General features: G+C 43.4%; 3 protein-coding genes and 1 non-coding gene across 5 annotated transcripts; 2 read left to right on the plus strand and 2 right to left on the minus strand.

The window, feature by feature from the left end:
- The first annotated feature begins 59,921 nt into the window (after window positions 1-59,921).
- On the plus strand, window positions 59,922-70,530 carry LOC121577093 (G-protein coupled receptor 22). Of its 2 annotated transcripts, none has more exons than XM_041890864.1 (5): window positions 59,922-60,877; window positions 62,414-63,857; window positions 66,085-66,217; window positions 68,700-69,725; window positions 69,859-70,530. In XM_041890864.1, the coding sequence occupies exons 3-5, from the start codon at window positions 66,089-66,091 to the stop codon at window positions 70,036-70,038; spliced, it is 1,335 nt and encodes a 444-aa protein (XP_041746798.1). In that variant the 5' UTR covers window positions 59,922-60,877; window positions 62,414-63,857; window positions 66,085-66,088; the 3' UTR covers window positions 70,039-70,530. The 2 variants fall into 2 exon arrangements, with proteins under 2 accessions (XP_041746798.1, XP_041746799.1); XM_041890865.1 differs by having other exon boundaries at window positions 62,414-62,536.
- A 115,640-nt stretch (window positions 70,531-186,170) lies between these two features.
- On the minus strand, window positions 186,171-431,974 carry LOC121577094 (cGMP-inhibited 3',5'-cyclic phosphodiesterase A-like). Its single transcript, XM_041890866.2, has 15 exons — window positions 430,372-431,974; window positions 283,484-283,525; window positions 258,091-258,243; window positions 257,630-257,743; window positions 231,523-231,677; window positions 217,917-217,990; window positions 217,560-217,699; window positions 217,133-217,270; window positions 207,813-207,924; window positions 207,176-207,289; window positions 205,733-205,932; window positions 205,293-205,496; window positions 201,981-202,142; window positions 186,617-186,679; window positions 186,171-186,500 (listed from the first exon to the last, which is right to left on the minus strand). The coding sequence occupies exons 1-15, from the start codon at window positions 430,963-430,965 to the stop codon at window positions 186,495-186,497; spliced, it is 2,271 nt and encodes a 756-aa protein (XP_041746800.2). The 5' UTR covers window positions 430,966-431,974; the 3' UTR covers window positions 186,171-186,494.
- Window positions 233,235-234,381, minus strand: LOC123492720 (nuclear apoptosis-inducing factor 1-like). Its single transcript, XM_045225624.1, has 2 exons — window positions 233,714-234,381; window positions 233,235-233,521 (listed from the first exon to the last, which is right to left on the minus strand). The coding sequence occupies exons 1-2, from the start codon at window positions 234,117-234,119 to the stop codon at window positions 233,274-233,276; spliced, it is 654 nt and encodes a 217-aa protein (XP_045081559.1). The 5' UTR covers window positions 234,120-234,381; the 3' UTR covers window positions 233,235-233,273.
- A 17,225-nt stretch (window positions 431,975-449,199) lies between the features above and the next one.
- trnat-ugu lies at window positions 449,200-449,275 on the plus strand. Its single transcript has one exon. It is a non-coding gene; the product is annotated as a tRNA-Thr (tRNA).
- The last annotated feature ends 73,571 nt before the right edge of the window (window positions 449,276-522,846 follow it).

Genomic DNA, 522,846 nt, shown 5'->3' on the forward strand with positions numbered 1-522,846 from the left:
CGCATCCCTCCAATAGAGATCCAGACACTTGTAGAATCTATGCTAAGGCACATTGAAGCTGTTCTGGCTCGTGGTGGCCCAACGCCCTATTAAAACCCCATATAGTCGATTGACAAAACCCTGCCCTCATTTTGAATATTGAATAGCTCCTTGTCTGTTTATGCTAGAGACTTATCGTTTCTTGTAGTGGCTGCAGCTCAATCGCTTCTTTCCACCGATTCCATAACATGGGGCCTTGAAAGCGGTCTTTTTCTACACATGAGCGGATCCGTACAAGAAAATTGTTTGAGCTACAAACTAATGAGTCACCACCATTCGAAAGATGAGACTCTCACGAACACAAAGGTGTAGGTTGTTTTGCTCTATGACCCACACAAGCTTCAGGGGAGTCGTCTGAAGGTAAACCAGTACCGGGCTGTAAAAATGGCACAACATGCATAGGTTGTAAAAAGTTTGGTTACGAATAACATGACGAAACATGGATCTAAAATGTATTTATTTATTTGAGTTGTCTTCTCTCAGATATAGGACAGACACTTCAAAACCTTATTCCATATGATTTATTTTTGGACTGTTTTGCCATGTACAAATGTGTTACTCAATGCGTTTCTATGGGCTATAGCAGTAAAGGCCAAATTCAATGTTTCATCAAATATTTTTTAAATATATTTGTTTATACCTACAGGGTTCTAAAATTCCAAATCAAATGGCTAAATGATCAATTTTAGGACCATATTAAAACAATTCCATATGTTAGCTTAGTAGATATTGCGATCTGTGTTGGTGTTTCCTTTATTTGGCAATTACCTGTGTATAAAATGACATACGGTATATCTTCAAGAGATCTATCCGTTTTTACATTGACACAAAAATGGCCAAACTGTATACAGTAGGTCTAGCCTGAGTGCCAGTCTGTTTTGTACTCTATGGCATGACAATGAGTGACAAGGAGTTGGCAGTAGAGAAAGAAACTGGCACCCAGGCTAGTACAGGTCATGTGATGTTCTGCTTGCAGGTTGCCATGGCGTTGAGTTTATACAGCTTTGTTGTTGATAATGTACAGGTCCACGCCACACCAAACTCTTGCACAAAATATCCTTGTATTATATTATAAATAAAAGTTTAAACTTGCAATCTTATTCATCTGTCCTATCTTTTGTTTTTGCATGTGTCTTGAGCCTTTAACAGGAGGGACAACTCAGTCTTCTTAGCACAGCTGAAGATTTCCCTCAGATCTCCCAGGTTTTCATGTCTCTCAATAGCCATGTGATCTCTATGTGTTTAAAATACACAATTTCACAACGAGCAAAACCATCTTCCTGTTACCTTAGAAACAAGTTGGCCACCCTTAAGGTACCCTTCCCCAGATCTGTGCCTCGACACAATCGTGTCTCGGCGCTCTACGTACAATTCCTTCAAACTCATGGCTTGGTTTTTGCTCTGACATGCACTGGCAACTGTGGGACCTTATATAGACAGGTGTGTGCCTTTCCAAATCATGTCCAATCAATTTACCATTTACCACAGGTGGACTCTAATCAAGTTGTAGAAACATCTCAAGGATGATCAATGGAAACAGGATGCACGTGAGCTCAATTTCGAGACTCATAGCAAAGGGTCTGAATACTTATGTACAGTGGGGAAAAAAAGTATTTAGTCAGCCACCAATTGTGCAAGTTCTCCCACTTAAAAAGATGAGAGAGGCCTGTAATTTTCATAGGTACACGTCAACTACGACAGACAAATTGAGGAACAATTTTTTAAAATGAATTTATTTGCAAATTATGGTGGAAAATAAGTATTTGGTCACCTACAAACAAGCAAGATTTCTGGCTCTCACAGACCTGTAACTTCTTCTTTAAGAGGCTCCTCTGTCCTCCACTCATTACCTGTATTAATGGCACCTGTTTGAACTTGTTATCAGTATAAAAGACACCTGTCCACAACCTCAAACAGTCACTCCAAACTCCACTATGGCCAAGACCAAAGAGCTGTCAAAGGACACCAGAAAAAAAATTGTAGACCTGCACCAGGCTGGGAAGACTGAATCTGCAATAGGTAAGCAGCTTGGTTTGAAGAAATCAACTGTGGGAGCAATTATTAGGAAATGGAAGACATACAAGACCACTGATAATCTCCCTCGATCTGGGGCTCCACGTAAGATCTCACCCCGTGGGGTCAAAATGATCACAAGAACGGTGAGCAAAAATCTCAGAACCACACGGGGGGACCTAGTGAATGACCTGCAGAGAGCTGGGACCAAAGTAACAAAGCCTACCATCAGTAACACACTACGCCGCCAGGGACTCAAATCCTGCAGTGCCAGACGTGTCCCCCTGCTTAAGCCAGTACATGTCTAGGCCCGTCTGAAGTTTGCTAGAGTGCATTTGGATGATCCAGAAGAGGATTGGGAGAATGTCATATGGTCAGATGAAACCAAAATAGAACTTTTTGGTAAAAACTCAACTCGTCGTGTTTGGAGGACAAAGAATGCTGAGTTGCATCCAAAGAACACCATACCTACTGTGAAGCATGGGGGTGGAAACATCATGCTTTGGGGCTGTTTTTCTGCAAAGGGACCAGGACGACTGATCCATGTAAAGAAAAGAATGAATGGGGCCATGTATCGTGAGATTTTGAGTGAAAACCTCCTTCCATCAGCAAGGGCATTGAAGATGAAACGTGGCTGGGTCTTTCAGCATGACAATGATCCCAAACACACCGCCCGGGCAACGAAGGAGTGGCTTCGTAAGAAGCATTTCAAGGTCCTGGAGTGGCCTAGCCAGTCTCTAGCTCTCAACCCCATAGAAAATCTTTGGAGGGAGTTGAAAGTCCGTGTTGCCCAGCGACAGCCCCAAAACATCACTGCTCTAGAGGAGATCTGCATGGAGGAATGGGCCAAAATACCAGCGAAAACCTTGTGTAGACTTACAGAAAACGTTTGACCTGTGTCATTGCCAACAAAGGGTATATAACAAAGTATTGAGAAACTTTTGTTATTGACCAAATACTTATTTTCCACCATAATTTGCAAATAAATTCATAAAAAATCCTACAATGTGATTTTCTGGATTTTTTTTTCTCATTTTGTCTGTCATAGTTGACGTGTACCTATGATGAATATTACAGGCCTCTCTCATCTTTTTAAGTGGGAGAACTTGCACAATTGGTGGCTGACTAAATACTTTTTTTCCCCCACTGTATATATATAAGATATTTCCTTTATTTTTATTTTTTATAAACGTGCAAAAATGTCTAAAAACCAGTTTTCGCTTCGTCATTATCAGGTATTGTGTGTAGATTAATGAGTAAAACAAATATTTAAATCCATTTTAGAATAAGGCATAACAAAAATAAGTAACGTAACAAAATGTGGAAATGATCAAGGGGTCTGAATACTTTCCAAATGCACTGTAATTGGTCTAGCCTAAATTAAACAAATTAAGAGTTGGCCTACAATTATAGTGAATTTGTAGCCTATTTGATTTTGAATAGCCTAGTAATAGGGCATTTTTATATTTTCATAATTAATAGGCTGACACATTACCTTTAGCTACAGAATATCTCACCACCGTGAGCTGGCATCGTCTGCTTTGCTGGATAGAGTCAAGGATATATTTTGCATTATTCGAAAGGCCTACTTCAACATGTAGCATGTTTTCATTTCCCTTACAATACATTCGATTAGTAATAGAGTTATAGCAAATAAAACAGTCCCATAAAACGTAAAAGAGAATGGTATCAACCCCCAAGGCGTGCGGTCAAATTAGTTGCTGCTCATCATTACACTATTGTCTTTCTAAATTAAATCAACCTCTTCACCCTCCTTATCATTCAGTTAGGCCTAATTTAAATTCAATTGTGAATTAAGGTGCACAATTATCGCTCATTCATCCATTTGTCATTCCTTCAGTGAGGAGAGCGAGACGCATTAGCGCCTGTATGGGTACCAACGTCCTACAGCACATTGTCTTGGCGGGTTAAGTTGGGAATAGGTGTGAAAAAAACGAGTAAAAAGGCTCTAAATACTTTTCTGTTTGTGATTTAAAAATTCTGACAAATTAGCTTTTAGGGAGGGGGGGGGGCAGATCTTTTAAATACTGAACCAAAATATAAACGCAACATGTAAAGTGTTGGTCCCATGTTTCATGAGCTGAAATAAAAAATCACAGACATTTTCTGTACGCACAAAAAGCTTATTTCTGGCAAATTTGGTACACAAATTTGTTTACATCCCTGTTAGTGAGCATTTCTCCTTTGCCATATATGATGGCAGCTGGTCCTTTTGTGGCAGGGCTGAAATGCAGTGGACATGTTTTTTGGGGGATTAAGTTAATTTTCATGGCAAAGAGGGACTTTGCAATTAATTGCAATTCATCTGATCACTCTTCATGACATTCTGGAGTATATGCAAATTGCCATCATTGAAACTGAGGCAGCAGACTTTGTGAAAATTTGTATTTGTGTCATTCTCAAAACTTTTGACCACGACTGTAATAGGCTTGATTACCAACAATGATGAGACCGCCTACAGGGAGGAGGTGAGGGCTCTGGGAGTGAGGTGCCAGGAAAATAATCTCTCACTCAACGTCAACAAAACAAAGGAGATGATCGTGGACTTCAGGAAACAGCAGAGGGTGCACCCCCCTATCCACATCGCCGGGACCGCAGTGGAGAAAGTGGAAAGCTTCAAGTTCCTTGGTGTACACATCACTGACAAACTGAAATGGTCCACCTACGCAGACAGTGTGCTCAGGAGGCTGAAGGAATTTGGCTTGGCACTTAAAACCCTCACAAACCTTTACAGATGCATAATTGAGAGCATCCTGTCAGGCTGTATCACCGCCTGCTACGGCAACTGCACCGCCTGCAACCGCAGGGCTCTCCAGAGGGTGGTACGGTCTGCCGAACGCATTACCGGGGGCAAACTATCCGCCCTCCAAGACACCTACAGCACCCGATGTCACAGGAAGGCCAAAAAGATCATCAAGGACATCAACCACCCGAGCCACTGCCTGTTCACCCCGCTATCATTCAGAAGGCGAGGTCAGTTCAGGTGCATCAACGCTGGGACCGAGAGAATGAAAAACAGCTTCTATCTCAAGTCCATCAGACTGTTAAATAGCCATCACTAGCACATTAGAGGCTGCTGCTGCCTATTGAAATCACTGGCCACTTTAAGAAATGGAACACTAGTCACTTTAATAATGTTTACATATCTTGCACTACTAATCTCATATGTATATACTGCATTCTATTCTATAAAATTCTACTGTATCTTAGTCCATGCAGCTCTGCCATTGCTTGTCCATATATGTATATATTTATAAATTCCATTCCTTACTAGATTGGTGTGTATTGGGTATTTGTGAAATTGTTAGATATTACTTGTTAAATATTACTGCACTGTCGGAGCTAGAAGCACAATCATTTCGCTACATCCGCAATAACATCTGCTATACACGTGTATGTGACAAATAAAATTTGATTTGAGCTGGCTCCTTTCTCAATATAACCACCACCAACAACAACATACAAGTCAGACAGACAACATCCCGTCATTTCCAAATTAGCAGTAGATAACATGATCATAATAGGTTGATAAGGAGAGGATGGATGGAACTCTGATGACAAACACAATAATGACACACACTAATGACCCAGTCTGATGACCAAGTTCTCTGGTGAACTGACCATGATAACAGTAAAAAAAAAAGAAAAAAAAAAAAGTATTCAGACCCCTTGACTTTTTACACATTAATACACTTAATAACAGTACAGACACATTAATGCACTTAATAACAGTACAGAACAAAATGAAAAATGTATGCACTCACTAACTGTAAGTCGCTCTGGATAAGAGCGTCTGCTAAATGACTAAAAATGTTGTTGTTTTTTAAATAGAAAAGGGGAAACTCAGATATGAGAATGATGCAGATTCCACAATTTCTTGACCTTGATTTGCAGTTCATTGTGTCTTCCAGACATCACTCTTTTTTCTTGTTAAGAATCGTGCTAGATTCGCAGGCTGGTGAGAGTGTACCTTTTACTGTCCATTAGAGATCTAACAGTCCTGGTTTTCCGCAATGAGAGCAACATGAGGGGATGGAAGAGATTAACGGGCCTTAATATCTCATGAAATAACAATGAGCTGAACAGCATCCAGAATGCCATTCAGACACAGCATCATCCAGTGACTTAGAACAGGCCAGGACAGGGTAAGACAGGGCACTTCAGCAAGATAAGCTCTTTGAGGGAGGCAGAAGCTTTTGGGTTTCAGTGCCACACATTACAGGTGAATGGAGTGGACACAATGCTGTTGGTCTGTGTTGTTTGAGATTCATACAATACCTTCACATCATTCTTATGGAATACCAGATAAGCTGATCATGATGAATGCAACTTTTTGCAATCAGTGTTAAATGTAGAATTCTTTGAAGGTGAGCTCTCCAAATACAGTGCATTCGCAAAGTATTCAGACCCCTTGACTTTTTCAGCCTTATTCTAAAATGGATTAAATTGTTTCCCCCCCCCCCTCATCAATCTACACACAATACCCCATAATGACAAAGCAAAAGCAGGCTTTTAGAAATGTTGGCAAATGTATTACTAATAAAAAACGGAAATATCACATTTACATAAGTATTCAGACCCTTTACTCAGTACTTTGTTGAAGCACCTTTGGCAGCGATTACAGCCTCGAGCCTACTTGGGTATGACACTACAAGCTTGGCACACCTGTATTTGCTGAGTTTCTCCCATTCTTCTCTGCAGATCCTCTCAAGCTCTGTCAGGTTGGATAGGGAGCGTCGCTGCATAGCTATTTTCAGGTCTCTCCAGAGATGTTCGATCGGGTTCAAGTCCGGGCTCTGGCTGGGCCACTCAAGGATAATCCACTCCTGTGTTGTCTTGGCTGTGTGTTTATGGTCGTTGTCCTGTTGGAAGGTGAACCTTCGCCCCAGTCTGAGGTCCTGAGCACTCTGGAGCAGGAAGGGTCTTGGTGGTTCCAAAGTTCTTCCATTTAAGAATAATGGAGGCCACTGGGTTCTTGGGGACCTTCAATGCTGCAGAAATGTTTTGGTACCCTTCCCCAGATCTGTGCCTCGACAGAATCTTGTCTCCGAGCTCTACAGACAATTCCTTCGAACTCATGGCTTGGTTTTTGCTCTGACATGCACTGTCAACTGTGGGACCTTATATAGACAGTTGTGTGCCTTTCCAAATCATGTCCAATCAATTGAATTTACCACAGGTGGACTCTAATCAAGTTGTAGAAACATCTCAAGGATAATTAATGGAAACAGGATGCACCTTAGCTCAATTATGAGTCTCATAGCAAAGGGTCTGAATACTTATGTAAATAAGGTATTTCTGTTTTTTATTTTAAATACATTTGCAAATAAACCTAAAAACCTGTTTTTGCTTTGTCATTATGCGGTGTTGTGTGTAGATTTATGAGTAAAACATTTAATTAAATACATTTTAGAATAAGGCTGTAACGTAACAAAATTTGGAAAAAGGGAAGTGGTCTGAATACTTTCCGAATATACTGTATCTCAGCATTGCATTATTATATTGTCATATTTTTTCTCAGGAAGAGTCAGTGTGATAGTGAACTAACTCCAACATGGATATAGAGCAAAGTCACATCTGCAGTCCACGTCCAGTCTGACTTGTTTACCCACAGTCTGGGCAGTGGCCAGCTCCATTCATGTTTATTTATGACATACCACAGTGTGTCTGCAGGACCTGATTAATGCAGGGGTTTACATGGGCTGAAGCCCTGTGGCCCAAGCCTGTAAACGGCCCTTGAGGCAGAGAAAAATTTGTATTTTTTTTTTACTGCAACCGCCAACCACAGTCGCCTGCACAGATAGCCTGCTGCCGCTATGCTAATCATCAGATGGGCGAGGAGAGGAGGTAAGGAGCCCTCATGGGTAAATGGGGGGCCCTGTCTTGATGTGTTATTGAGCCCTAAGCAAGATTTGGTTGGGGGGCACCCCTATCTCGTGAGCAAAACACTTTAGTCGCCCCACTCTTGACGGCAGAGAGAAAGTTAATTTCCTGCAATTCTACACATTTTGCCATGGGGCATAGATCAATTGTTGCAGTTTTAAAGCAAGTTTTCTGCAATTCTACACATTTTGCCATGGGGCAGAGAGTAATTTTTGCAGTATTAAAGCTAATTACCTGCAATTCTAAACATTTTGCCATAACTTATGCCATGTTAATGATATCTGAATTAGAGTGACTAGTAAAATCAATGGGGGCCCCCTGGAGGTCAGTATTCGGCCATGATTACTACACGTTTAGATAGCTGGCTAGAATAATTTACCAATCTAAAAATTGTTAGCTGACATTGCTAATTGAGTGATTGTCAGTGACTGACATAACAAGAGAAAAACTGTTGATGCACAACCACATTTCAAAATTGCACCTTGTGTATCCTACCATTTTGTTTGGAGCCCGACTGAGCTCCAAAAAAAACACAAAGCCCCGGGTAGGGCTGTTGCGGTGACCATATTACCGCCACACTGGCAGTCATGAGTCATGACTGCAGTAAAATTCCACAGTAATCTCCTCTTATGCACTCTGGACATGCAACAACCGTCAGGTCGCTAATGGCCTGGTACTCAGTGCTCTATTGTACCTCTAACCACTCTGACATCAATGCAAATGCAATAAATCACATTAACACTTACCATCAAAACAGAATCATGCTTTTAAGACTCACATTATAACTCACATTTCTGTGAATTTGGTTGGGTCGCCCAAAAAGTTACATATTGCAGCTTTAAAGGGATATTGCCATTCTTTACCAATTTTGCTTCATTCTGAGACCAGACAGGTGAGTCGGGCCAGTGAATTATTATTTTGATGTAGCCTAATTAGGCTCTTCCCGCAGAGCAAACCTTTACACAAAAATATCTCTGAATACATTCTCTCAAATGTGCACCTTCTATCAGATTTTTCAACCAAACATTTATCTTTTTATGTTGTATTTAGTATGGGTGCGGAACAACAATGATTCAAACAACTGAAGGTACTTGTCAATATCAAACTGAAAGAAAAAGAATGAAAGAAACCTGGCAAGAGCCGTCTTGTGACAAATGTGGCTTGAAGCTTCATCCTTCTTCGCTTGGAGAAGATTGTGGAGATGGACTTTAGGTGTCCCTGCCATCCTGAATGGAATGGTCGGTTTACGCCTGCATTTCTTTATCATCCTGCCATTATGGCATTCATGTTGATGCTTAAGGTACAAAGACCCAGGTGTGATAAAGGAAACCTTAAGGGGCTACTTGTGTATTTGTCAATCCTCATCCCTCCCTTGATGTGGTTGATCATACTGTTCTCTGATGGCCAGTACTTTGCTTGTGCAAAGACAAACTGGAATGGTACATTTGTCATTACTAGGGACAGGCGTTTTGGTCGTTTTTTTTCTACCCTGCATTTCTATCATCTGACCACAAGAGGCCGATATAGCACCTTCTCACACCACTTGGGAATTAATTGTCACGTGTGCATACCATGTTCAGCTAACTCAATTATACATTTAGTCCAAAATCAATACCCAACCATGTGGTTTGACTTCAAATGAAATGTTTGCCGACAATTATTCTCAACAGCAGCCTACACTTTAGACTAATGTATGCAGCCAACTTGAGTTCAAAATAATTGGTCCAAAATAAAAAAGCGAAAGCAAAGTAATGCTCATTGTAACTGAAAAAATGATTAAAATATAAACAATAATATAGAATTGTTTGAAGAAATGTAGAATTCAAATGTATTGGAAATGATTTTGTAAGCATACAGTTGATGTTTACATCCAATCTTAAAGATTATTTGGTCAAACAACTTATTTTCAACCACGCAAGTTTTTGGTACTCATTTGAAGTGGAGGCAGGGTTGGGGGGATGGGCGTATTTTTCCTGTAATAAAGGTCATAGAGATCTGCTTCCGGCAAACTACTTCCTTAGCCATTGGTCGCATGTATTAGTATTAGCTTGCAATTTCTCTATGGTCCTTCTATTTGTATATATACAGTGCATTCGGAAAGTATTCAGACCCCTTGACTTTTTAAACATTTTGTTACGTTACAGCCTTATTCTAAAATTGATTAAATGAATTGTTTTCCTCATCAATCTACACACAATACCCCATAATGACAAAGCGAAAACAGGTTTTTAGAAATTTGTGCAAATGTATTAAAAATAAAAAACAGAAATACCTTATTTACATGAGTACTCACCCTTTGCTATGAGACTCGAAATTGAGTTCAGGTGCATCCTGTTTCCATTGAACATCCTTGAGATGCTTCTACAACTTGATTGGAGTCCACCTGTGGTATATTCAATTGATTGAACATGATTTGGAAAGGCACACAACTGTCTATATACAGTGGGAGAAAAAAGTATTTAGTCAGCCACCAATTGTGCAAGTTCTCCCACTTAAAAAGATGAGAGAGGCCTGTAATTTTCATCATAGGTACACGTCAACTATGACAGACAAATTGAGGGAAAAAAATCCAGAAAATCACATTGTAGGATTTTTAATGAATTTATTTGCAAATTATGGTGGAAAATAAGTATTTGGTCACCTACAAACAAGCAAGATTTCTGGCTCTCACTGACCTGTAACTTCTTCTTTAAGGGGCTCCTCTGTCCTCCACTCGTTACCTGTATTAATGGCACCTGTTTGAACTTGTTATCAGTATAAAAGACACCTGTCCACAACCTCAAACAGTCACACTCCAAACTCCACTATGGCCAAGACCAAAGAGCTGTCAAAGGACACCAGAAACAAAATTGTAGACCTGCACCAGGCTGGGAAGACTGAATCTGCAATAGGTAAGCAGCTTGGTTTGAAGAAATCAACTGTGGGAGCAATTATTAGGAAATGGAAGACATACAAGACCACTGATAATCTCCCTCGATCTGGGGCTCCACGTAAGATCTCACCCCGTGGGGTCAAAATGATCACAAGAACGGTGAGCAAAAATCCCAGAACCACACGGGGGGACCTAGTGAATGACCTGCAGAGAGCTGGGACCAAAGTAACAAAGCCTACCATCAGTAACACACTACGCCGCCAGGGACTCAAATCCTGCAGTACCAGACGTGTCCCCCTGCTTAAGCCAGTACATGTCTAGGCCCGTCTGAAGTTTGCTAGAGTGCATTTGGATGATCCAGAAGAGGATTGGGAGAATGTCATATGGTCAGATGAAACCAAAATAGAACTTTTTGGTAAAAACTCAACTCGTCGTGTTTGGAGGACAAAGAATGCTGAGTTGCATCCAAAGAACACCATACCTACTGTGAAGCATGGGGGTGGAAACATCATGCTTTGGGGCTGTTTTTCTGCAAAGGGACCAGGACGACTGATCCGTGTAAAGGAAAGAATGAATGGGGCCATGTATCGTGAGATTTTGAGTGAAAACCTCATCAGCAAGGGCATTGAAGATGAAACGTGGCTGGGTCTTTCAGCATGACAATGATCCCAAACACACCATCCGGGCAACGAAGGAGTGGCTTCGTAAGAAGCATTTCAAGGTCCTGGAGTGGCCTAGCCAGTCTCCAGTTCTCAACCCCATTGAAAATCTTTGGAGTGAGTTGAAAGTCCGTGTTGCCCAGCGACAGCCCCAAAACATCACTGCTCTAGAGAAGATCTGCATGGAGGAATGGGCCAAAATTCCAGCAACAGTGTGTGAAAACCTTGTAAAGACTTACAGAAAACGTTTGACCTGTGTCATTGCCAACAAAGGGTATATAACAAAGTATTGAGAAACTTTTGTTATTGACCAGATAATTATTTTCCACCATAATTTGCAAATAAATTCATTAAAAATCCTACAATGTGATTTTCTGGATTTTTTTTCTCATTTTGTCTGTCATAGTTGACGTGTACCTATGATGAAAATTACAGGCCTCTCTCATCTTTTTAAGTGGGAGAACTTGCACAATTGGTGGCTGACTAAATAGTTTTTTCCCCCACTGTAAGGTCCCACAGTTGACAGTGCATTTCAGAGCAAAAACCAAGCCATGAGGTCGAAGGAATTGTCCGTAGAGCTCAGAGACAGGATTGTGTCGAGGCACAGATCTGGGGAAGGGTACCAAAACATTTCTGCAGCATTGAAGGTCCCCAAGAACACTGTGGCCTCCATCATTCTTAAATGGAAGAAGTTTGGAACCACCAAGACTCTTCCTAGAGCTGGCCACCTGGCCAAGCGTATCAATCGGGGGAGAAGGGCCTTGGTTAGGGAGGTGACCCAGAACCCGATGGTCACTCTGAATGAGCTCCAGAGTTCCTCTGTGCAGATGGAAGAACCTTCCAGAAGGACAACCATCTCTGCAGCACTCCATCAATCAGGCCTTTATGGTAGAGTGGCCAGATGGAAGCCTCTCCTCAGTAAAAGGCACATGACAGCCCACTTGGTGTTTGCCAAAAGGCACCTAAAGGAACAAGATTCTCTGGTCTGATGAAACCAAGATTAAACATTTTGGCCTGAATGCTGAAAACCAGGCTCCATCCCTACGGTGAAGCATGGTGGTGGCAGCATCATGCTGTGGGGATGTTTTTCAGCGGCAGGGACTGGGAGACTAGTTAGGATCGAGGGAAAGATGAATGGAGCAAAGTACAGCGAGATCTTTGATGAAAACCTGCTCCAGAACGCTCCGGACCTCAGACTGGGGCGAAGGTTCACCTTCCAACAGGACAACGACCCTAAACCCACAGCCAAGACAACGCAGGAGTGGCTTCGGGACAAGTCTCTGAATGTCCTTGAATGGCCCAGCCAGAGCCCGGACTTGAACCTGATTGAACATCTCTGGAGAGACCTGACAATAGCTGTGCAGCGACGCTCCCCATCCAACCTGACAGAGCTTGAGAGGATCTGCAGAGAAGAATGGGAGAAACTCCCCAAATACAGGTGTGTCAAGCTTGTAGCGTCATACCCAAGAAGACTCGAGGCTGTAATCACTGCCAAAGGTGCTTCAACAAAGTACTGAGTAAAGGGTCTGAAAACTGATGTAAATGTGATATTTCATTTTCTTTCTAATAAATTTGCCAAAATGTCTAAAAACCAGTTGCTTTAGTAGGTCTTTGTAGACAGAAGGTGCTTTCTGGTAAAAGGGGTACATTGGGCATCAAAAATAAATGAGGACTAAGGCACTCTTCATATAATGAATTAAAATGCCTTTATTTGTATGGCATTCTCTCTACCGCACCTGCTGTCTCGACCTCTGAATGCTTGGTTATGAAAAGCCAACTGACATTTACTCCTGAGGTACTGACCTGTTGCACCCTCTACAACCACTGTGATTATTATTTGAGCCTGCGGGTCATCTATGAATGTTTGAACATCTTGAAGAACAATCTGGCCTTAATGGTCATGTACTCTTATAACCTCCACCTGGCACAGCCAGAAGAGGACTGGCCACCCCTCAGTGCCTGGTTCCTCTCTAGGTTTCTTCCTAGGTTCCTTTCTTTCTAGGGAGTTTTTCCTAGCCACCGTGCTTCTACATCTGCATTGCTTGCTGTTTGGGGTCTTAGGCTGGGTTTCTGTATAGCACTTTGTGACATCTTCTGATGTAAAAAGGGCTTTATAAATACATTTGATTGATTGTTCAATGGAAACAAAGATTTTAAAACTCTGACACGTTTCGGCTGCATGGCCTTCATCAGGGAGTACAAAGATACAATAATAGAATATCTTCTTTTGAACAGCATTTTCCAATCAACTCTGATTGAAAGAAGGAGTGGTTACAGATTTCATTGGACAACACTTAGTAAACAACTATACATTAAAAGTGAAATAGATATGTTATCAACATGCAAATCAAGGCTAGAATCATTAGAACCACTAGAAATATCCAATCAGTCCAAAATCAATACCCAACCATGGCTCTCGTCTACACTCACCACTTTGCCCAGTACTATTCAGGTAAGAACTACTTTGTATTTCTAGTGGTTCTAATGATTCTAGCCTTGATTTGCATTTTGATAACATATCTATTTCACTTTTCAATGTTTAGTATTGTTCACTAAGTGTTGTCCAATGAAATTCTGTAACCACTCCCTCATCAAATCAGTTGGGAAACAATGTCAGAGCAAAAGGAAGCAAGTTTTCTTCCAGGACAACCTTGTACGTGGCTTGATTCATGCGTCCTTCACAAAGACAAATCTGCCCGATTCCAGCCTTGCTGAAGCACCCCCAGATCATCACCGATCCTCCACCAAATTTCACAGTGGGTGCGAGACACTGTGGCTTGTAGGCCTCTCCAGGTCTCGGTGTAACCATTAGACGACCAGGTGTTGGGGAAAGCTGAAAATTGGGCTCATCAGAGAAGATGACCTTACTCCAGTCCTCTATGGTCCAATCCTTATGGTATTTTGCAAACCTCAGCCTGGCTCTTCTTTGCCTCTCATTGATGAAGTGCTTTTTTCTAGCTTTGCACGACTTCAGCCCTGCCCCTAGGAGCCTGTTTCGAACTGTCCTCGCCGTGCACTTCACCCCAGCTGCCGTTTGCCATTCTTTTTGTAGGTCACTTGATGTCATCCTACGGTTGTTGAGTGACATTCGAATGAGTTGGCGGTCATCCCGGTCAGTAGAGAGTCGTTTTCACCCTCTGCCGGTCTGTAGCTTTGTTGTCCCCAATGTCTGCTGCTTGACCTCTTTCTTATGAACCGGCGTCTTTGAAATTTTAAGGATGGAAGCAACCATACGCTCACTGTATCCCTCTGCCAGTAAAGCCAGAATTGAACCCTTCTTTTCCTCACTCAAAACTTTCCTTTTCAACTCTTTTGGCATGGTCAAAAGTTATTTTTTGATTAATATTACTTTTGAGGTACTATTAGCACTGTTTTTGCCATCCAGCTGGTCCTTTTGCAAGCGGATAGTGATGACCACAGCAGTGGTTAAAATACTTTTCCTCGTTAAATAAGATTTGGTTCAGGTGATCACCTAATCAGTACCTAATTCAGTAGAATGAGGTGTGCCTGTGTTGGAATTCAACAGACACTGGAATGGAATGGCTGTCATACATGTAGAGATGCTGATTTAAGAACAATGCAGTGGTCTCTTAATTTTTTTCCAAAGCTGTATATATATACATATATACAGTTGAAGTCGCAAGTTTACATACACTTAGGTTGGAGTCATTAAAACTCGTTTTTCAACCACTCCACAAATTTCTTGTTAACAAACTATAGTTTTGGCAAGTCGGTTAGGACATCTACTTTGTGCATGACACAAGTCATTTTTCCAACAATTGTTTACAGACAGATTATTTCACTTAGAATTCACTGTGTCACAATTCAAGTTGGTCAGAAGTTTACATACACTAAGTTGACTGTGCCTTTAAACAGCTTGGAAAATTCCAGAAAATTATGTCATGGCTTTAGAAGCTTCTGATAGGCTAATTGACATAATTTGAGTCAATTGGAGGTGTACCTATGGATGTATTTCAAGGCCTACCTTCAAACTCAGTGCCTCTTTTTCTTGATATCATGGGAAAATCAAAAGAAATCAGCCAAGACCTCAGAAAAAAAAATGGTAGACCTCCACAAGTCTGATTCATCCTTGGGAGCAATTTCCAAACGCCTGAAGGTACCACGTTCATCTGCATAAACAATAGTACACAAGTATAAACACCATGGGACCACGCAGCCGTCAAATACCGCTGAGGAAGGAGACACGTTCTCTCTCCTAGAGATGAACGTACTTTGGTGCGAAAAGTGCAAATCAATCCCAGAACAACAGCAAAGGACCTTGTGAAGATGCTGGAGGAAACAGATACAAAAGTATCTATATCCACAGTAAAACGAGTCCTATATCGACATAACCTGAAAGGCCGCTCAGCAAGGAAGAAGCCATTGCTCCAAAACCGCCATAAAAAAGCCAGACTACGGTTTGCAACTGCACATGGGGACAAAGATCATACTTTTTGGAGAAATGTCCTCTGGTCTGATGAAACAAAAATAGAACTGTTAGGCCATGATGACCATCGTTATGTTTGGAGGAAAAAGGGGGTTGATTGCAAGCCGAAGACACCATCCCAACCGTGAAGCACAGGGATGGCAGCATCATGCTGTGGGGGTGCTTTGCTGCAGGAGGGACTGGTGCACTTCACAAAATTGCTAGCATCATGAGGAAGGAAAATTATGTGGATATATTGAAGCAACATCTCAAGACATAAGTCAGGAAGTTAAAGCTTGATCGCAAATGGATAATCCAAATGGACAATGACCCCAATCATACTTCCAAAGTTGTGGCAAAATGGCTTAAGGACAACAAAGTCAAGGTATTGGAGTGGCCATCACAAAACCTGACCTCAATCCTATAGAAAATGTGTGGGCAGAACTGAAAAAAACTTCTGACCCACTGGGAATGTGATGAAAGAAATAAAAGCTGAAATAAATCATTCTCTATTATTCTGACATTTCACATTCTTAAAATAAAGTGGTGATCCTAACTGACCAAATACAGGACATTTTTTCTAGGATTAAATGTCAGGAATTGTGAAAAACTGAGTTTAAATGTATTTGGCTATGGTGTATGTAAACTTCCGACTTCAACTGTATACCTATACTTGGAATCACAGTTTAACTGAAGAGAATCAAGCATATGTTCAAGCACACAAACAGACACACACAAACAGACACACATACACACGCGTCTGAATTTAAGATTGATGGAGCACCATCAACATAATGTTTATGTGCTTTGTCCTGAAGCCACAAGAAGAATGAATAATTTGCAATATGCAATCATTTCACACTGCAGATCCTGACAGAGGAGGAAATCATTCATATTCACAGACCATGAGGCACTGTAGGAGAGAGAATAATGGCACAAACAGAACAGAGCACAATGACTGTATGGCTATGGCCAACTAAACCAGTGGATTATGCACTAGGGGGAATGGTTATACTGGTTCTGTGGGAATTTAAGATATTATGAGATAGGGGATCCAGACTCCCATATTATGTGTCTTTGAATGCAACAATCTCACATGGATATGTTTTTCAGTGGTTGGGTTTCCAGAGAATAATAACACCACAGTAATAAAGCACATAGGGACAAAATAAAATGAATTTCGTCGATCACAACGGGTGTAGACATTACCGTCAAATGCATGCTTACGAGCCCTTCCCAACGATGCAGAGTAAAAAAAGAAGAAGAAATAAGTAGTAACACAAGAGGATTAAACAATGAAGGTATATAAAGGGGAGTACCAGTACCAGATCAATGTGCAGGGGTACGAGGTATTTGAGGTAGATATGTACATAAAGGCAGGGTTAAGTGACTAGGCATCAGAATAGATAATAATAAAAGTAAGAATAAAGAACAGAGTAGCAGCATCATATGATGAGTGTGAAAGTGTGTGTGTGTATGTGTGTGCGTATGTAGTGTATGTGTGTGAGTTTTGTGTGAGAGTGTCAGTGTATGTGTGTGTGTGTGTGTGTGTGTGTGTGTGTGTGTGTGTGTGTGTGTGTGTGTGTGTGTATAGTGCACAGGAGGTTGGTGGCATCTTAATTGGGGAGAACTGGCTCGTGGCAATGACTGAAGCGGAATTAGTGGATGGGTTACAAACACATCAAACAGCTGGTTTCCAGGTGATGCCATTCCATTTGATCTGTTCCAGCCATTACTATGAGCAGTTCTCCTCTCAGCAGCCTCCTGTGATATAGTGGATATACACTGAGTGTACAAAACATTAGGAACAATATTAGTTGCATATTTTGCCCTCAGAACAGCCTCAATTCATCAGGGCATGGACTACAAGGTGTCAAAAGTGTTCCACAGGGATGCTGGCCCATGTTGACTCTAATGCTTCCCACAGTTGTGCCAAGTAGGTTAGATGTCCTTTGGGTGGTGCTTCTGGCACCTACTACCATACCCCGTTCAAAGGCACTTCAATAATTTGTCTTGCCTATTCACCCTCTGAATGGCACACACACACAATCCTTGTCTCAATTGTCTCAAGGCTTAAAATTATTTATTTATCCAGTCTCCTCCCCTTCATCTACACCGATTGACGTGGATTTAACTGGTGACATCAATAAGGGATAATACCTTTCACCTGGATTCACCTGGTCAGTCTATGTCATGGAAAGAGCCAGTGTTCCTAATGTTTTGTACACTCTGTGTATATAGTCTTGTGCGTCAGTGCAAGATAGGGTCAATGCATATAGTCCATGTAGCCATTGAATGAACTATTTAGCAGTCTTATGGCTATTTAGTAGTCTTATGGCTTGGGGATAGAACCTGTCTCGCAGCCTGTTGGTACGAGAGCGGATGCTCCGGTACCGTTTGCCGGATGTTAGCAGAGTGTACAGTCTATGGCTTGAGTGGCTGAAGTCTTTGGTAATTATTCGGACCTTCCTTTGACACTGCCTGATATAGAGGTCCTGAATGGCAGGGAGCTCGGCCTCAGTGATGTACTGGGCCGTCCGCACCACCCTCTGCAGCGCTTTGCAGTCGAGGGCGGTGCGCTTGCCATACCAAGCGATGATGCAGCCAGTCAAGATGCTCTCGATGGCGCAGCTGTATAACTTCATAATTACAGATGTGAGTGCTACAGGGCATTAATCATTTAGGCAGGTTACCTTAGAGTTCTTGGGAACAGGGACAATGGTGCACTCTTAGAAAAAAAGGTTCCAAAAAGGTTCTTCGGCTGTCCCCATAGGATAACTCTTTTAGGTTCCAGATAGAACCCTTTATGGTTCCAGGTTGAGACCTTTTGGGCTCCATGTAGAACCCTCTGTGAAAAGGGTTCTACCTGGAACCAAAAAGGGTTATCCAAAGGGTTCTCCTATGGGGACAGACAAATAACTATTTTAGGTTCTAGATAGCACCTTTTTTTCTAAGAGTGTGGTCAGCTTGAAACATTGGGATTACCGACTGAGACAAGGAGAGATTGAAAATGTCAGTGAAGACACTTGCCAACTGGTCTGTTCATGCTCTGAGAATGCACCCTGGTATTATATCTGGCCTGGCGGCTTTGCGAGTGTTAACCTGTTTAAAAGATTTACTCACATCGGCCACGGAGAGCGAAATCATACAGTCATCCAAATGCAGGACTTGGTGTTGTTTTCCTCGAAGCAAGCATAAAATACATTTAGCTTGTTTGGGACTTCTGTGTCACTGGGCATCTCACGGCTGGATTTCCCTTTGTAATCCGTTATTGTGTGCAAGCCCTGCCCCATCCAATGAGCGTCAGAGCCGGTGTAATAGGATTCCACCCTCCTATATTGTCCTTTTGCATGTTTGATGTGTCGGAGGTCGTAGCGGACTTTCTTGTATGTGTCCATGTCTGTATCCCATTATTTTTAAGCGGTAGCTCTAGCCTTTAGCCCAGCACGGATATTGTCTGTAATCCATGGTTTTTGGTTTGGATACGTTCTTATAGACACTGTGGGGACGATGTCGTCTATGCACTTTTTTATGAAGCCTGTGACTGATGTGGTAAACTCCTCAATGCTATCGGATGAATCCCAGAACATATCCCAGTCTGTACTAGCAAAACAGTCTTGTAGCCTCACGTCTGCCTCATCGAATCACTTCTGTATTGAGCGCGTCACTGGTACTACTTGAGCTTTTGTTTGTAAACAGAAAGCAGGAAGATATATATGGTCTGATTTGCCGAAGGGAGGCCGATGGAGGGCCTTGTATGCGTTTCTGTGGGTAGAATAAAAGTGGTCTCGAATTTTAGCGTTCCCAGTGGCGAGGTAGAACGGTTATAAGTCTCCCCGCGCTAAAGTCTCCGCCCACTAGAAACACTGCCTCTGGGTGTGCGGTGTCTTGTTTGTTTACGGCCCCATACAGTTTGTTAAGTGCCAAAGTGGTGTTGGCTTGTGGAGGGATGTAGACAGCCGTGTTAATTATGGATGAAAACTCTCTTTTGGTAGATAAAAAGGTCTGCAGCTTACCATTAGGTATTCTATATCAGGGGAGCAAAAGTTGGAGAATTCCTTCACACTGGAAGCAGCGCACCTGTTGTTTTTTATGAAGATGCATACCCCTCCCCCTTTGGACTTGCCCGAGGCTGCCGTTGTCCGATCGTGCCGCTGCATGGAGAAACCCCTGAGTTCTATGTTCATAGATTGAGCCAGCCAAATCCCTCCAATAGGAGACTCTCGAACGAAGCTCATCCATCTTATTCTCGACTGACTAGACATTTGCCAATACAAACAGAGGGGAGTGCCGGTCGATTTTCTCTATGTCTCAGAGATGGGATTAGATTACTTACTTGAGTGTGTGTTTGCATGCGCGTGTGTTTGTATTCATACAGTACTTTAACCAGTAAACTATGGAACCTGAACCATGAAGATAATTTCTTACAGGGAGTAGAAGAGATAGGAGGAAAAGAGAGGAGGTAACACATCACACCTCCCTGGAATGTCAGACTGCATCCGCACTGCCACCGTTCCCTCAAACAAACATCCAACAGCACTTTCTCTCTACTTCCATCAGATGGTGTCATTATAACGCGACCCGACGTTGCCAGGAGCCATCTTTCTGACAAATCGTGGAACTCATCAAAAAAATATATATATTTGCTCATCTAGTTCCTAATTCAAAAAATTATGATCACTGTGCTCTTTCACTGTAAAACGTTATTGTTGTTTTGACAGTACTATACAATAATACTAACACCAAAGTACCATATTAATTATTTACAATAAATTGCTGTAAATGGCAATGCACTCTGCATGATTTTAGGCATAAACTGTAAATTATACTGTACATTCCAAAGAAAATGTGGTTTAACAGTACATTACTGTAACCACACAGCATTGTGGGATTGGCAACTGGCAACTTTTTCAAACATTTCTGAGTGATAGGATTGAGAGACATCAAGACATGTGCGTAACTTGCGGGGGGGACGGGGGGTCATGACCCCCTCAATATTAGAAATGGGTCAATTTGACCCCCTCAATAATATACCATGATAGATTTTTTTTTTTTTACTCCCCACTGTAAAGAGCCAGGCAGCTACTGGCTTTATGTGGCTTTGCACCACAGAGCTACTCAGTTCCTCATTTTATGATTGGATCCCCCCGCCGCCAAATACTATTTTGGTTGCGTCCGGTCCCCAGAGGCAGCCGGCCTACAGCTTGTAAGGAGAACAGAGCAATGCGCAATTTCTCCTCTCTTCCCCTTTTAATCGGTCTGCGATGTATTGCTTGCTTTGGTCTGCAGTAACAGTTCAGCAGCGCAGCACGCACTATGCTCTCTCTTTCTCTTTGTGGTGTTTGCTAAGGAGAGGTAGCTTTATTCACGAGCGCTCCAATGTATAAATGTTTTGAAAGTTTAAAACAAGTAAAAGTTCAGTTGTGTAACTAGAGAACTACTGTTGATGAGATAATATTGTGTAAAAATAGTTTTATACCGAGTGATGCAATGTTACAGTGCCTTCGAAAATTATTCAGACCCCTTGACATTTTCCACATTTTGTTACATTACAGCATTATTCAAATATTGGTTAAATAGTTTTTTTCCATCATCAATCAACACACAATACCCCATAATGACAAAGCAAAAACCGTTTTTTAGAAATTTCTGCTAATTTATCTTTAAAAACCCCTGAAATATCACATTTACATAAGTATTCAGACCCTTTACGCAGTACTTTGTTGAAGCACCTTTGGCAGCAATTACAGCCTTGAGTCTTCTTGGATATGACGCTACCAGCTTCGCACACCTGTATTTGGGGAGTTTCTCCCATTTTTCTCTGCATTTCCTCTCAAGCTCTGTCAGGTTGGATGGGGAGCGTTGATCCACAGCTATTTTCAGGTCTCTGCAGAGATAGGTTCAAGTCCGGGCTCTGGCTGGGCCACTCAAGGACATTCAGAGACTTGTCCCAAAGCCCCTCCTGCGTTGTCTTGGCTGTATGCTTAGGGTCATTGTCCTGTTGGAAGGTGAACCTTCGCCCCAGACTGAGGTCCTGAGCGCTCTGGAGAAGGTTTTCATCAAGGATCTCTCTGTAATTTGCTCCTTTCATCTTTGCCTCGATCCTGAGTAGTCTCCCAGTCCCTGCCGCTGAAAAACATCCCCACAGCATGATGCTGCCACAACCATGCTTCACTGTAGGGCTCGTGCAAGGTTTCCTCCAGACGTGAATCTTGGCAGTCAGGCCAAAGAGTTCAATCTTGGTTTCATCAGACCAAAGAATCTTGTTTCTCATGGTCTGAGAGTCTTTAGGTGCCTTTTGGCAAACTTCAAGTGGGCTGTCATGTGCCTTTTACTGAGTAGTGGCTTCCGTATGGCAACTCTACCATAAATGCTTGATTGATGGAGTGCTCTAGAGATGGTTGTCTTTCCGGAAGGTTCTCCCATTTCCACAGAGGAACTCTAGAGCTCTGTCAGAGTGACCATCGGGTTGTTGGTCACCTCCCTGACCAAGGCCCTTCTCCCCGATTGCTCAGTTTGGCTGGGCGGCCAGCTCTAGGAAGAGTCTTGGTGGTTCCAAACTTCTTCCATTTAAGAATGATGGAGGCCACTGTGTTCTTGGGGACCTTCAATGCTGCAGAAATGTTTTGGTACCCTTCCCCAGATCTGTGGCTCGACACAATCCTGTCTCTGAGCTCTACGGAAAATTCCTTCAACCTCATGGCCTGGTTTTTGCCCTGACATGCACTGTTAACTGTGGGACCTTATATAGACAGTTGTGTGCCTTTCCAAATCATGTCCAATCAATTGAATTTACCACAGGTGGACTCCAATGAAGTTGTAGAAACAGGATGCACCTGAGCTCAATTACGAGTCTCAGAGCAATTTCGAGTCTCAGGGTCTGAATATTTATGTAAATAAGGTATTTCTGGGGTTTTTTCCCAATACATTTGCAAAAATTCTGAAAACCTTTTTTCGCTTCGTCATTATGGAGTATTGTGTGTAGATTGCTGAGTTTTTATTTATTTATTTCATCCATTTTAGAATAAGGCTGTAACGTAACAAAATGTGGAAAAAGTGAAGGGGTCTGAATATTTTCCGAAGGCACTGTAGGTTGGCTATTTTAGCTAGGCTAACGTTAGCTAGCTAGCTAAGCTAGCACCAAAACTAGCACAGTATCTGGATCTTCCCCTTTTCCTAATCAAATGCAGTTTCAGATGAGCAGCACTCAGTGAGTCAGTGTTCACCCTAGTGATAAAGTAGCTATTGCCCTTAAAACAGTTACAGAGTTTAATGGCTGTGATAGTAGAAAACTGAAGATGGAAACAATATTGTATTTACTCCACAATACTAACCTGAAGGAAGCCTGTACAGAATAAAATATTCCAGAACATGCATCCTGTTTGCAACAAGGCACTAAAGTAATATTGTACAAATGTATGGTTTTAAATTTTTTTATAGTAGTGGTAGTGTCTGCAGTAGTAATGTTTGTGACTGGTTATAGTTTAAAAAGTAGGTAGATTAAAAGTTATGATAGCCTGAACATATAAAAGTTGGTTTGGTGTGTATCTAGCTTGAACGGTTCAAGAGTTACTGTTGGTGTGTTATATTATGCTAATGTATTTAAATGTATATAGTTATAGTTACAGTAGTTGTGGTAAAATGAGTTTTGATTTAGAATGGCCCATTATCAAATGGGCAGGGGGAAAAAGACATGTCATCTGTATGCACTCGAATAGCGAATGGAGGCCGCGCGCTGTCCCGCCGGTCCGTTTTTCAATGATGCCTGTTAGGTTACTTCGGTTTTATAGCAGAGCTGTGCTTAATATGAGCAGCTGATAAATAAATATAAGAACACTTATTTCACTCCAAGCATCTGTCCAAGCAAGTACTGTTTGAGGAGCATGCTCTCGTTGCGCGACAGGTGATATTCTGCCCAAACTCTGTATGCCATGGGCTCTCCAACCCTGTTCCTGCAGCTAACCAGTGATTAATTTGGGAAAACAAGTGAAATCTGTACGGGAACATTGATATTAACATGTTTTCGCCACAAAACATATTTCACTAAACTGTTGACAGCCCCTCTGCACACTCGAGAAAAGAATAAAGGAGAGAGAGGAGGAGATGGAAACCCATGGTGGTGAGATATTCTGTATGGCTAAAGGTAATGAGTTACCCAATTAATTATGAAAATATAAAGAATTCCCTATTACTAGGCTATTCAAAATCTAATAATTTACAAAGTCACTATAATTGTAGGCTACCTGTAAGACACGCTGCTCAATCAATGAACCAAAAGAATTGCTTAGGGCTCTCTCCCAGAGTCAGGAATATACATTTTGGAGTGTAGCATAAGGTAACCAGTCCATCCAGTATGCATAATAATACAGTACACACTCAAAGGCGATTACTCTAATTTGTTTAATTTTGGAGTATAGACCAAATACAGTGCATTCGGAAAGTATTCAGATCCCTTGACTTTCTCCACATTTTATTATGATACAGTCTTATTCTAAAATTGATTAAATAAATAAAAATCCTCATCAATCTATACACAATACCCCATAATGACAAAGCAAAAACAGTGGCCTCCATCATTCTTCAATGGAAGAAGTTTTGAACCACCAAGACTCTTCCTAGAGCTGGCCGCCCAGCCAAACTGAGAAATCGGGGTAGAAGAGCCTTGGTTAGGGAGGTGACCAAGAACCCGATGGTCACACTGACAGAGGACCAGAGTTTCTCTGTGGAGATGGGAGAACCTTCCAGAAGGACAACCATCTCTGCAGCACTCCATCAATCAGGCCTTTATGGAAGAGTGGCCAGACGGAAGCCACTCCTCAGTAAAAGGCACATGACAGGCCGCTTGGATTTTGCCAAAAGGCACCTAAAGGACTCAGACCATGACAAACAAGATTCTCTGGTCTGATGAAACCAAGATTGAACTCTTTGGCCTGAATGCCAAGAGTCACGTCTGGACGAAACTTGGCACCATCACTACGATGAATCATGGTGGTGGCAGCATCATGCTGTGGGGATGTTTTTCAGCGGCAGGGACTGGGAGACTAGTCAGGATCGAGGGAAAGATGAAGGGAGCAAAGTACAGAGAGATCATTGATGAAAACCTGCTCCAGAGCGCTCAGGACCTCAGTCTGGGGCGAAGGTTCACCTTCCAACAGGACAACGACCCTAAGTCTCTGAATGTCCTTGAGTGGCCCAGCCAGAGCCCAGACTTGAACACGATCGAACATCTCTGGAGAGACCTGAAAATAACTGTGCAGCGACGCTCCCCATCCAACCTGACAGAGCTTGAGAGGATCTGCAGAGAAGAACGGGAGAAACTCCCCAAATACTGGTGTTCCAAGTTTGTAGCGTCATACCCAAGAAGACTCGAGGCTGTAATATCTGCCAAAGGTGCTTCAAAAAAGAGTAAAGGGTCTGAATACTTATGTAAATGTTATATTTCCTGTTTTTCCTTTGTCATTATGGGGTATTGTCTGTAGATTGATGAGGGAAAAAAACAATTTAATCCATTTTAGAATAAGGCTGTAATAACAAAATGTGGAAAAAGTCAAGGGGTCTGAATACTTTCCGAATGCACTGTATGTACCAAAGACATCTTAAATCAGTTTTGTTTTATGTTTTAGGCTATGTATGCAGTAGGCTATGTGTTGTATAATGGCACAATCACAATTTTAATTCAGGTTTTTTAGGGGGCATGGGCTCGTAAGACTATGCGTATGGGTATGTTGAATTAATCATCACCTTAGAAAGCACTGTCCATTTCATTGTGTTAGGCTTTGAAACAACATCCAAAAAGACCATGTTTTACACTCAGTTTCAACCTGCTGTTGAACGTCTTTCTTCAAATTGATCATCACATTGAGGTGAGTTTTAAATGCACTATACTGTTTTGACGATACGTGTTTGATGTGATTTTCAATTACATTTGCATTGATGTCAGAGTGGTAAGAGGGACAACAGAGCCCCGAGTACCAAGTTATTAGGACCTGATGGTCGTTAGTGAGTTGGTTACTACCAAAGCATGTCCAGAGTGCAAAAGAGGAGATTACCGTGACTCAACGGTGACGTGGAATTTTACTGCGGTAATGACTCATGACTGCCGGTGTGGCGGTAATACGGTTACCGCAACAGCCCTAGTTGTGGTCAGTAGTGGTGGTCAGTAGTTTTGTGGTTGTGGTCAGTAGTTGTGGTTTAGTAGTTGTGGTCAGTAGTTTTGTGGTTGTGGTCAGTAGTTGTGTGGTTGTGGTCATTAGTTGTGTGTTCAGTAGTTGTGGTCAGTAGTTGTGTGGTTGTGGTCAGTATTGGTGAGTAGATGTGGTCAGTAGTGGTCAGCAGTTTTGGTAAGTAGGTGTTTGGTTCAGTAGTTGTGGTCAGTAGTTGTGTGGTTGTGATCAGTAGTTGTGGTCAGTAGTAGTGTTCAGTAATTATGGTCAGTATTTTTGTGGTTGTGGTCAGTCGTTTTTGTTTAGTAGTTGTGGTCAGTAGTTGTGTGGTTGTGGTCAGTAGCTGTGGTCAGTACTGGTCAGTAATTGTGGTCAGTAGGTGTGCTCAGTATATGTTTGGTTGTGGTCATTAGTTGTGTGGTTCAGAAGTTGTGTGGTCAATCGTTGTGTAGTTGTGGTCATTAGTTGTGGTCAGTAGTGGTCAGTAGTTGTGGTCAGTAGCTGTGGTCAGTAGTTGTGGTCAGTAGTTTGGTTGTGGTCATTAGTTGTGTGGTTCAGTAGTTGTGTGGTCAATAGCTGTGTGGTTGTGGTCAGTAGTTGTGGTCATTAGTTGTGGTGAGTAGTTGTGTGGTTGTGGTCAGGAGTTATGGTCTGTAGTTGTGTTGTTGTGGTCAGAAGTTGTGTGGTTGTGGTCAGTGGTTGTGTGGTTGTGTTCAGTAGTTGTGTGACTGCGGTCAGTAATTGTGGTCACTCTCTTCACCCTCATCATAATTTTTGCCTATGCTGCCACATGTGCTCCTCTGTGTCTGTGAGTATCCATAGCAAAGGCTCTTTTTGGGCTGCTCAGGGATGTGACAGAGAGCTCTTAGCTGATGGCGGCAGGTAGCGTAGTGGGTAAGAGCGTTGTGCCAGTAACCGAAAGGTCACTGGTTCTAATTCCCGAGCCGACTAGGTGGAAAATCTGCCGATGTGCCCTTAAGCAAGGCACTTAACCCTAATTGCTCTGGATAAGAGCTTCTGCTAAATGACTAAAATATAGTGTTAGCTAACTTTTTGTCACTCTAAACTCAGACAAACAGCCCTAACTTTTTATTGGTAGAAGATATTTCTGTTCTGATTTTGTATTTGAAAAGCAGAGACATTTTTGTCTGACTTGTTGAGGGAGTGGTCAAAACGGCAGTTGTTTGAAAGAAAATTCTTAATGCAGTTACTAAAACTGTATCGTTAGATCCATAGAATATATATGTGTTATATATATATATATATATATATATATATATATATATATATATATATATATATATATATAACTGATTTGAATAGCAGAGAAGTATATGAAGATGTGTTTTTGTCTAACTTGTTGGGGAAGTGGTCAAAATGTCATTTGTTTATAAAAGGTTACTGAAAATGTTGTTGATGTGGTTACTAGAACAGCTGTAACTCTTTATTGGAATAAGATATTTTTGTTCAAACGCCAGATTTGAATAGCAGAGAAGTAGACAAAGATTTCATGTCTGAGTTGTTGGCAAAGTGGTCATAGTAGCTGATTTGTGTCAAAAGTTGCATTGTTACATTTACAGTGAATGGAATGTTGGAAGTGAAGATGTCACAATGGAGTCTTTTAGAATCTTGAGGAAATGACATGAAAGTGAATGAAGATGGACAAAAAGTTTAATAGTTAAAAAAGTATAACATATATTTTAAAAAATGTGTATACAGGCACACTATTCCAGACCGTGTAGCTCAGTTGGTAGAGCATGGCGCAAGCGCCAGGGTTGTGGGTTCGATTCCCACGGGGGACCAGTACGAAAAAATTATGAAAATGTATGTACTCACTACTGTAAGTCGCTCTGGATAAAAGTGTCTGCTAAAATGAAAAATAAAAAAAGTGGTTTGAATTACATTTCTAGCTTAAATGGTGTAGGAGGAGTAGCTTTCCAAATAATATTAAGAAGAAGTATTACAAAGATTTAGGCTGGGACGTTTGCATACTGGATGGACGTCGCATGTCCCATCATTTTTAAAAGTACATTTACATTTACATTTTAGTCATTTAGCAGACGCTCTTATCCAGAGCGACTTACAGTTAGTGAGTGCATATATTTTCATACCATGGCATTGTTGAATACGTCTTTCTGATTGGCTTGAAGGACATTCTAGAGCGTGCATTATTTTCCTATAATGCATGGTAGAATTCAATGGCTATAGTTAATTCTCACATGTTCTATTTTTGAGTTGCTTTTGATAGCTGATATGACATTTTTTACACAGGATTTGGTAATGTGTTTGATATTACGGGTTGCATAGGATTTTGAGGATGAAGACATTCCATTTATTTCTGTCACTTGTGGGTGCCAGAAAGTATGTGTGCCAAAGATATCTGGGGGGGGCGCTGGTGCTAATCTCAGAAGGAGTACAGTGAGGGAAAAAAGTATTTGATCCCCTGCTGATTTTGTACGTTTGCCCACTGACAAAGAAATGATCAGTCTATAATTTTAATGGTAGGTTTATTTGAACAGTGAAAGACAGAATAACAACAACAACAATAACAAAACAGAAAAACGCATGTCAAAGATGTTATAATTTGATTTGCATTTTAATTAGGGAAATAAGTATTTGACCCCCTCTCAATCAGAAAGATTTCTGGCTCCCAGGTGTCTTTTATACAGGTAACGAGCTGAGATTAGGAGCATACTCTTAAAGGGAGTGCTCCTAATCTCAGTTTGTTACCTGTATAAAAGACACCTGTCCACAGAAGCAATCAATCAATCAGATTCCGAACTCTCCACCATGGCCAAGACCAAAGAGCTCTCCAGGGATGTCAGGGACAAGATTGTAGACCTACACAAGGCTGGAATGGGCTACAAGACCATCGCCAAGCAGCTTGGTGAGAAGGTCACAACAGTTGGTGCGATTGTTCGCAAATGGAAGAAACACAAAAGAACTGTCAATCTTCCTCGGACTGGGGGCTCCATGCAAGATCTCACCTCGTGGAGTTGCAATGTTCATGAGAACGGTGAGGAATCTGTCAGTGTTTGAAGTGGATGTGGTGTTGGAGTCAGGCGCAGGACACAGAAGCTTAGTCCAACAGACTTTACTGATGGTGGTGGTAATGTAGGAGGAGGTGTGGGCACGCCTCCCCTTTCCCATCGGCGCAGGGTGTTCATGACCTCCTGCATGGCGGAGCCGAGTTACTGGATCCTGGCGTCCTGGCAGCTGACCCGATCCTCCAGCGACTCGGTCGCCGCCGCTGCTCCTGCTGACTCCATTGATGGTGTGTTGTTCTGTCAGTGTTTGAAGTGGATGTGGTGTTGGAGTCAGGCGCAGGACACAGAAGCTTAGTCCAACAGACTTTACTAGTCAGAAATATGACAATACAAAAGAACGGGCCTCAAGCAACGGAGGCGAGCGATACGCAAACAGTGCGTAAAACACAAAATATAAGCGATGCGCAAACAGTGCGTCAATACACTTAAATACACCAGAGCAAAATCCAAAACCCCAACGGACAGGCGGACAACAACACACAACTACAAACAAAACCAAAGGAAACTTATAGGTGACATAATCAATAAGTGATAAGACACAGGTGCACCAAACAGACAAAACCAAACAAACATAGAGAACATCAAACGGTAGCAGCTAGTACTCCGGGGACGACGAACGCCGAAGCCTGCCCGAACAAGGAGGAGGAGCAGTCTCGGCGGAATTCGTGACAGAATCAGCCCAGAACTACACGGGAGGATCTTGTCAATGATCTCAAGGCATCTGGGACCATAGTCACCAAGAAAACAATTGGTAACACACTACGCTGTGAAGGACTGAAATCCTGCAGTGCCCACAAGGTCCCCCTGCTCAAGAAAGCACATATACAGTCCCATCTGAAGTTTGCCAATGAACATCTGAATGATTCAGAGGAGAACTGGGTGAAAGTGTTGTGGTAAGATGAGACCAAAATGGAGCTCTTTGGCATCAACTCAACTCGCCGTGTTTGGAGGAGGAGGAATGCTGCCTATGACCCCAAGAACACCATCCTCACCGTCAAACATGGAGGTGGAAACATTATGCTTTGGGGGTGTTTTTCTGCTAAGGGGACAGGACAACTTCACTGCATCAAAGGGACGATGGACGGGGCCATGTACCGTCAAATCTTGGGTGAGAACCTCCTTCCCTCAGCCAGGGATTTGAAAATTGGTCGTGGATGGGTATTCCAGCATGAAAATGACCCAAAACACATACGGATCTAACGATACAGCTGTTTTAGTAACCCATCAACTGCTCTCTTTATACAGTAGATTCAGAAAGTCAGGAGCTAGCGGATTGAATTATTTACCAACAACAGCTGCAAATTCCAATAAAACTACATCACATTTTGAAGTTTCCTTGCTTTGTTGAACAACACTATCATGAATCTAGCAAATACATTTTGTGAGTGCAGTATTTATTTAGTATTAAAGAACAAATGTACTGTATGTTTGCATGTTTTTCACAGTGTCTTTAGCGATGGAGTGAGCAGGCCAGCCAAGGCAACTGTTGCTTGTCAACAACTGCCTCAGACAACAACTGCCACTGTTCACTCCCTTTATATTCCACCTGACCACAACTACAGTATCTCACAAAAGTGAGTACACCCCTCACATTTTTGTAAATATTTGAGTACATCTTTTCATGTGACAACACTGAAGAAATGACATTTTGCTACAATGTAAAGTAGTGAGTGTTCAGCTTGTATAACAGTGTAAATTTGCTGTCCCCTCAAAATAACTCAACACACAGCCATTAATGTCTAAACCGCTGGCAACAAAAGTGAGTACACCCTTAAGTGAAAATGTCCAAATTGGGCCCAATTAGCTATTTTCCCTCCCCCGGTGTCATGTGACTCGTTAGTGTTACAAGGTCTCAGGTGTGAATGGGGAGCAGGTGTGTTAAATTTGGTGTCATCGCTCTCACACTCCCTCATACTGGTCACTGGTGGTTCAACATGGCACCTCATGGCAAAGAACTCTCTGAGGATCTGAAAAAAAGAATTGTTGCTCTACATAAAGATGGCCTGGGCTATACAGTGGGGAAAAAAAGTATTTAGTCAGTCACCAATTGTGCAAGTTCTCCCACTTAAAAAGATGAGAGAGGCCTGTAATTTTCATCATAGGTACACGTCAACTATGACAGACAAAATGAGGAAAAAAAATCCAGAAAATCACATTGTAGGATTTTTAATGAATTTATTTGCAAATTATGGTGGAAAATAAGTATTTGGTCAATAATAAAAGTTTCTCAATACTTTGTTATATACCCTTTGTTGGCAATGACACAGGACAAACGTTTTCTGTAAGTCTTCACAAGGTTTTCACACACTGTTGCTGGTATTTTGGCCCATTCCTCTGTGCAGATCTCCTCTAGAGCAGTGATGTTTTAGGGCTGTTGCTGGGCAACACGGACTTTCAACTCCCTCCAAAGATTTTCTATGGGGTTGAGATCTGGAGACTGGCTAGGCCACTCCAGGACCTTGAAATGCTTCTTACGAAGCCACTCCTTCGTTGCCCGGGCGGTGTGTTTGGGATCATTGTCATGCTGAAAGACCCAGCCACGTTTCATCTTCAATGGCCTTGCTGATGGAAGGAGGTTTTCACTCAAAATCTCACGATACATGGCCCTATTCATTCTTTCCTTTACACGGATCAGTTGTCCTGGTCCCTTTGCAGAAAAACAGCCCCAAAGCATGATGTTTCCACCCCCATGCTTCACAGTAGGTATGGTGTTCTTTGGATGCAACTCAGCATTCTTTGTCCTCCAAACACGACGAGTTGAGTTTTTACCAAAAAGTTCTATTTTGGTTTCATCTGACCATATGACATTCTCCCAATCCTCTTCTGGATCATCCAAATGCACTAGCAAACTTCAGACGGGCCTGGACATGTACTGGCTTAAGCAGGGGGACTCGTCTTGCACTGCAGGATTTGAGTCCCTGGCGGCGTAGTGTGTTACTGATGGTAGGCTTTGTAACTTTGGTCCCAGCTCTCTGCAGGTCATTCACTAGGTCCCCCCGTGTGGTTCTGGGATTTTTGCTCACCGTTCTTGTGATCATTTTGACCCCACGGGGTGAGATCTTGCGTGGAGCCCCAGATCGAGGGAGATTATCAGTGGTCTTGTATGTCTTCCATTTCCTAATAATTGCTCCCACAGTTGATTTCTTCAAACCAAGCTGCTTACCTGTTGCAGATTCAGTCTTCCCAGCCTGGTGCAGGTCTACAATTTTGTTTCTGGTGTCCTTTGACAGCTCTTTGGTCTTGGCCATAGTGGAGTTTGGAGTGTGACTGTTTGAGGTTGTGGACAGGTGTCTTTTATACTGATAACAAGTTCAAACAGGTGCCATTAATACAGGTAACGAGTGGAGGACAGAGGAGCCTCTTAAAGAAGAAGTTACAGGTCTGTGAGAGACAGAAATCTTGCTTGTTTGTAGGTGACCAAATACTTATTTTCCACCATAATTTGCAAATAAATTCATTAAAAATCCTACAATGTGATTTTCTGGATTTTTTTTTCTCAATTTGTCTGTCATAGTTGACGTGTACCTATGATGAAAATGACAGGCCTCTCTCATCTTTTTAAGTGGGAGAACTTGCACAATTGGTGGCTGACTAAATACTTTTTTTCCCCACTGTAAGAAGATTGCCAAGACCCTGAAACTGAGCTGCAGCACGGTGGCCAAGACCATACAGCAGTTTAACAGGACAGGTTCCACTCAGAACAGGCCTCACCATTGGTCAACCAAAGAAGTTGAGTGCACGTGCTCAGCGTCATATCCAGAGGTTGTCTTTGGGAAATAGACGCATGAGTGCTGCCAGCATTGCTGCAGAGGTTGAAGGGGTGGGGGTCAGCCTGTCAGTGCTCAGACCATACGCCGCACACTGCATCAAATTGGTCTGCATGGTTGTCGTCCCAGAAGGAAGATTCTTCGAAAGATGATGCACAAGAAAGCCTTTAAACAGTTTGCTGAAGACAAGCAGACTAAGGACATGGATTACTGGAACCATGTCCTGTGGTCTGATGAGACCAAGATAAACGTATTTGGTTCAGATGATGTCAAGCGTGGGTGGCGGCAACCAGGTGAGGAGTACAAAGACAAGTGTGTCTTGCCTGCAGTCAAGCATGGTGGTGGGAGTGTCATGGTCTGGGGCTGCATGAGTGCTGCCGGCACTGGGGAGCTACAGTTCATTGAGGGAACCATGAATGCCAACATGTACTGTGACATACTGAAGCAGAGCATGATCCCCTCCCTTCGGAGACTGGGCCGCAGGGCAGTATTCCAACATGATAACGACCCCAAACACACCTCCAAGACGACCACTGCCTTGCTAAAGAAGCTGAGGGTAAAGGTGATGGACTGGCCAAGCATGTCTCCAGACCTAAACCCTATTGAGCATCTGTGGGGCATCCTCAAACGGAAGGTGGAGGAGTGCAATGTCTCTAACATCCACCAGCTCCGTGATGTCATCATGGAGGAGTGGAAGAGGACTCCAGTGGCAACCTGTGAAGCTCTGGTGAACTCCATGCCCAAGTGGGTTAAGGCAGTGCTGGAAAATGATGGTGGCCATTCAAAATATTGACACTTTGGGCCCAATTTGGACATTTTCACTTAGGGGTGTACTCACTTTTGTTGCCAGCGGTTTAGACATGAATGGCTGTGTGTTGAGTTATTTTGAGGGTACAGCAAATTTACACTGTTATACAAGCTGTACACTCACTACTTTACATTGTAGCAAAGTGTAATTTCTTCAGTGTTGTCACATGAAAAGATATACTCAAATATTTACAAAAATGTGAGGGGTGTACTCACTTTTGTGAGATACTGTACTTACCAGATCAATACAACTACAGTTCATAACCACTGACCACAACTACTGAACACAACTCTTGACCAAAACCACACAATTACTGACCACGACTACTGACCACATCCACACAACTACTAACCACAACTTCTGACCAAAAATACTGACCAAACTACTGACCAAAAGTACTGAGCAAAACATCTGACCACAATCATTGACCACAACTACTGACCAAAAACACACAACTGCTGACCACAACCACAGATCTACTGACCACACACCTACTGACCACAACTGCTGACCACAACTACTGAGCACAATCTTACAACTACTGACCACAATTACTGACCACAAACAATCAACTATTGACCACAACAACACAACTACAGACCATAACTCCTGACCACAACTGCTGAACACAACCACACAACTACTGACCACAACCACACAACTACTGACCAAAACGACTGATCACAACTGCAGACCACAACCACTAAACTACTGACCACAACCACTGAACTACACAGCTATTGACTACAGCCACACAACTACTGACCACAACTACTGAATCACACAACTAATGACCGCAACCACACAACTACTGACCATCGGAACATAAATATATTGTACAGATCTATTGATACAGCTGTTTTAGTAACCGTATCAACAATTTATTTGTAGTTTTGACCACTTGTCGAACAAGTTAGACAAAACATTTGAGGGTGTGACATCTTCGTCTACTTCTCTGCTATTCAAATCTGTTTGCGGAACAAAATATCTGCTATGGATTTTACGATACAGCTGTTTTAGTAACCCATCAACTACTCTCTTTATAGATTCAGAAAGTAATGTCAGAAGCTAGCAGAATCATTATTTATCAACAACAGCTGCAAATTCCAATAAAACTGCAAAATATTTTGAATTTCACTTTCCTTGCTTTGTCTAACAACACTAGCATGAATCTAGCAAGTAAGTTTTGTGGGTCACAGTTAGGGCTGTGGCGGTCATGACATTTTGTCAGCCGGTGATTGTCAACCAAATAACTGCTGGTCTCAAGGTAATTGACTGTTTATTAACATAAACACATTTAGCATCTCCTGGATTCCATGCATAGCCCACAAGCAGTGTTGTTTTCAAGACCACCTAAAGCGAGACCGGTTCAAGACCAAGACCGGAGCAAATCGAGTCCGAGTCAAGACCAAGACCGGAGCGGGGGCAAGACCGAGTCAAGACCGAGACCGGGAGGGGGACAAGGGGTCCGAGACTGAGTCAAGACCGAGACCAGAAAAATGCGAATCCAATTCAAGACCATGATTGTAATTTTGTCAAATCACCACCATAATAAGAGTTTAAAATGTCCAGTATTTCTGTGTTCATATTTCAGATCAACGTATGGATTCTTTAGACATTCAGAATGGTGAAGAAATGCATCTTGAGGGAAAATAGAGCCACTCTACAAATTAATACTAACCCAAACACAGTGGGGAACAATGGGACTTCTACGCCTTCAGAGAAGGGCTATAATAATAATAATAAAATTTTTATTTTCAATGATGTTCTGATTTAATTTCTTCAGTTTTTGTTGGAAAGGAAAGGGTTAACACTGAAGCGAAAATAATATCCAATCAGGATTTTTCTTTGCTGAACTCTGGGGAGATAAATCTAGCTAGCTAAGTCAGCCATTGGCTAGGCCATCAGAAGCTAGATAAAGGCATCTGCCATTAAACTGTATTAGAGCAACATTTTGGAGTGACAGTGGAATCAACCAATCACATTTTGACTTAATGAGTGGGACCGTTTTTACAAAAACATATGGAAACTTCTGCCTTCTTGATGGCCAACAGGACACTGCGCAATAGCGAGCAGTAGTTTTCCCACGGTCTAGCTAGCTAGCTTTTGTTGTTGGCTAGTATACAGCAGCTGCAGCAGGTGTTATCAAAGAGGATGTCATTGCTAATTTGTTAGCTTCTCCCTTTTCAAGAATAACTTTCAACAAGAAGTTCAATTTCAAATGATCATCATCTGTTGAGGGGAACTGTGTTTTTTATTGCAGCGCGCTTGCTGTTGTTAGCCGTCTCTTTGAAAATAACTTATTGTGTGTGTGAAACATTGTTGCATTTAAAGTGGAACTGACAGCATTTTAGCAACATTAAATCGTATTAAAATCTGTTCATATACACCCCCAGGAAGAATATGACACTTTAAAAAAAAGATAGATATGGTCATTTTCAAGTTTTCATACATTCTTAGAATGTTTGCAAATTACGTACAATACCGGTCAAACGTTTTAGAACATCTATATTTTTACTATTTTTTACATTGTAGAATAATAGTGAAGACATCAAAACTATGAAATAACACATATGGAATCATGTAGGAACCAAAAAAGTGTTAAACAAATCAAAATATATTTGAGATTTGAGATTCTTCAAATAGCCACCCTTTGCCTTGATGACAGCTTTGCACACTCTTGGCATAACAAAATGTATATTTACTTCAAAATTCTAAAAACTAAATAATACTACAATCAAATGATGGTAAATCAGCTTTTTAGCATAATGTGGATTGTACTTTAGAATAAAGCTGCACATTATACAGAATATGCATATTGACTGTTTTGGTAATGTTTTTATTTGTGATAACTAATAACTTGTGTCATAGCTAATGATGTTTTGATAATAATTAAGTTGATATTTTGCTATGATTGTTGCTTTTCCCAATAGTTTCAAAATGACCCCAGTTGGTAATCCATGTACGTAAAATATGTTGGTAGTATGAGGGTTAACTTTATTTGTACATTGTGAAAATACGTTTTATAATTTTAGTGTTTAAGTTGTATATTACCGTGTTAATGTACTACCACGTATCACAAGTAGATTAGGAATAAACCCCAAAACATTGTGTTTTTCTAAAAAGTATTTATAGTCAGCTAAGTCATTGAAAATAACAATAGACATTGAGAATAACAATTTCGTTTTTGAAGGCACTGTAATGGTAAAGAGTGAAGGTTCATGAATGTGAAAGATTTGTGAACAGGTGGGGGAATTTGAAATTATATTTGGTAATAACTTTTTGGAAACCACTGTTCACACTATATGGACTGTAAACATGTCCAGACATTGATAACCATTATATCAAGGAGTTGTAACAAAACATGGGTAAGCAATGTATGACACTAGTCTTCTGGAACCTCTCTGCCAATAACCGCTAGTTTTCAGTTTTTCCCTTCCCCACTCAGACAACTCCCAGGCAGTCCTAGCAAAATTCTTGCTTGAGAAATTGCTCTTTGATAATAAGCTATTTTTGTTTCTTTTTGATAATTATAATTGAAAACAATCACAGTAAAGGACTTAATTGTTACCCAGAAATTATTTGATATTGAGATTTTACAAAAAAACGGGTGCATTGGACCTTTAATACAAAAATGTATAACATGGCTTCAACATCTGAACATAGGTAGTGTTAGGGTTAGTTTTGTAAAAAACATTAGAATGAAGTAATGTGTTCGTTATGTCAAATCCAAACAAATCTGTTTTTCATAATCGGTTAGTCTCAGGGTGTTGTGTAAATATGGAATTTTGTTTGTAGCGTGTGTTCAGGGCTCTAAATTAAAAATGTTAACTGGTAGCACTGGTGCTCCCAACTTCAAAAGGTTTGGAGAACAACATAAAATTATACATGTAGAATTGCATTGAAATTGACGGCAGTCGGACATCTAAAGTGGGTTGTCCCTAAAACACAGCATGCTGAACGATCGGAAGACAAACGCTAGATCCACATCCGGTGCGATGAGTGCGCCTTTAAAATGTAAATGTAAATGAGTGCGCCTTTAAATTCATTGAGATATAGCCTACATTGGTCTTACATGAATTTCTAGCTACTTTTGTGCCGTAGAAACTAATATTTTAACCCTGTAAAGACATTTGTTTATTATAAAATGCTAAAATGTTGATGCAAAAACCAGTCATTGAAATTACAGTCATATGTGGAATATTCAGTTTCTACATTGTGTAAAAGCACTACCTATTGAGAAGCATTACATAGAAAATTGTACACTGTCTCTTTAAGAGTGTCAAATTCATTGCTAAGATATGAACATTGATTTCATGAAGAAGCTATCCCTTTTCCTTTCTTTCTGTGCCCCCAAATGTTTGGATATACTGGTAATTAAGTAACCAGGTTGTTAGCTAGTTAGGTAATGAGGTAACAAAGAAGTGCCTGCGTGGGGTTTTGTGCCTGCGAAATGGATTAGGAACGTATAGCCAATTCACGATAGGAAGGAAAAAACATTGCGCCGGTAATATGGGTCATATCTTTTTACCTGTTTGAGCTAGAAACAATCTGTCACATGTTTATAATCCCAAAATACTATTTTTATAAGTTTAGAATTACGGTCTTTGGTGAATATTAAGAATTGGTTTATATACATGTATTTCTCTCAAGTTAATCTAATTGTTAAATACTTGATGTAAACTGTAACAAGTACATCGAAGATTTGTAATATGCTGAAAAAAGTGGCCAAACTACATTCTTATTTTTCAGATAATGGGTGCAGCCATCTTTGACTTTGACTTTGTTTAATTGTGTCTTATAGTGAATGGCATTCTGGGATATACAAGAACCGGAGCACATGACTTGACAAGTCGATTACCATTTTTGACAAATCACAAAGCAAATAGAATGTTATCACCTCACAGATCATCACCCCAATTTTTTTTAAGTCCATGGGGGGTAGAAATCGGGGAAGGTATCGTGGGGGGGATATGATGCAAGAAATATTACTATGATGGGGGTTTATCAATAAATGTGGGGCAAACACAGGAGAAGTTTATACGCTAAATAAAAATGGGGGTCTGAGCTGGCAACCCATAGTTACAATGCCGCATTCAAAACAACTGGGAACTGGGAACTGGGAAATCTCTGACTTTCACTTCAGTGCTTTCAAGACAACTGGGAACTCTGAAAAAAAAGACCTTTACCTGGGGAAAATCGTTTTGAACGGTCATTCAACTCGGAATTCCAACTCGAGAACTCGGGCCTCTTTCTAGAGCTCCGACCTGAAGATCAATGACGTCATGATTTGACCTTGTATTTTTCAGAGTTCCCAGTTGTCTAAAAAGCACCAATCAGTCGAGTGAACTATCCCTTGTTATAACATCTTGGGTCTGACAGACGCTTAAGTGACAACCAGACAAACATGGCGCCAGACATAGCTGGAAAATAGCTTAGCATTAGCTCATCATAATCAATACAACCTTCAAAAAAGTATTTTAGACACATCATATGTGTCCATTACAATCTATACAAGAATCAGAATGCATGATTTGTAACCAGTACTTGAAAACATGTGAATAAAACAGTAAATACATTATGCTCCATACATACATACGGTGTGCTACAGTAAAAATGACAACACGATATACAGAAAATAAGGCATTTACAGTGCATTCGGAAAGTATCCAGACCCCTTGACTTTTTCCACATTTTGTTACGTTACAGCCTTATTCTAAAATGGATGAAATTGTTTTTTCCCCTCATCAAGCTACACACAGTACCACATAATGCCGCAGGCAAAAACGGGTTTTTGCAAATTTATAATAAAATAAAAAAACGGAAATATCACATTTACATAAGTATTCAGACTCTTTACTCAGTACTTTGTTGAAGCACCTTTGGCAGTGATTACAGCCTTGAGTCTTTTTGGGTATTACGCTACAAGCTTGGCACACCTGTATTTGGAGAGTTTCTCCCATTCTTCTCTGCAGATCCTCTCAAGCTCTGTCAGGTTGGATGGGGAGCGTCGCTGTACAGATATTTTCAGGTCTCTCCAGAGATGTTCAATCGGGTTCAAGTCCGGGCTCTGGCTGGGCCACTCAAGGACATTCAGAGACTTGTCTGAAGCCACTCCTGCATTGTCTTGGCTGTGTGCTTAGGGTCATGGTCCTGTTGGAAGGTGAACCTTTGCCCCAGTCTGAGGTCCTGAGCGTTCTGAACAGGTTTTCATCAAGGATCTCTCTGTACTTTGCTCCGTTAATCTTTCCCTCGATCCTGACTAGTCTCCCAGTCCCTGCCGCTGAAAAACATCCCCATGATGCTGCCACTACCATGCTTCACCATAGGGATGGTGCCAGGTTTCCTCCAGATGTGACGCTTGGCATTCAGGCCAAAGAGTTCAATCTTGGTTTCATCAGACCAGATAATCTTGTTTCTCATGGTCTGAGAGTCCTTTAGGTGCCTTTTAGCAAACTCCAAGCAGGCTGTCATGTGCCTTTTACTGAGCAGTGGCTTCTGTTCTGTCAGACTGTAGCTCAGTATTTTATATTATTTGTTTTATACAGTCTTTTTTGCTCATCTTTATTAAGGGATCAAATTATGTTGGACCCCACTGTATATTTAAAGTTCTTTTGTCTCCACCATAGGCCTACAGCAACTTTAGCTATGCTGTTACATATGCAGCCCTTCTCTTAGCAATCAGCGATGCACCAACCATCAACCTGGGCCTCCTGTACATGGGGCACTTTTCATCCTGAAGAGTCTGATGAAAGCTTGAATGTCATTTGAGTCTCTTCAAGTGCAGATAAGGCAGACAGGCTAAGTGTGGAATGTTATCATCTTGACCTTGAAAAGTGGCAGAGAGGGCACTGACCTGATTCACAGCATTCAGCATTCAGAGGAGAGGATGGAGAAAAATTAGGGAGAGGAAAAGGAGAAAAGGGTGGAGAAAAAGAGAGAGGAGCAAAAAACTTGACAGAATGACAGAGAAAGAGTGAGGGAAGATGGAGTGAAGAGTAGAGAGAAATATGAAGGGAGGAGAGAGGAGGTAAAAATGGAGGGAGGGAGGAAAATATTAAGGGAAGGGTGGAGGGAGAGGGAGGAGGGAAGGGTGGAGATAAAGGACAAAGAGATAGAGGAAATGCAGATTCCAGCAGACATCCTGCCACAGCAGAATCTGATTCTGAGATATTATGGAAATGATTATGGAGGTAATACAACATCCATCTCTCTGTCTAGGATTAGGGTGGGCTTGGAGGATTCACCGACTCAGCGTTGTGATCACCTGGGACCCTGGTTGGGTAGATTATAGTGACAGTGTGGGCATAGTCAAAGCTCTTCAGCAGAAATGTGTAAAGCCTTGGTTGCTGCCGGTGACTGTCGGTCTGCATCCCAAATGATGCCCTATTCACTATAGGCCCAGGTCAAAAGTAGTGCACTGTAAAGGAAATAGGGTGTCATTTACTAACTGTAAATTATACAGTATCATTCTCAGTCAGAGCTCTGAGCTATGATGACTGTATTACGTGAAAAGCCAGCTCATGCCTCAATGGAAATCATAGAAAAGAGAGTGAGCCCCTGTCTTCATTCCTAGGAATGACTCATCCATCTTTCTCTTTCTTGCTCTCTCTCTGTCTCTCTCTAAGGATTATGTCTCTGTGAGTTTGACAGCATAACTAAGCACCATGCAGCAAATCTCTGCTTATAAAGAATCTGTAATATTATGTGCACAGGACTGAGCCAAAGACATGCAGCAGTACTGTATAGAGCTGACTTAATACGTTATCTGAGCTGCAGGCTTACTGTAATGCTGAGTTGAACTTTTTCACTTACCACTCACATATCGAAAACTTTGGGTCGACAAGGTCTCTGTAGATATAGTCATTATTAGATAATGTTGTTGTTTAGATGGCTATAGAGGAGTGTTGGGATATGGCACTGCCAGCCCTCGTTTATTTTTTATAATTTTTTTTTACCGGTCCAGTGAACACTGATGCTGAGTAATGCTAATGCCATGCTAAACCTGTCGCTCAGCCCAATACCCATAATGCACCACGGTTCAGTTACCCAACATATCATTACACACAGACCCAACTTCCTTCAGGAAGCACTTTCTATGATAGGAGTTATATGTACTGAACAAAAATATAAACGCAACGTGCAACAATTTCAAATATTTTATTGAGTTACAGTTCATATAAAGAAATCAGTCAATTAAAATACATTGATTATGGATCTATGGATTTCACATGACTGGGAATACAGATATGCATCTGTTGGTCACAGATACCTTAAAAAAAAAAGGTAGGGGTGTGGATCAGAAAACACATCAGTATCTGGTGTGACCACCATTTGCCTCATACAGCGCGACACATGTATTTCGCATAGAGTTGATCAGGCTGTTGATTGTGGCCTGTGAGAGGTTGTCCCACTCCTCTTCAATGGCTGTGCTAAGTTGCTTGATATTGACGGGAGCTGGGACACACTGTCATACACATTGATCCAGAGCATCCCAAACATGCTCAATGGGTGACATGTCTGGTGAGTATGCAGGCCATGGAAGAACTGGGACATTTTCAGCTTCCAGGAATTTTGTACAGATCCTTGTGCACTATCATGCTGAAACATGAGGTGATGGCGGCGGATGAATGGCACGACAATGGGCCTCAGGATCTCGTCACAGTATCTGTGCATTGAAATTGCCATCGATAAAATTAAATTGTGTTTGTTGTCCATTGCTTATGCCTGGCCATACCATAACCCCACCGCCACCATGGGGCACTTGTTCACAACGTTGACATTTGTCACAAGCCGTGCTAGAACTCCGGTCTCAGATGTGGAGAGCTGGGGGTAATACCCCTTAGCCACAGAGGAGGTGTAGTAGGACCCAAATGAAACACCCAAGGCAATACTCCAGGCCAGTAGATTTAATGTAAAAACAGAGGTTCTTCGCCATTCACAAATAGTCCAACAAAAGTTCTTCTCAGAAAGAGGTATGTTAACAAAACAGGATGCAAAACAAAATAACTCCACGAGGGGAGAAAAACAAACTAAAGATAACTTAGAAAACCTTACTTGGAAAGACACGGTGGAACAAAGCAGGAGACACATAGCCAGGACTCAATAACCAAGTGAGAAACAAGGGGAAAACACACAGCTAAAATACACAAGGGGAAACAAGGCACAGGTGACCTGGATCAAGCTAATTAGGACACACGAGGAAGAACTAAGGCAGAGGGGAACACAGATGACCTCTAGAGGCCCGGAGACAAACAGGAGGCAGGAAGCTGACAGGACCCCCTCCTCTAGGAACGACTCCTGACGTTCCTTCCAGAACACCCCGGCCCCAGGGTGCGAAAATCTTGGATCAAACCTGGGTCCAGGATGTCCCTGGCTGGAACCCAGGAGCGCTCCTCTGGCCCGTAGCCCTCCCAGTCCACCAGATACTGCAGAGAGTTCTGGACCCTCCGGGAGTCCAGTATCCGGCGGACTGTGTAGGCTGGCTGGCCGTCAATGATCCTGGGAGGTGGCGGGGGTCTGCGTGGGGGGCAAAAGGAGAAGACAAGACAGGTTTAAGGAGTGAAACATGGAAAGTGGGGTTAACTCTAAGGGAGCGAGGCAGAACCAAACGATACGAAACAGGGTTAACCTTTCTAGCAATGCGGAAAGGGCCGATGTATCTCTGGGAAAGCTTCTTGGATTCGACCCGGAGGGGCAGGTTCTTAGTGGCCAACCAAACTCTCTGACCAGCTCGGAAACTAGGGGCCGTCCGGCGGTGTCGATTAGCCTGACTTTGGTATCTCTGGGAGGTCCGAAGGAGGATACACCTGGCCTTCTTCCAGGTCCGCCTACAGCGTTGGACAAAGCGCTGGGCCGAGGGAACACCAACTTGCGCCTCTTCCTCTGGAAATAATGGAGGGTTGTAACCGAACTGGCATTCGAAGGGGGACAATCCGGTGGCTGAAGACTGGAGGGTGTTGTGGGCATATTCAGCCCAAATGATATAGGTGGCCCAAGACGTGGGATTACTGGCCGCCATACACCGCAGGGTGGTCTCCAGATCCTGATTAATCCGTTCCGTTTGGCCATTAGACTCTGGATGGAACCCTGACGATAGGCTGGCTGTGGCCCCAATAAGCCTGCAGAAGGCCCCCAAAACCGGGACGAGAATTGGGGACCTCGGTCAGAGACCACGTCCAGGGGAATGCCAAATATCCGGAAGACATGGTTCATGAGGAGCTCAGCAGTCTCCTTAGCCGAGGGTAGCTTGGGCAGGGGAATAAACCGGGCAGCCTTAGAGAACCGGTCAACGATCACTAGGATGACGGTGTTGCCCTGGGATGGAGGAAGTCCCGTAACAAAGTCCAGAGAAAGGTGTGACCATGGCCTTCGAGGAATAGGTAAGGGATGGAGCAGTCCCTGGGGTCGCTGGCGCGTCGACTTTCCCCTGGTTGCACACCGGGCAGGCCTCAACATAGACCTGCACGTCCTTCTTGATGGACGGCCACCAAAACCGCCGTCGGAGGAATTCCAGTGTGCGAGCACTGCCTGGATGGCATGTCAAGGGCGACTCATGACCCCACTGCAAGACGCGGGCCCGAACAGAGAGAGAAGCGTACAGGCGACCGGCAGGACCACCGCCTGGATCGGGCTCATGGACAAGGGCTTCTCGTACCCCTCTTTCTAGTTCCCACTGAAGAGGTGCGACGATCCTAGACCTCGGAATAATCGATGCCAAGGGCTTCTCTTGTACCTCGGGAGAATAGGCTCGAGACAGGGCATCCGGCTTGACGTTCTTGGTGCCAGGTCGGTAAGACAGGAGGAACTGGAACCGATTAAAGAAAAGGGACCATCGTGCTTGCCGAGGGTTCATCCGCTTAGCCTGTTGGAGATATTCCAGGTTCTTGTGGTCTGTGAGAACCTGGAACGGGTGCTGAGCCCCCTCAAGCCAATGGCGCCACTCTTCCAAGGCCAGTTTTACTGCAAGCAACTCTAGATCCCCCACGTGGTAGTTGCGCTCGGCCTCAGACAGGCGGCGAGACATGAAGGCACAAGGGTGTAATCTCCCATCCTCACCCCTCTGTGACAGGACGGCTCCCACCCCCCACCTCTGAGGCGTCCACCTCCACCACGAAAGGTCTTTCTGGGTCAGGAGTCACCAGAATCGGAGCAGACGTGAAGCGGCGCTTGAGATCCTCGAAGGCCCCTGCTGCTTCCGGACCCCAGTGAACCTTGGTCCCTCCTCCCTTGGTAAGCGTCGTCAAGGGGGCTACCACTGAGCTGAAATTCTTGATGAACTTCCGATAGAAGTTAGAAAAGCCAATGAACCGTTGAACCTCCTTGACCGTGGCAGGTGTGGGCCAGCTGCGGACCGCTTCGACCTTCTTGGGATCCATCTCTAGGTGCCCGGGAGTGACAATAAACCCGAGAAACTGAGTCTGAGAAACATGAAATTCACACTTCTCAGGTTTAACATAGAGGTGATTGTCAAGGAGCCTCTGGAGAACCCGGCTAACATGCCCCTCATGCTCCTTCAGTGACCTCGAGAAGATGAGGATATCGTCCAGGTACACGAAGACGAACAGATTAAGCATATCCCGGAGAACATCATTAATCAGGGCTTGGAATACTGCGGGGGCATTGGTGAGCCCGAACGGCATCACCCGATATTCATAGTGCCCCGTGGGCGTGTTGAACGCCGTCTTCCATTCGTCACCTTGCCGGATCCGCACGAGATGGTAAGCATTGCGGAGATCCAGTTTAGAAAAAATGGAAGCCCCTTGAAGCAGCTCAAAAGCAGTGGCCATGAGAGGAAGAGGATATCGATTCGAACCGTGATCTTGTTGAGTCCCCGGTAATCAATACAAGGCCTAAGACCCCCGTCCTTCTTTTCAACAAAAGAAGCCCGCCCCAGCCGGGGAAGTAGAGGCATGGATGAGGCCGGCTGCCAAGGACTCCTTAATGTAGGTGTCCATAGCTGCGTGCTCGGGGGAGGACAAGGAAAAGATCCGACCTCTAGGAGGGCAGCACCCAGGGAGTAGATCAATGGCACAGTCATACGTGCGATGAGGCGGTAAGGAAGTAGCCCGGGCCTTGCTGAACACAGCCTTGAACCGATGGTAAACACTGGGGACTAGGGAGACGTCAACAGACTCTTGAAACTGGGTACTAGGGGCTGAGGGACTCTGAAGCATGCAGGTGAGTTGGCAAGTGGGACCCCAGCTTAGAATGGTGCCAGTAGGCCAGTCGATCTGGGGATTATGTCTGCATAGCCAAGGGTGACCCAGGATAATAGGATACTCGGGAGAGTCAATGAGATAGAAGGTTTCCTCCTGCTGGTGTTGAGAGATGGTAAGTCGCAGGGACTGAGTCGCCTCTGTAACCTTTCCTGGTTCCAGAGGTCTGCCATCTAAGGCTGTAACTGCCTGGGGATGAGGAAGTAGTTGGGTAGGGATCTTAAGTTCCTTAGCCAAGGTTACATCCAGGAAATCACCTGCGGCACCGGAATCGATCATAGCCTGGACCCGATGCTGGTGGCCCTCCCAGGACAGAGTGGCTGGAATAGCCAGGACAGCGTTAGTAGGAGGAGCTCTAATTCTCCCCATCACAGCCCTCCTGTAGCTGGGCGGGGACTAGCGTTTCCCAAAGCTCGGGGCAAGTGGATCGGAAGTGGCCGGCAACCCCGCAGTAGAGGCACCGACGCTCCCTCATGCGACGTTCCCTTTCATTGGGAGAAAGCCTGGAACGGCCTAACTGCATGCTCTCCGGGGAATCCTGGAGCAGTTCAGGAGCCGGGGAAGCTCTGAATGACGGAGTCCAAACAGGAGAAACAGAGCTGCTCCGAGGAACTTGGGACTGAGACACCTGGCGGCGAGCCGTTCTCCGCTCTCTTAGACGATTGTCCAGGCAGATGGCCAAGGCTATGAGGGACTCGAGATCTCCAGCTGGTTCTCGGGTGGCTAACTCATCTTGAAGGGGCTCAGATAACCCTCCCTGAAAGCAGACCCTCAGCGCTTCATCATTCCATCCGCTCCTTGCTGCTATGGTCCGAAAATCAATGGCGAAATCTGCCGTGCTTCGGGAGCCCTGACGGAGAGACAGTAGGCGCTTGGAAGCCTCCCGCCCACTGACAGGATGATCGAACACCCGCTTGAACTCTTCTACAAATGCAGCGTGGGAATCACAACAGGCCTCCTGGGACTGCCACACCGCAGAGGCCCAGGCGAGCGCCTTGTCTGAAAGAAGGGTAATGATGTAGGCAATCTTGGAACGGTCTGTGGGAAAACTTGAGGATTGGAGCTCGAAGGTGAGGGAGCATTGGGTGAGGAAACCCTGGCAAGAGCTTGGATCCCCAGAAAAGGGCTTGGGAGGTGGTAGTCGGGGCTCCGCCAACCGAGAAGGCCTGTCGTCACTGGGAGGTGACCTGGGGGAAGGGAGAGGACCAAGGAGGCGTTCAAAGAGCTGGTGAAGGGAACTCATCATTTCGGCCAGGAGTTGAGAATGTCTAGCCATCAGCTCCTCTTGTCGGCTGAGAACGGCTTCATGGCGCTGGAAAGAAGCCTCATGTCGAGTGATCACCGCCAACAGGTCCTGGGAACTGAGTGTTTCTGGGTCCATGATTGACTTGGTTATTCTGTCACAAGCCGTGCTAGAACTCCGGTCTCAGATGTGGAGAGCTGGGGGTAATACCCCTTAGCCACAGAGGAGGTGTAGTAGGACCCAAATGAAACACCCAAGGCAATACTCCAGGCCAGTAGATTTAATGTAAAAACAGAGGTTCTTCGCCATTCACAAATAGTCCAACAAAAGTTCTTCTCAGAAAGAGGTATGTTAACAAAACAGGAGGCAAAACAAAATAACTCCACGAGGGGAGAAAAACAAACTAAAGATAACTTAGAAAACCTTACTTGGAAAGACACGGTGGAACAAAGCAGGAGACACATAGCCAGGACTCAATAACCAAGTGAGAAACAAGGGGAAAACACACAGCTAAAATACACAAGGGGAAACAAGGCACAGGTGACCTGGATCAAGCTAATTAGGACACACGAGGAAGAACTAAGGCAGAGGGGAACACAGATGACCTCTAGAGGCCCGGAGACAAACAGGAGGCAGGAAGCTGACAGACATTAGCAAACCGCTCACCCACACAACACCATACACGTGGTCTGTGGTTGTGAGGCCGGTTGGACGTACTGCCAAATTCTCTTAAAACAACGTTGGAGGTGGCTTATGGTAGAGAAATGAACATTCAATTCTCTGGCAACAGCTCTGGTGGACATTCCTGCAGTCATCATGCCAATTGCATGCTTCCTCAAAACTTGAGACATATGGGCCTCCCAAGTGGCGCAGTGGTCTAAGGCACTGCATCGCAGTGCTTGAGGCGTCACTACAGACCTGGATTCGATCTCAGGCTGTGTCACAACCGGCCGTGACCGGGAGTCGTATAGGGCGGCACACAATTGGCCCAGCGTCGTCTGGGTTAGAGGAGGGTTTGGCCGGTGGTGCTTTACTAGGCTCATCACGCTCTAGCAACTCCTTGTGGCGGGCCGGGCGCCTGCAGGCTGACTTCAGTCGTCAGTTGAACAGTGCTTCCTCTGACACATTGGTGCGGCTGGCTTCCGGGTTAAGCGGGTGGGTGTTAAAAAGCGCGGTTTGGCGGGTCATGTTTCGGAGGATGCATGACTCGACTGCCTCTCCCGAGCTCGTTCAGGAGTTGCAGCGATGAGACAAGAACTCATCAGGGCATGGACTCTACAAGTTGTCGAAAGCGTTCCACAGGGATGCTGGCCCATGTTGACTCCAATGCTTCCCACAGTTGTGTCAAGTTAGCTGGATGTCCTTTGGGTGGTGGACCATTCTTGACATACACAGAACATTTTGAGCATGAAAAACCCAGCAGCGTTGCAGTTTTTGACACAACCGGTGCGCCTGGCACCTGCTACCATACCCCGTTCAAAGGCACTTAAATCTTTTGGCACACAAACACAATCCATGTCTCAATTGTCTCAATGCTTAAAAAACGTTCTTTAACGTGTCTCCTCCCCTTCATCTACACTGATTGAAGTGGATTTAACAGGTGAAATCAATAAGGGATCATAGCTTTCACCTGGATTCACCTGGTCAGTCTATCATGGAAAGAGCAGGTGTTCCTAATGTTTTGTACACTCAGTGTATATTAGTAGGCTATATGTAAAGACCAGATAAAATTGAGAATAGTCTGATGGGTGAAAATATTATCAAGTGCTTGTCAAATTGTGAACGAGAGACTGATGAAGTATGTGCAGCTTGTGCAAGAAACAGAGCAGAGCGCTTGCCCTTCATGCAACTTTTTTCAAATCATCATTACTTGCATCATGCAGCCTTAGAATGTATTAGAAATCAAAACATATAGCCTAACGTTTGTATCACAACTAAAGTTGCATATATAACTCTAAATTAAGCATATAGAAGGAGCTGTTTATTTGTTAACCGCTCAACACAGAATAACTGCATGTGCGCACTCGTTTGGGATAAATATCCTTTCTATTTTATTCAGCTATGTTCAATTGTATTGTTATTACTATAAAATAATATAAATAATGCCATGGGAATTATAAGCAAATCTTGCCTGCTAAATGAACTAGTGTAGCCCACAGCCATATGGCATAGCCAGATCAGGGCCTAACATAAGGACGACTCAGAATATGTTCTTCTGAAATTCTGAAATTGGCTACATTTTCATCATATCATAATGTTTCTTTAGACCTGCCTAAAATAAATAATGGATTTATTGTGATGGTGTAGGCTATACTAGATGGATTTATTCGACTTTTTAAAATGTAGATGTTCCAAAGGTCTGCATCAGTGGCTTGTAGGCTATGCGTGGAAGCCGGAGATGCTAAACGTGTTTATGTTAATGGTCAATTACCGTGAGACCGGCAGTTATTTGCATGACAATCACTGGCTGACGGAATTTCAACACCGCTACAGCCCTAGCTCTGCCATATCTGTCAAGCGTCAGCGCCGGCGTAGTAGGATTCAATCTTATTCCTGAATTGATGCTTTGCCTGTTTGATGGCTAGTCGGAGGTTGTAGTGGGATTTCAGACAGATTAGTGTCCTGCTCCTTGAAAGCGGCAGCTCTAGCCTTTAGCTCAGTGTGGATGTTGCCTGTAATCCATGGCTTCTGGTTGGGGTATGTACGGTCACTGTGGGAACGACGTCGTCGATGCACTTATTAATGCCGGTGACTCTCAATTTAGACAGTAGGCCAAAGCCATTAAGCACTACACCGTCTGCCAGGAAAGACAAGGCATCGCTAGACACCTATTGCAGAGAGAGAGAGAGACGAGGTAGAGAGAGTAAAGTAATATCTAATTTATTAACCTTTGCTGGAAGCCCATCCTGATCCTCAGCTGCAGGTCAGAGGCCAGCTTATTGAATGGGTTCTGGTGTTTTTTTTTTAGTCATGTTAAATCATTATCCCATAAAGACTGAGATGAAGTGGTGTGATCCTGCTGGAGTCACATGGAGCCTTTTAGGGACAGGATACAGGCAACATCTGGCTGTCTGGTATATATGCACCTGTAAGCTCATTAACATGTATCTAATTTCATTCAGAACACTTGGGCTATAATCACATGGAATTGCTCCAAAATGTCTCAATTAAGTTGCAAAATGGGTCTGCTTAAATACGTCTTGGAAAAAACTTCAACACTTTACAAACAACTGTCTACACCTACTTGACTCAGATGTAAAAGCTCACACCTGTGTTTAGAAAGAAAAGAGAGGGAGGAAGGAGGGAAGAAATTATAGAAATGATGAAAGAACTGCTCCAACTGAAATCCCTGCCTCTTGCATGCAAATCCTAACAAAGAAAGAGGGTGAAGGAGAGAGAAACGAAAGAAAGAGAGAGATATTTCAAAGAATGATTACCCCTTGCACAAAGTGGCCGCAGCTATGGTACCGGATGCTATTTCATTACAGTAATTCATGCTTTTTACCCAGACCTGATTTGTCCTTTCATATCTCATAGAGAAGCTATTAGCAGAACAAAATTAGTGTGTGTCTTCTCTCCACTCTCCACTCTATATTTCTGTATTGCACACTCCCAATTGCTGCATATCTCTCGTGACAGACATAACGAGTAGCCTAGCTGGCATATGCATGTGAGAGTTGGTTCTGGGCGCAAAGATGACTGCATACAGATAATATACTGTAGAGAGCATGCAGGTCCGGTGTGTGAGATATGCTGCCAATGCTGCCGTGTGTAGCTGCCTGAGAGAGACCGGGAATCTCTTTGAAGTGTGAATGTATGTAGAGATTCAGATTTAGTGACACACATACAGAAACTGTAATGGTAGGATGAGAGTGGGAGAAAGAGAGAGGGGGGGATGGGGAAAGAGAGAGCGCAGGGTTAGCGAGAGAAGCGGAGAGGGGGAGTGGTAGAGAAAGAGATAGAGACATATTTGAGGGAGGAGGGAATGTGTTATGCAGTCCAACTGTTCTGCAGCAAGATTTGAATATGACCTATTTCTGAACTCCCCTATTTGCCAAAGGACTTACATGCGTTGTGTTGACGTCAGAATTACGGCATCGAGGTTGACATATTTCACATCAATGGCTGAAAAGTTTGAACAGCCCTGTTAGGGATGGGATGATGGTGCTGTTTGATGTCTTTACAGCGAGTTTTATTCAATTACAGTTCAGTATTACCTCCCTTATTAGAATTATCCTGCTTCAAACAGCCCTGCTGAGAATGGGATGACGCTGTATGTCTTGGTACACTCCATTTGGTGCAGTAGCACACTTCAGTTCTGTAGCGAACTCCTTATTCGACTCAATCTGATTAGCTCAAAAGTGCTAAATGTACCATAAACCTCATTATAATCTGGGAGCATGATCAAATTTTATATTTTCTTTAACAAAATGTGTGTTAGGCAACTATTAATGTATTGCTCAGTTTGCTAAACTCTGCCAGATTATAATGAGGTTTTTGGTACATTTTAAATTTTGCACAATGCTTTTGTAAAATGTCGCTTTCACCTTGGTTAGCTTCAACTCAGGTTAAGGACCCTAGTTTAATCCCTTGGCTCTTAGCTCTGCTGTTCCTTCCTGTGTAATATTAATGTGATGCAGTAAGTATTGGAGATTGATTCATTCATGCTGTCGAAACTGGTTCCCTTTCTTTCTTCTCGCCTCCTTTTTCTAAAGCAAAATACAGTGTATCTCTGTTCAATAGCTGGTGCATGCATACGTTATGTCAGCCTGTGTCTTCTGTGTCTGACTGTGACTGTGTGAAGGTGTGTGTGTAAAAAACATTCATTCTGACACTATGTGTTTAGCCTTTCCTTGTGGGTCTTGTCTGGGCGGACAATAAATGGTTGTAGTCTGTTGTCAGTGCAAAGATGGCCTCTGTCCTTGTACCAGACCATGTAGTGTAGATAGCGGGTGGAGAAGGCTTGTCCTTGGTTGCATCACGAATGGCAGTCTATTCCATACATAGTGGAGTACTTTTGACTGGAGCCCTATGGCGGCCCTGGATAAATCCAAGGCAGAATGAGTTCATGGTGCATTACAGGCTAATTACCTTATAAATGGTGGTGTACTTGTGCGTTGTGTGTGTGTGTGTGTGTGTGTGTGTGTGTGTGTGTGTGTGTGTGTGTGTGTGTGAATAGGCAAGGTGTAGACTTTCCTTCCCTTTCACTGCCACATCACTCACAGTGCACAGTGTGCTGCCTACAGGAATGTCCTCAATCTGCTGTATACTGTACACTCTTTTCTCTTCTCTTTCTTTGTATTTTTTATTTGCACACAAGAAAATACTAAACAGTATGATGAAGGTTTAAGAGATAAATAAAAAGAACATGTGCAGGAGAGGTAGGAAACCTCAGAGAGGCTTGTAAGCACCTTCCACTTTCAATGTTTATAAAAGAAAACCAGACAAATTAACATAATCTGATTTTATTTCAGAATTTGCACAAAGAATAAGGAAAACATGGTGAATAAGAGGGTAAAAAAATAATATATATATATATATATATTCTAGTAATATGCATAATCCAAATGAAAGGCTGATAGACAGAACAGTTACAGGGGTGAGGCATTAAGTGGAATGTTGAGTGGATCTGTTTTTGTTTGAGTTTTAAGTTGAAGCTATTGCAGTTCTTGAGGTGTTCCAGGAGACTGTTCCCCAAAAAACGGACCTCTGTAGGATATGGAACATTTACCTAATCTTGTTCAGAAAAAAGGTGTGTGCAGTGTGAATGAGTTTCCATCCTCACAAAAAGGTTTTGCAGAATGAATATGTTATTAAGGTTGCTTCTCTTATTTTCTCTTCTCTTCTACTGTACACCTTGTCCTTCCCCACTGTGGCCTTTATGCCAGCAGTTCTATATATTTTCCTTCTCAACTACAGCACTTCCCCTCTTCTTCATCCCTACTTCTACTCTTTCACAACCCTGCCATCACACCATTATTCCTCCACAGGCCTCCATGTTCTTTTACTCCACCCCTTGTCATTCGTTCCCATGCTTTGCATCTCACCTTTACATGCCCAGCTCTCTTCAATCAAACCTTTTATTCTCACCTGCTTTTTCAACCAAGTCCAATCCAATCTCTTCTCAAGTCTAATTCCCAAATGTCATTCCTTTATTCCTCTCACACTCTTTCTCCCTCCTTTATATTCTGGACCCACAATGCCCCTCTCCTTCGTCTGCCTATTCTCTGGCCTCAAATCTTGAATATTGTAGCCAGCTCCATTATTTGAAAATATATTATATTATTTTATCCAAAAATATATATTATTTCTGACACGCAATGTTTTATGTCGTACCTGTCCTGTCCTCTTGTATTTCCTGTCTGCTAATAAACAAAGACACATTTCAGTGAAATCAGCAATAAAGTATTATGGCTCTCTTCTTTCCTCTCATCCAAAATCAGCTCTCTCTGTATCGATCAGACAGAGGAGTGCATTACTGGCTAAACAGGAGCTCTAGCCTAAGGACTGGTAAAGCAATACAATAATATTGGTTATGCTGCTACACTGACAGATGCCTGTCTGTGTTTGTGTGTGTGTTTATATATGTGTGTGTGAAAACCCTGATGAAGACAGCTTGCTGTCAAAACGTTGGTGAATAAATGATTGCATCGGCGCTACAACAGTCTGCAGCTTTTCCTTTTTGTTTAGTGTGTGTGCGAGTGCCTGCGTGCGTGCTGTGGGACCACCAATAGCCTGGAGTGTCCCATAGCCAAGGTCAAAAAGGTAAAATAGGGGGTGCTTATATTTGTCCTGTTTCACTGCATGTACAAGTGTGTAACCTGTACGAGTGTGAGGTGTAAAATATAAATGTGTTTTTTGCATATCCCAACTCCCCCGGAGACACCCTTGAAGAGTGGGGTCACGGCAAGCGATCCACCATTATTGACGGCAACCCTGGAGCAATTAGGGTTAAGTGCCTTGCTCAAGGGCACATCGGCAGACTTTTCACCTAGTCGGCTCGGGGATTCGCGGCAGCGTCTTTTTCAATTACTGGCCTAACTCTATTAACCGCCAGGCTCCCTGCAGTGTGTCCCATAGCCAAGGGGAGTGCCAGCTATATCATTGATCTGACAGATAGTGTTGGGGATAAGGGGGTATAATGTTAATGCCCAGGGTCATGTCCACATGGTGTCCTTACAGATCAGGGTTAACACAGTCTGTCTGTCTGTTTTACACTCCCTAATTATGAATAGGAAATAGTCTGATCATTTGAATATTGGGCTGATATTTGGAACTCCTTGTTTACTGCTGTGTGGTACTGGTCATGCTGATTCCCTCCAAAACAAGAACACACACACACACAGAAACACACACACACACACACTGCTGATGGAATGATTTAAAACATGGGAAAAGCAGTGACGCAGTGGCGACACAGTACCATGTGTATGTCTGTCTGTGTGTGTGTGTTCTTGTTTTGGAGGGAATCACCATGACTAGTACCACACAGCAGTAAACAGCAAATGTTGTATGTGCATGTGTGTGTGTCTGAGAGAGAGAGCTGAGGTGTAGCCGTGGTCAATTCAACATTTCAGAGAGGGGAGAGAGGGAGGCGGAGGAGAGAGTGGTGATAGGAAGAGGAGTGGAGGTGGGGGTAGTGCAGGAGAGGGGGAAGAGAGGAGAGAGGGAGACGTAGGGGAGCAGATGTAGTGGTGGGGGAGAGGCGGTGGAGGTATGGCCTCACTCAGCCTAGCAGCATTATCATTCTGTGTGTGTCTCCTGGAGGAGTCGGCTGTGTCCCTGTGCAGATGCTCCGTTGCCTCTTAGTTTACTTTCCAGGCACTTTGTCTGCATTGTGAGACCACAACGTTTGTCTGCCTATATTCTTAAAGCTCATAGCAGACCCAGCGCCAAGATAAAGTGACTAAGGGGGCAGTTGAAATCTTCAATGGGGCACAATTTTGGGGGGTTCTTGCATTACAATTACAGTTGAAGTCGGAAGTTTACATACACCTTAGCCAAACACATTTAAACTCTGTTTTTCACAATTCCTGACATTTAATCCTAGTAAAAATTCCCTGTCTTAGGTCACTAAGAATGTGAAATGTCAGAATAATAGTAGAGAGAATTATTTATTTCAGATTGTATTTATTTCATCACATTCACAGTGGGTCAGAAGTTTACATCAGAAAAGAAAAAAAGGGAGTTGGCTGGCCAATTTAGAACAGAAATACCATGGTCCGTAAACCAGGCACGGGTAGATTTTTGCGCTGTGTGCAGGCGCCAAGTCCTGTTGGAACCTGAAATCTCCATCTCCATAGAGCAGGTCAGCAGCAGGAAGCATGAAGTGCTCTAAAACTTGCTGGTAGACGGCTGCGTTGACCCTGGATCTCAGGAAACAGAGTGGACCGACACCAGCAGATGACATGGCACCCCAAACCATCACTGATGGTGGAAACTTTACACTAGACTTCAGGCAACGTGGATCCTGTGCCTCTCCTGTCTTCCTCCAGACTCTGGGACCTCGATTTCCAAAGGAAATGCAAAATTTGCTTTCGTCAGAAAACATGACTTTAGACCACTCAGCAGCAGTCCAGCTCTTTTTTTCCTTAGCCCAGGTGAGACGCTTTCGCGCGGTTTCTTGGTCAACAGTGGCTTGACACGAGGTATGCGGCAGTTGAAACCCATGTCTTTCAAGCGTCTCTTGGTGGTGGATCTTGAAGCCCTGACTCCAGCAGCTGTCCACTCCTTGTGAATCTCCCCCACATTTTTGAATGGGTTTTTTTTCACAATCTTGACTAGGGCGCGGTGATCCCTATCGCTTGTACACTTTTCTGACCACAGTTTTTCCTTCCCTTTGCCTCTCTATTAATGTGTTTGGACACAGAGCTCTGAGAACAGCCAGCCTCTTCTGCAATAACCTTTTGTGTCTTTCCCTCCTTGTGCAATGTGTCGATGGTCGCCTTTTGGACAGCTGTCAAATCTGAAGTCTTCCCCATGTTTGTGTAGGCTTCAGAACTGGACTGAGAGACCATTTAAAGCCCTTTGCAGGTGTTTTGAGTTAATCAGCTGATTAGTTTGTGGCACCAGGTGTCTTCAAATGTAACCCTTACACAATATTCTAATTTTGTGACACACGGAATTTTGGATTTTCATTTGTTGCCACTTCAAATCATCAAAATTAAATGAAATAAACATTTGAATGCATCAGTCTGTGTGCAATGAATAAATATAATGTAGTTACACTCAATTAGTATTTGGTAGCATTGCCTTTAAATTGTTTAACTTGGGTCAAACGTTTCGGGTAGCCTTCCACAAGCTTCCCACAATAAGTTGGGTGAATTTTGCCCATTCCTCCTGACAAAGCTGGAGTAACTGAGTCAGGTTTGTAGGCCTCCTTGCTCGCACACGCTTTTTCAGTCCTGCCCACAAACGTTCTATAGGATTGAGGTCAGGGCTTTGTGATGGCCACTACAATACCTTGACTTTTGCCACAACTTTGGAAGTATGCTTGGGGTCATCTTTGGAGGGAGCTGAAAGTCCGTATTGCCCAGCGACAGCCCCGAAACCTGAAGGATCTGGAGAAGGTCTGTATGGAGGAGTGGACCAAAATCCCTGCTGCAGTGTGTCTGGTCAAGACCTACAGGAAACGTATGATCTCTGTAATTGCAAACAAAGGTTTCTGTACCAAATATTAAGTTCTGCTTTTCTGATGTATCAAATACTTATGTCATGCAATAAAATGCAAATGAATTACTTAAAAATCATACAATGTGATTTTCTGGATTTTTGTTTTAGATTCCGTCTCTCACAGTTGAAGTGTACCTATGATAAAAATTACAGACCTCTACATGCTTTGTAAGTAGGAAAACCTGCAAAATCGGCAGTGTATCAAATACTTGTTCTCCCCACTGTAGATACTTTTGTACCTGTTTCCTCCAACATCTTCACAAGGTCCTTTGCTGTTGTTCTGGGATTGATTTGCACTTGTCGCACCAAAGTACGTTCATCTCTAGGAGACAGAGCGCGGCTCCTTCCTGAGCGGTATGACGGCTGCGTGGTCCCATGGTGTTTATACTTGCATACTATTGTTTGTACAGATGAACGTGGTACCTTCAGGCGTTTGGAAATTGCCCCCAAGGATGAATCAGTCTTGTGGAGGTCTACAATTTTTTTTCTGAGGTCTTGGATGATTTCTTTTGATTTTCCCATGATGTCAAGCAAAGAGGCACTGAGTTTGAAGGTAGGCCTTGAAATACATCCACAGGTACACCTCCAATTGACTCAAATGATGTCAATTAGCCTATCAGAAACTTCTAAAGCAATCACAGTCCCCTGTAGCTCAGTTGGTAGAGCATGGCGCTTGCAACGCCAGCGTTGTGGGTTCGTTTCCCACGGGGGGCCAGTATGAAAATGTTTGCACTCACTAACTGTAAGTCGCTCTAGATAAGAGCGTCTGCTAAATGACGTAAATGTAAATGACATCATTTTATGGAATTTTCCAATCAGTTTAAAGGCACAGTCAACTTAGTGTATGTAAACTTCTGACCCACTGGAATTGGATACAGTGAATTATAAGTGAAATAATCTGTCTGTAAACAATTGTTGGAAAAATTACTGGTGTCATGCACAAAGTAGATGTCCTAACCGACTTGCCAAAACTATAGTATGTAAACTTCCAACTTCAACTGTACTTACTTACTACTCATTACCAAGTAAAAACAAACAAAAGATCAGCTACTTTAGTCAACTTTATTGCAACTTTATTGCAGGACCTTACATTTCTTACAAAATAATACAGATTTGTATTGTTGGATTAATACATTGGTTAATTAGAATAAACAAAGATATAGGCCTACTCAATAACATATTCATAATTTACTATTTTAGTGGTGACTCAAATCTGCTAACTACCTAGCGCTATGCTAAATCGTCCAGCACAATTTCTGTATCCAAAAGGCAATACATATTGCATGTAAAACCTACCTTCTGTCTCCGGTGTGGGCTTTGTCTCCTCTACATTTTGTTTCTTTCACGGCAATCTCTTATGTCTGGATTTTGCACATGACCTTCTAGATCCCGGTTCTTTGTGCACTATCCTTATGAGTCAGTGGGCTTGTTCGACATTTCAGCCGACATCCGACTGACTGATCTACAAAGAACCTTGCATCATAAATAACTACTCATTATTATTTGTAGATCAGTCAGTCAGTCACAAGTTACCCATAATACATTTAAGTAAGAAGGCCCAAGGGGGTGTGGTATATGGCCAATACTTGAGCTCCACAATGTCATGGTTCCACCTGTCACCAGAGGGCGGCAGAGACCGTCCTAGATTCATTAATGACATGCAGGTAAAGCGATGAAATGGGCTGCCTTGGAGAACCGATCGACTACCACCAGGATAGTGGTAAGCCCTTGGGATGGAGGTAACCCTGTGATAAAGTCTACTGACAGGTGGGACCAGGGCCGGCTGGGAATGGGCAGAGGTTGGAGCAACCCAGCCGGTCGCTGTCGTGAGGACTTGCTCTGGGCACAGATGGAACAAGCCGCAGCGAAGGATCTCACATCCTCAATCATGTTGGGCCTCCAGGATACCCCTGGATACCCAGTTAATTTAGAGGAGTGTCCCCATTGTAGTACCCGAGAACGGGCTGAGAGTGGAACATAAAGTATGTTAGTGGAACCCCCGCCGGGCTCAGGTTCTCAGGTCTGGGCTTGTCGGACCGTGGTCTCAATACTCCATACCACGGGGGCTGCAATGCAGGAGCTGGGGATGATGGGCTCAGAATCCCTCTCATTGTTAGAGACATCGTGTTGACGTGACAGGGCGTCTGCTTTCTGATTCTTGGATCCCGGGCGATAGGCTAGAGTGACGTTGAACCTGTTAAAAAACAGCGCACATATAGCCTGGCGAGCATTCAACCTCTTGGCTTCTTGAATGGAGACCAAGTTCTTATGGTCCGTCCAGATCACGAAAGGATGAGGTGCCCCCTCCAACCAGTGTCTCCATCCCTCAAGAGCCCACTTGACTGCCAAGAGCTCCCGGTTGCCTATATCGTATTTGCTTTCTGCTGGCGAGAACCGCTTGGAAAGAAAGGCACATGGGTGCAGTTTCTTGTCCCCCTCATTCCGCTGTGAAAGGACTGCCCCTCATCCGGTGTCCGAGGCGTCCACCTCTACCACGAAGGGACGAGTAGGATCAGGATGAACGAGGATGGGTTCGGAGGTGAAACGTCCCTTGAGCTCCACAATGTCATGGTTCCACCTGTCACCAGAGGGCGGCAGAGACCTTCCTAGAGACATTAATGACATGCAGGTGTGTCCTATTACTCATTAAAAGGTGTGTTTTCTGATTTCTGTTGCAGAAGCTTGCTGTGACATGATGAGGTTGGACCCAGGTGCAGAGAAGAGACTAGACGAGGAATCAGTGGTGAAGGATAGACATAATACTTTACTGAGAAACGGTAACCGAAAGATCACAGTAACACTGGGAAAACAACAAACACTAAGTCTCAAAAACTCATTCAGGAGACAAACGCACACTGCAAACAATTCAAGCTTCTGCAACGGAAACCAGAAAACACACCTCTCTTAACAGGGAAATCCTAGTAAGTAATAGGACCCACCTGCATGTCATGAATGTCTCTAAGGTATCTGCTGCCCTCTGGTGACAGGTGGAACCATGACAGGAAAGGGTTAAGCCTACTACAGAAGACCAATCATGCAGGGCTGGGGGAGCTCTGCAAAGCTCTGCAGTGGAGAGAGAGGGAGCAAGATCCCGGGAGCTCTTGGCAGTCAAGTGGGCTCATGAGGGATGGAGACACTGGTTGGAGGGGGCACCTCATTCTTTCGTGATCTGGACGGACCATAAGAACTTGGTCTCCATTCAAGAAGCCAAGAGGTTGAGGCGAGAGAGAGAGAGAGAGAGAGAGAGATAGGGAGAGCCAGTGCAGAGCAACACGGTATCACAGATTATTATGAAATAGACAGAAATTGCTTATTGGCACGCTCAAATTTTTTTGGGTGTTGTTGGAATGTACACAACTGCTTTACGAAGTAGGAAAATTGTGTAATATACACAAAATGCGTTATGAAGAAAATCGTGTAATACATACAAAAAAGTGGACTTTTTCATGTGCCTGTCACAAATTTTGAATAAGTAATTGATGTGTATTTCACAATAAGCTGTGATAGTGTGTTGTGCAGAGAGAGAGCACAGAGCCAGTGGAGAGAGAGAAACTAGGTGTCTATGTCTATTTTTACTCCACTCCACACAGTGAGGCTGTAGAGAGCGCATGCAACAGAGGCAGTGGATGGATAGCTGCTTGCACACACCCCACCGTGTGTAGAGAAGAAGAGGAGGAAGATGAGAGAGTAAAGGAAAATAAGTAAAGTAAAGGAAGACGAGAGAGGAAAATACAGCAGCAGAATCATCTTCCTTTTTCTGTGGAGTTATATCTTTCTCGGTTGTCAAGACTGACAGACACTGGTAGAGGAGAAGCTGTCTATTAAGAAAAACCTTACTGCACGGGACACCTACCCCACCCCGTACTGATCCTTGGTTTACTGCTGCCTGGAAGTGGGGAGAAGTCATCTGTTGGAATCCAGGGGCTCAGATGCTTTGGAGCATGCAGTATTGCTACAGTACTGGTCAAAGACTATAGTGCCGGACCGAGATGGGACTGTATCGGCATTGGACCAGCTCAGGAGTGTCTGTGTATTTACTCTGCCTGGTGAGCATCCTTCTGATCCTGTTTAGATGGGACGGGGCACTCTAGTTAATGATTCGATATAGAGAGCATGTTGCAGGCAAGTGCTTGTGACAGCTTGGGTAACTCAATGCCAAATACCTCTGATACACTAAGAAAATATTGGCAACTGGCAGGTATTTGAAAAGTGAATAGCCTACAAATCTAGAGAATTACACACAAAAAACATAATCACACTGTAAGAGTCTCCCATTTCTAAAATGTTTTTAGTATGTAGTGGGCAGTTATTTGGTCATTCAGTCTCAAACTCCCTGCATCCAGTCTCTACTCTATCTAAAAGATCCAAGATTACATGTTTTGGATGAATGTCTGTGTGTTTTTGTAGGTATGTTTGCGTACTGCATGATATGTGTGTGCATGTTGGCAGTCTTACTGCTCTTTCAATATTGACACAAGACAGTATATCAAATGTCGGACATATAGACAGACAGCATTAAAACACTGCAGGATCAATATGCTACACTGTTATCTCAGTGTGACGCTTTACTTGTCTTTTACTGCATTCCAAATGACAGAAATGCAGTAGTCTACATGCAGGTTTGAGATTTCCCTCTGTTTCTGAGTGTTTGTAGCGGAGTCAGTACTGCAGATTGTAGTATGTGAGCCCCAGCAGTTGGGACATGCACAGTGCACACTCCTCTCCCGGAGTACTGTAAATAGTCTAGCGGATTGCTAAGAATGACAGTACTTTTTTCTAGTAACAACCATCTCATGGTGCTTACGGTAAATGTGTGTGTGTGTGTGTGAATTCACATAGAGATGTTATGCAGAAGATGATATGTGTTCCCATCCTATAAAAACAAGTCTCATTACCGTCTTGGGATTTCTGTTTGGTGCAAGTACTGAGGGCTATTATTTTGTAATATTTTACACAACTATTCATGTTGCAAGAGTTACTGCCAGTCATATCATAATACTTTCTTGAACCCTACCCGCCTACATAATTCTCCTTTTATTAATGTATCAGAGCAGAAATCAAATTATAAGCAGTCATGGATACGTTTACATTCGCCCAATGCTGGATCTCACAGCTACAGGCAGTGAGGTAAACAACAAAATAGCACGAGTCAGGGTGTGTGTGTGTGCCTGCATGTGTGTGTGTATGTCAAATGTATTGCAACGAGAGGATCGATGTTGCTTGTGTGTTTCTTCCTCTTGTCCTGTGTAGTCGATTAACTGCAGCATTATGGTAATTTAATGAGTGTGAATAAAACAGAGGGACATAATAAGATCTCTGTAATAATATAATATAATAATACCATATGTAAAAATGTATGCGCACATGACTGTAAGTCGCTTTGGATAAAAGCGTCTGCTAAATGGCATATTATTATTTTTATTATCTCAACACAGGCTCGTTGCTATGCTATGCTTCTGTAGTTTGTGTTTATTTGGATTAACATTCTCTCACTTCTCACTCTCTTGCTTTCGCTCTCTCTCTTCATCACTTCTCTGCTGTCTCTCCCATTCCTATCTCCCCCCTCTCTCTCTCTTTTCCAGAACCCTGAATAAAAGGGGGATGTGACTGAAGAACAGAGAGGCAGCAGTGTGATGATGGTCTGGTCTGTGTGGTCCCAGTCCCCTCGTCGTTTTGTCCAATCCCCTCCGAGGACTGTTATAATGGTATGAATCAGACAGGCGGGGCATCCCCCTCTACATGACCACGACCTTCTTCTACTGAATCACACACACAGGCACTAACACATGCACAATAGTAGCTTGATAATTCACACACGCACACACATACACACACTTGTGTGTACTGGCTCATAAGCAAGCACACACACACACACATCGAACATTTACCTACAACACAAACACCAAATGATCACAATCACACACACATGCATACAGCACCGTGGTATCAGGAGTTCAAAGAGCTTGGAGCATCAGACAGACATATATGAGCTGTTCTGGACTTGATTTACAATTGCAGGAAATCTGCCTGCCCCGCCAGTGATGAGACAGATGAGATTAGAAAGCTGCTGCTGAGTTAAAGGCCTGTTCCATTAGTATCTCTCCAGGGGACAACCAGGGAGGACCAGGCCCAGGCCCCTGCCTCTCTGCCTGGCCTGGCTGGCCTGCACTTACTGAATCCACATGGCCCACCCTCACACTGGCCCTCACTAATGCACAAATACATAAATAAATGGAATAAATATTTGAATGTATGTTTTTGCTTGGCTGAAAACCCCCCACTGTTTGGAGGACAAACTGATGCATCTAGATGCTCTCTGGGATGGAGTAACAGAGTTTTATATAAATCATTTTGGTGATTATTTTGTGATCAATCTAGAGACAACTGAACTAAAGGGGACACTTATTCCCCAACCAAGGATTTGGATTCTACAGACTACAGTTGGATTCTACATAATTTTGATGTACAGTCATTAGCATTCAGGCCTTCCACAGAGGAAGAGTCTTTGTGTTTTGTGCGGTGGCCTCTGAGGCTGAAGCTGCACCACCTGGGAATACTACTGTGAGTTTATCAACAGGATACATCTCTGACAGTTTATCTGTGATCCAGTCATCCATCAACACTCCCACCATGGCCAAAACAAACCCCAGAGAGAGAGCGAGAGAAAGAGAGCGAGAGTGATAGATAAATAGATAGAGGCGTGTTGGATATATCCAGGCTTGCGTTCTCTTTCCCCTTCCTCTCGGCCGTACTGGAGATGCTCACCGTGGCAGACACCCATACATTCTCATGTCATTAATTACAGGAAGGAGCTCACAGCCTAGCAGTCCGGTCCATTAGCCAATCAAAAGTCCGGTCCAGTCTGGCCCAGGTTGGAGTGAATCTGAGTCAATCTGCTGGCTCTGCTAGAGAGGAACTCTTCATGGTGACATTACACCTGATTCGGATGCCTGTCTGTGTGGATCTAGCTGGCGATGTACCTGACTACGAAGCCCTGCTGGGCCTCAGATAGAACTGGAGGGAAGGGTGAGTAGAGTACCCAGGCACTTAGGGATGTTCATATTTCCCTTTCAAGACGATTCGATACGTATCTAGATACATGGGCTCTGATACGATACAGGAACTATACGTTTTAGTTTGAAACTATTCGGTGCGATTCGGTTTGATTAGAAGAACGAATCTATGTGATTCGGTTTGATGCGATACGATTCGATGCGTTAATTTTTTTTGCATAAACACATTCATTTTTCATTCAAAATAAAAATCTGCTGCTGATGGAGCTCCTGAGCTGGATCTGTCTGAGCTGACTTCTTCTCTCTGTGTGTGGTTGTGTGTGTGTGTGTATGGTTGTGTTTGTGTGTATGTGTGTATATGTCTATGGTGTATGTAGGTACCTGAGCTGAGCCATAAGTGAAACTGGGCATCTACCACCCCTCTATCAGTTAAGGGAGGGCAATGATTGCTTTTTGTCCCCCCCCTTTTAAAAATCTGCTATGACATAGCCAATATATATAATATATAGCACAACTTTGGATTTCACCCCCGTCTCATAATCAAATGGTTTAGACCGTTTGGAAGTTTTGAGTGAGCTTCTCTTTGATCTTCCGCTTCGACCATGCATTGTGGGTAGAAAAATATCTAAAATCCTACCTAGAACCAGATGAGAGTTGTCTCCGTTGGTATCTTAGGCTACTTTTATTCCGCCTCTCTTTGGTCAGTGGGCGAAGCTGCACACAGCGTGCAGTTTGACTAGGCTACTGATATTGCCTGGGGTTGTTTGGCATGCAAAATGAAGGAGAGAACGCAGTTTTCACAAAAAATGTGAGGTATTTTCGGAAGATAGAAATAAAGTAATTTTGAGCAACAACACAAAATGTGAACCGGTGATTCATAACGTTTGAATTGATTTTCTGAAGGATGCATGCTACATATGGATCGGTTTGCGGTCCTGCTGATGCACTCATATCTTAAACATTTGAACCGGGGACCGATGTGTATCGGTGAATAGTTACACCCCTACTGGCTCTAAAGTTGCACATGCAACTACATATTTTGCTGTGCAACCTGGAGTTTTCTTTTGGGAGCACCAGTGCAACTAAAATAAAATCCTATGAAAAATTCAATGCGTAACAGTATTTTGCCGCAACACTCTTCTCTACACTGCTCAAACAAGACAGCTTTATTCCAGTTCCCGGGCCACACACACCAAGCCCTGCCCCCTGTCACTCAAGAAGGAAGCACACAGTTCCTCCACGCTGTTTATTCTCTCAGCATGATGTCAATTCATGCACTTAATATATTCTTCCAAAACAAGCAAAATGCTGCTCTACCATTGTACCTTCTGTTTAGAATTCACACAGACACCACAACCAACCCAAACACCCATGAGTTTAGGAGAATTACACAATACAGTTGTAAAATACTGCTATTGTAAAATATATGACGTCTGCTGCATCTGAAAATAAAGCAGCTTTTTCTGCATGATCCTGCCTCTATCTTTCAGAACCGCAAAATGTGAACCGGTGATTCATAACCCACCTGAAGCAGCAGAAAACACTGTTTTAAAGGAGAAGCATTATCATGCTTGCATCCTTAGTGGCACCCTATTCCCTATGTAGTGTACTACTTTTGACCAGAGCCCATAGGGGTCTGGTCAAAAGTAGTGAACAATATGGGGAATAGGGTGCCATTTGGGACACAACCTATGACTCACAATCAAGACTTGATGTGTGCTGTAGTTGTCAATACTCTGCACGTACTAGAACAATCTTATCTACACGACATGGAGAAAAAGGTTATCCTGCTTCTAAAAGCTCTCGCATGCTCTCAGCGTTGTCAGTTTCTAATTTAAAACCAGAACAGTGGCAGTTTTATTACGGTCGGGATTTCACACATAAAAGGATTCTTTGATTTTGCACCGTAGGAGCAATCTGATGTCCAAGTTGCAGTGAAGAAGTGTTTGAGATTCAGATGAGCTAGCTGCGTTGTGATGCCTGAGAGGTGTAGCTTCTAATAACACCCCCTACTGTCTGTCTCCTCTTCTCCTCGCAAACACTCCCTCTCCTTCGCAAATTCCTTTTTCCTCTCTTTCCTTCTCCATCTCACTCTCCCCCCTCACTCTTTCTATCCTTCTCTCTCCCTTTCTCTGTCTACATTTATTTTCTCGATCCCTCTCTCTACCTCTCCATCTCTCTGTCTACATTTCTCCTTCTCGCTCTCTCTCCCTCTCCCACTATCCCTCCCCTCCCTACAGGATAATGCATATCCTTCCCCCTCTGGAGAGAGAAGGCACCATGAGCAACGTCACCGACTACGCAGCCGAGCCCATAAGCCGAACCATGTCTCCAGCCACGCCCTACCCATACCCCTACCCCATCTCCTTCCAGGTACACCAATATACACTATACAGTTTATACAAAAGTATGTGGACGTCCCTTCAAATGTGTGGATTTGGCTATTTCAGCCACACTCGTTGCTGACAAGTGTATAAAATCGAGCACACAGCCATGCAATCTCCATAGACATACAATAGCCTTACTGAAGAGCTCAGTGATTTTCAACAAGGCACCGTCATAGGATGCCACCTTTCTAACAAGTCAGTTCATCAAATTTCTGCCCTGCTAGAGCTGCCCCAGTCAACTGTAAGTGCTCTTATTGTGAAGTGGAAACGTGTAGAAGCAACAACAGCTCAGCCGTGAAGTGGTAGGCCACACAAGCTAACAGAACGGGACCGCCGAGTGCTGAAGCGCGTAGCACGTACAAATTGTCTGCCCTCGGTTGGAACACTCACTATCGAGTTCCAAACTGCCTCTTGAAGCAACGTCAGCACAATAACTGTTCGTCGGGAGCTTCATGAAATGAGTTTCCATGGCTGAGCAGCCGCACACAAAACCTAAGATTACCATGCACAATGCCAAGAGTCGGCTGGAGTGGTGTAAAGCTTGCCGACATTGAACTCTGGAGCAGTGGAAACGCGTTCTGGAGTTATGAATCACGATTCACCATCTGGAAGTCCAACGGACGAATCTGGGTTTGGCGGATGCCAGGAGAACGCTACCTGCCCCAATGCATAGTGCCAACTGGAAAGTTTGGTGGAGGAGGAATAATGGTCTGGGGCTGTTTTTCATAGTTCCGGCTAGGCCCCTTAGTTCCAGTGAAGGGAAATCTTAACGCTACAGCATACAATGACATTCTTGAAATGTTCCATACGCACAAAAAGCTTATTTCTTTCAAATTTTGTCCAGAAATTTGTATACATTCCTGTTAATGAGCATTTCTCTTTTGACAAGATAATCCATCCACCTGACAGGTGTGGCATATCAAGAAGCTGATTAAACAGCATGATCATTACACAGGTGCACCTTGGAAAATAAAAGGCCAATCTAAAATGTGCAGTTTTGTCACACAACACAATGCCACAAGTTTTGAGGGAGCGTGCAGTTGGCATACTGACTGCAGGAATCTCCACCAAAGCTGTTGCCAGAGGATTTTATGTTAATTTCTCTAAGCCACCTCCAACATAGTTTTAGAGAATTTGGCAGTACGTCTAACCGGCCTTACAACCACAGACCACGTTTAACCACGCCAGCCCAGAACCTCCACATCCGGCTTCTTCACCTGCGGGATCATCTGAGATCAGCCACCCGGACAGCTGATGAAACTGTGGGTTTGCACAACCGAAGAATTTCTGCACAAACTGTCAGAAACCGTCTCAGGGAAGCTCATTTGCGTGCTCGTCGTCCTCACCAGGGTCTTGTCCAGACTGCAGTTCGGCATCGTAACCGACTTCAGTGGGCAAACGCTCACGTTTGATGGCCACTGGCATGCTGGAGATGTGTGCTCTTCACGGATGAATCCCGGTTTCAACTGTACCGGGCAGATGGCAGACAGTGTGTTTGGTGTCATGTGGGCGAGCGGTTTGTTGATGTCAATGTTGTGAACAGAGTGCCCCATGGTGGCGGTGGGGTTATGGTATGGGCATAAGGTATGAAAAACAAATGTAATTGCATTTTATCAATGTCAATTTAAAAGCACAGAGATACCATGACAAGATCCTGAGGCCCATTTTCGTGCCATTAATCCGCCGGCATCACCTCATGTTTCAGCATGATAATGCACGGCCCCATGTCGCAAGGATCTGTATAAAATTCCTGGAACCTGAAAATGTCCCAGTGGCATGCATACTCACCAGACATGTCACCCATTGAGCACGTTTGGGATGCTCTGGATCGACGTGTACGGCAGCGTGATCCAGTTCCCACCAATATACGGCAACTTGAAGAGGAGTGGGACAACATTCCACAGGCCACAATCAACAGCCTGATCAACTTTATGCGAAGGAGATAAGTTGCGCTGCCTGAGGCAAATCGTGGTCACACCAGATACTGATTGGTTTTCTGATCCACGTCCTTACCTTTTTTTAAAGGTACTTTATCTGTGACCAACAGATGTATATCTGTATTCCCAGATATGAAATCCATAGATTAGGGCCTAATTTATTTATTTCAATTGACTGATATCCTTATATGAACTGTAACTCAGTAAAATCTTTTTAATTATTGCATGTTGCGTTTATATTTCTGTTCACTGGAAGTGAAGTGTAGTACTGTATGTCTTGTGATATTGGGGCGGTTTCCCGGACACAAATGAAGACCAGTCCTGGACTAAAGGGTCAATGGAGATTCTTAATTGAAAGTGCTTTTTAGTCCAGGACTAGGGTAAATCTTTTTCTGGGAATCCGGCCAATTGTGTATTACATCTATGCCAGGAATGCCTGTTTTGTTGCAAGACAAATTTCCCTATGTTTTATTAAAGTATTGAGTAATTCAATTGTACATTATTCATTCATTCAATTATTCTGTCATGCAGGTGTCCCTGACCGGCTTTCTGATTTTGGAGATTGTGCTGGGCCTGAGCTCCAACCTCACCGTGCTGGCTCTCTACTGCATGAAGTCTGACCTGATCTCCTCAGTCTCCAACATCGTCACTATGAACCTCCACGTCCTCGATGTATTAGTGTGTGTCTGTTGTATCCCACTGACCATGGTGGTGTTGTTGTTGTCTCTGGCGGGGGATACAGCCTTAGTTTGTTGCTTCCACGAGGCCTGTGTGTCACTCGCTAGTGTCGGCACGGCAGCCAACGTCCTCGCCATCACCCTGGACCGGTATGACATCTCTGTGAAACCGTCGAACCGAGTGCTCACCATGGGCCGAGCTCTGGCACTGCTGGCCGCCATTTGGGTGCTGTCTTTCCTCAGTTTCCTGGTACCTTTCATCGAGGTGGGGTTCTTTGCCCCAGGCCAGGCTGAGCGCAATCAGACACTAGCGGCTGTAACCACGGTGGCTCATACCAACCAGTACCATACAGAGCTGGGGCTGTACTACCACCTACTGGCTCAGATCCCGATCTTCTTCTTCACGGCGGTCATCATGCTCATCACCTACTCCAAGATCCTTCAGGCGCTCAACATTCGCATCGGGACGCGCTTCCACACGGCGTCGCAGAAGAAGGCCAGGAGAAAAAAGTGTCCTTCTATGACGGCTATGACGTCACATGCGACAGTCGGGGCCACAGACGCATCCCTGTCCATTGGCCGCACGCTCCCGACCATGGGCATGCGGACCTCCGTTTCCCTCATCATCGCGTTGAGGAGAGCCATTAAACGCCACCGGGAACGTCGAGAACGGCAGAAACGCGTCTTCAGGATGTCGCTACTTATCGTGTCGACGTTCCTGCTCTGCTGGACTCCCATAACCACTCTCAACACAGTCATCTTGACAGTAGGCCCCAGCGAATTCACGGTCAAGCTGCGGTTGGGCTTCCTGGTCATGGCGTACGGGACGACAATCTTCCACCCGCTGCTCTACGCCTTCACCAGGCAGAAGTTCCAGACGGTTTGGCTCTCTGCTTTTACACCACAGACATGCACGCACGTACACACCACCCCCACACACTGCACACAACAGCCCAGATCACAGCCTTTTGATGATGTGCTGCTTATCTTATCTTATGTTGTCTTATGTTAAGGTTCTAAAGAGCAAGATGAAGAAGAGGGTGGTGAGCATCATCGAGGCCGGCCCACTGCCCAACAACGCAGTAATCCGTAAATCCTGGATCGACCCCAGGAGGAACAAGAAGGTCACCTTTAACGAGGACACAGAGGCCAGGCAGAAATGTCTTCAGTCTTCTGAGGATGCTGTGGAATAAATGAATTAAATCTAGTCATTCTATTTCTATGGAATGAATTAACTACTTAAGGACAAGACACACCCTAAGGAATGTTGACATAGAGCAAAATATCACCTACAGGGTGTCGACGGACGGTGGTGATTCAACATCTAGGATGGTCGGAAAATGAACAGAAAATGGTCTGTGGTCAAAGTTGATAGGACCCCCACCCGCTGCTTTTAACTGTTCCTCGACATCGTCTGTTTTTCCTTTAGTGCACTCTTCTACACTCAAAGCAGTGGAGGCTGGTGGAGGGCTAAATCAGAGGACTGGCGCATAGTAATGGCTGGTATGGAATTAATGGAACAGTATCATACATTTCACATAATGACACCAGCCTCCACTGACTAAAAGAAGGAAACATTTGTAGGTTCATCAGGTTGAGATTTTAAAAAAGGGATACTGAACAAAAATATAAATGCAACATGAATTACAGTTTATATAAGGAGATCAGTCAATTGAAATAAATTAATTAGGCCCTAATCTATGGATTTCACATGACTGGGCAGGGGTGCAGCCATGGGTGGGCCTGGGAGGGCATAGGCCCACCCACTGGCCAATCAGAATGAGTTTTACCCCACAAAAGTGCTTTATTACAGACCAAAATACTCCTCAGTTTCATCAGGTGTCCGGGTGGCTGGTTTTAGATGATCCCGCAGGTGAAGAAGCCGGGTGTGGTGGTCCTGGGCTGGCGTGGTTACACGTGGTCTGCGGTTGTGAGGCCAGTTGGAGGTACTGCCAAATTCTCTAAAACGACATTGGAGGCAGCTTTTGGTAGAGAAAAACAGCTGTGGTGAACATTCCTGCAGTCAGCATGCCAATTGCACGCTCCCTCAAAACTTGAGACATCTGTGGCATTATGTTGTGTGACAAAACTGCACATTGTCAGGTGGATGGATTATCTTGGCAAATGAGAAATGCTCACTAACAGAGATGTAAACAAATTTGTGCACAAAATTTGAGCGAAATAACCTTTTACTGCATTTGGAACATTTCTGGGATCTTTTATTTCAGCTCATGAAACATGGGACCAACACTTTACATGTTGCATTGATATTTTTGTTCAGTATATGTGTATTTACTGTAAATGTAAAAATTCCAGAGGTGGAAAATGTATTACTATTTATTGAAAACAACGCATGTTAGAGGTTTCATAGATAAAAGCTGTAGATATTGCATGGCTTTTTGTAACAGTAGCAATATACATTATTTACATATACAGTATAGAGACATGCACAGTATATAAGGAACACATATATCGAGCAAATAGGCATTGTATACATGGTATATTTATAATAAATGTTGTGTTCACTTACTGGTTGTATTTTTTATCATTTACGTCATTTAGTAGACGCTCTTACCCAGAGCGACTTACAGTTAGTGAGTGCATACATACTTTTTTTATACCCCCTGTGGGAAACAAACCCACAACCCTGGCGTTGCAAATGCCATGCTCTACCAACTGAGCTACATCCCTGCCGGCCATTCCCTCCTCTACCCTGGACGACGCTGGGTTAATTGTGCGCCGCCGCATGGGTCTCCCGGTCGCGGCCGGCTACGACAGAGCCTGGATTCGAACCAGGATCTCTAGTGGCACAGCTAGCACTGCAATGCAGTGCCTTAGACCACTGCGCCACTCGGGAGGCGACCGGGAGACCCATGGGTCTTTATAGATCCAATAATTAATTAGGTAGATTGAGAAGTGAGACCTGGGTACAAATTAAATGAAAAAAGAACAAGACAACAGAAAAAGACATCACAATAGGAATACAGCATACATACAAAGTACAAATACGTGTAGAAGGCTACAAAAAAGAAAATGTGATGGCATCACCCCAAAAGACTGAAACAGCAATAGTTATTTTCAATGCATAGGTGCTGTCATGACTCTCTCTCCTTGGTGAGGATCAAAGGTGCCAGATCAGCTTGGCAAATGGCTGACAGATAGCCAGAGGAGAGGGGGGGAGTTGGGCCGGTTTTATGACTTAACAGTCGGTCATAAATAATTTGCAGAAAAGGACTCCTTTTGGTCTCTAGCATGGGAAGAAAGACATCTCTTTGTTACAGAGAGATTCTTCCCGCCAAAACTCCAACATCCAAAAGTGGATAATGAAACAATATTTCTAACACAAAGAATGTGGGAAAAGGTCGGTGGGGACTTAAAGAACAATCTTGTCGAATTTGTTACTATGTTGTGATGTCATTAAAGACGGAAGAACAACATAACTGTATCTCTGGGGGTGTACACTATCCAGTTATGAGGTTTGCATCTAATTGTTGTATAAAACTAATGTCTATGTGCCGGGGGGCTAAGGTCAGTTTGTTATATCTGGTGTTATTCTCCTGTCTTATCTGGAGTCCTGTGTGAATTTAAGTGTGCTCCCTCTAATTCTCTCTCTCTCCCTCCCATCCCGGAGGACCTGAGCTCTAGGACCATGCCTCCGGACTACTTGGCCTGATGACTCCTGGCTGTCCCCAGTCCACCTGGTCGTGCTGCTGCTCCAGTTTCCACTCTTCTGCCTGCGGCTATAGAACCCTGACCTGTTCACCGGACGTGCTACCTTGTCCCAGACCTGCTGTTTTCAACTCTCTCTCTCTACCGCACCTGCTATTTCAACCTCTAAATGCCCGGCTATGAAAAGCCAAGTGACATTTACTCCTGATGTACTGACCTGTTACAACCTCTACAACCATTGTGATTATTATTTGACCCTGCTGGTCATCTATGAACGTTTGAACATCTTGGAGAAAAATCTGGCCTTAATGGCCATGTACTCTTATAAACTCCACCCGGCACAGCCAGAAGAGGACTGGCCACCCCTCAGAGCCTGGTTCCTCTCTAGGTTTCTTCCTAGGTTTCTGTCTTTCTAGGGAATTGTTTTAGCCACCGTGCTTCTACATCTACATTGCTTGCTGTTTGGGGTTTTAGGCTTGGTTTCTGTATAGCACTTTGTGACATCTGCTGATGTAAAAAGGGCTTTATAAATACAATTTGATTGATTGATTGAATGATTAAGTGTAATAATACTTTTGTGAAGATAACAATGTGATTTTAGCATTCTAGATGAGATGATTGTTTTCCATATTGACTTGTTCTCAGTCAGTGGCCACGCCCAGATGAGCACAAACATGATGAAACGCCCCCTTTTCTACTCAAGTATAAAACCCCTCGTGACGAAATTCACACCAGACCAGGAAGCTACACGGCTTAAAATGGTTAGACCAGGAAGCGTGAAGCTGTGGCTACACGGCTTAAAATGGTTGACACTCTACAGACCAGAAAACGTGAGACGGTAGTCCATACGTTTGAAATGGAGAAACTCTGAAACTGTCAATCTCTACATGAGAAGAAGACCACGCACTAGAACTTATCATATCAGTATGCAGCTGTACATGTAAAGTGTCTAGAACATTTGACTAAAGACACGAGGTAGGAAGGACAATCCCTCTCAGACAACCCGTTGAAGTACCTATTCTAACGAACACTCCATTTGAAGACAAGCCGAGTCTCACCGAAGTGGAACCAGGACACTCAAACCCTTTTTGAGAAAGTGGTTCAACAGAGAGACGACGATCAAGGACAGCTACGCATAAATATAAACGTTGCATTTATTTTCCTAATGAGTGGTGGTTAGGGTGCTAAGTATTATGATTACTGTGAGTGCAGTTTCCAAATGTAACAAAGATAGTTTGAATCTCTGTCTCTCCCTTTCACTCTCTGACCCCTCCTTCTCCTAATCAAGCAGTCATGCTATTGTTAGTCCAGTCCACTAGGGACCTGTTTTCATTGTATTACGTTAGTAATCAATAACCTATGCGGTGTGTGTTTGTATTCTGTGTTATTAATTAGTTAGTTAGTAAATAAATAATTAAGCCAATTTGTGTATTGCTGATTCATCAAAAAGGTTAGGGTTCTTGCAGGTTCAAGGATTATGCGACGTTCAGAATGAGACTGATAAGAGGTAATGATTGATACGTTGACTGTTTTATACATAGTGATAGGTAAAGACCTTTTAGAGTTTAATTCGGGAGATGGTAACTCTATAAACAACTTCTCCCGTGGTGCCCCAAATTCCTTAATGAGTTAATTGTTATTTGATTAATTTAATCGAGTGACAATTAAACATAGTTAGTTGATTCGATAAATAACAGTCATCACATTAATGCAAGTCACGTCACGACAGTGCTCTTATTTACTAAAAAGCTGACGTGCTTAGACCCTAAATCGGTCTTTGTGGAAGCTTGTAGAAGGCTCCCTATCCTTTCCCCATCCTTCCCCCACCCCCCAGTATAGCAGCAGACGTTTGTGAATCTATAACAGCGGTAAAAGCACAGCCAGTTATCAGGATGATGACACTTCTCATCCTACACCGTGCCTGTCTATCTCCTGTGACCAGCTACTTACTGTGCTGGGGCCCTCTGAGGCCAAGAGTTCAGATTGGGAAGAGGCTAATGTATGAGGATGCAGGAGAGATAGAGGGGGAGGAAAAGAGGGAGAGAGAGAAAGATAGAGAATCAAACTGGGGTTAAAATGGAGGATGGGCTGGGTAGGAAGGTAGTAAGATGGAGAGAAGGGGGATATGTGGTGTTCTTTGTTGTGTCCATTCTGATGTGATGTGGGAGTTGTTTATAACAGTGATTCTCAGAGGTAAACCAGAATGCACCACCCCACTCCATGGCTCTTATCAAACTATTGGACATCTCGAATAAGACACAATGAAAACAATGTATGTTTCATTTTAAAAAGCTGACTGAGCCAAATGGAGAGGGTGGAGGGAGAGGGAGGATGATACTGGGAGAGAGAGAGAGAGAGAGAGAGAGAGAGAGAGAGAGAGAGAGAGAGAGAGAGAGAGAGAGAGAGAGAGAGAGAGAGAGAGAGAGAGAGAGAGGATGATACTGACTGGGAGGAGGTAAATATTGAGAATCATAACACACTCAATACCAAGTTATAGAAAACACACCCAATACCAAAGTACAGAACCCTGCTGATAGTAGAAGTAGAAGATCAAGCTTGTATGTGATGCTGGCAATGTCCTTATCCACAATGTGTCCCTTTCCTTCTTTCCTTGTCCAGACATGATTGTCAAAAGTAATTTCACATTTGAGTTTTATGCTAATGTTCAAATTCTGAAATGTACTTAACTTTAATTTAAGAATTCATTTCTCAATCCTCTTGTTCTATAAAATAAAACCCTGTCACCGTATAATGTTCAGCTTCCTATAAGAGGTGATAATAAATTAAGGACATCTAATAACAAATTCTGATGAAGGGGTGCAATATGCATTAGCATATTTAAAAAACATGGTTGTCCTCATGACTGCAGTCAAATTCCGTATGACCGTTTAGTCACGGTAACTAGGCTTCTCCAAAACTGTGCTCTGATGCTGCTGATGGTCATTAGTAGCCTACCAAACTTGATAACTGCCTGGTACTCAGCACTCTATTGTCCCTCTAATCACTCTGACATCAATGCAAATGCCATCGAAAATCAAACACTTAACGTAACATTTATATAGGCTATGCAATTGCGTGCGAAAAAGTAGTCGGAAGAGAAAGAGACGCGAAAAGTTACGTGATAAAGCTCGAGAAGCTGGTGTTCGGAGGATACCGTGCCAATATAACCTCCAAACACCGGCTTCGAAGGCATTATCGCTTTTATACAACGGGTTACCAACATATTCAAATAAAGATTGACATATTTTCATTAAAAACTTTATTTTTATGAATTTATTCATACTATTTCATCCTTACATAAGATATAGTCCCGACACAAATTTAGGGTTGCTACCCAAGCCGGCTGGTCGTTCGTTCTATCGGTTCAGTTGCCAAAGACGGGACGCAGTCGTTCAGTCTTCTTGTTCTGTATCTATGGATGCAACCCAGTCGTTCGTTCTAAATGTTCCATTGCCATATTAGCTAGCTGAATAAACTAAGTTAGTCTATTCCTAGAAAACATTGAACCGCTGTAGTTTACAACAATTATAGTTTCTGAGGTGTAAGTTGGGAGAGTTATATTTGGGTGTTTCAGTGAAACGTAAGTGAGGGAGGCCCCGCTCTCTCCTTTCCCAGATGTTTAGTTCATTTCATTCCGATCTCCTTTGCATTATTGGAGCCATTTTCTGTAGCCTGTCAACTATGCCTCTGTCTATCCCTGTTCTCTCCTCTCCACACAGGCTATACAAACGCCTCACACCGCGTGGCTGCTGCCTCTCTAACCTGGTGGTCCCTGCACACACCACCCATGTGGAGTTCCAGGTATCAGGCAGCCTCTGGAACTGCCGTTCTGCTGCCAACAAGGCAGAGTTAATCTCAGCCTATGCTACCCTCCAGTCCCTCGACTTCTTGGCGCTGAGAGAAACATGGATTACCACTGAAAACATTGCTACTCCTACTGCTCTCTCCTCGTCTGACCATGTGTTCTCGCATACCCCGAGAGCATCTGGTCAGCGGGGTGGTGGCACAGGAATCCTCATCTCTCCCAAGTGGACATTCTCTCTTTTTCCCCTGACCCATCTGTCTATCTCCTCATTTGAATTCCATGCTGTCACAGTCACTAGCCCATTCAAGCTTAACATCCTTGTCATTTATCGCCCTCCAGGTTCCCTTGGAGAGTTCATCAATGAGCTTGACGCCTTGATAAGTTCCTTGCCTGAGGATGGCTCACCCCTCACAGTTCTGGGTGACTTCAACCTCCCTACGTCTACCTTTGACTCATTTCTCTCTGCCTCCTTCTTTCCACTCCTCCCCTCTTTTGACCTCACCCTCTCACCGTCCCCCCCTACTCACAAGGCAGGCAATATGCTTGATCTCATGTTTACTAGATGCTGTTCTTCTACTAATCTCACTGCAACTCCCATCCATGTCTCCGACCACTACTTTGTATCCTTTTCTCTCTCGCTCTCTTCCAACACTACTCACTCTGCCCCTATTCAGATGGTAATGCGCCGTCGCAACCTTCGCTCTCTCTCTCCCGCTACTCTCTCCTCTTCCATCCTATCATATTTTCCCTCTGCTCAATCCTTCACCCTCCAATCTCCTGATTCTGCCTCCTCAACCCTCCTCTCCTCCCTTTCTGCATTCTTTGACTCTCTATGTCCCCTATCCTCCCGGCCGGCTCGGTCCTCCCCTCCTGCTCCGTGGCTTGAGGACTCATTGCGAGCTCACAGAACAGGGCTCCGGGCACCCGAGCGGAAATGGAGGAAAACTAGACTCCCTGCGGACCTGGCATCTTTTCACTCCCTCCTCTCTACATTTTCTTCATCTGTCTCTGCTGCTAAAGCCACTTTCTATCACTCTAAATTCCAAGCATCTGCCTCTAACCCTAGGAAGCTCTTTGCCACCTTCTCCTCCCTGCTGAATTATCCTCCCCCTCCCCCCCTCCTCCCTCTCTGTGGATGACTTCGTCAACCATTTTGAAAAGAAGGTTGACGACATCCGACCCTCGTTTGTTAAGTCAAATGACACTGCTGGTCCTGCTCACACTGCCCTACCCTATGCTTTGACTTCTTTCTCCCCTCTCTCTCCAAATAAAATCTTGCGACTTGTGACGGCCGGCCGCCCAACAACCTGCCCGCTTGACCCTATTCCCTCCTCTCTTCTCCAGACCATCTCCGGTGACCTCCCTTACCTCACCTCGCTCATCAACTCATCCTTGACCGCTGGCTATGTCCCTTCCGTCTTCAAGAGAGCGAGAGATGCACCCCTTCTCAAAAAACCAACACTCGATCCCTCTGATGTCAACAATTACAGACCAGTATCCCTTCTTTCTTTTCTCTCCAAAACTCTTGAGCGTGCCGTCTTTAGCCAACTCTCTTGCTATCTCTCTCAGAATGACCTTCTTGATCCAAACCAGTCAGGTTTCAAGACTGGTCATTCAACTGAGACTACTCTTCTCTGTGTCACGGAGGCTCTCCGCACTGCTAAAGCTAACTCTCTCTCCTCTGCTCTTGTCCTTCTAGACCTGTCTGCTGCCTTTGATACTGTGAACCATCAGATCCTCCTCTCCACCCTCTCCAAGCTGGGCATCTCCGGCGCGGCTCACTCTTGGATTGCGTCCTACCTGACCGGTCGCTCCTACCAAGTGGCGTGGCGAGAATCTGTCTCCGCACCACGTGCTCTCACCACTGGTGTCCCCCAGGGCTCAGTTCTAGGCCCTCTCCTATTCTCGCTATACACCAAGTCACTTGGCTCTGTCATATCCTCACATGGCCTCTCCTATCATTGCTACGCAGACGACACACAACTAATCTTCTCCTTTCCCACTTCTGATAACCAGGTGGCGAATTGCATCTCTGCATGTCTGGCAGACATATCAGTGTGGATGACGGATCACCACCTCAAGCTGAACCTCGGCAAGACGGAGCTGCTCTTCCTCCCGGGGAAGGACTGCCCGTTCCATATTCTCGCCATCACGGTTGACAACTCTGTTGTGTCCTCCTCCCAGAGTGCGAAGAGCCTTGGCGTGACCCTGGACAACTCTAACATCAAGGCGGTGACCCGATCCTGTAGGTTCATGCTCTACAACATTCGGAGAGTACGACCCTGCCTTACACAGGAAGTGGCACAGGTCCTAATCCAGGCACTTGTCATCTCCCGTCTGGATTATTGCAACTCGCTGTTGGCTGGGCTCCATGCCTGTGCCATTAAACCCCTACAACTCATCCAGAATGCCGCAGCCCGTCTGGTGTTCAACCTTCCCAAGTTCTCTCACGTCACCCCGCTCCTCCGCACACTCCACTGGCTTCCAGTTGAAGCTCGCATCTGCTACAAGACCATGGTGCTTGCCTACAGAGCTGTGAGGGGAACGGCACCTCCGTACCTTCAGGGTCTGATCAGTCCCTACACCCAAACGAGGGCATTGCGTTCATCCACCTCTGGCCTACTGCCCCCCTACCTCTGCGGAAGCACAGTTCCCGCTCAGCCCAGTCAAAACTGTTCGCTGCTCTGGCACCCCAATGGTGAAACAAGCTCCCTCAAGACGCCAGGACAGCGGAGTCACTCACCACCTTCCGGAGACACTTGAAACCCAACCTCTTTAAGGAATACCTGGGATAGGATAAAGTAATCCTTCTACCCCCCCTTACCCCACCCCCCCCAAAAAAAAATAAAAAAAATAAACATATTGTAAAGTGGTTATCCCACTGGCTATAAGGTGAATGCACCAATTTGTAAGTCGCTCTGGATAAGAGCGTCTGCTAAATGACGTAAATGTAAATGTAATACTGGCTGGCAACGTTCTTATCCCTTGCTTGCTAGCAAGCCAACTACGGCTAACTTACAGTCACGTCAAACATTGCAGCCAGAATAACAACAGTAGCTGCATTTGCATTTGTATAATCTGTTTTTTTTTTTACAATTATTTGGACATATTCATAACAATGAGCTAATGAGGCGAGATTTTGCCTGGCATAGAAAATGTGCTCTCTTGTCAGGACACTGTTGTTCAGAGAGGAGCTAGCCAACAACACACCTAACACAATCACTTCAAACTGAAGCTGTAAAGACTGCAAACTAGCTGCACTTCATTTCGTTTGACCTTTTTTCAATCAACATTTCTTTGTAAAAAGGATTCCAGCTGATTCATGCTTTCAACTGGCTTTCAACTGGCTGAAAAACGTTGACTGTCTGTCTTGTCCTGACTCCCGACACGTTCATTATTATGGGACACCTGTAGATCGAATTTGAATAATGAAACAATTTAGCAAATGTCGGAGAGACAGACAGCAAGGTTTATACAAATCTCTGCTGTTGAAAACTAAATGTTAGTCCAAAAGAAATGTGAGATCAAGTCTAGATGCTTTTTATAGTGGAGATCAAGTTTATAAATTGCCTGGCTGTGCTGATGAGACAGTGGATTGCAGGTGGTAACTTGTGGAATAGACACCGACTGGAATGCAGTTTTATCCAATCAGCATTCAAGATTAGATCCACCCGTTGTATAAAGGCTGACAAGTTGGTACACTGATGAAACTACGGCAACAAGTAAATAATCTGCCTCTACCGTCTGTTCTATTGGTGAATGTACAATCACTGGAGAATAAACTGGACGAGCTCCGTTTGAGACTATCCTATCAACGGGACCTGAAGAACTATAATATTGGCTGAACAAGGACATGGATAATATTCTACCTGGTTTTTCTATGCATCGGCAGGACACAACGGCAGCGTCGGGTAAGCTCAAGGGGGGTGGTGTGTGTCTTTTTGTTAACACCAGCTGGTGTGCGATCTCTAATATTAACTGTAGAGGTTCTGCTCGCCTGAGTTATAATACCTCATGATAGGCTGTAGAACATACTATTTACCAAGAGAGTTTTCATTTATTTTCGTAGCTGTCTATTTACCACCACAAACCGATGCTGGCACAGTCAATGAGCTGTATAGGGCCATAAGCGAACAAGAAAATGCCCATCCAGAGGTGGCACTCCTAGTGGCGGGTCATTTTAATGCAGGAAAACTGAAATCTGTCTTATCCCATTTCTATCAGGATGTCACCTGTGCAACTAGAGGTGAAGAAACTCTAGATCACCTTTACTCCACATACAGAGACGCCTACAAAGCTCTCCCTCGTCCTCTATTTGGCAAATCCGACCATAACTCTATCCTCCTGATTCCTGCTTACAAGCAAAAACTCAAACAGGAAGTACCAGCGATGCGCTCAATACGGAAGTGGTCCGATGAAGCGGATGATAAGCTACAGTACTGTTTCTCTAGCACAGACTGGAATATGTGAGTAAGACCTTTAAACAGGTTAATATTTACAAGGCCGCAGGGCCAGACGGATTACCAGGACGCGTTCTCAGAGCATGTACTGACCAGTGTGTCTTTACTGAAATGTTCAAACTCTCCCTGACCCAATCTGTAATACAGTGAGGGAAAAAAGTATTTGATCCTCTGCTGATTTTGTACGTTTGCCCACTGACAACGAAATGATCAGTCTATAATTTTAATGGTATTTTTATTTGAACTGTGAGAGACAGAATAACAACAAAGAAATCCAGAAAAACGCATGTAAAAATTATTCTAAATTGATTTGCATTTTAATGAGGGAAATAAGTATTTGACCCCCTCTCAATCACAAAGATTTCTGGCTCCCAGGTGTCTTTTATACAGGTGTGGTGCCAGGTCAACAATCTCTCCCACAACGTCATCAAGACAAAGGAGCTGATCGTGGACTACAGGAAACAGAGGGTAGTGGAGCGGCTTGAGAGCTTCAAGTTCCTTGGTGTCCACATCACTAAGGATCTATCATGGTCCAAACACACCAACACAGTTGTGAAGAGGGCACGACAACGCCTCTTCCTGCTCAGGAGGATGAAAAGATTTGGCATGGGCCCTCAGATCCTCAAAAGGTTATACAGCTGCACCATTAAGAGCATCTTGACTGGCTGCGTCACCACCTGGTATGGCAACTGCTTGGCATCCAACCGCAAGGCGCTACAGAGGGTAGTGCGTACGGCCCAGTACATCAATGGGGCCGAGTTCCATGCCATCCATGACCTCTATACCAGGCGGTGTCAGAGGAAGACCCTAAGAATTGTCAAAGACTTCAGCCACCCAAGTCATAGACTGTTCTCTCTGCTACCGCACGGTAAGCTGTACCGATGCACCAAGTCTGGAACCAACAGGACCCTGAACAGCTTCTACCCCCAAGCCATTAGACTGCTAAATTGTTAGTTAAATAGTTAACCAAAAAGCTACCCAGACAAACATATTTTTAACTCATCACATACGCAGCTGCTACTGTTTACTATCTGTCATTTTATTCCTAGTTATACACTGCTCAAAAAAATTAAGGGAACACTTAAACAACACAATGTAACTCCAAGTCAATCACACTTCTGTGAAATCAAACTGTCCACTTAGGAAGCAACACTGATTGACAATACATTTCACATGCTGTTGTGCAAATGGAATAGACAACAGGTGGAAATTATAGGCAATTAGCAAGACACCCCCAATAAAGAAGTGGTTCTGCAGGTGGTGACCACAGACCACTTCTCAGTTCCTATGCTTCCTGGCTGATGTTTTGGTCACTTTTGAATGCTGGCGGTGCTTTCACTCTAGTGGTAGCATGAGACGGAGTCTACAACCCACACAAGTGGCTCAGGTAGTGCAGCTCATCCAGGATGGCACATCAATGCGAGCTGTGGCAAGAAGGTTTGCTGTGTCTGTCAGCGTAGTGTCCAGAGCATGGAGGCGCTACCAGGAGACAGGCCAGTACATCAGGAGACATGGAGGAGGCCATAGGAGGGCAATAACCCAGCAGCAGGACCGCTACCTCCGCCTTTGTGCAAGGAGGAGCAGGAGGAGCACTGCCAGAGCCCTGCAAAATGACCTCCAGCAGGCCACAAATGTTTATGTGTCTGCTCAAACGGTCAGAAACAGACTCCATGAGGGTGGTATGAGGGCCCGACGTCCACAGGTGGGGGTTGTGCTTACAGCCCAACACCATGCAGGACGTTTGGCATTTGCCAGAGAACACCAAGATTGGCAAATTCACCACTGGCGCCCTGTGCTCTTCACAGATGAAAGCAGGTTCACACTGAGCACGTGACAGACGTGACAGAGTCTGGAGACGCCGTGGAGAATGTTCTGCTGCCTGCAACATCCTCCAGCATGACCGGTTTGGCGGTGGGTCAGTCATGGTGTGGGGTGGCATTTCTTTGGGGGGCCGCACAGCCCTCCATGTGCTTGCCAGAGGTAGCCTGACTGCCATTAGGTACCGAGATGAGATCCTCAGACCCCTTGTGAGACCATATGCTGGTGCGATTGGCCCTGGGTTCCTCCTAATGCAAGACAATGCTAGACCTCATGTGGCTGGAGTGTGTCAGCAGTTCCTGCAAGAGGAAGGCATTGATGCTATGGACTGGCCCGCCCGTTCCCCAGACCTGAATCCAATTGAGCACATCTGGGACATCATGTCTCGCTCCATCCACCAACGCCACGTTGCACCACAGACTGTCCAGGAATTGGCGGATGCTTTAGTCCAGGTCTGGGAGGAGATCCCTCAGGAGACCATCCGCCACCTCATCAGGAGCATGCCCAGGCGCTGTAGGGAGGTCATACAGGCACGTGGAGGCCACACACACTACTGAGCCTCATTTTGACTTGTTTTAAGGACATTACATCAAAGTTGGATCAGCCTGTAGTGTGGTTTTCCACTTGGATTTTGAGGGTGTCTCCAAATCCAGACCTCCATGGGTTGATACATGTGATTTCAATTGATAATTTTTGTGTGATTTTGTTGTCAGCACATTCAACTATGTAAAGAAAAAAGTATTTAATAATATTATTTCATTCATTCAGATCTAGGATGTGTTGTTTAAGTGTTCCCTTTATTTTTTTGAGCAGTGTATGTACATACCTACACTACATATACAAAAGTATGTGGACACCCCTTCAAATAAGTGGATTCGGCTATTTCAGCCAGACCCATTGCTGACATGTGTATAAAATCCATGCAATCTCCATCGACAAACATTGGCAGTAGAATGGCCTTACTGAAGATCTCAGTGACTTTCAACGTGACACTGTCATGGGATGCCACCTTTGCAACAAGTTAGTTCGTAAAATTTCTGTCCTGCTAGAGCTGCCCCGGTCAGCTGTTATTGTGAAGTGGAAACGTCTAGGATTAACAACGGCTCAGCCGCGAAGTGGAAGGCCGCCAAGTGCTGAAGCGCGTAAAAATTGTCCGTCCCCACAGCAATGTTCCAGCAAAGGGGAGACCAACTCCATGTTAATGCCCATGATTTTGGAATGAGATGTTCGACAAGCAGGTGTCCACATACCTTTGGTGATGTAGTTGCCCTCAATTACCTCATACCCCTGCACATCGACTCGGTATTGGTACCCTGTGTATATAAACCACATTATTGTTACTCATCGTGTATGCATTATTACTTTTAGTATTATGTGTTTTACTTTTCTATTATTTCTCTATATTCTTTCTCTCTGCATTGTTGGGAAGGGCCAGTAAGTAAGACTTTCACTGTTAGTCCACATCTGTTATTTACGAAGCATATGACGAATAACATTTGATTTGATGCGGAGACAGATAAAGAGAGAGAGAGAGGGAGAGAGAGAGAGAGAGAGAGAGAGAAAGAGAAGGGCTGCTGTTGCTGTTGCATAGTATTTTGCAGCACTGCGGAGGGAGTTGATTTGGGATTATTGATGCAAGGCAGGGTTCTTTAGGACCTATGGTTGTAAACAAATGGAGGAGGATGTCTCTCTGCTCTTGTCAGTGGTTACAGGATTCGAGACGGGAAGTGGACTCTGACTGGACGACAGACTCTTCTCTGCACCCGACATTGTTTTTTCCCCTTCATTTTAGAAATGTATTTACTTACATTAAATAGGTACTCCCAGCCATGTGGACGATTGGAAACAGGGCAGCAAAGTTTATCACCAGAGCGGTTTAGTGACAAACTTTGGTGACAAACTTAGCTGCCCTGATGTATTATTAGCTAACTAGCTACAGTGCAGGCCAACCTTACATACGGTATAGCTAGCTAGATAAGTGAATTAAATGTCACCAGCTACCCAACTTCATTTTAGCAAGCTATCTTGATGTATTTATCATTGTAGAAAACAAACTCCAAATGCATTTGTAGGTAGCTAGCTAACAGCCATGGAGGAGGGTGAAAGGATAGCAGCCCAACTGTCAAAGGGAGAGAGTATTATATTCTGGATAGGGCAGGTTCTTTTGTGTAGTTCCAGTCCCTAGAAGTGAGGACAGGGATAATAGTAACAATAGTAACATAATGTTCAGTGCTGTATAATTTGAGCATAATGAAGTCTGTTTCTTCTGATGTTTTCTGTCCTCAGATACAGAGAGCTGTGAAAGCTTGTCTGCAGATGAAGAGGTCCCAATGAAGTGCAGTGGTTCTCAGTCCTTGTCCTGGGGACTCAAAGGGGTGCACATTTTTGTTTTTGCCTTAGCACTACACAGCTGGTTCAAATGATCCACACATCATCAAGCTTCAAGTGGTATTTATGTATTCATTTGTGATGCTATCCTTGATATGATCCTGCTGTTGTCATATGCTACACATGCACATGTGTGTGCACATGCATCTATCCAATGTTATCATGATTTGTTATAAGATATATTATACTTTAGTAATCCACAATGACCTGGTGATGTAAAAGTCTAATAATGACATTATCTTCCATATTCCTACAGATACCTTACAATTGGAGATTCCTTCAAAACGATTGCCTACAGTTACAAGATTGGGTGACAATGGCCATCTGGGATTGCCTCCTGGGGGAATTCAGGCGAGTGAAGGTTACCTGTGTCCTGCATATCTTAATGAGAATGGACACGAGGACCAGATGCTCCCTGCTAAAATAAAGGTTAAATGAAATAAGTAATAGTAAACTTGAGTTCTAACTGATTTTTTTTTAAAATCCTCAATAGTGGTAGAGACTCGGACTCAGATGACCTCTGGGAGTCAACTCTAAAGAGACCACATTCAAGTCCTCCATCCCCCACTCATTCAAACGGAGGAACTGGTTCCTCCAGTCAAGAGGTGTGAAGAGGCCAGCCCAGAAGCGGAGGAGGGCCAGTGCACCAGCGGCAACTACCACCGAGGGAAAGGACCGTTGGCACATTGTGCTAGAGGATGATGTGGAGCCACTTCCACCAACATTTTGACCTAAAAAGGCAGCCAGGACCTCAGCTGGACATGACTGGAAAGTACAGCCCCCTTCATCTTTTCCAGATGTTTTTCTCCTTGTCAGTTCTTAGTTCGCTGGTGTCTAACACCAACAAGTATGGGGCTAAGAAGCAAGCAGGCAAGAAAGAGGCATGGAAGCCCATTTCCATCCAAGACCTATACTGTTACATCTCACTGGTCATTTACATGGGGCTTGTGAAGTTGAAAGACCTGACGAACTACTGGAGAAGCTCAAGACTCTACCAACTGCCTTTCCACACCACTGTCATGTCTTCTAACAGGTTTCTGACTATCTCGTGGGCGCTTCATATCAGTGACCCACAAGCTGACAACGACAATGAGAAGAAGAGAGTCACAGCACGCTTTGATGGACTCATGGAAAAATCAAACCTCTCTACTCCAGCATTGTTGAGGCCTGCAAGACCCATTTTCAGCCTGCCCAGAACCTGTCCATAGATGTGAGGATGGTAGCCTCAAAGGCTAGAATTGGCCTCAAACAATATATGCGTAACAAGCCAACAAAATGGGGTTACAAACTGTTCGTTTTGGCCGATTCTGTGTGTGCCTACACTTGGAATTTTTTTGTTTATGGAGGGAAATCCATCTCAGCCACCGGTAAGGGACTTAGTTATGATTCCGTTATGGAATTATTGGATTTTCCACTGCTGGGGACGGGCTACAAACTGTTTGTGGACAGCTTTTACACAAGCCCTACCCTGTTTACAGACCTGAGGAAGCTGAATGTATGGTCTTGTGGCACCATTCGTCCCGACAGAGTGGGTTTTCCCAAAACAAAAGTAAACGACATGCCTAAGAGGGCTGATAGGGGGGCCATGCGATGGATTCGTAAATATGACCTGCTCTTTGTAAAGTGGATGGATACCAGAGAGGTGGTCATGTGCTCCAGTATCCACAATTCGTACAGTGGTGATCATGTCAGCAGGCATGTGAAGGACGCTAATGGGGCATGGACCAAGAAAAATGTCCCCATTCCAGCTGCTATAAAGGATTACAACAAGAGCATGGGATGTGTGGACCTGTCAGACGCACTGATAGGCTACTACAATGTTCTTCACAAGACAATGAAATAGTACAAGATATTGTTCTATCACTTCATCGACATTGTGGTGAATGCATTCATCCTCCAGAAGGAAATGGCTAAGAGCTGTGGACAGACCCCCATGACAGCTAGCCTTCAAAGAGCTGCTCATCCAGGAACTTGCTGACTCCGACACAAAGTCCACTGCAGCACCTTCTGTCCCCTCTACCTTTGTCTCCTCTATTCCTGCCACCTGTGGTGTTCACCTGCCAAAATACATAACTGCAGACCTGAATGTGCCTCAGGGCCAAAAGAGCACAGCAGGGAGGCGTCGTTGCACTATGTGCCACAAGAAATCTCCTATCACCGGCAGTTCTTGTGCTGTTACTCTCTAATTCACAGAAGAAAGAGACTGCTATGGGACTTGGCATCAGCAGCACAATCTTGTGTAGAGGACTGTGGGTGTTCTAAATACTCTAATTGTAAATAGTTACAATTGTAAATCGTTTATTTTTTTTTACTTTGTGTGTGGTTTGTTGTGTGTGCACTTATGACATTAGATCAGTGTTGGCTGCTAACTTGGCCCTTATCTTAAATAGTTCACTTCTGTGTTGGGCATTGGATCAGCGTTCTCGTCGCGTCTCCTGTTAGTACCTTTTATGTAGGGAAGCTAATGATCCATCCTGTGTGACATTCCTGGGATTGTGTAAACATTTTTTTTTTATTACCATAGCATTTTTGTATGTTCTCTATAGTTATGTACTTGAAAATGTATCAATTGACCAATTCGGCCACTTGCAGGCCACTTGGTTACATTTCGGCAAACTCATGAGGGACACCTGAGAGACTTCATAATAAATATTATGTAGCTCTCTCATTCTTGAATGTATCAGTCTGAAACTTTGCACACACACTGTTGCCCTGTTGTGGGCAACATCCACATTATCCCCAGTTACTTATCTCAATGTATGGCCTTTCTTTTGCATTTCAAAGATAATGCAACAAAAATAAAAATAAATAGAAAACGCATGTTTTTTTGTTTGTTTTATCTTTTACCAGATCTATTATGTTATATTCTCCTACATTAATATCACATCTCCACAACCTTCAACGTGCTTCCCTTTAAATAGTATCAAGAATATGCATATCCTCGCGTTAGGTCCTGAGCTACAAGCAGCTAGATTTGGGTATGTCATTTGAGGCGGAAATTGAGATGAAGGGTCCTATCCAGAAGAGGTTTTAAAGTGTAAAGTGTTCTGTTTCCATAAACCACTAAGAGACATAGCCACCCTGCCTCAGGCCAACCCCAGAATGCCAGATGAGTGAATACTACTAACCAGACAGCACACATACATCTCATCGATGTCAGCCTGACAGCAGAATATCGTTAGTAGATTGCGTTCCATTTAGAAGGTCGGTGGGAGGGCAGCTGCGAGTGTGGGAGGTCGAAATGCATTTGCGCTGCACCGTCACATGGGTCAGCATCAGAGTTGGTTGTAGATCGTGTAGACATCGAAATTGGGACCCACATAGCACACATACAGTTGAAGTCGGAGGTTTACATACACTTAGGTTGGAGTATTTAAAACTTGTTTTTCAACCACTCCACAAATGTCTTGTTAACAAACTATAGTTTTGGCAAGTCGGTTAGGACATCTACTTTGTGCATGACACAAGTAATTTTTCCAACAATTGTTTACAGACAGATTATTTCACTTAAAATTCACTGTATCACAATTCCAGTGGGTCAGAAGTTTACATACACTAAGTTGACTGTGCCTTTAAACAGCTTGGAAAATTCCAGAAAATGATGTCATGGCTTTAGAAGCTTCTGATAGGCCAATTGACATCATTTGAGTCAATTGGAGGTGTACCTGTGGATGTATTCCAAGGCCTACCTTCAAACTCAGTGCCTCTTTGCTTGACATCATGGGAAAATCAAAATAAATCAGCCAAGACCTCAGAAAAAGAATTGTAGACCTCCACAAGTCTGGTTCATCCTTGGGAGCTATTTCCAAATGCCTGAAGGTACCACGTTCATCTGTACAAACAATAGTACGTAAGTATAAACACCATGGGACCACACAGCCTTCATACTGCTCAGGAAGGAGATGCGTTCTATCTCCTAGAGATGAACGTACTTTGGTGCGAAAAGTGCAAATCAATCCCAGAACAACAGCAAAGGACCTTGTGAAGATGCTGGAGGAAACAGGTACAAAAGTATCTATATCTACAGTAAAATGAGTCCTATATCGACATAACCTGAAAGACTATTCAGCAAAGAAGAAGCCACTGCTCCAAAACCGCCATAAAAAAGCCAGACTACGGTTTTCAACTGCAAATGGGGACAAAGACTGTACTTTTTGGAGAAATATCCTCTGGTCTGATGAAACAAAAATAGAACTGTTTGGCCATAATGACCATCGTTACGTTTGGAGGAAAAAGGGGGTCGCTTGCAAGCCGAAGAACACCATCCCAACCGTGAAGCACGGGGGTGGCAGCATCATGCTGTGGGGGTGCTTTGCTGCAGGAGGGACTGGTGCAAATGGAAGAAACACAAAATAACTGTCAATCTCCCTCTGCCTGGGGCTCCATGCAAGATCTCATCTCGTGGACTTGCAATGATCATGAGAACGGTAAAGAATCAGCCCAGAACTACAAAGGAGGATCTTGTCAATGATCTCAAGGCAGCTGGGACCATAGTCACCAAGAACACAATTGGTAACACACTACGCCGTGAAGGACTGAAATCCTGCAGCGCCCGCAAGGTCCCCCTGCTCAAGAAAGCACATATACAGGCCCGTCTGAAGTTTGCCAATGAACATCTAAATGATTCAGAGGAGAACTGGGTGTAAGTGTTGTGGTCAGATGAGACCAAAATCGAGCTCTTTGGCATCAACTCAACTCGTCGTGTTTGGTGGAGGAGGAATGCTGCCTATGACCCCAAGAACACCATCCCCACCGTCAAACATGGAGGTGGAAACATTATGCTTTGTGTTTTTCCGCTAAGGGGACAGGACAACTTCACCGCATCAACGGGATGATGGACGGGGCCATGTACCGTCAAATCTTGGGTGAGAACCTCCTTCCCTCAGCCAGGGCATTGAAAATGGGTCGTGGATGGGTATTCCAGCATGACAATGACCCAAAACCCACGGCCAAGACAACAAAGGAGTGGCTAAAGAAGAAGCACATTAAGGTCCTGGAGTGGCCTAGCCAGTCTCCAGACCTTAATCCCATAGAAAATCTGTGGAGGGAGCTGAAGGTTCGAGTTGCCAAATGTCAGCCTCGAAACCTTAATGACTTGGAGAAGATCTGCAAAGAGGAGTGGGACAAAATCCCTCCTGAGATGTGTGCAAACCTGGTGGCCAACTACAAGAAACGTCTGACCTCTGTGATTGCCAACAAGGGTTTTGCCACCAAGTACTAAGTCATGTTTTGCAGAGGGGTCAAATACTTATTTCCCTCATTAAAATGCAAATCAATTTATAACATTTTTGACATGTGTTTTTCTGGATTTTTTTTTTGTTATTCTGTCTCTCACTGTTCAAATAAACCTACCATTAAAATTATAGACTGATCATGTCTTTGTCAGTGGGCAAACATACAAAATCAGCAGGGGATCAAGTACTTTTTTCCCTCACTGTACACACACGCACATACATACAGTTCCAGTCAAAGACATTCTATTTAAATGTCTCAGCATCATCTTCCCAATGTGCAAACGCTCTCCAAAATACATATTGCCTACTCATTTTGATATGTCGGCCAAAGGTGTGCGTGCTGACTGGGGACGAGTGTCACAATGCTGCCTTCTCTCGATGCATAATCATTCCTCACTCGCTGCGGGCACGTTTCATATCTTTTAGGCATAGCCTACCCATGGACAGTCAAACATTTTCGGGTCATGGTTGGCAATACTTTTATGGCAGCGATTACAGCTGTGAGTCTATCTCGATAAGTCTCTAAGAGCTTTGCACACCTGGAAGTTAAAATATTTGCACATTATTATTTTACAAATTCTTCAAGCGCTGTCAAGTTGGCTCTTGATCATTGATAGACAGCCATTTTCAAGTCTTGACATAGATTTTCAAGCCGATTTAAGTCAAAACTGTAACTAGGCCACTTGTGAACATTCAATGTCGTCTTGGTAAGCAACTCCAATGTATATTTGGGCTTGTGTTTTAGGTTATTGTCCTGCTGAAAGGTGAATTCGTCTCCCAGTGTCTGTTGAAAAGCAGACTGAACCAGGTTTTCCTCTAAAATGTTGCCTGTGCTTAGCTCTATTCTAAAGAAATATCCCTAGTTCTTGCCAATAACAAGCATACCCATAACATGATGCAGCCAACACAATGCTTCACGATATGAGTCAAATTAACCTATCTGCTTGCTGCCTGCTCTTAGCAAACTGTTGGAAAACACCAATTGACCAATTGCAATGCTATTTCTCTGTAAATAAATTAAGACTTCCAGCATGCTTATGAAGAAGGGCACTCAACATGTACTGCACGATGACTGATGGTTGGTTGAAAGAAATGGATAACAAGAAGATTGTGGGAGCTATACTGTTAGATATCAGTAACCATAACCTGTTGTTGAAAAAACACTGAGCAAAAATATAAACACAACATGTAAAGTGTTGGTCCCATGTTTCGTGAGGTGAAATAAAAGCTCCCAGGAATCTTCCATACACAAAAAGCGTATTTCTCTAAAATGTTGTGCACAAATTTGTTTACATTCCTGTTAGTGAGCATTTCTCCTTTGCCAAGATAATCCATCCACCTGACTGGTGTGGCATATCAAGAAGCTGATTAAACAGCATGATCATTACACAGGTGCACCTTGGAAAATAAAAGGCCAACCTAAAATGTACAGTTTTGTCACACAACACAATGCCACAGATGTCTCAAGATTTGAGGGAGCATGCAATTGGCATGATGGCTGCAGGAAGGTCAAACAGAGCTGTTGCTAGAGAATGTAATGTTCATTTCTCTACCATAAGCAACCTCCAACTGTCACGGTTAACTAAGCCAGAACCCAGAAGCAGACCAGGACACGGTACGTGAGACAAAGGTGAGTGTTTATTTATAGAGTCCGAGTGAAGCTGAATAATCCAGGGAACAGAGCGGGTGGCGTGGATGGGTTGTTGAGGGTGCAGTGGTTGGTCCGGTACTGGCTCGGCAGCCGCCGACCATCAGGCAGAGGTTGGGTGAAGGTTCCGGGTGAGAGACTGCAGACAGAACAACACGGAGGTGAGTACACAGCAAATCAACAAGGTGCAAAACAACAAAACTAACGCTAGAACTCAAAGGCTGATACGCTGACAAACATACTGTTCATGGCTAACGATCCGGCAGGAACTGGATGTTGGGCCAGAGCCTAAGAAGGTGATGATCAGGACCAGGTGTGCAGATTGCTGATGGGATGCAGGTGCGGAAAACCAGAGCGCTCCCCGGAGCGTTCCCGAACCCTCGGGAAACTGGAGAATACGAGCAGGAACACTAGTCACCAGACAGGACCCGACTCAGACAGCCGGGATCGTCACAAGTACCCCCCCCTCCGACGAGACGCCACCGGGCGGACTTCCCGAGCGCCAGGATGGAGGCGGTAGAAGTCACTGATGAGGTCTGCGTCTAGGGACCTGTCGCCGCGTGAATCCAACTCCTCTCTTCAGGGCCATACCCCTCCCAGTCCACGAGATACTGGAAACCCCGGCCCCGCCGTCTGGAATCCATGATGCGACGCACCGTGTAGGCAGGACCACCTCCGATCATCCGAGGAGGAGGAGGAGGAGGCGGAGGAGGCAACAGAGGACTGAGGAAGACAGGCTTGAGGCAGGAGACATGAAAGGTGGGATGGACTCTGAGCGTCTCGGTAGTTTGAGTCGAACTGCCACTGGATTGATCACCTTCTCCACCACAAACGGACCAATGAACTTCGGCAACAACTTCCTAGACTCAGTCCGTAACGGAAGATCCCGTGTGGCCAACCAAACCCTATCTCCGATGGTATAGGTGGGAGCGGGAATCCGGCGACGATTCGCCTGGAGCTGATACCGGTCCGAAACTCTAAGGAGTGCCTTTCTGGCCCGATGCCAGGTCCGGTGGCAACGCCGAATATGGGCCTGAACAGAAGGCACTGAGAGCTCCTTCTCCTGAGAAGGAAACAGGGGAGGTTGGTAGCCATACAGGCACTGGAAGGGAGACATCCCAGTGGCAGATGTAGGAAGAGTATTGTGGGCATACTCAACCCAAGGCAACTGAGAGACCCAGGAGGTGGGGTTGGAAGAGACCAGACAGCGTAGCGTTGATTCCATCTTCTGGTTGGCTCTCTCCGCCTGACCATTGGATTGGGGGTGAAAACCAGATGTGAGACTGACCGTAGCTCCAATGGCCAAACAGAAGGACTTCCAGACAGCAGAGGTAAACTGAGGGCCACGGTCGGAAACGATATCACTGGGCAAACCGTGGACCCTGAAAACCTCCTAACCAGGATCTCGGACGTCTCCGAGGCAGAGGGAAGCTTGGCAATTGGCACAAAGTGGGCGAACTTGCTGAATCTGTCCACGATAGTCAGAACGACCGTGTTCCCCTCAGAAGCGGGCAACCCCGTGACGAAGTCCAGGGCCAGATGCGACCATGGTCGCCGGGGGAATAGGAAGGGGGTGAAGTAGTCCAGAGCTGGGCCGATTGGTACTCTTATTCTGCGCACACACTGGACAGGCAGCAACAAAACCCCGAGTATCCTCGGCCATGGCAGGCCACCAAAAACGTCTGCGAAGAAACGCCATAGTCCGAGCCACGCCAGGGTGACAAGCCATCTTGCTGGCGTGGGACCATTTGAGGACAGCAGGACGAACCGACTCAGGCACAAACAACCGACCGGGTGGACCGTTACCGGGACCGGGCTGAGTCCGAAGGGCCGCCAGCACCTCCTCCTCAATCTTCCACATAACTGCTCCCACGACGCAGTTCCGGGGAAGGATTGTCTCGGTCTTGGACCCACTCTCCTCCGTCTTGGAGAACATCCGGGACAAGGCGTCCGCCTTGCCGTTCTTAGATCCAGGTCGGAACGTCAGGGCAAACTTGAATCGTCCGAAAAACAACGCCCACCTGGCCTGGCCCGGGGAGTTGAGAGCGTTTAGCGATTGCACGTAAGCAAGATTCTTGTGGTCCGTCCAGACCATAAACGGTTGCTCCGCCCCCTCCAACCAGTGGCGCCACTCCTCCAAGGCAAGTTTCACCGCGAGAAGCTCCCGGTTACCCACATCGTAATTCCTCTCCGCAGGCGAAAGGCGACGAGAGTAGTAGGCGCAGGGATGGAGTTTACTGTCCGTGGAGCATCGCTGCGACAGGATGGCGCCAACTCCCACATCAGACGCGTCCACTTCAACGACGAACTGACGGGCCGTGTCCGGTTGAGAGAGAATCGGTGCGTTGGTGAATCGCCTCTTCAAATCCAGAAACGCTCGATCCGCCTCCGGATTCCACTTGAAGGTCCTGATGCTGGAAGTCAAGGCAGTTAACGGAGCGGCCACACGGCTGTAATCCCCGGATGAATCTGCGGTAGAAATTCGCAAACCCCAAAAATCTCTGGAGCTGCAATCTCGTACCGGGCTGGGCCCATTCCAGAACCGCTCTAACCTTCTCCTGGTCCATCCTAATCTCTCCCTGGAGATGATGTACCCGAGAAAGGATGTCGTGTGGGCGTGAAACTCGCACTTCTCGGCCTTCACAAACAGGCGATTCTCCAACAATCGCTGCAGAACCTGCCGGACATGCTGGACGTGGTCGGAAGGTTCCTTCGAGAAGATCAGAATGTCATCCAGGTAAACAAACACAAAGAGACCGATCATATCTCTCAGGACGTCGTTCACCATACTCTGGAATACCGCTGGAGCATTGGTCAGTCCAAACGGCATCACCTGATACTCGAAGTGACCCATCGGTGTATTGAAACCCGTCAACCACTCGTCCCCCTCTCTGATCCGGACCAGGTGATACGCATTGCGTAGGTCTAGCTTGGTGAACACCGTAGCACCCTGTAAGGGAGTCGAAGGCAGAACTCATCAAGGGCAGGGGATACTTGTTCTTGACCGTGATGTCATTCAACCCCCGATAATCAATACACGGTCGAAGAGAGCCATCCTTCTTACCCACAAAGAAGAATCCTGCCCCCAGGGGTGATGACGAGGGACGAACGAGACCAGCAGCTAGGGACTCCTTGATGTAGGTCTCCAACGCCTCACGTTCAGGTCGGGAGATACTGTATAACCTTCCCTTGGGGTAGACAGCTCCAGGGACCAGGTTGATGGCACAATCATATGGTCGGGGTGGGGAGGGAGTGACAGAGCCTTCTGCTTACTGAAAACTTCCCCCAAATCGTGATATGTCTCGGGAACCAGGGACAAATCTGGGGGTTTAGCCTCAATCACCTGACTGGGAACCGAATGGGGGCAGGCAGTCTTGAGACAGTTAGCATGACAATCAAGGCTCCAACTCGTTACCTTGCCCGTCACCCAATCGAACGTGGGATTGTGTTCCTTCAGCCAGGGGTATCCAAGGACCAGAGGAACATGGGAAGACGGCAGAATGAAGAATGAAATCATCTCAGAATGATTCCCGACAACCGCATCTTAACCGGTTCAGTCCTCATCGTGATACGTGCCAGACTACTGCCGTTCAGAGTGGTCGCTTCAATGGCTTCCGGCAATTGCTCCTTGGAAAGCCCCAGCTGTTCCACCAACTCGGCATCAAGAAAGCTTCCATCGGCACCTGAATCGATAAAGCGTTAAGCGCTAAGCTCTGATTCCTGTTCACAAGGGTAGCCGGGAAACGGGGGTCTGACAGAGGTACTGAGAGGTTGAAACTGGCTCGCTAACAGTCCTCCCAACTTTAGCGAGCCGGGCAGTTTGACGACCGCCGGGAACAAGTGGAGATGTAATGTCCCGAGCGACCACAGTAGAGGCAGCAGTTGGTCTTACGTCTATGTTGACGCTCCTCCTTGGTTAACCCGTGCCGCCCCACTTGCATGGGTTCAGAATCGGGAGAGAGGTCCTCTCCACTAATCCTTTGTGGTGGAGAATGATCGACGTGTTCTGGTCCACCACCCGACCCGACTGGATCCTGAGAAGCTGATCGGTTGGACGGAACCCATTGCTTCTCCCTCCTTCGCTCTCGGACTCGATTATCCACCCGAATAGACAAAGCTACCAAGCTGTCCAGGTCACTAGGCTCCGGATAGGAGATCAACTCATCCTTGAGCTGCTCCGACAGACCCTGGTAAAAGGCCGCTTGCAGAGACTCCTCGTTCCACCCACTCTCACAGCCAACGTCTTGAACTCGATCACGAAGTCGGCCACGCTGCGGAAGTTCCTTGGCGAAAGCGAAACAGGCGCCTAGCTGCGTCCCTCCCTCGGACGGAATGGTCGAAGAGCTTCCTCATCTCGGCCGTGAACCCCTGGTATGAAGCCATGCAGGGATCCTGTCGTTCCCAAACGGCTGAAGCCCACTCCAGCGCTCGACCACGCAGCAACTCAATCACAAAGGCTATCCTAGCCTTGTCTGTGGCATAAGAGTAGGGCTGTAGATCGAACACTAGTCCACACTGCATAAGGAAGGAACGGCATCTTCCCAGCTCTCCCTCATACTTATCCGGCGTCGGAACCTTGGGCTCACGGATGGACACAGCTTCAGAAGCGGCAGGCGAGATGGGTGAAACCGGTAGTGGATCCTCCACCGGACACTTGCGTTGGTTCTGGACCTCCGTCAGACCGGTAGAAAGGTTCCGAACTGACAACGCGATCTCCTGTAGTACCGTGCTATGATAGCCCAACATCTTCTCCTGCTGGGTAATAGCATGGCGAACAGAGTCCAGGTCCGCTGGGTTCATTACTGGCCGGATCGTTCTGTCACGGTTAACTAAGCCAGAACCCAGAAGCAGACCAGGACACGGTACGTGAGACAAAGGTGAGTGTTTATTTATAGAGTCCGAGTGAAGCTGAATAATCCAGGGAACAGAGCGGGTGGCGTGGATGGGTTGTTGAGGGTGCAGTGGTTGGTCCGGTACTGGCTCGGCAGCCGCCGACCATCAGGCAGAGGTTGGGTGAAGGTTCCGGGTGAGAGACTGCAGACAGAACAACACGGAGGTGAGTACACAGCAAATCAACAAGGTGCAAAACAACAAAACTAACGCTAGAACTCAAAGGCTGATACGCTGACAAACATACTGTTCATGGCTAACGATCCGGCAGGAACTGGATGTTGGGCCAGAGCCTAAGAAGGGTGATGATCAGGACCAGGTGTGCAGATTGCTGATGGGATGCAGGTGCGGAAAACCAGAGCGCTCCCCGGAGCGTTCCCGAACCCTCGGGAAACTGGAGAATACGAGCAGGAACACTAGTCACCAGACAGGACCCGACTCAGACAGCCGGGATCGTCACACCAACGTCATTTTAGAGAATTTGGCAATACGTCCAACCAGCCTCACAACCGCAGAACATGTGTAACCATGCCAGCGCAGGACCTCCACATTCGGCTTCTTCACCAGCGGGATCGCCTGAGACCAGCTACCAAGGACAGCAGATTAAACTCTGGGGTTGCACAACCAAATGATTTCTGCACAATCTGTCAGAAACCATCTTAGGGAAGCTCATCTGCACCAGGATGTTGACCTGACTGCAGTTCGGCGTCGTAACTGACTTCAGTGGGCAAATGCTCACCTTCGATGGCCACTGGCACGCTGGAGAAGTGTGCTCTTCACGGATGATTCCTGGTTTCAACTGTACCGGGCAGATGGCGTCATGTGGGCGAGCGGTTTGCTGATGTCAACGTTGTGAACAAAGTGCCCCATGGTGGCAGTGGGGTTATGGTATGGGCAGGCATTTGCTACAGACAATGAACACAATTGCATTTTATCGATGGCAATTTGAATGCACAGAGATATCGCAGTGAGAACAATTGTGGTGACATTCATCCACCGCCATCACCTCATGATTCAGCATGATAATGCACAGCCCCATGTTCGCAAGGATCTGTACACAATTCCTGGAAGCTGAAAATGTCCCAGTTCTTCCACGGCCTGCATACTCACCAGACATGTCACCTATTGAGCATGTTTGGGATGCTCTGGATCGATGTGTACGACAGCGTGTTTCAGTTCCCGCCAATATCCAGCAACTTCGACATCCATTGAAGAGTGGGACAACATTCCACAGACCACAATCAACAGCCTGATGAACTCTATGCGAAGGAGATGTCTCGCTTCATGAGGCAAATGGTGGTCACACCAGATACTGACAGGTTTTCTGATCCACTCCCCTACTTTTTTTTAAAGGTACCCTATAAGGTATATAGAAAAGTATGTGGACATTCTTTCAAATTAGTGGATTCGGCTATTTCAGCCACACCTGTTGCTGACAGGTGTATAAAATCGAGCACACCGCCATGCAATCTCCATAGATAAACATTGGCAGTCGATTGGCCTTTCAACGTGGCACTGTCATAGGATGCTACCTTTCAAACAAGTCAGTTCTTTAAATTTCTGCCCTGCTAGAGCTGCCCCGGTCAACTGTAAGTGCTGTTATTGTGAAGTGGAAATGTATAGGAGCAACAACGCATCAGCAGTGAAGTGGTAGGACACACAAGCTCAAAGAACGGGACCGCCGAGTGCTGAAGCGCGTAAAAATCGTCTGTCTTCGGTTACAACACTCACTACCAAGTTCCAAACTACCTCTGGAAGCAACGTCAACACAATAACTGTTCATCGGGAGATATATGAAATGGGTTTCCATGGTTGAGCAGCCGCACACAAGCCTAAGATCACCATGCACAATGCCAAGCGTCGGCTGGAGTGGTGTAAAGCTCTCCGCCATTGGACTCTGGAGCAGTGGAAACGCTTCTTTGGAGTGATTAATCACACTTCACCATCTGGCAGTCCGACAGACGAATCTGGGTTTGGCTGATGCCAGGAGAACGCTACCTGCCCAAATGCTTAGTGCCAATTGTAAAGTTTGGTGGAGGAGCAATAATGGTCTGGGGCTGTTTTTTTCATGGTTCGGGCTTGGCCCCTTAGTTCCAGTGAAGGAAAATCTTAACGCTACAGCATAGAATTACATTATTGACGATTCTGTGCTTCCAACTATATGGCAAAGGTTTGAGAAAGGCCCTTTCCTGTTTCAGCATGACAGTGCCCCTGTGCACAAAGCGAGGTCCATACAGAAATGGTTTGTCGAGATCGGTGTGGAAGAACTTGACTGGCCTGCACAGTGCCCTGACCTCAACTCCATCGAACACCTTTGTGATGAATTGGAACGCCGACTGCGAGCCAGGCCTAATCGCCCAACATCAGTGCCCGACCTCACTAATGCTCTTGTGGCTGAATGGAAGCAAGTCCCCACAGCAATCTTCCAACATCTAGTGGAAAGCCTTTCCAGAAGAGTGGAGGCTGTTATAGCAGCAAAGAGGGGGCCAATTCCATAATAATGCCCATTATTTTGGAATGAGATGTTCGACAAGCAGGTGTCCACATACATTTGGTCATGTAGTGTATCTGTGACCAACAGATGCATATCTGTATTCCCAGTCATGTGAAACCCATATATTAGGGCCTTTCAATTGACACAATGTCCTTATATGAACTGTAACACTAATTTTTTTATGTTGTGTTTATATTTTTGTTCAGTGTAATTACACTTTGGATGGTGTATCAAGTCACTACTTAAATACATGCGTCCTTCCTAACTCAGTTGGCAGAGAGTAAGGAAACCGCTCAGGGATTTCACCATGAGGCGAATGGTGACTTTAAAACAGTTACAGAGTTTAATGGCTGTGATAGGAGAAAACTGAGGATGGATCAACAACATTGTAGTTACTCCACAATACTAACCTAATTGACAGAGTGAAAAGAAGGAAGCCTGTACAGAATACAAATATTCTAAAACATGCATCCTGTTTGCAACAAGGCACTAAAGCAATACTGCAAAAAATGTGGTAAAGCAATTCACTTTTTGTCCTGACTACAAAGTGTTATGTTTGGGGCAAATCCAATGCAACATACTGTATTACTGTGTACCACTCTACATATTTTCAAGAATTGTCACGACTTCCTCCGAAGCTGCTTCCTTTCCTTGTTCAGGCAGGCTTCGGCATTCGTCGTCACCAGTCTTCTAGCCACTGCCGCTCCTCAACTCATCATTCCATTTGTTTTGTCTTGTTTATTACACACACCTGGTTCATATCCCCTCATCAGTACCTGTACATGTCATCTATGCACTCAAATAGCAAATGGAGGACGCTTTTCCCGTGGTTCATTTTCATGCCAGCCATGTAGGCTATACTCCTGTTGTAAAGCGAAGCAATGTGCTTAATAATAGGAAAGTTGATAAATATAGTAGACATAGCCGATAGAAAGTTGATGGGATCCTCCTCTTTTTAATAGAGGTCATCAAAACTGTTTTCTCAAGCTATTGCATAGCCTATTGAAATGTTGCCCAACATGATCTCATGGGCTCTCATGAAGTGTTTGATTTGATTTTGGGAAACATTTGCATTGACGTCTCCTGAGTGGCGCAGTGGTCTAAGGCACTGCATCGCAGTGCTAACTGTGCCACTAGAGATCCTGGTTCGAATCCAGGCTCTGTTGCAGCCGGCCGCGACCGGGAGACTCATGGGCGGCGCACAATTGGCCCAGCGTCGTCCAGGGTAGGGGAGGGAATGGCCGTTAGGGATGTAGCTCAGTTGATAGAGCATGGCGTTTGCAACGCCAGGGTTGTGGGTTCGATTCCCACGGGGGGCCAGTATAAAAAGATCTGTATTCACTAACTGTAAGTCGCTCTGGATAAGAGCGTCTGCTAAATGACAAAAAAAATAAAATAATGTCAGAGTAATTAGAGGGACAATAGAGTGCTGAGTACCCCACAATTATCAAGTTTGGTAGGCTACTAATGACATCAGCAGCATCAGAGCTTGGAGAAGCCCAGTTACCGTGACTAAAAGGTCACACGGAATTTGACTGCGGTCATGACTCGTGACCACTGGTGTAGCAGTAATACAGTCACCATAACAGCCCTAGTATGTACTGACATGTTTGTACTGACATGTACTCCATTGGCGTCGGCTAATGGGGACCCTAATAAAATAAAAAAGTATCCCTTTTAATAATAAGCATATTGGCCAGGCAAGCGGACCGCGACAAGGGTAGTGACCTAAGCTGACTGGTGTTAACGAAAGTCATTATTCCAATATGTGAAGAAGTGCCTTCCATCTGTATGGAGAGTTCAGTGGCACATCTAAATAGCAGCCTTATCTAAATCACTTGACCTTGTGTGAACCCAAACCATCCCCATCCCTCACTTCCCCCTATCATATCCATTATCTTCTCCTCTCAAGTCCTGCAGGCTCTAGTTTTGTCTTACCTTGATTATTGTCCAGTCATGTGGTCAAGTGCTGCAAAGAAAGACCTAGTTAAGCTGCAGCTGGCCCAGAACAGAGCGGCACGTCTTACTCTTTATTATGATCAGAGGGCTAATATAAATACTATGCATGCCAGTCTCTCTTGGCTAAGAGTTGAAGAGAGACTGACTGCATCACTTCTTCTTTTTATAAGAAATGTTAATTGTCAAATTTCACACAGCTCTGACACACACACTTACTCCACCAGACATTCCACCAGGGAACTTTTTACAGTCCCCAAATCCAGAACAAATTCAAGAAAATATACAGTATTATATAGAGCCATGATTGCATGGAACCCTTCCATCTCAGATTGCTCAAGTGAACAGCAAACCTGGTTTAAAAGAACTGATAAAGCAACACCTCACGACACAATGCCTCTCCCCTATTTGACGTAGATATTCTGTGTGTATGTACTGATATGTAGGCTGTGTGACATTTTAAATTCATGTAGTTCAGTCCTAGATCTGTTCTTGTCTATTAATGTCTGTATTATGTCATGTTTTATGTTTTGTGTGGACCCCAGGAAGAGTCGCAACTGCTAATGGGGATCCTAATAAAATACCAAATACCCTGCTTCTGCCACTTTCCCCTATCACATCATCATCTCTCTTTCTCTTTTTTGCATACACTCCCATTCTACTTTCTCTACCAACCTTCCCCCTCTAGTTCTGATCTGATCTCCCTCTATATTCAGCAACAGACTCAGAGAATAAAAGCAGAGGAAATTGTATTGCCCAGCCCCGTATGGTGTCTCTATTACATTAGGTCAGCCAACAGTCAACTGTAATGATTCTATCATGAAGAGAGAAGAAAGTCAATTGAATGCTCCCGGCAAACAGCACAGTCCCAACCTGACAGATTGTTACTCATTGTCACATTCAAAACGTTGCCCTTACCCATGATGCAGTCTGATGAAGGGAAAAGGCCTATAATATGGAGAAGGAAGGCAGACTATATTATTTACATCAAACTCCTAGGAAAGCTTATGGTCTGGTCAAAAGTAGTGCACTATAAAGGGAATAGGGTACCATTTGGGACGCAGGCCAAGTCTATGACCGTAGAAATCAAAGGCTAAGAGATAAAATAGACTGTGACCTAGCTAGGTCTGACCTTGGTGACATCATCGAGTGTCATTTGAAAGCAATAATAGTGAAGGCTACCTTCAAATCAATGGGTTAACCGAGGCTGTGTCCTATATTGCACCCTATTCCCTATATAGTGTATTACTATTAACCAGAACCTTATGGGCCCTGGTCAAAAGTAGTGCACTACATAGGGAAAAGGGTGCCATTTGGAACCTAGACTGGGTTTACCAAGAGCTGTATGGGATTACCTATCTTCATTTGGAGGGATTGGCCATTTAATGAGGTTTAATTGTATGCAGTCCTTAGAAAGGTTAGATGACAATGTCACGAAAACGATGCACACGCTTCAATGGGGCAGAAGGTCGTGTGTTGTGATTCTAGATGGCCAGATAGCTAGCAATAATGACAAGAATCTGCCATGTGGGGAATCGTAGGTGGCTCGTTTCAGCTAGTTGTCCCCCATGAAACGAGGTCTCTATTGTCCCTCTAACCACTGACATCAATGCAAATGCAATTGAAAATCACAAACACATCATCAAAACTGTATTTGCTTTTAAAACTCACCTCACTGTGATGATCAATTTGAAGAAAGAAGTTCAACAACATGTTGAAACTGAGTGTAAACATGGTTGTTGTGGAGGTTGTTTCAAAGCCTAACACTACTAAATGGACAGAGCTTTCTAAGGTAATTAATAATTCTAAACACCCATATGCATATTAGTGTCACGTACGTTGAAGGACGGGTCAGACCAAGGCGCAGCGTGAAATGCGTACATGTTTATTTAAATGATAAACACACGACAAACCAACAACACGTGAAGTCCTAAGGCCACACACACAAAACAAGCTTACTCACAGAACAAGATCCAACAACCCCTAATTGCCAATAGGCTGCCTAAGTATGCTCCCCAATCAGAGACAACGAGCGACAGCTGCCTCTGATTGGGAAACACACCCGGCCAAACATAGAACTACAAAACCTAGATCACAAACATAGAAAATACAACATAGAATATCCACACCCTGACTCAACATACAAGAGTCCCCTGAGTGAGGGCGTGACAATTAGAGCTTATGCATAGGCCTACATTTGAGTCCAAGCCCGAAAATAACCCTGAATTAAAATAATGATTGTGCCATTATAGAATAAATAGCCTATAATGGCAGAAAAACATGAAGAAAAATACTGATTTAAGATGTCTTTGGTACATAATTGGTCTAGCCTAAATTAAACAAATTCAGAGTTAGCCTACAATAATACTGAATTTGTATTTCATTTTGAATAGCCTAGTAATATGGCTTTTTTCATAATTAATAGGCTGACGCATTACCTTTAGCTACAAAATATCTCACCACCGTGAGTTTCCATCTCCTCCCCTCTCTTCTTCATTCCTTTCTCCAGCACGCAGAGGGGCTGTCAACAGTTTAATGAAATATGCTTAGTTGTGAAAACATGTTACTATCGATGTTCCCGAACAGATTTCACTTGGTTTCCCAAATTAAGCACTGGGTTGCTGCAGGAACAGGGTTGGAGAGCCCATGGCATACAGAGTTTGGACGGAATGTCACCTGTTGTGCAGCAAGAATAACCTATACCAGACGTGAGTGAAAAACATACTAGCGGAAAAGTGGCATCCATTAAGTATTCCAGTGCATATGGATGACATGTCTTTTTTGTCATGCCCCTGTTCCTGCCCATTTGATAACGGGCCATTCTAAATCAAAACTAATTTGACATACTAGTAAAGATGAAATTGAGAATAGTCTGATGGGTGAAAATATGATAACTTGATGAGAGAACAGCGTGTGCAGCCTGAGGCAAGGAACAGAGCGCAAGCTTTTTTTAATTACTTTTTCAAATCATCAATAGCCAATAGTCACATCATGCAGCCCATATATATCTTCATTTCTAAGGCATTCTAAGGTTTGTATCATTCACAACTAAACTACCAAATAACTCTAAATCTAGCATATAGGACCTGTTTCAAATGATCACTTTTACACTCAACATAGCCACTTCATATGCACACTCGCTCCGGAATGGGAAAAATATCCTTTCTATTTTATTCAGCTAAGTTCAATTATATTCTTATAACTATAAAATCATACAGTATAAAATAATGGCAAGGGACTTATAAGCATATTATGTCTACTAAATGAACAAGCCTACAGCCTATGGCATGGAGCATAGCCAGATAACATACAATAGGCAAACTCATATTCTGTTCTTCTGAAATACATTTCTTCATATCATAATGTTTTTATTAGACCTGCCTAACATAAATAATGGATTTATTGTGATGGTGTATATTCAATTGGTTTATCAGACTTTTTAAATGTAGACGTTCCAAAGGCGTTCATCAGTGGCTTGTGAATGCAGCTTGTATGTGTGGAGGCCTGGAGATGCTAAACGTGTTTATGTTAATTAACGGTAAATTACCATGAGACCAGCAGACCTTTGCATGACAATAACCGGCTGACAAAATGTCATGACCCCACCCCCCCTTTTGCTCTCAGAACAGCCTCAATTTGTCGGGGCCTGGACTCTACAAGGTGTCGAAAGCGTTCCATAGGGATAGGCCCATGTTGACTCCAATGCTTCCCATAGTTGTGTCAAGTTGGCCGGATGTCCTTTGGATGGTGGACCATTCTTGATACACACAGGAAACTGTTCAGCGTGAAAACCCCAGCAGCATTGCAGTTCTTGACACAAACCTGGCACCTACTACCATACCTCGTTCAAAGGCACTTACATCTTTTGTCTTGCCCATTCACCCTCTGAATGGCACACATACAATCCATGTCTCAATGATCATTCTTTAACCTGTCAATAACGGATCATAGCTTTCACCTGGATTCACCTGGTCAGTCTATGTCATGCAGTGGAGGCTGGTGGGAGGATGGGCCCATTGTAATGGCTGGAATGGAATAAATGGAACAGAGTCAAACATGTGGTTTCCATTTGTTTCATACCATTCCATTTGTTCCATTCCAGCCATTACAACGAGCCCGTCCTCCTATAGCTCCTCCCACCAGCCTCCACTGATGTCATGGAAAGAGCAGATGTTCTTAATTATTTGTATACTCAGTGTATACTGACTCTACAAACACTCACACATAAAATCAGCTGCTATTCTTTTTGTCACATATCCTCATGCCTAGTCACCTTACCGCTATACATAACTACCTCTATCACTCCACTATCCCTGTACATATTAATAATATGCCATTTAGCAGACGCGTTTATCCAAAGCGACTTACAGTCATGTGTGCATACATTTTTACGTATGGGTGGTCCCGGGGATCGAACCCACTACCCTGGCATTACAAGCGCCATGCTCTACCAATTGAGCTACAGAGGACCACAAATATTGTATTGGAACTGACGCTGTATATAGCTTACTTACTTTCTTGTGTTCTTGTATGTTTTTGTTCTACCGTAAGTTATTTTTAGTACTACATTTGTATTTGTATACTTAATTATACTTGATTACAGATCCCTATTAGCTGCTGCCTTCCTCCAAACAAGATTAAGGCAATTACATACAAAATAAAACAGTAAATCACACAACACATTATTACACACTACTCTACCACAACATATCTACAATACAAAATATATAATACAGCAATACAACAATATTGCAATGTATGTGTCTGTGGAGTGTGTGTGTGTTAGCATGCGTGTGCCTGTGTGTGTGTGTGTCTCTTCACAGTCCGCGCTGTTCCATTAGGTGTTGTTTTATATGTTTTTTTCAATCTGATTTTACTTCTTGCATGAGTTACTTGATGTGGAATAGAGTTCCATGAAGTCATGGCTCTATATAGTACTGTGTGATTCCCATAGTCTGCTTTGGACTTGGGGTCTGTGAAGAGACCTCTGGTGGCATGACTTGTGGGGTATGCATGGGTGTTGAGTCTCTGTGCTTGTCATTTAAACAGACAGCTCAGCGCTTTCAACATATCAATACCTCTTACAAAGACAAGTTGTGATGCAGTCAATCTCTCCTCCACTTTCAGCCAGGAGAGATTGACCTGCATGTTATTGATGTTAGCTCTCAGTGTACATTTAAGGGCGAGCTGTGCTGCTCTGTTCTGGGCCAACTGTAATTTACCTATGTCCTCTTTGTGGCACTTGACCATATGACTGGACAGTAGTCCAGGTGCGACAAAACTAGGGCCTGTAGGACTTGTTTTGTTGATAGTGATGTCAAGAAAACAGAGCAGCGCTTTACTACGGACAGACCTCTCCAAATCTTCGCTACCATTGCATCAATATGTTTTGACCATGACAGTTTACAATCCAGGGTTACACTAAGCAGTTTAGTCTCCTCAACTTGCTACATTTCCACATTATTCATTACAATATTTAGTTATGGTTTAGGGTTTAGTGTATGATTTATCCTAAATACAATGCTAGCTTATTTATTGCCACCTATTCTAAAACTGACTGCAGCTCTTTGTTAAGTGTTGCAGTAATTTCACTTGCTGTGATAGCTGACGTGTATAATGTTGAGTCATCAGCATACATAGACACACAGGTAAGGGAGGACGTTTAAGATGAGGGAGGACGATTAATTTGTTTATGTGCATGGCCTTGTTTCTATTACAGCATATTGGATGACTGTCATTCATATTCCATTCACATAGCTCAATGTAACATCGATAGGTTCAGGCTACAACATGATACTCAAATTTTCCCTATACCCATCATGAGGTTACTACAACCTAGCCTGTGAATGAAAGTTTACAACGTAGGTGCACTGGTCGAGAGAAATTTGAGTAATCAAGAAGTGGAGGCTCCTCAGAGGAGGAAGGGGAGGACCATCCTCCTCAGTGAATTTAATTTTTGTTTAAATAGTGAAACATTAAAAAAGTTATCATTTTGTAGATAAAACTACTAAATATATTAACTTCACCAAATAATTGATTAAAACACTGTTTTGCAATGAAGGTCTACAGTAGCCTCAACAGCACTCTGCAGGGTATTACCATGGTGTAGCTGGAGGACGGCTAGCTTCCGTCCTCGTCTGGGTACATTGACTTCAATACAAACCCTAGGAGGCTTGTGGTTCTCACCCCCTTCCATAGACTTACACAGTAATTATGTCAACTTCTGGATGATGTCCTCCAACCTATCAGTGCTCTTGTAGCTTGAACTGACATGTTGTCCACCCAATCAAAGAATCAGAGAATGAATCCAGTACTGAAAGCATAATCTACATCTAGCTAGCACTGCAGTGCATAAAATGTGGTGAGTAGTTGACTCAAAGAGAGAGAAAGACAATAGTTGAACAGTTTTGAACAAATTAATTTATTCAAAAATGAAGGAGAAGCAAGAGAGAGAGAGAACTAGCTATAATTATGTATTTATTTTTTACTTTCACCTACTTAGCTAGCGAATGAAGCTAGATAGTTTAGCCTTCTCAAACACCCGGCTCAGACAGGGATGCTATGTTACCTAGCTGGCTATGGCTATCCAACACTGGAACTCTTCCAAGTCAAGGTAAACTTTTGGTTTAAAAAATGTATTGCCACCGGGGCCCATCGGTGTAACTGCTAAACTGCTTGCTGCTGATTGTACACTGTACTTCATGATTGTAGCGGGTTTACTGATGAATTAGTTCTAGTACCTATGTTGACTATGACGTAAATATGACCAACTTTGGGAAACCCTGTTTTAGGAGACCTATCGAGGATCGATGGGAGGTGGGGCCCGATGGACCGGAGCCATCTGTAGAATCCATTGTGGCTGATGAAGGGGCCAGAGTCTCAGACACCCTTACAGTCTGATGAGGGGGGGAGCTCAGGAGATCTGAACCGAAGGTAGGATCCCCTGGGTTGGGGAGAGTAGAGGACGATAGCGCGGCAACCTACGAGGCCAGGGGGGCAAAGCTGTTTGATGTCTAAATTGGGCTTCCCAATGTATTGGCGATTTTTCTGTAGAATATAGTTAAATCTCTGCAGACACAGTAGACTATAAGTTAAACATAGTTAATCACAACATGACAAGCACAGAGCCAGGGTTAAACATACAGTTGAAGTCGGAAGTTTACATACACTTAGGTTGGAGTCATTAAAACTTGTTTTTCAACCACTCCACACATTTCTTATTAACAAACTATAGTTTTGGCATGTCGGTTAGGACATCTACTTTGTGCATGACACAAGTAATTTTTCCAACAATTGTTTACAGACAGATTATTTCACTTATAATTCACTGTATCACAATTCCAGTGGGTCAGAAGTTTACATACACTAAGTTGACTGTGCCTTTAAACAGCTTGGGAAATTCCAGAAAATGATGTCATGGCTTTAGAAGCTTCTGATAGGCTAATTGACATCATTTGAGTCAATTGGAGGTGTACCAGTGGATTTATTTCAAGGCCTACATTCAAACTCAGTGCCTCTTTGCTTGACATCATGGGAAAATAAAAATAAATCAGCCAAGACCTCGGGGGGAAAAATGTAGACCTCCACAAGTCTGGTTCATCCTTAGGAGCAATTTCCAAACGCCTGAAGGTACCACGTTCATCTGTACAAGCAATAGTACGCAAGTATAAACACCATGGGACCACGCAGCCATCATACCGCTCTGTCTCCTAGAGATTAACGTACTTTAGTGCGAAAAGTGAAAATTAATCCCAGAACAACAGCAAAGGATCTTGTGAAGATGCTGGAGGAAACAGGTACACAAGTATCTACAGTAAAATTAGTGCTATATCGACATAACCTGAAAGGCTGCTCAGCAAGGAAGAAGCCACTGCTCCAAAACCGCCATAAAAAAGCCAGACTATGGTTTGCAACTGCACATGCGGACAAAGATCATACTTTTTGGGGATATGTCCTCTGGTCTGATGAAACAAAAATAGAACTGCTTGGCCATAATGACCATCGTTATGTTTGGAGGAAAATGGGAAATGCTTGCAAGCCGAAGAACACCATCCCAACCGTGAAGCACGGGGGTGGCAGCATCATGCTGTGGGGGTGCTTTGCTGCAGGAGGGACTGGTGCACTTCACAAAATAGATGGCATCATGAGGAAGGAAAATTATGTGGATATATTGAAGCAACATCTCAAGACATCAGTCAGGAAGTTAAAGCTTGGTCGCAAATGGGTCTTCCAAATGGACAATGACCCCAAGCATACCTCCAAAGTTGTGGCAAAATGGCTTAAGGACAACAAAGTCAAAGTATTGGAGTGGCCATCACAATGCCCTGACCTCAATCCTATAGAACATTTGTGGGCAGAACTGAAAAAGCGTGTGCGAGCAAGGAGGCCTACACACCTGACTCAGTTACTCCAGCTCTGTCAGGAGAAATGGGCCAAAATTCACCCAACTTATTGTGGGAAGCTTGTGGAAGGCTACCCGAAACGTTTGACCAAAGTTAAACAATTTAAAGGCAATGCTACCAAATACTAATTGAGTGTATGTAATCTTCTGAACCACTGGGAATGTGATGAAAGAAAAAAAAGCTGAAATAAATCATTCTCTCTACTATTATTCTGACATTTCACATTCTTAAAATAAATTGGTTATCCTAACTGACCTAGGATAGGGAATTTCTACTAGGATTAAATGTCAGGAATTGCGAAAAACAGAGTTTAAATGTATTTTGCTAAGGTGTATGTAATGTTCCGACTTCAACTGTAGTTACATCTCTGTTGCTAGGCAGGAACTTAATTGGTTCCTCTCACTGGTGTAGTCGTGGCCCTGCTTGATGCTAGAACCTTTGTGAGCATGGAAGTATGTGTGTGTGAAATAGGACTGTTTCTTCTCTCTTCATCTGACCTGATTTCTGGTCAAATTACTCGCTCCTCCCTAATCCATGGCTGTCCTACCTTATCAGTGACTGAAACCAGACTGTTGCCCTTTGCCACCCTCCTTAGGCACATTCCTGGAATGGAGCCAGGGGTTAAACATAGTTCAGACTATAAGTTAAACATATTTTTCAGTAGACTATAAGTTAAACTATACGTTAAACATAGTTACATATTTTTAGACTGTAAAGTTAAACATAGTTAATCACAATGACAAGCAGTAAGACTAAGTGATACAGAGTGGTACAGAAGGAAGAGGCCTGGAACAGAGCCAGGAGATGGACCTGGGAAGGGGCCTGGGAATGGGCCTGCTATGTGTGGGAAATATACACTATGTATGAGAACTGTATATGGTTGAGAATTGATTATGGCTCAGAAAATGGACCTGCCATATTTAAACCATGTTTAAGTATCGATTGATATGTTTAAGAATAAACAGAGCAGAGCCAGGGAATGGCTTTGTTATTTTTTACATGACAGGGCTTGGTCCCGCCACTATTGTTTCCAGAAACGGAATATAGAAGGAGGAGAAGTCAGATTTCGCCATTGTTATAAAATAAGGAAGTGGGCGGAGCGGTCAAGAGGTGAAAACTAGAGACGGTGATGGAGGAACCAAAGACGGAGGGATTAAGCTAAAATGTATGTAAAATGAGTAAGGATGAAACTGTATATAAACTGAGAGCCAAGTGTTGGAAAGTGAGATGCTCTGCAGACCACCTCGGCTCTATTATCTGTGTAATAAAGTCTATCTTAATTCTACAAAAACTCTGAAAGTACTTTGTGTTCGAATGAGGACAAATATTTTTTTTTCTACATCATAATTGGCGACCACGATGGGACTGGAAAAAGGGATCAGAAGGGGTACTGCGCCATCTGGAGGAGGCTGAACGAATCACACAATAAAACAGTGGCCACTGTAACAGAGGTAAGCAGAGTTCTTTCCTTTAGCATAGAAATTTGTGTGATTTGATCAGCTCATTCTGAAAGGTCAGGTACCGGGGGGTCTCTCCAGTATTAAGGGCTAAATTTAGAAAGAGTAGACAGTTTTTGTTGGAATTAGAAATAAGCCTGCATATATGATATCATTGTATATAAGTCTAAAGTCCTGTCGATACCACTCTAGCATGTTGAGGAAGTGTATCGTTAGAGGACTGCACGGGCAGGCGTTGTATATAAATCTAAAGTCCTTTGGATACCGCTCTAGTGTATTGAGGAAGTGTATCACTAGAGGACTGCACGGGCAGGCGTTGTATAGAAGTCTAAAATCCTATGGATACCACTCTGGGTGTATTTTTAAAAAGTATTATTATTATTTATGCCATTTAGCAGATGCTTTTATCCAAAGCGACTTACAGTCATGTGTGCATACATTTTTTTAAACGTATGGGTTGTCCCGGGGATCAAACCCACTAGCCTGGCGTTACAAGCGCCATGCTCTACCAATTGAGCTACAGAGAAAACAAATATTGAGAACATATAGCACTAGAGGACTGCACAGACAGGTGCCTGTGGATACCGCTTTGGAGAGCTAAGGATAGAGCTCCAGAGGACTGCACGGACAGGTTAAATTCTGCGGATACCGCCTTTAGTGTATAATATACTAAAGGGACTGAATGGGCAGAATAGAATAGAACTATAGAGAGAAGAAACCATGGATACCCCTTTGGTGTCTGAACAAAAAAATGGGAAAAGTTAGGAATAGCCTCAAGGGCAGCAGTACATAGAGAAAGCACTAGGTAAAGTAGTTCTGCTCAGTCTGTGTGGATGATCAGAAAATAAAAAGAAATCCCGTGAATGTAGCCTTTTCTGTGTTGAGGAAGTGAATCAGGAGGGGGGCTGTATTTGCAGGTCACTTGAAGCTTCTGTCTCCGGTGGGGAGGGGGAACGCACCTCTCCTGGATCGTTGCTTAAGTGCAACCTGGCAGCGAGGACGCACCCAATCTCGCATTAGGAGGAGAATAATAAATGGTGCGTGAATGTTCATTGACATACTGAGTGTGGGAAAATTCACGTTACCAGGAGGGTTGTGAGAAATCCTGTTCGAGGAACAGGTGACGTGTACCGGTGTGTTTGTGTGACGTCTAGACATTGTATTTCGGCCAGTCTTTGAGGGTGTGGTCCGGCCATTATATCTCGGTGGGACCGATCCCTGCAGGTTTCCCAAATTTGGAAACCTTAGAGGTGATTTAGAATTATGGTAAAATTGGTGAAAGTAAAATGTTAATGTGATAGATTTTACATTCCAAATTTGGGCCCCTTTATAAAAGAAAATATTCATAGCATTGTGTAAATGTGATATGAGAGTTGTGTGAATGTAGAAATGAATTTTAATCTGAAATTTGGATAATAACATATAGAAATATGTATAATAAGATTTTTGAGATTTGGATAATAAGCTTTGATATGACGTTATCTTGGAGTTCCGTACATCACTGCCCATCATAGAATATCATGGGGTGGTATTGAGCACGAGATGTTATTTTGGAAAGTAGCGGCAAGTCTATATTTTCTGGGAGACTTTGCCGGGGTTTTCAGGAGGTTAGAGAACCGTTGAGGATCCCATGACAGGCCGGGCAGTGTCCGGGAAACTAAAGTTGTTGTTTTTGGTTCCGCTGGGAGTATGTTTGAAGAAGCTGATTTTTGGCGATGGAGAATCGTTAAAAACACGAATGGATTGGTTGATGTGAGTACCTAAGGATTTCTAACGTCCTATATGGATTCTGTGAATATATGAAAATATGATGAATTTTATGTGTGTGTAATCGATTACTAGAGATTTGATAAAGTAATAATTTGAATAATATTCATATACTAACTTGCACACCCAAACGTAGACGTACGTCAGGGGTGGGAAACAATAAATAAACATTTTCTGAGTTGATGCCGTTTATGGATCATTTGATAGAGATAAGGTTAAGCATTATATGACTGTCTACAAAGTCTGGGCAATAGTCTCAGAAACTGATTGGCGTATGTCCACTTTTTGGAAAACATGGGGAATTGACTTACCCTAACGATGTAACTATAAAGGCTTATGGGATTTTCTCCTTCCGGGTACAACATGTAAGGAAAAAACTGCCCATAAGACCTGGAAATTATCGACGTAACTTATAACATAGTACAAAGCCAATTTAGGGTTTCCATCAAACTACTTATCATTGCGGAGCTAATGTGATGTAGTAAAGGAATTTCATTATGTCGCAAGGGAAAATATAATCAGTTTGATTAAACTCGCCAGATCTGTTTTCAAATCAAAAAACTAAAAATGAAAGAAAGAAAACGGTCTAATATGCACTTCGTCTCCCTTAAAATAATTAACAGTAGTACCAAATCCCCACAGTTACCACCTCGGCTCTATTGTCTGTGTAATAACGTCTATCTTAATACTACAAAAACTCTGAAAGTACTTTGTGTTCGACTGAGGACAAAGACAATTTTCTACATCAAAAGCCAAAGAAGTCCATTCACCATTGACTGCTGCCTTCCATTAGGCTTACGGCGGGTGACATGTTTCCATTGCTGGATAGTGGGATCGGAGCCTGTGGCCTGTGTAATGTCATTCTAGCAAAGTGTTTAAAATCACCATGTCACGGTTTCTGCCGAGGCTGCTCCTTCTCCTTGTTCGGGCAGGCTTCGGTGGTCGTCGTCCCCGGAGTACTAGCTGCCACCGTTCGTTGTTTCTGTGTTCGTTTGGTTTGGTCTGTTTTGGTACACCTGTTTCTCATTTTGTCTTGATTATGTGTCCTTTAAGTTCTCGTTGTTTCTGTCTTGTGGTTGTGTGTAGTTGTTCATTTGTCAGCAGGTGTTTCCATGTCTAGTTTGTGCTCTATTGCTGTAGAGAGTCCGCACTATTGTGCGTGTTTGGTGTATTACGCTGAGTGCGTTATTTTTCTTGTGCCTCCGGCTCTGTTTGTAGCCGTTCATTCTGTGGACTTTATTAAAGTATTTTTGGACTACTTCTGCATCCTGCATCTGATTTCCACACCACCCCTACGCCAGCTCTGACACACCAGATGCTCAGACTGCTAAAAGTTTTTTTTCAGGGCCAGGGATTCTTGAATGTCAGGACAATCCTTGTTCGGTAGGGGAACTTTATTTGTATAGTAAAAAAAAAAAAAAAGTTGTTTCATTATACTGTAGGTTGTTTTCAATAAAACATCACAATAAGTGTAGAGCGTTTCGATTTGCCTGGTGGGGGGCAAGGAGACCCACAGGTCTGCTAAATCCATTGACAACTGCGTGCCATTTTCAAGGGATTGTTAAATAAATGTTAACTATTTGGCTGTAATATCATCACCTCTTGAAGAGCATAGTCAGACCTACATTTCCTGATTATTCCATGCAAAACAATTGTGCACATTTAGCTCTATCATCAGAGTTATACAGCAAGTAGACATCAATTGATAACGTAATTTCAGATATGTAGGGTAGCCTCACGATATCTCTCAATATTGGCCACCATTAATTGGATATTTAATAATAATAAAAATAATATGCCATTTAGCAGACACTTTTATCCAAAGCGACTTACAGTCATGTGTGCATACATTTTTACGTATGGGTGGTCCCGGGGATCGAACCCACTACCCTGGCGTTACAAGCGCCATGCTCTACCAATTGAGCTACAGAGGACCACCCAATAAAAGTGAACTATACCTGACAAGTATGAATGGGTTAGGTTAATTTCCCATCCTTTGTGGGCTCTGCCTGTAAAGCAGCAGGAAGGTGCATTTGCCGATATACTGTTAACTGATAATGTTTACTTTGCAAGCTACTGGTAGAAACTTTGTACAGTTGGCTAAACATATCAGTAATTAGACCTAATGTACTTTTTTCTCCAACCAATGTAGGCCTGCCTAGCAAAATTAGCTAACATTATCCCCTTTTAAATCTTGCTTTTAGGGGTGTTTAATCTTGATTGCTGCTGACAGACATGATAGGATACACTTCAAATTGGCTAGCAAGCTAATAACAGATCATGTCAATATGGCTAGTTAACAAGCTAACTATATGGCTAGCTATATTCAAATATTGTTTGATTTGCTTGCCATCTATAGTGGTGATTACAGTAACGTTAGTCCGACTGACAACTTTACCAGGACTAGGACTTGCGATGTAAAGCTTTTTCCAAAAGCCTAATCTCTGATGAAGCAAGCTAAATTACATATGTTGTTTGCTTAGCTAGCTAGCTACATGCCAAATGGATAGGCTACTCTCACATCTCTGAAAATACAAGATCAATTGATGTTTCCTGATCATGAAAAGCATGCAGTTACTTACTGTATAACTCTGATGATAGAGCTAAATGTGGAATAATCGGAAATGTATAGTTCTGACTATGCTCTTCAAGAGGCGATGATATTAAAACCAAATAGTTATGACATTTATTTAACAATCCCTTGAAACGGCACATAGTTGTCAATGGTTTTAGCGGAGCTCGGGGTCTCCTTGCCCCCCAGCAGCCAAATTGAACGCTTTGCACCGTATTGTGACATTTTATTGATAACAACCTATAGAAATTAACTGAAATTTGTTAGTCACACGAAATGTGTTAGTCAATTGCCAAAAAGGGAAGGCGCTGTATCATTCGTGGGGGACGACATGTTTACTGTTGCCTTGTTTTATCTGGTTCTTGATACAATGTCTTGTTTTGAGGTGTTTTGACTGATATCATGTCTATGCTAATATGGCAAAGAATTCGCTAGCTAGCTAACCAACAACTGTAACAACTGTAACAAGTGGAACAGGTTGAGAGCTTCAAGTTCCTTGGTGTCCACATCACCAACAAACTATCATGGTCCAAACACACCAAGACAGTCGTGAAGAGCCACGAGAAAGCCTATTCCCCCTCATGAGACTGAAAAGATTTGGCATGGGTCCTCAGATCCTCAAAAAGTTATACAGCTGCACCATTGACAGCATCCTGACTGGTTGTATCACCGTCTGGTATGGCAACTGCTCGGCCTCCGACCGCAAGGCACTACAGAGGGTAGTGTGTACGGCCCAGTACATCACTGGGGCCAAGTTTCCTGCCATCCAGGACCTCTATACCAGGCGGTGTCATAGGAAGGCCCTAAAAATTGCCAAAGACTCCAGCCACCTTAGTCAAAGACTGTTCTCTCTGCTACCGCACGGCAAGCGGTACCGGAGCGCCATGTCTAGGTCCAAAACGCTTCTTAACACTTTCTACCCCCAAGCCATGAGACTCCTGAACAGCTAATCATGGCTACCTGGACTATTTGCATTGTCCCCCCCACCCCACCCCCTCTTTTACGCTGCTGCTACTCTATTTATTATCTATACATAGTCACTTTAACTCTACCCACATGTACATATTACCTCAATTACCTCGACTAACCGGTGCCACCGCATATTGACTCTGTACCGGTACCCCCTGTATATAGCCTCCCTACTGTTATTTTATTTTACTGCTGCTCTTTAATTAGTATTATTATTATTATTTATTTTTTTACTTATTAATTTATTTTCTTTATTTTTCCCCCTTAAAACTGCATTGTTGGTTTAGGGCTTGCAAGTAAGCATTTCACTGTTGTATTCGGCGCATGTGGCATATTTGATTTGATTTGTTATGAGACTCGAAATTGAGCTCAGGTGCATCCTGTTTCCATTGATCATCCTTGAGCTGTTTCTACAACTTGACTGGAGTCCACCTGTGGTAAATTCAATTGATTGGACATGATTTGGAAAAAAACACACCTTTCTATACAAGGTCCCACAGTTGACAGTGCATGTCAGAGCAAAAACCAAGCCATGAGGTCGAAGGAATTGTCCGTAGAGCGCCGAGACAGGATTGTGTCGAGGCACAGGTCTGGGGAAGGGTACCAAAACATATATGCAGCCTTGAAGGTCCCCAAGAACACAGTGGCCTCCGTCATTCTTAAATGGAAGAAATGTGGAACCACCAAGACTCTTCCTAGAGCAATTGGGGGAGAAGGGCCTTGGTCAGGGAGGTGACCATGAACCCGATGGTCACTTTGACAGAGCTACAGAGTTCCTCTTTGGAGATGGGATAACCTTCCAGAAGGACAACCATCTTTGCAGCACTCCACCAATTAGGGCTTTATGGTAGAGTGACCAGACAGAAGCCATTCCTCAGTAAAAGGCACATGACAGCCCGCTTGGAGTTTGCCAAAAGGCAACTAAAGGACTCTCAGACCATGAGAAACAAGATTCTCTGGTCTGATGAAACCAAGATTGAACTCTTTGGCCTGAATGCCAAGCGTCATGTCTGGAGTAAACCTGGCACCATCCCTACGGTGAAGCATGGTGGTGGCAGCATCATGCTGTGGGGTTTGTTTTTCAGCGGCAGGGACTGGGAGACTAGTCAGGATCGAGGGAAAGATGAACAGAGCAAAGTACAGAGAGATCCTTGATGAAAACCTTCTCAGAGCGCTCAGGACCTCAGACTGGGGCGAAGGTTCACATTCCAACAGGTATACGACCCTAAGCACACAGCCAAGACAACGCAGGAATGGCTTCGGGACAAGTCTCTGAATGTCCTTGAGTGGCCCAGCCAGAGCCCAGACTTGAACCGGATCGAATATCTCTGGAGAGACCTGAAAATAGCTGTGCATTGACGCTCCCCATCCAACCTGACAGCGCTTGAGAGGATCTGCAGAGAAGAATGGGAGAAACTCCCCAAATACAGGTGTGCCAAGCTTGTAGCATCATACCCAAGAATACTCTAGGCTGAAATCGCTGCCAAAGGTGCTTCAAGAAGTACTGAGTAAAGGGTCTGAATACTTATGTAAATGTGATATTTCAGTGGTTTTACAAAATATAAATTAGCAAAAATTTCAAAAAAACTGTTTTTGCTTTGTTGTTATGGGGTATTGTGTGTAGATTGATGAGGGGCAAAAAAAACAATTCAATCCATTTTAGAATAAGGCTGTAACGTAACAAAATGTGGAATTAGTCAAGGGGTCTGAAAACTTAACGAATCCATTGTATTGTGTGTGTGTGTGTGTGTGTGTGTGTGTGTGTGTGTGTGTGTGTGTGTGTTTGTGTGTGTGTGTGTGAAACTGGTTGCTTTATCAGCGAGTGACAGAGTCTGTGTCAGAGGGGAGAGGATCAGTGCCCTCCAGCTCACACACACTCCCCTCTGAAAGCATGGAAAGACATGTAGCTTCTGCCTGCCTGTCTGCTGCAGCCTGGAACAGAAAGCCTACCAACTAAGGTCTGCTGGTGGAAGACCGAGAGGAATGGAGCAGTGCTGCAGCAGGTTTTGCTTCAGGGAATACGCTCCATCTCTAAATAGTGCTGTAGCTGTATGTTAGTCTCCACCCATCATCTCTATGTCGCCTACAGCCCTGGCCAATACATGCACACTCATTTCTCTCTCATACCAGATAGCATGCTGAAGCCAAGCATGACTGTTGTAAGTGAGGTGTTAAAAGGACTTATCTGTAAAATGACTTGTAATTGAACACCAGACAGAATGGGAAAAAAGTTGGACTTATTAATACAAAGTGCACAACACATTACAGCCAATAGATATTACTCTCAAGAATAGCCCAAATTATAACACATGATCAAGGATTCGTGAAAGAAGGGACAATCAACTTTGTTTTCACAAATATTTTTCTTAATATTAACCAAATTTGAAATATGTGACCGACCGTCTCGATTCGGTCTTATGTATCAACATTTGAAATTGTGTTTTTTACATTGGATAAAAGTAGAGACTCAGAGCTACAAAATGGTATAACATACACTACAGTTGAGGAACAAAGGGAAAGTAATACTGCTTTGAAAGTTCATAAACTTGTAACCTCACTTTTGAGAAAATGGCCTTTGAATGTTTTGGTACACCTACAAGAGAGATCTTATTTTTCTACACCCATTCAGCATCCCTCTTAAGTTTTAGCCCCACCCATCTCTTTAAGGGTTGATCCAAGCGTTCTGTCCTACCAACAGCAGTCAAGCACCCAAGCTAACTGGCTAACCTTGGCTAGCTTGCTAGCTACTTCCAGACACAAATGAGAGAGCAGCTCACTCTGACCATTTTACTCGCCCTAGCAGAGCTGGTTAGGCTGTTCTGCGCTCTGGCACACTCAGACGAGAGTGCTCTGAAATCGGAGTAGATAGCCAGATCGAATTTACCAGCTACGTCTATCAACAGCTGTCACAGTGACATGAACATTCTATTGAAATGGATACTTGCACAGTGGATCTTTTTGTGAAGACATGAAGCTAGCTAAACAATTAACCATAATCCCAATTCATGATGTTACTACCCTGCATGAATCTGCAGGTAGCTAACCAACCAGGTTCAATGTTAGCTAGCTAACATTAGGCTATAACTAGCAAAGCAAATGGCTCTGAGATACAAATAATATTATTACACAGATCATAGACGTAATGTTAGCTAGCAAGCCGCCAGCTAACGTTAGTTAGCTAGCTAACAGTACACTTTAACTTGAAATGAAAACAACTTTCTGACAAAATTAGAAACGTGTAATATCTGAAAATGTAGCTAGCTAGACTATCTTACCCGTATACATGGATGGATGCTTCTCCCTCTCTGTCACGTATGCCACGGTTCCTTTAGTTTGAAGATGTAATCTGGAGACAGGTGTTTTCTCCATCTCCTTAGCTATCATACTCTAATTCCACTGATTTCAAAACTCGGTGTTCCAGAAAGTGGAGAGCAACACTTATGCAGTTCTACTACGCAAAAAAAAAAAAAAAGCAGAATTAGACAGGATTACCTACACATACTGACCAGCTCAAATAGACAGAAGCAGGCTACATGGCAGACCAATCCGAACTCATCTCTCATCATGTCCAGCCCTCTCATTATCTCAGCCAATCATGGCTAGCGGTAATATATTTTTCTGTGGCTAAACCAACTAGGCTCGTAAAAATGTTATTTGTATTTACACATGGCATACACGTTTGTTATTAAGGCACATGAAAGTTCACATTTCTGCCAAAAAACACATTTCGATTTTTTAAAAAGGTTTACGTTCCAATGGCTCTCCTGTGAAGTAGTGACGTGCGACATACACCTAGTTTCCTGAAACGAGTCACATATATACTTATTAGGTACACCCATCTAGTACCGGGTCAGACCCTTTGCCTCCAGAACAGCCTGAATTCTTCAGGGCATGGCGTTCAATCATTGCTCAATTGGTATCAAGGGACCTAACATGTGACAGGAAAACATTCCCCACACCAGTACACCACCGGCACCAGCCGGTACCGTTAACACCAAGCAGGATGTGTCCATGGACTCATGCTGCTTACGCCAAATCTTGACTCTGCTATCAGCATGATGCAACAGGAACTGGGATTCGTCGGACCAGGCAATGTTTTTCCACTCCTCAATTGTCCAGTGTTGGTGATCGTGTGTCACACCCTTATCGGTTTCACCTGTCTTTGTGCTTGTCTCCACCCCCCTCCAGGTGTCGCCCATCTTCCCCATTATCCCCTGTGCATTTATACCTGTGTTCTCTGTTTGTCTGTTGCCAGTTCGTCTTGTCTTGTCAGGTCTTACCAGCGTGCTTTCCCATCTTCCTGTTTTCTCAAGTTTCTGTTGCCTAGTTTCCCCGGTTCTGACCATTCTGCCTGCCCTGACCCCGAGCCTGCCTGCCGTTCTGTACCTGCCTGACTCTGACTCGATTACGAACCTCTGCCTGCCCTGATCCCAAGCCTGCCTGCCGTTCTGTACCTTACTGACTCTGCCCTGGATTATGGACCTCTGCCTGCCCTTGACCTGTCTTTTGCCTGCCCCCTGTTTGGTCAATAAACATCTGTGATTCTAGCTGTCTGCATCTGAGTCTTATCCTGAGTTCTGATATCGCGTTCCCACTGGAGTCGCTTCGACTTGTTTTTAGCTGATAGGAGTGGAACCCGGTGTGGTCGTCTGCTGCAATAGCCCATTTGTGAAAAGGATCAATGAGTTGTGCGTTCCGAGATGCTATTCTGCACACCCCTGTTGTAATGCACCATTATTTGTCTGTTTGTGGCCCACCTGTTACCTTACATGATTCTTGCCATTCTCCTTCGACCTCTCTCATCACAAACTATTTTCGCCCACAGGTCTGCTGCTGACTGGATGTTTTTTCAGTAAACCGTAGACACTGTCGTGCGTGAGAAGCCCAGGAGGGTGGCCATTTCTGAGATACTTAATCCGACGTGCCTGGCACCGACAATCATATCACGCTCAAAGTTGCTTAGGGAGTGAACGTTATTTATAATAAGGGTTACATGGAGAAAATCGGACACCTCTGAAATTTAAATGTATGGCCCTCCCTTCAGCAAAATATATTTTACCTAAACCCTCCCTCAACGCTTGAAAAATAAGTGACCCTCCCCTATAGCCAAAATAATAATTAAAACAAAGTGGATAGCAGAGAACACATCTACCATTTACCCTCACTTCTTGGACAGACCAGAGCCTTAGATATGCAGCATTAGAAACTGTTCTTTGTCCTGTAAGCGTTACATGGCAACGCAGGAATTTTGATAGCGCACAGGGCTGCGGACCAGGAGGTTGTGGGTTTGCAGACCACCGTGGGCAAGAATATGGGTGGAAAGATTTCCATTATAGTAAAAGCATTGCATGAATCTATCATCGTATTTGCAGGTCTGAGAAAAAATTGCCATTTATAAACCATTCATGCAATTCTACGCCATTTTACATATTAGCAGAATCTTTTTAATCCAACACAAATTACCAAAATTACAGGCTAAGAATGGACAGAGAGATAGGCCTATGTGTTAATCTCATCATATTTCTCCAATGCCAAATTAGTGTGTCTTGTTTGCAACAAAACTGTCCCTGTGTCACGATCGTCAGGGAGAGAAGTAGACCAAGGCGCAGCGTGTGAAACAAACATGACTTTAATTAGTTAAAGTATACCAAAACAAAACACGACTCGTGAAGTCCACGGTAAACAATACCGACACGGAACAAAAACCCACAAACACAAAGTGAAACACAGACAGTTAAATATGGCTCCCAATCAGAGACAACCAGCCGACAGCTGACACTCGTTGCCTCTGATTGGGAGTCACACTCTGTGTGAGGCATCAGCACAGGACGTACAGGGCTGTGTACCCGTACTGGCATAACAGCACGTGACACTGGCGCAGGATATCCGGGACCGAGGAGAGGCACTGGAGGACTGCGACCGCGCCTAAATACGAGCAAAACAGGGGAGGGCTGGGTGGGCATACCTCCTCGGCGGCGGTTCTGGCTCCGGCCTTGCCCACCACCCTCCAACAAACCCCCCATAGCGCCCCTGGTCCGGTCTGGCCCCGCTGGCTGGAGCTGGACTGGACGTAGCAGGGGCGGTAGGCTTCAGCTCCTTAAGTGGGCAGTTGAGCGGTACCTGAATTGGCACCGATGACCCAGGCACGGGTTGTGCCGGACTGACGACTCGCACCCTAGGCTTGGTGCGTGGAGCAGCGACGGGCCTTACCAGGCTGACGACTCGTACCCCGGGCTTGGTGCGAGTAGCAGGAACGGGCTGAACCAGGCTGACGACTCGCACCCCTGGCTTGGTGCGAGTGGCAGGAACGGGCTGGACCAGGCTGACGACGCACACCGTAGGCTTGGTGCGTGGAGCAGGGACAGGCCGGGCTGGGCTGGCGACGCACACCGTAGGCTTGGTGCGTGGAGCAGGGACAGGCCGGACAGGGCTGGCGACGCACACCGTAGGCTTGGTGCGTGGAGCAGGGACAGGCCGGGCTGGGCTGTCGACGCACACCGTAGGCTTGGTGCGTGGAGCAGGAACAGGCCGGACAGGGCTGGCGACGCACACCGTAGGCTTGGTGCGTGGAGCAGGGACAGGCCGGGCTGGGCTGTCGACGCACACCGTAGGCTTGGTGCGTGGAGCAGGGACAGACTGGGCTGGGCTGTCGACGCACACCGTAGGCTTGGTGCGTGGAGCAGGGACAGGCCGGACAGGGCTGGCGACGCACACCGTAGGCTTGGTGCGTGGCGCAGGGACAGGCCGGGCTGGGCTGTCGACGCACACCGTAGGCTTGATGCGTGGAGCAGGAACAGGCCGGACAGGGCTGGCGGCGCACACCGTAGGCTTGGTGCGTGGAGCAGGGACAGGCCGGGCTGGGCTGTCGACGCACATTTTAGGCTTGGTGCGTGGAGCAGGGACAGACTGGGCTGGGCTGTCGACGCACACCGTAGGCTTGGTGCGTGGAGCAGGGACAGGCTGGGCTGGGCTGGCGACGCACACCCTAGGCTTGGTGCGTGGAGCAGGAACAGGCCGGACTGGGCTATGGAGACGGATAGGAGACCTGGAGTGAAGAGCTGCCACAACCCGTCCTGGCTGAATGCCTACCTTCACACACTCTGTGTGAGGCATCAGCACAGGACGTACAGGGCTGTGTACCCGTACTGGCATAACAGCACGTGACACTGGCGCAGGATATCCGGGACCGAGGAGAGGCACTGGAGGCCACGAGCGCTGAGCCGGCACACTCCGTCCTGGCTGCATGCCCACCTTCGCACAACACGTGCGGGGTGCTCGCACAGGACGTACCGGACTATGCCGGACCACTCGTGGCACAGTGCGCAGCTCCGCATACCGCGGAACCTGCCCAGTCTCATGCTGCCATGCCTGAGTACGGGGAGTTGGCTCTGCTCTCCATCCAGGCTCCGCCAACCTGCCTTCTGGCCCCCAAAACCCGGTGGCCTCCTCTCCTAATCTCCCAATTCGCCCTGTGGCAGCCTCCTGCTGCCCAGTCGCCCATGCCGTGTGCCCCCCCCTAAAAAATTCTTGGGGGTGTCTCTCGTCCTTCCGACGATGGCACTGCTGACGCCGCTGCTCCTCTCTCGCCAGGGCCTTAATTCTCCCCCAAGGTCCCTTGCCCCCGAGCATGTCCTCCCAGGACCACGATTTGCCCACCTGGGCCATCGCCAGCCTCTCCATCTCCTTTCCTGGCGCTTCCTCCCATGACCAGGCTGCCTGCTCCTGGACACGCTGCTTGGTCTTGGTATGGTTGGTTTTTCTGTCACGATCGTCAGGGAGAGAAGTAGACCAAGGCGCAGCGTGTGAAACAAACATGACTTTAATTAGTTAAAGTATACCAAAACAAAACACGACTCGTGAAGTCCACGGTAAACAATACCGACACGGAACAAAAACCCACAAACACAAAGTGAAACACAGACAGTTAAATATGGCTCCCAATCAGAGACAACCAGCCGACAGCTGACACTCGTTGCCTCTGATTGGGAGTCACACAGGCAAACATAGAAATAACCAACCTAGAACACCCAAACAAAGAAACAGAACACATAGAATGAACACACCCTGGCTCAACATATAGAGTCCCAGAGCCAGGGTGTGACACCCTGTTTGCAAATAATTAAATCTGAGACATCATTAGGAATCTGAGCATGGTACTTTCAAAAGTTAGGCCTACCTTTACGCCTCAGACAGAGTAGGCTTACCGACGCAGAAAAATTTAAGCTTTAACTGCTGGCTCCTCTTGTTCCGTGGCTTAACCCAACGAGAAAAGGTCACAAGTGTTTCCCTAAAAGCTGCCTGGGTTTAAACATCTTCTATTGTACAGAAAGTGAATAGCTTAATCAATTGATAGTGACAGAATTAGATTACTTCCCAAGCAAAGTCAATTTTTTGCCTCCTCTGCTAAAAAAGGTTGTAGCTCGGCCTCTGAATGTCAAAGAAATGAAACAATGATATTCCCATATGCATCAGAGTCACGTCTTTCCTGGGTATTTTACAGCTTGTTTCTCAGAGGTGGGACCAAGTCACTATTATTTGAGTCACAAGCAAGTCTCAAGTCACAAGGTCAGAGTCTCAAGTAGAGTCCCAAGTAGAACGGGTCAATACTCAAGTCAAGTCCAAGTCGTGCATTCTAAGAGCAAGTCAAGTTGAGTCGAGTCACAAGTTTTCAAGTCAAGTAAAAACAAAATCTATACATGCAATCAATGACTTGTCCAACTACAAATCTTTGTCTATTTATTGAGGCTACCAGACAGCTCTTTCATTATTTTGTCTACAACACATTTATGTAATTGTAAAATAAGGATCTTGTAGCAGTCATAGGGGCATGAAATCAGCAGAAGGCAAGGCAGGTTGACGTGCTCACAGTGTAGATTTATTTACAGGTCTTGGTAATCCAATGGTGAAAGCGCCATATCATTCAAAATATACAAGTAGATTTACCAAATCTACATGGGTAATAGCCCAAAAGAAATAGCCTCTGTATCAGGCTTAACCTGTCCAATCTGAACGGACACAGGTAGAGGGCAAGACTGTACAGCCTGGTTACCCTTGAGAAACCAAATCGATTCTGTCTAACACTTGGCCCCCAGGACCATACATTTACCCAATTGGCAATTACAACCAATAAACTGGTTCTACAATGTAAAAGGCCATTTCCACATTCATTGTTACGTTAGTCTTAATCACACTTAAATATAAAATATAAAATATGAATGATTATTAATGATATTTCAACACCATGCATACATTTTTGCTTATTCAACGTTCTGACTCCAAAGTGTGGAGCGCAGGCCACGTAGCCTATTTCTATGCGCACTGAGGCGCGAGCGCTCCTATTTGTAAGGGATCGGGGGTTGGCTGGGTCTAGACAGAGTCTGACACTTCCCCGATCTACAGAGAGGGGGAGTCATCAGACTCTATCTGGTTCACCTGAGTTCTGAGCACACCTGTCAGTAATTAGTGTAGGATATAAGGTGTGCTCAGAAGCTCAGTCGGTGCGAGGTATTGTTCCATTGTGACTTGCTAAGCGTTTTGTTCCGAGAGAGAGAGAGAGAGAGAGAGAGAGAGAGAGAGAGAGAGAGAGAGAGAGAGAGAGAGAGAGAGAGAGAGAGAGAGAGAGAGAGAGAGAGAGAGAGAGAGAGAGAGAGAGAGAGAGAGAGAGAGAGAGAGAGAGAGAGAGAGAGAGAGAGAGAGAGAGAGAGAGAGAGAGAGAGAGTTGTTGATTACCCGTGTATCCGACCTGTGCCTTGTTGTTTGACTCCCCGAATTGCTTAATCCTCTGCTTGTTTATCCCAGTGATTACCGTACTCTGACCCTGTGCCTGTGCCCTCGACTACGACTACGCCCGCTCCCTTGGTACCTCTGCCTGTCTCTGCCCCGCCCGACTACGATTAAGCTATTCCCTTGTCTGTACTCTAATAAAGCATCGCTATTCTGCGATTGGATCTTACCACTCTGTCTGAGTATTCATTACAGAATACCTCGCCTTTACCATGGATCCAGCGGAATTACAGAGGCGATGGGAGATACAGGAGAAACGGATGGATGAACTCCTGCAGCTACTCAACGCTGGTGCGGCTGAAGGCACCACCCCGAGCACGGTCAGTCCTCGTCATGCACCTCCGATTTCTCTACCGACAAGGTACGACGGGGAACCTGGCAAATGTCAGGGGTTTCTACTCCAGACGTCCCTGTATATGTCGTATAATCGTACTATGTTTTCCGATGACCGTAGCAGGGTGGATTTCATGATTTCTCTGCTAACGGGTAGAGCACTGGATTGGGCTACTGCGCTTTGGGCAGCTGAGGACCCCGAGTTGAATGCGGAAGTTCAGTTTAAGAGACTGTTCCAAGAGGTGTTCGACCACCCAGTATCTGGGCGTAGCGTGGGAGACCAACTATGCGAACTTCAGCAGGGCCGTCGCACAGTAGCCGACTACGCTTTAGAGTTCCGTACTATAGCAGCCGGTAGCGGATGGAGCGAGACTGCTTTGCTCACCATTTTCCGAAGAGGGCTGCGCAAAGAAGTACAGACTGAGTTGGCTTGTTGGGGAGATATCACTGCGCTACATGAGTTTATCAACATCGCCATCTCTATTGATAATCTGATAGTGCAACACAAGGTATACACAGTCCGGGAGCCCTCGGTCACTGGTCCTACGCAATCGTCAGAGCGGAGGAGAGAATCTGAGGAGGAACCTATGCAACTGGGACGGTCACCCCTACAGGGTTCGGTGAGACAACAACGTCGGCAAGACGGACTATGCCTGTATTGTGGTCAGTCGGGTCATTTCATTCGGCAATGTCCGATGCGACCAAACCGTACCCCAGAATATCGCCTCGGAACTGCCAAACCGGTGAGTGAGACTCATGTTTTCAACATCACATCTAAACAAATGTATGTGCCAGTTACCTTATCTGTTGGAGAGAGAGTGCGCAGATTGGAAGGTCTTATTGATTCCGGGGCGGCTGCCAGTTTTATGGATGTGGGTCTCGCTGAGGAATTGGGAGTTCAACTTATCCCAATTCAACCTCCCCTGCGAGTCAACGCGCTAGACGGTGAGCCCATGGGAAAATAAAGTTACAAGTGGGCTCCCTGTACCATGAGAACATCATTCTGTTCGTCATCTCCGCTCCACGGGAGCCGCTAGTCCTCGGCCACCCCTGGCTCGTTACCCATGATCCGGTCATCTCCTGGAGATCTGGCGATATCACGGCTTGGAGTGAGGTATGTAGGGCAGAGTGCCTCAATTTACCTTGCAAAACGTCTACTGTGGAGGATGCACAGGGTGCGGTGTCTACTGTTGTTCCTACAGAGTACCAGGATTACGCGCCGGTGTTCTCCAAGGAGAGGGCTACCGTGTTACCACCGCATCGGGCCTGGGACTGTGCAATTGATCTGCTATCCGGGGCTACACCTCCTCGCGGAATAATCTACCCTTTGTCACAGCCGGAACGAGAATCTATGAGCAAGTATATTGATGAGGCACTACAGCAAGGGGCCATTCGCCCATCTACGTCTCCCGCCGCATCCAGTTTTTTCTTTGTTAAGAAAAAGGATGGCGGACTGCGTCCTTGTATAGACTATTGAGGTTTGAACGATATTACCATTAAAAATCGTTACCCGCTTCCTTTGATTCCAGCAGCCCTCGAGCAGGTGGGGCAGGCCTCCATCTACAGTAAACTGGACCTCAGGAGTGCGTACAATCTGGTGCGCATTAGAGAAGGGGATGAATGGAAGACCGCCTTCATCACCCATCGAGGACATTATGAATATTGTGTCATGCCCTATGGACTTACTAACGCGCCCTCTGTGTTCCAGGCGTTCATGAATGACATTTTCAGGGACTTGATTGATCGCTTTGTTATAGTGTACATTGATGACATCCTAATCTACTCTAACTCTCTGAGTGAACATGTGTCCCATGTACGACAGGTTCTGGACCGACTCCGACAACACTCTCTGTTCGTGAAGGCCGAAAAGAGTGAATTCCATGTCACTACGATTTCCTTCCTTGGGGCCATACTCACTCCCGACGGGGTAAAACTGGATGAATCCAAGGTGCAAGCTGTACGAGACTGGCCTCAACCCCAGACGGTGAAAGAGCTCCAGAGATTCTTAGGGTTTGCCAATTACTATAGACGGTTTGTGCGTAATTTCAGCACAACCGCAGCTCCCCTGTCGGCGATGACCAGCTACAAGGGTCGTGGTCTGAAATGGACGGAGGGGGCAGTGCGGTCTTTTGAGACATTGAAACAACGCTTTACCACCGCTCCCATTTTATGTCAGCCGGATCCTACCTTGCCGTTTATCGTGGAGGTGGACGCCTCGGAGGTTGGAGTTGGAGCCGTGCTATCCCAGCGCCAAGGTGTGCCGCCCAAATCACGACCCTGTGCTTTTTTTTCTAAGAAGCTGAATCCGGCCGAGCAGAACTACGACGTGGGAAATCGTGAATTACTGTCGGTGAAGTTAGCACTGGAGGAGTGGAAACATTGGCTGGAGGGAGCAGATCAGCCGTTCCAAGTGCTCACGGACGACCGCAATCTGGAGTATCTTCACAGTGCTAAACGACTGAACTCCCGACAGGCAAGGTGGTCTTTATTCTTCAACCGTTTCCAATTCACTGTCTCTTATATTCCCGGGTCCAAGAATTGTAAAGGCGGACGCGCTTTCCCGACGGTTCGACGCGCGGAAAGACCCGTGGAACCAGAACCTATCCTCCCCATGAGTTGCCGTGCTGGTCCTGTGAGGTGGGCTATCGATGACACTATTCAGGAGAGCCTCCAAGCGGAACCAGCCCCTCCAGAAACCCCGGTGTCGAAGGTGTTTGTACCAGCTCCGCTTCGACCTCAACTGATGAAATGGTGCCACACGTCGCTAGGATCTGGTCATCCCGGAATCACTCGAACTACACGACTCATCAGTCGAAAATACTGGTGGGATTCCCTCACAGATGACGTCAGAGACTACGTATTATCCTGCCCAGTATGTGCTCAGTCCAAGGCGCCTCGAGCACTACCGGAGGGTAAGCTGATGCCATTGCCAACTCCTCAACGACCCTGGTCGCACATTGCTATGGACTTTGTTACCGATCTACCAGAATCAGAGGGCCATACTGTAATTCTCGTGGTCATCGATCGATTCTCCAAGATGTGCCGGTTAGTACCCATGACCCGTTTACCTAATGCCACTCAGATGGCTGAGACTATGTTTAACCAGGTGTTCCGGCAGTTTGGTGTTCCGGAGGATATTGTTTCCGACCGGGGACCCCAGTTCGTATCCCGGGTATGGAAGGCCTTCTGCGAACGCTTGGGCATCTCGGTGAGCCTCACCTCGGATATCATCCCCAGGCCAATGGGCAGACAGAACGGCTCAACCAGGAAATTGGGAAGTATCTACGGCAACAATGTTCGCGGCAGCCGCAAGAGTGGAGCCGATTCCTTCCTTGGGTAGAGTATGCTCAGAACTCACTCATTCACACCTCCCTACGTCTAACGCCCTTCCAGTGTGTTCTAGGGTATCAACCACCCCTGTTCCCATGGGATACCGCACCCGGGATGGTACCGGCGGTGGACGAGTGGTTCCGTCGGAGTGCGCAGGTCTGGGAGACGGCCCATCAACATCTCAGTCAGGCCTCACAACAGCAAAAGACCTACGCCGACCGACGCCGGAGACCTACTCCCACTTATCAACCCGGGCAACGAGTGTGGCTGTCTACCCGAGACCTGCGGTTCCGACGGAGCTGCAAGAAGCTCCAACCCAGGTACATCGGGCCTTTCAAGGTACTGAGACGTATTAACCCTGTCACCTACCGTCTGTTACTCCCTCGACACTACAGGATAAACCCCTACGTTCCACGTCTCCCTGTTGAAAGCTGTCCACTATAGCCCGATGTACCCCCAATTGCTCAACAACCTACTACACCACCTTTGGAGGATGAACAGGACACCACCTATACAGTCCACGAGATACTGGAGTCAAGACGGAGACGAGGGGGCATCGAATATCTCGTGGACTGGGAGGGATATGGACCTGAGGAACGGTCCTGGATCCCTGCTAAGGACATACTGGAACCCGCTCTCAAGGCCACCTTCCAGGCTGAACACCCAGATCATCCAGGACCCCGACCCAGAGGAAGACCACCCGGTAGAGGTAGAAGGCCGTCAGGAGCCGGCCCTGGGGAGGGGGATACTGTAAGGGATCGGGGGTTGGCTGGGTCTAGACAGAGTCTGACACTTCCCCGATCTACAGAGAGGGGGAGTCATCAGACTCGATCTGGTTCTCCTGAGTTCTGAGCACACCTGTCAGTAATTAGTGTAGGATATAAGGTGTGCTCAGAAGCTCAGTCGGTGCGAGGTATTGTTCCATTGTGACTTGCTAAGCGTTTTGTTCCGAGAGAGAGAGAGATTGTTGTTTTTGATTACCCGTGTATCCGACCTGTGCCTTGTTGTTTGACTCCCCGAATTGCTTAATCCTCTGCTTGTTTATCCCAGTGATTACCATACTCTGACCCTGTGCCTGTGCCTTCGACTACGACTACGCCCGCTCCCTTGGTACCTCTGCCTGTCTCTGCCTGGCCCGGTTTTGACCACAGCCCGCCCGACTACGATTAAGCTATTCCCTTGTCTGTACTCTAATAAAGCATCGCTATTCTGCGATTGGATCTTACCACTCTGTCCGAGTATTCATTACACTATTACTCACAACCAGGATGACAGAGACATAGGACACAGACCCACGGAACTCCGACATAACCCGGGAAATATGAACAAAGGAAACCATACATTGAATTAAATAAAGATCTTCTACCTCATGAGTTGTGAATGTCTATGAGTTGCAATAAATAGTACAGGGATGGAATGATGAAACGCTAGCAATTATAGTAGTATTAGATGGAATATAGATTTACCACATATGGCCTATGCATTTAAACATGTGAAAGCAAGAGCAAACATTTCAACATGTCCCTTCACTGGAACTAAGGGGCCTAGCCCGAACCATGAAAAACAGCCCCAGACCATTATACCTCCTCCACCAAACTTTACAGTTTGCACCATGCATTGGGGCAGGTAGCATTCTCCTGGCATCCGCCAAACCCAGATTCGTCCGTCGGACTACCAGATGGTGAAGCGTGATTCATCACTCTAGAGAACACGTTTCAACCGCTCCAGAGTCCAATGGCGGCGAGCTTTACACCACTACAGCCGACGCTTGGTATTGCGCATGGTGATCTTAGGCTTATGTGCGGCTACTCGGCCATGGAAACCCATTTCATGAAGCTCCCGGCAAACAGTTATTGTGCTGACATTGCTCTCAGAGGCAGTTTGGAACTCGGTAGTGAGTGTTTCAACCGAGGACAGACGATTTCTACGCACTTCAGCACTCGGCGGTCCCGTTTTGTGACCTTGTTGCGGCTGAGCCATTGTTGCTCCCAGACGTTTCCACTTCACAATAATAGCACTTACAGTTGACCAGGGCAGAAATCTGACAAACTGACTTGTTGGAAAGGTGGCATCCAATGACGGTGCCACGTTGAAAGTCACTGAGCTCTTCAGTACGGGCCATTCTACTGCCAATGATTGTCTATGGAGATTGCATGGTTGTGTGCTCGATTTTATACACATGTCAGCAACGGGTTTGGTTGAAATAGCCGAATCCACTAATTTGAAGGGGCGTCCACATACCTTTGTATATATAGTGTACATTTGCCCTCTTATTTCACAATACACTTAAACATGAAGACTTGATGAAGTTAAGTGAGTGATGGTGTTGTGCTCTGAGTCTGCAGTGGGCTCCGCCTGGCTCCCTCTGCTCAGAGATGGAAGCGTCATCGTGAATGAACAGTTGATGCCCGATAATCTCAACCTTGCCGGCCGGATACCTCAGCATCCAGGAGGGCATCATCAAGGTCAGGGTAGGGGAGGGAAGTGATTAACATTTAAATGTAATCCATGTAACCCACTGCCTCCGGCCAGTAATGGGTCTCTACTCAGTCTCAATGAAGAATTAGCTGTTTTCTAGCTCCTTAGATACTAATTTATTTTCAACATTCTGGTCCAGAGATTAAATGGGTGGATGGAAGGAAGCCGTTGTTCAAATTGTCAACTCACCTGGTCCCTACCGTCTACACACAGGTCTGTACTACTCACCAAATCACCAAGGCCGTGTCTAGACATGACAGTTAATGCAGTTTTTGTATACTGATCATAGAGTGCTGATCATGGAATTTCAAACACATAATGTGTCTACACCTACATTTAAATGTGTCTACCGTGTCCACATTGTGTCCGGAGTCCTTCTTCTGGCACTATATTGAAATGCCAGTAAGCATTCTGCAAACGGTGGCATAGGGAAAATATTATAATAACACAACAACAACAATATTTCAACAAGGTTGTTAGCTAGGAGTAATACTGGCTGTTCCTCTGTTTCCAGAGTGATGGTTCATATTGTAGCTCAGTGTCACGAGCAGGGAGTGGTGCACCACCTCAGGTCCTATGTAAAGGTACAGTACAATCTCTACACTAAACTAACCTTACACATATAGAGGGCTTGCAGTTGCATCACAAATCACCTAGCAACCACACCAGGCGCCATGTTGGAAGACCATAGTCAATCTGGTGGAAGTCCTCCAATCATCCACATGGCTGGCTGCGTTTTGCCACCAGCGGAACCTTCTGGAAGATTGCACATTATTTTGTTTTTCTAAGGACACAGAAAATGGAGGCAGTGGTAGAACCTATTCAAGTAAGTAAATATATTTTGAAAATTATTTTAAAAAACAATGTATTATAAGTTGTTACAGGAACTTAGTGTGCAGGCTAACTCAAATGAGCTGCTAACTTAATATACTGTTTAGCTAGCTAAGTGGATTAAACATCATCAGCTAACGTTAGCTAACTTCATATTAGCCAATTCACTATATTGGTGTATTTATCATTGTAACTTAAAAACACAAACTTGAAATGCATTTGTAGCTAGCTAGCTAACAGCCATAAAAGAGGCTGAAAGGATTAGCTAGCAGTTCCAGCTGTCAGAGAAGGGAGAGAGTAGGCTACTCTGGATAGGGCAGGTACCTTTGTGGGAGAACAAAATGAAAAGATTCTCCAGTTCCAGTCCCTAGCGAGGAAAAACTGAGGACAGAGAGATATAGCAACATAATATTCATTACTGTCTAATTAGAGTATAATGCAGCCTGTTTCTTTATGATATTTTCTGTCCTCAGATACAGAGAGCTGTGAAACCCTGTCTGCAGATGAAGAGGTTCCAATTAATTTCCCAAGAGAATAAGGGTACATCCTTGTATACCATGGGTTATATGTGTACCTATGTTAGCACATTTTGTAAACAAAAATACAGTTTAAAAGTCACACACAATGTATAAACCTACTACAACTGGAGCAGGCCAACCCTGCTGGGAGTGCAGGCTTTGGTTCCAGCCCAGCACTAACACACCTGATTCATTTACATATGAGTTAGCTTACTTTTACACTTTGAAATTATATTAGTGTTAATTATTGGAAGTGAAGTGTTTAAACTTGTTTTCATTGTGGTCCTCTGTAGCTCAGCTGGTAGAGCACGGCGCTTGTAACGCCAAGATAGTGGGTTCGATCCCCGGGACCACCCATACACAAAAAATAAATAAAAATGTATGCACGCGTGACTGTAAGTCGCTTTGGATAAAAGCGTCTGCTAAATGGCATATTATTGTTAACTTAACTATTATTCAAGATGAACTAGTGTCAATGTTGATTAATCACAGATCACAATCCTGCAATAAAGAGGGGAAGGGAATCTGTCTGTGTTTCTGTGTTGTATTCTCAAATGAATATGGCCTACCTTTTTGTTCAGTTGTAAGCTCTCCAATTAGTTTTATTTGATTGTCACTCTTTTTTCAGGATATCAGCCATGTGAACCCATTTTGCAGCTGATGATAATGGCATGCAACGCCAATGCAGTCATAGGCTTTTCCCCTAAAAGGTCTGAGTGGCACATGGAGGTGCCACGGTGATAATGAAGATGGTTTGCCTAAGACTACCACAACAATTAAACTGCCTATGTTAAATGTGTTTAAATTGTAAAATATAGAAATAATTGTTAGGCTTCAAGAAATACATGTTATTCATTGGGGCAAGGCAAAGCAGAGATGACACACAAAATACTTTTCATTTCACCCATACAACAAAATAGCCTATTATTGAAGTACAGTATGTTTACAACAGTGGAGGCTCCTCAGAGGAGGAAGAGGAGGACCATCCTCAGTGAATTTCAGAAATATAAAAATTGTGAAACAAAAAAAGGTTATACATTTTTTGATTAAACAATACCAAATATATTCACGTCACCAAATAATTGATTAAAATACTGTTTTACAATGAAGCTCTACAGTAGCCTCAACAGCACTCTGTAGGGTAGCACTATGGTGTAGCCGGAGGACGGCTAGTTTCCGTCCTCCTCTAGGTACATTGATTTCAATACAAAACCTAGGTGGCTCGAGGTTATCACCCCCTTCCATAGTAATTATGACAACTTCCGGAGGACGTTCGTCAACCTATCAGAGCTCTTGCAGTATGAACTGACATGTTGTCCACCCAATCAATCAAAGGTTCAGAGAATGACACTTGTACTGAAAGCATAAGCTACAGCTAGCTAGCACTGCAGTTCATAAAATGTGGAGAGTAGTTGACTCAAAGAGAGAAAAATACAATAATTGAACAGTTTTGAGAAAATTAATGAGAAGCAAGAGAGAGAGCTAGCTCTATTTTTATATATATTTTTTACTAACTTAGCTGCCGAATGCAGCTAGCTAGTTTAACCTACTCAAACACCCGGCTAAAACAGACAGGGATGCTATGTTTCCTACTGTAGCTGACTATGGCTATCCAACACTGGAACTCTTCTAAGTCAAGGTAAGCTTTTGGTTATATTAATTTATTGCCATCGGGGCCCGCCGGTGTAACTGCTAGACTGCTTGCTGCTGATTGTACACTGTACTGCATGATTGTAGCGGGTTTACTAACATGTTACTTATAGTAGCTATGTTGACTATGACATTAATATAGTGACAATGATCTAGGCTGTGTGTAGCAGTTAGCAGTTATGATATGAAGGTTTGGCTTGGAAAGGTTTTTTTCACCTCGTCACAGACAGCTGATGTGCTTGTGCACTGAAGTCCACAGGCAAAGGGAAAAGATGAGAGGAGGAGAGTGCATAGATGCGAGAAGGAATTATACCACAATCAAAGGGATCATGCTGTTTGTATGTGGCTGCTATGAAGGTGAACTGTGTTTGCATTTGATCAGCAGTGTAATCATTCCGCCGATTCTGTTGAAAAACATTTCTTAAACGGAAGCAAACGGAACGAAACGGGGACAAACATACCTGAATTTGTCCAATAGAAACTCTTGTTTGCAACTGTTGGACTGATGATTACACCCTAGATCAGCTAGATGCAGGCAAGAGAGTGCAAGGCTGTATTGAATGTGTCAATGTCTGTCACCTTGATTAGTCAAATTTCTCTCAACCTGCGCACCTATGTTGTAAACTTTCATTCATAGGCTAGGTTGTAGCAACCTCATGATGGGTATAGGGAAAATTCGAGTATCATGTAGTAGCCTAAACCTATCGATGTTACATTGAGCTGGGTGAATGGAATATGAATGACAGTCATCCAATATGTTTTAATCGAAATAAGGCCAAGCTCATAAAAAATAAAATAATCCTCCCTCATCTTAAACGACACTGTCCGCCACCGGTTTACAATATCATAAACAATAGTCTTTTACATGTTGTTCCAAATTATATTTCATATATTTATACAGTTTAAGGGGGCACTTATTTCATGACAACAAGGTGAAGGTGCTCTCTACTCAAATGGCACAACAGAATCATTCAGATTGACCAAAGCACAGCATATGACAAACATTTTGTCTAACTTCGGGATGTCTCCTTCCATGTCTAGAAAAGGACGAAGTAGAAGTAGAAACTGATGCTGCTGCAGCATTGCTCATCTTCACAGTGGGAATCCAGTCGACATGGGTGTCTTGATAGAGGTCAGCTGGTGAACCTACAGTACATAAACAAATGAAAAGCATATGAAAAGAATATCACTTCTTCAGGTCAACTATACCATCAGGGCTCTTGATTGTTTGGTTGTGTTTAATTTATTTAGGTGTTTCAGTGTCATATAAAGATTACATCTATTGTTTGGCTGGAACAACCAATAGTCAACACAGCAGGTTGTCCTATCCCATTGAGGCATTTGTCAAATGCTGTTATGTCCATACATTTTCCCTCCTCTTATGAATAAAGTTCTCAACAAATTATCATTGGGTCAGTGCCACTGAAGTTTATTTGGACAATAATGTTCTCCTCCAGGCTTGATCGGCGTCATATTGTACAATTTGTGTATCCCCTTTTCATAGGCCTAAATTACATGGTTGCATTCAAGACAATGTTGTTTTTATTGATCTGTTGACAGTGTCAGCAGAGTAGGCCTAGGCTACCCTGTTATTTGTCGTATTAAAAAATATTCTGCTTTTCGTCTCCAGTCATATAAAGTATAGTAGAATTGTATGAAGTGTTTATCAAATGCCACATTTTTCCTGTGCAAAGGAAATAAACATTTCTGATATAGCCTATTGGCCCACGCCACTACGCACTTATTAATAGCCTAAATCATGACTATCCAATCTACTCATCACATTAGGAATAGTAGGCTTACATTAGTCTGCAAATGTGATCATAGATGCATGCAATGATTAAATATAAAGGTACATTTTTATGGTGAAAAAAATGCTTCCCCAAAACGTGAAACTTGCACGCCGACTATGTAAGAGACCCATGCTAATAGCTAGACTACAAGCTATCTAGCTAGCTAATGTTGACTAACTTAGTCTTGTTTTTATAATATAATATGCCATTTAGCAGACGCTTTTATCCAAAGCGACTTACAGTCATGCGTGCATACATTTTTACGTATGGGTGGTCCCGGGGATCGAACCCACTACCTTGGCGTTACAAGCGCCGTGCTCTACCAGCTGAGCTACAGAGGACCACGTTTTTAATACCTGGTTAGCATAACAGCTAATAACTAAACTCGAAATCGATCAGACTTACCAGTGATGAAATGATCAGAGCTGACCCTGTACTGACAGCTGTCTGGTTTCAGGTCTTGACAGGCAAAAAGGTTTCCTCACTTTTCGGACAGTTCTTGAGTCTTATCTCCTCAGTGTTTCATGATTGCGTGTAATCTGTAAAAAATTACGTTTCAGAACATTACAGTGGTGATGAATCAACTAATTTTAGGCACTGTTATCATGCAATTTGGGGTAGTCACTCAGCTGTTGTCATCGGAAGAATGAATGTGGTGGTCTTCCAACATGGCCGCCAGGAGGTGTCGTACATCAACTGCAAGCCCTCTATAGACATATACCACCTCATCACTCGTATTGATCTCATATTTACAGGGTTCGTACAGTCATGAAAATGCAGAAAAAGTCATGGAATTTTTACATTGTGTTTTCCAGGCCTGGAAAAGTTTAGGAAAATTATAAAATCAGAAAGGTTTTGGAAAAGTCATGGAAATTAATTTAATAATTTCGTAATGCAATTTATTTAGGAATAGTTTTTACATATTTTAGGAATCAAATTAAAATCAACATCTCAGCCAGTATCGGAATGACACTTTAGTGCATCTGTGTTTGCGCGCATCACCTGCATGTGTGCGACACGAGTGGGCCGTTGCTCACATAGAGACAGTCAGACATTGCAGCAGCAGGTAGGCCTAACCTATAAAATGTGATAAAGAATACTAACTAGGTAGCCAATACAAAACATATCTTGTAGCATCTAGGTAACTGTTGAGCTATTATAAGTAGGGGTGTGCCGAGTAGTCGGACAAAACAAGTATTGTTATGGATATAGACAATTTTCTGGATACGATTATGATCAGAGTATTTTTTGCAATTATCCGTAATCTGAAGAAAATATGATTTTTGGGTGCCAGCACGCATCTTTTTTCATGTGAGTCAGTCATATGTGCGATGTTCTACATGCAAGGTTCTACATGGTATAAATAAATCAACTGGCTAGTTTGCCTGTCTGTAAAGAGAAGGGCATTTGTTGATCCTGCTGCTCTGATTGGATAGAGTGTATTTCTCCGTCCACTTGCTTCATAATTTCACCTGATCACTTTTCCTCGCATGTTTTCGGTCTGATCATTTAGATTGCTGCTGCCTGCTACTATGATCAATCACATGGCGAGGACGTTTGTTATCAAGCCAACAATATGCATAATATCTAACCGTTAGATATTATGCATATTGATAGCTTGATAGCAAATGTATGTAATGGAAATTAGCTGCTCAACCGGACTTTGATAAACTGGCTCTGATGTCTTTGAGCAGAGCTGCATCAAAGCCTACACCTAGTAGCTCTCCAAACTGAGGGTTGACCACGTGTTTCATACAGTTGCCTAACAGGTATTCTAATTTGTGGGGGGTTAAGTGCCTTGCACAACGACAGGAGATCAGAGAGCAACCTTCAAGTGTCAATACCACATTCCGCTTACTTTTTTATACATACATAGAAACGCCACCAATTGTTGGACGTGGAAATTTGATTAAAAGTTCCATCTGTCAAAATATGTATGAACCCTGTATTTATCATTTACAGCTCTTAAGTGACTGTGACTTTCTCTCTCTGCCCCTGGCGTCTCCAGTTTGTGTTCAAGCCGAAGCCGTACTCAGCCAGTGGGGTCCCTAACACTAAGAGTGTCCATGAGGAGCTGGATAAAGCCATGACAGCCATCCTCAATTACTCTACTGTTACTTTTGACTTCACACACAGGAGGTTACCGTAAACCACTGCTGTCTTTGTTCCTGATGTGAGTGTGTGTATGTTGTCGCTGTGTGTTGCAGTAATCGTGGTACTTCTTTGAGGCCTTGGTGAATTCAATGGTCCAGTATCGGATCCAGAGTGGTAAATTCAAGAAAAGTGTTTCTCTGCCTCCTTCCACCACACAGTAGAGACTCTGGTGAACATGCTGATGCTTCACCTCACCCAGAAGTTGAATGCTGCCCGCAACGCCAACCGCAGTCTGTCAGTCTTCGTAGAAGATATATATATATATATATATATATATATGCCACCCTATATTGCCACCCCATATTTATTGTACATATTTATTTTTCATATATATATATATATATATATATATACACGGGGGTTTGAATTATTCAGAAAATTGGCAAATGTAATTCTATGGTAATAATATTTTCTGGCTATGATGACTAATGATTGAGTGTATGCTACAAGAAGCAAAATAAATATGTACAATAAATATGGGGTGGCAATATAGGGTGGCAGGTAGCCTGGTGGTTAAGAGCGTTGGACCAGTAACCGAAAGGTGGCTCGTTCAAATCACAGAGCCTAGGTCAAAATTCTGTCGATGTGCCCTTGAGCAAGGCTCTTAGCCCTAATTGCTCCTGTACGTCGCTCTGGATAAGAGCATCTGCTAAAATGTAAATGTTAAAGCCTTTTATTCAAGTTTTGTGAATTGCCCCCATACTAACAGAGTATATTATTTATGTTTCTTGTGCTATGTAAAAACAATTTGCTAGTCATGGAAATAATAAACAACTGTATGCTGTCCTATTAATGACGTTCCATTTATGAAAGTAGTATCTTAATTACTTGTGATTGTGGTGTTAATCTATTTGTGAGGTACACAGAAACTAAAGTGAAAGTAACAGTAATACAGTGGGGGAAAAAAGTATTTAGTCAGCCACCAATTGTGCAAGTTCTCCCACTTAAAAAGATGAGAGAGGCCTGTAATTTTCATCATAGGTACACGTCAACTATGACAGACAAATTGAGATTTTTTTTCTCCAGAAAATCACATTGTAGGATTTTTTATGAATTTATTTGCAAATTATGGTGGGAAATAAGTATTTGGTCACCTACAAACAAGCAAGATTTCTGGCTCTCACAGACCTGTAACTTCTTCTTAAGGTCCTCTGTCCTCCACTCGTTACCTGTATTAATGGCACCTGTTTGAACTTGTTATCAGTATAAAAGACACCTGTCCACAACCTCAAACAGTCACACTCCAAACTCCACTATGGCCAAGACCAAAGAGCTGTCAAAGGACACCAGAAACACAATTGTAGACCTGCACCAGGCTGGGAAGACTGAATCTGCAATACGTAAGCAGCTTGGTTTGAAGAAATCAACTGTGGGAGCAATTATTAGGAAATGGAAGACATACAAGACCACTGATAATCTTCCTCGATCTGGGGCTCCACGCAAGATCTCACCCCGTGGGGTCAAAATGATCACAAGAAAGGTGAGCAAATATCCCAGAACCACACGGGGGGACCTAGTGAATGACCTGCAGAGAGCTGGGACCAAAGTAACAAAGCATACAATCAGTAACAAACTACGCCGCCAGGGACTCAAATCCTGCAGTGCCAGACGTGTCCCCCTGCTTAAGCCAGTACAAGTTTGCTAGAGTGCATTTGGATGATCCAGAAGAGGATTGGGAGAATGTCATATGGTCAGATGAAACCAAAATAGAACTTTTTGGTAAAAACTCAACTCGTCGTGTTTGGAGGACAAAGAATGCTGAGTTGCATCCAAAGAACACCATACCTACTGTGAAGCATGGGGGTGGAAACATCATGCTTTGGGGCTGTTTTTCTGCAAAGGGACCAGGACGACTGATCCGTGTAAAGGAAAGAATGAATGGGGCCATGTATCGTGAGATTTTGAGTGAAAACCTCCTTCCATCAGCAAGGGCATTGAAGATGAAACGTGGCTGGGTCTTTCAGCATGACAATGATCCCAAACACACCGCCCGGGCAACGAAGGAGTGGCTTCGTAAGAAGCATTTCAAGGTCCTGGAGTGGCCTAGCCAGTCTCCAGATCTCAACCCCATAGAACATTTTTGGAGGGAGTTGAAAGTCCGTGTTGCCCAGCGACAGCCCCAAAACATCACTGCTCTAGAGGAGATCTGCATGGAGGAATGGGACAAAATACCAGCAACAGTGTGTGAAAACCTTGTGAAGACTTACAGAAAACGTTTGACCTGTGTCATTGCCAACAAAGGGTATATAACAAAGTATTGAGAAACTTTTGTTGTTGACCAAATACTTATTTTCCACCATAATAATCAGGAAATGAAGAAGGGGTTGTCATGGTATAGCTGACCCTGTCACATCTGCTCCTGCAACGCCCTCTACTGCTCATCCTGTGTCTCCTTGACATGCCACCACTCCCCCAGTACTCTCTCCCTCTCCCTCTCTCTCTCTCTTTCTGTGTGTGTGATTGTGCGTCCAGCAAAAGAGGGGGCTCGGCAGTAGTGGGGGATATACTGTTGAGCCAAATTGCCTGCCCATCTTCCCCCAGAACCCTGCTTGAAGGCAACCTTGTGTGGCAGAGCTAGGCTTTTCCTCTGTCTGCTCTCATTGATTTGGGCACAGAAGAGAGCTTCCTGGACCGAGGTGCTTCCTGGACCTTGGGCCTGGACACTGTCCCACTCGATTCACCCCTCGAACCCAACGCTCTCAATGGACAGCTTCTCACCCGTGTCTGTGAGAGAACCGTCCCTGTCATCCTGCGTCTCTCTGGAAATCACCAGGAAAATATCAGTGTCCACATAATTGACTATCCTTACTCTCCCCAGGTTCTTGGACATCCATGGTTACAACCCACAGATTGACTGGACCGCCAGAAAGGTAACCATTTGGAGTTCATTTTATAACTCTAATTGTTTACATTCTGCCCTTCCCCCTGCCTTGTCTGTGTCCCAGTTAATTCCAGAACCTCCAGACCTGTCATCATTTCCTCCCGAGTATCACGATCTAGCTCCTGTGTTCAGCAAGCACCACGCCCTGTCGCTGCCGCCTCATCGGTCGTACGACTGCGCCATTGACCTCCAGCCTGGAGCTCCTCTCCCCAGTAGCCGGTTTGTTTAACCTCTCTTGTCCTGAGCAAGAGGCTATGGAGAGGTACATCCAGGATTCTCTGGCTGCAGGACTTATCAAGCCATCTTCCTCCCCGGTGGGTGCTGGGTTTTTCTTTGTGAAGAAGAAGGATGGGTCACTGAGGCTGTGCATAGACTTCCGTGGGCTGAATAATATCACTGTTAAGAACAAGTACCCCTTGCCACTCATCAGCTTTGCTTTTGTCTCCCTCCATGGTGCCACGGTGTTTACCAAACTTAACCTCCGGAATGCCTACCACCTTGTCCGCATAAGAGAGGGGGACGGGTGGAAGACTGCGTTCAACACACCACTTGGTCACTTTGAGTATTTGGTCATGCCTTTTGGTCTTACTAACGCCCCTGCTGTTTTCCAGAACCTAGTCAATCATGTGCTAAGGAATGTGATTGGACGCTTAATTTTTGTCTATTTAGATGACATCCTGATTTTTTTCCAAGGACCCTGAGGCTCCCCAGCAACACGTTCGCCAAGTTCTTCAACGGCTATTGGAGAATAAGCTTTTTGTTAAAGCTGAAAAATGTGAGTTCCATGCTGCCACAGTGTCTTTCCTGGGTTATATTATTGCACAGGGACAGTTACGTATGGACCCCCCAAGGTCATGGCAGTCACAGTGGCCTGCGCCCTCCAACCTGAAGCAGCTACAGCGTTTCCTGGGGTTTGCAAATTTGTACAGACGTTTCATCCGCAACTACAGCCGTCTGGCAGCACCTCTCACACTCTCACCTCCACCTCCACTTCATTCCACTGGACTCCTGAGGCAGAGGCAGCATTCCTGGAACTCAAGCGTCGCTTCACCTCCACTCCTGTCCTTACTCAGCCCGACCCAGAACTCCAGTTCATCGTGGAAGTTGATGCCTCTGACACCGGGGTAGGTGCTGTTCTGTCTCAACGTTCCTCCTCTGATCAGAAGGTCCACCCATGTGCATTATTTTCCCGTAAGCTCTCACCTGCAGAGAGGAATGTTGACATCGGAAACCGGGAACTCCTGGCAAATAAGGTGGCTCTGGAGGAATGGCGTCACTTGCTGGAGGGCTCTGTAACCTCCTTCATCGTGTGGACTGACCATAAAAACCTGTCCTACATCCAGACCGCCAAACGTCTGAACTTCTGGCAAGCCAGGTGGGCCTTGTTCTTCAGTAGATTCCATTTCACACTCAGTTATCGCCCCGGTTCGAAGAATACCAAGCCTGATGCCCTCTCTCGCCAGTTCACCACCGACAACACGGGTATCAAGCCAGAAGCCATTGTGCCATCCACCTGCATCGTTGCCGCCATCACCTGGGACATCGAGTCCCGTGTCCGCCAGGCTCAGCAGAACCAGTCTGACCCGGGTAACTGTCCTCTCACCTGTCATACTGGTATGAACCGGACCCTCACCTTCCTGCATCAGCGCTTTTGGTGGTCCACCACGGAGAGAGATGTCCGGGAGTTTGTCTCAGCCTGTTCGGTTTGTGCCCGGAACAAAACCTCCACTAAACCCACTTCCAGTCTGCTCCGCCCTCTTCCCATACCCAGTCGCCCCTGGTCACACATAGCTCTGGACTTCGTCACTAACCTTCCCCCATCTAGCGGTAACTCCGTCATCCTCACCATTATTGACAGGTTTTCCAAAATGGCTCACTTTATTCCCCTCTCCAAGCTCCCGTCCTCCAGGGAGACTGCAGACCTGTTAGTATCCCATGTGTTTCGTCTGCATGGCATCCCCACTGACATTGTTTCCGACAGAAACCCCAGTTTACCTCCCAGGTATGGAGATCCTCTTCTGTCCAGCTCTTGGTATCAATGTCAGTCTTTCTTCTGGATATCACCCCCAGACCAACGGCCAGACCGAATGGGCAACCAAGAGATGGAGACTGCCCTGCGCTGCGTGACTTCTGCTAACCCTTCCTCCTGGAGCGCTCAGCTACCCTGGGTTGAATCTGCCCACAACACCCTCACCAACGGCTCGTCAGGTATGTCACCCTTCAAGTGTGCTCTAGGTTACCAACCCCCCTTGTTCCCCGCCCAAGAGGTTGCGGTTCCCTCTGTCCAGGACCATCTGTGCCATTGTCACCGTACCTGGAGGAAGGCCCGGGATGCCCTTCTTCATGCCTCCGACAGGACCCAGTCCCAAGCCAACCGTCGCTGGGCCTCAGCTCCAGTCTACACACCAGGTCAAAAGGTATGGCTCTCATCAAAGGACCTGCCATTGAAGGCTCATCGATGACCATCCTGCTTATACTGTCCGGCGGCTTCTGGACGTGCGGCGTCGGTGTCGTGGCTGGCAGTACCCGCCGTCACATTCTGGACCCCTCCCTCTTACGGGATTTCTATACACCCCCCCTACGGGCGCCACCTGGGTGTGAGGTATAGAAACCCCGTAAGACGGAGGGGTCCAGAATGTGACGGCGGGGCACCCAGCAGCGCTCCTCTGGCCCGAATCCCTCCCAGTCCACCAGGTACTGCCAGCCACGACACCGACGGTGCAGTATTTTTTACACTTTTGGGGGGAGTTTGAAATTGTCATCCTTTGCTCTGGACAAGTGCATTTCCTGGCACATAGCCAACATGGAAATGATTAATATAGAAAATATTTAATAAACAATTATTTTCCCTTATAGAATTCCCCTAACTATAATTTCTAAGCTCAAATAGGTGGTTTTCAATAAAACGTCACAATACGTTCGATTTGGTTGCTGGGGGGCATAGAGACCGCCAGCTTCACTAAAACCATTGACAACTATGTGCCTTTTTTAAAGGGATTGTTAAATAAATGTTTTAACTATTTGGTTTTAATATCATCACCTATTGAGCATACTCAGAACTACACATTTCCGGTTATTCAATGTAAAACAATTGCGCACATTTAGCTCATCAGTTATACAGCAATTAACTGCATGCTTTTCATGATCAGTTAACATCAATTTTGCATGTAGCTAGCTAAGCAAACAACATTTAGCTAGCTTCATCAGAGATTAGGCTTTTGGAAAGAGCTGTACATCGGCAAGTCCTCGTCCTGGTAAAGTTGTCAGTTGGACTACTGTCATCACCACTATAGATGGCAAGCAAATAAAAAAATATTTGAATATAGTCATCTAGTTCATCCCCTGAAAGTTTGCTTGTTAACTAGCCATATTGATGTGATCTGTTATTAGCTAGCTAGCCAATTTGACGTGGTCCATTAATCAATGTAGCCTATATCATGTCTGTCAGAACCAATCATAATTAAACACTGTTGAAAATGGGATCATGTTAGCTAACTTGGAGAAAAAAGTACATTAGGTCTACTTACCACTATACTGTATGTTTAGTCAACTGTACAACATTTATACCGGTAGCTTGCAATGCGAACCTTATCAGCTAACAGTACCACAGCAGATGCACCCTTCTGCTGCTTGACAGGCCACTCATTCGTGTCACGTATAGTTCACTTTTATTATATCACTCAAATATCCAATTAATTGTGGCCAATATTGAGAGATATCGTGAGGCTACCATACGTATCTGAAATTACATGATCAATTGATGTTTCCTTGCTGTATAACTCTGATGATAGAGCTAAATGTGCACAATTGTTTTGCATGGAATAATCAGAAATTGTAGGTCTGACTATGCTCTTCAAGAGGTGATGATATTACAGCCAAATAGTTAACATTTATTTAACAATCCTTTGAAAACAGAACGCAGTTGTCAATGGTCTCCTTGCCCCCCAGCAGGCAAATCGAAACGCTCTACACCTTATTGTGATGTTTTATTGAAAACAACCTATAACTAAACAAATGTTATTTTTTAAAACTATACAAATAAAGTTTCCCTGCCGGACAAGGATTGTCCCGACTTTCAAGAATCCCTGGCCCTGAAAAACACCTTCTAGCAGCCTGACCATCTGGTGATTGTAAACACTTTGCTAGAATGACATTACACTCCAGACATGTACCTCTGGGGTTGGGGAGGGAATACTAAACACATCAAAGCACATTAAATTCTCCCAGAATCGTTTTTTAGCTCCCAAAAAGCTATCTCAGGGCTTAGCTTAATTGGGTAAACAGTTGGCCTTTCAGCTCTCAACAGAGGTGCAATGCTACCGTGTGGAGAAAGACAGATACGAGCTGTCTGTCTGAGATGATGCAACGCAATGAAAGAGAAGACCTGAATGTGTCAGAGTGGAACATCTCTGATTGGGACTTGGACACTACGACTGTGACGGGCACGAATACAGAGAAACAAATTGTGCCAGGCCGTGAGCCTGAGGGTCCAGAGCGTCAAGAGAGGCCAAAAAGGGTCAGAAGGCCTCTGGACTGATTGGATCTGTAAACAGAAGGAAGTGTGATGGAGTGCTGCATCAGATGACCTGGCCTCCACAATCTCCCGACCTCAACCTAATTGAGATGGTTTGGGATGAGTCGGACGGCAGAGTGAAGGAAAAGCAGCCAGCAAGTGCTCAGCATATGTTGGAACTCCTTGAAGACTGTTGGAAAAGCATTCCAGGTGAAGCTGGTTGAGAGAATGCCAAGAGTGTGCAAAGCTGTCATCAAGGCAAAGGGTAGCTAATATATTTTGATTTGTTTAACACTTTTATGATACTGTCCTCCCTTTCAGTGGCATACTGTTATGTTCAGCTCATAACGGTATTCCTTGTTGACACTGACCACTGTTAAGCCCTTGCCTTAAATTGCGGCAGCGAACTCCATAGCTTTATTGACCACTATCTGGGAAGCCAGTAGTGGCGGTGATCTATGTCTACATAGCTTTAATAAAATCAGACAGCGGCCAGGTGTCACCGTGTTATTGTCCAGTACATTGAGAGGGCTGTAGTGGGGTTACTGTCTGCTGTGGGGGGCACAGGGCCCCAGTCCAAATGAAAGCCAACCAGGCGTTATACAGCACACAGACAGCAGCACTTTGATGTCTTTACTATTATTCTACAATGTAAAACATTTTAAAAATAAAGAAAAACCCTTGAATGAATAGGTGTGTCCAAACTTTTGACTGGTACTGTATGTAATGGGGAATTGATATACACTAACAATCAAACGCAAACAATTCACACAATGAAGTTATGAAACAATGAATGTGCACTGTTTGGCGGGAGAGAGCGCATTCTGGAGAGAGAAGTGCATTGTGCATCTGGGCGCATGGTGAATCTGATGTCTGCATTGGCCATGCAGCATTTATGGTGATATGGCCTCAGCAGAAGTCAGGGCATTTATACTTCTTGCCTTCGTGGAGCAGTGCAGAGCTGTTGTCAAGGAAGTGATTTTGTGTTTATACAGGATGTACCGTCCCCACCTACCGTCAACCAATCATGTCAATGCGGAGCTATACAGAGCCCTCCTAATTGTTAAAACATTTGGGAGGGCATGGCGATACGGTACGGAGCTCGATATTAGCCTCTGCATGCCTCTGGAGGCTCTGTAATTGTGTCACACCCTCCATATAGAGCATCCGACCACATTTTTGGATCAAGCATAAATTGGCTTTTAGTCTATGCCTCCGCAATGGATTACTTCACTGAGATGGGCGCAAATATATATATATACTGTATATATATTTGTTACTGCTCAACTAAAACAATCTAGTTCGACCAACAGCCTAACAACCAAACAATCGACCAGTCGACTAATTGGGGTCAGCCCTAGTTAGAACTTTCTATACGTGCTAAGAGTAACTCTTAGTTAATATCGTTTCTCTCACGCACCTACTGCCTTTGATCTAAGCCCCGGCACAGATGCTGATTTTATACATTTTATATATGTGCTAAAAGATCCCTCTCTGTCACTTGCGTTAATAGTGGCTCTTTCAAACTTCACATCTATATTAAGATAATAGCATCCTCTGCTGGACAATTTAAAAACTTTATTTGAAACATTTGGTCCTCAGTGTAAATCACATAGAGATAGGCCTAATGCATGATGTCCAGTACACAATATTCATATACAATTTGATAGGAGAGGCAGGAAAAGCAAGAAATTAAACTAGTTCTACATACTCAAGATACACTATATATACAAAAGTATGTGGACACCCCTTCAAATTAGTGGATTCGGCTATTCCACCCCCGTTGCTGACAGGTGTATAAAATCGAGTACACAGCCATGCAATAACCATAGAGAAACATTGGCAGTAGAATAGCCTTACTGAAGAGCGCAGTGACTTTCAACGTTGCACCGTCATAGGATGCCACCTTTCCAACAAGTCAGTTCGTCAAATTCCTGCCCTGCTAGAGCTGCCCCGGTCAACTGTAAGTGCTGTTATTGTGAAGTGGAAACGTCTAGGAGACACACAAGCTCACAGAATGGGACCACCCAGTGCTGAAACACGCAGCCTGTAAAAATGGTCTGTTCTTGGTTGCAACACTCACTACCGAGATCCAAACTGCCTCTGGAAGAAACGTCAGCACAAGAACTGTTCATCAGGAGCTTCATGAAATAGGTTTCCATGGCCGAGCAGCCGCACACAAGTCTAAAATCATCATGCGCACTGCCAAGTGTCAACTGGAGTGGTATAAAGCTTGCGGCCATTGGACTCTGGAGCAGTGGAAACATGTTCTCTGGAGTGATGAATCACGCGTCACCATCTGGCAGTCCGACGGACTAATCTGGGTTTGGCGGATACCAAGAGAACACTACCTGTCCCAATGCATAGTGCCAACTGTAAAGTTTGGTGGAGGAGGAATAATGGTCTGGGGCAGTTTTTCATGGTTCAGGCTAGGCCCCTTAGTTCCAGTGAAGGGAAATCTTAACGCTACAGCATACAATTACATTCTAGACGATTCTGTGCTTCCAATTTGTGGCAACAGTTTGGGGAAGACTCTTTCTTGTTTCAGCATGACAATGCCCCCGTGCACAAAGTGAGGTCCAGACAGAAATAGTTTGTCGAGATCAGTGTGGAAGAACTTGACTGGCCTGCACAGAGCCCTGACCTCAACCCCATTGAACACCTTTGGGATGAATTGGAACGTCAATTGCGAGCCAGGCTTAATCGCCCCCAACATCAGTGCCCGACCTCACTAATGCTCTTGTGGCTGAATGGTTGCAAGATGTTCCAACATCTAGTGGAAAGCCTTCCCAGAAGAGTGGAGGCTGTTATAGCAGCAAAGGGGAGGGAAGGCTGTTAATGCAGCAAAGGGGGGACCAACTCCATATTAATGCCCATGATTTTGGAATGAGATGTTCGACGAGCAGGTGTCCACATACCTTTGGTCATGTAGTGTACATTACATGCACAACAACCATAGATAGTCTGGCCTTCATTTTACCATACTTGCTTTATTGGTCATTTGCACAGATATTCTGTCACAGTGACCAACCTGACACACATTACATGCTGGGAGCAGCTCATGGGCCCTCACTACATATTCGTCGCCTACCCACTGGCTCCAGGTCATCTATAAATCACTGCTAGGCAAATCCCAGCCTTATCTTAGCTCATTGGTCACCATAGCAACACCCACCCGTAGTTTGTGCTCCAGCAGGTATATCTCACTGGTCATCCCCAAAGCCAACACCTCCTTTGGCCGCCATTCCTTCCAGTTCTCTGTTGCTAATGACTGGAACGAACTGCAAAAATCTCTGAAGCTGGAGACTCTTATCTCCCTCACTAACTTTAAGCATCAGTTGTCAGAGCAGCTTACCAATTACTGCACCTGTACACAGCCCATCTGTAATTAGCCCACCCAACTACCTCATCCCCATATTGTCATTTATTTTGCTCATTTGCACCCAATTATCTCTATTTGCACATCTTCTTCTGCACATCTATCATTCCAGTGTTAATACTAAATTATAATTATTTTGCACTATGGCCTATTTATTGCCTTACCTCCATAACTTACTACATTTGCACACACTGTATATAGATTTTCTATTGTGTTATTGACTGTATGTTTTGTTTTATCCCATGTGTAACTCTGTGCTGTTGTTCTTTTTATCGCACTGCTTTGCTTTATCTTGGCCAGGTCGCGGTTGTAAATGAGAACTTGTTCTCAACTGGCTTACCTGGTTAAATAAAGGTGAAATGAAAAATAAAATAAAATAAATAAAAACATAGGCACATAGAGGTAAAGTGCCTTGCTCAAGGGCACAACAGCAGTAGGTAGTACACAGAGATATTGTAGCTGGTAACCCTCTGGCTGACGGATCACTCCCTGCAGATTTCCCCCGCAGGCAGCTCGGGGGTTTGAATATCAGCCTGCCTTTCTAACCTCGAAGCTACTGCCGCCCCTATTCATTTAGCTCTTTCCTCACTCCCTTGCCTTTGTTCAACCATTTGACCTGGCTTATCAACCCTTCCCTCAAAGTATTTAACTTAGAAATGTGGGTGAAATTATCCCTTAAAATCCCCCCCCTTGCGGTTAAGCCTAGAGGTTAAAAGCGTTGGCCCAGTAACTGATCACTGGTTCTGGCCAGTTAAACCCCAAAAACAACTGCTCCCCTGGTGCCGAAGACGTGGATGTCGATAAAGGCAGCCCCCCCGCACCTGTCTGATTCAGAGGGGTTGGGTTAAATGCGGAAGACACATTTCGGATTAATGCTTTCAGTTGCGCAACTGATTAGGTACCCCCTTTCCCTTTTACCCTCTCTTTTGCAGTGGAAGAGATGGACCAGGAAACACTATTGCTTTTGGATAACTCGACTATAGCCTTAAGTTAAAGAAGAACATAAAAGCTTTACATGCAGTAAGTATTCCGTAAACGCCAAATTTTTTAAACACGAGGGGAGGTCCTCGGAATGCACACATGAATACATAGGACTGTGGACACACCAAGCGACACAACAAGCTTGAGCAGTAGCCGTGTCTTGCCAGGTATATGTTGAAAGATTTGTTGTGTATTTTAAAAACTGATTGTTAAAAGGAATTTATGATTGAATACTCCACAACAGAGTCAAATGTGAGAGGGCAGCCCAGATGACCAAGTGGCTGAACAACATCTGGCCGGCAAACCAGGTTGTGGAGTACATTAAGGAGACTGCGATCCAGAGGGCTCAGTGGACCAGACAGAATGGTGCCAAGACAGTCGAGATAGTCCAAGAGTATCCGCGTCTGCTGGATACTCCGGGCATGGTGGGTTACATGTTTTAGAAAAACATTAGACGACTTGAATTTGATTCTGTTTGCTGTGATTAACTAGCCTGGCTGATGCGACCCACGTGACTCACAGCGCAGGGAGAGCTGTGACTAGGGCTGTGGCGTTCATTACATTTTGTCAGCCAGTGCAAATAACTGCAGGTCTCATGGTAATTGACCATTAATTAACATAAACACATTTAGCATCTCCTGGCTTCCACGCATAGCCTACAAGCCACTGATGCAGAATACATTTAAAAAAGTATAATAATCCATGTAATATAGCCTACACCATTTAGACAGGTGTAGTATGAAGAAAAAAAAAAAATGCACTCACTAACTGTAAGTCGCTCTGGATAAGAGTGTCTGCTAACTGACTAAAATGTAAAATGTAAATGTAAAAATAGTTCCGAACTGGGTTTTATTGAGGTTTTGTTGCTTTAATGATTAAACATTTAGTTAATTATCCTTTAAACTTCCATTGGTTAATCTACTGCTCAGTTATCACTTGGCTCATGTAAATAATTCTGTACTTGTCCCTTGAAAAATCTTAAGGTCAACATCCCCATAGCGTTCACATTTCTCTCATGTAAATGTTGTAGCTACATAAAAAGATTAAACAATTTCCAGTCTTTATTATTTTCTTCATTACCATGCTGATGATTTCAAGTTGTATTGGATTTATTTGTATCTGTTAAAGACATTGAATACATTTGTTTAGTATATTTACTACACTTAGTATGTTTAGTTTTTTTACATTTACATTACATTTACGTCATTTAGCAGACGCTCTTATCCAGAGCGACTTCCAAATTGGTGCATTCACCTTATGATAGCTAGTGGGACAACCACTTTACAATTATTTTTATCTTTATTTATTTTTTATCTTTGTTTTTAATTTTAATTTGTTTTATATAGAATTTTTTATTTTATTTTTATTTTTTTTATCCTATATTTTTTTTGTGTTTTTTTATTGTGTCTGAATACAATGTTTTTTAACACACAATAACCAAAAACCTGATCTAATTTGCATATTCATACTGAGTTTCCCAGAATAGTTTGCCAGAAGTTCTCAAGTTGCCGCAAATTTACCACAACAGTTTGCCACAAAACGAATTTGCAGGTGAAAATATGAGCTTGCCGCAAATTTGCGTCAAATTGGCCAAAGGTTTGCCACAACTGTTTGCCAGAAGCCCGTTTTTTTGGTAAGGGAGGAGCCAGGCTCACTACACTGTGATATAATCGTTTAATCGTCGTTGAACTTCTGAGCGTGTTTAAAGTAGCTTTGAATAGCAGATCGTGCCGTTTGACTTCTGTTAAAGACGCTCTCATGAAAAAGTGTACTATCAAGTCCACATGTTTACAAAACTTGATAGGCTGATGAGGAAATTGTTACAGGAAATAATTACTGACACCTGGTGTGCCAGGTTATCTGATGGGACCAGCTACAATGTAGCGTTCTATCACGTGACACTACATCAACATTAATAACTACTCATTCTGCATTACTAGCTGTTTGGGGTTTTAGGCTGGGTTTCTGTACAGCACTTCGAGATATTAGCTGATGTAAGAAGGGCTATATAAAATAAAATTGATTGATTGATCAACGATTTTAATTGGCTGAGGCTTAAACTTAATCTTGAACTTTTTCTTATGTTCGAAAGTATGGCCCCTTGGAGTTTGCTAAACAGCACTGACACTTGGAACCAGCGCTATGGTTAGATGGCATGAAAATAGAGCTCTTTGGCCAAGTACACCAGTGGTGGGTGTGGCATTGAAATAAGGACGCATAAGCAGAAAATAACCCCATACCTACTGTAAAATATGGTTGTGGATCTTTAATCTTATGGGGCTATTTTGCTTCCACTGGTCCTGGGGCCCTTGTTAAGGTCAACGGCATCATGAACTTTACCCAGTATCAGGTCATTTTAGACAAAAACCTGGTTGCTTCTGCCAGGAGAATGAAACTTTGCTGCAAGTGGATCTTCTAGCATAAATAAACAATTGAATCCATTTTAGAACAAGGCTGTAAGGTTGCAAATTGTGGAAAAAGTAAAGGGGTCTGAATACTTTCCGAATGCAGTGTATGTACCCCTATCCAAAGAGAGACAGATATGGTGCTAGGATCTGTACTGCAGAGATTCACTAGGTGTTTTACATAGGTACCTGTAGGCTGTTGTGTTGTAGATTCTGCATGCTCCTCTTTCTCCGTATTTTGTGTTTCCCACTACAAACAGGTTGTGTCTATGATGGCTCTGAAGTAGATAGGCGCAGGGATGCCTGCTAAATGTATAAATCAATCAATAAATGAATCACTGACTAACTCAATCAACCAATCAATCAATCAAGGATGTAAGTAATACTCACCTAGGGTTCGAGTGGCCAACGTGTGGACTCCAAGAGCAAGGAATTTCAACTCTGGCTTAATGCACCTATAAGAAGAAGGTTAATGAGTTAGGGAAGGTCCTTTTTGGGCCAAATCCTAACTTTATCCAAAATGATGTGCGCAACTTCAACTTAAGTGACATCAAAGCATGATTTATGCTACAACAACAAAACATCTCCCAGTTGATCAAGTTAAAGATACAGCACACTGTTTAGACAAGCAGCCCAATTCTGATATTTTTTTCTCTAATTGGTCTTTTGATCAATCAGATCAGCTCTTAAAAACATCTGATGTGAAAAGATCTGATCTGAAATCAGAATTGGGCTGCCTGCCTAAACGGAGCCATAGTGCCCATTATAGAAAAGGTTGCATCTCCAGTCCACCCACTAGATGGGAGCACTGACCTGATGAGCAGCACAAAGCCTGGCTCCCCCCTCCTGGAACACAGGCAGCCAGAGTTACACTAAGAGTAACACTAAAACATTATTTAGAGATATCTAGAGTAAACATAAACATCTACTGCCAGCTACACTGACGGTTACATGGTTACACAAACCGTCTAGCTCAGTTCACAGACTCTATTTTGAGTTACTTTTAATTTCATAGACTAAGAATAACTACTCATTCCCAATGAGGAGGGGAAGGTTTACGGCCATCTTTGAGAGGAGACATACCCTGTGTATGATGTGGTTATCCGAGGAAGAAGGAAGAAGAAGAGGGTCAGGAAGTAACCTAGCAGGGAGGTCACAAAGGCAAACTTAGCAGCTCCCGCAAACTTAGCAGCTTCCATGATGCTTCCACTTCTTCATGACCACACCCGCAGAGCCACTACAGGGATGTTGATCATGCCTTAGAACCAGTGTTGGGGAAGAGACTCTGAAAATATAGTTTACCAAACTATAAATTACTTCACACTGGAATAAGTAAAGCTACACTAAAGCTATCCTTAAGAAAAATATAGTTTACTTAACTAAAGTTACGATGAAAAAGTAGTTCACTACATCCAAACTACTTCGTGAAAAATGTTCATATGCAAATCTAATAATGCCATAGACTACAAATTGCAAGAACAGTTCACTTTGGGGTCATACGCTACCAGAATGTGTGATTTCACCTATTTAACACAAAAACAATGTTTCAAGCGAGAATTTGGCAGGTCTGATGCTGAAAAAGACGTGGCTACTTCACCCATATTTTCTTTTGTTTTGCAAAAGAAGTAGTCTGTATTTCCAGTAGTTAGCTACACCGCTACATGGCAAAAAAGTAATGAACTACTGAAAACACCACCAAGATTTGAATTTAGTTCAACTATCACCAAGCTACTGCAAAATGTAGTTAAATTACTAGCTGAACTACACAACTACATGTATTTCACTACTCCCCAACACTGCATACAACAAAACGGATGTCAGAGACACATGCATGCACACAGAGGGGTTGGAACAACAGCTCTAACCTCAGTACAGTGCCCGTGGAGCAGTTTTAGTGGTTGCATGTTTTGCTCAAGGGCACAATGGCAGGAGAAGGCATCTAGGATACTAACACCAGCAATCCAGCACACTCCTGACCAGATTTCCCTATGGGATCTGTACAGACGTCATACAAACAACAGGTTTATACTGAGGGGAAGTGTGGAGCTGGGGGATAGCTCACTAGTTGGCTTGATAGGACAATATATAGTGTAGCACAATCCACTCTTCCCAGCAGGGATGTTGATTATGTCTGCAGTACAATACAGACGTCAGACAACAAAAGGGTTCTTTCTCAGTTATAATCTTTTATTGATTCCTCACATCTTCTCTCCTCGCCTCCTCCTCAAAACGGATTGGAGAAGAAGACCTGAAAGGGAGGGACATTGGAAAGATGAATTGAGAAAGAGACCAGGTTTTTACAGAGGGGAGGGGAACTACATGGGAAATCACTCACTTGGTTTTACAGGGAGGCAGAGATGCAACAGTTTCTAGCACAATCCCTCTTCCCAGAAAAGATCGAAGGAAGGAATAGTCTCAATCATATCAAAGTAATTAATCCCTATTTCATGTGAAGTGGTCATGTCATGAAATATTAAACTGTCTTTTGATGCTTGAAAGGACAGAGGGAGTGCTGAATGTATTTCTGGCTGAACCCCCACAATCCACTCCTCCCTCCCGACTAAACCCCTCTTCGATAATTTCAAAGAGAATAAAGGCATATTATTATGTGGTCATCAACAGCACTTTAAATAACACCTTTTATATAATTGTATATCAAGCCAGGCTATTAATTCATGGCATTATTATATGTTATTTTCATTGCTCTGTATGTCTCTCTTCTCGTCTGTCTCATCATGTCAGTGTTTAATTACAGTAATATCACAGCTATCTTTGGAGCAGCCCTCTTTCTTTAGTTTGAAAGGACCATGCCGCCATGGAAATGTAACATTACAAATGGATAAAAAGACAGTTACATGAAACACTCATGACAATCAGCTCACTCAAATGGAAATAGCTGTATTTAAATGCTATCAAGGATGCCAAACATTTTGGAGGTGACTGTAATGTACTACTTACAGTCACCTCCAAAATGTTTGGCATCCTTGATAAAGATGAGCCAAAAAGACTATAAAATAAATAACACAAACACCAAGCTATATTGTATGGGGAAAAAATTGGGAAATTATATTATTTTACAGTGCATTCAGAAAGTATTCAGATCCCTTTACTTTTTTCACATTTTGTTACATTTCTGCCTTATTTTAAAATAGATGAAATTGTTTTATTCCCTCATCAATCAACACTCAATACCCCATAATGACAAAGCAAAAACTGATTAAAAAAGATCTTTGCAAATGTATTAAAAATAAAAAACAGATATCACATTTACATAAGTATTCAGACCCTTTACTCAGTACTTTGTTGAAGCACCTTTGGCAGTGATTTCAGCCTTGAGTCTTCTTGGGTAATGACGCTTCAAGCTTTGCACACCTGTATTTGGGGAGTTTCTCCCATTCTTCACTGCAGATCCTTTCAAGCTCTGTCAGGTTGGATGGGGAGCGTCGCTGCACAGCTATTTTCATGTCTCTCCAGAGATGTTAGATCGGGTTCAAGTCCGAGCTCTGGCTGGGCCACTCAAGGACATTCAGAGACTTGACCCGAAGCCACTCCTGCATTGTCTTGGCTGTGTGCTTACGGTCGTGGTCCTGTTGGAAGGGGAACCTTCACTCCAGTCTGAGGTCCAGAGCGCTCTGGAGCAGGTTTTCATCAAGGATCTCTCTGTACTTTGCTCCGTTCATCTTTGCCTCGATCCTGACTAGTCTCCCAGTCCCTGCCGATGAAAAACATCCTCACCGCATGATGCTGCCACCACCATGCTTCACTGTAGGGATGGTGCCAGGTTTCCTCCAGACGTGACACTTGGCATTCAGGCCAAAGAGTTCAATCTTGGTTTCATCAGACCAGAGAATCTTGTTTCTCATAGTCTGAGAGTCCTTTAGGTGAATTTACCACAGGTGGACTCCAATCAAATTGTAGAAACATCTGAAGGATGGTCAATGGAAACAGGATGCATCTAAGCTCAATTTCGAGTCTCATAGCAAAGGGTCTGAATACTTACGTAAATAAGGTATTTCTAAAAACCTGTTTTCGCTTTGTCATTATGGTGTATTCTGTGTAGATTGATGAGAAAGTGTTTATTTAATCAATTTTAAAATAAGGTTGTAGCGTAACAAAATGCGGAATCAGAAAAGGGGTCTGAATACTTTCCGAATGCACTGTATACTAATTATACAGTGCAGGAAGAGTAGAGTAGCTGCTGCCTTGGCAGCAGCTAATGGGGATCCATAATAAATAAATAAATAAAAATGTTATACTCATGTTTAGAGGAGGTTTTGTTTAACAAGTAATCTTTTTTTTTTTTTTAAAAGATAGGTGTCAAAATATTGGCACCGCTGTTTTCAATTATTTGTGCACCCTCACCTTGCAAGGATACCGGCACTGAGCCTTTTCCTATAATGTTTTATGGGATTGGAGAACACATTGGGAGGGATCATAGACCATTCATCCATACAGAATCTTTCCCAGATCCTTGATATCCTTCAGTCTGTGCTTTCGGTTTGTGCTTTAATTCAAACCACAGGTTTTCAATTGGGTTCAAATTCTCAGACTGAGAGGGCCATTGCTAAATGTTTGATTTGGTGGTCAATTAACCATTTCTTTGTGGATTTTGATGTGTGCTTGGGGTTGGACATTATTGATGTGGCAAATTTCGTCCTTATACTAAACAAAGAACCAAAGTATTTCAGAGTTTTTGTAGAATTAAGATAGACTTTATTACAAATAGACAAAGCCGAGGTGGTTTGCCAAACACCTCCCAGCTCTCAGTTTATATAGTAATTTTCACATACATCTTAGCTTAAAGCCCCACCCTCTTGGGTTTCCCCACCACTGTCCTCAGTTTCCCCCTCTCGACCGCTCCGCCCACTTCCTTAGTCTATGATAGCGGCTAAATTTGACTTCTATTCAGTCTAGAAACAATAGTAGTACAATCAATCAAGCCCTTGTCATGCAAAAATAATTATGTTCAGATTAAACTCTGTTCAACCACCGGCTCACCCTGGCTTGACCTGGAGATTGATTGTTGGACATGACAGGTCCACACTCAATCTCTCAAACATACCCAAACCCAGCTCCTCTCTTCCCTTCCGTCATGCTGTAATTACTCATGTTTAGTCTGAACTCTGTTCAACTCTGGCTCCGCTCTCAGGACTTTGTTTGAGGAGAGAGGCAAAAGGCAACAGTCTGGTTTCAGTCTCTGATAAGGTAGGACAGCCGTGGATTAGGTAAGAGCAAGGAATTCGACCCGATGTCAGATCCCCATTTCACACACAAACAAACCCAGTGAAAGGAACCATTTAAGTTCTTGCCCAGCAACAGAGAGTACCCATGTTTAATCCTGACTTCATGTTCATCATGTTTGTGATTAACTTTGTTTATCTCATAGTTTACTGAAAAATCCTTATCATATCCCCCCTCTGGGACTTCATTGGTCCCACATCCTTACAAAAGTATATAATGATTAATATAGTAACTAACATAAGAATAACTATGTTCATATTATCAGGCACAATCCTTGCATTTAAGGTTATATTTTTCAAACTGTAAGATTCAAAAGTTTCTACTCAAATAAACCATATATGTGTATCCTAATACATTAAAACTAACATATCGTTGTTTTAACCATAATATCTAGGGCATGTTGAGAATAGTGTCAACATCTTTAGCTCACATAACTTCTTTACCCATATCACAAGTAGTATAAAAATCAAAAGAATCAATATCAATATCTAATCCATTAATTGCAGTGTCAATCATCTTTAGTTATTAACATATTCATAACTTATTCAAATCAATCAGTCAGCTTACAACTCATAATTCCAATCCAAAAAATCCATATAAGCATAGACGATATGATGATATGATTATTATGTTTCACCAATGATTCTTAATACCAATTTCAAATATACTCCCCTTATCACCCTGTCGACTTCACCGCAGAGTCACAGGATCAGCAAGTTAGATCTCAATTAAAGTCTAAGAAATTAATATCTTCACTTCCAGATTTCTCCAGCTTCTGCTGGTCCTTGAAGTCATGATAAGCCCATCCTCCTCCTGCCACTACCCCATAAACACATTCTGGGTTTCCATAAGGACAGTCAAGTGGTCCTCCTTTGTCGTTGCAAGGCTTCCTGTTAGAATTCATATAATGTCCTGGTTTCCCTGGAACTGGGATCACCTCTGTCAATTTCATGTCCCATTCAGTTTTGGTTCTTATAGCCGTTCTCCTCACAGTCATTTGTTTTTACATTTACATTTACATTTTAGTCATTTAGCAGACGCTCTTATCCAGAGCGACTTACAGTTAGTGCATACATATTTTTTTTTTTTTTTTTTCATACCCCCTGTGGGAATCAAACCAATCAACAGGGATCAACAGTGATTCAACAGGAATCAACAGGGATTTCAGCAATGGCAACACACAGCAAAATACTATTCCCATTACTACCAGTGCTATAGCTATCATCATTGCCATTTTAGTGAACATTGCTCCCCATTTTCCAAAAGTTAAGTCCAACCAATCCCAGGCACGTGCGTCCTGCCCAGCATTTTTCTTGACTTCCTGTCTCAATCCTTTAAGCTTGATCATTGCCTCAGAGAATGTTCCTCCTGGGGTAGTATTATTAGGAACAAACGTGCAGCACTTGCTTCCTAACATAACACAGACTCCTCCTTTTTCTGCTAGGAGCCAATCTAGAGCCAGTCTATTTTGCCAAGTCATTCTACTTGTTGCCTGTACTTCTTCTCCCAGTGCTGATAATGCTGAGTCAGTATAATTTATTAACCTTTGTTGATTGTAATATATGTAATTGATCCATTCCAAATTTTTATTAGGAGTTATCATAAGAAGTATGGATTCAAATCCTGATTTAATTTCACTCCTAGCTTTAAATTAATTGGGAATTCCTCTAGGGTGGCCTACAACATCTATCTGTACGTTCGGATTGGCTTCATATGCCATTTTTGATCTGTATTTTAGTATCTTGTGTATTACCATTTAAAGCCTTCCAGTCAACTATTACAACTTTTTGTATTAACTGTACCCTGACATAGATCCCTTTCCATCCTTTTGGTAATAACGTCCTTAGTTGCCCCTGACAGACCCAGAAACAATCTGCAATTGCCACTGACTGATCCTCATATGGATCGATAAGTGGCAATGCAAATGTCTGATTTTCGCATTCTTCCGTGGTAACTATTACTCCAGTACATGACCCTGCTGCCTGATAGATTTTTTATTTGAGGGGTGTCTGCATTCCAAAGACTATCTGTATCTAGGTGCCATATAGTTCCACATTCTCCTTTGAATTCTCCCAAATTATATAACCCAATTGCTTTATTGTAACAGTAATATTTTAGCTCATAGTCTATTTGATATTTCTCTGGCGTTTCCCTTTTCCTTGTTTCTATTCTAACGTCTAATTGCTTACACTTCTCTCCCCATCCTGGTTGATTATGCAATTGTTTATATTTAGGATTTCCTAAATATGACAAACATTCTGCTGGGCAATACGGTCTTTCCGAGTTCCTTAGATGACAGAAGTTGTGGTTGACCATAGCAGTCCTGTTAACTGTGGGGATTTGGAACTACTGTTAATTATTTTAAAGGAGATGAAGTGCATATTAAAACGTTTTCTTTCTTTAATTTTAATGTAGTATATTGTGCCCATCTATACCAGTCATTGTTTAGTGCCTCCTACCATTCCCTTTCTTCTGCGTCTGGTGGGGCTCTAATATGTAAGGGGTTTTGCACACTTTCCCAAGGAATAACTACATCAACAACCCTGCCCCCTGGAAATGTAGCACGTATAAGTACTACATCAAATTGTTTATCTAAGTATTATCCTTATGTCTATTATCCACCTGTCTTTTTCTTTTATTATCTTAAGGTCACAGTTACCCCATTTGATTTCCCCATAGTCCTTGTGCTGGTTCCTCCCACACCAATAACCATTTGACCCTCATACTTTAATAGTGATCCCTTTCTTTATTTTAGTTATGGTTCCTGCTTGTGCAGGAATATACATTTTAATCCTGTCTGTTTCTCTTCTCTGTCTTGTTCTTTTGCTCTTTACTATTGTCAGTATGCCATCCCCCTTACTCTTAGGAGGACTAGTCAAGGGCAGAGAAATCAATGATGGGGATATCTGGTGCGTCTTGGATGTCTGGAATATCTTGGAGAGAATGATTTATTTCAGCTTTTATTTCTTTCATCACATTCCCAGTGGGTCAGAAGTTTACATACACTCAATTTGTATTTGGTAGCATTGCCTTTAAGTTGTTTAACTTGGGTCAAACGTTTCGGGTAGCCTTCCACAGGCTTCCCACAATAAGTTGGGTGAATTTTGGCCATTCCTCCTGACAGAGCTGGAGTAACTGAGTCAGTTTTGTAGGCATCCTTGCTCGCACACGCTTTTTCAGTCCTGTCCACAAATGTTCTACAGGATTGAGGTCAGGGCTTTGTGATGGCCACTCCAATACCTTGACTTTGTTGTCCTTAAGCCATTTTGCCACAACTTTGGAAGTATGCTTGGGGTCATTGTCCATTTGGAAGACCCATGTGCGACCAAGCTTTAACTTCCGGACTGATGTCTTGAGATGTTGCTTCAATATATCCACATAATTTTCCTTCCTCATGATGCCATCTATTTTGTGAAGTGCACCAGTCCCTCCTGCAGCAAAGCACCCCCACAGCATGATGCTGCCACCCCCGTGCTTTACGGTTGGGATGGTGTTCTTCGGCTTGCAAGCGCCCCCTATTTCCTCCAAACATAATGATGGTCATTATATGGCCAAACAGTTCTATTTTTGTTTCGTCAGACCAGAGTACATTTCTCCAAAAAGAACGATCTTTGTCCCCATGTGCAGTTTTAAACCGTAGTCTGGCTTTTTTATGGCGGTTTTGGAGCAGTGGCTTCTTCCTTGCTGAGCGGCCTTTCAGGTTATGTAGATATAGGACTCGTTTTACTGTGGATATAGATACTTTTGTACCTGTTTCCTCCAGCATCTTCACAAGGTCCTTTGCTGTTGTTCTGGGATTGATTTGCACTTTTCGCACCAAAGTACTGTCATCTCTAGGAGACAGAACGCGTCTCCTTCCTGAGCAGTATGATGGCTGCGTGGTCCTATAGTGTTTATACTTGCGTACTATTGTTTGTACAGATGAACGTGGTACCTTCAGGCGTTTGGAAATTGCTCCCAAGGATGAACCAGACTTGTGGAGGTCTACAATTATATTTCTGAGGTCTTGGCTGATTTCTTTTGATTTTCCCATGATGTAAAGCAAAGAGGCACTGAGTTTGAAGGTAGGCCTAGAAATACATCCACAGGTACACCTCCAATTGACTCAAATGATGTTAATTAGCCTATCAGAAGCTTCTAAAGCCATGACATAATTTTCTGGAATTTTCCAAGCTGTTTAAAGGCACAGTCAACTTAGTGTATGTAAACTTCTGACCCACTGGAATTGTGATACAGTGAATTATAAGTGAAATAATCTGTCTTTAAGCAATTGTTGGAAAAATTACTTGTGTCATGCACAAAGTAGATGTCCTAACCGACTTGCCAAAACTATAGTTTGTTAACAAGAAATTTGTGGAGTGGTTGAAAAACGAGTTTTAATGACTACAACCTAAGTGTATGTAAACTTCCGACTTCAACTGTACTTGAAAATGTGTCAATTGACCAATTCGGCCACTTGGAGGCCACTTGGGTACATTTGGGCAAATTTGTGAGGGACACCTGGGAGTCTTCATACTAAATATTATGTAGCTCTCTCATTCTTGAAGCTATCAGTTTGAAACTTTGCACATACACTGTTACCCTATATTGGACAACATCTACATTATGCCCAGCTTCCTATCTGAATGTGAGGCTTTTCTTTTTCATTTCAAAGATGATTCAACAAAATATAAAATATATTTTACCAGATCTATTGTGTTATGTTCTCCTACATTAATTTCACATTTCCTCAAACTTCAATGTGTTTCCTTTCAAATAGTATCAAGAACATGCATATCCTTGCTTCAGGTCCTGAGCTACAGGCAGTTATATTTGGGTATGTCATTTTAGGCAGAAATCGAAAAGAAGGGTCTGATCCTTGACAAGTCACATAATAAGTTGCATGGACTCACCGTGTGCAATAATAGTACCCCACACCTACAATTATCTGTAAGGTCCCTCAGTAGATTCAACCACAAAGGCAATGGAGTTTTTCCAATGCCTCGCAAAGAAGGGCACCTATTGGTAGATGGGTAAAAATAAAAAAGCAGAATTGAATATCCCTTTGAGCATGGTGAAGTTATTAATTACACTTTGGATGGTGTATCGATACACCCAGTCACTACAAAGTGTCAAGGGGTGCTGAAGGTGGGTGTGGTGCATGAATCAAGCGCAGGACGCAGAAGCTCAGTCCAAAAGACTTTAGTGCAATATTCACGTAGAAAATAAGCACAATAAGCCCGAAGGCGAAATAACGGCGCACACAGGCGTCAAACAAACGGCGCACTAACATATGCGAAAAACCTCTCCAAAACACTGGAGGGAAGTACGTAGCTCCAACACAAAAAAGAAGAGAATCACACACAAAGACAAACACCCACAACGAGAACTAAATAGGACACTAACGAGGACTAACAAGACACAGGTGTACAACATCAAGACAAAACCAAACGAACATGAAACATAGATCGGTGGCAGCTAGTACTCCGGGGACGACGACCGCCGAAGCCTGCCCGAACCAGGAGGAGGAGCAGCCTCGGCCGAAACCGTGACACAAAGATACAGTTGTCCTTCCTAACTCAGTTGCCGGAGAGGAAGGAAATCGCTCAGAGACTTCACCATGAGGCCAATGGTGACTTTAAAACAGATACAGAGTTTAATGGCTGTGATTGGAGAAAACTGAGGACAGATCAACAACACTGTAGTTACGCCACAATACTAACCTAAATGACAGAGTGAAAAGAAGGAAGCCTGTACAGAATAAAAATATTCCGAAACATGCATCCTGTTTGCAATGTGGCAAAGAAATGAACTTTATGTCCTGAACACAAAGCTTTATGTTTGGGACACATCCAACACATCACTGAGTACCACTCTTCATATTTTCAAGCATGGTGGTGGCGGCATCATGTTATGGGTATGCTTGGCATCGGTAAGGAGTAGGGAGTTTTTTAGAATAAAAATAAATGGAATTGAGCTAAGCACAGGCAAAATCCTAGAGGAAAACTTGGTTCAGTCTGCTTTCCAACAGACACTGGGAGACAAATTCACCTTTCAGCAGGACAATAACCTAAAACACAAGGCCAAATATACACAGGAGTTGTTTACCAAGAAAACGTTTAATGTTCCTGAGTGGCCTAGTTACAGTTTTGACTTACAGTGCATTTGTAAAGTATTCAGACTCCTTGACTTTTTCCACATTTTGTTACGTTACAGCCTTATTCTAAAATGTATTAAATTACTTTTTTTCTTAATCAATCTACACACAGTACCCCGTAATGAGAACGCAAAAACAGGCTTTTAGATTTTTTTGCAAATGTAAAAAAATATATAAAAAATCCTTATTTACATAAGTATTCAGACCCTTTGCAATGAGACTCAAATTGAGCTCAGGTGCATCCTGTTTCCATTGATCATCCTTGAGACGTTTCTATGACTTAATTGGAGTCCATATGTGGTAAATTCAATTGATTGGACATGATTTGAAAAGGCACACACCTGTCTATATAAGGTTCCACAGTTGACAGTGCATGTCAGAGCAAAAACCAAACCATGAGGTCAAAGGAATTGTCTGTAGAGCTCTGAGACATGATTGTGTCGAGGCACAGATCTGGGGAAGGGTACTAAAACATCTCTGCAGCATTGAAGGTCCCCAAGAACACAGTGGCCTCCATCATTCTTAAAAGGAAGAAGTATGGAATCACCAAGACTCTTCCTAGAGCTGGCCGCCCAGCCAAACTGAGCAATCGGGGGAGAAGGGCCTTGGTCAGGGAGGTGACCAAGAACCCAATGGTCACTCTGATAGAGCCCCAGAGTTCCTCTGTGGAGATGGGAGAACCTTCCAGAAGGACAACCATCTCTGCAGCAATCTTCACAGTTGTGTTCTGTGGGTTTCACTGAGTAGACTGATATCCCATTTCATAGATCCACAATCCATAGGTAAGGCTGTACAGTGCAATATGAATGTCCAATAAACATAGTAGGTTGACTGGAAAGCTTAACGTGGTTCATTTCACAGTGGTTTAAGAGGCCCGCAATAAGAGCTCTCTGTGGTTGGCGCCGACAGACATGGCAGCTCTGCTTCTAGCTCCTAAGCAACTTTGCAGTATTTGTTTTTTGTGTGTTACAAGCATTTCACTACACCTGCAATAACATCTGCTAAATATGTGTGTGACCAATAAAATATGATTTGAGCTACGATTCTAATATTTATGTAAACTCTTCACAGTTGTGTTCTGTGTGTGTCACTGAGTATACTGATATCCCATATAATTGATCCACAATCCATAGGTAAGACTGTTCAGTGCAATATGAATGTCCAACACACAAAATAGGTTGACTGGTACACTTAATGTAGCTAATTTCACAGTGGTTTCAGAGTCCCGCAATATGAGCTACAAAGCTAATATTTGTGCAATCTCTTCACAGTTGTGTTCTGTGGGTGTCACTGAGTAGACTGATACCCCATTTAATTGATCCACAATCCATAGTAAGGCTGTACAATGAAATATACAGTATAGTGTACCTTAAAAAAGGCAGGGGCGTGGATCAGAAAACCTGTCAGTATCTGGTGTGACCACCATTTGCCTCATGAAGAGCGACATCTTCTTCGCATAGAGTTCAACAAGCTGTTGATTGTGGCCTGTGGAATGTTGTCCCACTCCTCTTCAATGGCTGTCTGAAGTTGCTGGATATTGGCAGGAACTGGAACACGCTGTCGTACACGTCGATCCAGAGCATCCCAAACATGCTCAATGAGTGACATGTCTGGTGAGTATGCAGGCCTTGGAAGACCTGAGACAGTTTCTGCTTCCAGGAATTGTGTACAGATCCTTGCTACATGGGGCCGTGCTGAAACATGAGGTGATGGCGGCGGATGAATGGCACCACAATTGGCCTCAGGATCTCGCAACGGTATCTCTGTGCATTCAAGTTGCCATCGATAAAATGCAATTGTGTTCATTGTCCGTAGCTTATGCATGCCCATACCATAACCCCACCGCCACCATGGGGCACTTTGTTCACAACGTTGATGTCAGCAAACCGCTCGCCCACACGACGCCATCTACCCGGTACAGTTGAAACCGTGATTCATCTGTAAAGAGCACACTTCTCTAGCGTGCCAGTGGCCATCGAATGTGAGCATTTTCCCACTGAAGTCTGTTACAATACCTAACTGCAGTCAGGTCAATACCCTAGTGAAGACGACGAGCATGCAGATAAGTTTCCCTGAGATGGTTTCTGACAGTTTGATTGTACAAACCCACAGTTACATCAGCTGTCCTTGGTGGCTGGTCTTAGATGATCCCGCTGGTGAAGAAGCTGGATGTGGAGGTCCTGGGCTGGCGTGGTTACACGTGGCCTGCGGTTGTGAGGCCGGTTGGACGTATTGCCAAATTCTCTAAAATGACGTTGGAGGTGGCTTATGGTAGAGAAATTAACATTAAATAATCTGGCAACAGCTCTGGTGGACATTCCTGCAGTCAGCATGCCAATTGGCATTGTGTTGTGTGACAAAACTGCACATTTTAGAGTGGCCTTTTATTGTGTCCAGCGCAAGGTGCACCTGTGTAATGATCATGCTGTTTAATCAGCTTCTTGATATGCCACACCTGTCAGGTGGATGGATTATCTTGGCAAAGGAGAAATGCTCACTAACAGGGATGTAAACAACATTTTTAGCGAACAGTTTTTTAAATTTTATGAGAAAAAAATATTCAATTTTATTTGGAACGGCAAGCCAGACAAAATTAAAAGGGCATATTTATATAATGAATATGAATTCGGAGGACAGAAATTATTAAATATTAAAGCATTAGACCTATCACTAAAAGCTTCAGTCATACAAAAGTTATGCTTAAATCCGAACTGGTTCTCAAGCAAATTAGTAAGATTGTCTCACCCAATGTTCAAGAAAGGCCTTTATCCCTTTATTCAGATTACAACAACTCATTTGCAGTTATTTGAAAAGGAAATCATCTCCCAAATATCACTATTTCTAAAACAAGCCATAGAAAGTTGGTTGCAATTTCAATTTAATCCTCCAGAAACGACGGAACAAATAATGCAACAAATATTGTGGTTAAATTCAAATATACTAATTGACAAAAAACCATTATTTTTTGATAGAATGTTTAAAAAAGGTATAATCTTCGTAAATGATATCATCGGTAGGACTGGTGGAGTTATGTCGCACATGCAGCTAACAAAAACATATGGAAATGTCTGCTCTACCCAAAATTACAACCAAATAATTGCAGCCTTACCGCAAAAGTGGAAGAGGAAAGTGGAAGGGGGAGAAAGTAAGGAACCTGTCTGTCGGCCTTGCATTAAAGAACATAATTGGTTAAGGAAAATTGTGATAAATAAAAAAGTAAATCAGTTTCACTTAAGGACCAAAGGATTGACAGCCGTCCCATATAGATTGCAAAATAGTTGGGAAGAGATCTTTGACGTACCGATCCCATGGCATAGTGTTTATGAACTGACACGCAAAACGACACCGGATTCAAAAATGAGAATCTTTCAAATTAAATTATTATAAAAAATTCTTGCTACCAATAGAATATTATTTATATGGGGGATACAATCTTCCCAGCTCTGCAGATTTTGCTGTGAAGAGACAGAATCATTAGATCATTTGTTTTGGTTCTGTCCATTTGTAGCTTGTTTTTGGACACAGGTCCAGGAATGGCTAAAGGATTGCAATATTTACCTGGAGCTAACCTTGCAGATAGCATTACTGGGTGATCTGAAAAGTAATAGTCAATCAATCAATAATATAATAATACTTTTAGCAAAAATGTTTATTTTTAATTTACAATCTGTGGAAGCAATGATAATAGAAAGGTTCAGAACTTTTGTAAAACATCACAGTACGGTTGAAATATATATGGCAAATAGAAATCCTATATGGATGGTGTAAAGAGATAGATGGGAGGTATTGAATAGAGTTGAAGGATGGGACTAATAACAAATAACAACACATAATAACAAAGATAGCTAATAATGTAAGCATACTGTGTCCATAATAAGTATATAGGTTGTGTGTTGGGAGCTTTTGGGAAAGAGCACAGTTAGAAAGAAATGGCATATAGAAGCAAACCGGATGGACATCATGAGAATGATCAGAGAGGTTGAGAGTAGAAGAAGTTCAGGAGCAAAAAAAAAAAAAAATATATATATATATATATATATATATATATATTAGAATTATTGTAAAAATAACTCTGTCCATAAGGTGTAATAACTTCTGAGTGGCGCCGTGGTCCAAGGCACTGCATCGCAGTGCTAACTGTGCCACTAGAGATCCTGGTTCGAATCCAGGCTCTGTCGCAGCCGGCCGCGACCGGGAGACTCATGGGCGGCGCACAATTGGCCCAGCGTCGTCCAGGGTAGGGGAGGGAATGGCCGGCAGGGATGTAGCTCAGTTGATAGAGCATGGCGTTTGCAACGCCAGGGTTGTGGGTTCGATTCCCACGGGGGGCCAGTATAAAAAAAATATGTATTCACTAACTGTAAGTCGCTCTGGATAGGAGCGTCTGCTAAATGACTAAAATGTAAATGTGAATGTGTAGATAGTAAGTATAGACCGGAAGTAGAGGCCTGGGCATTGTTGTTCACTAATTTACTCCAAGTACGGAAAGGATGACGGGGTTGAAAAGTAATAAAGGGGAGTATATATATAAAAAACATAGGGGATTGGAAGTGATGCAGACAATTACATTGATAGAAGATACAATCTATCTGCAATGTTAAGCTGACCCACCCCCCCAAATTTTTTTTAAATAAATAAGTAAACGACTAAATAAAAAAATAAAAAATAAAAAAAGAGACTACCTGAACTTAAGAAACCTGTCCAATAAGAAACGGTTGTTTCATTTTCCATTGTGAAATGTTTTGCTACGGTGTGCACAAATGAATATGACCCTGAGCGGTACTATGTTTTTCATTAGCATCTGAAGAGTGGCAGTTTATTACTGAGAGTGTAACACTTTACATTAAGATGCTCTTCTACTTTATACCTGTGTAATCACTTTGGGTAACAGTTTATCTTAAGCTGCCCTTGTACCTATGCAACTACATGGTAATAAGTAGGTATAAGGGCAACTTAAGGTAAAGCGTTACCTTTCTTTCCATTTGGTAATTAATTAATACAAGACAGCATACAGTGAGGGAAAAAAGTATTTGATCCCCTGCTGATTTTGTACGTTTGCCCACTGACAAAGACATGATCAGTCTATCATTTTAATGGTAGGTTTATTTGAACAGTGAGAGACAGAATAACAACAACAAAATCCAGAAAGACACATGTCAAAAATGTTATAAATTGATTTGCATTTTAATGAGGGAAATAAGTATTTGACCCCTCTGCAAAACATGACTTAGTACTTGGTGGCAAAACCCTTGTTGGCAATCACAGAGGTCAGACATTTCTTGTAGTTGGCCACCAGGTTTGCACACATCCCACTCCTCTTTGCAGATCTTCTCCAAGTCATTAAGGTTTCGAGGCTGATGTTTGGCAATTCGAACCTTCAGCTCCCTCCACAGATTTTCTATGGGATTAAGGTCTGGAGACTGGCTAGGCCACTCCAGGACCTTAATGTGCTTCTTCTTGAGCCACTCCTTTGTTGCCTTGGCCGTGTGTTTTGGGTCATTGTCATGCTGGAATACCCATCCACGACCTATTTTCAATGCCCTGGCTGAGGGAAGGAGATTCTCACCCAAGATTTGACGGTACATGGCCCCGTCCATCGTCCCTTTGATGCGGTGAAGTTGTCCTGTCCCCTTAGCAGAAAAAGACCCCCAAAGCATAATATTTCCACCTCCATGTTTGATGGTGGGGATGGTGTTCTTGGGGTCATAGGCAGCATTCCTCCTCCTCCAAACACGGCAAGTTGAGTTGATGCCAAAGAGCTCGATTTTGGTCTCATCTGACCACAACACTTTCACCCAGTTCTCCTCTGAATCATTCAGATGTTCATTGGCAAACTGTATATGTGCTTTCTTGAGCAGGGGGACCTTGCGGGCACTGCAGTATTTCAGTCCTTCACGGCGTAGTCTGTTACCTATTGTTTTCTTGGTGACTATGGTCCCAGCTGCCTTGAGATCATTGATAAGATCCTCCCGTGTAGTTCTGGGCTGATTCCTCACCATTCTCATGATCATTGCAACTCCACGAGGTGAGATCTTGCATGGAGCCCCAGGCCGAGGGAGATTGACAGTTATTTTGTGTTTCTTCCATTTGCAAATAATCGCACCAACTGTTGTCACCTTCTCACCAAGCTGCTTGGCGATGGTCTTGTAGCCCATTCCAGCCTTGTGTAGGTCTACAATCTTGTCCCTGACATCCTTGGAGAGCTTTTTGGTCTTGGCCATGGTGGAGAGTTTGGAATCTGATTGATTGATTGCTTCTGTGGACAGGTGTCTTTTATACAGGTAACAAACTGAGATTAGGAGCACTCCCTTTAAGAGTGTACTCCTAATCTCAGCTCGTTACCTGTATAAAAGACACCTGGGAGCCAGAAATCTTTCTGATTGAGAGGGGGTCAAATACTTATTTCCCTCATTAAAATGCAAATCAATTTATAACATTTTTTACATGCGTTTTTCTGGATTTTGTTGTTGTTATTCAGTCTCTCACTGTTCAAATAAACCTACCATTAAAGTTATAGACTGATCATTTCTTTGTCAGTGGGCAAACGTACAAAATCAGCAGGGGATCAAATACTTTTTTCCCTCACTGTATATATTTTCAATATCCAAGCAGGAAAAAATACACAGAGGCCCAAGTATCACAGAAATGAAAGTCTTGTAATTCAATGTATTTCACATCACAACATCCACATTGTTCATCTTGTGACAACTTCTACTGATCTCAAAACATATTCACTGTATAATACACATAATACTAATAGGCACTTCCAGTAATTCTGCCAATATAGTAGCTACAGTATAGTGTCTAAATTACAAAATGGTAAAAAATAAATAAATAATGTATGTCTAAAAGAGTATTTGTTTGTTTTAATATTTATTTACTGTACACCATATATTGTACAAAATGGAGCATCAACCAGCAAGGAAATTAACACGTTTTATTCAACAAATACTGTGTATTTATTAATTAATATGATGACATATTCTTCCTCGTAAGTATTGCTAAATGTAGTAAGTGCAAGGTACTGGTGAGAGAAAAAATTATTAGTCATTTAATCATCATCGTGTACAACTATATAAAAATACAAGTCTAATTTTCTCGTTTACAGGATTGTAAAGCTTGTTTGGTTCTCATTGTAAATGATAATACATGTTTTCAATAATTATGGCAACAAAAGATCAATTAAGACAAAGAGTACAATGTTACATTGGAACTTTCAAAGATAGGTATTTTGGTATTGGGGGTGGAACAGTCGAACAAACGTGGGGGAAGAAATATCAGATATTGACTGATCAGTGACCACTGTGCCATTGCAAAACAATATGTGACAAAATGTGACACATTATTCTACATAATTAACAAAACACTACAGTTTTACATGTCAAATGTCTCAGTTTTGTGTGCATCCATCCAATTGGCAGGCCATACTGACAAGAGATCAGAGGGGTACGTTTGTGCACGCACGTAAGCACACACACGCACGCACACACACACACACACACGTATCCCTTTAAGACCTTCTCCTGTGAATAAAAATGACCACCTGAGAGGCAACAGGGGAAGAATTAAAAAGGAACACACGTGCATCACCTTAACCTCTTCAACAGTCGAAACACAAGCATTATTGAAGTCCCCTTTATCTGAACATGGGCATGTTGCTGAAGGAAGGCTATGGATTAAACTCTACATAAACCTTGATTACAATCCAAAAATACATGTTAAAAGGTCCCTTACAACTTGTATGTATGCTTTACATTGCATACATAAAGTCTTTATAAGCACTACAACTACACAGCTTTTTCCATGTACTGTAGTTAGAGTATGATATCGATGTAGTGCACTGAACAGCTCCTCATATGATTTTCAATTGGAATAATTATAAAAACCTGATTAAGAAAGATCATATAACAGCACAATGTTAAATTCTGGATGAAATGAGGGATGGCCCTAACAACATGCCAATCTATGGGTCAACCAATTATCCCCAATGACACATGTACTCCAGTCTGAGTTAAAACCATCCTTACACTCTGGTCGTATTTGCAGTGGGACACAGAAAGGATCCTTGTCATTTATCTACTGTGTGTACTGTTATTTATGGTGGGAGCATTGCGTGTTAGCATGTTAATAGAAGGCTTTTGGGGGGTTGAGGAGGGTGGTTGAGGGGTTTCCGGAGGAGGGGGTTGAGGTGAATGAGGAAGGGACGCAATGTTCTATGTTCGCATCTCACAAGCTTATTGCTACAGGCAGAAAGAGAAAAAAAGGGTAGTTGTATGCTCTATACATCACTAGCTACCTCTTCAGAGGATGGTTGTGCTTCATCCAAGACTGATGACATGTCCATGCTCTCTCTAAAACATGCTTGTCAACACATCAAGAGGGGGTTTACGCCCCAAATTGCACCCTATTCCCTATAGAGAAGAATAGTACATAATGGTCCTAGCTTTGACAACCAGGTCTGCGTCCCAAATGGCACCCATATTCCCTATATAGTGCACTAGTTTTGACCAGAGCCCTACGAGCCCTGGCCAAAACTAGTGCACTATATAGGGAATATGGGTGCCATTTGGGACGCAGCCTGGTTGTCAAAGCTAGGACCATTATGTACTATTCTTCTCTTTCCCTGAAAATAGTCTCACAGTAAATGGCAGTAAACATAGTGTTTACTCCTCATTTGCTCAAAGATCTTCAATGTGCACGTGTCTGTGTGAGTGCACCTGTGTACGTGTCCATGGGGGATTACTGAAACGAGAATCCATTGTCAAAAATATATTTTTTTAATATGCTTTTGTCTCCTGGAGATCTACAGTTGGCTATGTTATCTACTGTATGTAATCAGTTCATCTGGTGGTTAGCGGGTATAGGAATCCTATCTTTGAGTTAGGGTGAGGAACTAATCATGTGCCTTATAGGACTCCATTCTCTGCAAGCACGCTAGCATGTTTTCTTTAGTGTATTAGAGAAACACACATACAGTAGGATATATATTTTTCTGACAAATTTCTTGAACTTTAGTGTGTTCTAACCTCCTCTGAACAAAGCAATTGATCAAATCTAAGACACTGGACTGAAGTCAGACACGCATGTTCGGTTCAGTGAAGTGCATCACAGCTGATGCCTTGAGGGGCCTTAAATGGGGGCTATAGGAAGAGTGGACAATACTGACAGGGTTCCAGTATTTCAGTAAAACACAAGATGACTAGAGGATATGCTTGCTGTTGTGAGCTACAGAGAATATGTGTGAGATACATTGCAGAATCAATTAAAGAACATTAAGATTGAAAATGTAGATTTGTATGAAACTGCTCAGTCAAAATGTTTTGATTACCTTCACAATCCATGAAGCTGCTCAGTCTCATATTTCCCTTCTCAAATCCACTTGGTAAAAATAATTAAGCAGTATTACTAAGACTTATCAGACCCAAAGGAAATACTTAAAAGACTCCCCTAAACAAAACAGTTGAGTACAGGTGAATGTGATGTTTAAGTATAATTGCATTTAGAAAATATTTATTGTATATAAATTGGCAGCAGTCTCTGCAGTCCATTGTTTACACAATGGGTTTGAGGTACTCATGACCAAGTCTCGATTCACTCTTGATGGTAGCAAAAGAGTCTGTATGTTTCGTAATCTGTTATACCAAGCAGTTACGTACAGTGCCTTCAGAAACTATTCACACCCCTTGACTTTTTCCACATTTTGTTGTGTTACAGCCTGAATTTAAAATAGATTACATTTAGATTTGTTTTTTTTACTGGCCTACACACAAATGTTACTAATTAATTAAAAATGAAAAGCTGAACTGTCTTGAGTCAATAAGTATTCAACCCCTTTGTTATGGCAAAACTAAAGTTCAGGAGAAAAAATGTGCTTCAGCAAGTCACATAATAAGTTGTATGGACTCACTCTGTGTGCAATAATAGTGTTTTTTGAATGACTACCTCATCCATACAATTATCTGTAAGGTCCCTCAGTGGAGCAGTGAATTTCAAACACAGATTCAACCACAAAGACAAGGGAGGTTTTCCAATGCCTCGCAAAGAAGGGCACCTATTGGTAGATGGGTAAAGAAAAAGCAGACATTGAATATCCCTTTGAACATGGTGAAGTTATTAATTACACTTTGGATGGTGTATCAGTACACCCAGTCACTTTAAAGGTACAGCCGTCCTTCCTATCTCAGTTGCCGGAGAGGAAGGAAACCAATCAGGGATTTCACCATGAGGCCAACGGTGACTTTAAAACAGTTACAGAGTTTACTGGCCATGACAGGAGAAAACTGAGGATGGATCAAAAACATTGTAGTTACTCCACAATACTAACCTAATTGACAGAGTGAAAAGAAGGAAGCCTATACAGAATACAAATATTCCAAAACATGCATCAAGTTTGCAACAAGGCACTAAAGCAACACAGCAGAAAATGTGGCAAGGCAATTCACTTTACAGTGTTACAGTGCATTTGGAAAGTATTCAGACCCCTTGACTTTTTCAACATTTTGTTACGTTACAGCTTTATTCTTAAACTGATTAAATATATTTTTGTCCTCATCAATCTACACACAATACCCCATAATGAGAAAACAAAAACCGTTATATATATATAAAAAATCCTTATTTACATAAGTATTCAGGCACTTTGCTATGAGACTCGAAATTGAGCTCAGGTGCATCTTGTTTCCATTGATCATCCTTGAGATGTTTCTACAACGATTGGAATCTACATGTGGTAAATTCAATTGATTGGACATGATTTGGAAAGGCACACACCTGTCTATATAAGGTCCAACAGTTGACAGTGCATGTCAGAGCAAAAACCAAGCCATGAGGTCGAAGGAATTGTCCATATGGCTTCGAGACAGGATTGTGTCGAAGTACAAATCTGGGGAAGGGTACCAAAAAATGTCTGCAGCATTGAAGGTCCCCAATAACACAGTGGCCTCCATCATTCTTAAATGGAAGAAGTTTCGAACCACCAAGACTCTTCCTAGAGCTGGCTGCCCGGCCAAACTGAGCAATCGGGGGAGAAGGGCCTTGGTCAGGGAGGTGACCAAGAACCCGATGGTCACTCTGACAGAGCTCCAGAGTTCCTCTGTGGAGATGGGAGAACCTTCCAAAAGGACAACCATCTCTGCAGCACTCCACCAATCAGGCTTTTATGGTAGAGTGGCCAGACAGAAGCCACTCATCAGTAAAAGGCACATGACAGCCCTCTTGGAGTTTGCCAAAAGTCACCTAAAGGACTCTGACCATGAGAAACAAGATTCTCTGGTCTGATGAAACCAAGATTGAAGTCTTTGGCCTGAATGCCAAGTGTCACGTCTGGAGGAAACCTAGCACCATCCCTACGGTGAAGCATGGTGTTGGCAGCATCATGCTGTGGGGATGTTTTTCAGTGGCAGGGACTGGGAGAATAGTCAGGATCGAGGGAAAGTCGCTCTGGATAAGAGCGTCTGCTAAATGACGTAAATGTAAAATGTAAATGAAAGATGAACGGAGCAAAGTACAGAGAGATCCTTGATGAAAACCTGCTCCAGAGCGCTCAGGACCTCAGATTGGGGCGAAGGTTCACCTTCCAACAGGACAATTACCCTAAGCACACAGCCAAGACAATGCAGGAGTGGGTTCGGGACCAAGTCTCTGTATGTCCTTGAGTGGCCCAGCCAGAACCCGGACTTGAACCCGATCGAACATCTCCCCATCCAAAATTAGCTAAAAAACTGTTTTTGCTTTGTCATTATGGGGTATTGTGTGTAGATTGATGAGGAAAAAAATGAATTTAATCCATTTTAGAATAAGGCTGTAACGTAACAACATTTGGAAAAAGTCAAGGGGTCTGAATACTTTCCGAATGCACTGTATGTTTGGGGCAAATCCAATACAACACATTACTGAGTACCACTCTCCATATTTTCAAGCATAGTGGCTGCATCATGTTATGTGTGTATTATTGTAATCGTTAAGGACTGGGGAGTTTTTCTGGATAAAAAAGAAACAGAATGGAGCTAAGCACAGGCAAAATCCTAGAGGAAAACCTGGCTCAGTCTGCTTTCCACCAGACACTGGGAGATTAATTCACCTTTAGTTAGGACAATAATCTAAAACACAATGCCAAATCTACGCTGGAGTTGCTTACCAAGAAGACAGTCAATGTTCCTGAGTGGCCGAGTTACAGTTGTGACTTAAATCTACTTGAAAATGTTGGGCAAGACCTGAAAATAGTTGTCTCGCAATGATCAATAACCAATTTGACAGATCTTGAAGAATTTTGAAAAGGATAATGGGCAAATGTTGCACAATCAATGTGTGGAAATCTCTTAGATTTACCCAGAAAGACTCACAGCTGCCATAGGGTGCTTCTACTAAGTATTGACTCAGGGGTGTGAATATTTATGTAAATTAGATATTAATGTATTTTATTTTCAATACATTTCACAAATATTCTAAAAACATGTTTTCGCTTTGTCATTATGGGGTATTGTGTGTAGATGGGTGAGAAAAAACATATATTTAATCCATTTTGAATTCAGGCTGTAACAAAACAAAATGTGCAATAAATCAAGGGGTATGAATACTTTCTGAAGGCACTGTTTAGGATCTTGTATTGCAATAATGGACAGTTCCTCAAGAGGACGGTTGACTGAGTTCTCTGAACCCAAACTTTTTTGTTTGTTTTTATATATACAATTTGTAAAACACAAGTAAATATTCCCCCACCCTGTGTTACATTTTCATTAGGCACACATTTCCCAAACTTCTACAGTGTTGTGTCTAGTGAATGTGCTGGCAAGAAAACAAATCAGTCAGAGTCTGTTTGTCGATAGGATAGAAAGTCAATTCAGGTTCTGGCTCGGGCCAATGGCTGCCCTGTTTCTTTCCCATGAGCGTTATTTTCACTCAAGCCCGCCTCTTCCTATAGTTCTTTTCACTCTGGACCCACCTCTTCCACTGCAGTTTCAGACTCATCCTGTGGGGGTGATGGCCACTCCTCATCTACTTCCTCATCTGGCTCCTCCCCCTCCACTACATCCTCCTTGCTCCCTGGCTCCTCCTCCTCCTCCTCCTCATGGATGGATAGGATAGGCTCAGCTACATTGTTTTGCTTGGGGGTTTCCTCTGCGATCACCTTCTTCCACATCTCGTGGTTGTCTATCAGGTGCTGAGTGATCTGACAGAACACTTTCCTCCTCTTCTTGGGAGCTGCTTTCTCTTTCTCTAGAGAAGGGTTTTGAAAACAATATTTACTTACAGTATCTATTCATGCATTGATTCATATAAATAAGTTGGCTGGCTAAACCAGGCGCATTAATGTGCATTGTCCCTGTAAACCAAGTAAAGTAAAGAGATGTGAGTAACATTCTTACGCGATGCCTCAGAGCTAGTAGACCCATCCTCATCCTCTGCCGTATCCTCCTCTTCCTCGTGCTCCTCCTCTTCCTCATCGGGGTTTGGTTCCACCCAGCGTCCGGGCATGAGTGCTGCGGAGTCGTATGAGTTACAGAGCGGTCCTACAATATGGGTGATGAAGGACTCCTGGAGCTTAGCCAGCTGGGGAGCAGAGCGGTCCATGAAGGGGCTGATGGGGAGGCCCTGACTGGACTCCTCGTCACCCTGCGGAGCGAACGACCCATATTAGTATTCCAATAAAATGTATTAATTAATCCATTAATTCATTCATGAAGTGGCTGATGAAAAGGCCCAGACTGCACTCCTCGTCACAGGAGGGGGTAGATGACTTTCAGAATCTGAATCTGAAGACTTTATAATCATGCAACAGATGGTTGCTAGGGAGTTTTCTAGGTGCTACTTACAAGAGATACAAAAAACATTCAACATCTGTAGTAGAGGTCTTCAAAGATCCACCTGTACCCGAATACCCGAGGCCCGATCCGTGGCCCCGTGTAGCTCAGTTGGTAGAGCATAGCGCTTGCAACGCCAGGGTTGTGGGTTTGCTTCCCACGGGGGGCCAGTATGAAAAAATTTATGCACTCACTAACTGTAAGTCGCTCTGGATAAGAGCGTCTGCTAAATGACTAAAATGTAAAATGTCCGGATCCAGAATTTTTTATAATGTCACAGGTCTGGGTCTGATCTGATATGATTGTCATGGGTCTCGGGTATGTGTAATTTTAACTGACTTGTCCGGAAGGACCCATTCAGATCCAAATCCGACTGCTGCAGTAGAGAGAGAGAGAGAGAGAAATTGTATAATTTATGCTGCTGCTCATTGCTTTTCATGAGAGTGGCGCGTGTAGCTTGTTATTGTTGTTGGCCAATCATAAGTCATCAAAGCGGCAATAGGCTACAGTAATAGAGACTGCATGTGGGACAAAAGTTAGGAGATATCTAATCAATGGAAGATGGAATTAAAATGATGGAATTAAAAGTTAAAGGAGATGCTAGGCTACAACGACCAAGAGCCCACAGGTAGGCTGCTACTTAATATTCTGAATGGAGTTGTTGTTGTTTGTAACTGTGTAGGACGAGAAAGTGCATGCAGACTCAATTAGCCTAGCTAGCTAACTTAACCAGCTTCTCCAGGTTCGATGCAGTCAAGACAGGTACTACGTAATCATATTGGATGATAAATAACCTAGCTATGGCAGCTAGGATTTTCTGGAACTCGATTTGATGTAGCTAAAGATACGTTGATTTCTGCGCATGTACAGGCTTTTTTAAAAGTAGCTGCTGCCATCTCTGCTACTGTTACCATTAACCGCTTCCCCCTTCTTCCAGATTTATTAACACAGCTTAACTCACTCCGCTACAAACTTCATGTTGTACTCAAAAGACATGGTCATCATGTTCAAACTATTGCATTCCATGCCTCAGTAGGCTATTAAGCATGAGCATGATTTCATGTTATTTTTTCAAGAAGGGAGGTAGGCTATATGCAGAGCTATTTACATGTTGGAGCACCGGGCGATGCAAAACGAACTCGCCCATTGTCAGACTCTGCTTACCGGTCCCGATACACGCTCGGATGCCAAGAACATTCGGCTGCCCAGAGGTGGAACAGCTAGGTAGCCTGCTTGTGCGGTACTTGTATGATCATTGAGAAGTGAAATAGCAGTTTGGTTAAAAAGCAGATTGTTTTTCGCCTCAATGGAAAACTCAAGTGGGGAGTTCCCAGCTAGCACGTTCTGAGGACAATATGTTTCTTAGAGCTTGGTGAGAGCGTGGTTGGCCATCGGTTAATAAAAAAGTGGTCAGATGACGCAGATGCTAAGCTACAGGACCGTTTTGCTAGCAAAGACTGGAATATGTTCCGGGATTCTTCCGATAGCATTGAGGAGTACACCACATCAGTTACTTGCTTCATCAATAAGTGCATTGATGACATCGTCCACACAGTGACTGTACGTACATACCCCAACCAGAAGTCATGGATTACAGGCAACATCCGCACTGAGCTAAAGGGTAGAGCTGCCGCTTTCAAGGAGCAGGACTCTAACCCGGACGCTTATAAAAAATCCCGCTATGCCCTCTGATGAACCATCAAACAGGCAAAGAGTCAATACAGGACTAAGATTGGATCGTACTGCACCGGCTCTGACGCTCGTCGGATGTGGCAAGGCTTGAAAACTATTACAGAATACAAAGGGAAGCACAACTGCGAGCTGCCCTGTGACACAAGCCTACCAGACGAGCTAAATCACTTCTATGCTCGCTTCGAGGCAAGCAACACTGAAGCATGCATGAGAGCATCAGCTGTTCCGGATGACTATGTGATCACGCGCTCCGTAACCGATGTGAGTAAGACTTTTAAGCAGGTCAACATTCAGACGGATTACCAGGACGTGTACTCCGAGCATGCGCTGACCAACTGGCAAGTGTCTTCACTGACATTTTCAACATGTCCCTGACTGAGTCTGTAATAACAACATGTTTCATGCAGACCACCATAGTCCCTGTGCCCAAGAACACTAAGATAACCTGCCTAAATGACTACCGACCCGTAGCACTCACGTCTGTAGCCATGAAGTGCTTTGAAAGGCTGGTCATGGCTCACATCAACACCATTATCCCAGAAACCCTAGACCAACTCCAATTTGCATACTGCCCCAACAGATCCACAGATGATGCAATCTCTATTGCACTCCACACTGCCCTTTCCCACCTGGACAAGAGGAACACCTATGTGAGAATGCTATTCATTGACTAAAGCTCAGCGTTCAACACCATTGTGCCCTCAAAGCTCATCACTAAGCTAAGGACCCTAGGACTAAACACCTCCATCTGCAACTAGATCCTGGACTTCCTGACGGGCCGCCCCCAGGTGGTAAGGGTAGGTAACAACACAACTGCCACGCTGATCCTCAACACGGGGGCCCCTCAGGGGTGCGTGCTCAGTCCCCTCCTGTACTCCCTATTCCCCCAACACCATCATGAAGTTTGCCGACGACACAACAGTAGTAGGCCTGATCACCGACAACGATGAGACAGCCTATAGGGAGGAGGTCAGAGACCTGGCCGTGTGCTGCCAGGATAACAACCTCTCCCTCATTGTGATCAAGACAAAGAAGATGATTGTGGACTACAGGGAAAAAAAAGGACTGAGCACGCCCCCATTCTCATCGACGGGGCTGTAGTTGAACAGGTTGAGAGCTTCAAGTTCCTTGGTGTCCACATCACCAACAAACTATCATGGTCCAAACACACCAAGACAGTCGTGAAGAGGGCACGACAAAGCCTATTCCCCCTCAGGAGACTGTTAACTTTTAAAAAGGCACACCTTTTAATTGAAATGTATTCCAGGTGACTACCTCATGAAGCTGGTTGAGAGAATGCCAAGAGTGTGCAAAGCTGTCATCAAGGCAAAGGGTGGCTACTTGAAAGAATGTCATATATATATATATAAAATATATTTTGATTTGATTAACACTTTTTTGGTTACAAATGTACATGATTCCATATGTGTTATTTCATAGTTTTGATGTCTTCACTATTATTCTACAATGTAGAAAATAGTAAAAATAAAGAAAAACCCTGGAATGAGTAGGTGTGTCCAAACTTTTGACTGGTACTGTAGACAGGTGTGTGCCTTTCCATATCATGTCCAATCAATTGAATTGACCACAGGTTCACTCCAATCAAGTTGTAGAAAATTCTAAAAAGCTGTTTTCACTTTGTAATTATGGGGTTTTGTGTGTAGATTGATGAGGAAAATGTTATTTAATCCAATTTAGAATACGTCTGTAATGTAGTCAAGGGGTCTGAATACTTTCCTAACTCAGTTGCCGGAGAGGAAGGAAACCGCTCTGGGATTTCACCATGAGGCCAATGGTGACTTTAAAACAGTTACAGAGTTTAATGGCTGTGATAGGAGAAAACTGAGGATGGATCAACAACATTGTAGTTACTCCACACTACTAAACTAAATGGCGGAGTGAAAAGAAGGAAGCCTGTACAGAATACAAATATTCCAAAACATGCACTAAAGTAAAACTGCTAAAAAAGTGGTAAAAAACTGAACTTTATGTCCTGAATACAAAGCGTTGTGTTTGGGGCAGATCCAACAAAACACATAACTGAGTACCACTCTTCATATTTTCAAGCATGGTGGTGGCTGCATCATGTTATGGGTATGCTTGTCATTGGCAAGGAATAGGGAGTTTTTAAGGATAAAAATAAATGGAATAGAGCTAAGCACAGGCAAAATCCTAGAGGAAAACCTTGTTCAGTCTGCCTTCCAACAGACACTGGGAGACAAATTCAACATTCAGCAAGACAAGGCATACAGAAGCAATCCAGATGGACATCATGAAAATGATCCGAGAGGTTGAGAGTAGAGGAAGTTCAGGAGTAAAAACAAACAAAATATAATTATTGTAAAATTGACTGTGTCTATAAAGTGTATATAGTATGTATAAGCTGGAAGTAGAGGCCTAAGCATTGTTATTCACTAGTTTACTCCAATTAGGGAAGGGGTGGTGGGGTTGGAAAGAAATAAAGGGAAATATATATTTTTTAATGATATGTATGTGTGTATGTATATGTATGTGTATGTCTATACAGTGGGGAGAACAAGTATTTGATACACTGCCAATTTTGCAGGTTTTCCTACTTACAAAGCATGTAGAGGTCTGTAATTTTTATCATAGGTACATTTCAACTGTGAGAGACGGAATCTAAAACAAAAATCGAGAAAATCACATTGTATGATTTTTAAGTAATTAATTTACATTTTATTGCATGACATAAGTATTTGATACATCAGAAAATCAGAACTTAATATTTGGTACAGAAACCTTTGTTTGCAATTACAGAGATCATACGTTTCCTGTAGGTCTTGACCAGGTTTGCACACACTGCAGCAGGGATTTTGGCCCACTCCTCCATACAGACCTTCTCCAGATCCTTCAGGTTTCGGGGCTGTCGCTGGGCAATACGGACTTTCAGCTCCCTCCAAAGATTTTCTATTGGGTTCAGGTCTGGAGACTGGCTAGGCCACTCCAGGACCTTGAGATGCTTCTTACGGAACCACTCCTTAGTTGCCCTGGCTGTGTGTTTCGGGTCGTTGTCATGCTGGAAGACCCAGCTACGACCCATCTTCAATGCTCTTACTAAGGGAAGGAGGTTGTTGGCCAAGATCTCGCGATACATGGCCCCATCCATCCTCCCCTCAATACGGTGCAGTCGTCCTGTCCCCTTTGCAGAAAAGCATCCCCAAAGAATGATGTTTCCACCTCCATGCTTCACGGTTGGGATGGTGTTCTTGGGGTTGTACTCATCCTTCTTCTTCCTCCAAACACGGCGAGTGGAGTTTAGACCAAAAAGCTCTATTTTTGTCTCATCAGACTACATAACCTTCTCCCATTCCTCCTCTGGATCATCCAGATGGTCATTGGCAAACTTCAGACAGGCCTGGACATGCGCTGGCTTGAGCAGGGGGATCTTGCGTGCGCTGCAGGATTTTAATCCATGACGGCGTAGTGTGTTACTAATGGTTTTCTTTGAGATTGTGGTCCCAGCTCTCTTCAGGTCGTTGACCAGGTCCTGCCGTGTAGTCCTGGGCTGATCCCTCACCTTCCTTCTGATCATTGATGCCCCACGAGGTGAGATCTTGCATGGAGCCCCAGACCGAGGGTGATTGACCATCATCTTGAACTTCTTCCATTTTCTAATAATTGCGCCAACAGTTGTTGCCATCTCACCAAGCTGCTTGCCTATTGTCCTGTAGCCCATCCCAGCCTTGTGCAGGTCCACAATGTTATCCCTGATGTCCTTACACAGCTCTCTGGTCTTGGCCATTGTGGAGAGGTTGGAGTCTGTTTGATTGAGTGTGTGGACAGGTGTCTTTTATACAGGTGACGAGTTCAAACAGGTGCAGTTAATACAGGTAATGAGTGGAGAACAGGAGGGCTTCTTAAAGAAAAACTAACACGTCTGTGAGAGCCGGAATACTTACTGGTTGGTAGGTGATCAAATACTTATGTCATGCAATAAAATGCAAATTGTCACGGAATCTGCCGAGGCTGCTCCTCCTCCTTGCTCGGGCAGGTTTCGGCGGTCATCGTCCCCGGAGTACTAGCTGCCACCGTTGTATGTTTCTATGTTAGTTTGCTTTTGTCTGATTGTTGTACACCTGTGGTTAGTTAGCGTTGATTATGTGTCCTAAAAGTTGTCGTTTTGTTAGTCATGTGTTGTGTGTTATTGAGCGTCCTGTCGTCGTGTCGGTTTTGTTTTTCCTCCTTGTGTGTTAGGAGAGGTTTTCGCACTTTGTGTGCGCTTATATATTTTCCTGTTTGTTTACGCATGTGTGTGTATCGCTCGTCTCCGGGCACCTTTGCTCGTATTTTGATCACTAAAGACTGTTGTACGAAGCTTCTGCGTCCTGCGCCTGATTCCCGCACCTTCCACATACAGCACACCTTGACACAAAATAATTACTTAAAAATCATACAATGTGATTTTCTGGATTTTTGTTTTAGATTCCGTCTCTCACAGTTGAAGTGTACTTATGATAAAGATTACAGACCTCTACATGCTTTGTAAGTAGGAAAACCTGCAAAATCGGCAGTGTATCAAATACTTGTTCTCCCCACTGTATATGCGAGAAAAAAAAAACACATGGGAGATTGGAAGTGATGCAGACAATTACATTGATGGAAGTTACAATCTATCTGTAATATTAAAGCTGATCTACCCCCTAAAAAATATAATAACAATAAAAATTAAAAAACAGCAAGACAATAACCTAAAACACAAGGTGAAATATACACTGGACCTGCTTACCAAGATGACATTAAATGTTCCTGAGTGGCTTAGTTACAGTTTTGATTAAAATCTGCTTGAAAATATATGGCAAGACTTGAAAAGGGCTGTCTAGCAATGATCAACGACCAACTTGACAGAGCTTGAAGAATTAAAAAAAGAATAATGTGCAAATATTGTTCAATCCAGGTGTGCAAAGATCTTAGAGACTTACCCATTAAGATGCACTGTTGTAATCACTGTGAAAGGTGATTCTAACATGTATTGACTCAGGGGTGTGAATACTTTTTCATTTTCAATACATTTGCTAAAAATTGTAAAGACATGTTTTCACTTTGTCATTATGGGGTATTGTGTGTAGGTGGGTGAAAAATTGTTTTTTTAATCAATTTTGAATTCAGGCTGTAACACATCAAACTGTGAAATAAGTCAAGCGGTATGAAATACTTTTTGAAGGAACTGTATACCAATGTGTTTCTGATAAGGAATCACATCAGCTCTCGTCATTGCATTTCTACCTGTAACATTCCTAATTTGTTGCCGAAACATGGCCCAGGTAGTGATGCTTCTAATAGAAATAAATGCCATATTCTCAGAACATCTGAAATGTGTAAATGTGGCCTACCGTCTCTTTTCAGTCTTATGTTCCAAAATTTGACATTTTGTTTTGTACATCGGATAAAAGTACAGACTCAGAGCTTCAAAATGGCATATCATACACTGTAGTTGGATGAAACATGGGGAAGTAATGTTACTTTAAAAGTTGATCAAATTAAGTTCTAATTTAGGAGAAAAAGGCATTGAAACATTTTGCTGTGATTTTCACACTTGCTCTACATTAATCCTTGGGAGACCTATATTTAGAAAAGGAATACTTTCACCAAATTGCCAAAATGTATTCTCTGAACATTATCTCACCAAGTTACTGCATTAGGCAAACCATTTACAGCATTAAATTGCCTATTGTTGTATAATAAACCTTTCACATTGAACAGCTACAGTGCTGTTCTTTGTTTATGCCCATTTAGCATCGTTCACACCCTCTAAAGCCTTAGACCCACCCATCTCTTAAAGAATTCACATTGGAACACGTGAATGTGGCTGTGAGGTAGTGCTTGAAATACAAATAAATATTTCAATAATAACATACTTTATTAACTTCAAGTGCTAAAGGTAGTAGCCTACAATTAGGAAAAATGTAAAACACATAAATGCTTAGGTAAAAACAATATCTAGACATAGGCCTATATCATAAGATCCTTTAAGTAACTTTGGTTCAGGTCATGTTATGATATCTAGCCTGAGAGAATATTTATGCCCTGCTCCATTGCAAAAGTCCTGATCTTTTTTTAAATTATATGTTTGCAAGGTTGTGTCCAGTCCGGGGGATGCTTTCACATCTCTGGGAGGAAGGGATGTCAATATTGCACAGCAGCTGAAACCTGGTTCCATCTGAGTGAAAGTTCCTTCGCCACAACAACACCAGGCTCCAGACAATTAAAGCTGTAAAGGAGGAAACCAGACATAAATAGACAAGAAATTAAAACCTTGCATACCAGTAATAACATTAATTGACCCCCAAGTCCAAGCAATAAACTCAAAGTACAAAGACAAAATACCTGAAGTGTTGCTTGTTTATCCTCAATAATTTCCTTGTACTGGTGGCGGAGAACAGGTTTATGCTGAAAGATAAAAATATAGGTTAAAACATGAATGAGTTACTGTCCTATAGCTTGTTATTGCCTGTTGACTGCTACAGCTGTACTAAAATGCCCTGTGCACACTTAACCTGCTTCCAGCCCAACAATGGCAATGCAGACACAAGATAACTAGCTAGATTTAGCAAACATTTATTTTCATAATTACCAGCTGGCTAGATGTAAATGGTATTCATCTAGCTAGCCAGCTAGTTGAACATGCAAAGAAAAACGACCTCAAAATCTATAATCCAATAGCTAGCTAGCTATTTAGCTATAATTTCATCGTGGCTAGCTAGTTAGTCAACTTAGCATGTGTCCCTATAACGTAACATGGGGTTTGATTAGCTTGCTAATCGATTAGCATTCACACCACAGTGGCTATTTTCGGTAGCTAGCTAGCTAAGCATGACAAACTGGCAAACATGAAAAATATTATCATCATGTCATGCATGGCTTAGCACATCAGCAATCAACATTAACAGCAGAATGAAACTGGCCAGCTCAGCTAGCTGACTTAACGTTGCTCCGTCCCACAATGAGCCATCTGTAAACAATTGCTCATTGCAGGATGAAGCAAGCTATAACGGTACCTGTATTCAACTGTCTAGCTAGCTAGCTATATAACTAACAATAGCTAGCAATGAAAACTACTTTTTGATACAGTTGAGACAATAACGTATGTACATGTAGCTATCTTGGCATTTTAACTGTAGACTCTTACCGGTGTATGCATTATGATGATTCACGGCAGACTGAAACACTGTCAAAATAATCCTTTCCAATTCTACAGCTGCACCATCGAGAGCATCCTGACTGGTTGCATCACTGCCTGGTATGGCAACTGCTCGGCCTCCGACTGCAAGGCACTACAGAGGGTAGTGCGTACTGCCCAGTACATCACTGGGGCCAAGCTTCCTGCCATCCAGGACCTATATACCAGGCGGTGTCAGAGGAAGGCCCTAAAAATGGTCAAAGACTCCAGCCACCCTAGTCATCGACTGTTCTCTCTGCTACCACATGGCAAGCAGTACCGGAGCGCCAAGTCTAGGTCCAAAAGGCTTCTTAACAGCTTCTACCCCCAAGCCATAAGACTCCTGAACAGCTTCTACCCCTAATGTATGTCCCTCTAACTGCCCTGAATGCCTCTGCTGATCCTACAGCTATTGTGTGCAGTAATCATTTGCCTAAGAACCAAATTATGAAAGACAAGCATTGTAATTTTGAATTCCGTAAAGTGAGTGTGGAAGAGGTGAAAAAATGATTGTTGTCTATTAACAATGACAAGCCACCGAGGTCTGACAACTTGGATGGAAAATTGCTGAGGATAATAACGGACGATATTGCCACTCCTATTTGCCATATTTTCAATTTAAGCCTACTAGAATGTGTGTGCCCCCAGGCTTGGAGGGAATCAAAAGTCATTCCGCTACCTAAGAATAGTAAAGCCCCCTTTACTGGCTCAAATAGCCGACCAATTAGCCTGTTATCAACCCTTAGTATACTATTGGAAAAAAATGTGTTTGACAAGATACAATGCTATTTTACTGTAAACAAATTGACAACAAACTTTCAGCATGCTTATAGAGAAGGACATTCAACAAGTACAGCACTTACATAAATGACTGATGATTGGCTGAGAGAAAATTATGATTTGTTAGACTTCAATATAATGTGGATAAAGAGTTACTTGTCTAACAGAACACAGAAGGTGTTCTTTAATGGAAGCCTCTCAAACATAATCCAGGTAGAATCAGGAATTCCCCAGGGCAGTTGTCTTGGCCCCTTGCTTTTTTCCATCTTTACTAACGACATGCCACTGGCTTTGAGTAAAGCCAGTGTGTCTATGCATGCAGATGACTCAACACTATACACGTCAGCTACTACAGCAACTGAAATCACTGCAACACTTAAAAAGAGTTGCAGTTAGTTTCGGAATAGGTGGCAAGAAATAAGTTAGTCCTGAACATTTCCAAAACTAAAAGCATTGTATTTGGGTCAAATCATTCACTAAACCCTAAAGCTCAACTACATCTCGTAATGAATCATGTGGAAATTGAGCAAGTTGAGGAAACTAAACTGCTTGGAGTAACGCTGGATTGTAGACTGTCATGGTCAAAGCATATTGATACAACAGTAGCAAAGATGGGGAGAAGTATGTCCATAATTAAGCGCTGCTCTGCCTTCTTAACAACACTATCAACAAGGCAGGTCCTACAGGCACTAGTTTTGTCGCACCTAGACTACTGTTCAGTAGTGTGGTCAGGTGCCACAAAGAGGGACTTGGGAAAATTGCAGTTGGCTCAGATCAAGGCAGGCCCTTAAAAGTACACGGAGAGCAAACATTAATGACATGCATGTCAGTCTCTCCTGGCTCAGAGTGGAAGAGAGATTGACTTCATCACTGCTTGTTTTTGTAAGAGGTGTTGACAAGCTGAATGTACCGAGCTATCTGTTTAAACTACTATTACACAGCTCAGAAACCCATGCACACCCCACAAGACATGCCACCAGAGGTCTCTTCACAGTCCCCAAGTCCAGAACAGACTATGGGAGGCGCACAGTACTACATAGAGCCATGACTACATGGAACTCTATTCCACATCAGGTAACTGATGCAAGCAGTAGAATCAGATTTTAAAAAACTGGTAAAAATACACCTTATGGAACACCGGGGACTGTGAAGAGGGGTATAGACACATTATATATATATATATACAGTGAGGGAAAAAAGAATTTGATCCCCTGCTGATTTTGTACCTTTGCCCACTGACAAAGACATGATCAGTCTATAATTGTAATGGTAGGTTTATTTGAACAGTGAGAGACAGAATAACAACAAAACAATCCAGAAAAATGCATTTAAAAAATGTTATAAATTTATTTGCATTTTAATAAAGGAAATAAGTATTTGACCCCCTCTCAATCAGAAATATTTCTGGCTCCCAGGTGTCTTTTATACAGGTAAGGCGCTGAGATTAGGAACACACTCTTAAAGGGAGTGCTCCTAATCTCAGTTTTTTTCCTGTATAAAAGACACCTGTCCACAGAAGCAATCAATCAATCAGATTCCAAACTCTCCACCATGGCCAAGACCAAAGAGCTCTCCAAGGATGTTAGGGTCAAGATTGTAGACCTACACAAGGCTGGAATGGGCTACAAGACCATAGCCAAGCAGCTTGGTGAGAAGGTGACAACAGTTGGTGCGATTATTCGCAAATGGAAGAAACACAAAATAACTGTCAATCTCCCTCAGCCTGGGGCTCCATGCAAGATCTCACCTCGTGGAGTTGCAATGATCATGAGAACGGTGAGGAATCAGCGCAGAACTACACGGGAGGATCTTGTCAATGATTTCAAGGCAGCTGGGACCATAGTCACCAAGAAAACAATTGGTAACACACTACGCCGTGAAGGACTGAAATCCTACAGCGCCCGCAAGGTCCCCCTGCTCAAAAACACACAGATACAGGGCCGTCTGAAGTTTGCCAATGAACATCTGAATGATTCAGAGGAGAACTGGATGAAAGTGTTGTGGTCAGATGAGACCAAAATGGAGCTCTTTGGCATCACCTCAACTCGCCGTGTTTGGAGGAGGAGGAATGCTGCCTATGACCCCAAGAACACCATCCCCACCGTCAAACATGGAGGTGGAAACATTATGCTTTGGGGGTGTTTTTCTGCTAAGGGGACAGGACAACTTCACCTCATCAAAGGGACGATGGACGGGGCCATGTACCGTCAAATCTTGGGTGAGAATCTCCTTCCCTCAGCCAGGGCATTGAAAATGGGTCGTGGATGGGTATTCCAGCATGACAATGACCCAAAACACACGGCCAAGGCAACAAATGAGTGGCTCAAGAAGAGGCACATTAAGATCCTGGAGTGACCTAGCCAGTCTCCGACCTTAATCCCATAGAACATCTGTGGAGGGAGCTGAAGGTTCGAGTTGCCAAACGTCAGCCTCGAAACCTTAATGACTTGGAGAAGATCTGCAAAGGGGAGTTGAACAAAATTCCTCCTGAGATGTGTGCAAACCTGGTGGCCAACTACAAGAAACCTCTGACCTCTGTGATTGCCAACAAGGGTTTTGCCACCAAGTACTAAGTCATGTTTTACAGAGGGGTCAAATACATGCGTTTTTATGGATTTTGTTGTTGTTATTCTGTCTCTCACTGTTCAAATAAACCTACCATTAAAATTATAGACTGATCATGTCTTTGTCAGTGGGCAAACATACAAAATCAGCAGGGGATCAAATACTTTTTTCCCTCACTGATATATATATATATATATATATATATATATATAAATATATTTTGTCATTTAGCAGACGCTCTTATCCAGAGCGACTTACATATTGTTGTATGGTGGTATTAAACATTTTGTATTGTAGATAGGCAGTGTAATAATGTTGTATGATGTACTGTTTTATATTTTGTTTTATATGTAATGCAAGTGCTTAATATGTTTGTACCCCAGGAAGAGTAGCTGCTGTCGACTATCCCCTACTCATTCAAAGGTTGTCTGAAATAGGCCTCGACCAGGTGTCTTGCAAGTGGTTTGGGAACTATCTGTCAGACAGGACACAATGTGTGCTTTCTGATGGTGTCAAGATATATTACTCACTATTACTAGTCTCCCACAGGGGTCGATTTTGGGACCTGTCCTAATTATTATTTATACAGTGCATTCAGAAAATATTCAGACCCCTTCCCTTTTTCCACATTTTGTTATATTACAGCCTTATTCTAAATTGATTGGACATGATTTGGAAAGGCACACACCTGTCTATATAAGGTCCCACAGTTGACAGTGCATGTCAGAGCAAAAACCAAGCCATGAGGTTGAAGGAATTGTCCGTAGAGCTCAGAGACAGGATTGTGTCGAGGCACAGATCTGGGGAAGGATATCAAAAAATGTCTGCAGCGTTGAAGGACCTCAGACTTGGGTGAAGGTTCACCTTCCAACAGAACAACGACCCTAAGCACACAGCCAAGACAACGCAGGAGTGGCTTCAGGACAAGTCTCTGAATGTCCTTGAGTGGCCCAGCCAGAGCCTGGACTTGAACCCAATTGAACATCTCTGGAGAGACTTGAAAATAGCTGTGCGCCGACGGTCCCCATCCAACCTGACAGAGCTTGAGAGGATCTGCAGAGAAGAATGGGAGAAACTCTCCAAATACAGATGTGCCAAGCTTGTAGTGTCATACCCAAGAAGACTCGAGGCTGTAATCGCTGCCAAAGGTGCTTCAATTAAGTACTGAGGAAAGGTTCTGAATACTTATGTAAATGTGATATTTTATTATTGTATTATTTATTTTTACATTTGCAAAAATGTCTAAAAACCAGTTTTTCGTTTGTCATTATGGGGTATTGTGTGTAGATTGATAAGGGAAAAAAACTATTTAATCCATTTTACAATAAGGCTGTTACGCAACAAAATGTGGAAAAAGTAAAGGGGTCTGAATACTTTCCGAATGCACTGTATAAATAATAGTAGTCTATTTGCAAAAACCTGCAGCATTCATCTGTATGGCGATGACACAGTTATGTACGCTATTGCCTCTCCTGCTGACTAGGCTATGTTGGAGCTGCAATCTGATTTTGTTGCCTTGCAGAAAGCCCTTGCTGATTTAAAATTGGTACTTAATGCGGGAAAAACTAAATGTATACTTTTTTCTAATTCTCATATAAATATTTCAGATAGCTTACACATTTATGCATTGGATGTTTTTTTCATCGAGCAGGTTCTCGCCTATAAATATCTGTGCTTTTGGATTGACAATAATTTGACGTTTAAAAAACGGATGAGCTAGTTAAGAAGCTGAGATTTAAAGTACGCTTATTTTATAGAAATGCATAATGGCGCTCCCTAAACAGCAGGAAGAAGATTGTACAGTCAACTTTCCTGCCAGTTCTTGACTATGGTGACACCATTTATCGGAATGCAGCAGCCACTACTCATAAACCTTTCGATGTCGTCTAACATAGCGCCCTTCGCTTTATCACAAGTGACAGTTTTAATATCCATCACTGCATTCTGTATAAAAAGGTTGGCTGGTCCTCATTAAAGTCCCGTAGATCACTTCATTACTCCCTTTTTGTTTACAAAGCTCTGCAACAAAAGCTTCCGACCTAGCTCACTTCACTGTTAAAATACAAAACTATGAGACACCAAACCTGTTTCACAGGGTCTCGAGGTTCCATTAGTACGCACCGATGTAGGTAAATCCACCTTTAGTTTTAGTGCCCCACATTTTTTGAAATAGTCTATAAAAACTCCCTACATCTTGACTCTCTGGTGCCTCTAGGGCAGTTTAGGACTTTAATGTTGAATGACAATTGCAACTGTTTGGATTGAATGTAAATAATTGTATTGGTGGTGTTTGAAGCTGTAGTGTTGATTCTGTAATTTGTAGTTTATTTTATTTTAATTTATCATTTTGAATTCATTGTATTGTTGTCCTCAGGGCACCATTGTGAATGAGAGCATGGTCTCAATGGGTTCCCCTGAATAAATACAAGTAAATAAAATAAACACCCACCCTCACACAGTGGATCCAAGGTTGTCGTTTGGCTCTCAACATGTCTGTGTGTCTGTCTGTCTTTCTGTGTAATCAGTGAGTCAGTGTTGCTCCTCCACCTGAATGGGAGAGCCAGTTGCCTGGCACCCCAAGAACATCATCATCACCATATTGCATCCTATCCAACATCGGGGTCATTGTCATTGAAGGTCCACACTGTTGCCAGGCTTCTGGAGTACAGACTGTTTTCCTCCACTCACCTGAATGAGGTTTGGCTCAGTCTGGCTTCTTACACTAGTTGAGGTGTCTGTCTGTGTGTGTGTGGGTGTGTGGGTGGGTGTGTGGGTGGGTGGGGGCAATGATTTGGACTGAGTTGTTCAGTGTCAGTCACTGAAGAGCACAATATGTTGCTGAAAGCACAGTATATCAGAAGTCATTATGAGCTCCAAATTACATATTTTTTGATTCAGTCAAGCACCATGACAGACTGTGCTTCTACATCTGTGGTGACAAATCTGTCTTTCAGTGGTGGCCATGGACCATTGGTTCGATTCTTACAAACCCTCACCAGCAGGACTGGCTCCAGGCATAAGCGACACACAATACCAGTCAAACGTTTGGACACACCTACTCATTCAAGGGTTTTTCTTTATTTTTAATATGTTCTACATTGTAGAATAATAGTGAAGACATCAACACTATGAAATAACACATATGGAATCATGTAGTAACCACAAAAGTGTTAAACAAATGAAAATATATTTTAGATTTTAGATTCTTCAAAGTAGCCACCCTTTTCCTTGATGACAGCTTTGCACACTCTTGGCATTCTCTCAACCAGCTTCACCTGGAATGCTTTTCCAACAGTCTGGAAGGAGTTCCCACATATGCTGAGCACTTGTTGGCTGCTTTTCCTTCACTCTGCGGTCCAACTCATCCCAAACCATCTCAATTGGGTTGAGGTCGGGTGATTGTGGAGGCCTGGATGTGTGTTTGGTCATTGTCCTGTGGAAAAACAAATGATAGTCCCACTAAGCGCAAACCAGAAGGGATGGCGTATCGCTGCAGAATGCTGTGTTAGCCATGCTGGTTAAGTGTTCCTTGAATTCTAAATAAATCACAGACACTGTCACCAGCAAAGCACCCCCACACCATCACACCTCCTCTTCAATGCTTCACTGTGGGAACCACACATGCAGAGATCATCCGTTCAACTACTCTGCGTCTCACAAAGACACGGCGGTTGGAACCAAAAAATCTCATCAGAAGAAAGGACAGATTTCCACCGGTCTAATATCCATTGATCATGGTTCTTGGCCCAAACAAGTCTCTTCTTCTTCTTATTGGTGTCCTTTAGTAGTGGTTTCTTTGCAGTAATTCAACCATGAAGGCCTGATTACAAATGTTTCATCCCGAGAATAAATCACTTTTCTCCCAGGTAACCCGGTATTTCTCTCCAAAACCGGAAGTGTCATTCAAAAGCATTATAAAGCATATAAAATGTCTGGATTTGATTAAAGCTTTGATCAGCATGACAATTCAACCCTTATGCTACCTGAGCCTGATGAGCCATATATTAAAAACATTTTATGAGCCCTACATTAACAACATTTAATGAGCCCAAGACCAAAAAAAGCCCATATGATTGTGCCATTATCCAAAACATATATGCTATACAATAGGCTACTGCATATTACGCACGACAGAAAAACATAAAAGCCCATAGATGTAGCTAGCAGTGTACTCTCTTCGGTAAATAAATGAAACTAGCTTCAGTAGGCTAATCTTTTTGAGTGTGTATTACTGTACTGTACTGTATTATACTGTATTATATGGACTGGAATTACGCACATCGTTCAAACCATGATAAAGCAAAAGAGAACATGTGATTCTGGTGCACCACATGAGGCCTACAAAGTTACAAGTATAGGCTAGCGAATTTGATTTTAATTTAGAAATATAATAGAGCCTATTTGTATGATTAGTAGGCTGACACATATATACTGTACCTTTCATAATATTTCCCCTAATGTTACTAACCTACCTCCTATTTCTCTCTCATTTGTTGCTTCATTCCTTGCTCGCTTTCAGCAGTTAAATGAAATAAGTTTTGTTGTCCTTATCTTCATCATTCTAATGACATCCTTGAATAATATAGGACTAGAATTAGATGCAGAAGGCCTTCACTTCTTTTCACAAAGATTGAATGGTTATGGGGCTGAATAAATAACTACTATAGCCTACCGCCATCGCGCGTTCGCTCTTCTTTCAAACTACCTGTGAGTTCTATTAGCTACTGTATTTAACATTCAGCAATAAAGAGCTTGCGTCCCTCTTCGAATAGTCTATTGGTATAAGAAATGCTAAAAAAAAGAATGTCCAGCAAGCTATTCTAGTCTAGCTTTTCCTGCATGGGACTCCAAGAGCTAAGGAGCGTTTTATAAGGAGAGGCCAGCGGATTACAGGTGGTTGCGTATTGTGCAAGAGACAGAGGCTATAAATTAGAAGCTTATTATGCATAACCCATCATTAATTAGCTAAATATAAGGCTAATACTGCATTGAATTTATTACCTGAAAGAGGTAGGCTAGGACATCTATATATAGGGCTATCTTTATTTTATTTTGTACCTTTATTTAACTAGGCAAGTCAGTTAAGAACAAATTCTTATTTACAATGAAGGCCTACACCGGCCAAACCCGGACGACACTGGGCCAATTGTGTGCCGCCCTATGGGACTCCCAATCACGGCCGGTTGTGATACAGCCTGGAATCGAACCAGGGGGTCTGTAGTGACGCCACAAGCACTGAGATGCAGTGCCTTAGACCGCTGCGCTACTCGGGAGCCCAATCTATATATCAATCTAGAACAGGATTATTTATTTTGGATGCAATTTGAATGGAGTTGACGGAGAGAGAAAGAATGTGAGAGTGCTCGCGCGTGCACTGATTTAAAGCAACGATATTCGAGTGATAGGCTGTTTTAAAAATCTGCAGCTGCAATAAAAATAAAACATCTTTCAAATTCAAAAACTAGGTGACCCCGAAAGCCAGATGTAGATGGGTAATTTAGACGCGCATTCGGTCTTTATATTACTGTAGCATAGGCTATGCCGCAGAAATTGTAGGCCTACCTGTCACAGGAAAAATGTTGATTCATCATGCAGAGGACCTAGAGAAGCCAGATTTAGACATTGTATATCATTTAACAGTTCCATTTCACACCATGCTGTTCATACAAATAATGTATTATAATTTACTGGTTTCTCTCAGTTATTTATCCCGGGAAAAGGGAGTGGCTTTGGGCGGTAAATCTCTGTAACCGGGTTCCTGCCAACCCTAGTATGGATACAGCTTTAGAGCAGAGTTCTGCAGTATTGGTAAAAATGTGATCAACACATACAGTATGTCTGATATAGTTCCTGTACTGTTTGTAAACACCCTGGTAGGTTGATTAATAACCTGAACCAGATTACAGGCACTGGTTACAGTGAGCAGCTTCCTCTTGAGCGGACAGAAAAATTTATCTCTGCCCATTGCAAAGTGAGTAGAATTGCATGAAATGTGTTATAAAATTGCTACATTTTCTCGCCGCCCAATGGCAAATTGTGTAGACTTGCAGAAAACTTGCTTTAAAACTGCAACATTTTCTCTACGCCCCATGACAAAATCTGTAGAATTGCAGGAAATTAACCCCTAAAACGTTAATGTTTTGACGCAAGGTGGGGGTGCCCCTAACCAAATCTTGCTTAGGGCCCCCAAAAGGCTAGAGCCAGCCCTGCTCACCAGAACACAAGATGCAGATATACTCTATGTAAATGCCATGCAAATGTATGTTATGCATAATGGCTTTGAAATGAATGTCATACAGACAGAACACACATGACATGTAAGCTGCAGTGAACATACATAAATATGTACAGTAGTAAGTATGAAAATGTATGCACTGGATAAGAGCGTCTGCTAAATGACTAAAATGTAAATGTAATGTAAATGTAATAAATAATTGGCAATTGATTGACTATGAAAGACAACCTGATGCAAATTCCTTATCAGTAGACTGGGATCATTCAATATATGGTCTATCATATGTTGTCCTGCCATGAATATAAATAATTGGCAAGTGACTGGCTATGGCAGAAGACCTGATGCATATTCCTTTTCAATCATACAACATACTGCATGTCATATGTTCTCCTGTCACACAGAACACACATTAAGTAATCTGCAGTCAGTGAACATACAGAAGACGAGATGAGATGCAAATCCCTTATCAGGAAATGTCAATCATACAACATACTTACAGTATGTCGTATGTGTCACATGTTCTATCATGATGACATTCGGTGAGTTCTCTGTGTGGTGTGTGTAATTGCAGGGTGCAGACATGCCATTACTATCTCAATATGACAGGGAGATTGAATGAAAAATTAATTACTGGTTGAAAATCCATCAAGCTTGACGTCAGGAAAATGAATGAAAAGCTTGTGATTTCTACATACAGTAGCTCTAGCACTTTATATTATTCTGTATGCAGGTCAAGTGTCCCAGATAGGTTTGTAGCATAGGTCAGAGACTTCTCATAAAATTCTACTAATAATACTTTTTTCAAGTATTATAGCGCTATTCATTACATAAAGAAACCTCAAAGTGCTGTTAAATAGCTCTGATAGTATAGCTATCTGTAGTGCCATAGTATTCCTTATATTGAACACAACAGCTTTGTCTTTCACAGTAGTTTTATGTCGTATAGACCTTGTACTAGCATGTGGAAACCTCCAGTCCCATGGATCTATTATGTGTATTATTATTCTGCTCTATGTATGTTCTGTATGGCGCAAACTTCAATGTTCAATGTTCAATGTTCTGGCGCCGACGAAGATGGCGGCCTCGCGACTAGCTCTTAGGAAACTTTGCAGTATTTTGTTTTTTTTATGTATTCTTTTTTACATTAGTAAGTGTTTTGTATCAGTACATACAGCCGGGAAAAACTATTGGATATCAGAGCGGCGGTAACTCACCAGCATTACGACCAGGAATACAACTTTCCTAAAGCAGATCCTTTGTTTGCTCTCCCCAGGGCAACTGAACTGATTCCAGCGGCTGACCCAAAACATCGCCGGCGGAGGAGAGGCACTCGGAGCGGCCTGCTGGTCCAACTTAGGAGGCGCGCACACCACCCACAGCTTCCAAGTATTCTACTCGCTAACGTTCAGTCTTTGGTTAACAAAGTCGACGAACTACGGGCAAGGATTTCTTTCCAGAGAGACATCAAGGCCTGTAACATACTCTGTTTCACGGAAACATGGCTCTCTTGGGATATTCTGTCGAAATCGGTCCAGCCAGATGGGTTCTCAGTTCATCGCGCAGACAGGAATAAATATCTCTCCGGGAAGCAGAAGGGCGGAGGTATGTGTTTCATGATTAACGACTCATGGTGTAATTGTAGTAACATAGAGGAACTCGAGTCCTTCTGTTCACCCGACCTAGAATTTCTCACAATCAAATGCTGACCGTATTATCTCCCAAGAGAATTCTCTTCGGTTATAGTCACGGCTGTGTATATCCCCCCTCAAGCTGATACCACGACAGCCCTCAAAGAACTTCACTGGACCTTATGCAAACTGGAAACCACATATCCTGAGGCAGCATTTATTGTAGCCGGGGATTTTAACAAAGCAAATTTGAGGACTAGGCTGCCGAAGTTCTATCAACATATCGACTGTTGTACTCGTGTTGCTAAAATCCTCGACCATTGCTTTTCAAACTTCCGGGATGGTTATAAGGCCCTCACCCGCCCTCCTTTCGGCAAATCTGACCACGACTCCATTTTGCTTCTCCCTTCCTATAGGCAGAAACTCAAACAGGAAGTACCCGTGCTAAGGACTATTCAACGCTGGTCTGACCAATCAGAATCCACGCTTCAAGATTGTTTTGATCACGTGGACTGGGATATGTTCCGGGTAGCTTCCAAAAATAATTTTGACATATACACTGAAACGGTGACGGAGTTTATCAGGAAGTGTATAGGTGATGTTGTGCCCACTGTGACTATTAAAACCTACCCTAACCAAAAACCGTGGATAGACGGCAGCATTCGCGCAAATCTGAAAGCGCGAACCACCTCATTCAACCATGGCAAGGTGACTGGGAATATGGCAGAATACAAACAGTGTAGCTACTCACTCCGCAAGGCAATCAAACTGGCAAAACATCAGTATAGAGACAAAGTGGAGTCAAAATTCAACGGCTCAGACACGAGACGTATGTGGCAGGGTCTACAGACAATCACGGACTACAAAAAGAAAACCAGCCATGTCGCCGACACCGACGTCTCACTTCCAGACAAGCTAAACACCTTCTTCGCCCTCTTTGAGGATAACACAGTGCCACTGACGAGGCCCACTACCAAGGACTGTGGCCTCTCCTTCTCCATGGCCGATGTGATTAAGACATTTAAGCATGTTAACCCCCGCAAGGCTGCCGGCCCAGACGGCATCCCTAGCCGCGTCCTCAGAGCATGCGCAGACCAGCTGGCTGGTGTGTTCATGGACATATTCAATCTCTCCCTTTCCCAGTCTGCTGTTCCCACATGCTTCAAGATGGCCACCATTGTTCCTGTACCCAAGAAAGCAAAGGTAACTGAACTAAATGACTATTGCCCTGTAGCACTCACCTCTGTCATCATGAAGTGCTTTGAGAGACTAGTCAAGGATCATATCACCTCTTCCTTACCTGTCACCCTAGACCCACTTCAATTTGCTTACCGCCCCAATAGATCCACAGACGATGCAATTGCCATCACACTGCACACTGCCCTATCCCATCTGGACAAGAGGAATACCTATGTAAGAATGCTGTTCATTGACTATAGCTCAGCATTCAACACCATAGTACCCTCCAAGCTCATCATTAAGCTTGAGGCCCGTGGTCTGAACCCCGCCCTCTGCAACTGGGTCCTGGACTTCCTGACGGGCCGCCCCCAGGTGGTGAAGGTAGGAAACAACATCTCCACTTTGCTCATCCTCAACACTGGGGCCCCACAAGGGTGCGTGCTCAGCCCCCTCCTGTACTCCCTGTTCACCCATGACTGCGTGGCCAAGCACGCCTCCAACTCAATCATCAAGTTTGCAGACGACACAACAGTAGTAGGCTTGATTACCAAAAATGACGAGACCGCCTACAGGGAGGAGGTGAGGGCTCTGGGAGTGTGGTGGCAGGAAAATAACCTCTCACTCAACATCAACAAAACAAAGGAGATGATCATGGACTTCAGGAAACAGCAGAGGATGCACCCCCCTATCCACATCGACGGGACCGCAGTGGAGAAGGTGGAAAGCTTCAAGTTCCTTGGCATACACATCACCGACAAACTGAAATGGTCCACCCACGCAGACAGTGTAGTGAAGAAGGCGCAACAGAGCCTCTTCAACCTCAGGAGGCTGAAGAAATTTGGCTTATCACCTAAAACCCTCACAAACTTTTACAGATGCACAATTGAGAGCATCCTGTCGGGCTGTATCACCGCCTGGTACGGCAACTGCACAGCCCACAACCGCAGGGCTCTCCAAGACACATACAGCAACGATGTCACAGGAAGGCCAAAAAGTTTGTCAAGGACATCAACCACCCGAGCCACTGCCTTTTCACCCCGCTATCATCCAGACGGTGAGGTCAGTACAGGTGCATCAAAGCTGAGACCAAGAGAATGAAAAACAGCTTCTATCTCAAGGCCATCAGACTGTTAAATAGCCATCACTAGCACATTAGAGGCTGCTGCTGCCTATTGAAATCACTGGCCACTTTAAGAAATGGAACACTAGTCACTTTAATAATGTTTACATATCTTGCACTACTAATCTCATATGTATATACTGCATTCTATCCTATAATATTATTCTGTATCTTAGTCCATGCCGCTCTGTCATTGCTTGTCCATATATGTATATATTCTTAAATCCCATTCCTTACTTTTTTGCGTGTATTGGGTATATGTTGTGTAGTTGTTAGATATTACTGCACTGTCAGAGCTAGAAGCATAGGCATTTCGCTACACCCGCTATAACATCTGCTAAACATGTGTATGTGACAAATAACATTTGCTTTGATTTGATTTGATTTGTTAGATTTAGATTAGATTAGATTAGTTATTTCTTCTGAAAATGGGAAGAGATTTCATACCGTCGCCTCAGGATTGAATGCATGTCACATATTTCACTCCCACTCGTGTGTGTGCATGCATATGTGTATATGTGTGTGTATGTGCTTACTGCTTACATGTCGTGTGTGTGTTTGTAATTGATTTGCTGAGATGGTAACAACAAGGAGACAAACATCACATATCTTTGCCCTGCAAATGAAAAACACTAATAAATCTTTTCTGACCTGTTCATAACTGCTCCTGATGTTTCAGGTCTACATGAGGGGCTAGCGTGTAGGGGCTAGGCTGCTAGGGTATACAGGCTTCTATGGTATAGTGGCTAGGGTTTAGGGGCTAGGGCTTGATTTGGATCTCGCTTGTTCATAAAACTCATTGACGATGCCCTCGATCCACTGTAGATGCAGGTCATTTCAGTGTGTGTGTTTGTGTGCTTGTTTGTGTGTTTGTGTGTGTGTGTGTGTGTGTGTGTGTGTGTGTGTGTGTGTGTGTGTGTGTGTGTGTGTGTGTGTGTGTGTGTGTGTGTGTGTGTGTGTGTGTGTGTGTGTGTGTGTGTGTGTGTGTGAGAGAGAGAGAGAGAGAGAGAGAGAGAGAATCTTACCTGTTCATAGAACTCATCCACGATGCCCTTGGTCCACTGTAGGTGCAGGTCCTTGTGTTTCAGTGGACCGTTGATGTCAGCTAGCTTGATGCACATCTGACACACAAGGAGTCTGTCGTTCTCATTGGACCAATCAATGCCCCTCGTCATGTCATTACCCACCTATAGGAACAGACAGAGACAAAATATGTTGCTTTATAAATACTTTATGAACTTATATGGTACCACGGGACAGCAGGGGACATACTGTATAAAACGTTGTATCCAGCACATATCTGAAAAAATATGTGCATGCAATTCAATAACAAACATGGTAGATCAAGTTGCAAATAATTTCACGAAGAATGTAAAATTGAAATTGGATTCCTGATTTAAAATGACATAGCTCCAACATTCCCTATTTTGGACTCCCCCTTTAATGCCCACTATGTTACTGTTCTGTGCTGTGAAATCAGCTTAATGAAGTTATTGAAGTTAACCATAAAGTGGATGAATTCTCTTCCCCAAACATTTTTCTTTTTTAATGGATACATAATTTCTAGGTAGGCCTAATGAGTGTGTCTTATCATGCTAACGCAGTAACCACTGAGGGCAGGAGCAGCTACGTTTTTTCAGAGAAAGCTTAATTTGGTTTCTAGTAATAGGAGGGGAAGGCGTGCAAAGCCAGTGTAGTCAGGCGCCTTTGTGTGTGTGTGTGTGTGGGGGGGGAGCTGTGTGTGTGTGTTACAACAGAGCCAGCATGACAGGCACAGCATTGTTTCAGTTAGCTTTGGTGCCACACACACAGACACGCACGCATACACACACTGAATGGGCATAACACTGCTAGCTTTGGTGGCAGGCCAGCACTCTGTTGTATAAACTGGCAGAGCCTAACCACCCACCACCAGCAGTGCTTTAATACAGAACAGTGGAAAGACTCAGCCCCACAAATGATAGCAGCAGAATTCAGTCCGCAAATAAGATTTCATGAAATGCCGCGGGGGTTAGGGGGAGTCTGAGTATTCTTATGGGTTAGTCAGTAATGAGAGTAAAATGAGGATATTGCCTGTCAACGTGAGCAAGACAAAGGAGCTGATCGTGGACTACAGGAAAAGGAGGACTGAACATGCCCCCATTCAAATCGACGGGGCGGTAGTGGAGCGGGTCGAGAGTTTCAAGTTCCTTGGTGTCCATATCACTAACAAACTATCATGGTCCAAACACACAAAGACAGTCGTGAAGAGGGCACGACAACACCTTTTCCCTCTCAGGAGACTGAAAAGACTTGGCATGGGTCCCCAGATCCTCAAAAAGTTATACAGCTGCACCATCGAGAGCATCCTGACCGGTTGCATCACCGCCTGGTATGGCAACTGCTCGGCATCTGACTGTAAGGCACTACAGAGGGTAGTGCGTACGGCCCAGCACATCACTGGGGCCAAGCTTCCTGCCATCCAGGACCTCTATACATCCAGGACCTCATCCAACCCCCCCAAAACATTGGAAAGTGGTTGTCCCACTGGCTATAAGGTGAATGCACCAATTTGTAAGTCGCTCTGAATAAGAGCGTCTTCTAAATGACATAAATGTAACATGTAAATGTAAATGTTGGATGGGGAGCGTCGCTGCACAGCTTTTTTCAGGTCTCTCCAGAGATGTTAGATCGGGTTCAAGTCCGGGCTCTGGCTGGGCCACTCAAGGACATTCAGAGACTTGTCCCGAAGCCACTCCTGTGTTGTCTTGGCTGTGTGCTTAGGGTCATTGTCCTGTTGTAAGGTGAACCTTTGCCCCAGTCTGAGGTCCTGAGCACTCTGGAGCAGGTTTTCTCTGTACTTTGCTGTGTTCATCTTTCCCTCGATCATGACTAGTCTCCCAGTCCCTGCCGGTGAAAAACATCCCCACAGTATGATGCTGCCACCACCATGCTTCACCGTAGGGATGGTGCCAGGTTTCCTCCAGACGTGACGCTTGGCATTCAGGCCAAAGAGTTCAATCTTGGTTTCATCAGACCAGAGAATCTTGTTTCTCATGGTCTGAGAGTCCTTTAGGTGCCTTTTGGCAAACTTCAAGCGGGCTGTCATGTGCCTTTTACTGAGGAGTGGCTTCCGTCTGGCCTGATTGGTAGAGTGCTGCAGAGATGGTTGTCCTTCTGGAAGGTTCTCCCATCTCCATAGAGGAACTCTGGAGCTCTGTCAGAGTGACCATCAGGATTTTGGTCACCTCCATGACCAAGGCCCTTCTCCCCCGATTGCTCCGTTTGGCCGGGCGGCCAGCTCTAGGACGAGTCTGGGTGGTTCCAAACTTCTTCCATTTAAGAATGATGGAGGCCACTGTGTTCTTGAGGACCTTCAATGCTGCAGAAATGTTTTGGTATCCTTCCCCTGATCTGAGCCTCGACACAATCCTGTCTCGGAGCTCTACGGACAATTCCTTCGACCTCATGGCTTGGTTTTTGCTCTGACATGCACTGTCAACTGTGGAACCTTGTATAGACAGGTGTGTGCCTTTCCAAATCATGTCCAATCAATTTAATTTACCACAGGTGGAACCCAATCAAGTTGTAGAAACATCTCAAGGATGATCAATGGAAACAGGATGCACCTGAGCTCAATTTCGAGTCTCAAAGCAAAGTGTTTGAATACTTACGTAAATAAGGTATTTTTTAAATATATATAAAAAAAATCTAAAAACCTGTTTCCGCTTTGTCATTATGGGTATTGTGTGTAGATTAATGAGTAAAACAAGTATTTAATCAATTTTAGAATAGGGCTGTAACGTAACAGAATGTGGAAAAAGTGAATGGGTCTGAATACTTTCCGAATGCACTGTACATTTTACCTAAATTACCTCAACTACCTCGTAGCCCCGCACATTGACTCGGTACCAGTACTCCTTGTATATAGCCTCATTACCGTTATTTCATTTTGTTACTATTTCCTTTTTAAATTATTAATAATAATAATACTTTTTTTAGTTGCTTACTTTTTAACTCTGCATTGTTGGGAAAGGGCTCATAAGTAAGCATTTCACGATAAAGTCTACACCTGTTGTATTCGGCGCATGTAACATTTTTTATTTTATTTTATTCATTCAAACCTCATTTTCAGTATGAGGGCAGTAGCCTTTTTTCCCATGGTCAAATAAACTCACAGAATGGTCTTGGGTACTGTATGAAAACCTAACCTATAGCTACTGACTCCCCTCACAGATATAACTTTATTTTAATCCCAGGTTTTCACTTTTCAGATTGCTATGGCGGGTTTGATTATAATTGTAGCCCATGTCTTTATATACATCTCTTAAAGTCTCTAAGGTCTCCAAAGACTATACCTTGGCGTTGAACTCGGCCAGGAAGTCAAAGTGTTTCTTGAGGTCAGTGGCGAGGATGGCCTCTATGACCAGGAAGCGGAAGCGTTTGAACTCCACGTGGTCCAGGTTGACTAGGAAGTTATACTCAGGACAGGACATGAACAGGTTCCAGGCCGAGGCGGCGTGGTGGTTCTCCAACACCGACCGGTCGTTATACAGCACTGCCTGGAAAAGGGAGAGAGGGAGATAAATATATTTTTTCATCCAAAGTGACCTACATATATCCAATGTAAGTATTATCCATATGTGATCCATGCCAAAATTTTACCCACAACCTTGCCGTGGCTAGGGCCACACTCTTACCAACTGAGCCACACAGGACAATGTTTACTTGTGAAGCAATCCGTGAAGAAGAGTTGAACTGGGTTTGAGAGAAAGAAGGAGAACAGGTTGTAGGCTACCTGTGGTGCGCTTGTGGCCACCAGGAAAGCGTTGGTCCTCCCAGGGTGGTCGTAGTCATGCATGGCTGCAGCCACGTACAGCGCCATGAGCTCCAGGGCTGGGATGAGCCCCGACAGGCAGCCATATCCATCCTCCGACACACTGTAGGTCTTCGACACCAGGTAGCCCATATGGCTGTGTGTGATGCCGCTGTCTGAATCTGTCAGAGCCGGAGGGGTACAAGAGAGGAGAGGAGAGGAGTGGAGAGGGTGAGAAGCGGAGCGGGGGCAGAGAAAGGAGAATATGATGAGTAGCAGCACACAGACAACACACAACCATGCCTGATTTACACTACAGGGCCGACCTGAACCGTAACGTACTTGCTCTATTTTCTTTTCACATTGTACTTTCCAACATGTTTTCAGCAACTATGGTGGATGCATAACTAGGCCAGCGCAGTACAGCTCAGCATGGCTCAGCACAGTTTAGCTCAGTAGTGTGAAAAGGGTACCAGCCAGCACCCCCAAACGCCCCAATCTCTAAATCCACTTATGCTCAGGATCAAAGAGTTGGGCCACCAGACCATATAAATTAGGTTCTGAAAATCTGAGTGAGGGGGAACTTTAATTGAATCGCAATTTCATGCCTGCTCATGCACTGCTGAGTATTTGATAATTGGTACTCAGAATCCACGTCCCAAATAGAGCCCTGGGCCCTGGTCAAAAGTAGTGCACTATAAAGGGAATAGGGTGCCATTTAGGACTCAGCAAGGATCTGGTGCTAAGCCCCCAGTCTGATAAGAACAGCTGAGAGCATTGATCTAACTGTAACAAACATGTTTTTTCGATTAATGAGTTGGCTTACAAAGAGCAACAGGAGGTGGAGGTAGATAGGCTAAATTAAATCAATGGCAAAAGTTAATCAGATTGTTACAAATTGAATTAAGACCCTTGTTAGCATTGTTTTCTAACTTACGCTTACGTCTCTTCTATTAGTACAAAATGAAAATGTTACTGAAGGTGACAACCATAGCTAACATAATGATATTACATTTACAATCTAATCCCTGAGCCGACTAGGTGAAAAATCTGCCGATGTGCCCTTGAGCAAGGCACTTAACCCTAATTGCAGCTGTAAGTCGCTTTGGATAAGAGCGTTTGCTAAAGACTAAAATGTAAATGTACATTTTACTCAAAAAAATACAAATCCACATTTTTTTATACAGTCCGAAAAACCTGCATATGTCAAGTTCTCAAGATATAACGCTTGTCTCCTGATGCCCAACATCAACGAAGAGCAAGAAGTATCATGATGATGGATTTTGGCTTCCAATATTACACATCACATATAAACTCGAACTTGTTCTGGAACTTTTACTCTCCACTCCTTCTCATCACCACTGAGTGTGTCCTGTCCGCTACCCCTCCTCAGCTCTGTCTGGCCTGGCATGGTCTGGCACCCACCTGAGTCACTGGCAGAGCCATGGTCGGTGATGAGCCTGGGCAGACCTGGCACTGCCTGGGTGGTAAGGTACCAGACAGCATGGAGCACATCTGTAGCATGGATCCTGTTGTGATCTTAGCATGGAGAGGGAGAAGAGAGGCTGTAGTACTGATGATGTCCACTAGGATGCACTGTCATGGTGTTTATGTTTTTACTGTAAGGTTGTGTGAATAGAGATATAAGGTAATTGGAATGGAGAGTTGAAAGAAAAAAAAAATAGTGTAACATTTCCCTCTAGTGGGTGACTTCTTACATTATACTCAAAACCCAACTTCAATGTAGTCTTTTCCATAGAGATAGATAGAGGACTCATCTTTATATCTGTGCCATTATAGCGTCTGTGATAGCATGGGCAGCGCTATTGAGGCTACAACCCATAGGAATCCCGACCCAGTTGACTACTTTGACTACTTTAAAATGGTGGAAGCACTTAATGGCGCTTCCATGCTAAAACTGCCTTTTGGCCACTACAGACCTCTATCATTCTCTATGGTCTTCCCAGCGCAGCTGTGGTAAGCCATGAGTCTGGCAAGCGAGAATACTTCAATGTGAATATAAAAGTGAGGGAAAATACTAAATGTTAAGCTGGGTTCTTACATGGTATGTCTCTGTACCCATTCTCCAGAGCATGGAAGTAGTTCATGAAATCTTGGACAGGGATCTTGAAAGTCTCAAATAGGCCTGTGTCTTCAAATAGTCTGAGAGAGACCTGAAACACATACAGAGTCAGACAGCTCACAGGACCAATCAAATTCTCACCTGTCAGACAGACTCTTTGACTGACAACAGGGTTGGGAAGGTTACTTTCTAAATGTAATTTGTTACAGTTAAAATCGTCATCAGTAATGTAACTTTTGGATTACCCAAACACAGTAACGTAATCTGATTACTTTCAGTTACTTTTAGATTACTTTCCCCTTAAGAGGCATTAGAATAATACAAAAATGAATATTACGACTTTAACGACATCTATTGCAGACATGCAGATCCAAGATGGCAGCATGTCAAGTCGTTTGTTTGTGACTAGTACATTTTAACCTACTAATAATCTATTTATTTATGGTTGCGTAACTTCGTTGTTGCGTAGTGCAAACTATTTTATTTTTGCTGGTGTAAAGATCACGGGTCCTCCTCAACTCGGAACTTCATTACTTGAAGTTTACCAAAGTAACCCTATCTCTGGCTGGCCTGAGTTCCTCGTTAGTCCGCGGAGTGTCTTGTCCGAGCTGCTCCTTGCTCTTCGCCTGGCTGTCAGTGGCAGCTCAACCCGTTCTCTCTATCGCCCTCAACACCGAATCTACTCACACGCGCAAACACTCACATTGACTCACATACACGCTGTCCCTCTCTCCACTTACCTTCGTTGGCCTCTTGTTTTTTGGTCAGAGAAAATGACAATTTACGTGGTATTGCTTTGTGCACTGACTTTATTGAACTCTGGAGAAAACGAACATTGTCGCAGGGTGAGTACATCTGACAATGTACTCTCGCGTCCATTAGACATTTTGTCTGCAGGAACTCGCTCTTTTTCACTCGGTCCACTCGTCCAAGTGCCGATGCATTTGTGGCATGATGTGAACAGTACGAATTTGTGTCACTACCAAAGTCTAATGGTTTTAAATGACTGTTTTGTATTGTCTGGAAACTCACTTGTAGAATTCGCTTGCAGTAGGTCTCTTAAAAAAGAGAAGCCGTGCAAGGTTATTAAACAGAGGTGCCTAGTTATTCTTCTGTTGTTGATATCAGGTAACGTGCAACCTAACCCTGGCCCTGATATGCAATGTCTCCAAACCCCCTCTGATTTTAAATCAAGATCTGGTTTTGGTATTTTTCATTTAAATGTACGCAGCCTGTTGTCAAAAATTGATGGGGTTAGGATTTGGGCTAAATCAACTGATGCTGATGTAATTGTGTTTTTCGGAAACCTGGCTCAGCAAGTCTATTTTTGATAAGGATATTTGTATAAGTGGTTACAATGTTTATCGTGCAGATCGGGTTAAGAAAGGTGGGGGTGTGGCTATATATGTAAAATCTAAATTCCATGTAAGTGTGGCAAAGTCTGAAACTATTTGTAAACAGTTGGAATTTCTTGCTTTGAATATTGAGGTTTCAAAGGGCCTCTCTATAACTGTGATTGGCTGTTATAGACCCCCCTCTGCTCTTGGTGATGCATTTTCTTCTTTGACGCACCTTATGTCTAAACTTCTTTACAGTGAAATGATCTTGATTGGTGATCTCAACTGGTGTTGGTTAAAGCCGGTGTCTGATGATTTAAAAATGTTTTGTAATTCTATGAATCTTACCCAGTTGATTAATTCACCCACTCGCCCAAATCTTAAATGCCCTGATAAATCTACCCTGATTGATTTGATATTGACAAATGTTCCACATAAATATTCTGCGGTTGGTGTTTTTTGTAATGATTTAAGTGACCATTGTGCTGTTGTTGCTGTTAGAAATACTAAGGTTCCAAAGACAAATCCACGTTTTATTCGTAAGAGAAATTTGAAGTGTTTTAATGAGCAGGCTTTCTTTCATGATTTGTTTTATTTTGACTGGAGCAAGATTGAGCTTATCCCTGATGTGGAAACTGCCTGGATATTCTTTCATGATGGGTTTTTTCCAAATAGTAAACAAACATGCACCATTCCGCAGGTTCAGGGTTAAAGGGCGGGATAATCCATGGTTTTCTTCTGAGCTGTCTTGTATTATTCACGACCGTAATCTAGCCTGGGCTAAAGCAAGGAAATCTTGTTCTGATGCTGATTGGCTTATTTTTAGGCAGTTAAGAAACAAGTGTTCTTTTCTTCTCAGGAAGGCCAAGTCTGAATATTTTATGTCTGTTACCACTGATAACCTGAATGACCCTAGAAAGTTTTGGAATGCTATTAAGTCTATGTCTGGTAACAGTAATGTTAATGAATTACCGTCATGTGTTTTGAAGGACTCTGTTGCTATATATAACAAAACTGAAATGCTGAATTGTTTCAATGAGCACTTTGTATCATCTGGTAGGCTGTTTGATTCAGTGTCCTCTGTCTCTGTACAACCCTGTGTGGATGAACCAGTGTCCTCTGTCTCTGTACAACCCTGTGTGGATGAACCAGTGAGAGCTGGTCAAACTTTTAGTTTTCTGCCATTCTCAGTGCAGGTGGTACATAAAGCCCTGAAATCCTTAGATCAAAGAAAGCCTGCAGGTCCTGATCTTTTGGATCCCTGCTTTTAAATCTGGCAGCTGATTTCATAGCTGAACCACTTACATATCTGTTCAATCTAACCCTGGAATGTAATGAAATTCCAAAGATCTGGAAGTCAGCATTTGTCCTACCACTTTTAAAAAGGGGGAGATCCAACTCTTTTAAATAATTATAGGCCAATCTCAAAGCTGTCACCCCTGGTGAAAATACTTGAAACCCTTGTAAGTGAACAGCTAAAAGAGTTTTTATTTACTAACTCTATTTTATCAATGTATCAATCGGGCTTCAGAAAGAAGCATAGCACAATTACAGCAGCCATGAAGGTTTTAAATGATATCACTGAAGCCCTTGACAAAAAACAGCACTGTGTCTCACTTTTTATTGATCTCTCTAAGGCTTTTGATACAGTTGATCATGCTATACTAAGGCAGAGATTGTTGAGTGTAGATCTTTCGGAGCATGCAGTTGCATGGTTTGCTAACTATCTGTCTGATAGAACTCAGTGCACTCAATTTGATGGGCTTATGTCTGTTAAATTGTCTGTCCTGAATGGTGTGCCCCAGGGCTCTGTACTTGGTCCTCTCTTATTCACTATTTATATTAATGATTTAGACAAAAATGTCCAAAATGCACAACTTCATTTTTATGCTGATGATACTGTTATTTACTGTTGTGCCTCATCTCTTACAAAAGCTTTCCAGAACTTGCAAACTGCTTTTTATACTGTTCAACATACCTTGTGTCAATTGAAGCTTATCCTCAATACTGACAAAACTAAACTAATGGTGTTTTCTAATGCAAGAAATAGACCTCTGAACCTTTCACCTGTTACTACCTGTCAGGGCAAGGAGATTGAGGTTGTAACCTCATATAAATATCTTGGAATTCTAATTGATGACGGCCTCTCTTTTAAATTGCATATTCAACAACTTACAAAAAAATTGAAGCTGAAATTGGGATTTTATTTTAGGAATAAGGCCTGTTTTTCTTTTGAAGCCAGAAGGAGGCTAGTATCAGCTACATTTATGGCTTTACTAGACTATGGGGATATTTTATATATGAATGCTTCCGCTCAGTGTTTGAGATCAATTGACACTCTTTATCATGGTACTTTGAGATTTATTTTAAACTGCAAAACCCTTACGCACCACTGTACTTTGTATACCAGGGTTGGCTGGCCTTCTCTAGTCACTCGTAGGCTCAGTCACTGGTATACTTTTATTTACAAAGCCATTTTGGGTTTACTACCTTTTTATTTGGGCATTTGTATTGTTCAGAAATGTAGTGGGTACTCTCTTCGTTCACTGGACTTTATCCTGCTAACTGTTCCAAATGTCCGAACTGAATTTGGTAAAAGGTATTTTATGTACTCTGCGCCATCGTCTTGGAACACCTTACAAAATAATTTTAAACTGGAAGAACTTGTCCCGATTGGTGTTTTTAAATCTCTGATGAAGGATTTTGAGGCTGATTCCCTGACCTGTCAATGTTTTTAATTTGCTGTTTTTGATATTGTTATACTCTTGTGAATTCATGAATGGTTTTTACTAGATTACTTGTAGTTTTTCATGTTGTCTGTCTGTAATTTTTTGTAATGACTTGGTGCTGCCTATCTTGGCCAGGACGCTCTTGAAAAAGAGATTTTAAATCTCAATGAGCCCTTCCTGGTTAAATAAAGGTTAAAAAAAATAATTAAAAAAATAAAAAAATAAATAAAATAAATAAAAAATAAAATCAGTGTTAGAGTTTACATAGCTGGCCTAAAATGGATGTTGCATTTTACTTTATGGGTTGGTTACGTAGGCTTCTTCCAACCCATTGCTTTCTACTACAGATAATAATATCAAGTTTTAAGTTTACATAAAAAACCAAAGTCTGTCAGATTTCCAGTCATTCCAATTAATTTAAAAGCCCTTGATCTTCAAGAACAGGACTTGGAAATTTGGAGTATAGATTAGCCACATTGTTTTACCTGAGCATAACCCAAAAACCAAGGACTTATTAGCCTACACTACTCTGTTGTTTATTTTGTCATGGTGGACTGATTGGGCTCATTGCTTTGAGTTGAAAAATAAATGCTGCTCTTTTTGAAAAGTGCTATTTACATGTGAAAAATGTATGCGATATGGTGCATTTCCTATAGACCTATTGTTTAAGTTTTTGTTGGTGACACTTTGATATCTCTATAATTTGCAGCTGTTTAAAGGGTGAATCCACAGTTGAAACAATAACTAAATGGACACCCATGTATAAGAGGTCATATAATACGTTTTGTAGTGATTCCTATGTTGTTGATGTAAATAATATTTGTTGGTCTGTGGTGTGTAATGAGGAGCAACCAGACGCTGCACTTGACACATTTATGAAATTGCTCATTCCAGTTACTAATAAGCATGCACCCATTAAGAAAATGACTGTAAAAACGTATAAATCCCTGTGGATTGATGAGGATTGTATGTTTGAGAGGGATGAGGCAAAAGGAATGGCAAATAAGTCTGGCTGCACAACCGATTGGCAAACGTACTGCAAACTGAGAAATCAAGTGACTAAACTGAATCAAAAGAAGAAGAAACTATACTACGAAACAAAGATAAATAATATAAAGAATGATAGTAAAAAGCTTTGGAGCACTTTAAATTAAATTTTGGGCAAAAAGGCTCAGCTCCATCATTCATTGAATCAGATGGCTCATTCATCACAAAACCAACTGATACTGTCAATTACTTTAATGATTTTTTCATTGACAAAATTAGCAAACTTAGGCATGACATGCCAGCAACAAACCGCTGACACTACACATCCAAGTATAACTGATCAAATTATGAAATTTTGAATTCCGTGAAGTGAGTGTGGAAGAGGTGAAAAAAGTATTGTTGTCTATCAACAATGGCAAGCCATCAGGATCTGACAATGTGGATGGAAAATTAGGAAGGATAATAGCGGACGATATTGCCACTCCTATTTGCCATATCTTCAAATTTAGCCTACTAAAAAGTGTGTGCCCTCAGGCCTGGAGGGAAGCAAAAATAATTCCGCTACCCAAGAATAGTAAAGCCCCCCTTACTGGCTCAAATAGCCGACCAATCAGCCTGTTACCCATCCTTAGTAAACTTTTGGAAAAAATGGTGTTTGACCAGATACAACGCTATTTTACTGTAACAAATTGACAACAGACTTTCAGCACACTTATAGGGAAGGACATTCAACAAGCACGGCACTTACACAAATGGCTGAGAGAAATTGATGATTGTGGGAACTGTTTTGTTAGACTTCAGTGCGACTTCTGACATTATTATTATCAATCATAGTCTGCTGATAAAAAAACGTATGTGTTATGGCTTTACACCCCCTGCTATATTGTGAATAAACAGTCACCTGTCTAACAGAACACAGAGGGTGTTCTTTAATGGAATCCTCTACAACATAATCCAGGTAGAATCAGGAATTCCCCAGGGCAGCTGTCTAGGCCCCTTACTTTTTTCAATCTTTACTAGTGACTTGCAACTGGCCTTGAGTAAAGCTAGTGTGTCTATGTACAGTTGAAGTCGGAAGTTTACATACACCTTAGCCAAATACATTTAAACTCAGTTTTTCACAATTTCTGACATTTAATCCTTGTAAAAAATCCCTGTTTTAGGTCAGTTAGGATCACCACTTTATTTTAAGAATGTGAAATGTCAGAATAATAATAGAGAGAATGTTTATTTCAGCTTTTACTTATTTCATCACATTCCCAGTGGGTCAGAAGTTTACATACACTCAATTAGTATTTGGTAGCATTGCCTTTAAATTGTTTAACTTGGGTCAAACTGTTCGGGTAGCCTTCCACAAGCTTCCCACAATAAGTTGGATGAATTTTGGCCCATTCCTCCTGACAGAGCTGGTGTAACTGAGTCAGGTTTGTAGGCCTCCTTGCTCGCACACGTTTTTTCAGTTCTGCCCACAAATGTTCTATAGGATGGGGGTCATGGCTTTGTGATGGCCACTCCAATACCTTGACTTTGTTGTCCTTAAGCCATTTTGCCACAACTTTGGATGTTTGCTTGGGGTCATTGTCTATTTGGAAGACCCATTTGCGACCAAGCTTTAACTTCCTGACTGATGTCTTGAGATGTTGCTTCAATATATCCACATAATTTTCCATCCTCATGATGCCATCTATTTTGTGAAGTGCACCAGTCCCTCCTGCAGCAAAGCCCCCCCACAGCATGATGCTGCCACTCCCGTGCTTCACGGATGGCATGGTGTTCTTCGGCTTGCAAGCCTCCCTCTTTTTCCTCCAAACATAACGATGGTCATTATGGCCAAACAGTTCTATTTTGTTCTATCAGACCAGAGGACATTTCTCCAAAAAGTATGATCTTTGTCCCCATGTGCAGTTGCAAACCGTAGTCTGGCTTTTTTATGGCGGTTTTGGATCAGTGGCTTATTTCTTGCTGATCGGCCTTTCAGGTTATGTCGATATAGGACTCGTTTTACTGTGGATATAGATACTTTTGTACCTGTTTCCTCCAGCATCTTCACAAGGTCCTTTGCTGTTGTTCTGGGATTGATTTGCACTTCTCGCACCAAAGTACGTTCATCTCTAGGAGACAGAACGCGTCTCCTTCCTGAGCGGTATGATGGCTGCGTGGTCCCATGGTGTTTATACTTGCGTACTATTGTTTGTACAGATGAACGTGGTACCTTCAGGCGTTTGGAAATTGCTCCCAAGGATGAACCAGACTTGTGGAGGTCTACAAAAAAAAAATCTGAGGTCTTGGCTGATTTATTTAGATTTTCCCATGATGTCAAGCAAAGAGGCACTGAGTTTGAAGGTAGGCCTTGAAATACATCCACAGGTACACCTCCAATTTACTCAAATGACTCCAACCTAAGTGTATGTAAACTTCAGACTTCAACTGTATGTGGATGACTCAACACTATACACGTCAGCTACTATAGCGAGTGAAATCACTGCAACAGTTAACAAAGAGCTGCAGTTAGTTTCAGAATGAGTGGCAACAAATAAATTAGTCATAAATATTTCAAAAACTAAAATAAATGTATTTGGGACAAATCCTTCACTTAAACCTCAACTAAATCTTGTAATAAATAATGTGGAAATGTAGCAAGTGGAGGTTACTAAACTGCTTGGAGTAACCCTGGATTGTAAACTGTCATGGTCAAAACATGTTGATACAACAGTAGCTAGGATGGGGAGAAGTCTGTCTATAATAAAGAGCTGCTCTGCCTTTTAACAACACTATCAACAAGGCAGGTCCTACAAGCTCTAGTTTTGTCGCACCTGGACTATTGTTCAGTCGTGTGGTCAGGTGCCACAAAGAGGGACCTCGGAAAATTACAGTTGGCTCAGAACAGGGCAGCACGGCTGGCCCTTAAATGTACACGGAGAGCTAATATTAATAATATGCATCTAAATCTCTCATGGCTGAAAGTGGAGGAGAGACTGACTTCATCACTACTTGTTTTTGTAAGAAGTGTTGACATGCTGAATGCACAGAGATGTCTGTTTAAACTACTAGCACACAGCTCTGACACCTATGCGTACCCCAAAAGACATGCCACCAAAGGCCTTTTCACAATCCCCAAGTCAAGAACAGACTATGGGAGGAGCACAGTAGTACACATAGCCATGGCTACATGGAACTCTGTTCCACAATCAGATAACTGCAAGCAGTAGAATCAGATTTAAAAGACAAATACAAATACACCTTATGAAACAGCGGGGACTGTGAAGAGAAACACACACAGGCACAGACACACATACACATGATAAGACACGCACTCTACACACACGTACACATGGATTTTGTATTGTAGATATGTGATAGTAGAGTAGTGGCCTGAGGGAACACACTTAATGTGTTATGAAAAGTGTTATGAAATGTAATGTCATGTAACTGCCTTAATGTTGCTGGACCCCAGGAAGAGTAGCTGCTAATGGGGATTGTTAATAAATACAAATACAACAACCACAATCCGTAAGGCGCAAATAGCGAAATTATACTCTATATACAGTAGATATTAGTAATAAGTGATATCCTTATCGTCCATTGACTACACCACTGCTGTCGTCCTTACCTCCAAGCGTTTATTCAAGTTGGATAATCTTTGGATGCCGACTGCAGTCGCACCATTGGAAGACATAGCTTGGACTGTAGCCTACAAAAGCCTATTTCCGCTCTTTTCCTGCGATCCATCAAAAGCATTTGGTGTGTCATTATAGTTGTCTTTGACTTGTGGTCAGACTCGCTCAGGCGGAACAAACTGAAACATTTTTTTCGCAAACTTCCTTTCTGAATTTTAAAGTAATCCTAGAGGTAATCATCTAGTTTTAAAAGTATGTGTAATCTGATTACACTATTTTTGCTGGTAATGTAACAGATTACAGTTACAGTTTTTTTGTAATCCGTTACTCTCCAACTCTGATTGGCAATCTGACTGGTCTATGGGCTTACAGATGGCCTCATTCTTATATACAGCTGATGTCTCAAACAACGAATCAGATTCTCAGCTGACAGACAAACTATTTGATTGACAAAGTGACTGGCCAATGGGCTGACAGCAGGCTGACCATCAGCCTGTCTGATTGGTTGTTTCTCTCACCTGGCTGAGGATGCATCCACACGTGCCCTGGGTCTTTGATTGACACATTGACTGGCCAATGGGCTGATAGATGGTCCTGACTGATTGGCTGGTGTCCAATCAGATTCTCACCTGGCTGAGGATGCGGCCACACTTCCCCTGGGTCTTCTCCACCAGACTGAAGATGGGGAAGTTCCAGTTGTTGAGCTGGCTCATCAGGGGCTCCAAGTCCTCCATCACTAACAGTTCTGGGGCTGGTTGGGGCTTCTCCTAATGAGGACATCCACATGATATAAGGAGGTCAGACATCGATGGCTGTTTAGGATAATCTGTGCACTGAACACTCTGAGGCACACTGGACATGATATTTTGGTGGAAATGCTCCCAGAGTGGGAGTCTTTTCAACTTGACATTGTTAGTCCTTTTTGCTTCTGAGCTGGCTGTGCCTCTACCCGATGAGGTTGCACCAATAAGCCAATATTAAGACCTAGAAGGTGTATATAGAGTTGGGAAGAAGAAGACTAGAGCTAGCTCTGCGCTTGCTGCGGCTGTTTCTCACCTCTGGGGGTAGCATGAAGAGGTTTTGGTGGGGGGGTTTGCCCCCCTCTGCGTCCCCCTCTGTCGGCGCTACATCACTGCTGTCGTTGTGGTTGGCCTCGTGGGTGTTGTCGTAGTCCGATGACACCACCATCTGATCCTCTGTTGGGACGATAGAGAGAGCGTTATTAAGATGGGACGCCCATAAAGCGTTCAACACTGCTGCAAAACAAATAACACCTCCCTATTGTGAGGCAGGCATAGCCTGGTATCAGATCTGTTATGATTTGTTTTATTTGGATCTCCATTAGCTGTTGAAGAAGCAGCAGCTATGATGAGAAGCTTAGCTAGAGGAAGGTAGATGAAACACGGGATGTACCTGTCTGGCGTATCCTGTCCCCTTTGTCCATTGAACCCTCCCCATGGCTCATCTTGATGTATGGTCTCCCACAACTGTGGAAAAGGAGAGAGAGAGGTGAGAGGTTAGAAGTCAGACAGGAGTGAACATCTTTTCATCAAGCACATCTGTCATTAAAAGGCGGTAGCTTTTAGATCATGGCTCTTCAACCCTGTTCGTTCCAACCCTAATCTAGCACACCGGATTCTAATAATTACCTGGCTGGTAAACTGAATCAGACTAGTTACAACTGGGGTTGGAACGAAAACCTACAGGAGGGTAGCTCACCAGGAACAGGGTTGGAGAGCCCTCCCACTGGGCAAAAACTGGTTGAATCAACGTTGTTTCCACATCATTTTAACAAAAAAAATATATGTGAAGACGTTAACACAACGTGGGAAATGTGTTGGACTTGAAAAAAGTCATCAACGTAGGGGAATTTTGTATTTTTCCATCCAACTTTTCACCTAAATCCAATGACATTGTGAAATGTTTTGTTGATTTCACATTGAATTCATGATATTTGACAACTGAACCAAATGTTAATCAAAACTAGACATTGAAATTAAGGGGAGGTCTCTCCCCCTGCCCCTTGTTTTGGGGCCCCCAGAGAATTTGTATGTAGAAGGACTGAGAAGCTTAGCTCTGGTGACTTATTAAAAGGACATTCTACTAAAAATGAATGAAAATAAAATGATGCTGACTAACTCATGTCCGCTACACTTTCATGTGCATTTTCACATTTAAATGTGCATTTTAACGTTACAGTTTTTCTCAATCACGTATTAGCAATTTTTTTATGATTGTTTACAATATTGCGGACATGCAAAGATGCAGAGAATGAAGTTGGGTTACTTCTAAATAACTTTGGGTTACTCCTAAGTCATGATCTCCAACATTGTGACCTTCCATTTTAGAGCTTTGCTTTGGTGTGGATTGAGGCCTATACGTTCATATCAGTTGTGTTCCTCCATTGTATTCACTTTTACTTATTTATATTGTGGATTGTGTTTTTGTGCGCCAATGGCAAGTCTACAAAACTAAGAGCAAACCAGCCTATACATGGAATTGGATTGTGATGATACCGATGAATGAATTCTGCACACAATGTCCTTTTTTTTTTTTTTTAATAGTTATATCAGGAATAATAATAATGTATCTTATGCTGAAGCTGCTTAGAAAGTGAACAACAAAACTATTGTTCAGATTGCTCCGGCTCCAGCATGTCAGCAGAGAGTGGCTGCTCCGAGCAGGCCTTTAGCACCTCAGCAACTGTCAATGTGATATAAGAGCATAAATGCCCAGTTACGAAGAAAACCATGGTTGTAAATCATGACTTCTTAGTCTTCTTGTGTAGGTCAATCAATATAAGTGCTGTACATAAGAGCAGTACTGTAATATTAATGGAAGTAGTGAAGGCAGCCAATGAAATTATGGGGATTTCTGAAGTTTCAGTACAAATTATACATTGGATGCTTAATCATACTCCTAATGATGATCAGGATCCTAAGTAGTATTATAGTGTTCCTTGTTGTCCAATGGAGTTTGATCGGCAGTATTCATGATTTAGATGTTTGACCGGACGTGGTGTGTATACAAGAAACGTGGCTTAAACATCAGGTGGATTTTGTTATACCGGGGTTTATTTTTGTGAGGACTGATAGAATGGAGGGTTTGGGTGGTGGGTGTGCTACATTTTTCAAAGAAGGTGTAGCACATTACTGGCTCCAGTGAACACGAATGCATGGCGGTGGAGATTTGTAGAGCAGGGGGTAATATCACTCTTTTTAAAATTGTATTATTTATTTACAACACAAACAACATATCACACTAACCAAACAACAAAACACACATAACACAACATTGTTCTCTCTCATCCTGGTGAAAATATTTTTTTGACTCATAATAGCACATTTCTTTTCTTTGCATATCACAATTTCATCCTAACAAAAAATCTAAACAAGAATGTTGCATATATGGGAGGGCTGCAACAACATTTCTAAAACAATAAATAAATGGATAGGTAATTGATAGTATGAATAATGATAAAATTGCAGTCATGATAATAATGTATATTTTCAATAGTTTTCTCAAATTTGACAGAGCTCATTGACAGTTGGAGTATTCTGCAAATGAATGCGGCTGCTCCTCTTTCCAATTGCTTAAAATGTCTCTTTTAGCAATCAGAGTTGGTGTCCTGAGCATGAAAACATTTGGTGTCTTTTCTGGGAGATTAATTCCCAGCAAGATAAAAGCTGCATTTGTATGTAGTCTATTTCTATTTCTCCTTGAAATAGAGATAATATTATTTTCTAACACTTGACCAACATATGTACAAGCACAGAGTAATCTGATTTACACCTCCAACATCTGCTGTTGGTTGTCATGTTTGCCTTGTACATTTTAATGTAAATGTAAATGTAATGTAAATGTTAGAGGGAGTCCGGTAAGTTCTATTAATTACATTATACTCAACAATTTGTGTTTTAGACTCTCTGCACGTTTTAAAATATTTTTTTTTCACACATTTTTCCATTCCATTTATTGAATATTCATCTTCAAATCTTTACCCCATTTTTTCCCTTTTATTATTTCCCTTTATTTCAACAGGGAAGTCATATTGAGACTAAAGTCTCTTTTGCAAATGAGAAAAAACAACAAAAGAACACATCAATAGGCAAGTATAGATAAACATAAAATCAGTGGCTTGCGAAAGTATTCATTTAGCGCCATCCATCATTCCTTCAATTCTGACAAGTTTCCCAGTCCCTGCCGATGAAAAACATCCCCACAGCATGATGCTGCCACCACCATGCTTCACTGTGGGGATGGTGTTCTCGGGGTGATAAGAGGTGGGTTTGCGCCAGACATAGAGTTTTCCATGATGGCCAAAATGCTCAATTTTAGTCTCATCTGACCAGAGTACCTTCTTCCATATGTTTGGGGAGTCTCCCACATGCCTTTTGGCGAACACCAAACGTGTTTGCTTATTTTTTTCTTCAAGCAATGGCTTTTTTCTGGCCACTCTTCTGTAAAGCCCAGCTCTGTGGAGTGTATGGCTTAAAGTGGTCCCATGGACAGATACTCCAATCTCCACTGTGGAGCTTGCAACTCCTTCAGGATTATCTTTGGTCTCTTTGTTGCCTCTCTGATTGATTCCCTCCTTGCCTGGTCCGTGAGTTTTGGTGGGCGGCCCTCTCTTGGCAGGTTTGTTGTGGTGCCATATTCTTTCATTTTTTAATAATGGATTTAATGGTGCTCCGTGGGATGTTCAAAGTTTCAGATTTTTTTTTATAACCCAACCCTGATCTGTACTTCTCCACAACTTTGTCCCTGACCTGTTTGGAGAGCTCCTTGGTTTTCATGGTGCCGCTTGCTTGGTGGTGCCCCTTGCTTAGTGGTGTTGCAGACTCTGGGGCCTTTCAGAATAGGTGTATATATACTGAGATCATGTGACAGATCATGTGACACTTAGATTGCACACAGGTGGACTTTATTTAACTAATTTTGTGACTTCTGAAGGTAATTGGTTGCACCAGATCTTATTTAGGGGCTTCATAGCAAAGGGGGTGAATACATATGCACACTCCACCTTTCCGTTATTTTATTTTTTCATTTCACCACCAATTTGGACTATTTTGTGTATGTCCATTACATGAAATCCAAATAAAAATCCATTTAAATTACAGGTTGTAATGCAACAAAGTAGGAAAAACGCCAAAGGGGATGAATACTTTTGCAAGGCACTGTATACACAATATACACATTAAATGCACATTAAGATACAAAACACAGTCAATTAAAACAAACACATTCTTCATTATAAAACTCCTCTGTCAGCTGTTTGAATGGCTCTAGGGACACCAAAGCATCCAATCGAACTGTCTTTTGGATATTATTCCAAGCATAGGTTGCAAGGAAGTTAAAGGCTGATTTCCTAACTCTGTAGACACCAAAAGAGTCTCCAGAGGTAGCCAACCCTGTGAACGGGTTTGATAACTTGTCATTTTAAATCTTAACAGTGAAGTTAGGTAAATTGGAAGCTTGTGGAGCAGGATTTTGTAAACAAAAAGAGTGTAATGACGTGATCTAGGTGACTTTAAAGAGGTTCAGCCAACCTTTCGGTAAAGAATGCAGTGATGAGAAATACAACTGTATCCTGTAATACAACGATGGGCGCTATGATAAATGGCATCCAGGGGTTTAAGTGTAGTGGCAGCTGCAATTTGATAAATAGTATCACCATAATCAAGAACAGGTAGAAAGGTTGACTACACAATCTGGTTCTTGCTGACTAGAGAGAGGCAAGATCGGTTTCTGTAAAAAAAAGCCCACTTTAAATCTTAGCTTCTTAACAAGCTAATTTGTATGTTTTTTAAACGTTAAATCATTGTCAATCCAAAAACCAAGGTATTTGTATGAAGGAACTCATTCGATAATAGAACCATCCGATCAGTGAAGATGTAATCCATCTGAGACAATATTACGAGAACTTGAAAACAACATGTATTTAGTTTTGCCCGTATTAAACACAAGTTTTAAATCAGTAAGGGCTTCCTGCACAGCTGCAATTTCGGACTGTAGCCTTGTCACAGCCAGGTCAGCAGTCTGGGCAATAGCGTACATAATAGTATCATCTCCATATATATTACATTTTAATTTTCTCACAGATTGACCAATAGTATTTATATAAATAGTGAAAAGAGCAGGTCCTAGTATCGATCCCTGCGGAACACCTTTAACGTACTTCAAGAAATTCGGACTTAACCCCATCAATCACAGTGGCCTGAGTTCTGTTACTAAGATAATCATGAAGCCAAGAGCAGGCTTCAGAGCCCAGGCAAATTGAGGACAACTTTTTCAATAAAATAGCATGATCAACAGTATCAAACGCTTTTGACAGGTCCACAAACAAGGCAGTACAATTCATATTAGCGTCTAAAGCATTTACAATATCATTAACAACTAATGTGGTTACTGTGATAGTGTTGTGCCCTGGCCTAAACCCAGATTTGATTTATATTCAAAATACTCTACCATACTCAGATAAAAAAGAGCGAAGTTGCTTATTTCCAAAGATTCAAAAATCTTAGTTAGACATGGAAGCCTGGAGATGAGACGATAATTATCAAGATCACTACTATCCCCGCCCTTATGGAGTGGCAGCACATAAGCGGTTGTCCATACTTTTGGAATATTTCCTGACAACAATGTTAGATTTAAGATATGGGTTACTGAACCAGCAATGAGGGGGCAGCACACTTGAGCAGAGCCGGTTCCAATTGGTCAGCCCCTGTGGATTTCTTGGACCTACGTGAGAATGCTATTCATTTACTACAGCTCAGCGTTCAACACCATTGTGCCCTCCAAGCTTATCCCTAAACTAAGGACCCTGGGGTTAAACACCTCCCTCTGCAACTGGATCCTGGACTTCCTGATGAGCCGCCCCCAGGTGGTGAGGGTAGGCAACAACACATCCGCCACGCTGACCCTCAGGTACGTGCTTAGTCCACTCCTGTACTCCCTGTTCACCCACGACGGCGTGGCTGCACATGACTCCAACACCATCATTAAGTTTGCAGACGACACGAAGGTAGTAGGCCTGATCACCGACATAAAGCCATATCTCAGACTGGCCTTCTTAATATTTTCTATTTATTGGCCAGTCTGAGATACATATTTTTCTTTGCAACTCTGCCTAGAAGGTCAGCATCCCGGAGTCGTCTCTTTACTGTTGACGTTGAGACTGGTGTTTTGCGGGTACTATTTAATGAAGCTGCCACTTGAGGACCTGTGAGGCATCTGTTTCTCAAACTAGACACTCTAATGTATTTGTCCTCTTGCTCAGTTGTGCACCGGGGCCTCCCACTCCTCTTTCTATTCTGGTTAGAGCCAGTTTGCGCTGTTCTGTGAAGGGAGTAGTACACAGCGTTGTACGAGATCTTCAGTTTCTTGGCAATTTCTCGCAAGGAATAGCCTTAATTTCTCAGAACAAGAATAGACTGACGAGTTTCAGAAGAAAGTACTTTGTTTCTGGCCATTTTGAGCCTGTAATCGAACCCACAATTGCTGATGCTCCAGACACTCAACTAGTCTCAAGAAGGCCAGTTTTATTGCTTCTTTAATCAGCACAACAGTTTTCAGCTGTGCTAACATAATTGCAAAAGGGTTTTCTAATGATCAATTAGCCTTTTAAAATGATAAACTTGGATTAGCAAACACAACGTGCCATTGGAACACAGGACTGATGTACGCCTATGTAGATATTCCATTAAAAATCAGCCGTTTCCAGCTACGATAGCCATTTACAACATTAACAATGTCTACACTGTATTTCTGATAATTTTGATGTGATTTTAATGGACAAAAAAAATGCTTTTCTTTCGAAAACAAGGACATTTCTAAGTGACCCCAAACTTTTGAACGGTAGTGTAAGTATTCAGACCGTTTGCTTTGAGACTCGAAATTGAGCTCAGGTGCATCTGAGATGTTTCTACAACTTGATTGGAGTCCACCTGTGGTAAATTAAATTGATTGGACATGATTTGGAAAGGCACACACCTGTCTATATAAGGTCCCACAGTTGACAGTGCATGTCAGAGCAAAAACCAAGCCATGAGGTCGAAGAAATTGTCCGTAGAGCTCCAAAACAGGATTGTGTCGAGGCACAGATCTGGGGAAGGGTACCAAAACATTTCTGCCGCATTGAAGGTCCCCAAGAACACAGTGGCCTCCATCATTCTTAAATGGAAGAAGTTTGGAACCACCAAGACTCTTCCTAGAGCTTGCCGCCCGGCCAAACTGAGCAATCAAGGGAGAAGGGCCTTGGTCAGGGAGGTGACCAAGAACCCGATGGTCGCTCTGACAGAGCTCCAGAGTTTCACTGTGGAGATGGGACAACCATCTCTGCAGCACTCCACCAATCAGCCCTTTATGGTAGAGTGGCCAGACGGAAGCCACTCCTCAGTAAAAGGCACATGACAGCCCGCTTGAAGTTTGCCAAAAGGCACCTAAAGGACTCAGACCATGAGAAACAACATTCTCTGGTCTGATGAACCAAGATTGAACTCTTTGAACTGAATGCCAAGCATCATGTCTGGAGGAAACCAGGCACCATCCCTACGATGAAGCATGGTGGTGGCAGCATCATGCTGTGGGGATGTTTTTCAGCGGTAGGGACTGGGAGACTAGTCAGGATCGCTGGAAAGATGAACAGAGCTAAGTACAGAGAGATCCTTGACGAAAACCTGCTCCAGAGCACACAGGACATCAGACTGGAGCGAAGCTTCACCTTCCACACAGGCAAGACAACGCAGGAGAGGCTTCGGGACAAGTCTCTGAATGTCCTTGAGTGGCCCAGCCAGAGCCCGGACCTGCACCCGATCGAACATCTCTGGAGAGACCTGAAAATAGCTGTGCAGTGACGCTCCCCATCCAACCTGACTTAAGATGATCTGCAGAGAAGAATACAGGTGTGCCACGCTTGTAGCGTCATACCCAAGAAGACTCGAGGCTGTAATTGCTGCCAAAGGTGCTTCAACAAAGTACTGAGTAAAGGTTCTGAATACTTATGTAAATGTTATATTTCAGTTGTTGTTTTTTATACATTTGCAAAAAATTCTAAAAACCTGTTTTTGCTTTGTCATTATGGGGTATTGTGTGTAGATTGATGAGTATGTTTTAATCCATTTTAGAATAAGGCTGTAACGTAACAAAATGTGGAAAGGTAAGGGGTCTGAATCCTTTCCGAATGCACTGTATGTACACTGAACAAAAATATAAACGCAACATGTAAAGAGTTTCATAAGCTGAAATAAAATATCCCTGAAATTTTCCATACGCACAAAAAGCGTATTTCTCTCAGACTGTGTGCACAAATTTGTTTACATCTCTGTTAGTGAGCATTTCTCCTTTACCAAGATAATCCATCCATCTGACAGGTGTCAATTTAAATTTAAGCAATTTTAATGTCTAATCCTAAATTTGGGCCTTAGTAAAAATGTCCAACTGACACTAGCTTTGCTCTATGCAAATTGTTTGACTAACTGTGTGCTCCTACATTTTTCAACTTAAGCGCACTTTTGTATGCAATGAGAACAAGATGGCGTCTCAGATGTCTCCTTATCTATCCTGTTTAACATGTTAAAATTAGGACTGTCAGAGTTAATCAGTTAACGCGAATGAACGTTTTGTAATTGTTGTGCACTAACTTCCTGATTAATCGCATTGTCTGAAAACATCCAAAATACATAATATATACCGCTAAAAACAGCAATGCAATGTCAAAACAAGTTGACATTGAGGTTAAATAGTACTGTGAAGGAAAATTGTATGTATTGTAATTTACCAGATTTAGCTAAAATCAAAGACAAATGGATTTTTCTATATTCTTGTAATGCTTTTTGTATAAAACAATCTTAAATTACAGCTACATTTGAGCAAATTCTGAATTTGCGATGAATCGTGATTAATCATAGAAAATCCTGCTAACCCGATTGCATTGTTAACAAATATTTTGACAGCCCTAGTTAAAATTGACATTAAAATGTGAAAATGCACATGTGAAAGTGTACCGGACATGAGTCAGTCATGGTTGCTCATGGTTACATGATGAGGTAGCCCTGCATGCGACTTCACAAATAGTGTTGGCCTTTTTGGTCTAATGGTCAAGATGTTGGCTTCTTTCGTGGCCAGGTTTAATCCCGCCGGTTACAAGGGCACAAATGTGAAATTTATAATATCACATGTGAAATGTTGGGAAACCACGTGTCTGAGTCTTGAAAAATAAACGTGAAAAATCCATTTGACATTTCCATTTGAAATCTGAAAACCACGCCTGACATTTTTCACATGCGATTTGTTCACTTGTTTTTTCATGTTATTTTTTTGTAAGGGACGTGTAAACAGAGCAAGAGAAACACCAGACCCACACAACGACACACACACACACACACACACACACACACACACACACACACACACACACACTGTCACACGGACACACACGGACACACACATTGCACGCAGAGACGTACACATCTGCGTATTAGCAATAGGATAAACACACAGTTCCACGGCAGCCCATCCACCATGTCAGACAGTCAAAATAGACTGTCCTGTAGAGGACTGGGTTTCTGTGTTCACAGGAACCTTTAGAGGACTTTTCTGAGGAACTGTATCAGCCCAGAGAGCATAATTAGTCTTCAATAAACAGTTCTTCAAAAGCACCATTCTACTGTCAAACTGTTGTTTTGTTTCAGTGGCCCAAGAGATCTCTCAGGACCTACAAGGGGTGGAGGTGAGTTGGAGGAGGAGCAGGAGGGGTGGAGAAGGTATAGAAGGGATGGAGGAAGGACGTGAGAGGGGTAAGGCAAAAACAGAAGGGTCTCTGTCTTCTATTCTCTGCTCTACCTTTACCCTCAAATCTGTAGGATTTTAATTATGATATTACCATGAAGGTTTTTCTTCCTCGATTTTCCGTCGTGTCAGCATTCAGTGATGTACTAACTAAAACAGAATTAATGGCAACTTCAAAGCTTCAAAGCTGTAGCCTACTTATCAGTCCAACCAATCTGGATAGGGATCTGTATAGGGAGGCCCTCCTACTTCAATTCAGTTGAATACCTTTCCCCCACTGCACTGCACACAAACACACACATACTGCACTGGCTGCTGTTATCTTCTCCACATCTGGAGCCGGAGTATGTACTGTAGATCACTGGAAGCAGAAAATAATGGCTGCAGTGTTTATCATGGCACCAGGATATTGTTAGTTTGGGTGCAGTGAGAGGCCAATCAGAGCTTAATGCATGCCTCTGAACATTAAAGGGATAGATCAGGATTTTGGCAATGAGCAACTTAACTCATGGAAGTTAAAGGTCCACTATATATATAAAAGTATGTGGACACCCCTTCAAATTTAAGCCACACCCGTTGCTGACGGGTGTATGAAATCGAGCACACCGCCATGCAATCTCCGTAGACAAACATTGGCAGTATAATGGCCTCACTGAAGAGCTCAGTGACTTTCAACGCAGCACCGTCATAGGATGCCACCTTTCCAACAAGTCAGTTTGTTAAATTTCTGCCCTGCTAGAGCTGCCCCGGTCAAATGTAAATGCTGTTATTGTGAAGTGGAAACGTCTAGGAGCAACAACGGCTCAGCTGTGAAGTGGTAGGCCACACAAGCTCACAGAACAGGACCACGAGTGCTGAAGCACGTAGTGCGTAAAAATCGTCTGTCCTCGGTTGCAACACTCACTACCGAGTTCCAAACTGCCTCTGGAAGCAACGTCAGCACAATAACTGTTCATCAGGAGCTTCATAAAATGGGTTTCCATGGCCGAGCAAGCCTAAGATCACCATGCGCAATGCCAAGTGTCAGCTGGAGTGGTGTAAAGCTCACCGCCATTGGACTCTGGAGCAGTGAAAACGCGTTCTCTGAAGGGATAAATCATCCGTCACCATCTGGCAGTTCGACGGACAACTCTGGGTTTGGAGGATGCCAGGAGAACGCTACCTGCCTCAATGCATAGTGCCAACTGTAAAGTTTGGTGGAGGAGGAATAATTGTCTGTGGCTGTTTTTCACTGTTCAGGCCCCTTAGTTCCAGTGAAAGGAAATCTTAGCGCTACAGCATACAATGACATACTAGACGATTCTGTGCTTCCAACTTTGTGGCAACAGTTTGGGGAAGGCCCTTTCCTGTTTCAGCATGACAATGCCCCCGTGCACAATGCGAGGTCCCTACAGAAATGGTTTGTCGAGATTGGTGTGGAATAACTTGACTGGCCTGCACAGAGCCCTGACCTCCACCCCATCGAACACCTTTGGGATGAATTGGAACGCAGACTGCGAGCCAGGCCTAATCGCCCAACAGCAGTGCCCAACCTCACTAAGGCTCTTATGGCTGAATGGAAGCAAGTCCCCGCAGCAATGTTCCAACATCTGGTGGAAAGCCTTCCCAGAAGAGTGGAGGCTGTTATAGCAGCAAAGTGGGGACCAACTCCATAATAATTCCCATGATTTTGGAATGAGATGTTCGACGAGCAGGTGTCCACAGACTTTTGGTCTTCTAGTATAGTTTTTCGAGCCAATGCTAACTAGCGTTAGCGCAATGACTGGAAGTCTACTTATAGTCATTGCGCTAATGCTAGTTAGCAATTGCGCTAACGCTAGTTAGCAATTGTGCTAGCGCTAGTTAGCAAGCAGATACATAAAAATTGTATCCACAAGTTTATCTGACTCTGGGGAAGTTGATAAATCCCGAACTATCTCTTTAAGATAAGCAAACTGCATGGAACTTCTGAGAAATTACAGACAACATAACGTTTTCTAATTCCTATCCTATCGAAGGAGGGTATTGACACAGATAGAACAATGGCCAGATATTTCACCGGATGTATAAGTGTTAAGCAGAGAACAGTTCCCTCCCTGCAGGTCATTTCAGTGTGTGTGTGTATTTTTTTCTTTCTTCATATTTCTCATTAGTTCATGTTTAACACAGTCCCTTGCTACTTTAATGTTGACATGCAATTTTTTAAAGAACTGTGTCAAACATGGGCTAATGAAAAATTCCTTCAAGTCCTCCTTTAAGGTTCTCTGAGGTTGTGTGGATGTTAGCAGAGGTCCATTAGCCTCAGCTGGAGGCTAAGTGTGTGTGTGTACAGTATGACGCACTCCCCAGTCTCCTCTAACCACTTAGGAAGTGCAGCACCTGCAGAATGTGCAGACTGAGGCAGGTGAGTTGCTTGGCCCTGTAAAGTAAAGTCACTCAGAGAGCCTCAGTCACGTGGTGCGCCAGTGTTCACCTGCTCTACAGTATCTATGGTCAGCTGTGTATTAGACACACACACACACACACACACACACACACACACAGGGGCATGTGAACGCACATATACACACACACACATACACAGACACACAAACGCTATGTTGAACAACACCAAAGGTAACTGCAGTTCAAATCAGCATTACAGTACAGTTGAGAAAAAGCAGAGTCTGTTGAACTGTTTTGTGTTGTCCATGACTCACAATCCAAAGATGGCTAACTAAAGTTATTATTCAAAAATATTTTTTAAATAAAACCACCTGACCGGTAACAAACAAACACCACTTAAGTCAAGACTTTGGCGTTTGTTTTTCATGCATGGGTATGTGTATTCCTGCCTCTGACATCCGTTTTCATGTCACTCCACCACAGTGGACCTGATGCTGTCAGGACACGTTTGTATTTACAGACAAACCTTACGCTCAGTCAGAGAGAACTTTCGTGTGTGTGTGTGCCTTCGTCAGAGAGGCCTTTTGTGTCCGTGTCATGAGCGTGTTGAGGAGTAAAGGAGACGGAGGATAGGAACATGAAGGGAGGGAACTGTTCTCTGAAATGGCTAGGTAAATATTTTAGAGACGATGAGAAGAAGCTCTCTCATGAATTATTTTGAACGTAGGTTACAGCACATGCACACATGGTTGTATGCATGGCACGCAAGCATACTCTCACTCGCTCTCTCTCTCTCTCTCTCTCTCTCTCACACAGACATAATATCATCTGTCATGCTTAAGTTTGGTTAGATCAGTTCATGCAAAAAACACAAGCAATTAACAATATTGCAGTAACCCACGCATTGGAAATGTTGACCCTGTGGAGACATTACGTAAACACAAACCGACCACAACTTCTTGTATTTACAGAACACAGACTCTTCAAGGCCATGGATCCATGTGAATTATGACATAATAATACCAAACGCCATAACAGAGCCTGTGTATTCTTTGCATCGTGCATAAATCTAGGGAAAGATTTACTGTTGAAAATTACAAATAATATGCTACAGATACAGGATTTTAATGATCACCCTGTTGCAGGATAACTTTCCTGCAATGCAGGACATTTCAACTTGTAGTGTATTTGAGGTTTAAAAAAAGGCTTATGAAGTTTGTAATTTTCACTTTCAGACTAGATTTTCCTTTGTATCAACCCCTACAAAAATCCACATTTCCTGTTGCTGCAGGATTATTTTCCTTATGAAGCAAACTGACTCAAATCAAGATCCTATATCTGTTTTCAGCTGTTTCAGTTCAGCTTATCAGTCTCATCTCAATGCAATACAGCCTTCCCTCTCCATTCAGGCAAGTTTCCCAAGACCCCCAGCAACACAAACACATGTAGGAATGCACACACAGGCTCACTCATACCCTACCCTAGAGATGTAATAAACCCATATGCCTACATTCAAATATCACATACAGTCTCTCACTTCGACCAATTGTGCGCCGCCCTATGGGACTCCCAATCACGGCCGGTTGTGATACAGCCTGGAATCGAACCAGGGGGTCTGTAGTGACGCCTCAAGCACTGAGATGCAGTGCCTTAGACCGCTGCGCCACTCGGGAGCCCATGTCTTAGTTATTCAGGTTAATGGCTTTAGCTGGGGGTCCATTTCCCTAACTGAGAGTCTGCTTGATCGTAGTGCTTCATTCATGCTGACGACCACAATATGACGCGTGGCTTAGCATGTTACATGTTATAATGAACCCATTGAACTCTAGTTTCTAAGGTTAAGGTTAGGGTCAGTACTGTAGCCTACCTGCAGGTAAGCGGTTCGTGGAAGGGTTTGATGCTGATGCTGGCCCTGTGTACTGGTCCAGGCTCGATGGTAGGCAGGCCGGTAGCTGAGGTGGTGGTGGTCCATGTAGAGGAGATCCTCCTCAACAGCCCCGGGTGCAGGCTACGCCGCAGACACTACAATGGCCCAAATAATGCAAAAAATAATTTATCATGGTAAACACCAGCCATGTTCCAATGTCCATACTTGTGGACCCCAGGGGCCTAATGTATCAATCTTGCGTACGCACGAAAACACGGCGTACGCCAGCTTTCACGTTCACGGTCAGATGTACTAACAGTGAAATTAACGTAAGAATGTGCGTTCTTCCACGTAAACTTCAGGCCTGGCGTACGTACATTTTTGTGATGTTTGTCCGTTGGCGACTCATAGAGGCAATAAAGTGAAGTGGCAAACATTACACTACGAACTGTTCTATCGCACCTGCCAGATATTGCTTATAATTTGTAATTGATAAATGATTTGCCATATTATTGTCACACGAGTCTTCTTAGAATATTCTATTAATTCTGCAATTAAGTAAGAACATATATAAAGGATGTGAAAATTGATACAACCCGTCTAGCAATGGCAGCTTTGGCTTTATTAGAAGACATTTTCAATGGACAAATCCGGAGAGAACGAGTTTTTAGGGACCACGGTGATTTTCTGGCCCACGACGATGACTGGCTCATCAGCCGTTTCAGATTTCCAAGGGCTATACTCTTGGAGCTCTGCGCTGAGTTGGGTCCGAATTTGGAAAGAGAGACAGTGAGGAGCCACGCATTACCCGTTCCTTTACAGGTGCTTACTACACTTGGTTTCCTAGCAACCGGTTCTTTCCAAAGAGAACTGGCAGACCGCTCAGGAATAAGCCAGTCGTGTTTGAGCCGTGCAATGCCACCTGTATGGGACGGCATCATCCGCTTGTCTACCAGGTATATAACGTTCCCATACGATGCAGGTGACCAGCCAAACATCAAAGTGCAATTTGCAGCGATAGCCGGTTTTCCTAATGTAATCGGAGCGATCGACTGCACACATATTGCTATAAAGGCGCCATCTGAAGACGAATTTGCATATGTGAATCGGAAACATTTCCATTCAATAAATGTGCAGATTATATGTGATGCACAAATGCGCCTAACAAATATTGTGGCAAGGTGGCCTGGGTCAACCCATGATTCATATATCCTTACAAACAGCATGGTTGGGATGAGACTCCAAGCTGGCAGGGTGCGCGATGGGTGGCTACTTGGTAAGTTATGCATTTAAATGTATGGTTCTATCTAAAAGTAAAATGTTTGTGTCTGTAATTATTATTACTGCCCATCAGGAGACAGTGGTTATCCACTAAAGACGTGGCTGTTAACCCCCCTCACCAACCCACAAACTGACCGAGAGCGCAGATACAATGATGCCCATTCCCGCACTCGGTCAGTTGTGGAGCGGGCGATTGGGCAGCTGAAATGTCGGTGGCGCTGCCTTGACAGGACCGGGGGATGCTGTTATACCGCCCTGACAAGGTTTGCCGCATCATACTGGCCTGTGGAGTGCTGCACAATGTCGCGCACAGGCATGGCATACCCCTTGGTGAGGTGGGGGGCACCGCCAGATGACCCTGACCCAGGACCAGTATATGTGCAGCACAATCAACAAGCCATTCAGGCCCGTCAACGTGTAATTGCGACAATATAAATGGTACTCAGACACAAAGTTGATTTTTTGACCAATTATTTTAATGAATGGCTTATTTCTGTGAGTGCGTCAGTGACATTTTTAAGGTGACTGTTCATTTCTTCAATGGCCCTAACAATTTGTTGTTGTGACTCCAGAACAGCATGCGTCAAGACACGGACAGATGGACGGGCTTCAGCACTGGGGGGAACATTAGAGACACGGGAGACGCTGGACTGAATGGGCTCTGGCTGCTCAGGTGGTGCGGACTCTGAGTGCGTGCCAGTGGACGTTCCTGCGGTTCCTAAGTCCAATTAAACACAGGCACATCTTAACAGTAATTTGAGTCTGTTCCTTATTAATGGGTACACGCATTTGCAATAAAAGCAGTGGATACGTGAAATCTCTGGTGTACCTTTTGCTATATTGCATGCATTTTAAAATTAAACGGTGGCTGGCTATGTATATCAAAGTTAAGGAAATAAATCTGAGTCACCTTGCTGGCAGTCCTGTAGTATATCCGAGTCTCCTACATCAGCGGATACGATTCCAGAGATTAACGTGTCTCCTACAATAGAGGCAACTCTCTGATCAAAGGGTGCAAGTTCATCGGTCCCTGTACCACCGCCTGTTCTGCCCACACTTTGTCGGTGCTCAGCAGTTCTCCGCTTAACTTCCACCTTTATGTCTGACCATTTCTTCTTCAGTTCATTTACGGTGCGACTCTCAGATCCCACCGCGTTGACGGCATCAGACAAACTCGCCCACTCTTTTTTCTTTCTTTTGTTATTAATTCCAGAGGACAGATTTCCAAATAAAATATTTTTTCTTGTTTCTACCTCTGATAGTAGCACCTCTAATTCGTTTTCAGTGAAATTTCGTTTCTTGCTTGCTTTAGCCATGTTCTTGCAGGTTTCTTTTGCCAAATTGGACTAATTACCATATTTAAATTGATTTAATTGAGGGAGGAGACAGGGTGTGGTGTGGTGCTCGTGCATGTGCGCTCAATTTCGCGTTGATTGGGATGTACAAAGAGAATGTATGTGGAATGCTGCGTACGCAGAGATTCATACATCAGATTTTTTTGGTGCGTACGCACATTTATGGCTTTGTCCGTACGCAATGTTTTAGTATGAATTCAACGCAAGTCTTTGTACATGAGGCCCCAGGAAGAGTAGCTACTGCTTTTGCAACAGCTAATGGGGATCCTAATAAAATACCCCAAAAAATACTAGTACATTACTTATTGGTATAAGTGTGGATATTGGGACAAAGCAAGTGTCTTTCTTTTCACATACATGCATAAAGATAAGTAGAGATCAAACAGATCAAGAATCAAAGATAAGAACATCACTGTCTGCAGACTCAGTGGAGGGCTTTATAAGTTAACAATTCCTCATCATGGCGTTATGGCATTTTACTGGGATTCCCTCACTCTCCCTTCTCCCCTCTCCCTCCTCTTTCCAACACCCACCCAAACCTCACCCCTCTCTTCTTTCCCTGAGATTCACAGTACTGATGCTGCCATCTGTTTGGTGGTAGACCCTTACAAAAAAGTTTTCACAAGTTAAATGGCTGTTTTCACTTTGTTTGTTTTTTTTTACAAACTTTTACTTTAATTTAATCATTTTTTTTCAGAGGGAGGTTACAGGTACAAAAACAATAAAATAAATGCATACAAAGACAACGCCAACCCATTCCCCCCCTCAGTCCCCATCCTCCCTCCCCAACCGGAAACCATGTTTATCAAAATGTTCTAATCAATGGCAGATGGAATTAAAATGACGGAATTAAAGGTTAAAGGAGAAGGATAGGCTACAACGACCAAGAGCCAACAGGTAGGCTGCTACTTAACATTCTGAATGGAGTTTGTAACTGTAGGATGAGAGCGAATGCCCTGCAACCTCAATTAGCCTAGCTAGCTAACGTTAGCTAGCTTAACTAGCTTGTCCCGGTTTGATGCAGCTCAACGAGAGATAATACAGCTCAAGCAGCTGTTGTTTCTGATGAAGCATCTAAGTGCCTGCTGCTCAGCCACTTACCCCTGATTGTATGCATATGACTACCTAATCTATCACCAGCATCACTGCTATCGTTATTGATATCGTTCTTGTACATAGTGTATATCATTTTGTTCTTTCTCTACTGGCATTGACACTTTTTTTTATATTGACACTTTTATATTCACACTTTTATTTTGACACTTTCTATTTTTGATATTGCTACTATGCAAATATGCAAGTTACCATTTCACTGTACCGTTTACACCTTCTGTGTCCTGTGCATGTGACAAAACAACTTTGATTTGATATAGTGTGTGTTTACCAGAGACAGTAATGTGAAGAACAACATGACCTGCACCAAAGTCAGATTAGGATATAGCCCAAGGACTAGATAAAGTGTATTCTTAACTGCAGTTTTAACTTATTGTAGGCTACTAATATCACCACTTTTAGCCCTGAAATATTTGGTTGTTTACTATACTACCTTACTCACTCTGTTTAGCACATCGCCTCACATGTGAATCCTTAAAGAGATGGGTAGGGCTAAGGCTTAAGAGGGTGTGAACGATGCTGAATGGGTGTGGACAAAGAAAAACTGAACCAAAACTTCAAGGGCCATTTCTCAAAAGTAGGGTTACAAGTTTATCAACTTTCAAAGCAGCATTACTTTCTCATTGTACCTCCAATTGCAGTGTATAATATATCATTTTGAAGCTCTGAGACATTTATCCAATGTCAAAAACACAACTTCAAATGTTGGAACACAAGACCGAAAAGAGTTGGGGGGGTTACATTTACGGTTTCACTTGTAAGACAACTCTACACATGTGAATCCCACTTACACATGTAGAATTGCAAGTTCACGTGAGAAAAACATTTACATGTGAAAATCGAATTTGCAGTTTTACATGTGGAAAAGGCTTCACGTGAAAATCGAACTCTCACATGTGGAATCACATTTTGTGTATCACGAGGGTGAAATAGTGTTATTCTCCTCACATGTGAAAATGTGGTGTCAACGTGTTGCAGTAGCAATGTTTCCACATGTGGAATTGGAAATTCAGTAATGCCATTCTATAAAAAATAAAATGTTTTCGAGTTATCTGATCATTCTGTTGTATTATTTAATTGTATATTATTTAATTGTTCTGACAGAGTGAAAAACTAGTGAGATTATCCCATTTACACGAGTGTAGCCAAGCTAAGTAGCTAGCAAGCTAGCTCACTTTTGTATGCAAGTCAATGAGAACAAGACAGCATTTCTGAAGATTTTTTATTTTCGTTGTAAATGTTTTGGCTCTGAAATTGTTTCATTTTTTACAAACGAGGGCTCATATTGAGTGTATGTACATGTGCCCATATGAACCACGCTAATGATATGTATATTAGAAGGTTACCTTTATGAAATTTGTATCTAACGTTAATGGTCACATGCTAATTGCTAACCGCTAGATAGCTTAGTGCTAGGCACTAGCTAGCCTGCCATTTCGTCATAGCTAGCTATTTTTAGGTTATTGTTAGGTTTGTCCATTGGTTTTTGTTACATGTAATGTAAACATAAACTTTTCTACAAAGAGATGATTTTGAATTGAACAGTCAATATTCTGAGATTTATAAAATGTATAATAAATATAAATTTGAAGAGAACCCCAGTGAAAAGAAGCAAACTCTCTGCGTCTCCTTATTTGTCCTGTTTAACATGATACAATTAGGACTGTCAGAGTTAATCAGTTAACTCAAGATAACTTTTTGTGATTTTAGTGTACACATGGTCACGTAATGAGTTAGCCCTGTCTGTGAGTTAAAGGGGAATTTCACCCTGGCTCTGCCACGGCATATAGTCATTACATTTTTATTATAAACATAACAATTATCCAAACCAAGAGCTAGAACTAGCTGATTTAATTTCACTGGTTGAATCGGGAAGTTTCGACTCCCTGTGTATTCGTCTGCTCATACTGAACCACAAAGTCTGGCTTTCATAGCAAATGCTGATACCTCCCGCTAGGTAGAGGGGGCGTGTGAGTTAAAGGGCCCACAAACCTGAATAATGGCATTGTTTACTTCGAATGACCAACACACAGTAATCTCAGATTTGGCATGGATCCCCAGATCCTCAAATATTTCTATAGCTGCACCATCGAGAGCATCCTGACTGGTTGCATCACCACCTGGTATGGCAACTGCTCGTCATCTGACCATAAGGCGCTACAGCGGGTAGTGCGTACGGCCCAGTACATCACTGGGGCCAAACTTCCTGCCATCCAGGACCTATATACTAGGCGGTGTCAGAGGAAGGCCCAAAAAACTGTCAAAGACTCCAGTCACCCAAGTCATAGCCTGTTCTCTCTGCTACCGCATGGCAAGCGGTACCGGAACGCCAAGTCTAGAACCAAAAGCCTCCTTAACAGCTTCTACCCCAAGCCATAAGACTGCTGAACAATTAATCAAATGGACACCCGGACTATTTACATTGACACCTCCCCCTACCTTTGTTTTTACACTGCTGCTACTCGCTATTTATTATCTATGCATAGTCACTTCACCCCTAGCTACAGGTCCAAATTACCTTGACTAACCTGTACCCCTGCACATTGACTCGGTACCGGTACCCCCTGTATATAGCCTCGTTATTGTTATTTCATTGTGTTAATTTTAATTTTTTACTTTTGTTTATTTAGTAAATATTTTCTTAACTCTTTCTTGAACTACATTGTTGGTTAAGGGCTTGTAAGTAAGCTTTTCACAGTAAGGTCTACACCTGTTGCATTCGGCGCATGCGACAAATACAATTGGATTTGATTTGTATTAAACTCTGAAAGCCATCAGCTAAATCGTATAGCTATCAATTGGTATACAGACTGTCAATCAATTTCGCCGATCCCATGGTAGTCACTGCTAGACTGTTAGCTACCTTCAGCAGAGTAAACATGTTTGTTTGTTCTCTCTTTGACTGACGTTAGCTAACGTAAGCTAGCTAATGTTACCAAATAAGCGTATCTCAATTTGGTAGCCATTTATTCCACCCTTGTCTGGAAAACACTCTGTTACTAAAAATATAATTTTTGATATAGCTAACTCACTCTTTGTTTGTGTGTTGGTACCAATGATGAATGTGTATACATCATCTATGGTTGGTTGGTTGGTTCTCAGCCAGTCTCAGCCACAGCTGGCTTGTTGTTAGTTAGCTAACAGCAAGCTAACAATATTGAAATGTCAATGTTAGGTATGCTTAGTGAGCCAGTCTAATAGAGATCAATCCAATTAGTGGGGTGGTTAAATTGTGTATTGTTGTGTATTTTCTTGTAAGTGGTACAGAATCTGATTCCACCAACATGCGCTTCCAACCCCTAGCTCTGCACAAGGTGAAGGTGGTCCTCTGTAGCTCAATTGGTAGAGCATGGCGCTTGTAACGCCAGGGTAGTGGGTTCAATCCCCGGGACCACCCATACGTGAAAATGTATGCACACACGTAAGTTGCTTTGGATAAAAGCGTCTGCTAAATGGCATATTATTATATTATAAGGTAAGTTGGCCAAACTATTGCTGACGGCTAAGATAGCTCAATTAACAGTAAGCATGGCATAAACATGAATTGGGTAGTGTTTGTACGGTTTGTGTTTGTGTTTTGGGGTTACAGGTGGTTAGACGTAGCCTGAGGACCACAGAGTATCTTCCAGACCATTTAATCAATTTAGTCTACCCCTCTTCTCTTTTTACCTTTTTTTTTTTGTAAAACTCAGGTTATCTTGAGTCATTCCACAGTGTCCTGCTGAAAAATACCCCAAAGCGGGGGCCTTTGGGGTACACAAGCATGAGGGAGCAGACACACCTTGCGGTTATGGAGCACAACAAGATTGTGGGACAGAAACCAGCAATGGTCAATAAAAGGTATAAAATCAAGACTACAACAGTAATGAAACAACCACCACATTCTTCTCTCTGCAGATTCTCAAAACACAATACAAAGACATGTCTAAAAAAATTCCCCTGCAAAGTGCTACTATTGACAAGAATGATCTGTCAAAGTCAATGAGTTGGTGGAGGTTTACAGACAGTACTTTGAGATGAGGAAGGGGGTTTTGGTTGTGCAGGGTTGTGCTTAGACAGTAAATGTATTGTTGTGTATGAGACCCATACACAATTCATACTGTGTAAGAACTTCCTTCCAAAGACTTTTACAACTTCTTTAGCCCCCCAGCCCATTCACTTTGTTGACTGATCTTTCCTCTCAAAAGCAGCATCCAATGTCCCCTCATTGTCCTTAAACAATACGCTAGCCGGTCCCATTCGGTTGATACCTTTACCAACAAAGGCGTGTTGCCTAACGTCCCTTCCACAAAAAGTGTAAAATGCTAACACCACAACCAAAACAAAACATCACCATAAGCACAAAGAGTCTCAGCTTCCCCAGCCCACCATGCCGAACACCATTGCCAGTGTACCGAAGCCGGATTAAGGACTATGGCTGTGTTTACACAGGCAGCCCAATTCTGATCTTTATTTTCACTAATTGGTCTTTTGACAAATTATATCCGTTCTGAAAAAGATCTGATGTGATTAACACCAATTAGTGGAAAGAATATCAGAATTGGGCTGCCTTTGTAAACGCAGCCAGTCTGGCTCAGCATAAGATCATGTAGAACAGGGGTCTCCAACCATGTTCCTGGTGAGCTACCCCCCTGTAGGTCTTCGCTCCAATCCCAGTTGTAACTAACCTGGTTCAGTTTATCAACCAGCTAATTATTAGAATCAGGTGTGCTAGATTAGGGTTGGAGTGAAAACCTACAGGACGGTAGCTCTCCAGGAACAGGGTTGAAGAGCCCTGATGTAGAACCATCATAAAATAAATATGGATATTTTCTATCAATCTTCTAAATTTGTCTGCCCTTATGGATTCACAGAATATATTTATATAAACTGTACAGGACTCTGTACCATCAAACATATGCTAGACATGCAGATATCCAAAGAATGTTTGTTTATTTGTCAAAATTTAAAATACAGGGGAGTGTACACTATTTAATGCTAACTCAAGAGAACTGGGTATTCAACAAGAATGGTATATGGTAGAATTCAGGGAATACTGGTAAAGCTGTGGGAGGAGTATTGTCATGATCAAACTATCATTCAGCTCCTCATTAGTAATCTGCTTGAAATCCAGCATAATGTCTAATACCTCGAGAGGGATACAGTTCACAGGATACAGTTCTGCTACAATGACACACCCAGGCAAAGTAATTTGTTTCTGTATCTAGAATCCACTCCAGGAAGAAGCCCAGGCACAACACAATAGATTCTGTAAGTACAGTTTGAAGAACAGTTGATCCGTGCCAACATAACATCAACATTAGGGTAGACTAGTTGAACATGCATACATGTGCACAGTCAAAGAGATTACAACAATATCTTGCCAAATAGAAAGAAATATGGCATAACCCTCAACTTTTGCACAGTGTCCAGACTGTACTAATGAGCCTAGGTAGGTAGGCAGACAGTATCTACCTACAGCTATGTCTATCAGGCATGCTTAGGCAAATATTTTTATAGTAAAACCAGCTTCAGTTTTAGAGATTTACAACAGTAAATTGTTGTATTACTGTTTCTCTTCACTGTTTGCTAGTAAACTTAGCTAGCTAGCTTGCTGAAAATAAAATATTTGTATATTACATCTGTTTGGAATCCTATCTTTCCTCATGCCTATAATGTTTTGAGATTGAAATGCATCCATAATCATGATCATAACCAATGTCAACCCTCGTCAATTATGTTACATAGCTAACTAGTAAAATGATTTACAGTTGCTGATGTTACACATGTTTGCTAACAAGTAACAAATGCAAGGCATGGCGCATAAGTCATGTGCTAACATTTGCTGGTATACCTACACTACATGACCAAAAGTATGTGGGCAACTGCTCGTCGAACATCTCATTCCAAAATCATCGGCATTAATATGGAGTTGGTCCCCTCTTTGCTGCTATAACAGCCTCCACTCTTCTGGGAAGGCTTTACACTAGATATTGGAACATTGCTGCGGGGACTTGCTGCCATTCAGCCACAAGAGCATTAGTGAGGTTGGGCATTGATGTTGGGCGATTAGGCCGGGCTCGCAGTCAGCGTTCCAATTCATCCCAAAGGTGTTCGATGGGGTTGAGGTGAGGGCTCTGTGCAGTCAAGTTCTTCCGCACCGATCTCAGCAAACCATTTCTGTATGGACCTCGCTTTGTGCATGGGGGCATTGTCATGCTGAAACAGGAAAGGGCCTTCCCCAAACTGTTGCCACAAAGTTGGAAGCACATAATGTTATTTTGTGCTGTAGCATTAAGATTTCCCTTCACTGGAACTAAGGGGCCTAGCTCGAACCATATAAACAGCCCCAGACCATTATTCCTCCTCCACCAAACTTTACAGTTGCCACTATGCATTGGGGCATCCGCCAAACCCGGATTCATCCGTCAGACTGCCAGAGGGTGAAGCGTGATTCATCACTCCAGAGAACGTGTTTCCACTGCTCCAGAGTCCAATGGCAGCGAGCTTCACACCACTCCAGCCGACTCTTGGCATTGCGCATGGTGATCTTAGGTTTGTGTGCGGCTGCTCGGCCATGGAAACCCATTTCATGAAGCTCCCGACAAACAGTTATTGTGCTGACGTTGCTTCCAGAGGCAGTTTGGAACTCAGAAGTGAGTGTTGTAACCGAGGACAGACGATTTTTACGCGCTACGCGCTTCAGCACTCGCCGGTCCCGTTCTGTGTGCTTGTGTGGCCTACCACTTTGCAGCTGAGCCGTTGTTGCTCCTAGACGTTTCCACTTCACAATAACAGCGCTTACAGTTGACCGGGGCAGCTCTAGCAGGGCAGAAATCTGACAAACTGACTTGTTGGCAAGGTGGCATAATAATAAGCCATTTAGCAGACGCTTTTATCGAAAGCGACTGTGTGCATACATTTTTAAGTATGGGTGGTCGCGGGGATTGAACCCACTACCCTGGCGTTACAAGTGCCATGCTCTACCAATTGAGCTACAGAGGACCACTGGCCAACGGTCAGAGGACCAACGGTGCCATTCTATTGCCAATGTTTGTCTATGGCGATTACATTGCTGTGTGCTCGGTTTTATACACCTGTCAGCAACGGGTGTGGCTGAAATAGCCAAATCCACTAATTTGAAGGGGTGTCCACATACTTTTGTACATATAGTGTAAGTTATAAAATACGATCTTACAGTGTTAGGCTTTCACAGGGAAATTCAGAGAAACAGATCTTAATTTTGGTGTGCATAGAAAGGAGTCATGCGTGCATTTAGGTGCGTGTTCCACTGCAAATTTTCTTCACAATAGACAAACATAGGCTCATTAATAAATGTGCAAAGATTTCTTAAAACCTGTTTTCACTTTGTCATTATGGAGTATTGTGTGTAAATTGATGAGTATTTTTTTTTTATTTAATCAATTTTAGGTTAAGGCTGTAATGTAAAAATGTGTAAAAAGTCAAGGGGTCTGAATTACTTTCCGAATGCACTGTATAATTAAATTAAATATATTTTTTATTAACTGCAGGTTATTATCATTGGGAGCATAAACATTAAGTACAGAGACATATTTTTTATTTTTTATTTAACCTTTATTTAACTAGGCAAGTCAGTTAAGAACAAATTCTTATTTACAATGACAGCCTACCAAGAAGGAAAAAGGCCTCCTGCAGGGACGGGGGATTAAAAATAAGAATGTAGGACAAAACACACATCACGACAAGAGAGACACCACAACACTACATAAAGAGAGACCTAAGACAACAACACAGCATGGCAGCAACACATGACAACACAGCATTGTAGCAACACAACATGACAACAACACGGTAGCGACACCACAACATGGCAGCAGCACAACATCTGTTCCTGCTATAGAGCAATTCATCAAAATAAATCTTCCTTCAGTATCTTGGAATTAAGAGGAAAGAGAAACTGTAACCATCCTGTGTATTAGAATGGCCAACCCACACCTTCTACCTGACTCAAACTTTAAGTGCATTCATTTAGAAAAAGGGGGCATATTGAATGCTGAGTGAAAAAAAGAAAAAGGGGGCGGGACAAAAAGAAAAAGGGGGAGGGACAAAAAGAAAAAGGGGGAGGGACAAAAACATGAACACAGTAATAAAGAAAGACAGTGTCTCATCAGCTGAGTTTAGATAGTGAAACAAGGAACTGTACAACAGAACAATGTACATCAGCAATGTGTTTGTGGTTTCCACATACTGTAACTGACCCTTTCTCTGTCGGGTCTCTCTCGGCTAAACCTAGACACATTACCCGGAAAATGTGCCACATTCTGCCTGAGAGGATACGAAGCAGCCAGATTACCCATAAAAGCGTCTGGGCCTCAGTACGCTCAGTACGAATAATAAAAGGAAATACACTAACTGATACATTAAAAACAATCCTTAGTCGAAAGTGAAATGAAGGTCTTTGGCGCTTCACTAAACCAAATAACACCTCCACCTGAACCCCATCTATTGTTATTACTATACATGTCAGATCGTATGATAAAAACAACATAGATTGCAGTATGGAAAAAATACAATATTGAATTGTAGACTGTATATTTCAACAGGATCTCATAGTTTCCCTTCGGAATTCGACGTATTATGGATGAACATTTTTGATGCATTCATTCTGCGTGGTTACAGGGTAAATTCTGCATGGTTACAGGGTTAAAACAGAAACAACACAAAGGGTTAAGTTTAGGTATTAATTCAGAGTGGTTAAGGTTAGGGTTATGGTTTGGGGAAGGCTTAAAACAAAATAATAAAAAATGACGCGCTATTACCATCAAGTATCATCAAGTATTCTCGCAGCATGCTAGGGCATTGTGAACTATCACAGTGGTCAAAGCAGCACACTCTAGCTCCAAGCATCATGAGTTCGCTCCCACTGCTGGGCAATCGTTTACATTTTTCTGTGAGCGCAGAGGAAGGCATAAATCGACATTCTGGGAACTTTTCAAACGTCCAAAATCGGCAACAATTTTTTGTGATCAGTCTGGTATACTTAGGAGTCCACGGGTCGCATGAAATAAAGTAGCCTATTGGTATTCAATAAGAGTCAGTTCCATATTGCATATTATAGGCTAATAACAGCTTCATAGTCTCTGTTGGTGTGTAGCAAAAGAGCAGCGCTGTAATTTACACGATCAGTCTTAAATTCGAACCCATTTATTTAGCGCTGGTCTTCTCTTGACTTCCCAAAAAGTTGAGCAGCGTCTTGGAGAACAACCTGTCTCTCTCTCCCCGCACCGCTCTGAGCTCCACCGCCAGCAGTGTGGCATCCCATGCTGTCGCTCCTGGTCCATCTTTTCCTATTCGGACAGGTTGGTATTGATACCCAGGGGACGGAGTCCTTCTACTTCTTCCACGCTGAGTTGAAAACCTGTATCCCGCTGTCCTGGTGTACTTTCATCTTTGCCGGGTAGGGAGACTGGAACCTGATCTTTTAAAAAATTTAATATGTCAATTGATGTTGGTGATTTATTTTAGCTTGCGCTGTACCGTTAGGGTGTAATCGTTGTCGACTGAGATTCTCTTTCCCTTGTAGCGCAGGTCCTTCTCGTTCCATTCTTTTGAATGGAAAATGGTGCCGACAGACATGGCAGCTCTGCGTCTTGCTCAAAAGCAACTGCAGTATAATTTTTTTGTGTGTTATTTCTTACAACATTAGCCCAGAAATTTTTTTGTGTTATTACATACAACCAGAAAAAACTTTGGGATATCAGAGCGGCGGTAGCTCACCAGCATTACGACCAGGAATACGACTTTCCCGAATTGGATCCTTTGTTCTTACCCCCCAGGGCAATTTAACTTATCCTTTGGCTGCGCCAAGACACCGCTGGGTGAGAAGAGGTATTCGGAGTGGACTTCTAGTCCGACTCAGGAGGCATGCACACCATCCACCACTTCCGAGTATATTACTTGCTAATGTTCAGTCTCTGGACAATAAAGTAGACGAGCTCAGAGCGAGGATCTCCTTCTAGAGAAACATCAGGGACTGTAACATTCTCTGTTTCACGGAATCATGGCTCTCTCGGGATATACTGTCCCCGTCCATACAGCCAGCTGGGTTCCCAGTTCATCGCACAGACAGGAATAAAGAACTCTCCGGGAAGAAGAAAGGCGGTGGAGTATGTTTCATGACTAACTACTCATGGTGTGATTAGGATAACATACAGAAACTCAACTCCTTTTGTTCACCCGACCTAGAATACAGTGAGGGAAAAAAGTATTTGATCCCCTGCTGATTTTGTACGTTTGCCCACTGACAAAAACATGATCAGTCTATAATTTTAATGGTAGGTTTATTTGAACAGTGAGAGACAGAATAACAACAACAAAAATCCAGAAAAATGCATGTAAAAATTTTTTATAAATTGATTTGCATTTTAATGAGGGAAATAAGTATTTGACCCCTCTGCAAAACATTACTTAGTACTTGGTGGCAAAACACTTGTTGGCAATCACAGAGGTCAGACGTTTCTTGTAGTTGGCCACCAAGTACTAAGTAATTTTGCACACATCTCAGGAGGGATTTTGTCCCACTCCTCTTTGCAGATCTTCTCCAAGTCATTAAGGTTTCGAGGCTGACGTTTGGCAACTCGAACCTTCAGCTCCCTCCACAGATTTTCTATGGGATTAAGGTCTAGACCTCACTCCAGGACCTGTAACGATCCCGGCAGTCTGAGTCGGGTCCTGTCTGGTGACTAGTGTTTCCTGTTCGTAGTCTCCAGTTTCCCGAGGGTTCGGGAACGCTCCGGGGAGCTCTCTTGTTTTCCGCACCTGCATCCCGTCAGCAATCTGCACACCTGGCCCTCATCATCACCCTTTTTAGGCTCTGGCCAAACATCCAGTTCCTGCCGGATCGTTAGCCATGAACAGTAGGTGTTCTGTGTATCAGTGTAGAGCTTTCTAGCGTGAGTTTTGTTATTTTGTACTTTGTTGAGTTTTTGTGTTCTTACCTCCGTTTTTGTTCCACCTGCAGTCACACGTCCGGAACCTTCACCCCACCTCTGCCTGATGGTCGGCGGCTGCCGAGCCATCACTGGACCCAGTACTGCACCCCCAACTACTCAACCACGCCGCCCGCTCTGTCCCTGGATTATTCTGCACCTTTTGTCGTATCTAATAAACCCTCACCTTCGTTCAACTCTCCTTGTCCTGGTCTGCTTTTGGGTTCTGGCTGAGGGAACTGTGACAGAACGATCCGGCCAAATATGAACCCAGCGGACCTGGACTCTGTTCGCCATGCCATTACCCAGCAGGAGAAGATGTTGGGCCATCATAGCATGGTACTACAGGAGATCGCGTTGTCAGTTCGGAACCTTTCTACCGGCCTGACGGAGGTCCAGAACCAACGCCAGTGTCCGGTGGAGGACTCACTACCGGTTTCACCCATCTCGCCTGCCGCTTCTGAAGTTGTGTCCCTCCGTGAGCCCAAGGTTCCGACGCCGGAGAAATATGAGGGGGAGCTGGGAAGATGCCGTTCCTTCCTTATGCAGTGTGGATTAGTGTTCGATCTACAGCCCTACTCTTATGCCACTGACAAGGCTAGGATAGCCTTTTTGATTGAGTTGCTGCGTGGTCGAGCGCTGGAGTGGGCTTCAGCCGTTTGGGAACGACAGGATCCCTGCATGGCTTCATACCAGGGGTTCACGGCCGAGATGAGGAAGCTCTTCGACCATTCCGTCCGAGGGAGGGACGCAGCTAGGCGTCTGTTTTCTCTTCACCAAGGAACTCGCAGCGTGGCCGACTTCGTGATCGAGTTCAAGACGTTGGCTGTGGAGAGTGGGTGGAACGAGGAGTCTTTGCAAGCGGCCTTTTACCAGGGCCTGTCGGAGCAGCTCAAGGATGAGTTGATCTCCTATCCGGAGCCTAGTGACCTGGACAGCTTGGTAGCCTTGTCTATTCGGGTGGATAATCGAGTCCGAGAGCGAAGGAGGGAGAAGCAATGGGGTCCGTCCAATCGATCAGCTTCTCAGTTTCCAGTCGGGTCGGGTGGTGGACCAGAACACGTCGATCATTCTCCACCACTAAGGATTAGTGGAGAGGACCTCTCCCGATTCTGAACCCATGCAAGTGGGGCGGCACGGGTTAACCAAGGAGGAGCGTCAACATAGACGTAAGACCAACTGCTGCCTCTACTGTGGTCGCTCGGGACATTACATCTCCACTTGTTCCCGGCGGTCGTCAAACTGCCCGGCTCGCTAAAGTTGGGAGGACTTTTAGCGAGCCAGTTTCAACCTCTCAGTACCTCTGTCAGACCCCGCTTCCCGGCTACCCTTGTGAACAGGAATCAGAGCTTAGCGCTTAACGCTTTTATCGATTCAGGTGCCGATGGAAGCTTTCTTGATGCCGAGTTGGTGGAACAGCTGGGGCTTTCCAAGGAGCAATTGCCGGAAGCCATTGAAGCGACCACTCTGAACGGCAGTAGTCTGGCACGTATCACGATGAGGACTGAACCCGGTTAAGATGCGGTTGTCGGGGAATCATTCTGAGATGATTTCATTTTTCATTCTGCCGTCTTCCCATGTTCCTCTGGTTCTTGGATACCCCTGGCTGAAGGAACACAATCCCACGTTCGATTGGGTGACGGGCAAGGTAACGAGTTGGAGCCTTGATTGTCATGCTAACTGTCTCAAGACTGCCTGCCCCCATTCGGTTCCCAGTCAGGTGATTGAGGCTAAACCCCCAGATTTGTCCCTGGTTCCCGAGACATATCACGATTTGGGGGAAGTTTTCAGTAAGCAGAAGGCTCTGTCACTTCCTCCCCACCGACCATATGATTGTGCCATCAACCTGGTTCCTGGAGCTGTCTACCCCAAGGGAAGGTTATACAGTATCTCCCGACCTGAACGTGAGGCGTTGGAGACCTACATCAAGGAGTCCCTAGCTGCTGGTCTCGTTCGTCCCTCGTCATCACCCCTGGGGGGCAGGATTCTTCTTTGTGGGAAAGAAGGATGGCTCTCTTCGACCGTGTATTGATTATCGGGGGTTGAATGACATCACGGTCAAGAACAAGTATCCCCTGCCCTTGATGAGTTCTGCCTTCGACTCCTTACAGGGTGCTACAGTGTTCACCAAGCTAGACCTACGCAATGCGTATCACCTGGTCCGGATCAGAGAGGGGGACGAGTGGTTGACGGGTTTCAATACACCGATGGGTCACTTCGAGTATCAGGTGATGCCGTTTGGACTGACCAATGCTCCAGCGGTATTCCAGAGTATGGTGAACGACGTCCTGAGAGATATGATCGGTCTCTTCGTGTTTGTTTACCTGGATGACATTCTGATCTTCTCGAAGGAACCTTCCGACCACGTCCAGCATGTCCGGCAGGTTCTGCAGCGATTGTTGGAGAATCGCCTGTTCGTGAAGGCCGAGAAGTGCGAGTTTCACGCCCACACTACATCCTTTCTCGGGTACATCATCTCCAGGGGTGAGATTAGGATGGATCAGGAGAAGGTTAGAGCGGTTCTGGAATGGGTCCAGCCCGGTACGAGATTGCAACTCCAGAGATTTTTGGGGTTTGCGAATTTCTACCGCAGATTCATCCGGGATTACAGCCGTGTGGCCGCTCCATTAACTGCCTTGACTTCCAGTATCAGGACCTTCAAGTGGAATCCGGAGGCGGATCGAGCGTTTCTGGATTTGAAGAGGCGATTCACCAACGCACCGATTCTCTCTCAACCGGACACGGCCCGTCAGTTCGTCGTTGAAGTGGACGCGTCTGATGTGGGAGTTGGCGCTATCCTGTCGCAGCGATGCTCCACGGACAGTAAACTCCATCCCTGCGCCTACTACTCTCGTCGCCTTTCGCCTGCAGAGAGGAATTACGATGTGGGTAACCGGGAGCTTCTCGCGGTGAAACTTGCCTTGGAGGAGTGGCGCCACTGGTTGGAGGGCGGAGCAACCGTTTATTGTCTGGACTGACCACAAGAATCTTGCTTACGTGCAATCGGCTAAACGTCTCAACTCCCGCCAGGCCAGGTGGGCGTTGTTTTTCGGACGATTCAAGTTTGCCCTGACGTTCCGACCTGGATCTAAGAACGGCAAGGCGGACGCCTTGTCCCGGATGTTCTCCAAGACGGAGGAGAGTGGGTCCAAGACCGAGACTATTCTCCCCGGAACTGCGTCGTGGGAGCAGTGATGTGGAAGATTGAGGAGGAGGTGCTGGCGGCCCTTCGGACTCAGCCCGGTCCCGGTAACGGTCCACCCGGTCGGTTGTTTGTGCCTGAGTCGGTTCGTCCTGCTGTCCTCAAATGGTCCCACGCCAGCAAGATGGCTTGTCACCCCGGCGTGGCTCGGACTATGGCGTTTCTTCGCAGACGTTTTTGGTGGCCTGCCATGGCCGAGGATACTCGGGGTTTTGTTGCTGCCTGTCCAGTGTGTGCGCAGAATAAGAGTACCAATCGGCCCAGCTCTGGACTACTTCACCCCCTTCCTATTCCCCGGCGTCCATGGTCGCATCTGGCCCTGGACTTCGTCACTGGGTTGCCCGCTTCTGAGGGGAACACGGTCGTTCTGACTATCGTGGACAGATTCAGCAAGTTCGCCCACTTTGTGCCTATTGCCAAGCTTCCCTCTGCCTCGGAGACGTCCGAGATCCTGGTTAGGGAGGTTTTCAGGGTCCACGGTTTGCCCAGTGATATCGTTTCCGACCGTGGCCCTCAGTTTACCTCTGCTGTCTGGAAGTCCTTCTGTTTGGCCATTGGAGCTACAGTCAGTCTCACATCTGGTTTTCACCCCCAATCCAATGGTCAGGCGGAGAGAGCCAACCAGAAGATGGAATCCACGCTACGCTGTCTGGTCTCTTCCAACCCCACCTCCTGGGCCTCTCAGTTGCCTTGGGTTGAGTATGCCCACAATACTCTCCCCTACATCTGCCACTGGGATGTCTCCCTTCCAGTGCCTGTATGGCTACCAACCTCCCCTGTTCCCTTCTCAGGAGAAGGAGCTATCAGTGCCTTCTGTTCAGGCTCATATTCGTCGTTGCCACCGGACCTGGCATCGGGCCAGAAAGGCACTCCTTAGAGGTTCGGATCGGTATCAGCTCCAGGCGAATCGTCACCGGATCCCCGCTCCCACCTATACCATCGGAGATAGGGTTTGGTTGGCCACACGGGATCTTCCGTTACGGACTGAGTCTAGGAAGTTGTTACCGAAGTTCATTGGTCCGTTTGTGGTGGAGAAGGTGATCAATCCGGTGGCAGTTCGACTCAAACTACCGAGGACGCTCAGAGTCCATCCCACCTTTCATGTCTCCTGCCTCAAGCCTGTCTTCCTCAGTCCTCTGTTGCCTCCTCCGCCTCCTCCTCCTCCTCCTCGGATGATCGGAGGTGGTCCTGCCTACACGGTGCGTCGCATCATGGATTCCAGACGGCGGGGCCGGGGTTTCCAGTATCTCGTGGACTGGGAGGGGTATGGTCCTGAAGAGAGGAGTTGGATTCCGCGGCGACAGGTCCTAGATGCTGACCTCATCAGGGATTTCTACCGCCTCCATCCTGGCGCTCCGGGAGGTCCGCCCGGTGGCGTTCGTCGGAGGGGGGGTACTGTAACGATCCCGGCAGTCTGAGTCGGGTCCTGTCTGGTGACTAGTGTTTCCTGTTCGTAGTCTCCAGTTTCCCGAGGGTTCGGGAACGCTCCGGGGAGCTCTCTTGTTTTCCGCACCTGCATCCCGTCAGCAATCTGCACACCTGGCCCTCATCATCACCCTTTTTAGGCTCTGGCCAAACATCCAGTTCCTGCCGGATCGTTAGCCATGAACAGTAGGTGTTCTGTGTATCAGTGTAGAGCTTTCTAGCGTGAGTTTTGTTATTTTGTACTTTGTTGAGTTTTTGTGTTCTTACCTCCGTTTTTGTTCCACCTGCAGTCACACGTCCGGAACCTTCACCCCACCTCTGCCTGATGGTCGGCGGCTGCCGAGCCATCACTGGACCCAGTACTGCACCCCCAACTACTCAACCACGCCGCCCGCTCTGTCCCTGGATTATTCTGCACCTTTTGTCGTATCTAATAAACCCTCACCTTCGTTCAACTCTCCTTGTCCTGGTCTGCTTTTGGGTTCTGGCTGAGGGAACTGTGACAGGACCTTAATGTGCTTTTTCTTGAGCCACTCCTTTGTTGCCTTGGCCGTGTGTTTTGGGTCATTGTCATGCTGGAATACCCATCCACAACCCATTTTCAATGCCCTGGCTGAGTGAAGGAGGTTCTCACCCAAGTTTTGACGGTACATGGCCCCGTCCATCGTCCCTTTGATGCGGTGAAGTTGTCCTGTCCCCTTAGCAGAAAAACACCCCCAAAGCATAATGTTTCCACCTCCATGTTTAACGGTGGGGATGGTGTTCTTGGGGTCATAGGCAGCATTCCTCCTCCTCCAAACACGGCAAGTTGAGTTGATGCCAAAGAGCTCGATTTTGGTCTCATCTGACCACAACACTTTCACCCAGTTCTCCTCTGAATCATTCAGATGTTCATTGGCAAACTGTATATGTGCTTTCTTGAGCAGGGGGACCTTGCGGGCGCTGCAGTATTTCAGTCCTTCACAGCGTAGTGTGTTACCATTCGCTTTCTTGGTGACTATGGTCCCAGCTGCCTTGAGATCATTGACAAGATCCTCCTGTGTAGTTCTGGGCTGATTCCTCACCGTTCTCATGATCATTGCAACTCCACGAGGTGAGATCTTGCATGGAGCCCCAGGCAGAGGGAGATTGACAGGTCTTTTGTGTTTCTTCCATTTGCGAATAATCACACCAACTGTTTTCACCTTCTCACCAAGCTGCTTGGCGATGGTCTTGTAGCCCATTCCAGCCTTGTGTAGGTCTACAATCTTGTCCCTGACATCCTTGGAGAGCTCTTTGGTCTTGGCCATGGTGGAGAGTTTGGAATCTGATTGATTGATTGCTTCTGTGGACAGGTGTCTTTTATACAGGTAACAAGCTGAGATTAGGAGCACTCCCTTTAAGAGTGTGCTCCTAATCTCAGCTCGTTACCTGTATAAATGACACCTGGGAGCCAGAAATCTTTCTGATTGAGAAGGGGTCAAATACTTATTTCCCTCATTAAAATGCAAATCAATTTATAACATTTTTGACATGCGTTTTTCTGGATTTTTTGTTGTTATTCTGTCTCTCACTGTTCAAAAAAACCTACCATTAAAATTATAGACTGATCATTTCTTTGTCAGTGGGCAAACGTACAAAATCAGCAGGGGATCAAATACTTTTTTCCCTCACTGTACCTCACGATCAAATGCAGACGGTATTACCTCCCAAGAGAATTCTCTTCAGTAATAGTCACAGCCGTGTACATTCCCCCCTCAAGCCGATACCACGACGGCCCTCAAGGAACTACACTGGACTTTATGCAAACTGGAAACCACATATCCTGAGGCCACATTTATTGTTGCTGGGGATTTTAACAAAGCAAATTTGAGGAAAACGCTTCCAAAGTTCTATCAACACATTGACTGTAGTACTCGCTCTGGAAAATCACTAGACCACTGCTACTCCCCCTTTTGAGATGCCTACAAGGCCCTCCCCCGCCCTCCCTTCGGCAAATCAGACCACGACCATTTTGCTCCTCCCTTCCTATAGGCAGAAACTCAAACAGGAAGTACCCGTGCTCAGGTCTATTCAATGCTGGTCTGACCAATTGGAATCCATGCTTTAAGATTGTTTTGATCACGCGGACTGGGATATGTTCCGGGTAGCCTCTGAGAATAACATTAATGTTTACACGGACACGGTGACTGAGTTCATCAAGAAGTTGTGACGTCACGAGAGGCTACACAGCTTTCAGCGGGATTGCTCAAGTAGTGCAAGGAGACAAGGTTCAAACAAAACAAGGATTTTATTATAGGTCTTGGGAAATTAACGAAAATATAACAAAATTCTGTTCTCTTGTGGCTCTTTAAGGGTTAACAGTTCAGGGATGTCTCTTCCACATCCAAAATCATAATTCTCACTCGCTCAGATAACTTTTCCCCAGCCTTACTGTAGTCCACGTTGCAGCTAGTGGCCAACCCAGCCAAAAGTCCTTCCAAAAATCTCTCACGTATTTCCACAGGTGCATATATCCAAAGGTGAGTATTTCCCAAAGGTAAGTATCTCCAAATCCTTATATTCCTCATGGAAGTGGACGTGCAGCACTCTTGTCCTCCAGAGAGCCCAGCTTGGAGACTGTGTCTCTTCCCTTCCCAAACCTTCAGCTCATCAGCTCCTCATTTGTTCCAGCTGCGTGGGAAGATTGGCCATAGAGGGGTGGAGTTCCCGACCATACCAGCAGATGGAGCCATAGCTGTCTGGGTTTGCAGCCACCTCAGGGGGATGTAACGTCCCTCCAGGACACAGCCTCTCGTGACATCACAAAGTGTATAGGGGATGTTGTTCCCATAGTGACTATTAAAACCTACCCAAACCAGAAACCGTGGATAGATGGAAGCATTTGCACAAAACTGAAAGCGCTAACCACCGCATTTAACCATGGCAAGGTGACTGGTAATATGGTTGAATACAAACAGTGTAGATATATTCCCTCCATAAGGCATTCAAACAGGCAAAACGTCAGTACAGAAACAAAGTGGAGTCGCAATTCAACGGCTCAGACACGAGACATATGTGGCACTGTCTACAGACAATCACGGATTACAAAGGGAAAACCAGCCAAGTCGTGGACACAGAGGTCTTGCTCCCGGACAAGCTAAACACCTTCTTCACCCGCTTTGAGGATAACACAGTGCCACCAACGCAGCCCGCTCCCAAGGACTTTGGGCTCTCGTTCTCCGTGGCCGACGTGAGTAAGACATTTAAGCGTGTTAACCCTCGCAGGGTTGCCGGCCCAGACGGCATCCCTAGCCGCGTTCTCAGAGCATGCGCAGACCAGCTGGCTGGAGTGTTTACGGACATGCAATCTCTCCCTATCTCAGTATGCTGTCCCCACTTGCTTCAAGATGTCCACCATTGTTCCTGTACCCAAGAAAGCAAAGGTAACTGAACTAAATGACTATCGCCCCGTAGCACTCACTTCTGTCATCATGAAGTGCTTTGAGAGGCTAGTTAAGGATCATATCACCTCTGCCTTACCTGAGACCCTAGACCCACTTCAATTTGCTTACCGCCCCAATAGATCCACTGACGATGCAATCACCATCGCACTGCACTATCCCATCTGGACAAGAGGAATACCTACTTAAGAATGCTCAGCCTTCAACACCAAATGACCCTCCAAGCTCATCATTAAGCCCTGGGCCCTGGGTCTGAACCCAGCCCTGTGCAACTGGGTCCTGGACTTCCTGACGGGCCACGCACGCCTCTAACTCAATCAAGTTTGCAGACGACACAACAGTAGTAGGCCTGATTACCAACAATGACGAGACAGCCTACAGGGAGGAGGTGAGGGCCCTGACGGAGTTGTGCCAGGAAAATAACCTCTCCCTCAACATCAACAAAACAAGGAGCTGCTCTTGGACTTCAGGAAACAGCAGAGGGAGCACGCCCCTATCCACATCAATGGGACCGCAGTGGAGAAGGTGGAAAGCTTCAAGTTCCTCTGTGTACACATCACTGGCAATCTGAAATGGTCCACCCACACAGACAGTGTGGTGAAGAAGGCGCAGCAGCGCCTCTTCAACCTCAGGAGGCAGAAGAAATTCAGCTTGGCCCCTAAGACCCTCACAAACTTTTACAGATGCACAATTGAGAGCATCCTGTCGGGCTGTATAACCGCTGTATACGGCAACTGCACCACCCGCAACTACAGGGCTCTCCAGAGGGTGGTGCGGTCTGCCCAATGCATCACCAGGGGCACACTGCCTGCTCTCCAGGACACCTACAGCACCCGCTGTCACAGGAAGGCCAAAAAGCTAATCAAGGACATCAACCACCCGAGCCCCGGCCTGTTCACCCCGCTATCATCCAGAAGGCGAGGTCAGTAAAGGTGCATCAAAGCTGGGAACGAGAGACTGAAAAAGAGCTTATATCTCAAGGACATCAGACTGTTAAATAGCCATCACTAGCCGGCAACCACCCGGTTACTCAACCCTGCACCTTAGAGGCTGCTGCCCTATATACATAGACATGGAATCACTGGCCACTTTAATAATTTACATTTAAAAAAATTTAGCAGACGCTCTTATCCAGAGCGACTTACAGTTAGTGCATACATCTTTCTTTTTTTTTTATACTGGCCCCCCATGGGAATCGAACCCACAACCCTGGCGTTGCAAACACCATGCTCTACTAACTGAGCTACATCCCTGCCAGTAATTCCCTCCCCTACCCTGAGCCAATTGTGCGCCACCCCATGGGTCTCCCGGTCGCAGCCAGCTACGACAGAGCCTGGATTCGAACCAGGATATCTAGTGGCACAGCTAGCACTGCGATGCAGTGCCTTAGACCACTGCGCCACTCGGGAGACATAATGGAACACTAGTCACTTTAATTATTCTTACAGACTGCTTTACTAATCTCATATGTATATACTGTACTCTATTCTACTGTATTTTAGTCAATGCCACTCCGACATTGCTCGTCCTAATATTTATATATTTCTTAATTCCATTCTTTTACTTTTAGATTTGTATATTATTGTGAATTGTTAGATACTACCGCACTGTTGGAGCTAGGAACACAAGCATTTCGCCACACTCGCAATAACTTCTGCTAAATACAGTGGGGAGAACAAGTATTTGATACACTGCCGATTTTGCAGGTTTTCCTACTTACAAAGCATGTAGAGGTCTGTAATCTTTATCATAGGTACACTTCAGCTGTGAGAGACGGAATCTAAAATCACATTGTATCACATTGTATGATTTTTAAGTAATTAATTTGCATTTTATTGCATGACATAAGTATTTGATACATCAGAAAAGCAGAACTTAATATTTGGTACAGAAACCTTTGTTTGCAATTAGCCCCGAAACCTGAAGGATCTGGAGAAGGTCTGTATGGAGGAGTGGGCCAAAATCCCTGCTGCAGTGTGTGCAAACCTGGTCAAGATCTACAGTAAACGTATGATCTCTGTAATTGCAAACAAAGGTTTCTGTACCAAATATTAAGTTCTGCTTTTCTGATGTATCAAATACTTATGTCATGCAATAAAATGCAAATTAATTACTTAAAAATCATACAATGTGATTTTCTGGATTTTTGTTTTAGATTCCGTCTCTCACAGTTGAGGTGTACCTATGATAAAAATTACAGACCTCTACATGCTTTGTAAGTAGGAAAACCTGCAAAATCGGCAGTGTATCAAATACTTGTTCTCCACACTGTATGTGTATGTGACCATTAAAATTTGATTTGATAGCACCATCTGCTTTGTTTGAAAGTGCAGGAATTTCACCACGAAGGATCTCGCTGGGGCACTCGCATCTTCGGTGTCAGGGCCCGGTGCGCCCTCTCCAGCTGTAGTCAAGTTCAGGTGGTAGTTTTATGAGTTCTTTCAGTCTCAGAATTCTCTTCGATTCGCGTCTTGAAAAAGACTTGAGCTGTTTGCATCTTTTCAAGTTGTTTCTCTCTCGTCAGCAGGTAGCTCAGTAGTCTGTCATTACGGGAACAGACATTCTCTGTGTCGTTGATCCTGTCCTATTCGTCCGTCCAGCCGGGTGACTTCTTGTTTAAATCCAGCCACGGAGACAGATATTTCCTCCAGTTTTCTGTTCATCTCCTGACGAAACTTGCGTAGATCTTGCAGTATCGTCTCTACACCATTAGCACTTGAGCTAATGCTAGGTGGTGATGGTGGCAGTTCCTCCGAATCATTACGTGTTAGTGAGGGGTTTGGCATCTCTCCTCGCCTACTGTGATGTTTTTGCCCTTTTTCAACTCGTTTTTTCTGTGCTTAGTCGTCATATCTGTCTTTTCCAGTACCTTTTGGAATTTGGGTTAGAAAAAGTATTAAATTAAGATGGAATATTTAATGGCAGGAGTAGCACTCATTTAGAAAGCTGCCATCGCCTGGGTGACATCACAGGAAGCCATATAGTCCTTTCTTTGACGGTAAAAGCATAAAGCACTATTACTCATTATGGTACACAGCTACTGAAACATGAACATATGTGTGCTAGGCTCCACTATGTGGTACTGTATGTAAGCCATAAGGAACGATAAGGTGGGCTATAAAGTTGAATAACAATTATAAAGGTGGGCTATAATGTTGAAAATACAATAATATACAGTATTTCACAGTATGGCATCCTGGCATTCCATGTGATGACCATGTCAAAGTTTCTTGTAAAGATTGGTTATTATACTGCTAAACTTGAACAAATTCCTCAAAAGGAAAATTCACTAAGAGGCTCTATAGCCACACTCTCATTTTACCATCATGCAGTGCTTTCCCATAATGCATCTGTCTTTACCTTAGGTAAGGTATTGTTCCTCTCCCCCTTCTCAGGCCCCTCCTCTGAGTCGGAGCAGGTGTAGGCATCTCCTAGGTTGATGCCCAGGGGAGCGAGGCGTGGCCGGTGCAGGGGCTAGAATAATTAATAAATTAATAACTTATTTCAATTGTCTTCCTTGTTATTATCAGGTAGCCAAAATAATGGACAGATTTGGCAAGACTGGCAGTTCATTGTGCACTTGAAAGGCACTGTTCATACTTTTAATGCATCTTTTCATTAGGCTGATCCCAGATCTGTTTGTGTTCTTGGCTACTCCATTGCTGTCATTATCAAGCCAAACATTGTTTAGTAAAGGCAATGTGTGACAAGAAGTTGTCATGATAGCACAAACAGAGTGACACTCAAGCTATATTTTCCTACCTGGAAGGTGAGCAAATCCCAAACAGCCACATACATAATACATATAGTTCAACTCTTACCTGGAAGGTGAGTTGTGTGGTGAGCAGATTGCTGACGGCCCGTAGGGAGGTGCAGGTGTTGGGGGGCAGCGAGGGGTCCGCCAGCAGGTCTGAGATCAGTCCATGGGCCTCGCCCATCACAGCTATATCCACCACCACACTGGTACCCGACAACTGCAGGGGGAGAGAGGGCGATGAAGATAACTAATTAATAATATATTTGTTCATTACTTATTATATAATTAGTAATGAACCCATTGGAAATCTTACTCCTCAGAGCCAAAGCTGTTATACATAAAGTAGTGCAGTAAGACAGGCCTATGTACAATCAGCCATTCAGTTCTGTTTCCGCACTGCCTGTGGAAAGAACCTGTCTCTGAGCCTGTTAGTCTGGGTCTTGATCCTACAATACCGTCTACCGGACTGGGAGGACAGAAAAGGAGATCATGACTGATGCTAATGTGGCTAATGGGAGGGGATGCTAATTAATGGATGTCTGGCTGTGAGGGGGCCTGTGTGTGGACCATAGGTCAGGGGTACGTGCAGGTCTGCCTGGGTGGCTGGCGGAATGAGAGGGAACATGGTCTCTCCGGCATGAGGAGATACAGAGGTTAGCAGTTGGTTAGCGGTGACATTGAACTAATTTACAGGGCTCTCTTCAAGAGCACGCACGCACACGCATGCATGCGCGCATACTACACAGGCACTACACTATCCCTTATACGGCTCCACTGAACCCAGAGCTCAACAACATCAGCAGCACTGGGGTAGGGTGGGGTAATAGTAGAGTAGTAGATTATGAGTAAACATAGTTGTATGACAGCCATTTAAACATTTGGACAGATCATTTGTAACATTCGGCTTAAAAACATAAGCTATATTCAGCTGGACATAACTTCATGGAAAGTTAGTTAATATTTAGCTCAATAGTAGTGCCTTAAATGGAATTTGACCTTTGACCTATAACATTTGAACCTGCTGACCTCTAGTCTTTTTTCAGACAGTCTACCCCACAGTTTAGACGTCATGCCTAGTTTGTGTGTGAGGGAGGGTGGGAAGGAGAGGACCTTGTTTTGCCAAGGGAAAAGCTAAAAGTTCACCACTACTCTCCCTTAATTGTCCTGCCCAAGGCAGTGACCACCACAGCTAAACACAGGTCACTCCGCCTAGCCAACTCATTAATCTAATAAGCAGTTAAGAGTGTGTCCCAAATGGCACCCATAGGGCTCTGGTCAAAAGTAGTGCACATTGTAGGAAATAGGGTGCCATTTGGGATGCAGAATAATGAGTTCCCTTTCCACCCCTACTATTTCTCTCCCATCAAACTCCCATTCACTTTTACACCAGCCAGCTGCATATGCACCCCGAATGATTCTGCTTATACTGGCAACATGGCAACATGTTGACCTTATAGTCTTCACAACGTGTGCGTAAAGGGCTTTTCACTGTTATTCAGTCTTGTTTGTGGAAACTGAGATTTGTTTTAATTTTCAATTATTGAAATCGTTCACTTTTTACAGCAACAGCTCAGAATTGCTGGAGAGAAAAAAAAAGTGCAAGAAAGGTGTGTTTTGGGAGGGAACATGACACGACACTGCACCAGTATTCTGGCGCCGGAGGGGATGGCTGCCGTTTTACGGGCTCCTAACCAATTGTGCTATTTTGTGTGTTTTTTCGCATTGTTTGTAACTTCTTTTGTACATAATGTCTCTGCCACTGTCTCTTACCACCGAAAAGAGCTTCTGGATATCAGAACAGCCATTACTCACCTCGAACTGGACAAAGATTTTTTCTTTAATGAGTCTGACGCAAAGGTTATAATGTTGCTCCCGGACAAGGCCCAAATCACTGTCATTCGCATGAAGACAATAAGGAAATACAGGGGGCGCAGATCAGCGTCCCTTCTGAGAATTAGTCGGCGAGTGGGTAACCCGCCACTACCATCCATTCTATTGGCCAATGTGCAATCACTGGAGAATAAACTGGATGAGCTCCGTTCAAGACTATCCTACCAACAGGACATTAAAAACTGTAATATCTTATGTTTCACAGAGTCGTGGCTGAACCACAACACGGATAATATACTAATATACAGTTGGCTGGGTTTTCCGTGCATCGGGAAGACAGAACAGCTACATCCGGGATGGGGGTGTGTGTCTATTTGTCAACAACAGCTGGTGCGCGTTGTCTAATATTAAGGTAGTCTCGAGGTATTGCTCTCCTGAGGTAGAGTATCTCATGATAAGCTATAGACCACACTATCTACCAAGAGAGTTTTCATCTATATTTTTCGTAGCTGTCTATTGACCACCACAAACCGACGCTGGCACTAAGACCACACTCAACGAGCTGTATAAAGCCATAAGCAAACAAGCGGCGCTCCTAGTGGTCTTTAATAAAGGCAAACTTAAATCTGTTTTACCTCATTTCTAACAGGATGTCACATGTGCAACCAGAGGAAAAAAAACTCTAGACCACCTTTACTCCACACACAGAGACACATACAAAAGTATCCCCTCGCCCTCCATTTGGCAAAGCTGACCATAATTATAGCCTCCTGATTCCTGCTTACAAGCAAAAACTAAAGCAGGAAGTACCAGTGACTCGCTCAATACGGAAGTGGTCAGATGACACGGATGCTACGCTACAGGACTGTTTTGTTAGCAGACTGGAATATGTTACGGGATTCATCCAATGGCATTGAGGACTATACCACCTCAGTCACAGGCTTCATCAATGAGTGCATCGATGACATCGTCCCCACAGTGACCGCACGTACATAGCCCAACCAGAAGCCATGGATTACAGGCAACATCCGCACCGAGCTAAAGGCTAGAGCTGCCACTTTCAAGGAGCGGGACACTAATCCAGACGCTTATAAGAAATCCTGCTATGCCCTCAGACGAACCATCAAACAGGCAAAGCGTCAATACAGGATTGAATCCTACTACACCGGCTCGACGCTCGTCAGATGTGGCAGGGCTTGCAAATTATTTCGGAATACAAAGGGAAACCCAGCCGCGAGCTACCCACTGACACGAGCCTACCAGACGGGCTAAATACCTTTTATGCTAACTTCAAGGCAAGCAACACTGAAGCATGCATGAGAGCACCAGCTGTTCTGGACAACTGTGTGATCACGCTCTCCATAGCCGATGTGAGCAAGACTCGCTGTTTATTATCTATTCATAGTCACTTTACCCCTACCTAAATGTATAAATTACCTCGACTAACTTGTACCCCCGCACATTGACTCGGTACCGGTACCCCCTGTAAATAGCCTCATTATTGTTATTTTATTGCGTAACTTTTTTATTTTATGTTATTTTTTTACTTTAGTTTATTTAGTAAATATTTTCTTATCTCTATTTTCTTAAAACTGTATTGTTGGTTAAGGGCTTTTAAGAAAGCATTTCATGGTAAGGTTATTCTTGTTATTATTATATTATTATTATTATATTCTGCGCAATTTGATCTGATCTGTTTCTCCCTTTATTTTGTCTCTGTTCCTTTATCTTTCTGTCTGTCTTTTTTCTCCCCTCTTCCCCCTATTATCCACTGATGTATAAGCTGAGGAGTAATGAGTCTTTCATCTCGCAACACATGCACACATACACGAAAACACACACACACGAACACACAGATATGTGAAGAAGGAAGCGAAGAGGGAAGTAGAACAGCTGGCTTGACAGACTCTGTCTTTACCCTAAGGGGGATGCCACACACACACACACACACACACACACACACACACACACATGCACACACGCACGCACACATACACACACACTCACGCACAAGCATACACACAGTGGGAGACAGAAAACACACTACAGCTGCAATGAGAAACACAAGAAACACACCACAGAGGATGAGAGTGATGCAAGACAACAGTCCCTGTCCAGTCTGAGTCCAACAATAGAGAGAAAACCAGAGAGTATCATGATGTTGATGAATGTGTTAGGTCCATACTTGCGAATATTTAAAAAAAAGTTTAAATTTAACCTGGACCTCCATCTCGAAATGCCTATCAGCCAATTACAATCATCGACTTAGTAGCATGTGATAGAATGCTACATTGTAGATGATCCCATCAGATAACCTAGCACAAGTTAGGCCTATGCTAACCTCACCAGCTGACAGTGATTATTTCCTGTAACAAATTCCGCATCAGCCTATCAAAGATCTTAGACTTTATATCCACCAACCAATTGCATTTTTTTTTTTTTATCGGTCAACTTGGTCACCAGAGGGACATTTTAATACTCCAAAATCAAGGTTTACTTTTGTTCCGCTTGGTCTGTCTCAAGTAAAGAGTGCCAACAATGCTTGATGATAGATCCTTGACTAGGCTACTAGCTAGTAACGTTAGACAAAATTAAAAAAGGCACGTTTTTGCATACACTACCGGTCAAAGGTTTTAGAACACCTACTCATTCAATAGTGTGCAAAGCTGTCATCAAGGCAAAGGGGGGCAATTTGAAGAATCTCAAATATAAAATATATTTTGATTTGTTTAACACTTTTTTTGTTACTACATGTTTCCATATGTGTTATTTCATAGTTTTGATGTCTTCACTATTATTCTACAAAAATTAAGAAAAACACTTGAATGAGTAGATGTTCTAAAACCTTTAACCGGTAGTGTATATGACAAAATCTCACGTTTTTGCTCATCCGTTTCACACACATCCATGTGCTTATACGGAAAAAAGATAAAGGAGGTCTATACAACATTTAAGTTTATTGTACCTCATAAAATAAAAGTTGTACCGTCTTTATCATTGCTTCCTGGTGGCACACACTCTAAAATGATAGTGCACATTAACCGTGGGTTCGAGCCACAAACATGTTGACCACTAGTGGGTGCATGATATTGTTGTTTCTGCCTCATTAACATATTTTGAGGAGTGCCTTGTAAGAGGCTATATTTGTTGCAACCGTTAGTGAGAATGCTGTACCAATTTAACTGGTATGTGGTAGCAGTGCCCCGTCAATTTTAAAATGTATAGGGGACAGATTGCAGTGGAAGCAAGTCTTAAACCTTTACTGGTTGAGCATTTTGCCATATCCTTTTGATCTGTTTTTCCCTGTAGTTTTTGCCAGTTTGGAAGCATTTGTTAAGGCCTCTAGAAGTTCATTGATACACACATTATGTAGCAGCCAACCAGCTTGCGCCAATCCAATGTAATTACAGAAAAATACTGTGAAATACAAACCCCATCTCCGCTCAATGAATTTCATCCATTCATTCATTAAGATTACAGTAGCATTTACTTTTTTTTACAGTAAAATACTGTCAATTCTACGATATTTTACTGTGTGTCATTACACAGTACTTGCTTTAATACTGTATTTAGATTACAGTAGGTGTACTTGTCAGCCGGTGATTGTCAAGCAAATAACTGCCGGTCTCACGGTAATTGACCGTTAATTAACATAAACACATTTAACAACTCCTGGCTTCCACGCATAGCCTACAAGCCACTGATGCAGACCTTTGGAACATCTACATTTAAAAAAGTCTAATATATGCATTTAATATAGCCTACACCTTCACAATAAATACATTATTTATTTTAGACAGGTCTAAAGAACAATGATATGAAGAAAATGTTGTCTATTTCAGAAGAACGGAATAGCATACTCTGAGTTGTCCTTATGTTAGGCCTTGATCCAGCTACAGTGCCTTGCAAAAGTATTTATCCCCCTTGGCATTTTTCCTATTTTAATGCACTACAACCTGTAATTTAAATGGATTTTTATTTGGATTTCATGTAATGGACATACACAAAAAACTCCAAATTGGTGAAGTGAAATAAAATAAAATAAAACTTTGCTATGAAGCCCCTAAATAAGATCTGGTGCAACCAATTACCTTCAGAAGTCACATAATTAGTTAAATAAAGTCCACCTGTGTGCAATCTAAGTGTCACATGATCTGTCACATGATCTCAGTATATATACACCTGTTCTGAAAGGCTCCAGAGTCTGCAACACCACTAAGCAAGGGGCACCACCAAGCAAGCGGCACCATGAAGACCAAGGAGCTCTCCAAACAGGTCAGGGACAATGTTGTGGAGAAGTACAGATCAGGGTTGGGTTATAAAAAAATATCAGAAACTTTGAACATCCCACGGAGCACCATTAAATCCATTATTAAAACATTGAAAGAATATGGCACCACAACAAACCTGCCAAGAGAGGGCCGCCCACCAAAACTCACGGACCAGGCAAGGAGGGAATTAATCAGAGAGGCAACAAAGAGACCAAAGATAATCCTGAAGGAGCTGCAAAGCTCCACAGCGGAGATTGGAGTATCTGTCCATAGGACCACTTTAAGCCGTACACTCCACAGAGCTGGGCTTTACGGAAGAGTGGCCAGAAAAAAGCCATTACTTCAAGAAAAACATGAGCAAACACGTTTGGTGTTCGCCAAAAGGCATGTGGGAGACTCCCCAAACATATGGAAGAAGGTACTCTGGTCAGATGAGACTAAAATTGAGCTTTTTGGCCATCAAGGAAAACGCTATATCTGGCGTAAACCCAACACCTCTCATCACCCTGAGAACACCATCCCCACAGTGAAGCACGGTGGTGGCAGCATCATGCTGTGGGGATGTTTTTCATCAGCAGGGACTGGGAAACTTGTCAGAATTGAAGGAATGATGGATGGTGCTAAATACAGGGAAATTCTTGAGGGAAACCTGTTTCAGTCTTCCAAAGATTTGAGACTGGGACAGAGGTTCACCTTCGAGCAGGACAATGACCGTAAGCATACTGCTAAAGCAACACTCGAGTGGTTTAAGGGGAAACATTTAAATGTCTTGGAATGGCCTAGTCAAAGCCCAGACCTCAATCCAATTGAGAATATGTGGTATGATTTAAAGATTGCTGTACACCAGCAGAACGCATCAAACTTGAAGGAGTTGGAGCAATTTTGACTTGAAGAATGGGCAAAAATCCCAGTGGCTAGATGTGCCAAGCTTATAGAGACATACCCCAAGAGACTTGCAGCTGTAATTGCAAAAGGTGGCTCTACAAAGTTTTGATACTGGGTGGCGGGGGGGTGGGGGGTTCAGTTTTTTTGTCTTATTTCTTCTTTGCTTCACAATTCTTTTTTATTTTGCATCTTCAAAGTGGTAGGCATGTTGTGTAAATCAAATGATACAAACCCCCCAAAAATCCACTTTCGCAAGCCGCTGTATGCCATTTGGCTGTGGGCTACACTAGTTCATTTAGCAGACAAGATTTGCTTAGAATTCCGTGGCATTAATTTATATTGTTTTATAATATGAAAAATACAACTGAATATAGCTGAATAAAATAGAAATGATATTTTCTCCAAAACATTTGAGGGAGTGCGCATATGAGGCTATTCTGTGTTGAATGGTTAACAAAGAAACAGCTCCTTCTATATGCTTAATTTAGAGTTATTTATGCAACTTTAGTTGTGATACAAACATTTGGCTATATGTTTAGATTTTTTATACATTCTAAGGCTGCATGATGTGACTCTAATGATGATTTGAAAAAAGTTGCATGAAAGGCATGAGCTCTGCTTTGTTTTTTGCACAGGCTGCACACACTTCATCAGTCCCTCATTCACAATTTGACAAATACTTGATAATGCCTTGAATTTCCCGGCGGCATCCCCTTTGTGTGGCCGTAATTACCCCTAAAAAAAATCCATGCCTTTTGCGGCCAGTAGCCGTTGTGCCCTTGGGCTGAATATAATAATTATAATTCCCTTCTCCCAGCTGCGTGCTCTGAAGCACCTATCACTCACATGGCTCTCTCAGATATCTAAATTCTTATTAGCCAATGCCCATCACGTGATCGGGTCCTTCTTACAGGCTACAAGTGAAGACAGACACATCGAGGACCCAATGGCGCACATCCTTATCAAATTCCAAGGTGCATATTGAAGATGTTGGAAGAACTGTCCACATTTACTTTTCGTCAGCCAACAAGATGATTAGGCCTAACGAACAGCAAAAACACTAGCCTATGTCAATCTACTATCCCCCATTGTACAAAAGTTAACCTATTCTATTCTGTGCGAGAAATAAATATTCCAAACATAGTCTGGGACAGTTGTGGGATACGATAGATCCCAAATGAATACAACCACTAGCATCAAAAAAACGTTTTAAAGCAAATCAGAAGGTTTAGCTAAAAATGTTGATGAACTATTAGGCTATTTCTTCACATTATAAGTGCAGCAATGCACACACGGCAGTAGGCTATAAGCGCAAATGTTCCAAAATGCAATCAATTAGCGGTAAAACACCATTCTCAAAAGTGACCGCAAATGCAATTGTGCATGTACTTTATTTATTACCTGCTTTTATTATAAAGGTGCATTATTATGGTGAAAATGATCTTCCCCAAACTTGAAACTCACATGCTGCGTATGTATGCCAGTTAGGCTCTACACACGTTGTATAGTGGATGAATGTGCTTAATTTTAAGAAGTTATTTGGCCACTTTAGTTGTGATACAAACCTTATCAAAACATATAGGCCTATGGGCTAGGCTACATGAGGTGTGCGACTATGATTTGAAAAAGTAAAGAGAAAAAGGCATGTGCTGTTTCTGGCCTTACTGCACACAAGCTGGGCATCATTCACAAGTGATAATATATCATTCACAAGTGATAGGCTAATATTGTCACCCATCAGACTATTCTTGATTTATTGTTTTGATTTAGAATGGACCATTATCAGGCACCTGTCTCGAAACAGGGGCAGGGGGAAAAAAATAAATGTCATCTATGCACTTAAATAGTGATTAGATTTTCGATTACATTTGCATTGATGTCAGAGTGATTAGAGGGACAATAGAGTGCTGAGTACCAGGCAGTTAGGCTACTAATGACAATCAGCTACATCAGAGCTTGGAGAAGCCTAATTACCGTAACAGCCCTAGGTGTACTGCAATATGAAATACTGTACCTTACTGTACATACCACTAGCTGCCAGTAAGATACTGTCAAATTTACGGAAAACCCTTTACAGTGTATTTGAAATGTACCTGGCGCCGACGAAGATGGCGGCCTCGCGACTAGCTCTTAGTAAACTTTGCAGAATTTTGTTTTTTTATGTATTATTTTTTACATTATTAGCTCAGAAAGTGTTTTGCATCATTACATACAGCCGGGAAAAACTATTGGATATCAGAGCGGGGGTAACTCACCAGCATTACGACCAGGAATACGACTTTCCTGAAGCAGACCCTTTGTTTGCACTCCCCAGGGCAACTGAACTGATTCCAGCGGCTGACCCAAAACATCGCCGGCGGAGGAGAGGCACTCGGAGCGGCCTGCTGGTCCAACTTAGGAGGCGCGCACACCACTCACCGCTTCCAAGTATTCTACTCGCTAATGTTCAATCTTTAGTTAACAAAGTCGACGAACTACGGGCAAGGATTTCTTTCCAGAGAGACATCAAGGCCTGTAGCATACTCTGTTTCACGGAAACATGGCTCTCTTGGGATATTCTGTCGGAATCGGTCCAGCCAGATGGGTTCTCAGTTCATTGCGCAGACAGGAATAAATATCTCTCCAGGAAGCAGAAGGGCAGAGGTGTGTGTTTCATGATTAACGACTCGTGGTGTAATTGTAGTAACATACAGGAACTCAAGTACTTCTGTTCACCCGACCTAGAATACCTCACAATCAAATGCCGACCGTATTATCTCCCAAGAGAATTTTCTTTGGTTATAGTCACGGCCGTGTATATCCCCCCTCAAGCCGATACCACGACGGCCCTCAAAGAACTTCACTGGACCTTATGCAAACTGGAAACCACATATCCTGAGGCTGCATTTATTGTAGCCAGGGATTTTTAACAAAGCAAATTTGAGGACTAGGCTGCCGAAGTTCTATCAACATATCGACTGTTGTACTCGCGCTGCTAAAATCCTCGACCATTGCTATTCAAACTTCCGGGATGGTTATAAGGCCCTCCCCCGCCCTCCTTTCGGCAATTCTGACTACGACTCCATTTTGCTTCTCCCTTCCTATAGGCAGAAACTCAAACAGGAAGTACCCGTGCTAAGGACTATTCAACGCTGGTCTGACCAATCGGAATCCATGCTTCAAGATTGTTTTGATCACGCGGACTGGGACAGTCCTGAGTTTATCAGGAAGTGTATAGGGGATGTTGTGCCCACTGTGACTATTAAAACCTACCCTAACCAGAAACCGTGGATAGACGGCAGCATTCGCGCAAATCTGAAAGCGTGAACCACCGCATTCAACCATGACAAGGTGACTGGGAATATGGCAGAATACAAACAGTGTAGCTACTCACTCCGCAAGATAATTACACTGGCAAAACAAAGTGGAGTCGCAATTCAACGGCTCAGACACGAGACGTATGTGGCAGGGTCTACAGACAATCACGGACTACAAAAAGAAAACCAGCCACGTCACCGACACCGACGTCTCGCTTCCAAACAAGCTAAACACCTTCTTCGCCGGCTTTGAGGATAACACAGTGCCACTGACGAGGCCCAGTTCCAAGGACTGTGGCCTCTCCTTCTCCATGGCTGACGTGATTAAGACATTTAAGCATGTTAACCCCCGCAAGGCTGCCGGCCCAGACGGCATCCCTAGCCGCGTCCTCAGAGCATGCGCAGACCAGCTGGCTGGTGTGTTCATGGACATATTCAATCTCTCCCTTTCCCAGTCTGCTGTTGCCACATGCTTCAAGAGGGCCACCATTGTTCCTGTACCCAAGAAAGCAAAGGTAACTGAAGTAAATGACTATCGCCCTGTAGCACTCACCTCTGTCATCATGAAGTGCTTTGAGAGACTAGTCAAGGATCAAATCACCTCTACCTTACCTGTCACCCTAGACCCACTTCAATTTGCTTACCACCCCAATAGATCCACAGACGATGCAATTGCCATCACACTGCACACTGCCCTATCCCATCTGGACAAGAGGAATACCTATGTAAGAATGCTGTTCATTGACTATAGCTCAGAATTCAACACCATAGTACCCTCCAAGCTCATCATTAAGCTCGAAGCCCTGGGTCTGAACCCCGCCCTGTGCAACTGGGTGCTGGACTTCCTGACGGGCCGCTCCCAGGTGGTGAAGGTAGGAAACAACATCTCCACTTCGCTGATCCTCAACACTGGGGCCCCACAGGGGTGCGTGCTCAGCCCCCTCCTGTACTCCCTGTTCACCCATGACTGGGTAGCCAAGCACGCCTCCAACTCAATCATCAAGTTTGCAGACGACACAACAGTAGTAGGCTTGATTACCAACAATGACGAGACTGCCTACATGGAGGAGGTGAGGGCTCTGGGAGTGTGGTGCCAGGAAAATAACCTCTCACTCAACATCAACAACATAGGAGATGATTTTGGGTCAGTACAGGTGCATCAAAGCTGGGACCGAGAGAATGAAAAACAGCTTCTATCTCAAGGCCATCAGACTGTTAAATAGCCATCACTAGCACATTAGAGGCTGCTGCTGCCTTTTGAAATCACTGGCTACTTTAAGAAATGGAACACTAGTCACTTTAACAATGTTTACATATCTTGCACTACTCATCTCATATTTATATGCTGCATTCTATTCTATAATATTATTCTGTATCTTAATCCATGCCGCTCTGTCATTGCTTGTCCATATATATTTATATATATATATATTCTTAAATCCCATTCCTTAGTTTTTTGTGTGTATTGGGTATATGTTGTGAAATTGTTAGATATTACTGCACTGTCGGAGGTAGAAGCACAAGCATTTCGCTACACCCGCTATAACACGTGTATGTGACAAATGCTAAATAGAATTTGATTTGATTTGATTTGTGTATTTATCTTCTAATATTCTTACATCCGGAAGGCAATAGTGCCGGAAGACCTGCTGGAACAATGCCTCAGCGACCTGGAGAAAGGTAGGGAGACCAGAGAGAGAGAGATAAAACAGCAGGATTTAGAGAATCTGTCCACAACAACCGTAATAGCGGTGAAACCATCAGATGGGGGGAGATCATTAATTAAATCTATGGACAGATGGGACCAAGACCGCTGAGGCCCGGGAAGGAGAAGGTGTTTCCCTGTTGGAGTGTGCCGGGGAGATTTGGTTTGGGCACATATGGAGTAGGAATTGACATAGCGAGTGAAGTCCTGCGCCAAGGTGGGCCACCAGTACTTTGCAGAGATGGATAGAATGGTGCGGGTGTCCAGCGGCGAGGGATGTGTGCGCCCAGGTCAACAGCCAATCCTTTACCCCCGTGGGGGCGTAGGTGCGCTCCAGAGGGCAGGTAGCAGGCGTGGGTTCCCTCTCCACTTCTACATCCCAAAGCATGGGGCCAACGATTCGGGAGGGGGGAATGATGTGCGCAATCAGGACAGGAACCACTCCCGAATCGTGGAGAAGGGACAGGGCATCGGCTTTGATGTTCTTTGAACCTGGGGGATATGACAGGGTGAAGTTGAATCTAGTGAAGTAAAGGGCCCACCTTGCTTGGCGCGGGTTCAGCCGCCATCGCTGTCCATATCTACTCCAAGTTCCGATGGTCAGTGAGGATGAGAAACTTCACCGCCAGAAGCTCCCGGTCGCCGACATCATAGTTCAAATGGCTCTCCTGTGAAGTGGTGATGCGCGATATACAGTGGGGAAAAAAAGTATTTAGTCAGCCACCAATTGTGCAAGTTCTCCCACTTAAAAAGATGAGAGAGGCCTGTAATTTTCATCATAGGTACACGTCAACTATGACAGACAAAATGAGAAAAAAAAATCCAGAAAATCACATTGTAGGATTTCTAATGAATTTATTTGCAAATTATGGTGGAAAATAAGTATTTGGTCAATAACAAAAGTTTCTCAATACTTTGTTATATACGTTTTCTGTAAGTCTTCACAAGGTTTTCACACACTGTTGCTGGTATTTTGGCCCATTCCTCCATGCAGATATCCTCTAGAGCAGTGATGTTTTGGGGCTGTCGCTGGGCAACACAGACTTTCAACTCCCTCCAAAGATTTTCTATGGGGTTAAGATCTGGAGACTGGCTAGGCCACTCCAGGACCTTGAAATGCTTCTTACGAAGCCACACCTTCGTTGCCCGGGCGGTGTGTTTGGGATCATTGTCATGCTGAAAGACCCAGCCACGTTTCATCTTCAATGCCCTTGCTGATGGAAGGAGGTTTTCACTCAAAATCTCACGATACATGGCCCCATTCATTCTTTCCTTTACACGGATCAGCCGTCCTGGTTCCTTTTCAGAAAAACAGCCCCAAAGCATGATGTTTCCACCCCCATGCTTCACAGTAGGTATGGTGTTCTTTGGATGCAACTCAGCATTCTTTGACCTCCAAACACGACGACTTGAGTTTTTACCAAAAAGTTCTATTTTGGTTTCATCTGACCATATGACATTCTCCCAATCCTCTTCTGGATCATCCAAATGCACTCTAGCAAACTTCAGACGGGCCTGGACATGTACTGGCTTAAGCATGGGGACACGTCTGGCACTGCAGGATTTGAGTCCCTGGTGGCGTAGTGTGTTACTGATGGTAGGCTTTGTTACTTTGGTCCCAGCTCTCTGCAGGTCATTCACTAGGTCCCCCCGTGTGGTTCTGGGATTTTTGCTCACCGTTCTTGTGATCATTTTGACCCCTCAGGGTGAGATCTTGCGTGGAGCCCCAGATCGAGGGAGATTATCAGTGGTCTTGTATGTCTTCCATTTCCTAATAATTGCTCCCACAGTTGATTTCTTCAAACCAAGCTGCTTACCTATTGCATATTCAGTCTTCCCAGCCTGGTGCAGGTCTACAATTTTGTTTCTAGTGTCCTTTGACAGTTCTTTGGTCTTGGCCATAGTGGAGTTTGGAGTGTGACTGTTTGAGGTTGTGGATAGGTGTATTTTATGCTGATAACAAGTTCAAACAGGTGCCATTAATACAGGTAACGAGTGGAGGACAGAGGAGCCTCTTAAAGAAGAAGTTACAGGTCTGTGAGAGCCAGAAATCTTGCTTGTTTGTAGGTGACCAAATACTTATTTTCCACCATAATTTGCAAATAAATTCATAAAAAATCCTACAATGTGATTTTCTGGATTTTTTTTCCTTCATTTGTCTGTCATAGTTGACATGTACCTATGATGAAAATTACAGGCCTCTCTGATCTTTTTAAGTGGGAGAACTTGCACAATTGGTGGCTGACTAAATACTTTTTTCCCCCACTGTACATCTAGTTTCCTGAAATGAGTCACATATTTTAACAAATGTGACCCGTTTCAGGAAGCTAGGCGTATGTCACACGTCACTACTTCACAGGAGAGGCATTTGAACATATATGTATATATATTTTTTTTAGCAAAATGTGTTTTTGCCCAGAAATGCCTTCTGGAACAAGTTCACTTTCATGTGCCTTAATAACAAACTTGTATTCCATCTGTAAATACGAGTACAACATTTAAATGATGAGCTTAGTTGTTTAGCCACTGAAAAAGTCAGGAACCTTCCCGCTAGCCATGATTGGCTGAGCTAATGGAAGGGCTGGACATGCCGAGAAATGAGTTCGGATTGGTCTGCCATGTAGCATGCTTTTGTCTATAACATGAGCTGCTCAGTATGTATAGATAGTCCTTGCTACCGCGACTCTTTTGAAAGATATAATGTTAGCCATAAAGAACTGCAAAAGTGTTTCTACTGCTCAACAACATTGCTGCCCTGCATTTAGCAGGTGCTACCAACAAAGATCAGTGGGAAAAGTTTGTGATGGTCTACTAGTCCAGCTACATTTTCAGATATTATACGTTTCAAATGTTGGTTAGCTTTAGCTACCTGCAGATTCATACTACAGTATTTCATGCATGATGGCTAGATATGACAATAATTTTGTATTTCTAGTAGTATGGGTTGGGATTATGGTTAATTGTTTAGCTAGCTGGCTAGCTAGCTACATGTCTAAACAAAAGACTGCACTTCGCCAGATGATTACATGACCATCAAGTTAGCCAGGTGTATTACATTATCTGGGGGTGGTTACAGCCATCTATTGTATTTCATAACACATGTACAATAGTGACCTATCCACTTAGCTAGATGTGCCTGGGGGGTGATTATAGCATTTCTTTCACATGACCTATCAATTTAGACAAGTGTGTCTAGTGTGGCAGACCAGGTGGTTTGATCAAGACATTTACACAGATCAGACACGGACACAAGTGTGATACTTCAGTTTCAAGGGTGTGTATTTAAAACAATAAAGAAAAATAAAAGAAACCGGTTCCTCCAGGAGACCTCTTCCGGGTTACTGCCGTCTGGGTTCCGGGGAATTCTGTCTCCTCCTCTATACAGCAATAGTTGAATAGGATGGCATTGACTAGAATACAGTAAATACATATCAAATGAGTAAAACAGTATGTAAACATTATTTAAGTGACCAGAGTTCCATTATTGAAGGTGCAGGGTTGAGTAACCGGGTGGTAGCTGGCTAGTGACAGTGACTTAGTTCAGGGCAGGGTACTGGGTGGAGGCCGGCTAGTGATGGCTATTTAACAGTCTGATGGCCTTGAGACAGAAGCTGTTTTTCAGTCTCTCGGTCCCAGCTTTGATGCACCTGTACTTACCTTGCCTTCTGGATGATAATGGGTGAACAGGCCGTGGCTCGGGTGGTTGATGTCCTTGATGATCCTATTGGCCTTCCTGTGACATCGGGTGCTGTAGATGTCCTGGAGGGCAGGCAGTATGCAGTGATGCGTTGAGTAGACCCACCACCCTCTGGAGAGCCCTGTGGTTGCAGGTGGTGCAGTTGCCATACCAGGCGGTGTTACAGCCCGACAGGATGCTCTCAATGGTGCATCTGAAAAAGTTTGTGAGGGTCTTAGGTTTAGTTCCTTTTGCTTTCTTGGGTACAGGAACAATGGTGGACATCTTGAAGCAAGTGGGGACAGCAGACTGGGATAGGGAGAGATTGAATATGTCCGTAAACACTCCAGCCAGCTGGTCTGCGCATGCTCTGAGGACGCAGCTAGGGATGCCGTCTGGCCCGGCAGCCTTGCGAGGGTTAACACGCTTAAACGTCTTACTCACGTCAGCTACAGAGAATGAGAGCCCACAGTCCTTGGGTAAAAAAAGAGCGGGCGAAGAAGGTGTTTAGCTTGTCTGGGAGCAAGACCTCGGTGTCCGCGACGTGGCTGGTTTTCTCTTTGTAATCTGTGATTGAATGGAGTCCCTGCCACATACATCTCGTGTCTGAGCCGTTGAATTGCGACTCCACTTTGTCTCTGTACTGACATTTTGCCTGTTTGATTGACTTACGGAGGGCTTAATGCACTGTTTGTATTCAACCATATTACCAGTCACCTTGCCGTAGTTAAATGTGGTGGTTAACACTTTCAGTGTCCCAAGCTACAATAAATGCGGCCTCAGGATATGCAGTTTCCAGTTTGCACAAAGTCCAGTGTAGTTCCTTGAGGGCCGTCGTGGTATCGGCTTGAGGGGGAATATACACGGCTGTGACGATAACCGAAGATAATTCTCTTGGGAGGTAATACGGTCAGCATTTGATTGTGAGGTATTCTAGGTAGGGTGAACAAAAGGACTTGAGTTCCTGTATGTTACACAATCACACCATGAGTAGTTAATCATGAAACATACACCTCCGCCTTTCTTCTTCCGGGAGAGTTCTTTATTCCTGTCTGCGCGATGTACTGAGAACCCAGCTGGCTGTATGGACAGAGACAGTATATCTGGAGAGAGCCATGATTCCATGAAACAGAGTATGTTACAGTCTCTGATGTCTCTCTGGAAGGAGATCCTCACCCTGAGCTCGTCTACTTTATTGTCCAGGGATTGAACATTAGCGAGTAATATACTCGGAAGCGGTGGATGGTGTGCACGCATCCTGAGTCAGACTAGAAGTCCACTCCGAATACCTCTTCTCCGCCGGCGGCATCTTGGAGCAGCCTCTGGAATAAGTTAAATTGCCTTGGGGGATACGAACAAAGGATCCAATTCGGAAAAGTCGTATTTCTGGTTGGAATGCTGGTGAGTTACCGCCGCTCTGATATCCAAAAGTTATTTCCAGCTGTATGTAATAACACAAAAAAACGGTCTGGGCTAATAATGTAAGAAATATCACCGCAAAGTTTCTTAGGAGCTACAAACAGAAATGTCTATCGGCACCATCGTGTTATTATTGCACATAGAGTGAGTCCATGCAACTTATTATGTGACCTTTTAAGTACATTTTTACTCCAGAACTTATGTAGGATTGCCATAATAAAGAGGTTGGAATACTTATTGACTCAAGACATTTTAGCTTTTCCTTTTTTTATTAATTTTGTTAAAACAAAAACGAAAAACACAATTCCACATTAAGGGGTATTGTGTATAGGCCAGTGACAAAAAAGCTACTTTTTTTATTCAAGCTGTAACACAACAAGATATGGTTAAAAGTCAAGGGGTGTGAATACTTTCTTAAGGCACTCTATTCAGACCCATTCCCTTTTCCAAATTTTTTTGTACTTATTGTAAAATTGATTAAATAACACATATTCCTCATCAATCTATACACAATACCCCATAATGACAAATCGAAAACAGGTTTTTGCAGATGTATTAAAAATAAAAAACAGAAATACCTTATTTACATATGTATTCAGACCCTTTGCTGTGAGACTCGAAATTGAGCTCAGGTGCATCTTGTTTCCATTGATCTTCCTTGAGATGTTTCTACAAATTGATTAGAGTCTACCTGTTTTAAATTCAATTGATTGGACATGATTTGGAAAGGCACACACCTGTCTATATAAGGTCCCTCAATTGACAGTGCATGTCAGAGCAAAAACAAAGCCATGAGGTCGAAGGAATTGTCCGTAGAGCTCTGAGACAGGATGTGTCAAGGCACAGATCTGGGAAGGGTACCAAAAAATGTCTGCATCATTGAAGATCCCCAAGAACACAGTGGCCTCCATCATTCTTTAATGGGAGAAGTTTGGAACCACCAAGACTCTTCCTAGAGCTGGCCGTCCGGCCAAACTGAGCAATCGGGGGAGAAGGGCCTTGGTCAGGGAGGTGACCAAGAACCCGATGGTCACTCTGACAGAGCTCCAGAGTTCCTCTGTGGAGATGGGATAACCTTCCAGAAGGACAATCTCTCTGCAGCACTCCACCAATCAGGCCTTCATGGTAGAGTGGCCAGACGGAAGCCACTTCTCAGTAAAAGGCACATGACAGCCCGCTTGGAGTTTTCCAAAAGGCACCCAAAGGACTGTCAGACCATGAGAAACTAGATTCTCTGGTCTGATGAAACCATGATTGAACTATTTGGCCTGAATGCAAAGCATCACGCCTGGAGGAAACCTGGTACTATCCCTACGGTGAAGCATGGTGGTGGCAGCCTCATGCTGTGAGGATGTTTTTCAGCAGCAGGGACTGGGAAACTAGCTGTAATCGCTGCCAAAGGTGTTTCAACAACGTACTGAGTAAAGGGTCTGAATACTTATGTAAATGTGATATTTCCGTTTAAAATTTTTTATAAATGTGTACACATTTATAAAAACCTGTTTTTGTTTTCTCATTATGGGGTATTGTGTGTAGATTGATGAGGGAAAAAAACAATTTAATCAATTTTAGAATAAGGCTGTAACATAACAAAATGTGGAAAAAGTCAAGGGGTCTGAATACTTTCCGAATGCACTGTATATATACACTCAGTTATTGATATGTAAATTCAACCAACCAATAGAAATACATACATTTCGAATACATATCTCTGCAGTGGCAAGCGGAAACATAACCAACCCTGTTACGCACACAAAGAATAGAATACCTACGCGTCAAGCTGGATTCTCTCTCTTATTGGGCTACACTATCAGACGGCTGCATCATCGTTTCAACAGTGCCTCTCCCTGCTCGACAGAGGGGTGCTCGGTCATGCTCAGAACGTGTCTCCGAGTGCTCGGGATGTTGGCGTCCACCATCTCAGCAGTACCAGAAGAATGAGAGGCTTCCAGCGTTGGGTATCTGTCCGTGTACGTCTGTGTACACGACGTCACCTCAATCGAAAGATAACGTAACCTCAGAATGTCTCTCGGCTCTCCGTCACTGGAAGAGCCCCTCTATCTTCATTTCTGGCACTCCCCTCGGGGTAGTATCGACAAGGAATGTGGTGTCACAGACGCATCACTCACAGGATGGGACACAGTTACGAGGGAAGAGGAGTAAATGGATTGTGATATCCACAACTCCGCCTCGCTCATATAAACGACCTCGAACTGTTCCTTTCATTGAAACACTTTATGTCCTTCCTTCGGAATCGTCACATCCTGGTCAGGACAGACAATATGACTGTGGTGGCATACATCAACTGCCAGGCTGGCACTCGCTCTCTACATCTACACAGACTAGCTGGCAATATTATTCTGTAAAGCAGAGCACACATACACTCACTACACGCGACTCATGTCCCAGGTGTACTGATCGTAGGAGCGGACTTGTTGTTCAGAGGAAATCCCCTATACAGGTGGTGGTAAACCAGATCTGAGAGAGATACGGTTGAGCCACCGTAGATCTCTTCGCATTACACAAAGACAAACACTGCCCGCTGTTCTTTGCACTAACAGGAGACGCACCACTAGGGGTGGACGCGCTGGCTCACCCTTGGCCAAGGGCGTTGCTCTACGCTTTTCCTCCTCTATGCCTAATACTCCCCACTCTGGTCAGTGTGAGGGAACAAGCCTCATCGCTCATTTTAGTAGCCACTCGATGGCCAGGGAGGCTTTAGTTAGCAGAGATCACTCTCCTGCTTTACGACGAGTCCTGCCAGCTACTGTTACGCAGGGATCTCCTGACCCTAGCGAACAGAGATTTTCCACTCTCACCCAGAAACCATAGCCCTCTGGGCCTTATGTCCAGTCTCCAAGCCTTTAGCCCCATCTTGGGACCTATCTATTGTGCTTAAGGCTTTTTCACAGCAGCCTTTTGAACCGCTGGAAAGCGTGGAGAGGAAATATCTCTCTTTCAAAACTGCTTTACTTATTGCCCTTAAGTCAGCAAAGCAAGTGAGTGAGCTGCACGCACTGTTAGTCCAACACTCTTGTCTACAGTTTGCCCCGGAGTTATGCAATGTAACTTTGTTACCTAACCCCGCCTTTATGCTTAAGGTCAGCAATAATTATAATTGTCTCGCCTTAGAGCTTGTGGGTTTCCACCCGCCGCCCTTCACCTCTACGGAAGAAGAGCGTCTCCACCGTTTATGTCCAGTACGCGCTTTGCACATTTTATTTGATAGAACAAAAGCATTACGCAAGAGCGACCAACACTTTGTTTATTGGGCGCCTCCTTGCAAGTGTAGGCTTCCCTCTCGACAACAGCTATCCCATTGGATAGTGGAGGCTATTTTATTGGCTTATAATAGCAAGGGTTTACAGGCCCCAGAGGGCGAGGGCTCATTCCACCAGAGGTATGGCTACCTCTTGGGTACTGTTCAAAGAGACTTGCGATGCGGCATGTTGGGCCACCCCTCATACATTTATGAAGTTCTATTTCAAATATTAATTTCGATGTCTCACTATGGGATTCGCTCAGTGGATCACTGACGGCTCGAAGAACCAATCACACAACGTCTGTTGGAGACTGTCGAGTGGCGAATGAGGTGAGCCCCTCTCCTCCTTATAATGCGCCACTTGCCCCTCCTCTGGTCATTCTCGCCTCTCTTCCTTACGGAAGAGATCACTGCGCTCCTGAAGCTCTCCGCACGACTAGATCCCTGTCTTCCTACTGAACTGTTATCAGGCGAACCGTGAGGTTAACGCTGCCGAACATAGGACCTCAGCTCCTGTCAATAGTGTTGAGTACTCACCGAAAGGAAAGTTTTGCTTAAAGTATAATTTATTTTCTACTCCTCAGTCTCTGGTGGTAGCTAGTGTCACACAGCTAGCTATCAAGACTTGGTTAGCCCATGCCGCAAGGCTTTAGTTAACTTGGCTAGCCAGCTGGAAAGCTAGCTAACCACACAAACAAAGGGCTAGCTCACGCAGCAAAGCTAACCTGGCTATCTCACTGGAAAGCAAGCTAACCACACCAGCATTACTACAAAAAATATTGCTAGCTCCCTTCTTTCATCTAGTTTAAGTCGATTTCTGCGACCTTGCATAATTCGAATTAGCATAATTAAAAAATCCCCATTAAAAACTGTCTGTTTAACCTAGAGATATCTGTTTTTGCATTGGATGCATCTAATTACACTGCATCTGCCGATGTCGCTCTTCCGCATCTGCGATGAAAGGTGGCAGAGCTACAGCGGTGCTTGTCAGACCATGCGACATCCCGAAAATCGGTCTTCTCACGAAAACGTCTGTAGTGCCCAAACGGTTTGGCCCACAAAAAATGATGACACCTCTCACGAACACGATGGTGTTGTCCGTTTTGCTCTACGACCCCCTACAAGCGTCACGGGACTTGTCTGAAGTCGGTACTGTAGATCTTCCAACCTACAATTTACATTAACATTTTAGTCATTTAGCAGACGCTCTTATCCAGAGCGACTTACAGTTAGTGAGTGCATACATTTTCTTTTTTTCATACAACATCAGAACAGTTTGGGCTACACACTAATATGACCACTCTATGGAAAAGGTGAATCTCTCACGAACACATACATGTTGGTTGTTTTGCTCTAGAACAAACACAAGACTTGTGTAACGATAACTCGGTACAAAAGTAAAACAAATTATGGGGTTAAATTGGTGTAAAAAAGTATAATTGTTTCTTGGAAAATATAATAGCAAGAGTCCGGAAGGGCTCGTTCCACCAGAGTTATGGCTACCTCTTGGTCTCTGTTCTAAGGCATCTCCTTACAGGAGATTTGCATTACGGCATGTTGGGCCACCCTCATACGTTTATGAGGTTTTTACTGGCTGGATGTCACTGCGCCTTCGTTGGCGCATACTTCCTCAGTGCTGTTGGGACTACCCTGGTTTCAGAGAGCATGTCTGTGATACGGGAGTTGGCCATATCCCATAGTGAGACATTGAAACAAGTATTTTAAATAAAATGTAGGGTTACTTGAATAACTCCGGTTCTATGAGAATATGAGTGAGATGTCTCACCCAAGAGCACTTGGGGAAGGAAGAGAGGCATGCTTGAGAATGACAGGAGGGGTGAGTGGTGCCTTATAAGGAGGAGAGGGGCTCACCTCATTTCCACTCGACCTGTCTGTCTAAAACAGACGTTGTGTGATTGGTTCTTTGAGCTGTCAGTGATCCGCTGAGCGAATCCCAGGCTTATGCAAGTAACCCTAAGTTTTACCGACTAGATGTCACTGCACCTTCGTTGGTGCATACTGTCCTCAGTGTCGGAGCCTCTGAGGGGTGATGCTGTTGGGGCTACCCTGGCATCGAAGAGCATGTCTGCGATATGGGAGTTGGCCATATCCGATTGTGAAACTAGTATTTGAAAGAGAACGTAGGGTTACTTGCATAACCCCGGTTCTCTGATAACATGAGTGAGATGTATCACCACATTTACCTGCTGGCAAGAGCACAAGGAAGAGAGGCGTGCTTGAGAATGATCTGAGGATGGGCGAGTGGCTCCTTATAAAGAGGGAGGGGCTCACCTCATTCGCCACTCGACCTGTCTGTCTCTGACAGACGTTGTGTGATCTGCCTGGAGCGAATCCCATTGTGAGAACCGTCTCACATCTCATCTCAGAGAACCGGGATTATGCGAATAACCCTACGTTTTTACCTATAGCTATGATAACCATCTCTCTCTGTGCAAAGTCTTACTGTAGCCTAAATGTCAAAAGCTGCCTGTACTATTGGTAGACTGGCTGAAGGACCATGGAAAATAGGAGACCTTAATAAATCGGTCTCCAAAGACCACTCTAGAGGTGCAAGGGCAATCCAAAGATTGATATATTTTTTAACAGCTACAGCTAAATCATGCTCTGGGAGGCAACTCTATGACTTGGTTTTACCAGAGATCGATGTTTTACAATACACTTCACATTGTATAAATGTGTTAGTTTCCTCAGTCTTCCCAACCATCAGTCTTGTGAACACTATTCCTTAGCAGTGGGAAAAAAAGCACCCCATCCATTCATCCACTTGAAAATGATATCCTCCTGATCAGGGTTGGGTAGGTTACTTTCTAAATGTAATCCGTTAAAGTTACTAGTTACCTGTCCAAAATTGTAATCAGTAACGTAACTTTTGGATTACCCAAACTCAGTAACGTAATCTGATTACATTCAGTTACTTTTAGATTACTTTCCCCTTAAGAGGCATTAAAAGAAGAAAACAATGAATATGATCAATTGAACGACATCTGTTGCAGGATAAATCAATGTTAAAGTTGACATATATGGCCATAAATGGATGTTGCATTTTACTGTATGGGTTGGTTATGTAGGCTTCTTCTAACCCATTGAGTTTTACTACAGATAATAATTAGATTAGATTATATCTTTACATTAAAAACCAATTTCTGTCAGATTTCCAGTCATTCCAATTAATTTAATACCCCTTGCTCTTTAAGAATGGGACTTGGAAATATGGAAGTATAGATTAGCCAAATTGTTTTACCTGAGAATAACCTAAAAACTAAGGACATACAGTATTAGCCTGCCCTACTCTATTGTTTATGATTATGTTGTCTTGGAGGACTGATTGGGCTCAATGCTCTGAGTTGAAAAATAAATGCTGAACTACCAAAAACTGCTATTTGCATGTGAAAATGCATGCCAAATGCTGCATTTGCTATAGGCCTGTTGTTTACGTTTTTGTTGTTGACATTTTGATATCTTGATAATTTGCAGCTGTTTAATGGGCAAATCCACAGTTGAAACAATAACAAAGCCGATACCCCGCCTCTGTTTTGGTAAAAAGCTAAATGATAGGCCTGGAGAAATGTAACCTCTGAGATTAATAGACAAAGCTATGTATACAAAGACTGACCATCCATGATATCAAAATGATTGTTTTAACAATGTTTTGAGGCTATACAATGTTTGTTTACATTTACAATGTTTCCAAACATTGGATAAAAACAAGCTTATATTTTGGGTTTTCGGGAACTAAGCTCATGATGCATTTATTAGTTATATTCTTCAAGAATCAATGGGTATTATATCATTAATTTATAAGTCCAAAAATGGATGTAGCATCTACAGATTGCCCCTTTAAGTCTATCAAACGTGTTTTCGTTAGGCCTATGGACATTTATTTTTGAATCAGCACAAATTAGATTGAGCAATAAAACCCCCACTCATGGTCTTCTTAAATTAAACTTGTTTTTGACAGTATAGAACACAATACCACAGAGGAGTTTAGAAGGTAGGAATACCCTCAAACTTTAATTCCATAGGTTGGGATCCGCACTATGCAGCTGTTGCAAGAGCGCATTTTTCACTCGCTGTCCACTGGTCGCAAAAACAATAATTGATAAGCTGCTTACATTTCTTCAATTCAACCATTATTGGGTTGAAATACACATATACTTTTGTGAACAGCCTCCACAACAACCACAATCTGTAAGGCGCAAATAGCTAAATGAGAGAGTAGCAGTGTAATTCACATCAATGCACTGTCAAAAACAAGAGATATCGTATCGCCCATAGGCTACATCCTTAACTCCAAGCGTTTATTCAAGTTGGATAATCCTTGCATGACGACAGCAGTTGCATCATTGGAAGACATAACTTGTACTACAAAAGCCTATTCCTGCTCTTTTCCCGCAATCCAACAAAATCATTTGGTGTGTCATTCTAGTGGTCTCTGACTTGTGGTCAGACTTGTTCAGGCAGAACAAATTTTAATTGTGCCTTTTTTCAATGATGATTTGAATGTCATTCAGAAAACAGAAAGGTGTCAAATATTCTTTTTCTGCAAACATCCTTTCTGAATGTAAAAGTAATCCTATAAGTAATCATCTCATTTTTCAAAAGTATCTGTAATCAGATTACAATATTTTTCTGGTAAAGTAACGGATTACAGTTAGTTTTTTTGGTATTCCGTTACTCCACAACCATGCTGCTGATTACTAGAGAACGTTCAGTGCAGTACAGTATACATTTGATTTGATTTAGAGAACAGTCACATATGGCCGTGCCAGCACCTTGCTGCCTGGGCTGGGGGCACTGTTTGTTCTTATGTACTCTGGATTGGAGCCGTGTCGTGAACCTTGATTCTATGTAATAGCAGCAGACCAATATATTATCACCCCCCTGCCAGTCCTGCCACAGAGCAGAAGAGCACCATGGGAGGAAACAGGCCAAAGGTATTCACAGGGACATAGACATGTTTTTGCTCTCCTGCTTCTTACCTGTTTATTAATTTTTAATTTAACCTTTATTTAACCAGGTATGTCATTGAGAATGACAGTGACTTGGTACTAGAGCCAGTAAAGTATTTACCTGTCTCCAGGGCAACACTAACCTGCAATCCTCTTGAGCTTCTCTTGTGGTCCCATTCTGGCATCTGTAGGGAAAACAGAGGGAGGAAGAAATTACAAAACTTTACTTTACATTTACATGTTAGTCATATAGCAGACACTCTTATCCAGAGCGACATTCAATCATTGCATTCTACTTCTCAATTTAAGTGAGTAAAATAGCCACAACAACCACAATCACTTAAACTCTGAAAAGAACACGAAAAGCCTCCTCCACCAATGCTTCAGAACGGCTGAACAAAGCTAAATAATGAAAGGCAGAAACAGTAAGAGAAAAGGACACACATAAGCACTCTTATTTTGTATTTGTTTAAAAAAAAAAGTTGTTGGATTTCACCCCCTTTTTGTGGTATCCAATTGGTAGTTACAGTCTTGTCCCAACTCCCGTACGGACACGGGAGAGGCGAAGGTCAAGAGTCGTGCGTCCTCCGAAACACAACCCAACCGAGCGGCACTGCCCGCTTAACCTGGAAGCCAGCCGCACCAATGTGCCGGAGGAAACACTGTACACCTGGCGACCGAGTCAGCGTGCACTGCGCCCAGCCCACCACAGGAGTCGCTATTGCGCGATGGGACAATTGTGCACCGCCCCATGGGTCTCCCAGTCGCGGCCGGCTGCGACAGAGCCTGGACTCGAACCAGGATCTCTAGTGGCACAGCTAGCGCTGCGATGCAGTGCCTTAGACCACTGCGTCACTTGGGAGGCCCCCAGCACTGGGCTTTCTAATTCAATTTAGACCACTGCGCCACTCGGGAGGCCCCAAGCACTGGGCTTTCTAATTCAATTTCACAGTCAGGTTTAGGTTTACCTTGGTTCCTTTCGCAGCCTAATGGCCTGGTGGAGCCTGATGACTGTTATATACTCTAATGGACATGGCTATGTGTGTGTGTCCTCCCACAGGCCTCGTAAAGCCATTTTCCACTTCCCTAGGAGTCACCCAGCCAGCGCGTCACCCAGCTCAGTACCGCTGTCACCAATCACACGCTGTCGCTGTCTATCTAAGCCACAGAACAAACACACACAAACACACACGCACATACACAGAAGCAACGTTTCAAGTTCCAACGTACGCACACAAAGAGCTCCAAAGCCACCCAAGTCTGACATATTGCAGCTGTAGACATGGTGAAGTGGAGAGTGGCAGGTGGAGAGTTCTGGTGCATAAGGAGCTATATTGATAATTCAAGTTTAATTTATTGTGGAAATGGAGTAGTTAGTTTGCACCACTATATATTGTACAGTTAGCTAGCAATACTGTGTAGGCCCTACTTTAGGCTACAGTTTAGCAACAATGTGTACTAAAAGGCTGTGTGTGTGTGTGTGTGCGTGCGTGCATGCGTGAGTGCGTGTGTGTGTAACAAGCTCTCACAGTCTCACTTCAGAATCTGACGTTTGTCCATAAACGTCAAATTTCAAAGGTTAAGTTTAGGCATTAATTCCGAATGGTTAAGGTAAGGGTTAAAGTTTGGGATAGGGTTAAAAGAACAACAACTTGACGGTGTAAGTTTAGGCATTTATTCTGAATGGTTAATTTAAGGGTTAAGGTTTGAGATAGGGTTAAATCCCTTCTTTTTTTTTTACGAGTGCCTAGCACTGGCATTGAACACGCGACTCATGGAGCCGGAGCTCGCGCCCTTGCAAACCGCAAGCTTACTTGTTGGTAATAGCGCTTACCGTTGCCCCTAGTGGCCAGTTTTGAAGTAATCTCCTGTGCGCAGGCCTAGGCTACATCTTGATTTACCCAGTTTATCAATAGAGATTTACCATTCAAATAAATTATTACCAATATGTAGTTTGATTGGTAAAAACAAAGTAAAATGTATTCATTAATGCATACATGGCTGTCTCTGAAAAATGTTAACGTAAAAAAATGCAAATGATATTGAACTCAACCTGCTAGAGGTTTTCTTGTTGAGACTGAGTGCTGCGGGCAAGGGCAAGGTTCTGACAGATGGGTGTCTCCTGGTGGTGGCAAGGACACACTCAAGAAACACCCACATCAAACCACACCCCCAAGCAAACTCACGTTTGGCTTTTGTCATGGCTGCCAGCATTTATTGAGGAGCAAGCCATAAAACGAGGCCAAAACAGCGGGTGCAGTTCCCCTTTAAAGTGACATTGGGACAGACGGCTAAAGACAGCCTGGAGACTTCATGTCCTAGGATGTGGCAGAGATTAGGAAGAAAGTGTCCTCAGTGGCCCTGGGGACACTCAGGGCCAGCTGCCCCCTTAACACACACACAAGCACTTGTACATGCACATGCACGGACGCCCGACGACACACACTCACAAACACGCAGACGATATGGCCCCTGGAAGAACATGCCCGGGCCCTGAGGGGTTCCAGATGTTCACTAGGCTTAACTAAATGTTTAATTGATTCTGTCGATAAGAAAGTAGCCTTTACTCAGGCATGCATGTCTCTAAAGGGTGAACCAACCAGGGTGTCATGCAGGTCACCTCAGTTTTTTTCCAAAGCCATCAGTGCCCCCTCAAAACAATGAGGTGTATGGTGCCTCTGGAACCCATGGCTGAACTTTTAACTTGCTCCTACCTACCTACTCAGAAATATTACATTACTGGATCATAATAAGACAATAAATCTCCTTTAATCTTATACGGCGGAGCCCCAGCCTCATAACAATTATTTTAGCCTGATTGAGTGTCATGTTTTGCACATAGCTACCACCGAGACTGACATGCATGGTCTGCGTCCCAAATGCTACCCAATCCCTATACAGAGCACTACTTTTGACCAGGGCCTTTAGGGAATAGGGTGCCATTTGTATTTCTAAGCTTCCATCTCTAAACACTCAAAACAGTGTGTTCCTGAGAGGTTGGTCTCAATTCCCTATAAATCAGAACTCCTATTACTATAAACGATGAAGGTATTGCCAGACCTGGCCTGGTTGAACTATCTTACCACATAATGTCTCTAGCATAGGCTGCAACAAAAGACCGCAACTTCTGCTAAGTTATTATTGATCTCAGTAGGTGCACTGTAGCTTTAACACAAAAAAAAAATCTATTTGGACGATCTACTGCATTGGGCTCTCTAACTGTCTGTCTGTCTCAAAACCCTCAAGGGTGTCCATGAACAACGTTGAGATTTCGAAGAACTCAATCATGTGTGGTTTTATCTCTTTAGGCTATGAGCCTGTGAAACTGTTGTCAGATGGTTCTAGAAGCAGGGTATATATATATATATACTATACTGTGCTAGTGTTACCTCTCCCTCACTTTTTCCGAATATAACAGGTATAGTGTGGCTTTTCGGTCTATGATCATTGCACACAGTGTGCCATAACAGTTTTGAAGAAAATAGGACAGAATGATTTATGAGGTGTTGTACATTGCAGTGTGAGAACAGACAGAACATATGAAGAAGTTTGATTCTACTGTGGCCTATAACAGTTGCCCTTTGCTATTATGCTATCTGTTCTGCTCATGTTTTCTGCTCTCCTATGGCTAGTCTGGGTTTGGCTCTCACAGCTAGGTGAGGAGATGAAAGGTTGTCTTACATAACACTGAAGGGCTGTTTATGTGTCTAACTGTGAGCCTGGTGAAACTCGCTGACACTAGGATGCTCTAATGGACCAGGACTAGCCCACAAAGTTAAAAGTCTTGTCGTAAAGAGACAAACATTTCACAACCCAGAAGATGGGATGTTGGTAGAGCATGGCGTTTGCAACGCCAGGGTAGTGGGTTCGATTCCCACGGGGGGGCAGTATGAAAAAATACAAAAATATAATGTATGCACTCACTAACTGTAAGTCGCTCTGGATAAGAGCGTCTGCTAAATGACTAAAATGTAAATGTAAATGTAAGATTCAACAGCAATTTATTTACACCGTCTACATCAGAGCATTTTATACAGCTGAACGCATGTTGACTCTTTTTTTTTTATCCAGTCAGGAAAAATGTATGTTTTTATATAAACTTGGAGCTTTAGAATGACTCACTGATTGAAGTGCATTCTACATCAAAGCACATGGGCTCTGGTACATTTTACCCAACCATCCAAAACATCAGTTAACGCGTTTGTGTAACAGCACAGTAGAGGAGACACTTCTGTCCCTGGTTAAGGAATTTGTCACATCCCAAAAACAAACCCCTTGCAACCCAAATGCCTCAGAAATGACAGGAAACTAATACACACACACACTGTTCAAATCAAAATGTGATTTAGATTAGCGTGATCATCACTACACCAATTCATTAGCATATTTACAGAAGTGTAAGGGCAGGGACCATACACCCATAGAAATAGAATCTCATAATTCTGTGCATACACCCATGACAGTTTCAGGAGATCAGGTGCAGCGTTGTATTTGACCTGCAGGTGGAGTAATCCCCATGATTAGAACCGTATGTGGAGAACAAAGTACTTTGCATCCGTTAATTCACACATAGAATAGTAGAACATCTAATAGATTGGGCAGCACAATATCAAAGAATGTTGGAGGATAATTGTGACTGGGAACATGGACCCAGACACCAGAACCAACTATGACCCAAACTGTCGCGGTCCTTGTCCAAGTAAACATGCATGGTCCAGGACTAGCCAAATCTTCCTCTGTTCAACTCTGCTCAAGGCTGAGCATTAAGGCAGACATATACACACACATGCGCACCAGTGTGTGCACACGCACACACACATACATATGCACACACACACACATCTGGGATGACTCCTATAAAGGCCTGAGAGTCGTTCGTATTCTATTCGTTATTCACTGTGTATTTATTCCTCAAGTCACTATTTCTATTTATTATTATTTTTTGTATCTTTAACTCTGCATTGTTGGAAAAGGACCCGTAAGTGAGCATTTCACTGCTAGTCTACATCTTTTGTTTACGAAGCATGTGACAAATAACACTTGATTTAATTCATGCTGGGCTAATGTTTTACAGTGTATGTGTGTGTGTGTGATACATTCGTGCAAAGTGTGTGCATGCTCGTAATTTTGGATTATGTAATTGGCCAGCCAAATGACTGCGGTCTCCGTAATAACCATTAGAATAGCAGAAAATATATATACAGTGACTTCAGAAAGTATTCACACCCCTTGACTTTTTCCACATTTTGTTGTGTTACAGCCTGAATTTTAAATTGATTACATTTTGATTTTTTTGTCACTTCTCCTACAGACAATACCCCATAATGTCAAAGTGGAATTATGTTTTCAAACTTTTTACAAATTCATTCAAAATGAAAAGCTGAAATGTCTTGAGTCAATAAGTTTCAACCCCCTTGTTAAGGCAAGCCTAAATAAGTTCAGGAGTAAAAATGTGCCAAACAAATCACTTAATAAGTTGCATGGACTCACTCTGTGTGCAACAATAGTGTTTAACATGATTTTTGAATGACTACCTCATCTCTGCACCCCACACATACAATTATCTGTAAGGTCCCTCAGTTGAGCAGTGAATTTCAAACACAGATTCAACCACGAAGACCAGGCAGGTTTTCCAATGCTACGCAAAGAAGGGCACCTATTGGTAGATAAAAATACATTTAAAAAAACAGACATTGAATATCCCTTTGAGCATGGTGAAGTTATTCATTACACTTTGGATGGTGTATCAATACACCCAAGTCACTACAAACATACAGGCGTCCTTCCTAACTCAGTTGCCGGAGAGGAAGGAAACCGCTAAGGGATTTCACCATGAGCCCAATGGTGGCTTTAAAACAGTTACAGAGTTTAATGGCTGTGATAGGGGAAAACTGAAGATGGCTCAACAACATTGTAGTTATTCCACAATACTAACCTAATTGACAAAGTGAAAAGAAGGAAGCCTGTACAGAATAAAACATATTCCAAAACATGCATCCTGTTTGCAACAAGGCACTAAAGTAGTACTGCAAAAAATGTGGCAAATACAACACATTACTGAGTACCACTCTCCATATTTCAAGCATAGTAGTGGCTGCATCATGTTATGGGAATGCTTTTAAATTGTTATGGACTGGGGAGTTTTTCAGGATAAAAAATAAATGGATTGAGCTAAGCACAGGCAGAATCCTAGTGTAAAACCTGGTTCAGTCTACCTTCCACCAGACAGTGGGAGATGAATTCACCTTTCAGCAGGACAATAAATCAAATCAAATGTATTTGCCACATGCGCCGAATACAACAGGTGTAGACATTACAGTGAAATGCTTACTTACAAGCCCTTAACCAACAATGCAGTTTTTTAAAGAAAATATTTTAAAGTAAAAAATAGATAAGTAAAAAATACAAGTAAATAATTAAAGAGCAGCAGTAAAATAAAATAACAGTAGGGAGGTTATATACAGGGGGTACCGGTACAGAGTCAATGTGCGTGGGCACCGGCTAGTCGAGGTAATTGAGGTAATATATACATGTGGGTAGAGTTAAAGTGACTATGGATAAATAAAAAACAGAGTAGCAGCAGCGTAAAAGACAGGGATGGGGTGGGGTGGGGGGGCAGTGCAAATAGTCTGGGTAGCCATGATTAGCTGTTCAGGAGTCTTATGGCTTGGGGCTAGAAGCTGTTAAGAAGCCTTTTGGAGCTAGACTTGGCGCTCCGTTACCGCTTGCCGTGCAGTAGCAGAGAGTACTGTCTATGACCATGGTGGCTGGAGTCTTTGACAATTTTTAGGGCCTTCCTCTGACACCGCCTGGTATAGAGGTCCTGAATGGCAGGAAGCTTGGCCCCAGTGATGTAATGGGCCATACGCACTACCCTCTGTAGTGCCTTGCGGTCGGAGGCCAAGCAGTTGCCATACCAGGCGGTGATGCAACCAGTCAGGATGCTCTTGATGGTGCAGCTGTAGAACTTTTGGAGGTTCTGGGGACCCATGCCAAATCTTTTCAGTCTCCTGAGGGGGAATAGGCTTTGTCGTGCCCTCTTCACGACTGTCTTGGTGTGTTTGGACCATGATAGTTTGCTGGTAATGTGGACACCAAGGAACTTGAAGCTCTCAACCTGTTCCACTACAGCCCCGTCAATGAGAATGGGGGCGTGCTCAGTCCTCTTCTTTTTTTTCCTGTAGTCCACAATCATCTACTTTGTCTTGCTCACATCGAGGGAGAGGTTGTTATCCTGGCACCACACGGCCAGGTCTCTGACCTCCTCCCTATAGGCTGTCTCATCGTTGTCGGTGATCAGGCCTACCACTGTTGTGTCGTCAGCAAACTTAATGATGGTGTTGGAGTCGATCCTGGCCATGCAGTCATGGGTGAACAGGGAGTACAGGAGGGGAATGAGCACGCACCCCTGAGGGGCCCCCGTGTTGAGGATCAGCGTGACAGATGTGTTGTTACCTACCCTTACCACCTTGGTGCGGCCCGTCAGGAAGTCCAGGATCCAGTTGCAGAGGGAGGTGTTTAGTCCCAGGGTCCTTAGCTTAGTGATGAGCTTTGAGGGCACTATGGTGTTGAACGCTGAGCCGTAGTCAGTGAATAGCATTCTCACGTAGGTGTTCCTCTTGTCCAGTTGGGAAACACACATAATAGTACAATTGGTTAGAGGGCTGTAAAACGGCAGCCATCTTCTCCGGCGCCAATAACCTAAAACACAAGGCCAAATCTACACTGGAGTTGCTTACCAAGAAGACGTTGAATGCTCCTGAGTGGCTGAGTTACAGTTTTGACTTAAATCAGCTTGAACATCTATGGCAAGACTTGAAAATGGTTGTCTAGCAATGATCAACAACCAATTTGACAGAGCTTGAAGAAGTTTGAAAATAATAATGGACAAATTGTACAATCCAGGTGTGCAAAGCTGTTAGAGACTTACCCAGAAAGACTCACAGCTGTAATCGCTGCCAAAGGTGATTCTAACATGTATTAACTCAGGGGTGTGAATACTTATGTAAATGAGATATTTCTGTTGTTCATTTTCAATCAATTTGCAAGAATTTCTAAAAACATGTTTTCACTTTGTTATTATGGGGTATTGTGTGTAGATGATGGGTGAGAGAGAAAAAACATATTTAATCAATTTTGAATTTAGGCTGTAACACAACAAAATGTGGAATAAGTCAAGGGGTATGAATACTTTCTGAAGGCACTCTATAAATTAGACACGTTTTTTCCTCTCCTCCACTCCTGACTGCATGTGCTGCCATAGATTATATTTATGTTTGCTGCTGCTGCTCCTTGTTTGCACCTTTCTATGTGTGCTCGTTTGCTACAACACCTTGCTTGTTTCAGCAAGGAGGAACAAAGTAGCATCATGTTGTTAAGAGTCCATGTTACCGCAGAACATGACTGATTTGTTTACAGTTATGGCGGTTCGTTTATTTTCATGACAGTCTTCATCCATAACTGTCGGTTCCACGGTTATACAGTAATTGTGCCAGCCCTAGTGTGTGTGCACGTGCGCGCATGTGTATGTGTGTGTGTGCCCATACTAAGTCAGGTGCTGTGCGTGCATGCCTGTGTGTGTGTGTGTGTGTGCCTGTGTGCGCCTGTGTGTGTCTTATTCATGCTGGGTAATGTTTTACAGTCTGTGTGGGTCATTTGCGTCATCGCTGGAGGGAACCGCCGAGGTGAGCTGCCAAAGGGAAGAGTCCGGGTGGAAAGGAAAGAAACACACTTGGACACAGGAGCACACACACACAAAGATGCTAGCACACACACAAATACACACACTTTGGCTGCACACACTCATATACTCTCTCTTTACAGTCTTCACCCACATCTTCATTAAAATGGCACCCCATAGTCTCAATTCATGTAATGCTTGTTGTACACTGAGTATACGAAACGATAAGAACACATGCTCTTTCCATGACATAGACTGACCAGGTGAATCCAGGTGAAAGCTCCCTTATCGATATCAATTGTTAAATCCCCTTCAATCAGTGTACATGAAGGGGAGGATACAGGTTAAAGAATGATTTTTTTTAGCCTTGAGACAATTCAGAGGGTGAATGGGTAAGACAAAATATTGAAGTGCCTTTGAACTGGGTATGATAGTAGGTGCCAGGCACACTGGTTTGTATCAAGAACTGCAATGCTGCTGGTTTTTTTACACTCAACAGTTTCCCGTGTGTATCAAGAATGGTTAACCACTCAAAGGACATCCAGCTAACTTGACACAACTGTGGGAAGCATTGGAGTCAAAATGGGAACGTTTTCGACACCTTGTAGAGTCCTTGCCCCGACAAATTGCGGCTGTTCTGAGGACAAAAGGAGGGGGGTGGGGTGTAACTCAATATTATGAAGGTGTTCCTAATGTTTGGTATACTCAGTGTATATTTTATGCTTCAGAATTATAATGAAAAAGCAATATTGTATTTTATTTTATTATATCATATAATATATTCCCTACCTTAGTGAATTTTGACTTCGATACCGATACCAGGTTAAGTATCACGATACTCGATACCGAAATGATACTCAATACCAAAACAATACTCAATACCGAAACGATACCACTGCAAAAAAAAAGAACGCCTATTAGCTAAAGTCACAGAATAACCACAGCCATAAATTTTTTTAATCATTGAACAATATGTTGATAACTGGTAGAACAACTAAAATAACAAATACAATATGTTCTATTCTATATTACATTTCTATCAAAAATAAAACAGCATATTAAATAGAAGAATATCTTAAATTTCCCTTATTCAAAACCATATTTGACACTCAGAGCATACCAAATAATTTAACAATTACAGTTGAAGTCGGAAGTTTACATACACCTTAGCCAAATATATTTAAACTCAGTTTTTCACAATTCCTGACATTTAATCCTAGTAGAAATTCCCTGTCTTAGGTCAGTTAGGATCACCACTTTATTTTAAGAATGTGAAATGTCAGAATAATAGTAGAGTGAATGATTTATTTCAGCTTTTATTTCTTTCATCACATTCCCAGTGGGTCAAAAGTTTACATACACTCAATTAGTATTTGGTAGCATTGCCTTTAAATTGTTTAACTTGGGTCAAATGTTTCGGGTAGCGTTCCACAAGCTTCCCACAATAAGTGAATGTTGGCCCATTCCACCTGAAAGAGCTGGTGTAACTGAGTCAGGTTTGTAGGCCTCCTTTCACGCACAGGCTTTTTCAGTTCTGCCCACAAATGTTCTATAGGATTGAGGTCAGGGCTTTGTGATGGCCACTCCAATACCTTAAGCCATTTTGCCACAACTTTGGAAGTATGCTTGGGGTGATTGTCCATTTGGAAGACTCATTTGCGACCAAGCTTTAACTTCCTGACTGATGTCTTGAGATGTTGCTTCAATATATCCACATAATTTTCCTTCCTCATGATGCCATCTATTTTGTGAAGTGCACCAGTCCCTCCTGCAGCAAAGCACCCCCACAGCATGATGCTGCCACCCCGTGCTTCACGGTTGGGATGGTGTTCTTCGCCTTGCAAGCAGCCCCCCAGTTCTATTTTTGTTTCATCAGACCAGAGAACATTTCTCCAAAAAGTACGATCTTTGTCCCCATGTGCAGTTGCAAACCGTAGTCTGGCTTTTTTATGGCGGTTTTGGAGCAGTGGCTTCTTCCTTGCTGAGCGGCCTTTCAGGTTATGTCGATATAGGACTCGTTTAACTGTGGATATAGATACTTTTGTACCTGTTTCCTCCAGCATCTTCACAAGGTCCTTTGCTGTTGTTCTGGGACTGATTTGCACTTTTCGCAACAAAGTATGTTCATGTGTAGGAGACAGAACGCGTCTCCTTCCTGAGCGGTATGACAGCTGCGTGGTCCCATGGTGTTTATACTTGCGTACTATTGTTTGTACAGATGAAGGTGGTACCTTCAGGTGTTTGGAAATTGCTCCCAAGGATGAACCAGACTTGTGGAGTTTTACTTGTGTCATGCACAAAGTAGATGTCCTAACAGACTTGCCATAACTATAGTTTGTTAACAAGAAATTTGTGGAGTGGTTGAAAAATGAGTTTTAATGACTCCAACCTAAGTGTATGTCAACTTCCGACTTCAACTGTACATCTAAACTGTTTTAAAATGGAATTTGATACATATCAGGCAGGGTTTCAGTTAGGAAAATGTGTTACTGGACATTTGACCGGCAGCATTTTAATTTAACAGACATTTGAGAAATGTACCGAACCCGTATGCATTGGGTGTTTAACGTGATTAGGGCGTCCACCCACAGTGCTCAAAATGTCAGAAATCACATTTAAATTAAGGTTATTCATTAGTGCTGAGCGATTAGTGCTGAACGATTAGTGCTTTATGAGGTTGGTTCGATTTCGGTTCAATTATTTAAAAAATAATCACGATTTTCGATTTCGGTTTCAATATTTTTTTGGGACATTAAATGTACTATGCATTATGTGGGTTAAATGTTGTAGCAACACTGAATAAAACAATTAATAAAAGTCCCATGATGTTAGTGATTGCCCATTACTGCTTAACACTTATGAACCATAATTTATTACTTTACTTTAATAAAATATTTGTTTTATTTGATTACTTTATTATTTCATTCCAAGTCATCATCTCATCTCTATAGAGCTGTTGTCTATGCTGTCTGACAAAATCACAATTTTAGTAGTTTTTCAAAGTAAATGAGGCATACTTTTATGACTACTGAATACCAACTATCAATCACTTAGATCAAGTATTTTCACGCTCGCGAATCAACTGCTTTCTACCCCTCTTGATCGCATGTTCTCTCTTCTCTCAGTCTCTGAGTCTGCTCCGCACAGACCGGACACGTTTAAGCGGGTGTGCAATGGATTATGGTCATTGTAGTTAATAACCACGTTCTCTACACTAAACTATGTAGAATATTGGCCTGTTAGAAACTACAACTCCCTACTACATCGCACAGCTCAGGAATCATCTGATTTATCCCTACAGAAACTGCACATCAATCTCAAAGAAATGGAACGAACTAAATGGAATTCAAATAATTTAACCGACGTCGGTCAATTAGTTGTTTAAAAAACAAAAAATAACCGAAATGTTGGTTAATCGCTCAGCTCTATTATTCATCTTAACAGAACATGCAACTCGAGGATGCAACCATGTGGTCCTTCTTACCGAATTCTGATGCGCACATTTACTCTTCCTCAACCAACAAGATGTGTAACAAACAGCAAAATCACTAGCCTATGTCAATCTAATATCCCCATAGTAGAAACGTTTACCTATTCTAATGGTCAGCTTGTAGTTCTGTGCGAAAGAAATAGCCTATTCCAAACAGACTCTGGGACAGTTGTGGGACGATAGATTTTTTAAAAGCAATAAAAAGGCTCATGCAACAGATCAGAACGTTGAGCTTAAAACTATTATTTCTTTCCATTAGAAGCGCAGCAATGCCCACAAGGCAGTAGGCTCTGTGTGAATGTTCGCTCCATAATGCATTTAGCGGGAAAACATCATTGTCAAAAGCACACGGCACATGCGAGTGGTTTCATGTGACAGAGATGAAAATATCCATTAGAAATGTAGAAAGATGCAACAACTAGCATGTATTCAGAACCCTTCCCTTTTTACACATTTTGTTACGTTACAGCCTTATTCTAAGATGGATAACATTTTTAAAAAAGATCATCAATCTACACACAATACCCCATAATGAGAAAGCGAAACCAGGTTTTTTGAAATGTTTGCAAATGTATTAAAACAGAAATACCTTATTTACTTAAGTATTCAGACCCTTTGCTATGAGACTCAAAATTGAGCTCAGGAGCATCCTGTTTCCATTGATCATCCTTGAGATGTTTCTACAACTATATTAGAATCCACGTGGTAATTTCAATTGATTGGATATGATTTGGAAAGGCAAACACCTGTCTATATAAAGGTCCCACAGTTGACAGTGCATGTCAGAGCAAAAAACAAGCCATGTGTCAAGACTTCGGCCGAGGCTGCCTCCCCTCCTTGTTCCGGCAGGCTTCGGCGTTCGTCGTCACCGGAGTACTAACCACTGCCGCCCCAATCATCATCACAATTGTCTTGTCAAACACACACACCTGGTTCTAATCCCCTAATTATTCTGTGTATAAGTGTTCCCTCTGCCCCCTTGTACTTGTGGGTGATTGTTAATTGTGCGAGCATGTAGCTCGGTGGAGCTACTCATAACATTGTGTTGTCAGGGTAGATTTTCCCCCTGTGCCTATGTATTATTGGATTCCGTTACAGTGTAATTGCCAGGGATGTTTGTTTCCCCTGTGCCTGTTTCGTTGATCGCTATTGGAGCGCATTTGTGTTTCAACAAAGGAATAAACTCTGTATTCGGTGATTACCCTCCTGCGCCTGACTCCTTTCACCACACTCACCACACCATGAGGTCGAAGGAATTATCCGTAGAGCTCTGAGACAGGATTGTGGCGAGGCACAGATCTGGGGAAGGGTACCAAAAAATGTCTGCAGCATTGAAGGTCCCCAAGAACACAGTGGCCTCCATCATTCTTAAATGGAAGAAGTTTGGAACCACCAAGAAAAAGCTGGCCGCCCAGCCAAATTGAGCAATCAGGGGCTTATAAAAGCACATTTCACTCCAGCAGCAACGAAATTAGCTGTTTGAGAAGCTGTAGCAGCAGCTCTCACGCTGTCTGACAGATTTCCGCTCATATGCTCTGTATCTGTATGCTGTGCGCATGGGATAAACATAACAACTAACGGAAATACATCCCGAGTGGCGCAGTGGCAGGGATGTAGCTCAGTTGGTAGAGCATGGCGTTTGCAACGCCAAGGTTGTGGGTTTGTTTCCCACGGGGGGCCAGTATGAAAAATAAAAAAATAATGTATTCTGGATAAGATGACTAAATGCTAAATGACTAAAATGTAAAATACACGTGCCAATTTAATTCCACAAAATTATGCTAATTAATCTATAGACCGATAAGCTTGACCCATTAAATGTATTTACATTGACTGGTATTTCCATCAATAAGGGATTATAGCTTTCTCCTGGATTCACCTGGTCAGTCTGTCATGGAAAGAGCAGGTGTTCCTAATATTTTGTACACTCAGTGTATGTTCATGTCATTGTCACTCAAAAATAATTTGAATTTAGTTGCTAGTAGAATACCTTTACAATGCAAATGTCTTGTGTAAAACAGTTTTTTGTGTCATTTTGGAACAAAACCTCCCTTGCACTGCACTGCTTTGTAACAACTTTTGCCTAGTTGTTGCGGTGTCTGGTCCTCATCATCTGCTCTGTTAGCAAAGTATTCCCATAGTTTGTTTCTGTTGCCAGTTTTGTCAACAAGCTGTGGGCATTATGGTATTATGTTTTCGTTAGAAGAAGCCATGCTGTTGGCATTTTCTCTCTCTTGCTTGCTTCTCAAAAGTGGCTCGGGCTGTGTCAACTGCATGGGCCAGCGCAAGTAGCCAGGCTAGCATACTACTGTCCCATTGAGAATATTCAGACAAACTACTAGACAGAATTGATCCTCTCAATCTGTATATGACGTGAGACACATTTGACAGAAGTACCGAAAGTAAAAAAAAAATCTAGTATCTAACTGTTTTTCATGGTCTAGTATCAAAAAAGTACCAACATTTTGGCTTTTAGTGCAGGTTTTGGTTCCCAGGACCACACCTAGAGCAGGGCTGGAGAGGGAAAGGGGGGTGCATAGCTGTCCAACCCCAGTCTTGGCTACCCACCTCTGGACTGCCTGCACCCTCCAAAGCCATTAGGAAATAATGGACCAGTCAGAGCTGCTAGTGCTGCTGGGGCCTGGAGAGTAGGGGAAAGGGAGGGGAAGGGAGGAGAGGATTGGAGAGGTGAGCAGAGGAGGCCTTTAAACTCTCACACGAAACAGAGTGCTCATTTGTTTTGTTTTTATGACACTTCACTGTTCTACTCAGAAGGGGCCATTTTGTTTCACGAAACAATAGTGCTAGTAGTTCCCTGCCAATTCGACTCGTTTATTAAAAAGAGTTATACCAGAATAAACAGGTTATGACACTGTGAATTTCACCTCACAAATCATAACTTCTAAACCATTACCTTGAGTCATGGGAAGTACAGAGGCTATGGCTTTTAAGCCAATCTGAGTTCATGGTTATAACACACACACACGCAAACAAGGCGAAGTGCTCTCGTACAGTATCTAGACAGAACAACAGAAGCACAACTGCGACATCATGCAAGTCATCAATCTTCCTATCCTCCTCTGCTTATTACAGATTAGATAATCAAATAAATCTACAGTCGGATATTCTTTCTCATATCCATTTCCTATTCCTCAGATAAGAGACTTATGATATTGAAGAAAAGAGACGGAAAGAGCCTGCATTAGCCACTACAAAAAATGGAAACAGTATTATTGATTTATGTGTCTTCATAAAGACTTTCTGTAGCATTTACAGTGCTGTGAAAAAGTAATAATAATAATAATAATAATAATAATAATAATAATAATAATAATAATAGAATATGCTGCTCAGTTAATGAATGTCCATCCAGAAAAGCTGGATTAAAGCTACAATCTGGGATCTGGGAGTCTGATATCAAATTCTTGATATCTACCCACTGATATATCATGCCTCATGACTTATGAGCTTAGTTCCACTGTTGTGTGGTTACAATGGAGTAATAAGACAGTATATTTTGGGTTATGATGCGGTCACCAAAACGAGGTAGCTTTGAAAAATGAATCCCAGATTGTAGCTTTAAAGTAAAGAAAACAGGGTAAAACTGAGGTAATGAGATATATATATATACATACAGAGGACTTGGTGATTATCATGGGGAATAAGGAATAGTCTGCCAGCTAGGAGAGCAAGATACTGTCACCTTCCTTTGTACCAGAGTCACTATACTTGCTCACCCATGCTAAGACACACAAAATAATGTAGCGTCAGAACCAGTGATGAAAATGGAGGTCAGAAAATAGAGGACTTTGTTACAGACCTAGTGATGTAAAGATAACATGGACCTTGGTTAGAAATAGTTATTACTATGTTATTATATTATAGACGTGGCGATTGTCTATATTAAGTTTAGAGCCAGCAATGCTTGTTAAAGTGAGTTCGGAACAAGATTTGGCACACCGGTTGAGAACTCAATTCCCTAAATGGTCAGCAGATAGCGCCACAATCCGCTCGCTAGATTTCTTGCTGGAAGGATGTATAGAAATGTAGCATTCTCCTGTAGGGATTCTCTAAGAAGACATTTAAGAAAATCCACTGTTGTGGACAGTGACACTCGAATGACTGAGAAAGATTACATATCAGAAGTGCCTTCCGTTTGAATATCCGAGAAAGGTGTTGTTGATGTAATTAAAAAACATAGGTAAGTTAACTAAATTACACGGGGGCTAACAGGCTAATATTGTATTTTTGTTGAAGGAGAAACAGAAAAAAATAGACAGAATTAGGATTACAGATCATACAGTCTAATTCAAAGTGAGAAATGCAGCCCTCATTGGAAATCTATATGTTCAATGTACCTAGCTGTGACGCAAACTGAAACCTAGCCACTCTCTCCTCTCCTAGCAACAGTAGCTAGCTAGCTAACATTATATCCCGACAACATTGACGCTCAATATATTTTTGTTCTCAGCCATATTCAAAATTGAATTCAAGCCAGATAGCCTACATTATTGAAATTGTATCGGTTTCGTTAGTTGACGTTGTAACGTCAGTTGCTAGCTAGCTAGCCAGGCTCCCAGGTTCACGTCTCATCCGAGCAGCCCACTATTATGGCACAAGTATGCTAGCTGGCTAGCTAACTCATTGTAGCTTGACAACATTGACCCTCAACATACTTATTTTGTTCAATTATCTCAGCCATATTCACAATTAAATTCAAAACAGATTAACTATCTAACAGGAATTAGCTCAGATCAGCTACATACATTCATTTTGTTGAATCTAACCAAGCTTTCCACCGTACGTAGCTAGCAAATTAGCTATGTTAGCTAATCAAAACAATGCTCTAAAATTATATATAATAACATAATGTGGTGACATTATTTTCTTTAGGGGGGGGGGGGTTATTTTACCCCTTTTTCGATCTTGTCTCCATCGCGGCAACTCCCCAACGGGCTCGGGAGGCGAAGGTCGAGTCATGTGTCCTCCGAAACATGACCCGCCAAACCGAGCTTCTAAACACCCGCCCGCTTAACCCGGAAGCCAGCTGCAACAATGTGTCGGAGGAAACACCATTCACCTTACGACCGAGGTCAGCCTGCAGGTGCCCAGCCCGCCACAAGGAGTCGCTAGAGCGCAATGAGCCAAGTAAAGCCCCCCGGCCAAACCCTCCCCTAACGACGCTGGGCCAATTGTGCGCCGCCCTATGGGATTCCCGATCACGGCAGGTTGTGATACAGCCCGCGATCAAACCCGGGTCTGTAGTTACGCCTCTAGCACTGCGATGCAGTGCCTTAGACTGCTGCGCCACTCGAGAGGCCCATGCAGTGACAGTTTTATCAAACATAAGTAGAATGTTATAGCAACGTCTATTCTTACCTTGATCGTCAGTATTAGCTACTCTTTGGCCATGTCTCCAATATTATTTGGAATCTCATCACAAAATCATACCTTTAAGTGTCCAGGCAATGTCGTTTTAGCCTGATTTATCCTGACTTTCTCACAATTGTTTATTCAGGGCCGGTTCCAGGCATAAGTGACACAAGTGGTCGCTATGGAGCCCAGGCTCAAAACATTTTTAAAAAATGTGGAACTCAGTGGGGTCTCAACTTACTATTGAGAGTCAGAATAGTAGAATACACAAGGTGCAATTTCGAAATGTGTGCATCATTAGTTTTTCTCTTAGCCATGTCAGCTGTTAGATTGGTTGTTAGTCTAGCCAGCTATGTTGACCAAATAGCAACTAGGCACACAGGGCACATGTTCAGGGGCCCTGACTTCCAGGGTGCCACCATTGATTTTGTTAGTCATTTTCACTCAGATCATATTTACATGGCATAAGTCATTACAGAAATGTGTAGAATTGCAGGAAATTAGCAATAACACTGCAAAAATTTATCTCTGCCCCATGGCAGAATGAGTAGAATTGCATGAATATTGTTATAAAACAGCTACATTTTCTCTACGCAACATGTCAAAATGTGTAGAATTGCAGGAAATGAACATTAAAACTAAAATGTTTCTCTCCCCTGTCAAGAGGGGGGCCACTAAAATGTTTTGCAGCGAGGTGGCAAACTATATACAGTGGGGAGAACAAGTATTTGATACACTGCCGATTTTGCAGGTTTTCCTACTTACAAAGCATGTAGAGGTCTGTAATTTTTATCATAGGTACACTTCAACTGTGAGAGACGGAATCTAAAACAAAAATCCAGAAAATCACATTGTATGATTTTTAAGTAATTAATCTGCCTTTTATTGCATGACATAAGTATTTGATCACCTACCAACCAGTAAGAATTCCGGCTCTCACAGACCTGTTCGTTTTTCTTTAAGAAGCCCTCCTGTTCTCCACTCATTACCTGTATTAACTGCACCTGTTTGAACTCGTTACCTGTATAAAAGACACCTGTCCACACACTCAATCAAACAGACTCCAACCTCTCCACAATGGCCAAGACCAAGGGTTAAGTGTCTTGCTCAAGGGCACATTGGCAGATAATTCACCTAGTGGTCCCAGGGATTCGAACCAGCAACCTTTCAGCGACTGGCCCAGCGCTCTTAACAGCTACGCTACCTGCCGCCCATAGGGCTCTCGTCAAAAGTTGTTCACTTAATATACAGTGGGGAGAACAAGTATTTGATACACTGCCGATTTTGCAGGTTTTCCTATTTACAAAGCACGTAGAGGTCTGTAATTTTTATCATAGGTACACTTCAACTGTGAGAGACGGAATCTAAAAAATCCAGAAAATCACATTGTATGATTTTTAAGTAATTCATTTGCATTTTATTGCATGACATAAGTATTTGATACATCAGAAAAGCAGAACTTCATATTTGCTACAGAAACCTTTGTTTGCAATTACAGAGATCATACGTTTCCTGTAGGTCTTGACCAGGTTTGCACACACTGCAGCAGGGATTTTGGCCCACTCCTCCATACAGACCTTCTCCAGATCCTTCAGGTTTCGGGGCTGTTGCTGGGCAATACAGACGTTCAGCTCCCTCCAAAGATTTTCTATTGGGTTCTATTTTTGTCTCATCAGACCACATGACCTTCTCCCATTCCTCCTCTGGATAATCCAGATGGTCATTGGCAAACTTCAGACGGGCCTGGACATGCGCTGGCTTGAGCAGGGGGACCTTGCGTGCGCTGCAGGATTTTAATCCATGACGGCGTAGTGTGTTACTAATGGTTTTCTTTGAGACTGTGGTCCCAGCTCTCTTCAGGTCATTGACCAGGTCCTGCCGTGTAGTTCTGGGCTCATCCCTCACCTTCCTCATGATCATTGATGCCCCACGAGGTGAGATCTTGCATGGAGCCCCAGACCGAGCCCCAGCCCCTCGGTCTGGGGCTCCATGCAAGATCTCACCTCGTGGGGCATCAATGATCATGAGGAAGGTGAGGGATGAGCCCAGAACTACACGGCAGGACCTGGTCAATGACCTGAAGAGAGCTGGGACCACAGTCTCAAAGAAAACCATTAGTAACACACTACGCCGTCATGGATTAAAATCCTGCAGCGCACGCAAGGTCCCCCTGCTCAAGCCAGCGCATGTCCAGGCCCGTCTGAAGTTTGCCAATGACCATCTGGATTATCCAGAGGAGGAATGGGAGAAGGTCATGTGGTCTGATGAGACAAAAATAGAACCCAATAGAAAATCTTTGGAGGGAGCTGAACGTCTGTATTGCCCAGCAACAGCCCCGAAACCTGAAGGATCTGGAGAAGGTCTGTATGGAGGAGTGGGCCAAAATCCCTGCTGCAGTGTGTGCAAACCTGGTCAAGACCTACAGGAAACGTATGATCTCTGTAATTGCAAACAAAGGTTTCTGTAGCAAATATGAAGTTCTGCTTTTCTGATGTATCAAATACTTATGTCATGCAATAAAATGCAAATGAATTACTTAAAAATCATACAATGTGATTTTCTGGATTTTTTAGATTCCGTCTCTCACAGTTGAAGTGTACCTATGATAAAAATTACAGACCTCTACGTGCTTTGTAAATAGGAAAACCTGCAAAATCGGCAGTGTATCAAATACTTGTTCTCCCCACTGTATATTAAGTGAACAACTTTTGACGAGAGCCCTATGGGCGGCAGGTAGCGTAGCTGTTAAGAGCGCTGGGCCAGTCGCTGAAAGGTTGCTGGTTCGAATCCCTGGGACCACTAGGTGAATTATCTGCCAATGTGCCCTTGAGCAAGACACTTAACCCTTGTTGCTCTGGATAAGAGTGTCTGCTAAAATGTCAAAAACATTTCACTCAAGTTCGCCTTACCAACATGATTGTCATCAGTACTATTCATATTAACCTACTGGACCTCAGCATAATCAAAGATTATTCACCTTATTTTAAATTATGTCGTAATGGTGAATGAATCATACATTGTTAAATGTGGTAGCTGCAAGCTGTCTGTGTTTACATCCCTCAGTCCAATCACCAAAGACGGCGATAGTAGAGGGAGAGAAGTTACAGAGAAAAGCGTGGGGGGACTAGTTGGAGGTTCAGATCTCCTGAAGAGTTACCCTTCTGTAGATTATCAACCAGCTAGTTATTAGAATCAGGTGCACTAGATTAGCGCTGGCGAAAACCTACAAGACGGTAACTCTTCAGGAGTGCCCTGTATCAGATGAAGCTGGATCTTGCGTCGAGTCTGTTGATTCCATCTCGATCTGATCATCCTCCTCGTGGTACTCCAGCCCTCGGGGACCTGATTGGTGTCACACTTTTCCCCCAGCCCCAGCTAACACACCTGATTAAACTAATTGCGTTCCGAGGACTAGAGTCCTCTAGAGAATCACCTGAAAAACATAAATAGTGTCACAATTACTTTGTTTGCAAACTGTGGCAACACTGAAACTTGTATCTTACCTAACCTACATGCTTGTGGTCGGCAAAGAAAGCAAACAGGTACACGTAACAAACATTCATTGACGTGTAGTCATTCAGTAGCCAGGGAAAGGTGAGGTGGGGAATGTGATTAGTCTAGATAGAACAGTGTTTCTTAATCCTGTTCCTGGGGACCCAAAGGGGTCCTAGCACTGCACAGCCAAGTCAAATGATCAACTTATTATCAAGTAATTTCAATCAGCTGTGTAATGCTAATGCAAAACCAGTATATCTTCCTCCACTGTCCCTGTCCCACACTGGGCTCGAACCAGTGATCCTCTGTTCGCAAATACACAGGACTGTCCTCCTTGACAACGTCCAACTGTTTGAGCCACCCAAAAGGTACCAATTAGATGGCTCCATCCGGGACATTTCAAGCTAGCTGTGGAGTGAGCTTATGACACGTTCTTAACTCTGTTACATGTTTGCATGCGATCATGTATTAGTGTATGTCTGAGATTCCGATCGTGAACCACCTGCCCTTGGCACTACTCATTCATGTCGCCTCTCTCTCATAGACCATGACACTGTATTTGTACGAGGTGGTGGTATTGGGGGTTTGCCCTCGGTTTCATATATCCGAGGCAGGCCTCTCCAGAGGAACACTGAGGGGGGAGAAATTGATAGATGGGAAGGAGAGAAAATTGACATGGTCTTATCAGTAAGGTATAGGAGTATAAATACAGTCATTCTGGTTGGAAATGGGGTGCTTGTTGAGGCAAATAATGCATTACTAAACCTTCTAAAAATACATTGCGACTATTTTTTAAAAATGTCATAACTACCTAGATAGACCATAGCCCGTCGTTTTAAATAAGAACAAATGAGTCATAGTGGAAAGTACAAGTAGGAGCAAGTAGGTGGCCAGAGCCAAGCACAAGCTACTGAGATCCTATTAGCGCATTGTAGCACACTTTTGCATATTTCCGTTAGAGAACACCTACTCTGTGAAGTGCACGTGTGCAATAGCTCAATTCGCCTTCGCACTGCTTCTAAACAATGCCATTTTTTAAAACTTTATCAAAGGCTACAAACCTTAGTCCACTTTGTTCGTAACAGATTCCAGTTTTGGGAAAAGAAAACTGTATTGAGATCAAATGTTTCATCGATGAGAAAATGTGCAGAATGTCGGCCAAAATCCATCTCGTTCCAGCTTCTCCCACTGCCGGACACTTGGCTTGGTAGTGAGAGGAAACGCCAAGCCTTTATACATCCGGTTAAATATATTTTCTCATTGTTCTATCTGTGCTAAGGAGTAATGGATACTCAAGTGTACAGTGCACTCGGAAAGTATTCAAACCAATTGACTTTTTCCACTTTCTTACGTTACAGCCTTATTCTAAAATTGATACAATTATTTTTTTTCTCTCATCAATCTACACACAATACCCCATAATACCAAAGTGAAAACAGGTTTTTTTTTTTTTTGCAAATGTATAAAACAAAAAAAACTGAAATATCTTATTTACATATGTATTCATACCCTTTGCTATGATTGTAAGTCGCTTTGGATAAAAACGTCTGCTAAATGGCATATTATATTATATTATTATATTATGAGACTCGAAATTGAGCTGAGGTGAATCCTGTTTCCATTGATCATCCTTGAGATGTTTCTACAACTTGATTGGAGTCCACCTGTGGTAAATTCAATTGATTGGACATGATTTGGAAAGGCACAAACCTGTCTATATAACTTCCCATAGTTGACAGTGCATGTCAGAGCAAAAACCAAGCCATGAGGTCGAAGGAATTGCCTGTAGAACTCAGAGACAGGATTGTGTCGAGGCACAGATCTGGGGAAGGGTACCAAAAAATGTCTGCAGCATTGAAGGTCCCCAAGAACACAGTGGCTTCCATCATTCTTAAATGGAAGAAGTTTGGAACCCCTAAGACTCTTCCTAGAGCTGGCCGCCCGGCCAAATTGAGCAATCGGGGGAGAAGGGCCTTAGTCAGGGAGGTGACCAAGAACCCGATGGTCACTCTGACAGAGCTCCAGAGTTCCTCTGTGGAGATGGAAGAACCTCCCAGAAGGACAACCATCTCTGCAGCACTCCACCAATCAGGCCTTTATGGTAGAGTGGCCACACGGAAGCCACTCCTCAGTAAAATGCACATGATAGCCCACTTGGAGTTTGCCAAAAGGTGCCTAAAGGACTCTCAGACCATGAGAAACAAGATTCTCTGGTCTGATGAAACCAAGATTGAACTCTTTGGCCTGAATGCCAAGTGTCACGTCTGGAGGAAACCTGGCACCATCCCTACGGTGAAGCATGGTGGTGGCAGCATCATGCTGTGGGGATGTTTTTCAGCGGAAGGGACTGAGAGACTAGTCAGGATCAAGGGAAAGATGAACGGAGCAAAGTACAGAGAGATCCTTCATGAAATCTGCTCCAGAGCGCTCAGGACCTCAGACTGGGGTGGAAGTTCACCCACCAACAGGACAACGACCCTAAGCACACAGCCAAGACAACGCAGGAGTGGCTTCGGGACAAGTCTCTGAATGTCCTTGAGTGGCCCAGCCAGAGCCCGGACTTGAACCCGATCTAACATCTCTGGAGAGACCTGAAAATAGCTGTGCAGCGACGCTCCCCATCCAACCTGACTGAGCTTGAGAGGATCTGCAGAGAATAATGGGAGAAACTCCCCAAATACAGATGTGCCAAGCTTGTAGCGTCATACCCAAGAAAACTCGAGGCTGTAATCACTGCCAAAGGTGCTTCAACAAAGTACTGAGTAAAGGGTCTGAATACTTATGTAAATTTTTATTTGTAATACAATAGCAAACATTTCTAAAAACCTGTTTTTGTTTTGTCATTATGGGGTATTGTGTGTAGATTAATGAGGGGGGAAAACTATTTAATCAATTTTAGAATAAGGCTGTAACGTAACAAAATGTGGAAAAGTCAAGGGGTCTGAATACTTTCCGAATGCACTGTATATGGAGAGGAAGCCATAGGTGGAGTTGAGTCCGTACAACTCCTAGTTGAACATCTTAATGGCATCCCAGCTATTAGACTAACAGAGAGATACAAGGGAATGGTGGTTAGTGTGTGCGTCACAGTGTGTGTCTCGCTGTGTCTGTCACCAGAGTGGTATACAACGAAGCAAGTCAGGCTCCATCTGTACTACAACACTGGATATTGCTCGCCCGCCTGCCACTAACTCTAGCAGGCTTGTACCTGCGCGTGCATGTTACACATGGTCGAACGCCAAACTCTTTATTGAGACAATGCTGAAACGGGTGAGTATGTGCCACATTTTGATTTGTGACTAAATCAAAATGAAAGAAAAGGTATTTTGCAAATTCAGCAGGCTATTATGTGAAATAGGCTTTTAGAAATGCCATCTATATCTTATTACTTATAGTTAATGCCATCTTTGGTGTGCTTTTGAGTGTTTATCAATGCACGAGCACCATTTTCCCACTCCTATCGCTCCTTCTATCTCTGGAACAGCTTTTTGCGTTGTGGCCATAGCCATATATCCATAGAAGGGTTTTGGAACCTCTAACCCTGTTAATTTGACTGTTAAAGTCATGGGTACACTAGCAATGGCTGCCAGTCTTGACTTGAATGGGAACGGCCATCTATGGATTATATGTCTATGGTTGGTTGCGGATGTCAGTTTGCCTTCTAAATACAATTGTGCGACAAACGTACAGTTTGGAAAGCAAATGCTGTCTTTACAAAATGTTTAATGCGATAGGTATTTTAACATACTTTTTTTTTTTTACACACTATTTATTTGTTAATAAAATATTTCATCTGTCATCTTCCTCAAATGAAGGGGATGATGACACAATATTTGCGAGAGGGAGGCTATCTGATTTCATTGGTCCTCAACTCGTGGCTCAGACACTTCATTCAGGATAAATGGAGTTAGCCCCGAGTTAGCCTGCCCTTGACCATGTTAGTTCTGAAGGATTCGTTGCCATTAAATGTACCTGGCTAAAAGGTGAGCCACTTTCATGTTATCCTGAATAGAACTCAGAGTTGACCAAAGTTACTTTGCTAACTCCTCAAACCTGATTCGTTGTATAGGGCAGGGGTGTGCCGACATGGCCATACTCCTATTCGTATCCGTAAATTGACAGTTGATACTAGTGATCGGAAAAAACGTAAACGTTTTAATATGTCTAAATAGATGTTGGCAAAATATCTCCCTGCATGTTCTCACTGCAAAAAAGCTGTGTTCTCAACTTGCAGCGGGCTGCCAAGTTTGCTGTTACTCAGTCAGAATGCGCATCAGCGTTTCATATTTTTTCCCTAACCTTGCCCCACTTGTTAGACATTATGCACATTGATAGCTTGATAGCAAACGTCCTTGCCATGTGATTTATCATAGTAGCAGGCAGCAGCAATCTAAATGATCAGACCGAAAACATGCAAGGAAAACTGATCAGATCAAATTATGAAGCGAGTGGACGGAGAAATACAGCTTCACTCTATCCAATCAGAGCAGCAGGATCAATGTACAGCCCGCCCTTCTCTTTACAGACAGGCGAACTAGCCAGTTGAGTTATTTAGATCACGCACATTACTGACTCAAAGACAGTACTGAATGACATGAGAAAGATGCTTGTTGGCACCCGAAAATAACATTTTTTTTGATCACGGATAAATACCAAAAATACTTGGATCATAATCGTATCCAGAAAATTGCCCATATCGGTTACAATACTCATTTTGTCCGATTACTTGGCCCCTAGGGCTCAGGACAAAGCCCTCTCTGTTGCTGTCTCCTCTGTCCCACCGCTAAAGCCCTGCTCCTAGTTCACCCCCAACAAGCTGACCGCTGTGTCTGTGAATGCAACCATCCACACACACAGAGACAGAGGAGACATAACTGTAAATCAACCATACACTAACACTATCCACAAACAATTAACAAACCAATTAGGAATTGATTATTCATTATAATGAGATGGTGAGTACTGAATTATAGTTGTACTGTAGCATGAGGTCATAAAGAAGACAGATGCTCACCTCTACCTCTTTTATTACTTTTTTTTGCTTTTCTTTTCTGGTGCCCACTTCTGAAAGAGAGGTTTCATTAGATTCCATTAGACAACAAGGTAGGCCGGTCCAGTATATTACCCTATGGCATTCTGTAATAATGGTCACATTGTTGGACCATACAATACTGTTCTACAGTCTGCTACATTAGCTTGTAACACTGTTCACTACATTAGACTAACTCTGACAATAATAAAGGGGCTGAAGTCTACATCATCCCATATTACAGTAAACTCCATTAGGCCCCATTAACTTCCATTAGCCCGCTGTGTGTGTGTGTGTGTTGCACCTGGAACTGAGGTTAGTCAGTGGGCATGCCCGGTCTGTGGGTGTTCTTCCACCAACGCAGTTTGTCCTGCTCATTGATGGCCGTGAGAGTCTTGTTTACCTCATTATACACAGCCTTCACACTGGGAGAGAAAAAAAGAAAGGGAGAAAAGAGTGAGAGAGAGAGATAGAAAGGGGAGGGAGAGAAAGGGGGCATGAGATATCAGGGCAAGACAAACGATCAGTGAGAGGTGAGATAAAGAACAACCACCCACATAATAAATAGGCCATTTAGCAGACGCTTTTATCCAAAGCGACTTACAGTCATGTGCGCATAAATGTTTACGTATGGGTGGTCCCGGGGATCGAACCCACTACCCCGGCGTTACAAGCGCCATGCTCTACCAATTGAGCTACAGAGGACCACACACAACCTCAGAGTAACAGTCTGACTGCAGGTTTAGCCTACCTCTCACTGATAGTGATCTTCTTGCTCTCCTCCTCTCCTAATTGGTCAAAGATAGATTCCATCTCCTCCATGTAGCGAGGGGTATAGCGAGTCATCTCCTCCAGAACCTTCTCAAAGAGGGCTCGCACCTGGGGGTGTCACATTGGTGGGAGATGTACACATTACACACAAACACATACATAAATAAAGGCAGGTTTCCAGTAGAACATCATGTTATTACAATATTACAATATTGAGAAAAGGGTAAATGTACTCAAAACAATTATTCTGTACTTACTTTGATTAGGGTTGTACTGTATTTTCAAATGTATTGGCGGATTACAGGTGGATATCCTTGATCTATAATTACAATAACGCTTTCAAATAGTAATGTTAATAAGCTAGCTAGCTAGTTATTCTACACATCAAGGCCTTTTAAAATAGGAAGTAAACTTAGTGTTAGACAACTAGCTAGGAATGATAGCTAAGACCTGAACGTCTCTCTGGTTGATAACGTTAACTAGCTTGGTCAAAGCAATGAATAGCCAGATATAAGTATTTCTGGCATATTGATAAATAGCTAGCTAGCTGGCAACTGGCTAGTTAGCCAACGTCATAACCTTTAGGACCTAGACGTGTTCGCTGACAGGAAAAACTATTATTGTCTACTAGCAGGAGGAATGTAACGCTAACTAGCAAGCCTGTAGCTAGTTGTTAACGGTGTGGCATTGCCGAAGCAGAAAGCGATGGTCACCAGTCTGTAGCTAGCCAGGGCCTGGTTCCCGATAGCGATGGAACGTAGCTTACGAGTGTTTTAACAATGCATCTTTCCTACAACGGCCGAAGATGTAACATGCGTTTCCCAAAACACCACGCAGAGAGAACGTTCGTTAAGTGCGTTGTTGAGGCCTGTGTCCATACTGATAGGATCAAAAGAAAGGAAGCACTGCTCTCGGATCAGCGTTCTCCCTCACCTTAGTGGCAAACAGCAGTAGCTACATCCCTTTTTGGACTTATAAATTAATGATATGTACCCATTGACTCTTGAAGAATATGACTTATAAATGTCTCATGAGCTTAGTTTAACTGTCGTACTCCATCAGAACCCAAAATAAAAGCTTGTTTTACACCAATGTTTGCAAACAAAGAATGTAAACAAACACTATATAGCCTCAAAATATGGTGAAAACTTGTTTGTTTGTTGCACCATTCTCTGTAAACCCTAGACACTGTAGTGCGTGAAAAGCCCAGAAGGCCGGCCGTTTCTGAGATGCTGGAACCGGCGCGCCTGGCACAGACGATCATACCACGCGTAAAGTCCCCTAGGTCACTCGTTTTGCCCATTCTAACGTTCAATCAAACAGTAACTGAATGCCTTGATGCCTGTCTGCCTCCTTTATATAGCAAGTCACGGCCACGTGACTCACTGTCTGCAGGAGTGGACCATTTTCGTCAACGGGTGGTGTACCTAATAAACTGGCCTTAGTGTATATAGAGGTAGAAATTACAGACAGTAGCATACAAATAGCTAAATAAAACTTTCATTTGAATATAATTTGAATATATAGGTCTATGTAACCTATACTGTATTTATATTTTAATACAGTCATCACGGTTTTAATTTGAAACATCTTTATATCCTTGCAAAGAAATGGGCAGCTTTGTATTTGTAGTCTGTAGGCAGGTTTCCATTAAACCAGGTTTATTCAACAAAAGCAATGTCGCAAAAAAAAAATACAAAATCATTGTGACATGTGTAAAGGAAATGGCAGATATAGTAGACATTTTCTGAAGATCAACATTTTTATCCGTTCGACCGGTGGATTTTTATTTTGTCTAACTTTCTTTATTGTGACAAATGACGATGGAAACTGGGTTTTTCGAATAAATTATGATTGCCGAATACTTTTGAAGGTACGCGGGGCACGTGATGTCATCACGTAACTATAAGCTCCACTCTACATTTAATTCTAAATGCCTACTGCTTGCTAAATAATTTTTTTCAACTATAAAAGTGATTATCCTGACTTTTCAAGAATGCCTGAATTGCTTCGCCTTGCTTTTCAGGTTGTCTGGCAAGTTTCACCATCCAATTATTTCAGATCTACCGGAGTGCAAGTTTCACCATGGCACGGACTAGCCTAGGCAGCCGATAGTGCATGCCCATGGGCGCTAGATCCGTGCCGATACATTGGCACATTTATTATTATTAGAATGTAGTAAATATTAGTCAATTATTGCATTCTATCCATGCTGGCTTTTGCGGGCTACCTGAGACATGAAACAGATAGGTGGGAGGGCATACAGACTGCCGCCAATTTTATTAATGCGTAATTTGTCTGAATGGGTAATGGAAACAATTTTTATTATACACTGTAGGTTTTTGCAAAACCCTTTTATTTTGTGTGTGACGTCATTACGTCCAGTGACGTCATTATCAACACAAGATGGCAACGCACCCTAGCAGGCTATTGTCGCATCTAAACTCAGCAAAAAAAGAAACGTCCCTTTTTCAGGACCCTGTCTTTCAAAGATAATTCGTAAAAATCTAAATAACTTCACAGATGTTCATTGTAAAGGGTTTAAACACTGTTTCCCATGCTTGTTCAATGTCCACTTACAGTGAGGGAAAAAAGTATTTGATCCCCTGCTGATTTTGTACGTTTGCCCACTGACAAAGAAATGATCAGTCTATAATTTTAATGGTAGGTTTATTTGAACTGTGAGAGACAGAATAACAACAAAAAAATCCAGATAAACGCATGTCAAAAATTTTATAAATTGATTTGCATTTTAATGAGGGAAATAAGTATTTGACCCCCTCTCAATCAGAAAGATTTCTGGCTCCCAGGTGTCTTTTATACAGGTAACGAGCTGAGAATAGGAGCACACTCTTAAAGGGAGTGCTCCTAATCTCAGCTTGTTACCTGTATAAAAGACACATGTCCACAGAAGCAATCAATCAATCAGATTCCAAACTCTCCACCATGGCCAAGACCAATGAGCTCTCCAAGAATGTCAGGGACAAGATTGTAGACCTACACAAGGCTGGAATGGGCTACAAGACCATCGCCAAGCAGCTTGGTGAGAAGGTGACAACAGTTGGTGCGATTATTCGCAAATGGAAGAAACACAAAATAACTGTCAATCTCCCTCGGCCTGGGGCTCCATGCAAGATCTCACCTTGTGGAGTTGCAATGATCATGAGAACGGTGAGGAATCAGCCCAGAATTACACGGGAGGATCTTGTCAATGATCTCAAGGCAGCTGGGACCATAGTCACCAAGAAAACAATTGGTAACACACTATGCCGTGAAGGACTGAAATCCTGCAGCGCCTGCAAGGTCCCCCTGCTCAAGAAAGCACATATACATGCCCATCTGAAGTTTGCCAATGAACATTTAAATGATTCAGAGGAGAACTGGGTGAAAGTGTTGTGGTCAGATGAGACCAAAATGGAGCTCTTTGGCATCAACTCAACTCGCCGTGTTTGGAGGAGGAGGAATGCTGCCTATGACCACAAGAACACCATCCCCACCGTCAAACATGGAGGTGGAAACATTATGCTGTGGGGGTGTTTTTCTGCTAAGGGGACAGGACAACTTCACCGTATCAAAGGGATGATGGACGGGGCCATGTACCGTCAAATCTTGGGTGAGAACCTCCTTCCAGCCAGGGCATTGAAAATGGGTCGTGGATGGGTATTCCAGCATGACAATGACCCAAAACACACGGCCAAGGCAACAAAGGAGCGGCTCAGGAAGAAGCACATTAAGGTCCTGGAGTGGCCTAGCCAGTCTCCAGACCTTAGTCCCATAGAAAATCTGTGGAGGGAGCTGAAGGTTTGAGTTGCCAAACGTCAGCCTCAAAACCTTAATGACTTGGAGAAGATCTGCAAAGAGGACTGGGACAAAATCCCTCCTGAGATGTGTGCAAACCTGGTGGCCAACTACAAGAAACGTCTGACCTCTGTGATTGCCAACAAGGGTTTTGCCACCAAGTACTAAGTCATGTTTTGCAGAGGGGTCAAATACTTATTTCCCTCATTAAAATGCAAATCAATTTATAACATTTTTGACATGCATTTTTCCTGATTTTTTTGTTGTTATTTTGTCTCTCACTGTTCAAATAAACCTACCATTAAAATTATATACTGATCATTTCTTTGTCAGTGGGCAAATGTACAAAATCAGCAGGGGATCAAATACTTTTGTCCCTCACTGTATATCGGCGATACAACATCACTGCCCAGCGACAAACAAAGCAACAACTTTTTACCTTAAATAATTCTTACCTTAACATAATAGCTGGTCAGCTATATCAGCTTGAACATTCAACTGGTACAATAATCCAATCTCTGATGACGATGTCCTAAAGTTTCTTCTTATTCTTCATCAGTGTCTCATCAGCAACACAAAAAAAGTACTTCTAGGGTCACGGAATTTTGGAACGTAATAAAAGTCCCCCACGTAATAGTAGAAAAGTGTCAATAGCCTGTATTTAGGGAGTGAACGTTATTTATAATAACGGTTACATGGAGAAAATATGATCTCTGAAATAAAAATGGATGGCCCTCCAACAAAATATTGTATATTTTAGCTAAACCCTCCCTAAATGCTTGAAAAAAAACAAGTGGCACTCCCCTATACGCAAAATAATAATAAAAACAAAGTGGAAAACATGGACCAGAGCCTTAGATATGTAGTTTTAGAAACTGTTCTTTCTTACTGTAAACATTAGATGGCAATGTAGGAATTTTCATAGCGCACAGGGCTGCGGGCCAGAAGGTTGTGGGTTCAAAGACCACCATGGACAAGAGTAGGGGTGGTAAGATCTCTATAGTAAAAGCATTGCATGAATCTATAATCATATTTGCCGGTCCAAGAAAAATGTTTGTTTTTATAAACATTTCATGCAATTCTACGTAATTTGACATATTAGCAGAATCTTTTTTAATACCACACAAATTACCGAAATTACAGGCTAAGCATGGAAAGAGAGATAGGCCTATGTGTTCATCTTATCATATTTCTCCAATGCCAAATCAGTGTGTCTTGTTTGCAACGAAACTAACCCTGTTTGCATATCATTAAATCTGAGACGTCATTAGGAATCTGAGCATGGTACTTTCAAAAGTTAGGCCTACCTTTCCACCCCAGACAGAGTAGGCCTACCAACGCAGAAAAATGTAAACTTGAACGGCTAGCTACTCTTCTTCTGTGCCTTAACCCAACGAGAGAAGGTCACAAGTCTTTCCCTAAAAGCTGTCTGGGTTTAAACATCTATTGTACAGAAAGTGAATAGTTTAATCAATTGATAGTGGCAAAATTAGATGACTTCCCAAGCAAAGTCTATGTTTTTGTCTCCTCAGCTATAGAAGGTTGTAGATCAGCCTCTGAATGTCAAATAAACTAAACAATGATATTCCCATATGCATCGGAGTCACGTCTTTCCTGGGTATTTAACAGCTTGTTCCTAGCATAAAGCATTGTGGACCAAAGCGCTGTTATAGATCACTTTATATATTGTAAGTAGGCTATTTAAAGAGTGCATGGTGGGTGGAGGAATTGACCAACAAATCTATGGATATACTGTGGTTCCTCAATTAAAAGTTTAGATCTTATGCCGCGACATGTTGTGGTAGCTGGTGGTAGACTGTGGTAAATTGCGTCATTCTGTCATTGCGCCATTCTATCGCTATAGGGAGTTAGAACGCTGATTATGCTTTTGGAAGGGGGGGTTAGAACGCTGGTTATGCTTTTAGAAGGGGGGGTTAGAACGCTGATTGTGCTTTTGGTTACCCTTTTGGTTTCTCTCCCTCGAAAAACAGAAGAGTGATAGCCCCTCTATATGAAGTGAGTTTCTGAAACATGGAATCCTTCTTTGCTGATGTGAAAAATAAACTGAATGAAAGGGAGTTCAGCGAGGATACAGAGGGGAAAAAGGTTGCCCATATTTTCAAGACCTGGCTACTTCATTTATGTTTTATTTATGAAATGTACTACTTTCTTTAGGCAATTCAATATATTTGTTTAGGCTTGGCCTATTTAGTAAGCTATATTTGTCAGCATAAAGCTGAGTGACTCTCTCATTTGTGGCTTTGGATAAAAATAAATACAGTGCATTCGGAAAGCATTAAAACCCCTTGACTTTTTCCACATTTTGTTACGTTACAGCTTTATTCTAAAATAGATTACATATTTTTTTCTCTCATCAATCTACACACAATACCCCATAATGACAAAGCAAAAATAGGTTTTTAGACATTTTACAACATTTATAAAATTGTAAAAAACGGAAATATGACATTTACATAGGTATTCATACCCTTCACACAGTACCTTGTTGAAGCACCTTTGGCAGAGATTACAGCCTCATCTTCTTGGGTATGATGCTACAAGCTTGGCACACCTGCATTTGGGGAGTTTCACCCATTATTCTCTGCAGATCCTCTCAAGCTCTGTCAGGTTTGATGGGGAGCGTCGGTGCACAGCAATTTTCAGGTCTATCCAGAGATGTTCGATCGGGTTCAAGTCCAGGCTCTGGCTGGGCCACTCAAGGACATTCAGAGACTTGTCCCAAAGCAACTCCTGCGCTGGCTCTGGAGCAGGTTTCCATCAAGGATCTCTCTGTACTTTGCTCCATTCATCTTTCCCTCGATCCTGACTAGTCTCCCAGTCCCTGCTGCTGAAAAACCTCCCTGACCAAGACCCTTCTCCCCCGATTGCTCAGTTTGGCCAGGTGGCCAGCTCTAGGAAGAGTCTTGATGGTTCCAAACTTCTTCCATTTAAGAGTGGCTTCCACAAGCCACTGTGTTCTTGGGGAGCTTCAATGCTGCAGAAATGTTTTGGTACCCCCGAGATCAGTGCCTCGACACAATCCTGTCTCGGAGCTCTACAGACAATTCCTTCGACCTCATGGCTTGGTTTTTGCTCTGACATGCACTGTCAACTGTGGGACCTTATATGTACAAGTCAACATTCACAAGGCCGTGGGGCCAGACGGATTACCAGGACATGTACTCAGAGCATGCGCAGACCAACTGACAAGTGTCTTCACTGACATTACAATAGCTGTAGACCTACCTTACAGTGAAATGCTTACTTACAAGCCCTTAACCAACAATGCAGTTTTAAGAAAAATAAGTGTTAAGAAAGTATTTACTAAAATAAACTGAAGTAAAAAATAAATAAATGTAGTCCCTGTGCCCAGGAAAGTGAAGGTAACCTGCCTAAATGACTACCGCCCCATAGCACTCACGTCTGTAGCCATGAAGTGCTTTGAAAGGCTGGTCATGGCTCACAACAACACCATCATCCCGGAAACCCTAGACCCACTCCAATTCACATACCCCCAAACAGATCCACAGATGACGCAATCTCAATTGTACTCCACACTGCCCTTTCCCACCTGGACAAAAGGAACACCTTATGTGAGAATGCTGTTCATTGACTACAGCTCAGCGTTCAACACCATAGTGCCCACAAAGCTCATCACTAAGCTAAGGACCCTGGGACTAAACACCTCTCTCTGAAACTGGATCCTGGACTTCCTGACAGACCGCCCCCAGGTGGTAAGCGTAGGCAACAACACATCTCCCACACTGATCCTCAACACGGGGGGCCCTCAGGGGTGCCTGCTTAGTCCCCTCCTGTACTCCCTGTTCACCCACGACCGCGTGGCCAAGCACGACTCCAACACCATCATTAAGATTGCTGACGACAGATAGTTGGCCTGATCACCGACAACGATGAGACAGCTTATAGGGAGGAGGTCAGAGACCTGGCAGTGTGGTGCCAGGACAACAACCTCTCCCTCGATGTGAGCAAGACAAAGGAGATGATTGTGGAGGGCCGAACACGCCCCCATTCAAATCAACAGGGCTGTAGTGGAGCGGGTCGAGAGTTTCAAGATCCTTGGTGTCCACATCACCAACAAACTATCATGGTCCAAACACACAAAGACAGTTGAGAAGATGGCACGACAACACCTTTTCCCCCTCAGGAGACTGAAAAGATTTGGCATGGGTCCTCAGATCCTCCAAAAGTTCTACAGCTGCACCATCGAGAGCATCCTGACCAGTTGCATCACGGCCTGGTATGGCAACTGTTTGGCATCCAACCATAAGGTGCTACAGAGGGTAGTGCGTACAGCCCAGTACATCACTGGGGCCAAGCTTCCTGCCATCCAGGACCTATATACTAGGTGGTGTCAGAGGAAGGCCCAAAAAATTGTCAAAGACTCCAGTCACCCAAGTCATAGACTGTTCTCTCTGCTACCGCACGGCAAGCGGTACCGGAGCGCCAAGTCTAGGTCCAAAAGGCTCCTTAACAGCTTCTACCCAAGCCATAAGACTGCTGAACAATTAATTAAATGGCCACCTGGACTATCTACATTGATCCCCCCCCCCCCTTTGTTTTTACACTGCTGCTACTCACTATTTATTATCTATGCATAGTCACTTTACCGCTACCTACATATACAAATTACCAAGACTAACCTGTACCCCCGCACATTGACTCGGTACCGGTAACCCCTGTATATAGCATCGGTATTGTTATTTTTTAGACAATACATAACATACACATACAAACGACAACATACAGACGCACACAAACATCAACTACATCACAACAGCCCAAACCCACCTGCTCACACCCCCATCTCCAGCGCCTGCATCACTCTCCGCCACATGGCCTCAAACTGCACCATGTTGTTCTCTGTCGCCCACTCACTTTCAACATTTGGATAATAAAGCATTTAAAAAGTCTGACATTGGTTGATTTCCAGTTTATAAGTATACGTTTTTTCAAGATGATTGACGAGAAAAGTATCATCCAACCCATCGGGTATCTCACTGCACCCTTATATGCCATGTCTTGAAATATGCAGACAGACCGATTAAAATCACATTTCCATTGTAATACTTCTGACAGCCAACTTTCTAACTCCGCCCATAACTTTTAGAGTTTATAACATTCCCAGAAGACATGGATTATCGCCTAATGAAAAATGAACCTGGTAATCTAAATAAATTTACTGCTGGCCTAAGACCTATGGGTTTAACCCTGAATTATTATATTGAAGATAGAAGCCACCTGAGTTCTGAGAGCCGATCCGTTACCCAACAAAATAACAAATGTATTACGCCTAATTGTTTTTAAGACTACAGACAGTAGGCTATTATTCCTCTTTTCCTGCATGAATAAATGTGTCTGCATGTCTACTCAACATTTGGCTAAAAATAAACAATGCCATGAATTAAGAACAATATATTTTTATTTTCACAATGCAATGAGGCTTACAACTCAAATCGATTTAAAGAGCCTTCTAATATTAGCCAACAAATAAATATACTAAAATAATAGCAGTCCATTTATCACTGGATTTCTTCAAATTGCTGTGCAGGAAAATGATGTCATCTACTGTGCCTGGTCGCAGGCTCGCAGCTGGCTTCTCTCTGAAACCACACATCCATCTGTAGGTCCTTTGGAACCACACAATTACCAGGTGGACGGTAGGCCTCTTGAAGCAATAGAGGAAATCAACAAGATCCACCAGTATTCTTTCACAATAGCTGGCTTTATGTTATCTGCAGTTTGAGCTGCACTGTCCCACTCCGTGGTGGATAACACCTACTCTTTGTTTATGTAATAGGCTGTAAGGCCTATATAAATGTCTGGAGCATTTCAATTTTGGAGAATCTCTTATGAAATGGGTTAAAATCATGTATAGTAACCCTATGTGTAAAATAGTAAATAATGGCTGCTTCTCAGAAAGTTTTAAACTGTCAAGAGGAGTGAAGCAAGGTTGTCCACTATCGGCATATCTATTTATTATGGCCATCAAGATGTTAGCTATTAAAATCAGATCCAACAATAATATCAAGGGATTAGAAATCCAGGTCTTAAAAACAAAGGTGTCATTGTACGCTGATGATTCATGTTTACTTTTAAATCCACAACTTGAATCCCTCCACAGCCTCATAGAGGATCTAGATACATTTTCTAACCTCTCTGGATTACAACCAAATTATGATAAATGTACTATATTACGTATTGGATCACTAAAAAATACAATTTTTACATTACCATTTAGTTGACCAATAAAATGGTCTGATGGTGTCACGGTACTGATGTGGATGTGGTGGTGAAGTCAGGCGCAGGACACAGCGGATAAGTCAAAACGACTTTACTGAAGTATGTGAACAATACAAAAAGAAATGGCCTCGAAACAACGGAGGCGAACTGATACGCGAAATGCGTAAAACACTCATAAACAAAGTACCGAACCTCACAACAAAATGACAGGCGGACAATAACACACAACTACAAAACATAACACATGGAAACTTATAGGTCACATAATCAGGACAGAATACGAAACAGGTGCACTAAACTAGACATGACCAAACAAACATCGAAAACATCAAACGGTGGCAGCTAGTACTCCGGGGACGACGAACGCCGAAGCCTGCCCGAACAAGGAGGAGGAGCAGCCTCGGCGGTATTCGTGACAGATGGTGATGTGGATATACTCGGGAAATACATATCCCAAATGAAATAAATGATCTCACTCCAATACATTTGAATAGAAAGTTAGCAAAAATAGATAAGATCTTGCTACCATGGAAAGGTAAATACCTGTCAATTTGTGGAAAAATCACCCTGATTAACTCCTTAGTAATATCCCAGTTTACCTATTTGCCTATGGTCTTGCCTACGCCTAGCGAACAGTTTTTAAATTATATGAGAAAAAAAAAAATTCATTTTATTTGGAACGGCAAGCCAGACAAAATTAAACGGGCCTTTTATATAATGAATATGAATTCGGAGGACAGAAATGATTAAATATTAAAGCATTAGACCTATCACTAAAAGCTTCAGTCATACAAAAGTTATACTTAAATCCGAACTGGTTATGAAAATGTATGCACTCACTAACTTTAAGTCGCTCTGGATAAGAGCGTCTGCTAAATGACTAAAATGTAAATGTTCTCTAGCAAATTAGAAAGATTGTCTCACCCAATATTCAAGAATGGCCTTTTTCCCTTTATTCAGATTACAACCTCTCACTTTCAGTTATTTGAAAAGGAAATCATCTCCCAAATATCACTATTTCTAAAACAAGCCATAGAAAGTTGGTTGCAATTTCAATTTATTCCTCCAGAAACGACAGCACAAATAATGCAACAAATATTGTGGTTAAACTCAAATATACTAATTGATAAAAAAAAATTGAAAAGAAAAAGGTATAATCTTCATAAATGTTATCATCGGTAGGACTGTTGGAGTTATGTCGCACATGCAGCTAACAAAAACATATGGAAATGTCTGCTCTACACAAAATTACAACCAAATAATTGCAGCATTACCGCAAAAATGGAAGAGGAAAGTGGAAGGGGGAAAAAGTAAGGAACTTGTCTGTCGGCCTTGCATTAAAGAACATAATTGGTTAAAGAAAACTGTGATAAATAAAAAAGTATACCAGTTTCATTTAAGGACCAAAGGATTGACAGCCGTCCCATATAGATTGCAAAATAGTTGGGAAGAGATTTTTGACGTACCTATCCCATGGCATAGTGTTTATGAACTGATACGCAAAATGACGCCGGATTCAAAAATTATAATTTTTCAATTTAAATTATTATATAAAATTCTTGCTACCAATAGAATTTTATTTATATGGGGAATACAATCTTCCCAGTTCTGCAGATTTTGCTGCAAAGAGACACAATCATTAGATCATCTGTTTTGGTACTGTCCATTTGTAGCTTGTATTTGGACACAGGTCCAGGAATGGCTAAAATATTGTAATATTTACCTGGGGATTCAGCTTCAGCTCACAGACGGATGGTCTGACATTCTCCTGTAGAATTCTCTGATACAGAGCAGAATTCATGTCGTCCAGGTCCTGAGGCAGCAAAGCATCCCCAAACCATCACACCACCACCACCATGCTTGAGCTTTGGTATGATGTTCTTACTGTGGAATGCAGTGTTTGGTTTTCGCCAGGCATAATGGGACCCATCTCGTCCAAAAAGTTGACTTAAGTTTGCCAAAAATCACCTGGATGATCATCAAGACGCTTGGAAGAACGTTCTATGGACAGATGATTCAAATGTATAACTTTTTGAACTACATGGTTCCAGTAATGCCTGGCGAAAACCAAACTCTGCATTCCACAGTAAGAACATCATACCAAAGGTCAAGCATGGTGGTGGTGGTGTGATGGTTTGGGGATGCTTTGCTGCCTCAGGACCTGGACGACTTGCCTTAATAGAAGGAACCATTAATTCTGCTCTGTATCAGAGAATTCTACAGGAGAATGTCAGACCATCCGTCTGTGAGCTGAAGCTGGAGTGCAGCTGGGTCAAGCAGCAAGACAATGATCCAAAACACACAATCAAGTCTACATGAAAATTGCTAAAAAGCAACAAATTGGAAGTTTTGGAATGGCCTAGTCAGTCCTGACCTAATTCCAATTGAGATATTGTGGCAGGACTTGAAACAAGCAGTTTATGCTTGAAAACCCACACGTCACTGAGTTAAAGCAGTTCTGCATGGAAGAGTGGGCCAAAATTCCTCCACAGCGACATGAGAGACTGATCAACAACTACAGGAAGCATTTGGTTGGAGTCATTGCAGCTAAAGGTGGCACAACCAGTTATTGAGTGTAAGGGGGCAATTAATTTTTCACACAGGGGAATTGGGTGTTGCATAACTTTGTTTATGAAATAAATGAAATAAATATGTAATTGTTGTGTTATTTGTTCACTTATGTTCCCTTTATCTAATATTAGGTTTTGGTTGAAGATCTGATAACATTCAGTATCACAAATATGCAAAAGTAGAGAAAAGTAGAAAGGGGGCAAATACTTCTTCACAGCACTGTATGAATGACATTGTTGTGCATTGAGGAGGGCCTGCATGAGATTGAGAGCAAAATACAATACAGAGAGAGGGACGGACAGATGGACAGACAGACAGAAAGGCAGCTAAACCACATTTGACACAACAAATTCCGCAAATGTCTTGCTAACAGGTCTGGCAAATACTTTTTCATAGGTTATAGGTTGAGAGCTTTTGTGAAAGAGCACAGTTAGAAAGATATGGCATATAGAAGCAAACCGGATGGACATCATGAAAATGATCGGAGAGGTTGATGAAGTTCAGGAGTAAAAACAAACAAAATAGAATTATTGTAAAATTGACCTTGTCCATAAAATGTATATAGTATGTTTAAGATGGAAGTAGAGGCCTAAGCATTGTGGTTCACTAGTTTACTCCAATTAGGGAAGGGGTGGTGGGGTAATAAAGGGAAATATATTTTTTTAAAGGATATGTATGTGTATATGTATGTGTGTAGAGAGAGAGAGAGAGAGAGAGAGAGAGAGAGAGAGAGAGAGAGAGAGAGAGAGAGAGAGAGAGAGAGAGAGAGAGAGAGAGAGAGAGAGAGAGAGAGAGAGAGGAGTGGTGTAAAGCTCACCACCATTGGACTCTGGAGCAGTGGAAACGCGTTCTCTGGAGTGATGAATCACGCTTCACCATCTGGCAGTCCAACAGAATAATCTGGGTTTGGCGGCTGCCAGGAGAATGCTACCTGCCCCAATGCAAAGTGCCAACTGTAAAGTTTGGTGGAGGAGGAATAATGGTCTGGGGCTGTTTTTCATGATTCGGGCTAGGCCCCTTAGTTCCAGTGAAGGGAAATCTTAATGCTACTCATACAATGACATTCTAGACAATTCTGTGCTTCTTACTTTGTGGCAACAGTTTGGGGAAGTCCCTTTCCAGCATGACAATGCCCACGTGCACAAAGCGAGGTCCATAAAGGTTGGTCGAGATCGGTGTGGAAGAACTTGACTGGCCTGCACAGAGCCCTGACCTCAACCCCATCGAATAGACCTTTGGGATGAATTGGAACGCCGACTGCGAGCCTAACCTAAATCGCCCAATATCAGTGTCCGACCTCACTAATGCTCTTGTGGCTGAATGGAAGCAAGTCCCTGCAGCAATGTTCCAACATCTAGCGGAAAGCTTTCCCTCCATAAGCTATTTAAGTGCAGAGATGACATGTATTTTTTCCCTGCCCCTGTTTCGAGACAGGTGCATGATCGATTCTAAATCAAAACAAATTTCACACATATATTATTTAGTATATGTAAAGACAAGATTAAATCAAGAATAGTCTGATGGGTGACAATATTAGCCTATCACTTGTGAATTATATATTGCTTTTTTTTGTGACTTTTTCTAATCATAGTCACACACCTCATGTAGTCTAGCCCATAGGCCTATATGTTTTGATAAGGTTTGTATCACAACTAAAGTGGCCAAATAACTTCTTAAGCAAATAACAAATTAAGCACATTAATCCGCTTTACAAGGGGTGTAGAGCCTAACTGGCATACATAAGCAGTGTGTGAGTTTCAAGTTTGGGGAAGATAATTTTCACCATAAAAATGCACCTTTATAATAAAAGCATTACATGCATAATCGCATTTGCAGTGACTTTTGATAATGGTGTTTTCCGCTAATGGAACATTCGTGCTTATAGCCTACTGCTGTGTGCGCATTGCTGCACTTATAATGTGAAGAAATAGCCTAATAGTTTATCAACATTTTCAGCTAAACGTTCTGATCTGTTGCATCAGCCTCATTGCGCAAAAAAGTTTTTTTGATGCTAGTGGTTGTTTTAATTTGGGATCTATCGCATCCCACAACTGTCCCAGACTATGCTTGGAATCTTTATTTCTCGCACAGAATAGAATAGGTCAACGTTTGTACTGTGGGGGATAGTAGATTGACATAGGCTAGTGCTTTTGCTGTTCGTTAGGCCTACTGTTGGCTGACGAAAAGTAAATGTGCACAGCTCTTCCAATATCTTCAATATGCACATCGGAATTGGATAAGTACACGCACAGTTGCGTCCCCGATGTGTCTTTCTTCACTTGTAGCCTGTGAGAAAGACCCTATTATGTGATAGAGAGCTGAGTGTGTGAGATGAGAGGTGCTTCGGCGCAGGCAGCACTCAGGCATGGATTTTTTTAGGGTGCATTATGGCCACACAAAGGGGATGCTGCCGGGAAATTCGAGGCATTATCAAGTGCTGCTCAAATTGTGAATGAGAGACTGAAGAAGTGTGTACAGCCTGCGCAAAAAAACTAAGCAGAACTCATGCCTTTCAAGCAACTTTTTTCAAATCATCATTAGTGTCAAAGGCGTCAGTGAATTGCGGTGGGCGAAGTCAAACGCAGGACACAGAGCTATTCCAAAACGTACTTTACTTGAAAGTAAACTGAACATATACAATCTTCACACAGGGAGGAAATAACCCGCACACTAACGACAGCCGATAACGAGAACAATCACACACAACACACAGTGTACGACAGAGGGTTAAATAGGGAAGACAATACAACATAATGGGAAACAGGTGTACATAATCAAGATATAACAAGTCTAACACAGAAACATGGATCGGTAGCAGCTAGTACTCCGGTGACGACGAACGCCGATGCCTGCCCGAGCAAGGAGGAGGAGCAGCCTCGGCTGAATCCGTGACAATTAGAGTCTCACAATGTATTAAAATCAAAACATATAGCCCAATGTTTGTAGAACAACTAAAGTTCCATAAATAACTCTAAATTAAACATATAGGAGTACCTATTTCTTTGTTAAACACTAAACACAGAATAGCCGCATTTGTGCGCACTCCCTCAAATCGTTTGGAGAAAATATCCTTTCTATTTTATTCAGCTTTGTTCAATTGTTTTCTTCATACTATAAAATAATATAAAATAATGCCATGGAAGCAAATCTTGTCTGCTAAATGAACAACTGTAGCCCACAGCCATATGGCAGAGCCAGATCATGACCTAACATAAGGACAACTCAGAGTATGCTATTCTGTTCTTCTGAAATAGACTACATTTTCTTCATATCATGTTTCTTTAGACCTGTCTAAAATAAATAATGGATTAATGGTGAAGGTGTAGGCTATATTAAATGGATTTATTAGACTTTTTTAAATGTAGATGTTCCAAAGGTCTGCATCAGTGGCTTGTAGGCTATGTGTGGAAGCCAGAAGATGCTAAATGTGTTTATGTTCATTAACGGTCAATTACCATGAGACCGACAGTTATTTGCTTGACAATCATTTGCTTGACAATCACCGGCTCCTAAACAGGAGTGACATTTTTTACAATTGAATTTGAATTAACTGAATGATGAGGATGAAGAAGAAGAGGGTGATTGAATTTAGAACAATAGTGTAAGAATTGTTCTTCCTCTGTCCATGGCACATGCTAAAAATAAAATACACTTATTTTGTTTGTTTCTACTTAGTCGGAAGAAGCTGTAACTGGACTGTAGCCTATTATTTACTAAAACTGTTGTTACATTGTAAGGTTTTTATTCTAAGAGAAACAAAAATGTTATGTTATATTCCATTATATTCTTAAAATAAATACAGTGAGGGAAAAAAGTATTTGATCCCCTGCTGATTTTGTATGTTTGCCCACTGAAAAATAAATGATCAGTCTATAATTTCAATAGTAGGTTTATTTGAACAGTGAGAGACAGAATAACAACAACAAAATCCAGAAAAACGCATGTCAAAAATTTTATAAATTGATTTGCATTTTAATGAGGGAAATAAGTATTTGACCTCCTCTCAATCAGAAAGATTTCTGGCTCCCAGGTATATTTTATACAGGTAATGAGCTGAGATTAGGAGCATACTCTTAAAGGGATTGCTCCTAATCTCAGCTTGTTACCTGTATAAAAGACACCTGTCCACAGAAGCAATCAATCAATGAGATTCCAAACTCTCCAACATGGCCAAGACCAAAGAGCTCTCCAAGGATGTCAGGGAAAAGATTGTAGACCTACACAAGGCTGGAATGGGCTACAAGACCATCGCCAAGCAGCATGGTGAGACGGTGACAACAGTTGGTGCGATTATTCACAAATGGAAGAAACACAAAATAACTGTCAATCTCCCTCTGCCTGGGGCTCCATGCAAGATCTCACCTTGTGGAGTTGCAATGATCATGAGAACGGTGAGGAATCAGCCCAGAACTACACGGGAGGATCTTGTCAATGATCTCAAGGCAGCTGGGACCATAGTCACCAAGAAAACAATTGGTAACACACTACGCCGTGAAGGACTGAATTCCTGCAGCGCCCGCAAGGTCCCCCTGCTCAAGAAAGCACATATACAGGCCTGTCTGAAGTTTGCCAATGAACATCTGAATGATTCAGAGGAGAACTGGGTGAAAGTGTTGTGGTCAGATGAGACCAAAATCGACCTCTTTGGCATCAACTCAACTCGCTGTGTTTGGAAGAGGAGGAATGCTGCCTATGACCCCAAGAACACCATCCCCACCATCAAACATGGAGATGGAAACATTATGCTTTTGGGGTGTTTTTCTCCTAAGGGGACAGGACAACTTCACCGCATCAAAGGGACGATGGACGGGGCCATGTACCGTCAAATCTTGGGTGAGAACCTCCTTCCCTCAGCCAGGGCATTGAAAATGGGTCTTGTATGGGTATTCTAGCATGACAATGACCCAAAACACACGGCCAAGGCAACAAAGGAGTGGCTCAAGAAGAAGCACATTAAGGTCCTGGAGTGGCCTAGCCAGTCTCCAGACCTTAATCCCATAGAAAATATGTGGAGGGAGCTGAAAGTTCGAGTTGCCAAACGTCAGCCTCAAAACCTTAATGACTTGGAGAAGATCTGCAAAGAGGGGTGGGACAAAATCCCTCCTGAGATGTGTGCAAACCTGGTGGCCAACTACAAGAAACGTCTGACCTCTGTGATTGCCAACAAGGGTTTTGCCACCAAGTACTAAATCATGTTTTGCAGAGGGGTCAAATACTTATTTCCCTCATTAAAATGCAAATCAATTCATAACATTTTTGACATGCGTTTTTCAGGATTATTTTGTTGTTATTCTGTCTCTCACTGTTCAAATAAACCTACAATTAAAATTATAGACTGATCATGTCTTTGTCAGTGGGCAAACGTACAAAATCAGCAGGGGATCAAATACTTTTTTCCCTCACTGTATGTGTTGACTGAATATACGCAAGTGATGTCTGCTAAATTAACAAGTTGGTGGCGAAGCCATGAAGCCTCGGCTACTAAGCACAGATAAATAAATAAAGTTTTCACATATTTTCAAGACCTGAGCTATTTAATTGATTTGTTTCATTCATTACATTTACTTCTGGAATTTTAACAAATAGATAACAACAATAGAAAGAAGCATCTGGTGGCATTGGTAGAGAGTCATGCAGAGAATGGTGCACTGTACTGTAAGTACTCTACAACGCTGTGGGCCAGGTGTAAATGGTTTAGCAGCCATTCCAATAAAGTGGAATACAAAAGAAGCCATCCACCGTTGATGGGCAATCAACAGGAAAATAGACTCTTGCCAAGTTTAGGGACTTTAAATGCATTACTGGATGTTTGCGAGGCATGTCACTTCACCCATCTCTTTGCACAGCCCACCACATGCACTGTTTTCTAACCACATGTGGATGTATCCATAATGAATAACTATGGGAATAAATATCACTGAATGACGGAAATATGTGACCCGTTTCAGGAAGCTAGGCTTATGTCGCACATCACAGAAGAGGCATTTGAACGTCTTTTTATTTTTTATTTTTTATCAAAATGTGTTTTTTGGCAGAAATGCCTTCAGAAACATGTGAACTTTCATTTGCCTTAATAACAAACTTGTATTCAATCTGTAAATACGAATACAATTGTTAGTTGGTTTAGCCACGGAAAAAGACTGGAACCTTCCCGCTAGCCATGATTGGCTGAGATAATGGATGAGTCTGCCATGTAGCATGGTTCTGTCTATAACATGAGCTGCTCAGTATTTGTTGATAGTCCTTTCTACCATGGCGTTTTTGACGATATAATGTTAGCCATCGAGAACTACAAAAGTTTTGCAACTTTTCTCAACAACATTGATGCCCTGAATTTAGCAGGCGCTATCGACAGATATGTTGGAAAAAGTTGTGATGGGCTACTTTCTGTCCACACCACAGTCAGTGTGAAGCGGAGAGACTTGACACAACGCTGGCCAAACAAGACAGAGTTAAATGGTTCCAGTCTGCCGTGAAGCGTTCTTAGGGTAAGAGTCTAGCTACATTTTCTGATATTATAATTTTCAAATTTTGTCAGAAAGTTATTTTCATTGCAAGCTAGTGAATGTTAGCTTGCTGGCTTGCTAGCTAACTTTACTTGTATGATCTGTGTAGTAATATTATTTGAATCAGAAATCCATTTGCGTTGTTAGTTATAGCCTAATGATAGCTAGCTAACATTTAACCTAGTTGGTTAGCTTTAGCTACCTGTAGATTCATATTACAGCTATGACAATGTTTGTATTGGTAGTAGTATGAGTTGGGATTATGCAGGTTCATTGTTTAGCTAGCTACATGTCTAAACAAAAGACTCCACTTCGCCAGCTGATTACATTACCCATCAAGTTAGCCAGGTGTGTGTCTGGGGGTGATCACGGCCATCTATTGTATTTCATGAACATGTGTACATGTCTAGACAATAGTGACCCATCCACTTAGCTAGATGTGGCTGGGGGGTGGTTATAGTGTACTGTTTACACCTTCTGTATCCTGTGCATTTGACAAATAAACTTCGATTTTAGTTGATATAGTGTGTGTTTACCAGAGACGGTAATGTGAAGAACAACATGACCTGCACCAAAGTCAGATTAGGATATAGGCCAAGGACTAGATAAAGTGTATTTTTCCTGCATTTTTTCCTTATTGTAGGCTACTACTTTTACCACTTTTAGTCTTGAAATCTTTGGTTGTTTACTTCACTACTCACTCTGTTTAGCATATGGCCTCACATGTGAATCCTTAAAGAGATGGGTGGGGCTAAGGCTTAAGAGGGTGTGAACGATGCTGAATGGGTGTAGACAAAGAAGAGCACTCCAGTAGGTGTACCAAAACATTCAAGGGCAATTTTCTCAAAAGTGGGGTTACAAGTTTATCAACATTCAAAGCAGAATTACTTTCCCATTGTTCCTCAACTGCAGTGTATAATATACAATTTTCTAGCCCTGAGACTCTACTTTTATCCAATGTAAAAAAATATATATATATTTTTTGCTACATAGGACCGAATCCAGGTGTTGGGTCACATATTGGAATAAAGCAGGCTAATGCAATTGAAGGCAACAAATTGTTGCTTACTGAAACTCCCAAAGTCATCCAACTGTTATAATAGAATTTGAAGCAATAGCCTACCCGTGTGTGGTCAACTATTTCATTACCGTTTCGCGCTGCTTTGAGACAAGCATGGGGACTGGTCTTGATAAATCAATCAGATTTTATTTTCACTGAATCTCCGTTTGGATATTAGTTAGGCTATAACTAGGCTGTGGAAATGTTAGGATTATTTTTCTCTTCACTCGCAGTCGTTTAGTAGCCTAGGCCTACTCCCGACAGGTCACGTTGTAAAGCACCCCATTTTCCTAACGGAAACCTTGAGGCCTACATAGGTTACTGTTAAATGCATTTTCTTGGAATAGAAACACCATAATATTCATCAATTTAATTAAGCAACATTTCCAACAGTATAAACAGCACAACAAATACAATAATGGTTTACAAACAAATTATAATCAATCCCATTTAGTCTGTTCTAACAAAAAAGGTTTTAAAGTCTTTAGTACAAAGAAGATTAAAAACAGTAAAATGCATTCGTGAATTTAATCACTTTAGCAGACATGTTGCGGTGTATTCATTGTTTAATTATTCAAGGCTCCCTTTGTTATTTAGTTTTATAACAAAAATGCTTGATTGTATTTAAAGACAATGATGACTTGTATGCTGTGTGATGGTATGCACGAATGAATGATTGATTGATATTATATTAAAGTAGGCCTTTAGGCCAATAAGTAAGTTATGTTAAGACAGCTACAGTAAACAGGACTCTTAAGCCTACAGCTCCATGTCATTTCAATAACTTAATTTCAATAAAAACCTTGAACCCTGTCACGCCCTGGCTCTGGGGACTCTTAAATGTTGAGCCAGGGTGTGGACTTGTTATGTTTAGTTTTCTATGGGTTTTGTTCTAGATCGTTTATTTCTATGTTGGCCAGGGTGGTTCCCAATCAGAGACAGCTGTAGCTCATTGTCTCTGATTGGGGACCATACTTAGGCAGCCTGTGTTCACTAGTTTATTGTGGGATCTTGTTCCGTATGGTTTGTTTTATTACCTAGGACTTCACGTATCGTTTTGTTGTTTTTGTTCGTGTTGTGTACACTTAATAAAAGTATGTACGCCTGTCACGCTGCGCCTTGGTCCGCTTCTCATAACGATCGTGACAGAAGATCCCACCTTCAAAGGAGGACCAAGCAGCGTGCCCAGGAGGAGAGTATGGCGATGTCGCAGGTGGGCCAATGGTGGTCTTGGGAGGACATATTCGCGGGCAGAGGGCCATGGGCAAAAGTAAATTCCCAGGCAGGAGAGGAGAAATGGCGCCAACCGTGCTGACGACGGACACACGAGAGGCAACCCCAATAAAAATATTTGGGGGGGCACACGGCGTGGATGACGGGGCAGCTGGAGGCAGCTACAGGGCGCATCGGCGGACTAGGAGAGGAGGCCACCAGGTTTGGGGGGCTGGAAGGGTGGTTGGCGGAGCCTAGAGGTAGAGCAGAGCCAACTCCCCGTACTCAGGCTAGGCAGCGTGAGACTGGGCAGGTTCCGTGTTATGCGGAGCCACGTACTGTGCCGCGAGTGTTCCGGCACAGTCCTCTACGTCCTGTGCTAGCACCACGCACGTGTCGTGCTAAGGTGGGCATGCAGCCAGGACGGAGTGTGCCGGCTCAACGCTCGTGGCCTCAAGTACCCCTCCTCGGTCCCGGATATCCTGCGCCAGTGCCACGTGCTGTAGGGCCAGTACAAGTGCACAGCCCTGTACGTCCTGTGCTGATGCCTCACACAGATTGTGTGGAAATAGGCATTCAGCCAGGACGGGTTGTGTCAGCTCTCCGCTCCAGACCTCCAGTCCGTCTCCACAGCCAGCCCGGCCTGTTCCTGTCCCTCGCACCAAACCAGTGGTGCGCGTCGCCAGCCCGGTCCGGCCTGTTCCTGTCCCTCGCACCAAGCCTGTGGTGCGCGTCGTCAGCCCAGTCCGGCCCGTGCCTGCTCCCCGCACCAAGCCAGTGGTGCGCGTCGTCAGCCCGGTCCGGCCCGTTCCTGCTCCCCGCACCAAGCCAGTGGTGCGCGTCGTCAGCCCGGTCCGGCCCGTTCCTGCTCCCCGCACCAAGCCAGTGGTGCGCGTCGTCAGTCCGGCACGGTCCGTGCCTGTTCTACCGGTGACCGGCACCGGTCAGCTGCTCCACTCCGGAGCCAGAGCAATCCGCTCCACCGGTGTCCAGTCCAGCTCTGGCCAGCGGGGCCAGACCAGACCAGGGGTGCTACGGGGGGGTAGAGGGAGAGTGGTGGTCACGCCCGGAGCCCACCCGGCCCCTCCCCTGTTGTGTTTGGTTGGCGCGGTTGCAGTCCGCGCCTTTGGGGTGGGGGGTACTGTCACGCCCTGGCTCTGGGGACTCTTAAATGTTGAGCCAGGGTGTGGACTTGTTATGTTTAGTTTTCTATGGGTTTTGTTTTAGATCGTTTATTTCTATGTTGGCCAGCGTGGTTCCCAATCAGAGACAGCTGTAGCTCGATGTCTCTGATTGGGGACCATACTTAGGCAGCCTGTGTTCACTAGTTTATTGTGGGATCTTGTTCCGTATGGTTTGTTGTATTACCTAGGACTTCACGTATCGTTTTGTTGTTTTTGTTCGTGTTGTGTACACTTAATAAAAGTATGTACGCCTATCACGCTACGCCTTGGTCCGCTTCTCATAACGATCGTGACAAACCCACCTGTCCCTGACTTTTCCTAAATATGTGTATTTGACACTCTAGCAGTAAGCCTACATTGAGATAAATATAATAAAATACTCAAACTTTCTGAGCATTTTATCCTCAAAGCGCCATGAAAGGTCTGCTGCATCATAAGCATATTAACAGTAGAATAGCCAGGACTCGACGAGTAGCCTACCAATAGCCGCCAGTCTAATACATCTATTTAATATACACAATCACAAATAAATCCATTAATATTTTGTTTAGGGAGGTCATAAAAAACATGGTACTAAGACAATTTATTTCAAAAGAACAGAATAGCATGTTTTAAGATTTATTTATCTGTGCTATAGTAGCTGAGGCTATGGCTGCGCCATGTCAATGAAATTCACTTGTTTATTTAGCAGATATCACATGCTTATTTTCCCCAGCCCTTTACAATATGAATATGATGGAATATAACAGAATAAAATTGAAAGGATATTTTCCCCAAATGGGTATTTGCTGATTGTCATCAGAAGTATGGAGCTGCTGTTATTCTAGGAAAACATTATATTTTGAAAGAGAGACCATCTGTAAAAATACTAGGTTAATTAAAAACCTTGGAATATGCTCTTTCGGATAGGGTATACCAATCAAAACGTCTGGCATGCATGGACCTCTGTAGGATTATTTGGAAAAGTAAGCAAGCGCCAACAAGCTTCTGAAAGACGCTCTCAAATATGTCCACTGGTGGTTGAACTAGCATTAATGGCAACAATGGCTGACAGTAAAATACTATGACGTCATGCACTCCAACATGCCATACCATTCCACAGCATCCCGCAAGCTGTGCTGCAGTATGACACAACTTTTAAATGAGGACCCACTGTATCAGCCTATAGCCCAGTAGGCCTACCTCTTATTTCTTAAATAGAAAGGAATAGACTCCAACACAAAGCCCTCTTGTTGTTAGTAAAGTCTAATTAAAATGAAAGACGTTGAACTGGTATGCCTACTCGAATTTGCCTACTTCAGCACCATGAGCTGTCCATTTCCGATTGATTGTGCCGCGATGCTGCTTTAAGTTTCAGCACCAGAATGTAAGTTACGCCAATCTGGCTTATTGTGAGGTGAATAACTCTGATAAATACATCATGGGCAATAAACATATTGTTTTTAATAAAATCAATTATAGTAGTAGCTAGCTATCAAAGTTGACCTCCGGTCCTCCTCCTCCTCTTTGCGCTCTCCTTCTCCAACTGAACAGAACATAGGCTATAGGCTAGTCTGCATGCAAGATAGTACATTTTTTGGACTAGGCCTAATCAACTAAAATTATCGGAAGAAGCCTTTGACTCTCCTCCTGAACTGACACCGTAGGCCTACACAGCACAGCCATTGGTTAGGCAGCACACGTTTTTGATCAGCAAGAGCAGGCCGGGATCAGGGTTGGAATATCTATTGCAGTGTGTAACGCAGCCTACTTGTATTTACACCATCCCAGGAGCTATCTTAGAAATAAAACTTTGCTCTGTGCTTCTCCGAGCATGCACTTTGAGTAGCCTATAGGCTTTTGGATTTGATTGAGACCACACTAAATAGCCTATAACCTTTTTCTTCTTCCAGGTAACCATTCTGTACATTTTTGTTCCATCCCTTATTAATGATATATGATAAATAATTGTCTAAACATTAATAATTATATATTTAAAGTGACATTTCCATTACATTTGGGTTTTAAGACATGTTTCAAGGTCAAATAAATGCCCCCAATGTGAATCACTGTATCACTGTATATGGGCTCTGAAAAATATGGAGTGTTGCTGGCCTTATTCTCCACCCATTCCATTGGCCACAATGTGAATCACTGTATATGGAATACATATAGGCTTATAGAGCAAAAACTATTCTAGGTGCAGCAGTAAAACTATTGTAGGGAATACTCAGTAGGGTCTGTAGAATGTATATATGGTGTCGTTTCATGGGGCTCTTCTTCTATGGTATTATGGCGCTCCGCAACCAACGTTTGAGGTGCATGCCGCCACCTATTGGGATGGGTGAAAACGGATAAACTTTAATGTAGAAATAATAGGGGAAGGGGGAACAAAAACAAAAACATTACTCCTTCAATTGGATTCAAATATCTTCTCAGTTCCCTACACAGGCCCAGGAGCCTGAGAGGGGGGAACCTCTTCATTCACTATTTCCTGTAACATTTCCGCTGTCCTGAAGATCCATAAATATTTCTGCCACCTTCACAATGATTTGTAGTTTCTTCGATTTTTTATTAGTTTGTCCAGTATAATTTATCACTTGCGCAGTAAATGCAACAAAGTCTACCTTCTTCACTATTAGTACCTCAGGATCTCTCTGATGAACGACATTCACTGCAGGCTGTGGGGTATCACTCTCATTTATCTCCACTTGCTCCTTCCACTATTTGCACTGCCTCCACATAGAGACCTGCTGGATAGCCCTGATCCTAGCTACTGCAACCTCTTTTACCCTAACAGGGCACACCGGGAACTCGGGAGCGTGATTCCCATTACAATTACAGCACCATGCTTCCTCACACTCTTCAACAACAACATCTTTGTTTCTTCTGCAAACACTTGCCACGTGTCCAAAGGTTTTACAATTATAACACTGAAGCGGTCTCAAATGTACCTACGGTCTCACCACAGATCTCACATACCCAAATTGTACATGAGTCGGTAGAAAAACATCAAACGACAGCCGATAGGCTTTCCTCCTCCATTCCGCCAATCATTCGGGTTAAACGACGTGTGTCTACTACTCCAGGCACGAATGTTACTTCTTCTTCTTCTTCTCTGGTATAATGGCATTCACACACATTTAATGTCCACTTCGACACCTACTATACGGGTAGTAAACTGTAAAAAAAAAATGTCCATTACGGAAATATTTTTTGTTGTTGTACAAAAAAACAACCGATAAATAAAAAAAACAATCCCACTCCTTTGATCACAGTCCAATCCAAATCAAATCCCTACACAGGTTCAGGGGCCTGGGATAGGTGAACATCATCATTCAGTATTCCCTGCAATGCTTCGGCTGTTAAAAAAACATATTTCACTGCACCTATCCGGTGTGTGACAATAAAGACCTCTATTCATTCCTGCAAACCCAAAAATCTTTCAGCCACACCTACAAATCTGTACAGTTTCTTAGAATTCTTGTTTGTTTGGGCAGTACAATTAATCACATGCACAATAAACGCCACAAAATCTACCTTCTTTACAATCAATGTATCAGTATCACTCAACTGTTGAGCAACATTCTGAACCGGTTGCGGGTCATCCACTGCCATAGCCTCCTCAGCTCCACTTGCTCCTTAAACAATTTCCCGCACCTCTCTGTATGAGACCTGTTGTACATCTAGGATCCTTGCAACTTCAAATTTCTTTACTTGGCACTCCCAAGAATTCGGCAATGTGATTTTCACCACATTTGCTACACCATACATCATCAGATTCTTCAACTACATGTTGATTCCGTTGATACACTTGAGAAATGGCCATACTTTTAGCAATTTCGGCACTGTAACGATTTATTTACGAAGGCTCTTACCACAGTCTTCCACTCACTCACCGAGCTTGCTCAACGCGCCATCAGAATCAACCAGCACTTCTGCTTCCACCATGATTCCGTCCAGCTGTTGCTTCTCCAACCTTCTCTCCATATTCTCCATCGCCGCATTCTCACTACTCACCGCCATTCCACTTCCAAAATAGTGGTTTGAACCAGTTTAACAGCTTGTTAAACAGGGCTCTCAACCCACTTGTTGTCCTACCGTTACAGTATGGTATTCACTCACCTATGCAAAACCCATAGAAATAAGAATGAATAGAAAGGGTGTCTCCATTCAAGTCAATGATTGCATAATGGGTGGATTGGCAGCCATTTTGAGTTTACCCATGCCAGGAAGTAAAAGCGTGTACCCTTCAATCTGCTGTGATTTGTTGAGTCAACTCAACTGACATTACAAAAAAATATATATCATGGCATTGTTGAATACTCATTTCAGATCGACTTGAATGGCATTCTAGAGCGTGCATTATTTCCCTCTAACGCACGGTATATCAGCATGGTAGAATTCCATGGCTATAGTTTATTCTTACATGTTCTATGTTTGAGCTGCTTTTGAAAGCAAAAGTTGAATTGAAAACATTATTGCTAGGACTGATGGTTTGGTTAGCTAAACTAGTAAATCTGTTTTTGGTTACCAAGGCAACTACTGTAGCCATCTAGTAAACTTGCTAGCTACTGCTAAGCTAGTAATTCTGTTTTTTGGTTACCAAGGCAACTACTGTAGCCATCTAGTAAACTTGCTAGCTACTTCAGTGGATGTTGAATACATCTCTACCTTCAAATGAACACATTTCTAGAGGCAAATGTGTTAAATTATAGCCATGGTATTAAAGGGATATAATCAACTTGGGTCTCTATGCATTCCGTGGAAGGCTAGTTCCACTTCGCTAGCGTGTCATGGAACACACCTTCCACGTCGTTGATTATTTTCCATAGAACGCATTTCCCCTTGTTGATTATCCCTTACACATTCCATTGCATGAGCCACATCAGTTAGCATCATTTGAATGAACATTCTACATTATCATGGCAATCTAGCATCAGTTGATAGCACATTCCAAACTACCATGGAAATGATTGCATCACAATACCAGGCACATTGGGAATGTACCCATGACTCGTTAGTTTACGAGTCAATTACCAGAAACCACTTCCGGGTTTCTTCTTCTTTGGTATTATGGCAGCCACAAACAAACAGATGGGAATGCTGCCACCTACTGTACTGGAGTGTGTACTCAATCACAGCTTACAGACTAAACTAACATTAAGAAAAACTAAACCCTCCTACCTAATCCTGTACAACTAAGAAAAAACTAAAAGAGCCCTCCTAACTTCTAACAAACCCTCCCCCATACCCCAAATACCTTCCAACCCCCACCTATCCCCGTCCAACCTCAATAACCCTACACATCAATCTTTCCCTCTCTTCCACATACCGGTACTTACAACCATACATCCACACATGCTTCTTTGGAGGGCATATAAATGCTGGCCCTTGGGCTCGCTGTCCCACCGCTTCTGCCACACATCTATCATAATGGCTCTCATCTTACATTTGGCCTCACCTACCTCTCCCGGTCATACTGTCTGAACTAACTTGACTGTATCAGGGTTCCCCAACTGGGGGCTCGTGGGTGGTTTATTTTTGTTGTTGTATTGTTTGTATATCGTTGTATAAAAAAAATTGTGTGACTGTCCTTGTATATCAGTGTTTTGTTACTTGTCATGTTTTGTGTTTTTTTTGTGGACCCCAGGAAGAGTAATGGGTATCCAAATAAACAGGTAAATGCCGTTGTTCGGCCCGACGCGATATTCAGAAAATCCATCATGGGGGAAGTTAGGTACTGTGGTATTCCTTTTATGCAAATATATGCACGTTTAAATCATTATAGTATAGTTCATAAACTAGTTCAGTAATTGTAAGATATTTTATTTTTACAGTCTAGTGTCTGTAGCTTAAACTGTGAAAAAGCTGTACCATTTTGAAAACCAACCACTTTAGGCTGCCATTGACAGCCAGCCATGTTGTTTTATGCCATTTCAAATAGTTACAATGCACAGTAATAATGTTTGGTGGCAGGACTTGTGCTATTATCAGACCTTCTGGGGGGAAAAAACCTGGATTTTATTTATTTTTTTACTATGTTTTAAGTGAAATATTAGCTTTTGTCTGAAGCCGAAAAAGACAGGATATCCAAAAGCTAATTTGACAATGGAAATCTGCAGTTCAAACAACAACAAAGCTGTTTTGGTAAAAAGCTGAAGAATTGGTGGAGAAATTATAATAATAATAATAATAATAATAAGTCAATGATGGCATAATGGGTGGATTGGCAGCCATTTTGAGTGTACCCATGCCAGGAAGTAAAAGCAGGAAGTGTATCTGTATCCTTCAATCTGTGCTGTGATTTGTTGAGTCAACTCAACTGACATTACAAAACCACTCTCAGATGTATCGATTGAGCTATGGATACAAAATGACAATTTGAACCATATTCAGAGGCTAAACAGTGTTTGTTTCAAATTACATTGTTTACAAACAATTGAGTAGAACAAGCATATATTTTGGGTACTGGTGGGATATGACAATTGGACTAAGCTCATGAGGCATTTACTATATAAGTTATATTCTTTAAGAATCAATGGGTGTGTGTAAATAATGTATTAAGCAATTACAAATTGAGCCTATAAATACTATAACTTATAAATGTCTCAAGTGCATAGTGCAACTGTCTTACCCTATCATAACCCAAAAATATAAGGTTGCATTACTCCATTGTTTATAACAGGAACGTAAACCATTTTCTAAAACTGTCAACTACCTTGTCTCAGTAGACTTATATATTAGGCTTGGTCAAATGTAGGGTTAAGGAGCGGTTTTGCAAACACAGATTACACCTAGTCCTGGACAACAACACATTTTGACTGATTTTCCATTGATGTTGCTTATTAGTCCAGGACATGGCTTAATCTGTGTCTGGGAAAATCTCCCCATAATGTCTTATGTCTTACATGAAGAAACACGTTTACTCTACCAAGTACATTAATGGGGTAAACCTACTCTAGGAGTATGCATTAGGCTGTTTGAGAAAAGGTTTGAATCCAAATCAACCCATCCAATGTGAGTACATCTGTTGTTGAAGTACAGTAGATGACTAAAGCTACAGTACTCTAGCAGTAGTCAAGCTGCTTATGCTGAAAAACCTTGTTAGTGCATAGGTCAAATTAGCTTTTGAATTTCCTGTCTTTTTCGGCTTTAGACAAAAGCTAATATTTCGCTTTAAAAGTAGTGTTTTGTACTAAAAGTAATACCACTTGACCAGGATCATTGCACTTCAATTTGTTCACTGACCACCCAGAGGGACTCGTTCACAGCACCAACAAAAATATAAACAAACTATCAAACAAATCAGATTTTATTCGTCACATGCTTTGTAAACAACTAACAGTGTAGACTAACAGTGAAAGGCTTATTGAACAGATTTCAGTGTATGTGTGCGTGCGTGTGGAATCTGGAACAGCATAAGATAAACCACAAGGACTAGGAAAACATTGTTGAAGTACCTTGTTAGGCTGCAGTTTCAACATGGAAGGAATCCTAGTAAAAATACACAAAGCATTTGTTTCTTTTTTTTACACCCAACAACACAGGGAGCTCACACAAGACTCTCCCTTAAAGGAACACTGTGCTCCTGTTGGGTTCACACACGCACACAAAGGCACACACATATGCACACAAAAAAACACACACACTATTTTTTTGATTTAGTCTAGTCTTAGTCAATTTGACTAAAATATCATTGAGTTACATTTGTCATTTGAATAATGATTTAGTCTAGTTATTGTCAAAATGACGAAAACAGTGAGCCATTTTAGTCAACTAAATGCCCTTTCATTTTAATCACATTTTCATCACATCACATCTGTATTACCTCATTAACCTATAGTAAACATAAATCACTGACTTCCATGTGCAAAAATATTCAAAGCCTTGTCCTACCAACATATTTTTCTATTAATATGTAATAATATAAATTATAATAATTATCTGGCCATGTAAATTCCTAATTCAGCCTACATAGATGTTGCACATTACATACAAAATAAATAGACACACAAGTGCAGAGAAAGAAACAGAGAGAGAGAATAGCACAATCACTACATGATGCCGCAAAGTATTGGCAAGGTATTGTACCTCCGTCACTCAGTTGTGTCATTGCCATTGTTATCAACGTTCGACAGACACCGCAGCCATATTGGTGTCAAAAAGTAGAACGGGGGCTAATGACTGTTTCGCTCAGTGATGTAATCGAGGCACTAAACCTCGAGTCCGAATCGACTCCCAAGTCCCCTGTGCTCGAGTCCAAGTCTGAGTCACCAATGGTTGAGTCAGGAGTCGAGTCACGAGTCCCTATCATACCCCCAAGACATGCTAACCTCTCACTATTACCAATAACAGGGGAGGTTAGCATGTCTTGGGGGTATGATCTTTGACCCTCTGTAACTTTCTCACTCATCATTATTCACTATTCATTCAGGATTATCCGTAATCATGGTAGCATCCACATTAATGTAGAAGTGTTTAGAGACATATTCTATTCTTATTTACAATTAAAGTGACTCCAAAATTACACAATACATTATTTAACATTCATTTCTAATGGGCACAAAATAATCTGACACACAACTAAAACAAACTGCAAATGCGTCCCAAATGAGTCACAAGCTTGAAGTAGTCATTGCGTGCTAGGAATATGGGACCAAATACTAAACTTCTGAATAATTTATTTTTTAGATACTTTAGGGGTGTCAATAAGTTTGACCCATACCTTTTTGAGAAAAAATTGTATTACTTGTTAAACAAAATCTGTTTCTCTGAGCAATTGTATTAGTATAAAATAATATAATTTCCTAATTGGTTTGAGCATACAATATAGCTAAGTATTTGAATTATGTATTTTATACAGTCATTATTGCGCATCTTCATCAATGGTGTCAATAATTTTGGACCCCACTGTAGGCTACTGGTAATGTTAACAGTCCTGCTGAATGCGCCCCAGATTTTTAGCTATAGCTAGCCAATGAGGTAACATGACTGAAAAAAGTGTAGCCTACACAAATGGTTAACGGTCCGGTCCGCAACTAGTCTAGTTTTAGAATGGCATGCGATATGCTTTATGAATGTAAATTGTGGCTAGCCAATAGAAAGAACAAAACGTAGCGCTGGTATTAAGGGCTAGAATCAAGCCGTTTTCGCTGAGGGAAAGAGGGAGACATGGCTACATTGGCTACAGAGCCTGGCTATGAAATAAAGTGGGGAAAGTTGAGCGAAACTACAAATTCAAAGACAGCCTACTTTTCCATACTCAAGGGAGAGGAAAACATGTTGTTTTACTATTAAACTCAATGCTGCTATTGTTTTTAATTTCGTAGAGCAGCTCGTGTTTCTTAATCAGGCAAAGGCTAGCTAACTAGAAGGCTAGTGATGACTGGTTAGCTACAGGGAAGCAAGAGAGTCGCCTGCGCAATGTGTATAATTAGAGGCGCAGCTGGAGCGGAGCCTGTCTGCCCACACTCATCGCTTGCTCCCCCGTTGCTCACCAGCTGATGTAGGCTGTGTGTGCAAGGTGTGGAGCGTCCTTCCCACTGCTGAACAGAACTGCGCTGCACATCTGTGCTGCTAATATTAATTGTGCTTATCACTGAAAAGCTCTCAATCTCTCCAAAAACACTTGTTCAGTCCACTTAGTAGTCAGATTTTAGTAACATAAATAATTTAGTCTCGCCACATTTGAGTAAACTGAAATAAAAAAATATTTTCGTTAAGTTACAGTTTTTTCTGGGTCAATTTAGTCAGTTATAGTCTCGTCAATTGCCACTGAAAAATAGGTGTTTGATTCATAGTTTAGTCACTATTCTTGTTGACGAAATTAACACTGTTGCCACCCACGCACCGGAAGGAGAGCAAGGGAAAGTATATGTTTCCTATCCATGTGATTGAAACTACACTACATATTGTGATGTCAGTTGCATGTATTGCATTCATTCACGAATACACACACACACACACACACACACAAATCCACGCACTGACAGACTAGGCCTGCTACAACAGTCCTGAAATAGTTTGTGGCCGAAAAAAGAACAGACTGTATATGTTCAAGCTGAGAAATGTTATTCAACAATTTCCGTATAAGATTTGTAGGACAAATTCATATTTCACACTGGTCACTTGAGTGTTTGCATTTAGCCTACAACATGTCATGGAACTTCTGGAAGCACAGCTCCATCCTGCAATGTGGCACAGAACATGTAGAGCACCCAAAGGAGGTTTCAGCACATCTCCCACTCTTCGCCCTGCGTCCAATCCGAATGCAGACAACACACCTTCTTTTGCACCCTTCAAACTTCACCAGGGAGTGGCCTGCTTTTAAATGATGAGTAACAACTCCATCCACACCCCCTGGTGCTACACTCTTAGCTCCCTGCTTCCTGCCACTGTAGCCATCACAAAGTGAATGCACAAGCTGCATTTTGAATGCCTTCAGGGACCAGCGCCTGCGGTTTCTGGGAAGGGACCTTTGCAGGGTCCCCCACACTGGTCTACTGACACCACCCTCAGGATAACATATGTAGGTAGCAATATGCCAAGCAACCGCTTTGAGCAGCTACAGTGAGGGAAAAAAGTATTTGATCCCCTGCTGATTTTGTACGTTTGCCCACTGACAAAGACATAATCAGTCTATAATTTTAATGGTAGGTTTATTTGAACAGTGAGAGACAGAATAACAACAAAAAAATCCAGAAAAACGCATGTCAAAAATTGTATAAATTGATTTGCATTTTAATGAGGGAAATAAGTATTTGACCCCCTCTCAATCAGAAAGATTTCTGGCTCCCAGGTGTCTTTTATACAGGTAACGAGCTGAGATTAGGAGCACACTCTTAAAGGGAGTGCTCCTAATCAGTGGCGGCTCCTGAAAAAATTCTCAGGAGGGGCAATTTTTCTGATGATTTAGGTGACCTACACACATTTAAAAAAAGATATGTCCAGCAACAACATGAAGACAGGGGCAGCATATAAGTCAATACCAGAAGCATTTATTGACTGATCTCAAAAGTGTTGGCTTACCAGGGTTGGTGGAGCCCTCAGTTTCATCTTTGCCTCGGCAAAGCTAACTCAAACACTCCGCAAAACTTCACACACTGGATTAGCCGGCTGAGGATGTGGCGGTTCTTGCTAATGTCGTAGTAAATATATTTGTTATAGTGAATATGGAATATGATATGTTGAGTAAAATGTTGTGCTAAGATCTATTTAGGTCAGGAGCTGGTTATAAGTTATGTTCCTATCCAATAACAATGGACAAAAGGGTCCTATCTTGTCAGCCTTGTCAGCAGGTGGCCAAGGACAACACCCACGCCATAGGCCTCTCAGTTCTTCCAACTCACGAGTTGTTGCTCTGAGGACACACACACACACAAACACACACACACACACACACACATCATCATTGTTAAACACACACACACACACACATCATCACTGTTAAACACACACACACACACACACACAAAAATCCCCTCTCTTAGGCTGAACATTTGAAGACAGAGAACCCGACTCAGAGCCAATGCAACAGTGACAGTAGCCTGGAGGGGACCTCGCCCAACTCATCAGGACCAATCAGAAGATCAGAACTACTAGATTGAACCTACTTCATTTATTGCATAAAATGTCTGCACACAATGTTTCGGGCTCTCTTCAGAATAATAATAATAATAATAATATGCCATTTAGCAGACGCTTTTATCCAAAGCGACTTACAGTCATGCGTGCATACATTTTTGTGTATGGGTGGTCCCGGGGATCGAACCCACTACCTTGGCGTTACAAGCACCATGCTCTACCAGCTGAGCTACAGAAAGTGGATACTCATGGATGCGCATTGCAATTGTAAAATGTCAACACAATTGGAGACACCACGTCATTTTTGGAGACATGTTATTGACAGTAAACTATTGTAGATGCGACTGCTAACTAAATAAAACATTTTAGCTGGCTAGCTAATCATCTTAGCTAAATGTGGGGCAAACAATTCAGTTATTTACCGTTAATTTGAGGGATTGGGGTGAAAGAAATCGAGTTACATAGTGATACTTTACGATATACTGTATTGACAATATCGCAATATTTTAGCGCTAGTTGGCTGTACCTGCACCAAAACACCATTATTGTTCCTTCATAGCTTGTTCTCAATCTTTTCACATTGGGAGCCAATTTGTTTTCAGCACTTTTATTTCCATGACTGATCAAAACTCGTTCTCATGGCTTTCTGATCCCTCTGCAACAGACATATGGTGCGCAATAAAATCACAGTATCGAATCGCAATACGTATAGAATCATGAGACTCGCAATGCTGATGCATATATCTTATCGTGAGGTTCCTGGCAATTCCCAGCCCAAGTTCATTTGCCACAACAAATCTCTTCGCTAGCAAACGCAATGTGTCTCCAGCAATGTTTACTTTTTTGACGTTCATGGCATCTCCACTTTCCAAGCATATATGACCACATGTAATATTTTGGTAAGTGATGCAAATAGTGAACTATGTAGGGCCAGGATGTAAAATATATGTAGCTGCAGCAATTTCTCTTATCTGATATGGTAAGTAATGGGGCTTGATTTATAGCTCCCTAAGAGTTTGACGAACGGGTCCGTGAACGCGATTGCAGATATCTTTACCTCTGAATAAACTGCCTTATATTATACAATTATCCACCTTGTCCAAAAGTCTCTACTTTTTCTCCGTTCTCCAGTAAACTTGTTTTATCAACAATAGTAAGGTTCAATGACACAGAAAGCAGTTCAATGTCGGGGTACAGTCGCTCTCTTACCAGGATCGCGGTCCGCTCTGACCAGGGTGAAGGTGGCCGGCTCCACCTCTCTGCCAGCAGCGTTTTCATTATTTAGTCCGTTCGTAGCGGGTATGTACACGATCAACAAGATCAGTCCAAAACCGAAGATCAGTCCAAAGCAGAATGTTTGCAGAATGTTTGTAAACTAAGTCTACAAATTAAAAACATAAAATAACGCCACACTGCAGGTCGCAACATAGACGCTGATAGCCGCCATTGTCTTAGTTACGTTCAACGTTACGTCACGTATGACGAAAGCGCGTAAGTGCATGCACACAGACACCCATAGAGAATGTATTGAAAGCTTTGAAATGTGAAAAAATAGATTTTACATGACAGGCTATGAGAGACTTCTGGGCGATTTTCAACCTGACTGAAATCGCCCAAAAAACGGGCGGGGCCATTTGAAGCACTACTTTAGCCTGATTTGACATTTAGTGGCTGGCAGATCAGACGTGAACACTGATAACTGCTGTTGCCGTGATATAATTTTTTATAAATTTATAAAAAAAAAAAATATATATATTTATTTTTTTTATTTTTTATAATTGATTAGAAAAAAAATCCCTTCCTTTTCCCGTTTGGCAGTGCGTCGCCCATATCGCCCTATTGAACAAGCCGTCCCTGCTCCTAATCTCAGTTTGTTACCTGTATAAAAAACACCTGTCCACAGAAGCAATCAATCAATCAGATTCCAAACTCTCCACCATGGCCAAGACCAAAGAGCTCTCCAAGGATGTCAGGGACAAGATTGTAGACCTACACAAGGCTGGAATGGGCTACAAGACCATCGCCAAGCAGCTTGGTGAGAAGGTGACAACAGTTGGTGCGATTATTCGCAAATGGAAGAAACACAAAATAACTGTCAATCTCCCTCGGCCTGGGGCTCCATGCAAGATCTCACCTTGTGGAGTTGCAATGATCATGAAAACGGTGAGGAATCAGCCCAGAACTACACGGGAGGATCTTGTCAATGATCTCAAGGCAGCTGGGACCATAGTCACCAAGAAAACAATTAGTAACACACTACGCCGTGAAGGACTGAAATCCTGCAGCGCCCGCAAGGTCCACCTGCTCAAGAAAGCACATATACAGGGCAGTCTGAAGTTTGCCAATGAACATCTGAATGATTCAGAGGAGAACTGGGTGAAAGTGTTGTGGTCAGATGAGACCAAAATGGAGCGCTTTGGCATCAACTCAACTCGCCGTGTTTGGAGGAGGAGGAATGCTGCCTATGACCCCAAGAACACCATCCCCACCGTCAAACATGGAGGTGTAAACATTATACTTTGGGGGTGTTTTTCTGCTAAGGGGACAGGACAACTTCACCGCATCAAAGGGACGATGGACGGGGCCAAATCTTGGGTGGGAACCTTCTTCCTTCAGCCAAGGCATTGAAAATGGGTCGTGGATGGATATTCCAGCATGACAATGACCCAAAACACTCGGCCAAGGCAACAAAGGAGTGGCTCAAGAAGAAGCACATTAAGGTCCTGGAGTGGCCTAGCCAGTCTCCAGACATTAATCCCATAGAAAATCTGTGGAGGGAGCTGAAGGTTCGAGTTGCCAAATGTCAGCCTCGAAACCTTAATGACTTGGAGAAGAGGAGTGGGACAAAATCCCTCCTGAGATGTGTGCAAACCTGGTGGCCAACTACAAGAAACGTCTGACCTCTGTGATTGCCAACAAGGTTTTTGCCACCAAGTACTAAGTCATGTTTTGCAGAGGGGTCAAATACTTATTTCCCTCATTAAAATGCAAATCAATTTATAACATTTTTGACATGAGTTTTTCTGGATTTTTTTGTTGTTATTCTGTCTCTGCACTGTTCAAATAAACCTACCATTAAAATTATAGACTGATCATGTCTTTGTGAGTGGGCAAACGTACAAAATCAGCAGGGGATCAAATACTTTTTTCCCTCACTGTATGTAGGTACATGCACTTTCCGGATCCAAATTCAACAAATGAGACAGAGAAATTGCACAAAGTAAGCTGTGTGGTACAAGGGTGAATGGTGAGACTTGTGGCAGACGCACTCCATGGAAACATAGGCTCCCCTCTCTGGTGTGCTCTCCCTCTTCCTCCTCCTCTCCCTGTTCATGTTCCTCTTCCTATATATGTTCCTCTCCCTCCACTCTCCTCTCCCTCCACTCCCCCCTCCTCGCCGCACATCTCTATCCCTCCAATCATCTCTCTCCTCTTCCTCCCTGCCTTCTGCTGCTGAGCCCTGACTCTCCACCAGGTCTAGCTAAGATTTCTAGCCCAATTCGTTTTTTCACAGCAAGAGAGGAGTTGCCACATTAAACCAATAAACCCTTTTTCAATTACGTTAACGAGCGAATTAAGGAATATTGAGTTAACTTAATTATTGTGAACTAATGTGACTAATAAAATCATTTGAATATGTCGCAAGAGAAAAGATAATTCGCCCTTATTAAACTTCCAAAAACGAATGTTAAGCTATTTTCTGGCAATTGTGCCGTTATTATGTGCCAGATGTGTGACGATCCCGGCTGTCTGAGTCGGGTCCTGTCTGGTGACTAGTGTTCCTGTTCGTAATCTCCAGTTTCCCGAGGGTTCGGGAACGCTCCGGGGAGCGCTCTTGTTTTCCGCACCTGCATCCCATCAGCAATCTGCACACCTGGTCCTGATCATCACCCTTCTTAGGCTCTGGCCCAACATCCAGTTCCTGCCGGATCGTTAGCCATGAACAGTATGTTTGTCAGCGTATCAGTCTCTGAGCCAGTAGTGTTAGTTTTGTTGTTTTGCACCTTTTTGACTTGCTGTGTACTGACCTCCGTTTTGTTCTGTCTGCAGTCTCTCACCCGGAACCTTCACCCAACCTCTGCCTGATGGTCGGGCGGCTGCCGAGCCAGTACCGGACCAACCACTGCACCCTCAACAACCCATCCACGCCACCCGCTCTGTTCCCTGGATTATTCAGCCTCACTCGGAATCTATTAATAAACACTCACCTTTGTCTCAACGTACCTTGTCCTGGTCTGCTTCTGGGTTCTGGCTTAGTTAACCGTGACAGAACGATCCGGCCAGTAATGAACCCAGCGGACCTGGACTTTGTTCGCCATGCTATTACCCAGCAGGAGAAGATGTTGGGCCATCATAGCATGGTACTACAGGAGATCGCGTTGTCAGTTCGGAACCTTTCTACCGGTCTGACGGAGGTCCAGAACCAACGCAAGTGTCCGGTGGAGGATCCACTACCGGGTTCACCCATCTCGCCTGCCGCTTCCGAAGCTGTGTCCATCCGTGAGCCCAAGGTTCCGACGCCGGATAAGTATGAGGGGGAGCTGGGAAGATGCCGTTCCTTCCTTATGCAGTGTGGTCTAGTGTTCAATCTACAGCCCTACTCTTATGCCACAGACAAGGCTAGGATAGCCTTTGTGATTGAGTTGCTGCGTGGTCGAGCGCTGGAGTGGGCTTCAGCCGTTTGGGAACGACAGGATCCCTGCATGGCTTCATACCAGGGGTTCACGGCCGAGATGAGGGAAGCTCTTCGACCATTCCGTCCGAGGGAGGGACGCAGCTAGGCGCCTGTTTTCGCTTCGCCAAGGAACTCGCAGCGTGGCCGACTTCGTGATCGAGTTCAAGACGTTGGCTGTGGAGAGTGGGTGGAACGAGGAGTCTCTGCAAGCGGCCTTTTACCAGGGTCTGTCGGAGCAGCTCAAGGATGAGTTGATCTCTTATCCGGAGCCTAGTGACCTGGACAGCTTGGTAGCTTTGTCTATTCGGGTGGATAATCGAGTCCGAGAGCGAAGGAGGGAGAAGCAATGGGGTCCGTCCAATCGATCAGCTTCTCAGTTCCCAGTCGGGTCGGGTGGTGGACCAGAACACGTCGATCATTCTCCACCACAATGGATTAGTGGAGAGGTCCTCTCTTCCGATTCTGAACCCATGCAAGTGGGGGCGGCACGGGTTAACCAAGGAGGAGCGTCAACATAGACGTAAGACCAACTGCTGCCTCTACTGTGGTAGCTCGGGACATTACATCTCCACTTGTTCCCGGCGGTCGTCAAACTGCCCGGCTCGCTAAAGTTGGGAGGACTTTTAGCGAGCCAGTTTCAACCTCTCAGTACCTCTGTCAGACCCCGTTTCCGGCTACCCTTGTGAACAGGAATCAGAGCTTAGCGCTTAACGCTTTTATCGATTCAGGTGCCGATGGAAGCTTTCTTGATGCCGAGTTGGTGGAACAGCTGGGGCTTTCCAAGGAGCAATTGCCGGAAGCCATTGAAGCGACCACTCTGAACGGCAGTAGTCTGGCACGTATCACGATGAGGACTGAACCCGGTTAAGATGCGGTTGTCGGGGAATCATTCTGAGATGATTTCATTCTTCATTCTGCCGTCTTCCCATGTTCCTCTGGTCCTTGGATACCCCTGGCTGAAGGAACACAATCCCACGTTCGATTGGGTGACGGGCAAGGTAACGAGTTGGAGCCTTGATTGTCATGCTAACTGTCTCAAGACTGCCTGCCCCCATTCGGTTCCCAGTCAGGTGATTGAGGCTAAACCCCCTAGATTTGTCCCTGGTTCCCGAGACATATCACGATTTGGGGAGGTTTTCAGTAAGCAGAAGGCTCTGTCACTCCCTCCCCACCGACCATATGATTGTGCCATCAACCTGGTTCCTGGAGCTGTCTACCCCAAGGGAAGGTTATACAGTATCTCCCGACCTGAACGTGAGGCGTTGGAGACCTACATCAAGGAGTCCCTAGCTGCTGGTCTCGTTCGTCCCTCGTCATCACCCCTGGGGCTGGATTCTTCTTTGTGGGTAAGAAGGATGGCTCTCTTCGACCGTGTATTGATTATCGGGGGTTGAATGACATCACGGTCAAGAACAAGTATCCCCTGCCCTTGATGAGTGCTGCCTTCGACTCCTTACAGGGTGCTACGGTGTTCACCAAGCTAGACCTACGCAATGCGTATCACCTGGTCCGGATCAGAGAGGGGGACGCAGTGGTTGACGGGTTTCAATACACCGATGGGTCACCGAGTATCAGGTGATGCCGTTTGGACTGACCAATGCTCCAGCGGTATTCCAGAGTATGGTGAACGACGTCCTGAGAGATATGATCGGTCTCTTTGTGTTTGTTTACCTGGATGACATTCTGATCTTCTCGAAGGAACCTTCCGACCACGTCCAGCATGTCCGGCAGGTTCTGCAGCGATTGTTGGAGAATCGCCTGTTCGTGAAGGCCGAGAAGTGCGAGTTTCACGCCCACACGACATCCTTTCTCGGGTACATTATCTCCAGGGGAGAGATTAGGATGGACCAGGAGAAGGTTAGAGCGGTTCTGGAATGGGCCCAGCCCGGTACGAGATTGCAGCTCCAGAGATTTTTGGGGTTTGCGAATTTCTACCGCAGATTCATCCGGGATTACAGCCGTGTGGCCGCTCCATTAACTGCCTTGACTTCCAGTATCAGGACCTTCAAGTGGAATCCGGAGGCGGATCGTGCGTTTTCTGGATTTGAAGAGGCGATTCACCAACGCACCGATTCTCTCTCAACCGGACACGGCCCGTCAGTTCGTCGTTGAAGTGGACGCGTCTGATGTGGGAGTTGGCGCCATCCTGTCGCAGCGATGCTCCACGGACAGTAAACTCCATCCCTGCGCCTACTACTCTCGCCGCCTTTCGCCTGCGGAGAGGAATTACGATGTGGGTAACCGGGAGCTTCTCGCGGTGAAACTTGCCTTGGAGGAGTGGCGCCACTGGTTGGAGGGGGCGGAGCAACCGTTTATGGTCTGGACTGACCACAAGAATCTTGCTTACGTGCAATCGGCTAAACGCGTCTCAACTCCCGTCAGGCCAGGTGGGCGTTGTTTTTTGGACGATTCAAGTTTTTCCTGACGTTCGACCTGGATCTAAGAACGGCAAGGCGGACGCCTTGTCCCGGATGTTCTCCAAGACGGAGGAGAGTGGGTCCAAGACCGAGACAATTCTCCCCGGAACTGCGTCGTGGGAGCAGTTATGTGGAAGATTGAGGAGGAGGTGCTGGCGGCCCTTCGGACTCAGCCCGGTCCCGGTAACGGTCCACCCGGTCGGTTGTTTGTGCCTGAGTCGGTTCGTCCTGCTGTCCTCAAATGGTCCCACGCCAGCAAGATGGCTTGTCACCCTGGCGTGGCTCGGACAATGGCGTTTCTTCGCAGACGTTTTTGGTGGCCTGCCATGGCCGAGGATACTCGGGGTTTTGTTGCTGCCTGTCCAGTGTGTGCGCAGAATAAGAGTACCAATCGGCCCAGCTCTGGACTACTTCACCCCCTTCCTATTCCCCGGCGACCATGGTCGCATCTGGCCCTGGACTTCGTCACGGGGTTGCCCGCTTCTGAGGGGAACACGGTCGTTCTGACTATCGTGGACAGATTCAGCAAGTTCGCCCACTTTGTGCCAATTGCCAAGCTTCCCTCTGCCTCGGAGACGTCCGAGATCCTGGTTAGGGAGGTTTTCAGGGTCCACGGTTTGCCCAGTGATATCGTTTCCGACCGTGGCCCTCAGTTTACCTCTGCTGTCTGGAAGTCCTTCTGTTTGGCCATTGGAGCTACTGTCAGTCTCACATCTGGTTTTCACCCCCAATCCAATGGTCAGGCGGAGAGAGCCAACCAGAAGATGGAATCAACGCTACGCTGTCTGGTCTCTTCCAACCCCACCTCCTGGGTCTCTCAGTTGCCTTGGGTTGAGTATGCCCACAATACTCTTCCTACATCTGCCACTGGGATGTCTCCCTTCCAGTGCCTGTATGGCTACCAACCTCCCCTGTTTCCTTCTCAGGAGAAGGAGCTCTCGGTGCCTTCTGTTCAGGCCCATATTCGTCGTTGCCACCGGACCTGGCATCGGGCCAGAAAGGCACTCCTTAGAGTTTCGGACCGGTATCAGCTCCAGGCGAATCGTCGCCGGATCCCCGCTCCCACCTATACCATCGGAGATAGGGGTTTGGTTGGCCACACGGGATCTTCCGTTACGGACTGAGTCTAGGAAGTTGTTACCAGGTTCATTGGTCCGTTTGTGGTGGAGAAGGTGATCAATCCAGTGGCAGTTCGACTCAAACTACCGAGGACGCTCAGAGTCCATCCCACCTTTCATGTCTCCTGCCTCAAGCCTGTCTTCCTCAGTCCTCTGCTGCCTCCTCCGCCTCCTCCTCCTCCTCCTCGGATGATCGGAGGTGGTCCTGCCTACACGGTGCGTCGCATCATGGATTCCAGACGGCGGGGCCGGGGTTTCCAGTATCTCGTGGACTGGGAGGGTATGGCCCTGAAGAGAGGAGTTGGATTCGCGGCGACAGGTCCTAGATGCGGACCTCATCAGTGACTTCTACCGCCTCCATCCTGGCGCTCCGGGGTGTCCGCCCGGTGGCGTTCGTCGGAGGGGGGGTACTGTGACGATCCCGGCTGTCTGAGTCGGGTCCTGTCTGGTGACTAGTGTTCCTGTTCGTAATCTCCAGTTTCCCGAGGGTTCGGGAACGCTCCGGGGAGCGCTCTTGTTTTCCGCACCTGCATCCCATCAGCAATCTGCACACCTGGTCCTGATCATCACCCTTCTTAGGCTCTGGCCCAACATCCAGTTCCTGCCGGATCGTTAGCCATGAACAGTATGTTTGTCAGCGTATCAGTCTCTGAGCCAGTAGTGTTAGTTTTGTTGTTTTGCACCTTTTTGACTTGCTGTGTACTGACCTCCGTTTTGTTCTGTCTGCAGTCTCTCACCCGGAACCTTCACCCAACCTCTGCCTGATGGTCGGCGGCTGCCGAGCCAGTACCGGACCAACCACTGCACCCTCAACAACCCATCCACGCCACCCGCTCTGTTCCCTGGATTATTCAGCCTCACTCGGAATCTATTAATAAACACTCACCTTTGTCTCAACGTACCTTGTCCTGGTCTGCTTCTGGGTTCTGGCTTAGTTAACCGTGACAAGATGTTAAGACAACAAACCGTTATAAATGGCCTATTTGCCAGATTAACTTGTCATGTCAATAGGCAATAGGCCTACTGACAAAAATCTGGGTTTATGATTGTAATTAAACTTTGCCATGGTTTGGTTAGCTAGATTCAGGTAGCCTATAGCCCCTGATAGGCCTACATCTCATTTCAGATAGTCTAGGCAAGATGTAAGATGTACCTGTAGCCTAATCTGACTGACTGTTACCATCAATCTAATGCATTCTATTAAACAGCTGATCGGCAATTGCGATAGAACTGTGACCATGATCACAATTGATAACTTCCAATTTCATTAACTAACATTGCCATTAATAATTGCATAATAACACAAGGCTACAACAACAATAAACTGAAGTTATAGCCTATTTTAATTTTTACTCAAGTAGTATTTGACTGGGTGACTTTCACTTGAGTCATTTTCTATTAAGGTATCGTTACTTTTACTCAAGTATGACAATTGGGTACTTTTTCCACCACTGATTAAATCCTTTTGACAGCTACAGGTAGGCTACACAAGTGGCACAAGTTGATTTGCAATGACTTCAGTGATATCATAATTTCAACATGCAGGTATTTATTGTTTAAAATGGTAGGGTACAGTAGCCTACATAGGCATAGAAATTAATAGGCTAATTGATGGCCAACAGATGCATATGTATAATTCTCCACATTTAATGTCAGTTTCATTGTGGTCTTTTCCACATAACAGAAGCACGCTAGGGAGTTCTATAACTTTCATTTAAAATGTCCACTCGCGCTGCGCTCGAGACCCAAGAACTGAGCCAGCGTCACACCCTTCGCTTCATATGGTTTTCTATAAGCAGTCGACATTAGAATGGAGTTTAAACTACCTCAGAGCGAATTTACACACACACACACACCTCCCCACCACTCACTCACTCAGCAACAGACTGCCTCACTGCCAGATAGTCAGCAGCACCAGGTCACACACAGTGACATTTTCTTTTTAATAAATTTCCATGGCGGCCGTGGTGCAATTTAGAAGTAGCCCAAAAACCTGCGACCAATAAATGTTCACCCGCGACATCGTTTTCAAAGTAGCCATTTGCCGGAAAACCACAGACATGGCAAAACTGCTCTCCACATCACTTCCTTAGCTTTCACTGACCGAGAAGAAGAGAGTAACACATGGAAAGAGAGAGAGACAGGAACAAAGGATACAATTGTGGTTAGGATCATACTCTCTCGCTCTTTCATTCACACACACACACACTCTCTCTCTCTACCTTCAGCTCTTTCTTTTTTTCTCAGCCATAGGATAGACATACTCTCTAATAATCACCTCTTAGGGCAAGTCACAGCGTTACGAGCAAAGCACAATGTTGCCGCCTCCACTCAACTCTCGTTTTCTTGCCTGACAGACAACTACAGAGTTAATGTTAGCTGATTGGTTAAGAAGCTGGGCCAATTTCCAAAATCGATAGCATCGGTAGAAACAGGACAAAACAAACAACTTGTTAGCTGGCTATGTAAACAAATATAATTTGAGCTGCACTGCGCGGGCTTCTACCATAACACGACAGCTAAACAAGCTGTCAAATGCTAGGAAAACAAGGCAACCTATAGCCTATGAATATTTATAACTAGCAAACATGACAAACCATAACCTAAATCCAACAGATAAACACGAATGACTAATCTCTATTTATTGGCTAGTTAGCTGGTTGTCTGTGTGGCTAACGTTTGGTAGTGAAAGTGACAGCTTGACGTTTCGCGAGCGCAGCACACATTTACAGCCACACAACCTTTCTAGATAGCCTGACAGACAAACCTGACAGTTAGCTAGATAGTTATCTAGCCAGCTACAGCAAGCAGCTTGGGTCGTTTCCATATGAATTACTTCGGTAGAAACAAAACAACCAACTAGTTAGCTGACTATATAAGGCCTACAGTGTTCCACCACTAATGTGCTCGCCTGTATCAACCCAGTGATCATGACAGGACTGGCTAATCTGAGAGCTATTCCCCAAATTTCACACCATCAAACGTCGACAACACCAAACATATTTCTACTATTTACTTATTTCACTCACCTCTAGATCATCATTTGAAAGTGCAAGGACGTGACCTAATCCGTCACACCAACCAACACAGATAACAGAGGTTGGGAGTTCAAATCCTAGGTGGGGTTATATTGAAAAGTCAGTACTAAGTGATCATGTCACATTGATTAAAGATTTTTAGGTAACACTTTACGTGACACCCAGCGTCATAACCTTGTCATAAATGTCATAACAGCTGACATAACTTGTCATAACCTGTTATATATGGTCATAACACTGTCATGACACATTTATTTAAATCTGTTGTGACATATATTGTGTTGTTTTATGGCTGGTTATGACACCTACATAAGAGGGCAAAACGTACCATACAAGGCAAAACACTCCATTACACCATAGCCTACATGTCAACAGTATGTTTATGTTATATAAATAAAAAAATACCATATTAAATCAAATCAAATTGTATTTGTCACATGCGCACTTACAGTGAAATGCTTACTTACAAGCCCTTAACCAACAATGCAGTTCAAGAAATTGAGTTAAGAAAATATTTGCTAAATAAACCAAAGTGAAAAATGAAATAAAACATAACACAATAAGATTACATAACAATAACAAGTTGGTACCGGTACTGAGTCAATGTGTGGGGGTACAGGTTAGTCAAGGTAATTTGTACATGTAGGTAGGGGTAAAGTGACTATGTATAGATAATAAACAGCGAGTAGCAGCAGTGTAAAATGATATACTGTTCTACTAATGCTGTGTTTTTGTAAAGGGATGGTTTCTACTCCAGCTCCCTGCAGCTAGTCTAGGCGTGTGGTCAAGGACATGGGTTTTAATGGAGATAGGGGTATCTGGAGCTGACAATTGATTTAGGAATGGCTAAGTGATAAAACTAACAACCACATTCCATTTTATGATTAGTGGTGTGTGAGAGGGAGATGTCTCCGGTCTGACTGAGCCTGCATTTTCATAGACTGAATTGGTATCTGTAAGGTACCAGGGACAAAATCTGTTATGAATAGTTGATAAGAACCTTGTCTTAGGGGCCAAACTCTGGGTTTCATACAATAAGAACAGTCTTCATAGCAGTTACTGTCTGCTGTGAATTATTAATTTTTTTCATACAAATCCTAACCTTTTGACTCATTCCACACATCTGCTGTTTGTCATGTTGACTGAGAGGGTGCATCTTTGCTATAAAATATATTTGTATTGTCTATATGTCAGAGCTCTAGGCCCAACACTCAAGAGTGTTGGGTCGACCAGCCTCACTTACTACCTTATTAATACATTTTGAATAAAGTAATATCCTGATTGGTGATTGACCTCGTCTCTCCTCAATATTGAAAATAATTTCCACGACACCACTCCACTACAGCCCCGTCAATGTTAATGGGAGCCTGTTCGGCCCTCCTTTTCCTGTAGTTCACGATCATCTCCTTTCTCTTGCTCACATTGAGGGAGAGGTTGTTGTCCTGGCATCACACTGCCAGGTCTCTGACCTCCTCCCTGTGGGCTGTCTCATCGTTGTCGGTGATCAGGCCTACCACTGTTGTGTCGTTAGCAAACTTAATGATGGTGTTGGAGTCGTGCTTGGCCACGCAGTCATGGGTGAAAAGGGAGTACAGGAGGGGACTAAGCACAACTTATTATGACAGGTTATGTCAGCTGTTATGACATGGTTATGACCGTGTCATAACTTGTGTAAGGTACCAGGGACGTGTTATGACACTGGGGTTCAGGTAAAGTGTTACCGATTGTTACACTATTTTAGCTGAACAGCGTACCACTTACCTTAAAACCCCCATACCATTTCATTACTTAATGGTTTGGGAAACCTGGGACCATCACGTGACATAAACCTCCAGGGGACCATGACATAATGTCCCAAGAATGTTCAGGGGACTTTCAGGGGGCCATGACACAATGTCCCAAGAACATACTGAAAACCTCCTTGGGGACATCTCTGGGACAAACCGGGAACTAGAAAAAACCTCCAGGGGACCATTGTTAGGCTATGGTTCAACCCAGCACTCAGAGAAACAAACACGACAAAGGGAGTGGAAGAAACAAAAATATTTTAATAAAAGTTCAAATTGTCTTAGTCCAAAAACAACTGAAGTAAAGGAACAGAGTGGGCTAGTCGGCTCCAGAGGAAGGAGAGGCTGAGGCAGGCAGGCAGGCAGGCAGGCAGACCGGCAGGCAGGAAGGCAGGCAGGTTGGGAGGTATGTCTGAACTGAAGACAAAACAAACGACAGGTTAAGGAGAGTGGAGAGCTAGGCTGAAGACAAAGACAAAATAACTCTACTGGTGAGCCAAGTTACCGCTCTGGTAAGAACAACGATCTGGCGCCGGTGGAGAGCCATGCCCCGGAATTAGTAGTGCAGGTTGATGAGAGAATAGGATGCAGCTGCGTAGGCAGGAATCACTAGAAACAACCCGCAGCTGCACAGGAGAGGCAGATCCTGAGCACGCCCCCTGATCCACTCCAGACACACCCACATAAAGGGGACAAACACACATACAGATACAACAGACACAGAGGGGACAAAACAAGGAGGAAGGGAAACAGAAAAGGGAGAGACAAGCTGCCCACATAACAACCATGACACAACGTCCCAAGAACGTCCTAAAAACATCCTCAGGGACAAACCGGAACTGAACAAAACCTTCAGGGGACCATAACACAATGTCCCAAGAATGTGCTAAAAACGTCCCGGGACAAACTGGGAACTAGATAAAAACCTCCAGGGGACCATGACACAACATCAAAAGAACGTCCTCAGGGATGTCCCCGGGACAAACTGGGAACTAGACAAAATCTCCAGGGGACCATGACACAACATCCCAAGAACATCCTAAAAATGTCCTTGAGACAAACCGGGAAGTATAAAAAGGTCCCCCAGGAAATGTTCCCTTGGGACCATCACGCGACTAAGGACTAGTAAAATAAAAGTCCTGAGAACATCCAAAAAAGGTCCTGATATGGTCCTCAGTGATGTCCTGGGAATGTACAGCGAAGTAGAAAAACTATCCCTTTGGACCATCACGTGACGTTCTTAGAACGTTCTCAGAACGTCAGCGCCCCCGTTTGCTTGGTAGTAATTGTCTTGTCATATAACATAGCACATGGTGCAATACTACCAGTGTTTAGTCGAAACACATGGTGTACAGCCCACATGCATCTGTGCAGTGAGTTTCATGTTTAAACAGCCCATAATGTAATATACACTAAGTGTACAAAACATTAGGAACACCTTCCTAATATTGAATTGCACCTCCTTTTGCCCTCAAAACAGCCTCAATTCGTTGGGGCATGGACTCTACAAGGTGTCGAAGGCGTTCGTTCCACAGGGATGTTGTCCCACAGTTGTGTCAAGTTGGCTGGATGTCCTTTGGGTGGTGGACCATTCTTGATATACACGGGAAACACACGGGAAACCCAGCAGCGTTGCAGTTCTTGACACACTATCATACCCCATTCAAAGATACTTACATCTTTTGTCTTGCCCATTAACCCTCTGAATGGCACACATACACAATGTCTAAATTTTCTCAAGGCTTAAAAATCCTTCTTTAACCTGTCTCCTCCCCTTCATCTACACTGATTAAAGTGGATTTAACAAGTGACATCAATAAGGGATCATAGCTTTCACCCACAGGTTGGTGGCACCTTAATTGGGGAGGACGGGCTCGTGGTAATGGCTGTATCGAAATAAGTGGAATGGTATCAAATACATTAAACACATGGTTTCCATGTGTTTGATGCCATTCCATTTGCTCAGTTTCAGCCAATATTATGAGCCATCCTTCCCTCAGCAGCCTACTTTCACCTGGTCAGTCTATGTCATGGAAAGAGAAGGTGTTCCTAATGTTTTGTACACTCAGTGTACATACACTCTATCTATCGTCCATCTCTTTTATTGTGTTCAACAATGGTTGCTGTCTTTATCACAGCCTGTTTTATCCAGATGAAAATCATGGACAAATGATCTTACAAAGGAAGTATAGGATAACAAACTCTAAAAGCATTTTTATCTACCAAGTGTATCCAAAACAGCTCTCTCTCTCTCCCCCTCTCTCTCAGGCTGCAGCCGAGGACACAGTCATGGAGAGACATCAGAGAAAGAGCAAGACCATCTTGCTACCATACAGCAGCAACCATGGCGATTACTGGGCTTGGGCTGGGATCATAGAGTTGGATAGAGGGCCCACTTGCCACAAAGCTAATTTCAGCATGGGCAGCAGCATTGAAGGCTTTCACCATTTTTGTTGTTTTGTCAACTGAATTGGACTTCCTATGTGTTAGGGAGGATCACATAATTCCATTCAGGACAGCAGGAGGGATCAGTCAATGAATTCTACTCTTGATCAAACATCCCAGCACTGCAGGTGGAAGTAAATGACAAACCTAGGTCTATGCCTGTATAGACTATACAAACTCCACCATGGTAGCTGTTGGTATGAACTTTTTTAGTTTAGTATTGATCCGCCAATAAACTCATAACTAGAAGAGTAAATGGAGTACTTCAAAAGGGAGATAGCCCTCAAGAAGAAGTCACAAGTCACGATCAATGGCAAAGATAGGGAAGTGTGCCATCTTTCCATCTCTATGGCTGTAATGAAAGAATCTGTGACTGACTGATGTTAGTTCTTATCTTACTCACTACACTGACTCTTAATCACTCGCTTGTGTTGGTATTAATTGACCAATCAGTAATGAAGGCATGGCGATTAATCAACCAATGGAAAGAAAGATTAATCTTTGACACACTTGGTCGACACAGACTCACATTTGTGACTCGTTTCAGGAAACTAGGCGTATGTCGCACGTCACTACTTCACAGGAGCAGCATTTGAACATATATTTTTTTTTTTATCAAAATGCGTTTTTCTGGCAGAAATGCCTTTTGGAACATGTGAACTTTCATGTGCCTTAATAACAAACTTGTATTCCATCCATAAATATGAATACAATTGTTAAATTACGAGCCTAGTAGGTTTAGCCATGGAAAAAGACAGGAATCTTACCACTAGCCATGATTATCTCAGCCAATGTATGGGCTGGACATGCCGGGAGATGAGTTTGGATTGGTCTGCCATGTAGCACGCTTCTGTCTATAACGTGAGCCGTTCAGTATGTGTTGACAGTCCTTTCTACTGCGCCACTTTTGAAAGATATAACATTAGCCATCGAGAACAACAAACGTTTTGCTACTTTTCTCAACAACATTGATGCCCTGAATTTAGCAGGTGCTATCGACAGAATAGTAGGAAAAAGTGATGGGCTACTTTCTGCACACGCCATGGTTAGTGTGAACCGGAGTGACTTGACACAAAGCTGGCCAAACAAGATGTAGCTACAAACAAAACTGAGTTCAATGGTTCCAGTCTGCCGTGAAGCATTCATACATATATACGGGTAAGAGTCTAGCTACATTTTCCAGATACAAGTTTCTAATTTAGTGAGAAAGTCATTTTTATTGCAAGTTAAAGCATACTGTTAGTTAGCAAATGTAAGCTTGCTGGCTCGCTAGCTAAAGTTACGTGTATGATCTGTGTCTTAATATTATTCAAATCAGAAACCATTTGCATTGCTAGTTATAGCCTAATGTTTGCTAGTTAACAATGAACCTAGTTTGTTAGCTTAAGCTACCTGCAGATTCATACTACAGCTATGACAATGTTTGTATTGGTAGTAGTATGAGTTGGGGTTATGCCGGTTCATTGTTTAGCTAGCTAGCTACATGTCGAAACAAAAGACTCCACTTCGGCCGGATAATTACATGACCCATCAAATTAGCAGGTGTGTCTGTGGGTGATTACGGCCATCGATTGTATTTCATGAACATGTATACATGTCTAGACAATAGTGACCCATCCACTTAGCTAGATGTGGATGAGGGGTGGTTATACCATTTTCTTCACATGACCCATCAATTTCGACAAGTGTGTCAGGTAAGCATCATCTAATAATGATAAAATATTTATAAAATATTTTTATCTGGACACTTTCTGTTTTTGATATTGCTATCCAAGTACTATCACTGTACCGTATACACCTTCTGTATCCTGTGCATGTGACAAATAAACGTAGATTTTATTTGATATAGCGTGTGTTTGCCACATGCCCTCACATGTGAATCCTTAAAGAGATGGGTGGGACTAAGGCTTAAGAGGGTGTGAACGATGCTGAATTGGTGTAGACAAAGAAGAGCGCTCCAGTAGGTGTAGCAAAACATTCAAGGGCCATTTTCTCAAAAGTGGGGTTACAAGTTTATCAACTTTCAAAGCAGAATAACTTTCCCATTGTTCCTCAACTGCAGTGTATGATATACCATTTTCTAGCTCTGAGTATCTACCTTTATCCAATGTAAAAAACAAATGTTCAAATTTTGCTACATAAGACTGAATCGAGGCGGTCGGTAACATTTCAGCATGTAACAGACTTTTTTTTATTGTTCGCTAAAGCTTCGCCACATTTCCAGACCCTTACAAGCAAGAATAGCAACAACAAAGCAAAGTATGTTGCAACTTCAATTATGAACAAATAACTGTTACCAATTTATCCAACGTCTTTTATTACCGTTTAAAAAAAGAATAGGTCTCAATTGGAAACAATAATTCAGGGTAAGTGAAAGTGGTTCAAATCATTATTAAGATGGTAGACTCAAGGGTAGGGACCATAAAACCAAGCTGTAAAAGACTACAAATGCACATGATAAAGTGGTTACCAATGTTTTGAACAATAAACCCAACACAAGTTCACCCTGGAGTATAAATGTGTGTCCCAAATGGTACCCTATTCCCTACATAGTGCTATGGGCACTGGTCAAAAGTAGTCACTATATAGGGAATAGGGTGCGATTTGGGACACAACCTAAAACAACCCACAAAATCTGGGCAGTTGGTCTTCTCTCTCTTTTTCCATCTGAGGAGAATTGTTTGTGTTTATTACACAGCTCACATTAGTCTAATAAAAAACAGCTTAAACTAGGCTTAATCTGTGTCCGGGAAGCTGGCCCCATGTGTCCTAAACTACACTCTTAGAAAAAAAGGTGCTAAGTAAAACCATACAGGGTTCTTCGGTTTGTCCCCATAGGGGAACCCTTTTTGGTGCTTGGTAGAACCCTTTGCTGAGGGTTCTATCTAGAACCCTCTACGTAGGGCTATTCAAAGAACCCCCTGTATATGGTTCTACCTAGAACCTTATATGAAGGGTTCTACCAATAACCATTTAATCATCTAAAGGTTCTTCCTAGAACCGTCTATGACGGGTTCTACCGAGAACCCTTTTATCTTTGGAGGGTTCTTCCTTGAACCCTCTATGAACAGTTCCACAAGCCTTATTTGCCTTTGAAATGTAAATATTTATGACAATACATTACATATATAAGGCCTGGTGTGTTAGGAATCTCCTGGTTTACAGGCCACTTCAGGCCTGCAAGTTAAATTTTGCTGGTTTTCAAAGTGATGTGTAATTCCTATTGGAATCCAGCCAGAGCGAGGATATCCAACAAGTGGAATTGTTACTCACCCGCAATCTGCATTCAGAATGACTGCCAGGGAAGATTGAATACTGAGACTACCTCAATCATCTAAACTAGAACAACCATCTTAGTAACAGGTGCAATAAATACAATTACTAACAGATTGGATTTGTTTAGAAAACTGTTATTTATCTTTGTGTAGCATAAAATTAATCAACCAATCAATGCAAAAACACAGATATTACAGTAAAACAAACAATTCAGAAAATCTACCTGCAATAGAGCATACTGGGAAATCCTATATATGGTTCTATGTAGAACCCTTCTTGCCTTCCAAAGAATTATCAAAGAAACCTTTCTTCCAAAAATGGTTCTTATGATGTAAAAGGTTTGAAGGTAGAACCCTTTGCCTTACAAAGAACTCTTGTCTTTCAAAAAGGGTTCTTCTGATCAAAACGGTTCTTTGTAGAACCCTATCCCTCCACAAATAACCCTTTTTTCTAAGAGTGTATGTCCTGAAATATGATTGTGTGCAAACAATAGTTGGTTATTTTGCATTCTGTGTACAGGCCTCATTCTCATCTGTAAGCACTGCCACTGCTCATTTACCAACACCAATTACACAATATGAGAGATAAAAAATACAAATATGACATGCAAACATTTATTATTTGCCTCTGCTACAACAATCTCCTTCGCTGTGATAATCATCATTAACAGACTGCTTCCAAGTTCTGATGGGGTATTATTATGGTAAGGATTATATTTAACCCATAAGAGTCTAAGCCCTGTCTAAACTGTGGGGGAGGGGGGGTTCTACTAAGCTATATGTAATTGTTTTAAGAAGGTCATACCAAGGATCATTTAGCTATTTGATTTTTAATGTTAAGACCCCTTGAAGTATCGAAAAAAAATATATAAAAACATTATTTGATGAAAAAGTATTTTTGGCCTTACTGTTATGTGTTTTTGTACATGTATTTAACCACTTATTTTTGCCACTAAACAGTCTCCATATATACTTTCATTCATTTTTTCGACTGGTACCGGGGGACCTTCAGACGAGTCTTTAGAGGCTTGTGGGCGTCCTAGAGTAAAAGGTGTTCGTGAGAGTCTCATCTTTCCACAGAGGGGTCCTATTAGTGTGTAGGCCAAACGGACGCTACAGACGATTGTGTAAGAAGACTGATTTTCGGGATGTCTCATGGTCTGACAAACACTGCTCTAGATCTGTCACCTTTCACCCCAGATGCGGAGGTGCGACATAGGCGGATGCGGTGGATTGAGACGTATCCAATGCAAAAAAAAAACAGATACTGTATCTCTAGCTTAAACTGACAGATTTTTATGGGGATTTTTTTCTTATACTAATTGGATTTCCGCGGGGGCATGGACATCGACCTTAGGTGGTTAAATGGTACGTTATTATTGTCATCGTAGTCCGGTGATACTGAATGAATTGAACCGTGATGAATATTATGCAGACTGGGAGGAAAAGTGTCTGGCGGTACTCTCAAAGACTATTTGAACATGGGTTGGGTTAGCTTATATTCTATCCTCCCTGTCCCTGTCCTTGACACTGTGGTTGACTGGCGTGCTTGGCTCTGGCTGCAGGGTCTGGCTCTTGGCCCTGGCAATGATGCAGGGCTACAGGGTGCATGGCCTGCCCTGTGCTGGGCTCCTGGTCTCTGGCTGCAGGATGATTGGGTTATAGGTCCCTATAATGGGCAGTTTTGGTCCTACCAGAGAGCTTGCAGGCAAGCAGGCTGCAGCAGCAGTGGCCAAGGGTCCTGTTGTCAGAAAAGACTAAGATATAATTTTGCTGAGTGCTCTAATGAGGAGTCTCTTTCTGTCCCTGGCCCTCTAAATCAGCCAACCAGGTCAGCGAGAAAGCCATCCAGGCACTGGGCTGAGGGGAGGCAGCAGTACAATCATCATGAAATTGTCCTTGCAGCCTGGCACACAACTCATAATCACAGACACGCACACACTGTGATGCGAGCAAATACACATGCGCACCCACACATACACTCGCTCTCTCTCACTTCTACTGTACACCTGTGTCAGCTAGGCAAGGCCCCTGTATTCCACTGCGATCCAATTGATTGTGAAACGAAGACAGAAACCCCTGCTAGCCACTTTATTAGAGAGGGACAAAGGGCCTCTTAGAGTGGGTCTGCTCAAGACGGACACACATCATACACAGGATACAGGAGAGTGATGTGGTGCAAACCATAGAAATATAATTACGACAATGTACATTCCCACTCTAGCCAATGCTCCATGATGAGTGGACCAGGTCAATGGCCATATTGAGTGTAGCTACCCATGAATGCACTGTTACTGCCATGGTCTGACGGGCTTAGGTACAGCTTTTAGTAATTATTTCTACGTAGTGAACTTCCTAGTATGTTAGGGAGTTAGCTGTCCTCTTTACCTTAAAAAGAGAGACACCATTTTCATTTGGAGGAGGAGGAAATGGGTTGGAAATGGTTGTTGTTAATGGACTGAGCTCCAGTCTCCATCCTCTCAGCCCCTCGGAGCTCAGGGCAATGACAACAGACATAACACAGAGCCATTAGCTTGCTGGCTGTGGTCTAACTGTTTGGCTGGATGATGAGACTAGAGACTGGGGGGAAGAGAGAGGAGGAGAGAGAGAGAGAGAGAGAGAGAAGAAAGAGAGAGAGAGAGAGAGAGAGAGAGAGAGTGAGAGAGTGAGAGAGTGAGAGAGAGAGAGAGAGAGAGAGAGAGAGAGAGAGAGAGAGAGAGAGAGAGAGAGAGAGAGAGAGAGAGAGAGAGAGAGAGAGAGAGAGAGAGAGAGAGAGAGAGAGAGAGAGAGAGAGAGAGAGAGAGAGAGAGAGAGAGAGAGAGGGACCAGAGGAGCGGGGCTATTGACATTGCCAGTTCTCATTTGTCAGGCTTTTGAGGAAAGCTTTTTGACACATAAAATCTTCCTATTGTAGCGTTTATTGTAATATTGACATGCCTCAATGGTTCTTACATTCACTCTGTCCTTCAAATAACACAACCATGTTTGAACAAGTACGAAAGTATGAGGCTACTGCAGATTACTTTGGAACCTAAAGGCAGTTTGGTTACGGATGTGATTTAAAAAAAACATAACATATTTGTATCTGAGGTATCACTGTGCAACCAAGTGAAATACAGTATAGGGATAGGGAGGGATATCGGTAATCCCTTTTTTGAAGGAGTTACAAGGATAAAGATATTGACGTTCGTTAACAGCTGTCAAATTCAAAAGACCATCATCAAGAGTGTTACCTCCCCCTTAAGAATCTCCCTCAATGTCAGCAAAACAAAGGAGTTGATTGTTGACTTCAGGAAAAAAGAGGAGGGAACATGCCCCGATCCTCATCAACGGGACCGCAGTAGAGAGTCAGCGGTTTTAAGTTCCTCTGGGTCCACATCACCGAGGACTTTACATGGAACAGCAACAATACCACTCTTGTCAAGAGGGCGCATCTCTACTTCCTAAGGCGGCTGAAGAAATTTGGCACGCCACCGCAGGTTCTCTCCAAATACTACCGCTGCACCATCGAGAGCATCCTGACCGCAAGCCCCTCTAGTGGGTGGTGAAGACAGCACAGTACATCACTGGGACCGTGCTCCCACCCATCCAGGACATCTACTCAAAATGGCAAACAACATCATCAAGGACCCCACACCCCAGCTATGAGCTCTTCACTCCCTTACCGTTGGGCAGACGGTATCGGAGCATGAGGTCTGATACCAACAGGCTCAGAGACAGTTTCTATCTACAAGCTATCAGACTAATGAACAGTTGAACTGGACTGACCACCTGCACTGACTCTCCACACCTTAGCACACATGCACTCACTCACGCATATACCCACACAGATATACACTCATTCACACAAACACACACACACATTCATGCTACACACATCACAACTGCTGCTACCAGACTATTATTGCTAAATACTGCACAATTTAAACACTTGCCCCCAAATCCCCAAAACACAAACAAAACTGTGCCTTCCTGTTTTATACTTATACAAAAAAATATATTATATTCTACTGAGCCATTTACTTTACGTTCGTATTCTTACCTTTTATTATTTCTTATTGTTGGACGGTGTATAACATGGGTATCCTGTACATATGACTAATACAACTTGAAACATACAGTGCATTTGGAAGGTATTCAGACCCCTTGACCTTTTCCACATTTTGTTACATTACAGCCTTATTCTAAAATGGATAAGTGTTTTTTCCCTCATCAATCTACACACAATACCCCATAATAACAAAGCAAAAACAGGTTTTTAGAAATGTTTGCAAATTTATAAAAATAAAAAAAACGGAGGCCTCCCGAGTGGCGCAGCGGTCTAAGGCACTGTTCAGTGCTGAAGATGTCACTACAGATCCGGGTTCGATCCAGGGCTGTGTCGCAGCTGGCCACGACCGGGAGACCCGGTTATTTTTTCTATTCCTTAGGAAGTCACGTGGTGGTCCCAACTGAAAGTATAGTTCCCGGTACGTCCCAGAGATTTTTTTAGGACGTTCTAGAAATGTTGTGTCATGGTCCCCTGAATATTTTTGGGACATTGTGTCATGGTCCTCGAGGTTTTGTCTAGTTCCCGGTTTGTCCCGGGGACATCCCCGAGGACATTCTTTGGATCGTGGCATGGTCCCCTGGAGGTTTTATCTAGTTCCCGGTCTGTCCCGGCGACGTCCCTGAGTATGTTTTTAGGATGTTCTGTCATGGTCCCCCGGAGGTTTTATCTACATATTTCCCGGTTTGTCCTGGTGACGTCCCCGAGGACGTTTTTAGGATGTTCTTGGGACATTGTGTTATGGTTCCCTGGTGGTTTAGTCTAGTTCCTGGTTCGTCCTGGGGATGTCCCCAAGGAGGTTTTTAGGACATTCTTGGGACGTTGTGTCATGGCCCTCTGAAGGTCCCCTGAACATTCTTGGAACTTTGTGTCATGGTCCCCTGGATATTTTTGCCATGTGATGGTCCCAGGTGTCCCAAACCATTAAGTAAAGCAATTAAATGGTATGGGGGTTTTAAGGTAAGCGGTTCACTGTTCAGCTAAAATAGTGTAAAAATCTTTAACCAATATGTGACATGATCACTTAGTACATACTTTTCAATATGACCCCACTTAGAATTTGAACTCACAACCTCTGGATTTGGGGTATGCTGACCTTTCTGCTGCGCCACAAAGTCTGTAGAATTTCAGAAGTCCCCTACACATTTATTACCTATAATACATCTCTGCACTTAACAAAAGAGTGCCAGCCTAAGAAGCATCTCAAGGTCCTGGAGTGGCCTAGCCAGACCTAAACCCAATAGAACATCTTTGGAGGAAGCTTAAAGTCCATATTGCCCAGCGACAGCCCCGAAACCTGAAGGATCTGGAGAAGGTCTGTATGGAGGAGTTGGCCAAAATCCCTGCTGCAGTGTGTGCAAACCTGGTCAAGACCTACAGGAAACGTATGATCTCTGTAATTGCAAACAAAGGTTTCTGTACCAAATATTAAGTTCTGCTTTTCTGATGTATCAAATACTTATGTCATGCAATAAAATGCAAATTAATTACTTAAAAATCATACAATGTGATTTTCTGGATTTTTGTTTTAGAGTCCGTCTCTCACAGTTGAAGTGTACCTATGATAACAATTACAGACCTCTACATGCTTTGTAAGTATGAAAACCTGCAAAATAGGTAGTGTATCAAATACTTGTTCTCCCCACTGTATGTGTATGTATGTGTATATGTATATGTATATATGCGAGACAAAAAAAAACATATGGGGGATTGGAAGTGATGCAGACAATTACATTGATGGAAGTTACAATCTATCTGCAATAATAAAGCTGATCTACCCCCCCCCTCCCCAAAATAAAATAAAATAAAAAACAAGTTTTCAACATTAGTTCTAAGAGCAACAAAAACAAAATACAAAAACAATTACAACTGAATGAAATAAAACAGCTAAATATATCAACATCAAAAACATGAAATTAAATGGTAATGAAATTGACAGTTATACACTGAACAAAAATAAACACAACATGCAATCATTTCTAAGATTTTACTGAGTTACAGTTCATATAAGGAAATCAGTCAATTGAAATAAATAAATTAGACCCTAATCTATTGATTTCACATGACTGGGAATATAGATATGCATCTGTTGGTCACAGATACATAAAAAAAAAGGTAGGGACATGAATCAGAAAATCAGTCCGTATCTGGTATGACCACCATTTGCCTCATGCAGCACAACACATCTCCTTCGCATAGAGTTGTTCAGGCTGTTGATGTGGCCTGTGGAATGTTGTCCCACTTCTCTTCAATGGCTGTGCGAAGTTGCTGGATATTGGCGGAAACTGGAACATGCTGTCGTACACGTCGATCGAGAGCATCCCAAACATGCTCAATGGGTGACATGTCTGGTGAGTATGCAGGCCATGGAAGAAATGGGACATTTTCAGCTTCCAGGAATTGTGTACAGATCCTTGCGATATGGGGCTGTGCATTATCATGCTGAAACATGAGGTGATCGCGACGGATGAACGGCACGACAATGGGCCTCAGGATCTCGTCACGGTATCTCTGTGCATTCAAATTGCCATTGATAAAATGCAATTGTGTTTGTTGTCCGTAGCTTATTCCTGCCCATACCATAACCCCGCCGCCACCATGGGGCACTCTGTTCAAAACGTTGACATCAGCAAACCGCTCGCCCACACAACGCCATATACACTGTCTGCCATCTGCCCAGTACAGTTGAAACTGGGATTAATCCGTGAAGAGAACACTTCTCCAGCGTGCCAGTGGATATCAAAGGTGAGCATTTGCCCACTGAAGTCAGTTACGACGCTGAACTGCAGTCAGGCATGACCGTGGTGAGGACGACGAGCACGCAGATGAGCTTCCCTGAGACGGTTTCTGACAGTTTGAGCAGAAATCCTTCGGTTGTGCAAACCCACAGTTTCATCAGCTGTCCGGGTGGCTGGTCTCAGACTATCACGCAAGTGAAGAAGCCGGATGTGGAGGTCCTGGGGTGGCATGGTTACACATGGTCTGCGGTTGTGAGGCCAGTTGGCCTGTAAGTAAGCATTTCACGGTAAGTCTACACCTGTTGTATTCGGCGCATGTGACAAATACAATTTGATTTGATTTTGACATTCCTGCAGTCAGCATGCCAATTGCACGCTCCCTCAAAACTTGAGACATCTGTGGCATTGTGTTGAGTGACAAAACTGCACATTTTAGCATGTCCTTTTATTGTCCCCAGCACAAGGTGCACCTGTGTAATGATCATGGTGTTTAATCAGCTTCTTGAAATGCCACACCTGTCAGGTGGATGGATTATATTGGCAAAGGAGAAATGCTCACTAACAGGGATGTAAACAAAATTGTGCCCAAAATTGGAGAGAAATAAGCTTCTTGTGCGTATGGAACATTTCTGGGATCTTTTATTTCAGCTCATGAAACATTGGACTAATACTTTGGCCTACCCCAGGTTTGGCCGAATTTGTTCTTAACTGACTTGCCTAGTTAAATAAAGGTTAAATAAATAAAATAAAAACTTTACCATTTATTGTACTATTAACTACAGTGCTATGAAAAAGTATTTGCCCCCTTTCTAATTTTCTCTACTTTTGCATATTTGTGATACTGAATGTTATCAGATCTTCAACCAAAACCTAATATTAGATAAAGGGAACATAAGTGAACAAATAACACAACAATTACATATTTATTTAATAAACACCCAATTCCCCTGTGTGAAAAAGTAATTGCCCCCTTACACTCAATAACTGTTTGTGCCACCTTTAGCTGCAATGACTCCAACCAAATGCTTCCTGGGAACTTGGGCAGAAAAAGTTAACGTCGATCCACTGAGGCAAAGTCGGCGTTTAATTCAATAATGGAAAAACTGTGAAATGGAGAGCTGTAGTTGTTGATCAGTCTCTCACATCGCTGTGGAGGAATTTTGGCCCACTCTTCCATGCAGAACTGCTTTAACTCAGTGACGTGTGGGTTTTCAAGCATGAACTGTTCATTTCAAGTCCTGCCCCAACATCTTAATTGGGATTAGGTCTGGACTTTGACTAGACCATTCCAAAACTTCAAATTTGTTGCTTTTTAGCAATTTTCATGTAGACTTGATTGTGTGTTTTGGATCATTGTCTTGCTGCATGACCCAGCTGCGCTTCAGCTTCAGCTCACAGACGGATGGTCTGACATTCTCCTGTAGAATTCTCTGATACAGAGCAGAATTCATGGTTCCTTCTACTAAGGCAAGTCGTCCAGGTCCTGAGGCAGCAAAGCATCCCCAAACCATCACACCACCACCATCATGCTTGACCTTTGGTATGATGTTCTTACTGTGGAATGCAGAGTTTGGTTTTTGCCAGGCATTACTGGAACCATGTCGTTCAAAAAGTTATACTTTTGAATCATCTGTCCATAGAACGTTCTTCCAAGAGACTTGATGATCATCCAGGTGCTTTTTGGCAAACTTGAGTCAACTTTTTGGACGAGATGGGTCCCATTATGCCTGGCGAAAACTAAACACTGCATTCCACAGTAAGAACATCATACCAAAGGTCAAGCATGGTGGTGGTGGTGTGATGGTTTGGGGATGCTTTGCTGCCTCAGGACCTGGACAACTTGCCTTAATAGAAGGAACCATGTTGGTTGGAGTCATTGCAGCTAAAGGTGGCACAACCAGTTATTGAGTGTAAGGGGGCAATTACTTTTTCATAGCACTGTAGATGTTTGATGAGATCTTGTTTGAATGTATCTCATCAATCATCTAGGATTATTAAACAATCTTACACAGAACCTCAAAGAGACCCAGGGCCTCCCTCCATAACAGTGAACTAGCTACATTACCAAATAAGGGAGAATGACATTGCCCAGCAACAAGAAAGTCCTCACTCAGGTGGTACATTTGTATTGTTTTGTATTTCAAAGAACTTGAGGTGTTTCCAATGGCCCTGGCACCATCTAGATGTGGATCTGTTTGTCTCTACGTGCTACAGAAATCAGGGTCCTCATTTATACAGTTATTTAAATGGTCCTCACTTTGGATGCAGTACAAGTATGTGTGTGGTTTTGGTTTTAATATCCTTGTTGGGACCAGAAGTCCTCACAAGGATAGTAAAATAAGGAACATTTCCTACAAGGAAAAATGCTTTTTTAGGCTTAGGGGTTAGCTTTAGGATTACAGTTAGTGGTTAGGTTTGGGGTTAAGGTTAGGGAAAATAGGATTGTTTGGTCCCCACAAGGATAGTAAAACAAACGTGTGTTTCTGTGTGTGTGCGCCTCCCAGAGGGGTATACCCCGTCATAATATCCCCATGACTAACTGCCACCCAGAACGAAGCTAGCCTTCACTACATCACCTATACTACACACACACTCCATCACTAACACACAGCACAAAGTCTGATATACCAACACACTCTCAACTTCTGAGCTGGACCAGGGTCCTTGTAGCCTTTCTAACATGCTGACCAGACCACTTGCGCATATGTTGATTTTGTCAACCCACACCAGACACGATCAGGACACGCAGGTTGAAATATCAAAACTAACTCTTAACCAACTGTATTCATTTGGGGACAGGTCGAAAAGCATTAAACATTATGGCAATTTAGCCAGCTAGCTTGCTGTTGCTAGCTAATTTGTCCTGGGATATAGACATTGGGTTGTTATTTTACCTGAAATGCTCAAGGTCCTCTACTCCGACAATTAAGCCACATAAAAAAGGGTAAACCGAGTTCGTTTCTAGCAATCTCTCCTCCTTCAGGCTTCTTCTTCTACTGTGAACTTTATATGGCGGTTGGCAACCAACTTTAAGGTGCATTACCACCACCAACTGGACTGGAGTGTGGACCTCAGTTTATCTTTCAATCACCCATGTGGGTATATGCTCCTAATAACCAATGAGGAGATGGGAGAGGCGGGACTTGCAGCGCGTCAAGTGTCACAAATGGAACCACGTTTTATTTTAGCGCCTGGGCTACGCAGACGCTCGCGAGCAGTGTGGGTGCAATGATTGAATAACATATATGTGTACATTTATTTAGAAACGCTCGCTCAAGCGACACGAGCGGTGTGGTCAGCATGTAAGGGTGTGTGAGCCCTGTATTCTTAGTGACCAACAGAGTACAAGACAATACAGCTGAGTTTGCTAGAGCATGGTGCTTGCAACTGCAGGATTGTGGGTTTGATTCCAGGGTCCACCCATATGTAAAATGTATACACACATGACTAAGTCGCTTTGGATACAAGCGTCTGCTAATTGGCATATATTTTATATATTATATTATGATATGGTAATTTATTCAGCATTGACAGTGAAACATATTTAGTATATGGTCTATGCGGGAGTCCAACCCACAACCCTGATATTGAGTCACTGGAACCACAATGTCTTAAAGGTTAGCAAGTTACTCATGATCCCCTGTGTACCATAATATGTTGAGGAAAGTATTGAACCCTGTCCATGTTAGTGATGGAGGCAGACATAGACATAATAAATCAAATCAAATGTATCGATCACATACACATATTTAGCAGATTTTATTGCGGGTGTAGCGAAATGCTTGTGTTCCTAGCTCCAACAGTGCAGTAGTATCTAACAATTCACAACAATACACAAATCTAAAAGTAAAATAATGGAATTAAGAAATATATAAATATTAGGACGAGCAATGTCGGAGTGGCATTGACACAATACAGTAGAATAGAAGACAGTATATACATATGAGTTGAGTAAAGCTGTATGTAAACATTATTAAAGTGACTAGTGTTCCATTATTTAAAGTGGCCAGTGATTCCATGTCTATGTAGGGCAGCAGCCTCTAAGGTGCAAGGTGGAGTAGCCGTGTGGTACCCGGCTAGTGATGGCTATTTAACAGTCTGATGGCCTTGAGATAGAAGCTGTTTTTCAGTTTCTCGGTCCCAGCTTTGATGCACCTGTACTGACCTCGCCTTCTGGATGATAGCGGGGTGAACAGGCCATGGCTCGGGTGGTTGATGTCCATGATGATCTTTTTGGCCTTCCTGTGATATCGGATGCTGTAGGTGCCCCCGGTGATGCGTTGGGCAGACCGCATCAGCCTCTGGAGAGCCCTGCGGTTGCGGGCCATGCAGTTGCCGTACCAGGCGGTGATACAGCCCGACAGTACTGAGATATACTCTACTGGGAGGAGATTGGCTTCTCCTCTGGTCATCTCTGTCACTCTCGTTCTCTCTCTCTGCTCTCGGTCCAGCTCAGTTAAGAGTCAGACAAAGCAACACAAACATGTTAATGAAACACAGCTGTCCTGTAGACCACGGCCTCCTCACACACCCTCCCCTAGCATTGCCTCAACTCTCCTCACTTCACTTAGCTTCCAGAAACCTCCACAAAACATTATCTCACTCTCTCGTTCTCCACTCTCTCTTTCCTCCCTTGTTCTCTCTCGCCTCTCTCTTGTTCACTCAATGTCTCTCTCTCTCACTCTCTCGTTCGCTCAATCTCTCTCTCATTCACTCGCCCTCTCGTTCTCTCTCGCCCTCTTGTTCTCTCTCTAGTTCTCTCTCTCACACAAAAATCTATCTCTCTATAGTCGAGGGGGTACACTCCAGGGAATAATTTTAGCAACCATTACAGCAGGGTGGACTTTTCCTGTAATAATAACTGTAGAGGTACCAAGGAGAAGTATTCACCCTCTCCCCTCCTTCATTCCCACACCAACTCAAAATATAGTATGTTGGGCAATATGAAGGCAGTCTTGTCTTTCAACTAAAATCTAACAGACAACAGAGAATCTAATAGATTTTATAAAACAAACAAACAGGGAATTGTGGATTAAGGCCCTGAAGGTGAGGTTATATTTGGGCAGAGTGGAGTGTGGGGATAGTTCAGTAAAATGTGTGAGAGTGGAGTGTGGGGTTAGTTCAGAAAGTGCAAAGTTAGTTCAGAAAATGTGAGGTTCAGTGATGCTAACAATTTTTCAGTGAGATCCGCTATTGGCTCCTTGATTTGTCGCTAGATGACTTTGCCATTGCTGTGACTTCTGTTGCACAGACAGCTCTCATTTTCTGCAGAATTTTGTGGGAAAAGTCGCTAAATACTATTAAAACTCCCCAAAGGCAGCCTGAAAAGTACATGAATTTGTCACTAGGATCTTTTACCAATAAAAGTCGCTGGAGGGGTCTGTAAACTCTATAAATATAGTCCCGTGTAGCTCTGTTGGTAGAGCATGGCGTTTGCAACACCAGGGTTGTGGGTTCGTTTCCCATAGGGGACCAGTATGAAACAAAAAATGTATGCACTAACTGTAAGTCGCTCTGGATAAGAGTGTCTGCTAAATGACTAAAATGTAAATATAGCAACAAAGTGGCTAAATTGGCAACACTGGTGAGGTTGTTTTTGGGCAGTGTAGTGATCAATCAATCAAATTTATTTTATAAAGCCCTTTTTACATCAGCAGTTGTCACGAAGTGCTTTACAGATACCCAGCCTAAAACCCCAAAGAGCAAGCAATAAAGAGGCAGAAGAAGCACAGTAGCTAGAAAAAACTATAGTGTAAGGTTATTTCAGAATGTGTGAGAGTGAGAGTTTATTTGGTCCCTGCAGGGTAGTTGCCACTCTGACTCCAAGCCAAGCCCTGCGGGCACAAATTAGATGGCTATTGACATAATACCTGGCTAGTGGTGAAGGGCAGCGCAGGACCTTGGTTAGTATGTGTCTGTTTGTGCAGCAAGATCACTCAAGATTGACTTCGAAATTGGACGTCTGTCCATGTCTTGAGGACATCAGGAAATGCCTTCAAAACCAGCCACTAGGAGCACCAGTACATTTTTTCGTAATTACATGACTCCGGATCTGAAGGTTGCGTGTTCAATCCCAGTAGCAGACACTCATTTTTTCTCATGCCTCCGGATCTGAAGGTTGCGTGTTCAATCCCAGTGGTAGACACTTGTTTTTTTCTAATCCCATGACTCTGGATTCAAAGGTTGCATGTTCAATCCTAGTAGAAGACACTCATTTCTTCCCATGACTCCATATCCGAAGGTCGCACGTTCAAACCCAGTTGTAGACGCTCATTTTTTCTAATGCCATGACACCGGATCCAAAGGTTGCATGTTCAATCCCAGTAGGAGACACTAGTTTTTTCTAATCCCATGACTCCGGGTCCAAAGGTTGCGTGTTCAGTCCCAGTGGTAGACACTTGTTTTTTCTAATCCCATGACTCCGGATCCGAAGGTTGCGTGTTCAATCCCAGTAGTAGAATCCCAGTAGTAGACACTAATTATTTTATTATAACCCTATCCCAAAACCTTTACCCTTAAAGACTATGCAGAAATCGCTCTGCTATTTCCTGGTTGCTAAAATGTTAGAATTTCAGTTTATGTAATAAAACAAGAAAGTATAGTTTAGAGAAACATTGTACCATCTAAACCACTGTGACTGATCTTTTCCATAATCAGAAATATTGTATTTTCAGCTTTTTGAAGCTGGTGTACAAAACCGAAAGTAAAAGACTACATTTAAGAACGGGAAAGATAGAAATAACACACACAGAACAGATCTACTGCTTCTTAGACTTGCTTTCAATGACAGATCTTTAACTCACATTTCTATGTAAATTTAGTCAGGTCACCCAAAATGTTACATATTGCAGCTTTAACTGAACCATTCAGAATGAATGTCTAAACTTAATGTTTTAACCCTATCCAAAACCTTAAACCCTAACTTCAAAATGTTATGTTTGTAGACAAGTGCAAAAACGTCTAGTTTTTTGAGACTGTGGGAGCTTGTTGGTTGGTGTGTGTGTGTGTGTGTCCATTTTGCACCCTGTTTTTTTTTTCAGTCTGCAGTGACCTCTGTCTCCAGCCCTCCTTCATCCCAGATGACCACCATATGTAACACACACACACAACAAACAAAATCAATTTAGGTCAAAAGAGTCCATACTAACAAAGGAAATAGAAGGTCTAACAGAACAGATAGATAGTAATAAAAACTGTACCATAGAGGCTCAGAATAAGTTAGAGGAAAAATTAAAAGAAATGGAGGAACTTATTCAAGAAAGATCAAGTGTAATATATTATAAAAAATAAAGCAAACTGGATGGAATATTGGGAAGAATGCACCAAATTATTTTTGAATCTTCAACATAGAAATGCTACCAAAAAGAATTGAGTGAAACTGGTTACAAATGACGAAGTCACCCATGATTCACCAAATGATATTTTGAAAGAGGAAGCAAAGTACTTTAAGCATATGTTTTTGTTTCAGTCTCCTCCATCTCCTCTAACCAAAGCTAATTGTATGGATTTGTTTTCTATTAATAATGTAAAATTAACAGCCGTACAGAAAGACTCATGTGAAGGCGAAATTACAGAGGAGGAACTTCTTGATGCAGTTAAAGCCTTTAAGTCCGGGAAAACTCCAAGGCTGGATGGCATTCCATATCTTTTTTGATATACTCAGCGGACCATTATTAGCATGTTTTAACCACTCCTATGTAAATGGTAGATTATCAGACACTCAACAAGAAGGTCTGATTTCATTATTACTGAAACAGGATACAAGTGGGAAATATAAAGATCCAGTCCATTAAAACAATTGGAGGCCCCTTACACTTCAGTGTTGTGATGCAAAAATTTGTTTATTTACATGGACGATACATTGAAGATAATATAAGGCAAGTACTGGAAACAATAGAACAATCTGGGAAACCAGGCCTGCTATTCATAGCTGACTTTGAAAATGCTTTTGATCAAGTACGACTGGAGTTTATATATAAATGCCTTGAACATTTCAATTTTGGAGAATCTCTTATAAAATGGGCTAAAACCATGTATACTAACACTAGGTGTAAAATAGTAAATAATGGCTACTTCTCAGTAAGTTTTAAACTGTCAAGAGGAGTAAATCAAGGTTATCCACTATCGGCATATCTATTCAATAATATCAAGGGATTAGAAATCCAGGGCTTAAAAACAAAGTTGTCATTGTACGCTGATGATTCATGTTTTCTTTTAAATCCACAACTTGGATCCCTCCACAGCCTCATAGAGGATCTAGATAATTTTTCTATCCTCTCTGGATTACAACCAAATTATGATGTGTGTTATATTACGTATTGGATCACTAAAAAATACAACTTTTACATTACCGTGTAGTTTACCAATAAAATGGTCTGATGGTGATGTGGATATACTCTGTATAAATATCCCAAAAGAAATAAATGATCCCACTCCAGTACATTTTAATAGAAAGTTAGCAAAAATAGATTAGATCTTGCTACCATGGAAAGGTAAATACCTGTCTATTTGTGGAAAAATCACCCTGATTAACTCTTTAGTAATATCCCAGTTTACCTATTTGCTTATGGTCTTGCCTACACCTAGCGAACAGTTTTTTAAATTATATTAGAAAAAAATATTCAATTTTATTTGGAACAGCAAGCCAGACAAAATTAAATGGGCCTATTTATAAAATTAATATGAATTCGGAGGGCAGAAATTATTACATTTTAAAGCATTAGACCTCTCACTAAAGGCTTCAGTCTTACAAAAGTTATATTTAAATCTGAACTGGTTCTCTAGCAAATTAGTAAGAATGTCTCACCCTATGTTCAAGAATGGCCTTTTCCCCTTTATTCAGATTACAACCTCTCACTTTCAGTTATTTGAAAATGAAATCCTCTCCCAAATATCGCTATTTTTTAAATAAAGCCATAGAAAGTTGGTTGCAATTTCAATTTAATCCCCCAGAAAGGACAGAACAAATTATGAAACAAATATTGTGGTTAAATTCAAATATATTAATTGATAAAAACCCATTATTTTTTTATATAAAAAAAAGTATAATCTTTGTAAATTATATCATATGTAGGACTGGTGAAGTTATGTCGCACATGCAGCTAACCAAAATTACATCCAACTAATTGCAGCATTACCGCAAAAATGGAAGAGGAAAGTGGAAGGGGGAAAAAGTAAGGAACTTGTCTGTCAGCCCTGCATTAAAGACCATAATTGGTTAAAGAAAGTTGTGATAAATAAAAAAGTATACCAGTTTCATTTTAGGACCAAAAAATTGACAGTCGTGCCATATAGATTGCAAAATAGTTGGGAAGAGTTTTTGACGTACTGATTTCATGGCACAGGGTTTATGAACTGATACGCAAAATGACACCGGATTCAAAACTTAGATTTTTTCCATTTAAATTATTATACAAAATTCTTGCAACCAATAGAATGTTATTTATATGGGGGATACAACCTTCCCAGCTCTGCAGATTTTGCTGCGAAGAGACAGAAACATCATTTGTTTTGGTACTGTCCATATGTAGCTTGTTTTTGGTCACAGATCCAGGAATGGCTGAAGAATTGCAATATTTACCTGGAGCACTACTGGGTGATCTGAAAAGTCATAGTCAATCGATCAATAATATAATAATACTTTTAGCAAACAAAATATTTTCAATTTACAATCTGTAGAAACAATGAGAATAGAAAGGTTCAGAACTTTTGTGAAACATCACAGCACATTTGAAAAAAATATGGCAAATAGAAATCCAATATGGATGGTGTTAAGAGACGGGGCGGCAGGTAGCTTAGTGGGTAAGAGCGTTGTGCCAGTAACCGAAAGGTCGCTGGTTCTAATCCCCGAGCCGACTAGGTGAAAAATCTGTCGATGTGCCCTTAAGCAAGTCACTTAACCCTAATTGCTCCTGTAAGTCGCTCTGGATAAGAGCGTCTGCTAAATGACTAAAATGTAAAATGTAAATGTATAGAGGGGATGAATGGAGCTGAAAGTTGGGACTAATATCAACAACAAGATAACTAATGTAAAACATACTGTGTCCGTAAAACGTATATAGGTTAAGAACTTTTGTGAAAGAGCACAGTTTGAAAGATATGGCAAATAGAAATCAAACCAGATGGACATCAGAAATAGATGGGAGAGGTTGAGGGTAGAGGAAGGACAGGAGTAAAAACAAACAAAATAGAACTATTGTAAAATAGACTGTGTCCATTAAATGTATATAGTAAGTACAAGCTGGAAGTAGAAGCCTAAGCGTTGTTGTTCACTAGTTTACTCCAATTAGGGGAGGCGTGGTAGGGTTAGTAAGTAATAAAGGAAAATGTATTACAAATATAATTTATATGTATATATATACAGTACCAGTCAAAAGTTTGGACACACCTACAGTGGGGAGAACAAGTATTTGATACACTGCCGATTTTGCAGGTTTTCCTACTTACAAAGCATGTAGAGGTCTGTGATTTTTAACATAGGTACACTTCAACTGTGAGAGACGGAATCTAAAACAAAAATCCATAAAATCACATTGTATGTATTGGGGGGGGGGGGGGACTATTTAATCCATTTTAGAATAAGGCTGTAGCGTAACAAAATGTGGAAAAAGTCAAGGGGTCTAAATACTTTCCGAATGCACTGTATCAATAAAAACCATCAAGCATCTGATGGAAATCAAATCAACAAGACATGGTATGCGTATCTTATTCCATGTGGACCCTGGTCAAAAGTAGTGCACCACATAGGGAATAAGGTGTGTCATTTGGGACATGGACATGGATTTTTCTTGTTCTGTGGCTGTGGGTTGTTTGGCATGTTTTTCCCCTTAAAATTGCAGAAGAATTGCCAGCTGAGGCTTGGCGGATTGCACAGAAAAACACATTTCTGAAAATGAGAAATGCTCAGTGTCCCAAATAGCACCATATTCCCTTTATAGTGCACTACTTTTATCCAGGGCCTATTGGGACTATTGTGCCATTTGGGACGCACACATGGTTTTCATTATAAATAAAACATGTTAGCTAGCTTCGATCCAAACCTATATAACTGATTTAACTGCAGAACTGTAACTGCAAAAATTGGTCCAACTAATCTAAACCTGTGTGTTTAAGACACATCAATCATATCTACCCATTCTACACCGGCCATCTGATATACTGTACTTTTTATTAAAATGTTCTACTACATTTCACCACAATCTATTGACTGGGGTTGTGAACGTTTAACGTTTAAACAAAGTTGGGATACTTAACATTAAGAAAAATCCCTAACCAAAAAACATTTTTATCAGTGCAGTTAGGGCAAAGTTTCCCAAACTCGCCCCCGGGACTCCAAGGGGTGCATGTTCTGGTTTTTGCCCTAGCACTACACAGCTGATTCAAATAATCAACTAAACATCAAGCTTTAATAATTTGAATCAGCTGTGCAGTGTTAGGGCAAAAACCAAAACGTGCACCCCTTGGGATCCTGAGGACCAAGTTTGGGAAACGCTGAGTTAGAGTGAATGTTATTTATAATAAGGGTTACATGGAGAAAATCGGACACCTCTGAAATGAAAATGGATGGCCCTCCCTTCTGCAAAACATATTTCACCTAAACCCTTGAAGGCTTGAAAAATAAACAAGTGACCATCCCCTATACCCAAAATAATAATTAAAACAAAGTGGATAGCAGAGAACATGTCTACCGTTTACCCTTACTTCTTGGACAGACCAGAGCCTTACATATTCAGTTTTAGAAACTGTTCTTTGTCCTGTAAGAATTACATGGCAACTCAGGAATGTTGATAGCGCACAGGGCTGTGGGCCAGAAGGTTGTGGGTTCAGAAGGCTGTGGGTTCCCGGACAAGAGTAGGGGTGGAAAGGTCTCCTTTATAGTAAAAGCATTGCATTAATCTATCATCGTATTTGCAGGTCAGAGAAAAAATGCCTTTTATAAAAATGTCATGCAACTCTACATCATTTTACATATGGGACTCGTTTCAGGAAACTAGGCGTATGTCGCGCGTCACTACTTTACAGGGGAGCCATTTGAACGTAAACTTCTTATTTTTTTAAATCAAAATGCATATTTTTTTGCCAGAAATGCCTTCTGGAACATGTGAACTTTAATGTGCCTTAATAACAAACTTGTATGCCATCTGTAAATATGAATACAATTGTTAAATTACGAGCCTAGTTGGTTTAGCCACGGAAAAAGACAGGAACCTTCCAGCTAGCCATGATTGGCTGAGATAATGGATGGGCTGGACATGCCGAGAGATGTGTTCGGATTGGTCTGCCATGTAACATGCTTCTGTCTATAACATGAGCTGGTCAGTAATGTATAGGTAATCCTTTCTAACGCAGCTTTTTTGAAAGATATCACGTAGTAGAACTGCAAAAGTGTTGCTCACCACTTTCCGGAGGACCGAGTTTTGAAATCCAATGGAAAAAACAGAATTTCAAATGTTGCTACATAAAACCAAATCGAGCCGGTCGGTCACATATTAGCAGAACCTTTTTTAATACCACACAAATGATAGAAATTACAGGCTAAGAATGGACAGAGAGATTGGCCTATGTGTTCATCTTATCATATTTCTTCCAATGCCAAATCAGTGTGTCTTGTTTGCAACTAAACTTTCCCTGTTTGCAAATCATGAAATCTGAGACGTCATTAGGAATCTGAGCATGGTACTTTCAAAAGTTAGGTCTACCCTACCAACACAGAAAAATTTAAGCTTTAACTGCTGGTTGTAGATGAGTGAAAATCCACTTCGTCTGAGGATGACTGAGAATTAGTTTAGGGGTCTACGACCCTAATATTATATACCATCTGACTCCATTATCATGTGAATGATAAAGGCCCATAATCGAATCCAATGGATCTATCCAAGGTAGCGAGCCTTGCGTCACCTTGCGTCAATACCATAAGATGCACGTGTTTACCGTTATGCAATTATTAAGAGGCTAAGGGACAAGGCTCTAATATCTTGCAATTAATGTTCTAGCGTTAAATGATTGAGTTAATCTTAGCTCAGAGCTGCACAGTTACAGGTCAAGAATATATGCTATGTGTATATAGGTAGCCTAGCGGATAAGAGCGTTGGGCCAGTAACCGAAAGGTCTCTGGTTCGAATCTCCGAGCCGACTAGGTGAAAAATCTGTCTATGTGCCCTTGAGCAAGGCACTTAACCCTAATTGCTCCTGTATGTCGCTCTGGATAAGAGCGTCTGCTAAATAATGTAAAATGTATTGTGAAGAACATTAACCAATTCACCATATAATAACTTAAGGAATATTACTCAGAAATGTGAGGACTACGGTTCGTATCCATTTTAAAGTAATCAAATGTATTACAGTTATGCAATAAGGATAACATTATCAAATGGTACATACCAGAAATCGTCACAATTTATAGAAGGATGTAGCTCAGCCTTTGAATGTCAACAAAACGAAACAATGATATTCCCATATGCATCGGAGTTACGTCTTTCCCAGGTATTTTACAGCTTGTTTCTAGCATAAAGCATTGTGGACCAAAGCGCTGTTATATACAGTATCACTTTATATAATTTTCTTCACAATCTTAAACTAGCAAGTGGTAGAACTGTGCTTTTTGCCATTTTATTGTATAAAAGGTAGGCCTATGGCATTCCCTCTCATACCCCCTCAATTCAAGTCTTGATTCTAACATAACATCCCTTCACTGACTTGGAGGTAGGCTATTTAAAGAGTGCATGGTGGGTGGAGGAATTTCGTCTGTCAAACAGGTAGGCCTACCTCTTATTTCTTAAAAAGAAAGAAATAGGCTCCAACCGAATGTCCTCTTGCTAGTAAAGTCTAATTAAAATAAATACGCTTTAAATGAATTATGCCTACTCAAAATGTCCCTACTTTCAGCACAATGAGCTGTCCATTTCCGATTGATTGTGCCGCAATGCTGCTTTAAGTTTCAGCACCACAATGTAAGTTACTAGAATCTGGCTTATTGTGAGGTCGATAACTCTGAAAAATGCATCATGGGCAAGAAACATGTTGGTTTTTAAACAAATCTATTATAATTGTAGCAAGCTATCAAAGTCGACCTCCGGTCCTTTTAAAACTGAACAGAACAAAGGCTATAGGCTAGTCTGCACGCAAGATAGTAAAATTTTTGGACTAGGCCTAATCAACAAAAATTATCGGAATAAGCCTTGGACTCTCCCCCTGAACTGACACAATAGGCCTACACAGTACAGCCATTGGTTAGGCAGCACACAAAAAAGGTTTTGATCAGCAAGAGCAGAGCAGGCTGGGGCTCAGGATTGGAATATCCATTGAGTGTGCAATGCAGCCTAGTTGTATTTACAACATCCCAGCAGCTATTTTAGAAATATAACTTTTCTCTGTGCTTCTCCGAGCATGCACTTCATAGCCTACAGTGAGGGAAAAAAGTACTTGATCCCCTGCTGATTTTGTACGTTTGCCCACTGACAAAGAAATGATCAGTCTATAATTTTAATGGTAGGTTTATTTGAACAGTGAGAGACAGAATAACAACAAAAATGTTATAATTTGATTTGCATTTTAACGAGGGAAATAAGTATTTGACCCCCTCTCAATCAGAAAGATTTCTGGCTCCCAGGTGTCTTTTATACAGGTAACGAGCTGAGATTAGGAGCACACTCTTAAAGGGACTGCTCCTAATCTCAGCTTGTTACCTGTATAAAAGACACCTGTCCACAGAAGCAATCAATCAATCAGATTCCAAACTCTCCACCATGGCCAAGACCAAAGAGCTCTCCAAGGATGTCAGGGACAAGATTGTAGACCTACACAAGGCTGGAATGGGCTACAAGACCATCGCCAAGCAGCTTGGTGAGAAGGTGACAACAGTTGGTGCGATTATTCGCAAATGGAAGAAACACAAAATAACTGTCAATCTCCCTCGGCCTGGGGAATCAGCCCAGAACTACACGGGAGGATCTTGTCAATGATCTCAAGGCAGCTGGGACCATAGTCACCAAGAAAACAATTGGTAACACACTATGCCGCGAAGGACTGAAATCCTGCAGCGTCCGCAAGGTCCCCCTGCTCAAGAAAGCACATATACATGCCCGTCTGAAGTTTGCCAATGAACATCTGAATGATTCAGATGAGAAATGGGAGAAAGTGTTGTGGTCAGATGAGACGAAAATCGAGCTCTTTGGCATCAACTCAACTTGCCATGTTTGGAGGAGGAGGAATGCTGCCTATGACCCCAAGAACACCATCCCCACCGTCAAACATGGAGGTGGAAACATTATGCTTTGGAGGTGTTTTTCTGCTAAGGGGACAGGACAACTTCACCAAATCAAAGGGACGATGGACGGGGCCATGTACCATCAAATATTGGGTGAGAACCTCATTCCCTCAGCCAGGACATTGAAAATGGGTCATGGATGGGTATTCCAGCATGACAATGACCCAAAACACACGGCCAAGGCAACAAAGGAATGGCTCAAGAAGAAGCACATTATAGTCCTGGAGTGGACTAGCCAGTCACCAGACTTTAATCCAATACAAAATCTGTGGAGGGAGCTGAAGGTTCGAGTTGGGCTCGAAACCTTAATGACTTGGAGAAGATCTGCAAAGAGGAGTGGGACAAAATCCCTCCTGAGATGTGTGCAAACCTGGTGGCCAACTACAAGAAACGTCTGACCTCTGTGATTGCCAACAAGGGTTTTGCTACCAAGTACTAAGTCATGTTTTGCAGAGGGGCCAAAAACGTATTTCCCTCATTAAAATGCAAATCAATTTATAAAATTTTTGATATTCGTTTTTCTGTATTTTTTGTTGTTGTTATTCTGTCTCTCACTGTTCAAATAAACCTACCATTAAAATTATAGACAGATCATGTCTTTGTCAGTGGGCAAACGTACAAAATCAGCAGGGGATAGCCTATAGGCTATAGGCCCTCACTGTACAGCCTATAGGCTATGGATAATGTCATTGAGACCACATAGCCTATACGGTGGCTTCCGAAAGTATTCACCCCCCTTTGCATTTTTCCTATTTTGTTGCCTTAAAACCTGGAATTAAAATTGATTTTTTGAGGGTTTGTATCATTTGATTTACACAACATGCCTACCACTTTGAAGACGCAACATATTTTTTCTTGTGAAACAAACAAGACATAAGACAAAAAAAACTGAACTTGAGCTTGCGTAAATATTCACCCCCCCCCCAAAGACAATACTTTGTAAAGCCACCTTTTACAGCAATTACAGCTGCAAGTCTCTTGGGGTATGTCTCTATAAGCTTGGCACATCTAGCCACTGGGATTTCTGCCCATTCTTCAAGGCAAAACTGCTCCAGCTCCTTCAAGTTGGATGGGTTCCGCTGGTGTACAGCAATCTTTAAGTCATACCACAGATTCTCAATTGGATTGAGGTCTGGGCTTTGACTAGGCCATTGCAAGACATTTAAATGTTTCCCCTTAAACCACTCAAGTGTTGCTTTAGCAGTATACTTAGGGTCATTGTCCTGCTGGAAGGTGAACCTCCGTCCCAGTCTCAAATCTCTGGAAGACTGAAACAGGTTTCCCTCAAGAATTTCCCTGTATTTAGCGCCATCCATCATTCCTTCAATTCTGACCAGTTTCCCTGTCAGTTTGGCACCGATGTGGATGTGATGAGGAGTCAGGCGCAGGACACAGAGGTTTAGTCCAACAAACTTTACTATTGTAAAGTGAACAATTTTCAATACACGACCTCGAAAATACAGAGGCGAGAACACTACGCAACATGCGTAAAACAAAACATATAGAGCGCAAAACACGCAGCTCAAACGACACGCGGACAACAACACACAATATAACTAACACAAAACAGGGAACTTATAGGACACGTAATTAGGACACAAACAGACACAGGTGTACCAGACAGACCAAAGCAATCAACACACAAAACATACAACGGTGGCAGCTAGTATTCCGGGGACGGCGAACGCCGAAGCCTGCCCGAACCAGGAGGAGGAGCAGCCTCGGCCGAAACCGTGACATTCCCAATTGCTGCCGATGAAAAACATCCCCACAGCATGATGCTGCCACCACCATGCTTCACTGTGGGGATGGTGTTCTCGGGGTGATGAGAGGTGTTGGGTTTGGTGGACGGCCCTCTCTTGGCAGGTTTGTTGTGGTGCCATATTCTTTCAATTTTTTAATAATGGATTTAATGGTGCTCCGTAGGATGTTCAAAGTTTTGGATATTTTTTTATAACCCAAACCTGATCGGTACTTCTCCACAACTTTGTCCCTGACCTGTTTGGAGAGCTCCTTGGGCTTCATGGTGCCACTTGCTTGGTAGTGCCCCTTGCTTATTGTGTTACAGACTCTGGGGCCTTTCAGAACAGGTGTATATATACTGAGATCATGTGACAGATCATGTGATACTTAGATTGCACACAGGTGGACTTTATTTAACTAATTATGTGACTTCTGAAGGTAATTGGTTGCACCAGATCTTATTTAGGTTTTTCATAGCAAAGGGGGTAAATGCACGCACCACATTTCCATTATTTATTTTTTTGAAACAAGTTATTTTTTAAATTTCACTTCACCAATTTTGACTATTTTGTGTATGTCCATTATATTAAATAAAAATAAAAATCAATTTAAATTACAGGTTGTAATGCAACAAAATAGGAAAACTGCCACTGGGGGCTGAATACTTTTGCAAGGCACTGCAGCAGAGAATCAGAGATGAGGGGTAGGGTCGGGTCGGGCACACATCAATATATAGTCTAAAAAACAACAAACGCTAAAACACTGAGATATATTGAAATGTAATCAATTACAAATTACATGACCCTCCCCTGGATTGTATTTAAAACAAATACTAAACCCTCCCCTTGACTGAAATTTTAAAAGCATGACCCACCCCATTTTCCTCCAGGTAACCATTCTGTACATTTCGATCCATCCCTTATCACAAAACATATTATTTTCTGTGTTATAGCATAACTAGATGGTAGACTTTAAAGGCTTGGGGAAAGTTGTGTCATTTAAATAAAACCAGAGAGGAAGAGGTGAACTTTAGGCTACTTTGGTGAATTTGCAAGGCATTTAAGACAAGACATTGTGAGATACAGATTACTAAGACATTCTTTCTGCCTGTCCCCTCCTCTCTCTCCCTTACGCTGCCTCGCCTGCTCTTGCTTTTTGTTAATGATGCGAGTGTGTGTTCAGTCTTCATTCTGTTGCTTGTTGAATATCCTAGTCTATTCATTGATGAAAAAGCTTTCCAGAAGTTGCGAGACATTGCAAGCCAATAAATGTCAAGATACAGCATCCCATTGCGAGATACAGCTTTTAATTGCCGATAGATAGGCCTAGTGCATGGTTCTGACTCTGTATGCCTGGTGGCCGACCTGCCTATACTGGGCCCCTCCCCTCTCTACGTCCCTCGCTAGCTCGCTATGAAAGATGTAAGTGTTTGTGTTCTCGGAAGTATGGCAACTAATCAGTCTTCTGGGAGAGGCTATACGGACATGCCTGGTGCCCAAACTGATGACGTTTGGGAGTCTAGTGGAGACGAACGGATTCGGTTCAGTCAGTTCAGTCATCCTGATGAGCCCTTGCTAATCCTTATTGTGGCTAGCTTTACACAGGTTTTCCCAACTAGCTAATATGCTTGTGGCTAGAAACTTTAGTGAGAATTTGAAACTTGGGAGCGTTCAGAATCATTCCTTTTTTATCAGAGTAAATTGTTGTTTATTTTATATTTATATTTTAGTCATTTAGCAGACGCTCCTATCCAAAGCAACTTACAGGAGCAATTAGGGTAAAGTGCCTTGCCTCAAGGGCACATTTTTCACCTAGTCGGTTTGGGGATTCAAACCAACAACCTTTCGGTTACTGGCCCAACGCTCTTAAGCGCTATGGTTAATGCCATAGTTGTGCATTTTCACACAAAAATAACACTACAATAAATGTGCTTTAGCTGTCACCCTGGCCTAATATTGGCTACACTATCTAGCTACTTCCCGCTCCTTACTGCGGCAAGCGGGAGCGCAGGACACTGTGCCCCGTGTTGTTGTTTTGTTAAGCTTGCAGCGTATACTGTATCACAGTGACATCCAGATGGTTACTACCAATATTACAAGTTATTTCTGATGTAGGCTGCTATCCTACTTTAAATAAAATCAAGTGGGATTTAACAAATTGGAGATCCCTCACCCATCAAAATAAACATAACTTTATTTTACAAGTTTTAACTAGTGCCATGCTGCTGTTGTTGCTAGCTAGCCAGCATAAACTATCTAGATGGCTAATGAGGACGACTGACTGAACCAAATCCATTCGTCTCCACACTCGACTCTCAGCTGTGCGACATACTGTACATCATCCATTTGGGCAACAGACGTGTCCGTATAGTCTCTTCCCAGTCTCCTCCGTTCCAAAAATACTGAATCTTTGGATTCGATTCCTAGCAGAATCAAATCTTGTCACTCAGAAAAGGGAGTCGACACCTGGTGTCGATGTGCAAGGAGTCGATGAATCAATTATTTTGGCACCACTACATCAACGTCGTTAATTTTGGAAAAATGGCAGAGAAAGGCCAGCGACAGCAGCGAAGTCCTGTATGGCAATACTTTGAGAAGTTAAATGAGAAGGAAATGCTAATTTTGCGAGGTGGATTTTAGGTACAGTAATGGTAGTACAGGTGCAATGCTTAACCATCTGAAAGGGACGGACCATGAGACCCAAACCGTTGCTTGCAGCATCACAGGTACATTGTGAATTCACATGGAATTTTATGAATTTTTCTTAGCGTGTTAACGGAAAATGTTGCAGTTTAAACATTACGATTTTTGCTCCATTCGTCACATCCCTACTATTGACTCATACTGTATTAGAGACCAATCACAGGGTGCAACCATGCTCCTATTGGGTCGCCTCATGTCCAGCAGCAGATAGACAGAACCCAAAGAGCCTTACATAAAAGACGGAGGAGGCTGGAGCAATTAAAGTGATGGAGATAGTAGAAGAGGAGATGAAGTTATGATATTGCCGTTGGCAGGCTTGGTCTTGTAGAGAACTAACCGCCAGATGAGTGTTTGTGTGCGCGCGTATTAACCCAGTGAAAAAGGACCAGGCCATTGGTCCTCCCTCATCTCCTCTCCATCCATCCCCAGGGTTCGCACAAGGTGCTTCAGGTGCTTAAAGTACTTGAATTTGGCACTCGGAAATTCAAGTACTGGAATACCTTGAAAATCTGATATTTTCTCAAGTTGGTACTTGAAAAGTACTTGAATTAAAATGAGAGGAGAACAGAAAATTATTTAATATGTTATTATGAAAAATATTAGAAAAATGTATTGGTCTTTCTAATTAATTTCCAGGCAGACTACCTAGTTTTATTTCCTCACGTGTTTCGCGCTCTGGTTGCCAGGCGAGCTCGCTCATTCCAACCCCACTGCCACTCAGCAAGGCAGGTAGAAAACTGAGTGATTAGCGGAGCTGCCAACTCCCAAGCATTGGCCGTGAGATACGTATTTTACCCTCTTCTCACGCTACACCTCTTACATCTCACACATTGAAAATTAAGGCTTTTATTTTTCTAATTCCACATCATTTTGAAATCGGAACATCTGCGCCTGCAATTTAACATCACGAGCGGAAACTATCATTGTCCTGTCTTACCACAATACTGTGAACCACAGCACATTGAAGCAAATGATTGGTCTAGTTATGTAAAGGATCAAGGGGATTGGATGCATGTTATAAAGAAATGCCCCTCAAGATTAGAGTGGAGCTGAATGGAGAGCGAGAACGGTCTCTGCTGAGTTGATAAAACTGTAAAAAGAGCAGTACGGTAGTGCTGTTTTAAGTACAATGTTGTCAACAAAATTAGGTTGCTGTTACTCCCATCCCTATTGCAGAATGTAGCCTTTTGACAGCATGTACTAAAGTTGACTTAATCCACACTTGCATTAGTCCCCTCGTTTTGTGATTTGACATTTAGGCTGTGACAACGAAAAGGCAGCAGACAGACCTACAGTATGTTTTTGCAGGGAAGTTTGGTAGGGTGACCTAATTTGTCAAACAGATTGTGAACCCAAAAGTGTACATTTGATTCTAGAGGGGGGACAATAAATATAAACATTATTTGGGTAGTGTAGGGCCAGATGTGTGTCAACTTGTCTTCAGGAGATTTGTTTCCTTTATTTAGTCTGTTCAGTGGAACAATTCTCATTCTTAACAATTTTTTACTTTATTTAGTCTGTTCAGTGGAACAATTCTCATTCTTAACAATGGGCTAAAATATAGGGTATTTTCTGTGCTTGTCAGCAAGTACACTACTGTTATTCCCCACACATATTTTATTATTCCACTTCTTCCCAATGTTGCCAGTGTAATCACATATTAGAAATCTGATATGCCTACCTGTGTCTTTAAAAATGTATTATATAAGGCTATGTATTTTTGCAGCCATTCATGGACAGTTTGATTAAGTCATACAAATAAGCATTGGAAATTAAATGCTCCAGGAATCAAATATATTTTTGACATTTAATTAAGTATTGGGCACATGCTAGGTAGAGATGGTAGGGGGATTATGGCAAGGATCTTCAAGGATCTAGAGTAAGATTATTGCAAGGATCTTCAACTAGTAGGTATAAGCCACCTGAATATTGATATTCATTTCATTTTTCTTGAAGGTTGGGGGATTTTGAGAAATTAATTGTTATAACAAGAACATTTTCAAACACCCAGCACTTGGGAAACATAGATCAGGGGTGGCCAACCCTCCTGGAAAGCAAGCAGGATTTTCTTCTGCCCTATTTTAAAGAGATAGTTCACCCAAATTACAAAATATTAAATGTTTGTGTCGTTAACTTGAAAGAAGTCTATGGACAAGCAAACTGCAATCTATGATTTGGTTACCCACTGCCATCAACCATTAATATAAAAATGTCCTGTGCAGTGCCTTGGTTTAGTAGTAACATTCCCCGGCACATGTCGCATAAAACTTTCCACCTGAGAACAGGGATCAATCCCTGCTTCCAACCTTCCCACTGTTTCTAGCATTCTAGCAGTCTCCCTATCTCATTTAATTACTGCCTGAATAAAGTATCAAACCACCTAAAAAATATGTTTAAAAAAGATTAGCATACTTTACATTTCATCCCCCCAAAATCTCAAAGTAACAAAGTCGTTGAATTTTGAGTGTTCATTTAATGTTCAAAGCATCCTGAATACACCTAATTTTCCACCATGGTCATAGGCCTAAGCCATGTCAAAATACATAGAATTGCAGGAAATTAGCTTTAAAACAGTAAAATCTTCCAGGGAGAGGACCCCCAGTCCCCAGTCTAGGGATTGTGCCAGGGGGCAATTAAATTCACATAGCAAATCTAACTACAAGCTTTCTTCAAAAGTTGGCAGCCCTGGATTAGGCCCCACCAAACATCAGTCACATCGATAGCTAAAATGCCGGGCAAATGTAGATTCAATCCTGCCTGGCAGGATATTGATGTTTATGAATGGGTTTTGCCAGATCCAACCAGGGATGTAGTGGAGGGTAAATGCCGTTCACGCACCTTTTTATTTGTGAAATATTGTTTAATCACTCATATTTGCATTGACTTGCCACTGTCTGTACAAACCCTGCATCTTACATAAGGGGAACAGTGTGGAAGTACGATAGGGGTGCAAGTCCAGACACTTTCCACTGCAGGGCCCTGGCTGTTTAAAACAATAGCAGATGTGCCTACTGTGCACAGTGCACCAGGACATAAACATGTATGTGCATGCACACATACACGCACACACACACCACTCCTCACTTCACCTCAGCTATATTGTTGGGTCACGGGCTGATCTGATAATCACTGCTGTTCACACTCTGTGCGGATAGAACTAGAAACTGAAAAGCGACCATGGCCAGATATTTTGGTTGGTTGACAGTGAATCTGTGGTTTTGAATGTTAAAAAAAGGAAGGGGTTTGGGAGCAGAGCAGCTTGTGTGTGCATGTCTGTACGTCTGTCTGTGCGTGTGTGGGTCTATAAAGGAATGACGTGTGTGTACTAGCCTGGGGCTCCTTGCCTCTCGTGAAGAGGGTCACGTTTCCCTGCTGACGTCAAAGTCCTGCTTCTATGTCTGTGGAGGCAGGACAAAACCAACACATGCCATTACTCACCATCACAATGAAAGGTGTCTTTAAGAGGTAAATGGTTGTCTTGATGGATTACTGCCTGATGGTGAATATTTTCCTGTTAGGCTTTTCTTGTTTTAATAAGTCTCATTTTGTGGGAGAAATTAATTGAATTGAATTGTATTCTTTGTTTGAAAATAAAATATGATGTAGATTTGAATCCCAGAGGATAGTACATGAAATGATTGTTGAAAATAATTATTTCCAAAGTGGTCCTAGTAGTAATGCTGCATGGTGGTGGATGTTTTCTTGTTTTTCATTTTAAGCTTTAAATGAAACCTACAAGTAATTCACAGGTTATTACTGTGTAGTTACCATTTTGCCATGTACTTTCTAAGTCAATACCTTGTAATTTCTGTAGCTGTAACATGCTACTCTACCCTTCATTGTATAGTAGTAAACTACAACAACACATCCAGTATAGGGAAAATGTAATGATTATGCACACTAGAGCAGCCATATGGACATTTCCATACACATTCTTTCTGAAATAGACTCTTAATTCAGACCAGTGGCGGTCAGTGCCGTTTAAGATGAGGGAGGACGATTATATATTTTTTGGCATGGCCTTATTTCTATTAAAGCATATTGGCTGACTGTCATTCATATTCCATTCACCCAGCTCAATGTAACATCGATAGGTTTAGGCTACTACATGATACTCTAATTTGCTCTATACCCATCATGAGGTTGCTACAACCTAGCCTTTGAATAAAAGTTTACAACGTAGGTGCACAGGTCGAGAAATTGGAGAAATCAAGGTGACAGACATTGACATATTCAACACCGCCTTGCACACTCTTGCTTGCATCTAGCTGATCTAGGGTGTAATCATTGGTCCAACAGTTGCAAACAAGAGTTTCTATTGGACAAATTCAGGTATGTTTATCCCCGTTTCGTTCAGTTTGCTTCCATTTAAGAAACGTTTTTCAACAGAATCGGTGGAATGAATACACCCCTGATCACACGCAAACACAGTTCACTTTCATAGCAGCCATATACAAACAGCATGATCCCTTTGATTGTTGTATAATTACTCTCCCCCTCTCACCTTTTCCCTTCGCTTGTGGACTTCAGTGCACAACACATCAGCTGTCTGTGACAAGGCGAAAAAACGTTTTCAAGTCAAACCTTCATATCATAACCGCTTCACACAGCCTACATTGTTGAGTTCCAGTGTTGGAGAGCCATAGCCAGCTAACTAACATAGCATCCCTCTCTGTTTGAGCCGGGTGTTTGTGTAGGCTAAACTAGCTAGCTGAAGTCTCTAGCTAAGTAAGTACAAGTGAAAAGAATACTATGAACGAAATATAGCTCTCTCTCTCTCTCTCTTGCTTCTCCTTCATTTTTGAAGAAATACAATTTGTTCAAAACTATTGTTTTTCTCTCTTTAACTCAACTACTCACCAAATGTTATGTACTGCAGTGCTAGCTAGCTGTAGCTTATGCTTTCAGTACTACATTAATTATCTGATCCTTTCATTGGGTGGACAACATGTCAGTTCATGCTGCAAGAGCTCTGATAGATTGGAGGACGTCCTCCGGAAGTTGTCATAATCACTGTGTAAGTCTATGGAAGGGGGGGAGAACCAAGAGCGTCCTAGGTTGTGTATTGAAGTCTTTAGCCAACACTCTTGCTATCTCTCTCAGAATGACCTTCTTGATCCAAACCAGTCAGGTTTCAAGACTGGTCATTCAACTGAGACTGCTCTTCTCTGTGTCACGGAGGCTCTCCGCACTGCTAAAGCTAACTCTCTCTCCTCTGCTCTTGTCCTTCTAGACCTGTCTGCTGCCTTTGATACTGTGAACCATCAGATCCTCCTCTCCACCCTCTCCGAGCTGGGCATATCTGGCGCGGCTCACTCTTGGATTGCGTCCTACCTGACCGGTCGCTCCTACCAAGTGGCGTGGCGAGAAGCTGTCTCCGCACCACGTGCTCTCACCACTGGTGTCCCCCAGGGCTCAGTTCTAGGCCCTCTCCTATTCTCGCTATACACCAAGTCACTTGGCTCTGTCATATCCTCACATGGCCTCTCCTATCATTGCTACGCTGACGACACACAACTAATCTTCTCCTTTCCCCCTTCTGATAACCAGGTGGCGAATCGCATCTCTGCATGTCTGGCAGACATATCAGTATGGATGACGGATCACCACCTCAAGCTGAACCTCGGCAAGACGGAGCTGCTCTTCCTCCCGGGGAAGGACTGCCCATTCCATGATCTCGCCATCACGGTTGACAACTCCGTTTTGTCCTCCTCCCAGAGTGCGAAGAGCCTTGGCGTGACCCTGGACAACACCCTGTCGTTCTCCGCTAACATCAAGGCGGTGACCCGATCCTGTAGGTTCATGCTCTACAACATTCGGAGAGTACGACCCTGCCTTACACAGGAAGCGGCACAGGTCCTAATCCAGGCACTTGTCATCTCCCGTCTGGATTACTGCAACTCGCTGTTGGCTGGGCTCCCTGCCTGTGCCATTAAACCCCTACAACTCATCCAGAATGCCGCAGCCCGTCTGGTGTTCAACCTTCCCAAGTTCTCTCACGTCACCCCGCTCCTCCGCACACTCCACTGGCTTCCAGTTGAAGCTCGCATCTGCTACAAGACCATGGTGCTTGCTTACGGAGCTGTGAGGGGAACAGCACCTCCGTACCTTCAGGCTCTGATCAGTCCCTACACCCAAACGAGGGCACTGCGTTCATCCACCTCTGGCCTGCTGGCTTCCGTAGGGAAGCATAGTTCCCGCTCAGCCCAGTCAAAACTGTTCGCTGCTCTGGCACCCCAATGGTGGAACAAGCTCCCTCACGACGCCAGGACAGCGGAGTCACTCACCACCTTCCGGAGACATTTGAAACCCCACCTCTTTAAGGAATACCTGGGATAGGATAAAGTAATCCTTCTACCCCCCCCCTTTACTCCAACCCACCCCCCCACCCCAAAAAAAATAAAAAATAAAAAAATAACAAACATTGTAAAGTGGTTATCCCACTGGCTATAGGGTGAATGCACCTATTTGTAAGTCGCTCTGGATAAGAGCGTCTGCTAAATGACGTAAATGTAATGTAAATGAAGTCCATGTACCCAGAGGAGGATGTAACACCATGGTTTTACCCTACAGAGTGCTGTTGAGGCTACTGTAGAACTTAATTGCAACACAGTGTGTTTTAATCAATTCTGTTGTGACGTCAATAGAGAGAGGGGGAAAAGAGATATGGTGAGGGAGAGAGAGGCGAGAAAGAGAATAGACCTTGACTTTTTCCACATTTTGTTATGTTACAGCCTGAATTTAAAATTGATCAAATTGAGATGTTGTGTCACTGGCCTACTACACACAATACCCCATAATGTCAAAGTGGAATTATGTTTTTTGAATTTTTTTCAAATTAATAAAAAATGAAAAGCTGAAATGTCAATAAGACAATAAGTATTCAACCCCTTTGTTATTGGAAATCTAAATAAGCTCAGGAGTAAATATTTGCTTAACAAGTCACATAATAAGTTGCATGTACTCACTCTGTGTGCAATAATAGTGTTTAACATGACTTTTGAATGACTGCCTCATCTCTGTACCCCACACATACAATTATCTGTATGGTCCCTCAGTCGAGCAGTGAATTTCAAACACAGATTCAACCACAAAGACCAGGGAGGTTTTCCAACGCCTCGCAAAGAAGGGCACCTATTGGTAGAGGGAAGCCTGTAGATCTCAATGCAAATTCTCCTCTGCGATGGGTAAAAATAAAAAAGCAGACATTGAATATCCCTTTGCGCATCATGAAGTTATTAATTACACTTTGGATAGTGTATCAATACACCCAATCACTACAAAGATACAGACGGAGGAGCCACGTTGGAGGACTACGGGGAGTTCGCTCGCCTCTTTCGGGCGGTCTTCGATCACCCGCCCTAGGGTCGAGAGGCGGGCGAGCGGCTGGTCCACCTGAGGCAGGGGACGAGGACAGCGCAGGACTTCACATTGGAGTTTCGGACGCTGGCAGCGGGGTTCGGGTGGAACGAGCGGGCCCTGATCAACCATTTCCGGTGCCATCTGCGGAAGGACGTCCAATGGGAGCTAGCCTGCCGGGACACCATGTTGTCCTTAATTAAACTGGTGGACATGGCCATTCGTTTGGACAACCTGCTGGCAGCCAGAGGACGTCCTGGTAGGGGTCTGCCCGTTTCCATCAGGGACGACTCGGATCCCAAGCCGATGGAGCTGGGTGGAGCCGCCGGCCGAGAGAGCCTAGGAGGACAGTGACAGTGCCACTCTGGTGGCACGAAGGGACAGTACACCACACGTCGTAGTCAACGTTATTTTGGGCCTGGAGGCGGCAAGCAGGGCACTCACGCATCACCCCAGGTATCGAACACCCACACTTGTTCAGAGCCCTCTGCTGCGCACTGTACCCTACCTATCCACTTTCCCGATCACATGGTAGTTCCCCAGTGTAAGGCGCTAGTCGATTTAGGCGCAGCTGGGAACTTTATGGACAGGGCATTCGTACGCCGTCAAGGCATATAATTGGTTCCCCTATCCATTCCACTCCCCATCAGAGCAATCGATAGTCGACCATTAGGGTCCAGGTTTGTTACGGAAGTCACTATACCAGTCACCATGATCACCCAGGAGACACATTGTGAGCAGGTTATTATTTTGATTATTGAGTCTCCTGCTTTCCCTGTGGTATTAGGAATACCGTGGCTAGCAATCCACAACCCCACCTTCTCATGGCCGCAGAGGGCTCTCACGGGGTGGTCGCGAAAGTGTCAGGGTAGGTGTCTAGATGTTTCCGTTGGTGCAACCATGGTGGAAAGTCCAGACGGTACCTCCACCGTGCGCATTCCCCCTGAATACTTTGATTTGGCGCACGCGTTTTCTAAGACGCGTGCGACTAAATGACCACCTCATCGGGCGAGGGATTGCGCGATAAACCTTTGGGTAGACGCTCTACCTCCCAGGAGTCATGTGTAACCCCTGTTGCATACTGAAACGGAGGCTATGGAAACATACGCCTCCGAGTCCCTGGGCCAGGGGTATATACAGTGGGGAAAAAAGTATTTAGTCAGCCACCAATTGTGCAGGTTCTCCCACTTAAAAAGATGAGAGAGGCCTGTAATTTTCATCATAGGTACACGTCAACTATGACAGACAAATTGAGATTTTTTTTTCCAGAAAATCACATTGTAGGATTTTTAATGAATTTATTTGCAAATTATGGTGGAAAATAAGTATTTGGTCACCTACAAACAAGCAAGATTTCTGGCTCTCACAGACCTGTAACTTCTTCTTTAAGAGGCTCCTCTGTCCTCCACTCGTTACCTGTATTAATGGCACATGTCCACAACCTCAAACAGTCACACTCCAAACTCCACTATGGCCAAGACCAAAGAGCTGTCAAAGGACACCAGAAACAAAATTGTAGACCTGCAAAAGGCTGGGAAGACTGAATCTGCAATAAGGTAAGCAGCTTGGTTTGAAGAAATCAACTGTGGGAGCAATTATTAGGAAATGGAAGACATACAAGACCACTGATAATCTCCCTCGATCTGGGGCTCCACGCAAGATCTCACCCCGTGGGGTCAAAATGATCACAAGAACGGGTGAGCAAAAATCCCAGAACCACACGGGGGACCTAGTGAATGACCTGCAGAGAGCTGGGACCAAAATAACAAAGCCTACCATCAGTAACACACTACGCCGCCAGGGACTCAAATCCTGCAGTGCCAGACGTGTCCCCCTGCTTAAGCCAGTACATGTCCAGGCCCGTCTGAAGTTTGCTAGAGTGCATTTGGATGATCCAGAAGAGGATTGGGAGAATGTCATATGGTCAGATGAAACCAAAATAGAACTTTTTGGTAAAAACTCAACTCGTCGTGTTTGGAGGACGAAGAATGCTGAGTTGCATCCAAAGAACACCATACCTACTGTGAAGCATGGGGGTGGAAACATCATGCTTTGGGGCTGTTTTTCTGCAAAGGGACCAGGACGACTGATCCGTGTAAAGGAAATAATGAATGGGGCCATGTATCGTGAGATTTTGAGTGAAAACCTCCTTCCATCAGCAAGGGCATTGAAGATGAAACGTGGCTGGGTCTTTCAGCATGACAATGATCCCAAACACACCACCCGGGCAACAAAGGAGTGGCTTCGTAAAAAGCGTTTCAAGGTCCTGGAGTGGCCTAGCCAGTCTCCAGATCTCAACCCCATAGACAATCTTTGGAGGGAGTTGAAAGTCTGTGTTGCCCAGCGACAGCCCCAAAACATCACTGCTCTAGAGGAGATCTGCATGGAGGAATGGGCCAAAATACCAGCAACAGTGTGTGAAAACCTTGTGAAGACTTACAGAAAACGTTTCACCTGTGTCATTGCCAACAAAGGGTATATAACAAAGTATTGAGAAACTTTTGTTATTGACCAAATACTTATTTTCCACCATAATTTGCAAATAAATTCATTAAAAATCCTACAATGTGATTTTCTGGATTTTTTTTCCTCATTTTGTCTGTCATAGTTGACGTGTAGCTATGGTGAAAATTACAGGCCTCTCTCATCTTTTTAAGTGGGAGAACTTGCACAATTTGTGGCTGACTAAATACTTTTTTCCCCACTGTACGTCCCTTCATTTCACCCGCCTCCTCGAGTTTCTTCTTTGTGAAGAAGAAAGACGGCTGTCTGCGCCCATGCATTGATTATCGATCACTGAACAAGGAGACGATTAGATTTAGTTATCCTCTCCCCCTCATTCCTTCAGTGATTGAGTCAATGCATAGGGCACGCTTCTTCACTAAGTTAGATCTCAGGAGTGCATACAACCTGGTTCGTGTTTGTGAGGGGGATGAGTGGAAGACAGCATTCAGCACAACCACGGGGCATTATGAATACCTGGTGATGCCCTACGGTTTGATGAATGCTCCATCCGTCTTCCAGTCCCTTTGTGAACGAGGTGTTTCGGGACATGCTTGGTCGCGGTGTGGTGGTCTACATCGATGACATCCTGATGTACTCACCTACTTGTGCCGAGCATGTGTCCCTGGTTCGCAAAGTGCTGGCCCGACTGTTGGAAAATGAAATTTATGCCAAGGCAGAGAAGTGTATGTTTTTCCAGCAGTCCGTCTCCTTCCTCGGATACCACTATTTGCACTGCCCCCCCACCCCATCCTTTTACGCTGCTGCTACTCTGTTAATTATTTATGCATAGTCACTTTAACTCTGCCCACATGTACATATTACTTCAACTACCTCAACTAGCCGGTGCCCCCGCACATTGACTCTGCACCGGTACCCCCCTGTATATATAGCCTCCCTACTGTTATTTCATTTTACTTCTGCTCTTTTTTTCTCAACACTTTTTTTGTTGTTGTTTTATTTTTACTTTTTTGTTAAAAATAAATGCACTGTTGGTTAAGGACTGTAAGTAAGCATTTCACTGTAATGTCTGCACCTGTTGTATTCGGCGCATGTGGCCAATAAAATTTGATTTGATTTGATTAACACCTCAGGTGTGGAGATGGAGGGAGATCGCATTTCAGCCGTGAGTAATTGGCCAACTCCAACCACGGTTAAGGAGGTGCAGCGCTTCCTTGGCTTTGCCAACTACTATCGGAGGTTTATCCGGGGCTTTGGCAAGGTTGCAGCGCCCATTACATCCCTGTTGAAGGGTGGGCCGTCCCAGCTCCGCTGGTCTGCTGAGGCTGACCTGGCCTTCAGGAAACTGCGGGGTCTGTTCACCTTAGCTCCGGTACTGGCCCACCCCGATCCATCACTACCATTCGTAGTCGAGGTGGATGTGTCCAAGGTAGGGATAGGCGCTGTCCTGTTCCAACGCTCGGGCACGCCACCCAAGCTCCGCCCCTGTGCCTTCTTCTCTAAGAAGCTCAGCCCGGTGGAGCAGAACTACGACATTGGTGATCGGGAGCTATTGGCTGTTGTCCGAGCTTTGACCGTGTGGAGGCATTGGCTCGAAGGGGTGAAACACCCTTTCCTCGTCTGGACGGACCAACGTAACCAGGAGTACATCCGGGCAGCAAGGAGGCTGAATTCTCGCCAGGCCAGGTGGGCCCTATTCTTCAACCGGTTTGATTTTACACTGTCATACATTCCGGGTACGAAGAACGTGAAGGCAGACGCACTGTCCCGGCTGTATGACACAGAGGAGAGGCCCAGAGACGACACCCCCATACTCCCGGCCTCCTGCATTGTGGCGCCGGTAGTATGGGCGATGGACGCGGATATAGAGCAGGCATTATGCACATATCCATCTCCACCACAGTGTCCAGCTGGGCTGCGGTACGTGCCTGCTCTTATCCGTGATCGTCTGATCTTCTGGGCACACACGTCACCCTCCTCTGGTCACCCAGGTATCGGTCGTACAGTGCGCTGCTTGATCGGAAAGTACTGGTGGCCTACCTTGGCTAAGGACGTGAGGGTGTACGTCTCCTCCTGCTCGGTGTACGCCCAGAGTCAGGCACCTAGGCACCTCGCAGCGGGTAAGCTACAACCTTTACCAGTTCCACAACGACCATGGTCTCACCTTAGTATAGATTTTTTGACTGATCTTCCCCTCTCCCAAGGTAACACCACCATCCTGGTTGTTGTGGACCGCTTCTCCAAGTCCTGCCGCCTCCTTCCTCTGCCCGGTCTCCCCACGGCCCTGCAGACTGTGGAGGCCCTGTTTACTCACGTCTTCCAGCACTACGGGGTGCCAGAGGATATAGTGTCCGACCGAGGTCCCCAGTTCCCGACCAAGGTTTGGAAGGCGTTCATGGAACATCTGGGGGATTTGGTCAGCCTGTCCTCTGGGTTCCACCCTGAGTCAAATGGGCAGGTGGAACGGATAAATCAGGTTGTGGGTAGGTTCCTGCGGTCCTACTGCCAGGACCGGCCAGGGGTGTGGTCGGTGTTCTTGCCATGGGCAGAATATGCCCAGAACTCTCTCCGCCACTCCTCTACTAACCTAACACCATTCCAATGTGTTTTAGGTCACCAACCGGTTCTGGCACCAGGGCACCAGAGCCAGACCGAGGCTCCTGCGGTGGATGACTGGTTTCGGCGAGCGGAGGAGACGTGGGACGCTGCCCACGTTAACCTCCAGTGCGCCGTGCATTGTCAGAAGGCCAACGCTGACCATCACCGCAGTGAGGCCCCGGTCTTCGTACCGGGGGATCGGGTCTGGCTCTCGACCCGGAATCCGCCCCTCCGCCTGCCCTGCCGGAAACTGAGCCCGCGGTTTGTGGGGCCGTTCAAAGTCCTGAGGAGAATCAACGAGTTCACGTATAGGTTAATAGGTTATTAATTCCCCCTGATTACCGTATTAACCCTTCGTTTCGTGTGTCTCTCTTCAGGCCGGTGGTGGTTGGTCCGCTCCAGGCGTCTGAGGTGCGGGAGGTCCCGGTGAGGGATATCCTCGATCCCTCCATGTTGCGGGATTTCCACCGTCGCTATCCGGCTCGCCCTGCTCCGCGACCTCCTGGCCCCGAGGCTGGGGTCGGCGCGCTGCTGGAGCTGCGCATCAAGGGGGGGGGGGTACTGTCATGACTTCAGCCGAGGCTGCCTCCCCTCCTTGTTCGGGCAGGCTTCGGCGTTCGTCGTCACCGGCTTACTAACCACTGCCGCCCCAATCATCATCACATTTGTCTTGTCTTGTTAATCACACACACCTGGTTCTAATCCCCTTATTAGTCTGTGTATAAGCGTTCCCTCTGCCCCCTTGTCCTTGTGGGTGATTGTTAGTTGTGAGAGTAGTATAGCTCGGTGGAGCTACTCGTACATTTTGTTGCCAGGGTAGATTTTCCCCTGTGCCTATGTATTATTGGATTCTACTGTTACAGTGTATTTGCCAAGGATGAGAGTTTCCCCTGTGTCAGTTTCGTTGATCGCTATTTGAGCGCATTTATGTGTCAACAAAGTAATAAACACTGTATTCGGTGAATACCCTCCTGCGCCTGACTCCTTTCATCACACTCATCACACCAATGGTGACTTTAAAACAGTTACAGAGTTTAATGGCTGTGATAACTGTAAGTCGCTTTGGATAAAAGTGTCTGCTAAATGGCATATTATTATTATTATTATTATAGGAGAAAACTGAGGATCAACAACACTGTAGTTACGCCACAATACTAACCTAAATGACAGTGAAAAGAAAAAACATGCAGGCATTAAAGTAAAACTGCAAAAAATGTGGCAAAGAAATTAACTTTATGTCCTGAATATAAAGCGTTATGTTTGGGGCAAATCCAACACATCACAGAGTAACACTCTTCATCTTTTCAATGATGATGGTGGCTGCATCATGTTATGGGTACAAGTTCAAGTTATCTTTATTGTCCCAATTGGGAAATGTGTTGTAAAGTCAGGGTTCAACAATAAAAAACAACATTAAAAACAGTGACAACTGATATATACATAACATGAAACAATGAGATCGATAAAAAGGAGCAATCATTGTGCAAAAGTGCAGCAATAAATAGACATTTAATTTCATGTGCAGATTCAGAATGTTTATGGCCTGTGGGATAAAATAGTTCTTGTATCTGTTGCTATTGAGTTTGGGAAGTCTAAAACGACGACCTGAGGGGAGAAGCGCAAAATCTTTGAGGAGGGGATGATCAGGACAGTCTAGGATACTGTTAGCTCTCCTCACCACTCGCTTTCCGAATGTCACTGAGAGCTGTGCCTGTTGCACCCCGATGACCTTGCTGGCCACCTTAACCACCCTGTCCAACCAATTTTGTTGCAAACATTAAGATTGCCAAACCAGGCCACCACGAGAACATCAATACGGATTCAATAAAACTCCCGTAAAACAGTGTCATCATTGTCTTGCTGACATTAAAAGAGTTCATCTTTCAACAACAACAAAAAAAGCCGCTGCTGTCCCGTTTAACAGATGGCATCTGTGTTCTCCTCAAAAGTCAACTTGTTGTCCTGCACTGTTCCCAGGTACTTGTAGGTGCTGACCAGCTCAATGTCATTTCCCATGACCACAGTGGGTATGGGGTTCTACCTTCTAAAGTCAATGGCCATATCTTTAGTTTTGGAGACATTCAGTTGGAGAAAGCAGTTCTCACACCATGACACAAAGTCATCTACCACAGGCCCATGCTCAGACTCTCCATCCTGTAGTAGACTGACAATGACAGAGTCATCAGCAAACTTGATAATGTGCCTGTTTTCATATTCGCTACGACAGTCATTAGTGTATAGTAGGCACCTTCTTTATTATTATTATTATTATTATTATTATTATTATTATTATTATTATTATTATTATTATTATAGTATGTACAGGAGTGGAGAGAGCACGCAACCTTGTGGGGATCCGGTGGAGGAGCAGAGCTGCTTTGACATGACGCCATTTACGCGAACTTGTTGGGACCGGTCGGTAAGGAAGTCCACTATCCAGCCCGCAATGCTCACGTCCAGCTTGAAGTGGGAGAGGAGCTTCTCTGCTAGTATGTGATGGGTTTTTTGGGCCCTCCAGGTGCTTGTAGAGGAGGTTGAGTAGGGTTAGAGTGGCGTCCTCCATCCCCCGCTTGGCCCTGTAAGCAAACTGCAGGGGGTCCAGGGAATTCTCAACCTGACGCAGTACATCCTTCTTGATTAGCTTCTCAATTGATTTCATCATCAAGGATGTCAGTGCCACTGGCCTTAAGTCATTTAGCACCTTGGGGGATTTGCTTTTTGCCACAGGAACAACAGTAGCATGCTTCCAGAGTTTAGGCACCTTCTGCAGCTCGAGTGACAGCATGCAAATGTGATGAAAAATGGCACTAAGTTGTTCTGCACATGACTTAAGTACCTGTCCACCAATGTTGTCTGGTCCTGGGCTTTTTTAAACTTTGGTCTGTCTGAATAGGCTGGTGACACTCTGGATGCTAAATTCCATCTTGGGAGTAGCAATTGTCCTCATTCGCATCTCAGTAATTTCTCGACTAAAGTTCCGATGTCATCTTGTTTCCCTTGTCTTGTAGCCCAACCATAGTTCTCATTCCATTCCAGGCAGCCCTAAGATTGTTGCTACTGAGTTCACCCTCAATCTTCACCTTATATTTCAGTTTGGCCTTCTTGATTTCTGATCTCACCTCAATTCTAGATTCCCTTTTAGCAGTCACATTGCCCTCATAGAAAGCATTATTATTTTTACACAATAAACCCATCAATGACTTGGTAACCCAAGGCTTGTTTTTGTGATAAATGGTTACATTTTTGCTATATTGTCGCAAGAGTCTTGAAACACAGCCCAATATGGGCAGTCAAAACAGCCCTGCAATGACAGATTGCTTTCATCGGTCCAAACCTTCACTTCCTGCTTTTGCACTTTCTCCCTCTTCAGCACAGTGCTGTAGAGAGGCAGAAGATGCACTGTGTTGTGGTCAGATGAGCCGAGCGGGGCTCTCACTATAGACTTGTAGGCCCCTCTGATGGAGCCATAACATAGGTCCAGGGTCTTGTTGAGGCGTGTTGGGCAGGTGACATACTGATAGATGTTATTCAGAGTTTTTTTCATGTTACATTGATTAAAATCTCCTAAAATAATATTGGGGGCATCAGGAGACACAGATTGCAGTTTCTGTGTCACAGTACAAATAAGATCAGCAGCATTCTTTGCATTGGCCTTAGGGTGAATGTAAACGACCGTGATAAATATTTGGGGAAACACTCTTGGGAGATAGAAAGGTCTTACCGTCACTGACAGAAGTTCAATATCAGGTAGACATAGTCTCTCACGGACAGTTACATTGTTGCACAATCGGTGATTGATGTACAAGCAGACTCCGCCCCCCCCTATGATTTCCCAGTCGAACAGATGTCCTGGTCCAGTCGGAACAGACACCTAAATCCGTTTGTCTCCAAAGACAAGTCCATGTCTGAGTCAGTCAGCCAAGTCTCAGTAAAAGCCATAAAACATGCATCTCTGTACTCGTGAAGATGATTGATCAAGGATTGCTTGTTCGCCAGGAATACAGAAGGTAAGGGGATGCGGTAAGCCTGCTGCTGATGTTTAATCCGTAATCAAACACCACATCTCCTCCACGGTTTGCAAACCCGGCCAGCCTTTCCACGGTTCTGATCATTAATCCATTCATCGGTTGCCAACACTTTTATGTGTTTCAGAAGAGAGTCCACAGACTTGTTAAGGGATTTATCCACCGAAGCCGGTGGATCCCATTGAAGCAGGATCTCCCATGAGTATTGTTTTATGTTTGTTTGTGAGTGGCAGAGTTCATGAAGGCCCATAGTGAGATTCAGTATAATCCAACAAACGAGTGAAAAAAGTATCTCCATTTTACGATTGAACTCATAAAATACATTTAGGACATTTGCCACATCTAACTGGACAAAACAGACTCACTTGGGAATTTACAAACAATATAGTTACAGAAAGTGTAACAAAAACATACAGAGACACAAACACCTGCTGCCAGACTTGAAAATGGCAAAGCTCTTAAGAGACTTACCCAGAAAGACTCACACCTATTCCTTTTTTTCATTTAGCAGACACTCTTATCCAGAGTGACTTACAGGAGCAATTAGGGTTAAGTGCCTTGCTTAAGGGCACATCGACAGATTTTTCACCTAGTCGGCTCGGGGATTAGAACCAGCGACCTTTCGGTTACTTACCCACTACGCTACCTGCCGCACATATAATCGCTGCCAAAGGTTATTCTAACATGTATTCACTCAGGGGTGTGAATACTTATTTAAATTAGATATTTCTGTATTTCCTTTTAATTACATTTGCACCCCTTATTTAAATTAGATATTTCTGTATTTCCTTTTAATTACATTTGCAAACATTTCTAAAAATATATTTTCACTTTGTCATTATGGGGTATTATGTGTAGAAGGGTGAGAAAAATACAGTGCATTCGGAAAGTATTCAGTCCCCTTGACTTTTTCCACATTTTGTTACGTTACAGCCTTATTCTAAAATAGATTACATCTTTTTTTCCCTCATTAATGTACACACAATACCCCATAATGTCAAAGCAAAAACAGGTTTTTAGAAATGTTTGCAAATTTATAAAATGTATATATTTTCAGGTCTCTCCTGAGATGTTCGATCGGGTTCAAGTCCGGGATCTGGCTGGGCAACTCATGGACATTCAGAGACTTGTCCTGAAACCACTCCTGCGTTGTCTTGGCTGTGTGCTTAGGGTCGTTGTCCTGTTGGAAGGTGAACTTTCGCCCCAGTCTGAGGTCCTGAGAGCTCTGGAGCAGGTTTTCATGAAGGATCTCTCTGTACTTTGCTCCGTTCATCTTTCCTTTGGTCCTGACTAGTCTCCCAGTCCCTTCCGCTGAAAAACATCCCCACAGCATGATGCTGCCACCACCATGCTTCACTGTAGGGATGGTGCCAATTTTCCTCCAGACGTGATGCTTGGCATTCAGGCTAAAGAGTTCAATCTTGGATTCATCAGACCAGAGAATCTTGTTTCTCATGGTCTGAGAGTCCTTTAGGTGCCTTTTGGCAAACTCCAAGCGGGCTGTCATGTGCCTTTTACTGAGGAGTGGCTTCCGTCTGGCCACTCCACCGTAAAGGCCTGATTGGTGGAGTGCTGCAGAGATGGTTGTCCTTCTGGGAGGTTCTCCACAGAGGAACTCTGAAATCAGGTTCTTGGTCACCTCCCTGACCAAGGCCCTTCTCTCCCGATTGCTCAGTTTGGCCGGGCGGCCAGCTCTTGGTGTTTCCAGAATGTTTTTAGTACCCTTCCCCAGATCTGTGCCTCGACACAATCCTGTCTTGGAGCTTCCGAAAAACCTGTGTTCGCTTTGCCATTATGGGGTATTGTGTGTAGATTGATGAGGAAAAAATAATCAATTTTAGAATAAGGCTTTAATGTAACTAAATATGGAAAAAGTCAAGGGGTCTGAATAATTTCCGAATGCACTGTACATAGTCGCATACAAACATAGGAACCTTTTTCATGAATATACAGTATGTCGCTGTAACTTGGTCTTGGTTGAAGATATTGAGGTATTGACTCTTACAAGCAGCTTATCAGTTGTGATCACATTTTGTGTCATTGGAAAAATGGGAAAAAACACACATCTTATTGTCAGGTGTTCACAGAATAATAGAATTTGAAAGAAGTACAGGATCATGACAGACCTGAGGACATTCCCTTTTTCACATTGTGTGTCATTAATTCCATATCCCATCTCACTTCTTCAGCTTGAAGCTTGAGCTACAAACAATATCTATGGGTCATGGTACAGTGGCTTTAGCCTCTACTCAGCCTCCTTCAGCTGTCTACCTATACAGTGGGGGAAAAAAGTATTTAGTCAGCCACCAATTGTGCAAGTACTCCCACTTAAAAAGAGAGGCCTGTAATTTTCATCATAGGTACACATCAACTATGACAGACAAATTGAGAAAGAAAAATCCAGAAAATGACATTGTAGGATTTTTAATGAATTTATTTGCAAATTATGGTGGAAAATAAGTATTTGGTCAATAACAAAAGTTTCTCAATACTTTGTTATATACCCTTTGTTGGCAATGACACAGGTCAAAAGTTTTCTGTAAGTCTTCACAAGGTTTTCACACACTGTTGCTGGTATTTTGGCCCATTCCTCCATGCAGATCTCCTCTAGAGCAGTGATGTTTTGGGGCTGTCGCTGGGCAACACAGACTTTCAACTCCCTCCAAAGATTTTCTATAGGGTTGAGATCTGGAGACTGGCTAGGCCACTCCAGGACCTTGAAATTCTTCTTACGAAGCCACTCCTTCGTTGCCTGGGCAGTGTGTTTGGGATCATTGTCATGCTGAAAGACCCAGCCACGTTTCATCTTCAATGCCCTTGCTGATGGAAGGAGGTTTTCACTCAAAATCTCACGATACATGGCCCCATTCATTCTTTCCTTTACACGGATCAGTCGTCCTGGTCCCTTTGCAGAAAAACAGCCCCAAAGCATGATGTTTCCACCCCCATGCTTCACAGTAGGTATGGTGTTCTTTGGATGCAACTCAGCATTCTTTGTCCTCCAAACACGACGAGTTGAGTTTTTACCAAAAAGTTATATTTTGGTTTCATCTGACCATATGACATTCTCCCAATCCTCTTCTGGATCATCCAAATGCACTCTAGAAAACTTCAGACGGGCCTGGACATGTACTGGCTTAAGCAGGGGGACACGTCTGGCACTGCAGGATTTGAGTCCCTGGCGGCGTAGTGTGTTACTGATGGTAGGCTTTGTTACTTTGGTCCCAGCTCTCTGCAGGTCATTCACTATGTCCCCCCGTGTGGTTCTGGGATTTTTGCTCACCGTTTTTGTGATCATTTTGACCCCACGGGGTGAGATCTTCCGTGGAGCCCCAGATCGAGGGAGATTATCAGTGGTCTTGTATGTCTTCCATTTCCTAATAATTGCTCCCACAGTTGATTTCTTCAAACCAAGCTGCTTACCTATTGCAGATTCAGTCTTCCCAGCCTGGTGCAGGTCTACAATTTTGTTTCTGGTGTCCTTTGACAGCTCTTTGGTCTTGGTCATAGTGGAGTTTGGAGTGTGACTGTTTGAGGTTGTGGACAGGTGTCTTTTATACTGATAACAAGTTCAAACAGGTGCCATTAATTCAGGTAACGAGTGGAGGACAGAGGAGCCTCTTAAAGAAGAAGTTACAGGTCTGTGAGAGCCAGAAATCTTGCTTGTTTGTAGGTGACCAAATACTTATTTTCCACCATAATTTGCAAATAAATTCATTAAAAATCATACAATGTGATTTTCTGGAGAAAAAAAATCTCAATTTGTCTGTCATAGTTGACGTGTACCTATGCTGAAAATTACAGGCCTCTCTCATCTTTTTAAGTGGGAGAACTTGCACAATGGGTGGCTGACTAAATACTTTTTTCCCCCACTGTACATACCTCATTGTATGTTTAGCCTCTACACAGCACACAGCATTCTGGCACCCAGGGAAGTAGTCAGATAGAGCTCAATGGCTGTTGACTTGAATGGAAATAGACTAATTATATTTATATGGTCATGGTAGGATTAGCCCCCCTCCACAGAACACTGCAGTCTTGTACTTAGGCAAGCAGATAGATAGTGACACATATTCTGTATATGTGACCCACCACTTGGATTTGGTCCTATGTCACAAAATTTGAAATTGTGTCTTTTCCATTGGATAAAAGTAGAGACTCAGAGCTACAAAATTGTATATCATACACTGCAGTTGAGAAATAATGGTAAAGTAAATCTGCTTTAAAAGTTGATAAACTTGTAACCCCATTTTTGAGAAAATGGCCCATGAATGTTTTGGTACACCTACTGGAGAGTTCTTTCTTGTCTACACCCATTCAGCATCTCTTTAAGGATTCACAGTGTACTAACAAACCAAAGATTTCAAAAGTAGGAGCAAAAATGTGTAGTAAAATCTGACTTTGGTGCAGGTCATGTTGTTCTTCACATCTCTGGTAAACACACACTACATAAAATAAAATCAAAGTGTATTTGTCCCATGCACAGGATACAGAAGGTGTCACGATCGTCAGGAACAGATGAGGACCAAGGCGCAGCGTTGCAGGCAAACATACTCTTTATTGAGCGAAAACACGATCAAAACAACAAAGACGGTAACGTGACAGTTCACGGTCAAACTAAACCAACTTGAAACAAGAACCCACAAAACCAAAGGAAAAACCGACAGTTTAAATATGGCTCCCAATCAGAGACAACCAGCAAACAGCTGACACTCGTTGCCTCTGATTGGGAGTCACTCAGGCCAACATAGAAATAGGGAACATAGATCTACACACCCTGGCTCAACATAACAGTGTCCCCAGAGCCAGGGCGTGACAGTACCCCCCCCTAAAGGCGCGGACTCCGACCGAGCCAACTACATACCACAGGGGAGGGACCGGGTGGGCACTCCGCCTTGGCGGCGGATCCGGCTCTGGGCCCGATCCCCACTTCCTCGCCAACCCCCCAAAGTACCCCTGGTCCGGTCTGGACCCGCTGGCCGGAGCCGGACTGACGACACGCACCCCTGGCTTGGTGCGTGGAACAGGAACGGACATGACCGGGCTGACGATGCGCACCCCTGGCTTGGTGCGTGGAGTAGCAACTGGCCGGACCGGGCTGACGATACGCACCCCTGGCTTGGTGCGTGGAGCAGGAATGGGCCGGACTGGGCTGGCGACGCGCACCACAGACTTGATGCGTAGAGCAGGAACGGACCGGACCGGGCTGGCGACGCGCACCACAGACTTGGTGCGGGGAGCAGGAACAGGCCGGACCGGGCTGGCGACGCGCACCACAGACTTGGTGCGGAGAGCAGGAACGGGCCGGACAGGGCTGACGAAACGCACCCCAGACTTGGTGCGGGGAGCAGGAACGGGCCAGACCGGGCTGGCGACGCGCACCACAGGTTCGGTGCGGGGAGCAGGAACAGGCCGGGCCGGGCTGACGACACGCACCACAGGCTCGATGCGAGGAACAGGAACAGGCCGGACCGTACTGGGGACACACACCACTGGCCCTACGCAGGGATCAGGAACGGGCCGGACCGGACTGGTAACACACCCCAGTACCTCTCGCCGTGCCTCCACACTTTCCCTCTCCTCTGTGACCAGTGGCCCCCTTAACCTGGCGGCCTCCTCTGCACACCCGCTGGACCGCTCCATCGCGGCATCCTGCTGCCCCGTCGTCCACGTCGTGAGCCCCCCCCTAAAAAATTTCTGGGGTTCTCTCCTCTCCGTGGACCAGGCCTCCCTAGTTCTCGCCAGACTCTCACCCCACTGCTTCAAAGTCCAACCTCTCTGCTCTTCACTTGGCTTGGCCCAGTCGAGACTCTTAATCCATTGTTCCCAAGTCCACTCTCTCCGCTCTTCACTCGGCTTGACCCAGTCGAGGCTGCCACGGAGATCTGCTAGGGATTTCCCTGGTGATGGCTCCTCGACTCGCTGCTTGGTCCAGTGTTGGTGGGTTCTTCTGTCACGATCGTCAGGAACAGATGAGGACCAAGGCGCAGCGTTGCAGGCAAACATACTCTTTATTGAGCGAAAACACGATCAAAACAACAAAGACGGTAACGTGACAGTTCACGGTCAAACTAAACCAACTTGAAACAAGAACCCACAAAACCAAAGGAAAAACCGACAGTTTAAATATGGCTCCCAATCAGAGACAACCAGCAAACAGCTGACACTCGTTGCCTCTGATTGGGAGTCACTCAGGCCAACATAGAAATAGGGAACATAGATCTACACACCCTGGCTCAACATAACAGTGTCCCCAGAGCCAGGGCGTGACAGAAGGTTTAAACTGTACAGTGAAATGGTTACTTGCTTGGTGGAGTCTTTTATTTAGACAGCTAGCTAGCTAGCTAAACAATGGACCATAAACCAAACTCTAATGCCGCCTTCAAAACAACTGGGAACTCAGAAATCTTGGACTTCAGTGTGTTCAAAACAATTGGGAACTCGGAAAAACAACTAGCTCCGACTGGGAAACATCGATTTGAACGGTTATCCAACTCGGAATTCCTACCTGCGACCTGAAGATCACTGATGTCATGATTTGACCTCCTATTTTTCCGAGCTCCCAGTGCTTTTGAACGCAGCAATACTACCATGCATGAACCTGCAGGTAGCTAAAGCTAACCCTACTAGGTTCAATGTTAGCTAGCTAGCTAACATTAGGCTATAACTAGCAATGCAAATGTCTTTCTGAGATACAAATAATATTACTACACAGATCATACACGTAAAGTTAGCTAGCAAGCCAGCCAGCTAATGTTAGCTAGCTAGCTAACAGTGCGCTTTAACTTGCAATGAAAACGACTTTCTGACACAATTAGAAATGTATAATATCTGAAAATGTTGCTAGACTCTTACCCATATACAGTACCAGTCAAAAGTTTGGACACAACTACTCATTCAGGGGGTTTTCTTTATTTTTTACCATTTTCTACATAGTAGAATAATAGTGAAGACATCAAAGCTATGAAAGAACACATATGGAATCATGTAGTAACCAAAAAAGTGTTGAACAAATCAATATATATTTTATATTTGAGATTCTTCAAATAGCCACCTTGGCCTTGATGACATCTTTGCACACTCTTGGCATTCTCTCAACCAGCTTCACCTGGAATGCTTTTCCAGCAGTCTTGAAGGAGTTCCCACATATACTGGGCACTTGTTGGCTGCTTTTCCTTCACTCTGCGGTCCGACTCATCCCAAACCATCTCAATTTGGTTGAGGTCAGGGATTGTGGAGGCCAGGTTATCTGATGCAGCACTCCATCACTCTCTTTTTTGGTAAAATAGCCCTTACACAGCCTGGAGGTGTGTTGGGTCATTGTCCTGTTGAAAAACAAATGATAGTCCCACTAAGCCCAAACCAGATGGGATGGTGTATCGCTGCAGAATGCTGTGGTAGCCATGCTGGTTAAGGGTGCCTTAAATTCTAAATAAATCACAGACATTGCCACCAGCAAAGCACCCCCCTCTACACAAGCGGAGATCATCCGTTCACCCACACCGCTCACAAAGACACGGCGGCTGGAACCAAAAATCTCCAATTTGGACTCCAGACCAAAGGACACATTTCCACTGGACCAATGTCCATTGCTCGTGTTTCTTGGCCCAAGCAGGTCTTTTCTTCTTATTGGTGTCCTTTAGTAGTTGTTTCTTAGCAGAAATTCGACCACGAAGGCCTGATTCACACAGTCCCCTCTGAACAGCTGATATTCAGATGTGTCTGTGACTTGTACTCTGTGAAGCATTTATTTGGCCTGCAATTTCTGAGGCTGGTAACTCTAATGAACTTATCCTCTGCAGCAGAGGTAAATCTGGGTCTTCCATTCCTGTGGTGGTCCTCATGCGAGCCTGTTTCATCATAGCGCTTGATGGTTTTTGCGACTACACTTGAAGAAACTTTCAAAATTCTTGAAATTTTCCGGATTGACTGACCTTCATGTTTTAAGGTAATGATGGACTGTTGTTTCTCTTTGCTTATTTGAGCAGTTCTTGCCATAATATGGACTTGGTCTTTTACCAAATAGGGCTATACATTCTTTGCTGCTTTAATATAATATCGGACTAATTGAAAGTGACTCTGGAAAGCCCTTAACCCCAAAGCTGAACCCTTGTCTAAGTCCCAAATAGCACCGTATTCCCTATATAGTGCACTACATAGTCATTTGGGACACAAACCTTCCCCCTGAAAATAGAGAAATAGCCCAACTGACAGATAGATGTACAGACTATTTTTCCCCTCAAAAACATATTCTCAGACTAAGACATACCCTTACAGGACTAATCCACCCAAAATCACTAATTCCTACGATTTACAGTGTTAAATAACTAATATGTGAGAACCCCTTTTATTTTTTATTTTTTATTTTTATTTTACAAATGTTACATTTCAGTGTTTTAATAAGATTGGGAGCGACAAATCAAAATCATTGTGTAAATCTTTTTGCAGCTAAATCGACTACAAAATCCACAATGCAGTGCTCTCTCTCTGGTCAAACTGGCAAGCTAGGTAGCTAGCTAGAAAACATAGCTACACACAATAATACCAAAGTCAATATCAGCATGTGAAGTAGCTAGCTAGCTATAATATCGCAGAAACAAATTGCACTATAAATTAAGGAATTACAATCTCACCATGTTTCTAGCTCAAAGCTGTGTGAGTCAGTTTGCGAGGGCCCTGCGAGCAGGGAGACGAGAGGAGAAAATTGCTTTGCGTCATGGAAGTTGAAGGAAGAAAGGATATTCATCTGATGGCGCACTGAGGACTTTGAGGACATTTGAACGAAACATATACTTTATCATGACAATATAGACGGAACAAAATTGGGTAGTGCATCATTAGTTCCTCTTGTCATGTTAGCAATTGCATACCTTAGAGAGATATATATAACTTGTCAGAAATGTCCAGATCAACTAGCCCATGTCAGCTAACATTTTTTTAATTATGTTTTTTAGCCCTTAGATATCGTTGTAATTTTTTGGTCACTCAAATATCACATGTATACAGTGAGGGAAAAAAGTATTTGATCCCCTGCTGATTTTGTACGTTTGCCCACTGACAAAGAAATGATCAGTCTATAATTTTAATGGTAGATTTATTTGAACAGTGAGAGACAGAATAACAACAACAAAAAACAGAAAAATGCATTTCAAAAATGTTATATATTGATTTGCATTTTAATGAGGGAAATAAGTATTTGACCCCCTCTCAATCAGAAAGATTGCTGGCTCCAGGTGTCTTTTATACAGGTAACGAGCTGAGATTAGGAGCACACTCTTAAAGGGACTGCCCCTAATCTCAGTTTGTTACCTGTATAAAAGACACCTGTCCACAGAAGCAATCAATCAATCAGATTCCAAACTCTCCACCATGGCCAAGACCAAAGAGCTCTCCAAGGATGTCAGGGACAAGATTGTAGACCTACACCAGGCTGGAATGGGCTACAAGACCATCGGCAAGCAGCTTGGTGAGAAGGTGACAACAGTTGGTGCAATTATTCGCAAATGGAAGAAACACAAAATAACTGTCAATCTCCCTCAGCCTGGGGCTCCATGCAAGATCTCACCTCGTGGAGTTGCAATGATCATGAGAACGGTGAGGAATCAGCCCAGAACTACACGGGAGGATCTTGTCAATGATCTCAAGGCAGCTGGGACCATAGTCACCAAGAAAACAATTGGCAACACACTACACCGTGAAGGACTGAAATCCTGCAGCGCCCGCAAGGTCCCCTGCTCAAGAAAGCACATAAACAGGGCCGTCTGAAGTTTGGCAAAGAACATCTGAATGATTCAGAGGAGAACTGGGTAAAAGTGTTGTGGTCAGATGAGACCAAAAGCGAGCTCTTTGGGATCAACTCAACTCGCCGTGTTTGGAGGAGGAGGAATGCTGCCTATGACCCCAAGAACACCATCTCCACCGTCAAACATGGAGGTGGAAACATTTTGCTTTGGGGGTGTTTTTCTGCTAAGGGGACAGGACAACTTCACCACATCAAAGGGACGATGGACGGGGCCATGTACCGTCAAATCTTGGGTGAGAACCTCCTTCCCTCAGCCAGGGCATTGAAATGGGTTGTGGATGGGTATTCCAGCATGACAATGACCCAAAATACATGGCCAAGGCAACAAAGGAGTGGCTCAAGAAGAAGCACATTAAGGTCCTGGAGTGGCCTAGCCAGTCTCCAGACCTTAATCCCATAGAAAATCTGTGGAGGGAGCTGAAGGTTCGAGTTGCCAAACGTCAGCCTCAAAACCTTAACGACTTGGAGAAGATCTGCAAAGAGGATTGGAACAAAATCCCTCCTGAGATGTGTGCAAACCTGGTGGCCAACTACAAGAAATGTCTGACCTCTGTGATTGCCAACAAGGGTTTTGCCACCAAGTACTAAGTCATGTTTTGCAGAGGGGTCAAATACTTATTTCACTCATTAAAATGCTAATCAACTTCTAACATTTTTGACATGCGTTTTTCTGGATTTTTTTGTTGTTATTCTGTCTCTCACTGTTCAAATAAACCTACCATTAAAATTATAGACTGATAATGTCTTTGTCAGTGGGCAATTGTACATAATCAGCAGGGGATCAAAAACTTTTTTCCCTCACTGTACACATTAGACATGGCAAAATATATAGAATTGCAGGAAATAAGCTTAAAACCTACACAATTCTCTCCACCAACAAGATGGTTGTGAACAGTTTGTGTCATGAACAGTGCTTGTGCCCATAGAAATAGACGTGGCGTGTGCGCGCGATGTTCCCCAATGCTGGAAGGTGGGTCCCGAGTGAAAAAGTTTGGGAACCCCTGTTCTAGACAAGTATGCCCATACCATCTATTGGCTTATTTGGTGAGCTTGAGTGCAGCGTTATGAAATGTGATAGTTTGTTATCCCCTATCTTCAGTGACTAGAAACGTATCATGATGACGTAGCACATCACCTTTCATTTCTAGGGTGGATTATCCCTTTAAGGGAGGGAGAGGAGAAACAACGCCGGTCTTGTTTTCTGCAGCGAGTAAGGACAAACACATAGCTAACAGCTAGGGGCTGTGTGTGTGTGTGTGTGTGTTTCTGTGTGTGTGTGTGTGCGTGGATATAGATAGCTAGCAGCTAAGGGTAGTATGCTGGATGAGGGCTGTAGCCTCAACCAGGCCAGGGTTAAAATACAAAGTTTCCTCTCACCAAGCTACTCAACCAGATGGCCTGGGAGGAAGACTGCTAGCTGCTACTACCTGGATGCTTCATAACACATTCATAATCCATACATAACAGATTCATACCATCTCTGCCAGGCCACAACATGACGAGGATGCTATGTGCCAAGCCAAAATGTTTGAAGTATTTCTCCCCGATACAGATAAAAGCTATTAAACAAAATGAAAATGAAGTTATCCAGGACTACTTCTTACATGCAAACCGCATACATTACATTTTGAATCAAGCAAGATGAATAGCTCAAGCAGCCAGGTATTAAAACCACACATCTCTGGAAGAGAGTTGAATACTCGAAAAGCGACCCTCATCATTCTCTCAGGACGTCCCATTGTCTAAATCTATCCAAAATTCTCAAGGTTTTTCCACCGTCACAGACTAGTTTGTACATGTTCCAGGACAGCTCCTGTCGTCAGAGTGGTCCAAAATGTTCCCCTAATTTTCTCCTGGTCCACTAAACCATGGTCTAGACCAGAGAGGTCTGCTCTGTTTCACCTAACCAAAACAGAAGAGGCTTCTGGGACGGTAGAATAGTCTTCCTTCAGACAGTATCTTTGACCCAGGACAGCGCGTCACACATGGGATTCGACCGGGGAACACTTGGTTGTTGGCCCGCTTCTCTAACCTTTAGGCTACCTGCTGCCTCACACATGTCCAAAATGTTCCCCTAGTGCACAGAAGCATGGTCTGACCAAAGAGGTCTGCTCTGTTTCCATAACAGAACAGGCTGCTGGGACAGAGACATGAGGAGAATAGTGTCTGCGAACCAGGAAGTATGTTACGCCACAGGTTATAAGTCAGGGGTCAGAGGTGACAGACATCATCAGTAGCACCACCATCAGGGTACCATATGTGAATACCATACACACAGGACTGAGAGAACACATTTTTGTTATGTTGTGTTAGTAGGTTTTTTAACACATTCAGAAAGTTATGTTCACATGTTATTCGTATGTTGTAAGTTTTTGACTCTCCCTCTTCTCTATTTAAAATCTCTGTCGCTCTTCAGACACACACACTTGCGCATAGACACACAAACTCTGTCCATTCATTCGCTGAGGCCAGCTGCACACCTGCTGACAGCAGAGGAAGGTGTCACACCAGCCTTCGCTTTGGCTCCCACTCCTGTCTAGCTCAGGGGTTCGGCGTCGCCTGCCTTCTAGCTGCTGCCGAACCTGCTGCTGGCAAATGCCCTTCACTCATCAACCCCGGACTTGTCTCGTCATCATTACACACACCTGGTTCCAATCCCCACTCTATCACTGTATACAGTGCCTTGCAAAAGTATTCATCCCCCTTGGCGTTTTTCCTATTTTGTTGCAACATGTAATTTAAATGGATTTTTATTTGGAGTTCATGTAATGGACATACACAAAATAGTCCAAATTGATGAAGTGAAATGAAAAAAATTACTATTCTAAAACATAAATAATGGAAAAGTGGTGCGTGCATATGTATTCACCCCCTTTGCCATGAAGCCCCTAAATAAGATCTGGTGCAACCAATTACCTTCAGAAGTCACATAATTAGTTAAATAACGTCCACCTGTGTGCAATCTAAGTGTCACATGATCTGTCACATGATCTCAGTATATACAGTTGAAGTCTGAAATGTACGTAAACTTTGGTTGGAGTCATTAAAACTTGTTTTTCAACCACTCCACACATTTCTTGTTAACAAACTATAGTTTTGGCAAGTTGGTTAGGACATCTACTTTGTGCATGACACAAGTAATTTTTCCAACAATTGTTTACAGACAGAAAATTTCACTTATAATTCACTGTATCACAATTCCAGCGGGTCAGAAGTTTACATACACTAAGTTGACTGTGCCTTTAAACAGCTTGGAAAATTCCAGAAAATCATGTCATGGCTTTAGAAGCTTCTAATAGACTAATTGACATAATTTGAGTCAATTGGAGGTGTACCTGTGGATGTATTTTAAGGCCTACCTTCAAACTCAGTGCCTCTTTGCTTGACATCATGGGAAAATCTAAAGAAATCAGCCAAGACCTCAGAAAAAAAATGGTAGACCTCCACAAGTCTGGTTCATCCTTGGGAGCAATTTCCAAATGCCTGAAGGTACCACGTTCATCTGTACAAACAATAGTACACAAGTATAAACACCATGGGACCACGCAGCCATCATACCGCTCAGGAAGGAGACGCGTTCTGTCTCCTAGAGATAAACGTACTTTGGTGTGAAAAGTGCAAATCAATCCCAGAACAACAGCAAAGGACCTTGTGAAGATGCTGGAAGAAACAAGTACAAAAGTATCTATATTCACAGTAAAACGATATCGACATAACCTGAAAGGCCGCTCAGCAAGGAATAAGCCACTGCTCCAAAACCGCCATAAAAAATCCAGACTACGGTTTGCAACTGCAAATGGGGACAAAGATCGTACTTTTTGGAGAAATGTCCTCTGGTCTGATTAAACAAAAATAGAACTGTTTGGCCATAATGACCATCGTTATATTTGGAGGAAAAAGGGGGTTGGGGAAACTCGTGATGAAGAGGTTTTAAAGCTTGGTCGCAAATGGATCTTCCAAATGAACAATGACCCCAAGCATACTTCCAAAGTCGTGGCAAAATGGCTTAAGGACAACAAAGTCAAGGTATTGGAGTGGCCATCACAAAGCCCTGACCTCAATCCTATAGAAATTTTGTGGGCAGAACTGAAAAAGCATGTGCGAGCAAGGAGGCCTACAAACCTGACTCAGTTACTCCAGCTCTGTCAGGAGGAATGGCCCAAAATTCACCCAACTTATTGTGGGAAGCTTGTGGAAGGCTACCTGAAACGTTTGACCCAAGTTAAACAATTTAAAGGCAATGCTACCAAATACAAATTGAGTGTATGTAACCTTCTGACCCACTGGGAATGTGATGCAATAAATAAAAGCTGAAATATATAATTCTCTCTACTGTTATTCTGACATTTCACATTCTTAAAATAAAGTGGTGATCCTAACTGACCTTTACTAGGATTACATGTCAGGCATTGTGAAAAACTGAGTTGAAATGTATTTGGCTAAGATGTAAACTTCAGACTTCAACTGTATATATACCTGTTCTGAAGGCCCCAGAGTCTGCAACACCACTAACCAAGGGGCACAACCAAGCAAGCGGTACCATGAAGACCAAGGAGCTCTCCAAACAGGTCAGGGACAAAGTTGTGGAGAAGTACAGATCAGAGTTAGGTTATAAAAAAAATATCAGAAACTTTGAACATCCCACGGAGTACCATTAAATCCATTTTTAAAACAATTGAAAGAATATGGCACCACAACAAACATGCCAAGAGAGGGCCGCCCACCAAAACACACGGACCAGGCAAGGAGGGCATTAATCAGAGAGGCAACAAAGAGACCAAAGATAACCCTGAAGGAGCTGCAAAGCTCCACAGCGGAGATTGGAGTATCTCTCCATTGGACCACTTTAAGCTGTACACTCCACAGAGCTGGGCTTTACAGAAGAGTGGCCAGAAAAAAAGCCAACACAAAAATAAAAAATAAGCAAACACGTTTGGTGTTCGCCAAAAGGCATGTGGGAGACTCCCCAAACATATGGAAGAAGGTACTCTGGTCAGATGAGACTAAAATTGAGCTTTTTGGCCATCAAGGAAAACGCTATGTCTGGCGCAAACCCGAGAACACCATCCCCACGTTGAAGCATGGTGGTGGCAGCATCATGCTGTGGGGATGTTTTTCATCGGCAGGGACTGGGAAACTGGTCAGAATTGAAGGAATGATGGATGCCGCTAAATACAGGGAAATCCTTCAGGAAAACCTGTTTCAGTCTTCCAGAGATTTGAGACTGGGACGGAGGTTCACCTTCCATCAGGACAATGACCCTAAGCATACTGCTAAAGCAACACTCGAGTGGTTTAAGGGGAAACATTGAAATGTCTTGGAATGGCGTAGTCAAAGCCCAGACCTCAATCCAATTGAGAATCTGTGGTATGACTTAAAGATTGCTGTACACCAGCGGAACCCATCCAACTTGAAGGAGCTGGAGCAGTTTTGCCTTGAAGAATGGGCAAAAATCCCAGTGGCTAGATGTGCCAAGCTTATAGAGACATACCCCAAGAGACTTGCAGCTGTAATTGCTGCAAAAGGTGGCTCTACAAAGTATTGTCTTTGGGTGGGTGAATAGTTATGCACGCTCAAGTTTTCAGTTTTTTTGTCTTATTTCTTGTTTGTTTCACAAGAACAAATATTTTGCATCTTCAAAGTGGTAGGCATGTTGTGTAAATAGGAAAAATGCCAAGTGAGGTGAATACTTCTGCAAGCCACTCTATATACTCCCTCTGTCATTTGTCGGTCATTGTATATGTTGCTTGTTTTCCTGAGAGGAATCTCTCCTACTATTTCCTGAGTACTTTATATTTTGCACTGTGGGTTTCGTCACGCTTTAAGCTATGGTGCTTTAATAAATTCACTCGTTCTAAACCTGCGACTCCCTCCTGCCTACTCCTCTCTACACTTGTGACAGAAGGTGGTGTTGGCTCAGGGCTGTGTGGGGAGGCACTGGTGGGAGGGTTCAGAGAAGAAAAGAAAGAGAGAGGTGAGAGAGTGAGAGAGGAGAGGAGGGAGAGAGAGAGGAGAGGAGGCAGAGAGAGAGACAAAGGGAGAGATGAATGAGACTGGGCTGTCCTTTACTTCTTCAGGCCGGTGAACCTGCACATTCCCCTATTTTACATTAGAGGAAGTAGAGAAATGTCCTCTCATGTAAGGAATCACTGTCTTAAAGGCAGGCAGGTACTACTCTGGTCGGGGGAAAGATCCCCTGAGGAACGCTAATACAGATGAAAGAGGGATGGGTAACACAGAGAGTTCCAGAAAGTGATGAACTGTCAGCTGTGTGGTGCACTGTGGCACCTATTAATGTCCCTCTTCATGTTAAAAGACGCAGACCGCTGAGAAAACATTGCTAGTAAATCTCTGGGATTAAGGCGAAGTAAAAACACGCGCAGCAGCACAGACACACACAAACCTCTCAGACTGACCTGACCACTGTAGCTGGGATCTATCATGCTCCTGGCTCTCTGCTCACTCACTCATTCACTCCCTCCCTCCCTCCCTCCCTCCCTCCCTCCCTCCCTCCCTCCCTCCCTCCCTCCTCCCTAAAGGGCTCCATGAGGGTCCAGAAAGAGACGCTCCCCTCTTTGATTTAAATCAACTTTAACCTGGAGACCTGATGAGGACCTGAGTGGTCAAAACATCAAATAACGCAGCATGCAGAGGAGTCTCTTTTCACCTTTTATACAACTTTAACCTGGACCTCAGCTCCACTGCCCTACTCTGCCTGGCTGGTTCTGGTGATTAGACATTAGAGAGAGAGCGCTATAGGACCAGGATGTGGGTGATCGTGGATCGGTTTTGCCTTTCAAACCATAATAGAGGGGTCCTGATCCTATATCTGCTTCTTGCAATAAGAGATATAGGACCAGGATGTGGGTGAAGACTGTTACGATGAGGAGGGCGAGCCATATAGTTAGCTTCGTACCATGTCGAGGTAGCTCTGTCCCAGATCTGTTTGTGCTGTCTTGCCAACTGTCATGCCATCATAACAATATGAGCTGGCTATAGAGAACAACCAGATCTTGGACCTGGCGCCATTTGATAGATTGAAACGTCTGGGACAGTGATAAATGACAGACAGGTGAAAAGTGGCCAGTGCTTGGAGTGAAGCACCACAACACCTTGGACCTGTCTCTACGGTGTGACATGAGGAACGCAGACGAAGGATGTCAATGTTTATGTTGCTGCCCTGCTAGACGAGACGACGGGATCCTGATGGGGCTCCATGTTCGGTGTTGCCAACTGGCCTGGGCAGAGTGTGCGTGTGTGAAGTTGACCCAGCGGTTGGATTGGAACAGTGAGGAGGGTGACAGTAGCTAGGTTTCCATCCAATTGGCGGCAGATTTTCATTTGAATACTCTAGAATCCGCATATACAAAATATGCAAATTTTCCCACCAGTGGTATGTATCCACCAATTTTTGCGGATAAAAATCAGTGCGTGATGATCAGTGTGGGAAATTAACTTTTTGGTCCACCAGCCACTGTGGTTTTTTACCAGCCAAAATATATTTTTGCTATAATTACACACACACACAAACGGATGAGCATGCTTTCTGTTTTTCTAAAACAATAAATACATTACTAGTTAGAAGTAATGGGGAATATTGCTTCATTTCATTTTTGTGACCTGCGTCTTTTAACCAATGTATGTTCAAATAAATAATTTAGATACAATAAAAACAGATAAACAGTTCTACAACTGAACATCAAGAATCAACAACACAAAAGGCTGAGTGGTATGGCTTATTTAAGCAGTAAGGACCAAGGAGGTGTGGTATATGTTCAATATATCCACGGTTAAGGGCTGTTCTTACGCACGACGCAACGCGGAGTGCCTGGATACAGCCATTAGCCGTGGTACAATATGTATACAAAAGTATGTGGACACGCCTTCAAATTTGTGCATTCAGCTATTTCAGCCACACCCGTTGCTGACAGGTTTATAAAATCGAGCACACAGCCATGCAATCTCCATAGACAAACCTTGGTAGTAGAATGGCCTTACTGAAGAGCTCAGTGACTTTCAACGTGGCACTGTCATAGGTTGCCAAGTTTCCAACAAGCCAGTTCATCAAATTTCTGCCCTGCTAGAGCTGCCCTGGTCTACTGTAAGTGCTGTTATTGTGAAGTGGAAACGTCTAGGAGCAGCAACGGCTCAGCTGCGAAGTGGTAGGCCACACAAGCTCACAGAATGGGACCGAAGAGTGCTGAAGTGCGTAGCGCGTAAAAATCGTGTTTCCTCGGTTGCAACACCCACTACCGAGTTCCAAACTGCCTCTGGAAGCAACATCAGCACAATAACTGTTCGTCGGGAGGTTCATGAAATGGGTTAACATGGCCGAGCAGTCGCACACAAGCCTAAGATCACCATGTGCAATGCCAAGCGTCGGCTGGAGTGGTGTAAAGCTCAACGCTATTGGACTCTGGACTGATGAATTACGCTTCACCATCTGGCAGTCCAAAGGACAAATCTGGGTTTGACGGATGTCAGGAGAACTCTACCTGCCCCAATGCATAGTGCCAACTGTAAAGTTTGGTGGAGGAGGAATAATGGTCTGGGGCTGTTTTTCATGGTTCGGGCTAGGCCCCTTAGTTCCAGTAAAGGGACATCTTAACACTACAGCATACAATGACATTCTAGACGATTCTGTGCTTCCAACTTTGTGGCAACAGTTTGGGTAAGGCCCTTTCCTGTATCAACATGACAATGCCTCAGTGCACAAAGTGGGTCCAGAAATGGTTTGTCGAGATCCGTGTGGAAGAACTTGACTGGCCTGCACAGAGCCCTGACCTCAACCCCATCGAACACCTTTGGGATGAATTGGAACACTGACTGCGAGCCAGGCCTAATCGCCCAACATCAGTGCCCGACCTCACTAATGCTCTTGTTGCTGAATGAAGCAAGTCCCTGCAGCAATGTTCCAACATCTACTGGAAAGCCTTCCCAGAAGAGCGGAGGCTGTTATAGCAGCAATGCCCATGATTTTGGAATGAGATGTTCGGCGAGCAGGTGTCCACATACTTTGGTCATGTAGCCGTGGCATATTGGCCATTTACCACAAACCCTGAGGTGCCTTATTGCTATTATAAACGGTATAATTATAAACCAGGTGGTTCAAACCCTGAATGCTGATTGGCTGAAAGACGTGGTATATCAGACAGTATACCATTGGTTTGACAAAAATGACTATTTGCTGGTCTAATTACGTTGGTAACCAGTTTATAATACCAATAAGGCACCTCGGGGGTTTGTGGTATATGGCTAATATGCCACGGCTAAGGGCTGTATCCAGGAACTCCGCGTTGCGTCGTGCATAAGAACAGACCTTAGCCATGGTATATTGGCCATATACCACAACACCTTGGGCCTTATTGCTTAATTATAGTGAAGGGCTCTACGCTGACATTTTTAACAAGGAGTACATGATGTAGAAATGTAGAAGCACACAAATAAATGTAGGAGAACAATTAAAGTATTTGAGTGTTTTAATGATAAGACTTTACTAAAAGTTCATGAATACAAGTTATGAGTGATCCATGCTCAATCAAGCACAATCATTAGGGCAGAGAAACAGAAGGAATTCTCTTTTGCTCTATTTATTTTGTGAATGAACTGTTTTTATCCAGTGAGTCTCAGATTGAAGGGCTTTATATAAGACACTTAGAGACTGTGGGTCTGGGAAAAACAAAGCTATGTGTCGACCATAATCCTGCCACAAGTCTTAATAACATGACACCAATGTAAGCACACATCAGGTCAACATAGTCCAGTTGTGCCTTTTGGATGTCTATCACCCTTGCTCAAAATGCACAAAAATATATTATTAATGTCACTAATGTAAGCACACATCAGGTTAACAAAGTTTCTTATTCCTTTTTATTATGTCTAAGATGGAGTTGCATAACACCATTACTAAAAAATGCACTAAAAAGGTGCAAGAATGTAAATATAGCAAATACCATATGTTATACGTATGTCGTTACAAAAAATTACTCACAGTCATCTACTGTTATACAAGTCTATGCCAAAACTGTAGGGGTCTGCTAAAATGGCTCATTCCCAAATGGTCACACAGACACCCCTCAGCATCAGGCAGATAGGCTGGAAGGCATACCATACCATCAAATGTATTTCGATTTCAATTACAGATATGGAAAAAGAATTGTTGGCCTAAAATGTAGGGGACTGCTAAAATGCTTAATTTCTCAAATGGCAACACAGACACTCAGGCATCCCACACAGAAAAGCATAACATCCCTATAACCAACTCATACATACCATCACCATGTGGCTAATGTATTGTGGTCTAAGCCAACCTTCTGTGTCTGACCAACATGATTGTTGTCTCTTTTGATTTAATGTTATATGTAATTACAAACAGGCAAATAGGATTTATATGGAAGAATAGTGTTGTATTGTAATATGACGGTATTGTCTCTGAATGGTATTGTATTGTCCCATTACTAAATAGGCTGTAGTACTGTACGGATCTCACTAGAGGGCTTTATTTAGCTTAGGTCCAGGACCAGGTAAGGGAGTGAAGCATCAGAGATATCATAAAGAAAAGGTTTTCATCAACGTATTCAACATTCAAGATGAAAATTGTACAACAGTTAAATCGTGTATTGCCTTTACCACAATCATTTCTTTAAACGGTATGTTCAATTCCAAACTAAATCATGTGTAATGGCATGATTGAGAGTTGTTTTAGATAAATGTGAACCTCCACATTTGTGCTTATGGAAATGATTGAACTGCAATGCTTGTTACCTCGTAGAACTTCATAATCTTTGCAGAAAATAACCACACATTACATTTGATGTCCTGGCTGCAATATAATAACAGACTTCTGGGACAAATAAAATGTATGGCAAGAAAGAGATTATAATGTCTTCTCCTCCTCTCCAGTGAATATTACCAGCCATTTCCTTCCTTAGCTGACAGTGAGGAATCACTGAGGGGAATAGAGGAAGATGAAACCTCAAAATAACCATTATTATTTTGCAGACCCATCAGCACAAGACAACTAACTATTACTGTTTGTAGGAGGAGGAGAATTCTCGGAGACATAACATATTATAATGTTGTCACTGTACAACATAAATCAAATCCATGTACATCCATTTTACTGCCTCACACGAAACACTCTCGTCAGTATTGTACCTGACCAATCAAGCAGATCAAATGAGCACATCTTTTCATAATGTAGCAAGATCATTTTCATAAACTTGTGATAATGTAGCAAGAGGCTTGTTATTGAAGAAATGGGCCAACTGACTGGACCACAAAGCAAAACAAACAAGAAAACTCTCTATCTGTAGCCAACCAACCCAGGGCTCTACGCTGACCTTTTTTAGGAGCACGTGTGAACCTCAGTTGGAAAATGTAGACGCAGAAAGAAATGTAGGAGCACAATGAAAAATATTTGAGATAATAAAGCTAGAATCCTTAATTTTATTAGGCGTGCTAGTGTTTCTAAATGTAAAAAAAAAAAATTGGTCACAGAGCAAAATATTTAGGCATATACAGTGGGGGAAAAAAGTATTTAGTCAGCCACCAATTGTGCAAGTTCTCCCACTTAAAAAGATGAGAGAGGCCTGTAATTTGCATCATAGGAACACGTCAACTATGACAGACAAATTGAGAAAAAGAAATCCAGAAAATCACATTGTAGAATTTTTAATGAATTTATTTGCAAATTATGGTGGAAAATAAGTATTTGGTCAATAACAAAAGTTTCTCAATACTTTGTTATATACCCATGAGCTGTTCAGACGGTATTGGGAGCCTGAGGTCTGATACCAACAGGCTAAGAGACAGTTTCTGTCTACAAGCCATCATGCTAATGAACGCTTGAACTTAGGGCTGGGCAGTATACCATATTTTACGATATACCGGTAGTCATGCATGGACCAGTTTGGGTTTTTACTTTACCTTCTATAACGGTATTTGAATGTTTGGTAACGTCAATTTATGTTTGATAACGTGATAATGTTTGATAACGTCAATTTTTATAGTTTACTTCGCTACTAGAGTCCTCTCTCTCCATGCCGCTTTCCACACAGACCTAGCCCCGCCCCCTGTCACTCAAGGAGCGCATTTGTTGTTACTCCTCGACAAGATACTTGCGTTCAGTCAATGCAGCACATGCAACAATGTTGAAGACAACGATGCTGTTTTCACTTTGCTTCTAATATAAATCCTCTAGTGTTCTATAATTACACTATTACTTTGTGTTTCTTACATCTGCAAACAGCTAGTTTGTCTTTTCTTAGTAAGTTGGGTCTAAATCTTGTTAGCCGCTAATGCTAATCACTAATTCTAATTGCTAGCTAGCTAACAAATGTACTGAGTCAGAACAAAAGTAACTACCTATATAGCCTGATAATACCAGTGATGGTGTAGACCTACATTTGCATGTTTTTTGTGCAACAGTATCTTCTAAATCAAAGGAATACGCGAAGCAAGAATATGTTAGCTACAGGAAGTAGCTGAGAAAACATTAAATGTAGCCAAAGATTATAGGGTTCCCTAGGAAACACTTGTCAACAATTTGGTTCCTACCCTATCACAATAACTCATTTGTTCATGTCAAACACTGTATTCAAAGTGCCCACTATTATATTCTAAATATAGAATTAGAATAATCATTCTATTTTCATGATTCCAACAGTTCACCCAAGTGTTTTGCTCTAAATCACAAGTCAAATCGCAATTGCAACATTTGGTTAAAAATAAGGCCTAGAATGTTTGTCCATATTGTGCAGCTTTTCATGGCAGTGTGGAAATGACCTCAAATGAGTGCAGGAAATGCAGAAATTGATGAAAATTGTGAAAATAATTTTGAATTGAAGTTGAATTGAACAGTATAAAACAATCAGAATGGAGAAAGACCCATTGAAATCAGTTAGAATGTATGTGGTGGTCCTCTGTAGCTCAGCTGGTAGAGCACGGCGCTTGTAACGCCAAGGTAGTGGGTTCGATCCCCGGGACCACCAATACACAAAAATGTATGCACGCATGACTGTAAGTCGCTTTGGATAAAAGCGTCTGCTAAATGGCATATTATTATTATTATTATTATTATTATTATGTGTTGCCACCCTAGGGTCACGCACTACTCCTAAAGCAAATTTAGAACTTTTATTATTAAAAAACATAAAATATCATCAAATACCGTCATACCGTCTAATAAAATAAAGAAAATACAGTGATATGATATTTTGGCCATATCGCCAAACCCTACTTGAACTGGACTGACCACCTGCACTGACTCTCCGCACCTTAGCACAAATGCACTCACTCACACCCACACATATACATTCATGCTACACACATCACAACTGCTGCTACCAGACTCTAATTAGCATTGCTAAATTCTGTACAATTGCCCCCAATCCCCCCTTCCCCAAAATGTGTAAATATTGGACTATAAATTGTGCCTTCCTCTATTATACCTATACTAAAATGTTTATTCTATTCTACTGAGCCATTTACTTTATGTTCATATTCTTATATTTTATTATTTCTTATTGTTGTTGCATTGTCGGGAAGGAACCTGAGAGTAAGCATATCATTCGGCGGTGTATACCATGTGTATCCTGTACATATGACCAATAAAACTTGAAACTTGAAGGAAGAAGGCTGGAATGTTAAGTGACCAAGAAATCAAGAAATCGGTCCAGGCTTGAACACATGAATACCTAGAAAATGGCTAAGGTGCAACCTACAAGGAAAATGACTGCGATGTGAAGTGACCAAGAAATAGGTCCAGGGAGGACTAATATAGAAGTGAATGATATTGATTTAGTAAACAATACTACAGATCTGCAAATGATGTATAGATTCATCCCAAATTAATAAAATATTGGAGCTAAAATAAAAAACGGTGGAAAATTTGAAAAGAAACACTAATGTACTAATTTATGAGTGAAAATAAATCAAAACTCCTAGTTGAAATTCAGACCATATTAGGGTATTCTCTGCTAAAGTACTGGGTATACTATTAATCACTATGCTCAAAATGTACTGTACTACAGAGATATGGCAATACTAAAGTACACAACAGCAATCCAGCGATCCAAGAGAAGATAGTATCCAGAGGTAAAAAATAAGCAGTGATATTTCCAAATTATAATTTAAATAGAAAAATTACTAAATGTTAATAACAATATCGTATATTATTAGTATTATTATTAGTATTATTATTATTATTATTATTACTACTACTACTATTACTACAATCCTCATTGCTGATAGCTTCAGGCAGAAATAACAAACAGCCATAACGCATTATTAACTCAGCAACGTCTTTGCAATAAACTGATGCTATTCAATAACAATAACTACATGACATTGTTATTATCATAATGTTATTATTATTCCATTATTTTGAAGACTATACTACAACCCAAAAACATTTGGAGGCCATCCTAATCCAACGCCTGAGAAGAGCCCAACATTTGCCAAAAGCAAACCAGCAATACAGTCACACAAGTCCAACGGGACTTCCGTATCCCATAACAGACAGAACAAGCTCCTTACCTGGTCCCTTTGAATGCATGGCAGCGAGGTCCTCCTGTGTGACTTGCTGTTGGACTGACTGTGTGCCATGTCTGAGGAAATCACAGAACTGGACCTCCTTCGCCTTTTAAACACAGGGGTCTCGTTCCCTTCCCTTGGTCCAGTCACGGAGGGGTTACAGCCCTCACTTTGTATCCCTTGGTTGGGAAGAAGACTATCAGCATACCTCGCCAGTAGGATACCCAACACTCCCACCAGGTACGCCACGTAAGGTCTCCAAGTGGCCCCCGCTTTGTGCAGCGAGATAAGCGAGATAGTCCGTACGACGCTGACGAAAAATATGACAGAAATGCCGTGCTTGAGCCGTGCTACCATGAGTGCGCCGGTGGCCAGGCAGGCGAGCACGACTGCGGCCGCTGGCGCGCTTAGGAAAAACAGCTGCTGTTCATCCGTCGCGTCCCGCCGTGCACAAGAGCCTACTCCGCTTATGCTACTGAGCTCAGTCCTCTGGTCGACAAATTGTACTGCCAGAGCGAGAAAACCCGAAAGCGAGCCCACACATACAGCACACACACCGGAGTCTTTGGGGACCCTAGTGAGCACGAGCCTCACCATGCACGACTCATAATATGAGCCACCCGGGTCGCGACTGTCGCACACTGGCTGGATGACATGTTTTCACATAACCATTGCGCTCTGGCGCCCTGAAGATTTTATAGTGAGCACTGCTGATGTTACTTCTGCTCCGTAGACCTACTACACTACTGCTACTACTTTCAGATTCTACTGGCATCACTCATTTGGAAGTGTATGAACTTCTAGACCATAGGGTCTAGCGGGTCATGGGAAAGGACATGAGTTATTATCGATGCTGAGAGTTGTTGACAGAACGAACCAAGCCCCTTGACACATAATACAACTAAAATAAATACAGCGAGAAGATAATTAATGGTCACATAGGTCAGCTATTTCATCATACGCCTCAAACAAACGATTTTCCATTTAACCAAGGTGACCAGGCGACAGACTATTTTTTAAATCTTTGTTCCTTAGTTATTCAGGGGAGTATTGAAATATATGAAATGCCCCGAAAGAAGAGATATGCAGTGAGGCAGAATGACAGTAGAGAAACAGACCAACCAACTCCTGACGTCTTGCAGAGCAGATCTAGGCCGTTGCTTTCCTCACATCACATCATCATCCACACACACACACATCCGGAGCAGCGCTGTTGCATGCCCTCCTTTGTACTACTCCGTCACACTTCTTTTGGTATTTTTTCCGTCTTCTTCTTGCCTCCTTTCAGTTTTCCTCCGTCTTTCCAGGAGTTGTCTTTGCAAAAACACGAATGTATTTCCAGGTAGTTTAAACAATCCCACACACGCTCATAAATTGAATTATTCTTCTCCTTTCATGTTTAGAGTACCCTAACGGAATTATTGCTCAAGCATGAGCGCCCGCTGCCTCCGATGATTCCAATGTTAATTGCGGTGATAATGCGCATCGGTCTTCGAGGTAGTTGTGGCTTGGTGTTGTAAAGCAAGGAGGGGATTCCTTCCATATGTTAGTCATCAACTCTGAAACCGCCCGTGCATGAGGGTGTGAGTGTTCTCCTGCCTCAAATTCTTTCACACCCGGGAGTAGAGGAGTAGGAAAGTAGGGGATGCAAGCGCAGTGCAACCCCCAAATCATTCACTACCCAGGCTGCACCGTATGGGATTAGGCGCAGTCCCAGATTTGAAACTTGGAAAAATGATATGTATGAATATGCACATATCACATACCAACCCACATAAATATTTATTCATGTTTTTTTAAATGGGTAAGCTCTAGCACTTCAGGAAGAGCTGCTCCACAAGTCACCAAGGAATGGTGAGAAAAAGAGAGAGAGTTCATTTGAGAATGCATCACTGTATTGATGTATTCCTCTCAATGCATTAATTTAGAATACATTTGAATATATGAAGTGTTTTGTAAAATTTCGATGGCCATGCACACGTTTTGTTAAAACATAAATTAAAATGACTTATTGATGAATTATTAAGAGAGTCACTACTCTTCACTCATTTGTAGTGAAGGAATATTCTGAGACATTCTGAGAATACCACCTAGATTGACTCCTCCGTTTCCACCTCACTGAGAGGTAATTTAAAATGTCAATACTTCTAAAGTGTTAATGATGATGGGGTGTTGGTGTGTGTGTTTGTTTATGTATGTATGTACAGTGGGGAAAAAAAAGTATTTAGTCAGCCACCAATTGTGCAAGTTCTCCCACTTAAAAAGATGAGAGAGGCCTGTAATTTCCATCATACCACGGGGGGCCAGTATGAACTAAAATATGTATGCACTCACTAACTGTAAGTCGCTCTGGATAAGAGCGTCTGCTAAATGACTAAAATGTAAATGTATAGGTACACGTCAACTATGACAGACAAAATGAGAAAAAGAAATCCAGAAAATCACATTGTAGGATTTTTAATGAATTTATTTGCAAATTATGGTGGAAAATAAGTATTTGGTCAATAACAAAAGTTTCCCAATACTTTGTTATATACCCTTTGTTGGCAATGACACAGGTCAAACGTTTTCTGTAAGTCTTCACAAGGTTTTCACACACTGTTGCTGGTATTTTGGCCCATTCCTCCATGCAGATCTCCTCTAGAGCAGTGATGTTTTGGGGCTGTCGCTGGGCAACACAGACTTTCAACTCCCTCCAAAGATTTTCTATGGGGTTGAGATCTGGAGACTGGCTAGGCCACTCCAGGACATTGAAATGCTTCTTACGAAGCCACTCCTTCGTTGCCCGGGCGGTGTGTTTGGGATCATTGTCATGCTGAAAGACCCAGCCACGTTTCATCTTCAATGCCCTTGCTGATGGAAGGAGGTTTTCACTCAAAATCTCACGATACATGGCCCCATTCATTCTTTCCTTTACACGGATCAGTCGTCCTGGTCCGTTTGCAGAAAAGAACAGCCCCAAAGCATGATGTTTCCACCCCATGCTTCACAGTAGGTTCTTTGGATGCAACTCAGCATTCTTTTGTCCTTCAAACACGACGAAGTTGAGTTTTTACCAAAAGTTCTATTTTGGTTTCATCTGACCTTATGACATTCTCCCAATCCTCTTCTGGATCATCCAAATGCACTCTAGCAAACTTCAGACGGGCCTGGACATGTACTGGCTTAAGCAGGGGGGACACGTCTTGCACTGCAGGATTTGAGTCCCTGGCGGCGTAGTGTGTTACTGATGGTAGGCTTTGTTACTTTGGTCCCAGCTCTCTGCAGGTCATTCACTAGGTCCCCCGTGTGGTTCTGGGATTTTTGCTCACCGTTCTTGTGATCATTTTGACCCCACGGGGTGAGATCTTGCGTGGAGCCCCAGATCGAGGGAGATTATCAGTGGTCTTGTATGTCTTCCATGTCCTAATAATTGCTCCCACAGTTGATTTCTTCAAACCAAGCTGCTTACCTATTGCAGATTCAGTCTTCCCAGCCTGGTGCAGGTCTACAATTTTGTTTCTGGTGTCCTTTGACAGCTCTTTGGTCTTGGCCATAGTGGAGTTTGGAGTGTGACTGTTTGAGGTTGTGGACAGGTGTCTTTTATACTGATAACAAGTTCAAACAGGTGCCATTAATACAGGTAATGAGTGGAGGACAGAGGAGCCTCTTAAAAAATAAGTTACAGGTCTGTGAGAGCCAGAAATCTTGCTTGTTTGTAGGTGACCAAATACTTATTTTCCACCATAATTTGCAAATAAATTCATTAAACATCCTACAATGTGATTTTCTGGAATTTTTTTCCTCAATTGGTCTGTCATAGTTGACGTGTAACATTACAGGCCTCTCTCATCTTTTTAAGTGGGAGAACTTGCACAATTGGTGGCTGACTTTGGTGGCTGACTTTTTTCCCCCACTGTATGTATGTGTGTGTGTGTGTGTGTGTGTTTGAAGTTTTCATCAATGTTTCAGGAGACATCTCTGAACTGTACATCCGTGTCTCTCTGCATGCACATGTACACTGAGTGTACAAAACATTAGGAACACCTTCCTAATATACAAAACCATGGTGCTTGCCTACACAGCTGTGAGGGGAACGGCACCTCCTTACCTTCAGGCTCTGATCAGACCCTACACCCGAACGAGGGCACTACGTTCATCCACCTCTGGCCTGCTAGCCCCCCTTCCTCTACGTAAGCACAGTTCCCGATCAGCCCAGTCAAAGCTATTCGCTGCTCTGGCACCCCAATGGTGGAACAAGCTCCCCCACGACGCCAGGACAGCGGAGTCACTGACAACCTTCCGGAGACACTTGAAAACCTACCTCTTTAAGGAATACCTGGAATAGTATAAGAGTAATCCTTTTACCTTTTTTTAGGCTTGCATATCTATCATATCCTCTTTTTGTTAAACTTTCACTAATTACCCACCCTTACTCGATAAGTCTGCTAACTTAATTGTAAAGGTCTTCATTGGTTACTTATTTTGTTTTACTTTTTATATATATATATATATATATATATATATCTTAATACCTTAAGACCAAAAATATGCTGCTTAAAGATGCAGAAATCGCTCTACCTTTTCCTGGTTGCTACAATTCTAATAGTTCACCTAATTTCAGTTTATGTGACAAAACAAGCAACTATAGCAGGGGTGGGCAAACCTTTTGGCTTAAGGGCCACATTGAGTTTTTGAAACCAAGTGAAGGGCCACATAATGAAAGAAAAAAAAAACTAAAAAAAAAAACGAAATGAAAAAAATTAATCAATGGTAAAGTGGTTGTCCCACTGGTTTTCATAAGGTGAATGCACCAATTTGTAAGTCGCTCTGGATAAGAGCGTTTGCTAAATGACGTAAATGTAAAATGTAAATGTAAATAATACAGTATATGCGTGACAAAACATGTGAAGCCTTTATTCATTTTCAGATTGACACCCAACTACTAATGTACTGGTGTACATATGCTTGCAGAACAATTGTACCCTTATACCATCTCTACCCTTGTTTTTTGTGAACAAAATCTTCACAAAACTTTCACAAAATTGATATAATTTATAACATCACAGACATAGTCAAACACACACACAGATCCTGCATCCCTACCCTTGTAAAGTACAATCAAACTTAAAATATATATATTGTGATGTCACGAGAGGCTGTGTCCTGGAGGGACGTTACATCCCCCTGAGGTGGCTGCAAACCCAGACAGCTATGGCTCCATCTGCTGGTATGGTCGGGAACTCCACCCCTCTATGGCCAATCTTCCCACGCAGCTGAAACAAATGAGGAGCTGATGAGCTGAAGGTTTGGGAAGGGAAGAGACACAGTCTCCAACCTGGGCTCTCTGGAGGACAAGAGTGCTGCACGTCCACTTCCATGAGGAATATAAGGATTTGGAGATACTTACCTTTGGGAAATACTCACCTTTGGATATATGCACCTGTGGAAATACGTGAGAGACATTTGGAAGGACTTTTTGCTGGGTTGGCCACTAGCTGCAACGTGGACTACAGTAAGGCTGGGGAAAAGTTATCTGAGCGAGTGAGAATTATGATTTTGGATGTGGAAGAGACATCCCTGAACTGTTAACCCTTAAAGAGCCACAAGAGAACAGAATTGTGTTATACTTTCGTTAGTTTCCCAAGACCTTTAATAAAATCCTTGGTTTGTTTGAACCTTGTCTCCTTGCACTACTTGAGCAACCCAGCTGAAAGCTGTGTAGCCTCTCGTGACGTCACAATATATATATATATATATATATATATATTATATGACTGGAGACATACAAAATGTAACAGCAGATGTGTAAAAAAATTTTTTGGGTGAAACACATGGTAAGAGCATCCGTTTCATTTGGAATGGTCTGTTTTTTAAAGAATATTAAGGATAAATTCTCATCTCCATTGTTATCCAATCACCTCAGCCCAAATCTGACTGATTAGTTATTACCTGTATCCAAGTGCATTGCTGGATAATTCTCACTGCATAACCATCACCATGAAAATCAAAGTATGGTGTCATCTTTGATGTAGAGATTCTCAGAACAGCTGACAAGTGGTCATTTGTTAAATTTGACCTGTGACGGGATTTGTTGTAATTCATGACTGAGAACGTTTGTTCACACACATATGTAGACCCGAATAAAACAAGCATCCTTTGGGTGTGCTTTTTAATGTGAGGAAACTTCATTTCATTCAGAAAGCCATAGAACTGGTCTATTGTTGCTGTTTTGTACTTCTCCTTCAAAGCACTGTCACATTGGATGTCGATGAGCTCCAATTGTGTGTCTGGTGGTGCTTTCTCACTGTCGAAAGACAGGGGGCATGATACAAGCTCCAGCTCAGTCTCAATCTTGGTGAAGTCTGAGAAGCGGCGGGAAAACTCAGCATGCAGGTCGATCAAAGTGCTACTCTATGTCTCATTGCGGCACTACGATGTGGGCGTGTTCAGTATGGCCAGTGTCGGAAAATGAGCGATAGACTGGCTGCTCATTTGTCTGGAGAACAACATACGTTTGGCATTGAATGCTTTCACATTAGAATACAGTTCATGCACAAAAACACAATTTCCCTGCAGTTTCACATTTAGATCGTTCAGATGCCCCAATATGTCCACATCGAAAGCAAAGTCATCCAGCCAGTCTGTGTCTTTCAACTCGGAGAAGTTGTCAGCTTTACCAACCGTATCAAGGAACATACCTATCTCCCCTCTCAGTATCCACACACATCGAAATACTTTTCCCATGCTTAGCCAGCGCACATTTGAATGGTTCAACAAGTTCTGGTGCTCTGCCTCTGTGTCATTGAGCAGCTGAATGAACTGATGATGGTTAAGTCCAAGCAGGCAGACACCCTGTCATATAAGTCAGAACCCCTGGCTGTTCCCATCGTTGATTCCATCGAAGAAGCTCCTCTGTTATTTCGAAGTTCTCATTTATTCCTCTGACAAAAATTAAAAGTTAAGCGGTGTCTCTGATGTCAGTACTCTCATCCAGTGCTGTAGAAAAAAGATCGAAGCCATCTGCTTTTTTCTTCAACTAGGAGATTAGCTCCTCACCTATCACTTCCACGCGCCTGGTGATTGTTCTGCGTGATAAGCTAATTTTCTCAAATTGGCTTTTACTCTCAGGACAAAGTATACCAGCACTCTCCACCATACACTCTTTCACAAACTCCCCTTCAGCAAAAGGCCATCTATTGGAGGTTGTTTGTATATCATGGAATGTGTAATTTTAGGCCAAAAATCGTAACTCAAATATAATAATATGTAATACATTTAAAAAATGTCTCGCGGGCTGGATTGAAGTCAGTATTGGGTGTGACCAACATTTTCCTCATGCAAAGCGACACGTCTCCTCCTCTTCAACGGCTGTGCGAAGTTAATGGATATTGGCGGGAACTGGAACAAGCTGTCACATGATCCAGAGCATCCCAAACATGCTCAATGGGTGACATGTCTGGTGAGTATGCAGGCCATGGAAGAACTGGGACATTTCCAGCTTCCAGGAATTATGTACAGATCCTTGGGACATGGGGCCGTTTATTATTATGCTGAAACATGAGGTGATGGCGGCGGATGAATGGCACGACAATGGGCCTCAGGATCTCGTCATGGTATCTCTGTGCATTAAAATTGTCATTGATGAAATGCAATTGTGTTCGTTGTCCGTAGCTTATGTCTGCCCATTCCCACTGCCACCATTGGGCACTCTGTTCACAACATTGAGATCAGCAAACCGCTCACCCACACAATGCCATACACGCTGTCTGCCATCTGCCTGTTACAGTTGAAACTGGGATTCATCCATGAAGAGCACATTTCTCCAGCATGCCAGTGGCCATCGAAGGTGAGTATTTGCCAACTGAAGTCGGCTACGACGCTGAATTGCAGTCAGGTCAAGACCCTGGTGAGGACGACAAGCAGGCAGATGAGTTTCCCTGAGACGTTTTGTGACAGTTTGTGCAGAAATTCTTTGGTTGTGCAAACCCACAGTTTCATCAGCTGTCCGGGTAGCTGGTCTCAGATGATCCCGCAGGTGAAGAAGCCGGATGTGGAGGTCATGGGCTCGCGTGGTTACACATGGTCTGCAGTTGTGAGGCCGGTTGGACGTACTGCCAAATTCTCTAAAATGACGTTGGAGTGAAATGAACATTATGGTAGCGAAATGAACATTCAATTATCTGGCAACAGCTCTGGTGGACATTCCTGGAGTCAGCAAGCCAATTGCCAATCCAGGCGGCAGGTAGCTTAGTGGTTAAGAGCGTAGTGCCAGTAACCGAAAGGTTGCTGGTTCTGAGCCGAGTGCGTGAAAAATCTGTCGATGTGCCCTTGAGCAAGGCACTTAACCCTAATTGCTCCTGTAAGTCGCTCTGGATAAGACTCATAAGTAATGACTTGGGACGTCGGTTGTAAGATGAAAGCTTATTTTTAGTAATAATACTTGTTCACGTTACATTTTACCACTTTAGATTCTACAAAACAATAAAAGAAAGTTGTACATAACTTCTTGTTTTTCTTACTTTCTGTCGCAAGGCATTCTGGTACTTGCAGTCAATAGCGTAATCCAATACTAACCAATACAACATAAATATGTAAATAGTTCTCAATCTCCATCACATTAATTCTAATACAATTACTCTTGTACATATGTAAATAACTTTAGATACAGCTCAATGAATGAACTGTAAACATTAACTCTGTAACCCATTAAAGTTACAACAGTTTTCCCTCCACTCAATCACAAAAAACAAACCTTCTGCAGGTTGAGTTCAACAGCTACAGGCAGATGCCGTATGAAGCTATGAATAGGTCAGTAGCCTACAGAGTTCAAATCTGTCTTATGTAGCAACATTTGAAATTGTGTTTTTTATATTGAATAAAAGTAGAGACTCAGAGCTACAAAATGGTATATCATACACTACAGTTGAGGAACAATGGGAAAGTAATTTTGCTTTCAAAGTTGATAAACTTGTAAACTCACTTTTGAGAAAATGGCCTTTCAATCTTTTGGTACTGCTACTGGAGAGACCTTCTTTGTCTACACCCATTCAGCATTGTTCACACCCTCTTAAGCTTTAGCCCCACCCATCTCTTTAAGGGTTGATCTGAGTGTTCTGTACTAACAACAGAAGTCAAGCACCCAAGCTAACTTGCTAGCTACTTCCAGACACAAATGACAGAACAGCTCACTGAACATTACTCGCCCTAGCAAAGCTGGTTAGGCTGTTTTCATGTTATCCAGAGCGTTGGTGACTGTAACTGTGCTGCTGGCAACAATTGAATTATGTTTTTTTGCCGACGTTAACTGACACCGGCCATATTCAATGGGTGTTGAGCGTTCGTAAATTCATCAGTTATTCTGCTCTCTGGCACACTCAGACGAGAGTGCTCTGAAATCGGAGTTGATGGCCAGACCAAATTTATGAATGCACCCGAATTGGTTACTTGCATAGTGGAGTCTTTTGTTAAGACATGTAGCTAGCTACCTAGGTAAACAATGAACCATAATCCCAACTCATGATGTTACTACCCTGCATGAATCTGCAGGTTGCTAACCAACCAGGTTCAATGTTAGCTAGCTAACATTAGGCTATAGCTAGCTAAGCAAATGGCTCTGAGATACGAATAATAAGGTCATACACGTAAAGTTAGCTAGCGAGCCAGCCAGCTAACGTTAGCTAGCTACCTAGGTAAACAATGAACCATAATACCAACTCATGATGTTACTACCTTGCATGAATCTGCAGGTAGCTAACCAACCAGGTTCAATGTTAGCTAGCTAACATTAGGCTATAGCTAGCCAAGCAAATGGCTCTTTCTGTCAAAATTAGAAACGTGTAATATTTGAAAATGTAGCTAGCTAGACTATCTTACCCGTATATATCGTTCATGGATGGACGTGTCTCCTGTCAGATGCCATGGTTGCCCTTAGTCTGAAGGTGTTTTCTCCACACAGCAGGTAAGGGGCGCCTTTTAATGGTGATTCGCAAACCACACAGAAAGTAAAGAATGCCTTTTAATGGTGATTCACAAACCACACAGAGGGTAAGAGCATCTTTTAATGGTGATTCATAACCTTTTGCGAATTACGGTGCTGTATACAGTTGGTTTGAGTACCTTTACTGCTTGATTCCACAAATATAGAAATGTAAACATTGTACGACTTCATGTGAAATTCATGTAAAGCCTTATAGTCGTTCCGATACATATTTCGGAGATTGGTCTTCCATTGCGGACCTGCACCCTAATTCTCAAAAGGTTATGAATCACCATTAAAAGTTGTCCTTTACCTTCTGTGTGGTTTGCGAATCACCATTAAAAGGCGCCCCTTAAGTTTCAAACAGTAACCAGCTAAAAGTTTTAAAATAGTAAAGCGATTTGCTTAGTTAGCTAGCTACGCTAGCTACTCAACGGTCCTTCGGGGTCGCGAGATGTTTTTCAGAACAAACTAGCAAACTGCAGGGGTCTCGTGAGTGACCATTGGAACTGCCTTGTTGTAACGTTAGGTTGTCTAAATTGTAAAGAGCAACCTTAAAGCTAGGTTACTTAAAATTATTGCTACAATTAACTAGCTAGCCCTGTTCGCTCACCAAATGTACCTTAATTTATCTAACTTACCTCTAAGCTAGCTGTAGCTCTCATCGAGCTGCACAGAGGCATCCTCATCACATTGATACAATTCTAGCAAAGCTCTTCGGTGTTGCTTTAACTTAGAGCTTAGAGCTGAGACACGCATATTTAAATACTGAGTAAAAGGTAATGAGGTCAACAAAAATTAGCACCAATATAAATCACAATTTCACCGGTTTACGAACCAATAGAATTAACTGTAAATATTTTTAACACTGTTCTGTGATCAGCCAGCTCATGTCAAATATATTTTTTTTAGCTCCACAAAGCTGAGGGAACATCATATTCTGAGAAAATGCACTAAACAATGACATCAGGTCTAACCTACACACAGTATTTGACTAATTGATGTGCTTCTATTGTGTCCACGAAATTAGCTGATGCATTTTCATTTTTTACAATTGACAAGTTTATACAACAATAATTGTGGGTTCGATAAAATAATGTATGCACTAACTGTAAGTCGCTCTGGATAAGAGCGTCTGCTAAATGACTAAAATGTAAATGTAATAAAGTGAATATGCTGACCAAAGCAATTATAATGTCATTTTTTAGGAAATAATCAGCCCTCATGTGTCTTCAATTATATATTTAGTTATTAATTAGGACTATGTCAGTCTAGTATTGGTGTTATAAGTTCAGTGTAGTATTATCTGCATGCACAGAGTAAAAATGGTCCACCATCCTTAGACACACACACAAGGAACATACAATGGAGATTGGTGTAAACTACATTATTTGACATTTAATTTTCCCGTTGTTGCCCTTCTTAGATAACCAGTGACCAATCTTGCATTGTTTTGTTGTTGACTTAAAGTGATGTTGAACATTCCAGCATTGATTGTATCATTAGATTTTCTTTGCAGATATCCAGTCTATATACCAAAGGTTTCCAGGTAAAATGTCCAGTTACTGGAGTAAACGTAGAAATATTCAGAGGGGAGTTGCACAAGATTTGCAAAAACTAAAGTCAGGATCTGTGGAAAGGGAAGAGAGGCATGATTTGTAAGTCGCTCTGGATAAGAGCGTCTGCTAAATGACTTAAATGTAAATGTAATGATTGTTATGGTATAAGCAATTTTGTGCAAGTGGCTCTTCCAACGCAGGAGTCAAATAGTAGGGTTGAGCCAGCTGATGTTTGCACACTAAGTGGTAGTGAGGGTGGGGTTAACGAAAGCTTCACTGAGAGCACAGAGGAGAGCATTGATGAAAGTATCAGACGAGGTGGATGATATCAGAAAGTTACTTTTGGATTGGGCTCTTAGGAAACAAATTCCACATTCATCATTAACTGAACTACTCAAGATTCTGTCCACGAAAATACCCAAATTGTCCTACCAAAAGCATCACAGACTTTATTGAAAACAAAACCAGTGGTGGAAACTAAATAAGTCTCTGGGGGAACTTATTTCCACGCTGGCATTAAATATGGTGTGCTGTCCCACCTTACAACATCTGTTCATACAAGGTTGTCTGAGTCAGTGTCCCGCCAAATCAACATTGATGGCCTTCCTCTATACAAGAGCTCAAATGCTCAATTCTGGCCTATCTTAGGGCTAGTAGAAATCTACAAAGGCGTGGTCCAGACAAACAAGTCACCAATTGTCATTGGGATGTTCTTTAGGGAGAAGAAACTAACCAGTCTTGATTTCTTGCATGATTTTGTTGAGGAACTGCAGCAGCTAGAAAATGGAGACAGAAATCTTAAATCCCAAATCTCTGCCTTTATTTGTGATGCACCAGCAAGAGCATTGGTCAGAAATGCAAAAGGTCACAATGGCTACTATGGCTGTGACGAATGCCGTCAAAAGGGAGTCTACTACCTGAATCGTATGACACCAACCATGACACTTCTGATGATTTGACTGATGACTCTCATTACAGTGGGACAACCCCTTTAGGATCATTGCAATTGATTTGGTGACACCGTTTCCTCTTGACTACATGCACCTGGTATGTTTGGGAGTTACACAGAAATTGATAACACTATGGCAGAAAGGGCCACTGAAAACACGTTTAGGTCCAGCTGTTGTCAGAAATGTATCTTCACAGCTGACTGACCTAAGACCTCAAACTCCATCAGAAATCAACAGAAAACCCAGCTCACTGAATGAGTTTGACCGTTAGAAGGCAACGGAGTTCTGTACATTTCTAATTTCTCTGTTTAAAAGGGAATATTCCAAGGGTGATGTATAAAAACGTCATGTTGCTTGCAGTTGCCATGACCATCTTCCTAAGTGTATCCTTGTGTGCAGACCACGCAGACTATGCTCGAAACCTCCTGGTTTTGTTTGTGGACCACTGCAGCTGCCTGTATGGGAAGGAAAACATAACATATAACATGCATTGCCTAACCCATTTCAGTCATGAAGCACAAGCATTTGGTGTTCTTGACAATATCTCTTGCTTCCCCTTCGAGGATTTTCTTGGCCAGTTAAAAAGAATGATAAGAAAACCAAACAAGCCTTTAGAGCAGGTTATACGGAGGCTGTCAGAAAGAGAGGCCATGAGAGCAACACAGTCAGATGCAGAGAAAACACTACAAAAGCACCATGACCGTGGCCCAGTCCCAAATGGTCTAACAGTGAAAGAGCAGTATAAAAAAATGCAGTTCATTCACTTCTCCGTGCAGATGTCCACTGGGAATAATTGTGTCCAGTTGAGGAACAAGGAGGTTGTCCTAGTGCAAAACCTGCTGGTGTAGGAACATGGAGACACTTTGATTGTGTACAAAACATTTAGGAACAAGACAGACCTTTTCACATATCCCCTGCCATCATCACTGCTTGATATTTTCCATCTCTCTGGATTGAAGGATGAACTTATTTTCACTCGAGCCACAAATGTGCTACGGAGGTTTGTTCTACTCCTGTGCAAAGAGGGATTTGCTGGGATGCCATTACTCCACTTGTAGGATGCAAAGCACCAATATATTTTTTTCAGTTTTCCCGTTATCTCTTTTCAAGGTAAATTGCCAGTAAAAGACATTACAGAAAAGTAATTATTTACTTGAAGGGATTTTCTTAAACTCCTACAATTAGATGTTACTACTGTGAAATGTTTGAGTAAAATAATCTAATTGAGCGCCCTTATTTGCTTTTCTGTTCATAATACCATGTTTGCTGTGGTTAATTTCCCGAACGAAGATGACAGTGTAGCTGTAATCTCAAAAACCTGGTGCACCAAGGACAAATGTTATTGGCCTCCATACAAGAGCCAAGAGAGGTTAAGGAAGGCAGTGATGTCGCACGAACGGCCGGACATTGATACATGGGAGGTGTATTCAATTCAATTACTGAAGACAAAGAGTGAGTACTTTAACTGAATATTAAGATACTAAATGTCTCGTTTGCAGACATTTACAGATGAACTGATACGCTCCTGTTTCGTGATGTTTTCAGATTCATATGAGAAAGCCCATGAGTGCCTGGTTCGGGCAGAAAAAGGCTCAAGCCTGGAAACAGAGCCAGAGTCTCACTAAAGAAAGAGAAAGTACGATTTAGTGTTTGCAATAAAAGGAATCTTAAACACTACACTACTACTCTGAAAACGTCATGCTTGCTGTCATTCCCAGGCGAAATCCTAAATTTGATCTGAACAGGTCCTCAGTCCTCTTCGTCACAGGGGCCAGCTGCTCACCAGTCTGAAGGTACCAGATCTTGCCCATCATATTATCTGAGGTACAAAGGGAGAAATGCTCTACAATGTTAATCTTTTCAACAACAAAAAAACACACCTCTTCTGTCAACAAGTTACCACTATAATTATTGCTTTCATGCAATGATTATCAACACAACCCATTTGTTAGATTTAATTCAAAAAATTTTTTTACAAGTAGGATATAGAAATAACAGAGAAATGTGACAGAAAATGTAACGTTAATGAACAGTGTTCGTTACCTTTGCTAGCAAGTAGTCGAAAGCGAATCCTTGCAATCAAAACGTTGTCCAACTGGGAAAGTTCACCGCTAGCTAGCCATGAACAAACTTGTCATGTTCATTCCATGTGTTCACTTGTGAAACACGTCAGTTGACTGATTAAGATTGCATGTGCTTCAATCCTCCAGCAGTAGCTAACATCCAAATCGCTATTTTAGCGCTAGTAATGCTACTACATACGGCCAGTTGCAGTTTGTGGTAAACAAATATCTAGCCAAGTCACTGTATCTGGATACTTTTCTGGATACTTTTCCCAATTTGAGATGTGGGTGCTACTTACTTTAACTGAAATTCTACAGTTGTGTATTGTGCTCAATTTGCAACAGAATCAGCAAGACCCTGTTCCCGTGCCTCTTCGTCAGAAGATTTTCTGGCAGCAGTCCACGGTAATGTAAAGTATTCCACTGTACACTTGTTACTACATACAGTCTATTAGAAAAGCAAAGTCTGACTACTAAATAAAATAAGAGGTATTCTTATTAGCTGCATTCTTAGGTAGTTATTTTGAAAATTCTCATCTCAAACAGCTCAATCCTCCTCATCACTGGGCCCTGCTGCTCGTCAGTCTGAAGGTAACTGCAATATGTGCTGCTTAGTTGTAGTGTGAGGGGCTCCATAATTACATAAAGTGGAATGTTATACAATGTTGAATTTTTTATTTTATTTTTTACTGTAAATGACAGTGGCTTACACTGGCTTACAGTGTCAGCATTGGTTGTGCATGTTTGGCCCTTGCGTTCCATTACTCAAAATCAAACATGTTATCATAGAGCTTTTATCTTGTAATTCGAAAGGAATAGGTTTCCAAAGTGTATAACTTGCCCACTGTCATATGTTAAGATTTCCACAGGCTGATTCTTCAGCACCTGAGGAAATTGGTAGAGGGTGTCAGAGAGTTGCAATACCAGACTACAGTAAACAGGAACCTCTTAATGCAACTGACCAATGGGTCTCACGGGCACATGGTTCTGCCAGAGGACATTGTGCTTCTTCTGAAGGACAAGCTGATGCTGGAGGAGCTTGAACATCGGCTTGCTGCGAATGAGGAGCTTCAGGAGAAATTGGTAATTGGCAAGAACATGGTATCACACTACATACAGTTAACACCAGAGGTTTTTGGACAACGACACTTTTTATCATCGTTAGGGCTCTGTCCATGGGATTAAATGAAGTGCAGACTCTTGAGGTATTGTACATGTTATGTAATTGGGTGCTTATGAAGTCTGTGACTCGGAAGAGCTCCCCACTACTTTTCTTTGGAGGGACTTTAGACCTGTAGTTTCTGTATGGTTCACTGCTCTATAGACCACTAACTATGGACATTTTATTTTACAGGTGAGGTTTTTGGCTGCTAAAGGGGGCAAGTCCGTCAAAGACTCAGTGAGGAGGATGTTTTCCTGCCTTTTCTCCAACGACCTGTCCAGGCTTTGTAACTGGACTGGCTTGGGACATAAGATCTCTTTCAGGCAGCTAGCTTTAAAAAGCATTGTTCACAGTAAGTTTTTATTAGTCTATGAATTCACTTTCTGGTAATATCGATATCTGATTAAACCTGGAGACAGTTTTGAATCTGAAACATGATGTGTTTAAATAGTTATTGACCTTGTTCATTCATGAAGAACAAATATTGATAAGAATTGTTCTGTGGTTTCAGGAGCGATAAGAAGGAACCCCCCCTACAAAAGAGGCAACAGAGGTTAACCTTCAAGAGGTGGTCACAACATTTTTGAAGGGAGCAGCTGACAGAGAAGGGGGTAGGAAAGAAAGACAGGCCAATTGAAGAGGCTCAAGAAACAATTTTCTGTTTGTCTGTGTATATTGTTTTGTACTGTACATACTCATTATTTCATAGTCCAGGATCTCTCTCTCTCTCTCTCTCTCTCTCTCTCTCTCTCTCTCTCTCTCTCTCTCTCTCTCTCTCTCTCTCTCTCTCTCTCTCTTCTCTCTCTCTCTCTCTCTCTCTCTCTCTCTCTCTCTCTCTCTCTCTCTCTCTCTCTCTCTCTCTCTCTCTCTCTCTCTCTCTCTCTCTCTCTCTCTCTCTCTCTCTCTCATATTTTAAATAAAATCAATATTCATCGTTACCATGTATTCAATGTAGATATTTTTACAATACATTTGCAATGATTATTGAGAGTGGTGTACATTATTTTGGATTCATTACTGTGTGGAAAGATACTGATAATATGAATTGTGGACCGCCAACAAATACTTATTATGAACCAGCAGCCCAGTAGCGGACCTCTGTCGGAAAAGTGCCGGTTGCCGCTAACTTTCCTACCGGTGGGCCGCCGGCCATATGTTTGCTGGGCTGGCTGGCTGGCTAGCTAACGTTACGTGTATGGCCTTATTATTCGGATATAAGAGCCATTTGCTTAGCTAGCTAACATTGAACCTGGTTGGTTAGCTACCTGCAGATTCATTCAGGGTAGTAACGTCATGAGTTGTGATTATGGTTCATTGTTTACCTAGCTAGCTAGCTTATTATTCGTATCTCAGAGCCATTTGCCACATGTATTAACAAAAGACTCCACTATGCAAGTAACCCTTTCGGGGGCGTTCGTAAATTCAGTCTGGCCATCGACTCCGATTTCAGAGCACTCTCGTCTGAGTGTGCCAGAGCACAGAATAACTGATGAATTTACGAATGCTCAACACCCATTGAATATGGCCGGTGTCAGTAAACATCCGCAAAAAAGCGTAATTAAATTGTTGCCAGCAGCACACTTAGTCACCAACGCTCTGGATAACATGAAAACAGCCTAACCAGCTCTGCTAGGGTGAGTAAAATGGTCAGAGTGGGGTGTCTCATTATGTGTCTGGAAGTAGCTAGCAAGCCAGCCAATGTTAGCCAGTTAGCTTGGGTGCTTGACTGCCATTGTGAGGTCAGAACGTTTGGATCAACCCTAATCATCGGCCAAAGTGGGGGCGTTCGCTCTGAACGCTTCGAGAGCAACACATTTTGAATTTACGATGGGACAATCTGACAGCACAGTTGCAGTTACCAATGCTCTGGATAACATAACAGCCTAACCAGCTTTGCTAGGGTGAGTAATGTTCAGTGAGCTGTTCTGTAATGTTCATTTGTGTCTGGAAGTAGCTAGCAAGTTAGCTTGGGTGCTTGACTTCTGTTGTTAGTACAGAACGCTCAGATCAACCCTTAAAGACATGGGTGGGGCTAAAGCTTAAGAGGGTGTGAACAATGCTGAATGGGTGTAGACAAAGAAGGTATCTCCAGTAGTAGTACCAAAAGATTAAAAGGCAATTTTCTCAAAAGTGAGTTTACAAGTTTATCAACTTTCAAAGCAAAATTACTTTCCCATTGTTCCTCAACTGTAGTGTATGATATACCATTTTGTAGCTCTGAGTCTCTACTTATATCCAATGTAAAAAACACAATTTCAAATTTTGCTACATTTAAGCCGGTCGGTCACATGTGAGAAGGATGCAATTGCTGAATTTATGTATTCTAAACTAAGTGTTTTGATATCTTTCAAATGTAGTAACAGGACCATTTAGAATGAACAAGCCTTTACATAATACCATTGAAGCGGTCTTCTGCTAATATAACAATGCGCACCTTTCACCTTTCATTGTCTTTCCCAGCCGATACAGATACTGTGCCTATCGGCATTTTATCTGTTGGTAATGGGGCTACCTTGGTAAGTGATCATACCTTCCTGTGTGGTGTCCGGTATACAACAGGAGTTCCCTGATCCTGGTGCAGAATACACAGGGTTTCTCCGTCCCCATATTGACTGATGCCATCAATTCAATAATAAAAAAAGACAATCCAAGTGAAAGTTGTCTTGTCAAATTTTTATACTGAGTGCCAGGTCTCTCTCCATTCAGAGACGTCAGTATCAACCCTGTCTGTCGATCAGGACTCCATCACATCATCTTGCAAGTCTCCAAGTGCTGGCTCCATAGATGCATCTGTGAAAACATATAGTCACTGTTTTATTACCAATGGCAGATAGGATAAGTGATATCTGACAAACAAACATATACTATGTTGAAGTTTGATCAGGTCAGACTAAACCTACCTAATTCTGGTCTCCCCATCGACGACCGTTATTGAGCAGGCAAGAGGTGAGATTGGAGGTAAGGTCTTTGCCAGTGCCCGTAGATCAGCTCCTGGCCCCTCATCAAAGATACTGATCGGTCACACACAAACATACACACAGAGCACTGATTACATTATCAATGGTGGTTATGGTTAGCATGGTGGAACCAACCTGATCGCTGCATTTACCTTTCTATTTCACTTCAGATATCATGATACGGCCCCTTGTAGCTCAGTTGGTAGAGCATGGCGCTTGTAACGCCAGGGTTGTGGGTTCGTTTCCCACAGGGGGCCAGTATGAAAAAATGTATGCACTCACTAACTGTAAGTCGCTCTGGATAAGAGCATCTGCTAAAAGGTAAATGTAAGTGAAATAGAATGGTTAAAGCAGTGATCAGGCTGGTTCCACCAGGCTAGGTTATGGAGGTGAATTTGGGCCAAAATTCGAAACTGTTTTGACCAGGTCAAATGTCACCAACCTGATTCAAGTGTCCTCCCATTTCCATTTATAGGAATGCTCACAGCGATTCATGTCTGTTTGATGCTGAGGGTCGCCTTGCTGGTCTTCTCTATGTTGCATGTTCTCCTGCAAACTGGATATCTGTCAAACAGCTGCAGCAAGCAAACCTCATAAACAATGTACTTTCTTATATTATGAGGTGGTGTTGACTGGGTGGGCCTCTGACAAGGTGATACAATTCAGCCAAGTGGTAAATTGCATTTTGTTACAAAGAAAGGACAAAGCTTTTTGATAATGCAATTCACATCCAAAATGACAACTACGTGTATCTGCTTGGCTGGGTAATTAACCTACTATTTTATCAAACCGGGTATTTTTTACACAACTTTTCTCATAACACACATTACCGTCCATTGATGAAGCCATCTGTGTCATCAGGGCAGTAACTCGGGTCAAGCTAATTATAGGTTGTCAATAGTTACCACAATGTCATACAGACCGCCTATTACTACAATTGATCTTCTTCAAATGTGATTTTAAATCAAACCCTAGCCTTAACCACACTGCTAAACTTATGCTTAACCTTAACCTTCAATTAAGACCAAAAAGCACATTTTTGTTTTTATGAATTTTTACAATAGCTACATTTGACTTTACAGATGTAAACAGAATCAACAACGGTCGATTCAGGCTGGTGACGTTGTTTCGGTTTGTTGCTCCTAGTTCATTTTATTAGTCAGACTCAGACATGAGTTAGCTACCGCCATAGCTACATCCATTATTTCGTTTTGCCCTAGACAATACAGAATACACTTGTATGACCTACGAACTAAATTGCAAATCCGACTTGTAGGCTAATGTTAGCTACCTAGCTAGCTAACGTTAGCTAGCCTGTAGCTAGCGTTACATAACCAGCAGTATCTAGACAATACACAATAAACTTGTATGAGCTACGACCTAACTAAGTTGTAATGAGATAGCTAGCTAGTTATCTAGCTACTTATGCTAACGTTAACTAGCCTGCCTTGCTTTATCATAAGATAGCTACCTACATAACCAGCAATAACGTTATCTAACATTGTTAGCTAAGTTATACCAAAGAGGTCATTATATTCCATTTTCTCTCGTTATACTCAACACAACTAGTTGTTGCACACCGGAGTGCCATTCAATGGGCGGATTCAATTATGCAGAGCCGTGGGGCACCGGTCTATGACCCTTGACATGAACGGGAAAAAGCAGTGATGGAGGACTATGAACCAGAGTTATACTGTAGCATTGAGGCAGTGTGCCCTAGTAGGAAGTCCACTGTGTGCAGCTCACTCTACACTAACATAAATACCATGAGCAAGTCTACTTCTGCTAAGCTTCCCAGTAAAGCAATGAAAACAATCAAGCATCCCAGAAAAGTGCTAAAAATAGCCCACGTTAACATATGTAGCTTAAGAAACAAGGTTCATGAATTCAATAACTTGCTAGTAACAGATGGCATTCATATTGTGCTCCTGAGTGGCGCAGTGGTCTAAGGCACTGCATCGCAGTGCTAACTGTGCCACTAGAGATCCTGGTTCGAATCCAGGCTCTGTCGCAGCCGGCCGCGACCGGGAGACTCATGGGCGGTGCACAATTGGCCCAGGTAGGGGAGGGAATGGCCGGCAGGGATGTAGCTCAGTTGATAGAGCATGGTGTTTGCAACGCCAGGGTTGTGGGTTCGATTCCCACGGGGGGCCAGTATAAAAAAAATATGTATTCACTAACTGTAAGTCGCTCTGGATAAGAGCGTCTGCTAAATGACTAAAAATGTAAATATTCTGACTATCTCTGAAACTCACTTGGATAATACCTTTGATGATACAGTGGTAGCAATACATGGTTACATCTACAGAAAATACAGAAATGGTGGAGGTGTTGCTGTTTATATTCAGGACCACATTCCTGTATATTCAGGACCACCCCCCCCCCAAAAAAATATATATATATATACATTGTAAAGTGGTTATCCCACTGGCTATAAGGTGAATGCACCTATTTGTAAGTCGCTCTGGATAAGAGCGTCTGCTAAATAATGTAAATGTAAAGCTTAGAGAGGATCTCATGTTAAATACTGTTGAAGAAATATGGCTACAGGTTCATTTGCCTCAGCTAAAGCCCATTCTTGTGGGAAGCTGCTATAGACCACCAAGTGCTAACAGTCAGTATCTGGATAACGTGTGAAATGCTTGATAATGTATGTGATATCAACAGAGAGGTATATCTTCTGGGTGATATAAATATTGGCTGGCTTTCATCAAGCTGCCCACTCAAGAAAAAGCTTCAAACTGTAACCGGTCTATGAAACCTGGTTCAGGTTATCAGTCAACCTACCAGGGTAGTTACAAACAGCACATGAATGAAATCATAAACATGTATTGATCACATCTTTACTAATGCTGCAGAATTTTGCTTTAAAGCAATATTCAAATCCATCGGATGTAGTGATCACACTATAGTAGCCATATCTAGGAAAACCAAAGCTCCAAAGGCTGGGCCTGATATAGTGTACAAGAGGTCATACAATAAGTTTTATAGTGATTCCTATGTTGTTGATGTAAATAATATTTGTTGGTCTGTGGTGTGTAATGAGGAGCAACCAGACGCTGCACTTGACACATTTTTGAAATTGCTTATTCCAGTTACTAATAACCATGCACCCTTTAAGAAAATGATTGTAAAAACTATTAAATCCCCATGGATTTAATAAACGATAAATGCTGACACTGGACATCCAAGTATAACTGATCAAATTATGAAAGACAAGCATTGTAATTTTGAATTATGTAAAGTGAGTGTGGAAGAAGTGAAAAAATGATTGTTGTCTATCAACAATGACAAGCCACCGGGGTCTGACAACTTGGATGGAAAATTACTGAGGATAATAGTGGACTATATTTCCACTCCTATTTGCCATATCTTCAATCTAAACCTACTAGAAAGTGTGTGCCCTCAGGCTTGTAGGGAAGGAAAAGTAATTCCTCTACCCAAGAATAGTAAAGCCCCCTTTACTGGCTCAAATAGCGGACCAATCAGCCTGTTACCAACACCTAGTAAACGTTTGGAAAAAATTGACCAGATACAATGCTACTTTACTGTAAACAAATTGACAACAGACCTTCAGCACACTCATAGGGAAGGATATTCAACAACCACGGCACTTACACAAATGACTGATGATTGGCTGAGAGAAATTGATGATAAAAAGATTGTTATATTATATGTTACGGCTTTACAACCCCTGCTATTTGGTGGATAAAGAGTTACCTGTCTAACAGAACACAGAGGGTGTTCTTTAATGGAAGCCTCTCCAACATAATCCAGGTAGAATCAGGAATTCCCCAGGGCAGATGTCTAGGCCCCTTACATTTTTCAATCTTTACTGATGACATGCCACTGGCTTTGAGTAAAGCCAGTGTGTCTATGTATGCGGATGACTCAACACTACATGTCAGCTACTACAGTGAGTGAAAATCACTGCAACACTTAACAAAGAGCTGCAGTTCATTTTTAGAATGGGTGGCAAGGAATATAAAAAAAAACTCATAATTCACTAAGCCCTAAACCTCAACTAAATCTTGAAATAAATAATATGGAAATTGAGCAAGTTGAGGTGACTAAACTGCTTGGAGTAACCCTGGATTGTAAACTGTCATGGTCAAAACATGTTGATACAACAGTAGCTAAGATGGGGAGAAGTCTGTCCCTAATAAAGCGCTACTCTGCCTTTTTTTTACACAACACGTCCCACCTGGACTACTGCTCAGTCGTGTGGTCAGGTGCCTCAGAAAATTACAATTGGCTCAGAACAGGGCAGCACGACTGGCCCTTAAATGTACACGGAGAGCTAACATTAATAATATGCATGTAAATGTCTAATGGCTCAAAGTGGAGGAGAGATTTACTTAATCACTACCTGTTTTTGTAAGAAGTGTTGACATGCTGAATGCACCAAGGTTTCTGTTTAAACTACTAGCACCCAGCCCGGACACCCATGCATACCCCACAAGACATGCCACCAGAGGTCTCTTCACAATCCCCAATTCAATAACAGACTATGGGAGGCGCACAGTATTATGTAGAGCCATGGCTACATGGAACTGTCCCACATCAGGTAACTGATGCAAGCAGTAGAATTAGATTTAAAAAACAGATACAAATACACCTTATGGAACAGAGGGGACTGTGAAGAGACACACACAGGCACAGACACACGCTTACACATACACATGAGACACACTCTATACACACACGTACACATTGATTTTGTATTGTAGATATGTGGTAGTGGAGTAGTGGCCTGAGGGAACACAGCTAATGTGTTGTGAAAAGTGTTATGACATGTAATGTCATGTAATATTTTTAATGGTATATAACTGCCTTAATGTTGCTGGACCCCAGGAAGAGTGGGGATCCTGAATAAATACAAATACTCTTAACACACCGAGGTTCCAAACTCAGTTTTAGACGAGACTGACTTTATCACCAACATTATCCTATTTACAGTTTGTAGTCAATTTTGACACTAGAATAACTGATATCGATGGCATATAGGCTGTTTTCAAAGGGATTAGTTGCTTTTTAGGGGCAGTCACTCTTTAACACCAAGGAAAGGTTTTACAGTGAAATTGGTCCCAACTGTTCAGTGTCACCTAAATCATCAGGTAGGCACATTCCTTCATATGATGTGGGAGTGCCCTGCAGTTAAATGCTTCTGGAACAAAGTTACAAAATTAATTTAGAAGGGCATGAATGTAAATATTCAATGCGTTGCATCTACTATGTTACTTAGCTCCTTGAATCTCTCAAATCAGTCAAAGACGATTACTAAAATATTTTGGCTCTTACATGGAAATCACCCCACTCTCTCCCAATTCATCAGTGGAGACATTTACTATTAGAAGTTATAACATTAGAATTATCAACAGCTAGAATTAATGGTGCTAGTCAAGGAACAATTGAGGCCTGGACAAATATACATTACTCTGTAAAGAATAAGCTCAGCTAAAGCCCAACACATACAAATAAACAATCTATAAAGCCCAACACAAACATACAAACAATATACAGTTTATATATACAGTGCCTTCAGAAGTATTCATACCCCTTGACTTATTCCACATTTTGTTGTGTTACAGCCTGAATTAAAAATTATTTTTTTCTCACACCCATCTCCACACAATACCCCATAATGACAAAGTGATAACATGTTTTCAGACATTTTTGCAATTTGCAATACATAAATATTTCATTTACATTAGTATTCACACCCCTGAGTCAATACATGTTAGAATCACCTTTACAGCTGTGAATCTTTCTGGGTAAGTCTCTAATATCTTTGCACACCTGGATTCTACAATATTTGCACATTATTGTAAAAAAATGTTTTAAGCTCTGTCAAGCTGGTTGTTGATCATTGCTAGACAGCCATTTTCAAGTCTTGCCATAGATATTCAAGCTGATTTTAAGTCAAAACTGCATCTAGGCCACTCAGGAACATTCAATGTCATCGTGGTAAGCAACTCCAGTCTATATTTAGCCTTGTGATGTAGGTTATTGTCCTGCTGAAAGGTGAATTCATCTATGAAAAGAACACGTGGGCATACACACACACACACACACACAGGCATGCACACATGGCATGGGTACACACAAACAAACACAGACACAGACACAGACACAGACACACACACTTCATCTATTCATGTCCATTCATACTGTGATCAGCCCAGTGTGTGCTCTCTGTGTGTGCATCTCCTGTATGTCAGATCTGTTTAAAGCTGCTGGGAGAGGAGGAAAGTGACTGCTAAAAGGGAGAGATATGAGGTGAAGGAGAGAGGGAGAGAGAGAGAGAAAGAAAGAGAGGAGGTAAAGGAGGAGGTCAGGGTCTGTGTTGTTCAGGGACCTGTCAGTCCATCATCTCACAGCTTGTTCACAGAGTGGCAGAACTGCTACAAACAAAAGAGATCAGCTACAACCGAATGGTTCTGACATTAATTGTAACACAATAAATGGACTAGTGGAGGCTGTTTGAGGGAGAAATCGGAGGGCTGGCTCTAATCTAGTGTACTCAAGAATAAGACAAAGAAAAAGAAGGAAAACACTTTTCTCTATTTTTCTTTACAGAGAAAGGATGTCTTATTTTCATCTTGCCTCTCCCCCAATCAGAGTCCAAAGTGAAGTGAACTTTTGAGATGTGGGAGTAGAGGTTGTAGTTAGTCAATGCTGTAATGCGGTTTGTTTGTTCAACCCTCTCCCCCTGTTGGTGAGCTGGCATGTTGTTGCATTTCCTTCTCATAGAGTACAATGAATAATACACAACCTGCACAAGTTCACTGGTTAAACCTCTATTAGGGCTAGTGGTGAGCTAGCTGTTTGTTCACCCATACCTGCCCGCAATTGCTAATAACCCATCTGCAACCGGCAACTACATGTGATGAAGTGAAAATCTGAGGCCCGTCTCCAACCTACAGTCAATCGCCATAGACATTGGTAGTAGAATGGCCTTACTGAAGAGCTCAGTGAATTTCAACATGGCACCGTCATAGGATGACCCCTTTCCAACAAGTCAGTTCGTCAAATTTCTGCCCTGCTAAAGCTGCCCCGGTCAACTGTAAGTGCTGTTATTGTAGGAAGCGTCGGCTGGAGTGGTGTAAAGCTCGCTGCCATTGGACTCTGGAGCAGTGGAAACATGTTCTCTGGAGTGATGAATCATGCTTCACCATCTGGCAGTCTGACAGACGAATCTGGGTTTGACGGATGCCAGGAGAACGCTAACAGCCCAAATGCATAGTGCCAACTCTAAAGTTTGGTGGAGAAGGAAGAATAGTCTGAGGCTGTTTTTCATGGTTCGGGCTAGGCCCCTTAGTTCCAGTGAAGGGAAATGTTAACGCTACAGCAAACAATGACATTCTAAACGATTCTGTGCTTCCAACTTTGTGGCAACAGTTTGGGGAAGGCCCTTTCCTGTTTCCAGCATGACAATGCCCCGGTGCACAAAGCAAGGTCTGTACAGAAATGGTTTGTTGAGATCGGTGTGGAAGAACTTGACTGGCCTGCACAGAGACCTGACCTCAACCCCATCGTACACCTTTGGGATGAATTGGAACACCGACTGCAGCCAGGTCTAATCGCCCAACATCAGTGCCCGACCTTAATAGTGCTCTTGTGGCTGAATAGAAACAAGTCCCAGCAGGAATGTTCCAATATCTAGTGGAAAGCCTTCCCAGAAGAGTGGAGGCTGGTATAGTAGCAAAGGAGGGACTAACTCCATATTAATACCCATGATTTTGGAATGAGATCTTCGATGAGCAGATGTCTACATACCATGTAGTGTACCTCCTATGCGCATGCCGGGGAAAAGTGGTACTAGTGGTGTGCAGATGTGGGTGGGCCTCTATTTTTATAAATCCATTGAGAATATATTTTTTGTCATTTTAGCAGACGCTCTTATCCAGAGCGACTTACAGTTAGTGAGTGCATAAATTTTTTTTTCATACTGGCCCCCCGTGGGAATTGAACCCACAACCCTGGCGTTGCAAGCGCCAAGCTCTACCAACTGAGCTACACCATCAAAAATAAATCCATTATTAAGTTGTTTAGACAAGTCCTAAGAAACATTATAAGACTAATAAAATGTATACTGAAGAAAACTATAAACACAACATGTGAAGTGTTGGTCCCATGTTTCATAAGCTGATATAAAAGTTCCCATACATTTTCCATACGCACAAAAAGCTTATTTCTCTCAAATTCTTTGCATAAATAATTGTCCGTAGAGCTCCGAGACAGGATTGTGTCGAGGCACAGATCTGGGGAAGGGCACCAAAACAATTCTGCAGCATTGAAGATCCCCCATGAACACAGTGATCTCCATCATTCTTAAATAAAAGAAGTTCAGAACCACCAAGACTCCTCCTAGAGCTGGCTGCCCAGCAAAACTGAGCAATCGAGGGAGAAGGGCCTTGGTCAGGGAGGTGACCAAGAACCCGATGGTCTGAATGCCAAGCGTCACGTCTGGAGGAAACCTGGCACCATCCCTACGGTGAAGCATGGTGGTCGCAGCATGATGCTGTGGGGATGTTTTTTAGCGGCAGGGACTGGGAGACTAGTCAGGATCAAGGGAAAGATGAACAGAGCAAAGTACAGAGAGATCCTAATTAAAACCTGCTCCAGACCACTCAGGACCTCAGACTGGAGCAACGGTTCACCTTCCAACAGGACAACGACCCAAAGCACACAGCCAAGACAACGCAGGAGTGGCCTCAGGACAAGTCTCTGAATGTCCTTGAGTGGCCCAGCCAAAGCCCGGACTTGAACCTGATCGAACATCTCTGGAGAGACCTGAAAATAGCTGTGCAGCAACCCTCCCCATCCAACCTGACAGAGCTTGAGAGGATCTGCATAGAAGAATGGGAGAAACTCCCCAAATACAGGTCTGCCAGGCTTGTAGCGTCATACCCAAGAAGACTCGATGCTTTAATCGCTGCCAAAGGTGCTTCAGCAAAGTACTGAGTAAAGTGATATTCCTTTTTTTTTTTTTTTTTATAAATTAGCAAAAATGTCTAAAAACCTCTTTTTGCTTTGTCATTATGGGGTATTGTGTGTAGATTGATGAGGAAAAAAACAATTTAAGTAATTTAGAAAAAGTCAAGGGGTCTGAATACTTTCCGAAGGCACTGTACATTCCTGTTTGTGAGCATTTCTCCTTTGCCAAGATAATCCATCCAACTGACAGGTGTGGCATATCAAGAAGCTGATTAAATAGCATGATCAAAACACAGGTGGACCTTGTGCTGGGGACAATAAAAGGCCACTCTAAAATGTGCAGTTTTGTCACACAACACAATAACACAGATGTCTCAAGTTTTCAGGGAGTGTGCTTTTGGAATGTTGATTGCAGGAATGTCCACCAGAGCGGTTGTCAGAGAGTTTAATGTTCATTTCTCTAACATAAGCCGCCTCCAACGTCGTTTTAGAGAATTTGGCAGTATGTCCAACCGGCCTCAAAACTGCAGACCACGTGTAACCACGACAGCCCAGGACCTCCACATCCGGCTTCTTCACCTGCGGGATCGTCTGAGACCTGCCATCAGGACAGCTGATGAAACTGTGGGTTTTCACAACCGAAGAATTTCTGCACAAACTGTCAGAAACCGTCTCAGGGGAGCTCATCTGCGTGCTTGTCGTCCTCACCAGGGTCTTGACCTGACTGCAGTTTGGCATTGTAACCGACTTCAGTGAGCAAATGCTCACTTTCGATGGCCACTGGCACGCTGGAGAAGTGTGCTCTTCACAGATGAATCCTGGTTTCAACTGTACCGGGCAGATGGCAGACGTATGGCGTTGTGTGAGTTTGTTGATGTCAATGTTGTGAACAGAGTGCCCCATGGTGGTGGTGGGGTTATGGTAGTGAATGGCGCCGGAGGGGATGGCTTTCGTTTTATGGGCTCTTAACCAACCGAGCTATTTTGTTTGTTTTTTTCGCATCGTTTGTAACTTATTTTGTACATAATGTTGCTGCTACCGTCTCTTATGACCGAAAAAGAGCTTCTGGACATCAATTACTCACCTTGAATTGGATGAATAATAATTATTTAATGAGTTCGGACGAGAGGGATTTGCTCCAGACACCCGACAGGGCCCTCATACCCGTCATTCGTAGTAGAAAGAGACGAAGAAATCGCGGAAGGAGATCGGGGTGTCTGGTAATGAGCCATCGACGATTGGCTAATCTGCCTTTGCCACCGGTACTATTGGCCAACGTACAATCGCTTGATAATAAAGTGGACGAACTACAAGCACGTATATCCTACCAACGGGACTTTAAAAACTGTAATATCTTATGTTTCACCGAGTCGTGGCTGAACGACAACCTGAATAACATACAGCTGGCGTGTTATACACTGTATCGGCAGGATAGAACAGAAGTAGAAGGATTACTTTATACTATTCCAGGTATTCCTTAAAGAGGTAGGGTTTCAAGTGTCTCCGGAAGTTGGTGAGTGACTCCGCTGTCCTGGCGTCGTGGGGGAGCTTATTCCACCATTGGGATTCCAGAGCAGCGAATAGCTTTGACTGGGCTGAGCGGGAACTGTGCTTCCGTAGAGGTAGGGGGAGCTAGCAGGCCAGAGGTGGATGAACGTAGTGCCCTCGTTTGGGTGTAGGGTCTGATCAGAGCCTGAAGGTAAGGAGGTGCCATTCGCCTCACAGCTCCGTGAGGCAAGCACCATGGTCTTGCAGTAGATGGAAGCCAGTGGAGTGTGAAGAGGAGCGGGGTGAAATGAGAGAACTTGGGAAGGTTGAACACCAGATGGGCTGCAGCGTTCTGGATAAGTTGTAGGGGTTTATTGGCTCAGGCAGGGAGCCCAGCCAACAGGGAGTTGCAGTAATCCAGACGGGAGATGACAAATACCTGGATTAGGACCTGTGCCGCTTTCTGTGTAAGGTAGGGTCGTACTCTACGAATGTTGTAGAGCATGAACCTGCAGGATCGGGTCACCGCTTTGATGTTAGCGGAGAACGACAAGGTGTTGTCCAGGGTCACGCCAAGTTTCTTTGCACTCTGGGAGGAGGACACAATGGAGTTGTCAACCCTGATGGCGAGATCTGGGAGGAAGAGCAGCTCCGTCTTGCCGAGGTTCAGCTTTAGGTTGTGATCCGACATATCCACACTGATATGTCTGCCAGACATGCAGAGATGCGATTCGCCACCAGGTTATCAGAAGGGGGAAAGGAGAAAATGAATTGTGTGTCATCTGCATAGCAATGATAGGAGAGACCATGTGAGGATATGACAGAACCAAGTGACTTGGTGTATAGAGAGAATAGGAGAGGGACTAGAACTGAGCCCTGGGGGACTCCAGTGGTGAGAGCACGTGGTGCAGAGACATATTCTTGCCACGCCACCTGGTAGGAGCGACCTGTCAGGTAGGACGCAATCCAAGAGTGAGCAGCGCCGGAGATGCCCAACTCGGAGAGGGTGGAGAGGAGGATCTGACGGTTCACTGTATCAAAGGCAGCGGATAGGTCTAGAAGGATAAGAGCAGAGGAGAGAGAGTTAGCTTTAGCAGTGCGGAGAGCCTCCGTGACACAGAGAAGAGCAGTCTCAGTTGAATGACCTGTCTTGAAACCTGACTGGTTTGGATCTTTCTTGGAAGGTCATTCTGAGAGAGATAGCAGGAGAGTTGGCTAGAGACGGCACACTCTAGAGTTTTGGAGAGAAAAGAAAGAAGGGATACTGGTCTGTAGTTGTTGACATTGGAATGATCGAGTGTAGGTTTTTTGAGGAGGGGTGCAACTCTCGCTCTCTTGAAGACGGAAGGGACATGGCCAGCGGTTAAGGATGAGTTGATGAGTGAGGTGAGGTAAGGGAGAAGGTCTCCCGAAATGGTATAGAGAAGAGAGGAGGGGATAGGGTCAAGCGGGCAGGTTGTTGGGCGGCCGGCCGTCACAAGTCGCAAGATTCCATCTGGAGAGAGAGGGGAGAAAGAAGTCAAAGCATAGGGTAGGGCAGTGTGAGCAGGACCAGCGGTGTCATTTGACTTAATAAATGAGGATTGGTGTTACGGTTCGGCACTGTTGGTCCGGTTCCCGCTTGTTTCCCTTTTCCTTTTTCCCCTGTGTGTGTGTGTGGTCTGTGTCTGTCTCCCCCTGCTGTGCAGCCCAGTCAGAGGATCTAGGTCAGGGGGCGTGGCCATTCTCTCTCATGCTCCGTTACTTCCAGCTGCGGCTCATTGTCATCAATCAACCAGCAGTTATCTACCCGGGCTGGACACCTCTCCAGCGCCAGTTCGTTCCTACACTACCTGTGATCCCGTCTGTTCCTGCTGCCTGCCTACCTGCCATTCCCACGCCGCAACCTGCTCATCTGTTGTCTGATATCCTCGTCATCCAGCTCTCCGGACTACTGGCTCTCCCCCCCCACTCAGCTCCTACCCCGGTCTGAAGCGATTCCACCCTGAACTGTTTCTCTCTGCCAATTCACGCTGAATAAACGACATCCTAATTCACCCTCTGTTGTCCGTGTGTCCGTCTCTGCACGTGAGTCCCCCACCAAGCCTAATAATTGGATGTCGTCAACCTTCTTTTCAAAATGGTTGACGAAGTCATCCACAGAGAGGGAGGAGGGAGGGGGAGGAGGAGGAGGATTCAGCAGGGAGGAGAAGGTGGCAAAGAGCTTCCTAGGGTTAGAGGCAGAGGCTTGAAATTCAGAGTGGTAGAAAGTGGCTTTGGCAGCGGAAACAGAGGAAGAGAATGTAAAGAGGAGGGAGTGAAAAGATGACAGGTCCGCAGGGAGTCTAGTTTTCCTCCATTTCCGCTCGGCTGCCCAGAGCCCTCTTCTGTGAGCTCGCAATGAGTCGTCAAGCCATGGAGCAGGAGGGGAGGACCAAGCCGGCCGGGAGTATAGGGGACATAGAGAGTCAAAAGATGCAGAAAGGGAGGAGAGGAGGGTTGAGGAGGCAGAATCAGGAGATCGGCGGGAGAAGGATTTAGCAGAGGGAAGAGATGATAGGATGGAAGAGGAGAGAGTAGCGGGAGAGAGAGAGCGAACGTTGCGACGGCACATTACCATCTGAGTAGGGGCAGAGTGAGTAGTGTTGGAGGAGAGCGAGAGAGAAAATGATACAAAGTAGTGGTCGGAGACTTGGAGGGAGTTGCAGTGAGATTAGTAGAAGAACAGCATCTAGTAAAGATGAGGTCAAGCGTATTGCCTGCCTTGTGAGTAGGGGGGGATGGTGAGAGGGTGAGTTCAAAAGAGGAAAGGAGTGTAAAGAAGGAGGCAGAGAGAAATGAGTCAAAGGTAGACGTAGGGAGGTTAAAGTCACCCAGAACTGTGAGGGGTGAGCCATCCTCAGGAAAGGCGTCAAGCTCATTGATTAACTCTCCAAGGGAACCTGGAGGGCGGTAAATGACAAGGATGTTAAGCTTGAATGGGCTAGTGACTGTGACAGCATGGAATTCAAATGAGGAGATAGACAGATGGGTCAGGGGAAAAAGAGAGAATGTCCACTTGGGAGAGATGAGGATTCCTGTGCCACCGCTGTGCCGCGCTGACCAGATGCTCTAAGGATATGCTGGCACTAAGACCGCACTCAATGAGCTGTATACGGCCATAAGTCTGTAGCCATGAAGTGCTTTGAAAGGCTGGTCATGGCTCACATCAACGCCATTATCCCAGAAACACTAGACCCATTTTAATTTGCATACCACCCCAACAGATCCACAGATGATGCAATCTCTATTGTGCTCCACACTGCCCTTTCACACCTCGACAAAAAAAAACACCTATGTGAGAATTCTATTAATTGACTGCAGCTCAGCGTTCAACACCATAGTACCCTCAAAGCTCATCACTAAGCTAAGGACCCTGGGACTAAACACCTCCCTCTGCAAATGGATCCTGGACTTCCTGACGGGCCACCCCCAGGTGGTAAGGGTAGGTAACAACACATCCGCCACACTGATCCTCAACACGGAGGCCCCTCAGGGGTGCGTGCTCAGTTCCCTCATGTACTCCCTGTTCACTCATGACTGCATGGTCAGGCCTGACTCCAACACCATCATTAAGTTTGCAGATGACACAACAGTGGTAGGCCTGATCACCGACAATGACTAGACAGCCTATAGGGAGGAGGTCAGAGACCTGGTCGTGTTGTGCCAGGACAACAACCTCTCCCTCAACGTGATCAAGACATATGAGATGATTGTGAACTACAGGAAAAAGAAGAGGACCGAGCACCCCATTCTCATCGACGGGGCTGTAGTGGAGCAGGTTGAGAGCTTCAAGTTCCTTGGTGTCCACGTCACCAACAAATTAACATTGTCCAAGCACAGCAAGACTGTCGTGAAGAGGGCACGACAAAGATTTGGAGACTGAAAAGGAGCCTGAAAAGATTTGGCATGGGTCCTCAGATCCTCAAAAGGTTCTTCAGCTGCACCATCGAGAGCATCCTGACTGGTTGCATCACTGCCTGGTATGGCAACTGCTCAGCCTCCGACCGCAAGGCACTACAGAGGGTAGTGCGTATGGCCCAGTACATCACTGGGGCCAAGCTTCCTGCCATTCAGGACCTCTATACCAGGCGGTGTCAGAGGAAGGCCCTATAAATTGTCAAAGACTCCAGCCACCCTAGTTATAGACTGTTCTCTCTGCTACCACACGGCAAGCGGTACCGGAGTGCCAAGTCTAGGTCCAAGAGGCTTCTAAACAGCTTCTACCCCCAAAGCCATAAGACTCCTGAACATCTAATCAAATGGGTACCCAGACTATTTGCATTGCCCCCCCCCCTCCCCCCCTCCCCTCCCCTCCCCTCCCCTCTTTTACGCTACTGCTACTCTCTGTTTATTATCTATGCATAGTCACTTTAATAACTCTACCTACATGAACATATTACCTCAATTACCTTGACTAACCAGTGCCCCCGCACATTGACTCGGTACCGGTACCCCCTGTATATAGCCTCGCTATTGTTATTTTACTGCTGCTCTTTAATTATTTTTATTTTTTTTAGGTATTCTTTCTTAAAACTACGTTGTTGGTTAAGGGCTTGTAATTAAGCATTTCACTGTAAGGTCTACACCTGTTGTATTCGGTGCAAGTGAAAAATAAAATGTGATTTGATTTGGAATATGCAGGCATAAGCTACGGACAATGAACACAATTGCATTTTATCGATGGCAATTTGAATGCACAGAGATACCGTGACGAGATCCTGAGGCCCATTGTCGTGCCATTCATCCACCGCCATCACCTCATGTTTCAGCATGATAATGCACGGCCCCATGTCGCAAGGATCTGTACACAATTCCTGGAAGCTGAAAATGTTCTTCCATGGCCTGTATACACACCAGACATGTCACCCATTGAGCCTGTGTGGGATGCTCTGGATCGACATGTACGACAGCGTGTTCCAGTTCCCGCTAATATCCAGCAACTTCGCACAGCCATTGAAGAGGAGTGGGACAACATTCCACAGGCCACAATTAACAGCCTGATCAACTCTATGCGAAGGTGATGTGCTGCATGAGGCAAATGGTGGTCACACCAGATACTGACTGGTTTTCTAATCGACACCACTACATTTTTTTAAAAAGGTATCTGTGATCAACAGATGCATATCTGTATTCCCAGTCATGTGAAATCCATAGACTAGGGCCTTATGAATATATTTCAATTGACTGATTTCATTATATGAACTGGAACTGAAATTGATGCATGTTGCGTTTATATTTTTGTTCAGTGTATTTTCAAAATAATAGAATAGCATATTTTGAGTTTAATTAGGCCAATGCTATGGGTCTGTGCAGCCATGGCTATGCCATCTAAATGAAATCAATAGTTTGTTATTTTGTTCATTAAACAGACAAGACACACCTACCCAATCACAGTCAACACACATATATTTTATAGTAAGAATATAATGGAATATAACAGAATAAAATACAAATAATATTTTTTTCCCACACAACTTGTGCAACAGGAAGGGAACGCGTGGAACCGCTGTCATATAAAATAGTGATATTTTGAAACAGAGCCCAAGCCCATGCTTTTTTGAGCCACGTTTCATCTCTTTCCTACCATCTTATCTTCATCATGATATCAATAGAACATAATAGCAATCCTATTTTCAAAAGCATGTGAATCTCATGGTCATTATTGCATGGTAAATGTTTCTGATCAGTGATAGATGAGCAAACGAATAGATGAGCTATACCACTTCCACTTACTTGCCCAGACAGAGAGTTAACCAAATATACAGACGGAGATTCAGTGAAACAAAATCACATTGATTGATTAAGTTACAGGCTTTTGGTCGGGAGTAGTCCGAAGCCCTATTCACATGGGACTAATATTAGGCCTACTAGAGAACGTTGGTTAAGCAGTTATTACCCCAGAATATCCATTATTCCAGAGGACGATTCGGACGGGATTTGTTTTTTTCTAAACTGCCCCCTATAATTATCATTTTAAAATAAATGTACAGTTATGATGGAAACCTGGAGGTTTTTATTCTAGACGTGAAGATATTTCAACATGTCCAGCCATTAACAGGCTACACTGATAACTTGAGCTTGGCTCTCAAGTTTCAAAACCAAACCAACCCATCTTTGTTATAGAGCTCACCAGCTTGGCAAATGGCAAAAGAAAAGGGTTTTGGAATAAACGCCCAAAATAAGGTCGGAGGTTAACACAGACTTAGGAGAACGTACAGTGGGTTGAACAAGTATTTGATACACTGCCGATTTTGCAGGTTTTCCTACTTACAAAGCATGTAGAGGTCTGTAATTTTTATCATAGGTACACTTCAACTGTGAGAGACGGAATCTAAAACAAAAATCCAGAAAATCACATTGTATGGTTTTTAAGTAATTAATTTGCATGTTATTGCATGACATAAGTATTTGAAACATCAGAAAAGCAGAACTTAATATTTGGTACAGAAACCTTTGTTTGCAATTACAGAGATCATACGTTTCCTGTAGGTCTTGACCAGGTTTGCACACACTGCAGCAGGGATTTTGGCCCACTCCTCCATACAGACCTTCTCCAGATCCTTCAGGTTTCGGGGCTGTCGCTGGACAATACAAACTTTCAGCTCCCTCCAAAGATTTTCTATTGGGTTCAGGTCTGGAGACTGGCTAGGCCACTCCAGGACCTTGAGATGCTTCTTACGGAGCCACTCCTTAGTTGCCCTGGCTGTGTGTTTCAGGTCATTGTCATGCTGGAAGACCCAACCATGACCCATCTTCAATGCTCTTACTGAGGGAAGGAGGTTGTTGGCCAAGATCTCGCGATACATGGCCCCATCCATCCTCCCCTCAATACGGTGCAGTCGTCCTGTCCCCTTTGCAGAAAAGCATCCCCAAAGAATGATGTTTCCACCTCCATGCTTCACGGTTGGGATGGTGTTCTTGGGGTTGTACTCATCCTTCTTCTTCCTCCAAACATGGCGAGTGGAGTTTAGACCAAAAAGCTATATTTTTGTCTCATCAGACCACATGACCTTCTCCCATTCCTCCTCTGGATCATCCAGATAGTCATTGGCAAACTTCAGACGGGCCTGGACATGCGCTGGCTTAAGCAGGGGGGACCTTGCGTGCGCTGCAGGATTTTAATCCATGACGGCGTAATGGGTTACTAATGGTTTTCTTTGAGACTGTGGTCCCAGCTCTCTTCAGGTCATTGACCAAGTCCTGCTGTGTAGTTCTGGGCTGATCCCTCACCTTCCTCATGATCATTGATGCCCCATGAGGTGAGATCTTGCATGGAGCCCCAGACCGAGGGTGATTGACCGTCATCTTGAACTTCTTCCATTTTCTAGTAATTGCGCCAACAGTTGTTGCCTTCTCACCAAGCTGCTTGCCTATTGTCCTGTAGCCCATCCTAGCCTTGTGCAGGTCTACAATTTTATCCCTGATGTCCTTACACAGCTCTCTGGTCTTGGCCATTGTGGAGAGGTTGGAGTCTGTTTGATTGAGTGTGTGGACAGGTGTCTTTTATACAGGTAACGAGTTCAAACAGCTGCAATTAATACAGGTAATGAGTGGAGAACAGGAGGGCATCTTAAAGAAAAACCAACAGGTATATGAGAGCCAGAATTCTTACTGGTTGGTAGGTGATCAAATACTTACGTCATGCAATAAAATACAAATTCATTACTTAAAAAACATACAATGTGATTTTCTGGATTTTTGTTTTAGATTCCGTCTCTCACAGTTGAAGTGTACCTATGATAAAAATTACAGACCTCTACATGCTTTGTAAGTAGGAAAACCTGCAAATTCGGCAGTGTATCAAATACTTGTTCTCCCCACTGTATACGTTTTGCTTTATGAGATAATAGCAGTTTGTTAACATGACCTTTATGAAATATGAAGCTTTTATGTGCTTTGTGTTTTTTGAAATTACATTAATTCTTAAAAATTTCTACAAAAAGTGACGTTTGCTGATTAAGATTATCTCATAGAACAAAACCTATAAGATATCCTAAGCCTGTGTTTGTCATAGACCTTATTTTTGGAGTTTATCCCAAAACTCTATAAAAACGACATTCAATTTCTCCATAGGCTTTGTCTAACAAACCATGGCAGAGTTAGTACCTACAAAAAGACGCCATTACTATTTCTCTCTATAGTGCCATAGTATTTGAATTGAGGAAGTTTGATCATAATCATTAGGACATTTTTGCGTTCAACAGTAGGCCTAGAAGATATCTTAAATGCCCCCCAGCCTGCAGATGTGAGCTTAACAGCACACTTTTTTTTTTTAGGCTGTGGGATGAGAAAGTGAACTTGTCATTTCCAAAAGTTTAGCTTAGTTGTAATACTGTTTTGTGATATATTCAAAAGGAATTTCACCTTGGGGAAATCTTGTTTTCATCATGTGCGAGGCATTTCTAGGTCAGTGAGAGGTGTTTTACACATAATTGCCCTGGAGGAAGGCAGGTTTGGGCTTCGTGCGCTGAATGATACACCCTATGACGGCTTCCGGTGTATTGATGTTGTGGGGGGGGGGGAATCTGTAAAGAAATGTAGTCCTGCTTTGTGGCATTTGGCGAAGGCTCTATGTTATACTGACCACACTATATATTTGTGTGTTTGTAAATATGGTTGTCCTTGTTCGATAGAGCCATTGGACATCTTTCAACGATGTTCCTATCAGGGGATTCATTGCTAAATATACATGCTGACACCTTTTTTCCAGTCTCTGAAAGACTACAACTCTTGTGGGGCAGATGCTTTGTGCTCTAGCCCCGTCCCTTCCCTAAACCAGGCTTTTTTTTAAAGGGAGGCGGACACTAATAACACAATCCTTTGAGCAAAACTGAAAGAACTGACCAGACCACAATGGCTTTAAGTGATTCCTCTCATCAACACACATTTGATGATGGAGCATTTGTTTTTACTACATGGTGACATTCAACCATACATGTTTCAACAGGAATATAGCAAAGATGATTTGAAATAAAGAGTTGGATTTAGCTTGAATTTCAGCTACAGCCGATGCCAGCACCAAGAGCGCAGATGACAAATACGGTGGCTAGCTAAGTAAGCTATTTATCCTGCAAGCCACCTAGCTATCTAGTTAACTTTAGTTATCTACTGAAACCCATATTGTTTAATGCTGGCTAACATACTACTGTGTTACAGTTGGGGGAACATCGAAAAGTATGTTTCTTGCTAAGTTAGCTAAACAACTACAGGTAGTTGTTTAGCTAACATATCAGTTTTACTAGCTATGTAACATAATTGACGAAGGTTGACATTCGTTATGATTATGACCGTGGATTCATTTCAAAATCACAAAATTATAAGCATTAGGCAAACAGATGTAATAATAATTATTGGCTATCCAGCAAGCTAGCTAGCTAAGTTTACTAGCTAACAGTGAGAAGAAACAATAATACAACAATTCAACTGTTGTAAATCTCTAAAACTGATAAGCTGGTTTTAGTATAAAAATATTTGCCTAAGCATGCCTGTTAATATCTTTTTTGTCTTACAGACTATACCATGTGGTGCCTGGGCTTCTTCCTGGAGTGAAACAGAATTCATTTGCCTGCTTGTGTCATTGTAGCAGAACTCTATCCTGTGAACTGTATCCCTCTCGATGGATTGGACATTATGCTGGATTCCAAGCAGAAGATGACTCAAGAGGAGATGAATGGCAGTTTGATGATGACAACACTCCTCCCACAGCTGTACAACTGTTCCCTAATCTTACTGTATGTTTCTTTGGAATGGCAGTTTCATCATGACCACCTTTCCCATAATCTGCTGATAACCAGTTCTCTTAGCTACAGATTGTCACACAAGGTAATGTGATTTAACCAAAGATGTTTGGTATCCATTACTTGGAGTTACATGATAGGTACTGTTTGGTGTAGCATATCATTTTTGCTTGGCACTGTGGTCTTTGTCCGCGTCTAGTTACAGGGGAGCATTTTATCAATTTAAACGGACCCCCTGCAACTGGACATTTTGAGACTCCTGTTTCCACTAATCGAGGATGAAGACAGCATCGCCAAGCTAAGGTTGGTCAATGATTCTCTGTGCTACACCAAACAGTACCTATCCTGTAACTTCCAGTAATGGATACCAAAAATCTTTGGTTAAATCACATTATCTGTAATAATCCGTAGCTACAGTTCTCTGCACTTTACTACACCTGAGACACACTGAACTGTACTACACTGTTCATACTGTATTTTGTTGTTTGTTACTTTTACCATATAACATCCTTGTTGAATACCCTGTTCTCTTTTTGAGTTAGCATTAAATATTGTACACTTCCCCTGTATTTTAGATTATTTTGATATATCTGAATGCCTAACATATGTTTGACCTTCACGGAGCCCTGTACAGCTTATATAAATATCTTCTGTGAATCCATAAAGGCAGACAAATTTCGAGGATTGATTCATATTTATTTGATGGTCCTTTATCTGACCTCGGTACACTGGCAATGGTGTTTGGCATGGTGGGCTGTGGAAGAAGAGTGCTTGTGGCGAATGGTCTTGTCCCGTCTGCGGTGTACGACCAGCTGGATAAGACTGCCAGAAGTGGTGTAGGGCTCTTAGACCTTAACCACCAACTGTTTTGATCTGTTGTAGAAGATTTGCTGGTACTGCACGTCTCCTGGAAAGACATGGTTGGGGTGTTAGCATTTCACACTTTTTGTGGAAGACGAAGGGCAACATGCCTTTGTTGGTAAAGGTGTCAATCGATTGGGACCTAAATGTTTAGAGACAGAGTAGTGTATCGTTAAGGGACAATGAGGGACGTTGGGAGCTACTTTTGAGAGGAAAGATCAGTCACCAAAGTGAATGGTCGGGGGGGCTTTGAGAATCTGCAGAGAGAAGAATGAGGTGGTTGTGTCATTACTGTTGTAGTCTTGATTTTATACCTTTTAGTGTCCCTTGCTTGTTTTTGTCCCACAATCTTGTTGTGCTCCATAACCGCAACGTGTGTCCAATCCCTCAATCTCGTGTATCCAAAATGCTGTCACTTTGGGGTATTTTTCAGCAGAGCCTGTGGAAGGACTCCAGATGACCTGAGCTTTACAAAGAGAAAAGGGGGAAAAGAAAAAAGGGGGTGACTGAATTGATTACATGGATTGGAAGGTACTCTGTGTTCCTCAGGCTACATCTAACCACCTGTAACCCCATAACACAAACCCATACAAACACTACCCAATTCATGTTTATGCCATGCTTACTGTAAATTGAGCTATCTTAGCCGACAGCTTGTAAATATTTTTTCCAACTTGCCTTCACCTTGTGCAGAGCTAGGGGTTGGAAACACATGCTAATAGAATCAGATTATGTACCACCTACAACAAAACACACAACAATACACAATTTAACCACCCCACTAATTGTAATGATCTCTATTAGACTGGCTAGTTTATCACACCTAACATGGACATTTAAATATTGTTGTTAGCTAGTTAGCGTCACTAAATTGGCGCAAGATTGCGAGCCAGCTGAGAACCAACTAACCAACTATAGACAATTGATACATATTCATCATTACTACCAACACACCGAGAGTGAGTTAGCTATATCGCCAATTCTATTTTTAGTAACATAGTGTTTTCCAGACAAGGGAGGAATAGATGGATACCAGATTGAGTTACTCTTATTTGATAACGTTAGCTAGCTTATGTTAGCTAACGGTAGTCAAAGATAGAACGAACAGACAAACATGTTTACTCTGTTGAAGGTAGCTACCAGTCTAGCAGTGACTACCATGGCATAGGCTAAATTGTTTGACAGTGTATCCAAAAGATAGCTAGCTATATTATTTAGCTGATGGTTTACAGAGTTCATTACAGGACTGTAACATTAGCTAACTTCGCTAATTTACCTAGTCCAGCTAATGTTACATTATCTCTAATCGAGAATCTTCCATTTTGTTGTGAAGGGAGAAAACGATGGTATCGCAACACTCGTCTAAATGGATTCCCCATCTGTTCAGCCTGAAATCCCTCTGATAATCTTTGGTCACCGTAAGAATCATTCTTGATAGCCGCAAACCACTGGCAGCATCGGGGTATATCTCTGGTAGGTAGAACTGTGAAAGATAACTCATTTTCACGCTTTTTTTGTAATTAGCACAGCCAGAAAGAACACCACATGGGCATGATGACAAACGTTAGTGAAAAACAAACGTTTAAAAAACAAAATGCCTTGAGAAGTTCTGAGATTACTGTGTGTTGGTGGTTTGAATTAAACAACGCCATCAACCAAGTTTGTGGGCACGCCCCATCTATCTAGCAGGGCGGTATCTGCATTCATTATGAGCAGACGAATACACAGGAAGTCGAAACTTCCCGATTCTACCAGTGAAATTAAAATGCGCTCGTTCTAGTTTGTGGATTGGATAATGTTGATGTTTATAACAAAAACGTAATGTTGTTAATATAGTAATGACTATACTGTATGTGACCCATTTCAAGAAGCTAGGCGCATGTCGCACATCACTAATTCACAAGAGAAGCATTTTAATGTTTTTTATTTTATTTTATCAAAATGTGTTTTTTGGCAGAAATACCTTCTGGAACATGTGAACTTTCATGTGCCTTAGTAAAAAATGTGTATGCCATCTGTAAATATGAATAACATTGTTAAATTATGAGCCTAGTTGGTGTAGCCACAGAAAAATACAGGAACCTTCCCGCTAGCCATGATTGGCTGAGATAATGGTTGGGCTGAACATGCCGAGAGATGAGTTCAGATTGGTCTTCCATGTAGCATGCTTCTGTCTATAACATGAGCTGCTCAGTATGTGTGGATAATCCTCCCCACCGCAGCCCTGAAGTTCATTGCACCATCGACAAAGATCAGTGGGAAAAAGTTGTGATGGACTACTTTCTGGAGGACGATTGTGCCATGCTGACTCGGACTGAAAATGAATCAGACGATGAGAAAATCCCTGATTTAGCTAAAAGCATTTTAATTGAACCAGACATTGTGGATTCTTCCCCAATCTCTCTCATAAGAAGAAACGGCGATCAACAGTGTTGTTGTCACGGAAGAAGTTGACCGTGTTTTTAAATCAGTGGAATGCCAGGTGGAAGCAGAACGATGATTCCCAAATGCGGAGACAGTCGAAAGAGAACACAGGAGGCTGTTGCATAAAACACCAGTCTCCGGATTACATCTTCAAACTAAGGGCAACCATGGCATCCATGACAGAGGGAGAAGCGTTCATCCATGTATACAGGTAAGAGTCTAGCTACATTTTCAGACATTGTACGTTTCACATTTTGTCAGAATGTCATTTTCATTGCAAATTAAAGCATACTTTTAGCTAGCTACATTAGCTGGCTGGCTCGCTAGCTAACATTACGTGTATGATCTGTGTAGTAATATTATTCATATCTCATGAAGCCATTTGCATTGCTTGTTATAGCCTAATGTTAGCTAGCTAGCTAACATTGAACCAAGTTTGTTAGCTTTAGCTACCTGCAGATTCATGCATGGTGGTATGCATGGTATTAGGAGTTGGGATTATGGTTAATTGTTTAGCTAGCTAGCTAGCTAGCTATATGTCTAAACAAAAGACTCCACTATGCAAGTAAGCATTGCACTGTACAGTTTACACCTTATTTGATATAGTGTGTGTTTACCAGAGATTGTAATGTGAAGAACAACATGACCTGCAAAATCAGATTAGCATATAGGCCAAGGACTAGATAAAGTGTATTTTAACTACTACTTTTTGCTACTACTTTCGCCACTTTTAGTCTTGAAATATTTGATTGTTCACTACACTACCGTATTCACTCTGTTTAGCACATGGTCTCAAATGTGACTCCTTAAAGAGATCGGTGGGGCTAACGCTATGGTGGGTGTGAACGATGCTGAATGGGTGTAGACAAAGAAGAGCTATCCAGTAGGTGTACCAAAACATTCACAGGCCACTTTCTCAAAAGTGGGGTGACAAGTTTATCAACTTTTAAAGCAGAATTACTTTCCCATTGTTCCTCAACTGCAGTGTATGATATCGAATTTTCTAGCTCTGTGTCTCTAATTTTATCCAATGTAAAAACACAATTTCAAATGTTGCTACATAGGCCTGAATTCAAGTGGTGGGTCACAAATGTTGTCTACATTTAGTGTATAATTTTACTGCAATAAATGCTTAATTCTGCAGGAGTTAATATTAAGTCTATGTGAGCTACGAACTCTCACAGTCTCACCTCAGAATTAGATGTTCATCCATGTTTTGTCAAATGTCAAATTTCGAAGTGTTCAAAGTTAAGTTTAGGCATTAACTCTGAATGGTTAATTTTTGCAAAAATATAGCAGAAACAACATGAATGTCGAATACTGACTTGTATCATGGGTGACCTGCCTGATGTGAGAGGTTATTGACCTACAGTCAGTGTCCAGATTTCAGTTTCCATTTATCCCATCTGAACAGTATGCTAATGTTCCCTTGAGGTGCCATAGGCCTATTTGAAGTCCCCATCTTGTCGAATTTGTATAGCACCTCACAATCATCACACAGCACTGCTATCATCCTCTTTTACCGCTTCACCAAATCTTTCCCAAACATTACTTTTCTGGCCCTCCCTTCTCTTTATTTTCAACTCTCTATTTTGCAACTTCTCTCTTATTGACTTAAACTCCGACATTGTCCCAACATTTAAAGCAGAATTACTTTCCCATTGTTCCTCAACTGCAGTGTATGATATAGAATTTTCTAGCTCTGAGTCTCTACTTTTATCCAATGTAAAAATCATGGATAGACCCGTTCCCAAAAGGGCGTGCATGCATGCATACATTATGTGCATGCATACAATTCTTTTTGAGCATTTGCTTTTTTTTAATGTATATTGTTTAATTGACAATGACACAAGTATTGGCAAACTGTAAAAGACCAATAACAACAATCATAATCAGGCCATGTGTGTCCCCCAAATCTCACCCTATTTCTTAAAATAGTGCACTACTTTTAACAGGATCTGGTCAAAAGTAGTGCACTATATAGAGAATAAGGTGCCATATGGGACAGAAACAGTGATCAGGAACAGGGGTTGTCAAGTTCACAGTTTATTCCCAGTAATAACAGCATAGCAGTGTTCCTAGCTCACCCCAACCAGAGTCCCCGGGAGGGAGATCACATCGGAATTAATCACAGTTTTCAGCTCTCAACAGGCATTATTCACTCCAAATGTGTGTGTGTGTGTGTGTGTGTGTTTGTTTCTTTGTGTGTGTGTGCACGTGTGAGCGTGTGTGTAAACGTGTGTACGTACGTGCCTGTGTGTTCGTGCACATGAACGTGCATGTGTGTGTGTACCTGCGTGTGTGTTGTTTCCACTCAGCCTGCAGGACAATATAATTATTAAACTCTCCTATAATAATAATAATAATAATAATAATAATAATAATAATAATAATAATAATATGCCATTTAGCAGACGCTTTTATCCAAAGAGACCTACAGTCATGTGCGCATATATTTTTACGTATGGGTGGTCCCTATCAATTGTCCCTGTGATATTTCTGGGAGACATTAGGAATTACCCATAACAATTTTAACGACTGGGGAATGCACACAGACTAGACTCTCTTACCCCTATTTGGCTATTGCCTAGATCATTCTAAAACAGAAAGGAAGAAAATAAGAAGATAAAAAATGACAATCTTTTAATGGATACCAATACATCCATCTGACATATGGGCCCGTATCCACAAAGCATCTCAGAAAAGGTCCAAGAAATACATTTAAAACCTGGCCCTTTTCAACCTGACTGGCAATCATTCCAACCAATCAGGGCGCTTGGACGCACTCCAGGGCTCTGTCCCACACACCTCAAGTCAGAGCATGTTCACCTGCAGTCTTGAGAAGAGGTGTAGTGACGGACTCTCACATGCTGTTTTTCTATTTTTAAGTGTTGTGCGTCCATCGAACATAACCATAAGATCACACAACAATATAAAGAACTATCTCTAATGGAAACAGCTGTGTCCGCGTGTGTGTGTTGGTGACAGAGAAGTGTATAGTTATGAGCTTCAACATCAAGTTCTAACCAGACAGCACTATAGTGGGCAGAACCAAAACCAATCAGCATTAAGTATATAGCGGTGAAGGCATATCCGGCTAACCGCTCAGACAAGCTCCAGCTAGCTGTTTTCTCATGGTCCTAGTTCTCGCCGGATTTAGCGACTAATCTTTTTTTTTTTTCCATGGATGATGTTAAGACACTGCCCAAACAAACTGAGCCAGGAGTAAAATCAACTCATAAAAGTTTATCTCAGCTGGTAATCACATCAGTTTTAGGTACCACAAAGGAAAGATAGTGATGATGGTCATTGACATTGTTGCAAATGATGGGGAATAACCAATAGCGATGAGGCATCGCTAGCTGCTTCAGACCACCCCGGTGAATCAAAATCAAATCAAATTGTATTTGCCACATGCTTCGTAAACAACAGGTGTGGACTAACAGTGAAATGCTTGCAACAATGCAGAGAAAAATTAAATAGAGAAATAATAGAAAAGTAAAAACACGTAATAATAAAATATGTTGGCATGCATAACCTCTTTTTTTTAAACACATTTGTTAACCAATTTTGATAGTTGTTAAAAGTGAAATTACAATATTACCGTTATATCAACATACTCGTCACTCCCGTTTGGCAACTCTAAATCGCTTTGGCACCGTAGGCATCAAGTCACTTGTCGATAATGTTGCATACAACATAGTATACCAATGTTCGAAAGGTCTATCATTTTCATCGAACGCTATCAAAGTTAAGATAGGCCGTAGATGTTTTCAATTGCCCAACTTATAGCGTGCCCAATTTTGTCATATTGCGCTACAAAGGGATAACTTGAAATACAATGAATTAGGTTAATGAAATAATCTGAAAAAAAATATGTAATTATTTATTAGCCTGGGGTTATACGTATTTAGGAATATCATGTGAATTAGGCCTCATGTGAAATCATTGTCAAACGCGCAAGGGATACTTCATGTTGCATGTACAGTTGAAGTCGGAAGTTTACATACACTTCGTTTTTCAACTACATTTCTTGTTAACAAACTATAGTTTTGGCAAGTTGGTTAGGACATCTACTTTGTGCATGACACAAGTAATTTTTCCAACAATTGTTTACAGACAGATTATTTCACTTATATTTCACGGTATCACAATTCCAGTGGGTCAGAAGTTTACATACACTAAATTAACTGTGCCTTTAAACAGCTTGGAAAATTCCAGAAAATGATGTTATGGCTTTAGAAGCTTCTAATAGACTAATTGACATCATTTGAGTCAATTGGAGGTGTACCTGTGGATGTATTTCAAGGCCTACCTTCGAACTCAGTGCCTCTTTGCTTGACATCATGGGAAAATCAAAAGAAATCAGCCAAGACCTCAGAAAAAAAATTGTAGACCTCCACAAGGTCCATCCTTGGGAGCAATTTCCAAACGCATGAAGGTGCAACATTCATCTGAACAATCAATAGTACGCAAGTATAAACACCATGGGACCACGCAGCCGTCATATCGCTCAGGAAGGAGACGCGTTCTGTCTCCTAGAGATGAACGTACTTTGGTGTGAAAAGTGCAAATCAACCCCAGAACAACAGCAAAGGACCTTGTGTCCCATGCACTGTTAGTGACCACATCACCTCCCTCAGAACCAGTGACGATCTACAGGTTTTTACAGTGGGGCATCAGCATAATCTATAAAGCAGTGGCAGTTGGTGCCGTTTTCGTTTTGAGCATGGCCTTATTTCTATTACAGCATATTGGATGACTGTCATTTATATTCCATTCACCCAGCTCAATGTAAAAATGATAGGTTTAGGCTACTAAATGATTCAACAATGTTCCCTATACCCATCCAAGGTTACTACACCTAGCATATGAATGAAAGTTTACGAAGTACGCTAGGTGCACAGGTCAAGAGACATTTGAGTAATCAATGTGACAGACATTGACACATTCAATATCGCCTTGCACACTCTTGCCTGCATCTAGTTGATCTTTATGTAATCATTAGTCCAACAGTTGCAAACGAGAGTTTCTATTGGACAAATTCAGGTATGTTTCTCCAGGTTTTGTTCCGTTTGCTTCCGTTTAAGAAATATTTTTCTACAGAATTGGCGGAATGAATACACCCCTGATCACACGCAAACAAAGTTCACTTTCATAGTAGCCACATACAAACATTATGATCCCTTTGACCGTTGTATAATTCCTTCTTGCATCTATGCGCTCTCCTCCTCTCACCTTTTCCCTTCGCTTGTGGACTTCAGTGCACAACACATCAGATGTCTGTGACCAGGCGAAAAAACCTTTCCAAGCCAAATCTTCATATCATAACCACTACATAGCCTTCATCGTTGTCATCATATTAACGTCATAGTCAACATAGCTACTAGAACTAACACGCAGTACAGTAGCAATTAGTTTAGCAGTTACACTGGCGGGCCCCAGTGGCAATAAATTAATAAAACCAAAAGCTTACCATGACTTACAGTGGGGAAAAAAAGTATTTAGTCAGCCACCAATTGTGCGAGTTCTCCCACTTAAAAAGATGAGAGGCCTGTAATTTTCATCATAGGTACACGTCAACTATGACAGACAAATTGAGAAGAAAAAAATCCAGAAAATCACATTGTAGGATTTTTAATGAATTTATTTGCAAATTATGGTGGAAAATAAGTATTTGGTCACCTACAAACAAGCAAGATTTCTGGCTCTCACAGACCTGTAACTTCTTCTTTAAGAGGCTCCTCTGTACTCCACTCGTTACCTGTATTAATGGCACCTGTTTGAATTTGTTATCAGTATAAAAGACACCTGTCCACAACCTCAAACAGTCACACTCCAAACTCCACTATGGCCAAGACCAAAGAGCTGTCAAAGGACACCAGAAACAAAATTGTAGACCTGCACCAGGCTGGGAAGACTGAATCTGCAATAGGTAAGCAGCTTGGTTTGAATAAATCAACTGTGGGAGCAATTATTAGGAAATGGAAGACATACAAGACCACTGATAATCTCCCTCGATCTGGGGCTCCACGCAAGATCTCACCCCGTGGGGTCAAAATGATCACAGAACCACACGGGGGGACCTAATGAATGACCTGCAGAGGGCTGGGACCAAAGTAACAAAGCCTACCATAAGTAACACACTACGCCGCCAGGGACTCAAATCCTGCAGTGCCAGACGTATCCCCCTGCTTAAGCCAGTACATGTCCAGGCCCGTCTGAAGTTTGCTAGAGTGCATTTGGATGATCCAGAAGAGGATTGGGAGAATGTCATATGGTCAGATGAAACCAAAATAGAACTTTTTGGTAAAAACTCAACTCGTCGTGTTTGGAGAACAAAGAATGCTGAGTTGCATCCAAAGAACACCATACCTACTGTGAAGCATGGGGGTGGAAACATCGTGCTTTGGGGCTGTTTTTTCTGCAAAGGGACCAGGACGACTGATCCGTGTAAAGGAAAGAATGAATGGGGCCATGTATCGTGAGATTTTGAGTGAAAACCTCCTTCCATCAGCAAGGGCATTGAAGATGAAACGTGGCTGGGTCTTTCAGCATGGCAATGATCCCAAACACACCACCCGGGCAACGAAGGAGTGGCTTCGTAAGAAGCATTTCAAGGTCCTGGAGTGGCCTAGCCAGTCTCCAGATCTCAACCCCATAGAAAATCTTTGGAGGGAGTTGAAAGTCTGTGTTGCCCAGCGACAGCCACAAAACATCACTGCTCTAGAGGAGATCTGCATGGAGGAATGGGCCAAATACCAGCAACAGTGTGTGAAAACCTTGTGAAGACTTACAGAAAACGTTTGACCTGTGTCATTGCCAACAAAGGGTATATAACAAAGTATTGAGAAACTTTTGTTATTGACCAAATACTTATTTTCCACCATAATTTGCAAATAAATTCATTAAAAATCCTACAATGTGATTTTCTGGAAAATATTTTCTCATTTTGTCTGTCATAGTTGACGTGTACCTATGATGAAAATTACAGGCCTCTCTCATCTTTTTAAGTGGGAGAACTTGCACAATTGGTGGCTGACTAAATACTTTTTTTCCCCACTGTAGAAGAGTTCCAGTATTGGAGAGCCATAGCCAGTTAACTAACATAGCATCCCTCTCTGTTTGAGCTGGGTGTTTGAGTAGGCTAAACTAGCTTGCTGCATTCGCTAGCTAAGTAAGTAAAAGTGAGAAAAATAATACAAAAAAATATAGTTAGCTCTCTCTCTCTCTCGCTTCTCCTTCATTCTTGAAGTATTTAATTTGTTTTCAACTATTTAAACTAACTACTCACCACATTTTATGCACTGCAGTGCTAGCTAGCTAGCTGTAGCTTATGCTTTCAGTAATAGATTCATTCTCTGATTCTTTGATTGGGTGGACAACATGTCAGTTCGTGCTGTAAGAGCTCTAATAGGTTGGAGGACATCCTCCGGAAGTTGTCATAATTACTGTGTAAGTCAGTGGAAGGGGGTGAGAACCACAAACCTTCTAGGTTTTGTATTGAAGTCAAATGTACCTACAGGAAGACGGAAACTAGCTGTCCTCCGGCTACACCATGGTGCTACCCTACAGAGTGCTGTTCAGGCTACTGTAGACCTTCATTGCAAAACAGCATTATAATTAATTATTTGGTGACGTGAATATATTTAGTATAGTTTTATCTAAAAAGGATAACTTGTTTAATGTTTCACTATTTTTATTTTAATGAAATTCACGAAGGACGATGGTCCTCCCCCTCCACTGCTATAGAGATGGCAGAACAACACAGGATAATTAGATTTAGTATGTAGTCGAACTCCCAACTTAAAATCCTTGACCTTTGCAATCCGCCCTGGCATGCTGTCAATTAACTTCTGGCCCACATCCTGACTGATGGCAGCCCATTCTTGCATAATCAATGCTTGGAGTTTGTCAGAATTTGTGTGTTTTTGTTTGTCCACCCGCCTCTCGACCACAAGTTCTCAATGGGATTAAGGTCTGGGGAGTTTCCTGGCCATGGACCCAAAATGTCGATGTTTTGTTCCCTGAGCCACTTAGTTATCACTTTTGCCTTATGGCAAGGTTCTCCATCATGCTGGAAAAGGCATTGTTCATCACCAAACTGTTCTTGGATGGTTGGGAGAAGTTGCTCTCGGAGGATGTGTTGGTACCATTCTTTATTCATGGCTTTGTTCTTAGGCAAAATTGTGAGTGAGCCCACTCCCTTGGATGAGAAGCAACCCCACACATGAATGGTCTCAGGATGCTTTACTGTTGGCATGACACTGGACTGATGGTAGCGCTAACCTTTTTTCCGGATGCCCCAAACAATCGGAAAGGGGATTCATCAGAGAAAATGACTTTACCCCAGACCTCAGCAGTCCAATCCCTGTACCTTTTGCAGAATATCAGTCTGTCCCTGATGTTTTATCTGGAGAGAAGTGGCTTCCTCGCTGCCCTTCTTGACACCAGGCCATCCTCCGAAAGTCTTTGCCTCACTGTGCGTGCAGATGCACTCACACCTGCCTGCTGCCATTCCTGAGCAAGCTCTGCTCTGGTGATGCCCCGATCCCACAGCTGAATCAACTTTAGGAGATGGTCCTGGCGCTTGCTGGACTTTCTTGGGTGCCCTGAAGCCTTCTTCACAACAATTGAACCTCTCTCCTTGAAGTTCTTGATGATCCGATAAATGGTTGATTTAGGTGCAATCTTACTAGCAGCAATATCCTTGCCTGTGAAGCCCTTTTTGTGCAAAGCAATGATGACGGCATGTGTTTCCTTGCAGGTAACCATGGTTAACAGAGGAAGAACAATGAATTTCAAGCACCACCCTCCTTTTAAAACTTCCAGTCTGTTATTCTAACGCAATCAGCATAACAGAGTGATCTCCAGCCTTGTCCTCGTCAACACTCTCACCTGTGTTAACGAGAGAATCACTGACATGATGTCAGCTGGTCCTTTTGTGGCATGGCTGAAATGCAGTGGAAATGTTTTTGGGGGATTAAGTTCATTTTCATGGCAAAGAGGGACTTTGCAATTAATTGCAATTCATCTGATCACTCTTCATAACATTCTGGAATATATGCTAATTCCGTCATTATATTTTTAGGCAGCAGACTGGAGTCATTCTCAACTTTTGACCACAACTGTACAATCCATAGACATTGGTAAAATGGTCAACCAAAGTAGGGCACTGGAGTTTGAGGAAGGTGGAGCGATACATACACTACATCAAATGAAATCAAAATCAAATCACATTTTATTTGTCACATACACGTGTTTATCAGATGTTATTGCGGGTGTAGCGAAATGCTTGTGCTTCTAGCTCCGACAGTGCAGTAATATCTAACAAGTAATATCTAACAATTTCACAACATATAACCAATACACAGAAAGGAATGGAATTTAAGAATATATACATATATGGACGAGCAATGACAGAACGACTAAGATACAGTAGAATATTAGAGAATACAGTATATACATATGAGATGAGTAATGCAAGATATGTAAACATTATTAAAGTGACTAGTGTTCCATTTCTTAAAGTGGCCAGTGATTTCAATAAGTAGCAGCAGCCTCTAATGTGCTAGTGATGTCTATTTAACAGTCTGATGGCCTAGAGATTGTTGTGGAAAATAACCACTATACTTTATTAAAAATCAAAGGTCTTACAGAGTTTTGTTGCATCAAGAATGGCTTTATTTTTAATTCAACAAAGCCAGGTCAATCTGCAGATTGGAACCCCCTATTCTTCTTTCCCGCCATCTTATATAGTGCCCTCTTCAGTTTCCTGCTCTTTTATTGCTCCGCCCACTTCCTTTGTCTCTGAGGGTGGCTAAATTAGACTTTCATTAAGTTCAGAGTACTACAATAAATCAATCTTTAACTTGCAAAAACACTCATGTTTAGTTTAAACTCTGTTCAAACACGGCTCTTTTCACTGTGCTTGAAGATAGAAACAAAAGGCCCAAGCCAGTTTCAGTCTCTGATATGATAAGACAACCATGGATCTAAGTAAGAGCAAGCAATCTGACCCTAGGTCAGATTCCCTCTTTACCCCCACACACACAGTGAAATAATCCAATTACATTCCTGGCCCAGTAATAAATAATTCTAACTATGTTCCTGATTAACCCAGTTTTATCTAAAATTCCATTAAAACTATACATCATATCCCTCCTAATGGGATTACTAATCCCATAACCTTACAAAAATATATTATGTTTATGCAATCAATCACGATCTTTGCATTCAAGGTTATAATCATAATAAAAATATCAATATTTCTATTTAAAATAATTCCAAGATAGTTTTAATGTGTTAGGATACTTACACCTAACGTAGCGTTGTTTTAACCATACTACCTAGGAAATGTTTAACAATAGTTTCAACATTTTTAACTTACATATACAGTGAGGGAAAAAAGTATTTGATCCCCTGCTGATTTTGTATGTTTGCCCACTGACAAAGAAATGATCAGTCTATAATTTTAATGGTAGGTTTATTTGAACAGTGAGAGACAGAATAACAACAAAAAATCCAGAAAAACGCATGTCAAAAAAGTTAAATTGATTTGCATTTTAATTAGGGAAATAAGTATTTGACCCCCTCTCAATCAGAAGGATTTCTGGCTCCCAGGTGTCTTTTATACAGGTAACGAGCTGAGATTAGGAGCACACTCTTAAAGGAAGTGCTCCTAATCTCAGGTTGTTACCTGTATAAAAGACACCTGTCCACAGAAGCAATCAATCAATCAGATTCCATAATCTCCACCATGGCCAAGACCAAAGAGCTCTCCAAGGATGTCAGGGACAAGATTGTAGACCTACACAAGGCTGGAATGGGCTACAAGACCATCGCCAAACAGCTTGGTGAGAAGGTGACAATGGTTGGTGCGATTATTCGCAAATGGAAGAAACACAAAATAACTGTCAATCTCCTTCGGCCTGGGGCTCCATGCAAGATCTCACCTCGTGGAGTTGCAATGATCATGAGAACGGTGAGTAATCAGCCCAGAACTAATTGGGAGGATCTTGTCAATGATCTCAAGGCAGCTGGGACCATAGTCACCAAGAAAACAATTGGTAACACACTACGCCGTGAAGGACTGAAATCCTGCAGCGCCCGCAAGATCCCCCTGCTCAAGAAAGCACATATACAGGCCCGTCTGAAGTTTGCCATTGAACATCTGAATGATTCAGAGGAGAACTGGGTGAAAGTGTTGTGGTCAGATAAGACCAAAATCGAGCTCTTTGGCATCACCTCAACTCGCCGTGTTTGGAGGAGGAGGAATGCTGCCTATGACCCCAAGAACACCATCCCCACCGTCAAACATGGAGGTGGAAACATTATGCTTTGGGGGTGTTTTTCTGCTAAGGGGACAGGACAACTTCACCGCATCAAAGGGACGATGGACGGGGCCATGTACTGTCAAATCTTGGGGAGAACCTCCTTCCCTCAGCCAGGGCATTGAAAATGGGTCGTGGATGGGTATTCCAGCATAGAAATGACCCAAAACACACGGCCAAGGCAACAAAGGAGTGGCTCAAGAAGAGGCACATCCAGCCTACATGGAGGATCGATGCAAAAACATCCAAAACCTTTATCTTTAGCTTTCACCAAACAGCAGGAATGCATTCAAATCATAATATTGTGTATCATTGTAGGTCAATGATTTGTTTATTAATCTTAATTGCGTCAAGATAAAACCTTTGTCAATAACCAGATCATGCAGTACTTGTCTTTGACTAAACCCAACTATAACAGAGGTTGATACTAGACCAATTCCATCTCCCAGACCTTTTTCAATCAAAATCCCAATCCCAATATCCAATCCCCAATGTAAATCTATTTTCATCCATAGAATCACAACCTTAGTACAATGACAACGATGCAGTGAAAAAGCTCAATTGACAAGATGCAGCAAAGAGAATATAATTATATAACACTTGAAATATATATGTAACCCTCTCACCACAGGCTCAGATAAATACAGTAAGTATGGTGAAAAGGACACTTTCAGTATACAGTATAATAAACCTGGTATGAGACCAGAGTTCTTACCTGTAAGGGTTGGTGTGAGGTGTGACCCAGGTGCAGTGCAGGATAGGTAGTAGGCAGTAGGTAGAGATGGTGAAACAAGGATCTTTACTGGTGGTCCCGAAGCCAGGATACAAAACAACGGACTTAACACGATAAAAGAAAGGTGGAGCAAATAGGTCTCCAAAAACAGGCTGACAGCCAAAATATGAAATAGTAACTATGACTGAAATAATAAAGAAACAGGGAGAACACTTCTCGAGTACCTGTACATACTTGTCCGATCAGACACTGATTAGTACTGCTGAGCATAGAGAAACTAGCAGAGAAAACGGAGCAAGGGAACACAGGGAAGTGAGGGCATAAATACACAGGTGAACAGGTAGACACAGGTGACACCAATAGGATGATGATTAGTCCAGACTGTGAGTAAGGAGGTGCCTACGGTTGTCTGAGGATGACACCTAGTGGGTCTCTCCAGAACTGCGACCCCCACCTGTAACACTTACCTACAGATAGAATGTTTATTTAGAAGAATAATGAATGATGAATGATACACTTAAATACAATCTGCAATGCACATGACACAATAAACTTTTAAGATAGCCTAAACCCGGATGTTAAACTGAAAATGTTAATTGGCGCCGTTGGAGCACCAAAAAACATTAGGGTAACTCCACAGTTACTTGCGGTTTCCTAGAAACCCCTTGAAACCAACAGTTCCAAGGCCGTTGCCTATTTATAATCCAATTGGCAGAAAGTGCCAGGCATGCATCCGAAAAAAGATGTCCAGCTTTAACGAAGCCCTCAAATTCCCTCAGACCAAACAGTCCTCTCCAGCTCCCGATCCGACGAACCCAAGCTAGCTCCAGAAGCGTCTGGAACCTTTGTTAATCCAGCCAACCAGCAAGAGAATTGAGACAACTCTCTCCCTAAAATATTAAACTATAAATATTTTGTCAAGGTGAGTAAAGTAGAGCGCAGTTAAACCCAATTCGGGGAAAAAACTATTTTTGGTACACAAAATGTCTTCCCACTTCACAAGAGCATCTTTCCTTTCGACCTTTTCTTTCTCTCTCTTCCCAGCAACAACGGAAAAACCTGCGAAGCCCTCTGCACACCACCCATAGTCCATCTTGATTGGCCCAAACGATCACACACCCTTTACGTGAACAGAAACTGTCCCAACATATTTAAAGTAACAGTACATAATAATTTAACCAACATAAGCCCAACAGCAAAAGCTGTAGTAAAATGTAGAGCTTATGAAAATAAACAAATCTGATTAAATGTATACAAGGTATAGAAAACATAAATCCACATATTATTATTACTTAAACCATAGTTCTAAATACATGTTTTAACAGGGTATTACACACTCCCCCTACCAAAAATAGGCATTCCCACGGGGGGCCAGTATGAAAAATGTATACACTCACTAATTGTAAGCCGCTCTGGATAAGAGCGTCTGCTAAATGACTAAAATGTCAAAAAATGTCCTCATGACAAGTAGACCAAGAACATAGTATGTACAAACACAGGAAATGTGTTAACCCTTCTGTTCTGTTCCTTGGAACAACTGAAAGGGAATAAGGGATAGGCCTACACATAGTACTACCCAATCCACTTGTATATCCACCTCTGGCCTGCTGGCTCCCCTTCCTCTGCGGAAGCATAGTTCCCGCTCAGCCCAGTCAAAACTGTTCGCTGCTCTGGCACCCCAATGGTGGAACAAGCTCCCTCACGACGCCAGGACAGCGGAGTCACTCACCACCTTCCGGAGACATTTGAAACCCCACCTCTTTAAGGAATACCTGGGATAGGATAAAGTAATCCTTCTACCCCCCCTAAAAAAATAAAATAATAATAATAATTGTGAAGTGGTTATCCCACTGGCTATAGGGGTGAATGCACCAATTTGTAAGTCGCTCTGGATAAGAGCGTCTGCTAAATGACGTAAATGGAAATGGAAATGTATATAGAGGTGATATATCTCACTACAGGAACAGACACCACACTAGCAACTCCAGGTGTGTCATAGTTCAGTAGTGTAGGAGCTTTCTTAGTTCTTAGAGATATTCTTATCTCTGCTTCTGCTTCCTTCATTTCTTCTGAGTTGTCTTCAACTGAATCTGATTTCTTAACCTCATTTGTTTCATCCGCATTTGTTTCACCCTCATTTGTTTCCTCAGCTTGAGTTGTTTCTGTTGCTTCTTCAGCTTTATTTGTTTCTTCAGTGGACTCCGTTTCTTCAGTGGACTTTTTCTTCTGATCTCGCCTCAGGTTCTCCAGTCATTCCATTCCATGTAATGTCCAAGTCCAAGCTGTAAGTTTCTGACATTTCTTCATCTTGTTTGTCTTGGCAGTTTGTGTCAGGTCGATCGTACCATGCTCCAATGTCTTCATTCTCTGAATTGACAACATCAAGTTCTTCAGATTTCTCTGGATTAGTCACTTCTCCGCTTGAAGTGCTGCTTTCAGGAATGTTCCAATTCACTTCGCTCTGCTTCTTTTCTTTCTTTCTTCTTCTTTGCAGGGTTCTTCGACTCGGTGTTGGCTCAATGTCAGCCACTGGATCTAGGTGCACTTGCTGTCCTGGTAACAGGTGATTCCGAGGAAAGATTTTGATGAGTCCATCTCCATTCTCTGGTTTGAACCGGAACACAGCTAAGTTTGGCATTTGACTTTCAACAACATACGGCGTAGAAGCCCAGCGATCCGCCAGCTTGTGCTTTCCTTTCAGTCCTAGATTCTGTGTCAGGACTCTGTCTCCAGGCATAAGATGGGAATAGCGAATCTTCAGATCATATCTTTGTTTGTTTCCTTTGTTCTGTTTGTCAGCAGTGGTCTCTGCGAGTTTGTATGCAGCTTGCAACTCTTTACTCATGTCTGACACGTACTTTAGGTAAGTCTTCTTTGATGCTCCATCACTTGAGACTCCGAAGAACAAGTCTATAGGTATCATTTGCCAAACATGAGAAAGTACAGAGAGTACCCGGTTGCTTCATTCTGAGTGCAATTGTACAAGACATCCAATATGCTGACTCCATTTGCTCTTTATTTTTGGATCCAGTGTTCCAAGCATGTTCAACAACGTTCCATTAAATCTCTCAGGTTGTGGATCTCCCTGAGTATGGTACGGCGTTGTTCTTGACTTCTCGACTGAAAGCATGCTCAACATTTCATGTATAAGGCGGCTCTCAAAATCTCTACCCTGATTATGCATTCCTCGGGGTAGGCCGCAATGGATCAAGTACTTTTCCCACAACACATTTGCTACCGTGGATGCTTTCTGATCCTTAGTAGGAAAGGCTTGAGCATATGTGGTATAGTGATCTGTAATGACCAGGACATTCGCTGTTTTACTGGAATCTGGATCAATGGACAGGAAATCCACGCAGACAAGATCCAAAAGGTCCATCACTATGTATATGAGAAAAAGGAGCAATTCACTTGGGTAGAGTCTTTCTCTGGATACAGTGAGCACAGGACTTGCAGTAGTCGTCGACCTCCGGTTTCATACGTGGCAAGTAGAAACGGTCTCTTACTAATCCATAAATCTAGTTGAATCCCAGATTTCCTGATCCATCTTGTAGTGACTTCAACACCACTTCTCTAAACATCTCTGGCAGAAGTAGCTGAGTGCGACGAGGTCTATGTAGAGGATTAGTAATCCTGTATAGCACTTGGTCTTCAATCTTTAGTTTCTCCCATTCTCTCAGGAGTAGAGAGATTGCTGGATGTCACGTCTTTATTACTCTTGTGACATCACCCTTCGCTAGAGCAGACCACACCTCACCTATGCAGGGATCTTCTTGTTGAGCAGCTAACAGCTCAGATGGACTCAACCTTGGCAGCTGAGGAGCACTCAACGTAGTCAGGTTGCAGTATGCTTGAGGAATGGCATGCATAGAAACACCCAATTGGTCAATCATTCTGTCTTCAGATGATCGATGAGTCGGTCTGATCACAGTGGACATCTGGCACATGGCTCTCACGCCTGATGCGGGAATGTTTCTCCAATCTGATTTCATTTTAGATTTCTCATGTGGACGACGGGATAGGGAGTCGGCATCAATGTTCTGTTTTCTCGGCCTGTACTTAAGACTAAAGTCGTAGGTAGACAACGCAGCAAGCCAACGATGACCAGTAGCATCAAGTTTTTCTGAGGTCAAGACATACACTACCGGTCAAACGTTTTAGAACACCTACTCATTCAAAGGTTTTTCTTTATTTTTACTATTTTCTACATTCTAGAATAATAGTGAAGACATCAAAACTATGAAATAACACATATGGAATCATGTAGTAACCAAAAAAGTGTTAAACAAATAGCCACCCTTTGCCTTGATGACAGCTTTGCACACTCTTGGCATTCTCTCAACCAGCTTCACCTGGAATGCTTTTCCAACAGTCTTGAAGGAGTTCCCACATATGCTGAGCACTTGTTGGCTGCTTTTCCTTCACTCTGCGGTCCGACTCATCCCAAACCATCTCAATTTGGTTGAGGTCGGGAGATTTGGAGGCCAGGTCATCTGATGCAGCGCTCCATCACTCTCCTTCTTGGTAAAACTGCCCTTACACAGCCTGGAGGTGTGTTGGGTCGTTGTCCTGTTGAAAAACAAATGATAGTTCCACTAAGCCCAAACCAGATGGGATGGCTTATCGCTGCAGACTGGTCAGGGCATCTTCAATTCGTGGAACGGTGTATTGGTCAGGAACTGTATGTCTGTTGAGCATTCTGTAGTCCACACACAGCCGTATGTTTCCGTTCTTTTTCCTCACCACTACAATCGGCGATGCAAAGGGGTTTCTCGACGGAGAGATGATTTCAGCATCTTTAAGGTTCTTCAGATGTTTCCTTACATCTTCCACATCAGCTGGGGATAGCCATCGAGACCTCTCCCTAAACGGTTTGTCATCAGTGACTCGAATGGTATGGCGAGTACTCTTGGAACAACCAATGTCAAACTCATGAGTTGAGAAAACTTATTTTCGTTCCATCATCTTGTCAGTTAACCTCCTCTTCCATTCTTCAGATAAAGGTGAGTCACCAAAGTTGAATGAAGAAGAAGTCAGCTTCTCAGGTAAGTTGCGCTTACTCCCCTCAGGGGCAGCAGGAACAGGAGCTACATCTACAGGAAACAGGTAAGCAATGGGCATGCCACGTTTTATGGTTAACTCCCTTGACGATACATTCCTGACTGTAACTGTTATTCTTCTAGACCACACTACCGTAGAAGTCTGAATTTCAGTTCTCACAAGAAGTTATTCTGGAAACCGGGAATCTTCTGGACACTGGGATTCTTCAGGCCTATCTACCAAAATGGTCTGAGTACAAGGTGATCCAGGAAACTTCGGAATCCCGGTGACTCTTGCTAGTCCACCAGGGGGACTGTTACAGGTTTTGTCTGTGAAAACCATACTGTTCCTCTTTTCTGGTCATCAACATCAGTTGGGATCTCTTTCATCTTCTCATAAGCTTCTTTGATAACAGGATGAACTCTTTCTCTGGCCATCATCAGACTTCTCACCACAGAAGTGTTTGTACGAACCAGGATAGAGACCAGAGACCAGGGTTCTTACCTACAGATAAAATGCTTACATAGAAAATAATGAATGATAAATGATACACTTGCATACAATCTGCAATACACATGATACAATACAATTTTAAGATAGCCTACAACTAAATCTGGGTGCTGAACTGAAAATGTTTGTTGGCGCGGTTGGAGCTAAAAAATACATTAGGCTAACCCCACAGTTACACACGGTTTTGTAAAAACCCCTTGAAACCAACAGTTCCAAACCCTTCATGTGAACAGAAACTGTCCCAACATATTGAAAGTAACAGTACATAATAATTTAACCAACATAGGCCCAACAGCGAAGGCTGTAGTAAAATGTAGAGTTTATGAAAATAAACAAATCTGATTAAATGTATACAAGGTATACAAAATATAAATCCACATATTATTATTACTTAAACCATAATTCTAAATACATGTTTTAACAGGGTATTACATACTGACGAAAGAAGATGTGACAAAACCAATACTAATGATGTGAAGTGTTATCCCTTTGGTATTTATTATGGCTCATTAAAAGAGAAAAAAATAAGGGAATATTCTGCACCGACGTCTACTAGATGAGGGGCTGCAGAGAGCAGACTAGATATTGAAGTCCCTCAACTCTAAAACTATAAAATGTAAAAAAATAAAATAAAATAAAAATGTAACTCTAAAGTCTCTGATACTGTACACTGTGGAACACCATGTTTATACTGTATATGATATACTATATTATATTAGTTTTAAGAATGGGCAGACACTGATGTAGGTCTATGTCATTTCCAATTTGGTGCAGTTTGTATTTGTCGTAAACAAGGTGTTTATTTTTGTTATTTTTATTTAACCTTTATTTAACTAAACAAGTCAGTTAAGAACAAATTCTTATTTACAATGACGACTACCAAAAGGCAAAAGGCTTCCTGCGGGGACCGGGGCTGGGATCAAAAATTACAAATAAAATACAAATATAGGATAAAACACACATCACAACAAGAGAGACACCACAACACTACATAAAGAGAGACCTAAGACAACAACATAGCATGGCAGCAATACATGACAACACAGCATGGTAGCAACACAACATGACAACAACATGGCAGCAGAACAACATGGTAGCACCACAAAACATGGTACAAACATTATTGGGCACAGACAACAGCACAAAGGGCAAGAAGGTAGAGACAACAATACGTTATGCGAAGCAGCCACAACTGTCAGTAAGTGTCCATGATTGAGTCTTTGAATAAAGAGATGGAGATAAAACTGTCCAGTTTGAATGTTTTTTGCAGCTTGTTTCAGTCGCTAGCTGCAGCAAACTGAAAAGAGGAGCGACCCAGGGATGTGTGTGCTTTGGGGAGCTTTAACAGAATGTGACTGGCAGAACGCGTGTTATATGTGGAGGATGAGGGCTGCAGTAGGTATCTCAGATAGGGGGGAGTGAGGTCTAAGAGGGTTTTATAAATAAGCATCAACCAGTGGGTCTTGCGACATGTATACAGAGATGACCAGTTTAGAGTGCAGTGATATGTCCTATAAGGAGTATTGGTGGCAAATCTGATGGCCGAATGGTAAAGAACATCTAGCCGCTTGAGAGCACCCTTACCTGCTGATCTATAAATTACATCTCCATAAGCTAGTGTGGGTAGGATGGTCATCTAAATCAGGGTTAGTTTGGCAGCTGGGGTGAAAGAGGAGCAATTATGATAGAGGAAACCAAGTCTAGATTTAACCTTAGCCTGCAGCTTTGATATGTGCTGGGAGAAGGACAGTGTACCGTCTAGCCATACTCCCAAGTACTTGTATGAGGTGACTACCTCAAGCTCTAAACCCTCAGAGGTAGTAATCACACCGGTGGGGAGAGGGGCATTCTTCTTACCAAACCACATGACCTTTGTTTTGGAAGTGTTCAGAACAAGGTTAAGGGCAAAGAAAGCTTGTTGGACACTGAGAAAGCTTTGTTGTAGAGTGTTGAACACAAAATCTGGGGAGGGGCCAGCTGAGTATAAGACTGTATCACCTGCATATTAATGGATGAGAGAGCTTCCTACTGCCTGAGCTATGTTGTTGATGTAAATTGAGAAGAGCGTGGGGCCTAGGATCGAGCCTTGTGGTACTCCCTTGGTGACAGGCAGTGGCTGAGACAGCAGATGTTCTGACTTTATACACTGCACTCTTTGAGAGAGGTAGTTAGCAAACCAGGCCAAAGACCCCTCAGAGACATCAATACTCCTTAGCCGGCCCACAAGAAAGGAATGGACTACCGTATCAAAAGCTTTGGCCAAGTCAATAAAAATAGCAGCACAACATTGCTTAGAATCAAGGGCAATGGTGACATCATTTAGGACCTTTAAGGTTGCAGTGACACATCCATAACCTGAGCGGAAACCAGATTGCATACCAGAGAGAATACTATAGACATCAAGAAAGCCAGTCAGTTGATTATTGACCAGTTTTTCCAACACTTTTGATAAACAGGGCAAAATAGAAATTGGCCTATAATAGTTAGGATCAGCTTGATCTCCCCCTTTAAATAAAGGATGCACCATGGCTGCCTTCCAAGCAAAGGGAACCTCCCCAGACAGGAGAGACAGGATAAAAAGGTCAGAGATAGGCTTGGCGATGATAGGGGCTGCAACCTTAAAGAAGAAAGGATCTAAACCATCTGACCCAGATGTTTTTTTGGGGTCAAGTTTAAGGAGCTCCTTTAGCATCTAGGACTCAATGACCGCCTGCAGGGAGAAACTTTGTAGCGGGGAAGGGGAAAAAGAGGGAGGAGCATCGGAGCTAGTCGCATTAGAAGGGGTGGGAGATGAAGAAATGTTGGACGGGCAAGGAGGCATGGCTGAGTCAAATAGGAATATTGACTTAATGAAGTGGTGATTAAAGTGCTCAGCCATGTGCTCCTTGTCAGTAACAACCACATCATCAACATTTCCAGGTCTTTAACCGTTTTCCAGAACTTCTTGGGGTTAGACCCACAGAGACAGAACTGCTCCTTAAAGTAACTAACTTTGGCCTTCCGGAAAGCCTGAGTGCACTTATTTCTCATTTGCCTGAACGAGAGCCAGTCAGCCTGAGTAGGTGTGTGCCCAGCCTTTCGCCAAATGGAATATTTGAGGTGGAGTACTCTGCCAGATCACGGTCGAACCTGTTTTTAATTCTCCTTTTCTTTATGGGGACGTGTTTGTTAACAATACCACTGAAAATATCATAAAAGAAGGTCCAATCGTCTTCGACAGAGGGGATCAAGCTGATTCTATACCAATTTACAGAGGCCAGGTCATGAAGGAAGGCTTTCTCATTAAAGTTTTTTAGCAAGCGTCTATGACAAATCAGGACAGGTTGTTTCACTGAGCAGCCATTACAAACACAGGCTGTAAAACAGTGATCACTAAGGTCATTACAGAAAACACCAGACTGATACCTATCAGGATTATTTGTGAGGATAACATCAAGGAGAGTAGCCTTTTCTGGGTGTTTGGAGTCATACCTTGTGGGATTGGTAATAATCTGAGAGAGATTTAGGGAGTCCCATTGCTTAAGGACTTGGTCAGGTGGTTTAATCATGTCCCAGTTTAGGTCACCTAGCAGGACAAATTCAGACTTAGAGTAAGGGGCCAGGAGAGAGCTTAGAGCATTTAGGGTACATTACAAACAACACGAACGCAACACAGACGTAGGAGCACACACACACATCTGCACCTACAGTATGACATCCAGTTGGACCTTTAAATGAGTCACTCACTACTGTTTGTGGATTACTTTCCCTTTAAAGACCAGTCAGCTTCTCTTAAAAACAGGCTTCATCATCTCTCTCTCTCTCTAGCGTGCATGTGAAGACACCTCATCCTGCAGACTGACGCATCCAGACCCATCTTTGGATAACAGTCACTTTAAAGAATAACAAGAAAAAATCATTTGAAATGGGAAGGGGTACTTGGTTCACTCTTGGGGGTGAGAGTGCCGTAGGATGAGAGCAGGGCCGGACTACCGCATTTGGGACTACCGACCTCCCCCCCAACAAAAACACCCCGGCTAACTTCCTGCATTTCAACACATTTTGCCATGGTGCAGAGAGAAAAATGTGCAGTTATAATGCTATTCTACACATTTTGTCATGAGGCTAAGAGACATTTTTGCATTTTTAAAGCAAATTTCCTGAAATTCGACACTTTTTGCCATGGGGCAAGGACTTCGTTTTTGCTGTTTTAAAGCTCATCTCATGTTTTTGTTCACATTTTGCCATGAGGCTGAGAGAACATGTTGCAGTTTTGAAGCTAATTTCCTGCAATTCTACAAATTTTGCAATTATATGCTATCTGGGGGCCCCCCGACCTCTAGCGAGCCCGTTCGATAATCCGGCTCTGGCAGAGAGAGGAGTTGAAACAGCTTCAGATGAATAATGCAGTTCAAACACTCCAAAAAATTAGAAAAGAGCCACACATTTATTGCATATATTCAGGAGAGTTACAGAAAGTTGCATGTATAATTTTTGAATATTTCAGATCAAAGCACCAGAAAGCTGTTAACTGCAGCAGCCTACTTTGACCATGTGTCTGTTGGTTCCAGACTTAGGTTCAAATACTATTTAACATCTTTAAAATACTTTCAGTGTTTGCTTTAGCCTGCCTGGAGTGCCAGATGGGTGGGGTTTGCAGTTTTGCGACTATTCTATTGGTTCCATTGTGCCAGGAAAGTATTTCAAATTATTTTGAATAGTATTCAAACCGGGGTCTGGTTGGTTCTCGCTTAGCTAACTGGGAGTTTGCATGCTTAACTTACAGACAGACAGAATATGCTGTACCTGCTGCCCACACAGCATTGATATGCTAACCATAGGAAAACTCAGCAACCCGTATTAAATATCTCTATCTCTTTGTTTTGTTTTCAGCGTCCAGATTTACTTCCTAAGCCTATCTCATATAATGCAAAATAAAACCATAGAGCACGATTTGACACACCGGGCAGAGGCTATGTAATTGGTCAGTGTTTGTTCAAGCGCTGCCAGGAAAAACAACTATCCGTCCACCTTGTGGGAGCAGCAGCAGCACACACACGCACTCACGCACATACAGTGGGGGAAAAAAGTATTTAGTCAGCCACCAATTGTGCAAGTTCTCCCACTTAAAAAGATGAGAGAGGCCTGTAATTTGCATCATAGGTACACGTCAACTATGACAGACAAAATGAGAAAAAAATATCCAGAAAATCACATTGTAGGATTTTTAATGAATTTATTTGCAAATTATGGTGGAAAATAAGTATTTGGTCAATAACAAAAGTTTCTCAATACTTTGTTATATACCCTTTGTTGGCAATGACACAGGTCAAACGTTTTCTGTAAGTCTTCACAAGGTTTTCACACACTGTTGCTGGTATTTTGGCCCATTCCTCCATGCAGATCTCCTCTAGAGCAGTGATGTTTTGGGGCTGTCGCTGGGCAACACGGACTTTCAACTCCCTCCAAAGATTTTCTATGGGGTTGAGATCTGGAGACTGGCTAGGCCACTCCAGGACCTTGAAATGCTTCTTACGAAGCCACTCCTTCGTTGCCCGGGCGGTGTGTTTGGGATCATTGTCATGCTGAAAGACCCAGCCACGTTTCATCTTCAATGCCCTTGCTGATGGAAGGAGGTTTTCACTCAAAATCTCACGATACATGGCCCCATTTATTCTTTCCTTTACACGGATCAGTCGTCCTGGTCCCTTTGCAGAAAAACAGCCCCAAAGCATGATGTTTCCACCCCCATGCTTCACAGTAGGTATGGTGTTCTTTGGATGCAACTTAGCATTATTTGTCCTCCAAACACGACGAGTTGAGTTTTTACCAAAAAGTTCTATTTTGGTTTCATCTGACCATATGACATTCTCCCAATCCTCTTCTGGATCATCCAAATGCACTCTAGCAAACTTCAGACGGGCCTGGACATGTACTGGCTTAAGAAGGGGGACACGTCTGGCACTGCAGGATTTGAGTCCCTGGCGGCGTAGTGTGTTACTGATGGTAGGCTTTGTTACTTTGGTCCCAGCTCTCTGCAGGTCATTCGCTAGGTCCCCCCGTGTGGTTCTGAGATTTTTGCTCACCGTTCTTGTGATCATTTTGACCCTACGGGGTGAGATCTTGCGTGGAGCCCCAGATCAAGGGAGATTATCAGTGGTCTTGTATGTCTTCCATTTCCTAATAATTGCTCCCACAGTTGATTTATTCAAACCAAGCTGCTTACCTATTGCAGATTCAGTCTTCCCAGACTGGTGCAGGTCTACAATTTTGTTTCTGGTGTCCTTTGACAGCTCTTTGGTCTTGGCCATAGTGGAGTTTGGAGTGTGACTGTTTGAGGTGGTGGACAGGTGTCTTTTATACTGATAACAAGTTCAAACAGGTGCCATTAATACAGGTAACGAGTGGAGGACAGAGGAGCCTCTTAAAGAAGAAGTTACAGGTCTGTGAGAGCCAAAAATCTTGCTTGTTTGTAGGTGACCAAATACTTATTTTCCACCATAATTTGCAAATAAATTCATTAAAAATCCTACAATGTGATTTTCTGGATTTTTTTTCTCAATTTGTCTGTCATAGTTGACGTGTACCTATGATGAAAATTACAGGCCTCTCTCATCTTTTTAAGTGGGAGAACATGCACAATTGGTGGCTGACTAAATACTTTTCTTCCCCACTGTACACACACCAGACTGTCACGGTTTCGGCCGAGGCTGCTCCTCCTCCTGGTTCGGGCAGGCTTCGGCGGTCGTCGTCCCCGGAGTACTAGCTGCCACCGATCTATGTTTCATGTTCGTTTGGTTTGGTCTTAATGTTGTACACCTGTGTCTAGTTTGTCCTCGTTAGTGTTCTATTTAGTTCTCGTTGTGTGTGTCTGTGTTTGTGTGTGATTGCGCCTCTGTTACGTGTTGGAGCTACATTTTTCCCTCCAGTGTTTGGAGTGGTTTCTTTGCACATGTTTTGTGCGCAGTTTATTTTGTCGCCTGTGTGCGCCTGGTATTCGCCTTCAGGCTTATTGTGCTTTTGTTTGTGTGAATTTTGCACTAAAGCCTTTGAACTGAGCCTCTGCGTCCTGCGCCTGATTCCTACCCCACACCCACCTTCAGCACCTTATGACAGAATCACACACCACAATGGAATCAGCAGGATCGGCAGAGACGCCTGTGTCGCTCGAGGAGCATATCCGTGGACAAGATGGCCAGATTCGACAACTGGAGACCGCTCTACAGGAGGTAATCTACACCTTGCACCGATGGGAGGCCAGCCGGGTAACCACACCTCCACCTATCCTGCCCACCCCATCGGTCGGTCCACCAGTCCTAGGTTCGGAACCCAGGGGGATTCGGCTCTCGCTCCCGAGGGCGTATGACGGAACAGCTGCCGGGTGTCAGGGGTTCCTCCTGCAGGTGGAGCTCTACCTGGCCACTGTACACCCGGTGCCCTCGGGATACGAGAGCGTTTCCGCCCTCATCTCCTGTCTCACGGGCAAGGCGTTGGAGTGGGCTAGCGCCGAGTGGAGGAGAATGGACGCCAACACCGTGACCTACGCAGAGTTCTCCCGCCGCTTCAAGGCCGTGTTCGACCATCCACCTGAGGGCAAAGCGGCGGGGGAGCGTCTAGTCCAGTTGAGACAAGGGAGGAGGAGCGCGCAGGCGTTCGCTCTAGAGTACCGGACTCTAGCGGCTGATGCAGGGTGGAATGAGCGGGCTCTCATCGACCATTTTCGATGTAACCTACGAGAGGACGTTCAACGTGAGTTGGCCTGCAGGGATACCCATCTTACATTCGACCAGTTGGTCGATATGTCCATCCGTCTGGACACCCTGCTGGCCACCCGTGGACGTCCCCGAGGGGAGTCCGTCCATTCCGCCCTCCGGCGCCTCCGAGCCGAGCCCTATGGAGCTCGGGGGTGCCGCGCTAGAGAACGGAGTAGGAGGAGCCCGAGGGGGCCTGTCTCCTGCACCAAGTGCGGTCGTGGAGGGCACACTGCGGCCAGGTGCTGGGGAGGGTTCTCCGGGGAGAAGACAACAGGCCACGCACTGGGGGGGGCCTCCCAGGTCAGTAGACGTCCCACTTACCCAGAGCTTTCTGTTGCGCACTTTTGTATACCTGTGTGTTTTCCACAGGTTGCACCTCATTCCCAGCATAAGGCGCTCGTAGATTCAGGCGCAGCTGGGAATTTTGTTGATCGGAAGTTTTGTTTTGAGTTAGGGATCCCTCTCCTACCTGTTCACAAACCTTTTCCCGTTCATGCCTTAGATAGCCATCCGTTGGGGTCGGGGTTGATCAGGGAGATCACAGCGCCACTTCGGATGTGTGCGCAGGGGGGTCATGAGGAGACTATACAGCTGTATCTGATCGACTCTCCTGCGTACCCAGTGGTGCTGGGGATTCCCTGGTTAAGCACCCACAACCCTGCTATTTCGTGGCAACAGAGGGCTCTCGATGGGTGGTCTGCTCAGTGCGAGGGGCGATGTCTGGGTGTTTCCGTGGGGGGCGACTTCGGTGGAGAGTCCAAACCAAGTGCCCGCACTGCACATTCCGCCTGAATATGGGGATTTAGCTCTCGTGTTTAGCAAAACTAGGGCGACGCAGTTGCCTCCTCATAGACAGGGGGATTGTGCGATTGATCTCCAGGCAGGAGCAGCGCTCCCAAGGAGCCATGTGTATCCTTTGTCTCAAGAGGAGAGAAAAGCTATGGAGACTTACATAGCCGAATCTTTGAGACAGGGATACATTCGGCCCTCCACTTCTCCCGCCTCCTCGAGTTTCTTTTTTGTGAAAAAGAAGGATGGAGGGTTGCTCCCGTGCATTGATTACCGTGGTCTCAATCAGATTACTGTGAAATACAGTTATCCACTCCCTCTGATTGCGACCATGACGGAGTCATTGCATGGAGCGCGGTTTTTCACAAAACTGGATCTCAGGAGCGCGTATAACTTTGTGCGCATTTGGGAGGGTGACGAATGGAAGACAGTGTTTAGTACCACGTCAGGTCATTTCGAATATCTCGTCATGCCATATGGGTTGATGAATGCTCCATCAGTCTTCCAATCCTTCGTAGATTAGATTTTCCGGGATATGCAGGGACAAGGGGTGGTCGTGTACATTGATGACATTCTGGTGTACTCGTCTACCCGAGCCGAGCATATAACCCTGGTGCGTCGTGTATTGAGGAGGCTGTTTTTCCAGGAGTCGGTCTCCTTTTTGGGTTATCGGTTGTCCGCGTCAGGGGTGAGAATGGAGGTGGATCGTGTGTCCGCTGTGCGTAATTGGCAAACCCCAACTACTGTAAAAGAGGTGCAGCAGTTTTTGGGCTTTGCGAATTACTACCGGAGGTTTATCCGGGGTTTTGGACAGGTGGCAGCTCCCATCACGTCCCTTCTGAAGTGGGGTCCGGTGCGACTGCAGTGGTCGGCCGATGCGGACAGGGCCTTTAGGAGACTGAAGGACCTGTTTACGTCGGCCCGGTGCTGGCGCATCCGGATCCCGCATTACCCTTTCAGGTTGAGGTAGACGCGTCTGAGGCTGGTATAGGGGCCGTTCTCTCTCAACGGTCCGGCACGCCCCTAAACTCCGCCCCTGTGCTTTTTACTCTAAGAAGCTCAGCCCGGCGGAGCGTAACTCATGACGTTGGGGACAGGGAGCTGTTAGCTGTAGTTCAAGCCCTTAAGGTATGGAGGCATTGGCTTGAGGGGGCTCAACACCCTTTCCTCATTTTGACTGACCATCGGAACCTGGAGTACATCCGGGCAGCGAGGAGACTGAACCCTCGCCAGGCTCGATGGAGTATGTTTCTCACCAGGTTCGTATTTAAAATCACGTACATCCCTGGGTCCCAGAATGGTAAGGCAGATGCGCTGTCCCGGCGGTATGACACGGAGGAGAGGTCCGTTGAGCCCACTCCCATACTACCGGAGTCGTTCCTTGCGGCACCGGTGGTGTGGGAGGTCGATTCCGAAATCGAGCGAGCGTTGCGTACCGACCCCAGCCCTCCACAGTGTCCTGAGGGTCGGAAGTACGTTCCGCTCGAGATTCGGGATCGATTAATTTACTGGGCTCACACGTCACCCTCCTCTGGACATCCGGGTATCGGCCGGACAGTGCATTGCCTTAGCACTAAATACTGGTGGCCCACTTTGGCTAGGGATGTGAGGGTTTATGTCTCCTCCTGCTCGGTGTGCGCCCAGTGTAAGGCGCCCCGACATCTGCCCAGGGGTAAGTTACAGCCCCTTCCCCTTCCACAACGACCATGGTCCCACCTCTCGGTGGATTTTGTAACAGACCTTCCCCTCTCTCAGGGGAATACCACCATCCTGGTCGTTGTGGACCATTTCTCTAAGGCCTGTCGTCTTCTCCCTATGTCGGGTCTTCCTACTGCCCTACAGACTGCTGAGGCCCTATTTACCCACGTCTTCCGGCATTACGGGGTCCCCGAGGATATAGTGTCTGATCGAGGCCCCCAGTTTACCTCCCGGGTGTGGAGAGCGTTTATGGAGAGTTTGGGGGTCTCAGTTAGCCTTACCTCGGGGTACCACCCGGAGAGTAACGGGCAGGTAGAACGTGTCAACCAGGATGTGGGTAGGTTTCTGAGGTCTTATTGCCAGGACCGGCCTGAGGAGTGGGCGTGTTACATTCCCTGGGCCGAGATGGCCCAGAATTCTCTCCGCCACTCCTCTACCAACCTAACCCCTTTCCAATGTGTATTAGGTTACCAGCCGGTTCTGGCACCGTGGCAGCAGAGCCAGATCGAGGCCCCTGCGGTGGATGATTGGATGAGGCGCTCGGAAGAGACGTGGAACGCCGCCCACGTCCACCTGCAGCGGGCCGTCCGTCGTCACAAGGCGAGCGCCGATCTCCACCGCAGTGAGGGGCCGGTGTCGCACCCGGAGATCGAGTCTGGCTCTCTACCAGAAACCTACCCCCTCCGCCTGCCCTGCCGGAAGCTGGGTCGGCGGTTTGTGGGGCCCCTTTAAAGTCCTGAGAAGATTGAACGAGGTGTGTTATAAGTTACATCTACCTGTTGAATATAAGAATATTAACCCCTCGTTCCATGTGTCTCTTCTCAGGCCGGTGGTAGCTGGTCCACTCCAGGACAATGAGATAGGAGAGACTCCTCCGCCCCATTGGACATCGAGGGGGGCTCCGGCGTACACCGTTCGGTCCATCTTGGACTCCAGACGCCGGATGGGGGGTCTCCAGTATCTCGTGGAGTGGGAGGTGTACGGCCCGGAGGAGCGGTGCTGGGTGCCGCGGAGGGACATCCTAGACCCATCTCTCCTGTCGGAGTTCCACGGGACCATCCCGCGCGCCCTGCTCCGCGTCCTCCTGGTCGTCCCCGAGGCCAGGGTCGGCGCACGGCTGGAGCCGCGCGTCAAGGGGGGGGTACTGTCACGGTTTCGGCCGAGGCTGCTCCTCCTCCTGGTTCGGGCAGGCTTCGGCGGTCGTCGTCCCCGGAGTACTAGCTGCCACCGATCTATGTTTCATGTTCGTTTGGTTTGGTCTTAATGTTGTACACCTGTGTCTAGTTAGTCCTCGTTAGTGTTCTATTTAGTTCTCGTTGTGTGTGTCTGTGTTTGTGTGTGATTGCGCCTCTGTTACGTGTTGGAGCTACATTTTTCCCTCCAGTGTTTGGAGTGGTTTCTTTGCACATGTTTTGTGCGCAGTTTATTTTGTCGCCTGTGTGCGCCTGGTATTCGCCTTCAGGCTTATTGTGCTTTTGTTTGTGTGAATTTTGCACTAAAGCCTTTGAACTGAGCCTCTGCGTCCTGCGCCTGATTCCTACCCCACACCCACCTTCAGCACCTTATGACACAGACAGACCAGCAACACAAACCTAGCTTTCATATTGGCACTTAGCTGAGCGGGACGGAAGCCAGGGGGGCTGACTGCTTACTTTTACATTTTCATATGTCAGTTAGTTTACATGTTTTCCTAAACACAAGGAATGCTGTTTGAGAGTGCTGGACGAGCACTGACTGAAACATATGCATGGTACTATTCAGTTTAAGGGGGAATACAGATGAGGGTCATGGAGAAAGTACTGTACACAACAGAGAGTTGCACCTCTATGAAGAGGTTGCACCTCCCGAGTGGCGCAGTGGTCTAAGGCATTGCATCGCAGTGCTAGCTGTGCCACTAGAGATCCTGGTTCGAAACCAGGCTCTGTCGTAGCTGGCCGTGACCGGGAGACCCATGGGGCGGCGCACAATTGGCCCAGCATCGTCCAGGGTAGGGGAGGGAATGGCCAGCAGGGATGTAGCTCAGTTGGTAGAGCATGGCGTTTGCAACGCCAGGGTTGTGGGTTCAATTCCCACGGGGGCCAGTATGAAAAATAAAAAAAAATAAAATGTATGTATGCACTCACTAACTGTAAGTCGCTCTGGATAAGAGCGTCTGCTAAATGACGTAAACGAAGGGAACAGGAAGAGAGGGCGGGAGGGCAGCTCGTTCCTCAGCCCTAATCACAAACAAACGGGCAGTTTTTCAGCCTTTTTCAGTCTGGTGTTTGTCAAGCTGACTAAACGTATTATATAGTGATCCCCAACATCTATGGGAAACTATAGGTCAGTATTAATCAGAAACTGTCTGTCTCTTTTGAGAACTCCATGAAGTATCCTATACAGCACCTTCAGAATGTATTCATACCGTTGACTTACTCCACATTTTGTTGTGTTACAGCCTGAAAAAAACTAAATTCTCACCCATCTACACACAATACCCCATAATGATAAAGTGAAAACATGTTTTTAAGAAATGTTTGCACATTTATTGAAAATAAAATACAGAAATATCTCATTTACGTAAGTATTCACACCCCTGATCTATGCTAGACAACCATTTTCAGGACTTCTCAAGTGAATTTATGTCAAAACTGAAAGTCGGCCACTCAGGAACATTCACGGTCTTCTTGGTAAGCAACTCCAGTGTAGATTTGGCCATGTGTTTTAGGTTATTGTCCTACTGAAAGGCGAATTCATCTCCCAGTGTCTGGTGGAAAGCAGACTGAACTGGGTTTTCCTCTAGGATTTTGCCTGTGCTTAGCTCCATTCCATTTATTTTTTTATCCTAAAAAACTCCCCAGTCCTTAATGATTACAAGCATACACATAACATGATGCAGCCACCACTATACTTGAAAATCTGGAGAGTGGTACTCAGTAATGTGTTGTATTGGATTTGCCCCAAACATAACACTTTGTATTCAGGACAAAATATGTTTTGATTCGCCACATCTTTTGCAGTATTACTTTAGTGCGTTGATGCAAACAGTATGCATGTATTGTGGAGTAAGTACAATGTTGTTGATCCATCCTCAGTTTTCTCCTATCACAGCCATTAAACTATGTAACTGTTTTAAAGTCACTATTCTCTCTCTCCCTCTCTCCCTCTCTCCCTCCCAGAGGACCTGAGCTCTAGGACCATGCCTCAGGACTACCTGGCCTGATGACTCCTGGCTGTCTCCAGTCCACCTGGTCATGCTGCTGCTCCAGTTTCAACTGTTCGGCCTGCGGCTATGGAACCCTGACCTGTTCACCGGACGTGCTACTTTGTCCCGGACCTGCTGTTTTCGACTCTCTCTACCTACCGCACCTGCTGTCTCGACCTCTGAATGCTCGGCTATAAAAAGCCAACTGACATTTACTCCTGAGGTACTGACCTGTTGCACCCTCTACAACCACTGTGATTATTATTTGACCCTGCTGGTCATCTATGAACGTTTGATCATCTTGAAGAACAATCTGGCCTTAAATGGCTATGTACTCTTATAATCTCCACCCGGCACAGCCAGAAGAAGACTGGCCACCCCTCAGAGCCTGGATCCTCTCTAGGTTTCTTCCTAGGTGCCTGCCTTTCTATGGAGTTTTTCCTAGCCACCGTGCTTCTACATCTGCATTGCTTGCTGTTCGGGGATTTAGGCTGGGTTCCTGTATAGCACTTTGTGACATCTGCTGATGTAAAAAGGGCTTTATACATACATTTGATTGATTGATATTGGCCTCATGGTGAAATCCCTGAGCAGTTTCCTTCCTCCCCGGCAACTGAGTTAGGAAGGACGCATGTGTCTTTGTAATGACTGGGTGTATTGATAAACAATCCAAAGTGTAATTGATAACTTCACCATGCTAAAAGGGATATTCAATGTCTGCTTTTTTTTCATCTACTAATAGGTCCACTTCCTGCTCTTTGTGGTTGAATCTGTGTTTGAAATTCATTGCTCGACTGAGGGACCTTACAGATACAGTTGAAGTCGGAAGTTTACATACACTTAGGTTGGAGTCATTAAAACTTGTTTGTCAACCACTCCACACATTTCTTGTTAACAAACTATAGTTTTGGCAAGTAGGTTAGGACATCTACTTTGTGCATGACACAAGTAATTTTTCCAACAATTATTTACAGACAGATTATTTCACTTATAATTCACTGTATCACAATTCCATTGGGTCAGAAGTTTACATAAACTAAGTTGATGGTGCCTTTAAACAGCTTGGAAAATTCCAGAAAATGATGTCATGGCTTTAGAAGCTTCTGATAGGCTAATTGACATCATTTGAGTCAATTGGAGGTGTACATGTGGATGTATTTCAAGGCCTACCTTCAACCTCAGTGCCTCTTTGCTTGACATCATGGGAAAATCAAAAGAAATCAGCCAAGACCTCAGCAACAAATGTGTTGACCTCCACAAGTCTGGTTCATCCTTGGGAGCAATTTCCAAATGCCTGAAGGTACCACGTTCATCTGTACAAACAATAGTACGCAAGTATAAACACCATGGGACCACAAGGCCGTCATACCGCTCAGGAAGGAGATGCGTTCTGTCTCCTAGAGATTAACGTACTTTGTTGCGAAAAGCACTATCAATCCCAGAACAACAGCAAAGGACCTTGTGAAGATGCTGGAGGAAACAGGTACAAAAGTATCAATATCCACAGTAAAACGAGTCCTATATATCGACATAACCTGAAAGGCCGCTCAGCAAGGAAGAAGCCACTGCTCCAAAACCACCATAAAAAAGCCAGACTACGGTTTGCAACTGCACATGGGGACAAAGATCGTACTTTTTGGAGAAGTGTCCTCTGGTCTGATGAAACAAAAATAGAACTGTTTGCCCATAATGACCATTGTTATGTTTGGAGGAAAAAGGGGGTTGCTTGCAAGCCGAAGAACACCATCCCAACCGTGAAGCACAGGGGTGGCAGCATCGTGCTGTGGGGGTGCTTTGCTGCAGGTGGGACTGGTGCACTTCACAAAATAGATGGCAACATGAGGAAGGAAAATTATGTGGATATATTGAAGCAACATCTCAAGACATCAGTCAAGAAGTTAAAGCTTGGTCGCATATGGGTCTTCCAAATGGACAATGACCCCAAGCATACTTCCAACGTTTGGCTTAAGGACAACAAAGTCAAGGTATTGGAGTGGCCATCACAAAGCCCTGACCTCAATCCTATAGATATTTGAGGGCAGAACTGAAAAAACGTGTGCGAGCAAGGAGGCCTACAAACCTGACTCAGTTACACCAGCTCTGTAAGGAGGAATGGGCCACAATTCACCCAACGTATTGTGGGAAGCTTGTGGAAGGCTACCCGAAACATTTGACCCAAATTAAACAATATACAGTGGGGAAGAAAAGTATTTAGTCAGCCACCAATTGTGCAAGATCTCCCACTTAAAAAGATGAGAGAGGCCTGTAATGTTCATCATAGGTACACGTCAACTATGACAGACAAAATGAGAAAGAAAAATCCTGAAAATCACATTGTAGGATTTTTTATGAATTTATTTGCAAATTATGGTGGAAAATAAGTATTTGGTCACCTACAAACAAGCAAGATTTCTGGCTCTCACAGACCTGTAACTTCTTCTTTAAGAGGCTCCTCTGTCCTCCACTCATTACCTGTATTAATGGCACCTGTTTGAACTTGTTATCAGTATAAAAGACACCTGTCCACAACCTCAAACAGTCACACTCCAAACTCCACTATGGCCAAGACCAAAGAGCTGTCAAAGGACACCAGAAACAAAATTGTAGACCTGCACCAGGCTGGGAAGACTGAATCTGCAATAGGTAAGCAGCTTGGTTTGAAGAAATCAACTGTGGGAGCAATTATTAGGAAATGGAAGACATACAAGACCACTGATAATCTCCCTCGATCTGGGGCTCCAGGCAGTGAATGACCTGCAGAGAGCTGGGACCAAAGTAACAAAGCCTACCATCAGTAACACACTACGCCGCCAGGGACTCAAATCCTGCAGTGCCAGACATGTCCCCCTGCTTAAGCCAGTACATGTCCAGGCCCATCTGAAGTTTGCTAGAGTGCATTTGGATGATCCAGAAGAGGATTGGGAGAATGTCATATGGTCAGATGAAACCAAAATAGAACTTTTTGGTAAAAACTCAACTCGTTGTGTTTGGAGGACAAATAATGCTGAGTTGCATCCAAAGAACACCATACCTACTGTGAAGCATGGGGGTGGAAACATCATGCTTTGGGGCTGATTTCTGCAAAGGGACCAGGACGACTGATCCGTGTAAAGGAAAGAATGAATGGGGCCATGTATCGTGAGATTTTGAGTGAAAACCTCCTTCCATCAGCAAGGGCATTGAAGATGAAACGTGGCTGGGTCTTTCAGCATGACAATGATCCCAAACACACCGCCCGGGCAACGAAGGAGTGGCTTCGTAAGAAGCATTTCAAGGTCCTGGAGTGGCCTAGCCAGTCTCCAGATCTCAACCCCATAGAACATCTTTGGAGGGAGTTGAAAGTCTGTGTTGCCCAGCGACAGCCCCAAAACATCACTGCTCTAGAGGAGATCTGCATGGAGGAATGGTCCAAAATACCAGCAACAGTGTGTGAAAACCTTGTGAAGACTTACAGAAAACGTTTGACCTGTGTCATTGCCAACAAAGGGTATATAACAAAGTATTGAGAAACTTTTATTATTGACCAAATACGTATTTTCCACCATAATTTGCAAATAAATTCATTAAAAATCCTACAATGTGATTTTCTGGATTTTTTTCCCTCATTTTGTCTGTCATAGTTGACGTGTACCTATGATGAAAATTACAGGCCTCTCATTTTTTAAGTGGGAGAACTTGCACAATTGGTGGCTGACTAAATACTTTTTTTCCCCACTGTAAAGGCAACGCTACCAAATATTAATTGAGTGTATGTAAACTTCTGACCAACTGGGAATGTGATGAAAGAAATAAAAGTTGAAATAAATCATTCTCTGTACTATTATTCTGACATTTCACATTCTTAAAATAAAGTGGTGATCTTAACTGACCTAAAACAGGGAATTTTTACTAGGATTAAATGTCAGGAATTGATAAAAACTGAGAATAAATGTATTTGGCTAAGGTGTATGTAAACTTCCGACTCCAACTTTAATTGTATGTGTGGTGTACAGAGACTTATTAGGTTACTGGTTAAGGACATTTTTTCTCCAGAATTTATTTAGGCTTGCCATAACAAAGGGGTTAAATATTGACTCAAGACATTTCAGCTTTTAATTTTTATTAATTTGTAAAATATTTGAAAAACATAATTCCACTTTCTCATTATGGGGTATTTTGTGTAGTCCAGTGACAAAAAATCTCAATTTAATCAATTTTAAATTCAGGCTGTAACACAATTAAATGTGGAAAAAGTCAACGGGTGTGTCACGTTGTATACTGATAGAAGACAGCGCAGGAATACGTAATAGGGTGTTTTATTATTCAACCCAAACAAAAGAGCGAGGTGTAAACCTCTAAATAATACACAGGACGAGACCTGTAATAACAAGTGCACAATTACTCGGCAAGTAAACTGTAATACAATGTACTCACGAGACCAACGGACATGGGACAATAATCGATAAGGACAATGGGGAACAGAGGGCACATATATACACATACTATTCAGGGGGAATGGCAACCAGGTGTGCGTAATGAGACAAGACAGTCCGGGGTTGGTGGTAAGGAACCAGGTCAGTGACACCTATAAGGCCGGTGACGTAGACCTCCGGAGCTGGTGAATGGAATGAGCAGCAGTACCGGGGTGGATCCGTGACAGGGTGTGAATACTTTCTGAATGCACTGTAAGTCTTCATCTACAGTGACTATTGATATACAGTACGGAAGAGAATATTGTTTCAATTCAATACAACTTTATTAATCCCCTGAGGGGCAATTAAGAAAGACATAGCCAGATTACAAACAGCAACATACTCCACAAATGCTGTGTATGTTAGTCAATGGGATATCCTGTTACAACTCTTATAGTTTATCCAATGTTGATATACTGTACGTGATAACTCAGAGACACAACCCAGACAGTTTATCGTGTTATTTTCCATGGAGAATGTCTTTGGCTGTGGATAAAACAGAGGCCTTCTAAGCAGTCTGGAGCAGTGGCGGCTCCTGAAAAAATTCTCAGGAGGGGCAATTTTTCTGATGATTTAGGTGACCTACACACATTTAAAAAAAGATATGTCCAGCAACAACATGAAGACAGGGGCAGCATATAAGTCAATACCAGAAGCATTTATTGACTGATCTCAAAAGTGTTGGCTTACCAGGGTTGGTGGAGCCCTCAGTTTCATCTTTGCCTCGCAAAGCTAACTCAAACACTCCGCAAAACTTCACACACTGGATTAGCCGGCTGAGGATGTAGCGGTTCTTGCTAATGTCGTAGTAAATATATTTGTTATAGTGAATATGGAATATGATATGTTGAGTAAAATGTTGTGCTAAGATCTATTTAGGTCAGGGAGCTGGTTATAAGTTATGTTCCTATCCAATAACAATGGACAAAAGGGTCCTATCTTGTCAGCCTTGTCAGCAGGTGGCCAAGGACAACACCCACGCCATAGGCCTCTCAGTTATTCCAACTCACGAGTTCTTTGCTCTGAGGACACACACACACACAAACACACACACACACATCTGTCACTGTTAAACACACACACACACACACACACACACACAAAAATCCCCTCTCTTAGGCTGAACATTTGAAGACAGAACCCGACTCAGAGCCAATGCAACAGTGACAGTAGCCTGCAGGGACCACGCCCAACTCATCAGGACCAATCAGAAGATCAGAACTACTAGATTGAACCTACTTCATTTATTGCATAAAATGTCTGCACACAATGTTTCGGGCTCTCTTCAGAAATAATAATAATAATAATAATAATAATAATAATATGCCATTTAGCAGACGCTTTTATCCAAAGCGACTTACAGTCATGCGTGCATACATTTTTGTGTATGGGTGGTCCCGGGGATCGAACCCACTACCTTGGCGTTACAAGCACCATGCTCTACCAGCTGAGCTACAGAAAGTGGATACTCATGGATGCGCATTGCAATTGTAAAATGTCAACACAATTGGAGACACCACGTCATTTTGGAGACATGTTATTGACAGTAAACTATTGTAGATGCGACTGCTAACTAAATAAAACATTTTAGCTGGCTAGCTAATCATCTTAGCTAAATGTGGGGCAAACAATTCAGTTATTTACCGTTAATTTGAGGGATTGGGGTGAAAGAAATCGAGTTACATAGTGATACTTTACGATATACTGTATTGACAATATCGCAATATTTTAGCGCTAGTTGGCTGTACCTGCACCAAAACACCATTATTGTTCCTTCATAGCTTGTTCTCAATCTTTTCACATTGGGAGCAAATTTGTTTTCAGCACTTTTATTTCCATGACTGATCAAAACTCGTTCTCATGGCTTTCTGATCCCTCTGCAACAGACATATGGTGCGCAATAAAATCACAGTATCGAATCGCAATACGTATAGAATCATGAGACTCGCAATGTGTGACACTCTGGCTCCAGGGACTCTGATTTATGGAGCCAGGGTTGTTCATTTTCATTTGGGTGTATTTCTATGTTGGGATTTCTAGTTGTGCATTTCTATGTTGTGGTGGTTCTTGATTATTCATGTGACTCCCAATCGGAGGTAACGAGTGACAGCTGTCGGCTCGTTATCTCTGATTGGGAGCCATATTAAACTGTTGTGGTTTCACTGTGTGTTTGTGGGGTTTTTGTTCCAGGTTCAGTCATAGTCACTGTAGGACTTCACTACTCGTCATTTGTTTGTTGTTTTCGTGGTTGCTTTTATTTAATAAAGTCATCATATTCACTCCACCGCTGCGTATTGGTCCGTTTCCTCAGACGATCGTGACAGAAAAACCCACCATAAAAGGACCAAGCAGCGTGTCCAGGAGCAAAGAGACTGGACATGGGAGGAGGCACCTGGTAAGGAGATCGAGAGGCTGGCGATGGCCCAGGTGGGCAAATCGTGGTCCTGGGAGGACATGCTCGGGGGCAAGGGACCTTGGGGGAAGATCAAGGCCCTGGCGAGAGAGGAGCAACGGCGACAGCAGGGTCATCGTTGGAAGGGACGAGAGGCAACCCCAAAAAGTTTTTTGGGGGGGGCACATGGCTTAGGCGGCTGGGCAGCAGGAGGCTGCCACAGGGAGACGTGGAGAGAAGGCTATCGGATTACGGGAGCCATTGGCAGTAGAGAAGGGGAAGTTGTTGCGGCACGGCGTGAGAGACTGATGTGTGTTACCAGTCCGGTCCGGCCCGTTCCTGATCCCCAGTTAAAGCCAGTGGTGTGTGTTCCCAGTACGGACCGCCTGTTCCTACTCCACGCATCAAGCCCACGGTGTGCGTCGCCAGTCCAGCCCGCCTGTTTCTGCTCCACGCACAGAACCTAAGGTGTGCGTCGCCAGCCCAGCCCGGCCTGTTCCTGCTCCACGCACAGAACCTAAGGTGTGCGTCGCCAGCCCAGCCCGGCCTGTTCCTGCTCCACGCACAGAACCCTAAGGTGTGCGTCGCCAGCCCAGCCCGGCCTGTTCCTGCTCCACGCACCAGGGATATGGTGCGCCGCCACGCCCGGCCCGGCCTGTTTCGGCCACTCGCACCAGGGATACGGTGCGCGTCGCCAGCCCAGCCCGGCCTGTTCCTGCTCCACGCACCATAAAAAGCCCTGAGATGCGTGTCCTCAGCCTGGGACCACCAGTTCCGGCACCACGCATCAGGCCTACGGTGCGTCCCCAGGGCCCAGCATGCCCTGTTCCTTCTCCCCGCACTAGCCCTGAGATGCGTGTCCTCATCCCGGTACCTCCAGTTCCGGCACCACGACCAGGCCTGCGGTGCGCCTCAGACGGCCAGAATCTGCCGTCTGCCCAACGGGCCTGAACTGCCCGTCTGCCCAACGGCGCCTGAACTGCCCGTCTGCCCAACGGTGCCTGAACTGCCCGTCTGCCCAACGGGCGCTTGAACTACCCGTCTGCCCCTACGGCGCTAAAGCCGCCCGTCTGTACTGGAGCCTGCAAAGCCGCCCGTCTGCCAGAGCCTTCAGAGTCGTCCGCCAGATCGGAGCCGCTAGAGCCTTCCGCCAGACAGGAGCCGCTGAGAGCCTTCCGCCAGACAGGATCAGCCGAGAGCCGTCTGCCAGACAGGATCAGCCAGAGCCTTCCGCCAGACAGGATCAGCCAGAGCGATCCGCCAGCCATGAGCAGCCAGATCCGTCAGCCAGCCATGAGCAGCCAGATCCGCAGCCAGCCACGAGCAGCCAGATCCGTCAGCCAGCCATGAGCCGTCCAGCCAGGATCCGCCAGAGCTGTCCAGCCAGGATCCGCCAGAGCCGGGGCCAGCCAGGATCCGCCAGAGCCGCCCAGCCAGGATCCGCCAGAGCCGTCCAGCCAGGATCCGCCAGAGCCGTCCAGCCAGGATCCGCCAGAGCCGTCCCAGCCAGGATCCGCCAGGAGCCGTCCCAGCCAGGATCCGCCAGCCAGCCAGGATCTGCCAGAGCCAGCCAGCCAGGATCTGCCATTTAGTCCGGTACTGCCCCTTAGCCCTGTGCTGCCCCTTATCCTGGTGCTGCCCCTTATCCTGGTGCTGCCCCTTAGTTCGGTGCTGCCCCTTAGTCCGGTGCTGCCCCTTAGTCTGGTGCTGCCCCTTAGTCTGGTGCTGCCCTTATCCTGGTGCTGCCCCTTATCCTGGTGCTGCCTTCTCCTGGTGCTGCCCCTTAGTCCGGTGTTGCCCCCTTAGTCCGGTGCTGCCTCTTAGTCCGGTGCTGCCCCTTAATCCAGTGGGGTTATATTGGAGGGTGGTCATTTGGAGGAGGCTACGTAGCGGGTAGTGACTATGGTGGGGTGGGGACCACGACCAGTGCCAGAGCCGCCACCATGGACAGACGCCCACCCAGACCCTCCCCTAGACAGTATGCTGGTGCGCCCGGAGTTCGCACCTTTAGGGGGGTACTGTGACACTCTGGCTCCAGGGACTCTGATTTATGGAGCCAGGGTTGTTCATTTTCATTTGGGTGTATTTCTATGTTGGGATTTCTAGTTGTGCATTTCTATGTTGTGGTGGTTCTTGATTATTCATGTGACTCCCAATCGGAGGTAACGAGTGACAGCTGTCGGCTCGTTATCTCTGATTGGGAGCCATATTTAAACTGTTGTGGTTTCACTGTGTGTTTGTGGGTTTTTGTTCCAGGTTCAGTCATAGTCACTGTAGGACTTCACTATCGTCATTTGTTTGTTGTTTTCGTGGTTGCTTTTATTTAATAAAGTCATCATGTTCACTCCACGCGCTGCGTATTGGTCCGTTTCCTCAGACGATCGTGACACAATGCTGATGCATATATCTTATCGTGAGGTTCCTGGCAATTCCCAGCCCAAGTTCATTTGCCACAACAAATCTCTTCGCTAGCAAACGCGATGTCTTCTCCAAAACGGCAATGTGTCTCCAGCAATGTTTACTTTTTTGACGTTCTATGGCATCTCCACTTTCCAAGCATATATGACCACATGTAATATTTTGGTAAGTGATGCAAATAGTGAACTATGTAGGGCCAGGATGTAAAATATATGTAGCTGCAGCAATTTCTCTTATCTGATATGGTAAGTAATGGGGCTTAATTTATAGCTCCTTAAGAGTTTGACGAACGGGTCCGTGAACGCGATTCCAGATATATTTACCTCTGAATAAACTGCCTTTATTACACCATATCCACATCCAGTAAACTTGTGATTATCAACACTAACCTCATCGTTGTGGCGGCGGACAGCTAGCCTGTATCCCGTCATCCAGTTGAGTGAGTGGCAATGTCTTTTTTCGTTCGTACCAATTTTTTGGAAAAATCCTCGGGTGTAGGACCTTCCGCCTTTAGTAGAAACCTGTTGAATTATTAAATTTGGTCTGGGAGGTCCTAATTGTTTCGTTGCCAATTTATCTTCATTTGTTCGCCGAATCGCCGACAAAAAGGAACTTCTTTCAAACAATCCACTCTTTTTCTCAGTTACGTTCATGGTTACGTAACGTATGACGAAAGGCGTAAGTGCAAGCCCACAGACACCCATTGAGATTGTATTGAAGGCTCTGAAATTTGAAAAAAATAGATTTTACATGGGAGTCTATTACAGACTTCTGGGCGATTTTCAACCTGACTGAAATCGCCCCCAAAAGGGGGAGCCATTTGAAGCACGACTTTAGCCTGATTCGACATTTAGTGGCAGTGTGGCACTGTGGCAGATCAGACGTATAGATTACAACACTGATAACTACTGTTGCCGTGATATAATTGATTAGAAAAAAAATCCCTTCCTTTTCCCGTTTGGCAGTGCGTCGCCCATATCGCCCTATTGAACAGGCCGCCCCTGGTCTGGAGGGCTTCATATTGGCCTAATGTCGATGCTTCCTACAAAGTAATATGAGAGGAATGATGCTTAGACTAAGAGTCAGAGGGAAGGGGTTTTCACATGTGTAACTGTCTGTCTGTCTGTGTGGTTCCACGTCCACTGTTTAACATCAAAACTTCCTGTTGATTTTACCTGGTAGGTTAGGCATGGGGACAACATGGGCAAGATGCCTTAGCCAACTACCTGTCCTGTATTTCCGCTCTCTGCACATATAGTTCCGCTCGCTGCGAACTATAGAGAGTCTTATGGCAGAATCATTGTCCATCGCTGGTCTTCATCTCCCGTCCATGACATCCCCCCACCTTCCCCCTTTCTCTCCCGCTGTCTCTTGAACTTTTATTTGGGAGAGAGAGCGAAAGAAGGCTTTTAAGCCTCCATGTATCCTCCTGTCCTTGGTTAGATCGTTTATCTTGGTTGCCATCACAAAGCGTGGCGCCGGCATGTCAACCTAAGATCTGCATTCCAAATGGCACCCTATACCCTACATAGTGCACTATGGGCCCTGGTCAGAAGTGGTGCACTTTTGTAGGGAATAAGGTGTCGAGTTGGGGACACACCCCAGGCCTGCAGCCGGAGGAAGGAGAGGAAGTGATGTGTAAGTAAACTAGCCGTTCCATGGGCCCCCCCTCCTCAAGAGGAAGTAGTGAGAGGAATCCATTTACCAACCATAACCTCTGTCTCGCTATGTTCTATCAATAACATTTTATGGGAAACACCTACGTCGTAGTTATCCTAAACAGATACTTCTAAGGGAACATTTTTATATTTTTGTCTTTAATAGATAATATAAAGTATCTGACACACACACAGGCATGCACAATAACCTTTTTCTGTCATTCTTCATCAACCAGAACCTAGGGGTGTCTAAAAATACGACCATTAGAAACAGTGTAAAGTGAAGACAGATTTGCAGCCAGACTGCGACACACGCGAAAGGGCCTTATTTAGTCTTCGCCACATAATTTAATGGAGAAAAGGCTGTCTTAAGTAAACTGACAAAAATGTGAAACCTCTAACGGCACACACTTGCCATTTGGTTAAGCCTGACGATTGTAAACGTTGGGGGAACAGTCACACAGGATGTCCCACTGTCACTGTAAGTCAAGCCAAACACTGGCTGGCTAGCTCTCTCTTTCTCTCTCTCTGCGAGTACAGTCTGTGCTAGAAGGTTTTGTTTTAACTCGTAACAAATTTCAAAAAGACCATTAATCATTTAGGCTATAAACTAGGAATTAAATTGGCTTCATTAAAATATGGACAACTTGTTTTTTCCTCAACTTCCAATGTGTAGGCCTATTCAATATTCAGACATACCAAAAAAGTTGCTTTATACTGAAAATATGACCTGATAAATCAAATCAAATGTTATTTGTCAGATGCGCCGAATACCACAGGTGTAGACCTTACAGTGAAATGCTTACTTACAAGCCCTTAACCAACAATGCAGTTTTAAGAACTTTTAATAGATAAGTCAAAAATAAAAGCAGTGAAATAAACATAAAAATAACAGTAGTGAGGCTATATACAGGGGGTACCGGTACAGAGTCAATGTGTTTACTCGGGGTAATTGAGGTAATATGTACAGTGAGGGAAAAAAGTATTTGATCCCCTGCTGATTTTGTACGTTTGCCCACTGACAAATAGATGATCAGTCTATAGTTTTAATGGTAGGTTTATTTGAACTGTGAGAGACAGAATAACAAACAAAAAAATCCAGAAAAACGCATGTCAAAAATGTTATAAATTGATTTGCATTTTAATGAGGGAAATAAGTATTTGACCACTCTGTAAAACATGACTTAGTACTTGGTGGCAAAACCCTTGTTGGCAATCACAGAGGTCAGACGTTTCTTGTAGTTGGCCACCAGGTTTGCACACATCTCAGGAGGGATTTTGTTCCACTCCTCTTTGCAGATCTCTCCAAGTCATTAAGGTTTCGAGGCTGACGTTTGGCAACTCGAACCTTCAGCTCCCTCCACATATTTTCTATGGAATTAAGATCTGGAGACTGGCTAGGCCACTCCAGGACCTTAATGTGCTTCTTCTTGAGCCACTCCTTTGTTGCCTTGGCCGTGTGTTTTGGGTCATTGTCATGCTGGAATACCCATCCACGACCCATTTTCAATGCCCTGGCTGAGGGAAGGAGGTTCTCACCCAAGATTTGACGGTACATGGCCCCGTCCATCGTCCCTTTGATGCGGTGAAGTTGTCCTGTCCCCTTAGCAGAAAAACAACCCCAAAGCATAATGTTTCCACCTCCATGTTTGACGGTGGGGATGGTGTTCTTGGGGTCATAGGCAGCATTCCTCCTCCTCCAAACACGGCGAGTTGAGTTGATGCCAAAGAGCTCGATTTTGGTCTCATCTGACCACAAGACTTTCACCCAGTTCTCCTCTGAATCATTCAGATGTTCATTGGCAAACTTCAGACATCCATGTATATGTGCTTTCTTGAGCAGGGGGACCTTGCGGGTGCTGCAGGATTTCCGTCCTTCACGGCGTAGTATGTTACCAATTGTTTTCTTGGTGACTATGGTCCCAGCTGCCTTGAGATCATTGACAAGATCCTTCCGTGTAGTTCTGGGCTGATTCCTCACCGTTCTCATGATCATTGCAACTTCACGAGGTGAGATCTTGCATGGAGCCCCAGGCCGAGGGAGATTGACAGTTCTTTTGTGTTTCTTCCATTTGCAAATAATCGCACCAACTGTTGTCACCTTCTCACTAAGCTGCTTGGCGATGGTCTTGTAGCCCATTCCAGCCTTATGTAGGTCTACAATCTTGTCCCTGACATCCCTGGAGAGCTCTTTGGTCTTGGCCATGGTGGAGAGTTTGGAATCTGATTGATTGATTGCTTCTGTGGACAGGTGTCTTTTATACAGGTAACAAGCTGAGATTAGGAGCACTCCCCTTTAAGAGTGTGCTCCTAATCTCAGCTCGTTACGTATAAAAGACACCTGGGAGCCAGAAATCTTTCTGATTGAGAGGGGGTCAAATACTTACTTCCCTCATTAAAATGCAAAATCAATTTATAACATTTTTGACATACGTTTTTCTGGATTTTGTTGTTGTTATTCTGTCTCTCACTGTTCAAATAAACCTACCATTAAAATTATAGACCGATCGTTTGCTTTGTCAGTGGGCAAATGCACAAAATCTGCAGGGGATCAAATACTTTTTTCCCTCACTGTACATGTAGGTATAGTTAAAGTGACTATGCATAGATAATAAACAGAGAGTAGCAGCAGCGTAAAAGAGGGGGTGACAATGCAAATAGTTAGGGTAGCCATTTGATTAGCTGTTCAGGAGTCTTATGGCTTGGGGGTAGAAGCTGTTAAGAAGCCTTTTGGACCTAGACTTGGCATTCCGGTACCGTTTGTCGTGTGGTAGCAGAGAGAACAGTCTATGACTAGGGTGACTGGAGTCTTTGACTATTTTTAGGGCCTGGTATAGAAGTTCTGGATGGCAGAAAAGCTTGGCCCCAGTGATGTACTGGGCCGTACTCACTAACCTCTGTGGTGCCTTGTGGTAAGAGGCCGAGCAGTTGCCATACCAGGCAGTGATGCAACCAGTCAGGATGCTCTTGATGGTGCAGCTGTATAACGTTTTGAGGATCTGAGGACCCATGCCAAATCTTTTCAGTCTCCTTAGGGGGAATAGGCTTTGTCGTGCCCTCTTCACGACTGTCTTGGTGTGTTTGGACAATGATAGTTTGTTGGTGATGTGGACACCAAAGAACTTGAAGCTCTCAACCTGCTCCACTACAGCCCCGTCGATGAGAATGGGGGCGTGCTCGGTCCTTCTTTCCTGTAGTCCACAATCATCTCCTTTGTCTTGATCACGTTGAGGGAGATGTTGTTATCCTGTCACCACATGGCCAGGTCTCTGACCTCCTCCCTATAGGCTGTCTCATCGTTGTCGGTGATCAGGCCTACCACTGTTATGTCGTCAGCAAATGTAATGATGGTGTTGGAGTCGTGCCTGGCCATGCAGTCATGGGTAAACAGGGAGTACAGGAGGGGACTGAGCACGCATGTTACCTACCCTTACCAACTGGGGGCAGCCCGTCAGGAAGTCCAGGATCCAGTTGCAGAGGGAGGTGTTTAGTCCCAGGGTCCTTAGCTTAGTGAGGAGCTTTGAGGGCACTATGGTGTTGAACGCTGAGCTATAGTCAATGAATAGCACTCTCACGTACAGTTGAAGTCCACACATTTCTTGTTAACAAACTATAGTTTTGGCAAGTCGGTTAGGACATCTACTTAGGACATCTACAGTTGGTAGAGCATGGCACTTGCAACGCCAGGGTTGTGGGTTCGTTTTCCCACGGGGGCAGTATGAAAATGTATGCACTCACTAACGGTAAGTCGCTCTGGATAAGAGCGTCTGCTAAATGACTAAAAATGTAAATGTGCATGACACAAGTAATTATTCCAACAATTGTTTACATACAGATTATTTCACTTATAATTAACTGTATCACAATTCCCATTGAGCCAGAAGTTTATACACTAAGTTGACTGTGCCTTTAAATAGATTGGAAAATTCCAGAAAAAATGATGTTATGGCTTTAGAAGCTTTTGATAGGCTAATTGACCTCATCTGAGTCAATTGGAGGTGTACAGTACCTGTGGATGTATTTCAAGGCCTACATTCAAACTCAGTGCCTCTTTGATTGACATCATGGGAAAATCAAAAGAAATCAGACAAGACCTCAGAAAACAAACTGTAGACCTCCACAAGTCTGGTTCATCCATGGGAGCAATTTCAAAACGCCTGAAGGTACCACGTTCATCTGTACAAACAACAAGTATAAACACCATGGGACCACGCAGCCGTCATACCGCTCAGGAAGGAGACGCGTTCTATCTCCTAGAGATGAATGTACTTTGGTTCGAAAAGCACTAATCAATCCCAGAACAACAGCAAAGGACCTTGTGAAGATGCTGGAGGAAACTGGTACAAAAGTATCTATATCCACAGTAAAACGAGTCCTATCTCGACATAACCTGAAAGGCCGCTAAGCAAGGAAGAAGCCACTGCTCCAAAACCGCCATAAAAAGCCAGAATACGATTTGCAATCACGTGGGGTCAAAGATTGCTTTGTGGAGAAATGTCCTCTGGTCTGATGAAACAAAAATATAACTGTTTGCCCATAATGACCATCGTTATGTTTGAAGGAAAAAAGGGGACGCTTTCAAGCAGAAAAAACACCATCCCAACCGTGAAGCACGGGGTGGCAGCATCATGCTGTTGGATGCTTTGCTGCAGGAGGGACTGGTGCACTTCACAAAATAGATGGCATCATGAGGGAAGGAAAATTATGTGGATATATTGAAGCAACATCTCAAGACATCAGTCAGGAAGTGAACCTCTTAATCACTAGGCACCTGGCTAAAGTGCCTGCCTCGAAAATGCATGCCCAAATTGAATAGAGTATAGCTCCAAAACGACAAGGGCTATAAACATATTGGTAGTAAAAGAAAGGTAACACATGTGAGATGTATCTTGAAGTGAATGTCAGAGTGTGCTGATGTGGATGCGGTGGTAGAGTCAATCGCAGGACACAGAGGATAAGTCAAGACGACTTTACTAACACTTGAAAATAGACACAAAAATAAACTACCTCAAAACACTGGAGGCGAACAAAATACGCGCAGTGCGTAAAACAACAAGGAGAGTCAAAATACGCGGAGTGCGTAAACAACTATATAGAGCCAAGGCACCGAACCTATCAAAACCACGACAGGTGGAACAATAACTTACACAAAGATACAAACATAACATAGGGGAACTTATAGGTGACACAATCAATACAGAATACGAAACAGGTGCACTTTAACTAGACATGACAAAACAAACATCGAAAACATCAAACGGTAGCAGCTAGTACTCGGGGACGCACGAACGCCGAAGCCTGCCCGAGCAAGGAGGAGGAGCAGCCCTCGGCGGCATCCGTGACAGTACCCCCTGACGCGCGGCCCAGGTGCGCCGACCCGCCTCGGGACGACCAGGAGCACGCGGAGCAGGCGCATGGGATGACTCGGTGGAACTCCGTCAGGAGGAGGGATCTAGAAATGTCCCTCCTAGGCACCCAGCACCGTTCTCCGGGCCGTACCCTCCCACTCCACGAGATACTGCAGACCCCCATCCGACGTCTTGAATCCACGATGGACCGGACTGAGTACGCCGGAGCCCCCTCGATGTCCAGTGGGGGGGAGGAGTCTCCCGTATCTCATTGTCCTGGAGTGGACCAGCTACCACCGGCCTGAGGAGAGACACATGGAACGAGGGGTTAATGTGATAATCATTAGGCAGTTGTAACCTGTAACATACCTCGTTCAATCTCCTCAGGGACTTTTAAATGGCTCCCACAAACCGCCGACCCAGCTTCCGGCAGGGCAGGCGAAGGGGCAGGTTTCGAGTCGAGAGCCAGACTCGATCTCCAGGTGCGTACACTGGACCCTCACTGCGGTGGAGATCGGCGCTCGCAATCTGCCGACGGATAGCCCGCTGCAGATGTACATGCGCAGCGTTCCATGTCTCTCTCCGAGCGCCGAAACCACTATCCACCGCAGGAGCCTCGATCTGGCTCTGATGCCATGGTGCCAGAACCGGCTGATACCCCAACACACACTGGAAAGGGGTCAGATTAGTAGAGGAATGGCGAAGAGAATTCTGGGCAATCTCCGCCCAGGGGATATACCCAGACCACTCCTCCTGCGGTCCTGGCAATATGATCTCAGAAACCTACCCACATCCTGGTTCACTCTCTCCACCTGCCCATTACTCTCAGGGTGGAAACCCGAGGTAAGGCTAACGATACCCCCACGTTCTACTGAACGCCCTCCAGACTCTAGAGGTGAATTGGGGGACCCCGATCAGACACTATATCCTCGGGTACCCGTGAGTGCCGGAAGACGTGGTAAATAAAGCCTCAGCAGTCTGTAGGGCAGTAGGGAGACCCGGCATTGGGATGAGACGACTGGCTTTAGGAGAACCGATCCACAACGGACCAGAATGGTGGTATTCCCCTGGGAGGGGGAAGGTCCGTGACAAAGTCTACCGAGAGGTGAGACCACGGCCGTTGTGGAACGGGAAGGGGTTGTAACTTCCCCCTGGGCAGGTGTCTGGCGCCTTACACTGAGCGCACACCGAGCAGGAGGAGACATAAACCCTCACGTCCTCAGCCAATGTTGGCCACCAGTACTTTTCGCTAAGACAGTGCACTGTCCGGCCAATACCAGGATGTCCAGAGGAGGGTGACATATGAGCCCAATATATGAGACGATCCTAATCTCGAGCAGAACGTGACGTCCGCCCCACTGGACACTCTGGAGGAGTAGGGTCGAGTAAGCCCCGCTCGATTTCGTGTCGACCTACACACCACCGGCGCCACCAGACAAGACTCCGGCAGTATGGGAGTGGGCTCAATGGACCTCTCCTCTGTGTCATCATCGCCCGGGACAGGGCGTCTGCCTTACCCGTTCTGGGACCCTGGGATGTAGGTGAGCTTAAACACAAACCGGCCAGAAACATGGTCCACCTAGCCTGACGAGGGTTCAGTCTCCTAGCTGCCCGGATGTACTCCAGGTTACGATGGTCAGTCAGAATGAGAAAAGGGTGTTGAGCCCCCTCAAGCCAATGCCTCCACACCTTTAGGCTTGAACCACGGCTAGCAACTCCCTGTCCCCAACGTCATAATTACGCTCCGCCGGGCTGGGCTTCTTAGAGTAAAAAGCGCAGGGCCGGAGTTTAGGGCGTTCCTGAACGTTGAGACAATACAGCCCCCAATACCGACCTCTGACGCGTCCACCTCCACCTGAACGCTAACGTGGGGTCCGGATGCGCCAGCACCGGAGCAGAGGTGAACAGGTCCTTCAGTTTACCAAACGCCCTGTCCGCCTCAGCTGACCACTGCAAACGCACCAGGCCCCCTTCAGCAAGGAGGTGATGGGAGCTGCTACCTGTCCAAAACCTCGGATAAACCTCCGGTAGTAATTGGCAAAACCCAAAACTGCTGCACTTCCTTTACCGTGGTTGGAGTCTCCGCCAACGTACGCACGGCTGAAAGCGGTCAATCTCCATCTCCACCCCTGACGCGGACAATCGGTGGCCCAGGAAGGAGATGGACTCCTGGAAAACAGACATTTCTCTGCCTTGACATACAAGTCATGCTCCAACAGCCTACCCAACACTCGACGCACCAGGGCTACATGCTCGCTCGTGTAGACGAGTAAACTAGTATGTTGTCAATATACACTACTACACCCTGCCCATGCAAATCCCGGAAGATCTTGTCCACAAAGGATTGAAGACTGAAGGAGCATTCATTAACCCGTATGGCATGACGAGATACTCATAGTGACCCGAGGTGGTACTAAATGCTGTCTTCCATTCATCTCCCTCCCTAATGCGCACCTTTAAGTTGTAGGCGCTCCTGAGATCCAGTTTTGTGAAGAAAAGCGCTCCGTGTAATGATTCCGTCATACTCGCAATCAGAGGGAGTGGAAACTGTATTTCACTGTGCTCTGATTGAGACTACGGTAATCAATACAGGGCGCAACCCTCCATCCTTCTTCTTCAAAAAAAAGAAACTCGAGGATGCAGGGGAAGTGGAGGGCCGTATGTATCCCTGTCTCAGAGACTCGGCTATGTATGTCTCCATAGCCGCCTTCTCCTCTTGAGACAGAGGATACACATGACTCCGTGGAAGTGCAGCGCCTGCCTGGAGGTCTATCGCACAATCCCCCTGTCTATGAGGTGGCAATCACGTCGCCTTAGTCTTGCTGAACACGAGTGCCAAATCCTCATACTCAGGAGGAATGTGAACTGGGGCAATTGGTTCCGGACTTTCCACCGTGGACGCCCCTACGGAAACCCCTAGACATCGCCCAACACACTGGTTAGACCACTCCTTGAGAGCCCTCTGTTGCCACGAAATGGTAGGGTCATGGGTGATTAACCAAGGAAGCCCCAACACCACGGGATACGCAGGAGAGTCGATCAGGTATAACTGAATGATCTCTTCATGACCC

Source organism: Coregonus clupeaformis, chromosome 2, assembly GCF_020615455.1.
Source record: "Coregonus clupeaformis isolate EN_2021a chromosome 2, ASM2061545v1, whole genome shotgun sequence".
NCBI lineage: Eukaryota > Metazoa > Chordata > Actinopteri > Salmoniformes > Salmonidae > Coregonus > Coregonus clupeaformis.

Bases quoted from the DNA above. Each gene is read 5' to 3' on its own strand.
- LOC121577093 (XM_041890864.1), top strand. From the start codon at position 66,089: ATGCATATCCTTCCCCCTCTGGAGAGAGAAGGCACCATGAGCAACGTC. The intron at 66,218-68,699 runs GTACACCAATAT...TCTGTCATGCAG, and splicing joins CCTACCCCATCTCCTTCCAG to GTGTCCCTGACCGGCTTTCT. The intron at 69,726-69,858 runs GTTTGGCTCTCT...TCTTATGTTAAG, and splicing joins CCAGGCAGAAGTTCCAGACG to GTTCTAAAGAGCAAGATGAA.
- LOC123492720 (XM_045225624.1), bottom strand. From the start codon at position 234,119: ATGGCTAAAGCAAGCAAGAAACGAAATTTCACTGAAAACGAATTAGAG. The intron at 233,522-233,713 runs GTGACTCAGATT...AATTGGACTTAG, and splicing joins ACTACAGGACTGCCAGCAAG to GAACCGCAGGAACGTCCACT.
- LOC121577094 (XM_041890866.2), bottom strand. From the start codon at position 430,965: ATGGTGAGGCTCGTGCTCACTAGGGTCCCCAAAGACTCCGGTGTGTGT. The intron at 217,271-217,559 runs GTGAGAAACAGC...TGTCCTCATTAG, and splicing joins TCTTCATGCTACCCCCAGAG to GAGAAGCCCCAACCAGCCCC. The intron at 205,497-205,732 runs GTAGCCTACAAC...TCCCTTTTCCAG, and splicing joins TGGCCACAAGCGCACCACAG to GCAGTGCTGTATAACGACCG.